The sequence below is a fragment of the Sorex fumeus genome, unplaced genomic scaffold, assembly GCF_029834395.1.
Source record: "Sorex fumeus unplaced genomic scaffold, SorFum_2.1 ptg000265l, whole genome shotgun sequence".
In the NCBI taxonomy this organism is placed as follows: Eukaryota; Metazoa; Chordata; class Mammalia; order Eulipotyphla; family Soricidae; genus Sorex; species Sorex fumeus.
This window is the reverse complement of record NW_026606322.1, coordinates 22,537-577,140: the sequence shown is the minus strand read 5'-3', so window position 1 is coordinate 577,140 and position 554,604 is coordinate 22,537. Positions and strand designations below refer to the sequence as shown.

Below are 554,604 nucleotides of genomic sequence, written 5' to 3'. Positions count from 1 at the left end.
GGGCCTGGAGCTCTGAGTTCTGGGAGGCAGCACCCCACCCCTTCCCCACCCCCCACCTGCCTTCCTGGGTTGCTGGCAGAGGCTTGTAGGAGAGCAGCCATTGAAAAAGTTCTGACCAGGTAACGAAAAAGTGGTGGACCCTGTGTTTTCCAGAATATTGAGGTCTCAGTAGTGTGGGCTTGCACAACCACTTCTGTCCCATGGTCTGGAATTTCTGACCGTTGCTTTTCCTTGCTGCTTTTGTACTAAATTTCTCAATTATGAAAATCTTCTTAATGTTGAAAGAGGAGTGTTCTAGCCTCATAAGTATCGTGTTTATACTTTAGGATGCCAAATTGACAGATTGACTCATATTTAGTCCGGCTGCTTGCTTTTTGTGTGTGTGTGTGTGTGTGTGTTGGGGGGGGTCACACCCAGTGATGCACAGGGGTAATTCCTGGCTCTGTACTCCGGAATTACTCCTGGCGGTGCTTGGGGGACCACATGGGATGCTGGAATTTGAACCCAGGTCGGCTGCATGCAAGGCAAATGCCCTCCCCACTGTGCTGTCGCTCCAGCCCCATGTTTTTATTTTTCAATTTCATTTAAACATCTGAATTTTTGTTGTAAATGTTTCATTTACTCTCACATTGTTTAATAATGAATGAACAAATCCTTTTAGCCATACCAACCTTATAGTTGTCAGAGGGATGTAACATTAAAAAGGGACATATACAGCTGTTTGGGAATATGATTTCATAAAATGGCAAAATGTAACGCATCTTTCCACCTTTGGCTTCACCAACTTCTTATTTGTATATTTCAGTTTTTAGTAGTTTGGTCTTCACTTCTTTTGATGTGTCAAATTATTTTATCACTTTCAAATTTATCAGCAAAAGAATCTATTTCATTAAGTCTTATTTTGGAACACTTATAATTTAACTCTACCACTGTTTTAATAATGAGTACGCTTTTGTGTACTTCCTTAAAGATCAGCAATATTTCTTCCTAGAAAAATCACATTTTTGGCTACTGAAGAAATATCTGTGTTGTATCCTGGAGATTACAATAAAAATGTTTCATTAAACTAAAGCTAACAAATGTACCAAGAATTTATATGTTTATTTTGTGTCATTCTATTCAGTAACATAACTACTTTTTTAATGGGGAGTATATACACTTGTTAGAATTACACTTATCCTTATACGATCACATTTTTCAGTATTCTTACATTCCAACTATTCAGCCATAGTATGCCAGTAATAACTAATATATTCCTTAGAACTTGTCAAGCAAATAAAATTTAATTAGCACTATCATAATGTACAACAGAAAACAAAGGAAACAAGAAATTTTGCCTTTGCTTTCAGCTAAGGCAAACTATTGTACCTTTGGGACTTAATTTCTAGATTTTTCTTCCATGTTTATGATGTCTCATCGGTAACAGTGGGAAAAAAAACTTGTTTCCACTTCGTAATCTCAGTTTAAATAATGTTAATATGTGAGACTGTGGTCCGATACTTTTAAATGAACAAAATAATAGTAAGGGAAATTGGTTACCAAAGCTTATTGAAAGTAGGTAAGGAATGAAGTGGCAATTTTATCATTCATTGTCATTCAACAAACATTATTTGAGTTCTTTCTATAGACAAAAATCAAGAATACAAAGATGGGTACAAATTTTTTTAATCCATAAAATCTATAATTTTTTAAAAAATGACCATAAAATTATTACAAACTAGTAAAGAATATACTTTGAAGTTTTAATAGAAACTCTAGAAAATAGAAAACTGTACTTCAGGAGAGGCCAGGAAATAACTCAGAACGGGGCATATACTTTGTATCTTCAGCCTTCCGTACTGCATGGGCCCTAAGTACTCAAACCCAGACAAACCTTAATCCAACCCTTGCCATGTCAGGTGGGCACACATGGCCTGGCACAATGCAGTTTCTTTTTTGTAGTTCCCTCATGGTGATTTCTGAGCTGAGTCTAAGGCCTGGGTCAATTAGTCGAACAGACACATAAGATAGCAGCAGCCTCACCATTTAGACATTAAATTTACCTGAAAATAAAGAGATCCCAGCCTTATAAGAAACTGAAAGATCATTCAGTAAATGCCACTTATACTGCTTTGGTTTGGGTTTAAAATTTAGATGTTTATTCTCAATGAATCTTACCATGGTTTGTTATTCCCCATTTATAAACTTGATTTCATGAACCATTTCATGTTCAGGATGTAAGCTATCACCTGACATCTCTTATCTCTCACAACCCCAGGCATCTGCTTTTACCCATTTCATTGTTCAAACCAAAAAGCAACGAAAACCTTAGAGGTACTCGAGACTTCATCACTACCCTCATTCTCATTGTCTTGTAGCACTGTAGCACTGTCCTCCCGTTGTTCATCGATTTGCTCGAGCAGGCACCAGTACTGTCTTAATTGTGAGATTTCTTGTCACTGTTTTTGGCATATTGAATATGCCTTGGTAGCTTGCCAGGCTCTGCTGAGTGGATGGGATATTCTCGGTAGCTTGCCGGGCTCTCCAAGAGGGACATAGGAATCGAACCCAGGTAGGCTGCATGCAAGGCAAATGCCCAACCCGCTGTGTTGTCGCTCTTGTAGACCTTCAAAAATATTTCCCTAATATGTCAATCACTGGAGCGATAGCACAGCGGGTAGGGCGTTCTCCTTACAAGCGGCCAACATGGCCGACCCGAGTTCAATTCCTCCGCCCCTCTCGGAGAGCCCGGCAAACTACCGAGAGTATTCGATATGCCAAACACAGTAACAACAAAGTCTCCAATGGAGACGTTACTGGGCCCGCTCGAGCAAATCGACGATCAACGGGAGGGCCTTTACCTTTTTACCTTTATGTCAATCCTCCAGCAGTCATTTAGAAGCATGGGAATCTGTTCAGAGAAAGACATGAGATGAAACAGACCTCAAGATTAAGGGCTGGTGCCTTAATACAGTGGGCAGGATCTGGATTTGATCCCAAGCACCACATACAGTCCCCAGAACCAACCAACCGTGATTCCTAAGCCCAGAGCCAGAAGTAAGCCCTAAGCACCGCCTCGTGGTCTTAAATCCTCCTATGCCCCCTACCCATCCACCACCACCACCACCAACACACACACACATACACCCCTACCTCCCCTCCTACTCTCCAAGAAAAGGTAAGTTCAGAAACCCTTTGGGGTGGAAGAGAAGTATAGTGGTAAGGCCCTTGCCTTGCACACTACAGACCTGGGGTAGTTTGGGGTAGATCCCTGGCACCCCTACGGTCCACGGTATAGCTCACACACAAGAACGGAGGAAGGTTTAAACTCTAGACTTGCTTTTCCAACTGATTAGTTTTAAATTTAGGTTATACATCTTAAAATTTTATAATCCAGGGCAGTTACAAAATAAAAAAGTTCCCAAATTCCGTGAAACCATCATTCCTTTTGGTGCCAACTTAGCTTTACTACTTGATTTTGGAATAAGAGTCTAGTAGCTACTCATCCAGAGTTTAACAGTTTTGTCACTTTCTAATGCTGCTGATGCAATGATATTTTCTGTGGGATGACAAGCTACCGAGATTACAACGTCTGTATGACCTTGCAATTTCTGTACAATCTCTTTAGTCTGAAGGTTCCAAATGTAAACCAGATTATCTTCTGAGCCAGATACAATCCACTTTCCACCAGTAACTGAAAAACTGGCAAATATGCAGTATTTCTCGTTCTTATGACCACTGTATGTCTTCAGGCATCTGCCTCTGCTGTAATCCCATAGTTTAAGAGTATTATCCAGAGTAGCAATGAGGATATATTTACCATTTGGAGAAAATTTTACAAAGGAGATAGGAGGGTTATCATCATCTGCAAGTGTTTTCAGACACTGACCTGATGCTGCATCCCAGATTCTACAGACACCGTCATAACTTCCTGACACTATCAGGGACCCACTACAATTAAAATGAACAGCCGAAACTGGGTCAGAATGAACAGACAACGTCTTGAGGCATTTCCCTGTTTTTACCTCCCATATTTTCACACTCTCATCAAAAGATCCTGAAATGATGAGGTTGGATGGTGGATTGAAGTCACAACAAAACACATAATTACGGTGCCCCTTCAGTGTTTTCAAGCACTTTCCAGACTTCACGTCCCAGATCTTCAGAGTGGTGTCATCGGAGGCAGACACAAGCCGGCTAGAATCCGACGACCAGGCAACATCTGATATTTCCAGGTGGTGGCCGTGAAGTGTTTTCTCGTGTTTTCCATCATAGGCTCCCCAGATGATAATAAGTGTGTCTGCAGAAGAACTCGCCAGCCACTCCCCGTCGGGGCTAAACTTCACCGAAGAGACAGCTTTCGTGTGTCCCACGAGAGTAAGTCCGAGCGCATAGTCGGGTCTCCCGGGCGCTGGCGGGCCCCGCCTGGCTGCCGGCGCGTCTCCGGGCTCCTCCATCGCCGAGGCGCTCCGCCCGGTCAGGCGTCAGCGTCGCAGCCGCCGCCCAGCAGAAGGCAGACGAAACACCGACTCCGGAGTCAGCTGGCGGCCAGGCTGTTAATTTCCGACGGTCCTTAGCAGCAGTCTGACTCAGAGCACGGCTCCACCACGCCAGTGTTTCCTTTCCTTCCTTTATAACCCGAGTACGAGAAGTACTTCTTAAAAGTCTTAAAGCGGTATCGGCAGGAATTCTTTTAAAAATGGTAAAAAATACATACATATGCCATAGTATTAAATGTATCTTTTAATGGTTATTTTACGCACGTTCAAAGCTTTCCGAAGCGGGGTGGGGCGGCTCTCCAGGGACAGTGTGTTTCGCCGTCCTCCCCGCCCACTCCGGGGTGCTGAGCGCACTGAGCGCACTGGACCGCCTAGCGAGAGAATTTCCACGCCCAAACACAACCGCACGGACCCCCTGAGCGGATCCGGCCGCGAGGATACAGGCGCGCAAGCGCAGCCCCAGCCGGGCGGTCCTTCCGACGGACTCGCTCGGCGCCAGTCACAAACCCGCGATGGGGAAACGGCGCGTGTCCGAGCGAAAAGCGCAACTTCCGGGTCGGAGTGACCAATGGGAGCACTTCACCTGCGCTTGCGCGATCCGCGGTCCCGGGACTTCCGGGTCTCTCCACGCCCGCCTGGGAGCGCGGGGAGCGGCTGCTGCGCCGCAACAGTTCCCGGTGGAGACTTCCCGCTAGGAAGCACTGAGTTTCGACTTTCCCTGCGGGGTTAAGCCCAGATTGCCACTGTAAGGTGCCCGGTGGTTTAAAGGTTTTTTTTTTTAATTACACACATAATTTCTTTATATATTTCATTTCATTTCATCATCCTGTTAATCGTCGATTGCCTCGAGCAGGCCCCAGTAACGTCTCCTTCATCCTAGCCCTGAGATTATATTCACGGCTTTTTAGGAGAATGAGACCCATCATTGTTACTGGTATTTGGCATATTGGGTACACCACGGGGAGTTTGCCAGACTGTGCCCTGTGGGCAGGCTACATTCGATAGCCTGCAAGTTTGTCCAAAGTAGGAATGAGATAATAAGATGTCATAAAAAAAAGTTCTGATAAGATGTCGTGCGGTCACAAATGCGGCCACGCGGTTCCAGGATCTGGATTTTCTTTATATATATTCTACAAAAATAAGTATCACAGATCACAGATCATCCTGTTATTCGTCGATTGCCTCGAGCAGGCCCCAGTAACGTCTCCTTCATCCTAGCCCTGAGATTATATTCAAGGCTCTTTAGGAGAATGAGCCCCATCATTGTTACTGGTATTTGGCATATTGGGTACACCACGGGGAGTTTGCCAGACTCTGCCCTGTGGGCAGGCTACATACGGTAGCCTGCCTGTTTGTCAAAGTAGGAATGAGATGTCATAATAAGATGTAGCGCGGCCGCATTTGCGGCCGCGCGGTTCCGGGAGCTGGTTTTTACAGTCTCAGAGTCTTGGCCGCTGATGGGATTACACGGCGCCAGGGGGCCAGTTGGTGGGTGTGACCCCCGCCTACTGGAATTTGGAGGATCTGGGTGGAGGATGCTCGACTCCAGTCCGAGTAGGCTTGGAGATCTCGGCCCCAGAACCCACATGGCTTTGTCCCTCTGCCGGTACCTTCAGGTGTGCGGAGAGTGGTCTCAGCATGGTGGTGGCTGGTCCTGGAGGTCTTCGGCTGCCAGGGCCCTGGCCAGGGCGGGGAGGAAAGCTCAACCCGCTCCCCTCCAAGGGCCCGGGGAGGAATAGCCAGGCACGGGGGCAGGAGACTGCACTGTTCTCCTCCGGGAGCTGGTTTTTATAGTCTCAGAGTCTTGGCCGCTGATGGGATTACACGGCGCCAGGGGGCCAGTTGGTGGGTGTGACCCCCGCCTACTGGAATTTGGAGGATCTGGGTGGAGGATGCTCGACTCCAGTTCGAGTAGGCACAAAAATAAATATATTTAAAGAAATTATATATTATATATATCTTCTCAAGTGATCAGGTGATATATATTCAGACCGGAGTTCTGTCAGAAGTGAAGTATCTCGTGACTCTGATAGTTAAGAATTAAAGCCTTAAGGATCACTGAAAGACTTTAGAAAGCACGATTAGATCCCATAAAGATACAGATAATAAAATCCTCACTAGTCTCATGCTAATTGGAATTAGGGAAGTAATTGCACAAATGCTTTAGTTTTAACCAAAATTAATAGTATAAGCATGGGGAAGAGCTGTAAAAAATTGTTTGGGAACATCCAGTTTATATATCTTAAGGATGGACCATCCTGGATCTCTTAACATTGTATATATTTTGGAGGTAGTGCTCAGAAGTGACCCGTGGCCGTGTTCGGAGGTATGCGGGAGACAGGAATCAATCCCAGTGTAAGGCAAGCGCCCGACCATCTTCTCAGGTCCCTCTAACTTAAAATTCAGTTCTTGTTAAACGCTGCCTCTCCCCTCTCCTTTTCCTCTAAATGCCAGGATTAGATTTACCGCGAGGCTTTAGAATCCTCTAAATTTTGCACCAGTTGCTAACTTTTTTAAAAAATTCAACTCTCGAAGAGCACAATATGAGCAATTTGTGCTTTAAAAGTATTTAAAACTATTTTGGAGGATGGGATTGGGGTGGAAAAAAAGTGGCCACACCCAGCTGCACTCAAGACCACGCCTGGTGTATGCTTAGGGGACAATATCCACTGCCAGAGGCTGAACCCAGGCTAGCCACATACAAGGCAAGAGCTTGTAAGCCTGTATTTTCCCAGCAATTTATTGTGCTAGGCAAGAAAATCGTCAACAATGATGGTTCAAATGGGGTGTAGTGCTAGAATATACTTTGCCCATGAGAAATACAAGTCTGGAGAGTAGGGTACACCGTGTACCAATAGGAATTTCTAAAATTTTTCACTGTATCGCAGGATTCAACTGAAATTTCCAGTAGCCCACTTTAACCCACTTTAATTTTTTAAAACATTAGGAATTCATGGCTGGAGCGATAGCACAGCGGTAGGGAATTTGCCTTGCATGCAGTCGGCCTGGCCAACCCGGGTTCAATCCCTCCGCCCCTCTCAGAGAGCCCGGCAAGCTACTGAGAGTATCTCACCCCCATGGCAAAGCCTGGCAAGCTACGGGTGACGTATTCGATATGCCAAACACGGTAATTCGATATGCCAAACACAGTAACAAGTGTCACAAATGGAGACCTTACTGGGCCCGCTTGAGCAAATCGATGAACAATGGGAGGACAGTGCTACAGTGCAGTGCAGGAATTAATATAAAGTTAAATGCTTATTCATTAGTCATATGTACTAATAATAAATGTAAATGTAAAGGCCCTCCCATTGTTCGTCAATTTGCTTGAGCAGGCCCAGTAACGTCTCCATTGGAGACTTTGTTACTGTGTCTGGCATATCGAATGCGTCACGGGGAGCTTGCCAGGCTCTGCCGTGCGGGCGAGATACTCTCGGTAGCTTGCCGGGCTCTCCGAGAGGGGCAGGGGAATCGAACTCGGGTCGGCCATGTTGGCTGCGTGCAAGGCAAACGCCCTGTTGCTGTGTTATGACTAATTTTAGAGTTTACCTTCTTGGAAGACCCTCAGTGACCCTGTGTGTAGGAGCCGGGAATATTAAAACAGAATTGATAGTAGCAGAAACCATAAAGATTTGCACTCGGGTTTCTCAAGTAAACTAAGGTGATTCCCACCCCCCACCCCCCTTAACCTATGTAATCCTTAATCTTCACCACAGAGATGATTTAGTTTCCCTCCTTGTACAAACTGTTCCCCTTCAACATCCTGTCGTCTCAATCAATCACAACCATCCTGTTGTCGATTGCCTCGAGCAGGCCACAGTAACGTCTCCTTCATCCTAGCCCTGAGATTTTTTTAAAAAGTGCCATATTCAAGGCTCTTTCAGAGTTAGGAGAATGAGACCCTTCATTGTTACTGGTACTTGACATACTGGGTACGCCACAGGGAGTTTGGGCAGGTTAGATTCGGTAGCCTGCCAGTTTGTCCAAAGTAGGAATGAGATAAGATGTCGCGTTTCCGGGAGCTGGGTTTTATAGTCTCTGAGTCTTGGCCGTTGATGGGATTACACGGCACCAGGGGGTCAGTTGGTGGGTGTGAGCCCCGCATACTGGAACTTGGAGGATCTGGGTGGAGGATGCTCAACCCAGCTCCCGGAGAGAACAGCGCAGAGTCTCCTGCCTCCGCACTTGGCTGTCCTTGCCGGGTCCCCTTGGAGGGGAGCGGGTTGAGTTTTCCTTCCCGCCCCGACCAGGGCTCCGGCAGCTGAAGACCTCCAGGACCAGCCACCACCATGCTGAGACCACTCTCCGCACACATGAAGGTACCAGCAGAGGAACAAAGGCGCGCGGGTCCCAGGGCTGAGATCTCCTGTCGTCTCAGAATTGAAAATATCTTATTACTCCTCATGCCTCCTAGTAAGGCTTACAAATATTCTAAACAGAAATACAATTGATACTTTTTAAACTAAAAATAATTTGGGAGGCCATGAAAATTACTCAGTGAACTAGAGCATTATTTGCATGAATCCTGCTGGGTGTGGCCCAAAGGTCAGAAAATTTAGAGGCATATCAAATCTGACAATGACTTGGAAGTTACTTCTGCATTAAGGAATGTTTTTGATTTCTAACAATAAACAAAATCAGTCAACAGAAACCAGTAATAGAACTACGTACACAGAGTTAAGATCACCAATTTCTACGAAAATTTAGTCAGGCTGGAAATGGGATTACTGCATATCTAAACATTTGAACCAGTGTTTCCAAAAGTGGATACTAATCCCCCTTTGATTTCCACTTTTGGGAGTGCTGAACTATCCAATCTGGATAGATGCCTCAAGAACAATGGGGAGCACTTCTCTGCTTTTAATAAAATGTACAATTGGGGGAGGGGGGACATTTTATTTTTTAGAAGATTGGGAATAAAATCCATTTTTATGTATCTGTTTATGTCTGGGAAACTGACATAAACAGATGCTTTTTAATTCGTAAGTACTAATTTTTAAATAGGCTATTGGTAGCAAAACAAGTGCAGTCTGTTGGTTTCCCCAGAACTTTTCATATAACTGCAACTTCATCTGGAAAAAATCCTATTCTCAGACTGTGGTGTAAATCTCAGTCTTCCCAGATGGATCTCAAATTCAACACTGTTCTCTCTCTACCAAAGGTCTTCTGACTTCCTATTTCTCCCTTGCCTGTCACCAAATAATGCTGGGCTCACGGTGCTTAGAGTTGTTTAGATGACTTGTTTATATGTTTAAGACAGTCATCTGTATTGTGATAACCTACTGAACTCAATTGGATTCCTCAGGTTAAGTGAGTTAGATGAAGTTAGAGTATTTTTTTGGACAATAACAAAGGTCACAGAAATGGCATACTTATAGAAAAATCAATTTTTCAAAAAAATCAAACAGGAAACAATAACTTCGTTTTAGTAACTTTGGAAATGAACAATTTTGTATTCTAAATCAGTGGTCTTCATATGCCAGTTGACAGGTGTAGAAAGGTTTAAAACCACTGGTCTACCAGGTTGGTTATTATGGCCAGTCGTAACTATACATAATACCAGACATAAGACAAGTGCCAGTCTGCAGTTGTAAAAAGTTTGAAGAACGCTGACACTGCTACATGCTCAGAGTCTGTAGAAACTAAGCCTAAGTTGTACTTTCAAGTTTTGGCTTTCAGAAAAAGATAACCTAATCAGGGAGCAGGAGAGATAGTACAACAGGTCAGGCGCTTGCGGGGCATGCAGCCAACACAGGTTCAATCCCCTGCATCCATATGGTCCTCTGAGTCCTCCAGGAATGATTCCTGAGTGCAAAGTCAAGAATAACCACTGAGCACTGCCGAGTGTGGCCCCCAAACAAAACAAGACACCTGATCAGTGGAACTTCAAAAAACGTTAAAAAAATGAAAAAAAAAAATACTCCACCTGCCCATTTCTACTATGTCACTTAGATCATGCAGCCAAGAGTTTGTAAACATGAAAAATTTCTAATAAGAGTGCAGGAACTACCAAAGATTGATGAGCTAGTTTTAGCATATATAAACACTATAACTAGTATATAGTCAATTATATACTAGTTGCACTACAAAGTAAACTTGGCAATTTAAAAACATTTCTATGACAGCATTTTGCTATTGTAAATTCAGATCAAATTACATCTCCTGAAATGCAATGGAACACATGCTGTTTTTTCTTTTTTTAGGTCACACCCGTTACTTCTGGCTTTGCACTCATGAATTATTTCTGATGGTGCTTTCATGGACCATATGGGATACCAGGGATTGAACCTGGTTCAGCTGCATGCAAGACAAACGCCTTACCTGCTGTACTAGCACTCCAGCCCCCAGCGGGAGTTGTTGAACCTGGTTTCAGAATAGCAGCATAAAGGAATTCCTTTGGATTTTTTTGTAACCACATACCCTTTACTAATTATTAACATTGATGCATTTTTATCATTTAATATTTATTGAAAGGCAGTCACCCATGGCCTGACAGAGCACATTCAGGTATAAAATATCATTAATCATTCCAAATCAAAGTGTCAGAACACTTTGAAAAACGACACCAGAGTGGTCAAAATGAGGTAAACGGAACATAACATTGAGGTGATCTTTTTAACTTTTGACACTCCTTGGGAGGATACTTCTTTAGGAAGTAAGCTGTATTACACTGACATCTGTAATACCACTTTCTAAGGTGTAGTATTCTTCACTCCAAGGCCTTTCCTTCTATGTGTGTGTGTGTGTGTGTGTATTTTTTTTTTTTTTGAGTTCAAACAGTCCAGTGTTTCTCAACCTTTTGACCATGGTCCTTTTCTCGTCTTTTTTCCTGTGGCCATCCTGTACTACCAGTTAGCCCCCTACTTTGGATTCATGGCTAACACACTTAACAAGATTTTCTTTCACCCGAGGCCCCCTTGGAATACAGGGAATCACCAGTCTTATGGCCACCAGTTGAGAAACGCTCGTTTAGCCTTTACTAAACTCAAAATCATTCACATTTTAAAAATTTGTTTTGTCAGGTCATAGAGAATTTAAGCAAAGAGCAAGGAAATACTGTTTGGCCTAAAAGGTTCTACACACCAAAATATGTAACTTAAAAGCAGTTTACCTCTCATTTTCTAATTTTAAAAGTACTGATCATGAGGAAGACTGAACAATGGTCAACAAAGAGCTGGCGCGGCTGTGACTGGTGCAAGTTTAGTGTTGGGAGTTCTTGGTATAAGATATCATCCTCTGCTGCTTTCCTCAAGATACACAACCACAGTGGGCAAATAAGATCTAAAAATTATGATCCTGGGGGCAAACTCTTGTAGGTTTTTTACTTTATCCTATGTACCACAATGACAATTATCCAATTCAAAGAGCAGTTGGAGGATTTGGTGAGAAAAAGTGAAAGCCCTTAGCCAGAAATCTGGCATAAAAGAGACACAGACAATTAGAAGCCAGAGCGACAAGTCTTCTTGCATGTGGCCTGATTCAATCCCCAGCACTATATATCGTCTCTCCCAAATTTCCCCTACAATAGTAAATTTCTGTTTGACCTATATAAAAACAGCTGTGGATTAATTTACCCTCAATTCTTTTAGTTTTGGGGCACACTATCCAGGTGGTGCTCAATCACTCCTGGCAGTGCTCTGGGGTCCGTATGGAGTGCCAGCATTCAAAATAGGGTTGGTTGTATGCAAGCAGAGCACCTTATCTCTTATTTTCTTTCACCACTCAACTCTTACACTCATCTTCTAAATGCATTTAATATCCAGTAACTATTTGGTATTTAAAATTTAGAATTATCGCATTTTTCTGATACCTGTTATTACTGATACAATAATTAGAGGAGACATAGTAGTGTCACACCTGGCCTTGTGTTACTTTTTAAAAAAATGACAGAAATATTTAGCTCAACTATGTCCCAATTTGACAGTCAATCCACTCACCAGAGGAGAAATAGTCGCTCATTTCAGATGGCAAAAGATTTGGAGCTAAGTTTCCATTTAAGGGTATAACCTATCTACAAATAAATTTTGGAATGTAGGAGGTAGTGTGTGTGTGTGTGTATGTGTGTGTGTGTATGTAGTATGTATATACACACATATATAAAAAGCAACCATATCCTTTCCTAAAAGTGAACCCTTTACTTGACACCTCAATTACAGTACACACACACACACACACACACACACACACACACTCCCAATATAGCCCCAAGCCCTGAAACAGCTGCAAACAAATGACTTACCTTTTAATATAAACATCCAAACTACTCTGCACAGAGAAGAAAATCCCTCCATTCAAGAAAAACTGATGTGAACCCCAACTAGGAGATTAAATAACTGAAATACCTAGCATTTAAAGTTGCCTTATAGGTGGTCACGTAAAAACAGTTTGGTTTTGAAAACAGACTACATACTTTTTCTTAGGCAAAATCAGCAACAATCTCGAACAATTCAGATTTATTACAGGATAATTGTCAACGTTTGTATCTGTGACATTAACAATGAAAACCACCCAAAAGTCAATCAGCTTATCTGGCATATGGAAGAAATAATCCTAGAGCAATAGTTCTCAACAACAGTACAGTTGACAAACTTAAAGTTTTTAAAAGGGTCCTAATTACTTTGTGGCAGGAACATTAAGTTTTCCAAAAAGAACCCTGTCTCCTAATTCTCACTTTTCTCCCTATTTATCATTTTTACCTTTCCTGATTTCTTCAACTAACCATACCTACCTGCTGGTATTTAAAAGAGAAGGTGCCTTTACATTGCAAATGCTCTGAATATATACTTTTCCCCATCAAAGTTCTCACTACAAAGAATATACTTTTAAAGTTTAGAGGAGGGAGAGAAGGAAAATCAAGTACCTCTCCTCCCATCAGTATATGAAAGTGCAGAAAGTTGTCTTGTACTGAGCATCTCAGTGATACTCAAATTAATTTTATGTAAATTAAGTCTGCCAGGGAACTAAAGATAGGACTTACACTTACCTTCTAAAAATATCACTTTTATTACCAAAAAGGCTATTTTAGCAGTTCCAACAATTATGCTAGGACTTCTAGTCAATTCCAATTTTAATATTAAAAAAACACTTATTACAATAAAAATTTAGTTTAGCTCTCATGGCTCATAAATTTCTAGGGCAGAGTCAAGATAAATTCCTCTGTTTTAAACACAAAGTAGACCACATTAGTTCAAAGGACTTTGTTTTAATCACTTTCTTGATACACCTACAATCACTAGCAAAAATTCCGAATGTACACTATGCTTACTAACTTGGGGAAACAATTTTGTGTGCTTTTTTCCCATTCAAATTGGTTTATCAAAATAAACTGAAATTATTCAATAGAAGGTACATAATTTAAACAGCCCATAGAAATGACATGGATTACCAGTAATTTACAATCGAAAAAAACAAAACAAAACAAAACTAGCTGCCTCCCCAACCCCCCAAAAAAGGTTAAACCAAGATTTTTTTACTATGATATCAGTGCTTCTAATTACCCTTCTGGAAGAAGTTACTTTAATGTGATGTAAAGGCAACATTGAAAGTTTTTGTTTAAATTAACCACCTAATTTTTCTTTATAATTACAAAGAATCAGTCTTTTACAGGTCAAGTGCAGTAAACGAAAATGTTCTTTCAGCACAAAGCAGCACTAGAAAAAGTAACAGTTATAGATGGGAGTTGACTAGTATTGTAGTGGCTGCTCCATCAATAAAGACATCAGACGGTATCCATCCAGAGCACAGACACAACTACAGACTAGATGCGAAGAATGCTTCACACTTGGCTGATAAATGTCCTTTGTCTTTGTATCTTTCCTACTTTGAAGTGGATTTCTAAAAGTTTACACCAGGTCACATAAGTTGGCTGCTTAAGTAACAACATGATGAGGTATGAAAGCTCTGAGTATCCCTAACGTTCAGCAGGATTTACCAGAGATGTATAATAGCTTGACAGGGGGAACTTCCAAATAGTTACACTTTGGGGTTATAATGAATTCTGGAAGATGACAAGATTAAAGAGGCTTAAAAGGGTATTCTCTGAAACAAAGATGAGCAACTTTTTCCTTCAGAATTCATTTTGAACAACATTATCAACAAAAAATCTTCTCTGATAAGAGTGTTCCAACATTGAGTCAAGATGGCCAACTAGCACCAAGAAGTCGTATTGAACTCAGTTGCAGTTCTCTTGGCAATTAAGCTTATATTTTCATTCCAGTCCAAGCACAAATGTAGATCACAGAAGACAGTACTGGAAGCGCCATTTGCAGTATAGATTGCAGTCATTACATGAGTTAGAAGGTAGAAACTTTATTTGGGTGGGGAAGGGAACCTGACTGGGCAGGACTAGCAGGAAATGAAATGAATAGGTAATAACGAGGTTCTAAGAAAAAAAGATCTACTGCCCTTATCTGAATTAAATGGGTCATATTGAGTAGGTTATGATAAAGATGCTACATTAAAGGGGTTATATATGCAGCATGAATCAAGAATCAAGCTGCACCTGGCTAAGAAATAGTTCCCAAAGTAACCTTTAAAAGTATGTGTTATCTGCCAGTCCCAGAGGATTGAAAGCACCTAAGGTGAACTTCAATTTAATGAGGACCTTGATCAGGACCACAAAGCCTGAAACATTTAGTGCAGAAACACAGCCTCTAGTCACACTATTTGAGTTTAGAAAATTGGAGGGTTTTTTTCTTCCTGATTTGGTCATATGCTTTTGTTTTTAAATTACAGGGTATGGTTTCAATTACTAAGGATTCTAATCGTCACACCAGTGTTAGAATTGAACCACTTCCAAATCCTAAGACACATAAGATCAAAGAGAAGCAAAAGAGCCATACAAGTTAATACGTGCTCCTTACTTTTCTGCTCTAAGGGAATCATCACACCAGAATCACATTTAAGAGTCAAAGTGTTAATTCTTCAGCATTCCTGACAACTAGAAAGCACATTCACTGAAGGCTGAAGGTGAGGGAGTAGATGGTTTAACTTTAATATCTGAAGAATGGCGCCAATAGAAAGAGACCATCCAATCTCAGTAAGGATTAATGCAAATTTGGCTAGAAAAAGCCACCAGGTAATCCAAGGTTCACTGTGGAAGAGCTCCTGAAAAGTATTCTGAAGTATACACAACAGGTCTAAACATCTCTCTTGTTGCAAGTAGTTGTGTGAAATTCAAGATAAAGGTTAGGTCTCATCCTAAATGTCAGTATTTTCCCCCACATTAAAGGGATAAGGAGTCCTCTTTCTTCCCCCACAAAAAGATGGGAGCCACATTAATGTGTGTATATTCCCATGACTCATGTAAGTGCGTGTCTCCAAAGCCTAGGGATTTTCCATAAGAGAGTGGGCTGATCTGGTTACCCTATTTATTAGATGGGTAGTCCATCACAGAGAGCCAGGTTTTCCAGATGTGTGTAAGAGAGCAGGTGCGCAAGGCAAGCAAATGAGCGCAAACAGTATTATGGAAAACATTTGAGAAGTTAGCTCCATGAGAACTGTGGACTCCACAAGAGGACTTGACTGGGTAGCCTGGTTTGACACAGGAACATGAAAGCAGGACAGTGCTTCAAAGCTGGAACCCTTCCATAGGAGCCTCACACTGCTGGAAGATGTACTGCTGCTGACTCAGGTCAACCTGGGGTGTGATGCTGCTGTCCTCATCCTCGGTCCCAAAGTAATGCTCAATAAGATCAAAGGCCTTCTGGTAGATCTCCTGGTTTTCATGACTCTGAAGGAACTCAATTTTATCCAAACCTAAGATGAAGAAAAAGGAAAATCTATTGAGGATCTTTTTGAAAATGCAACGAAACCATTTCTCCATCGTGTCTTTCCACAATGGAAAAGAAAATTTTATATCCAATTTATCTCCTTCATTATGCATTTAGTAGGAACATAGAAATTATTACTAGGATTACATGTTTGTTATACCACAGCATGACATTCTAAACAAACATGCAAGCAATTCCCAGTCTACAGAAGCAGCATACTCTGTAAGCAGCCACATCAGTGCCTTGTGTCAATACAACTATTCCTACTATGACCTAATTAATTTTTGGCTCTACTTCTACCTACCTGGGCTGCAGTATCATTTCAAACTGACTACCCTTAAACCAGCCAGAACCAATTTGTATTGCATAAAACTGGGATTATGCCTAAAACAACTAGAAAACAAATTTTCTTTATTAACTTCAAGTTCGGGCTGGAGCGATAGCACAGCGGGTAGGGCGTTTGCCTTGCACGCAGCCAACATGGCCGACCCGAGTTCGATTCCTCCGCCCCTCTCAGAGAGCCCGGCAAGCTACTGAGATTATCTCGCCCGCTCGGCGAAGCCTGGGAAGCTACCCGTGATGTATTCAATATGCCAAACACAGTAACAAGTCTCATGATGTAGATGTTACTGGGCCTGCTCGAGCAAATTGATAAACAACGGGAGGACCGTGACCGTATAACTTCAAGTTCAACTAAGTAAGGTTTTTGTTCTTTTAAATCTTAAAGGCTGTAAGTAATTCAACTGCTGTAATCAAACTGCTGTAGTCAACAATCATGAATGTTAATATTTCTCAAAGGAAAAATACTGGTATACATATCCTCAACTGAAATGTATGTTTAAAAGGTCAGTATTTATCCCTGGAAAGCTGAGTCAAGGAGCATTCTTTTAAAAAAGTCCTTACTTAACAGTCAACATTTGAAACTGCATTTATAATCTTTAAAAAGTTTTTGTTCTTGGATCACACCCAGCAGTACTCAGGACTTATCTTGATTCTGCGCTCAGGGATCACTCCTGACAGTGCTTGGGGGGACTATATGGGGTACATGGATTGAACCAAGATCTGCTACATGCAAACCCAGCACCTTCCCACCGTACTCTCTCCAGTTATTTTTTAATTTTTTAAAATGTACGTTCTTAAGATCATTTTTGAAAACAATTCTACTTATTTGATAAATCTGAAAATGAACTTACTTGGACCTTAATTCCATTCTCAGAAATAAACCCCAGAGCAGGAGTTTTGTTTTTATTTTTTGCTTTTTGGGTCACAACCAGTGATGCTCAGAGAGTATTACTCTTGCTCTGCACTCAGGAATTACTCCTGGCGGGCCTCAGGGGACCATATGGGATACCAGGGATCAAACCCGGGTTGGTCTCATGCAAGGAAAATGCCCTACCCACTGTACTATTACTCCGGTCCCTAGGGCAGGGGTTTTCATCTGAAGGGTAACAAGTATGATTGAAAACCATTGTCCTGGAACAGTCTAAAGTACCCATTAGCAAACCAATGACTACATGTACAGTTAAAATTTAGATGAAAATAAAGCGGAAACCAAATGGTAGGTGAGTATTACTGAGATGCTAGATCAGAAATATTTTAGGGTCGGAAAAAAATGGAGGAATCAATTCAAAATGAGAACTCTAAATCTTTCAGAGACTGTCAGTGTGACAGGAGCCCTATGAGAGATTCTCAACCAATCAGACTGGCAATTCAATGAAAAAGCCAAGAATATCATGCTATTTAGACCTTGTAGTGCCAGGGATTACTCAGACTATCCGGGTGCTGGAGGACTCTAGAGCCATGCCTGGCAATCTTAGGGGACTATGTAATGCCAGAAATCAGATGAGTTGAGTACATGTCTACTTGTACTATTGAATTATCCCCACGCCCTCAGAACAAATCTTTTAAAATAACAGGTCATGCACTGTCTACAGCAAATATTCTTGGGGCTCAAATCAACTATTAATACAAGGGAACACCACAAAGGTAAAGTCAGGAACTAGGACTATCTTAGAAGAGTTCAATGTAAACACTGCTAAACTAAGTAATACTCCCTTCTCTTTACATTACCAACTCTACACCCTATACTGAGTGTACAGCACAGCGGGTAGGGCTGGAGCAATAGCACAGTGGGTAAGGCATTTGCCTTACATGCGGCTGACCCGACTTCGATTCCTCTGTCCCTTTCGGAGAGCCCAGCAAGCTTCCGAGAGTATCCCGCCCGCACAGCAGAGCCTGGCAAGCTCCCTGTGGCGTATTTGATATGCCAAAAACAGTAACAAGTCTCACAATGGAGACATTACTGGTGTCCGCTTGAGTAAATTGATGAGCAATGGGAGGACAGTGTTACAGTGCTACACTCCATACTATCATTCATCACAATGTTTCTATGTGAGAATTAAAAAAAAAAAGAAAGAATTTCAGGACATCTATTAAACACTTTGTTTTACCATAAGCTTCTTCAATCAAAGCACAGTAAGGGTTGATGCCAGTGCCGTTCCTTTTGGCTTCTTGTTCCCCAAGTCTTAGAATATTTTCTAAGCCATTGAGGGCAACCTGTACAATCTTAGAGTCCATGACTGTGAGTAGATCACACAGTGGCTTGATACAACCGAGCTCAACGAGGTACCTAAATACAAAGAAAAATTTCGTGAGACAAAGCTCTTAAATTTATAAAAATTATAAAATTGATGAGTCAAAGTCTAAGTGTATGAACTGAGAAATAGGCACTCTTAGCACACACAAAATCAGTTGTTTAGCACTGATTCCATTCTTTTTTTACCCCTCCACTCTACTGGACTCCAGGAAATTGTTAATACTTTCTTAGTCTGAATATGGGTAAGTCCTCAACAAGCATACTTTTAAACTAATTTTATCTTTGTTTCTACAGATAATCAAACTTTTGAAACAAGACACACTTGGAACGAAAGCCAGAACAGGCATACGAAACAAATTCTATTTTGTACACAAAACTCTTAAAACTTTAAAACAGAAGGTAAAAGGTAAAGGTAAAGGCCCTCCCGTTGATCGTCGATTTGCTCGAGCGGGCCCAGTAACGTCTCCATTGGAGACTTTGTTGTTACTGTGTCTGGCATATCGAAAAACTGGACAATTTAAAAAATAGGCAAACCCCCCCCCCCCCAGTCATTCAAAAAGACATATGTGTCACTACTCATTGAAGCACTTAGTGCAGTAGCTAAGAAACCGAATCAGGTTAGGTGTCCAGCAGTAGATAAATTCGTCATGAATGTGTGATAAATATCCACAGTGGACTACTACACAACTATAAGGAACAATGGAATCATGTAATTCATTGCTCCCTGTATTTTTGATATGTGCCATTCTCACTGGTGAGAGATGGTCACCTTGGATTTCCCTAATAAGTGATGATGAGCATTTTTTCAAGTGCCGGTTGGCCATCTATTGGTCTCCCTCAGAAGTCCCGTCCACCCCACATGAGGCTGAGTCTTATTCGGGGCACCCTGGGGCGGGGGTGTAAGCCCACCACCTGCCCAATCAGAGCTCCAGCAGCAGAAAACCTCCAGAACCCAACCACTGTCATGCTCACGGCCCATCTCCACAGGCTCCGGAGGAGTCTCATCCATAAATTAATCTATTGAAAAACTCAAGTATACAGATTTTGCGACCGAAATCTCCAGGCTCTCAAGGAGTAGGGGATGAGCAACCTCCCTATTTCCCTGTTCTTCTGGAAGCCTGGCAGCTCACAATTGCCTCTGGTGCCATATAAGCACATTAACCAGTATGATCCAGAAGCTAACAAATAAATCTCAGAAGAGATTAACAAGCTGCAGAGATGCCTCCAGATCCCTAAGTCAAACATCAAGTAAAAATTTTAACTCCAGCACCCCATTCAAATTTTTAGAATTCCTCAAGTGACTCTCATAGTATATACCACTAATATACCAGGAGTAGCACACCACATTGGATGGGATGTAAAGTAGAAGACAACCAATCTCAATTAAAAAAATGTATTAGCACACAAGGCTCAAACTGTTAGTAATCTCTTATAACAAGGGCTTATTGGCTCGAGGGTGAGATACAACAATCTTCACGCACTTTCTAAGGGAACTTTTTTTGATCATTTTTAGTGCATTATTCATAACAAGCAATATGAAATTAATTATTTGGGACCTGCTATGGGGCAGGCTTTGGTGATGTTTAGGAAAATTCTAAATTTTAATTAATGTTAATTTGGGTTGGTGTCAGAACACTGAATGTAATAAATTACTGTGACCTTTATAAAAATAAAAAATTTAAAAATTACATTACAAATTTCAAAATTAAATTAAAATTTTAAAAAATTTTTAAAAAGTCCCAGTTCATTTCCACTTTCCATTTTAAATGGGATTTTGGCTTTTTTTTGTTGATCGTTGTGAGCATTCCATCTGATGTGTATCAATTCTCTATCTGATGTGCTGAAAGCAAGTATTTTATCCCATTCAGTTAGCCTCTTTTAGTTTTAGCCCATGATTTAAGCCATACTGAAAGCCTTCTGAGATCAGATGAGATTAGGTGCATTCACAGTAATATGGCTGTAGACCCTGCAGAACTCTTTAGTCTGATATACTCTCATTTGTTTACTTTTGATTCTGTTTCCTCTGCCCATGGCACTGCATCATTGAAGACATCTTTTGAAGTCCAAATCTTGAAACATTAAGCCTTTATTTTACTCAATGCATTTTATAGATTCTGGCTTGATTTTAAGATCTTTAATTCACTTTGAACTGTCTTTTTTATAAGATGTAATATACAGATTGAACTTTCATTTTTTACAAATGGTTATCCAGTTTTCCCAAAACCACTGGTTGAAGAGTACTTTTTAAATTTTATATTTCTTAAATTATATTAAATATCTTAAATCTGGGAAAAACGATTATCAATAGTTTTACATTTAAGAGTTTTTTTTAACTTTTAATTTTTTTCTATTTTTTGCTTTTTGGGTCACACTGGTAATACACAGGGGTTACTCCTGGCTCTGCACTCAGGAGTTATTCCTGGCGGTGCTCAGGGGAACACATGGGATGCTGGCAATCGAACCCCAGTTGGCTCCGTTCAAAGCAAACGCCCTACCCATTGTGCTATCGCTCCAGCCCCTAAGAGTTTCTTTAGATGAAGGCTAAAAAGACAGTACAGCAGGTATTGAGACTGTCTGATGTGCAGGACCCGGGTTCAATCTCCAACATCTCATACGGTCCTTCATGTCCTGCCAGTAGTAATTCCAGAGTGCAGAGCCAGGAGTAAGCCCTGAACATCACTAGTTGTGGCCTCCAAACCAAAAACAAACCCAAACAAAAAGTTTCATTAGAGAAACTTTGGGGCAAGAAATATCATTTCAGAAAAGTAAATTCTTAGAGACAAAACTGTTAAAGTCAGATTTTTTTAGATGATAAATTACCAAGTCTAAAACCATTTCCCTCAAATATAATTTTGTTCCTTTTGATTTATCACTAGGACTCAATTTTCCTCAATCATCTTTGACTTCTTTCATTTTCTTTGCTATCTTTGGTATCTGTAGCTTGCCAGCAAGTCCTACACAGATCCTACTTTCCCAAATACGAATATCCCAAACTACTATTATCTTAATCCTGGGTCAATACTGATGAAATTACTGCCAACAGCATCTCATTTGCTTTTTCTCAATATACTTTATTTATATCACTTTCAAGATTAAACACACTCCATGTCTTCACAATATTCTATCCTAAATAATGTTCAAAGTCTATCAATAATCTGTATTTCTCATTTTTGTGAGTAGGTTATTATTTGTTAGAATAAGCTGTATCATCCAATAATATTTATTGTACACAATCTCTAGAATTATGGGCATTTCCTAAGTTATTTTAATTAGGTTGTTAATCTACGTATTGTCTCTGAACACATAATCAGCAGGGGCTGCAGTGACAGCACAGCGGGTAGGGTGTTCTCATCATATGCAGGCAACTTGGGTTTGATTCCTGGCATCCTATATGGTCCCAGAGCCTGCCAAGAGTAATTCCTGAATGGACAATCAAGAGTAACTCCTGAGTATCGCTGGGTGTGGTCCAAAAACAAGCCACATCTTTTATCAATGATAGCATTCTTTCAGTAATATAAACCAATAGTTTTCTAATAATTTTCTGGTTTGAGGGGTCATACCCAGTGGTGTTCAGGGCTAACTCCTGACTGAACTCAGGGATCACTCCTGGCAGGGCTCCAGAACTGTATGTGGTACCAAGAGACGGAACCTAGTTCAGCCACATATAAGGCAAATACACTATCGGTTCTATTAGTGCACTGTCCCCTGTAATAGTTTTGAATTATTCATCCTGTTAAGAAGAAAATGCTAAGGAAATAATTAACTTCACTATTATAAATAGACTGAAGTTTTATTTTTGGTTCTGATGCCACACCTGGCAGTGCTTGGAGCTTACTCCTGGCTCTGTATTCAGGGATCACTTCTGGCGGTGCTCAGGAATGCCAAGGATCAAACCCTGGTCAGCCATGTGCAAGGCAAATGCCCTGACAGCTGTTATCTCTCAAATTTTTGAATGGTGCTGTAGCTACTCTTCTTGACCAGCACAAAATGCCTCTGAATACTTAAAAAAAAATTATTAGAGATTCTATCATTTATAATGCTTAACAATGGTTTTTCATTCATGCAATTCCAATATCAGTGTACTCCTCAGTCCCTCCCACCTGCGACTCAGTTGATGGAGCAATTCTCCTATTATGTTGCCTTTGGACCTTTGTTGCTATCTTTAAGTTCCACATATGAAGGGCATGCACTCCAGTCCATCTAGACTCTTAATACTTTGATGAAAGATACCACAGCATTTAACAAATAAGTTTAAACTTTTCAACTTAGAAGATGCATTAGACATAAAATGTAGAGACAATAACTATAAATCTCATCAGAGAATCTGATTATCAACTTGTTTAAATTACTGCCATCTGGAAGCACATGCTTAGAATTATACTCATCCTACTCAAAAGACAGCATGTTGAAGTCTGGAAAAAACTAATCTCATACAAATATGCTTCTGAAGACCACTTAAAGTCTTCTTTGAAAAATGTATCTACAATAAACTTAATATGTGCTATTTATTTACCATTTTATTACTGGAGCGATTAGGGCTGGAGCGATAGCACAGCGGTAGGGCGTTCGCCTTACAAGCGGCCAACATAGCCCACCCGAGTTCGATTCCTCCGCCCCTCTCGGAGAGCCTGGCAAGCTACCGAGAGTATTCGATATGCCAGACACAGTAACAACAAAGTCTCCAATGGAGACGTTACTGGGCCCGCTCGAGCAAATCGACGATCAACGGGAGGGCCTTTACCTTTACCTTTTATTACTTTGGGCACCTACTTAATCTTCTGTAACTAATGAAATTTTGAAATGTTTGTACTTTTTTTTTGGTCATACTCGGTGCTACTCATGGGTTACTTCTGGCTCTGCACTCAGGAATTACTCTTGGCAGTGTTTGGGGGACCATATGGGATGCCAGGGATCGAACCTAGGTATACGTGTGCAAGGCAAATGCCCTACCCCCCAATGTTTCTATCTTTTAATTCTGAACACGATAACAAAAATCAGCATTGGTGACGGCCTACAATTAACCCCCAAAAGAACAGGAAAAGAAAGCATTAATACTCATTTAAATACTCAGGGCCAGAATGATAGCAGAACAGGTAAGGCACTTGCTTTGCCTGTGTCTGACTCAGGTTCAGCCCCTGATACCCAATGTGGTCTCCTGAGCACTGTCATGAGTGATCCCTGAGCATAGAGCCAGGAGCAAGCTGTTCAGCTGATCCTCTGAGCAAGGCCAGGTGTGGCTCAAAAACAAAACAAAAATAAAACCACCCCAAACAAACCAAAACAATAGCAAAATACCCCTATCTTCTATAATCTGAGCTGTCTACAAAGAAAGTTATGGCAAGGGCAGTTATTATGTTTCAGCAGCAAAGTATACCTGGTGTAACACTGACTTCAGTATAACCAAAATAGAAAAAAAGAAAGCTAAGGCAGGTCAAAAGTCTAAAACCCTCTTCCTTCATCACTATTCTTTTTTTTCCTACCCGAAATATAACATGACTGACTGAGAACTGAGTCTCATGTTCTTGTGAAGAACTGATCGAAGTTTCAAGTACATACAGATTTCTCCTTCACTACATACCATAACTCTATGTTCGCTCTTTATTCTAAAACTCACTGCTCTTTCAAGTCTGGTACAATTCTACAGTAACAACAAAGTCTCCAATGGAGACATTACTGGGCCCGCTTGAGCAAATTATTAAAACATCTAAACTAGAAACAGAAAGGTTTAGTTATTAAAGTTGGACTCTGGTAAGTAACCTTCTAACCCACACAAGATTATTTTTGGCAAGTAGCTCTACAATATGTAGAAACTACCGTCTCAGATTTTGATTGATTCAAAGCTCAACTGTGCCTTCTCATAATTCAGAAATACTTTTAGCAAAAAAAAAAAAAAGGGAAAGAACTCAAGAACTATGTATTTGAGTCTAATTATAAAACTGAGAATAAAGAGGCCCAGAACTGAGAATTTTCAATTGGTAGACACCAGATTTTATATTAATACTTACTTGATTTGTTCAGCTGATCCTCCAGAAGTTGCATTTGTGATGGCCCAAGCTGCTTCTTTCCTTGTCCGAAACTCAGCAGTTTGTAATATACTAATAAGGGCTGGAAAAATGCTGGCATCTATCACAGTCTGGTATTAAAATATCAAATGGAAAGGGAAATTATAAGATTTGTAGTAATGTTCATGGTATCTTACTTTCCAAGTTATCTTTATTAATGACACCACTCCCTCTCTACTAAACAAACTAGAATAAACTTCTCATTATATCTCTACTTATGGATATTTGGTATTAGTGACATAGCCCCTCACAAGTACTTTGTAATCTAATGTTCTCTTCTATAGTCCTCTCTTCTTCTCACAGTACCAAATCATGAAAGTTAACATCCATTCTTCTCATTTCTCTCACTTCTCATTTCTCTAATTTTTGTTATTGTTAACTTTCCAGTTTCTATTTCCTCAGACTCCTAGCCCAGGGGTGGCTAACTGCTTTAAACCTATTACCCCACCCCACCCCCCCCACACAAAATCACCTGACCTTTATCAAGTCTCCTTTCTAAGCACTTTGTGTACTTATTCAAAATTAAGTTATTTATCTCCCAGTCTTCCAACTTATTTTTTTGTCTTTGAGAAACACAGCAAGCTCAGAAAACCATGCAGTTGTCAGGTATTAAAACCTTGGCTTCCAAGATGCAAAACATAAAAAGCCTATTAATCTCTCTGGCCCATTGTAAATATTTCCAACATAAAATGTTCTCTGCCTGAGCAGCACACTGCAGAGATGTCTCCCTACCCAGCACCAGGCTGATTTCACCGGGGCGCCTCGGAGGAGGGTTGGGGCGAGGGGGCAGGCAAGTCTGTCTGCCTACTCCAAATGAACCATGGCAGCCGCAAACCCCTAAAACCCAATCTCCGCCAGGCTAAGGGTCAAACTTCACAGGCTCGTCCCAAGTCCCAGATACATGAGAATCTACTGAAAGGTGTGCAGGACTAGTGGCAGAAAACCCCAGGCTTCTTGGAGTTGGGAATGGGTCACCTTCTCTGATCTCCCTACCCTTCCGGTTTCCTGGCAGTCACATCCACGAACTGCCTTCTTGGCGCCACTTAAGCGCACTAACGGCCATGATCCAGAGATTCACAAACGAATCTCAGAAGCAAGAAGTATGTCACAGAGATGCCTCTGGACCCCAATTATTTAAAATTTTAGAATTCCAGGAGGGTGTGGCTGCTTTTGCGGCTGCAGACATCTCATACTATTCATAATAAACAATACAAAATAAATTATTTAGCATCTGCCTGCGGCACAGGCTTGAGTGATGGTAGGAAAAATTTGAAATAATGGTGGTGGGAAGACGTAATGGTGGTGGGACTGATACTGAAATACTGAATGTAATCAATTACTATAAACAACTTTATTAAAATAAAATTGAAAATTAAAAATTCTGCCTATTTCCTTTCACAGTGCTGCCATGTTATTCCCAAACTGCTACCTCCCACCCAGATTAAACAAGTATTTTTTCTAAATCTTTTTTATATACTAACAGTAGATTTCCTTACATTATTTTCTCTGTATTTTGGAATGTACCAGAATAATGGGCTGGAGCAATAGCACAGTGGGTAGGGCGTTTGCCTTCCACGCAGCCAACCCGGGTTCGATTCCTCCGCTCCTCTCAGAGAGCACGGCAAGCTACCCATGACCTATTCAATATGCCAAAAAACAGTAACAACAAATCTTTCAATTTGTTGTGAGATGTTACTGGTGCCTGCTCGAGCAAATCGGTGAACAATGGGAGGACAGTGCTACAGTGCTACAGCAGAAAAATGAACTGGTCTATAAAACAGAACTTTACCATGTCAAGGAGAAGAGGAAATGGATGGGGTATGGGTGGGGTGGGGATCTAAGGGAGGGGACACACTGAGGAGGGTATGACGGTGTAATGTGGAAACTTGAATGAATGAAACCCTATCATTTTGTTAACAGTATTGTAAATCATGAAGTTTTTAAAAATTTACCAAAAAAAAAAAAAAATAACCACCAACAGACACCAAAACCTTAAAATGGATTCATACCCATTCTTATATCCCAAAATTGAGAAACTGAAAAGTTTATAAGAGCTTGGTAATGTAGAAAAATCTACTACACTCAAAATAATTATCTATGGTATTAATAACTTGGAGTGATTACGTGAAATACTCTATATCTGAAAATAAACACACCAGATGGTTTCATTTCTATGGAGAATATAGATAAAATAGTAAAATGAAATGAAAATAACTCCTGAACTCAGCGAAAAATATGTCAGCTACCAAAGGAAAAGGAGCAGAGGTGTGAAAAGAATAAGCCTGATCATGGTGAACAGTAAAAGAATTATAGTGCTTAAATTGGGGTAGGACAGAGATATATCAAGGTATGAGGCTGTATTCCCAATATTCTTGAATTGTCAACCGTCAGGTAATCAATAAAAATTGCTGGAGTGGCCCTGAGAGCACGGCCAGAAGCTCAGCATTCTCAGTTCCTAGTATTAGAGCACCTGATCCAGTTGGCGCAGTATCATCAGAAAAGGCCCACAGGCAGGCTGAGGACTGCTTGGGAAGACTGAAAAGGTTTTTATTTTAAAGAAAGTTTGCTAAAGTTATCAATCTCAGAATGTAGTGCAGACAATTCATTGGGAAAAAAAAAAGGGTGTCCATAGTTTAGAAAAACTGAAGCAAACCAATACAAGGATCACTTGCATCACTTGTTGTCCAGCTGTTCATCAATTTGCTCGAGTGTGCGCAGTAACGTTCTCCATTCGTCCCAACCCTGAGATTTCAGCAGACTCTCCTTACTCGTCCATTCCAATGCTACGGCATTGGGGGCTCTTTCTGGTCAGGGGAATGAGACCCGTTATTGTTACTGTTTTTGACATATTGAATATGTCACAGGCAGCTTGCCAGGCTCTGCCATGAGGGTCAGATACCCTAGGTAGCTTGATGGGCTCTCTGAGGGGGATGGGGGCAGGATACAAGGATACAAGGACATCTACTAGAAAATAAATATTTTACTTACCAAGAGTAAAGCCAATCTGTTTAACATAAAGTCCACAGAATATTAATTTTCAGATCTTGGAAAACCAACAAATCATATATTTATTGATTTCCAAGGGGCAAAGGGAAAAAAACTAAGTCCTCGGTATAAATTTCAGAGACCTCTATACAGTAGGATTGAGTAAGCAGCAGACAAAAGAAACATAGGGACAATGGTAAAAGTTTGTGTCTGCCATGGTAAGTAAAAAAAAAAAAATACGCAGAAAGGAAAGTAAGAAGCACCAATAAGAACACAGAAAAGACACAGGTGCTGAGATTACCTGAATCTGTGCCCTATTTCCAGCAGTGATGTTAGATATTGTCCAACATGCTTCCTTTTTGATAGATTCCTTTGGGCTACTTAGCAAATGCAATAAACTCTGCAGAGCTGAGCAATTCAGAATTACCTAAAAGGAAAAGTTTGAAATTTTTTACTTATTGTACTGGTCAAAAAAAAATACACCTAGACCCCAAAACATTTAGAAAAGATACAGATAAGAGTAGGAGCAATAGTACAAGAGCAGGCAGAGTGTTTCCCTTGCACACAGAAAACAGGAGTTTGATAACCAGTATCTCTTATAGTTCCAGAGTCCACCAGAAGCACAGATCAAAGAGAAAGCCCTAAGCAGTGGCAGGTGTGGTCCCTTAACAAAAAACAAACAAAAAAAAACACAGGCAGAGAAATGTCTCCCATTAAATTTTACAAAAATCTTTTTTATTTGGGGGTGGGGTGGGGTATCATACCCAGCAATGCTCAGGGCTTACTGCTGGCTCTACACTCAGGGATGACTTCTGGCAGGGCTCAGGGGACCATGAATCTGGGTGTCTCAGATCAAACCAAACCTGTCTGCCATATGCAAGGCAATAGCCATAGCCACGACACTCCAGCCTCTACAAGTAACTATATATTGCAAAATCCGTATTCTGTTATTTTACTAGGTATACTAGGGGCCATAAGGCACCTGAATGAGAAATATTGAGAAATAAAGACTTTATACTCTAAGTTTACCCTTTTGTACTCCTAATTCATACTTTTTCAAATAAAATTCACCCCATGCAAAAATATAAAATGAAATAAATAAATCACCCTTTTGCGAATAAAATAAAGGGCCAGGATCAAATGCAGGACAACACACATGATTGGCATATGTTCTATCACTTGGCCTATCATTCTACCCAAATGCTTTTTTTTTTTGGTGGGAGGGGTACAACACCAAGTGATACTCAGGGGACCATGTGTGATGCCAGAGATTAAACTGGGGTTGTCCATGTGAAAGGCAAGTGCCTTTTACATCTCCAGCCACTATGCAATTTTTCAAACTTCAAAGACATGGTCTGGAAAAGTATATAAAAAGTTAAAAGTTAAGATAGTTGGGAGTGATCAAAAAATAAAAAATCCTCAGTAGGGTGGGAAGACTTTGAATTACAGAATTTCACAGCGAAGAGAACACACCACTGATAGAGAATGTTGAGATAAATTAAATAAAGTCAAAAATGAGAAAAGAATACAATAGTGACACTATTAAAGAAGGGCTTTAGTAATCAGTCAGAATATCTTTAGGTACTGTGCTGGATAAAATAAAAGGAGGAGCACCTAACTTAAAAATCTGCAATCAGGGAGCAGAGAGATAGTACAGAGGTCAGGTGCTTGCTCTGCATACTGCAGCACTTGGTCTGACTTCCAGCATGGCATTAAGGTTCCCCAAGCTCTGCCAAGAGTTATCTCTGAGCACCACTGGGTGTGTTCCACATTTTGCCACCATTCCCTGCCCCATTCCTCCATCCCATAAAGACTGTGCTCACAGGTTGGAAAGAGAGCCCAAAGGGTTGGAGCGCATGCTTTGCATGCTGGAGGTATGGATTCAGTCTCTGGCATGACATGGCATCCTAAGTACCACTGGTGTAGTCAAATTCCCTTCTTACCCCCACTCCCCAAAACAATCTGGGAGCAAATAAAGATATCCAAACCTGAAAAATGAATAGACACTGCCAAGAGCAAAAAGAATGATATAAAAGGAAGTTGAACTTTTTTTGAATAGTTAACATTATTTGAAAATTCTTAAATTTCAAAAGTCCATTTTCATTTTATTCTAGTAATTAGTTTTCTACAAAGTCAACCAATGCTATTTTCCATGAATTTCTATGAATTCTTTCAGAGAAAATTTATATGAAAGAAATAAAACATATATATTGTTTTCTTTTCCTTTCCAACCTGCCCTCATCTTTTGCACAAATGGCAACATATTCTACACACTATCTGTTCCCTGTGTCTTTCTAATCATGCAGAAAACCTCAACATCTTTCCTGATCAGTACATAAGACATCTTCATTCTGTTGCATAGAATTCCATTACATACAGTGTCCTACTTTAAAGAATCCTCCACACTATTCAAGAACAACAGGAGCCATAAAGAGTTTAAGTAGAAGAATTGAAAACATTAAAATTTCATTTTATAATCATTCTCCTGGTGATTATGGGGACAGGACTAGAAATGTTTGAAATAAGCACTGTAAGAAAAGAGTAGGGATACTGTATGGAACAAGACACAATAAAGGAGAGAGAAGCAGCAAGCTAATTACCCAGATTTTTGGCTTGGAGTACTGTTGGTATAAACTGAGGCAGGGAATATAAAAAAACAAATGCCAAGGGTCTAGGATTGGCTGAAAGGGCTAGAGAGCACTTTTTGCATGTGGAAGGCCCCAACTACAATTCTCCATAGTGCTAAAACCAAACAGTGTCATACCACTAGGACTGAGCATTGAACAATTTGGCACAGATTACCTAAGTACAGCTGTGAGTGGCTCCCAGGAACTCACATTGCTCTAGGGTACAAAAGGAGTGAACAACCAGAGATCCAAATATACAAAGAAAAATAATGAGCCAGAAAAAACATATTGAGATGAAAACACCTTAGAAAAAAAATTCAATCGCTAATTTCAAAGATTAGAAAAAATTGTATGATTCTATCAGTATGATGTAGAGAAAGCTTTTAGCAAGATCCAACACCTAATCATGATAAAACTCTCAATAAAATAGAATTGAAGGAACTTTCCTCAACATAGTTAAAACCATTTACCACAAGACTGTAGCAAACATCATACATTATGGCGAAAAACTAAAAGATTTCCCTCTAAGATCAGTTATAAGACAAGACTGCCCACTCTTACCTCTACTATTCAGAATAGAACTGGGAGCCATAGCAATTAGGGAAGAATGATATTTACATATGAAAAGAAGTTAAACTTTTACTACTTGTAGATGACATTTTACTATACACAGAAAATCCTCATGACTCTACAAAGAAGCTCCTAGAAAACAACCGACTTTATGTAAAACAGCAGACTACAAAATGAGTGGGTAGAAATCCATGACTTTTCTATATGCAAACAGTGAAAAGAGGAGAGAGAATTAAAGAAAGAATCCCATTCACAATGTGCCTCAGAAAATCAAGTCTCTGTGAATCAGCTTAATACGAGGTGACTTATACAAAGAAAGCTATACATCACTAACACTATTCTTCCTTTGCTCATCGTTTTGCTCAAGTGGGCCCAGTAACATCTCCATTGTGAGACTTGTTTTTACTGTGCTTGGCATACTGAATACGTCACGGGTAGTTTGCCGGGCTCTCCGAGAAGGGCAGAGGTATTGAACCCGACTCAGCCAGGCTGTCTGCATGCAAGGCAAACCCCTACCACTGTGCTATCGCACCAGCCTATACATCACTACTAAAAGAAATAAAAGAGGACATGAGAAAATGGAAATGCACCCCCTGTTCATGTTTAGGATGGTTCAATACTGTCAACATTACAATCTTACCCAGAGCATTATACAAATTCAATGCAGTCCTTATTAAAATATCCATGACATTTTTGAAGACATAGATCAAACACTCCGAAATTCGTAATTCCCAAACCCCCACTCGTAGAGCTAAAGCAATCCTACAAAAACAAGAAGGTGGGAGGATTCTCTAGCCCCAACTTCAAAAAAAGTTATAAAGCTGTAATTATCAAAACAGGATAGTACTGGAATAAGGATAGACACTCAGATATATGGACAGCTAATCTCTAATAAAGAAACAAGAAGTATGAAGTGGAGCAAAAAAGGCCTCTTCAACAAATGATACTGTAATCACTGGCCAATCGCATGGGGGTGAGAAATGAGTGTGGATCCCTTTCTAACACCATGCATAGAAGTCAAGTAAAAAAAAAGTGCATTAACCTCAAAAGATACAGCAACCAGAATACAAAGACAATCTACAGAATGGGAAACGATATTTACCCAATACCCATCTGATAAAGGGTTGATATCAAGGATATACAAAGCACTGGTTGAACTCTACAAGAAGAAAACATCTAACCCCAGCAGAAAATAGAGTGATAAAATGAACAGAAACTTTCCCAAAGAAGAAATCCGAATGGCTAAAAGGCACATGAGAAAATGCTCTACATCACTAATCATCAGGGAGATGCAGATCAAAACAACAATGAGATATCATCTCACACCACGGAGACTGGCTCACATTCAAAAGAACAAAAGCAACTGGTGTTGGCGTGGATGTGGCGAGAAAGGGACTCTCCTTCACTGCCGGTGGGAATGATGACTGGTTCAGCCCTTCTGAAAAATAGTATGGACTATTCTCAAAAAATTAGACACTGAGCTCCCATTTGATGCAGCAGTACCACTTCTGAGAATATATCCTAGAGTGGCAAAAAAGTACAGTCGAAATGACATCTGCACTTCTACGTTCACTGCTGCACTATTCACAATAGCCAAAATCTATTTTGAAAAAAGCCAAGTGCCCGAGAACAGACGACTGGTTAAAGAAACTTTGGTACCTCTACACAATGGAGTACTATGCAGCTGCTAGAAAAGATAAAGTCATGAAATTTACATACAGTGGTACTACATGGAAAGTATCATGCTAAGTTAAATGAGTCAGAAAGAGAGGGACAGACATTCATCTGGGGAACATAAAGTAACAAAATAGGAGACTAACACCCAAAAATAGCCAAGATAAGTACCAGGAGGTTTACTCCATGGCTTGGAGGCCAGCCACACAAGCTGGGATAGAAGGCAGCTCAGATAGAGAGGGGAGCACCAAGTAAAGGGTGTTTGGAGGATCCTCCCAGGATGAGAGATGCATGCTGAAAGCAGACTATAGACGGAACATGATTGCAACTCAATGCCTCTTTTGCAAACCACAGCACCCAAAAGGAGAGAGAGAGAGAGAACCAAAGGGAATGCCCTGCCACAAGGGTGGGGTGGAATGGGGGGGTGGGAAGGATGCTGGGAGCATTGGAGGTGGGGAATGGGCACTGGTGGAGGGATGGGTACTCAATCATTGTATAACTGAAACCCAAGCACAAAAATCTGTAAGTCTGCAACTGTACCTCATAATGTTTCACTAATAAAAATTAAAAAAAAAAAGTGCATTAAAGGCCTTAGTAGAACTAAAGTACTGTCTTCACATTGTTCATCAATTTGCTTGAGCGGGCACCAGTAACATCTCACAACAAATTGTGAGACTTGTTGTTACTGTTTTTGGTATATCGAATACGTCATGGGTAGCTTGCCAGGCTTTGCCGTGCAGTGAGATACTCTTGGTGGCTTGCCGGGCTCCTGAGAGGGGCGGAGTATCGAACCTGAATTCATAAATTACTATCAAGGAAAACATAGGTACAATACTCCATGACATTCCAGCAAGAACTACCTTCAATATCTCAATGCCATAGGCCAAGCAAATAGAAGCAAAAATAAACAAAGGAGACTACCGAAAGCTAAAAATTGTAGCCAGAGCTTAGGACAGTGGTCAGGGAGCTTCTTTTGAATGCGGCCAACTCAGGTTTGATCTCTGGCAGTCCATGCTCCACCACAAGTGGTACCTGAAGGGAGAGCTGGGAGTCAGCCCTGACCACCACCAGGTGTGGTCCCCAAACCAAATAAACTAAAGTTTCTGTACCACTAAAGAAATGAGAACCAAAAGAAAAAGGTATTCCACACACTGGAAGAGAATCTTTGCCAATATTCATCTGATAAAGATCTAGTATCTTATGTTTTTTTTTTAATTTTTTTGCTTTTTGGGTCACACCTGGCGATGCTCAGGGGTTACTCCTGGCTTTGCACTCATGAATTACTCCTGGCAGTGCTCAGGGGACTATATGGGATGCTGGGATTCGAACCTGGGTCGGCCACATGCACGGCAAACGCCCTACCCGCTGTGCTATCGCTCCAGCTCCAAGACCTAGTATAAAAAGCACCATATAAAAATGAAATTATACAAAGCACCATAAAAATGAAATTCCACAAAAAACTGAAAATGAAGGTGGTGTGAGATTAAGAGAAACTTCCTCAAAGACATAACAAATGCCCAAACGTATGTGAAAATAAAATGTTCTATTATCACCTATCAGGGAAACGTAAATCAAAACAATAAAGTCTCTTAACACCAGTGCAATTGAAACATAAGACAAAAAACAATTGGAGGTGAAGACATGAGAAAAAAGGACCCTCATTCTCTACTGGTGGAAATGTTGATGGGTCCAGCCTTTCTGTAATACAATATGAACAAGTCTCAAAAAACTAGGAATTGAGGGGCCAGAGAGACAGAACAGCAGCACAGGATATTTGTTTTGCATGCAGCAACCCGGGTTTGATCCCCAGCACCCCATATGGTCCCCAAGCATCTCCACGAATGATCTCTGAGCACAGATCCAGGAGTAAGCCCCGAGAACAGCCAAGTGTAGCCCAAAGACAAAAACAAAAATAAAAAAATGTAGGAATTGAACCTCACTGTGACCCAACAATTCCACCCCTGGCATCTTCCCCAAGCGTCCTAAAACAGTCATTTAGAAAAGACATATGCATTATGTTCACTCAAGCTCAAATTACATTAGCCAAGATCTGGAAACAATCCAAGCATCTAAGATGAGAGAACTAAAATAAATAAATAAATAAATAAACCATGGTGCATATACACAATGGAATACGCAACTGTAAGTTAAAATCCTACAATCTACTGCAAGTTAACGGAGCTGGAGAGTATTATGCTGAGTGAAGACAGTCAGGAGAGGGACAGTTATCAACAATCATAACAATTATCTCTTACTTGAAATATAAAGGAACAAAGTTGGAGTAAAAAGTATACCCAAAGGGCAACAGAAACTGTGATCTGGTCTTCAGATCTCTTTAGGGGAGCCTTTGGGAGTGAGGGGATTGGAAAGACTAGTAGGAGTGTGGGAAAGAATGGAATTAGGATCAAGGGAAGTGGACACTCTGAAAAAGGGTGTGGTTTCATGCATAAAACTCTATTATTAGCAATAAAACATGATGCCTAAAATGAAAACGAAGAACAACAGAAAAAGAGCTAAATGGGTCCAGTGGATGGCATGACAGCCAAAACAGGTTTGCCTTGCAAGTATGAAACCACAATTTCAATCTCCAGTGCTGCAGACATGTGCAGAGTATGGCTCAGCAGTACTGCTGTTTGGACCTCTCCTGCCGCAATAGAGTGAGATCCTTCAGGCACATCTTGTAGCAAGGCACTGTAACTAAAGTATCTGACCTCCTGTCACTACAGATGTACACTAAAGTATGCGCTCCCTACTAAGAATCTAAACACCACAAAAATCACTGGCAAGGATTAGAAACAGAATGTACAAAAGCACAACTGTCCAAGCCTGGGTAAGCACTATGGCTGAGAATGTTAATGCTGCAACAAAATGTTTGATCCCCAGCAATTATCATAACCAAGAGTGTCAAATCACACCAGGTCATCACAACCACCAAGGGAAGGAAAAGGCAAAGTGGGTGAAGGTAGAGATAGATGGGGCACAAAACAGAGCTAAGGTGAAAATCTAATTCTCACTTATATGCACAAATCTGACGGCTGAAGTTATTAAGATCAACTTATCTGTGAAGTACAGAGACAAAAATAGGGAGTAAACAGTATCAAACAATCAAACTCCTTGCCTTGAATTATAAAACTTATTTTGTAACTTATTAAAAAAATGAAGATCAAATTAAAAATGATAAAAAGGAGAGTTAATGAAGGGCCACTGCAGTGGTGATGTGGTGCAGTCAACTTTGAACATCAATATTATAAACATAAATACTATTTTAACCATTAATCTAAACTACAATAAAAGATTTTTTTAAAGACAATACATAAGACTGAAGAATTGTTACTTGGAGAACCACCATAGAGAAAAAGTAGCTAGTTAAGGGCACCTGGCTGATGCAAGAGATCAGAAGCATTTCAGTACTTTAGACACCTAAGATAAATTTAAAGATAACTGCCAATATCCCTGAAAATCAGGAAGTTAATTATAATAATCCATGATGAGTAATACATTTTGAAATGTATGTTGCATGGAATGCGATAGAGTGATAGAAGTAGGAGGTAAGAATCCTTACTTATAGAGGAGACGCAACCATACAAAAATGAGGAAACTATTAGAGAGAAGATGAAAATGATAGAAACAGAAAGAATGTCACTTGGATCCTCACAATTAATTCATGTAGTAATGGGAAATAAATCCATCTGACTATAAGATCAATTATGTAATGGGGATTCGATATTATTAGACAGTGAAGGTATTAAAAAGTAGCTGCCCACGCTAACATTTTACACAAATATTGATAAAACAAAGTAAAAATTTTTCCATTAATATGAAGTACTCTAACAAAAATAATCATGAAGTTCAGAATATTGTTCCTGAAAGAAAAGTTACCAGCTACCAATAAATTTATCAGTACCTGTGTCTGGATATCATCTCCTGTGACAATGTTTCCCACAGCCCGCAGAGCAGGAGAGACCACTTTATAATCATTATGCCTGAAACCATAAAAAAGAAATATAATAGCCAACAGTTCTATTCTCTGTATTCTTCCCTTTTCTTAGGGCTGAAATCCACACTAAAAAATATGTGACAGAAAGGTAATTAAGGTAGTTGGTTAGCTATTACAGGGATCAGATGATGATGATGATGATGATGATGATGATGATGACAGAGTAATTGGTGCCATATAGAAGAGCTATCATTCCATTAGCTGCTACTTCAAAAAATAAAAAAAAAAAATAAAGATTTTTAATAAAGACTGTTACTTGGTCCTCTATAGCTGCTGATATGGAGAGCCACATCAACTCTCAATTAACATTTACACAACACTTTCATTTTATTGAGTTTAGTATTCAGCACCATTTTTAACTTCATTTTTTAAAAAAATTTTATTGAATCACCATAAGATAGTTACAAGCTTTCATGTTTGGGTTATAATCACACAATGATCAAACAGCCATCCCTCCACCAGTGCACATACCCCACCATCAATATCCCTGGTATACCCCACCTTTCCCACCCTCTCACTGGTTTAATGGCAGACAATATTCCCCATACTTTCTCTACCTTTAGGTATTATGATTTGCAATACAGATACTGAGAGGTTATCATGTTTGGTCCATTTTAACTTCATTTTTTAAAGATTCTAAATAACAATATTGGGTCTTTTTTTAAAAAAAATTTTATTTATTGAATCACCGTGAGAACAGTCAAAAAGTCTTTCAGTTCAAGTCTCGGTCGGTCATACAATGATCAAACACCTGTCCCTTTACCAGTGCACATTTTCCACACCAAGAATCCCAGTATACCCCCCAACCTGTGTGGCAGATTTCCACTTTACTCTCTCGACGTTGATCACATTCAATATTACGACAAAAGACAAAACATTGTTATTTGGAATTTTCCCCAACATTCAGACCTGCCAGAAAGACATCACTAGATAATTTGTTTTCTATTGCTGATTATGAAGAGCATATGATGTCATGTGGCCACATAGCGGCCACGCGAATTTGGATTTCTGATATTTTAGTAATAAGCCTAGAGGGATTACTGCCAGAAGCCCCTGGGTTCCAAGATTGGTGTGTGCTTCTGGGATCATGGTCATTCAAAAGCCGGAGGGGGCGTCTGAGGATGGCAATCCGGAGCATTGTCATGGTGGGGAGCAGGGCCGATTCCACCCCCATCCAATGAGGCCCCACGTGTCTCGTCAATGCAGTCTCATACCTGGCTGTTCATTAGGCTCTAAAAGATGCAGGCCACCATGTTGCCACCGCAAGTGGGGACAGGCGGATTAACTTCATTTTTTAAGGAACTAGCTAATGTACAAATTCATTTGTCTTTGATTTTTTAAATAATTAGTCAATAAAATTACAAGTATATCCCTTGACCATTTTCATTTGTTTTCCTTTTTCTTTTTTTGTTATACAACTCTCAAGATAGCTGCTTATCATGTAGGTATATTTGTATGCACAGAATTTAATTGCATATTTTTTGTAGGAGTACTGCTATTTGCTGCAGGTTGACTTTAGGTTGACCTTGCGACATCTTATTATCTCATTCCTCTTTGGACAAACTTGCAGGCTATCGAATGTAGCCTGCCCACAGGGCAGAGTCTGGCAAACTCCCCGTGGCCTACCAAATATGCCAAATACCAGTAACAATGATGGGTCTCATTCTCCTAAAGAGCCATGAATATAATCTCAGGGCTAGGATGAAAGAGACGTTACTGGGGCCTGCTCGAGGCAATCGACTGCTATTTATTCAGTCACTGATTAGCTGATTGAATTGGGCATAAACTCCACCTTAAGTAAAAAAGTAAAGGCCCTCCCGTTGATCATCGATTTGCTCGAGCGGGCCCAGTAATGTCTCCATTGGAGATTTTTGTTGTTACTGTGTTTGGCATATCGAATACGTCACGGGGAGCTTGCCAGGCTCTGCCGTGCGGGCGAGATACTCTCGGTAGCTTGCCAGGCTCTCCGAGAGGGGTGGAGGAATTGAACTCGGGTCGGTCATGTTGGCTGCGTGCAAGGCAAACGCCCTACCGCTGTGCTATCGCTAAATTTTTTTCTTTTTATATTTATTTATTTAATCACTGTGGGAAAAGTTACTAAGCTTTCAGGTTTAAGTCTTGGTCATACAATGATCAAACACCTTTCCCTTCACCAGTACTCATTTTTCACCACCAAGAACCCGAGTATACCCCCCTCCCACCCCTCCAAATGCCTGTGAGGCAGATGATTTCTACTTAACTCTTCTCTACATTGATTACATTCATTACTTCGAGAAAAGATGCACCATTATTGTTTAGAATTTTCCCCCAAACAATCAGAATTGCTGAAAAGGCATTGTGAAAAACTTTGTTTTCTATAGCTGATTATGAGAATCATATAATGTCACGTGGCCACGATTTTGGATTCCTGCAAAGAGCCAGATAATTACGAGATTGGTTTCTGTGTGTCTGGTATTATGGAGGTGCCAGAGAGCCGCTCGTGGGGGGTAACGCGTGACCTTGGTAGGGCAAGAAGGACGTACTGGTATCGCCCCCCCTTCCCATGAGACTGCAGCTGCCCCATCACCGCCAGCTCATACCTGGCTTTCCTATAAGCTCTGAGGCGGCGGCCACCTTGCTGCTAGGGGGGGAAAAAAGCGGAAGGGAGCAACACCCTTTCTCTTCTGGGGAAGCATGGCGCCGTAGTTTAACGCATGGTCCATTCCCTTTTCTTCTGCAAGCTGCTGGGCTCTGGACTAAGTCCTTTTGCCTCTGGAGCCATGGCCGTGCTAGAGAGCCGCTTGTGGAGGGCAACTCATGACCTCGGTAGGGTGTGAAGGACGTGCTGGTACCGCCCCCCTTCCCATGAGACTGCAGTTGCCCCATCACCGCCAGCTCGTACCTGGCTTTCCTATAAGCTCTGAGGTGGTGACCACCTTGCTGCCAGGGGGGAAAAAGGCAGAAGGGAGCAACACTCTCTCCCTCCTGGGGAGGCATGGCGCCATAGTTTAATGCATGGTCCATTCACTTTTCTTCTGCAAGCTGCTGGGCTCTGGACTAAGTCCTTTTGCCTCTGGAGCCATGGCCGTGCCAGAGAGCTGCTTGTGGGGGGCAACTCATGACCTCGGTAGGGCGTGAAGGACGAGCCGGTACAGACCCCCTTCCCATGAGACTGCATTTGCCCTATCACTGCCAGTTCATACCTGGTTTTCCAATAAACTCTGAGGTGGCGGCTACCTTGCTGCCAGTGGGGGAAAAGGCGGAAGGGAGCAACACCCTCTCCCTCCCGGGGAGGCATGGCGCCGTAGTTTAATGCATGGTCCATTCACTTTTCTGCCGCATGCTGCTGGGTTCTGGATTAAGTCCTTTCGCCTCTGGAGCCATGGCCATGCCAGAGAGCCACTTGTGGGGGGCAACTTGTGACCTTGGTAGGGCATGAAGGATGAGCCGGTACCACCCTCCTTTCCATGAGACTGCAGTTACCCCATCACCGCCGGCTCATATCTGGCTTTCCAATAAGCTCTGAGGTGGTGGCCACCTTGCTGCCAGTGGGGGGGAAAAGGCGGAAGTGAGCAACACCCTTTCCCTCCTGGGGGAGGAATGGCGCTGTAGTTTAACGCATAGTCCATTCACTTTTCTGCCACAAGCTTCCAGGCTCTGGATTAAGTCCTTATGCCTCTGGGGCCATCGCCGTGCCAGAGAGCCGCTTGTGGGGGGCAACTCGTGGTCTCGGTAGGATGTGAAGGACGAGCCGGTACCGCCTCCCTTCCAATGAGACTGCAGTTGCCCCGCCACCACCGGTTCATACCTGGCTTTCCAATAAGCTCTGAGCTGGCGGCCACCTTATAGGCAGTCCAGATGCATTTCTGCCAAAAGTCGTTGGGTTTCAAGATTTGTTTCTGAGTCTCCGGTATCATGGCTATCAATCAATTTGATCAGGAGCCAGAGAGGCCGTTTGTAGGCGGTGACTCGGGGATGGGGAGAAAGAGTCGGCTCCACCCTCCATGTGGTAAGGTCCCGTGTGTCTCGTAACTGCAGGCCCAAACCTGACTGTCCAGTGGCCTCTGGAGGATGGTGGTCACCAGGCCGCCAGGGGGAAAAGGCCAAGGCATGAAACCTAGTCCCACCTGGAGTGGCCCAGCACCAGTAACCTACTGCACGAACAGGAAGCATTTCTGCCAAAAGCCTTTGGGTTCTGAGATTCATTTCTGAGACTCTGGGATCATGGCCATTAAGCAGTTCGATCAGGAACCAGAGAGGCCACGCCTCCAAGTATAGAGCTGAGCCAGAGGTTGTTTGTGGGTGTGTCTCCCACATACCTAACTTTTGGCCATTTACTTTCTTGGTAAACTTTGCCCCAAGTTTTTGGGGTCTGGCCAAAGGCACAGTAGCAATTTTGGGGTATCTGAAAGTCTGACATTGCCATCAGGCTGCTGATGCACTCACCTCACAGGTACAGATTGACCTGCTGGTGGCACCATACCCCCTTTAACTGCATTTTTTAATTGAATGGTATTATACCTTACAAATGACTTTGCATCTTGTTTTTTAATGTTAAAGAGCCACTACATTCTTTGTCAATGATTATACTGCTTTCCGTGGCTGGGAGACTCCAGTTTACCAGATCACTCCTCCTGCTGATAGTTATTTACATTGTTTGCAGTCATCTGCTATTTCAAACAAAGCTGCAGTGCTTCAAAGCACATATATGTGTGCATTACCTCTAAGTCTAGAAGATACATGCACCTGAATTTTTATTTGGTACTGTTTGGAGCGATAGCACAACAGGTAAGGTGTTTGCCTTGCACACGGCCGACGTGGCTGACCCTGGTTCAATTCCTCTGCCCCTCTTGGAGAGCCTGGCAAGCTACCAAGAGTTTCTTGCCCGCATGGCAAAGCCTGGCAAGCTCCCCGTGACGTATTCAATATACCAAAAACAGTAACAAGTCTCACAATTTGTTGTGAGAAGTTACTGGTGCCCGCTAGAGAAAATTGATGAACGGGACAGCACTACAGTGCTGTTTAGTAGGGGCCAGGGTGATAGCACAGTAGGTAGGGTCTTGCACGTGTCTGACCGAGGTTTGATTCCTTCACTCCTCTCGGAGAGAAAAGCAAGCTACTGAGAGTATCCCGCCCGCACGGCAAAGCCTGGCAAGCTACCGTGACGTATTCTGATATGCCGGAAACAGTAACAAGTCTCCCAATAGAGACGCGTTACTGGTGCCTGCTCAAGCAAATTGATGAACAATGGGGGGTGGGGGAGGGGGGACACAACACTGCTATAGAGCTACTGTTTAGTAGCTTCCCATAAAGACTAAATTTATATTTGAAAAATGTCTAACTTCAAACAAGATAATCCAAGTCAAAATAAAAATATACTATTTTTACTATTTTAGGTACACTCATTTTAAGACTGATTAACTCAAAAGTATGGAGGGGAACAGAAATATTCATCCACACAAAGGTTATTTTTCAAAAGAAGCTTCACAGTATGGAATGTTCCTTAGCAACTTTTTAAAAATTTTTTAATTTAGGAAATCATTGAACTACAAAGTTACAAAGTTGTTCAGAATTGAGTTTCAGTCCTACAATGTTCAATCACTAATCCCTTAACCATGCGTACATTTCGCACCACCATGTCCCCAGTTTCCCTCCTGTCCCTAAGTGTGTCTCTATGTGAAACACACTTTTTCCCCTTTTAGGAACCGTGGTTTGCTTAGCTACTTACTAAAATTATGCTAGACACGGACATTATTTTTAAAAGCAAGAATTTAATGATAAACTCTGACCTTTATTTTTAATTTTTGGGCTGCCATCAGTATGCAGGGCTTATTCTTGGCTTTGGACCATTCCTGGCTATACTCAGAGGACCTGGGATTGAACCACAGATAGCTACATTCAAAGTTAAGTGCCTTAACCCTTGTACTACCTTTCCAGCCCAAGGAAAGGAATTCTTATTGCAGGTTAGACTAATTTTAAATGTGCTAACAGCAGTCCTGTTATTAATATGTATTTTCCCTGAACACTTTTTTATCTTTTAATGTTGCTGGTTTTACAATCAATTTCTTTATTCTAAGACGGTAAGAACCTCCCTCTTTTTAACTCATATTTTTATTTCCAATTATCAGCTCTCTGAAATAGGTTACTTCAACAATATGCCTCATTTAAGATGAGGAACTCAAAATTAATATTTTCCAAGGTCAAACAGCTAGTTATAAATGGGATAATTCAGATCCTATCAGTCTTAAGTTCCATTAACTTCCCACTTTGTCAATGGCTCTTGAAAAAGGATGGTGGAATTTCTTTCTGCCTCTTTCATGGAGTTTAAGGCCAATCAAAAGAACTACTGGTATCAGTCTGGTGCACAGTGAAATAAAATACTTCAACAACCAAACTTGAAAAAGAAACATTTTAAATAGTAAACTAACTCTAGTAAACCACAGGTGGCTTATAGATTCGACAACCCTCCATAAACTCTTTATAAATTTGGAGCGATAATAAATCTTTATTTCAGACTAAATAAGTTAATATTCTTTCACTTTCCTTTAAAATCTTTTCTCCTTAAATGAGACTAATCAATTTTCTCAAAAACTGCCTGTCCTTTCACATTTACTTCAAGATTTGACGGAGTTAAACATGACTAAAGTAGGGGGTATGGTGCCACCAGCAGGTCAATCTATACCTATGAGGCAAGTGTATCAGCAGACTGATGGCACCATCAGACTTTCGGATACCCCAAAATTGCTGCTGTACCTTTGGCCAGACCCCCAAAACTTGGGGCCAAGTTTACCAAGAAAGTAAACAATCAAAAGTTAGGTATGTGGGAGACACCCACAAACCACCTCTGGCTCAGCTATGTAATTGGAGGCATGGCCTCTCTGGTTCCTGATCAAACAGCTTAATGGCCATGATCCCAGAGACTCAGAAACAAATCTTGGAACCCAGAGGCTTTTGGCAGAAATGTGTCTGGTCCCCAGAGTTATTGGCGCCAGGTCACCACAGGGTGGGAATAGGTTTTGTGCCTTGGCCTGTTCCCACTGGCAGCTCGGTGGCCGCCATCCTCCAGAGGCCATTGGACAGACAGGTTTGGGCCCGCTGTGACAAGACACGTGGGGCCTCGGGATGTGGGTGGAGCCGGCCCATTCCTTCCTGCTCCAATAAGACTCCCCAGTCACCGCCTATGAATGGCCTCTCTGGCTCCTGATCAAGCTGCTTAATGGCCATGATCACAGAGACTCAGAAACAAATATTGGAACCCAGCGGTTTTTGGCAGAGATGAGACTGGTCCTCGCAATAGTTACTGGTGCCGGGCCACCCCAGGGGAGAAAGGGTGCTGTCTCTCCACCTGCTCCCCGTTGGTGGCTAAGTGGCCACCATCCTCTAGAGGCCATTGGACAGTCAGGTTTGGGCCTGCAGTGACGAGACCGCAGGGCCTCACGGGATAGCGGTAGAGCCAGCCGATTCCTCCCTGCCCCAATGAAACCCTGAGTCGCCGCCCACGAACGGCCTCTGTATCTGCTAATCAAACTGCTTAACGGCCATGATCCCAGAGACTCAGGAACAAATCTTGGAACCCAGCAGGTTTGGCAGAAATCCCTCCAGATTTAATTGTTAAAATTTTGGAATTCCAAAATTGTGTGACCACTACTGTGGCCACGTGACATCATATGTTATTCATAACCAGCAATAGAAAACAAATTGTCTACAGTTGCCTTTTCGGCAGATCTGAGTGTTGGGTAAAATCCCAAATAATAAGGTGGGTCTGGGGTTGAAATATTGAATGAAATCGAAGTAGAGAGAGAGTAATGTAGAAATCATCTGCCCCACAGGCAGGGGAAGGGTGTGGAATGGGGGGGTATACTGGGGTTTTTGGTGGTGGAAAATGGGCACTGGTGAAGGGACAGGTGTTTCATCATTGTATGACTAAGATTTAAACTCCAAAGCTTTGTAACTGCTCTCACAGTGATTCAATAAATAAATTTGTAAAAAAGAAAAAAAAGTAAGGTAGAATCCATACACAATTCAATCAGCCTAATTAGTGGCTGAATAAATAACAATACTACTACAGCAAAAAAAAAAAAAATGACTAAAATATAAAGTTATAGAGGAGAGGGTCTTTATGAACCTCAAAACCCACAAATTTATGAGGTCAATATAAACACGTAATAAAGACTCCTAGAGCAAAGTAAACCGACTGTAAAACACTATTTGATTCTCAGCAATAAAAAACACATAGTCAAAAGATTAGAAACAGGCCCTTAAAGATATCTTACATCAGCAGCTCCACAAGTCTTCTACAAACTCCTGAATCAATGACCGCTTGAATTTTATCATTGGGTCCATCAGACAGATATGAGAGGGCCCAGCATGCATCAGCCAGTACATCAGTGTCATTAACGAACAGCAACCAGGAAAGCGCATTCAAGCAAGGAGAAACCTATGATGAAGGGGAGACAATATCATAATATAATTTATTAAATTCTACAGTATAAAATCCAGAAGGGAAGCAAGGACAGTAATCAGGTACACACCTGATTTGGAGTGATTAATATTTGCAGTGTTGAGTTATAAGAGCCAAAACTGTACTTCCATCTTTGAAAAATACTATCATTGGCTTTGCTATTACTCTGATGATATAGTCAGAGCCGAAGAAAATAATTCCTGAGAGCAAAGCTTAATACTAAAGCTCAGAGGAAGAATCCTTGTCAAAATATTCTTTGTAGACCAAAGGAACAATCACAGGAGCTAAAGGTTGAAAATTCTATATTTTAGGTATTTTGCTATGAATAAATATGATAGGTTTTAAGATTTCACAACTTTTTAAAGACAGTAAAAATTTATACAAAATTAAAGTAAAAAGTTTTTATTATCCCTAGAAACAAAGTTTTGAATACTTTTAAATATTATCAAAAAATATTTTGGTCACATTAATATTGGTTGATGTACCTTCCCATACTGCCTGATTGCAGTGTTTAATCAGTTAATTATACTTTTCTTGCCATTTTCCCACAACAATAATCCCTACCTTTGCAAACTCTGGAGGTGGACTTTTTCCTCTACAGAGATTAGACAAAGCCCATACTGCATTCCGGGTCATGGTCAGGCGGTTTTGCTTTGAAAATAACCTAGAAGCATGATTATATACTGGTAAACTACAGAAAATATAAATAAATCTCTACTGAATATAAAAGCTAAATTATTTTCATGACAGTGATAAACAGACGCCTTGAAATAACTTCTTATCTAGAACATTAAAGTTTAATCTGATTCACAATTCACAAATAAAATAGGTTATCTGAAGAAATAACCTAAGTTAGTAAAATATCTGTATTTTAAAAAGAAACAATACAAAGGAATTTAAAATTATTTCCAATGTTTAAAACTGCACACAACTTCCCATTTTAGTATCACTTAAAAAAAAAACAAACAAAAAAAGAAACTTACTGCAGAAGAGGGGGAAGAATATTGCAGTCTAAGACATAGTCCCTGCACATGGTACTATCTCCAGCAATGTTGCCAAGAGCCCAAACTGCCTGTGAAAGAATTATTCATTAATGACGGACTACATAATTTCTCTCATAATTTATGCTTTCATGAGATGTCATTTGGGAAATCATACAGTAGCTATCAATATATTGAATATGGCCCTTTATTAACAGCCTATTAGGGAGCAAATGAAATAGTTTTGGGTTTGAGAGATGACAGTCTATAGTCTACATGTGAACCTTCATAGTAATAACCTGTATTAATGGGAAGAATTAATTTTTAACAACATTCTTTACTGTAGGGAACCCCACTCCTAAGTAACATTCCATAAAGTCCTTATTTTAGTCCTTAGAGAAGAGATTTAAATGACTCAGCTGATTTACGCAATGAATTATAGGATAATTATTGTAGGTAAGTTTCTCAAAATTAGAAGAAAATGATACTCATTTAGTGGTGATTTTTTATTAAATACTTGGTATACTTTGCAGCAATTAAAAATACTTGTTTTTCCAATCTATCAAAGACCTGCTATACTTTAATCAACATAAAAATATTCTGACTAAAAATCCTCATTAATTACTCATATAAGTCTAAACATATATCAGTAAAACTTAAACTTTTCAAATTACAAGGAAAGTAAGGTTTTGTACTTAGAAGACATTTTACCAATATTCACCATGTAATTTTCTATAATAATTTTCTATTTGGCTAAGTCTAGTTTTCTAGAACACATCCTCTAATATACAATGTAACTGTAATGACCAAGTGTGAAGCTTAGTTCTACATCGAATATAAAACCAAACCAGGGCTGGAGCAATATGACAGCGTGTAGGACATTTGCCTTGCACATGAGTGACCCAGGACTTGATCCCCAGCACTTCATATGGTCCCCTGAGCACCACCAGGAGTCACTCCTGAGTGCAAAACCATGAGTAACCTTTGAACACTGCTGGCGGTGGCCCAAAAAGCCAAAAATTACATTTTTTCACTTAATTCTCTTAATTTATTTTACCTGCTCCTGGACATCTTCAAACTCTGAGCTGAGCAATTCTATGAAGATAGGCACAGCTCCTGCCTGAATCACAATCCGGGTCTGAATAGAATTTCCTGAAGCAATATTTGTCAGTACCCAAGCTGATTCAAACTATAAAGATAAAAATAATTTCATTATCTTATTAGAATGTAATGGTTTAGTTAATTATAACAATAAGATTTTCTGTACATAATAAAGAATTTAACATTATTTGCTTAAAATTTACCAGTTGAACACTTTGATTCTCAAAGAAATATTCTCAGTACCATTACCTCAGCCTACAGAAATAATCAGGATGTCTAAACCCTCACATGCAATTAGATTTGACATGAGACGAGAAAAAGAATATATGCAGATATGAAATGATCACCCAAGAAATAAACTTTTAAATTTAAATTATTAAGGTACCACATCACATGGCTGACCTAGATTTGATCCCCAGCACCCTTTATAGTCCCTTGAGTCCTGCCAGGAGTGATTCCTGAGTGCAGAACCAGGAGTAAGTTCTGAGCACCAGGTGTGGGACTTCACTCCCCCCCCCCCCCCCCAACACACACACACAAACGCAAATAAGGTATCACAAAATACTTTCTAAAAGGGTTTGAAAGGAACATATGCAATGACTAGAGTTTCCTTAGGAGTCATGATAAATTGTAAATTGTTACCTATACTGAGAGATAAGGGTGTATGAAAAGGAAAGAAAAAACATTTTTCCACTGTAAACTTACAAACTTCTGGAAAAAGAAATGAAATACTTTAGTGTCAGGGATTGAAATGGGGTTAGCTGCCTAATAAGCAAAAAGTATCTTTTCAAAGGTTGTTATAAACATGGATGCAGCTCAATGGGAGGGCACTTGCCCTGCAAGTGTGATGTACTAGATTCAATTCTTGCCATCCCTCTCCCCCAAAAATGAGGGGGAAAAAAGTTGCTAGAAATGCAGTAAGAATCTACGCCCCACCCCCACCTCTTGCAAATAGCTAACACAATTCTTGGGAAAACGAAGATTACTTTTCACAACTTCAAACTGTATTACGAAGCAGTAGTAATTAAAACAGTGTGGTTCAGGAATGAAGCGAGACCCTAAGTTAATCTTAGATAAAGGAGCAAAAAATTATGAGGTAGATCAAAGAAAGCCTCTCAACAAATGGTTTTGGGAAAACTGGTCAGCTACATGCAAAAAAATAAATTCAAACCTCTTTCTAATGCCTTGTACAAAAGTCAAAATGGATTAAAGACCTTGATAGAGACCTGAATCCATACAGCACAGATGAAAACTTAGCAGAACTCTCTGTGACACCAAAGCCAAAGGCATCTTCAAGGATAAAACTCCACTAACCAAGCAGGTGGAAGCAAAGATAAAACAAATGGGACTACATTAAACTAAGAAGATTCTGCACTTCAAAGGAAACAATGACCAGGAAGATAGCCCCATGGAATGGGAAAAATTATTTACCCAACATTCATCACATTAGGGTTTTAATATCCAAGATATAGAAAGCACTGGTAGAAGTTTTCAATAAATAAACATACAACTCTACTTAAAGAATGGGGAGAAGAGATGAACAGAAACTTCCTCAAAGAAGAAATAAAAATGGCCAAAGGCACATGAAAAAATGCTCTACATCACTGATCATCAGGGAGATATAAATCAAAACAACAAAGTATCATCTCTCACCATAGAGACTGTGGCACACATCAGAAACAACAACCAACGATGATTTAGATGTGGAGTGAATGGGATTCTCATGCATGCTGGTGGGAATGCCTCCTGGGAATATATCTTAGATCCCCAAAAACACAATGTAGAAATGTCATCTGCACTGCTATGTTACTGCTGCATGATTCACAATAACGGAACCAACCCGAGTGCCTGAGAACAGATGAATGGATAAATAAACTATGGAAATCTACATAATGGAAATCTACAGAGCTATTAGAAAAAATGAAGTATTGAAATTTGCTTATACATGGATGGAAATGGAGAGCATTATGCTGAGTGAAATAAGTCAAGAGGGAGAGGGACAAACAGAATGATTAGACTTATTTGCAGGAAATAAAAATAAAACATAATAAGAGAATACCAACGACCACAGAAATGAGGGCCGGGAGGACCAGTCCATGTTAGGAAGCTTGCCACAAAGGGAGTGGGGAATGCAGTTAGAGAGAAGGGAACACTATGACAATGATAGTTGGAAATGATCACTCTGACAAAAACTGAGTGTTGAAAGGATGTAAAGTAATATGGATGATACCCTTTCAGTAATATGGACAATACCCTTTCAGGAATAGTATTGCAAACTACAGTGCCTAAAAGGAAAAAAAAGGAAGGGGGTGGGGTGGGAGAGAAGTGTCTGTCTTAGAGGCAGGTTGCAGGGGTGGGAGAGAAACTGGGGATACTGATAGTGGGAAATGTGCACTGGTGAAGGGATGGGTGTTGGAACATAGTTATGAATGAAAATGAATCATGAACAACTTTGTAACATATTTCACAGAGATTCCATTAAAAAATATTTTTAATGCAGTAGGAAGGCTGTTCAAGTGGTAAGCAAAATATACAAAGAAATTATTGTCAACAAGAATTAAACAATTCTATACATCTCTTCAATGTAGATTTGACTAGACTTAACTTTTCAGCCTAATAGTGAGAAATATGAGTGAATTCATAAATTTTATTTTTAAATTTTAAAAATAAATTCAATTTATTTTGTTGAGTTATTTTGGGGCAAGAGTTAGGATGTTTGCCTTGCATGTAACCAACACTGGTGTAATCCCTAGCACTGAATATGGCCCCTCAATATTCCTAGAGTACCCGCTGACCACTGTTAGATGTTAGCCCAATTCCCTCCCCCACGATTCTCCCCCTAAATTTAGTGTTTTTTCCCCCCCATGGGGGGGGGGTAGAGTAATATATGGGATTAACCACAGGATCTCATACATGGAAAACATGTAGTCTACCACTGAGCTACATCCCTAGCTGAGTTCTTAATAAATCTAGGTTTTTCTTTCATCTCCTTTCTGTTATTCTTTAATAAAGCATGTATGTAGACAGAACAAAATTAATAAGAGATCAAGAAAAAAATCATCTGGAAGCACAGTGATAGCACAAAGGTTATAGCACTCACCAAGCTATGGCTGCAGCTGGAACCTAGTTCAAAACCCACGACCACCTATAGTCCCTTAAGCACTGTCAAGGGCACCATTGAGCAAAGTCAAGCATGGTTCCTGAACTCCACTGGGGTAACACTCCTCTCTCCCCGACAAAGTCATCAACCTATGGAGCAATGGGGCCAGGGGGTAAGGCACAGGACATGCATGAGGTTGATTCCAGCTCAATCAATCCTCGGCATTGCATATATTTCCTAAGCACCCCCAAAAGTAGCTCCTGACAACCACTCGACATGGTTCAGAACTTCAGCCCACCCACCAGCATCAAGAGAAAAGCTTCTAAGTTTTAACGTGTATTGTGAAAGACAGTTGCCATAGAGAAAACTAACCCATCAGATGATGATGATTATTGAAAGGAAAGGGCAGATGAGGCAACAGGAATAAGTTGCTGGTAGGTATGGTGATTTGCATATAAATCTACAGATAAAAATCTATAACCCTCCCCACCCCCAGGTCCGCAGTACTGCTAACCAATAAAACAATTTAAAACAAAAAAATTCAACCATTAATCATGGAATAAAGATAGAAAAGCAAGGACAATATAATATGGCATAGCCAAAGTTAATCCAAATGACAGCAAATTCACAGTGAAAGATAATTAAAGAGCAAGGTATTCAAAGAAATTTATAAATGTGATGTGATATATACATAAGCCAGATAAAGCAGTTTGGTGCACTAACTGGACGTGGATATCTAAGCAGCAGGAAGGAAAATCCTGGTTGAAAGAACACAATTTCTGTAATACTTTTCTGAGATGAGACGTTTAAGACTTAAACATTGGAGTCACAAAGTAAATTCTTATCACATAACAGTGCTGTAATCAAATCACTGATGAAAACAACCTCCATTTTACGATGCTTGAATTCCAACTTTACATATATACTGCACTTTTTATTTTTCAAAGCACCATTTAGGTAGTCCTCAAAACAATCCAGAGGCAATAGAATAGCATTTTGAGATTATTTTATAAACTAGTAAAAAAGATCCAACAATCTATCAGACTTGAATAAGTTCGTATAGGTAAGACCATATATTACAGCTACCTAATCAAGTAAAGTTATGACAATGAAACTGAGCCATAAAACTAATTGCTCATAGTTTTGGTATCAAGGGCAAGTCATTTTTAATAATAATGTACTAGATTATTTAATGGATGTTAAAAGAAAACTGCTCCCCTAAAATGTAGTTTCTTCTATTTCCTAAGAAAATTAACTGGTAAGAGATATACTGTGGGTATAAAAGTAAACTTTTCTATCAGAAAACAGTCCCAAAATGTCAGGTAATGCTGAATTGAAGAAATTAAAACTGTAAGAAAAAGTAGTCTAATGAATAAGTAAAACCAGCACACATATCAAGGGCTATTTCTGCAGGTGCTCATGGAGGAACAGGAACAAACTGGGGCCCACAGCATGAAAAGCAAGCACCATAATCCCTATGTGATCTCTCAGGTCTCAAGACAGGCTAAGATTCTAGTATGAAAAAGAAATATTCTGCAGAAACTAAGAATATTTTAAAGAGGTAGCAAGGAGTAATTAGAATACTAACTGCTGCCAGTTGAAACTCTTCTGTCTGTGGCTCTTGGCACCAAAGATCTCAGGGGAAATGGAAGGGAATTCCATATGTGAAGTGAATAAAATGGAGAAGGAAACCAAAAGTAATAAGGATTAAGAAAAAAAGAATAGGGGCTGGAGTAATAGCACAGCAGGTAGGGCGTCTGCCTTGCATGCGGCCGGCCCCAGGTTCAATTCCCAGCATCCCATATGGTCCCATGAGCACCGCCAGGAGTAATTTCTGAGTGCAGAGCCAGGAGTAACCCCTGTGCATTGCCGGGTGTGACACCACCCCCCCCCCAAAAAAAAAAAGCAAAAAAGAATAAGTGAATGGCCTAAACAAGGATGGAAGAAACTTGAAAATTAAGGCATCTCAGCAAAACAAGAAACAGTTACGTTTTTGATTAAAGAGTAACACAGGGGCCAGAGAGATAGAACAGCTGACAGGGCACTTGTCTTGCAAGCTGCTGACACAGGTTCAAAACCCAAGTACTCCATAAAGTCCCCTGAGCACTGCTAGCAGTAATGATTCCTAAGCACAGAGCCAGGAATAACCTCTGAGCACCGCCAGATACAGCCCCCCGCTTCCACTCCCTCTCCCAAAAGTAACACAATGATGACAACCTCTGAAAGCAAGGGAAATTCAAGACAGAAACTTGGTTTCTTGGAAGGTTGGAAAATAGAGTAGTAGATAAGTATAATTAATCTACTACTACTTGCCATTACTAAAAAGATAAGTATAATCAAAGGACCACTGAAAACTCAATATTGTAATAATACACAACAGAAGAAGTGATTAGTCTGATGTATAAATCCATCTATTTGTGCAACTTATTGTACCCGGACTATGAAAAGGGCAGGAAGAAGAAAATTTTTCACGTATAAGCCCCTATTAAAGTGTTGAAAAAGAAGCTTTGAAAACATTTTTAAAATGTTTGTTTTAACAAATTACATGTTCTCTGAACGATTTAAAATTCCTTTTTCTCTGAATACTGTGGTCATTTTTTGGCTTTGATTTCTTTAGTGGTTGTGCCTGCTAGGTAGTGTGTGAGTCCTGGGTTTTGGATTAGAACCGAACATGAAAGTTTTGGCTGTTGGCTGCTGCCGTCCAAGTGCCTACAAGGGGGGGCCAGGGGTGTGGCCTCCTGCAGCAGGGACTAGCAGGGCGGCAGAGGGAGGTTCAGCAGAGTTGAAAGCAAAAAATAATGGATGTTATGCAACAAATGGGTCAAAGTATTTTAAGTAACATTTAAAATAAAAATTTAAGAAATGATTATCTGAAATGGCAAATAAATATAATATTTACAGTTCCGTTCCTTTGTGTTTTTAAATACCAAATTCTTAGGTATTGCAAGAATGGTATCACACAAGAATATCAACCTGCTATGGAACCTATCTGTTTGTAAATTATGATTCCATTATAATTTTTCACTGTCCATAACTTGCTAAAATAAGGCTATAACTGAACTCTGGAGGATACACTAAAGGTTTGATATTTTCTCTCTTCCCTTTCTCAGTCGCTACCTTCTGGTGCTCAGTTCCTTAAATAAGGAAAATGAGAATCCAAAGCTGAAGTACTTCTGACCTCCTATCAAGTTTCCCACTCCAGGTTGAAGTACGCCTGGTTCCCTTTCTCCATTTGCATCAGGACTCTTGCTGGCCACTTTGCTGGTCCACTCTGTTTCCTAGCAAATGCCAGGCTCACCTGGAGAGCAAGTGAAAAGAGAGGCTCACATCAGAAAAAATAAAGCCAGATATCAAACTCTGTAGAGAACAGTGCCTGAATCATCTGAGCAACCTTTCAAGAAAAGTAGAGGGATCAATAAGGATGGGGAAAAGATATAGGAGAATGAAGGCTTACTGCAGTTTATCACATTAAGCTTTTAAAGGGGACAAGAAAGAAAAGAATATGGAAATTAAACCAATTTAATTCAAATTTACAATTTCAAGGGCAATACTACGCAAATGATTTGAAACTAGAAGACTATTTCTAGTTCCTTTTTATAAGTTTCTCTAAGATGGTCTGGAAAAACACCATCTTATAACTGCAAAGGAGTGAAAGTAGTATAAAGATGTTAGGACTAAACTCAGGAAAAAAAAAAGTGGGCACAGGGAATATACCATAGGCAGACAAATATATAAAAGGGTAGATTATGTCTGAGGTCTACATATCACATTAAGTTTGAGAATGTACTTAGCAAAATATCATTCTCCGCTTCCCCAAACTCTAAATTCTACCCACATTTGTCTCCTCTGAGAGCATCTGAATATCTGGGCAGCACTACCCATAGGAGGCACTTCTGTCCTTCTGGTTAGAGGTACTGTTTTGAGCTTAAGGAAGGTCAGAAAGGAAAGGAAGAAACCCTTCAACTAGAATTCAGATTTTAATTTGGGAAGGAAGAGATTAAGACTGACAGAATTAGTTCCTAGTGAGGTTAGCAATTATTATATGATTCCTTCCTTAAAGAGAAATAGCAAGAACATCATTGCAGAGATACATTATTCACATTTCTCAGAAGCAGGAAAAAGCAGGGGTAATTTACATCTTAGTACCTGCCCTGAAAAAAGAGGAAGGAATATCTTCCAAGTTTCTCTGAGCATCTCTTAATTATTTGCACACGAAGCCTCCTGGCTTTAAGGTTTTCCCTCTGCTTGCAGGTGATGAAGGGATACCCTTCAGTCACAATATAAAGAATACCATGCTGTGCTTAAATATACAGAGGGGAAAATTAGCTAGGGATGAGAACCTTCAGATAACAGGTAGGTTATTTCTGAGTCTTTGGGCAGCACTTCCATAGATCATTTCTGAATGTTTTAGACGGATTATCAGTCTGTATAAGGGTGGAATCTGAGACTTAAGACAGAAGTCAAGTACAAGTTCTCTGAAGGCTTTAATCTTAAAGTGTGTTCTAGGATTACAGAATCAAAAATGGTGTAGAGGTTACATTTGTTAGCCAGGAGAGGGCACTGTCTAAGAACCAAACATAGAAAGTTTACTATAGGGGCTGGAATGCTAGCACAGCAGGTAGGGAGTCAGCCTTGCATGAGACCGACCCAGGTTTGATTCCCAGCATCCCATATGGTCCCCAGTAATTACTGCCAGGAGTAATTACTTAGTGCAGAGCCAGGAGTAACCCTGTGCATTGCTGAATGTGACCCCAAAAACAAAAGAAATACTTTAAGTTTTTTTTTTAAAGGAAAGTTTGCTACAGAAAGTAAATGGGGAAAAAACTCAATTCTGCCTTTTGATCTTCAATCTAATAGATTTTATATCATCTTTAACACATTAAGAAACTGGACCTCAGAAATCACCTACTAAGAATTAGTAGATCCAGAAGTTAATTCAAAATTTCTAAATTGCTTTCAATGTCAGAGACAGGACTGAAATGTTTGTTTTCATGTAAACAAAACGCTAACTTTCCCTACCTCCCCCTTCCACAAAGCTTTTCAAATGATAAACTGCAGAAAGGCTCTTCATTTGGTCCCTCTGGTTCTTGGTAGGTTGCTTGGGGGCTCAGGCTCTATTTTCTACAGTGTCGGTTGTCTGGATTTCCTTTTTCCTGAGAAAACTCTTTCCTTGCTCTCTTATTTAAACCTGATTATTTTTCCAGGCATGATAACCCTGGTCTCAACTGGGAACCAGAATTATGATCCAGAAGGTAGCTAGCAAACAGAACCTTAATTCAAATGAACTTGGGAATTAGTAAATGTCAAACTGGAGAAGAAAATCTGATGGGACATAGAAGTACTCTACCTTTTCCGGATTTCTTGTTTTTCTTCTGGAAGCAAAACTCATCACCGCAACAAAGAGAGTAAAAGAAGAAAAGATAGGATGGGAAGAAAGGAGAGAAAATATCAAGACAAAGCATCAAGTTTTATAAATTATCTATACTGGTCTGGCCAGGGAACACTGAGGGTGCAGGGTGCCATTGATAGGCAATGTGCCAGTTCCTACAGCCTTTGTTGAAAGAAAAACAAAGGAGTGACATATCTTTATGGTTAACTATTACTGGCAAATACTTATTTGGGAAAAGAAACACCACTGTGAACTATCTGGCACCTAACTAACCTTAGTAATTGTCCTAGGGGCATGTGTTAGTTCCTTCAGTTCAGGTTCTACCAGTAAAGACTTCGGAAATCATAGATATTTGCTGAAAGTATATTATAGAAAGCCATTTTAGTAATCACCCATTCCTTTCCAAAAAGCAAAACAGGAAAAACAAAAACCAATAAACACTAGCTACTGGAAATTCACACATTTACCAAAACTCTACTTTTCCTGGATTGGGTGGGCAACACATGGGGGGAAAGGGGAAAATGGGACAGAACCTAAATCATTTGTGGGTTGAAAGTTGGTTGACTGTGAATAGTATCCAACCCAGAAGTTGCACAACTTCCTCCTGGGATCCCTAGATTGTCCAACAGACTAAATTATTGTACTTTTACTTATTGACTAAATCAGTACTGATTGACTAAAGTAGCATATATATAAGCACATAAAATCCTCATAATGTTGTCAATAATTTTTTGGGATAAGAGGAAGAAGTGAGGGGCTAGTGCGATAGCACAGCAGGTAGGGTGTTTGCCTTGCACGCGGCCAACCCGGGTTCGATTCCCAGCGTCCCATATGATCCCCTGAGCACCTCCACGGGTAATTCCTGAGTGAAGAACCAGGAGTGACCCTTGTGCTTCGCCGGGTTTGACACAAAAAGCAACAAAAGAAAAAGAAAAAAGAAAAAAGAGAAAAAGAAAAAAAAAAGAGGAAGAGGTGATTAGAACCAAGTTTAGAAATTAATGAATCTCTGAAATCTAGCTCATGTCACACAGATCTAAGAACATAAAAATTCCCTTACAACCAAATTTTACATAGCCTACATGCAGGCCCTATTTATAAAAGCTTTTCTACTGAGAACCAATCAATCAGATAATTGACAACCAGATTAATTTTATCAGCTATCAACAAAATAAAATTTTTTTACATAACTGAAAAGGGCAATTTTGAAAAGTAAAACCAAAGACCTGAATGTTGTTAATGAAGCTACTGAAACAGCTGACAATATGTTTGTCCTAATTATCAAAAAGTCAAACTCTATATAGATTAAAATAATGCAAGTATGGCTGAAAAATACAGGTTCATGAAGAAATGAATGTGAAGCAAGAAACAAAAATAGTGGGGCTGGAGTGATAGAACAGCGGGTAGGGCGTTTGCCTTGCACGCAGCCGACCCAGGTTCGATTCCCAGCATCCTATATGGTCCCCCACGCACGGCCAGGAGTAATTCCTGAGTGCATGAACCAGGAGTAACCCCTGTGCATCGCTGGGTGTGACCCAAAAAATGCAAAATATATATATATATATAAATAAATAAAAATAGTTCTCACCTGCAATGTACAATTCTCTTTTCGTTTCAGGAACTCCACAAACCTGGCCACTACTCCTGGTGTGTTGATAACTTCATCAATAGGAGGATTTGGTTCTATCTCCCCAAAAAACAAAGGGAAAAACAATTTTTAAAAAAGAAATTTCAATGTAAGGTCTCCATAGTTCAAAATTATTTTACAACACCCTCCCTTCATTTTAACATCTCATCCAAGCTGAAAATCTAAAAAAAAGGGTAAAATTCAGTTCAGCCACTGTGTACCAACATAGTTATGTTTGCAACTACTAATATAGCTTGCAAGGTTTCATACAAATAATAAGCCCTAATATGGAATAATGATAAACAAAATTCTCAGAAATTAAAATTAGAAATTAGGTCAAAAACACCCAAAGACAACTACTATTATTATTTTAATATACTCAGCCCCTCTTCCTATATGAGTATTCTGTCTGCTTTCACATAAACTGTCCTGAGAAACTGGATACCCTCCCTACCATTTCTCCAAATCAAAACTTAATGTTTTAGTAAATTTGTAAATAAAGTTAAAACACACCGAGCATATTCAGAACTCACCTTTTGAAAGAAGTTTTCTAAATTTCTGTGTTGCTGAAAGCTGTTGCTCTGGACTATTGGAAAATATCATTTCGATCATGTCAGAAGTAATAACACCACCCTGAGATGACAAAAATCGAATGTTATATTTTTAAAGTAAATTATTATAAAAGTTAACATTAATTCAATAGAAAACAGAGGTAACAGCCATGGCCAAGTAACTCATTTCTCTAGAAGAGTCACACAAAAGTTAAAACAATTCTCTTTACGTGCAGAAATGTAAATTTACTACCAAAACCCCAGCAGCAGCTCTCACCACCCAAAGCTGCTACCATCTTTCTAGCTGGACTGTCCAGTTAAATATTCTGGATTTTCTGGTGCAACATCTCCAAGCTCTATTAACAATGACATCCCAGTAGTAGTAAACCAGACTGGATGGGGATATAACACAAAAGTAAACTAATCTCAACTAACAACGTAATACAGAAGGCCTAACTTGCAATAACAGCTTAGTAAACACTCAGATAAGGACATAACATCCTCATGGTGAAATACAAAAATTTTCACTGATTTCCTTGCACAAAAATAGTTTTTTTTTCTAATTCTGTTAGCCATGTTAGTGGCAACAAGCAATATAAAACAAAACTACTGTGGGTCTGCTATGAGGGCAGGCTTGTGGGTTGGTTGAGAAAAAGGAGACAACAGTAGAAGGACGGTGACATGGTGGTGCGACTGGTGTTGAATATTGAATGTCTGTAAGAAATCATCATAAACAACTCTGTAAACCATGGTGTTTAAATAAGGGGTGGGGAGTGAGAAATGTAAAATAATTTGGCAATGAAGACAAATTTTAATAAAAAAACTTATGCAATGAGAAAGTAATCTTAGGAGTAAATATTAGTAAAAAAAAAACAGGCATATATAATTATTTGTTTTCTCATCACATGGTTGCTTAGCAGTCTTTTTTTTTTCTTTTGCTTTTTGGGTCACACCCGGCGATGCACAGGGGTTACTCCTGGCTCTACAGTCAGGAGTTACTCCTGGCGGTGCTCAGGGGACCACATGGGATGCTGGGAATCGAACCCCGGTCGGCCACGTGCAAGGCAAACGCCCTACGCGCTGTGCTATCTCTCCAGCCCCAGCAGTTGTCATTTATAATAAATCTCAAATGTGAAAAGATCTTTTATGACCTCCTAAGTCTCATCAGACACTCCATCTCTATCACATATTACAGTACTTTCATCTTACGACCAGTCCTTTATATTATCAGATATTTTTCTTCAGTATTATCTGGGTCTACCTGGTATAAGTTTGTGAATGCCCATATCCCTGTATATCTTCTAATTACCCTACCATTGATGGGTAGCACAAAGCACAAGTTCAACAGATTCTATTTAATGAGTACAGAATAGTGTTACCCAAATAACACATTCTGACCACAATGTCAAACTGAACAGTCTACTCTTAATTTGTTTTCTGCTTTATTAATACTTTATGGCTTCCTATCATTTCCTTAAACTTTTCTATGCAAATTTTCTTCTCACAATCATTTACCATTTCATGAATGGGGTTACATAAAATTGTGAACAAAAAAGAAAAAATTGTGAGTAAAGCTGAACAGTTGTAAATGACAGATGTTTGATAAGCAACACCTAGCCAAATCTGTAAGGGCGAAAATAAAGCACTCTGCTAAAAATCAGAAAGGTTAACTACCTTGAAACTTAAAACACTTAATCCTGCTTTATGGCATCCACATGGATTGTAGAAGGTCCAGCAGCACAACACAGTGTTCTCAGAAGGCCGAGGTGCCAGGGATAGAACTCAGAGCCTCAGCATATGCTCACTCACTTGGCTATCTCCCCAACCCCAAGACTGATTTCTGAATTAAGAAACCATACCTGTACGACTATGGGTTTTGTTATATATCCATGCACACATTCACTGACTCTCGATTTATCTATCTGCTTAAATCCAGAATTCTTCCACAAATACTAAAAACTAAACTTCTTCAGTCTTGATAATAAAATGGTATTTTATGAAAACCTCTTGCATACTTTAAATCATTTTCAGATTTAAAATATTTAATACCAAGCTATGTAGATAGACGCTATACTGTAGCACTGTAGCACTGTCCTCCCGTTCTTCATCGAGTTGCTCAAGCGGGCCCAGTAACATCTCTATTCTGAGAGTTCTTGTTACTGTGTTAGGCCTATCGAATATGTCACAGATAGCTTGCCAGGCTTTGCCCTGAGGGCGAGATACTCTCTGTAGCTTGCCAGGCTCTCAGAGAGGGGCGGAGGATCGAACCTAAGTCGGCCAGGTCAGCCGCGTGCAAGGCAAATGCCCTACCTGCTGTGCTATTGCTCCAGTCCAAGAAAACTGTGTGTGCAGTACAGAACCACATACTGTAGGCAAAGATATGTATACAGATTTTCAATTCAGTTGGTTCAATCTATAGATGAAGTACTGCAGTTAGAGAAGAGGCTTACTATTTTCTTCCCTCATCCCCTTATTATTATTAAATATGTTAACTTTACAGTCACAATATGTAAATCTTATTAGCTTTACATAGTAGTATTTAAACTTATAGGTTACCAAGAAGAGAAGTGAAGGTCACCCAGTAACTTTGCATCCTCTATAAAGAACATGTATTTTCATTTGCATAAGGATAATTATGCCATGCTACACAGGGCTATAACTTTGTTATTGTCTTTATGAGATAAATATAAATTAAAGAGTTATGTATGGATGCTAAGTTGATAACAAACTAGGAAAGCAATATATCAATTTAGGATATGGAACCAAGTTACATCTGGAGAAACATCAGTCTAAATGTTGATGTAAATTTGTGTGTGCATTGTGAAGCAAGATAGTTTTTATTGAAAATTACTTGTAAAAATTTGAGCAGAGAGTACTCATTCAAGAGAAAGTACAGGCTTCTCCAGAGTGGAAAAGACAGCAAGCAAAGAGTCAAACAAGCAAGAACTGTATTCAAGAGAGAAAACGGGCTTGAAGAACAAGCCAAAATTTCTTTTTTGGTTCAATTAACATTTATATCATTATCCTCCAAAATGTGATAGGCCTCACCCAATTAGCTGAAAGTATTAAGAGAAATGAATGGGTGTCTTTAAAACAAGTTCAGCCTCAAAACTACATCAACTCTTGATTTTAGAGCCCTATGGATTTTGGATTTACCAGCTCCAACTACACAAGCTTAAAATCTGTCTCTCTCCTACTGATTTTGTTTTCTCTGGAGAATGCTATTAACAGAGTCCAAAATGCTTTATATTGTTTTAACACCTACTTGGGGCAGTCCCACAAGAACTACTAGGGTAACCTGGGTAATCCTTGGCACCGCAGGCCCCAAGAGGCACCACAGCCTTGGGTCCTTGCACTGACTCACTCAATGAGTCACAGGAGAGTGGAGGGGGTCCCGCTAAGCACCACTCAGGAGATATTCCCCATCCTCACACCTCCAAAACGAGAAAAGCCAAATAATTTTTGTCTTAAAACTCCTAAATATCTGAACTTTATCAGAAAAACTCTCGTGTTATTTATCTTAACTTACTGGTGCCATCTCCATGTTATTAATCTGAGCCTCATGGAAACCTCCATCTGACATAACTTCTTCTTCTGTTTCTTCTTCTGCTGTTGCAACATTTCTTCGCTTGAATAACTGAAAAAAAAAATAAAGAACTATTACTAAATCTATTTTAACACAATAGAAGTCAACATGTAAACACCGAAAGGAACAATGAATTTGTTTTTCTCATTCCTTTCATTGTCTCAGTATCAAAGAGTCCCACACTTGGTTACCATGCTTTTGCATACCTGTGCTAGGCACTATGGTAATGCTGGTAGTCATATTTAGTAAGAGTCTGTGTCAGAGATGAGATTCATAGTCTCACCTAAGAGGCAGGTGTTCGTCAATGAGTTTTATCTCTGAGTGCTGCGACCCATAGTGGTGGAAAATGGGCACTGGTGGAGGGATGGGTGTTTGATCATTGTACAATTGAAACCCAAGCACAAAAATTTGTAAATCTACAACTGTACCTCATGTCATGGTGTTTCACTAACAAAAATTAAAAAGAAGTAAATGATGGAGAATGGGCACTGGTGGAGGGATGGGTACTGGATCATTGTACAACTGAAACTCAAGAACAAAAATTTTTACGTCTACAAGTGTACCTCATGGTGTTTCACTAATAAAAATTAAAAAAAAATCAAAAAAATCTTAAAACTAAAAAAAAAAAATCTAAGAAATTCTACAGTTTGTATATAGCCTTCAACTATTCAAAAACTTTGAGTTCGCTACATGCTTTACCAAAAAAATTATGAAGTGAAAGTTATTTAGAGGCCGAGATACCATATGACATAAAGTTGTGGCTGTGCAGTAGTCTAGCAGATAAGGCACTGGAACCTGGGTTCAATTCCCAGAACCATATACATCATATAAAGAACTAACCCCGATAATCACCAGGAGCACGGAGCCAGGAATAAGTCCTGCCTGGCACGCCCATAAAATCCCCCAAGCCTGCCTGGTGTGACTCCTAAGCACAGAGCAAGAAGTATGTCCTGAGCATAGCTGGTTGTGCCCCCAATACAGAAACCAAACACACACAATGTAGCAAAACAAATCTCTTAAGTTATTGGGGAAATTAAAATGATAAAGGAACATTGCCAAACAAATAGCTAAAATGAAAAAGCCTATAAACCAAATGTTTTTTTAAATTTTTTTTACTTTGTTATTTTTTTAATTTTTATTAGTGAAACACCATGAAGTACACTTGTAGACTTACAAATTTTTGTGTTTCAATTACCCATCACTCCACCAGTGTCCATTTTCCACCACCACGGGTCCCAGTATCCCTCCCACCCCCTAACCCCCCATCCTACCCTGCTTCTGTGGCAGGGCATTCCCTTTTGTTCTCTCTCTCCTTTTGGGTCCTGTGGTTTGCAAGAGAGGCATTGAGTGGCAATCATGTTTGGTCTATAATCTACTTTCAGCATGCTTCTCCCACCCTGGGAGGATCCTCATAATACCCTTTATTTGGTGCTCTCTTCTCTACCTGAGCTCCCTTTTCCCCTAGCATGTGTGGCTGGCCTCCAAGCCATGGAGCAAACCTCCTGGTACTAATCTCGGCCACTCTTGGGTGTTAGTCTCTTATTTTGTTACTTTATGTTCCCCAGATGAATGCAATCTTTCTATGTCTATCCCTCTCTTTCTGACTCATTTCGGTTAGCATGATACTTTTCATGTAGTACCACTTGTATGTAAATTTCATGATTTCATCTTTTCTAACAGCTACATAGTACTCCACTGTGTAGATGCACCAAAGTTTCTTTAACCAGTCATCTGTTCTCGGGCACTCAGCAGACTGGTTCAGCCCTTTTGGAAAACAGTATGGACGATTCTCAAAAAATTAGAAATTGAGCTCCCATTTGACCCAGCAATACCACTCCTGGGAATATATCCCAGAGAGGCAAAAAAGTATAGTTGAAGTGACATCTGCATTTGTTTGTTCATTGCAGCACTCTTTACAATAGCCAGAATGATTTTTTTTAATTGAATCACCGTGAGATAGTTATAAAGCTTTCATGATTAAGTTTCAGTCAAACAATGATCGAACAACCCATCCTTTCACCAGTGCACATTTTCCACCATCAATGTCCCCAGTATTCCTCCCACCACCCCCACCCCACCCCCTGCCTCTGTCTGTGGCAGGCACCTTCCTTTTCACTCACTCTCTACTCAGAACAACCAAATGTTGACAACGATGCAAAGCAAGTAAAATTCTAGTAACTACTGGTGAGAAGATAGAACAGCACAACCTATTTTGAAAAAGGATAGCTTTTTTGAGTCAGCCATTCTACTCCTAGATAGCTATCCAGAGAAAAGAAAATATGCATTCACAGAAAGAGCTACTCATGAATGTTCACAGCAGCTTTATTTGCCATTTCCTGGAACTGGAAACAATCCAAATAAGTAACTGAGGAATGGACAAACTGCTGTTTATTACTCAACAATCAAACAAAATACTAAAAAATACAACAAGGGAATCTCAACATGATTAAGTTAATTAAAGGATGGCATACTAAAAACACAAACTGTATAGAGGTTGAAGAGATAATACAGCAGGTAGGGTATTTACCTTGAATAAGGCCTACCTGGGTTCAACTCCCAGCACCCTATATGATCCCCTAAATTCTGCCACAAGAGATTTGTTAAGGTACGGCCAGGTGTGTCCCCAAAAAACAAAAATAAAAGTTTTAAAAATATAAATGATTCCATTTATGCAAATCAGTGATGACCAAAAACAAAACAAAAAAACAAAAGAACCCCCACCCCCACCCCCCCCAAAAAACCCAACTGCCCCCAAATTCTTGGCATGGAGGAAAGCTACTTAGAAACAGGAGAAAAGGAGTAGGGAACAGGTATAAAGATTTACTAGGTAAGGGCCAGAGAGATAGTACAGTGGGTAGGGAGCTTGACTTGTATATGGCCAACCCAGGTTCAATTCCCCATCATTCCATATGATCCCCCAACGACGGCCAGAAGTAATTCCTGAGTGCAGAACCCGGAGTAAGCACTGAGCACAGCTGGGTGTGGTCCAAAAGCCTAAATAAATTAATGTATAAATTAATGTCCACGAGGAAAAACTTGTAAGAGATTAAGTATCATTACTATCTCTACTAAGTTGATAATCTCACAAATATAATATCAAAATTTACTAAACTGTACACCATACTGTGTGTCAACTATTCTGTTTTCTTGAGGGGAGGGCTGCTGAATCATACCCAGCAATGCTCAGGGGCTACTCCAGGCTGTGCTTGGAGATTATATGTGGTGCCAAAACTTAAACTAGGGTCAACTTCAAGCAACGAAATGCGTCAACTCCTGTACAATCTCTCAGTCCAATATACTGCTATTAAAAGTTCTATAATTTTTATTAAGAGTAGTTCCTGAAATACACTGGCTGCACTAAATCCTATTGCATTCCTCATCAATGTTCGCTTTGTTGGTTCCTTTAGAGCAGCATTCTTCAACCACTGGTCTGTAGGCAGGTATCAGTCCTCAGCTGTAGGTTAGAAACCACTAATCTATGACACTGGTTATAACTGCTATGAACCAGTCTATGGACCAGGTGTTTACAGGAGTAGAACGGATGAAAACCAATGCATGAGAGCAGTGATTTCCCAAATGGGGTGCAGACCACCAGGGATCCAGGGAGGGCAGTAGTAGCATAGGGAGCAACTGATGGGTGGGTGGAGGGGAGTAAAGAAGGTAGATTTTCAAGAGTGAGGGAAACAAAGTCATTGTCTTTTTGAAAAAAGGGCAGCAAGCCAAAATAAGGTTAGGATCATCTGCTTTACAGGATGCTAGAGAACAACTCATTATTTTGAAAACAGAGAACCAAGAATTTTTTTCTTTCCAATATGATTTCCAATCAGGTCAAGCAAATAAATACTTGATATGGAAAATCCCCTCTTTACCTGTCAGCTAATAAAAGCAGAGTGACAGAATGATTGATTACCGCTACTCTAGTAATGGATCAAGGCAATAACCATCAAAAGCAGCTACAGACCAAAGTGAAAACGTTAGAGTGCATTTTTACAATGACTGTATCATTCTGGATATAACCAGATAAACACCAGGATGGATGATAAAATCAGATTAACCCAAGAACTATCAATACAATAACATGTTCCTCCTGATACACTACAAAAAGCATTAAGTATTAACTATAGTTTGTTTGAAGAAAAATAAAAATCAAACCCGAATCTGATCAAGTCTTAACTTGTATTTACCGAGTCTACAGAAAGTATGGGGCAAGAGAAACATACTGAATAGCAGCACAGAGATACTGTTAGCAAAATTAAAACTGGTATTGTTTCATTACCACCTTTTTTGATTTTTGTTTTGGGTGCCTGACACATACAAATAACATGTCCTAACACTGAGCCACATCCACAATCTTCCCGTCACCACTTTTTCTGAGGAAAAAATTACAAAGTGGAAAAGTGGAAGAAACAAATGATTAAAAGAGACTTAAGATCTTTAATAAATGGTGCTGAGGAAAACCAGTTGTTAGATAAACAAATGCATAAAAATGAAACTAGGCCCTTACCTTACACCATTACAGAATTAAACTTAAAATGAATGAAAAATCTAAACATTAAGACCCTAGAACGAAAACAGATACAAGTTTCATAACAATGGATCTAGAAATGATTTCTTGGCTAGAATACCAAAATTAGAGGTAAGTAGGCAAAAATAAACAGGACTAGACAGAATTAGAAGAGGATGAAAAGGAAGAAAACAACTGCAAATCATGTATTATTTTAAGGTTAAAAACTAAAGAACTACTTTAAAAAAAATTCAGAATAGATTACTTCAAATAAACTAGGAAGATAAATGGCCAACTGGCAGGTAAAAAGAAATGCACACTACCTCATTAGAGAAATAGAAGCACAAATTAAAAAACAATGAGGTATTAAATCACACCAAGGATGTGATATTTAAAAAAAAGAACTTTATTAAAAAAGAAACTATCAAAAAAGAAGAAAAGAAGCAACGGCAAGAAATGAAAAAGTTATGCACCACTGACAGGAATGTAAAGTTTGTGCAGCTGTTATGGAAAAGAGTGTAGAATATTCTTACAACTAACAGAACTGCCATATGATCCAGTAAATCTGCTTCTGAGTATAGGTCATGGTCACGGTCATGGTCCTCCTGCTGTTCATCGATTTGCTTGAGCGGGCCCAGTAACGTCTCCATCGTAAGACTTGTTACTGTGTTTGGCATATCAAATACACCACGGGGAGCTTGCCGAGCTTTGCCATGCGGGCGAGATACTCTCAGTGGCTTGCTGGGCTCTCCGAGAGGGGCGGAGGAATCGAAATCAGGTCGGCCATGTTGGCTGTGTGCAAGGCCAATGCCCTATCTGCTGTGCTATCGCTCCAGCCCTGAGTATACGTACCCAAAATAATTGAAAGATGGATGGGTTTAGGAACATTATTCATAAGCCAAGAGATGAAAGTCCAAATGTCAACAGATGGTATATTTTATTGTAACACACATACACAGAAACTATAAAACCTTTGAACAAAAGAGAGCGGGAGGCAGAACACTGTTAACATATGACAATATAAGTCAGTCACAAAACGACAAATACCAATTGGGTTTAGTATGTCACATATCTTAGGGTAGTCAAAATCATGCAATCAATTGAAAGTCTTCCCCATAAGATCAGGGACAAGACAAGGATGCCCACTCTCTCCACTACTGTTCAATATAGTACTGGAAGTACTTTCAATAGCGATTAGGCAAGAAAAAGATAATAAGGGCATCCAGGTAGGAAAGGAAGAAATCAAGCTTTCACTAGTCGCAGATGATATGATACTATACTTAGAGAACCCTAAAACCTCTACCAAGAAAATCCTAGAAACAATAGACTTGTACAGTAAAGCTGCAGGCTATAAAATCAATACCCAAAAGTCCATGGCTTTCCCATACGCAAATAGTGAGAAGAAAGTGACAAGAAAAAAACAATCCTGTTCACAATTGTGCCCCAGAAAATCAAGTACCTAGGAATCAGCTTAACTAAGGAAGTAAGGGACCTGTGCAAAGAAAACTACAAAACGCTACTTCAGGAAATAAGAGGACACGAGAAAATGGAAAGATATCGTCCGCTCATGGATTGGGAGAATTAACATTGTCAAAATGGCAATACTTGCCAAAGCATTGTACAAATTCAATGCAATCCCTATAAGGATACCTATGACATTCTTCAAAGTAATGGAGCAAACACTCCTGAAATTCATAAGTAAAAGTAAAAGTAAAGGCCCTCCCGTTGATCATCGATTTGCTCGAGCAGGCCCAGTAACGTCTCCATTGGAGACTTTGTTGTTACTGTGTCTGGCATATCGAATACATCACGGGGAGCTTGCCAGGCTCTGCCGTGCGGGCGAGATACTCTCGGTAGCTTGCCGGGCTCTCCGAGAGGGGCGGAGGAATCGAACTCGGGTCGGCCATGTTGGCTGCGTGCAAGACAAAGGCCCTACCGCTGTGCTATCACTCCAGGAGCAAACACTCCTGAAATTCATATGGAACAATAAGCACCCACAAATAGCTAAAGAAATTCTTGGGAAAAAGAAAATGGGAGGAATCAACCTCCCGAACTTCAAACTCTATTACAAAGCAGTAATAATTAAAACAGCATGGTACTGGAACAAAGGCAGAGCTGCAGACCAATGGAACAGGGCTGAATATACTGATATCTCCCCCCAAGCACATGATCATCTAATCTTTGATAAGGGAGCAAGAAATGTGAAGTGGAGCAAGGAAAGCCTCTTTAACAAATTGTGCTGGCAAAACTGGACAGCTACCTGCAAAAAAAACTGGGCTTAGATCTCTGCCTAACACCATATACAAAATTAAGATCAAAATGGATTAGAGACCTCAACATCAGACCGGAATCCATAAGGTACATTGAAAACAAAGTGGGCAAAACCCTCCATGACATTGAAGCCAATGGTATCTTCAAAGATGTCATACCACTAAGCAAGTGAAAACAGAGATAGACAAACGGGACTATATTAAACTAAGAAGCTTCTGACCTCAAAAGAAACAGTGACCAAAATACAAAGGCAGTCTAAAGAATGGGAAAGGATATTCACCCAATACCTATCCAACAAGGGGTTGAAATCAAGGATATACAAAGCACGGTTGAACTCCACAAGAAGAAAACATTCAACCCCATCAAAAAATGGGGCAACGAAATGAACAGAAACTTTTGCAAAGAAGAAATTCAAATGGCTAAAAGGCACATGAGAAAATGCTCTACATTATTAATCATCAGGAAGATGCAGATCAAAACCACAATGACTTATCATCTCAAACCTCAGAGACTGGCCCACATCCAAAAGAACAAAAGCAACCAGTGCTGGCGTAGATGTGGCGAGAAAGGGACCCTCCTTCAGTGCTGGTGGGAATGCTGACTGGTTCAGCCCTTTTGGAAAACATTCTCAAAAACGATGGACGATTCTCAAAAAATTAGAAATTGAGCTCCCATTTGACCCAGCAATACCACTCCTGGGAATATATCCCAGAGAGGTAAAAAGGTATAGTCGAAGTGACATCTGCACTTTGTGTTCATTGCAGCACTGTTTACAATAGCTAGAACCTGGAAAAAACCTGAATGCCCAAGAACAGATGACTGGTTAAAGAGACTTTGGTACATCTACACAATGGAGTACTATGTAGCTCTTAGAAAAGATGAAGTCATGAAATTTATATACAAGTGGTACTACCTGGAAAGTATCATACTAAGCGAAATGAGTCAGAAAGAGAGGGACAGACATAGAAAGACTGCATTCATCTGGGGAACATAAACTAACAAAATAGGAGACTAACACCCAAGAATGGCAGAGATAAGTACCAGGAGGTTTGCTCCATGGCTTGGAAGCCAGCTGCACATGCTAGGGGAAAAGGGAGCTCAGATAGAGAAAGGAGCATCAAATTAAGGGTGTTGGGAGGATCCTTCCAGGATGGGAGAAGCATGCTGAAAGTAGACTATAGACCAAACATGATTGCCACTCAATGACTCTTTTGCAAACCACAGCACCCAAAAGGAGAGAGAGAACAAAGGGGAGTGCCCTGCCACAGAGGCAGGGTTGGATGGGGGGAACGGGCGGTGGGAGGGATGCTGGGATCAGCGGTGGTGGAGAGTGGGCACTGGTGGAGGGACGGGTATTCGATCACTGTATAAGTGAAACTCAAGCACAAAAATTTGTAAGTCTACAAGTGTACCTCATGGTGTTTCACTAATAAAAATCTATAAAAAAAAAATCATGAAATCAGAGTAGAGTGCAGCTGTCAGGGTTAGAGGGAGAGAAGAGGGAGTTCCTGTTCCATAAGTAAGGGTTTCAGTTCTGCGGGTTGGAGACACAGAACAGGTACTTGATTTCCACAGCTGACTCTGCCTCAATCCCTGACACCACAGTTACCTGAGCACCACCAGGAGTGACACTTGAGCACAGAGTCAGGATTAGGCACTGGGCAGTCAGGTGTGACCTCAAAAACAAAAATAAAAGTTTTGACATTCCACAGCCACTACCACTTAAACTCATGGACTCAGCTTTACAGATTCATGACTAATCTCAGAAGAGATACAAACCAAACCACAAAAAGTAACAAGTACACCAGTCTCACCTGTGAAAACTCTGGGGGTGCCTTTAGGAAAAGGGAGCCCAAGCACCCATCTTGCCAAAGCCCTGGCAGCCACACCCACACCGCTCAGATGCTGCTATGCCAATGATCAAACTTCACTACTTCATGACTGATCTCTACATATGCCAAACTAATGAAAATTCCAGGTACACTGGTTTTCAAGGCTGAAAACTGCAGTTTCCTTGGAGTGGAGATAGGTAGCCATCACCAACCCCATCCATACTTCTGGAAGCCCCCAGCAGTCATACCTATATCCCACAGCTGCTGCCACCATGTCAAGTCACCGGCCCATTTTTTTTTGGGGGGGGGTGGTATTTGGGCCACACCTGGAGATGCTCAAGGGTTACTCCTAGGACTCAGGAATTATTCCTGGTGAAGCTCATGGAACCATATGGGAAACTGGGGATCCAAGCCGGGTCTACCATATGCAAGGTGATCATTATACCCATTGTACTATGGCTGCAGCCCCTCACTGGCCCAGTTCTACAGACCCTGGATTTCTGAACATTCGCCCACGTGACACCTCTAAATTCCCTAATATTGACATTCCAGTATTTGGAGCACAACAAATTAGATGGGAAAGTAACGTAGAAGCCAACTTTAGCTCAATAAACAAAAATTGTCACACAGAAGGCTGAACTAGCAACAGACAGCTTAGTAAATACTCATACTTAAAGTGAGATACAACAATTTTCACATATTTGCTTTACTGAAATATTTTTTGATAATTCCATAAGCCATTTAATTGTAACAAGCAATATACACCATTTTGTGCCTGCTAAAGTGGCAGGCTTGTGGGTTGAATGGGACAATGGTGGGGAAACATTACACTGGTGGTGGGATTGGTATTAGAATACTAAATGCCCATAACAACTCTATTATGAATCACTTTGTAAACAATAGTGCTTAAATAAAGTTTAAGAAAAAGGGGGGGGGGGGGGCTTCAGCTCACTGCAGTACTATTCACAATAACCAGAGTCTGCAAACAAGCTGAGTGTCCGAGAACAGACGAATGGATAAAGAAACTATGGTAAATCAGCAAAACGGAATACTGCACAGCTGTTAGGAAAAATGAGGTCATGAAATCTGTCTATACTTGGAGAGTATCATGCTGAGTGAACTGAGTCAGAAAGAAAGGGACAGATAGAGAATGACTGCATTTATTTGTGGGATAGTAAAAAAAAAAAAAAAGACGGAAACTAATATCCAAGGCCAGAAAAAACAGGCCAGGAGGACTGGTCAATAGATGTGAATTTCCACAAGGGTGTGGGGGACAGAGGGTGGTTAATATAAAGGAGGCTCCATTATGACAATATTAGTTGGACAAGAACTGAATGTCGAAAGCAGGTAAAGGGATATACATGATAACCTTTCAGCATCTATATCACAAACCATAATGCCCAGAATGAGAGAGAGAGAAGAGAGGTGCCTGCCATAGAGGCCGGCTGGGTTGGGGGGTGGCTTAAAGGAAGGGAAGCTGGGGGACAATGGTGCTGGGAAATTATCCTGGTGGAGAGATGGGTATTAGAACACTGTGAGACTGAAATGCAATCATGAAAAACTTTGTAATGCTCTATCTTATGGTGATTCAAAATAAAATTTACAGTGGCTAAATTTCTGATAGCTGCTTTATTCATTTATTTGACACTGGGCATTTACTCTGCTTCCATATCCTGGCTATAGTAAGCAATCCAATGAGCACAGATTTGCATATATATTTTATATTGATATTTTTGTGTTTGTGGGTAGGTGTGATAGCTGCTTTATTCATTTATTTGACACTGGACATTTACTCTGCTTCCATATCCTGGCTATACTAAGCAATCGAATGAGCACAGATGTGCATATATATTTTATATTAATATTTTTGTGTTTGTGGGTAGGTGCAAGGAAGTGTAATAGCTGAAACATATGGAATACATTATATGTTTTTTTTTGAGAACTCTTCATACTGTTTTGCTCTATGTAGTTGTAAGGAACGATGAGATTTTATAGTTGCTGCAACTTTAAAGGAACAGATTATGTTAAGTAATATATGTCAAGAGAATGACTACTGAATAATTTCACTCACGTGGTATATAAAGAAACAAAACAAGGGAATAGTCTATATCAAATTATATAAAACTCTATCATCTGGACTACAAAACAGATTACCAAATGGGGCAGGGGGATGAGGGTAGAAGAAATGAATATGCAGACTAAAAGCAACAACGGAACCTTGGATGAGGATATTGGACACTTTGGTAGTGGTAAGTTGGGGTAAACGCACATCAAGACTGTAACTATCAGCACTGTTATAAATACATTACTCTATAACTCTCACTCCCAAACCAGAAAAGTACAGCACAAAAACTATAAATCTATAGACTAATACCTTGATGAAAACAGATTTTAAAAAATCCCTCAACAGAACACCAAATGAAAGGTGTTTGGAGGATCCTCCCAGGAGGGGAAATGCATGTTGAAAGTAGACTATGGACTGAGCATGATTGCCACTCAATGCCTCTTTTGCAGACCACGACACCCAAAAGGAGAGAGAGAACAAGGGGGAATGCCCTGCCACAGAGGCAGGGGGGGGGGGGGGGGGAATGGGCACTGGTGGAGGGATGGGTATTTGATCATTGTATGACCGAAACTCAGGCACAAAGATTTGTAAATCTACAACTGTACCTCATGGTGCTTCACTAATAAAAAAAAAAAAAATCCCTCAACAAATTTTTGGCTAACCAAACCCAACAACAAATCACAATTCAATGACAAATATCTAGGGATGTAAGGATGGATCAAAATAAGCAAATTAATAAAAGCAATATAGCAAATCAACAAACAATGACTTAAAAAAAAAAGGTTTCAGTTCTGCAAGATGAAAAAGGCCTAGAGCTCTCTTAAGGTAAAAAAGGTAAAGGCCCTCCCGTTGTTCATTGATTTGCTTGAGCGGACCCAGTAACGTCTCCATTGGAGATTTTGTTGTTACTGTGTTTGGCATATCAAACACATCACGGGTGGCTTGCCAGGCCCTCCGAGAGGGGCGGAGGAATCGAACTCGGGTCGGCCATGTTGGCTGCGTGCAAGGCAAATGCCCTACCACTGTGCTATCGCTCAGCACTCTTAACAAATTGAACGCAATTAACAGAATGAACTGTAAACATAAAAGTGGATACTGGGACAGGCGGGCTCCACAACACCCGGAGAATTCTCCAGACCCCATACCAAGCCAATATCGCCAAGAGGTTCCAGATGGGACAGGTGCTGTCTCCCCGTCTTCTCCAGACGGAATCCCGGTGACCATGAGCTTCTACAAGCATGGCTTTGGTATGTGGGCACCAGGACTATTCTTCCGAACCGCAGAGGGGTTGCTGGACCAGGCAGTTCCATCCCGGCTCCTAGTCAACCCTTGAACATGGAAGTCACGCCTTCAACCCACCTCCAGCATCATTTTGCTGCAAACAGAAGTGAAGAAACCTGGCTGGTGGGCTCCACAACACCTGGAGAATTCTCCAGGCCCTGTACCAAGCCGATATAGCCAGGAGTTTCCAGATGGGGCAGGTGCTGTCTCCCTGCCTTCTCCAGATGGAATCCCGGTGACCATGAGTTTCTACACGTATGGTCGGGGTATGTGGACACCAGGACTATTCTTCTAAACCGCGCACGTGGCCGCATGACCTTTTCTGATATGCGAAGTGAGCAATGGAAGGTAAATTATCTAGCGTCCCTAGAAGGCAGACTTGAATGGTGGTGGGAAAATGTGAGCAAAATATAATGCCCAACCGAAATTCATCTGGATTGTGCATTAAACTACGGTGCCATGTCACCCCGGGAGGGAAATAGTGTTTGTCCTTCCACCTTTTCCCCCTGGCAGCTGCGACAGGGCAGACACTATCTTTCAGAGCCTAATGGACAGCCAGGTATGAAAATGCAGTGACGGAGGGAAGCACGTGGGGACTCATGGAATGGGGGTGAAACAGGCCCTGCTCCCTGCCCTGCCGAGGCCCGGAGTTGCCACCCAACACCTCCTCCGGCTCCTGAATGACCATGATCCCAGAAGCATACAAACCAATCTCAGAACCTAATGGTTTTTGGCAGTAATCCCTCCAGACTTATTACTAGAATATCAGAAATCCAAAAGTGCAGAGTCAGGAGAAAGCCCTGAGTACAGCTGGGCGCAGTACCAAGACAAAATAAAAAAAAAAGACTAGGTATAATTCTCTATTTTAAAAAAATATACATGGACATATTTACAACTGAAATAATTGGATGTCTGGGATGTGTTACTTTATTTTTAAAGGACACCTTTTAACTTCGATGGTAATTTTTTTTAAATGCCTAAATACATCTTTAACTCATCAGTATTTTTTTTAATATATTTTTATTAGTGAAATACCATGAGGTACAGTTGTAGACTTACAAATTTTTGTGCTTGGGTTTCGATTATACAATGATCAAATACCCATCCTTCCACCAGTGCCCATTTCCCACCACCCTGGATCCCAGTATCTCTCCCTCCCCCACGCCCCCCATCCCACCCTGCCTCTGTGGCAGGGCATTCATTCCCTTTTGTTTGCTCTCTCCTTTTGGGTGTTGTGGTCTGCAAAAGAGGCATTGAGTGGCAATCATATTCGGTCCAAGGTCTACTTTCAACATGCATCTCCCATGCTGGGAGGATCCTCCCAACACCCTTTATTCGGTGCTCCCTTCTCTATCTGAGCTGCCCTTTCCCCTAGAATGCCCGCTGGGCCTCTAAACTGTGGAGTAATCCTCCTGGTACTGATCTTGGCTATTCTCGGGTATTAATCTCCTATTTTGTTACTTTATGTCCCCGAGATGAATGCAATCTTTCTAAGTCTGTCCCTCTCTTTCTAACTCATTTCGATTAGCATGATACTTTCCATGTAGTAACACTTGTATGTAAATTTCATGACTTCATCTTTTCTAACAGCTACATAGTACTCCATTGTGTAGATGTACCAAAGTTTCTTTAACCAGTCATCTGTTCTTGGGCACTCATGCTTTTTCCAGATTCTGGCTATTGTAAAGAGTGCTGCAATGAACAAACAAATGTAGATGTCACTTCGACTATACATTTCTGCCTCTCCGGGATATATTCCCAGGAGTGGTATTGCTGGGTCAAATGGGAGCTCAATTTCTAATTTTTTGATCATCAGTATTTTTTGACAAGTGCCTTTGTCATGCACATTAGTTAAAAGTTGACCATTTCTTTCTTTGAGTTCTTTGAAAATGATTTCCTACTATGTTCTGGCTATTATTCACTACTAAGAAATTTGTCATCACCTTTACCAAAAGAAGTAACTGAATTAAGGACCCTGCTGGGGTTAGGAAAGACTAACCTGGCCTGAGGAATACTGGTATACATTGTGAGATGTCCCCAGGAAGAGCCAACCTTTAAGCTTAATATAGCTGTGTTCACAGGCTGGAGTGGCAGCATAGCGGGTAGGGCATTTGCCTTGCATGCGGTCAACCTGACCGACCCGGATTCTATTCCTCCACCCTTCTTGGAGAGCTCAGCAAGCTACTGAGAGTATCTCACCCGCACAGCAAAGCCTGGCAAGCTACCCATGACGTATTTGATATACCAACACAGTAACAAGTCTCACAATGGAGACGTTACTGGTGCCCGCTCTAGCAAATCGATGAGCAACGGGAGGATTGTGCTACAGTGCAGTGGTACTGTGTTCACACAAAGTAAAGTAAAAGTAAAGGCCCTCCCGTCGATCATCGATTTGCTCGAGCGGGCCCAGTAACGTCTCCATTGGAGACTTTGTTGTTACTGTGTCTGGCATATCGAATACTCTCGGTAGCTTGCCGGGCTCTCCAAGAGGGGCAGAGGAATCGCACTCGGGTCGGCCATGTTGGCTGCGTGCAAGGCAGACGCCCTACCCGCTGTGCTATCGCTCCAGCCCCTAAATCCTGAGATATTCCCTAGGAGAAAGCAGACACGATTTGATTTCCAGCATCCCATACGGTCCAGAGCACTGAGCATCTCCAGGAGTAATTCCTGAGTGCAGAGCCAGGAGTAACCAGGTGTGTACCACCAGGTGTGACCCAAAAAGACCAAAAAAACAAAAAAAAAAGTTGATAGCATTAATCTCGCTAGATTCAACTAACATCACACATTTGAAAAAAAATTTTTTTTGAATCACTGTGAATTACAAAGTTACAAAATTATCCATGACTGAGTTTCAGGCTTACAGTATTTCAATACCAGTCCTCACTACGTGTTGTCACTAATCTGTGGTACATAAAATGTCTACAGAACAGTAAATAACAGAGGTGGACAAGACAACAGCTCTAAATTAAACAACCAATAATGCCAAGAGAGAAACGGGGAGAGAAGCAAGAAAAGGAGGACCAGAAGTAACAGTATTAAGGGTAAGGAGCCTTGGGTCTCTTTGCAGTGTAGAGGTAAACCATCTGTATATATGTAATCTACTAGATTTAATACTATCAGAAGCATGTGACCCAAACTACAAAAAGTAGACCTAAAAATCTAACTGTCATGGAATCTGGTGGGGTAGGGGAGGTGCATGTGAAGGAAAGGGAATCTGGGATAAGCAGTAGAGGGATGGGGACACAGAAGATGAGATTAGAGTTCTTCTTAGTAAGAACACTGGATACCAGAAATAAGTCAATCATGGAGTCTAAATGAAAAACTTTTAACTTAAAACAGTTAGAGATGAAAAGACTTGAGATTTTACTTTAAATTACCACATAATAAAAAAATATATTTATCCAGGGCTGGAGTGATAGTACAGCGGGTAGGGTGTTTGCCTTGCATATGGTCAAATGGGTTTGATCTCCAGCACCCCAGATCATCCCCTGAACACTGCCAGGAGTAACTCCTGAGTGGAGAACAAGGAGAAAGCCCCGAGTATCATCAGATGTGCCACACTCCCCCCACCAAAAAAAGAAAATATCTATCTGCAGCCTTTGAAGCCAGCACAGCAAACTGTTGACAACTGATAAACCAAAAAGATGAATTTATGATTTTTACATGTTTATATGTCTTTAAATTTTACAATCAAAAGCAATGTTTCAGTGGTTATTTGGGAATTCATTAATATGACACAGAATCTTAAGGAAGCCGCAACTTTATAAAAGATACACTAAAAGAGGTAAAAATATTAAACAATGGTTATAAAGGGAACTTTCTGTTGCTAAAACCTGTTTATTTTTTATAATGGGAGAGGATATATGCACAAATACATTAAACACAGTAAAGTTAAAGAAATGTAGCTTTAAGCTTAGAACAGCACATTCAGTTCTTGAAAAAGAAATAAGGACTTACCTGCTCTTCTCTCTTCTGCTTTCGTAACTGTAATCCTTCTTCTTCCCTCCTCCTGCGCATCTCATCAGGATTTAGGGACTTATTTTTGTAACTTTTCAGGCGGAAGTTCTCTTTTCCTGAGGTGGTCATGATTTCTACAAAATTTAAGAGGTGGGAAAGAGGGGAAGAACACATGCATTTACTATATAAAAAACCTTTTTCTAAAATCTGTCTCTCCCATCCCACACATCTTATTTAAATACAAAGCTGTTCGTAGTGATTTGTAACATGATGATATTTCAACACCAGTCCCATCCATCACCACTGTCACCTTCCCTAGACCACTAGATGTCTCCATTTTCCCAACCATCCCAAGCTTGTTCCAGTAGCAGGTCCACAATAATTCATTTTATATTGCTTGTTGCAGTCTTCTGCCCCTGCGCCTGGCTGTTCCTCGCCGAGGCCCCTTGGAGGGGAGCGGGTTGAGCTTTCCTCCCCGCCCCGACCAGGGCTCCGGCAGCCGAAGACCCCGAAGACCTCCACCAGGACCAGCCACCACCATGCTGAGACCACTCTCCACACACCTGAAGGTACTGGCAGAGGGACAAAGCCACGCGGGTCCCGGGGCCGAGATCTCCAAGCGTACTCGGACTGGAGTCGAGCATCTTCCACCCAGATCCTCCAAATCCCAGTAGGCGGGGGTCACACCCACCACCTGGCCCCTGGCGCCGTGTAATCCCATCAACGGCCAAGACTCAGAGACTATAAAATCTAGCTCCTGGAACCGCGCGGCCGCAAATGCGGCCGCGCGACTTCTTATCAGAACATCTTTTTATGACATCTTATTATCTCATTCCTACTTTGGACAAACTTGCAGGCTATCGAATGTAGCCTGCCCACAGGGTAGAGTCTGGTAAAATCCCCGTGACATACCAAATATGCCAAATACCAGTAACAATGATGGGTCTCATTCTCCTAAAGAGCCTTGAATATAATCTCAGGGCTAGGATGAAAGAGACGTTACTGGGGCCTGCTCGAGGCAATCGACGAATAACAGAATGATGAAATGAAATGAAATGAAAAATTGCTTGTTACCACTAAATGGTTAACATAATGATTCAAAAAAATTTCCATAGAAGAAAATTTGTGAAAGCTGTATCTCACCACGGGGACATTAAGCCTTGTCTGAGGATTTACTAAGCTGTTGTTGCAAGTTAAGCCTTCTGGGTTAATGTCTTATTAGTCAAGATTGGTTGGCTTCTATGTTACATCCCATTCAATCCAGTGTGCTATACTACTGTTATGTCAGTGTTGTAAAGTTTGGATATGGCTAGGTGCTCAAAAAAATTCAGAATATTTTATTGGGCAGTCTCTGAGGCTCAGTTTTGAGGCAGTGGAGTCAGGCTGGAGATATGTGGTAGGCTGGGATATGGAAGCTGCCAGGGCTCTGGTAGGGTTGAAGAGCTAGCCCCCCTCTCCCCTCCTGAGATTGCCCTGGAGGTCTCAGCTGGGAACAGGTGTCCGAGAAATTTTAGCGGCTTGTTGATCTCTTTGGAGGTTTATTTATAAGTCTCTGGAACAAGCCAGTAAATGAGATTAAACGGTGGTGAAGGTGGTTAGTGGGCATGGGCTGCCGGGGCTTACGGAAGTATGGGGAGAGTCAGGATGGCTGCCCATCCTGACTCCAACAAAGCCAGGAGTAAAAACTCAAGTCTTTTAAACATACACTAACTCAGATAGATACCCCCCAAACAAGGAAATGGTTACTTTAGTAGTTTTAATGAAGTGAAGAGTTCAAAAGATCTTGGTGTAAAAAAAAAAAAAGATCTTGGTGTAATATATTCACAGCTATGAGCAGCCATCAGCAGTCAAAACACTATTTATGATCTCAAGAAAGAAAATTCGTATTATTTTGCTATTCTGGACATTCCAATGAATATTATGCTAGTGTGATCTCTTATGAACAGCTTCTTTTACTTAACCTAAAAATATTTTCAGAGTTGATCGATGTCATAGCATATACTAGCATAACATCTCAGTACTTTACTCCTAAGGAAGGCTAACATTCTATTCTATGAATATATTCCATTATATTTAAATACTCATTAGCTAAAAAACATCTGGGTTCTTTCCAGTTTTTGTTTGTTTGTTTTGCTTTTTGGGCCATACCCGGTGATGCACAGGGGTTACTCCTGGCTCATGCACTCAGGAATTACTCCTGGTGGTGTGTAGGAGACCATATTGGATGTTGGGAATCAAATCCAGGTCGGTTGCATACAAGGCAAATGCCCTACCCATTGAGCTATCACTTCAGCCCCTCTTTCCACTTTTTAGATGTTAAATACTTCCATAAAAATTTGTGTAGACAAGTTTTTGCAAAGATGTCTTCCTTTCTTTTGGCTATATTTATAGAAATGGAATTGCTGACTCAAATGTAACTGAAGAGCTGTCAATTATTTTTTCAAGATTGAGGGACTCCACACTCAGGATCATTAGGTGACCCAAAGCATGCCCTCTAACCCTTTCAGCAATCATCTGATCCCTGATTACCATGTTTTGGTAGTATTTTTGGTCAACATATTCAGTGTGACCAGGGCCTCAAACTGGCGATTCTTGGTCAACTAGGTTATGGGTTTATTTAGTGTAAGGGCCAGAGGATATGATTGTGCTCCAGTTCTGCTTCAGTCTTAAGATACCAGGGATACCCAGGTCACTAAAGCAGCACTAAAAGGCCTGGAGAGTCATATCTGTGATTGGGGGCTTTGGCTGCATCAGGCCATGCTTGGGCAACCACACGGCAACTAAGCAACCACAGTATTGTTTTGGTTCTTCTAGATAATGTACAAATTCCTGAGGAACTATAAAATCAGTTTGCCTGTGTCTACAATGTAGTTAGCTGAGAACCTGTTATTGATTATATACTGAATTTATGGGTCAATTTGGGGAAATGCTGTCACCTTAGTAATATTAAATCTGCCAATGTACAATGACAGTGATTTTTCCTTTTCTCATTTTTTTAAATACTAAAAATGTCTTCACTGGCATTCATAAATAGGATTGATTTCTCCCACTCGCAAGGGATAAAATAAGAGATATTTGTTACATAGGATAATTTTTCGAACAAATGCCTCAACTATCCTTCTAACGAGTCTGATTAATAGATCTTAAGAATATGTGAGCTATCTGGTATTCTTTTCTTTTCAAGATTCCCAAGTGAATTATAATATGCTCCTGCAACAGAAAACCACTGGAGTGGAACGAAGTTTTGCTGGGAAATAATGCAAAACACAAGGAAGAAAAACGACCAAAAGGCATATAGGAAAAGGCAAATCAACTCAACAATATCACCTCACACCAGAGTCTGGCGGTCATCACAAAGAATAACAGCCAATGCAGGCATGGATGCTGAGGAGGGGGATGTGGGGGGGGGGGAGGGACCCTTCTTCACTGCTGATGGAAATGTTGACTGGTCTGGCCTTTTTGGAAAGACAATATGGACATTCCTCAAAAAAAACTAGGAATTGAGTTTACAAATGATCCACCAATTTGACTCTATAAGAGCACGCACACACACACACACACACACACACACACACACAAATGCAGAAAAAGACACTTCTATGTTCACTGCAACACTATTCACAAGAGTCAAAATTTGGAAATAATCCAAGTGTCCAAGAACATATAAGTGGATAAAGAACCCATGGTAATATACACAACGGAATATTATACAGTCATTAGAAAAGATGAAGTTATGAAATTTACATGGATGGATCAGAAGAGTATCATGCTGAGTGAAATGAACCAATTAGGGATAAACACAGAATGATCTCACTCATAATCAAGATATAAAGAAACATAGTAGGGAAGTAACTAATGCCTAAAGATTATCAAAAGAAAGGGCAGGTGAACCTGTTCATAGTAGGACGTTTGCCACTGTGTGCATGTGTGCGTGTGGGAGGAGATATAGGTCAGGAAAGTGACCACTAAGACTATGATAGAGGGAGGGGTCACTCTGGACAAGGACTGGGTTCTAAACGGAGGTAAAGTGATATGTAAGATACCCTATCAGTAACAGCATTATAAACCACAGTGCCTACAAGGGAAAAAGAAAAAAAAAGTGACTCTGGGATCTTTGGTGGAGGGAAGTAGACACTGTCACCAGTGATGGGATTGATGCTCAAACATTATATCCTTTATATAATGAATCATTCTGCAACTTTGTAATTCACAGTGATTAATAACTTAAAAATAAAATAGGTGAGTGGGAATCAATCATATTCTGTATTTAAAAAATACAGAATACACAGAGAACAATCTAGAAAACAGAGTTACATAAACACAATTAACACTCTTAAGAACCAATGCTCCTTTCCTAGGATAAATTGTCAAAAAACAGAGTCTATCCCCCACCAGGCAAGAAACATTCTTTCTGAAGGAAAATGACAAGTCCAAGGAAAAAAATCCTGAGTATCCCCTCCCCCCACTCCCACTGACCACAACATTCATGGCGTTTTCTAATTCAGTTTTAAGAACCTGACATTTAACAGTACAATACAGTAATACACTGGCTCGGCTCTTCACACACTACCTGTCTGAATGCGAGGTTCCGTCCCAATGGAAAATCAGCAGGACTGTACTACTGTACAAGAAGGGAGACATTCACAACATTGGCAACTATCACCCGGTCTGCCTATTGTCTGTCGTCAACAAGCTGTTCACTAGAGTCATCCTGAACAGGATCGGAGGAACACTAGATGAAGGACAACCATGCGAGCAAGCCAGGTTCAAAAAACGATTCAGCACAATCGACCATATCCACACGATAACCAAGCTCATTGAGGTTTCTCGGGAGTTCAAGATGCCACTCTGTCTAATGTTCATTGATTTAAAGAAGGCCTTTGATTCTGTTGAGATGGAAGCGGTCATAAAAGCTCTAGCCAAACAGGGCGTTCAAATTCAATACATCAGGATCCTCCATGAACTGTATTACGGATTCACTACCAGGATCTCACCATTCTACAAAGAAGTAATCATCCATGTCAAGAGAGGGGTTCAGCAGGGTGATACCATTTCACAGAAACTCTTCAGTGCTTCCCTCCAGAATGTCATGCGACAACTGGAATGGGAAGGAATGGGAGTGAAGATAGACGACTGGCAACTACAACACCTCCACTTTGCTGATGACATCGTTCTAATAACACCAAACATCAGCCAAGCAGCACAAATGCTGGCCGACTTTGACCATGAATGTGGAAAGGTCGGACTACACCTGAATCTCACGAAGACAATGTTTATGAGAAACGGTCTCATTCCTGACGTTCCATTCTCTCTCAATGGAATGAACATCTCCGAATACAAGTTATGTGTACCTAGGTCGAGAACTCAACACGACGAATGACCTGGCACCTGAGTTGCGCAGGAGGAAGAAAGCGGCTTGGAACGCCTTCAAGGGCGTCGAGGAAATAGCTAAGAGGACGAAGAACCTCCGGCTCCCGGCACATCTCTTCGATTCCACTGTTCTTCCTGCATTAACATATGCCTCAGAGACCTAGGCTCTACGAAAACAGGATAAGAACGCTATTCGGGTCTCCCAAAGAGGAATCGAAAGAGCTATACTTGGAGTATTACACTTCACTCAAATGAGAGAAAGAATCCGGATTCCGACCTCCCAGAATCAGGGATGCTGTCTCGTTTGCCAAGGCATCGAAAATCAGATGGGTTGGACACATAATGCAATTTGGACACTACTGCTGGACTAGAGCCGTTACCAACTGGATTCCACGGGATGTCAAAAGACCGCGTGGCCGCCCACCTACGAGATGGTCAGACTTCTTCGTCAAGACCCTGAACGATTGGTTTGAGGCTCTTCGTGTTCCTAGAATGAGCAGAAGCCACTGGGCTACACTAGCACACGACAGGGACGAATGGAGACATTACTGGTGCCCGCTCAAGCAAATCGATGAGTAATGGGATGTCAAGTGATCAAGTGACTTTTAACGTGAACGGTAAATCACTCGACTGAGCTGCTTCAGAGGAAAGCTTCTAAAGAAAAAGTCAGCAATAAAGTAACTTGGAGTAACAAAGCAAAGAGGGGAACTTAAAACAACTTTTTAAAAGTATCATTAACACCTTCAGAAGAATTGTAGTATTGTTAAAACCAATGATAAATTCTATTAAATTATACAAGAATGAAACCTAGCACAGCGGGTAGGGCGTTCGCCTTACAAGCGGCCAACATGGCCGACCCGAGTTCGATTCCTCCGCCCCTCTCGGAGAGCCCGGCAAGCTACCGAGAGTATTCGATATGCCAGACACAGTAACAACAAAGTCTCCAATGGAGACGTTACTGGGCCCGCTCGAGCAAATCGACGATCAACGGGAGGGCCTTTACCTTTACCTTTATTTAAAATTAAGTAAGGGTTGAATATAAAACTTAGAAAGATAATCCTACTCTGGGGGCATTTCCTCTCAAGAGAAAGAAATAAAAAGACTAAATGATAGTAAATTATAGAAGGAAAAGAACATTTAAAAACACCCTAAGAAAAGTTAGAACATTCAAATTCCAAAAGAGGAAACAAAAATTTGACAAGATAAAATCAAAGAAACAGCACATCAAATTTTGACTTTTCGGTTAAGAGCCTGAGGACAGTTCAATGGTAGAGTGCCTGCCTACTCTATAGAAGCATGGGGCTTGGTCCCTACCACTGACCCACATTGGTGAGTGCAACCAAAGATGGCACTGACATGACAAGCATGTGATCTCTAGCACACCACACTCCCAAGAGTGTGCAAGCACAACTGAAGAGTGTTATCCATTCACGCTATACAGAGCACTGCAACCAAAGTGTGCCCAAGCAGCAATATGCGCAAACACCACAATCAAATGAGTGACCCTCAATATCACAACAGGAGTGGAGACGAGGGTGGATCCTCAGAAGGGAGAATGGGCTGGGCCATACAACTCGGTGCTTGGGAACAGCTCTAGGAGATCAATTCCTCTGGGGATCAAACCAGGAACTACATGAAAAACATGCACTTAGATCTCCCTGACACCAGAAAAAAAATTAGTTTAAAATCTTTCTTGTTTGATTTTTGGACCACACCTGGCAATGCGCAGGGCTTACTCCTGGCTCTACACTCAGGAATTACTTCTAGCAGTGCAGGGGAGACCACATGGAATTCCAGGGATCAAATGCAGGTTGGCCACAAGCAAGGAAAGTGCCCTACCTGGTACACTATCACTCCAGCCCCATTTTTAAATCTTTAAATGCAGAATCTTTATTCATCCTCTGAAAGACAATTTGATAAAAATAAGACAAGTGACACTTTCAAAATATATTTCCAAATTTAAATCAATAGAGCATTCAAATTTAGTCTCCACAAGACCTGCAAACCAAAGAGAAAATCCAAAGAAAAGACAGAGGACAATGTCAAAAGAGAAAACCTGAATTTTTGATCAAAAGATGCTTAAATTCATTAACCCTATAATACAGTATCATTTTATATCAGAATAGCAAAAATGAAAAAGAGAGATAAAACCAAGTATTAGTAAAAATATGGGCAAACATGACTTCCTTGTATACTAAGGAGCACATAAAGTACTTCCATGCCACAGAAATCCCATGTCTGGGTACCTATCCCAAACCATGTATCACACAGGATACATGTAAGGATAGACAAGTAAGAATGCATCCACTACAGGTATTTCTGATACCAGAAAGGCAACTTGGTGTCAATTATTAGAAAATAAAAAATTAAATATGATATATGCACACTATAGAATCTGAATCTGACACATATACACAGTTAACTACACATCTACACAACAAATTAGAAACATCTCCAAATAAAGCAAAGAGAAAAAGAGAAAGAAAACTGGTAAGGTAAATAAGTAAATTTACATAAAAATACATAAAACCCAATATGTAAATTAAATAGACACACACACCACTATGTATTTCACAATGGTTCATGGATATCAAGGAATGCATCAGCCACAATGGAGTAGAAAGAGTAAAGGAATTTAGGTTCAGAAATGAAAAAAAATATTAAGGCTGTTGCATGGTTAAATAGTGTATTATGAACTGAGAAGCATTAATTAGCTCTAAAACTCTACTGGAAGCCCAAGTAACTGTAAATTCCCAGAATTACAGGAACAAAAGACATAAATTTCCCACCTTGAAGGGTCAAATAAGTCTTTGCATAAGAAAAAGAAAATTTAAAAACGCACATCAAGGCATATCATTATGAAATTCCACAGGTTAAAAATATCCTATGATTCCATAGGCTAAAAGACAGACTGTGAAGGTCAAAGATAAGTAAAAAGTCAGAATGGCTTTGGACTTCAATAGTAACAGTGGAGTGCAATAAAGCTATGACTTACAAATTTCTAAAGACTAGGATTTCTACCCAGCAAAATCATTAAGTTTTAAAGTAAAATGAAGAACTTTTTATCAATCATGTAGGATCTCACATTTTTACTTCCAGGTATCCTTTCTCAAGAAGCTAAGAAAACATTTAGGTAAACAGGAGATTCAAGATAAAAAGTGGGGCAAAGAGAATTTTAACATGTATAGGAGAACTTCCAGGGTTAATAGTCATGAAATAAACCTAGATAATAACTAGCCCGGATTACATTCAAAGAAGGTACCATAATAACTGTCTCATGAAATGAAATGAAAGGAATTTTTTAAAAAGGTTACTAACCCTTAGAAAGACAAAACTTGGCTAGGGAATGATATAATACATTACATAGTTCAGCTGTGAGTATTTACATAGTTATATAATATTGCAATCACACAGTACATTGACTTAGCAAACACCTGTAATAATTATATTGGGTGGATGGGTGAGGCAGTGTGTTTATGTGGAAGAAAAGCCAATGTCTAAATTGCTCTATCAAGAAACAGTATGAGGGGCTGGAGTGATAGCAAAGCAGGTAGGGAGTTTGCCTTGCACACGGCCGACCGAGGTTTGATTCCCAGCATCCCATATGGACCCCTGAGCACCGCCAGGAGTGATTCCTGAGTGCAGAGCCAGGAGTAACCCCTGTGCATCGCCAAGCGTGACCCAAAAAATTAAAAAAGAAATAAAAAAATTAAAAAAAAATAACGACATGGAAAGCAAGCTATTTATAAGCATGAAGGGAAACAGCTAGAAAACGATAGCCTTAGAGAGCAAGGGCAGTTTTTTCCCTAAGTATTATTTTAATTAAAATTTTGTAGGTTTAATGGCAATAAAAGAATGCTAACATCTTGTTTAGCCTATACTATATTTGACTTTCACTATCATTTCAAGATGCTAAACTGTTCTGGAGAGACAGAATTGCATATGAAAACAAAATCAAGCTTTAATAATTGCTGTGAATATGGTACAAATATGAATCCCTGCTCCACCACTTACTCTGGGAAGTAGGGCAAGTTACCTAACTACACTGTCTGTAATGGTAATCACCTCCTCAAAGTGGTTTTGTAAGAATAATTAGTGAAAGCACCTAATGTAGTACTTGACCCACCAAGAGATACTACCTTCTGCCTTTCTGGACACTAGCTACAAATCCCCAGTTCTTGCCCCCTACCCAACTTGTTGGCCATAGAATACAGAGAACTTATGGGCAAAAAAATCAGTCATCATGAGTAAGCAGACTTGTTATGTGATTATCCCCATTATCCACATTCTGGATTGTCTGTTTTCAAGAATTGTCCCAATTAATTGATTATATTACATCAGATTGACTTTTATCACTTAAGTTGGTTTTGTAGGGTCATAATCTTTTTAAAAAATTAAAATTTAAATAAACCTGAATATATCAATCTTCAGCCCTACTACTTCAATGCAAGGCCTCAAAATTTTCTAGTGTAGATATAGCTATTCCCCACCTTTAGTTTAAAGTCACCTCTTGCTTACTACAGCAAGAATAGAGTGAAATCAGGCCAATAAACAATTGAATTGCTTGCAATTTTCAATATTTTCTTTCATTATTACGTCCTGATTTATAATACTCTGCTAAGTACAGAAATCTTAAGAGTAATAAATAATTATAACCAGTCATCTTACAAGGCCAAAATACTTCACTGCTTTTAGACAAAGCATGCATCTGTACATACCTCTAAAAGTAACGTGACATACAACATTACATCAAAACTCAAGACATTATCCTTATTATACAAGCACCATGCTAAAATACTGAAGACGTAAGAATCAGATACAAGTCCCCTCTCAAACCTAAAAAGTAAAACAAAAATAAACAAAGAAAATAAACAATATAGACACCTGGTATAATTTATAACACTATTGAAGCTTAGGAAAATTACAAAACTTCGAACAGCTGAGCCTCCCTTTGACAGGCAGGCAGAGCATAAAGTGAAATAGGGTGCCTTACAAAACACAGTGATCGAACAAAAAGCAGTGACTTGGGATTTTATCTTTCTTTATTAAAGCAAGATATCCCGGTCTGTCACTGGGATCTAAAAATTAAAAACTGTGTGTCTAATGTATTGTACTGGGGGTGAAACCCAGGATCTCGCACATGTAAAGAACATGCTCTGCCACTGGGCCCAAGGTCTCTATCGGTCACGGTCACAGTCCTCCCGTTGTTCATCGATTTTGCTCGAGCGGGCCCAGTAACGTCTCCATCGTGAGACTTGTTGTTACTGTGTTTGGCATGTCGAATACGTCACAGGGAGCTTGCCAGGCTCTGCCGTGCGGGCGAGATGCTCTCGGTAGCTTGCCGGGTTCTCCGAGAGGGGCAGAGGAATCAAACTCGGGTCGACCATGTTGGCCGCTTGTAAGGCGAATGCCCTACCGTTGTGCTATCGCTCCAGCCCAAGGTCTCTATAAGGGCCAATAACATAAAAGGGTCAAAAAGGAAGTAATAGGGTAAGGCCTTGCAAATGTGTTACACTGCTGTCAAGGATTCAACCAACCAGCATCACATGTTCCCAGGGCACCTTAAGTGATCCACGAGCACAGAGCCAGGATGCCCTGAACACAGCTGGGTGTGGCCCAAAACCAAATTCTAAAATAAGATAAATTTTTACAGTTTGTAGACAGCAATAAAGTTTTTGTTTTTTCAGTGTCTTTTTCCGTGCCCAGCCTAAACACGTCAAGATACACAATGCTAATCTCCAAGAAATTTTGTAGGGACCTAAAACAGCTGTATGCAAGTAAAAATGTATGTTTAGTTTCTTTACTAGACTGAAAATACCTGTTTGAACTTATTGGCTATGTGGTAAGGTACTTATAGTTCCTGTTCAGGGACTGATAAAATAAGGTAAAGGCCCTCCCGTTGATCGTCGATTTGCTCGAGCGAGCCCAGTAACGTCTCCATTGGAGACTTTGTTGTTACTGTGTCTGGCATATCAAATACTCTCGGTAGCTTGCCGGGCTCTCCGAGAGGGGCGGAGGAATCGAACTCGGGTCGGCCATGTTGGCCGCTTGTAAGGCGAACGCGCTACCCGCTGTGCTATCGCTCCAGCCCCTTTATTGTTAGTCTGTCCTGCGATACTGTAAAATCCATGAAGACAGAGACAGAGTATCTTAATCATGTTCACATCCCTTCTTTCAGAGCATAGACTACTAAGTATTCACGAAACTAATGGAGCAAAAAGGGGAAAAAACAACATGAAACAAAGGAAGAGGGAAAAACATCAAATTTTGTTTGCAGTGTTGAGGATGCAACTCGGTCTCACACTTGTAAAGTATGCACCCTCTCCCTAAATAAGCCACATCTCCAGTCCAGAAAAATTCTTTAAAAATAGTGGTGACTAGGGGTTCGAAGGCTAGTTACAACAAAAACTGAAAGGTAGGAACTCACTTCTCTATAATCTTCAGTGATTTTATGAGTGAAGGGGAAAACTTCACATCCGCGTCACCGGGAGCAATAAATATTTGAACAGATGGAACAAGCATTTCAGCACAATACCTGGAGTCGTGAGTCTCAACGTTACCCTCTCTCCATCACAAAAATCACGCACTTCACAGAGGCTAGGGCTTCCAAAAGTCGCGTCAGTCAAAATAAAGTAGCTTCCATTCTCGTTTTCCTTTGAAAAGCTAAAAATCCCACCTCCTCGCCTAGAGATAGTTAACGGGGTTAAGGCACTATCCCCAGCCGTGGCTCGAACCCGCAACCCTGGCAACAACAAAACTCCACCTCAACAATGTTTAAAACAGGAGGGGGAATGGCTTGTGGATTATTCTCAAGATATTACCGAGGGGAAAATATTACTGAGGCAAGAACAAGCTATAGACAGAAAAAATTCTATTTAAAAAAAAAGAAGAGTTACATAGGAAAAAATACACACACGGGGCAGGAGACACCCTACAGTGTGGTAAGGCACTTGCACCACCGTGGCTGACAGGGTTCAACTCCCTGCACCACCGTTGGCCACCTCAGTCGGTCAGCCAGCCAGGAATAATCCCGGAGGGGCTGCTAGGGGTGTAAAAAAAGAGGGAGAGATTATTAAGGTGCCAATGTTTAAATAGAGTCCAGGATCAAAAGTTTGGGGGCGGGGCATGAATAACCTACTCCTGCCCCAGAAGAACCGGGAGCTCTGAGGAACTATTTCTCACGGGAAAGCAAGGTGGAAAATCACCGATACCAGGCAGTGCTGGGTATCAGCGCGGAGTCTTTACTGGCGCCTCAACCTTCAACGCCAGATCCTCGGGGGCGGCGGCACGGTCCCGGCTCCGACCCGGCTCCGGCCCGCAGCACCGCCGGGCGTGGCCAGCGCCGGCCCGCCCTTCCACCCCCGGGACGCCGAGGCTGAAGTCTCCGCCGAGAGGTCGCCCAGCGAGCGCAGCCCCCGCCGCCGCGACGACGACCGCCCGCGCCGGCCCCTCCCGCGTCCCCGCCAGCGACGCTCCTCACCTGCCGACCGAGCGGTCGCCCCGCCGTCGCCACACCCTGCCGGGCGCTTCGGGCCCGGGCGTTGTGACATCTGCGCGCAACAGCGGCCGCCGCCCCCGCCGGGCCGCCCCCCGCGCGCCGCCGCCGCGCCGCCGCCCCGCCCGCCGCGCCGGCGCTCCCCGCCCCCACCCCCGCGGCCGTTAGGGCGGCCGGGCCTGTGACGCACGCGCGCGCCGCGCCCGCCCGGGCCCGGCCGCCCCGCGCTCGGCCGCAGCCCGCGCCGGCGCCCGCTCCGGTCCTCTGCCCGCGGCAGCCGCGGCGGCCCGCGCGGCCGGCGGGAGGGGGAGGGGGAGGGGCCGCGGCGCGCGCGCGCGCACTCACCGGGCTCCAGGCGACCGAAGCCGGTGCCGCAGTCGGCGTGAGCCGCCTCTCCGCTCGCCCGTGGCCGTCCCGTCCGAGCACCAGCCCCAGAAGCCGGCCTGCGCCGCGGCGCTGCTCCGCGGGCCTCGCGCTCCGCCACAGCACAGCCAGCAGCGAGCCCAGCACAGCCGGCGTGCGCAGCGCGCCTGCGCGTGGGGGCCGGCCCGCGCGCCTGCGCACGGCCCTTCGCCGCTGCGCTGCAAAGGCTGCCGGGAGATGAAGTCTTCTTGCGGGCTCTTCTTTCCCCCGCCCCTCCTTCGCGCTGGTCCAAAACTGGAGGCGTGGAAGGATCCAGAAGGCTCTAGCTGCCGAAGTAAAGGCAGAGCATTACACCCTCCGTTATGCCGGTGATCTGGGAGAGCCGTGTGGATATCCGAAACCCAACAGCAGTGGCAACGGGAGGTGGAAACTACGAACACCGAAGTTGCAACGCGTTTGTCTAAGGTGCAGGTGAGGGTGGCTAGGGAGGGACCTGAAAATGCCGGTGGAGGGAAGTCAATATTGCTGGTGGGAAGAGCGCTGAAATGTTGAATGCCTAAAACCCAACTGTCAACAACTATCTAATCGGGGGTTTTCAGTTCAATAAAATCATGTTTGTTTAAGAAAGAAGGTTCTAGTTGCATGACAAGCACAATCATGAACAACTTGGTAACTATTGCACCGTGATTCCGTAACAAATAAACAGAAAAACAGAAGAGAAGGTTCTAGCTGAGAACGTGGTTTGCAGTTTGTGGATAAGGTTGAAGAACACGAGATGATACTTCTGAGCCTGACTTGCAAAATTATGTGTACAAACCTGTCTTCGAAGGTTTTTGGGGGCAAGATTTTGAAAATTCTTTTTTGGAGCATTCATTTTTAGCAGGGGTTTTAAAGAATAAAGACCTTGGCCACGCAGAAGTCACTGAAGATAGATAGTATCACGCGTTGTTGGCATAGTTTTATCACACCAAGTTAAAACACCATCAATGAAGGCGCAAGAAATAGCATAGCAGGTAGGTAGGGCATTTGACTTGAATGCGGCTTTCCTGCACTCAATCCCCAGCACCCCATGTGGTCCCCCAAGCTCAGCAGGAATGATCCCTGAGCATAGATCTAGGGATAACCCCTGAGTACTGCCAAGTGTGGCCCAAGAAGAGAAAAGAGATGGATAAATAAAACACCCATCAAGAAGCACAGTGGAAAGAATAGGTAAAGTGAAAGAATGGAGAGAGAACCAACCAAGTCCTGGTCAGGCATGTTTTCTTTTTCCTCTCAGCTGTGCATTGTCCGCTGCTGGTATGTGTACTAGAGTCAGAATTGAATTCTAGCAAGGGGTCTAGGGAGAGAAAAGCTGTTCTAAGGGAGACACTTAAACATACCTGACCACAGCTGTACTGAGGTCAGATCACTTTTTTCTATTTAGGACCAAAAATTATTCAGAGTGAGCTTCAGTCTGTGTAGAAGCAAGTTTATTTCCAATTCACCCTTGCTTTTAACTAGGTTATCCCTTGAAGGTCCCAATCAAAAGACTGTGGTATTTATATTTACTGGGGCCTTTCCTAAGATCTTGGCCAGCCTCCTTGGCTCCATGAGATGGCCAAAAGCTCTGCTCAGTTTTTCCACCACTGCTTTTAGATTTAGCATCAAGTGATGGCAAATGCCAGGTTCACTTCTCACGGTGTCCCTTTTCTTTCAGATCCTGGAGCCACAAATTCTCACTGCCAGGATTGCTCTGTAGAACGTCAATGTTTTTATGTTTTGTTTTTGTAATATTTTGTGAAGTTCTTGGTAGTGGTAAGATTGTTTGAGACAACAGCAGACCAGACCATTGCTGAAGCAGAACACACATATATAAATATATGTTTCTTTCACAAAAACGTTATCATAATACATAAAAGATATGTTATTAATGTATCTGACTATATTTTTCTATATTGTATAATTTAAAAGTTATAGAAAGATAGTTTTGCTGTTATAACAAACCGTGCTACTATGAACATTCTTATATAGATCTCTACGAGTATAGGAAAACTACAAATCTTAGAACATAGAATTCTAAGATGGCCTTTATGATCTTTGTCCTGCTGCCCCCGCGCCTGGCTGTCCTCGCCGGGGCCCGTTGGAGGGGAGCGGGTTGAGCTTTCCTCCCCGCCCCGACCAGGGCTCCAGCAGCTAAAGACCTCCAGGACCAGCCACCACCATGCTGAGACCACTCTCCGCACACATGAAGGTACTGGCAGAGGGACAAAGTTCCGGGGTCGAGATCTCCAAGCCTACTCGGATCGGGGCCGAGCATCCTCCACCCAGATCCTCCGAATTCCAGTAGGTGGGGGTCACACCCACCAACTGGCCCCCTGGCGCCGTGTAATCCCATCAGCGGCCAAGATTCAGAGACTATAAAAACCAGTTCCCGGAACTTATTATGACATCTTATTATCTCATTCCTACTTTGGACAAACTGGCAGGCTACCGAATGTAGCCTGCCCACACGGCAGAGTCTGGCAAACTCCCTGTGGCGTATCCAATATGCCAAATACCAGTAACAATGATGGGTCTCATTCTCCTAAAGAGCCTTGAATATAATCTCAGGGCTAGGATGAAGGAGACGTTACTGGGGCCTGCTCGAGGCAATCAACGAATAACAGAATGATTTGTGATTAGATCTAGGGATTAATTGTGTGATTAATTGTGTGATTGTCCTGCTGCCTAATGTGTAATTTCTACCCCTGGAGTGTGAATGGGACATGTCAGATACGCTTCCACTGGTTATTTATTTATTTATTTATTGTTTGGGTGACATCCACAGCTGTGCTCAAGACTTACTTCTGGCTCAGGAGTCACTCCTGGTGAAGTTTGGGGACTAGGTGCCAGAATAAAACTAGGCTTTGCTGCTTGCAAGATAAGGACCTTATCCACTATGCTAATTTTCTCACCCATATGTTCCATTTCTTTTATGTTGCATGAATATTATTTCTTAAAATGTTCAGGAAGACAAGTTAGAGCCAAGAGAGATGCTTAACAATCTGAGCACATGCATTACTTGAAGAGACCTAGATTTGACTGACGACACCACATGCTGCCTCAGGCACTGCAGACGGTCACCCTCCCCACCACCAGCATTGCCAGGTGTAACCCCAAAACAAAACAAAAGCACTAGTTAAAAGCAGCAACTAATACTAAGAAGGATTAATTAAGCAAATAATGTGATAAAAGTAAAACTTGTACAATCCTCTGTACTTTTTTAGACAAATCTTTTAATTACTACATATTTTGTTATTCTATATAATTACAATATATGTGTAAGAATTTTTTAAAAAGTATTTCTCCATTTTCTAAGGTCTTTTACTTATTAAGCATTTTGAAATTTTTATGGTATAGATCTCCCACCTCTTTTAATATGTTGATTCCTAGGTACTTGATGTTCTTGGACACAATTTTGATTTTTTTTTTAAATCACAGTGAGATAGACCATTACAAAGCTGTTCATGATTAGGTTTCAATCATACAATGTCCCAAAGTTAACCCATCCCTACCAGTGTACGTTTCTCAGCACCAGTGACCCCAGTTTCCCTCCCATCATCCCCCTCCCTCTACTCCCAGCCTGCCTTTATGGCAGGCATGTCCCTCCTTCTCCCCTCCCACCCCCCGCCCCCGGCCACCTTTGGGCTCTGTGATTGCAATACAGATACTTAAAGGTTATCAGGAATGTATCTTGACTACTTTTAACACAGTTCTTGTCCAATGTGATTATTTCCAGATATTATTGTCATACTGTTCCCATTGAACACTATTTTGAATGGAATAAACTTTTTTTTTTTTGCTTTTTGGGTCACACCTGGTGATGCACAGGGGTTACTCCTGGCTCTGCACTCAGGAGTTACTCCTGGCGGTGCTCAGGGGACCATATGGGATGCTAGGAATCGAACCCGGGTTGGCCGCGTGCAAGGCAAACGCCCTACCCGCTGTGCTATCTCTCCAGCCCCGGGATAAACTTTTTTTTTCTCATTAGTTTAAATCTTTATTAATATTTTATTGTTTAATTTCTAATATTTTTTTAATTTTTTATTTATTTATTGAATCACTGTGGGAAAGGTTACAAAGCTTTCAGGCTGGCCCCCTGGCGCCGTGTAATCCCATCAGCGGCCAAGACTCAGAGACTATAAAATCCAGATCCCGGACGAGAACAGTGCAGTCTCTGCCCCCGCGCCTGGGTGTTCCTTCCCGGAGTCCCTTGGAGGGGAGCGGGTTGAGCTTTCCTCCCCGCCCCGACCAGGGCTCCGGCAGCCGAAGACCTCCAGGACCAGCCAGCACCATGCTGAGACCACTCTCCGCACACATGAAGGTACTGGCAGAGGGACAAAGCCACGCGGGTTCCGGGGCCGAGACCTCCAAGCCTACTCGATTTGGAGTCGAGCATCTTCCACCCAGATCCTCCAAATTCCAGTAGGCGGGGGTCACACCCACCACCTGGCCCCCTGGCGCCGTGTAATCCCATCAGCGGCCAAGACTCAGAGACTATAAAATCCAGATCCCGGAACCGCGCGGCCGCATTTGCAACCGCGCGACATCTTATTATCTCATTCCTACTTTGGACAAACTTGCAGGCTATCGAATGTAGCCTGCCCACAGGGCAGAGTCTGGCAAACTCCTCGTGGCCTACCAAATATGCCAAATACCAGTAACAATGATGGGTCTCATTCTCCTAAAGAGCCGTGAATATAATCTCAGGGCTAGGATGAAAGAGACGTTACTGGGGCCTGCTCGTGGAAATCGACGATTAACAGGATGATGAAATGAAATGAAATGATTTTTTTTAATTTTTTATTTATTGAATCACTGTGGGAAAGGTTACAAAACTTTCAGGCTTAGGTCTCAGTCATGCAGATATCAAACACATTTCCCTTTACCAATACTTATTTTTTACCATGAAGAACCCCAATAAAACCCCACCCCCCACCCCTCCCAGTCCCTGTGAGGCAGATGAATTCTAGTTAACACTCTATCTGCTTTGATTAGATTCATTGTTTCAATAAAAGATTCACCACTATTATTTAGAGTTTACCCCCCCACCAAATCAGACATGCTGAAAAAGCATTGTGAAGTGATTTGCTTTCTAGAGCTGGGTTCAAGAATTAAATGTTGGTTTTGGATTTCTGCTATTTTACTTATTGACCCTGGAAGTATTTCTACTGAAAGTCAGATAGTTAAGAAATTGGTTTCTGTGCTCTGGAGTCGTGGCCGTGCTGGAGAGCCGCTAGTGGGGGGCAACTGGTGGCCTCGGTAGGGCGTGAAGGGCGGACCGAAATGCCCCCCCTTCCCATGAGGTTTTAGTCACCCCCACACCCTCGGCTCATACCTGCTGTCCACGAGGCTCCCATGCAGCTGCCATCTTTCTTTCCAGAGAGGAGAGGGCGACTGGGGCAACACCCTTTCCCCTCCGGACAGACCTGATGGCCTGGATTAACGCATAGTCCGTTCACTTTTCTGCTCCAAGCTGCCAGGTTCTGCATTAAGTCCTTGTGCTTCTGAGGCTGTGGCTGTGCTGGAGAGCCGCTCGTGGGGGGCAACTGGTGACCTCGGTAGGGCGTGAAGGACGGACTGGAATGCCCCGCTTCCCATGAGGTTTTAGTCGCCCCCACACCCCCAGCTCATACCTGCTGTCCACAAGGCTCCCATGCGGCCGCCATCCTTCTTTCCAGAGAAGAGAGGGCGAATGGGGCAACACCCTTTCCCCTCTGGCAGACTTGATGGCCTGGATTAACGCATAGTCCGTTCACTTTTCTGCTCCAAGCTGCCGGGTTCTGCATTAAGTCCTTGTGCTTCTGGGGCCGTGGCTGTGCTGGAGAGCCGCTTGCGGGGGGCAACTGGTGACCTCAGTAGGGTGTGAAGGATGGACCGGACCGCCCCCCTTCCCATGAGGTTTTAGTCGCCCCCACACCCCCAGCTCATACCTGCTGTCCAAAGGGCTCCCATGCAGCCGCCATCTTTCTTTCCAGAGAAGAGAGGGCGACTGGGGCAACACCCTTTCCCCTCTGGGCAGACATGATGGCCTGGATTAACGCATAGTCCATTCACTTTTCTGCTCCAAGCTGCTGGGTTCTGCATTAAGTCCTTGTGCTTCTGGGGCTGTGGCCGTGCTGGAGAGCCGCTCGTGGGGGGCAACTGGTGACCTCGGTAGGGCGTGAAGGACGGACCGGAATGCCCCCCTTCCCATGAGGTTTTAGTTGCCCCCGACACCCCCGGCTCATGCCTGCTGTCCACAAGGCTCCCATGTGGCTGCCATCTTTCTTTCCAGAGAGGAGAGGGCAACTGGGGCAACACCCTTTCCCCTCTGGCAGACTTGATGGCCTGGATTAACGCATAGTCCGTTCACTTTTCTGCTCCAAGCTGCCGGGTTCTGCATTAAGTCCTTGTGCTTCTGGGGCCGTGGCTGTGCTGGAGAGCCGCTTGCAGGGGGCAACTGGTGACCTCGGTAGGGTGTGAAGGATGGACCGGACCGCCCCCCTTCCCATGAGGTTTTAGTCGCCCCCACACCCCCAGCTCATACCTGCTGTCCAAAGGGCTCCCATGCGGCCGCCATCTTTCTTTCCAGAGAAGAGAGGGCGACTGGGGCAACACCCTTTCCCCTCTGGGCAGACATGATGGCCTGGATTAACGCATAGTCCATTCACTTTTCTGCTCCAAGCTGCTGGGTTCTGCATTAAGTCCTTGTGCTTCTGGGGCTGTGGCCGTGCTGGAGAGCCGCTCGTGGGGGGCAACTGGTGACCTTGGTAGGGTGTGAAGGACGGACCGGAACGCCCCCCTTCCCATGAGGTTTTAGTTGCCCCCACACCCCCGGCTCATACCTGCTGGCCACAAGGCTCTCATGCGGCCGCCATCCTTCTTTCCAGAGAAGAGAGGGCGAATGGGGCAACACCCTTTCCCCTCCGGGCAGACATGATGGCCTGGATTAACGCATAGTCCATTCACTTTTCTGCTCCAAGCTGCTGGGTTCTGCATTAATTCCTTGTGTTTCTGGGGCTGTGGCCGTGCTCCAAACTTAACTCTGACTTTCAGGGAGAAACGTTGGGTGGTTTACTTCCCATGGATCACTTTGTATATAGAGAGATGTCGCGTGGCCATGTAAGCGGCCGCGCAGTTTGGAGGAAAAGTCCTAGTTCCCGCATACTCGAGCTGTGCTTGTAGAGGCTTCTGGTCACCGGGGTTCCATCTTGGGGAGGCGGGATGCGGTACCTACCCCATCTGGGACTTCCCGATGATCTCGGCTCTTTTTGGAACCTGTTTTTTTTTTTCCTTCGGGAGCTGTGGATCCCCGCCCTCCATGTGGCCCTTCTCTTTGGCTGTATGCTGTAACGATCGGGATAAACTTTTTGATCTCTTTCTCCTCTTAGTCATTATTTGTATATAGGAATGCAAACCGATTTTTGTGTATTGGCTTTGTAGCTGGCCACTTAGCTGTATTAGTTTGTTACTTCTACAAGTATTCCTTGTGGAATCTTTTGGATCCTCTATATATAATATGACTTCTGTGCATAGAGATAATTCAACTGCTTTCCAAATTTTGACCCCTTTGACTTCCTTTTCTTGCCTGATTGCTATTACTAGGACTTCAAAGCGGATAAAAGATCAAACCAATTCTAAAAAAATACATCAAGAAAAATACAGACTAAAAGCTACAGGATCCAGATCTCAAAGGTGTCTTCACTGACACAATGCCACTGGCAAAGGCGACAGAATCAAAAATAAACAAATGGGACTACATCAAATTAAAGAGTTTATGCGTGGCAAAAGAAACACAGGCTAAAACTGAAAGATAACTGAATGGGAAAAAATATTTGCAGTCAATAATTCAGATGAAGGGTTGACATCCGGGGTGTATAAAGTACTCACAAAGATCAGCAACAGCAACAACAAAACCCATCAAAAAATAGGGAGAGGAAATGAACAGGGAGCTCTCTGCGGGAAGACCAACAGATGGCCAACTGGCATATGAAAAAATGCTCACCATTATTTATTATTAGAGATCCAAATCAAGACAACAATGAGGTGCCATCTCAAATCAGTGAGAATGGCAAACATGAAAAATAATGGGAATTTTTGGAAAAGAAACACTCATCCACTGCTAGTGGGAATGTTGTCTGGTTCAACTCCTATGGAAAATAACATGGAGACTTCTCAGTAAAATTAAATTGAGCCATCCTACGATCCAGCAGTTTCATTTTTGGATATCTATCCCCAGGACAGAAAAACATTCATTCAAAAGGATGTATGCACACCATTACTCATTGCAGCACCCAGTACAATAGATAGATTTGGACACAGACTAGATGTCCAACAACAGATCAGTGAATTGTGAAGATGGGATACAGTTGGAAGAAATGATGGAATCATGCAATCATAGTAACATGAATGGAGCTGGAAGACATGTTAAATGTAAGCCAGAAGAAGGACAAACACAGGATGATGTCACTTGTATGTGGTATTTAGAAAAACTGGATGAGGAAATGCAATAATTTAAAGGGGCAATGAATAGATCACCTTTGGCCCAGAGTATAGTGAGGAGAAGAAAATAAAGGGAAGGGAAAGGAAGGGGGAAAATAGATAATTAGCAACATGGGCAGGGTTCATGGGACTCAGTTACATTATTTTTTTAACTGAATCACCGTGAGATATGTTATAAGCTTTCATTTTTGAGTTTCAATCATACAATGATCAAACACCCATTTCTTTACCAGTGCACATTCTCCACCACCAATGTCCTCAGTATGCACCCCCCTTTCCAGCCCTCCCCCTGCCTCCATGGCAGACAATTTCCCCCATATTTGCTCTACTTTTGAGCATTATGGTTCGCAATACAGATAATGAGAGGTTATCATGTTTAGTCCTTTATTTTCAGCACACATTTCCCTCCCCAAAGAATTCCTCCAGCTATCACTGTCTTAGAGATCCTTTCTCTATTCCATCTGCCTTCTCCCCCAGCTCATGAGATAGGCTTCCAACTATGGGTCAGTATTCCTGTTCCTTGGGTCTACTGTCCTTGGGTGTCAGTCTCATGTTATTTTACATTCCACAAATGAGTGCAGTCCTTCTATGTCTGTCCCTCTCTTTCTGACTCATTTCACTCAGCATGATACTCTACATGACCATCCACTTATAAGCAAATTACATGAGTTCATCTCCTAACAGCTGCATAGTATTCCGTTGTATAAATGTACCAAAAAATTTTAACCAGTCGTCTGTTCTCAGGCACTCAGGTTGTTTCCAGATTTTGGTTATTGTGAAAAGTGCAGCAACAAACATATAGGTACAGATGTCATTTCTACTGTGCTTCTTTTGCTTCCTTGGAATATATTCCAAGAAGTGATATTGCAGGGTCATATGGAAGCTCAATTTCTAGTTTTTGAAGGACTGTCCATATTGTTTTCCACAAAGATTGGACTAGTCAGCATTCCCACCAACAGTGAAAGAGCGTCCCTTTTCCCCCACATCCACGCCAGCACTGGTTGCTTTTATTCTTTTGAATGTGTGCTAGTCTCTATGGTGTGAGATGATATCTCATTGTTGTTTTAATTTGCATCTCCCTGATGATTAGCGATGTGGAGCATTTTTTCATTTGCCTTTTAACCATTTGTATTTATTGAGGAAGCTTCTGTTCATTTCTTCTCTCCATTTTTTGATGGGATTGGAGGTTTCTTTCTTGTATAATTCTTCTAGTGTCTTGTAGATCCTGGATATTAATCGCTTATCAGATGGATATTGGGTAAATACTCTTTTCCATTCTGTGGCCTCTCTCTGTATTTTGGTCACTGTTACTGTTTCTTTTGAAGTGCAGAAGCTTCTTAGTTTGATTTAGTCCCATTTGGTTACGTTTGTTTCCACTTGCTTGGTCAGTGGTGTTTCATTTTTAAAGATGATTTTAGCTTCAATATTGAGGGCTCTGCCTACATTTTCCTCTATGTACCTTATGGATTCAGGTCTGATATTGAGGTCTTTATTTTTTATTTTTTTATTTTTTTAATTTTTAATTTTTTTTATCAGTGAAACACCATGAGGTACAGTTATAGACTTACAAATTTTTGTTCTTGGGTTTCAGTTATACAATGATCAAGTACCCATCCCTCCACCAGCGCCCATCCTCCACCACCATGGGTCCCAGCATCTCTCCCACCCCCCATCTCACCCTGCCTCTGTGGCAGGGCATTCCCCCTTGTTCTCTCTCTCTTCTTTTGGGTACTGTGTTTTGCAAGAGAGGCACTGAGTGGCAATCATGTTTGGTCTATAGTCTACTTTCAGCATGCTTCTCCCACCCTGGGAAGATCCTCACAACACCCTTTATTTGGTATTCTCTTCTCTATCTGAGCTTCCTTTTCCCCTAGCACTTGTGGCTGGCCTCCAAGTCATGGAGCAAAATTCCTGGTACTAATCTCAGCCACTCCTGGGTGTTAGTCTCCCATTTTGTTGCTTTATGTTCCCCAGATAAATGCAATCTTTCTGTGTCTATCCCACTCTTTCTGACTCATTTCACTTAACATGATACTTTCCATGTAGTACCACTTGTATGTAAATTTCATGACTTCATCTTTTCTAACAGCTTCATAGTACTCCATTGTGTAAATGTACCAAAGTTTCTTTAACCAGTCATCTGTTCTTGGGCACTCAGGTTTTTTCCAGATTCTGGCTATTGTAAAGAGTGCTGCAATGAACAAACAAGTGCAGATGTCACTTCGACTATACTTTTTTGCCTCTCTGGGATATATTCCCAGGAGTGGTATTGCTGGGTCAAATGGGAGATCAAATTCTAATTTTTTGAGAATCGTTCATACTGTTTTCCAAAAGGGTTAGACCAGTCGGCATTCCCACCATCAGTGAAAGAAGATCCCTTTCTCACCACATCTGCGCCAGCACCAGTTGCTTTTGTTCTTGTGGATGTGGGCCAGTCTCTGTGGTGTGAAATGATGATATTGAGGTCTTTAATCCACTTTGATATGACTTTTATTCCTGGCATTAGACAGAGGTCAGAGTTCATTTTTTTTTTTACAAGTGGCTGTTCAGTTTTCCCAGCACCACTTGTTGAAGAGGCTTTCCTTTTCCATTTCACATTTCTTGCTCCTTTGTCAAAGATTAAGTGATCATATATTTTAGAGTCTGTGACAGAATATTCACTCTGTTCCATTGGTCTGCGGGTCTGTTTCTAGCCAAATACCTGTTCACTGTTCACATTCCTCCCGTTGTTCATTGATTTGCTCGAGCGGGCCCAGTAACGTCTCCATTTTTCTTTTTTTGAGATGTTGTTACTGTGTTTGGCTTATTATACATCATGGGTAGCTTGCCAGGCTTTGCCATGCGGTCAAGATACTCTTAGTAGCTTGCCGGGCTCTCCGAGAGGGGCTGAGGAATCAAACCCAGCTCGGCCGGGCTTGCTGTGAGCAAGGCAAATGCCCTACAACTGTGCTATCGCTACAGCTGTGCTATCACTCCAGCCCAGCCAAATACCATGTTGTTTTAATTAATCACAAATCACAAATCATCCTGTTAATCTTCGATTGCCTCGAGCAGGCCCCAGTAACGTCTCCTTCATCCTAGCCCTGAGATTATATTCAAGGCTCTTTAGGAGAATGAGACCCATCATTGTTACTGGTATTTGGCATATTGGGTACGCCACAGGGAGTTTGCCAGACTCTGCCGTGTGGGCAAGCTACATTTGGTAGCCTGCCAGTTTGTCCAAAGTAGGAATGAGATAATAAGATGTCATAATAAGATGTCTAATCTACTAATCATTAACGTTCTTCTAATAAGAAATCTAGACTGAGAATTCTGCTTTCTCTGTAGGCTCAACCTTCTGATAAGAAATCTTCGTTTAAACCTTGTCTAGCAAGTTCCAAAAACAACTGCATTCCTTCAATCACTGAGTTGCATATCACTGACTCCTATCGGGCGTGATTTTGTAGCTCCATGACCTGGTACTCTTAAAGTCCCTCTAAAGTCACGGAGCTCGAGTGGGCTGCCTGTGATTCCACGGAGAACCTACGGTCAATGGTGGCACTGCATAGCTGCCAGTCGCAAGTCACAATGCTGAACCACTAAGGCTAAGTTCTGCACCTGCCAGGCAAGCATCTGAATGGTCTCTGCAAAGAGGCGCCCCTCCTTTGTCTGTCTCGCATCACTGTCCACTATGGGAGGAAGGGGAGGAAAGCCCAATGGTGTGAAGATCCTGGGAAACTAAGGCAGATCAAGTTCTAGGTAGAAATTCCTTTCCCCAAGCAGTCTCAGCAGAATCAGCTAGAGGTCAATTTTAATTAATACTGCTTTGTAATACAGTCTGAAGTTGGGGAAGGTGATATCACCCATCTTCTTTTTTTCCAAGGATTGCTTTTCCTATTCGTGAGGGTTTATTGTTCCATATGAATTTCAGGAGTGTTTTGTAGATTTATTGAAAAATGTCATGGGTATCCTGATAGGGACCACATTAAATCTGTATAGTGCTTTGAGGATTATTGCCATTTTGATAATGTTAATCCTCCCTACCCATGAGCAGGGGATGTGTCTCCATTTCCTAGTATCCTCTTTCATTTCTTGAAGTAGAGTTTTTTAATTTTCCTTGTACAGGTACTTCACCTTTTTAGTTAATCCGATTCCAAGGTACTTGATTTTCTGAGGTACTATTCTGAATGGAATTTTTTTATATCTCTTTCTTCTCTTTCATTATTTGTATATAGGAAAGCCATGGACTTTTGGGTGTTGATTTTGTAGCCTGCCACTTTACTAGACAAACCTATTGTTTCTAGGAGCTTTTCTGTAGAGTCTTTAGGATTTTCTAAGTATACTATCATATCGTCTGCAAATAGTGATTACTTGACCTCTTCCTTTCCTATCTGTATGCCCTTGATATCTTTTTCTTGTCTAACTACTATGGCCAGAACTTCCAGTACTATATTGAATAGGAGTGGCGAAAGTGGGAAACCTTGTCTTATGCCCGATCTTAGAGAGAAGGCACTTTGTTTCTCGCCATTGAGCATGATGCTTGCTGTGTGCTTCTGGTAGATGGCTTTGACTATATTGAGGAAAGTTCCTTCAGTGCCCATTTTGCTGAGAGTTTTCATCATAAACTGGTGCTGGATCTTGTCAAATGCTTTCTCTGCATCTTTTGATGTGATCATATGGTTTTTATCATCTTTTATTGATATAACGGATTATGTTTATTGACTTGTGAATGTTAAACCATCCTTGCGTCCCTGGGATGAATCCTATTTGGTCATCGTGTATGATCTTTTTGTTGGATTCTTTTTGCTAGGATTTTGTTGAAGATCTATGTGTCTGTGTTCATCAGGGATATCAGTCTGTAATTCTCTTTCTTTGTGGTATCTCTGTCTGCTTTCGGTATCAGGGTGATATTTGCTTCATACAAACTGTTTGGAAGTGTTTCTGATTCTTCAATTTCCTGGAAAAGCTTAAGGAGGATTGGGAGTATGTCCTCTCTAAAGATTTGAAAGAATGCACTAGTGAATCCATCTGGGTTAGGACTTTTTTGTTTGGGGAGACTTTTTATTACTGTTTCAATTTCCTTGATGGTAATATGTCTGCTCAGGTACTCCAGGTCTTCTTGGTTTAGCCTCAGAAGGCTATAGGCATTCAGGAATTTATCCACTACCTCTAGGTTTTTTTTTTATTTCACAGCATAAAGCTTCTCAAAGTAATCTGTGAGGATCCTTTGAATTTCTGTAGTTTCTGTTGTGATGTCCCCCTTTTTGATTCTGATTCATTTTATTATGGTTTTCTCTCCAAGAACCAGCTCTTGGTTTCATTTATCTTTCAGATTGGTTTTTTTTGGGCTTCCATCTCATTAATTTCTGTTTTAGGCTTTATTATTTCCTTCCTCCTGTCCAGATTCCTTTTGTTGGTGATTCTCCAAGCTCTTAAGCTGTGAGGTTAGGTTACTTATGTGGGCTCACTCTTCCTTCCTGAGGAATGCTTATAAAGCTATAAACTTTCCTCTTAACACAGCTTTTGCTGTGACCCATAAGTTCTGGTAACTCGTGTCCTCATTTTCGTGCATTTCCAGGAATCTTTGGATTTCCTCTTTGATTTCCTTTCTAAGCCATTCATTGTTCAGTAGTGAGCTATTTAATTTTCAGGTGTTTGATTTGATTTTCTGTTTGTGTGTGTGATTCACTTCTATTTTTAGTGCATATGGTCTGAGAAGATTATTGCTACAATCTCTGTCTTTTCAGTTTTATGGAAGTATGTTTTGTGGCCCAGCATGTGGTCTATTTTGGAGAATGTCCTCTGCGCACTTGAGAGGAATGTGTATTTAGCCTTTGATGATGAAGTGTCCTGCATATACCTACTAAGTTCCTTTCTTCCATTCCTTCCCTCAGATAAAGTATGTCCTTGCTAAGATTGAGTCTGGTTGATCTATTGAGAGGTGATAAAGCAGTGTTGAAATCTCCTGTTGAAAACTAGTATTGTGTTGCTATGGATATCTTTTTTCAAGTCTATGAGTAGTTCTTTTCATTTCTTTGCTGGTCCCTCATTAGGTACATACACATTTAGGAGTGTAAATTCTTCCTGCTGTACAGATGCCTTGATCAATAAGAAACAATCTTCACCAGTCTAAAATCATGTGGTCTAATACCAGAATTGCCACCCCAGATTTTTTTAGGGAGTTGTTTGCTTGTAGAATTGTTTTACAACCTTTGACTTTCCAACCATTGACTTTGACTTCCAACCTTGAATCTGTGTTTGCTCTTACTGTTCAGATGTGTTTCTTTCAGGCAGCAGAATCACTTGATGACTTGAAATCCCATTATTCATCGATTTGCTTGAGCGGGCACCAGTAATGTCTCCATTCCTCCTGTTGAGTGCTAGAGTACCCTAATGGCATCTGCTCACTCCAGGAACACGAAGAGCCTCAAATAGTTCAGAGTCTTGAAAAAAAACCTCACCATCTCGTAACAGGGCGACCACATGATCTTTTGATAGCTCGTGGAATCCAGTTGATAACGGCTCTAGTCCGGCAGTCAGCTCCAAATCGCATTATGTGTCCAGCCCATCTGATTTTCAACGCCTTGACAAACAAGACAGCGTCCCTGATTCTCGATCGTCGACAGATGTCGGAACTCCAGATTCTTTCTCTCACTTGAGCGAAGTATGTTACTCCAAGCATAGCTCTTTCAGTTCCTCTTTGGAAGACCTGAGTAGCATTCTCATTCTGTTTTCATAGGGCCCAGGTCTCTGAGGTGTATGTTAATGAAGGAAGAATAGTGGAATCAAAAAGATGTATCCAGAGTTGAAGGTTCTTCATCCTCTTAGTTATTTCTTCAATGATCTTGAAGGTGTTCCAAGCCACTCTCTTCCTCCTGCACAACTCAGGTGCCAGGTCATTTGTCATGTTGAGTTCTCAACCTAGGTACACATAACTGTTGCATTCGGAGATGTTTGTTCCATTGAGAGCGAATGGAACATCAGGAACAAGTCCATTTCTCATAAATATTGTCTTCGTGAGATTCAGCTGTAGTCCAACCTTTCCACACATGGTTGAAGTCAGCCAGCATTTGTGCTGCTTGGCTAATGTTTGCTGCTATTAGAACTTGTCATCAGTGAAGTGGAGGTGGTGTAGTTGCCGTCTGTCTATCCTCACTTACATTCCTTCCCATTCCAGTTGTTGCATGATGTTCTTGAGGGTGGCACTGAAGAGTTTCAGTGAAATGGTATCACCCTGCCAAACCCCTCTCTTGACATGATCACTTCCTTGTAGAATGGTGAGATCCTGGTAGTGAATACATAATACAGCTCATGGAGGATCCTGATGTATTGAGTTTGAATGCCCTGTTTTGTTAGGGCTTCGATGACTGCTTCAGTCTCAACAGAATCAAAAACCTTCTTTAAATCAATGAACGTTAGACAGAGTGGCATCTTGAACTCCCGAGATACCTCAATGAGCTTGGTTACTGTGTGGATATGGTCGATTGTGCTGACTCCTTTTCGGAACCTGGCTTGCTCACATGGTTGTCCTTCATCTAGTGTTCTGCCAATCCAATTCAGGATGACTGAGTGAACAGCGTAGACAACAGAAAACAGGCAGATCGGGCAATTGTTACCAATGTTGTAAATGTCTCCCTTCTTGCACAGTAGAACAGTCCTGCTGGTTTTCCATTGGGACGGAACCTTGCATTCAGACAGGTAGCATGTGAAGAGCCATGCCAGTGTATTGATGAGTACTGACGGCAGGTTCTTCAGGTGTTCTGACCTTGTGTGGGCCAGGTGCTATTCACTTCTTTACCGATGAAATGGCGTGTCAGATTTCGGAAGGGAAAACTTTGGGAATGACATATCCATCCTGTGGAATTTGGTATGTGGGCAGGTGGCTATCAAAGAGATCTGAGTAGAAGACATGGATAATCTTCTCCATTGCCCTTCTGGAAGATGTGATAGATCCATCAGGACATTGGAGGGCAGTCATCTTGGTCTTCTAGTTGGTGAAGGACAGGCGGGCATTGCAAATGCTTTTCCCAGCTTCTGCCGCATCTGCCAGCACTGCTGCTCTTCTCTCTTTGAGGTCTGTCTTGACTGCTTCTCTGTACTTCTTTGTGAGCTTGGACGTTCGCTTGCGGTTGGCTGAGGCTTGCACCAAGCCATGCTGGCAAATGAGCTCGAGAGTATTCGAAGACAGGTGTCTTTTTGTGGTTATCTCTCAGTATTCCTCACACAATCATGGAGGTGCTGAACTAATTGATCATATTCCTCGTCAATATTGTCAATGACAGCATCTTCCCGTGTTGCTGCAATAGTGCTAAAGAGCTCCCAGTTGGTGGTCATTCTGGGAGTTCTCTTCTTAAACTTTGCAGTCCTTTCTCCCCACTCCATGAAGTAGATTTTGCATGAAGGAGATGGTGGTCCGATCCCATTTGGAATTTTGGGACAACAGTGACATCAGTCAGGCAAAACCATTGATCGATTGAATATGATGTGATCAATTTTGTTGTGGAATCATCCACTGGGAGACTCCCATGTCCAACGTTTAGATTCAGCCTTTTGGAACTGTGAATTACCATGGATGGTCTTGGTCGACATGATGAACTCAGACAGTCTCTCACCCTGTTTGTTCCATTCTAGGCCATGGGTTCCGATGTGGAGTTATTTGGCTGATATTTTCAGTCCTATCTTGGCATTAAAATCACTGACAATGATCATGTAGAAGGTGTGGTCTTTTTATAGAACTTCTCCAGCTCCATGTAGAATTTCTCAATTTCTCCTTCATTGTAATTGGATGTTGGTGCATAGACAACAAAGATAGAAACTGCTGGCAGTGAGCCACATCTATTCACATGTAATCATCGGATTCGGGTTGTTAGGCATTTGAATGAATCATTGCTCATGGCCAAGTTTGTGTTAACAAGGACACTGACACTACCGATGCCTCTTTTGTCGCATGTTCTGAGGAACAGTTCTCCAGTGTCAAAAATGGTGTGATGTGGTTGATGCCATCTCATCTCAGTCAGATCAATGATGTCATACTTTATCTTTTGCTCTTGCACCATCACGTCCTGGATGGATGCATCCAATGCCAGCATACGTGCATTGAACGTCAGACAGTCAGGTAGTTGACTTGGGTTCAATTTTCTGATTCATCCTGCCAATGTGTCTTTTAATTGGTGCGTTTAGCCCATTGACGTTGAGAGAGATTATTGTTAAGGGGTTTTGCTCCATCTTTCTGCTGAAGTTTGGTATATTTGAGGGGCTGGTCTTGTCCTAACGTAGTCCATTAGTTGTTCTTGTAACCATAGTTTTGAATCTATGAAGTTCCTTAGTTGTTGTCTCTGAAACTCTGTGCTGTTTCTTCTGATATGAATGAGAGTCTAGTGGGGTAAAATATTTTTGGTAAGGCATTTATTTCATTGAGTATTTTCATTATATCTCACCACTGTCTTCTGGCCCTGAGGGTTTAAGATAAGTTGTCTATCACACTTAAGAATACTCCTTTATAGGCACTTTCTTTGATCTTGCTCCTTTTAAAATTTTATCTCTGTCTAAGGTTTTCATCATTTTGATCAGAATGTGTATTGGGGTATTTTTATTTGAATTTCTTCTAGCTGGTACCCTTCAGGCCTCATGAATCTGGTCGCATGTACTCTTCAACTCTGGGAACGTCTTAGCAATGATGTCTTTGACATTTTCTTCTTTGTCAAGGTTTTCTTCTTGTCCCTCTGGGACTCCAGTAATTCTTATGTTATTCCTCTTGGTTTCATCCTGATTTTCTCTTGACATCTGTTGGTTCATTGTGAGTCTCTTTTGCATTTTCTGCTCTTTTTTGGAGAGTTTCTGCACTTCATCTTGGAGCTCACCGATTATGTCTTCAGCAGCTGTTATTCTGCTACTGAGGCCTTCTACTGAGTTTTTCAATTCATCTACCAGGTTTTTCGATCCATCATTTCTGTTTGTAATTTTGTTTGCGTTTTCCCCATTTCTATTCTCAAATCCTCTTATATTTTATATTGGCAGTGCATTCTATTGCTTCTTTTAGCTCCCTATGCATCTTCAATAACTCCCTTCTAAATTCCTTGTCAGAGACATGGTCTAGCACTTCATTGCTGGTTGTGTCTCCTGGGCAAATTTTTTTACTAACTAAGCTTGCTAGCTTTCTATGTTGCTTTACCATTGTGACCTGTGCTGTTTAGACTTTCATGCTCACTGTTACTGTAAGTTTTTGGTATAATATTAATTGAGGTGGGGCTAATGATTCTTAGCCTAGTGTGTTTCTGGTGATTAAGCTGCACTAGTAAAAGTTCCACCTAACAGGATAATTTATGGTTCTTATGAGATATGGAGGGGGAGAACAACTCGAGAACCCACCAGGCCAGTATCTGGGCAGGGGGAGATAGGCAGGAAAGTTGACTGCTAATGGCGCAGTCGATCTGAGTCCCTGTCCCCAGCAGATCTGGGCTTAAAATCCAGCTCTGTGTGAGCCCGGTTGGTTGCGTGGCTTGGGAAGCATCCACAAGGCCATTGTTGGTGTTAAGGAATAATAGAACTAAATACCCAAGCTATGGAGTCAACAATGCTTTAATTGTGAGATCCAAACTTTAATAACCAAATTTAAAAGGTTCCTGTCAAGATGGCAGACTGGGACTGGAATTGGGGGTAGGGATGGTAGGAGAGGTAATATGGGAACAAAAGTGGCAGGATTGGTGATGAAACATGTATGCCAAAAACCCAACTATGGATGACGTTGTAATTCATGGTGCTTTATTACATAAAATTTTGGGCGGGGATATGGACCAAGACTGGAGGCCAATTGATATAAATTATGGCGATATTGAGAGAGAGGGGGACAGGTAGGAAGAATAAGATATAGAGAAAAAGTTGTGTGTATAGTAGGGTGTTTGTTCTAGTGATATATTTATCATAATAAATGAAATTATTTTAAAAACAAGAGAATGTAAATGCAAGGACACCAATTAACAAGATATTAACTATATTAATTTAAAAAGCATTGGGGGGCCTGGAGAGATAGTACAATCCATAAGGTGCTTGCTCTGCATGCAATCCATCCAGGTTCAGCCCCCAACATTCCATATATTTCTGTTTGTTCCCTATTGTGGGTTATTTTATATTTTGTTTCTTTTTCCATTTATAACTCTATGGACTGCCAAGGGTCTTTAGGGCATTTTTCTTTGCATAATAACAATAAATACAGAAAATCACAATTAATTTTGATGCTGTTGCAGTTCTATTCAACAATTTTATTGCACTGACTTCTGCTGTCTAGGCAAATGACCTTAAACTACTCTGTCAACAACAGTATTTTTAAACCAGTTAGAATTTTATTTACCATAGAAATCTGGTGGAATTCTTTTATACCAGAAAGTGAATATCACTTTTTGGTATGTTTTCGATAAGGATTTACTTTGGTAAATGAGCTGTTAGTGAGATTCTTTGCACCTTATTGGAGATAATTGAGAAGGCATGATTGTCAATTGCATTATGAGCTGGAGTCTGAAATTAAGAAATTTTTCACTCCCTCTCCTGTACATTCCATATGCCTTTTCCATATTAGAAACTGCCCCATATTAGAAATCCCCAAGGATTTCAAAGACACATCCTTGATATCATAATGTGGTTTTGAGACCATCCAGGTGGTGTGCATACTAACAACCTGTAGGATAACATTGGTTTGTCCTTTTCACCTTGCCACATTGAGCTAAGTTTATTGGATTACTCCCATCACAGTGCTCCCATTCCTCTGTGTTTATTTGTAACCTTTTTCTTTGTGCTCTGTTGACTTGTAAATATTGTTTTTCTCTTCTCCTTAAGTCCTTTTCATAGTTAATTCAGATCAATGTTCTTTTTGTATAGACACAAGAAGACAATGCTATGCTTTTGTAATATTCCATATAATATTACCTCCGGGGCATCTGCTCTTTCGACCTAAACCTCAGCTGCCTTTACTTCCTAGCACCCCCAAAATCAGGGTCCCGACGAGGGACTGGATGGACCCAGGGCAAGCTGTGAGCTATGTACTACCCTGGCATCGAAATGGGCCTGGCCAAAGTGCCATAATGCTTACCTATAAGTTAAAAGCTTGGTCATGAACAAATGCTGTCATGATCCAAAAAGTAATAACTAGATTTGGACCCTGTTAGGGTTAAGAAAGATTAATCTGGCCTGAGCACTGTAGTCTGAGTTTGTGGCAAGATGTTCCCAGGAGAGCCACCCTACAAACTCAATGTCCCTCTTACTGTGTCCATACAAAATAACTAATATTAAGAAGTAGAATTAAGATGTTAATTAATATGTTGAATTAAGTTATTGGACTAAGGAGAAGAGGAACACCCCTAGGTGGTGTTTCTAACCTTGAGCCTAATGGGCGGTCAGGAAGGGCTTTTCTTTTTTTTTTTTTTATTAGTGAATAATCCTGAGGTACAATTAGAGACTTACAAACTTCTGTGCTTGCATTTCAGTCATACAATGGTCGAGTATCATCCCTCCACCAGTGCCCATTTTCCACCACCAATGGTCCCAGCATCCCTCCCACCATCCCCACCCAGATCCCCCTCACCCCACCCCACCTCTGTGGCAGTGCATTCCCTTTTAATCTCTCTCCTTCTCTCTCCTTTTGGGTGTTGTGGTTTGCAATAGAGGTATTAAGTGGCCATCATGTTCAGTCTAGATTTTGCTTTCAGGGTGTAAAATCCGCTCCCATCCTGAGCAGATCCTCCTAGCACATTTACTTGGTTATCCCTTCTCTAACTGAGCTACCTTTTCCCCCAGTATGTGAGTCCAGCTTCTAAACTGTGAAGTTATCCTCCCAGTACTTATCTTTAATAATATTGGGTGTTAGTCTCCCATTCTGTTACTTTATATTTCACAAATGAGTGCAAGTTTTCTATGTCAGTCCCTCTCTTTCTGACTGCTTTCACTTAACATACTTTGCATGTTGATCCACCTATATACAAATTTCATGACTTCATCTTTTCTAACAGCTGCATAGTATTTCAGTGTGTAGATATACTAGAGTTTCTTTAGCCAGTCATCTGTTCTTGGGCACTAGGGTTTTTTCCAGATTCTAGCTTTATAAACAGTGCTGCAATGAACATACAAGTGCAGATATCATTTCGTCTATACTTTTTTGCCTCTCTGGGATATATTCCCAGGAGTGGTATTGATGGGTCAAGAGCTCTATTTCTAATTTTTTGAGAATTGTCCATATTGTTTTCCAAAACGGCTGAATCAGTCGGCATTCCCACCAGCAGTGAAGGAGAGTTCCTTTCTCCCTACATCCATGCCAGCACCAGTTGCTTTTGTTCTTTAGGATGTGGGCCAGTCTCTGTGGTGTGAGGTGATATCTCAGCCCCATCAGAAAATGGGGTGATGAAATGAACAGAAACTTTCTCAAAGAAGAAATATGAATTGCCAAAAGGCACATGAAAAAATGCTCTACATCACTAATCATCAGGGAGATGCACGAAGGGCTTTATCATGTTGATTTTGCTACCAGACTGTGTGTGGCATCTGCTCCAAGTGCTGCGGTGTTGGGGAGAGATGAGAGAGTTGGAGGGAGATGAGAGAGAGCAGGGCATCAAGATGGAGCAAGGAGAGATTAGCAAGGGGGTAAGAGGGAGAAGAATGCAGAAGAAGAATACAGGAGCAGGCATGTGGGGAGAGAGAAACCAGGCTGCAAGATGGTGTGTGGAGAGATGAGTGGGGGAGACAGGAGACAGAAATGAGAGGCAGTGTGCGACTAGAATGGGAAGCTTAGTGAGACTGGAACAGGTACGTGGGGAGAATGGAATAAAGGCAACTGATCACCAACTGTCTTGACCCTCGTTTCTCCTTGTCCACCCCATGGCCTGGGCCACTCTGAGCGGTGGAGCGTCCTGGGACCACTGAACCCGGGAGGTAAGAGGGAGATGGGGCTCTCCCTAGCTGCCCTGAAATTATACAACAACCCAGTTACTTTAACTTTTAAAAAATTGATTGTAGTGATTTTCAGTATTGTACATGATGGTTTCTCATACATAATTCCAACACTACACCTATTACCAGTGTGCCCACCTCCTTCCCCAAAACTAAGAACCCAGTAAAAGTTTCTATATAAAATTTTAAGGAGAATCAAAAAGATAGTACAGCAAGGTGCTTGCTTTGCATGAGGCCTAACCAGATTTGATCTCTGGCACCGCATACAGTCCTCTGAGCACCCTAGAAATGATCCCTGAGCTTCACCAGGTGTAACCCCCAAATCAAAAAGTAAATAGATAAAAATTTAAGATCAGGATCAGAATAATACTGCAGAGGAACAGGCATTTGCCTTACACGCAGCTAACCTTGGTGCCATCCCTGGAACCACATATGGTCCCCAGACCACCACCAAGAATAATTCCTGAGCATAGAGTCAGGAGTGTACTTTAAAACAACAAAATTAAAGTTAAGCAGTGGGTAAAAAGAACTATTCATCTTGTGGCTGGCCAAGGCATTTTGGGGTGGGAGAGAGACCTTTCTCTACCTATAGATTAATCATGATGGTGATTTTGGCTGGTTTTTATAATCTCTGCGTCTTGGCCGCTGATGGGATTACACGGCGCCAGGGGGCCAGTTGGTGGGTGTGACCCCCCGCCTACTGGAATTTGGAGGATCTGGGTGGAGGATGCTTGACTCCAATCCGAGTAGGCTTGGAGATCTCGGCCCCGGAACCCACGTGGCTTTGTCCCTCTGCCGGTACCTTCAGGTGTGCGGAGAGTGGTCTCAGCATGGTGGTGGCTGGTCCTGGAGGTCTTCGGCTGCCGGGGCCCTGGTCAGGGCGGGGAGGAAAGCTCAACCCGCTCCCCTCCAAGGGGCCCCTGCGAGGAATAGCCAGGCGCGGGGGCAGGAGACTGCACTGTTCTCCCCCGGGAGCTGGTTTTGATAGTCTCTGAGTCTTGGCTGCTGATGGGATTACACAGCGCCAGGGGGCCAGTTGGTGGGTGTGACCCCCGCCTACTGGAACTTGGAGGATTGGAGTGCGGCCGTGCGACATCTTATTATGACATCTCATTCCTACTTTGACAAACTGGCAGGCTGCCCACATGGCAGAGTCTGGCAAACTCCCTGTGGCGTACCCAATATGCCAAATACCAGTAACAATGATGGGTCTCATTCTCCTAAAGAGCCTTGAATATAATCTCAGGGCTAGGATGAAGGAGACGTTACTGGGGCCTGCTCGAGGCAATCGATGAATAACAGGATGATTTGTGATTGTGATTGTGATTTTGGCGTCACATGTCATGTTGTGGGATGAGTCAGAGCCTACCCCATGAAAATCTTGTGCTCACCCCATTGAACTTTCTCTCCAGCCCCATGACAAGTCTCCTTATAAATTAATTTCTCTAGTTTATTAAAGGGCTGGAGCGATAGAACAGTGGGTAGGGCGTTTGCCTTGCAAGTGACCAACATGGTCAACCCGAGTTCAATTCCTCCACCCCTCTCAGAGAGCCCGGCAAGGTACCGAGAGTATCACACCCGCAAGGCAAAGTCTCATTGAAATACTATACCCTGATTCACAAAAATAAAGTTAATATCAATTTGCAGGTTTGGAAAAAGGGAAAATTTTTTGAGTAGCAATGTACATGACAAACTGAAATACAATCTTCACATACTAAAGTCTCATTGTACCACAGGACAGTCTTCACAAGGCACCACCAACTCTAGTTTAATACAGAGGATTTGTGAATATTTATAAGTGACTATACATAAATACATAATCCACACATATGTAATTTAGTAACTGGATGTCCTAGAAAGCAGACATTTTAATGACTATTATTTCATGACAAGGCTAAAAGAGTCTACCAATATTTATATTCCTATAATACAAATGACTTAGAGTCCTTGACCTAAACCTTACGGTCAAACCATATGATCCATTCTAGCTAATCTGAGTTTCAGTGGTATGTGCCACATCTAAGCCTAGACCCCTAAAACCAATATTATGCTGATAAATATTTAACAGGCAGCGATTGAGAAAGGGAGAAAGTCCTAATTTGTAACATTTGCTGATGTCCAATGTATAAACACTCTGGCTATGGCTAATGTTAAGGTACCAACATTAACAACCCTGAATATGGAGTTTAAAAAGATATATTACATAGTATTTCTTTTTTTTGATGTTCACAATTATTTATTATATTCAATATTCCAACACCAATCCCACCATTCCACCTTACACACCACCATTTTTTCAAATTTTCCCAACAACCACCCCAAACCTGCCCCAATAGAGGTCCTAAATAAATTTTAAGACCACTATTTTATAATTTTTTATTTTATAAGTTTTTATTGCTTGTTCGGGCTGGAGCTATAGCACAGCGGGGAGGGTGTTTGCCTTGCACGCAGCCAACATGGCCAACCCAAGTTCGATTCCTCCGCCCCTCTCGAAGAGCCCGGCAAGCTACCGAGAGTATCACACCCGCAAGGCAAAGTCTGGCAAGCTACCTGTGGCATATTCAATATGCCAAACACAGTAACAACAAGTCTCAAAATGGAGACGTTACTGGGCCTGCTTGAGCAAATCGATGAACAACAGGAGGACAGTGACAGTTTATTAAACCTGCTAATTGCCAATCTGGAATAGTTTGCCTCTTTAGAATCTCTTTACCCTATCTGTTAGAGGGAACACATTACAAAGCAGCACATCTCTTAATACACCACATAGGCTTTCAGTGTCTAAATTCCCAAACACAGGAGAGAGAAGGGACCACTATGACAATGACAATAGTTAGAAATGATTACTCTGGACAAGAACTGAGTACTGAAAGTAGGCAAAGGGATATACATGATAACCTTTCAGTACCTTTCTTGCAAACCATAATGCCCAAAAGGAAAGAGGAATGGAGGGAGGGAGGAAGGGAAGAATGGAGGGAGAGAGAGACAGAGAGAGAGGGAAACGAGAGGATGTAGGACAGTCCAGAGTGCAGAGAGAGCCCCAGTACACATCCCAACACAAAAGTATAAAGGTATAAAAGCATACATTGCAAGAGGGGAAATGTGAGTGACACGTGCATGTGGGTACCATGTGCATGGGCTGGCAGCACATGTACACCACCTCAGTCATTCTTGATGGGGGACTCTGGCAATGTGCACTATTTAGAGGAAAGATCAAGAAAGAAGTCAAATTAGACCCTCAAAGTAGACTTGGAGCTATTAATGTTGAAAATTTGGAATTTTTTATAATTTAGAAGGTGGTTTAGAAGCGAGATGCAAAGGCTTCAAATGCATTTTTGAACTTTGGGGACTCTTTACCTGTAGAGAAGGGCACAGTATGAAGGTCAAAGTGGGGCCCTTTAAAACAGGAGCTCCATGGCAGGGGCTATCTCACTCATATCCAATGGCAATACCATGTGAGACAATAAGCATACCTTTTTCAAGAAGGATGGTTAGAGTATGAGAAGAAAGTTGTCTTCGCAAGAGATTGAGGATAAAAAGGTCAATAAAGTTAAGAATCATAAAGAAATATAAATTTAAACTAGGCAAGGAATTCATGGTGAAATTAGTTCTCTACACTTTAGAACTCTGAAGTCAAATTTGGGGGTGATCACAGTGAATTCACACCGGAAAAAAACTACTATTCTCTTTGCATAAAATTCTCTTCTGATTCGGCTCCTTATTCACCGCATCCCTTATTCAACCACCTAACTTAAACTGCAGGTCACAACCAGAGTTTCACTTTCCTTAGAAGGCCTCCCACTCAACTCCCTTATGGGTTTAATTTATCTCTCTTTCATTTACAGTTTTCAAATAATTAGTCTATCTGTTCATACTTATTAACTATTCATTGTTGTGTTTCTTCTTACACAGTCTTAAATCATTAAGACTTTTTTCCTTCCTATTATCCTAGCCCCAGCACTCAGAAAGTAACTGAAACATATTTAGTGATCAAAAGATACTTGCAGAATTAATAATTAGGCCTCCTGATGCTTGAATGGCACTGTATGAGATGACTGAATCCAAATAGGATATCAGTCTTCGTTTTACTTCAAATAATTTCATTTCACACATAATTTTCCACTGTATACAAAGATAATTTATTTTTATATTTAGACTACAACATAAGACCACAGAACAAGATTCTTTGGGAAATCTCAAATAATTCTATTTATCAGAAAGTAAAAATCTTAGATTATATACTAGAAAAAATCTGTTGCATATAATTTTGTTATCTATATGGAAAAGGGAATGAAAGAGAAACTTGAAGGATAAAGAATGGACCTGAATGTTTTAGTTGGTACCAATTAACTCCAAGAGATAAAAACACTAAGACGCTAGTACATGGTTAGTCAATAGTACTTCAAAAACCCAATCAGTGTATAAGACAACCTATCTGAAAATCAAACTATTTGAATCAATGATGACTATGATTTAGTGGCTCCAAAATAAGGCCATGCTAGTTGTTAAAATCATATAGAAGTTAATCAACAGAGCTTCCACTTGGAAATGTCCCCCAAGTGTGTGGTGGAGAAAAGCTCTTTTGTTGTTTCTGATAAACATGGCTACCAGCTGCAAATTCATTCCGTTGCTGTTGCTGAGAGAACAATACGCCCTGTGGTTGTTCATGATTCTGGGTGCAAGTCCACAAATACAGGGGCATAGCCTGCATGCAGTTAAAAATAACAAAAGTTTCAGGGTTGGGCATATAATCAACCAAACTATCATGGCTTTCAATGGCTCCAGGACTGAGTGGTGGAGGAACAACATGTTCTGGACGACCCTGGCAGGAATTGCCAGTGAGTACTTCAGCTTCAAACACATAGATGAACTTATCTGTGACAGATGTTTTCTTGTCCTTGTGTGCTAGATGTCTGAGGTTCTTGGTAAAGTATATACCAGCTCCAAGTTTTGGATCTAATAAAAGAAAACAAATTAAAAGATTATTATGATTTTAGAACTGATATTGCTTATTTGGGTATGAATATGTATGCTCCCTATAGCTTCCCAAGTAATCACCACCCACTGGTCCCAAATTCCTGTGCTGAAATCCAGAGTTTTTCTGTGCTCAGAAGTGGCCCTGGGGGTGTTCATACTAAGTGTTAGAACCAAAGTCAGTAAGATATAAGGCAAGTATCTCAACCCCTCAGGCTCCTATTCTTTTTTTGTTTTGTCTTTTGGGACACACCAACTGGCCCTGTGCTCAAGGATCACTCCTGCAGGGTTCAGAATATCATATATCATACTGGGGACTGAATCTGGACAGCTGGGTGCAAGGCAAGTGCCTTACTTGCTGCACTATTGCTCAGTGTTCTTATTTTTGAGGGGTTTCCCTGGGGGCTGGAGGAACCACTCCCAAATGACACTTGACCAAGTGATCCAGAACCTGACAGGATGGTGGTACTGGTGTCTGGTGATGCAGTACTGCTCAGGCCCAGTGGGAATGGGGACCACTAGGGGTACATGGTGTGGTCCTGGTGAAGGGCATGTGGTACTGGGACAGAACTTGGGGCCTTGAGTCAGGCATGTACTCTAGTCCTTTAAGTTGTCGCCTCAATCCTAAAGTTGCTCTCTTAAGACAAATTATCCTTGATATTATTAGTATAATTGTTTATATTTTATAAATGCTTATAACATTCATAAATTTGAAGTAGCACTGTAGCACTGTCCTCCTGTTCATTGATTTGCTTGAGTGGTCACCAGTAATGTCTCCATTGTGAGACTTGTTGTTACTTTTTTTTTGGCATATTGAATACGTCACGGGTAGCTTGCCAGGCTCTTCTGTGTGGGTGGAATACTCTTGGTAGCTTGCCGGGCTCTCTGAGAGGGGCGGAGGAATCGAACCCGGGTCGGCTGCATGCAAGGCAGACGCCTTACCTGCTATGTTATCACTCCAGCCCAAATTTGAAGTATACCATTCAAATTTAGAAAAATGTAACAAAATTTTATGTTGATTATATATAATTAATCTGTGATTTGAGTAATATTTTAGCACATGAACAATCTGAGGTTCAGGAAGATTGTGATTCAAGTCAACATTATCGACTGAAGAGGTGAAGTGTTTGTCTCCCTTAGAACTTTTCTTGACTTCAGTAAACTACAAATAAAGGTTCTTGGGAGTATTGTCTCATAAAAAAAAACTGTCATCTAATAAGAGAAAACAGAGTACCTTCCAAACCCTGGAATTGTAGTACAAAAAAAAATCTATCAAAATAAGGGGACTCCTGTGCATATAAAGAAATGTCAAATTAGAATGGCACCTAACTCTTTGCAGGTAGCACTGTAGTGCTGTCTTGCCGTTGTTCATCGATTTGCTCGAGCAGACACCAGTAGCGTCTCACAACAAATTGTGAGTATCAGGATTAATTTAGATAACAGAATTAAAGAGTTTAGCAGAGAGCAAGCTCTAAGCAAATGCTGAACTCCTTCTCTTAGGTTTCTGAATATGCTTTGCCCTGATACAGTAAGTCTTGTTCTTGAGGTAACAATTATGATTTAGATACATCTATTAATTGTTAATTTGTGTATTTAAATGTGGGGTTTTGTTATCCATAGGCTCTAATGAAAACCTACTTGCTAAAAATATAATGCCAGTATTGATATTACATTGTTTCAAAAGATACACTTGATTTGGCGAACGGAAGATGTTTTGGCTGCTAGATGGATATGATCTAGTCTGGGGCAAGGATAGGTCATTAGTTCCTACCAGTGGCTGCAAAACACCGGAAAGAACATTTTCACACATAAACTTCAAATGTAAGATCTTGCCCACTAGGTAGTCACCACTGGACAGGAAGCCTGACTATTGAGGTGGGAGAACGTGCTCTAGTTCCAACTAGTGGAAACACATTTTAATAGAAATGCTTGTGATCTATATTTTTTCCCTGCGGTATTAGAATACTCAGAGGCTAAAGCACACACAGGACCATAAGTCAGCCCTTTACAATGAAGCCTTTCTACCTTCTCCCCACTTAAGGGGAAAACAATGAAAACTTCTTTGAGGCTAAGCTTTCCTCTTTTGCTTCCTTCCTTCTTCCCTTGCTACTGCTCACTAATTCACGTTTCTTTCTTACAGTACCTGGAAATTAACCAAACACTGTTACAGACTTAGAGCAGCACTCTAAGTGCAATGTAGGCAACATATGTAATTTCATATTTTCTAGAAGCCATGCTAAAGACTGAAGAGGGGACAATTATGAGAAAAGATGAAACTTTGTACTTTTCTGCAATGTGGATAAAATTGAAGAATGTAATACTAAGTGAAGTGAGTAAGAGAGAAGGAGACAAATACCAGGTAATCTTGTTCATAGGTGGAACGTAAAGAAATCTGAAAAGGATTATACAGTCTCCACCAGAAATAAACTCTGAGATAAGGTCACAAAACTGTGAACTGAGGAGGTTAAGGAAGGTAGATGGGGCATAGAATGGACCTTGTGATAAAGGTGGGGGGGATTTTAACATTCTAATAGTGATATGGTGTAGCATGTATAAAAACAATATCAACACTATTGAAAATATGATACCTCAAAAACCGGGGAAGAGGTAAAATTAATACTTATATTTAACCCTGTTATACTCAAAATTGTCTTCGTAATTTTTGAGATGTTTATGAGATGTTTATGAGAAACAGCCTTCTTCCTGACGCCCCATTCGCTCTCAATGGAACGACCATCTCCGAATGCAACAGCTATGTGTACCTAGGTCGAGAGGTCAACATGACAAATGACCTGGCACCCGAGCTGCGCAGGAGGAAGAGAGCGGCTTGGAACGCCTTCAAGAACGTCGAAGAAATAGCTAAGAGGACGAAGAACCTCCGGCTCCAGGCACATCTCTTTGATTCCACTGTTCTTCCTGCATTAACATATGCCTCAGAGACCTGGGTCCTATGCAAACAAGATGAGAACGCCATTCAGGTCTCCCAAAGAAGAATAGAAAGAGCTATGCTTGGAATAACACGTTTCACTCAAATGAGAGAACGAATCCGGAGTTCTGACATCCGTCGACGATCAAGGATCAGGGACGCTGTCTCATTTGCCAAGGTGTCGAAAATCAGATGGGCTGGTCACGTAATGAGATTTAAAGACGACCGTTGGACTAGAACTGTTACTGATTGGATTCCACGGGATGTCAAGAGACTGCGTGGCCGCCCACCTACCAGATGGTCAGACTTCTTCGTCAAGATCATGAACGATCGGTTTGAGGCCCTTCATGTTCCCGGAGCGAACAGATGCCATTGGGCTACACTAGCACGCGACAGGGACAAATGGAGACGTTACTGGCGCCCGCTCGAGCAAATCGACGACTAATGGGAAGTTAAGTGATTAAGTGATTAAGTAATACTCAAAATATTGTCCCTTCATTGTCAATTAATATTCAGATTAAGAAAATATATTACAGTCTTTTATTTGGTAGTAATCTTTAAAATCCTATGTATATTTTATACTTAAAACAGAAAATTGTGTGTGTCAAGAAGAAAACATCCAACCCCATCCAAAAATGGGGCAATGAAATGAAGAGAAACTTTCTCAAAGAAGAAATCCGAATGGCAAAAAAGCACATGAGAAAATGCTCTACATCATTAATCATCAGGGAGATGCAGATCAAAACCACAATGAGATACCATCTCACACCTCAGAGACTGGCCCACATTCAAAAGAACAAAAGCAACCGATGCTGGCGTGGATGTGGCGAGAAAGGGACACTCCTTCACTGTTGGTGGGAATGTCCATTGGTTCAGCCCTTCTGGAAAACAGTATGGACGATTCTCAAAAAATTAGAAATTGAGCTCCCATTTGAGCCAGCAATACCACTCCTGGGAATATATCCCAGAGAGGCAAAAATGTATAGTCGAAGTGACATCTGCACTTGTTTGTTCATTGCAGCACTCTTTACAATAGCCAGAAACTGGAAGAAACCTGAATGCCCAAGAACAGATGACTGGTTAAAGAAACTTTGGTACATCTACACAATGGAGTACTATGTAGCTCTTAGAAAAGATGAAGTCATGAAATTTACATACAAGTGGTACAATATGGAAAGTTTCATGCTAAGCGAAATGAGTCAGAAAGAGAGGGATAGACATAGAAAGATTGCATTCATCTGGGGGATATAAAGTAACAAAGTATGAGATTAATACCCAAGAATAGCTGAGATCAGCACCAGGAGGATTACTCCATAACTTAGAGGCCAGCCGGGTATCCTAGAGGAAAGGGCAGTTCAGATAGAGAAGGGAGCACCAAATAAAGGATGTTTGGAGGATCCTCCCAGGAGGGGAGATGCATGTCGAAAGTAGACTATGGACTGAACATGTTTGCCACTCAATGCCTCTTTTGCAGACCACAACACCCAAAAGGAGAGAGAGAACACAGGGGATTGCCCTGCCACAGAGACAGGGGGGAGGGGGGGATGAGGGTGGGAGGGATATTATCCATGGTGGTGGAAAATGGGCACTGGTGGAGGGATGGGTATCTGATCATTGTATAATTGAATCCAAAGCACAAAAAATTGTAAATCTACAACTTTAAAAAAAATAAAATAAAATAAAGGGGAAAAAAAAAAAGAAAAAAAAAAAAAAAAGAAAAGAAAATTGTGTGTGTGTGTTTGTGTGTGTGGTGCCAGAGTTTTATACATGCAAAGTGCTTTTCCTCTGAGCTGCATTCCCAGCCTACAGCATATTTTGATTTAATTATATTTCATATTAAGGGTTCAACAGTTAGATATGGTGACTGACTACCATCTTGTACAGAACAATTCTAGAATGAGGGCTTTTCTCAAAAGAAGCACTCATAAATTATAGTATAATTTTATGTGTCAAAATGATATTTTGAGACAATCAAATATTTCTTTCCTGAGATTTTTTTCCTTGTCTGTGTTTTGCCACCCCTTTAATTTGTGGTACTTATTACCTTGGGGGCAAAAAAGATAAATATGAGAATAGTAAAGCTAATATATATGTGTGTATATCACGGTCACGGTCCTCCCGTTATTCATTGATTTGCTCGAGCGGGCCCAGTAACATCTCCATCGTGAGACTTGTTGTTACTGTGTTTGGCATATTGAATACGTCACGGGTAGCTTGCCAAGCTTTGCCGTGTGGACGAGATACTCTTGGTAGCTTGCCGGGTTCTCCGAGAGGGGTAGGAGGAATTGAACCAGGCTCGGCTGGGCCGACTGCGTGCAAGGCAAATGCTCTACCGCTGTGCTATCGCTCCAGCCCATGTGTGTATATACAAATGTATATATAATAAAAGAAGAATATTATTTAGTAGTCTAGCTTTTGGGGGGGGGGCATACCTGGCAATACTCAGAGCTTACACTTGGCTCTGAACTCAGGATCGCTCCTAGTAGTCCTCCTGGAGAACCACATGGGGTACCAGGGGTCAAACCCAGATCAGCTGCTTGCCAAGCAAGTGCCCTGCTCACTGTACTATCTCTGTAGCCCATAAAGTCCATCTTTCAAGTTTGTAAAAGGGTTTTTGAACCAAAAAATTTATGCCTGAAGTCTTCAGACTAGAGTTCATATCACCTATGAGATGAGAGAAAACAAGATAGTCAAAGAGTCGTTTTCTCACTTCGAGGGATATAAGTTCTTCCTTCCATCTGGTAGAAAGAAATAGACATTCAAAAAGGATCTCCTGGACCAGAGAGCAGCAAAGGGGCAAGGCACTTGCCTTGTATCCTGCCAACCCCAGTTTGAATCTCCACCACCACATATAGTCCCCTAAGCACTAACAGTGTCATCCCAAAACAAAGCAAAGAAAAAACTAATGAAGAAAGCACATGACCAGAAGTCCAGGAGACTTGAAAAGGGGTCCATTTCACTGCCCCATCTCCTGAGATAGGAATGAAAAATAGAAAACTCAGAAAATCTTGGGAGACCATCCAGAGCAGAAGGAATCATTGGCCAACTCCACTGGGTGCAGTCCTCCTCATTCAGTCTGGCACCTGAGTAGAAAGAAACAGTGACTTGGAAGAGATAGTGAGAATATATGAGGATTGCTTGCAAAACTTCATGTTTCAGCTTGGAGATTTATGCTCAAAAATTCCCTGTACTGCAGGAGAGGCACAATCATGACCTGGAATGAAATTCCCTTGACATGAAGAACACTTCATAGCTATGTGGACACTATATAAGAGAAAAAGAGAACTGGAAATTTAAGCAAAGGAGGGTGCTAATGGCGGAGTTAGTAGGTTAGTTTATCTGTCACACACTGGGAGGAAGAGGATGTATGGGGGTTATGAATCAAAATATTTTCCCAACAATAACTACCCCTCATGCCACCTCTTCTATTAGGAGAGAAGAAAAGGGGTGGGAACCTTACAATAATTAAGTTGAAAGCCTTAAGGGACTAAGAAAATTCTGCAAATAATTGAATTCACCTTTAACTGTCAAGATGAAGTCTTTCCGGCTCTCCGGCACGGCCCCAGAAGCACAAGGACTTAACACAGAAAACCAGCCGTTTGGAGCAGAAAAGCGAATGGACTATGCGTTAAACCGTGCCATCATGCCTGCCCGGAGGGGAAAGGGTGTTGCCCCCTTCGCCCTCTCCTCTCTGGAAAGAAAGATGGCGGCCCCATGGGAGCCTTGTGGACAGCAGGTTTGAGCCAGGGGTGGGGGCGGCAGGGACCTCATGGGAAGGGGGGCGTTCCGGTCCGTCCTTCACGCCCTACCGAGGTCACCAGTTGCCCCCCACGAGCGGCTCTCCGGCATGGCCACGACTCCAGAGCACAGAAACCAATCTCTTAACTATCTAACTTTTAATAGAAATACTTCCAGGGTTAATAAGTAAAATATCAGAAATCCCAAACCAAAGAATTAAACATCATTTAATTCTTAAAACCCAGCTGTAGAAAGCAAACCATTTCACAACGCTTTTTCAGCATGTCTGATTTGGGGGGGGGATCGTAAACTCTAAATAATAATGGTGCATCTTTTATCGAAACAATGAATCTTGTCAAAGTAGATAGAGTGTCAACTAGAACTCATCTGCCTCACAGGAATTGGGAGGGGTGGGAGGTGGGGTTCTACTGGGGTTCGCGGTTAAAAATAAGTATTGGTAAAGGGAAATGTGTTTGATATTTACATGACTGAGACCTAAACCTGAAAGCTCTGTAACTTTTCCCACAGTGATTCAATAAATAAATAAATTAAACAAAAAAAGATGAAGTCTTTCCATTTGTGGACACAGTTGCATGAAAACTAGGTAAATCAGCATAAATCCATAAAAGCACCACACTGAGCTTTACTAGACTGTAATATTTTGTACTAGTTAGTGTTACAAATGTTGTAACATAGGAATTGAGGATGTAAAGAGAGGTAGAAGAAACTCCTGGATCTGCAAGCGTTGAAGAAGCCTTCAACTGGGAGATGTTCTTTGAGCTATATCTGAAAAAAAGAATAGGAGTATGCAGGGTCAGAATGAATGAAAAGGCAATTTACATGCAAAGGCAAAGGGGTGAGAAAATAGAAAAGTTAGTGGGGAAAGCTTCGTTATTAAAAGCCTCCCTTGTAGGGGAATAGTAAACTAAATCAACTGACAGTACAATAGTTTGGAGCCTGGAAGGAATGAAAAAATATCAAGTTTCATAACCTAAATGAAAATTAGGTTAAACACACACACATGTACACACACACACACACACACACACACACTCCTTGAAAAACAGCTCCCATGGTTATCACATGTTCCCAAGCATTTTCAGTTAAGCATTCTCACCAGATTAGTATAAGTCACACTATTTGTAGTTTCTTATCACTACATTCACCATTTACCCCAATACGGGTCCTGGAGCCGTATAGTACAGCAGGTAAAGCGTTTGCCTTGCATGTGGCCAATTCCTCCTCCCCTCTCGGAGAACCTGGCAAGCTACTGAGAGTATACCGCCCTCACGGCAAAGCCTGGCAAGCTCCCTGTGGCGTATTTGATGTGCCAAAAAACAGTAACAAATCTCACAATGGAGACGTTACTGGTGCCTGCTCAAGCAAATCAATGAAAAATGGGAGGACAGTGCAGTGCAGGGGCTTTTAAGCTAAGGACTAGAAAGATACTAAAATACTAGATTGTTGAAGTTTCAAGACTGGAGGGAAACTGCACGGTTGATTGGGTCACATCCAGAGATGCTGAGGGCTTACTTTTGTCTCTGTGCTCAGGGAATGTTCTTGGTGGTGCTTGGTGCTCAGGGGTCTATAGGGATGACAGGAATCAAACCCAGGTATGTCACATTCAAGGCAAGCACCTTACCTGCTCTACTATCTCTTTGACCCCTGAAAGGAGACTTTTAAAGATGATCAATAGCTGGACTATGAAGTTATAAACTTGACTAAAAGCAAATGTATCAAGACTGCTACAGAATTATTTGAGGAGTTGGGTATTGATAAAAAAAAAAAGCCACAAACCTGCTATGGATAGTCTGAGAGTATTCTAGTTCCTGAGGCCATCTAATCCAGAGATGATTCCTGAGCAGGGAGCTTAGAAAAGGCAATACACAAAGGAGATTTGCCCCTAAGATGTAAAAGAAGGTCATATTCCATTACCAGAATAGCCTCTACTATTATGAGATTAAAGGTAAAAAGGTAAAGGCCCTCCCGTTGATCATCGATTTGCTCGAGCGGGCCCAGTAACGTCTCCATTGGAGACTTTGTTGTTACTTTGTTTGGCATATCGAATACGTCACGGGGAGCTTGCCAGGCTCTGCCGTGCGGGCGAGATACTCTCGGTAGCTTGCCGGGCTCTCCGAGAGGGGCGGAGGAATCGAACTCGGGTCGGCCATGTTGGCTGCGTGCAAGGCAAACGTCCTACCACTGTGCTATTATGAGATTAATGATGAGCAAGTGGTTATTGTGTGTTTTGCTTCTCCCCTTTCTAACCAGAGGGTTCTGGTGGGGGTTTGGGAGTGTGTTGCTTGTTTTAACATTTTCCTTATCCTTTTCATCCAGCTATATGAGTATATCGGACAATAAATTTTCTTTAATACAGGAGTATTGCTATTTAGCCATTGATTAGGCTGATTGAATTGGGCATGAACTCCACCTTACTTTTTTTTTTTTTTATAAATTTATTTATTGAATCACCGTGAGAGAAGTTACAAAGCTTTTGGGTTCAAGTCTCGTTCATACAATGATAAACATCTGTCCCTTCACCAGTGCCCATTTTCCACCACCAAAAATCCCAGTATACCTCCCATCCCACACCCTTCCCCTACCTGTGGGGCAGATGACTTCCACATTACTCTCTCTCTACTTTGATCACATTCAATATTTCGACACTAGACCCACCATTATTATTTGGGATTTTACCCCAACACTCAGATCTGCCGAAAAGGCAACCATAGACAATTTGTTTTCTATTGCTGATTATGAATAACAAATGATGTCGTGTGACTGCAGTAGTGGCAGTGCAGTTTTGGAATTCTGAAATTTTAATAATTAAATCTGGAGGGATTTCTGCCAAAACCTGTTGGGTTTCGAGATTTGTTCCTGAGTCTCTGGTATCATGGCTGTTAAGCAGCTTGATCAAGAGCCAGAGAGACTGTTCATGGGCAGCGACTGGGGTCTTGTTGGGGCAGGGAGGAAAGGGCCGGCTCCAACCCCATCCCATGAGGCCTCGCATGTCTTGTCATTGTGGGCCCAAACCTGACTGTACAATAGCCTCTGGGAGATGGCGGCCACAGAGCTGCCAGGGGGAACAGGCCAAGGCATGAAACCTATTCCTATCTGGGGTGGCCCGGCGCCGGTAACCTACTGCAGGGACCAGACACATTTCTGCCAAAAGCCGCTGGGTTCCAAGATTTGTTTCTGAGTCTCTTGGATCACGGACGTTAAGCAGTATGATCAGGAGCCAGAGAGGCCGTTCTTGGGTGGTGACTAGAGGTCTTGTTGGAGTGCAGAGGAAAGGACCGTCTCCACCCCCATCCCGTGAGGCCCAAAATGTCTTGTCACTGCGGGCCCAAACCAGACTGTCCAATGACCTCTGGAGGATGGCAGCCACTGAGCCACCAGGGGGAACAGGCCCAGGCACAAAACCTATTCCCACCTGGGGTGTCCCAGCACTGGTAACTTACTACAGGGACTGGAAACATTCCTGCCAAAAGCCACTGGGTTTCCAGATTTGTTTCTGAGTCTCTGGGATCATGTCCTTTTGCAGTTTGATCAGGAACCAGAGAGGTCTTGCCTCCAATTATATACCTGGGCTGGAGGTGGTTTGTGGGTGTGTCTCCCACATACCTAACTTTTGGCCATTTACTTTCTTGGTAAACTTGGCCCCAAGTTTTTGGGGTCTGGCTAAAGGCACAGCAGCTATTCTGGAGTATCTAGAAGTCTTTAGGCACCATCATACTGCTGATGCACACCCTCACAGGTACAGATTGACCTGCTGGCAGCACCACACCCCAGTGGACAATAACTTTTAAGAGTTACTAGAGGACTATCTGGTTTTGAGGCTAAGCATGAGACAGAATGAGACTGGGACTGCCTTCCTTGGGAAGATAAAATTTATCTTCAATGTTTAGTCACTGAAGGCACAGATGTTGAGCAGGCAATTATCAATGTCTTGATGTCCTCCCATTCGTTGTTCATTGATTTGCTTGAGTGGGCACCAGTAACATCTCCATCGTGAGATTTGTTGTTACTGTTTTTGGCACATCGAATACATCACAAGTAGCTTGCCAGGCTTTGCCGTGCAGGCGGAATACTCTTGGTAGCTTACCAGGCTCTCCTAGAGTGGCAGAGGAATCAAACCCGGGCCTGCTGCGTGCAAGGCAAATGCCCTACCCACTATGCTATTGCTCTGGAAACTAATGTGGCCAGATTGTCTTGCTATAGGACTAAAACGGTGGAAATCACTTGATTTGAAGAATTGGATATTGATGAAATTATTGATGAAAACAGTTTCAATGAGTTTGGGAGTGGATCGATAGAGAATTAGAAACAAATTTAGCAAAACTGCAAGTTGTGAATTTTTCTTCCTTTGGCAATGTAAGGACCTTACTGAGTAGTGTTTTATTGGTTGAATTCCAACACATTTTGGTGAAAGTTCATTTATTAATTTCCCCCCAGAAAATTATCAGTTTTAATTTTTACCCCAGTTATTATTTCTGTTCTCTCTGGAGCAAAGGGAAGATGACTTTCAAACCCTTAGCTTTTGAAAAATCAAGACATAGAGTTTACTCCAAAGCGAGGATAATGCAATATATTTTGAAAGGTAGTGATCGATAGCAACATATGTACACATATATAATAGATTAGGCAAAAAACAAGCTATAATGTTAAATATGTGAATTGATCATTAATGAGTTTCTTAAGCTTCCTGGAGAGACCCACTAGGGAAAATAAAACAAGTATGTCATCACTTAATCACTTAACTTCCCGTTAGTCGTCGATTTGCTCGAGCAGGCGCCAGTAACGTTTCCATTTGTCCCTGTCGCGTGCTAGTGTAGCCCAATGGCTTCTGTTCGCTCCGGGAACATGAAGAGCCTCAAACCGATCGTTCATGATCTTGACGAAGAAGTCTGACCATCTGGTAGGTGGGCGGCCATGCGGTCTCTTGACATCCCGTGGAATCCAGTCGGTAACAGCTCTAGTCCAGCGGTCATCTTTAAATCTCATTACGTGACCAGCCCATCTGATTTTCGACACCTTGGCAAATGAGACAGCGTCCCTGATCCTTGATCCTCGATGGATGTCAGAATTCCGGATTCGTTCTCTCATTTGAGTGAAACGTGATATTCCAAGCATAGCTCTTTCTATTCTTCTTTGGGAGACCTGAATAGCGTTCTCATCTTGTTTGCGTAGGGCCCAGGTCACTGAGGCATATGTTAATGCAGGAAGAACAGTGGAATCAAAGAGATGTGCCCGGAGCCGGAGGTTCTTCGTCCTCTTAGCTATTTCTTCGACGTTCTTGAAGGCTTTCCAAGCCGCTCTCTTCCTCCTGCGCAGCTCGGGTGCCAGGTCATTTGTCATGTTGACCTCTCGACCTAGGTACACATAGCTGTTGCATTCGGAGATGGTCATTCCATTGAGAGCGAATGGGGCGTCAGGAATGAGGCTGTTTCTCATAAACATTGTCTTCGTAAGATTCAGCTGTAGTCCTACCTTTCCACACTCACTGTCAAAGTCGGCCAGCATTTGTGCCGCTTGGCTGATGTTTGGTGTTATTAAAACAATGTCATCAGCAAAGCGGAGGTGGTGTAGTTGCCGACCATCTATCTTCACTCCCATTCCTTCCCATTCCAGTCGTCGCATGATGTTCTCGAGGGTGGCACTGAAGAGTTTCGGTGAAATGGTATCACCCTGCCGCACCCCTCTCTTGACATCAACGATCACTTCTTTGTAGAATGGTGAGATCCTGGTAGTGAATCTGCAATACAGCTCACGGAGGATCCTGATGTATTGGGCTTGAATGCCCTGATTGGCTAGGGCTTCAATGACCGCTTCCGTCTCAACAGAATCAAAGGCCTTCTTTAAATCAATGAACGTTAAACAGAGCAGCATCTTGAATTCCCGAGAAACCTCAATGAGCTTGGTTATCGTGTGGATATGGTCGATGGTGCTGAATCCTTTGCTCGCATGGTTTTCCTTCATCTAGTGTTCTGCCCATCCTATTTAGGATGACTCGAGTGAACAATTTGTAGATGACAGACAATAGGCAGATCGGGCTATAGTTGCCAATGTCATGGATGTCTCCCTTCTTGAACAGTAGTACGGTCCTGCTGGTTTTCCATTGGGACGGAACCTTGCATTCAGACAGGTAGCGAGTGAAGAGCCGAGCCAGTGTATTGATGAGTACTGACGGCAGGTTCTTCAGGTGTTCAGGTCTGACCTTGTCTGGGCCTGGTGCTGTTTGTCTCTTTATCAACGAAATGGCGTGTCGGATTTCGGAAGGGAGAACGTTGGGAACGACATATCCATCCTGTGGAATTTGGTATGTCGGCAAGTGGACATGGCTATCGAAGAGATTTGAGTAGAAGTCATGGATAATCTTCTCCATTGCAGTTCTGGAGGATGTGATGGATCCATCAGGACGTCGGAGGGCAGTCATCTTGGTCTTGTAGTTGGCGAAGGACAGGCGGGCATTACGAATACTTTCTCCGGCTTCTGCCGCATCTACCAGTACTTCTGCTCTTCTCTCTTTGAGGTCTTCCTTGATCGCATCTCTGCACTGCTTTGCGAGCTCGGACATTAGCTTGCGGTTGCCTGAGGCATGCACCAAACCACGCTGGCGAATTAGCTCAAGAGTTTTCGAAGATAGGCGATTTTTTGTGGCTATCTCTCTCTTGGCGTTCCTCGCACATTCATGGAGGTGCTGAACCAGTCGATCGTATTCCTCGTCAATGTTGTCAATAATGGCATCTTCCCATGTTGCCGCAATAGTACCAAAGAGTTCCCAGTTGGTGGTCATTCTGGGAGTTCTCTTTTTGAACTTTGCAGCCTTTTCTCCCCACTCTGTGAAGTAGAATTTTGCACAAAGGAGACGGTGGTCCGATCCCGTTCAAAATTTTGTGACAACAGCGACATCAGTCAGGCAAAACCGTCGATTGAATATGATGTGGTCTGTTTCGTTGTGGAATCGTCCACCGGGAGACTCCCATGTCCATCGTTTAGATTCTGCCTTCTGGAACTGTGAGTTACCATGAATGGTCTTGGTCGACATGATGAACTCAGACAGTCTCTCACCCTGTTCGTTCCATTCTAGGCCATGGATATGCCAAGTATGTCATATGTTTGTATAACTGAAAACACAGAAGCTACACATAGAACTCCCATATATGAGAAAAAGCTCAAACATGTAAATTCTAAACAATATACTTCATAATAATAATTTGATCATCAAGATATTAAAGGAGAAATTTAAAAATACCTCGAGATAAATGAAAACAAACAAACAAAACCCCACACAAGTTACCTGAACCCAAGGGATTCAGTAAAAGTGGTGCAAAATAATAATAATATAGGCCTATACTGCTAAATGAAATAATATCTTGTTTCATAAAGAAACAAAAAAAATTACAAATAAACAATTTGTATCTAAAGCAACTGGGAAAAAACAAGATAAATAGTAGTTGGAAGAAATTAACAAAAATCAGAGAGGAGATTTTGGAAACAAGCTAAGTGGTCGGGGTGTATGACTTGTGTAGGGACCAGAGATTGATTCCCCAGCACTGCTGGACTCAAGCATTAAATTTTCTGGTCGAGTATAATCAGGAATGGCCTACCTTACCCCTTTCCTTGAGAACTGCTTGGGACACTACTCCCACAAAAAAAAACAAGAGAGGAAGGACCAGGAGCAATAGTACGGTGGGTAGAGCATTTGCCTGGCATGCAGCTGATCGGGGTTTGATCCTTGGCATTCTATATGGTTTCCACGAGCATTGTCAAGAATAACCTCTAGGGGCTGGAGCGATAGCACAGCGGTAGGGCATGTACCTTGCATGCAGCCAACATGGCCGACACAGGTTCGATTCCCAGCACCCCATATGGTCCCCTGAGCACTGCCAGGAGCAATTCCTGAGTGCATGAGCAGGAGTAACCCCTGAGCATCGCCGGGTGTGACCCAAAAAGAAAAAAAAAAGAATAACCTCTATATACTGCCAGGTATGCTCCCCAAACAACAACAAAAAACAGAGTGGAAATATAATAGAAACAAACTAAAAGGCAATACAAAAGATAAATAAACCAGAGTGGGTGACAGGTAGCAGGGAGTAGGTGACCAGATGGACCATGGGTCAGGTGGTCTTTATCACTTTGGTGGCAGTGAGGGAAGGTAACCTAATATGCCAAGACCATAAATATCAATGACATTGTAAATTCATTACTTTAACTATTATATATATATATATATATATATATATATATATATGCTTGTTTTAGGTTTGTGCTCAGGGACTACTTATGGCAGTGGTCAGGGGACCACATAGGCTGCTGGGGATGGTTAGCCATGGGCAATAAAAGCACCCTACTTATTGTACTCTGTCTCCAGCCCAAAATACCAGTGTGTTGTTTTGTTTTGTTTTGAGGATATACCCTGTCATACTCAGGGCTTATTCCTGGCTCTGGGGAATGCGCCCAGGTCAATTGCATGCAAGGCACATACCCTACCCACTGTACTATCTTCACAGACCCTATAATATATGTTTATTGAAAAGAAAATATTAGTAATTTAACTTCTGGCTCCAATTCATCCAACAGGCTTTCCTGGAAATATACACACAAAAAGATATGAAGAAAACAAAGAGCTAGTTTTAAAAAGATAAAATGCAAATTTAGCTAATCTTAAAAATTAAAGAAGACAAGGAGATAGTTCAAAGTGCTGCAACAAGCACTGAAAATTGCCTGAGAATCCCCCAAACAAAAATAAAAAAAGAGAAAATTCTAATAAAATCAGAAGAAAGAGACACAATTGCAAAAGATGGCATAAGAATACAAAGAATTATGAGGCTACCTGGAACAATTATATGTTAATAAATTTGATAACTAAAAACAAATACTTGTTTTTATCTAAAAATGTATCTATCTTTATTGAAGCAAGGAGAAACAGTAAACACAAATAAGTTGATCAGAATATGGAAATTTAAATATAATCAAACTGCCACAAAACGAAAGTTTTGGACTAAATGGCTTTAACAATAAATTCTAATACTTAAAGAAAAACTTATTATTTGTAGATAATAAGTTTATTGAATAATTTTTAATAATAATATTGAAAACTCCAAAAACTATGCTGAACGATAATTAAAAACTGGGGATATGGTGCTGCCAGCAGGTCAACATGTACCTGCGGGGTGAGTGCATCAACAGCCTGATGGAGCCTTCAGGCTTCCTGATACTCCAAAATTGCCGCTGTACCTTTGGCAGACCCCAACAACTTGGAACCAAGTTTACCAGAAATTAAATGGCCAAAAGTTATTTATGTGGGAGCCATACCCACATACCACCTCCAGCTCAGCTAAACAAGCTCATTTATAGTCCTTATTTCAGAGACCCATAAATAAATCTCGAAAGAGATCAAAAGCCACAATTAATCTCGGACCCACGCATGGATGAACAGACTAGGGTAAATCAGAGGGGGGTGGGACAGCCTGGAGCCTGCCCAAGAGAGTCCCTGGCAGCCACTTGCTTCCACAATCCAAAATCCCCACCATATCCCCGGCCTGAATCCACTGTCTCAGGACAGACCTCATCAAGATATCATCTGCTGAAAATTTGGGTACACGGGTTTTGTGACTGAAATCTCCAGGCTTTCTCAGGGTTGGTATGGGCTACATTCCCCCACTTCCCAATACCACTGGAAGCACTGGCAGTCACCCCCACAAACCAATTTCAGCACCTTCATGTAAGCTCTACGACTGACCTTGATTCAGAGACCCATAAATAAATCTTGGAAGAGATCAAAAGCTGCAGTTAATCTCCGACCTGCACTTGGCTGAACAGACAGGGGTAAAACAGAGGGGTGTGGGTCAGCCTGGTGCCCGCCCAAGCACCCTGGCAGCTGCTCCCACAATCCAAAATCACCGCAATATCCCCAGCCTGATTCCACTGTCTCAGGACGGATCTCACTGAGACATAATCTGCTGAAAATTCTGGTATGTGAGTTATGTGACTGAAATTTCCAGGCTTTCTCGGGGTTAGGATGGCCTACATTCCCCCGCTTCGCTGTACTTCCAGAAGCCTCAGGGTCACATCCACACCCCAAAACAGCCATCCAATTGAAAAGCTACTCCAGTCTTATCTTCCCGATGAAAATACTGAATGCCCTGACAAACACCATGACTAAACCATATTGCAAACCATAATGCATAAAAGGAAACAGAAAGAGAGAACAAGAAGGAAAGTTCCTCCCATAGAGGGGGCCTGGGAGTGTGGGGTGGGGTGTTGGGGGATAGTGGTAGGGAAAAAGGAGACATTGGTGGTGGGAAATGTACACTGAGATGTACACTGAGTGATGGGTATGGATCATTGTATGACTGAAACCCAATAATGAACAGCTTTGTAATGGTCTATCTCAGGATATTCAATTAAAACTTTTTGAAAGCTAACAAAAACAGTGAGTACAGCAAAGTGGCTGGTTATAAAACAATATACAAATATTTGTTGCGTTCCTATATGCAAATAATAAAAAATAAGAAAGTAATTCAACTTACAATTGTATTAAAAATTAAGTACCTAGAAAAAAATTAAACAAAGTAGGTGAAAGATCTATACAGAAAACTATAAAACACTTTTAAAACACATAGACCAAAACATTAATAGTCAGGGGCAGGGATACAGCTCAATGTTGGAGCACTTGCTTTGCATCCTAGAGGTCATAAGTTTGATTCCCCTGTATACACAGTCCTTCAATAAACCCTGAACACTGAGCTGGAGTATCACTGGAGCAACAACGGGAGTAGCCTAAAAACTGTAGGGCTGGTCTGTAGCACTGCCCTCCTGTTGTTCACCAATTTGCTCGAGTGGGCCCAGTAACGTCTCCATCGTGAGACTTCTTGTTACTGTGTTTGGCATATCGAATAGGTCACAGGTAACTTGCTAGGCTTTGCCGGGTGGGCGTGGGCGAGATACTCTTGGTAGCTGGCCGGGCTCTCCGAGAGGAGAGGAGGAATCAAACTCGGGTTGGCTGTGTGAGCTGCATGCAACGCAAACGTGTGCAAGGCAAACACACTACCACTGTGCTATCGCTCCAGCCTAAAAACAAACAAACTAAAAACAGAGAGAGGAAAAAGCAGCCTGAGTATGTGTCTCAGTAGTAGTATGCATGCATGGTTTGTATCTTTGAGATCTCTTGATACTGCAAGACAGAGACAGAGAAATACTCCATGTATATGGATAGGGAAAAGTAATATATTAAAAACTTACATTCTATAAGAAGTAATATACGTATTTAATGCAATATCTACCAAAGTCTCAAGACCTTTTTAAAGAAGTAGACACGGTCCTCCCGTTGTTCATCGATTTGTTCGAGCGGGCCCAGTAACGTCTCCATCATGAGACTTGTTGTTACTGTGTTTGGCATATCGAATACGTCACAGGGAGCTTGCCAGGCTCTGCCATGAGGGCGAGATACTCTCGGTAGCTTGCCGGGCTCTCCGAGAGGGGTGGAGGAATCGAACTCGGGTCGGCCATGTTGGCTGCTTGTAAGGTGAACGCCCTACTGCTGTGCTACCACTCCAGCCCTTTTAAAGAAGTAAAATAAAAAATACAAAGGTACATACAGAATCATTAAAAAACTTAAATATCTACAGCAACCTTGAAGAAGAAAAAGTAAAACGAAGGGACCAGATTACCAGACCTCAAATTATATTACAAAGTGACTGCAATTACAACTCTATGGCAAACAAAAAATAGACAATGGGAGAAAAAAGTTCATAAATAAGCCCACAACTGTATTGATACTTAATTTAAGACAAAGCATATAAGGACAGACAGAGGAAAGAGGAGACTCTTCAACAAATGGTGCTGAGAAAACCAGACAAGCACATGGTAAGGAATATATCTACTACTTTCTTAACCCATATACAAAAACAAATTTGAAATGGACTAAACACTTCAATGCAAGACCGGAAATAACTAAATACATGGAAGTTAACATAGGTGAAGTGTAGATTTTGGGAGTGCATGAACTCAATGACAAGGAAAATGAAAAAAAAGAATTGAGACTACATTAAGTTCAAGGCCCCAGGTGTGAAGAGAACTCATACAACTTAATGGTGAAAAAATAAAAATATCAAAAACTGGGAAAAACTGATTAGATATTTTTCCAAAGAGGTTAGCTACATGAAAAATGTTATCATTGATGTCAGAAAAATTAAAATTAAAATCAGAATGAGATAACATTTACACCTGCAAGAATGGCTTATATTCAAGGTTAATTCAGAAAGGATGTGGAAAAATAAGGAGCTCTGAGTGAATGTGGTGAGGTGGTTCCGTACTAGAGTGCCCAATTTTGAGGCATTTACAACAAATTCGAAGAAGCTTAAGGAAATTATGTGAAACAAAATAAAGGAAACGATAAGTATTGGATGATTTTATGTATCATCCTATATAGGCCTGTAGTATTGTAGCAGACAAGCAAAATAAAAAGGCAAAGCAATGGACACTAATAACAGAATTAAGATTAAATGAGGAGAAGGGAAAGGAAGAGGGCTGTGAAGGAGAGGAACAAAAAAAATATATAGGGAATAAAGACTTTCAGTAAACTCTAGTAAAAAATAAAGATGTTATTCCCTTCAACCTGCCTGATTTAATTCATTCGGTATGAGGCTACAGAAAATGGAGAGATAGAGAAAAATCCCTCACATATGTGAAGGTGCTTTATAAATTAAGGGAGGGGAAGAGACTAATTTAGTAGTGCTGATTAACTGAGAGAAGTAAGCTAAAAATAAAAAGTTTGAATCTCCTTCATAAAAGGCACATAAACATATAAAGGAGGGATAAAATGGCCTGTAGCTCTTAAACCATTAGATCTTACAACTAACATTTTAATTAGCAAAAACCCTCTCATCAAAAGAGCTACATGAAATAAAAATTTTAACTATCCAATCCATCCCAATGATATCACTGTTAGATCTCCTTGGCTCGGCAAAGCCACACATGCAGCTAGTGGTGAGTCATAAGCTGAGTTCTGCTCACCAATTCTCTCATCAGAGAGTGGTTCTGAGTATGAAGGACTGAAACCTACCGCAGGGCATGGAGTACATTCTTTGAAAGCCAGCTCGGCATATCGCATTGCAGAACTGGTATGGAACTTGCTGAAACAGCCTGTGGCTGTTGGTGATCCCCTTTGTTTTCTTTTCCATCATCATCTTAGTGATTTGGAAGGCTGCTCTGAGATTCATATTGTCTATCCTCTCCACCTAGAACACAAGGAAATGAAAACATGAGAGGTTGGAGAACAGTACATACACTGCAGGAGACACTTTATTTAAAAATAAAGGCACTACATGGACATTTGGGCTGGAGTGATAGCACAGCGGGTAGGGCGTTCGCCTTACATGCGGCCAACATGGCCGACCCGAGTTCGATTCCTCCGCCCCTCTCGGAGAGCCCGGCAAGCTACCGAGAGTATTCGATATGCCAAACACAGTAACAACAAAGTCTCCAATGGAGACGTTACTGGGCCCGCTCGAGCAAATCGACGATCAACGGGAGGGCCTTTACCTTTATCTTTTACCTACATGGACATTTGTCAGAGGGGAGAAAGACAAACACTGGATGACCTCATTGATGTTTGAGATATAAAGAAACAAAGCAAGAGAACAGATAAAGCTCAATGACAAATCCCATAGAACTGAGGTTATTGAAACGGTAGAGGTGAAAGGGTGGAAACTTCATAGTTTAGTGACAATAGCTCATTACAGTGTGATAACTGTTATTCCATTTCTTTTATTTTGCCTCGTTCCTGATGCCGCATTCGCTCTCAATGGAATGACCATCTCCGAATGCAACAGCTATGTGTACCTAGGTCGAGAGGTCAACATGACAAATGAGCTGGCACCTGAGCTGCGCAGGAGGAAGAGAGTGGCTTGGAACGCCTTCAAGAACGTCGAAGAAATAGCTAAGAGGACAAAGAACCTCCGGCTCCGGGCACATCTCTTTGATTCCACTGTTCTTCCTGCATTAACATATGCCTCAGAGACCTGGGCCCTACGCAAAGAAGATGAGAATGCTATTCAGGTCTCCCAAAGAAGAATAGAAAGAGCTATGCTTGGAGTATCACGTTTCACTCAAATGAGAGAAAGAATCCAGAGTTCAGACCTCCATCGACGATCAAGAATCAGGGATGCTGTCTCGTTTGCCAAGGTGTCAAAAATCAGATGGGCTGGTCACGTAATGAGATTTAGAGACGACCGCTGGACTAGAGCTGTTACTGACTGGATTCCACGGGATGTCAAAAGACTGTGTGGCCGCCCACCTACCATATGGTCAGACTTCTTCATCAAGATCATGAACGATCGGTTTGAGGCTCTTCATGTTCCTAGAGTGAACAGATGCCAGTGGGCTACACTAGCACGCGACAGGGACTAATGGAGACGTTACTGGCGCCTGCTCGAGCAAATTGACGACTAATGGGAAGTTAAGTGATTAAGTGATTATTTTGCCTCAAGCTAGGCAGACAACACTTTTGAGTCTTGATCTACACAATTGTACATCCTAACATTATTTCTCCTTCCTTATTCTAACTATATTCCTCATACATGTCCTTCTCTATCATTTTTATTCCCAAGATTTAAAGTGAAAAAGAAGTTCCATCAGCAGGTGACTTTTTCTTTTTGACCCAGAACCATGTGAATCAAGAGTGAGACACATCAATCCTCCCCAATACCTTTACTACTTGTAAACCACACTTTTCAAATTGTTTCTTTTGATCTTGAATTTCTGAAGTTTCAAGTCGAAGGCATTTCAGAAATGTATTTTCTTTCATTTCATCCTGGTCTTTTGGTTGCTGATTAGTCCAAGGTCCTAAAAAGAATAACACAAAAATTTGTCTCAATGTTCTTTCTGCCAACAGAAAAGGTTTGCAAACAAATTTCATGAAACATGACAACAAATGTCACATATGTGTAGGACATGCAAAGAAAGTCATCATTTTACAAGAAATCACAGAATAAGATGGAGAGTTAAGAATTTATCCTTCGGAGCCATAAAGATAGTACAGTGGGTAAGACACTGGCCTTGCACAAAGCTGACTGGATTCAATCCCCAGCAATACATTTTGTACCCAAGTACATAAAAGTGATCCCTGAGCATAGAGCCAGGAGTAATTCCTGCACACAGATAGGTGTGTTCCAAAGTCCAAAAATAAATTTGTTTCTAGATGATTTGGATTATGAGGTTGATGGGAATGAGCAAAAGAGCACTAATACATAACTGCCCCCATCAATACTGAAATGATAATAATATAATTGTATTGTTCATAGTAATGAAGGTAAATGGTATGGCATTTATGTAAAATTTCCAAGTTTTCAAAGACATTTTGTATTTCTACATCACTTGATCATTATACCACCACTAAAATAACTGACACAATTTTACAAGTAAGCAAATGAAAAGCAGAGAAGTGATTTGCCCAGCATTATAGCGTTCTTAAGTAAGGATCTAAGATTATAAGCCTGACATTCCCCCAGGTTTTCGTGTGAGACAAGGCAGAATATTTTGGACAGATTTCATTCACATATACTTAGTCAAGAAGAGCAGTACTTAGAGATGAAGAACCGTGGTGTAATATTATTCCTCCTTCTGTTCAGTGCTTTCTTCCTTTAGGATTTATGTGGGTTTTTTTTTTAAATTTTCTGTTAACATTTGCCATGATCATCTTATTTACGTATTACTTATTTATTTTCTCTGCCTCATTATAACACAAGCTTAAAATAGACCGAATTTTGTGCACTTGGATTACTGCCGCACCCAAGTTCCCGAGTTCCAAGCCTTTTTTTTTTCTTTTTGGGTCACACCTGGCGATGTACAGGGGTTACTTCTGGCTCTGCACTCAGGAGTTACTCCTGGCGGTGCTCAGGGGACCATATGGGATGCTGGGAATCGAACCCGGCTCAGCTGCGTGCAAGGCAAACACCCTATCGACAGTGCTATCTCTCCAGCCCCAGTTTGGTTGGTTTTACTCTCTCTCTTCAGGAATATCACATAAAATAGCATTACATTACTTTTTTTTTACAATCTATACCTGTTCTGTTTTTTTAGAACCACGTTAACCAAGGTTTACCCTACTTAATTTGGTTTCCCTACTTAATTTGGTTTCTGAAAATGTATCAGTACTAAAAAATAAGATATTTGGGCTTACAGATTCACTACTAAAATTATCAATAAGATATATATTCTCCTGTGTGTTAAAAAAATAAAAAAAGTAGAAAGTCAAAAGCAAAAAAAAAAGCATTACATTTTAAAAGATTAGTAGAGACCATAAATCTTAGGTTCCGTTATTTAATATTAGTTTGTACTTGAGTTTTTGACAGTGAGTTTTCTGTGGAATGTGGATATACTTATTGTAAACTCTCATTTACTTTGACCATTTCTACCAGGAATCCTTTGAAATTTTGTATCTGAATTTTTCTATTAAATTCCTTCTCCACTTTACAATCAGTGCTATTTTTGAATATAAGCTTGGTCTACCCTTGTCTAATATTCTCCAATGGATCCCATGTGTTTTAAGAAAAACTCTGAAAATTTTCATATGGCTTATAAAGTTTTGCATCATGGAGGCCTTGCCAAGGCCTGTTTTCTCAAACATTTCTTCCTTTGCCTTACAGATGACTTTTCCTTCAGTTCTCCATTTTTCCCTCTCCTGAGATGGTTTCCACTGATCTCACGTCAACACTAGGTGCCTCTCTCCATTGCTCCCAGAGCATCCTTCTCCTTCATAACCAATTGCTCAGTTTCGCTGGTTACATTCTGAGTGGAATAATGTCCAATCTTATCACTATATCCCTAGTAATAGTACAATATATGGCGTATATAAAGGATACAACATACAGTAATTGAATAAATTAATAAAACAAGCCTGGTCTCCCAAAGTAGCATTCTAACTCCCCATGCTCCATTCCCCCAGTATCCTTTTTGGGTGTTGTTTGCTTTGACACCACAGCTGATAACGGTTAGGACTTTTTCTGGCTCTGTGCTCACTCCTGGTGGGAACTTATATGGTGGGATCAAACCGAGGTGAGCTGCATGAAAGGGAATGATCCTATCTACTGTACTACCTTTCCCTTCATTATCTTTTAAAAACACTTAGAAAAACTATTTTTTAACAACAAAACCAATATAATCATTTATATGTGCAGTGCTGCTGCACCACGTATACCCCAAGTGTTTTTTATCTCAAGACCTCCTAAGATGACTATCTCAATGATAAAACTTCCTTATTCATTCTAGGTTTATGTTAGAAGAAACTCTTCAGTCCTAAATTCTCTCAAATATTCTGATGGATTTTTCTCCAGTGAATAGGTGAAACTTAAGTATATATCACAATACCAATAATTTGCTTCAGAAAGGGGACTCAGAATGAGTAATATTAGGGTTCCTAATGTGATGGTAATAGATAAATAAAATATAGTTTAAATAAATAAGTAAACTAATGGGTGCAAAATGTCTCCATTTGAAAGCTTTATAGGCAGAGCCTGGATTTAGATTACTCTATATTTTCCATATAATTGCCTCTTAGAAAATTCACAACATCAAAAGTAAATCCATCATTGATATAGATGTTTGTGTTCTCATTTACTAATGATTAACCCTGCTGGTAGAGTCGAAACTTAGTGTAAATGCTTATGGCCTAATATAAAACAAATGTAAAATTTGTGGTTTCTCCTTTTCCAGTTTTTCCCCCGAACCATATATTCATATGCATGCTCACATCCAAAGGGAGGAAGAGTTAGGGGCCAGTGAGATGAACCAAAAAGCGAGAGCACCTCCCTTGGATGTGGGATGTTCAGGGTTTCATTTGCATTTATTTAAATTTTTTTTTGGGGGGGGGGCGATAACTGGCAGTGCTCAGGGGTCACTATTGGCTCTCTGCTCAGGGTTCACTCTTTTGTTTTTTCTCTTTTTGGGTCATACCCGATACAGGGGTTACTCCTGGCTCTGCACTCAAGAATCACTCCTGGCGGTGCTCGGGGGACCATATGGGATGCTGGGAATCGAACCCGGGTCTGCCGCGTGAAAGGCAAATGCCCTACTCACTGTGGTATCACTCCAGTCCCTCAGGGCTCACTCTTAGTATTGCTTGGGGCACCATATGGGGTGCAAGGGAAAGAAGAACGAAGGGAGAAGAAAAAGGGGGGAGGAGGAGAAGAAAGAAAAAGAAGAGGAAGGGGGAGGAGGACTATAAGAAAAGAAGAAAGAAGAAAAGAAGGAGAAAGGAAGAGGAGGAAGAGGAAGTAGGAGGAGGGAAGAAGGAAGAGGAGGGAGAGAAAGTAGGAGGAGGGAAGAAGGAAGAGGGAGGAAGAGAAGGAGAAGAGGAGGAAGAGGAGGAAGAAAGAAGAGAATAGGAAGAAAGAAGATGAAGAGGAAAGAAGAGGAGGGAGGAGGACTGAGGAAGAAAGAGGAGACAGGAAAAAGGAGAAAGAGAAGAAGAGGAGGAAGAGGAGGAGGAAGAAAGAAGAAAAAGAGGAAGGAGGAAGAGAAAGGAGAAGGAGAAGAAGGAGGAAAAGAAGGAGTGGGAGAGAAGAGGGAGGAGGAGGAAGGGGAGAAGATGGGAAAGGAGGAAAAAGGGAAGGAGAAGGAGAAGGAGGAGGAGGAGATGATGACAATGACAATGAGGATGACTACTGCTTTTCGAAATTAATAAAAAGTTACTTACTTGTCAAGCTCCAAATGCCATTTTCCTTTTCTCTTGCCATTTCCTCTCCAACTTCACATAGCATAAGTTCAATGTGCAAAACCACCTTAATGAGGTCATCCCGGGCTCCTTTAACCTCCAAATTTGCCTTTCCTACAATGATATTTTCTGAGATAGACACTTTTGAGGTCTGAAGCCTGGACAAAATGTCATGTTCCTTTTTTCCAAGGTAGAAGATAAGGTTATTCTCAATGACGTGCTGCTCCTGCAAGTTGAGGATTCTTTGGATCCATGCTTCAGCTTCAATCATCTTCTGTAGGTTGGATCCCATTAAACTGACGGCAGGAGATGAAGCTCTGAGTCCACCTTTTCTCTCAGCTCCTGTTCTCTGGGGGACTGATAAAACTTCTGTGACTGTAAGTAGTCAGAGAAGGGAGATGGGTTTTTAAAAGGCAGTGTAAGGATAAAACACCAGTGACCAGTATTTGCTCTAAGGAAACGCTGATTTCAATGGTAATAGTTCTCTATCAATTAAAAACGGAGAGTATGCTTCTCCCATCCTGGGAGGATCCTCCCAATACCCTTTATTTGGTGCTCCCTTCTCTATCTAAGCTGCCTTTTCCCCTAGCATGTGTGGCTGGCCTCCAAGCCATGGAGCAAAATTCCTGGTACTAATCTCGGCCATTCTTGGGTGTTAGTCTCCTATTTTGTTACTTTGTGTTCCCCAGATGAATGCAATCTTTCTATGTCTATCCCTCTCTTTCTGGCTCATTTCGCTTAACTTTAGACCAAACATGAATGCCACTCAATGCCTCTTTTGCAAACCACAACACCCCAAATGAGAGAGAGAACAGAGGAGAATGCCCTGCCACAGAGGCAGGGTGGGATGGGGGGGATGGGGGGTGGGAGGGATACTGGGATTCGTGGTGGTGGGAAATGGGCACTGGTGGAGGGATGGGTATTTGATCGTTGTATAATTGAAACCCAAGCACAAAATTTGTAAGTCTACAACTGTACCTCATGGTGTCTCACTAATAAAAATAAATAAATAAATAAATAGGAAAAAAAACGGAGAGTAGTGCTGAGAATAAAAGAAATTAAAATGTGTATTTACAGTGTCCTTGGATACAGTTTAGCTTGGTGGCTTTATCCTGGCTTGTCTCTGCTGTGTTGCATTCACAGATGAGTTCACCTTTGACTTTACCCTAGATTTAACCAACTATTAATTTCTATTGAGTGTGTTTTTTATAAGCATAGAAAGGAAAACTGGGGACACTGGCAGTGGAAAATGTAAACTGGTGAAGGGACGGGTGTTGGCAAGTCATGAACCAAGTCATGAACAACATTTTAACTGTGGAAAAAAAGATAATTTATCTTAAATTTCCTTAAATACAAAAATAAAAATGTTTATTTGTGGATAATATTTACTGTTGTTAATAACTGTAAAATAGGCTGTAAAAATAGGCTAATTGGTGGGATGATTAAAAAAAGCTAATGTGGGTCTGAGGATGTGGCTTAGTGGTTATTACTAGGTTTACAATCAAACATCCAGTAGAGCTCAAAAATTAAAAATTCATAAAAGTGAAACAAAACAGGGCTGAAGAGACAGTGCAGCTGAGGTGCTTGCCATGCACATGGCTGACTGGGTTCCCCTGAGCCCTCCCAAGAGTGATTCTTGAGCTCAGAGTCAGGAGTAAGTCCTGAGCACAGACAGGTCTGACCCAAAAAACGAAAGAAAAAAAATAAAGAAACAAAACAAGCAAAACCCCATTAGTGTACGGATGGGGCAATGTCTCAAAGGAGTAGAGTGTGTGCCCTGCACATGGAAATTTGATTCCCATCATCACTTGGCCCCTGGAGCACCAAACAGTGTGGCACTGGGGGTCTCTATCACTGCCAGGCCTGAGCAGCACTGCACGGTGAACCTGAGCATCAAAGCAAGTCCTGGCTACGCCAAGTGTCTTGGAGGAGGTCTCCAGGTCCCTAACATTGCTTGGAAAGAGCTCCCAAATATACCTGATGCATGCTTTCAAGTTTTCCAATTATTTATTATTATTGCTGTTAATCTGAAATTTTTTTCCTTTTTTTTTATTAGTGAAACACCATGAGGTACCATTGTAGACTTTCAAACTTGATTATTTTTAAATGGGAACTATCAAAATAAAATGAACAAAGAAATAGCCATAATTTTACTATGGCTAGTTTTATGGAGTCCTTTTTATGTCTTATCTGTGTTATGATGGGAGTGGAGGGTAGGGATGTCAGGTAAACTAGTTAATTTAATTCATCAATTTAATCTCACTCATGCAAAGGTCTCAAGTCAAAATAGAAAATGGAATAGCTGGAGGAGGGAGACAGTAGAAGATCAAAAGAAGTCCCGAGTCAGGAGACTTCTCTCTTTGACCCCCCTCATCTGTGTCCACATTGAGAGCAGAAGAACAGAGGTGTTCACCCATGTGCATGCAGCTGTGCTGGGAGACCAAGGAAAGCCAAGAGGACAGGAAGCCACTGGAGTTAACACAATCCTAGAGAGAGCCAGATTACAGAGCAACCCCAACCAAGTGGAAATAGGGTAGAGGATTCCTGTTGCAGATTTTAGAGCTAAACTATGTAGTGTAGAGACAAGACCAGGCCATCCTACACTTGAGGTGGCAGAGAAGTACAAGGATAGGACTAAGGCATTGTAATCTGGACATCAAGGGACAGAACAAGTGACAGGATGAGTGACATTGTAGGTAGGAAAAGAGGGATGGACACTGGGAGAGACCTAGACCATCTACTTAAACTGCACAATAAATTGTAACTTCTTAAGCATTTGAGTTTTGTATGCAAATATTTCATATAATACTCAAGAACCCATGAAGTCATGAGAAATCCACATTTACACTAACATATGTATTTGACAGAAAATTTTATAGTGTTACAGCAAGTATTTGAAGCTGCTACTATTGCATATACAATGTATCCTAGAAGAAAAAGAAATGGAACATGATTCTAACCCACTCGTGTGTACCCCTTCTACAATCACCCTCCACAAAGAGTAAATATAATATTAAATAATATATGATAATATAAGATCTATTATATATAATATATCCAAATTAAAAAAAGGTGACTCTTGGTTGAGAAGTTTCTAGACTTGTTAAAAGAATTTCCTCAAATCATTAAGTAAAAGAAATAACTAAGTAGTTAGACTAAGGATTTCATAGAAAAGGAATCACTTGATCACTTGACTTCCCGTTAATCATTGATTTGCTCGAGCGGGCGCCAGTAACGTCTCCATTTGTCCTTGTCGCGAGCTAGTGTAGCCCAATGGCGTCTGTTCTCTCTAGGAACACGAAGAGCCTCAAACCGATCGTTCATGATCTTGATGAAGAAGTCTGACCATCTGGTAGGTGGGCGGCCATGCGGTCTTTTGACATCCTGTAGAATCCAGTCGGTAACAGCTCTACTCCAGCAGTCGTCTCTAAATCTCATTACGTGACCGGTCCATCTGATTTTTGACACCTTGGCAAACGAGACAGCGTCCCTGATTCTTGATCGTCGACAGAGGTCGGAACTCCGAATTCTCATTTGAGTGAAATGTGATATTCCAAGTATGACTCTTTCAATTCCTCTTTGGGAGACCCCAATAGCGTTCTCATCCTGTTTGTGTAGGGCCCAGGTCTCTGAGGCATATGCTAATGCAGGAAGAACAGTGGAATCAAAGAGATGTGCCCAGAGCCGGAGATTCTTCGTCCTCTTAGCTATTTCTTCCACGCTCTTGAAGGCGTTCCAAGCCGTTCTCTTCCTCCTGCGCAACTCAGGTGCCAGGTCACTTGTCATGTTGACTTCTCGACCTAGGTACACACAGCTGTTGCATTTGGAGATGGTCGTTCCATTGAGAGCGAATGGGGTGTCAGGAACGAGGCTGTTTCTCATAAACATTGTCTTCGTAAGATTCAGCTGTTGTCCGACCTTTCCACACTCATGGTCGAAGTCGGCCAGCATTTGTGCTGCTTGGCTAATGTTTGGTGTTATTAAAACAATGTCATCAGCAAAGCGGAGGTGGTGTAATTGCCGACCATCTATCTTCACTCCCATTCCTTCCCATTCCAGTCGTCACAGGATGTTCTCGAGGGTGACACTGAAGAGTTTCGGTGAAATGGTATCACCCTGCCAAACCCCTCTCTTGACATCAATGATTACTTCTTTGTAGAATGGTGAGATCCTGGTAGTGAATCTGTAATACAGCTCACAGAGGATCCTGATGTATTGAGTTTGAATGCCCTGTTTGGCTAGGGCTTTTATGATCACTTCCATCTCAACAGAACCAAAGGCCTTCTTTAAATCAATGAACGTTAGACAGAGCAGCATCTTGAACTCCCGAGAAACCTCAATGATCTTGGTTATCGTGTGGATATGGTTGATGGTGCTGAATCCTTTGCGGAACCCGGCTTGCTCGCATGGTTGTCCTTCATCTAGTGTTCTGCCAATCCTATTTAGGATGACTCGAGTGAACAACTTGTAGATGACAGACAATAGGCAGATCAGGCAATAGTTGCCAATGTCATGGATGTCTCCCTTCTTGTACAGTAGTATAGTCCTGCTGGTTTTCCACTGGGATGGAACCTTGCATTCAGAGAGGTAGTGTGTGAAGAGCTGAGCCAGCGTATTGATGAGTACTGACAGCAAGTTCTTCAGGTGTTCAGGTTTGACCTTGTCTGAGCTGGGTGCTGTTCGTTTCTTTACTGACGAAATGGCATGTTGGATTTCGGAAGGGAGAACATTGGGAATGACATATCCATCCTGTGGAATTTGGTATGTCGGCAAGTGGACATGGCTATCGAAGAGATTTGAGTAGAAGTCATGGATAATCTTCTCCATTGCTGTTCTGGAAGATGTGATAGATCCATCAGCATGTCGGAGGGCAGTCATCTTGGTCTTGTAGTTGGCAAAGGACAGGCAGGCGTTACGAATACTTTTCCCAGATTCTGCCACATCTACCAGCACTTCTGCTCTTCTCTCTTTGACGTCTTCCTTGATCGCATCTCTGCACTGCTTTGCGAGCTTGGACGTTCGCTTGCGGTTGCCTGAGGCATGCGCCAAACCACAGTGGCGAATAAGCTCAAGAGTTTTCGAAGACAGGCTTTTTTGTGGCTATCTCTCTCTTGGCGTTCCTTGCACAATCATGGAGGTGCTGAACCAGTTGATCATATTCCTCGTCAATGTTGTCAACAATGGCATCTTCCCATGCCGCAATAGTGCCAAAGAGCTCCCAGTTGGAGTTCTCTTTTTAAACTTTGCAGCCCTTTCTCCCCGCTCTGTGAAGTAGAATTTTGCATGAAGGAGACCAATATGGTAGCATTGAGAAGGATGAGAAAGGAGAGGCCGATAAAAGCTCAAGGCCAAACTAGGCTGCCACAACGAAGGAAGACAAAAAAGATCATCTGTACTTTTAATGCACGTACGCTAGCATCACATATATCCATTGAGGACCTGATGGTACAAGCGCGAATGATCAAGCACGACATCATTGGTCTGACCAAGACAAGAAGGCACGAATCTCACCATGCCGTTTTCGACACTGGAGAAGAATTGTTCCTCGGAACATGCGATAAAAGAGGTGTCAGAGGCGTCGGTGTCCTTGTCAACACAAACTTGGCCATGAGCATTGATTCATTCGAATGCCTAACAACCCGAATCGGACGTTTACATTTAAATAGATGTGGCTCACTGCCGTCATTTTTTATCTTCGTTGTCTATGCACCAACATCCAATTATGATGAAGGAGAAATTGAGAAGTTCTACATGGAGCTGGAGAAGTTCTATAAAGAAGACCACATCTTCTATAAGATCATTGTGGGTGATTTTAATGCCAAGATAGGACCGAGAAGATCAGCCAAAGAACTTCACAGCAGGTCCCATGGCCTAGAATGTAACGAACAGGGTGAGAGACGGTCTGAGTTCATCATGTCGACCAAGACCATCCATGGTAACTCAAGATTCCAGAAGGCCGAATCTAAACGATGGACATGGGAGTCTCCCGGTGGACGATTCCACAATGAAATAGACCACATCATATTCAATCGACGGTTTTGCCTGACCGATGTTGCTGTTGTCCCAAAATTTTGAACGGGATCGGACCACCGTCTCCTTTGTGCAAAATTCTACTTCGCAGAGGAAAGGAATCATATATAGATTATATATAAAAATATTGCTTATATTCATTGGTAATCATTGAAATGAAAAATCATCCTGACTGTCAAAAATTCACAAGACTGACATTATCAAGTGTTGGGAAGAATATAAAGGGAAATTGGAAATCCTTTATGCTAAAAATGGAAGTAAAACTAGAGTAACAATTCCTATCAATATATTACTTAACAATTTTCACATGCCTGTATCAGGGGATGACAACATCGAAGTTCACATTGTTGAGACTAGGAAGTTAGCTCAGGGGTTATAAATGCCTTATAAATGCCTGACTCTAGTTCCATCCCAGTACCACATGCCTACCTTCCTGCAGCACCACCAGGTGTAGCTCTGGAGATCCCTGGCAGGAAGACCCTTTGTCCCCAAAGAGGCATGAAAAGCACCTGATCTTTGGATCCTCTATGGAGCCTCCTTCTTGGCTGACCAAGGTTCTCCAAGAATGGCCTCCAAGACCTTGGGATGTATTCTTCCCCCCAAAGTTTACATTGTTGTTTGCAACAGAAAAAAACTCTAACCTAATTGTCCTTCAATGAAGAATACTATTATTGCAGTACAGATGTACAGAGGAGGGAACATCAGACTTACTGAAAGGAAAAAGTAAGGGCAGCAGTATTTCTCAGGCACTGTCCCAAGTGCTTTATATATAGCCATACAGCTCAGTGAGATAAACATAATCAGTAGTTTCACCTTACAATAAGGAAACAGATTCAGGGAGTTATTAAGTAACTTGCTTATGGTTATAGTACTAGTAAGTAATGCATGGAGTTAGCAGGAGCACCGAGCATGTTAACACCAGTGTTTACATAATTCAGTTTCCTAGGATGTCAGTGTAATTAAAATCTGACCCCCCAACCTCATTTTGCAAATGGGTGGCATAAGGAGCTATTAAAACCAAGACAGACACAGATGTAGGAGGGGAGAATGGCCTCACTCTGGGGCCATCTGCATGGCATTTTAGCTTATCTGAAATTTTAAAAAATCAAAGTTAAAAGGCTCTTAAATTGGAGGTTTTTAGTTTTTTAAAATCTGGAGTCAAATGCAATATCCATTGTGCAACTTAGTCGCATATTCTAAACACTTATTCTGCCTGAAAACAAAATATCATTTAGGAGTAAATAAAAACAATGCATGGGTATACTTCATTTCTATCTTTATTAATAGTTCTTTCAGATAATTAAACTGTTTATAACACTAAAGAATACTCCTTTATCACCAAAAACATTTAAATTTAAAAGCTTCTCAGTTAAATATTTCTAGGGGGACACACTTTCCTGTTTTCTTAGTTTAATCTTTCCTTCATAATTTGAAAAAATCATTAGCACTCCTGGTTAATGTCAATTTTTATCCAGTGATATAATTTCTTTATAGATGAACTAAAGAACTGCTGAAATAAATGGTGATCTTTACCCTCATTATTCAGATGAATAATACAGACATTTCTATCTTTCTTTTCCACATTAACTGCACCTAAAATTCCTCCACCATCTTGTTTCCCTAGATTCACTGTGGTCCCCGAAACTTGAACTGCATTTGTTTGTTTTTGTGAATTTTCTTCCCCTTGGGTTTCCCAAGCATCAACTCTGTATAATTATAATGTTTGTCAGCAGAAAAGCTGGTTACTTGCCCTCAAGCCATTCTTCATCCCTTCCTCTTAGGACAATCACCCTTCTCAGGGTTACTATGTTACCTGGGGAGAGGGGTATGTGTATGATCTATCTTATTATTTATACACTAGCAGTTTGTCTAATATTTTGAAATTAAAATAACATTTTTACATAATCCCCAATTATCCTCATAACTTTTATTATTTTACAGATAAAGCAGACTCCTAAGAGGTAACGCCAGCGTTCTTGATGTTCCTCCTTCTTGGGGCAGAGAGACAGTACAGGAGTTAAGGGGCCTATCTTGCATGTGGCTGACCAATCACAGCACTGCATGGTCCCCCAGCACCACTGGACATGCTCCTCAAGGCCCTAAATAGTACTTGTCTGGGAAGTCCCCAGGAAGTGCATCTCAGCAGCATCATACCGCACCCTTCAACATCAAACCATCAGGCTTCCTGAGCACTGCTAGGAAGACCCACCCACTGCAAATAAAAGTTCCTCCTCCTTTATTTTCACCACTGCTGAGTCACAGAACCTTTATAACTGAACTGTTTTCCCAAAGGATATAAGAATACCACTTTACCCTACCAGAAAATGCCGTAACAGTTTCAGTATCTGACAGTTGTGTAGTTTTGTGACAATAGAATGTTCTGCATAACATTGATTTAATACAATTACTACTCTCTGGCATTAATAAGATGGGTTTTTATATTTACTAATGATTAATTCTATTTAAATATAACACCTTGAGAGCACTGAAAGTAGTTTAGTCAACTTATGAAAATCAGAGCTTTATCTTAGAAAAAACTATAGACAACTACTTGCAAAAGACCTATATATTCTGGTTTTACTAACAGAAAATTAACTATCTTTGTTTATTGAATGAAACGGGACTAACCAAGAACTGAATCAGGGTGAAATACAGAGTAAGTTGGTAGACACACAGAACACAATAAAATATATTTGACTTATTTACTTTTCTCACTTCCACTAGTTTAAATAATCAAAAACAGAAAGTACCTATCACAAGAAACACTACCTCTAGCTTCTTAAGTTTCTTACTTACCTTTATTGTGATTTTGCAATAGAGACTTGTACTTTGCCATTTCTTGGATGAAAACCTACAAGAAGCAAAACAGAACAGTCCTAAGTTTCTAGCTTTTATCAACAAAATTCCTCTCTTCCTGCACACACCATACCTGACCTCATGCACTCTATTAGTCCCCAGGCTTGTTGCCACCAATATAAAAGAGACTTTAGAAAATCCTGGGAAACAGCAAATGCATTATCACAACCAGGAAAAAAATACAGGAAAAAATGCAAAGAAAATAAAAATCTTGTATAAAATGGATGCATATATATTTCAAGCAAAATATAATTTTCATTTATTCAAAAGCAATTGCTGCACTTGTCATATATTAGAACTAAGCTAAAGCTGTGTGTGTGTCACTGAAAAAGATACAGGACAGTTGCTCTTATAAAAGGTACATTTATTCAAAAAGTTATACACCTACCAAGATTTTTCTGTCAACTGTCTAAAGAATCAATTCCTGTGGAGTGCTTAAAACATACTTAGCCCATCATAAGCACTTACCATATGCTAGCTGTTGTAATTGCTTCATGATAATATTTACTATTATACCTATTAAAAATATCTTCTACAGTTTGGGGCATGTTTTCTTCTCATTTTTAGTATCAAGGCCACCAGGGACACACTGGGCAGTGCTAGGTCACAGGACATGGGGAAGGGTGGCGTGCAGTACTGGGGATTGAATAGAGGGCCTCACACATGCAATGCATGTGCTACACCACTTGAGCCATCTCCTCAGCCCCACCTCCTGGGGTCGGAGAGTGTCTTCTTTTCCTTTCCTGAGTACCCACCAGTACTCAGGGCTTACTAATTCTTGTTCTGTACTCAGGTATCACTTCTGAAGGGGTTGAGGGGACCATAAAAGGTTTCAGGGATCAAATCTGGGTCGGCTGCATGCAAGGCAAGTGCCTTACCCACCGTACTATCTCTCCAGCCCCAGGAGTGTCTTCTTTAAAGTGAATTCAATTGGTAGTAATCATTTTTATTGCCAAGATGGTAAATAATAAGGCAAAAACTAGATTTTTTTATCCTAACTTTAACGATGAATGTTCCCTTTGGTAGGACTTTTTCTTCATAAATTGTATCTGCAGCTATTGTTTCTAGGGCAAAAAATCCTAAATGTCCCTTCATGAGCAGAGTATTTATTTAAATTTTTATTAGTGAAACACCATGAGGTACAGTTGTAGACTTAATAATTTTTGTGCTTGGGTTTCAGTTATACAATGATCCAGTACCCATTCCTCCACCAGTGTCCATCCTCCATCATTTACTTTTTATTTTTAAATTTTTGTTAGTGAAACACCATGAGGTACAGTTGTAGATTTACAAATTTTTGTGCTTGGGTTTCAATTGTACAATGATCAAACACCCATGCCTCCACCAGTGCCCATTTTCCACCACAATGGGTCCCAGCATCCCTCCCACCCCCCATCCCACCGTTTCACCCTGCCTCTGTGGCAGGGTATTCCCTTTTGTTCTCTCTCTCCTTTTGGATGTTGTGGTTTGCAAAAGAGGCATTGAGTGGCAATCATGTTTGGTCTGTAGTCTACTTTCAGCATGCTTCTCCCATCCTGGGAGGATCCTCCCAACACGCTTTATTTGGTGTTCCTTTCTCTATCTGAGCTCCCTTTTCCCCTAGAGTGTGTGGCTGGCCTCCAAGTCATGGAGCAAACCTCCTGGTACTAATCTTGGCCACTCTTGGTGTTAGTCTCCTATTTTGTTACTTTATGTTCCCCAGATGAATGCAATCTTTCTATGTCTATCCCTCTCTTTCTGACTCATTTTGCTTAACATACTTTCCATGTAGTACCACTTGTATCTAAATTTCATGACTTCATCTTTTCTAACAGCTACATAGTACTCCATTGTGTAGATGCACCAAAGTTTCTTTAACCAGTGATCTGATGAACAAAGTATTTTTGATAATAACTGCTAAGAACAGGCATTTTTAGTGCTAAAGTAGTATTCTTTAGTGTGCTTCCAGTAGGCAGGGGTCACACCCACCAACTGCCCCCCGGCACCATGTAATCCCATCAACGGCCAAGACCCAGAGACTATAAAACCCAGGTCCCGGAAGAGAACAGCGCAGAGTCTTCTGCTCCCGTGCCTGGCTGTCCTCACCGGGGCCCCTTGCAGGGGGGGTGGGTTGAGTTTCCCTCCCCGCCCCGAGCAGAGCTCCAGCAGCCGAAGACCTCCAGAACCAGCCACAACCATACTGAGACCACTCTCCACACACATGAAGGTACCAGAAGAGGAACAAAGGCATGTGGGTCCCGGGGCTGAGATCTCCAAGCCTGCTCGGATTGGGGCTGAGCATCCTCCACCCAGATCCTTCATCTTCCAGTAGGCGGGGGTCACACCCACCAACTGCCCCCCCCCCCCCCGCGCTGTGTAATGCCATCAACGGCCAAGACCCAGAGACTATAAACCCAGCTCCCAGAAGACATCTTATCTCATTCTAATTCTTACTATGGACAACCTGGCAGGTTACCAAATGTAACCTGCCCACACGGCAGAGTCTGGCAAACTCCCCGTGGCATACCCAATATGCCAAATATCAGTAACATCTCATTCTCCTAACCCTTTAAGAGCCTTGAATATGGCACTTGATCAATGTATAATTGAAACCCAAGCACAAAAAATTGTAAGTCTACAACTGTACCTCATGGTGTCTCACTAATAAAAATTAAAAAAAAAATCTCAGGGGCTAGGACGAAGGAGGCATTACTGGTACATGCTTGAGGCAATTGACGAACAACAGGATGATCGTGATCGTGATCATGAAGGAAATGAATAAAAATCAGTTTTTTAAAAGTTCTTTAAAAGTTAGGGTTTCTTGGGGCCAGAGAGATTGTACAGTGGGTAGGATATTTGCTTTGCATATGATTGACCAGGTTCCATCCCAGGTTTCCAATATGGTTCCCCAAGCACCACCAGGAGTGATTCCTGAGTGCAGAGTCACGAGGAACCCTGAGCATCACCATGTTTGTCTCCCAAACAAGCCAAATGAGTGACCAACCATCATCTTTCACAGATATGCAGGTCAACTCAGGTGCCCTAATATAATTAATGACTAGTGAAAAAATTTTTATTCAAGTAAAGTTATTTGCTCACTGTCATTCACGAACTAGAGAATTAATGAGTATGTGATGAACAGAAGTATCAGTTTACTATGAGTTAGTGTAGGTTGGTTTTCCCAAGTCAGATCAATTCTGGATGTCTTAAAAATCTGTTCTCAAAAAGAAAAAAGAAAAATCCATTCTCTGAAATATAGGCTCTGGAAAGATAACACCCTTTGTGAACAAGTGTGTAGGTTGCCTTCTAATATTCCAAACATATACACCCCTCATTGAAAGACTTACTTAGGAAAAATATGTGCTTATCAGAGGCAAAAGGGTATATATATATATATATGTAATATATATGTGTATATATATGTATGCACACACATATTGTACTTTTATGTGGATGTATAAGATGCATAATATTAAAAATATTCTAAAGAAATAATCAATGATCAGGGTAAATTACTGCAAAAATAATCGCTGATGGAGCTGGAGAGATACAGTTGGTAAGGAGCTTGCCTTGCACATGGCAGACCAGGGTTTGATCCCCGGGATCTCGTATGGTCTCCCAAGCATCATCTGACCCCAAAACAGAACAATTAGCAATATGAATTACTCTGTAAGATAATTCTCTCCTTGCACGGAAGCACTGTCCTCCCATTGTTCATCAATTTGCTCGAGTGGGCACCAGTAACATCTCCATTGTGAGATTGTTGTTATTGATTTTGGCATAAGGAATACACCATGGGGAGCTTGCCAGGCTCTGCTGTGTGGGCGGGATACTCGGTAGCTTGCCAGGCTCTCTGAGACAGATGGAGGAATCGAACCTGGGTTAACCGTGTGCAAGGCAAACACCCTACCCACTGTGTATTGCTCCATCCAGATGCCATATGCCAGACGCCGAATCCCCTCCTTAGAGTTACAAAACTAAACATGTATGGTCTCTTAATTTTGTTCATTTGTTTGTTTGGGGACACACCAGTTGGTGCTCAGGGCTCAGGGCTTACTCCTGGCTTTGCACTCAGAGATCACTTCTGACAGGGCCTGGGGAAGTATATATGGTGCTGGGTGTAAGATCAGGTTGGCTGCATGCAAGACAAGTTCGCTACCACCATACCATCACCCAGGCCAATTTCTCAATTTTTTTTTAAGCAAGAAAGGTTTTATTGAAACTTGTTTATAAAGAGGTAAAGGGGGAGAAAAAGACAAAGAAAGAGCCAAGATTCATTCACTGTTTATGGGACTGTCATCTGGCTTAGTCACTCTGAAAATTAGTATAGGAATACAAAAAATTAAGCATTGAGCTTTCATAGCTTGTATTAGCCAGAAACATGTCTAGAAAGTGGCACTAGCATTGGGATAATGCTGTTAGCAGAATCATAGCCTGTCTTGAAGACATATTTGAAAGTGCTGTATTTTCAGCTCATTTTATTTGTATTTTTCCTTAACAACATTAAACTTTATTTCTGAAAATACCAGCCAGAACTAAAGCAAAGAAATAGTACTTCAGAGCTAGATCAGCATAGCAATATGTTAATTATACCAAATACATATATATGCCTATATATATATTTCTATCTATATGTGTGTGTATATATCTCACTCAAGAACCTATTAACTTGTTAGAAATTTAGCTTGCCCTGCTACTCTACAACCAAAGGCCAGGAGGAAGTGGAAAGAGCTTACACATATGAGGCTGGGGAGAAAGTTCAAAGGGCTGGATCCCCAATAACAGTATGATTTCCTAAGCATGGGAGTGAACCCCAATCAACATGCCAAGAGTAAACCCAGATCACTGCTGAATGTGGCTCCAACTGTCCCCACAAAAACAAACAAAAGAACTTGAACAGACATCTCTGTACTCAGACTCACAGACACACTCTCCTTTTTACAAATCCATCCATTTTATATTTGACCTTACTTATTTCCCTCTGGGGTCACTTACAAATGATTTTTTAAAAATTGATTTGAGGGTACTATTGGAGATATGCAAACATAGCCAGAGATTCTCATGCTATAAAATAACTTATGATCTAATTGAGAACTTGAAATCTAATTATAACTAAAGAAATTACAATCTTCTTAGAAAAAAAAAGATAGCAATTCACTTAAATTAATACTCATGTCAGTATTCAGCAAACTATTGGTAATTTACAACTAATGTAACAAAGTCTAATATTTATGGAAGACTTTGTGTGACAGGTTCTGTTTTCAGTATTTACCTTGTTTTAACTAATTTGATCCTCACAACAGTTCCATAAGATGGTAATTATTGCCCTTTTAAGATGAGGAAATTGAGGCATAATAAGTAAATTAGCTTGCCCAATTGGTGGACTGAAGAACAGAAGATAACAAATTTGCTTTAAATATGCTGGATATAAGATATCAGTCAGGTAGCACTGTAGCACTGTCCATCGGTTCATCGATTTGCTCAAGTGAGCACCAGTAACGTCTCCACTGTGAGACTTGCTGTTACTGTTTTTGGAATATCGAATATGCCACGGGGGGGGGGGGGGGCTTGCCAGGCTTTGTCATGCGGGCAGGATACTCTAGCTTGCCAGGCTCTCCGAGAGGTACAGATGAATTGAACCCAGTTCTGCCAGGCCGGCCGTGTGCAAAGCAAATGTCCTACCTGTTGTGCTATCATTCCAGTCCATTAGTCAGGTATTCAAGAAAAAAATGAGAGTTTTGATGCACTGTATTTAAAGGTGGTTCAGAAAATACAGTTTCCAGAAGCTATGAGAAAACTTTTATAAATTGCTCCATTCTTGGAGAAGCAAAGAAGAGTAGAGGATTCCCATATTGAGAGTAGCTGATTGCATAAGAGAAAAAAAGTCAACTAATGAAAGGAAGAAGCTGGGAAGTGGAGCAATCATGGTTTATATAAATTACATTCTTTTGCATATAATAGGTGGGAAATTTATAAAAATTTATTTCAACAAGTTAGAACAACATCGCCCTGTACCATGTTGTGTATTGGAGATACCAAATAGATGCTGTTGAGAGAATGAACTTTTTAAGATACCAACTTACCTCGTATATCTTTTCGTCTGATGGAAAAATCACAAAATTTACAATAAGGTGTTCTTTCAAATAATGATGGGCAAATAATAATACTTTCTCAAACATGACCTTTGCAACGTGATATTTTGATAAATTAATTTTTCCAGTTCCAAGTGCAGGAAAGGAAATGGAAGTTATGTTTTTTGAAGAGCATTCTGACAAACACATGTCCATTACAATTGATAATATCTGTAGGAAAAACACAAACTTTAAATTAATCTTTGACTTCAGGGGCTGGGGAGATATTCCAAAGGGTTCAAGCATATGTTTATCTTCCAGAGCCTTGTCCTAAGCAACTCATGGTGCCCTAAGTACTGTTATTGTGACTGCCCCTCCCCACACACACACACTCCCCAAGCACTGAACTGAAATTTGCCTTGAGCACTGAAGGGTGTGCCCCCCAAATCAAAGACTAAAACTGAGACTTCACTTCAGGAGCTTGAAGATAGTACAAGGGCTAAGGCCACTTGCTTGCATGTGATCAACCCAGGATTTATCCATATTGTCCACACTGGAAGTGAATCCTAAGTACAGAGCCAAAAATCACCACTGACTGTTGGGTGTGGGCCCCAAACCCAACTACTCCTCCAAGAAAGGATCCTTAGCCCTAGATATGCCCATGTTTTATAATGCCAACCTCTATTTTTCCCCAAGAACTTGTCTACACTTAGGGGAAAGGAAAGGTTTCACTCCTCAGTAAAAACTTAGAGCTATAAGGTTTAGACATTGAGAAATTAAAAGAGTAAGGAAGTAAAGGAACTGAGTGGTCATTCAGGATGTTTGGGCTCTATGATTTCTCCCAGTTTATACAGCCTTGCCCTTCCTCTTCAAGTCAGCGAGCCAACCTGCAGTTTATCCCCTCCAGGTCAGCAAGCAGAAAAGCTCTAAGCAGTTCGACAAAGATGTCAGAGGGTAAAAGAAGTTAAGAAGCATGTACTAAATATCACAAAGATCTGTCATACAATTTCTCTTTAAGATGTCTGGCATATTTAGCAGATTCAAATTTTCTATCAACATCTTACATCCAAACCAAATACTAATACAGGAAATTGTTTGTGAAGGACCTTAAAAAACTAAGTGGTATGAGAACCAATTTGGATTTGAGGGCTCTCTCTAGTCAAGAGAGAACAGAAAAAGGACAAAATAAAAGGAGAAACAGGCAGAAAGAGGGTTAAATCCCCCTACCCCACATCTGAGAGGTTTTCCTTATTTTTTCAATGTGTGAGTTTCATGAACCTCAGGTGTAAGTTTGAACAGAAAGCCTAGCTCGACTCCAAGTACAGGTGGAAAAAGAATCACAGGTATTGAATTTGACAGAAATGAAGCAGGAAGGGAACTCCCAGGCCCTCTGGGAATTTTTCAGATGGAAGCAAAGCTGAAGAGGCTGAAATCAAGGCTCACTTGGATAGGAAAAGCCTCCCAAGGTCATGGTGTGGGAAGGTGAATGGGTGTGCAGACTGAAGGAAGTCTGATGTGTCTGCATCTACCAACAGCCTAAGCACTTAATTTTTATATATGAGCAACATAATATGTTAAATTAAACTTAAGATCACATGGCAACAATACGTGGTATTTCAGGTATTCACAAAGTGGCAGGAAATGGAGACTACTACCTGACAATAAATAATACTTGGTAGGTGTAAAGATATGAGAAATTAAAAAAAAATTCAAATGGCCAAAAGGCATATGAAAAAATGTTCTACATGGCTAATCATCAGGGAGATGCAAATCAAAACAACAATGAGATATCATCTTATACCATAGAAACTGGCACTCATCAGTAAGAAGAAGAACAACCAGTGCTGGTGTGGATGTGGGGAGAAAGGGACTCTCATTCATTGTTTGTGGGAATGCCGACTGGTCCAACATTTTTGGAAAACAATATGGGCATTCCTCCAAAAACTAGAAATTGAGGTTCCATATGACCCAACAATACCACTCCTGGGAATATATTCTAGAGATGCAAAAAACACAGTAAAAATGATATCTGCACTTGTATGTTTATTGCAGCACTGTTCACAATAGCCAGAATCTGGAAAAAACTGAGTGCCCAAGAACAGATGACTGGTTAAAGAAACTCTGGTATATCCATACAATGGAGTACTATGCAGCTGTTAGAAGAGATAAAATCATGAAATTCACATATAAGTGGATAGACATGGATAGTATCATGCTAAGTGAAATGAGTCAGAAAGAGGGGAACAGACATAGAATGACTGTACTCATTTGTGGAATATAAAGTAGCATAATATGAGACTAATAAGGACCATAGAGGTAAGGGCTAGGAGGGTCACTCCATGGTTTGGAAGCTGGTTCCACATGCTGGGGCAAGAGGTGGTTGAGATGAACCCTGACCTCTGTCTAATGCCAGGCACAAAGGTCAGATCAAAGTGGATTAAAGACCTCAATAACAGACATGAATCCATAAGGTACAGAGAGGAAAATGTAGGCAGAACTCTCCACAACATTGAAGCTAAAAGCATCTTTAAGGACAAAACACCACTGACCATGCAAGTGGAAGCAAACATAAACAAATGGGACTACATCAAATTAAGAAGCTTCTGCACTTCAAAAGAAACAGTGACCAAAATATAGAAAGAGCCCACAGAATGGGAATGAATGTTTATCTAATACCCATCTGATAAGGGATTAATATCCAGGATATACAAGACACTAGTAGAATTGTATAAGAAAAAAACCTCTAACCCCATCAAAAATGGGGAGAAGAAATCAACAGAAGTTTCCTCAAAAAAGAAATACAAATGGCCAAAAGACACATAAAAAATGCTCCCTGATAGCCATCAGGGAGATGCAAATCAAAACAACAAAGAGATACTATCTCACACCACAGAGACTGACACATATTCAAAAAAACAAAAGCAACCAGAGCTGGTGTGGATGTGGGGAAAAAGGGACCCTCTTTCACTGTTGGTGAGAATGTCCACTAGTCCAGCCTTTCTGGAAAACAATATGGACAGTACTTCAAAAACTAGAAATTGAACTTCCATATGACCCCGCAATACCACTTCTGGGAATATATCCCGAGAATGCAAAAAAGCACAGTAGAAATGACATCTGTACCTATATGTTCATTGCAGCACTGTTCACAACAGCCAAAATCTGGAAACAACCCAAGTGCCCTAGAACAGATGACTGGTTAAAGAAATTTTGGTACATCTACACAATGGAATACTATGCAGCTGTCAGGAGAGATGAAGTCATGAACTTTGCTTATAAATGGATAGACATGGAGAATATCATGCTAAGTGAAATGAGTCAGAAAGAGAGGAACAGACATAGAAGGACTGCACTCATTTGTGGAGTATAAAACAACATAACATGAGGCTGACCTAACACCTAAGAATAGTAGATACATGGGAGAGATAGATTGCTCCTTAACTGGAAGCCTGCCTCATGAGCAAAGGGGAGAAGGCAGCTGGAATAGAGAAGGGATCACTAAGAAAATGATGGCCTGAGGAACCGGTCCGGGTTGGGAGATGTGTGCCGAAAGTAGATAAAGGACCAAACATGATAACCTCTCAGTGTCTATATTGCAAATCATAATGCCCAGAAGTAGAAAGAGAGTATGGGGAATACTGTCTGCCATGGAGGCAGAGGGAGGGTGGGAAAGGGGGTGTATACCGGGGATACTGGTGGTGGGAAATGTGCACTGGTGGAGGGATGGGTGTTTGATCATTGTGTGATTGTAACCCAAACATTGAAAGCTTGTAACTATCTCATGGTGACTCAATAAAATTTTTTTTTAAAAAAAGGCAGTTGGGATGGAGAATAATCCACTAAGTAAATTATGATTGGAAGGATTGCCTGAGATGGGAGATGTGTGCTGAAAGTAGACCGAGGACCAAACACTACGGCCTCTGAGTATCTGTATAGCAAACCATAATGCCCCAAAGTAGAGAGAGAGTAAGAAGGATGGTATCTGCCACAAAGGCAGGGAGCGGGGTGGGGTGCAGGTGGTAGGTGGGCCATTTGGAATAATGGGGGTGGAAATGTGCACTGGTGGAGGGATGGGTGCTAGAACATTGTGTGACTGAAACGTAATCATGCAAGTTTGTAACTGTATCTCACGGTGATCCAATAAAATTTCTTTTAAAAAAAGGAAATAGGTATTAAATATTAAAAAAATAATAAAATAAAGATATGAGAAATTTCACTTAAGAATTTATGTGCGGCTACATAAAGATACTTTTTTTTGAACCTTACCTCGCTTGGGTTAAAATCTTGATTCCACAACACATGGAATATATATTTAGAGGCCAAATTATATCCTCCTGTGACCAATAAAAAGTCATTATTTTTAGCTTCAGTAGTCATTCTATGAGATAATTCCATTTTCACTTGTTCTCCTGCTTTTTGTAGAATCGATTTTGACACAGTTCCATCATTAAGATTAGAAGACATGTACAGAGAATTCACAATTACCTCTGTCTGAAAAAGGAAAAATGGACAGGAATAATTTAAAACTTTACTTCTATGAAGAATTTTAAAAGAACTTTTTTAAGGTGTTGAATCCACAAAAAATAATAGATTAATTATAATTAAAAATTCATTTAAAATAATTTTATTGCATGAATCTATCCTATTTAGAAATTAACTAAAGCATGACAATATATGATGTTAATGAAAATTTTTATTGCAAAAATAACTGTCAGCAACTTCCTGGCATATACTTTTGTATTCCCAGATTCTGAGCATCCCCTATGAACTGTTTTCAACTCTAAAAATAAATGGTTCATTCCCATGCCCCATTTTACATCCTTTTTGCTAGGCAGGTTTCTGTAAACAGGAAGAAATAAAATTTCTCAGGAAAGTTATGCTTCCTAGTGTCTCTTATCTTCTAAGGTAAGTAGTACATATTTAAAGAAAAGATGGTCAGTGGTAGAGAGGAATACTGGTACTTTGGTGGTGTGTGTGGTAGAGAAACACTATATAAAGTGTAAGTATAAACATTACTTGTAAACCATGTTACCTCTCATTAATAGTTTCCTGGGAGTGAAGGTTGAGCCACACCTAGTTATGCTTAGGGATCACTCCTGGTAGTGCTCAGAAGATCATATTTTGTATAAGGACTGAACCGGGGTTAGTTCATGTCACGGCAAATCTTAGCCTCTGTACTTTCTCTCTGTCCTTTTAATAGTACATTAAAAAGTAAATAAAAGAACTGAAGTGATAGTACAGGGGTAAAACATGTCGATAATGAAGTTTTAAAAAAGAAAATACAGGGTTTAGAGAGATAGTAGAGGTTAAGGAGTGTGCCTATGCACACAGTTGACCCAAGTTTGATCCCTGTCATTCCATATAGTCCCCTGATCATTTCCGGGAGTGATCCCTGAGTACAGAGCCAGGATTAAGTCTTGAGCACAGCCTCCCCAGCAAAGGAAAGCTACTGTTTGTGGTGTCCCCAGATGAGTCACCCACCTCTCCTACAGGAAACCACTTTACCTCTATTTCATCTCGTCTGTAAATAAATATTTTGTGTCTTCAATATATTTCAAGTCCTAATTGGCCTTCAGAGCTATGCTAAAGGGTTCTATAACCTTCTTCCCCCATCTCATCTTTGTTCCCAAATTGTGTTGAAACATTCTAATGGCTTTGGCTTCTTTTGTGGGTAACTTCAATACTTTTCATAGATGTTTAGAAATGCTTCACTTTGGGAGTTTGGAAATTTCTAAGATTTGTAATTTTGGAGGTATTAAAACACTATAAAAATGTAAGGTTGCTGATGCTGTTGACAATAAATAAATGCAGTACACTATTACTTAAAGAGATAAACCATACAACTAGGATGTTCCCATTTAAATTATAAATACTAATGATGAACAGGCAGATAAATTTTCATTTTTTGGGGTCTTGTTAGTATTCTTCTTGTCTTATAGGCAATTAGTGGGTGTTTTCCTCTACATGTATTTAAGTATTTAATTGTGGTCACAAGAAAGTCTTAATATGACACCACTGATCAAGGGCGAAAAGGAATTATATTCTTTTCCATCCTCTATTGCTATCCCTGCTCCCTGCTCTCCCTTTACATTTCACCAATAGTTGCTGAACAGCCAGGAATATGGCTCAGTGAGTACCTGCCTTACCATATGTGAAGCCTAGCATTTAATCCAGGGCAAAGAAAAAAATTACATAATGTTTAAATGAACACCCATAATAGGTGCAAGGGTTAATGAAATGAGTAAACCAAGGTGTCCGTACTCTAGGTACTGACTAGCAAGAGAACCCAGAAATGATCTCGGTTCACTATTACCTGACTCTCTTCTCTCCATACCAAAATCATCATTTCTGAGTCCCATTAATTCTAGATAAATGCTAAATTACACAGCATGTTCTCCACATACTCTGACACAGAGCTTTGAATTCTAGGATGCAATTTATAGTTCCATCAGGAGACTATAATGGTTCTGCCAATTATTTTCAGTCTATCAATTCTCTGTTTCTCTGTTCAAACCTTTATAACCATCCAAACCTCTCTTCCTACCCAATATTATTTAAGATTCTAAACTTACATCTTATAAAATAATCTTTCTTGATCCATTATGTTACATTCTTGTCATAAGTTTATATGTATTTAAATATTATGAATAAATACTGTGTTAGAATTTTATAGTTTATTGTTGATAGGGTGCTTTGGAAACATTCTGGTGGTTTATTGCCCCACTGAAATCTTTCAAATACTATTTTATTAAATGTACAAAACATATTTTAAGTTCACAGAAGCAAAGAATTGCTCTATATCCTTATTGTGCTTAAGAATAGTAATGACAATTATAAATACCATACGCCACACTATATTCTAGGGTATTTTTTCGTGTTGTACTATGTCCAGTTATAAAATAAAGTACTGTTATTTTCTTCAGTTTACTAGTGAGACATACATCCCACTTCTGTCACTATGTAAGCTTATCTACTGGCCTTATCCTTGAGACTCATAAATAAGTCTCGAACGAAAGCAACTACCTGCACAAATTTCTCAGATACCTATTCTGGCTGAGACCTCTAGGTTGATCTAGAGAGGGAGATGGACCAGTTCCAGTAGCTGCTTCCATAACCCAAAGCTGCTGCCATGCCTCTGGATGGACTTCACCACCCCAGGACTGAGATCCACAGAGAACCTAACTTGCCAAAAACTCTAGGTCACAGGTTTTGGTGACTGAAACCTCCAGATCTTCTCAGAGTTGGGATGGGCAACTTCTCCTTCACTTCCCTGTACTTCCAGAAGCCCCAGCAGCCATGTCCACATTCTACCATCACCACCATGTATGTTCATCTACTGGCCTTGCCCCAGAGACTCATAATAAACCTCAAAAAAGATCAACTAGCTGCAGTAATTTCCATGCCTCTGACCGGACTGCTGAATTAAGAATTCTGGATTTTCGGGACATCTCCAAACTCAACACACTGACATCCCAATAGTAAGTAGCATACCAGATAGGATGTAACACAGAACCCAACCAATTTCAACTGACAAACATTAACACAGAAGGCTTAACTTGAAACAACAAGTACTTAATGTCCTCAAACAAGTACTTAATGTCCCCATGGTCAGATACAATAATTTTCAAAAATTTTCTTCTATGGAAATAGTTTTTGATCACTCAACTAGACATTTCATGGTAACAAGCAATATAATATGAATTATTGTGGGCCTGCTACGGAGGCAGGATTGACGAATGCTTGAGAAAATAAAGGTAATGGTGGAGGGAAGGTGACAGTAGCGGTGGGATTGGTGTTGGAATATTGAATGCCTGTAACAAATCATCATAAACCACTTTGTAAACCATGGTATTTAAATAAAGTGGGAAAAATTTACTGATGAGGAATAGGAAAACCAGGATAAAAAGTAACTCAGTCAATAGCAAAGCTTATATCTGAATTCAGATGACAATTTCTGAACTCCACACTCATGACCTTAACAATGATGCTTTCTAAAACCATGTTTGAAGTGTTATATACTGTAAACATATCTGGTAGGAAATTAACAGTTCAGAGGTCGCCTTTAGCAGTACAAAAGAGGAGGAATAAAGACTCACCTCCTGCAATTCAATGTAGCCCTGGACAACCTGGAGAGTTAGATTGTTCACAGTCATTTTGCTGAAAGGAGTCATTGCTTCTTTAGGAACCCAGGATCCCAGCTCGTTACTTCCTAGGATGGATTCTGATTGTCTTTTAAAGGCATCAACAGTAGCATCCTCATTGCTTACCAGGTGAATTTCTTTCAAATTACCAGCCAGTTGCTTCTTTTGGAAATAGGTCCTGATAGTTTTCACAATAATCTCAGTACACAAAATCAGAGGGAATCTGAAAATTCCAGAGCTTAATGCTGGAATTGCTACTGTGTCTATGTCAGCAGAGACTGTGACCTGATTCAGAATATTTGTAATGGCTTTCTGCAGCAAACTAATACATTGCTCTTTCTTTAGCGTCTGCCATTGAGGCCCAACAGCATGGATAATGTATTTGCAAGGAAGCTTCCCTGGATGTGTGACAGCTATCTCACCAACTGCCAATTCACCATATTTGGAAATGTATGCATTACTTTCCGCTTGGATTTCATAGCCACCAGCTTTCACCAGGGCACAAGCCAGGCCTCCACCATGCAAAAGGTGTTCATTGGCTGCATTCACGATGGCATCAACAGCATGCCTGGTAAGGTCACCCTTCCAGACAGATAATTCTAGTCCAGGAGCCAGCAATTTCCTGTATACTTGCAGAGAGTTACTGCTGCCACCTTCATGGGCTGGAGAAACCAAAGTAGACTGACACTCAAACTTCGTCTTAAGGATTTGACAAAGCAGGTTTTCATTATTATTTAAAATTCTGAAGTCATTAAAATGAATGGGAATTTGCCAACTATGACCATTTCCACGGGTACCAATCTCTGGAAAAGGAGAAAAGAAAGAAAATATGAGCAAGAGTTCTTTTGAAAAATATATAACTTCTCTAGGGGTTTGAGTTTTCCTACATGAAAAAGAGAAATTCTTCAAGAAATTCTTCAAGGTCTATCCACCTTCTTTATTGTCTTTCACACAGACATATAACTGGACCAATGATATCCAAAAATTTTCAACAGTAAGACATTCATAAAGTGCTTACCCATGTGCCTGACACAGAGCAGTAAAAAGTAGTAGATTCAGTGATTCAACAGTGGGAAAAAAAAACACTGTAATTGAAAATTCATAAATTTTATCAGCACTGTCCTCCCGTTATTCATCGATTTGCTCGAGCAGGCCCAGTAATGTCTCCATCGTGAGACTTCTTGTTACTGTATTTGGCATGTTGAATACGTCATGGGTAGCTTGCCAAGCTTTGCCATGCGGGCGAGTTTGGAAAGCCCATGTTGAGTTTGGAAAGCCCATCTTGACTGAAGGGACAAATAAGAAGAACTACTTAATTAAGAATTAAAAATATTAGTAGTGTCTTTACTCATAACTTGTTTGCTTTTGTCAGTGTCTTAGATTCACTTAAAAGCAAACTCTGGAACAAGGATTTTTGCTTAAGTTTGTTTAGGAGGTGATCCTAGAAAATACTAAGTATGTGAGACAAGGAGTGCTAGCATAAATAATTCTTCATCAGACCTTAGTTTTAGGCATAATTTTGGTGGAATTCAAACTGATTAAATATTATTTACTGTCTGTGACAGATAAGAAGTATTGCCTATATCAGCCCTCAGAGTAGCTCTGAAGGGAAATGTGGTTACTTAATAGCTTTCTTACGAGCCCTCAGGGCCCATCTCCACTTCCCTCAAGTTCACACTCCTCTGAGGGTGGCTGAGCTAGACCCACTGTGCTTGAGTCAGGCTACTTATGTCCAAGATGGGTCTCCCCTATTGGGCAATCTCAGGCTGATAGAAGTTTGTCAAGCTTTTCATTCCCCCTATGCATCTGCCTATCCAATCCAGTGTCTACTCTCTTTTTTCATATTTCTGTTTAATTTAGTTATTATGAAATAACAAAGTTATTCGTGATTGGGTTTCAGGCATACAATGTTTCAACACAGATCACTTCATCAGTGTCCACTTTCCAACGCTCCCCCCTCCCCATGCCCCCTCCACTCACACATTTGCCTCCCACTCACTAGTCTGCTTCTATTAGAGGATCTCTTTTTATGGTTAAGTTTTTGCACTGTTGTTTACAATACTGTTGCTGATAAGGTTTCATACATAACACTTCACCAACTTTTAACATGTATGTTCATTTGTATTTTCCTCATTTTTGCTCTCAATCCTTTTGTATTTTATTGGCAATGATTTCCATTGTTTCTTTAAGCTCTTTATGTATACTTAACAGCTCCATTCTAAATTCCTTGTAAGACAGTTTATATTGCTCATCATTATTGGTTGGGTCATGTGGGCTATCATCTTCACTCACTAAGCCTGGTGGGTTTTGCATTGCTTTGCCATTGTTGACCTTTGAAGTTTGGATTCTTGTGCTTACTGTAGTTTTTTTTTGTTGAATGTTGATTGGAGTAGGGGCCTAATGGACTATTGGTCTAATGTGGTTAGGGTGGTCAGGCTGCCCTAGTTAGTATCAAATAAGAGCTAATTAGTGGTCCTAATGGGATATGATTGGAAGATTAACTAGCAGCCATGCTTATGAGACCACGCTCCCTGGTCGTCTAACTTGTGTCCCAGAATACATACCTACATACATATATATATATATAATATATGTGTGTGTATATGTATATATATGTGTGTAACATATATATGGAAGACAATGGTTTCATATATATATATATATAAATAAAATCATTATCTTCCATTTCTTCCTTGAAAGTATTTCCTTACAGAGCTTTAATCTAGTTGATCTATTGAGGTGTGACAGAGCGATGTTGAAGTCTCCAACTACTGTTATGTTCCTATCAATGTCTTTCTTCAAGTCTATTAGCATTATTTTAAATATTTTGCTTGTTCATCAATAAGTGCATATATGTTTAGGAGTATGAGTTCTTCCTGATGTATGCATCCCTTGATCATTAAGAAATTGATGTAGGCAGGTAGATAGGGAAAGGCTCTTTGCAATGAAACAAAGTTTCATGGAAGAAGAATTCTAGGAATGACCCACCTTGTGGATACAGAAAACAAAGGCCTGATAAAACCATCTGCAGACCTCAGGATACAGGCCTCCCCATGAAATTCCTCTTTTTGGACCTCCCTGGTAACCTCCTTAGCAATGGACTTTTACCTGGAAAGAGGCCTCACGTGGGGACAGGCTGGAGAAACCTTATAAAGGCCACCTTGAACAAAGGAAGGGCGCGCATATGCTGCCTGAGCCCATGTGCTGCTTAAGTCCACGTGGGGGAGCACATGTGGTGCCCGAGCACATGTGTCGCCCACATCTCCCCTCTTGAGATGTGGACTTTCATGCTTTCGTATCTAACTTTACTCTCTCTCTCTCTCTCTCTCTCTCTCTCTCCCCTCCCCCCCGCACCTAAAAATCCTCCAAATAAAATCTATTTACTTCACTGCTTGTCTACTCCTGAAATTCCTTTCTGCGAGGCAAGACAAGAACCCAGTAACCCTGGGTCCCGGGTGGCAGAGGCGGGTAGGGAGAAAGTGACTATCTTTCTCCTCCCCACTTCACATAAGTCACCCGTGGGGCCCACCAACATCAAAATGACCCATTCTGTCACTTTTAACCTTTCTGAGCTAAAGTATACCTTGTCAAATTCTAGTATGCTCCCCTACCAGCCCCCCTACAGTCTTTCTAAGAGAGTTTTTTTTTTTGTTTGAGGAATTATGTTTCAAACTTTGACTTTTAGTCAGTTTTTGCTATTATTCAAATGTGTTTCTTGCATGCAGAAGAATGTTGGGTTCAATTTTATAATCCATCTAGCCACTCTGGGTCTCTTAATTGGCACATTAAGCCTGATGACATTAAGTAGTAAGTAAAGGCCCTCCCGTTGATCATCGATTTGCTCGAGCGGGCCCAGTAACGTCTCCATTGGAGACTTTGTTGTTACTGTGTCTGGCTTATTGAATACGTCACGGGGAGCTTGCCAGGCTCTGCCGTGCGGGCAAGATACTCTCGGTTGCTTGCCGGGCTCTCTGAGAGGGGCGGAGGAATCGAACTCGTGTCGGCCATGTTGGCTGCATGCAAGGCAAACGCCCTACCGCTGTGCTATCGCTCCAGCCCATGATGACATTGATGACATTGAGAAAGATTATTGTCATGGATTTTTGTGCCATCTTTTTTTCTGGAGTTTGGTGTATTTGTGGGATTCATCTTACTTTAAAGTAGCCCCTTTGGTTCTTCATACAGAGATATTTTATCCATTTAGTTATGTATCATTTCTTCAAATCTGAGTAAGAGTCTGACTGGATAAAGTACTGTTGGTGGGGCATTCATTTAATTGAGTTCTTTTTTCTTTCTATACCCCATGATGGTCTTTGGGCCCAGAGGGTTTCATTTGGTAAATCTGTTGTAAATCTTATTGACAGTCCTTTTTATATAATTTATTTCTTTTGTAGGATAACATTAGTTTGTCCTTTCTGTGTTGCCACAGAGGTTTACTGGGTTACGCCCATCACAGTGCTCCCATTCCTGTGTTTACTTGTAACCTCTTTCTTTGTGCTCTGCTTCCTCAATGGGTCAACCACCTTTATCTCCTAATCAGACTCTGTTAACTTGTACATATTGCTTTTCTCTTCTCTTTAAGTTCTTTGCATAGTTATTTCAGAGCAATGTCCTTTTGTAAAGACAGAGGAAGACAGGACAGTTAATGCTATGTTTTTGTAACTTGGGAGTTAACTGACTCCAAATAATATTTACTACAGGGCACCTGTTCTCTTGACTTTAGCCTCAGTTGCCCTTACTTCCTAGAACCCCAAAACCAGGGTCCTGATGAGGGACTGGATGGACCCAGGGAAAGCTGTGAGCTACCCTGGCATCGAAATGGGCCAGGACAAACAGCCATAATACTTAACTATAAGTTAAGAGCATGGTCATGCCGTGTAACCCTAACAACGGCCAGGATCCAGAGATTATCACACTCAGCTCCCGGGAGAGAACAAGGCAGAGTCTCCTACCCTGTGCCTGACTGTCTCCACCAGGGCCCAACAGCTGAAGACCTCTGGGCCCCAGCCAAGGCCATGCTGGGACCACACTCCACACACTTGGATGAGCCTCACGCATAAAAGAACTGGCAGAGGAACCCAGGTGTGTGGGACCCGGGGCTGAGATCTCCAAGCCTGCACGGTCTGGGACTGGACCTGACAGTAGCTAGACAGTTACACCCACCAACTGCCGTGTAACCCCATCAGTGGCCGGGATCCAGAGATTATCACACTCAGCTCCTGGAAGCGTGCAGCCGCATTTGTGGCCGGCCGCGCGACATCTTATCATCTCATGCCTACTTTGGACAAACTGGCAGGCTACCGAATGTAACCTGCTCATATGGCAGAGTCTGGCAAACTCCCCATGGTATACCCAATATGCCAAATACCAGTAACAATAATGGGTCTCATTCTCCTACCCCTGAAAGAGCCTTGAATATGGCACTTTAAAAAAACAAAAATCTCAGGGCTAGGATGAAGGAGACGTTACTGGGGCCTGCTCGAGGCAATCGACGAACAACAGGATGGTCGTGATCGTGATCGTGATGGTCATGGACAAATTCTGTCATGATCCAAAAAGTAACAACTTGATTAGGACCCTGTTAGAGTTAGGAAAGATTAAACTGGCTTGAGCACTGCAGTCTGGTATCTATAGCAAGATGTCCCCAAGAGAGTCCCCCTACAAGTATCTCTTACTGTGTCCATACAAAATAACTAATATTAAGAAGTAGAATTAAGATGTTAATTAGGATATTAATTAAATGATTGTTGGACTAAGGAAAGGAGAAACACACCCTAGGTGGTATTTCACCCTTGAGTGGAGGGCTTTCATATGTGCTACAGGACCTGGGTCTGGTTGCTACCCCGAATGAAGGAAGTTGGTGAGAGACAGAAGGAGACCTAGGCAGTGAGTTAGGGCATGGAGAGAGACAAGGGAGACAGAAGGAGACAGGAATGGGGAGATTAGTGAGATTGGAACAGGCGTGTGGGGAGAATGGAAAAAACAGCAACTGATTACCAATCAGCCTGGCCCTCATTTTCACCTTTGTCCACCATGGCACTGGCCATCCTAGGTGGGGAAGCGGCACGAGACCACCGAACACAGGTGGTGAGATAGAGTGGGATTCCTAGTCATTTGGCATTTACACAGTCTGGCTGGATAAAGTAGACTTGGTGGGGCGTTGATCTCATTGAGTTCTTTTTTCTTTCTATACCCCTTTTTCTTTCTATACCCCTGGACTATCTTTGGGCCCAGAAGATTTCGTTTGGTAAATATGCTGTAAATCATAACAGTCCTTTGTATATAATTTATTTCTTTGATCTTGCTACTTTTAGTATTCCATCTCTAGCTATTTTTGGGGGGGAGGGGAGGGTAGAGCGATAGCACAGCAGTAGGGCATCTGCCTTGCAAGCGGCCAACCTGGCCAACCCAAGTTCGATTCCTCTGCCCTGGCAAGCTACCGAGAGTATCTCGCCTGCATGGCGAGCTACCTGTGACCTATTCGATATGCCAAACACAGTAACAATTGTCACAATGGAGATGTTACTGGGCCCGCTAGGGCAAATTGATGAACAACGGTAGGACAGTGACAGTGACAGCTATGGTTTTTGTCATTCTGGTTAGCATGTGTTTTAGAGTATTTTTACTTGGATCTCTTATTAGCTGGTACCCTTTAGGCCTTCTGGATCTGGGTGCATGCGATCTCCAGCTCTGGGAACTGCTCAGCAATGACGTACTTGTATGTTGCTTCTACATGAGGGTTCCTTCTTGGTCCTCTGTGACTCCGATTACTCTTATACTGTTTCTCTTGACTTCATACCAAAGCTCTCTTCTCATCTGCTTATATATTTTGAGGCTCTCCGCATCCCATTTTCTGCTGTTGTCTGGAGTTTTTCTGCACCTCATCATGGAACTCACTGATTCTGTCTTCAGCAACTGTCACTCTTCCAAAGATTTTTTTCATTTTGCCTATGAAGCTTTTCAGTTCTGTCATTTCTGTTTATAGTTTTCTTATTTCTGTTTTCATACCTTTTGTTTTACTGACTGTCCATTCTATTGTTTCTTTGAGCTCATTAAACATCCTAAGCATTTCTACTCTGCAGTCCTTTTTAGAGAGGATTACAATCCTTTGCCCAGTACACATGGTGGAATCTGCACTGTTTTACCACGTAAAACAGTAGCCTGGGGGTGAGTCTTTTCCACTTTTCTCTCAGTAATACTACTTCCTCTTCCCCTCCCAGCCACCCCCCCCCCCCCCACACACACACACAGTGTCAGAAAGATATTTGGGAGAACTCTTTTGAGGAGGGGAGAGCATTTTTTATAGCTATGTTATAGGCTGCTGCTTCAGGAAAAAGTGGCGGCTACTGACCTTTGGGCAGAGCCAGGTGTGTCTGCTCCATGTTTGGAGGGCCTCTTAAGCGGATCAGATGGCCTGGAGAGCACAACCTCAGGGCATGCTTGGGGTGTCACTTAGGTAAAAGGCACTCATTTTTGACCCGAGTACCTACACTTTTCTTTTTACCATGAACCTTTTGGGCCTCCTAATTCCATCTCAACTTCTGCTTCCTGGAGAAAGTCTGTGACATTATATATCATGTGATCTAAAGAATTGTTATTAAAAAGGAAAAATAGTGCCTTTAAACTCTGGCATCTGATTGATCGAAAGTAGCTTTATTTCAAAGACGTAAAATGTATATCAGGTAAAATGGGGTAGTTATATAAACATATATACATGTGTGTATACATATTTATAGTTCCCATTTGGAATTTTGGGCCACAGTCAGCAGTGTTTAGGGGCAAATCCAGGCTCTGTGCTCCAACTTCCATTTCTATTCTGAGCCACCTAGAAATAGCTCTAGTGGCTTCCATTACTTAATCACTTAATCACTTAACTTCCCGTTAGTCGTCGATTTGCTCGAGCGGGCGCCAGTAACGTCTCCATTTGTCCCTGTCGCGTGCTAGTGTAGCCCAATGGCATCTCTTCGCTCTGGGAACATGAAGAGCCTCAAACCGATCGTTCATGATCTTGACAAAGAAGTCTGACCATCTGGTAGGTGGGCGGCCACGCAGTCTCTTGACATCCCGTGGAATCCAATCAGTAACAGCTCTAGTCCAACGGTCGTCTTTAAATCTCATTACGTGACCAGCCCATCTGATTTTCGACACCTTGGCATATGAGACAGCGTCCCTGATCCTTGATCGTCAACGGATGTCAGAACTCCGGATTCGTTCTCTCATTTGAGTGAAACGTGATATTCCAAGCATAGCTCTTTCTATTCTTCTTTGGGAGACCTAAATGGCGTTCTCATCTTGTTTGCGTAGGGCCCAGGTCTCTGAGGCATATGTTAATGCAGGAAGAACAGTGGAATCAAAGAGATGTGCCCGGAGCCGGAGGTTCTTCGTCCTCTTAGCTGTTTCTTCGACGTTCTTGAAGGCGTTCCAAGCCGCTCTCTTCCTCCTGCACAGCTCGGGTGCCAGGTCATTTGTTATGTTGACCTCTCGACCTAGGTACACATAGCTGTTGCATTCGGAGATGGTCGTTCCATTGAGAGCGAATGGGGTGTCAGGAACAAGGCTGTTTCTCATAAACATTGTCTTCGTAAGAATCAGCTGTAGTCCTACCTTTCCACACTCACGGTCAAAGTCGGCCAGCATTTGTGCCGCTTGGCTGATGTTTGGTGTTATTAAAACAATGTCATCAGCAAAGCGGAGGTGGTGTAGTTGCCAACCATCTATCTTCACTCCCATTCCTTCCCATTCCAGTCGTCGCATGATGTTCTCGAGGGTGGCACTGAAGAGTTTCGGTGAAATGGTATCACCCTGCCGCACCCCTCTCTTGACATCAACGATCACTTCTTTGTAGAATGGTGAGATCCTGGTAGTGAATCCGCAATAGAGCTCACGGAGGATCCTGATGTATTGGGCTTGAATGCCCTGATTGGCTAGGGCTTCAATGACCGCTTCCGTCTCAACAGAATCAAAGGCCTTCTTTAAATCAATGAACGTTAAGCAGAGCGGCATCTTGAACTCCCGAGAAACCTCAATGAGCTTGGTTATCATGTGGATATGGTCGATGGTGCTGAATCCTTTGCGGAACCCTGCTTGCTCACATGGTTGTCCTTCATCTAGTGTTCTGCCAATCCTATTCAGGATGACTCGAGTGAACAACTTGTAGATGACAGACAATAGGCAGATCGGGCGATAGTTGCCAATGTCATGGATGTCTCCCTTCTTGAACAGTAGTACGGTCCTGCTGGTTTTCCATTGAGACGGAACCTTGCATTCAGACAGGTAGCGAGTGAAGAGCCGAGCCAGTGTATTGATGAGTACTGACGGCAGGTTCTTCAGGTGTTCAGGTCTGACCTTGTCTGGGCCGGGTGCTGTTTGCTTCTTTACCGACGAAATGGCGTGTCGGATTTCGGAAGGGAGAACGTTGGGAACGACATACCCATCCTGTGGAATTTGGTATGTCGGCAAGTGGACATGGCTATCGAAGAGATTTGAGTAGAAGTCATGGATAATCTTCTCCATTGCCGTTCTGGAGGATGTGATGGATCCATCAGGACGTCGGAGGGCAGTCATCTTGGTCTTATAGTTGGCGAAGGACAGGCGGGCGTTACGAATACTTTTCCCGGCTTCTGCTGCATCTACCAGTACTTCTGCTCTTCTCTCTTTGAGGTCTTCCTTGATCGCATCTCTGCACTGCTTTGCAAGCTCGGACGTTAGCTTGCGGTTGCCTGAGGCATGCGCCAAACCACGCTGGCGAATTAGCTCAAGAGTTTTCGAAGATAGGCGACTTTTTGTGGCTATCTCTCTCTTGGCGTTCCTCGCACATTCATGGAGGTGCTGAACCCGTCGATCGTATTCCTCGTCAATGTTGTCAACAATGGCATCTTCCCATGTTGCCGCAATAGTACCAAAGAGTTCCCAGTTGGTGGTCATTCTGGGAGTTCTCTTTTTGAACTTTGCAGCCCTTTCTCCCCGCTCTGTGAAGTAGAATTTTGCACGAAGGAGACGGTGGTCCGATCCCGTTCGAAATTTTGGGACAACAGCGACATCAGTCAGGCAAAACCGTCGATTGAATATGATGTGGTCTATTTCGTTGTGGAATCGTCCACCGGGAGACTCCCATGTCCATCGTTTAGATTCTGCCTTCTGGAACTCTGAGTTACCATGAATGGTCTTGGTTGACATGATGAACTCAGACAGTCTCTCACCCTGTTCGTTCCATTCTAGGCCATGGGTCCCGATGTGAAGTTCTTCAGCTGATCTTCTCGGTCCTATCTTGGCATTAAAATCACCCACAATGATCTTGTAGAAGGTGTGGTCTTCTTTATAGAACTTCTCTAGCTCCATGTAGAACTTCTCGATTTCTCTTTCATCGTAATGAGATGTTGGTGCGTAGACAATGAAGATAGAAACTGCAGGCAGTGAGCCACATCTATTCAAATGTAAACGTCCGATTCGGGTTGTTAGGCATTCGAATGAATCAATGCTCTTGGCCAAGTTTGTGTTGACAAGGACACCGACGCCTCCAACACCTCTTTTATCGCATGTTCCGAGGAACAATTCTTCTCCAGTGTCGACAGTGGACACTACTTCCACTACCCAGCTGTCGCCACACTCCAGGACGCTTTCCGGACCCACGCGGCCGCAAGCAGCCGCGCGACACCTCATAAGACACTAAATACCCGTCTTCTGGAATTGTCGTACCATATTTGATAGGGTTCAAATATGGTAACACCTACAAGGGTGATTAGAGGTCACCCCAAAAGCCTCTATACCTCTCGGAAAGACTGGCAAGCTACCGAGAGTATTCCGCCCGCACGGAAGAGCCTGGCAAGCTATCCGCTGTGTATTCGATATGCCAAAACCAGTAACTACAACTGGTCTCATTCACCTGACCCTGAAGGCTTCACTGACATGGCAGCACTGAGAAGGATGAGAAAGGAGAGGCCGACAAAATCTCAAGGCCGACCTAGGCTGCCACAACGAAGGAAGACAAAAATGATCGTCTGTACTTTCAATGCACGTACGCTAGCATCAGATGCATCCATCGAGGACCTGATGGTACAAGCGCGAATGATCAAGTACGACATCATTGGTCTGACCGAGACAAGAAGGCACGAATCTCCATTACTTAACAGAAGCAATTTGTGTAGACAGACACATCTGGACTGCACTAGTAAAACCACAGGGGAGCGACCCTTAGAATTATGTAGGCTCCATCTTATAGCCACTGTTGAGCAGGACAGTCCCTGGTCAAGTCTTCCACTCTAGCTGTGGTCAGAGGAATCTCACATCTTGGGGGCAAAGAAAGGATTAATATGCATCCCAAGGGAATACAGTGAACCATTTCTCCTTATCAGGCATCTAAATATTTATGAAGGATACACATCCTATCTCTTTTCGATTTTTAGAAAGGGGTGGGATGGGCTACCATCAAAGTACTTAGGGATTATTCTTAGCTCTGTGCTTAGGAGTGACTTCTGGCAGTACTTGGGGCACCAAACGTGGTTGTTAGGATCAAACCTAGGTTGGCTATATGCAAAGCAAATACCTTAACTACTGTACTATTTCTTCTGACCTGCTGTTTGTTTGCATCCTTCTATAACAAGGAAATATCTAAGGAAAAATTTTCAGAGTCAGAGTGATTACCTGATTTCTCAATGTAAACTGATTTTTCAGGGTCCTGTGGGGAGAAAAAAAAGAGTTGTTAAAAAATGAAGTCATACGATCACAAATAACCATATGAATTACAGCCTAATAATCTCTGCTAAAAGCACTTTTTTTTTTAAATTAGTGAATCACTGTGAGGTACAGTTATAGACTTACAAACTTTCGGTGCTTCCGTTTCAGACATACAATGATTGAGTACTCATCCCTCCACTAGTGCCTATTTCCCACCACCAATGGTTCTAGCATCCCACCCACCACCCCCACCCCATGCCCTATAACCTACCCCACCTCTGTGGTAGAGCATTTCCTCTTGCTCTCTCTTTTTGGGTGTTGTCATTTGCAATAGAGGTAGTAAGTGGCCATCATGTTTGGTCTATAGTCTACTTTCAGCCTGCATCTCCCATCCTGAGCTGGTCCTCCTAGCACCCTTTACTTGGTGGTCCCTTCTCTATCTGAGCTGCCTTTTCCCCCAGCATGCGAGGCCTGCTTTTAAGCTGTGGAGCGATCCTTCCTTATCTCTACTATTTTTGGGTGTTCATCTCCCATTCTGTTACTTTATATTCCACAAATGAGTGCAATCTTTCTATGTCTGTTTCTCTCTTTCTGACTCATTTCACTTAACATGATACTTTCCATGTTGATTCACCTATATGGAAACTTCATCTTTTCTAACAGCTGCATCGTATTACATTGTGTAGATGTGCCAAAGTTTCTTTAACCAGCCATCTGTTCTCAGGCACACGGGTTTTTTCCAGATTTGGGCTACTGTAAACAGTAGAAGCAATAGTTCTGAAGGAGAAGGGGGATACATACGTGTGCCTGAAATATTTGAAAACTAAATATTTGAAAACTAAATATTTTAGCAATCATGATTCTAACTCACTTCCTATAAGCCAATGCACTTCTAATTTAGGATGAGATGGAGGGTTGGAGAACAATGCTTGAAAGTTCCAGAGGTCAAAAGACCAAAATAACCCAATTTTCAGATCTCCAATCTTCAAATTGTTGAGAGATTTTTTTAAACAGAACAGAAGACTAAGAGATACGAGACTCCTCAGCTACATATTCCTGATAGTTACACCAAGGAGGACTCACTTCCAATTGTTTATTAAATGTCACCAACCTCAATGTAGAATTTTCAGGTTAAACAAATGAGGTGACTTTTCTTTGTTCCCTATATTTATTCACCATTATTCTTCCCTTCACCTGTAAAAGTATAATTTTTCTGAATCAGTAGGTACAGTTAAAATGATACTAAAGTGATATTTCCAAAATCACTCATTCTCATATTGGCTCATTTAATTAATTTTGTTTTCAGTCACACCTGGCAGTGACCAAGGCTTACTACCGGTTCTTTGCTCAGGGATTATTCCTGGTGATTCTCAGTGACCACATTTAGTGCTGGGAATTGGATCCCTGTTGGTAGTGTGTAAGGCAAGCACCCTACCCTATATCTCTCTAGCTCTTGTTGACTCTTCTGGTAGGATTAGCTTATTCTTAGTTCTCACGTGACACAAGAACTGCCAATACAATTGAAGACACCAGATTTCTTGCTATTACAGCAATAATATGTGCTGAGCAAGATCCATGATTTAGATAGATGCTTTTTTACCTTGAAAAAGTCCATCCTGCAGGTCTCTGAAGTTAAATGTTTATACTCTGTTTCCATTTCTGAGCATAATTCTCAAATATGGAAGTTCACTTCTAGGAATGAACAGAAAGGCTGCAGTAAGCATTGGATACTGTCTTAAGGAATTTAAGTATCCTCCCAAGTAAGACTAAACATTTTTTCTGACTCTGAGTTATTTTTCAACTTAATTAATGAAACTACTTTCGATGTTGTCAGTATTTATCTTGCAGTCTTTACAAACAGGTACCAATGAAAGCCATATCAGCTATTCAGAGAAAGATAAGAGCTATAGAAGCAATAGCAGAAAAAGCTTTATGGAGATGAGACTGGAGCCATATGAAAGACTGTAGCAAGCTTGTACATTTTCAGAAGAGGTTGAAGAGGTTGATTTTAAGTGGAAGACTATAAGCATTCAACAGACAATTAGGAAAACCCAGCCTTGTGAGTACTGGAGAGTGAGGGGAAGGGGAAGTATGACTGGGTCTACTTTAAAGTTTGTGATAAGCATCTTGATCGAATTAGAAAGAAAATATTTTTATAAACATTCAAAATTCTGGAGAAGCAAATTTTAAAAGAAGATGAGATTGACATTTTTAGAAAATAATGGTGGAAGTGTGACTTTAAAGACAAAGTTGTAGGCTTGTGGTTGATAAGAGGGAACACGGGAACTTTGCTGAAGGGAGGTTCACTCTGGTGGTGGGACTGGTGTCCATGCCGAAGCACTGTATACCTGAAACCCTACTTAAACAACTTTGTAGATCGCAGAGCCTTCATAATAACACGAATAAAAAATACACACATAATACTTGCTCACATAGTTGTCTTTAGGTCTTTGAAATGATTCCTGAGGTCTCTGAAGCATAAACATTTTGTCTGATTATTTATGGCTTTAAAACACATTCATATTGGGGCTAGAGTGATAGCGGAGCGGGTGGGGTGTTTGCCTGGCACGCGGCAGACCTGGGCTCGATTCCCAGAATCCCATATGATCCCCTGAGCACTGCCAGGAGTAATTCCTGAGTGCAAAGCCAGGAGTAACCCCTGAGCATCACCAGGTGTGACCCAAAAAGCAATAAAAAAAAAAACACATTCATATCAAGAAAAGCAGCAAATTCATCCCAATCCTAAGATGCAAGGAAAAGACCCATTTGTAAAGCCTTTTTATATTTCATTTATTAGTTATCATATTTATTTCTCCCCTTTTCTTCTCCTTGTTATTGCCATGAATGGTGGCCACACACATGGTTAAGGTGCTCCCATGCTTTTGGTTGTGGTGTTCACTAGTGGTTGCACACTTTAGTTGTGGTGCTTGTATGCAATTGGCCACAGTGTCCTAGAGAGGGCACACTTGCAGTGCTGAGGATTACAAAGAGCAGTGTCTCCAGGATCACATACAGGTACCTGAAACAGTGCCAAAGAAAAATTAGTGGCACCATTCTTGCAAGGCAGTTACACAATGCCCCAAGAGACATTTTTGCTTTGAAAGGGCACTGCTGTTTTTCAGCACTGCTTTGGCTCTGGGCTTCTTTTCTGGGGGGTGGGGGTCGGGGGGCAGGGGGTTGGCAGGGGCACACCCTGAAAAGCTCAGGGGTTACCCATGGCTCTGTGTTCGGGGCTTGGGTGACCATATGGAGTGCTAGGGATGGAACATGGGTAGGTTGTGAGCAAGGCAAGTGCTTGACTCACTGTACTCTCTCTCCAGCCCTAACCCTGGGCTTCTCATGAACTTTTGGGTTAGTTGTACGTCTTCTCCAGACTCAGCCTCAGGACAGACTCTTGCATGCTTGCTGCAGGCGAAGCATAGATTGACCACCAGGACAATTAAGGGCTGGAGAGACTGTACAGCGGGCAGAGTAGTTGTTTTGAACGTGGCTGACCTGAGTTTGATTGCTGGCACTGCATCTGATCCCTCAAGCCCTGCCAGGAGTGACCCCTAAGCAGAGTCAGGAGTAAGCCCTGCGCATCACTGGGTGTGGCCCCAAAACAAAAATAGAAAAACAAAGATACAGAAACAAGGGCCAAATTACCCAAAATTTTCTAACTCTTTTATTATTTACTTTTAAATACTATTGCTTTTGGCTGTTGCACCACACTCAAAAGGGGCTCTCTCCTATCTCAATCATTTTCAGACAGTAACAATAAAAGTCTTCCCAACTTTTCATGACTACTTCCTCCTGCTGTTTCTTTCTTCTCAGGGGCAGCATGAAGTAATTTGATTCTCTTCCATCTCTCTGCTCCCTCAGCCTGCTGTAGTTCTCCCCACTCCGCCACAGCATTCGCCAATGTAGTAAAACCCCAACTGATTGTTCTGTGTATTAATGTTTAGGCAATTCTTATAGCACTTCCTACAATAATTGTTCAAACTTTTCTTAGCTTCTCCTGCTATCTGTCCTTTTCTGTAGAGCAGCGGTTGGGGCCTTACCTGAAGATGGCTCAGGAGCTACTTCTGGCCCTGTGCTCAGGGGTCATTCTTACCAGTACTCGGGAAAGCTTATGTGGTGCTGAGGGTCAAACCAGGATTGGCCATGTGCAAGGAAAATACCTTAACCCTAACATTATCTCTCTGGCCCTGTGTTGGTTCTTTGGTTTCCTCTCACACTATTTCCGGTGTTTTCCCAGGATTTATCTTTAAGACCCACCTGTAGCTGTTTGTCCCAAGATTCTGTCTGAGGTACTTCTCATTTTATTCTACCTACTATTCAGAGGTGAGTTTATCCACTTTCATGGCTATAATTCACCAGCTGTTTCTTTATCCTGACACTGGGTTTCTCCTGAGCTTTATTTTTTCAGATCCACCTGAATGTCTCAGTTTTGATCACACAGCCTCTGCATTACCAGATCCATAATCTCCACACCCCCAATTCCATTACTCCATTGTCTCCCTATCCTCACTCAGGTAAAGGTAAAAGGTAAAGGCCCTCCCGTTGATCGTCGATTTGCTCGAGCGGGCCCAGTAACGTCTCCATTGGAGACTTTGTTGTTACAGTGTCTGGCATATTGAATACTCTTGGTAGCTTGCTGGGCTCTCCGAGAGGGGCGGAGGAATCGAACTCGGGTCGGCCATGTTGGCCGCTTGTAAGGCGAACGCCCTACCCGCTGTGCTATCGCTCCAGCCTCACTCAATCCCTTCAAAATAATTTCATGCTCTCTCTCCTGTATTCTGCAACTCAGTAAGTAATATATCTCATATCCATTAGCGTCATAGATCCAGTATCTTCTATTTTTTGCTTTATACTACTGGATCCTTACTTCTATTTTTTTTTTTTTTTTGGCTTTTTTGGGTCACACCTGGCGATGCACAGTGGTTACTCCTGGCTCTGCACTCAGGAATTACTTCTGGCGGTGCTCAGGGGACCATATGGGATGATGGAAATCGAACCCAGGTCGGCTGCGTGCAAGGCAAATGCCTTACCCGCTGTGCTATCGCTCCAGTCCCCAAGGATCCTTACTTCTAAACTGCTTTCAGATATCTTGCCCACGGACACCTTTTCACTTTGGGTCCTCTTGCTTGAGTTATGGCAAATGTTTGTTAAAATATTTAAATGTACTTATTGTTTGAGTAAGTATAGCATTTACTGGTTCAAATTCAGAAAATATAAAAGGCTCCCTCATAACCCCTCACTAAATTCCCTTATCCCAGAGGCAATCAATGTTTATTTTTGTAGCCTGCTAGATATAGTTTTATCTAAAAGGTAAAAATCTTCACTCACTCTTCTTCAAGTATCTTGCCTTTTCCATTTTATGTATTACAGAGATCTTTCCATATTAGCATACAGACAGTTTTGTTATTTTTTGATATCTTATAGTACATATGTACTTTGTTATTTATAAGAATATGTAAGAATATCAGGTTTGGGAGAGAAAGGAAAACAAAATGAACAGTAATAACATAAGGGCATTGGTGGAGGCTCTTGGTCACTTTGGTAGTAGTAAAGTGATGAACCATATGCACCCAAACAAAAACAGTCAATCAACAAACAGTTGGAGTGATGAGGAAAATGAAGAATAGACCAGGGATGATGTAGGACAGTGGTAGAGGATCATGGGCACTTCAGAGGTAGAGGTGGTACACAGTCACCATGTACACAAATAATCTAAACTTGAGCACTATTCTTAACCTCATGGCATAAACTATAAAAAGATAAAAGAGCAAGTATGTATATGAGTTGCAATACACAGGTACCAATCAGAGGGGCAAACTCTTAAGACTAAAATGCCCAATCAGAAAGTATATGCAGATACAGTTCTGGTACGACTGCCAAATTATTCTCCATAAGGAATGACCCATTTCCAGTATTAGCCGCCATATACAGTACACATATAGACATAGACTGATCCATTTCCAGACTTTCCAGGCATATACATACATATGTAGACTCCTATTAAGAATTGAAAGTTTGTTCCTGAGATTTATGTGCACCTATGTGCATCTATGTTAACTTTGTGCTGACTCTAACTCCTGCTAAATCCTGGAATTTGCACACAACCATCTGGACTGGTGGTCTGCTAACTTGTGGGGAAATATACCTGACCCGGAGCATATTATTGTGATATGACAACAGCCATATCTTGTTCCCCACACCTTTCAGAATGTGGGGCAATGTTTTTGACTTTGTTCTCTTTTTTTAATTGTTTTTTTTCTTTACCAAATCACCATGAGATACAGTTACAAAGCTTTCATGTTTGAGATTCAGTCATACAATGATCAAACACCCATCCCTTCACCAATGCACATTTTCCACTATCAATGTCACCAGTATCTCCACCCTCCCTCGCCTCTATGGCAGACAATTTCCCCTATACACTCTCTCTACTTTTGGGCATTATGGTTTGCAACAGAGATACTGAGAAGCTATCACATTTGGTCCTTTATCTACTTTCAGCACACATCTCCCATCCCGAATGATCCCTCCAACCATCAATGACTTAAGAGTTTCCTTCTCTATTCCAGCTGCCTTCTGCGCCAGCTAAGGAGGCAGGCTTCCAACTATGGGGCAATATTCCTGGCCCTTGTGTCTACTGTCCTTGTCTCATATTATGTTATTTTATATTCCACAAATGAGTGCATTTTGACTGTTTTCACTACAGATTCTGTTAATCTTGCATGCTCTTAATTGACACACTGGATATAAATTTGGGGTATAAATGTGATCACATTTGAGTCACTCTTTGCAGGTTCAAGGCCCTGACCCACTGTGCTGTGAATCGAATAGAAACTTCCCGTTCATCTCTCCTAATTTGGCTTCGCGACTTCGCAACTGTGGGTACAAGACATAATCAACACCAACTCCCTAAAATGTACATCTGAGAAGGCCCTCTGCTGTTTCCCCTGCTTGCGACCTTGTTTCTCCCCACTAATCAGCAAATTATTTCACCATCTAGCCTGTGCTGCCAGTGTGGGCCATGAACCACACAGAGGTCTTGAACACCTGCAAAGTGGCTGGTCCCAAGGTCACTGTGATGGGCGAGAGTGATACTAGACTGTGTAGACATAGGTCAGGCGAAAAGAGTGGAAAATATTTCTTAGAGCTTTAACGTTGATTCAAGCTCAAATTGTTCGTTTTAGGGTAGCTGTGTTAACTACATCATTAAAATTAATTCTACGCATTTATACTTCAAGGAACAAGGCGAGTAAAAAATGTTGAGTCACAGGGTGGCGAAAGTGCAAAGTACACACTTTGTGAGTGCAAAGCCCTGTTGGATCCCCAGCACTGCGTGGTCTCCAGCAGCAATCGGGGCCAGTGGGAGTAGCCCCAAAACACACACATGAAGTTACCTGTGTACCTCCCATGACACTTCTATTGGACAACGCTGACCAGGACCATATCACCCACCTCATTTCCGGCGTCAGGTCTCCAGTGTTCTCAGGACCAAGGCTTTCAACCACTTTGGTCCCTTCCTCTCACCAGCTCCCTGCCCCTCTCTATCCCCCCTCCCCACCCCCACCCCCCACTCCTCTCCGCCAGACCACCCTCCCCACACTTTTATCAAGATTTTGGTCCAAACGCTCACTCGAAAGCACTTAAGAGACCAGTTTCTTACTCACAGCTCACTCCGGGCCCTTTGCCAGTCGGTCGCCTGGCTCGACCTCGCTGGGCAAATCGAGGCAGGGGAGCGGCGCCCAGTCGTCCGGCCGGTGAATAAATCTAGTTCCTCGGAAAAACAACGACTGAGGAATTCATGGACTCAGAGAGGGACGCAAATCACGGGTGCACAGGCAAGAATCGTGAACTGGAGGGGAGCTTCCCCTTGGCCGCAACGTCAGGCTCGCCCACCGCCCCGCTTGGGGCCACCCGGCGCGGGGGCCACCCGCTCCGCCCGGGACGCGCCTCGCGGAGCTACTCACCCGGCGGGGCGCGGCGGGGAGCGACGGGGCGCGCGGCGGGGAGCGACGGCGCGCGGGTGGCGGGGAGCGAAGGGGCGCGCGGCGGGGAGCGGAGGGGCGAAGGGCGCTCCGGGCTCAGCGGGGAACCCGGCCGGCCTCCGGGGAAACGAAACCGAAAGGCTGCGGCGGGCGGGGCGGGGCGGGGCGGGGCCCCCCGAGCGACCCGCGCACTCGCGCCCCGCGCCCGACACGGTGCCCGAACCCCGCAACCCGGCCGTCGGCGCCATGGCCTCGCGCCGTCGCCCGCCGTCCCCGCTGCGCGTGCGGCTGAGCCCCCCGGACCCGCGGCTGCACCGCAAGCTGGAGCGCTACTTCCAGAGCCGCCAGTCTGGGGGCGGCGAGTGCACCGTGAGGCCCGTCGACGGCGGGGAGCCCGGAGTCTATCTCGTGAGGTTCCGCGAGCCGGCGGGTGAGCGCGGGGCGCGGGCGCGGCGGGACCCCGGGGGCGGTGACTCGGCTCCCGGACCCCCCCGGACCCCGGGCACCTGCCGGGCTGGCCGCGAGGTCGCCCGCCTTCCGGTCCGGAGTGGCCGTCCCGCCGGTTTGCTGGCGGGGGTCGCCGACGCGCGGTGCCTTAGGTAGGGGACGGCGGCCGGGGAGCGGGGAAGGCGGCGCGCGGCGCGGGGGTGGCCGCCCTCCCGCGAGCCCTTCCCCGGGGCCGGTCGCCGCGCACCGCGAAACCCGGCGCTTTCGAGTCCGACCCCCGCCCCCACTTGGCTGCATAGAATATTTTCCACAGCGCCGGACTGGGAACTGAAGACAGTTTCGAAACGTTTTTGGGGGAGGGGCGACGCCTGCGGTGGTACCCAGGGCTTACCCCTGTCTCTTAGCCCAGGGATCGTTCCTGGGGGGCTCCGGGACCACATGTGGTGCCAGGGATCTCCGGATGATCCCTAATATGATGTACTAATGCTGCAGATCAACTGCCCACCTCCTTTTTTTCCTTTTAAACCGAGGTTATTAATACTCGGTTTAAAAGAAAAAATATAAATATGTGGCAGAGTCTTACTCTGGTGTATTCTTTTTATTAGGTTCATTATTGGTTCACAGTGTTTTCTATATACATATTTAGTTTCAGTCCTCTATGTATATATAAAACTCACCACTGCCTCCACCAGAGTTGCGTGCCATCCCACCCCCCTAAAGACCCCTCTACTCATCCTACTTCCCTTCCCCTCTGGTAACCGCTGGGTCTAGGAATTAGATTTTGCTGCCTTTTGCCAGTGTGCTTTTGCAGTAGTTATTCATGTTCCATATATGGATGAAACCATTTGGAGTTGCCTTTCACTTCCGGAGTTTTTCCACTTAGCATAATCACCTCAGGATCCATTAATTCTGTCCCTAAGGAAAGGTGTGATGACATCCTTTAAATGGCAAAGTAGTATTTCACTGAGTGTATATGCCTCAGTTTTTATATCGACACATTTGTTGTGGCATTTTGGTTGATGCCAGGCAAAATGTTTTAAATGAACAGACTGTTCTGTTTTCATTAGACTTTTTCAAAAGTAAAGCTTAGGATGTCCTCTTTAGAGTTTTGAATAGGGCCAGGAGAAATAGTACAGGAATTAAGGAATTAAGAGCCCTGCCGTGGTGGCTCTCACTCCATTTTTGGAACCATTTTCGGTGGCCACCAGGGGTCACTTCTGAGCACAGAGCCAGTAATTGCCTTCGTGCTTCCTTAGTATGTCTTCAACATTCCTCTTCCCACCACCTCCACCACCACCACCAAATTAGAGTTTTGAATAGCTTGCTGTTTCATGTCCCTTACCATCAATCTACCTTTCTAAGATATGGAAACATCCCTTACTGGGAACATGCTGGGGAAGAGTATGTGTGCATGAGTAAATTTATTTTAAATGGCATATATGAGCAGGAGAGATAGGGGTATAGTGCTTGCGTTGCACACAGCTGACCCTGATTTGATCTCCAGCATCCCTTGTGGTCCCCTCTCGCCCCCAGCCCCCAGCACTGACAGGAGTTATCACAGAAAACCAGGAGTAAACCCTGACTACTGATGGGTATGATCACAAACTAAAATAAATAACATGATATATTTGAAATATGTGAAATATTTCAAGTATCTCATTTCTATGTGATATGTCTGTTTAATGTCTCCACTGAAGATAAAGAGAGTGTACTGAAAAAGGAAAATCATTGTCTTACTATTGATGGTGAAACTGTGAGTGTTTACCTGGAACCTACTGGAAATCCAACACAGGAGAATGCCAGACCGAGAAAGTCTTCATTAACACAATTAGTAGATGAGCCAAGGTCAGATGAGAAGCATCCAGATGAAGAATATCCCCCAGACACTGTGATTTCCTGTGTCCAAAAGGTGAGTAATGACCAGAAAGCATTTGTTAGTTTGTGGTGCAATCATTGAACAAGTAAGGCAGGGCGGCTGTACACTGAGCAATTCCCCCTCACCCCCCAGCCCTATGAGTAGGGTAGTTTTTTTTTTAAGTAGTGCTACTTCCTCTCCAATGATCATACCTTTCACTATTGATCTACTCCCTCTACACCGTAAGAGGACTTACAGTGAGCTGGGCAAGCACGCAGAAGTAAGCATACAGATCAGATCCCTGCTGGAGATGGGACATTACATAAAGCAATAATAGCAAGTAAATACAATCAGTAAAATAATTCTGGACAGAATTGTACTCAGAAAAACATAATGGAGTTTTTCCTTGAAGAGTGACAGGGCCAGAACCAGTAAGGAGAAAAAATCAGAAACAACCCTAAGAAGTTTATATTTGCCTGAAACTGGAATGATGAGGAGATAATCACTTAAAATCATTTGACAAATTAATATCAACTGCCTAGTATGAGCCAGGCACTGTCACAGGAGCTGTGGTTTAGCCAGGTATTCAGCAGACTGTGTCAGGAGGGACCTTACAATTTAGTGAGAGAAACAGACCATAAGAGTCAAGAAATACATATATAATAAGATGTTTGCCAATGGATTGGAAGAGGAATAAGGCAAAGTAGAAGAAAATGATAGGCCCACTGTTTGAATATGATGACAGAAGACCTCTTAAATTTGAGGCATTAATGAAGCAAAGGGACTAGATAAGTGTATTTCGGGGGACAGAATGTTTGATGCAGAGGGAAGAACAAGTGCAGAGGTGTGTACCCCTTCCCATTTGCCCTCCTCAGACAGGTATTAGAAGCTGAACACCAGGAGATTCAAGGTCTTCTTTGACTGATTTGCAGACATCTGAAAATCCAGTGGGCTATACTGGAAGATCAAAGCCCAGAAAGAGGCTTGTAGAGGACCAGATGTTAAGTGATAATAGTGTCGACTCTACAATGGTATAGTAATACTCTGAGGTTGCTCTTGGCTCAGTGCTCAGGGATCACTATTGATAGGGCTTGGGAGAACCATATGATGTCAGGGATGGAATCCAAGCCTCCCTCAAGCAAAGCATCTTACTGGCCCCATGAACAGTTTGAAGACAGAGAGGGAGTAGCATGTGCAAAATAGCGTAGGAAAAGGGAGAACAAAACATTTGAAACTTGCCTTTGTATCACATTCAGTTTGCTTCTGCCCTTTCTTAAGCATAATCTGGTATATTTTATATATGCGCTTCTCAAGGCCAGGTTTAGAGGATCTAATAAGATTGTGTGCAGTTAGGTGTTTACTTGTTTTTCTTTAAATAAGAAAGGAGATGGGTCAGAGTGATAGTCCAGCTGGTAGTGCATTTGCTTTGCATGCAGCTAAGTTTGACCCCCAAAATCCCATATAGTCCCCTAAAACTCACTTAGGAGTATACTATTCCTGAGCATAGAGGCAGGAATAACCCTTGAGCATCACAGAGTATGGGCCCAAAATTTAAAAGAAATTTATTTGTTTTGTTTGTTTGTTTGTTTGCGTTTTGGGTCACACCCAGCGATGCACAGGGGTTACTCCTGGTTCATGCACTCAGAAATTACTCCTGGCCGTGCTCGGGGGACCATATGAGATGCTGGGAATTGAACCCAGATTGGGCCATGGGCAAGGCAAACGCTCTACCTGCTGTGCTATCACTCCAGCCCCATTAAAAGAAGTTTAAAAGGGGGAGTCTGGGGAGATAGCTTATATGATAGAGTAAGTCTCTGTATTGCATCTCCAACATTTCATGGCCTAATGAGAACCTTTAGAAATGGCCCCTGGACCCCCAAACACTACCAGATGTGGCTCCCACAACAGTTATTTAAAAAGAAAGGAGGAGAGTTGAAGAAGAGAAAAACAAGAATAGGAAAAAGGAATCTTTTTCAGATCCACACCTTCCTTCCTGGTTCATAGACCATGCTGCAACTTCCCTCTTCCTCCTGCCCAAGGTCAAGCAGATGCAGGAAGCTCTTGAATCTAGAGTTCTTGTCCTTAGAGTTTTCTCAAAATGCTCATGCCCACATTTCCTATTGGCTAAAGGATCTTGGCGCTGGGCCTGAGTCTGGCTTCAAGATTAAGCACGCCTGGGCTAGAGCCTGCTATACCGTCTACAAACACAGAAAGGAGTGGTCGTGTAGAAACCCCAGTGGCTTATGTCTTTGTTTCCAGACATTCTCCTGAGAGGGTACAAGGGGCCTGAATGTCCATGAGATTTCACTTGTTGCTTTTCAAATTCCAGATCTTTCTTGATGTCACAGCCAACCTGAACTGTGACCTGTTTTCTAAAGAGCAGAGGAGCCACATCCCCATTCTCTTCCCCAATGTCAAAAGAATGGAGGGCATCAATGGGATCGAGAAGGTGTGTGGTGACTTCAGAGACATCCAAAATATATATCACTACTTGAGCAGTCAAGTCCTGGACCATGAGCCGAAACATGGCTCTTCCACTTTTCTAAAGGAGAGACAGCTACTCAGCCTACCAAACAGGAGCAGCAGTGTTACTTCACTGGAGGAGAGACAACTCCGCCATCCATCAGAGAGCAGCAGCAGTATTACTCCCTTAAAGCCAGAAACTAGAAGCGAAACAAAGAGCTCACGTTTTGAAATTCCCTTGCTTTTCTTTGAATATTTTAAATATATATTTCCCAATAAAATAGATTCCATAGAGAAAAAATTTGGTGTAAAAATTAAAACTCAGGAGAATGTTCCCAATTATATCTATTTAGAATTCATCGCAAGTCAATCAGATGACATCGACTCTGCTCTTGAATCTTTTGTTGGAGAATTTCAGAAGATCACGGCATGTCTGGGGGAGGAGCGTATCACTTCCCCAGATAATAAGGAGTCACATAAAATAAAAAAGAAATTAGCTCTCCAGTTTGAAAAGCTCCTTATAAAGGAGAATGGAAGAGAATTAATTCTCATTGGGACTCAAGATGATATCACAGCTGCCAAACACTTCCTTGCATCCCTAACCCCTGATAGTCTTACTAAGGTATCTCTGAAGATACTACCTCCTGGATACATGGTGAATGGAATTGAGGTTGACACCTCTCAGTACAAGCTTTTGATAGATGAATTATGCCAGGCGATATCAGAGATAGAAAAAAAGTACAACACTCGAAGTCATGTTCTAGAAAAAAGCCAAAGAACTGTCATTATATTTGAACCTAAGGACAAGGAATTAAATCTGTCTGTACATGCATATGTAAATTTTATTGATGCTTATCAAGATATTGCGAGTCAGTTGACAAGAGAAATTCTTTCACTGAAATCTTTCAGCAAAAAGAAAAAGCACTTGCAAAGCAAGCAGTTCGCTGATGATTTTAGGAAAAATCATCCACATGTACACTTTGTGCCAAATGACGAGACCGTGACTTTGATTGGGTTGCCAGATCTCCTGACAAAGGCAAAGCAGTATGTCTTACAAAGAGAGGGAGTGTCTTTATTAACTGAAAAGAAACAAAGTGGGGATCATGAAACGACTATGGACATTGATATTTATTTAGAAACAGCTCCAACAACATTCCAGCATTCTGCTGGTGCTGGGCACATGGGACAGGATGACAATAAGAATTTATGTAGCATCTGTATGGATACGATTAGTGACAAAAAAGTGCTTCCAAAATGCAAGCATGAGTTCTGCACTGACTGCATCAACAAGGCCTTCTCGTTTAAGCCCGTTTGTCCTATGTGCCAGACTTCCTATGGTGTCCAGAAAGGGAACCAACCAGAGGGAACCATGAGCGTGAATTTCATGAAGACCCCACTTCCAGGTTATGATCACTGTGGCACCATTGTGATCCATTATAACATGAAAGAAGGCATACAGACAGTAAGTGCCTGAGGGTCATGGGTTTCTTTCCACTACATTAGGATTTGCAGAGCAAAAGGAACTGCTCTGTTGTCAATTAGACATTGGGGCAGCCTTTCAAGGGTCTTATGCACTAAAGTAGGAGAACAGTATCAGTGTTTGCTTACAATGAGCTATATTTGGTGTCTCTTAAGGCAGAGAAAGAATGGTGGGTGAAAGGATTCAGGAAGATGAACCGTGCTCCCGGCATCAATTAAGGAAAAGAGGAGAAATAGAAATTGTTGAGAATATGAGCAAACCTTCAATTTTTTTTTTTGCTTAACCATTTGTCGTGTCTACATATGAAATACGTATACAGATAGTAAAATTTAGCCCAAGCAGTGTTTCCATATGACATTGTCTTGTCTTCATACAGGAGGAACACCCAAACCCAGGGAAGAGATACTGTGGAGCACAACGCAAAGCGTACTTACCTGATAATGAGGAAGGAAAAGAGGTTTTGAAACTGCTTCGAAGGGCCTTTGAGCAAAAACTGATTTTCACAGTGGGGACCTCTCGCACATCAGGAATGTCAGATGTTATCACATGGAATGATATCCACCACAAGACAGCCCTTTCTGGGGGACCAGAACAGTGAGAACCTTTTGAAACATATTTGCTAAACAGAATTAAGATTTTGTAAACTATGCCCTTTTGAGGATGAGGCTATAAGGAATTGTTTATGGCAATGTTACTGAGTATAGTAATTTGAGAGCTCCTAATCGGGAATGAAAATATTTAATTTTTTTTAGTTTTTAAATTTTACTTTACCTCTTTTTTAAACAAAGTTGTTCACAATTGTTTTCTTTCATACAATGTTCCACACCTATTCCTTCACCAGTGTACATTTCCCTTCAGCAATGTCCCCAGATTTCTTCCCACTCCTACCCTCTGCCTGTCTCTATACCAGGCACTTACTCTCCCTCTCTCTCTCTTTCTTTCTCACTCTCTCCCTTGCTCTCTCACTCTCTTGCTCTCGCTTTCACTCTTTCTCCCCTTTTGGGCATTATGGTTTGCATAGGTTATCATGTATATCCCTTTGAAAGGGTATCAAGCATATCTTTATCTACTTTGAGCACTTAGTTCTTATCCAGAGAGATCATTTCCAACTGTTATTGTCATAGTGGTCCCATCTCTATCCTAGTGCCCTCTGCCCTCCCCCCCCCCCCCAAACTTGTGGCAAGCTCCCAACTGTGGACCCGATTTCCTGGCCCTGTTTTCACTTGTCTGTAAAAAACTATGCATGCAGAAGGTTGTATGTTCGCGGGCTCTCTGGGCGGCTCTATCTCACAGCCAGCTTTCGGTGCCCTAGAGCTGCTGTGTGTGGCCTGGATCGAGACGGCTGTTGGCCAAGGGCAGACGAAGAAAGAGACAAGGGCCAGGCCGGTTGATCTTCGTAGCAGTTTATTACAAGGAAGTTTATCCCATAGAAGAAATTTATGTTATGGAGGGCCTAGGTTCTCTCAAGCACATGTTCTCCTTGCTAGTTTCTCTGTGGTCCATCTTGCAGCCCCGCTCTCTCTCTGTCCAGCTCCCTTGTCTCTCTACTGTCTTGTCTCCAACTCCCCTCTAGTCTGGGCTGATGCTCCACCCAGTCAGGTAGCCAAACCAACCTAAAAAAGCCCTTCCTGACTGCCCCAGGCAAAATGCCTCCTTAAGATGTTTTTCTCTTTTCCTCAGTCGAATAAACTATCAACTATCAACTATTCCTGAGGCTATGTAGGAAGGACAGAACAGTGTTATCCAACATCTCCCCCTTTTTCTTTTTACAAAAAACACAAAATTTGAAACAGGAAAAATTACTAGCTATTTTTGTATGGACACAGTAAGAAATAACATTGAGACTTGTAGGGCAGCTCTCCTGGGAACATCTTGCCACAGACTCAGACTACAGCGCTCAGGCCAGATTAATCCTTCCTTACCCTAGCAAGGTCCAAATCTAGTTATTACTTTTTGTATCATGACAGCATTTGTCCATGACCAAGCTCTTAACTTATACTTAAGCATTATGGCACTTTGGCCAGGCCCATCTCGATGGCAGGGTAGCACATAGCTTACTGCTTGCCCTGGTTCCATCCAGTCCCTCGTCGGGACCCTGCTAAAGGGACGCTAGGAAGTGAGGGCAACTGAGGCTTAAGTTGAGAATGCAGATGCCTAGGAGGGAAATATCACAGAGAGTCACATTACAAAAGCATGTCTTCTTGTGTCCATACAAAAAGAACCTTGCTCTGAATAAACTATGCAAAGGACTTAGGGAGAAGAGAAAAACAATATTTACAAGTCAACAGAGCACAAAGAAAGAAGTTACAAATAAACACAGAGGAATGGGAGCACTGTGATGAAAGCAACCCAATAAACCTAAACTACCTGAGGTTATGCAGGAAGGACAAAACAGTGTTATCCTACACTTGTCCTTGAATATTACTCATACTGGTTTTGATTTTTTTTTAAACATCCCACAAATGAGTATAGTCGTTCTGTGTCTGTCCCTTTCCTTCTGACTCACTCAGTGTGATACTCTCCATTTCCATCCCTGTATAAGCAAATTTCATGACTTCTTTCATGAAAATTTTATTTTTTTTTTCACTTTGGGTCATACCCAGCAGTGTACAGGGGTTACTCCTGGCTCTGCACTCAGGAATTACTCCTGGCGGTGCTCTGGGGACCATATGGGGTACTGGGAATTGAGCCGGAGTCAGCCATGTGCAAGACAAATGCCCTACCTGCTGTGCTATTGCTCCAGCCCCTCATGAAAATTTTAAAGGCAGAGTGTTGGTTCCCATAACCTCTGTGATTCTTACCTTAAAGCATTACTAAAATTTTTATGAGTGATTAGGAGGTCTTTAAATCCTAGTTGAATGGTATGTGAGACATATTAATTTGGGACATTATGTCTATTTGAAGGGTAGGTCCTATTTACTTTGTCCATTTTAAATATACCACATTTTTCTACCCACTTCTGTGAGTCCATAGAGATAAGAAATTCACTGCACTAATAGTATGCTAGAAAAAAATATCTTAGTTACTGGTGGTGGATGTTGCAGTGTAGATAAGACAATACAATTGTTCATTATGAAATTCAGACTGCCTTGGACTTTTACTATTCAAAAAGGAATCCATTCTGAGGTTTTTGCTAATTTTCCAAGTTTGAAAGTCCTCCTGTAGAAGATGGGTATTCTCCATAAAAATGTAGTATAATAAGGTAAAGGTAAAGGTAAAGGCCCTCTCGTTGATCGTCGATTTGCTCGAGCGGGCCCAGTAACGTCTCCATTGGAGACTTTGTTGTTACTGTGTTTGGCATATCGAATACTCTCGGTAGCTTGCCGGGCTCTCCGAGAGGGGCGGAGGAATCGAACTCGGGTCGGCCATGTTGGCCGCGTGTAAGGCGAACGCCCCTCTCGGAGAGCCCGGCAAGCTACCGAGAGTATTCGATATGCCAAACACAGTAGTATAATAAAAATCTAAAAAAATATCTAGTATAATCTTACTTGTGAGAGTCTCTGCTTACCACAAAATGAAAATAAGCATCTTATTAGAAGGCAGATCTTGGGTAAACAGCTAAGCTTCATGCACGAGCAAAATAACTCCCTCCCGCAAGTGCAAGTGATTATATGTAATCTACCTTCAGGATAGCTCCTGGGTATTTGCAACTCTGAATGGTAATTCTACTGTACATATTCTTTAAGATCATTTGTGATGAAGCTAAGGTATTTTTTTTCTTTCTTCAGGTATGGCTATCCTGATCCTGATTATCTGAAGCGTGTGAAACAGGAGCTGAAAGATAAAGGAATTGAATGAAGTGCTGTAAGAATGTCTTGAAAGCTGTCAGAAGACAGAGCTGAAGAAGTAGACTAATTACCAGTCTAAGTCCTATGTAGAAACTCCTGTTGAAAAATTTTATTTTAAGAAGTAGTTTGTGTAAGAACAAGAACATTTCAGGGAGGGGGTGGAATGCCATGGTCTGAAATGATTTTTTTTCTCTTTTTGTTTTGTTTTTTTGCCACATTCAGTGGTACTCAGGGTGTACTTCTGGCTTTGTGTCAGAGATCACTACCGGCAGGTCTTGAGGGACCATTTGAGGTTCCAGTTTGAACCCAAGTCAGTCATGTGCAAAGCAAGCGGCCTGCCTGCTGTACCATCTCCTTAACCCTTGAGATGATTTTCTATGTTCTGTATTCAACCTGTCAGTTATTCCTCTTTTTATTGGCATGTCTGGCACTGTCCTCCCGTTGTTCAACGATTTGCTCGAATGGGCACCAGTAGCGTCTCCATTGTGAGACTTGTCTGGTTGGTCCTTTCATTTTTTCTTGCTTTTTAAAATTTACCCTTTAATCTAAAGTAGTCAGGGAGAGGTTTTGATGGTAGAAAATCAGGAAACCACATTTCCTGTCTTCCCCCATAGCTAGAAAAGTGGGCAGGAGCAGAATTTGGACAGTAGTTTTTCAAGAAAATTTGCTTCCTGATTTAGGTGGCTGATAACCCAGCAGAGGTTTATATTCTTTGAAATCTTTGGCAGAGGCAGGAGCAAAGAAGCCATTTCTGGAATTTTCAGCACATATGTAGAAAACTGAATTTCTTTTGCTCTTGTTTTGGGGTCACGCCCAGCCATACTCAAGACTTACTCCTTGCTCTGTGCTCAGGGATCATTCCCGATGGGCTCGGGGCTGGGAACGGGAGGGTGGTAGTGTATGGAGTATCAGGGATTTAGCCACTTGGTCACATGCAAGGCAGTCGCATTACCCTCTGTAATATCTCTCCATTCCCCAAAGCTGAATTTCTGCTTTTCTTTCTTTCTTTCTTTCTTTCTTTCTTTCTTTCTTTCTTTCTTTCTTTCTTTTTTTGAAAATGGAAGCTTATTGGAAAGTAGAAGAGTAACTCCCCACCCAGTTAGTGTGGAGCCTCATATAAGACTAAGTTTAAAAAGCTGAATTTCTTCCTCCAGATCACTGGGCCGCTGAACACTAAATTCTGAGCTCTGACCAGACTTCTAGCTTCTCCCTTATTTTCCCCTGATTTTTGGAATCTGCTATATGGGGTGTACTTGCCTCACATATTTCTGAATATTTTTCTTCCTTTAGATATTAGAGTTCTGAATATGACACTTCTAATTTTAATAGATAAGTAACCTTACTTTTCTTTTCAGACTGTCGTTTTCTTAACCCTTTTAGTAAAACCCTTTTCTTTTTCCATCCATTCCTAAAGCCCACAAAGGCATGTTTTTGCCCTTAAAATCTTTCACATGAGGGACCAGAGTGATAGCATACCGGGTAGGGCTCTTGCTTTGCACCCAGCTGATCCGGATTTTATCCCTGGCATCCCATATGATCCCCTGACCACTGCCAGAAGTAATTCCTGAGTGTAGATCCAGGAATAACTCCACAGTATTGCAAGGTGTGACCCAAAAAGAAAAAAAAATTCACTCTAGTTGTCTCTGGGCTGGAGCGATAGTATGGCAGGTAGGGCGTTTGTCTTGCATGCGGTCGACCTAGTTTTCGATTCCTCCATCCCTCTTGGAGAACCCGGCAAGCTACCGAGAGTATCCCTCCCACTAGGCAGTGCCTGGCAAACTCCCCGTGGCGTATTCAATATGCCAAAAACAGTAACAAGTCTCACAATGGAGACGCTACTGATGTCCACTCGAGCAAATCGTTGAACAACGGGAGAACAGTGCTGACGGTGTTGACAGTTGTCTCTGGAGAAAGAAAAGTCAGAAGTTGAGCCTTCTCTAAGGAACGCACATCATTTCATAGTTTGCTTTCAAATGGATCTTCAGATCAGAAGAAAATGATAGTAGAAAATCATCTGGTTATTCTTTTATTTCTCCTAAAATGATGAGATATCTTCTTTTTCCTGAAAGACATATGTAACACCCATTTACACTTTTTGTCAGATGGTAATAACTTATGCTTATTAACTGTTACTAATAGCTACTTACATACTTGGTCCCCAACAGGTTTATATCTGTATCTCCATGTTATAACAAAAGTGATATATAGAGAGAATATGTCTCTTGTAAAAAGTCACATAGTTGTTGTGCAGAAGTGTTAAGTATTTAAAGGATAATCTGGTCCCAAGCCTTCTGCACCCCAGATACTTTTTCAGAGAGCAGACTAAGGAGTTCCCGTTTGTCTGGGCTTCTCAAAATAAATTTCTTCCAAGGAAATCCTATTTGGCAAACTTAAAAATGTAATCTTACTCTTTGCCCAAAGAGTGAAAGAAACCTAAGATGAATTTTATATACATATATATACATACATATATATTCTTTCTTTTTTTCATCAGGTTATACATTCAATTTTTGGTAATTCATCAAAATCTTTATAGTTGCGTCTGTTTTATATCTGCTGATCTTTTAATAAACTTGCTTCACAAAAGTTCATTTCTAGCTAAACAGCATCACTGGTCATATGCATGTTCGTAGGCAAGTTTCACAGAGCATGCTGGTGGTCACTGAGCTTTTGGACAATTGCTTTTGGTCTGGAGAAGGTATTATATCTGTTTCTGCCTTAAATAAAGTTCAAATCATATTAGGAGTAAATTGTGTTTCCCCCCCACTCCTTTGTCCTTTTTTCTTAGGTTGAAATTCTAGGTATATCTTACAAGACAGCATGTAACACTAGAACATTGATTTGGTGTATAGCTATTTGCTAAGGAGTATCACAGTAGAACTTTACTACTATTGACTTTATTGTTGCTATCTGCAGTTATAAAAATTATATTTCTTAATACCTTTTCAGTGTAGCATTATTGGCCTCGAATAAAAAACAATCATCAGTTATTCCCCCTCAAACGCACTTTTTTCAGAAATAAGATCCACAAGCAAGCTCAATGCACTGAGCACATGGTTTACATGCAGGAGGCCCATGTTTGATTCCCCGTACCACATGGTCCTCCAAGCACCTTGGTGTGCTAGGGTATCCCCCAGGCACTAGATGTGACCCCCAAACCAAAACAAAATAAAACGAAACAGAACTATCAACATAAAGGCAGTTTGGAAAGTACAGTCTCCAAGCAAAACATATGTCCGTAACCTCTGGAGCTGTTGTTTTTGGACCAAGTATTGTTGGGATCGGGAGTTCCCTAGCCCTGGGAGGCGCGGAGAGACCAGATAGACACAATTCCTGCAGGAGTAAAAACGGGGTTTATTTAGACCAGCATGCTTGGGCTCCGCAGCATACCCCAAAAATGGGCAGTGGCTGAGAGCCCTGAGCTTCTTCAAAGGGGATCTTATATAGGCCTTCACTGGCCGTTACAGCAAGGCCCGCACATTTCATAGCCAATAGATTTGTAACAACATATACTTTCTTAACCAATCCATTTAAAAGTACCTCACCCCTTAGCCTATAGATTCAAAGATCAGCATTTACATACATCGATTGTCAGCACAAGCAAGGTTATAGCCGGAATCATTAAGCCTTAGGTAATCTCCCTTGACCATCCACATTTTGAGTTACCCAAGTCTGCAGGGTGCTTTAGTGAGACACACTCCAGGAAAGGGCAATTTCCCCCAACCACCCGCATCCTGAGTTATCCTTTACCCAAATCTGCAGGGTGCTTTACTGAGACAATACATTTCAGGAACAGTAAATACACCTGAATCCTGTCACACTTGGTTTAGAAAGAAGTTATGCCCTGTTCACTTTCCAAGTCCCCTCTCCCCCAGGTGCAAAGCAGCCAAGCAGTTTTACAGAAAGCAATGTTGCAAGTTAGCTGATCACTTAATCACTTAACTTCCCGTTAGTCGTCGATTTGCTCGAGCGGGCGCCAGTAACGTCTCCATTTGTCCCTGTCACGTGCTAGTGTAGCCCAATGGCATCTCTTCGCTCCGGGAACATGGAGGGCCTCAAACCGATCGTTCATGATCTTGACAAAGAAGTCTGACCATCTGGTAGGTGGGCGGCCACGCGGTCTCTTGACATCCCGTGGAATCCAATCAGTAACAGCTCTAGTCCAACGGTCGTCTTTAAATCTCATTACGTGACCAGCCCATCTGATTTTCGACACCTTGGCATATGAGACAGCGTCCCTGATCCTTGATCGTCGACGGATGTCAGAACTCCGGATTCGTTCTCTCATTTGAGTGAAACGTGATATTCCAAGCATAGCTCTTTCTATTCTTCTTTGGGAGACCTGAATGGCGTTCTCATCTTGTTTGCGTAGGGCCCAGGTCTCTGAGGCATATGTTAATGCAGGAAGAACAGTGGAATCAAAGAGATGTGCCCGGAGCCGGAGGTTCTTCGTCCTCTTAGCTATTTCTTCGACGTTCTTGAAGGCGTTCCAAGCCGCTCTCTTCCTCCTGCGCAGCTCGGGTGCCAGGTCATTTCTCATGTTGACCTCTCGACCTAGGTACACATAGCTGTTGCATTCGGAGATGGTCGTTCCATTGAGAGCGAATGGGGCGTCAGGAACAAGGCTGTTTCTCATAAACATTGTCTTCGTAAGATTCAGCTGTAGTCCTACCTTTCCACACTCACGGTCAAAGTCGGCCAGCATTTGTGCCGCTTGGCCGATGTTTGGTGTTATTAAAACAATGTCATCAGCAAAGCGGAGGTGGTGTAGTTGCCGACCATCTATCTTCACTCCCATTCCTTCCCATTCCAGTTGTCGCATGATGTTCTCAAGGGTGGCACTGAAGAGTTTCGGTGAAATGGTATCACCCTGCCGCACCCCTCTCTTGACATCAACGATCACTTCTTTGTAGAATGGTGAGATCCTGGTAGTGAATCCGCAATACAGCTCACGGAGGATCCTGATGTATTGGGCTTGAATGCCCTGATTGGCTAGGGCTTCAATGACCGCTTCCGTCTCAACAGAATCAAAGGCCTTCTTTAAATCAATGAACGTTAAGCAGAGCGGCATCTTGAACTCCCGAGAAACCTCAATGAGCTTGGTTACCGTGTGGATATGGTCGATGGTGCTGAATCTTTGGTACTATTGCGGCAACATGGGAAGATGCCATTGTTGACAACATTGACGAGGAATACGATCGACTGGTTCAGCACCTCCATGAATGTGCGAGGAACGCCAAGAGAGAGATAGCCACAAAAAGTCGCCTATCTTCGAAAACTCTTGAGCTAATTCGCCAGCGTGGTTTGGCGCATGCCTCAGGCAACCGCAAGCTAACGTCCGAGCTTGCAAAGCAGTGCAGAGATGCGATCAAGGAAGACCTCAAAGAGAGAAGAGCAGAAGTACTGGTAGATGCGGCAGAAGCCGGGAAAAGTATTCGTAAGGCCCGCCTGTCCTTCGCCAACTATAAGAGCAAGATGACTGCCCTCCGACGTCCTGATGGATCCATCACATCCTCCAGAACGGCAATGGAGAAGATTATCCAAGCAAGTTAGCTGAAGTACACAAAAATCTGATGCCCTAATATGGATTCTTTCATTCCCCACTTCTTTTAATGAGCATCTCTAATCCTAGAGATCGTGGGGGGGGGGGGGGTCGGGGCCTAATTCAAGGACCCGTGGTTAAGAGTAGCTTTCCTCAGTGGGTAGAGTCCGGTATTGTTGCCCAGAATTAGGAGGGTCTTCAAGACTCAAACCAATTCTCCCAGGCCTCTCCGATGTCGTTCAAGGCCTTCCCGTAGCTTGGCTATAGAGTCTCTGACAACCTCAGTGTGGTCTGCGTAGAAACAGCATCCCTCCACCAGATCAGAGCAGAGCCCTCTGTTCTTGAGGAACAACAGGTCGAAGTGATGTAGGCAGGTAAGATAGGGAAAGGCTCTCTGCAATGAAACAAAGTCTCATAGAAGAAGAATTCTAGGACCAACCCACCCTGTGGAGACAGAGAATAAGGAATTGATAAGACCATCCCCAGACCCTGAAGATGTGGGCCTCCTCCCCATGAAATTCCTCCTTTCCGAGAACCCCCCCTTTCTATCCGGCTGACTCCAGCGACCCAGCCCCAAGGAGATCCCAGGACATTCCAAGTCAGATGACTCTCAAACCCCCTTTCTATCCGGCTGACTCCAGCGACCCAGCCCCAAGGAGATCCCAGGACATTCCAAGTCAGATGACTCTCGAACCCGCTTTCTATCCGGCTGACTCCAGCGACCCAGCCCCAAGGAGATTCCAGAACCTTCTGAGTCAGAAGGATCTATAAGAACCAGCTCGAGAGCCCACTTGGCGCTCTATCCACCCTCGGAGAAGCCTGCGTTCCCTCTGGACGCGTTACTCTCTCTCTCTTACTATCTGCTTATCCCTTTCTCTCCCTCTCCAAAAGCCTCCAAATAAAATCTGTTACTTCACTGCTCGTCTACTCCTGAAATTCTTTTCTGCGAGCGAGACAAGAACCCCAGAAACCCCGGGTAAGGCTTGGGACTGGTCTCTCCTTTCCTGCAAAGAGCAAATTCTCGCCCCAGCTTGAGTCCGTGGCTCCCCGAGCAATCGGGTGGCGGGGATTAACTCCTGTGCCGAGAAGATCAAGCGGACTTCAGGTGTGGCTTGACGGCCACCTTGTGGGGCTGGCGGGGCTTAGGCCCGTGCCAAGCAGGTGCTCACTGCAGACTTTACCGGTCCTAGCCTACCCAGGGTCCCGGGTGGCAGAGGCGGGTGGGGAGAAAGTGACCGTCTTTCTCCTCCCCACTTCACATAAGTCACCCGTGGGGCCCACCGACATCAGAAGGTCGAGTCCTCTCAGTTTTTGGGAGACTATCTCGAACAGGGATGTGAGAGATTTCTCGATGAGGTCTTAAAAAGAGTTAAAGCAACAGAAACCAAAGCAACATAAGGCCATACCCATCTCTATCATTAAAACAATGAAAAGGATTAACTCTACAAACAGGTTTGGTTGATTGAAAAATGACTTCCTGTGTCCAGATTTTTCTACTGGACACAGAAACACCAAGCCATTCTCTGGCTTTCTCAGTACAGATTGGAAAAGCTTCTGCCCATACACTGAAGCTATCAATAAGAACTAACAGATATTTATACCTTGAACATATGAGCATTTGATCATTTGCATAAGGTCAAGCTGTGATCCTCCTCTAAGTTCTTTGATGCTGAACAGGTGTTAGGAGAGGAGGATCAAGATTTCCTCTAGGTTCATTACTGGCACAGAAAGCACAGTTCTGAGTTACTTCTACCTTACTTGCTGTTCAGTTCCTCCCCATGGAAGATGGTTCTCACTAGTGTTAAAATATAACCCTTTAATAATAGTCCATTGCATTGGTCCAGGAGTTGTTAATCCCATGATGCAACAGAAATTAAGAGCTGATAATATTCTTGTTCTCTCCAAATGACTATTCACAGAAAACGAGATGCAAAAAAGTATAGAAAGAAAATTCACAGTATTTTAGAACTAGATATTAATCTACTCTAATTTAACCAGTTTAGATGCCTTTCTCGACACTTTGGCCAATTCAGACCGGGGGAAAGCAATTCTGCACTTTGAGATGAGCTTCACCCTAGTAAAGCTCTGGCTTTCAATGCTCGGATCAGACTGGTGACAGCATGTATAACATTGAGTTCCTTTACAGATTAGGTTGTTTTATCTACAGACAGTAAACCAAGTTTTATCTAAATTTCCCCAAAGGGGGTACCTTTTAGATCAAGATTAGGATACATTTATTCTATCACCTCTGTAGAATTAGAATCTGATTCTTACAAAAAGCAAGTTACAGAAACATGGTTTTCTCTCCACCTTCATTTTAAAACATTGCAAGGTAGTTTAACAAACCTGGCTTGTTCTTTTGCATAAACACAGTAAGATTAGAGAACTCTCCATTTGGGATACCCAATTATTTACTGAGAAGTCCTGGGGATCAGCTAAAGACAGGAGACACACCAAAAGTGGCATTAATCTTATCTGGCACGTCAGAGCTACCCAGGCCTGGCCAGAAGATGTCCTGCAATAAACTGTATGGATGGCCTCGAGCCTTCGGGTTGTGGCTTTGGTCCTCGTTTTCCACAGAGATGTCCTGGCAGGAAGGAATCCATCCTATCTCTTCTTCAGGGCTGGGAGAAATCCTGATTTCCAGGTTTTTCCTTGATACTGAGAGTAGGCCCAGACTGAGAGTCATTGCAGAGTCCTGGATTCCTCATTCTCCATAGCAGTGATGATTTCCAGTCTTTTCTCGAGCCAGCATGCCTCTAGGGTCACCCTGAGGTTTGTAGGGTACTTGAAACAGTACCTATTAAGTCCCTGCTCCTGTGATTTAGACAGATCCCTGGACTGTTCCCTGGAAGTGGGCTTTGGGGTCCCATAGTTGGTTTTTCCTGTCTGCATGAGGGGTAGACCCTATTACAGAGAGGAAAGACTTATGTGGATTTATGCAAACCAACATAGTGCCATGAAACATCAAAAAACATACTGAAGGTACAAAAGAAGAGAAAAGCAAGTATTTCACTTTACTCACAGAGATGTAATACACCTGTTTGCTGTGGGTCCTAATCAGATAAGCTAAAATCTGTAGAGATAAAGCATACCGTTTAACATGTTTTTAATCCCATGTCAAAACCCTTGATTTCCTGCAACTTTTGAAAAATTCAATGATCTTAAGAGCACTGTAACAGGAGTCCAGATAATCCATCAATCATCTTTTCCATAGATCTTACCACAAAGGCAGTAGAAGAATTCTGCATGTGATTTAAAGCTTTTCTTATAACAGTTTGACCAGTTCCTTTTCTTTAAAACAACCTCAAACCTTCTACACATTCCTTTACATACATTCTGTAACTTTCATTCATTTAAAAATCAACTTCACTTTAACAGATTTCCTTTCCTTTTTTTCCACTGACGATATCTCCATCCATTATCTTTCTGACTTATGACATACATCTATAGTAGTACAATGTACAATGTGATCTCCCAAATTTAGACACAAGTTACCAACATCTCACTTAACATGACAAAACTGTACTCTGCAGTGCTATTTCAAAAGCATTAGATCAGTTCTATAGGTATTCAAAAAGCCTTAAAAATGCTCACAATTAAAGCTCTTACAAGGTATATCCACTGGGCAAAAGATCACTTTACATTAGAAATTAACCAGGAGACATCTTAAAATCCTGATCTACAGGAAAACACAAATACAAAAAGATTAAAACACTCATAGATTATCATGAAACAGAAAGCATTTCACACTTGAGGACAAAGCTCTCCGGGAACATGAAGGGCCTCAAACTTATGTTCATGATCTTGACGAAGAAGTCTGACCATCTGGTAGGTGGGCGGCCACGCGGTCTTTTGACATCCCGTGGAATCCAGTCGGTAACAGCTCTAGTCCAGCGGTCGTCTTTAAATCTCATTATGTGACCAGCCCATCTGATTTTCGACACCTTGGCAAATGAGACAGTGTCCCTGATTCTTGATCGTCGACGGATGTCAGAACTCTGGATTCTTTCTCTCATTTGAGTGAAACGTGATATTCCAAGCATAGCTCTTTCTATTCTTCTTTGGGAGACCTGAATAGCGTTCTCATCTTGTTTGCGTAGGGCCCAGGTCTCTGAGGCATATGTTAATGCAGGAAGAACAGTGGAATCAAAGAGATGTGCCCGGAGCCGGAGGTTCTTCGTCCTCTTAGCTATTTCTTCGACGTTCTTGAAGGCGTTCCAAGCCGCTCTCTTCCTCCTGCGCAGCTCGGGTGCCAGGTCATTTGTCATGTTGACCTCTCGACCTAGGTACACATAGCTGTTGCATTCGGAGATGGTCGTTCCGTTGAGAGCAAATGGGGCGTCAGGAACGAGGCTGTTTCTCATAAACATTGTCTTTGTAAGATTCAGCTGTAGTCCTACCTTTCCACACTCACAGTCAAAGTCGGCCAGCATTTGTGCCGCTTGGCTGATGTTGTTTAATAACACAATCAATATGTGAACAAATTGAACAAAGGTGCAAGCCAGATTAGAGGAGGTCAAAACAAACCCTAAAGTGAGGCGAGCTAACAAGCCCTGCTATGCAGTGCCATGGCTTACAACTCTGGACACAGCTTCATGGAGCCTTGGAAATACTCAGCAGCTTTATTTGCTGGCATATGTATGAACTTATGAAAGAAAGTTCACGGAAGCAGGCCCAAAGGAAACGTGAGTCAGCCGCCAAGTGCCTAGATTCCTGCCTGGCTCCATTCCAGACACTTCACTGTGGTGACATAGTGAGACAGTCTTGACCTGTAAAGAGGGCCGCTGCATGTTTATGCTCAAATCTTAGAATGCTTTTGCCTTTGCATTTCCCTGTCCTGCTTGTACTCTGGAAATAATTCTACCCTGAGTCTCACATTTCCTTCTCTGCTTTTAGGTAGTGTTAGAAAACTACCACCTGCCCCCTTGAAGCAAAGACTTTGTTACTTTAGATTATTAATGCATATCTTCCCCTCCCTCCACCCATGAGAATAGCTCACATGTTCCCACTGTACCTAAATTGGAACCCGCAATAGTGGTAGTGGGTTGCAGAAGATCAGAACTCTCTCTCTCTCTCTCTCTCTCTCTCTCTCTCTCTCTCTCTCTCTCTCTCTCATCTGCTGCTTCTAGGAAGCCCTCGATCCTTGACTGTGAAAAAGAAAGTTCTTCCTTTCCACAGTTTGGCAATAATTTTGTCTTAATTCATCAAACTTAGGGAAAAAATCATCTTATTTAAATGCCTTATTTCTTGAAGGTGAAAACTCAGTTTTATTTCATGGAAAAATAATAATTACATTAAAATATCAATTATATTCATCACTGTTACTTTCACTGTCCTCCTGTGGTTCATCGATTTGCTCGAGCAGGCCCAGTAACATCTCCATTGTGACACTTGTTACTGTGTTTGGCGTATCGAATACCTCATGGGTAGCTTGCCAGGCTTTGCCATGCGGGCGAGATACTCTTGGTAGCTTACCGGCCTCTCCGAGAGGGGCGGAGGAATCGAACTCAGGTAGTCCATGTTGGCTGCGTGCAAGGCAAATGCCCTACCCGCTGCGCTATCGCTCCAGCCCAGTTATATTCATAACACAAATGTTGCCTTAGAGATCCTGCTCTCATTAGATTTTTGGGTCACACCTGGTAGTGCTTGGACTGTAGTGATAGCACAGCAGGTAGGGCATTTGCCTTGCACGCAGCTGACCCAGGTTCGATTCCTCCATCTGTCTCAGAGAGCCCGGGAAGCTACCAAGGGTATGCCGCCCCCACAGCAGAGCCTGGCAAGCTACCATGGCGTATTCGATATGCCAAAAACAATAACAAGTCTTACAATAGAGATATTACTGGTGCCCACTCTAGCAAATTGATGAACAACGGGACGACAGTGCTGACAGTGCTGATACCTGGTAGTGCTCAGGGCTTCCACCTGGCACTCTCAGTTCTCCGTCCTCGCAGTGCTTGAGGTACCATATGTGGTCCTGGGGATGGAACACGGAACCTCTGTTGACCACATGAAAGACCAGCACCTTAATCCCTGTGCTATCTCTCCAGTCCCCTTAGCTACACTCTTTCTCACATTTTGCAGAGCTCTTTTTCACTGATTCTGTTTCTTTTCTTTCACATTAAATCTCACTGGCCAATTTGTTTCACCAAAATAATAAAATACCCCTAAAGATGCTCTCTGTCCCCCAAGTCTCTTCTTTTCACTTCAGATACCTTTTGGAAAACATTTATGAGCTCATCACGATAATCTGACAAGCCCTTGGTGATGCTATTATATAATGCCCACTGTTTATGATATGCCAAGTAAGTGTTTATTAGTATTCATTGCCCTTCCCCTATTTCTGTCCTCTTATTTCCACCCTCATTCTAGAGTAAGGATATGTCTAATTCATTTTCACCACCTTGACATAATGCCAGGTACATTGAAAACTTTTAATGCTAAGTTAAATGGACACTTGATTTCAGTGCTCTATTAGGCAAGAAAAGAATCCAATGTAGGAGGCAGAGAAAAACTCATTCTCTACTGGGGAGAATGTCATCTGGCCTAGACTCTACAGAAAGCAATAAGGAGATTTCTCAGCTAGGTCAGAACAGAGCTTCCTTAAGACCCAATCGTTCCCCTTCTACTAGCACAGTAGCCAGGATATACCAAGCAATAGATGAATGGATAAGGAATTTATATATACATATGGAGTAATGTGTAGTCACAAGATAAATAAAATAATGTAATTCATGACAACTTGGATGGAATTAGACATTATCATGTTGAGCAAAATAAGCCATACCAGAAGTACAAATATTGGATGATCTCACTTAGCTGTGGTATATAAAGAGAGAAGTCAAGGGTATGGACAATATCAATCAGTAATAAACCCTGGGCACTGTATTACAGACCTGAGAACACCAGGTTGTGGGGGAGGGGTGGATGATGAGGTAGAGTGGAGGTAACACAAGGTCCAGGGTAACAACAAGCACTGAAACACAGCTGATAATCAACAAGTAGTGAGGGGCTTGAGGAGGGTAATGAAGGTTAGACCAGAGTTACATAAGGACAGGGCACTGTGGTAGTGATGGTGTCAAGTAATTTTGTACATCAATACTATAAACTTAAAGACTATTGTAACCATATTACCTAAATTGTAGCACTGTAGCACTGTCCTCCTGTTGTTTATCAATTTCCTCTAGTAGGCCCAGTAATGTCTCCATTGTGAGACTTGTTGTTACTGTGTTTGGCATACTGAATACATCATGGGTAGCTTGCCAGGTTTTACCATGTGAGTGAGATACTCTTGGTAGCTTGCCAGGCTCTCCAAGAGGGGCAGAGGAATCAAACTTGGGTCAGCCAGGTCGGCCGCATGCAGGGCAAACACCTTACCCGCTGTGCTATCGCTCCAGCCCTGTTACCTAAACAATAACCACAAATCATAAAATTTCTTCTAATAGTTGAAAAAAAAGATTAAAATACCCAGTGTAATTCTCTAATGATGGGTGTGACTAAAATTGAAGCAGGTTCAAACATGAATGCCCTCCTGAAAGAAGAACCCATTGATTTTTTACTATGCCAAGCACTTCATAGATTTTGATCTCAATTTCATGCTAATATCATGGGGTAACATGTTATTGCATTCTAGGTTGTTTGCTCACTGTTTGAAACTCCATTAAGAGACAAGAGTTGGTTGAGGGAAACAGATTCACACTGGTGTTAGAAGCATGAGAGATGGTGTACTTGTCCCTCAAATTCATTTTATTATCTGGGGGTGGGGGTTATATAAGGAATAAATAGTGGGACAATTGGTAACAATGAGGGTCCTAACACTGGCATCAGTGGTTGGCGATGACACTGTCATTCAGTTAAAGCTTTGAAGTAATGCTTTCAACCTCCAGAAGTCTGCATGACAGCCTTGTGAAATCTTCACCTGAAGACCTGGTAATTGTTTCCTCCCATTCATCCCAGACTGATTCTGGGTTTCGCATTAAAAAAAACACATGATGCCTGAAAATATTTCTTCGTGTTAAAAAATAGCAGACAAGACAAAGGCCAAGGGGAGTGACTGGTTATAAGAAGTATATGCATTCGTATGGAATAAGACAGACTCTATAATGCCTACTCAGGTCTGTTCTCATGACTAAATTGCATAGATGTAGTTAACTGAGATTATATATCTGAAACCTCCTCGCAGAACTAGGACTTTGAACCCACAATTGATAGCTTCAGCTTTCAGAGGGTGATAAAACCCTGGGGTAGCTATAACTGAGCCCCACCAGCAGAAGCTATTCCTCCTCCTCCTCCTTTTCCTCCTTCTTTCAAATGTATTAACTTATTTTTTGAGGGGCACATGTAGTGGTACTCAGGGACTTCTATTGGCTCTGTGTTCAGGGATCACTCCAAGTGGTGATGGTGGGGTGGGGTGGGGCATACTCAGTGCCAGGAAATGGACCAGGTCTGCATGCAAAGCAAGTGCTTAACCCCCATACTATTTGTTCAGTATTGTATTGGACTGTTATATTTAGTCAATTTTTTGTCCTTAAGAAATCTTTTTATAAAATTTGTATAGTTTAGGTCACATGTTTACAATAATGATAATGTTTATGGTTTTGATGTATATAGCTACCTCTCCACAGCACCATGATATCACTCAAGACCCTCCACCAACATCCTTAAGTTTCTGCCAGTCCATGTTATTATTCCCTAGCTTCTCACCACCCCACCTCCTAGACTTGTGTTCTCAGTTTTGTTATATAAGACCAGACGTTGTTATCACACAATTTCCTTGTCTTGTTTTCCTTTGTACCTTACCCTCTAACTTTACTTAGCAGGATAACCTCCAGTTATTTTCCAAGAAAAGGAAAGTGAAAGATTATGGCACCAATGTGTGGGTGTAGTGAGTTGGACAGAAAGTGTGGGTGGAGCTGTGATTGGCAGTTCTCAAAAGCACTGTGAGCAGATGTTGGAACTCCTATACCCAAGAATTAGGCACCACATTTCAGGTGTGTGTCTATCATATCATCTGCGAATAGTGAGAGCTTGATTTCTTTCTTTCCTACCTGAATGTCCTTAATATATTTTTCTTGCCTAACCGCTATTGCAAGTACTTCCAGTACCATATTGAACAGCAGTGGAGAGAGTGGGCATCCTTGTCTTGTTCCAGATCTTAGAGGGAAGGCTCGCAGTTTTTCCCCATTGAGGATGATGCTTGCTGTAGGCTTGTGGTAGATGGCTTTAATTATGTTGAGGAAGGTCCCCTCTATACCCATTTTGGCTAGGGTTTCCATCATAAAGGGGTGCTGGATCTTGTCAAATGCTTTCTCTGCATCTATTGATATGATCATATGATTTTTATCTTTTCTTTTGTTGATATGATGGATTATGTTGATTGATTTCCGAACGTTAAACCATCCTTGCATCCCTGGGATGTATCCTCCTTGGTCAAGGTGTATGATATTTTTGATAAGTCGTTGGTTCTCTTTGCTAATAGTTTTGAGGATCTTTGCATCTGTGTTCATCAGGGATATTGGCCTGTAGTTCTCTTTCTTTGTGGTATCTCTGTCTGCTTTTGGTATCAGGGTAATATTTGCTTTGTAGAAACTGTTCCGAAGTGTTTTTGATAATTCAGTTTCGTGGAAAAGCTTAAAGAGGATTGGGAGTAAGTCCTCTTTAAAGATTTGGAAGAATTCACTAGTGAATCCATCCGGGCCAGGACTTTTGTGCTTGGGGAGACTTTTTATTACCATTTCAATTTCCTTGATGGTGATAGGTCTGTTCAGGTATTCCAGGTCTTCTTGGTTCAGCCTTGGGAGTCTGTAGGAGTCTAGGAATTTATCCATTTCCTCGAGGTTTTGATGTTCCGTGGCATAAAGCTTCTCAAAGTACTCCCTGAGGATCCTCTGAATTTCTGTGGTTTCTGTTGTAACGAGCCCCTTTTCATTTCTGATTCGATTTATTCGGGTTTTCTCTCTCCCTTTCTTTGTGAGTTTTGCTAGAGGCTTATGAATCTTGTTAATTTTCTCAAAGAACCAGCTCTTGGTTTCATTGATCTTTCGGATTGTTTTTGGGGTTTCCATCTCGTTAATCTCTGCTCTGAGTTTTATTATTTCCTTTCTCCTGTTCGGATTCTGCTCCTTTTGTTGGTCCTTCTCCATGCTCTTAAGCTGTGAGGTTAGGTTACTTATGTGTGCTGGCTCCTCCTTCCTGAGGAAAGCTTGTAGAGCTATAAACTTTCCTCTTAACACAGCTTTTGCTGTGTCCCATAAGTTTTGGTAACTCGTGTCCTCATTTTCATTCGTTTCTAGAAATCTTTTGATTTCCTCTTTGATTTCCTTTCTAAGCCACTACTTCTTCAATAGCGCACTGTTTAATTTCCAGGTGTTTGATTTAGTTTTCTGTTTGTGTGTGTGATTTACTTCTAATTTCAGCACATTATGGTCTGAGAAGATTGTTGATACAATCTCTATCTTCTTAATTTTATGGAGGTATGTTTTGTGGCTCAGCATGTGGTCTATCTTGAAGAATGTTCCATGTATGCTTGAGAAGAATGTGTATTCAGATTTTTGAGGATGAAGTGTCCTATATATATCTACTAAGTCCCTTTCTTCCATTGTTTCCCTCAGATGAAGTATGTCCTTGCTAAGCTTGAGTCTGGTTGATCTATCAAGAGGTGATAAAGCGGTGTTGAGGTCTCTCACTAGTATTGTGTTGCTATTGATATCTTTCTTCAAGTCTATGAGTAGTTGTTTTAAGTACTTTGCTGGTCCCTCAACAGGTGCATATTCATTTAGTATTGTAAGTTCTTCCTTTGTACAGATCCTTTGGTCAATAAGAAATGGCCTTCACTGTCTCTTATGACCTTCTTCTCTCTGAAATTGATGTGGTCTGATATTAGGATGGCTACCCCAGCTTTTTTTATGGGAGCTGTTTGCCTGTAGGATTGTTTTCCAGACTTTGACTCTGAGCCTGTGTTTGCTTTGACTATTGAGATGTGTTTCTTGCAGGCAGCAGAATGTTGGGTTCAATTTTCTAATCCATCCTGCCACTCCGTGTCTTTATTTGGTGCGTTTAGCCCATTGACATTGAGAGAGATTATTGTTATGGGGTTTTGTCCCATTTTTCTGTTGAAATTTGGTGTATTTGAGGGGCCTGTCTTGCCTTAAAGTAGCCCATTTGGTTGTTCTTGTAACCATGGTTTTGAGTCTATGAAGTTTCTGTTGTTGTTTGTCTGTGAAACTGTGTGTTGTTCCTTCTGTTATGAATGAGAGTCTTGCTGGGTAGAGTATTTTTGGTGAGGCATTTATTTTATTGAGTATTTTCACTATATCCCACCACTGTTTTTTGGCCATAAACGTTTTATCAGGCAAATCAGCTGTGAATTTTAAGGATGCGTCTTTGTAGGAAATTTCTTTCTTTGCTGCTTTCAGAATTTTGTCTCTATGTAAGGTTTTGGTCATTTTGATCAGGATGTGTCTTGGGGTATTTTTATTCGGATTTCTTCTAGCTGGTACCCTTCAGGCTTCCTGAATGTGGTCACAAGTTTTCTTCAGCTCTGGAAACGTTGTAGCAATGATGTTTTGACAGTTTCTTCTTCATCAGGGTTTTCTTCCTGTCCCTCTGGGACTCCAATAATTCTTATGTTACCCCTCTTGGCTTCATCATGATCTTCTCTTGTCATCTGTTCCCAGAATTGTGAGTCTCTTTTCCATTTTCTGCTCTTTTCTGGAGAGTCTCTGAACTTCATCTTCGAGCTCACTGATTCTGTTCTCAGCAGCTGTTACTCTGCTGCTGAGGCCTTCCACTGAGTTTTTCAATTCGCCTACCAGGTTTTTCAGGTCTGACATTTCCGTTTGCGTTTTCCTCATTTCTGCCTTCAAATACTCTTGTCTTTTATTGGCATTGCTTTCCATTGTTTCTTTTAGATCCCTAAGCATCCTCAGTAGTTCCCTTCTGAATTCCTTGTCAGGGAGGTTGTCTAACACTACCGTACTGTTGGTGTCTTCTGGGCTAGCCTCTTCAATAAGAACGTTTGATGGGCTTTTGCGTTGCTTAACCATTGTGACAAGTGTGGTTTAGTCCTTCATGTTCACTGTTACTATTCTGATTGAATGAGGAGAAAGTGCCTGGAGCCATTCAGCTTTGTTGCCATGAGATGGGCCTCAGTTCCCGTCCTGCACAGATCATACTGTTCCCTCTTATGGTGGGAAAGGATTTTGGATAAGGTTGGTCGATAGTAGGCACCCTTCTATCTTTCTGAGTCTGACCTTCTCAATCAGGCGTTATTCTTTGTTTTATAACTGACATTGAGTGAAACTTTGGAGGATGTACTATTTAGTAGTGAGCTTGTACAGCTCATTTCCAAGAGGACTTTTGTTAGAAATGGAGTAGGTGAGTGGGATGTTGTTGAATTGTAGTAGAAGAGGTGAGAAAAATTTTGGTTGGTATTAGGTGACAAGTTGTGGGATGAAATTTCTGAGTGCTTGAAGTGAGTGACATAACTGCGGCTGCCCGCTGAGGAGAGGGCCACGCCCACTTTTGGGAGGCCACGCCCCTTCGTGGTGGCCACGCCCCTAGCCCTTCTCAGGCCACTCCCACCCAGGATCCTGGAATGGAGGAAGGGTGGTGGACAGTCCCACGGAGCTGGACCTGCTTCGGGGGTCTCCCCGCTGGGCTTCCGCCATGTGGCTGGGGGGAGGAGCGGCTCCCGGCTTGGGCTCCCCCTACCCACCTGGAGAGGAGGGGACGATTAACTGGTGGACCGGTCCCATGGAGCTGGACCTGCGGCGGGGGCCTCTGTCTTCTTTTTTTAATATTCCAAGATTTGGAGGTAATTCCTCTTACTCTTGTGTATTAGGTGTCTAAAATTTTCACATTTTTAAATAATTTATTTTCTGTTACCTCTTCTTCCTTGTCACATTATGTGCCTTGTTATTGAAGTCACTGATTAGATTTTCAGATTCTTCCACTCTTTTTCGGAGTCCTGCTACTTTATTCTCTTGCCCATTCAGTTTTCTTCCAAGAATTTTTTTGATTTTTTAAAAAGTCAATATTTCTTTGAGTTTACTGAATCTCTTCTCAGTTCAGTGACCATCAATAGGATTGTTGATGGTCAGAGTCTCAGGACACTTATCTTATTTGAAGTGTCGGTGAAATTTGATCACAGCCTGTCATTCTTACTTGAAACTTCGGGTTATGGGTCAAGGATATACTCATTGCAGCCCTGCCCATTTCGGGAATCCTACTGAGATACTCCCTATGAAGATGATTGCTCTAGTTATTAGGAAGGAAATTTACAACATGTGTCTGTGGCTTTTCTGGGTCTGTGCTCATCTTATTTGAGGTATCTGTATCTTAATGAATGTAACCTGCCCACATGGCAGAGTCTGGCAAACTCCCCGTGGTGTACCCAATATGCCAAATACCAGTAACAATGATGGGTCTCATTCTCCTAACTCTGAAAGAGCCTTGAATATGGCACTTTTTTAAAAATCTCAGGGCTAGGACAAAGGAGACGTTACTGGGGCCAGCTTGAGGCAATCGACGAATAACAGGATGGTCGTGATCGTGATCTTGATCTATGGCTTTATAATGTACCCTTTATTTATAGCCTGTACTTACAAGGGGCTGGAGTAATAGCACAGTTGGTAAGGCATTTGCCTTGCACGTGGCCGACCTGGGTTTGATTCCTCCACCCCTCTCGGAGAGCCCAGCAAGCTACCAAGAGTATCTTGCTGCAAGGCAAAGCCTGGCATGCTCCCTGTGACATATTTGATATGCCAAAAACAGTAACAACAAGTCTCACAATTTGTTGTGAGACGTTACTGGTGCCTGGTCAAGCAAATCGATGAACAATGGGAGGACAGTGCAGACAGTGCAGACCCTTAGAAATTGCTTGTAGGTGGAAAAATACAGAAATGCCCACTTGAACTGCATTTGGGATGAACTTCTCTATTCTAGACAAGAAAATGTTGATTTTAGGAAACTCCCTGTAACCATACTGATAATGTGCCATAATGTATGTGTGCCCACGCACCCTTAAGTGTGAAGCAGACTAATGTTACGTTTGCAATAATGCCCTGTAACAAGGCTTGTGGGACAACTGTTTGTTGCTGATGTTCTCAGACACTTGCTGTCTGGACTTAGCCCAAAGGTGAATAAAACTTCCTTGCTCTTCTGCCAGATTGTTTTGTTGTGCTTAACTAAGTGATTGCCCATTACACCACTGTATGATCATGAATCAAGTGATAAGGAGTCTCTAAGCCAGGTGCTCAGCAATTCAATGAGTCATCCTTGACAGCTTTCATTTGCCAGGATTCAAAAGGCCCATCAGCAGGACATGCAAACTTGGGTAGGGCTCCCTCCCTTTCCCAATCCTTGTCTACCTTCAGCAGGGCCTGGTCCCTCTGCCCTCTCTCCCAGTGTCCAGCAGTTTCCCTCCCTGATTGCGCTCCAGTGCTATCCTGTGCTGTAAACCACAGTAGCAACCACTGCCCCTCAAAACATCAACCTCCAAGGTTAGACTCAGGGACATGTCACCTCCCCATATGTTCCCTGAGTCCACCCTCACTTGCAACCTGTTCTGGGAGACTGCTCAGGTGTTCCCTAAACATCTGTATATTCTTCCCAGGAGCAGGGATCCCACAGGGACATAACTTCACAGGAGTCCCCACAGCTTTATGAGCTCAGGGACATAGAATTCATTTTGAATTAATGGTTCCTTGTAAATATTCCAGGAAAATATTGTGACCGTCCTGTCCCTCTGTACTTCTAGAAATGTTATTATCATATATAACAGAAATAATAGGAACAGATCAAAACAATATGCAAAAGGAGGAAAACAAGATAGATTTCTGATGATTACTAGTAAAACAAATCCCCAAGCAAGCCAAGGCACATTCTAAGAGTGTTGCCTAATCATTCCATTTTCTTCCAGAAATGTCCGTGTGTGTGTGTGCGCGCGCGCGTGTGCAAATCTGGGGTCCACATATCTTATCTGCTGGGGGTGGGAGAGCGGTTCTGGTAAGTCTGAGGGTGCCTGAGCTTAGATACTTTCAAGCAAGGTGGAGGGCGAGAGGTGATGAAGCAGAGAGGGCAGGTCAGCGTGTGGCCCAGGGGTGAAGTAACTGGGGGTGACTCAAGCACCGATAATCTCAGGCCTAACTTAAAGTCTGAGGGTTTCCAGGTAAGGAAACCGAAAGGGCAGGCTGGTGTCCACAGCTGCCCGAGTCCAGGCCGGGCGCTGCAGTCGGGCGCAGGGTAACGCCGGGATGGCCGCTCCCGGCTCCTTCCCGCTGCTGGTCGAGGGCTCCTGGGGCCCCGACCCCCCGCGGAACCTGAGCATCAAGTTGCAGTTGTATTTCCAGAGCATCAAGAGGTCGGGCGGCGGCGAGTGCGAGGTGCGCCCGTGGCCCGGGAGTCCCGGCCGCTTCCTGGTGCTGTTCTCCCCGGAGGACGGTGAGGCCCGGCAGAGGAGGGAGGGTCTGCCCAGGCTGGGGAGGGGGGGTGCGGGGGCAGCGGGTCCGAGGGGGCGCCCGCAGGACAGTCCCGCCCATGCTGGGAGGAGTAGGGTTCCGAGGAGGGGGGTCGCCGGCAGGAGGGTCCGCCCAGTGGAAGGGAGCAGGGGTTCGAGGGGCCACCGGAGGGAGAGTCCCGCCCAGGCGGGAGTCCGAGGGGAGCTGCGCCGGTCCAGTGCGGAGGTCCCGAGCTCAGGGAGCGGCGGAGAGCGTTGGCGAGCTCGGGAGGGGCCCCGCGCAGTTTGCAGGACCCGGTGGGTGCAACGGGGCGGCAGCTCCCCCAGACCTGGGTGGGCTTCCTGAGCGCGAGCGCGAGGGCTGCGGGGTTACGGCGACCTTAAGCGGGGAGACTTTTCTAGGAAACCCCCCTGTAAAGTGATTGCGGAGGGTGCAATCCTGCCCGGCTAGGTTGGGGGAGCAGGAAGGGCGCCCCCTCGGGGCTCCTGGGTACTGAGGCGGCTGCTCCGCCCGGTGCAGGACCTTGCCTGGGGACCTGAACAGAACCAGGAATGCGTCAGATGCAGAGGGAACCCCTGACTCTACCTTTATGGTTCCGGTATGAAATGACAAATTTGTTCAGAAACACTACTTTAAATGAAGAAATAGACTGAAGAGGCAGTAAGATAACTTCTCTGTCACTCAATAGATTTCTGCAGTGCTGCAGTCCGCGTCTTTGGAGTTCTAGATCCACTACAGTTGGGTGATTCTAACGAAGCTACCTGATATGCTTATTCAAAGCCTCCCCATCTCTTCTGCCTTTTATTCTTCTCCTTTTACTATCTATTTTACTCCTTTTACTATCAGGCTTGATATTTTAGTCAAAACAGTTTAGAAAATTGACTGAAATAACTTCTCATTTTTAAAAATTACGTTCTTCCTTTAACATTAGAGCAGCATTGATCAGAAAAAATTCTCAATTTCCCAATTAAAAATGTTTTTGTTTTGCTTTTATTACTGAAGATATTTATGCCAGATGTGGAATTCTGTGTTGAACACTCTCTTTTCATCAGAATTTAAAAGATGTGTTTCCACTGTTTCCTGTCTTTTTGGCTTCTCAGAGAAAATCTGCTTTCAGGACTTCAAAAAATATTTATTGGATTTTTTAAATTTTATTGGATTTTTAAATAAAATGAAAATACCAGTAACCATTGTATACTCCCATTGTCCAGTTTAGCATCTTTCCCTCTGGCAATTTCCATTCTGTTGTCAAGGTCCACTGTCATTTAAATTTCCTTTGCTTCCTTCCATTCCATATGTAAGAAAACTACCCAGTCTTTGTCTTTCTTCTCAGTTATTATGCTTCACATTAATCCCTGGAGTTCCTTATAATGCACTATAAAAGGCAGAATTTCAGGGGCCAGAATGATTGCACAGTGGGTAGAACTGCTTGCCTGCTTGACTCTCATATGGTCGACCTGGGTTTGATCCCTGGCATCCCATATGGTTCCCATAGCACCAATAGGAGTAATTCCTGAGTGTAGAGCCCTGAGCATCGCTAGGAGTGTCCCCAAATAAACAAAAATAAAGCCAAATTTCATAAAATTTTAGCTAAATAGAATCGCAATATGGACAGATGCACTGTAGCACTCTAGCACTGTCATCCCATTGTTCATCGATTTGCTCTAGCGGGCACCAGTAACGTCTCCATTGTGAGACTCATTACTGTTTTCGGCATTTTGAATATGCCACGGGTAGCTTGCCAGGCTCTGCCTTCCGGGCCGGCTACTCTTGGTAGCTTGCCGACTCTCCGAGAGGGACAGAGGAATCTAACCTGAGTCAGCCACATGCAAGGCAAACGCCCTACCTGCTGCACTATATCACATAATAATCCAATAATCTAATAAAAGATTTTGCTGTTGTTGTTTCAATATCTTAGCTTGTGAGCATTTCTGCAATAAAGAATGAGGTGCATATGATTCTTGGTTAATGATTTTGTGTATTTTAGATTATTATCCAGAAGTGGGATTGCTGGATCATAAGACAGTTCTGTTTTCCATTTCTGAGGAACCTTTTTTTTTAATCAACTTATATTCTGCATGCATGCACCGTGTGTGTGTGTGTGTGTGTGTGTGTGTGTGTGTGTGTGTGTGTATGACTTTGCCTGGAATTGAAACCAAGAGTTTCATATTCAAACATCAATCTACTGCTGAGCTATATCCCCAATCCCCTGAAATAACTTTTTAACTGAGCTGCTAAGAATTCTGCTCATGTTCCATTGGGCCAACTTCCTAAAATAGGGTTTTCTTTTTGCTATGTTTCAGTATTCGATTTTCATAGACTCAGTATGAGGGATTCTTTTTTCTCTCAGTATATGATTAATATTGTGAACTGAGGAGCCAAAGCAATAGTACAGTGAGTAGGGCACTTGCCTTGCATGAGACCAATCCTGGTTTAATCTCTGGCATCCCAGAGCACCACCAGGAATAATTACTGAATGCAGATCTAGGAGCGATAGCACAGTGGGTAGGTCTTGCATGCAGCCAACCCATGTTCGATTCCTCCGTCCCTCTCGGAGAGCCCGGCAAGCTACTGAGAGTATCCTGCCCACATGGCAGAGCCTGGAAAGCTCCCATGGTGTATTCTATATGCCAAAAACAGTAACAAGTCTTACAATGGAGACGTTACTGGTGCCTGCTCGAGCAAATTGATAAACAATGGAAGAACAATGCTATAGTGCTACAGTGCAGAGCCAGGATTAACGCCTGAGCATTACTGGATGTGATCCAAAATTCAAATATATACATATATAAGAAATATATTTATATATGTTTTTAAATAAGACATATCACTCGATCACTTGATCACTTGACATCCTGTTACTCATCGATTTGCTCCAGCGGCACCAGTAACGTCTCTATCCATCCCTGTCGAGTGCTAGTGTAGCCCAATGGCATCTGCTCATTCTAGGAACATAAAGAGTCTCAAACCGATCATTTAGAGTCTTGAGGAAGAAGTCTGACCATCTCATAGGTGGGCAGTCACACGATCTTTTGACGTCCATGGAATCCAGGAATCCAGTAATAGATCTAGTCCAGTGGTCATCTCCAAATCACATTACATGTCCAGCACATCTGATTTTCAATGCCTTGGCCTTGGCAAATGAGACAGTGTCCCTGATTCTTGACCGTCGATGGAGGTCGCAACTCGGTATTCTTTCTCTCATTTGAGTGAAGCATGATATTCCAAGCATAGCTCTTTTAATTCCTCTTTGGGAGACCCGAATAGCGTTCTCATCCTGTTTTCGTAGGGCCCAGGTCTCTGAGGCATATATTAGTGCATGAAGAATGGTGGAGTTGAAAAGATGTGCCTGGAGCCAGAGGTTCTTCATCCTCTTAGCTATTTTTTCCACGTTCTTGAAGGTGATCCACGCTTCTCTCTTCCTCCTGTGCAGCTCAGGTGCCAGGTCATTTGTCATGTTGACTTCTTGACCTAGGCACACATAACTGTTGCATTTGGAGATGTTTGTTCTGTTGAGAGTGAATGGAACTTCAGGAATGAGTCCATTTCTCATGAACATTGTCTTCGTGAGATTCAGCTGCAGTCTGACCTTTCCACACTCATGGTCAAAGTCGGCCAGCATTCGTGGCCGATTTCGACCACAAATAAAACATATATAAATAAAATTTAGTCACTGAGACCTTGATCTGCACACTAGAGGGAAAGCAGATCTTTTGCCACTGAGCTCTCCTCTGTCCCCTCTCTGTTTCAATAAGGGCATACTGGTGATGAAGCTCTGAGCTCCTGGTTACTCTATACTTGGTGGTGCGCCAAGCCTCTGAGGGTCACATGCAGCTTAGCTGAGGGAGGGGGCGTTCAGTGCTGTGATCACACCCAGGGCCTCACAGATTCAAGGCAAGTGATCTACATTTCGGCTACATCCTTGCCTTCTAAACCTCCTGTTTTTCTATGCATATTCTTTTAGGAGATTAACCTATTCATTGGCTAATGATGATGATATGTGTAGAAATCATGGGCACTCAGGTTTTTTCCAGATTCTGGCTATTGTAAAGAGTGCTGCAATGAAAAAAACAAGTGCAGATGTCTCTTCGACTATACGTTTTTTCCCTCTCTGGGATATATTCCCAGGAGTGGTATTGCTGGGTCAAATGGGAGCTCAATTTCTAATTTTTTTGAGAGACATCCATACTGTTTTCCAAAAGGGCTTGGGGGGATGTGGGGTGAGAGAGATACTGGGATCTGTGGTGGTGGAAAATGGGCACTGGCGGAGGGATGGGTATTTGATCATTGTATTATTGAAATCCAAGCACAAAAATTTGTAAGTCTACAACTGTACCTCATGGTGTTTTACTAATAAAAATTGAAAAAAAAAGAAATCATGGGGACATTTCGTGAATGATGATTGCATGACTGTTGTTTTCTTTTCTAATTTTAGTTCGGAAGAGAGTTCTGGAGAGAGAGAACCATGAGTTAGCATGGCCAGGAAATGGGCCATTCAAGTTAACTCTCAAGTTGCCCACAGTTAAAGATGAAATCCATGATGTAAGTTTTGGGAAAATTACCAAAAAGGTAAATAAAGGAGATAGGGCATTGTCCAAGGTGTTTGGATTCAACTTCAATGAGAAAAATTGAGTGAAGAGAAGTATAAATCAAATTAGAGGGAGAAAAGCAACTAATATGTAGAGGGAAGGAAGGTAATGACAGGGTAAATATTTTGAATAATAAGTGAAGGTAACTTTATATTTGATTTTAGACAATTTTTAAAAAATCAAGTTTAAAGTATCATGATGGTAATTTGGATATAAAATTTGGGTTCTGTTTTGCCTGTTTTCTTTATAATTTCTATTTGTTTTATTTTTACAACATTCTTAGAGGTGTAAAGTGTGATATAAAATGGTACTTTTGTGATTGATATGTTGGTTTTATGTTAGGATTGAATAGAATAACGTTAAGGTAAATATCAGAGCATGTACTAATTAATAGTTAACACAGTGAAATATGAAATGTGAAAAGAGCATGAACTTAACCGTTTTTCTGATTTATATCTTATTCCATACCCAAACACTTGATGATCTTTGGGGTTTTTATTATGTGAGACTCATTTGTACCAGTGAGTTTGAGATCAGTAAGTAGCTAAGCAAACTCAAGTAGAAGTATAGTTAGTAGATTATTGAAGAACATTTTCTTGCATAGCTATGGCCTCTAAATTCCAAACTTGTATCAGGGACATTTTCATCACGAGAATAATTATTGATAATTTTTATAGCTTTTTATTGCTATTTTATTTTGTTTGTGTTTCAGGAATTGAAGTCCAAGGTCCATGTCAAACAACCAGGTAAGTTGTCCTTGACTGGGCAATTTTGATGTAGGCAGTTAGAAAGGGTAGGGCCCTTATGGCAATCGAATTCCTGGGTAATAATAAAACCAATAGTCCTGAAGCTGCAAAAAGCACACGTTGAGCACGGGAAATAAGGCCTGTTATATAAGATCTTCTGGCACCAGTAGCAGACCCAGAGAAGGCTGGACTCTCCCTCCTCTGAGAGAAACTCCAGCAGGAATAAAGGCCAGGAAAGGAATTTCAAAGAAGACTATCAACTACTCCCAAACTTTATTCCCTTGGCAACCACCCTAGCAACAAACTCTTATCTAGCTAGAAAGCCCTACATGGGGCATCTTCGAAAAAACCCTATAAAAGCCACCTCTAACAAAAGAAGGGTGCTCATATACTGCCTGAGCCAATGTGCAGCTTGTGCTCCCATGACCAAGTACATATGTTGCCCATATCTCCCCTCTTGGTATGTGTAATAGGCTCTCTCCATCTCTGGAGAAGTCTGCATCTCACTTGAGCACATTACTCTCTCTGTCTCTCTCTCTCTTTCTCTCTCTCTTCCTCTCTCTCTCTTTCACTCAGTCTCTCTCTCTCTCACTCAGTCTCTCTCTCTCTCTTTTCCCTTCCTAAAAACCTTCAAATAAAATCTGTTTAAACTTCACTGCTTGTTTACTACTGAAATTCCTTTCTGTGAGAAAAAGAAAGTACCTGGGAACCCTGAGTAAGGCCTAGGACTGACTTTCCTTACCTGCAGAGAGCACTTCCTTGCTCCAGCCTGAGTCCGCAGTTCACCAAGAAATTGAATGTTGGGTATTAACTCTCCTGCTGAGAAGACCAAGCAGATGTCAAGTGTGGCTTGATGGCCACCTAGTGGGGCTGGCCTGACTCCAGGTCTGTGCTATGAAGTGGCTCATCTGAGACTTTATCAGTTCTAACCTTCTCAGCTGGTCCCGGGATGGCAGAGGCAGATAGGGAGAAAGTGATCATCTCTCTCTTCCCTGTCTCACAGGCCCACTGACTTCAGTTTAACTCTTATTTAAGATGATAACTCTGAAACCATTCATCTGTTCTTGGAGTATAGAGTCTGATTAAGTTGCAGAAACCATGGACTGCATCATTTACATGATGTCATTCTTAACAGAGTGCAAGCACTGGGTCAAGAAGTATGGTAACAGTGGGGAATGGGAAATACTTTGCCATTGAAGAGAGTATAGAAAGTTTCTGGAGGAGACTGAACGAACCTTTAACAATCCAACCCAATTTACCAATGAGAAAGATGAGAGTTGATACTCCTTGTGACTAAGGCAGTTTCTGAACTCTGGATCTGGAGATGTTACCCCTTAGGCATTAAGGTTGCTAAGTTTGCAAATTTTGTTTGTTTAAATTTTTAAAAATTTGTTGAGTCACCATAAAATTACAAAGGTATTCATGATTGGCTTTCATGTATACAAAGTTTCAACACCAACCCCTTCACCAGTGTCCACTTAATTCCACCTATGCCGCCACCACCCTGGTTTCCCTCTCACCCACCAATCTGCATCCATGAGAGATGATTTTATTTAAAGTATAAGTTTTTGCACTGTAGTTTAAAATAGTTTTGATCTGCATGTCCCTGGTGGTTAGTGATGTACAGCATTTTCCCCCATGTATCTTTTGGCCATTTGTATTTCTTCTTTGAGGAAGTTTCTATTCATCACTTCTCCCCACTTTTTGATGGAGTTGGATGTTTTTTTCTTGTAAAATTCTACCAGTGAAATATATATCTTAGATATTACCCTTACCAGGCTGGAGTGATAGCACAGTGGTAGGGCGTTTGCTTTGCACGCGGCCGACATGGCTGAGCCGAGTTTGATTCCTCCGCCCCTCTCAGAGAGCCCAGCAAGCTACTGAGAGTATCTCACCCGCATGGCAAAGCCTGGCAAGCTACCCATGACGTATTCAATATGCCAAACACAGTAACAAGAAGTCTCACAATGGAGATGTTACTGAGCCCGCTCGAGCAATTCGATGAACAACGGGAGGACAGTGACCGTGACAGTGATTACCCTTACTGGGCTGGAGAAATAGCACAGTGGTAGTGCATTTGTCTTGCGCACAGCTGACCCAGTCAAGCTGGGTTCGATTCCTCTTCCCCTCTCGGAGAGCCCGGCAAGCTACTGAGAGTATTTCTCCCACATGGCAAAGCCTGGCAAGCTACCCGTGACGTATTCAATATGCCAAACACAGTAACAAGAAATCTTACGCTGGAAATGTTACTGGGCCCGCTAGAGCAAATCGATGAACAATGGGAGGACCGTGCAGTGCTATATTACCCTTACCAGATGAATATTTAGTAACTAATTTCTCTCATTCCATGGTTGATATTGTATCCTGGTCATAATTTCCTTCGAGGGGCATAAGTTTATTAATTTAGTGTAGTCCTATTTGTTTATCTTTGCTTCCTCTTACTTGGTCAGTGCCATTTCATCCTTGAAGATGCCTGGTCTTCAATGTCATGGAGATTTCTTCCTACATTTTCCTCTGTGTACTTTATGGATTCAGGTCTGATATCAAGGTCTTTAATCTATTTTGATTTAATTTTTGTGCATGGTGTTAGAAAAAAGTCTGAGTCTTCCCCACCCCCCATATGTAGCTTACTAATTTTCCCAACACCACTTGTTAAAGAGGTTTTCCTTGCTCCAATTTATATATTTTTCTCCTTTATCAAAGAATAGCTGATCATATACCTAGGGTCTGTCTCAGGATATTCAACTCGATTCCATTGTTATGAGGGTCTATCTTTATTCCAGTACAATGCTGCTTTAATTACTACTTCTTCATAGTACAGTTTGAAGTTGAGAAGTGATGCCTACCATATTTCCAAGGATTGCTTTAACAATTTTGGGGAGAGGGATCACTTGATCACTTGACTTCCTGTTAATTGTCGATTAGCTTGAACGGGCGCCAGTAATGTCTCCATTTGTCCCTGTCGCGTGCTAGTGAGCCCAATGGCATCTGTTCGTTCTAGGAACACGAAGAGCCTCAAATCGATTGTTCAGGATCTTGATGAAGAAGTTTGACCATCTGGTAGGTGGGCGGCCACATGGTCTTTTGACTCCCGTGGAATCCAGTTGGTAATGGCTCTAGTACAGCGGTCGTCTCCAAATCTCATTACGTGTCCAGCCCATCTGATTTTTGATGACTTGGCAAACGAGACAACATCGCTAATTCATGATCTTTGATGGAGGTCGGAACTCCGGATTCTTTCTCTCATTTGAGTGAAACGTGATACACTAAGCATAGTTCTTTTGATTCCTCTTTGGGAGACCCAAATAGTGTTCTCATCCTGTTTGCGTAGGGCCCAGGTCTCTGAGGCGTATGTTAATGCAGGAAGAACAGTGGAATCAAAGAGATGTGCCCAGAGCCGGAGTTTCTTCGTTCTTTTAGCTATTTCTTCGACGCTCTTGAAGGCGTTCCAAGCCTTCCTCCTGCGCAGCTCAGGTGCCAGGTCATTTGTCATGTTGACTTCTTGACGTAGGTACACATAACTGTTGCATTCGGAGATGGTGGTTCCATTGAGAGCGAATGGAGCGTCAGGGACAAGACTGTTTCTCATAAACATTGTCTTCTTAAGATTCAGCTGTAGTCCGACCTCTCCACACTCACGTTTGAAGTCGGCCAGCATTTGTGTCACTTGGCTAATGTTTGTTGTTATTAGAGCAATGTCATCAGCGAAGTGGAGGTGGTGTAGTTGCCGACCATCTATCTTCACTCCCATTCCTTCCCAGTCCAGTTGTGGCATGATGTTCTTGAGGGTGGCACTGAAGAGTTTTGGTAAAATGTTATCACCCTGCCGAACCCCTCTCTTGACATCGATGATTACTTCTTTGTAGAATGGTGAGATCCTGGTAGTGAATCCGTAATACAGTTCACGGAGGATCCTGATGTATTGAGCTTGAATGCCCTGATTCAAACTCAATACAGAAAGGGATATTGTTTCTTATCAATTTCAGGCTACTAAATGAAACCTGCCCACATGGCAGAGTCTGGCAAACTCCCCGTGGCATAACCAATATGCTAAATACCAGTAACAATGAGGGGTCTCATTCTCCTAACTCTGAATGAGCTTTGATATGGCACTTTTTAAAAAAATCTCAGGGCTGGGATGAAGGAGAAGTTACTGGGGTCTGCTCAAGGCAATCGACGAACAACAGGATGGTCGTGATCGTCGTGATCAATTTCAGGAATATTTGATCTAATTTTTGGGAAAATGTTATGGGTCAAAAACAGGATGACATCACTTATATGTGGTAGTTAGAGTTCATTGATTTAAAGAAGGCCTTTGATTCTGTTGAGACAGAAGCAGTCATTGAAGTCCTAGCCAATCAGGGCATTCAAGCCTAATACATCAAGATCCTCCGTGAGCTGTATTGCGGATTCACTACCAGGATCTCACCATTCTACAAAGAAGTGATCGTTGATGTCAAGAGAGGGGTTCGGCAGGGTGATACCATTTCACCGAAACTCTTCAGTGCCACCCTCGAGAACATCATGCGACGACTGGAATGGGAAGGAATGGGAATGAAGATAGATGGTCGGCAATTACACCACCTCTGCTTTGCTGATGACATTGTTTTAATAACACCAAACATCAGCCAAGCGGCACAAATGCTGGCCGACTTTGACCGTGAGTGTGGAAAGGTTGGACTATAGCTGAATCTTACGAAGACAATGTTTATTAGAAACAGCCTTGTGCCTGATGCCCATTCACTCTCAATGGAACGACCATCTCCGAATGCAACAGCTATGTGTACCTAGGTCGAGAAGTCAACATGACAAATGACCTGGCACCTGAGCTGCGCAGGAGGAAGAGAGCAGCTTGGAATGCCTTCAAGAACGTCGAAGAAATAGCTAAGAGGACGAAGAACCTTCGGCTCCGGGCACATCTCTTTGATTCCACTGTTCTTCCTGCATTAACATATGCCTCAGAGACCTGGGCCCTACGCAAACAGTATGAGAATGTTATTCAGGTCTCCCAAAGAAGAATTGAAAGAGCTATGCTTGGAATATCACGTTTCACTCAAATGAGAGAAAGAATCCGGAGTTCTGACATCCGTCGACGATCAAGAATCAGGGATGCTGTCTTGTTTGCCAAGGTGTCAAAAATCAGATGGGCTGATCACATAATGAGATTTAAAGACGACCGCTGGACTAGAGCTGTTACGGACTGGATTCCACGGGATGTCAAAAGACCGCGTGACCGCCCACCTACCAGATGGTCAGACTTATTCATCAAGATCATGAACGATCGGTTTGAGGCTCTTCATGTTCCCAGAGCGAACAGATGCCATTGGGCTACACTAGCACGCGACAGGGACAAATGGAGACGTTACTGGCACCCGCTCGAGCAAATTGACGAGTAATTTGCTTAATTTGGGAAATTAAGTGATTAAGTGATTAAGAGTAATTGAATAAGGAAATGCAATGGTTAAAGGAGAATTTCACGAGATCACCCTTGGCCACAAAATGTAGGGATAAGAAGAAAAGAAATAGAATGAAGGGGAAGAGGAGAAAGATAGATGAGAAGCAAATGGGTCAGGGGTCAAGAGGATTCAGGTACATTGGTTGTGTTAGGAATGGTAGAGCTAAATAGCCAAACCACAGAGTCAACAATACTGAAATCACAAGACCCAAACTTCAATAACCAAACTTAAAAGCTTCTTGCCAAGATGGCAGGTTGGGGCTGGGGCGTGGGGGAAAGAGAAGGAATCTGGAGACACTGGTGAAAGGAAGCTGACACTAGTGGTAGAATCAGTGATGGAACATTGTGTGTCAAAAACTCAACTGTGAAACCTTTGTAACTCAAGGTAGCACAGTAACACTGTAACACTGTCATCCTGTTGTTCATCCATTTGCTGGAGAGGGCACCAGTAACATCTCCATTGTGAGACTTTTTGGTAATATTTTTGGCATATTGAATATGCCACGGGGAATTTGCCAGGCTCTGCCATGTGGATGGGATACTCTCAGTAGTTTGCTGGGCTCTACGAGAGGGACAGAAAAATCAAACCTGATCAGCTGCGTGCAAGACAAATCCCCTACCTGCTGTACTATGAAATTAAATTTGGAAAAAAAAAATTGCCATGGGTGTCTTCTTAGGGGCTGCATTGAATCTGTACAATGCTTTTGGGGGTGAGGTATTGCCATTTTAATTAATTATCTCAATTCATGAGCAGGGGATATGTTTTCATTCCTTCATGTCTTCTTTTATTTCTTTCTTAAATTTTGTTTTAATTGAATCATCATGAGATACACAGTTACAAAGCTTTCATGATTGGGTTTCGGTCATAAAATGTTCCAACACCCATTCCTCCACCAGTGTATATATCCCACCACCATTGACCCCAGAATCCCCACTCCACCCCTGCCCCTAAGCCTGCCGATATGGCAGGCAATTTTCTTCTCTCTCTCTCTCTCTCTCTCTCTCTCTCTCTGTCTCACTCTCTCCCTCCCTCCTTTTTGGGCATTATGGTTTACAATACAGATACTGAGGGGCAATCATATTTGATCCTTTACCCACTTTTGGCACAATCTCCCATCCAGAACAATCCCTTCCAACCAACACTGTCATAGAGTTTCTTTTATTTCTTGAAGTAGTGGTATGTACTTTTATTTAATTTTTTTGTATAGGTCTTTCTCCCCTTCAATTAAGCTAATTCTGAGGTAGTTGATTTTCTGAGATAGTATTGTGGATGGGATTTTTCATTTTTATTTCTCTTCTCTTTTATTATATTTGCATCTAGGAAAGCTATAGGCTTTTGCATATTGATTTTGTAAACTGTCACTTTCCTATAAAAATAGATTGTTTCTAGGAGCTTTTTTGTATCCTCTTTAGAATTCTATAAATACAATATAATGCCATTCACAAATAGTGAGGGTTTGACTTCTTCCTTTCCAATCTGGATCTCCTTGAGATCTTCTTGCCCAATTGCTATGGCAAGTACATCCAGCACTATATTAAATGGAAGTGGCTAGAGTGGGTAACCTTTTCTTCTGCTTGATCTTAGAAGAAAGGCTGTTAGTTTTTTTCACCATTGAGCAATGATTGCTGTGGGATTGTGGTAAATGGCTTTGTGTTGAGGAAATATCGTTCAATTTCCATTTTGTTGAGAGTTTTTATCATTAATGGGTGGTGGACCTTGTCAACTGCTTTTTCCGCATCTATTGATTTGATAATATGGTATTTCTTTTTGATTGATATGATTGATAGGGCTGGAGTGATAGCACAGCAGTAGGGTGTTTGTCTTGCATGCAGCCGGCCTGGCCAAGCCAGGTTCGATTCCTCCATCCTTCTTGAGAGCCCGGCAAGCTACTGAGAGTATCTCGCCTGCACGGCAAAGCCTGGCAAACTCCCTGTGGTGTATTCATATTCGATATGCCAAACACAGTAACAAGTCTCACAATGGAGACGTTACTGGGCCTGCTCGAGCAAGTCGATGAACAACGGGAGGACAGTGCTACAGTGCTACAGGGTATGGTGTATTATGTTGATTGACTTGCGTATGTTAAACCGCTCTTGGGATAAAGTCCATTTCATAATGATGTATAATTTTTTGATGAGCTATTTGCTAGTATTTTGTTGAGAATATTTGCATCTGTGTTCATCAGGGACATTAGCCTGTAGTGTTCTCTTTATCTCACTCACTCTCTCTCTTTCCTTTTTTAGTGGTGTCTCTGTTTTTGGTATCAGAATGATATTTGTTACATAGAAATTGTTTTGGAATGTTTCTGTTTCTTCCATTTCTTAGTAGATACTGAAAAGGATTGGCAGCAGATCTTTAAAGGTCTGAAAGAACTTATTAGTGACTCTTTCTGGGCCTGGGATTTGTTTGCAGGGAGACTTTAGTCTAACATTTCAACTTCCTTTATAATGACAGGTCTGTTCAGGTATTCCAAATAATCTTGCTTCAACCTTGGGAGGTTTTAGGAGTCCAAGAATTTTCTCTATATTCTCTCATATCATGGAATAAAGATTGTCAAAGTAATCTCAGATAATACTTTGAGTTTCTGTGGTATTGGTTGTGATTTTACCCACCTTTTATTTCTGATTCTGTTTATTAGAGTTCTCTCCCTCTTTCTTTGTGAGTCTTATTAGTGGTTTATAAATGCTGTTTATTTTTCCAATGATCTATCTCTTAGTTTCATTGAACTTTTGGATTTTTTAAAATTGCAATTCATTAATTTCTGCTCTAAGTTTTATTATTTCCTTCCTCCTGCCTGCTTTGAGCTCCTTTTGTTAGTCATTTTATAATTTCTTGAATTATGTAGTCAAGATATTTATGTGAACCTTTTATTTCTTCCTGATAAATATTTGCAAAGCTATGAATTTTCCTCTTAACACTTTTTGCTCTGTCCCACAAGTTTTGATATGCCATGTTCTCATTCTCATTTGTTTCTGAAAGATTTTTTTATTTCCTTTTGATTTCCTCTTTGACTATTGGTTGTTCAATACTGAGCTATTTAATTTCCAGGTATTTGAGTTGTTTCACTCTTTTTGTTTGTGGTTAACTTATATTTTCAGTACACCATGGTCTGAGAAGATAGTTGACTTGCATTCTCTTGACTTTGTAGAGGTATGGTTTGTGTTTCAGTATGTGGTCTATCTTTGAGAATGTCCCATGTGCTTTGGAAGAAAAACGTCTCCACAGACTGGGACAGAAACACATATATGTATACTAAACCTCTCTCTTCTCTTTCTTCTCTCTAAACAAATATTTCCTTCCTGAGCTTTAATCTAGTTGATCTACCAAGCAGTGACAGAGGAGTGTTAACGTCTCCAGCTACTATTTTGTTTCTATCAATGTTTTTCTTCAAGTTTATTAGCAGTTGTTTTAAGTATTTTTCTGGTCCTTCATTAGGTGCATATATTTTTAGAAGTGTGAGTTCTTCCTGAAATCTATGTTGTCTGATATCAGCACGACCACTGTGACCTTTATGAGGGATTTATTTGCTGCAAGATTTGTCCAGTCTTAAGTATCCCCTTTAGTTCCTCTTGTAAAGATGATTTTGAGTCTGTAAAGTTCCTGAATTGCTGTTTATCTGTGAAGTTGTGTTTGATTTCTTCAAATCTCAAAGAGAGTCTGGCTGGGTATGGTATTCTTGGTGAGGCATTCATTTCATTGAGGTTTTTATTTATTTATTCATTTATTTATAATTTTTTAATTATATCCCACCGATGTCTTTGGATCTTGAGGGTTTCATTTGGTAAATAAGCTGTGTAAATCTTAAGGATCTGCTTTGTGTATAATTTAATTTTCTGATGTTCTGAAAATAAAAAAACTTATTGAAAAGTAGAAGAGAAAGGAAAAATAAATCAACATGTGGGGAGGAACTTAATATAGGACTAAGTTCTCATATTTTGATCTTGCTATTTCAAGTATTGTCTCTATCTATGGTTTTCACATTTTGATTAGGATGTGTCTTGTAGTAATTTTATTTGAGTTTATTTTAGCCAATATCCTTTAGGCCTCTTGGATCTGGGTGCAGCACTCTCCAGCTCTGGAAAGTTCTCAACAATGATGTGATTTACTGTTCCTTCTTCATCAGGGTTGCCTTCCTGGCCCTCTGAGAGCCCAGTGATTCTTATGTAGTTCTTCTTGAATTCATCCCCAATGTTCTCCTGTCAAATGTTCATATATTTTGAGGATTTTTTACATCTTCTGCTATTTTCTGGAGGTTTTCTGCACCTCATCTTGGAACTCACCAATTTTTTCCTCAGCAGTTGTTACTCTTCTGGTGAAGATTTCAAGTGAGTTTTTCATTTTGCCTACCATATTTTTTGGTTCTGTCATTTCTGTCTGTATATTACTCATTTCTGCTTTAATATCCTCTTGTGTGTTTCTGGAAGTCTGTTTCATTGTTTCTTTGAGCTCCTTAAGCATCCTCAACATTTCCTTTTTCCTTTCTAAAATACTTATAAGATTTATGTTAAAGTGGGAAAATGATCAAACATAATGCCCAAAAGGGGAGAAAAAGAGAGAGAGACAGAGAGAGAGAGGAGAGAAAGGAAGGAAGGAAGGAAGCAAGAAAGAAAGAAGTAAAGAAAGAAAGAAAGAAAGAAAGAGAGAGAGAAAGAGAGAAAAAGAAAGTGCCAACCATAGAGGCAGGTGGATGGGGTGGGTGGGGTAGCAGGATGGATATGAGGGATATTAGTAGTGGGAAATGTACAATGGTGGAGGGATGGGTATTGGAACATTGTATGACTGAGACTCAATCACGAAAGCTTTTTAATTGTATATTATGGAGAAATGATGATTCAATAAAATAAATGATATAGATTTTATAGAAAAAAATAAAAGTAAAGTACTTTTCAGAGGGCTTGCATACGTCATTATTACTGGTGGAGTCATCAAGGATACCATCTTCACTTTCTAAGCATTGTGGGGTTCTGCATTGCTTTTCCATGTAACTTTAGAGGTTAGGATTGTTTCTTGTGTCTTGTTATGTGCTTTGGTGACTTAGCGTTAGAATGTCTTTTTTATGCTCATAGTGAGATAGGAAGAGGTGAAGAAATGGGGCTGGGGGCGCTATCAACCAAGATCAGGGCTGGTGAGGCCAAACCAGAGTGGCTAATAGACTCCCACTCCACTGTCTCCTGTTTGGAGACTCCTGACCTGGGGTGGGTGGCAATGGCAATCTTAAAGAACAAACAGGCCCTAATGCCACACAGCCTCAGTTTTTTGGTACTGGGCTGTGTGGAGCCAAGTCAGGGTGGCTAGCAGTCTCCCCCTCCCACTTCTGCTTCGCAGGGGCTCCTGAGCTGGGGTGGTGGTGGGGGGCAGCAAATTGGCGATCCTGAGGAAAAAACAGTAGTTTTGCAAATTTTTCTTTTAGGAAATGATACCAGGAGGAAAGCTGCCTTTTATTGGCAAAATAACTAGATAGGGATGTATGGAATGTCTTCACTACTGTGAATGTAGCATCAAACCAGAAAATATAGTATCATTAGTATTATTTTTCCTTTGGGGGGGAGGACACAACTGGCACCTGATCAGAAATTATTCCTGTCTCTGTACTCAGGAATCACTCCTGGTGAGTTTAGGCGGACATATGGGAAGTAGGAGATCAACCTAGGTCTGCCTGATACATGCAAGGCAAGTAAGTGCCCTACTCACTATACTATCTCTTTAGCCCCAGCATGCATAATTTTCTTAAAGGTAATGAATTTTATAAAACTGAAGTTATTTCTTTAGAGAGAGCCCCACTTTCATTCTTCAGATATGTGGCTGGTCACCTGAGTCCCAATATATGTTGTGATTCCCTAAATTTTTATTCATTTTCTGAAAACTGTTTTATGTGTTGTACATCAACATAAAAATTAGGCTCATAAATGTAATTGTATTGAAACATTTATAGTCGAACCATTTGCTACATCTATATTTATTCACGTGTCTTATTCTTTTGAATTTATAGACATTTCCCCCTTAACTAGTTTGCTAGTCCAATTTAGATTTTCTTAAAACCCTAGCAGTGTTCTCAGCAATACTATTAAATCCCACTCAATCAATGGTCTTTTAATTTTCCTGGATATTTTAGATCCACTTACTAGTCAATTGTAACTGGTCTGAATCCTATTAGAATAACTATCTATGGAGTTAGATGGATTCATTCAAGATACTTTTCTAAACTGAATCCAGAAAATGTCCATAAGGCCCATACTCTGATATAAGTAGGCCAATGTCCTGTTCAGGAAAATTTAGTGGGACTGGGAAACAAAGTGGAAATCAGTAACTACAATAATGTGAGGAAAGATGTGAGCAAGATCAGGCAACTACTGGTTTCTAGTGGTTAGTATACCCTGAATTTTATATATCAGTATTTCTTGCACATGCTGCTAAGTTGTGTAATGAAGTTATCTTGGAAGTGTGTTGGGAGATAACAGGCCTGGATTCAACTATTCTAACTTCCTGCACGAGCTAGTGCTCTATTTTGGCCACTCAATTCTCCTGAATTTATGGAGCCATTCTGAAATTCACCAACTATAAATATGAGTTATTTCTCTTCTTTAAGCTTCCCAAAACTGTACATGCCATAAACACACACACACACACACACACACACACACACACACACACACACACACACACAGCCTCCATCTTTCAGTTTCCTTCTCCCATTTACACACATTACCGCACAAATACATCTTGGATGGCAGGAAAGCCCTTTTTGTCTCCCTTCACCTTAAACACCTTAAAGTTGAAACTACAGATGCTGGAGTGATAGTATAGTTGGTTGTGCACTTTCCTTGCATAAGTCCAGCCCAGGTTTGATCCCCAACACCACGTATGGCCCCTGAGCTTTTCCAGGAGTCATCTCTGACTGTAGAGCCTGGAGCAAGCCCTAAGAACCACTGGGTGCAGCTCCAAACAAAACAAACAAAATAAAACACTGAAAGTGCTTGTCCTGTCATGATTTTCATAGCACAATTCTTTGATTAAAAATTATAACTAATTGTAAGATTAAGTCCAGCCCACGTTTGGATGAAATGGACTTTCGTGGCATCATTCTTGCACTCTTCACATGAATTCATACAGAGTTTCATCATTCAGACATCACTCATGTCTCAACTAGTGCCATGCAGTCTCAAAACTTTGGCTGCTCTTCATTTTTCATATCCTCCACCTCACTGTACTCTTCTTTAACATTTACTCAGAAAAAACTTTCCAAACTAGCTCGAGCCCTTTAGGCCTCTTTCTTGATTCCTGGCTTTAATGTTAATGCCAGTAAAGATGTCAATACCTCTTGGAGAAAAGTCAGGACCAAACTCATGTAGCATCATCTGATCCCAGAAGTCATGCTTGTGTGTCATGCTTCTCATTGAATGCAATTTTATATTGCTACTTAATCCTGAAGTAGTTTTACATTTACACGAGTGTTGTGGGTTTATATCCAGCACAAAATAGAAATTTTATCAACATCTGTCACAAACAACTGTCATGATTCAGTCTAGTCTCTGAGTATGGTGGTAGTTGTCAGAGAGGCACAAAAAGACGGGTATACATTGTTACTTACAGTGACATTTAAACTCCTATATGGAGAATCCAGTTTCCTTACATTCTTTAATCATTAACACCATTATCTCAGGTAGCCACTAAAGGTAGTGCGAGGAACAGTGGAGATTCTGGGAAGGAGATTTATACAGACCAGTTTTGGAGGGGAAATTCAAATCTTTTTTTTATTGGAACCTTTTAATTTATTCATTTATTAATTTTTATTAGTGTCAAACCAAGAGGTACAGTTGTAGACTTACAAATTTCTGTGCTTGGGTTTCAATTATACAATGATTAATTGTATAATTAATCATCCATCACTCCACAAGTGCCCAAATTCCACCACCACGGATCCCAGTATCCCTCCCACCTCCCATCCCCCCATCCCGCCCTGCCTTTTGTTCTCTCTCCTTTTGGGTGCTGTGGTTTGCAAAAGAGGCATCGAGTGGCAATCATGTTTGGTCTATAATCTACTTTCAGCATGCTTTTCCCATCCTGGGAGGATCCTCCCAACACCCTTTATTTGGTGCTCCCTTCTCTATCTGAGCTGCCTTTCCACCCTAGCATGTGCGGTTGGCCTCCAAGCCATGGAGTAAACGTCCTGGTACTTATCTCAGCTATTCTTGGTGTTAGTCTCCTATTTTGTTACTTTATGTTCCCCGGATGAATGCAATCTTTCTATGTCTATCCCTCTCTTTCTGACACATTTCGCTTAGCATGATACTTTCCATGTAGTACCACCTGTATGTAAATTTCATGACTTCATCTTTTCTAACAGCTACATAGTACTCCATTTTGTAGGTGTACCAAAGTTTCTTTAACCAGTCATCTGTTCTCAGGCACTCAGGTTTTTTCCAGGTTCTGGCTATTGTGAAGAGTGCTGCAATGAATAAACAAGTGCAGATGTCACTTCGATTATACTTTTTTTTTCCCTTTATTTTATTTTATTTTATTTTTTTTTACAGTTGTAAATTTGCAATTTTTTGTGCTTTGGTTTCAATTATACAATGATCAGATACCCATCCCTCCACCAGTGCCCATTTTCCACCACCATGGATAATATCCCTCCCACCCCCATCCCCCCATCCCCCCTGTCTCTGTGGCAGGGCAATCCCCTGTGTTCTCTCTCTCCTTTTGGGTGTTGTGGTCTGCAAAAGAGGCATTGAATGGCAAACATGTTCAGTCCATAGTCTACTTTCGACATGCATCTCCCCTCCTGGGAGGATCCTCCAAACATCCTTTATTTGGTGCTCCCTTCTCTATCTGAACTGCCCTTTCCTCTAGGATACCCGGCTGGCCTCTAAGTTATGGAGTAATCCTCCTGGTGCTGATCTCAGCTATTCTTGGGTATTAATCTCATACTTTGTTACTTTATATCCCCCAGATGAATGCAATCTTTCTATGTCTATCCCTCTCTTTCTGACTCATTTCGCTTAGCATGATACTTTCCATATTGTACCACTTGTATGTAAATTTCATGACTTCATCTTTTCTAAGAGCTACATAGTACTCCATTGTGTAGATGTACCAAAGTTTCTTTAACCAGTCATCTGTTCTTGGGCATTCAGGTTTCTTGCAGTTTCTGGCTATTGTAAAGAGTGCTGCAATGAACAAACAAGTGCAGATGTCACTTCGACTATACATTTTTGCCTCTCTGGGATATATTCCCAGGAGTGGTATTGCTGGGTCAAATGGGAGCTCAATTTCTAATTTTTTGAGAATCGTCCATACTGTTTTCCAGAAGGGCTGAACCAGTGGACATTCCCACCAACAGTGAAGGAGTGTCCCTTTCTCGCCACATCCACGCCAGCATCGGTTGCTTTTGTTCTTTTGAATGTGGGCCGGTCTCTGAGGTGTGAGATGGTATCTCATTGTGGTTTTGATCTGCATCTCCCTGATGATTAATGATGTAGAGCATTTTCTCATGTGCTTTTTTGCCATTCGGATTTCTTCTTTGAGAAAGTTTCTGTTCATTTCATTGCCCCATTTTTGGATGGGGTTGGATGTTTTCTTCTTGTGGAGTTTAACCAGTATTTTGTATATCCTTGATATCAACCCCTTGTCAGATGTGTATTCGGTGAATATCCTTTCCCATTCTGTAGACTGTCTTTGTATTTTGGTCACTGTTTCTTTGGAGGTGCAGAAGCTTCTTAGTTTAAGATAGTCCCATTTATCTATCTCTGTTTTCACTTGCTCGGCCAGTGGCGTGGCATCTTTGAAGATACCATTAGCTTCAATGTCATGGAGGGTTTTGCCAACTTTATCTTCAATGTACCTTATGGTTTCTGGTCTGATGTTGAGGTCTTTAATCCATTTTGATCTTACTTTTGTACATGGTGTTAGGCAGAATTCTGAGCCTATTTTTTTGCATGTAGCCGTCCAGTGATGCCAACACAATTTATTAAAGAGGCTTTCCTTACTCCACTTCACATTACTTGCACCATTATCAAAGATTAGATGAGCATATGATTGAGGAGAGATGTCAGTGTGTTCAACCCTGTTCCATTGGTCTGCAGTTCTGCCTTTGTTCCAGTACCATGCTGTTTTAATTATTACTGCTTTGTAGTACAGTTTGAAGTTCGGGAGGTTGATTCCTCCCATTTTCTTTTTCCCAAGAATTGCTTTAGCTATTCGTGGGGGCTTATTGTTCCATATAAATTTCAGGAGTGTTTGCTTCACTTATTTGAAGAATGTCATGGGTATCCTAATAGGGATTGCGTTTAATTTATACAGTGCTTTGGGAAATACTGCCATTTTGACAATGTTAATTCTCCCGACCCATGAATAGGGAGAAATCTTTCCATTTCCTCGTATCCTCTTTTATTTCCTGAAGTAGCGTTTTGTAGTTTTCTTCGTACAGGTCCTTTACTTCCTTAGTTAAGCTGATTCCTAGGTACTTGATTTTCTGGGGCACAATTGTGAATGGCATTGTTTTTTTCATGTTGCTTTCTTCTCTCTCACTGTTTGCGTATAGGAAAGCCATGGACTTTTGGGTATTGATTTTATAACCTGCAACTTTACTATACGAGTCTATTGTTTCTAGGAGTTTTTTGGTGGAAGTTATTGGGTTCTCTAAGTAGAGTATCATATCATCTGCGAATAGTGAGAGCTTGATTTCTTCCTTTCCTACCTGAATGCCCTTAATATCTTTTTCCTGCCTAATCACTATTGCAAGTACATCCAGTAATATATTGAACAGCAGTGGAGAGAGTGGGCATCCCTGTCTCGTCCCTGATCTTAGAGGGAAGGCTCTCAGTTTTTCCCCATTGAGGATGATGCTTGCTGTAGGCTTGTGGTAGATGGCTTTAATTATGTTGAGGAAGGTCCCCTCTATACCCATTTTGGCTAAGGTTTTCATCATAAAGGGATGCTGGATCTTATCAAATGCTTTCTCTGCATCTATTGATATGATCATATGCTTTTTATCTTTTCTTTTGTTGATATGGTGGATTATGTTGATTGATTTCCGAATGTTAAACCATCCTTGCATCCCTGGGATAAATCCTACTTGGTCATGGTGTATGATCTTTTTGATGAGTAGTTGGATTCTATTTGCTAGTAGTTTGTTGAGGATCTTTGCATCTGTGTTCATCAGGGATATCGGCCTGTAATTCTCTGTCTTTGTGGTATCTCTGTCTGCTTTTGGTATCAGGGTGATATTTGCTTCGTAGAAACTGTTCGGAAGTGTTTTTGATATTTCAATTTCGTGGAAAAGCTTAAAGAGCATTGGGAGTAAGTCCTCTTTAAAGATTTGGAAGAATTCACTAGTGAATCCATCCGGGCCAGGACTTTTGTGCTTGGGGAGACTTTTTATTACCATTTCAATTTCCTTGATGGTGATAGGTCTGTTCAGGTATTCCAGGTCTTCTTGGTTCAGCCTTGGGAGTCTGTAGGAGTCTAGGAATTTATCCATTTCCTCGAGGTTTTGATGTTCCGTGGCATAAAGCTTCTCAAAGTACTCCCTGAGGATCCTCTGAATTTCTGTGGTTTCTCTTGTAATGACCCCCTTTTCATTTCTGATTCGGTTTATTAGGGTTTTCTCTCCCCCTTTCTTTTGTGAGTTTTGCTAGAGGCTTATCGATCTTGTTAATTTTCTCAAAGAACCAGCTTTTGGTTTCATTGATCTTTCGGATTGTTTTTTGGGTTTCCATCTCGTTAATCTCTGCTCTGAGTTTTATTATTTCCTTTCTCCTGTTCGAGTTGTGCTCCTTTTTTTGGTCCTTCTCCAAGCTCTTAAGCTGTGAGGTTAGGTTACTTATGTGTGCTCGCTCCTCCTTCCTAAGGAATGCTTGTAGAGCTATAAACTTTCCTCTTAACACAGCCTTTGCTGTGTCCCATAAGTTTTGGTAACTCGTGTTCTCATTTTCATTCGTTTCTAGGAATCTTTTGATTTCCTCTTTGATTTCCTGTCTAATCCACTCGTTGTTCAATAGTGCACTGTTTAATTTCCAGGTGTTTGATTTAGTTTTCTGTTTTTGTGTGTGATTTACTTCTAATTTCAGCACATTATGGTCTGAGAAGATTGTTGATACAATCTCTACCTTCTTAATTTTATGGAGGCATGTTTTGTGGCTCAGCATGTGGTCTATCTCGGAGAATGTTCCATGTACGCTTGAGAAGAATGTGTATTCAGCTTTTTGTGGATGAAGTGTCCTGTATATATCTACTAAGTCCCTTTCTTCCATTGTTTCCCTCAAATGAAGTATGTCCTTGCTAAGCTTGAGTCTGGTTGATCTATCAAGAGGTGACAAAGCAGTGTTGAAGTCTCCCACTAGTATTGTGTTGCTATTGATGTCTTTTTCCAAATCTATGAGTAGTTGTTTTAAGTACTTTGCTGGTCTCTCATTAGGTGCATATACATTTATTATTGTAAGTTCTTCCTGTTGTACAGATCCTTTGATCAATAAGAAATGGCCTTCACTGTCTCTTATGACCTTCCTCACTCTGAAATCGATGTGGTCTGATATAAGGATGGCTACCCCAGCTATTTTATGGGAGCTGTTTGCCTGTAGGATTGTTTTCCAGCCTTTGACTCTGAGTCTGTGTTTGCTTTGACTATTGAGATGCGTTTCTTGCAGGCAGCAGAATGTTGGGTTCAATTTTCTAATCCATCCTGCCACTCTATGTCTTTTAATTGTTCCTTCTATTATGAATGAGAGTCTTGCTGGGAAAAGTATTTTTGGGGAGGCATTTATTTCATTGAGTTTTTTTCTATGTCCCACCACTGTTTTCGGGCCATGAGGGTTTCATCAGAAAAATCAGCTGTGAATTTTAAGGATGCTCCTTTGTAAGAGATTTCTTTCTTCGATCTTGCTGCTTTCAGAATTTTGTCTCTGTCTAAGATTTTGGTCATTTTGATCAGAATGTGTCTTGGGGTATTTTTATTCGGATTTCTTCTAGCTGGTACCCTTCGGGCCTCCTGAATGTGGTCACAAGTTTTCTTCAGCTCTGGAAATGTTGTAGCAATGATGTCTTTGACAGTTTCTTCTTCATCGAGGTTTTCTTCCTGTCCCTCTGGGACTCCAATAATTCTTATGTTACCCTTCTTGGCTTCATCACGATCTTCTCTTGCCATCTGTTCCCGAATTGTGAGTCTCTTTTCCATTTTCTGCTCTTTTCTGGAGAGTCTCTGAACTTCATCTTCGAGCTCACTGATTCTGTTCTCAGCCGCTGTTACTCTGCTGCTGAGGCCTTCCACTGAGCTTTTCAATTCGCCTACGAGATTTTTCAGGTCTGACATTTCTGATTGCATTTTCCTCATTTCTGCCTTCAGATCCTCTTGTCTTCTATTGGCATTGGTTTCCATTGTTTCTTTTAATTCCCTAAGCATCCTAAGTAGCTCCCTTCTGAATTCCTTGTCAGAGAGGTTGTCTAACACTACAGTACTGTTGGTGTCATCTGGGCTAGACTCTTCAATATGAATGTTTGGTGGGCTTTTGCGTTGCTTTACCATTGTGAGAGGTGTGGTTTAGTCCTTCACGTTCACTGTTACTATTCTGCTTGATATGCCATGTGAGTTAAGATAGGCTTATGAGTTATTGGCTACTGTGTTTCTAGTGGGTGAGCTAAAATAGAGAAGTTTCCATCTAAGAAAGTAGCTTATGGTTCCTATGGCATATGTAGTGGGAAAATATTTCACGGCCGCGTTAGCGGCCGTGGCTCCGGAAAGAGTCCCTGGCACTGGCGAGGAGTTGGGACCGTCTCCTGTTTGGAATTGGAGCCGTTCAGCTTTGTTGCCCAGAGCTGGGCCTCTGTGCCCGTCCCACGCAGATCAGGGGTTGAAAACCGGCTTTCTAGGGGCTGGTTCTAGCTGCGCATGCCCAGAGAGGGACCCAGGCCCTTGGGGGCGGCCTGTTCCTGTTGGAATTGGAGCCGTTCAGCTTTGTTGCCCAGAGCTGGGCCTCTGTGCCCGTCCCACCTCGATTATAATTTTTTGCCTCTCTGGGATATATTCTCAGGAGTAGTATTGCTGGGTCAGATGGGAGCTCAATTTCTAATTTTTTGAGAATCATACATAATATTTTCCAAAAGGGCTGAACCAGTCGGCATTCCCACCAGCAGTGAAGGAGGGTCCCTTTCTCGCCACATCCATGCCAGCACTGGATGCTTTTGTTCTTTTGGATGTGGGCCAGTCTCTGTGGTGTGAGATGATATCTCATTGTGGTTTTGATCTGCATCTCCCTGATGAGTAATGATGTAGAGCATTTTCTCATGTGCCTTTTTGCCATTCGAATTTCTCTGAGAAAGTTTCTGTTCATTTCCTTGTCCCATTTTTTTGATGGGGTTGGATGTTTTCTTCTTGTGAAGTTCAACCAGTACTTTGTATATCCTTGATATCAACCCCTTGTGAATGTGTATTCAGCGAATATCCTTTCCCATTCTGTAGACTGTCTTTGCATTTTGGTCATTGTTTCTTTTGAAGTGCAGAAGCTTCTTAGTTTAAGATAGTCCCATTTGTCTATCTCTGTTTTCACTTGCTTGGCCAGTGGCGTGACATCTTTAAAGATACCATTAGCTTCAATGTCATGGAGGGTTTTGCCAGCTTTGTCTTCAATGTACCTTAAGGATTCCGGTCTGATGTTGAGGTCTTTAATCCATTTTGATCTGACTTTTGTACATGGTGTTAGGCAGAGATCTGAGCCCATTTTTTCGCATGTTGCCATCCAGTTTTGCCAGCACAATTTGTTAAAGAGGCTTTCCTTACTCCACTTCACTTTTCTTGCTCCTTTATCAAAGATTAGATCATGATATTTTTGAGGGGAGATGTCAGTATATTCAACTCTGTTCCATTGGCCTGCAGCTCTGCCTTTGTTCCAGTACCATGCTGTTTTAATTATTACTGCTTTGTAGTAGAGTTTGAAGTTAGGAAGTTTGATTCCTCCCATTTTCTTTTCCCAAGAATTGCTTTAGCTATTCGTGGGGGCTTATTGTTCCATATAAATTTCAGGAGTGTTTGCTCCACTTCTTTGAAGAATGTCATGGGTTTCATTATAGGGCTCACATTGAATTTATATAGTGCTTTGGGAAGAATTGCCATTTTGACAATATTAATTCTCCCGATCCATGAGCAGGGGATATCTTTCCATTTTCTCGTGTCCTCTTTTATTTCCTGAAGTAGCATTTTGTGGTTTTCTTTTTATAGGTCCTTTACTTCCTTAGTTAATCTGATTCCTAGGTACTTGATTTTCTGGGGTACAATTGTTAATGGGATTTTTTTATAAAATCAGTACCCAAAAGTCCATGAGGAATTCAACTCTTTAGTTAATATTCTATTGGATCCATAAAGTCTACTAAGGGAATTTAACTGATGGATTTCTGAATGATCTGGTCTATGGATCTTTTTTTTTGCCAAGATAAACATTTTCATGCACAGTTTCCTTTTTAAAATTTTGTTCTTTGAAGTGACATCTGCACTTGTTTATTCATTGCAGCACTCTTTACAATAGCCAGAAACTGGAAGAAACCTGAGTGCCCAAGAACAGATGACTGGTTAAAGAAACCTTGGTACATCTACACAATGGAGTACTATGTAGCTCTTAGAAAAGATGAAGTCATGAAATTTACATACAATATGAAAAGTATCATGCTAAGCGAAATGAGTCAGAAAGAGAGGGATAGACATCGAAAGATTACATTCATCTGGGGGATATAAAATAACAAAATATGAGATTAATACCCAAGAATAGCTGAGATCAACACCAGGAGGATTACTCCATAGCTTAGAGGCCAGCCGGGTATCCTAGAGGAAAGGGCAGTTCAGATAGAGAAGGGAGCACCAAATAAAGGGTGTTTGGAGGATACTCCCAGGAGAGGAGATGCAGGCAGAAAGTAGACTATGGACTGAACATGTTTGCCACTCAATGCCTCTTTTGCTGACCACGACACCCAAAAGGAGAGAGAGAACAGGGGGGAATGCCCTGCCACAGTGGCAGGGTGGGATGGGGGGCATGGGGGGAGGGATATTATCCATGGTGGCGGAAAATGGGCACTGGTGGAGGGATGGGTATTTGATCAGTGTATAAACGAAACCCAAGCACAAAAATTTGTAAATTTACAACTGTACCTCATGGTGTTTCACTAATAAAAAATTTTTTTAAATGAATCACCGTGAAGTACAGTTACAGACTTAAAAACTTTCATAGCTCATCAATAATTATTTGTCAATGATACTCAATAAAGCTGAAACAATACATAAAATAAGAAAAAAATTTGTTCTTGTATACTTCCTTTAGAATATCACTCAAGAGTTTACCCATCAGATTTCGAACCCAGGCCTTCTCTTTCTCCATGCAAGCGCCCCAGGCATACTCTAGAAACTTGGGACAAAAGCAACCCTGAGCCTCTTCCTCTTCATCACCGAAGCTGTGCCAGTCTTCTTCCCCACCCAGGTCAGTTAACCTGCCAGTACTCAAACACGGGACTTGGTTTTCTCTGTGCAAGTGCCCCAGGCGTCCTCTTGAACCCTGGGACAAAAGCAGCCCTGAGCCTCTTCTCTTCATCCCCAACACTATGCCAGTCTTCTTCTCCTCCCAGATAGTACCCCAGCCACATCAGGTTCCTATGGGGGCGTGGCCTCTTCAGAAGTGGGCGTGGCCTCTTCAGAAGTGGGTGTGGCCTAATTCCCGCCAGTGGACGCTCACGCAGCTCCAGGTAGTTTAGTCATACCAAAAAATCTATTGTAATATCTCAGTTTCCATACCTACACACCAACATGAAGAAGCAACACAAACACCCACCACGTGGGGACGAAGATGAAAAGAGTCGAGAAGTCTCAGTAGGTGCTACTCACCTAAAGGACCTCTCTGAGAAAGAACTCAAATATTATTCATAAAGATGTTCAATGAACTCAATGAAACAGTCACACATATATCCAGTAACATGATAGAAAAAAATCGAGAAATTACGGGAAGAAATGAGAGCAGAAATGTCATGATTAAAAGTTTCTGTAGATGAAATAAAAAACTCAGTCTGTACCCTCAACAGTAGAATGACCACAGCCGAAGACAGAATTAGTGAGCTGGAAGATCAGCTGCACCAAGCCAACAGACAACAACAAACAATGGCAAGAGATCTCAAAATAGCTCTAGAGCAAATCACAGTCCTAGGAGATGATTCCAAGAGGAACAGCACTAGAATCATTGGAGTACCAGAAGCTGAGGGAAACAATCCCAATAAAAAGCCACTGTTAAACAAATCATTGCTGAAAGATTCTCAGAGCTGGACAATGCAGCCATTCAGATACAAGGAGCCCGAAGGGTGCCAGCTAAAAGAGACCCTAACAAAAGCAAGGTCAAAGAAGAAAATCACAAACAAAGGAGCACCCCTTAGATTCACAGCAGGCCTATCAGAGGAAACCATCCAAGCCCAAAGGCAATGCTGGGATATAGTGAAAAACTTCCTTGAAATGTAGGCTTCACCAAGAATACTCTATGAGTGACTAAACTCACTCAAACTCAAACTCAAAGGAACAGTACACTATTTTCTAGATAAACAGCAGCTCAGGAACTTCATAGACTCAAAACCAAGCCTAAAAGAAGGGCTAAAGGGGATACTATAAGACAAGACAAACTCAACAAGCACAACAGATCCTTACAGAAAGAAGACAAAAAACCCATAACAATAATCTCTCTCAAGGTAAATGGTCTAAATTCATCAATTAAGAGACACAGAGTGGCAAAGTGGTTTCAGAGACAGAACCCAACATTCTGCTGCCTACAAGAAACTCATCTCAACAGTCAGAGCAAACACAGACTCAAAGTTAAAGGATAGAAAACAATCATGCAAGTAAACAGCGCCCTCAAAAAAGCTGGGATAGCCATATTAGTATCAGACAACATCGATTTCAGGTTGAAAGTGATTAGAAGGGACAGCGAAGGCCATTTTCTATTAATCAAGGGATACGTAAAACAGGAAGATATCACACTCTTAAAGCCTACTCGAATTGGAGTCGAGCATCTTCCACCCAGATCCTCCAAATTCCAGTAGGCGGGGGTCACACCCACCACCTGGCCCCCTGGCGCCGTATAATCCCATCAGCGGCCAAGACTCAGAGACTATAAAATCCAGATCCCGGACGAGAGCAGTGCAGTCTCTGCCCCCGCGCTTCGGTGTTCCTTCCCGGAGTCCCTTGGAGGGGAGCGGGTTGAGCTTTCTCCCCGCCCCGGCCAGGGCTACGGCAGCTGGAGACCTCCAGGACCAGCCACCACCATGCTGAGACCACTCTCCGCACACCTGAAGGTACTGGCAGAGGGACAAAGCCACGCGGGTTCCGGGGCCGAGACCTCCAAGCCTACTCGAATTGGAGTCGAGCATCTTCCACCCAGATCCTCCAAATTCCAGTAGGCGGGGGTCACACCCACCACCTGGCCCCCTGGCGCCGTGTAATCCCATCAGCGGCCAAGACTCAGAGACTATAAAATCCAGATCCCGGACGAGAGCAGTGCAGTCTCTGCCCCCGCGCTTCGGTGTTCCTTCCCGGAGTCCCTTGGAGGGGAGCGGGTTGAGCTTTCTCCCCGCCCCGGCCAGGGCTACGGCAGCTGGAGACCTCCAGGACCAGCCACCACCATGCTGAGACCACTCTCCGCACACCTGAAGGTACTGGCAGAGGGACAAAGCCACGCGGGTTCCGGGGCCGAGACCTCCAAGCCTACTCGAATTGGAGTCGAGCATCTTCCACCCAGATCCTCCAAATTCCAGTAGGCGGGGGTCACACCCACCACCTGGCCCCCTGGCGCCGTGTAATCCCATCAGCGGCCAAGACTCAGAGACTATAAAATCCAGATCCCGGACGAGAGCAGTGCAGTCTCTGCCCCCGCGCTTCGGTGTTCCTTCCCGGAGTCCCTTGGAGGGGAGCGGGTTGAGCTTTCCTCCCCGCCCCGGCCAGGGCTACGGCAGCTGGAGACCTCCAGGACCAGCCACCACCATGCTGAGACCACTCTCCGCACACCTGAAGGTACTGGCAGAGGGACAAAGCCACGCGGGTTCCGGGGCCGAGACCTCCAAGCCTACTCGAATTGGAGTCGAGCATCTTCCACCCAGATCCTCCAAATTCCAGTAGGCGGGGGTCACACCCACCACCTGGCCCCCTGGCGCCGTGTAATCCCATCAGCGGCCAAGACTCAGAGACTATAAAATCCAGATCCCGGACGAGAGCAGTGCAGTCTCTGCCCCCGCGCTTCGGTGTTCCTTCCCGGAGTCCCTTGGAGGGGAGCGGGTTGAGCTTTCTCCCCGCCCCGGCCAGGGCTACGGCAGCTGGAGACCTCCAGGACCAGCCACCACCATGCTGAGACCACTCTCCGCACACCTGAAGGTACTGGCAGAGGGACAAAGCCACGCGGGTTCCGGGGCCGAGACCTCCAAGCCTACTCGAATTGGAGTCGAGCATCTTCCACCCAGATCCTCCAAATTCCAGTAGGCGGGGGTCACACCCACCACCTGGCCCCCTGGCGCCGTGTAATCCCATCAGCGGCCAAGACTCAGAGACTATAAAATCCAGATCCCGGACGAGAGCAGTGCAGTCTCTGCCCCCGCGCTTCGGTGTTCCTTCCCGGAGTCCCTTGGAGGGGAGCGGGTTGAGCTTTCCTCCCCGCCCCGGCCAGGGCTACGGCAGCTGGAGACCTCCAGGACCAGCCACCACCATGCTGAGACCACTCTCCGCACACCTGAAGGTACTGGCAGAGGGACAAAGCCACGCGGGTTCCGGGGCCGAGACCTCCAAGCCTACTCGAATTGGAGTCGAGCATCTTCCACCCAGATCCTCCAAATTCCAGTAGGCGGGGGTCACACCCACCACCTGGCCCCCTGGCGCCGTGTAATCCCATCAGCGGCCAAGACTCAGAGACTATAAAATCCAGATCCCGGACGAGAGCAGTGCAGTCTCTGCCCCCGCGCTTCGGTGTTCCTTCCCGGAGTCCCTTGGAGGGGAGCGGGTTGAGCTTTCTCCCCGCCCCGGCCAGGGCTACGGCAGCTGGAGACCTCCAGGACCAGCCACCACCATGCTGAGACCACTCTCCGCACACCTGAAGGTACTGGCAGAGGGACAAAGCCACGCGGGTTCCGGGGCCGAGACCTCCAAGCCTACTCGAATTGGAGTCGAGCATCTTCCACCCAGATCCTCCAAATTCCAGTAGGCGGGGGTCACACCCACCACCTGGCCCCCTGGCGCCGTGTAATCCCATCAGCGGCCAAGACTCAGAGACTATAAAATCCAGATCCCGGACGAGAGCAGTGCAGTCTCTGCCCCCGCGCTTCGGTGTTCCTTCCCGGAGTCCCTTGGAGGGGAGCGGGTTGAGCTTTCTCCCCGCCCCGGCCAGGGCTACGGCAGCTGGAGACCTCCAGGACCAGCCACCACCATGCTGAGACCACTCTCCGCACACCTGAAGGTACTGGCAGAGGGACAAAGCCACGCGGGTTCCGGGGCCGAGACCTCCAAGCCTACTCGAATTGGAGTCGAGCATCTTCCACCCAGATCCTCCAAATTCCAGTAGGCGGGGGTCACACCCACCACCTGGCCCCCTGGCGCCGTGTAATCCTATCAGCGGCCAAGACTCAGAGACTATAAAATCCAGATCCTGGAACCACGCGGCCGCATTCGCGGCCTCGCGACATCTTATTATCTCATTCCTACTTTGGACAAACTTGCAGGCTGTCGAATGTAGCCTGCCCACAGGGCAGAGTCTGGCAAACTCCCCGTGGCCTACCAAATATGCCAAATACCAGTAACAATGATGGGTCTCATTCTCCTAAAGAGCCCTGAATATAATCTCAGGGCTAGGATGAAAGAGACGTTACTGGGGCCTGCTCGAGGCAATCGACGATTAACAGGATGATGAAATGAAATGAAATGAAATGTATATGCACCTAATGAGGGAACAGCTAAATAATTAAAACAACTGCTAACAGATTTTAAGGAGGACACTGTTAGCAACACAATAGTAGCTAGGGACTCTAACATCACCTTATCACCTCTAGAGAGATCAACAAGAACAAAACTCAGCAAGAAACATTGACTTTGAAGAAGAAATAGAAGACAGAGGGCTTATAGACCTATACAGGGCTTTACACTCCCCCCCAAAAGAATACACATTCTTCTCCAGTGCACATGGAACATTTTCCAAAATAGACCATGTGCTAGTACACAAAACATACCTCAATAAAATCAGAAATATATAAATAGTATCAACAATCTTTTCAGACCATGATATACTGAGAAAAGAAGTGAATCACACTCAGACACAGAAAAGCAAATCAAACACCTGGAAATTAAATAACTCAATGCTGAACAACTAATGGGTCAGGAAGGAAGTCAAGGACGAAATCAAAAGATACCTGTAAGAAAATGAGAATGAAGACTCGAGCTACCAGGACCTATGGAAGGCAGCTAAAGCCATGTTAAGGGGAAAATTTATAGCTCTACAAGTATTTCTCAGGAAGTAAGAAAGGGCCCACATAAACAACTAGACGTCACAGCTCAAGATCTTAGAAAAGGATCAACAAAAAGAGCCCAAATCAGGCAGAAGTAAAGAGATTCTAAAACTTAGAGCAGAAATCAATGACATGGAAACAAAAAAAAATCTGAAATATCAATGAAACCAAGAGCTGTCTATTCAAGAAAATAAATAAGATAGATAAACCACTAGCAAGACTCAGAAAGAAAGAGAGAGACAGAACCCTAATGAACTGAATCAGAAATGAGATGGGGGATAGAAACCAAAGAAATTTAAAAGATTATCAGAGACTACTTTGAAAGTCTGTATGCCAAGAAAAAAGAGAACCTAGAAGAAATGGATAAATTTCTGGATTCCTTATAATCTCCCAAGGCTGATTCAAGAAGATCTAGAATATCTGAATAGTCCTATTAATATCAAGGAAATTGAAACTGTAATCAAAAGTCTTCCCAAAAACAAAAGCCCAGGTCCAGATGGATTCACTAGTGAATTTTTCCAAACATTTAAAGAGGAGCTATTGCCAGTTCTTCTAAAGCTTTTCCAGGAAATTGAAGAAAGAAAAACTCTACCAAACAGTTTCTATGAAGCTCATATCTCTCTAATACCAAAAGGAAACAAAAACACCACAATAAAAGAAACTACAGGCTGATATCCCTAATGAACACGGATGCGAAGATTCTCAACAAAGTACCAGCAAATAGAATTCAACAACTCATCAAAAAGATCATACACCATGACCAACCAGGATTCATTCTGGGGATGCTAAGACGGTTTAACATTCAGAAATCAATTAACGTAATCCATCATATCAATAAAAGAAAGGATAAAAACCATATAATCATATGAGTAGATACAGAGAAAGCATTTGACAAGATCCAGCAGCCGTTTATGATGAAAACACTTGCCAAAATGGGTATAGAGGGTACTTTCTTCAATATAGCTAAAGCCATCTACCACAAGTCTACAGCAAGCATCATCCTCAATGGAGAAAAACTGAGAGCCTTCCCTCTGAGATCAGGGACAATACAAGGATGCCCACTCTCTCCACTGCTTTTCAATGTAGTACTGTAAATACTTGCAATAATGGTTAGGCAAGAAAAAGATATTAAGGGCATTCAGGAGTAAAGGAAGAAATCATCATATAATCTTCTTTACTTCCACAGGCTAAGCAGTAAACTTTCAGTTCAGCAAATGGCCACATAGTTATCAACTACATTTAATGTTCCAGAAATACAAGAATAAACATATCCCTGGGTTTATAAAAATATAGTCAAAAACAATATCATAACACTGAAATTTAAGTGTAATTAAAGGGCTATGAAAGACAAGACAGTCTCCTCATAGAGAGTAGGCTAGAAGGGTGCAATAAAATATAACTTAATAATATTAAATACTTAATTATGTTATTAAGCAAATTAGACAAATAGCCTTCGAGATCTGTTTCCATTTGAGTCAGCCAAGAGATTTGAAAGGAAATAAGATAATGTATTATGAGGATATTTCCTAAAATCTTAGATTTGAAAGGAAATAAGATAATGTATTATGAGGATATTTCCTAAAATCTTAGTAGATAAATATTAATATCCTCATCTTCCTCTCTGTCCCTCTAAAAATCAGATGTGTCAGAAGAATTGGATACAAACTACTCTGTCATTAGAGCACCAGAAAATATTGAAGATACCCCAAACACGTATCTTTCAAAGAAGAAAGTTGTATTTGAAAATCTTCAGACTTATGTAAATGAGATGAAGTTGATCTCTTTAGTGGAAAATATAAGTGGCCTGTCCAGTGATGACTTTCAAGTGGAAATGATACAAGATTTGGAAGTTGCCGTGGTGACCTTTCAAAAAAACATAGGTAGTATGGAGTGATGCCTTATTTGTACTCTTTTGCTCCACACTTGGGATTTGTGATACCGAGTTAATTCAATGTCTGGGAAAATTTGATTCATGATTTTTAAGAGAATCCCAGGTTAGTGAAAATGTCTTATACCATGAAAGAAAAGCAACTGAGTTTTGGAACCCAGTTCTGCTATGTTAAATAGATTATTGTATGAGTTCTGTGGGAGTGTGTGAAGAGAGATGGTCAATGAAAAATCTAATATGGTCAATGAAAACCTAATGTCTCAGCTGAGAAACCAGCAGTTTCTCATGTGTATTATCTTTGGTAAAAACTAAATAGGCCTGTGTTTCCAAAACAGGAGGGTAAAACCAATAACAGCAAGCGCTCACACAATGATTATGATCACTATGGTTTATATGTAAGATATGTATGATATGTATGATCACTATGGTTTATGATGAAAGAGAAATCGAGAAGTTCTACATGGAGCTAGAGAAGTTCTATAAAGAAGACCACACCTTCTACAAGATCATTGTGGGTGATTTTAATGCCAAGATAGGACCGAGAAGATCAGCTGAAGAACTTCACATCGGGACCCATGGCCTAGAATGGAACGAACAGGGTGAGAGACTGTCTGAGTTCATCATGTCGACCAAGACCATTCATGGTAACTCACAGTTCCAGAAGGCAGAATCTAAACGATGGACATGGGAGTCTCCCGGTGGACGATTCCACAACGAAATAGACCACATCATATTCAATCGACGGTTTTGCCTGACTGATGTCGCTGTTGTCCCAAAATTTCGAACGGGATCGGACCACCGTCTCCTTCGTGCAAAATTCTACTTCACAGAGCGGGGAGAAAGGGCTGCAAAGTTCAAAAAGAGAACTCCCAGAATGACCACCAACTGGGAACTCTTTGGTACTATTGCGGCATCATGGGAAGATGCCATTGTAGACAACATTGACGAGGAATACGATCGACTGGTTCAGCACCTCCATGAATGTGCGAGGAACGCCAAGAGAGAGATAGCCACAAAAAGTCGCCTATCTTCGAAAACTCTTGATCTAATTCGCCAGCGTGGTTTGGTGCATGCCTCAGGCAACTGCAAGCTAACGTCCGAGCTCGCAAAACAGTGCAGAGATGCGATCAAGGAAGACGTCAAAGAGAGAAGAGCAGAAGTACTGGTAGATGCGGCAGAAGCCGGGAAAAGTATTCATAACGCCCGCCTGTCCTTCGCCAACTATAAGACCAAGATGACTGCCCTCCGACGTCCTGATGGATCCATCACATCCTCCAGAACGGCAATGGAGAAGATTATCCATGACTTCTACTCAAATCTCTTCGATAGCCATGTCCACTTGCCGACATACCAAATTCCACAGGATGGATATGTCGTTCCCAACGTTCTCCCTTCCGAAATCCGGCACGCCATTTCCTCGGTAAAGAAAAAAACAGCACCCGGCCCAGACAAGGTCAGACCTGAACACCTGAAGAACCTGCCGTCAGTACTCATCAATACACTGGCTCGGCTCTTCACTCGCTACCTGTCTGAATGCAAGGTTCCGTCCCAATGGAAAACCAGCAGGACCGTACTACTGTTCAAGAAGGGAGACATCCATGACATTGGCAACTATCGCCCGATCTGCCTATTGTCTCTCATCTACAAGTTGTTCACTCGAGTCATCCTAAATAGGATTGGCAGAACACTAGATGAAGGACAACCATTTGAGCAAGCAGGGTTCCGCAAAGGATTCAGCACCATCGACCATATCCACACGATAACCAAGCTCATTGAGGTTTCTCGGGAGTTCAAGATGCTGCTCTGTTTAACGTTCATTGATTTAAAGAAGGCCTTTGATTCTCTTGAGACGGAAGCGGTCATTGAAGCCCTAGCCAAACAGGGCATTCAAACTCAATACATCAGGATCCTCTGTGAGCTGTATTACAGATTCACTACCAGGATCTCACCATTCTACAAAGAAGTGATCGTTGATGTCAAGAGTGGGGTGTGGCAGGGTGATACCATTTCACCGAAACTCTTCAGTGCCACCCTCGAGAACATCATGTGACGACTGGAATGGGAAGGAATGGGAGTGAAGATAGATGGTCGGCAACTACACCATCATGCTGATGACATTGTTTTAATAACACCAAACATCAGCCAAGCGGCACAAATGCTGGCCGACTTTGACCGTGAGTGTGGAAAGGCAGGACTACAGATGAATCTTACGAAGACAATGTTTATGAGAAACAGCCTCGTTCCTGACGCCCCATTCGCTCTCAATGGAACGACCATCTCCGAATGCAACAGCTATGTGTACCTAGGTCGAGAGGTCAACATGAGAAATGACCTGGCACCCGAGCTGCGCAGGAGGAAGAGAGCAGCTTGGAACGCCTTCAAGAACATCGAAGAAATAGCTAAGAGGACGAAGAACCTCCGGCTCCGGGCACATCTCTTTGATTCCACTGTTCTTCCTGCATTAACATATGCCTCAGAGACCTGGGCCCTACGCAAACAAGATGAGAATGCTATTCAGGGCTCCCAAAGAAGAATAGAAAGAGCTATGCTTGGAATATCACGTTTCACTCAAGTGAGAGAAAGAATCCGGAGTTCTGACATCCATCGACGATCAAGGATCAGGGACGCTGTCTCATTTGCCAAGGTGTCGAAAATCAGATGGGCTGGTCATGTAATGAGATTTAAAGACGACCGTTGGACTAGAGCTGTTACGGACTGGATTCCACGGGATGTCAAAAGACCGCGTAGCCGCCCACCTACCAGATGGTCAGACTTCTTCGTCAAGATCATGAATGATCGGTTTGAGGCCCTTCATGTTCCCGGAGCGAAGAGATGCCATTGGGCTGCACTAGCACGCGACAGGGACAAATGGAGACGTTACTGGCTTCCGCTCGAGCAAATCGACGACTAACGGGAAGTTAAGTGATTAAGTGATTTAAGTGATGGTTTATATACCACGTTAAGCCATTTATCTGTGATTTTGGTATAACGTTCTCATGAGATTATTATAATTATTATCCCCCCTATATTAAACAGGAGATCGAGGCATAGAGAGGGCAATAAATGGAAAAACTAAATTTGAACACCTGTACCCCATCTCTATAGCTTGTGCTCCTGTTCCGTCTACCATAGATTCCTTAGTGCTGTGTCCCATCACATGTGCAGGACGAGTAACAACATGACGTGTAGAAAATGAGTGTTCTGTGGACCACTGTCTGAGATTTGAGAAATCTTGTCCAGAGAGACAAAGACATTATCTACTTCTAGGTCCATACTGTTCCATGGCCATGGATTGATTAAAAGTGCTGCCATAGAGTAAATTTCTATTCTGCCATGTAACTGTTTGGACTAGTTTCTATACACTATGTACTGTACTATCACCTGTGAAATGGAAATACTGACACCAGATTCATTTAATAGGATTAAATAGTGATTAAAAGCTCTTCACAGAGTAACTAAGACTGGTTATGCCTCAAAACAAGGAGATATTATTTCAGTGTGTGAGTATTTTTATTAAGGACTTGACTATTGGCTAAATGGATATGGTTTTGTTCACTGATCAAAAAAATCTTGAATCATCTCTATGTGCCAGCACTTGTTGAGATGATGTGGGTACAGAAAAAGAGTTCCTGTTTCCTTCGCTCTAAGAAGCTCATGTGAAAATGAATAACGAAGGTGCAAGAGGAGGTGCTGCCTCCTGAGCAGTGGGGGTGGAAGCAAAGGGGCCCCAACAAGGGTGTTTGGCCTTGCCTGCTCCCTTCCCTGATGTTTCACCAGGACTCCACACTCTGACACTATTTCATGCCTCCAGTGTTTCTGTGACTGAAGTGTATTCTTCCCTGAATCATCCTGTAAGTTCCTCCTTATCCTTAGAATCCCTGATGACTTACTCTGGGAATTCTTGTCTGATTCCCAGTCAAAGCCCTCCCACCTCATTCAATCCTATAATATGCAATATTTGCTTCCCAGATTTTCTCCCAGGATAGTTAGCATGCAAGATAATACATTCATATGTTTATCCCTAATCCTAGAAAATACTGTGCTAAAACTTTTTAGACCCATCCTCAATATTAGCTATTTTGAAAATTACTTGGACTGATTTAGGACTAAGATAAATACATGGGAAAGAAAATTTCAGGTGCTGGATATTGTGTATTCAAAGAAAGATGCTGAGCAATAGTATAGCAGGTTGTGTGCTTGCCTTGTGCACCCTGACCCAGTTCAGACTAGCACCCCAGATACTCCTTGAACACTGCCAGGAGTAATCCCTGAGTACAGAGCCAGGAATAAACACTGAGCACCACTGGTAAGGCCCATCCACCCAGAAAAAGAATAATTAGAAACAGTTTTCACTGTATTCTAGTCTTTGTGATAATATGAAGAAAAAAGTACCATGAACAACACAGGGGTGATACTCAAAAATTAGTTTGGAGTCCAACAGTCAAAGACATTTTAAACCTAACCAAGAAGCATGAACTCATGCTTGCAAGTAATGAGGAGCTGTGACAGCATTTGAGAATTGCAGGAAATGAGAATGCTTGTGTTGTAGGAATAGCACTCTGATGCCACATCAAGGAGGCTGGAGAGAGTTGGGATTGAAGGCAGGTAAAATTTTCACGTTTGTCATGAATAGACTGATTTAGTGTTTTAGTATTGCTTTAGAATTGCTACTGTAAATTCATGTAGAAATTAAAATTTAGCCTCTGAAAAAGAAAGTTTACTTCTCATTTTATCACAGTTAAGATTCCATTTCTTCTATAGATTATAAAGACATGATTATAGCTTTCTTATTTCTTCATTTATTTTTATTTGTAGATATCATAAAATTTCTGGATGATTGTAAAATGAAAAATCCTCAACTGTCTTCAAGACTTCTGGAAGAGACAAGAACAATCAGGGTGGAAAATCTTCCACCTACTGTGGGTGACCAAAAGTTAAAAGATTTATTTGAAAATCCTCAAAGTGGAGGGGGAAGAGTTGCAAAAGTTGAATGTTTTCCTGAAGAGAGTTCAGCTCTGATTGAATTCTTTGAAAGAGAAGGTAATATATTTTAGCCTGATTTTATAAAGTTACCTTGAATAAGTTAATTTTATTAGAATGTAGTAGAGATAATTGAGTTATTATATAGTTGAGTTATTATTATAGTTTTCATTTTTTGTCCCATATGTCACTGGAAATTAAATTAGCCTCTTTACCTGGGCTATATGCTCAATAAATTTGTGATTCAACTTTAAAGATACAATGTCAAGCTTTTTTAAGTTGTAGTGTGAAACACTTTGATTTTCTACTAAAAATATTTAGTTCAGGACTCAGAGATATAATATAGTGTGTAGGGCACTTTCCTTGCATGTGATTGACCTGGTGGGTTTGGACGCTGGTACTCCATATGGCTCCCTGAGCACAGCTAATTGTTATCACTGAAAGCAGAGCCAGGAGAAGCCATGAACACCACCAGATTTGCCTCCTCCCAAATTTAATTCTTGGTGTCTTTAAAACTACTCATTTTTTAGAAAAAAATGATTTTTGCTTTAGTGGTATATGTGTTAGATATTCTCATTCAACAAGGTTAGGAAGAGAAATGTTCAGAACCACACATTGATCCATAAAGTAACTTCACTACCCCTTTCAACTGCGAATCCTCTTTCATCATTCAGATAGGGTAGTTTTATATGTATCACTGTATCACTGTCATCTTGTTGATCATCGATCTGCTCCAGCGGGCACCAGTAACATCTCCATTTGTCCCTGTCAAGTGCTAGTGTAGCCCAATGGTGTCTGCTTCATCCAGGAACATGGAGAGCATCAAGTCATTTATTCAACCATAAATTATTCAACCGAAGAAGTCCAACCATCTCGTAGGTGGGCGGCCAGGCGTTCTTTTGATGTCTCGTGGTCTCATCTCAGTGAGTCCAATGATGTACTTTGCTCTTCTGCACTTGCACCATCAGGTCCTTGATGGATGCTTCTGAAGCCAGTGTGCATGCATTGAAAGTACAGACAGTCATTTTAGTCCTTTGTTTTGGCAGCCTAGTTTGACTCTGAGATTTTAGCAGCCTCTCCTTACTCGTCCTACTCTACACTGCCGTGTTGAGGGCTCTTTCAGGGTCAAGGGAATGACGCCCGTTATTGTTACTGTTTTTAAGATATCAAATATGTCATGGGTAGCTTGCCAGGCTTGGCTGTTTGGGCTGGATACCCTCAATAGCTTACCGGGTTCTCTGAAAGGGACGGATGCTTTTGGGGCAGACTCTAATTGCCTTGACAGGTGTTCCCAGTATACAGAATGCAAGCTTTTGGTCAACTGGCATGTTGTAAAGATCTGCACGCTGACAAACAGCAACGGCCTGTGTCTCTGTGCAGCACCTGGGACATCTGTGGCCTCAGGTTTATCTCTTTGAGATTGATGGAGAGCGCTGGGAGGTTGCTGAGCAGCTGACAGAGCAGGACCCTATCCTGGAGGGTCTGTGGCAGGGTCTGCGGCAGGTCAAACACCTGCGCCGAGTCCCAGGTCACCCAGTGGTTGACAGGCAGCACCTTGCAGTGGATGAGCCACTGAGCACACTGCCGCCATGGCTCCATGCCTGACGGCACTGAGACTTGGCCAAGTCGGGCCAGACGGGGTGACTCTGCGGCGACCACCACAGTTTCTTTGCACCCCACCTTCGCCATTCTGTCTGAATCTTGCAAAACAGCTGGTGATGTCCAGTAGGGATCATGCATAGAGTCCCATGCCTGGCGTGCTGAGCTGCGTGCTGTTAAGGCGAGATGGTGAGCTGGGTTCAGGAGAGCAGAGGGGTTCAGGTGGCAGCTGCGTCATCCTGAACTCCGGCCAAGACAATATACCAGACTTTTATATGGTCCATGGATTATAGCCTGATTGGTCTTTGTAGTGTCCCTGTGAAAGTCACGCCCTATGGAAGCTGAGGGAAACACCCATGAGGATTTTTGTAGACAAAGGTCACTAATTCTTGAGCAAAATCATTTTGGAGATTGCATTGATGTGGAAAGCAAACTAGGAGATTGCACTAAAGGTCAGAGGTGAAGGCTGGAGTAGTAACAATTAGGGAACCAGAATACTTAGGGGGAAAAGGAACACTGTTACTGGAATTAATGGGGGTCAGGGGGCATAGATTAAGTGGTATGCTACTCACTTAGGAAAATTTGTTTCCTGGGGCACATGAAAAAAAGTCTCCTGTAGTTTTTGAGTTGGGAAATGGGAATGAATGAATAAAATAGGATCAAAGACATGGTGTTCGTTAGGCAAAAGGACGAAAGAATACTATTGTCATATTCTCCTTAAGTTTTCACCAATATGATCTGGGGGCCTGGGAAAGAGCAGCATGAAGTTTTCCAGTCTGTAAGATAAGCTCCCAGAATGTCTTTCTCAGAGTGTAAGTTTCACATGTCTAATGACTAATAAGAGCTATTTAATTAAGGACTCTTTTAGACCACAGGACACAGGAATGGTTTAGGAGCACTCTCAAAAGGCCCCATTCACACTGCCTTCTTGCACCACTTGACGGCTGAGCTCACCTCTCCACACTCTCATTCCCTCTCTCAGTGGTCTAAGATACACAGATGTCTCAGATATTTTCTTATGTGAATGTCTCTTATTATAGTCTTTGTGTACACATGAAGGAACAGAGACACAGAGGGCAAACAATCTCACTATTACACTGCCAGTAAATGACAAAGACAGCATTTTTTAAAATTGAGTCATCATAAAATACACAGTTACAAATGTTCATGCTCTGGTTTCAGTCATACAGTGTTCCAACACCCATCCCTCCACCAGTGTATATTTCTCACCACCAATGATCCCAGCTCCCCCGACCCTCACTCCAATATCAGGCACTTTTCTTCTCTCTCCATCTTCCTCTTCCTTTCCTCTCCCTTTCTTTCTCTCTCTTTCTCTCCCTCTCCCTTCCTCTCTCTCTTTCTCTCTCTCTTCAGCACTTAAATCCAAGCAGTTTGACCCTGCAGACTCTACATTTAACAACTCTACTTCCCCAAATTTCCTATTTACTTTTCACATTAATTTTTATGTAGAGGGACTGGAGCAACAGCACAGCTGGTAGGGCGTTTGCCTTGCACGCGGCTGACCCTGGTTCAATTCCCAGCATCCAATATGGTCCCCTAAGCATTGCCAGGGATAATTCCTGAGAGAGCTAGGAGTAACCCCTGTGCATCGCCAGGTGTAACTCAAAAAAAGCCAAAAAATATTTTATGTAGACTATTTCAGCAATATAGCAAATATCAATAATGAAGCATACTAAGATGAAGCTTAGTTAAAACTGTTTTTAGCAATATTTTTATGCATATCCTTTGAGAGGTGTAAGTTAGACACTTTCCACTGAAATCAATTTTATTCAACCATAAAATCTGGATCAGGGTCTGGAGCACACAGCCAACCCAGTTTGAACCTCATGTGGTTCCTTAGTCCACCAGGAGTTATCCCTGAGCACAGATCCATGAGTAAACTCTGAGCTCCACTAGGTGTGGCACAAGAACAAAATTTATAAATTAATTAATTTTTAAGAATTTGCTCAAAAAAAGAATTTTCTTTGCACAATTTTACTCATTTATTTTTTTAAACTTTTTAATTGAATCATTGTGAGATAGACCCTTATAAAGCTGTTAATGATCAAGGTTCAGTCATACAGTATTCCAACACCCATCCCTCCACCAGTGTACATTCCCCAGCACCATTTTCCCCAGGGTTTTTCCAATCACCCCCCCATACACCCCACCCCCTGTCTGCCTCTAGGTGCTTTCTCTCTCTCTCTCTCTCTCTCTCTCTCTCTCTCTCTTCTTTTGGACATTATGGTCTGCAATTTTGATACTGAAAAGTTATCAAAAATATTCCTTTACCTACTTTTAACCATCAGATCTTGTCCAACGTGATCATTCCCAGATATTATTGTCATAGCAGTCTCTTCTCTATCTTACCTACCTTCAGCCTCCTACCCCTCCCACTTGTGGTTAGTTCCAAGCACTTGACAAGTCCTCCTAACCCCTGGTTTTTTCCCTAGCCATGGATATTATTCTTCTACAAATAAATGCAGTCATTCTATATCTGTCCCTTTCCTTTTGGCTCATTTTATTTAGCATGATACTTTCTATGTCCATCCATTTATAGGCAAATTTCATGACTTCATTTTTTCCTACAACTGCATAGTATTCCATTGTGTAGATGTGCCATAGTTTCTTTATCCATTCGTCTGTTCTTGGGCACTCAGGTTGTTTCCAGGTTGTATATAGGAGTGCCAATGCCTTTTCTGCATTGTGTTTTGGGGCCCTTAAGGTATATTCCTAGGAGTAGAATTGCTGGAACATATGGAAGCTCAATATCTACTTTTTAAAGGAATGTCCACATTGTGTTCCACAAAGGCCAGAGCAGTCAAAATTCCCACCAGCAGTGAATGAGGGTCCTGTTTTCCTCATATTCTCACCAACACTGGCTGCTGTTGTTCTTTTTGATGAGTGCAAGTGTCTGTGGTGTGAGGTGATAGCTTATGATTGTTTTAGTTTGCATTTCCCTTACTGTGGTTCTGGTTGGCTCGGCAATCTTGTGCTAGTTACTTTAACACTACATTTTATGCTTTTGAAAAAGAGAGCATATGCTACTACTGACCTTTGAAGAACATTATGAGATATGAGTGAAATGATTTCTATAATATTCTAGACACAGCATGTGCTCAGAAGGTGTTGGTGGCCTCTAGTAATTCTCATATACAGAGACAGAGGCCATGTTGTGCAACTGAAGCTCTATGTCTGCCTCCAAAACCCTTGTTCTTTTCATTAAACCTTGTTAACTTTCGAGGAACCAATCACCCACAAGAGATCATCGTCTAAATGTACTCTCTTAATCCAAGTTTTTGGGGCGTTTTTTGTTTGTTTCATATGGAAGGGCTGTAGGGGTGTGGGGTTTCTGATGGAGTATAGAAGACTCATGCCCAGTGATCCTAGGCCAACTTGGTTGACAGGTCAATGCTGAGCAGTGCTGGGGTCTTGGATAAGGTGCATCTCAGCCCTGCAGTGGCCACGATGGCCACTCTAGTGGTGTGGTAGTATTCAAGGCTCTCCAGGGCCACAGCCATCAGTGCTGAGCACGTGACCCAGATTGTTAACTATTTATTCCAACTTGTTTAATTCTTAGACCCAGTGTGACTGTCTAACCACACAAAATTAGAAGCTGGTTGGAAGCAGAATGTCTCCCTCACCCACAAAATACACATTTATAAACATCTGCCCTGGAAACTGTTCCACTGAAAGTAGTTGGAGGGATTTAGTAGCCTTAACAGGAAAAAAGTCAGAATTTATATAAATTGCAAGTTAGGACTCTCAACGGGGCAGTGGGACCACTGATAAGACAAGAACATGGGATTTGGGATCAGATATTTGAATATTAATTCAGATATTTACAGTCTATGTTACCCATTTTGAGTTATCTAATATACTAGCCTCCATTTTATTATTTGTATAAAATATAAGAGATATAGTCCCTCTTTCATCAAAGGGAGAGTCAATGAACAAAATAACAGGTGATGCACTTGAAATAGTGTGACACATAGTAAGCTATGAGGATGATTATTACATTTAGTTTCCTTTATAGGCATCAATGGAACCTAAATAATGTACAAACACTTAATAAATATTGTGGGATTTTACAAGAAGAAGCATATAGCATGATCCTGGATAGGTTTCATTTTGAACAACAAAAACACTTACACTGAAGTAGATATTATCAACAGACTTGTGACAAAATGCCTATATATTTTCTAACAAGATGGTTATAAATTAGTGTTACCACTCTTGGAAAACAATATGGAAATTTCTCCAAAAATTAAGAATTGAGCTTACATGTGTCTCAAAATTTTAACTTCTATACATCTAATTCAAGAGACCCAAGACTCTTTTCCAAAAAGATATTTGTGTTCCTATGTACATTACAGCACTATTCAATATAGTCAAAATCTGAAAACAACTGGAGTGTCCAAGAACAGATGACTAGATTAAAAAAAATTATGGTAAATATTCACAATGGAATACTAGGGTTTAAGAAGGGACTGAATTAGGCAATTTGTGACTAAATAAATTGATCCAAAGAGTATTAAGCTGAGTGATATTAGAAAAAGAAGAAAAGAAACAGAAAGATCTCTCTAATGTTCTTTTAAAAAATAAAAAAGTAAGGTACAAAAAATTAGTCAATGCAACAGAAATGAGAACTGGTCCTTAGTACTGCACTTACCACAGCAGTTAGTGGTGGAGGCAAGGAGATATGGAGATAATTTTGGAGGAAAAAACTCTCTAGTGGAGGGTATGGTATTGGTTAGAACATTACTTGCATGAAATTAACAGTATTGGAAATCATGGTGCTTCAAAAAAATTTTTAAGTTGGGGATAAGAGGCATAGTACAGTAGGTAGAGCACTTGCTTTGCATCCTGCTAATCTGGGTACAACCCATGGCACCACATGTGATCCCAGATCCCTTCAAGAATTGATTCCTGCATGTAGAACTAAGAGTAATGTCTGAGTACCATCAAGTGGAGCCTAAAAACCAAAAAGCAAACAAAAAAATCTATATATGCATGTTACTATCCACTTGTTCTTAAGTTGTCTATGATTTAAGATGTTCATGCATCATTGTGGGTAACTAACAAATTTAATTCACTGAATATATAATGAAAGTCACAATAGAAGTGAGTTTTTTAACCTATCAGAAACACTGTTAGTAGATGAAAAATAAAGATGAATTTGCTTGACAGATTTCAAGATAGATTTTTCTTGGCTAGAAAGTATTGAAACCCATTAAACATGAGATACCTGTACAATATGGTCTATAACATTCATATTTGAGCACTATTTGAATTTCCTTACTTAGAAAAGAGTGTTTTCAATGGAAAATACATTACAACTGTGATATATATTTTATTTCTTTCCTCTTAAGTCCTAGACACCATCTTGACCAAAAAACTTGAAATCGATAACATGCCACTCTCTGTGTTTCCATACTACACCTCACTGGGCACAGCCTTGTATGGAAAGGAGAAGCCTCTGATTAAACTTCCAGCACCGTTCAGAGAATCATTGGACTGTCTCTTATGGAAGTTCTTGCAGAAAAAGAATCACCTAATTAGGGAGATAAATGATGAAATGGCACATTGTCACTGTGAGCTAATTTGGTCCCAACTCAATGGAGAAGTTATCATCAACCCTATGGACACATTACTCAGTCAGGGAAGGAAAATAATCAAGACCTGGCAGGAGAAAGTTTCCACAATATTCTCTGACCTTAGGTCCAAATACAAGGTCACCTCATTCAAGGTGGATCCAATCATGTGGGATACCATAAAGAAAGACACAGAAGATGATAGGCTTTTGATTGAGTTTGATACATCTATGGAGCTTGTTTCCTTGGTGGGGAGGTCAGAGATTGTAGAAGATATTGAATCAAAAATCAAGAACTTAATAAAAAGCATGGCTCAAAAAATTGAAAGAGAACAGCAAAGTCTGAAAGAAAAACTGAAAGTTTCTTCAGGGAAGTATTGTCTGTTGTGCCAAAGTGGGACACTGGAGGGTGTCCAGACTAAGTTCCCAGAGATGGAGATGACTTATGATGAAACCTCTCAGCACCTGTACTTCAAAGGACCCCATTTAGATGTGTATAAACTTAAATGTGAAATCCAGGAAAAGGTGTTCAGCATGGCCCAGAAGAACATTCAGGTCCCCCCTGAGGTTTTCCAGTTTTTGCAACAGGTAGACTGTGGGGAATTTTCCAGGTTTCTTTTTATAGCACAGAAAATTCTTGCAGTGTATGAGCTACAGTCTAGGACTGTTCTCTTAACCAGCTGTTCTTCTGAAGTACTAGCAGAAGCTGAAAAACAAATGATGAGTGCCTTAATTTATAAGCGCATAGAGGTTGAAGACAGTAAAGTTCTTGATGGCAACAAATGGAACGCTCTCATCAGCACTTTGCACACGCAACATAACTATTCCTTAAAGTTTGTGATACTCCATAAGTTAACTTCAGAAACCACTGCTGAGGTCATCATAGCAGGCTGTGTGAGAGAAGTTAGCCAAGTCTACGACTCTCTGTTTGACTTCCTGGAAAAACATACAGTAATCAAGGGATTGATTGAAGTCAATACTACCTTAGTTTTTTATTATTTAAAATCAGAAAAGAAAACATTGTGCCAACAGTTAAAGGCAAAGAATGTGCAGGTACAATTTAATAAAGAAAGTAACCCAAAAAGCATTTTACTAACTGGCCCCAAGAACCTAGTTGGGGAGGGAATGAACCTTCTCAAGCACGCCAGGGACTCAGTCTGTATTAGAAGTTTCCAGACTGACAAGCCAGGAGCCAGACAATTCTTCCAGGAAAAAGCTCGGTTTTATAAAAGTGAGGTGAAAAGGCAGTTTGGTTGTTTTATTGAACTTCAGGAGAATGAAGAGAAGAAGGGAGGTGACAGTGACGGCCAGAAGTGCTACCTCAGGACGAACGTGTCCCCTGGGGTGTCACTGAGTGTGCAGCAGGGTGATCTGACCCGGTTTCCGGTGGAAGTGGTGGTCAATGCGGCCAACAGGGACCTCAAGCACAGTGGGGGCCTTGCGGCTGCTCTCTCCAAAGCCGCGGGCCCTGAGCTCCAAAGTGACTGTGACCGGATAGTGAAGAGCCAGGGCAAGATTCTCCCGGGCTGTGCCACCATCTCTAAAGCTGGAAATCTTCCGTATGACCACGTGATCCATGCAGTCAGACCCAGGTGGGTGAAGGCTAAGGCCCAGAACTGTGCAAACGTGTTAAGAAGAGCTGTGCAGGAAAGCCTGCGCTTGGCTGAAGACCACAAATACCATTCCATTGCCATCCCTGCCATAGGCACTGGTGCTGGCTTCCCCTTAAGCCAATGTACACATATCATTGTCTCGGCCATCAAGAAATATTTCCAATTTGAGTGGGAGGGACACACCTTGAAAGAGATTTATCTTGTAGACGCAGCTGAGAAAACTGTTATGGCCTTTGCTGAAACTGTGAAAACTTCATTTAACCACACCCTGCCTGGTACTGCTTCGCAGCCCATTGTTCCAACTTCTGTCCTGCCAGATTCACAGAAGGATCCTGGAAACAGACAAATTCTGATCACTCCAGGAGGCCTGAGGGTTCTGGTGGTTAAAGGCGATGTACAAGATGCAACTGTGAGTATCCTCAGCACTGAACACCCAGTACAATACTGCAGTCCCGATAGTTGTTAAAGGTTAGCTCTAAGGCAGAATCGAAAGAGCAGTTGACCTCTACGTTCTCCTCCCCTGATGTAAAACTGCTTCCCTAGAAGAATGGTCCCTCACCAAAGCACTTACTAAGGGTTGGTCAATTATGTGGGGGAACTGAGTGCATCTATGTATGTGATCACTGTATCCTAACACAACATTTAACCTCAAATACATATTCACATACCATTATTTTTTTGGTTTATATTTTTTGCCCAATAAAATTATCCTTTTATTATTTTAATATTTCTTTATATTAATTCTCTCGATATAATTCCCTTTATCAATATGACTTGCAAATTATTTATCCCATTTTGTGGATTACTTTCCTTTTTGTTATTCTGTTCAAATTTTTTGTGATTCAATTTTAAATACTAAAAATTAAATTTTAGATTTTTATTTGGAGTGACCTGTTGTCAGAAGTAGCTTACCTAATTTATTTTCCATTAGAAAGGCTTATAAATGCTTGATCAATGTGGTCACATTGAATAATGTGGTGGATTCTTGGTTTATTATTTTTCCCATTTCCCTTATAAAGAAATGACTTAGAGGAGGTGAATAATTTGTTTAAGTCCATTATTAATTAATGATAGAAGTAGGATTTAAATTTGTAAGGCTTTTATATTATATTTATAATTTAAAAAATTTTTATTAGTGAGACACCATGAGGTACAGTTGTAGACTTACAAATTTTTGTGCTTGGGTTTCAATTATACAATGATCAAATACCCATCCCTCCACCAGTGCTCATTTCCCACCACCACGGATCCCAGTATCCCTCCCACTCCCCACATTTGTATGTAATTTTATGAGGACATATCCATAGCGGCACTCTCTTCTGGAAATAGTATGCTACACACACACATTTACACACAGACATACACATTGTTGGTGATCTGTGTTCTCAATGATAAAAGTATTCATGAGGAATTAGACGCCTGCCTCTGTTTTTTTTTGTTTGTTTTTATTTTTATTTTTATATTAAAAATGTTTTTAATAGTGAGACATCATGAGGTACAGTTGCAGACTTACACATTTTTGTGCTTGGGTTTCAATTATACAATGATCAACTACCAATCCCTCCACCAGTGCCCATTTCCCACCACCACGGATCCCAGTATCCCTTCCACCCCCCATCCCACCCTGCCTCTGTGGCAGGGCATTCCCTTTTGTTCTCTCTCTCTTATTGGGTGTTGTGGTTTGCAAAAGAGGTAATGTGTGTCAATCATGTTTAGTCTATAGTCTACTTTCCTCATGCTTCTCCCATCCTGGGAGGATCTTCCCAAGATCCACCTTTATTTGGTGTTCCTTTCTCTATCTGAGTTCCCTTTTCCCCTAGTATGCGTGGTTGGCCTCCAAGCCATGGAGTAAAATTCCTGGTACTAATTTCGGCCATTCTTGGGTGTTAGTCTCCTATTTTTTTACTTTATGTTCCCCAGATGAATGCAAGCTTTCTATGTCTATCAGTTTCTTTCTGAGTCATTTCGCTTAACATGGTACTTTCCATGTCGTGCCACTTGTATGTAAATTTCTTGACTTCCTCTTTTCTAACAGCTACATAGTACTCCATTGTGTAAATGTACCAAAGTTTCTTTAACCAGTCATCTGTTCTTGGGCACTCAGGTTTTTTTTCCAGATTCTGGCTATTGTAAACAGGGCTGCAATGAACAGACAATTGCAGATGTCACTTCGACTATACATTTTTGCCTCTCTGGGATATATTCCCAGGAGTGGTATTGCTGGATCAAATGGGAGCTCAAATTCTAATTTTTTGGGAATCGTCCATACTGTTTTCCAAAGGCTGAACCAGTTGGCATTTCCACCAACAGTGAAGGAGTGTCCCTTTCTCACCACATCCACGCCAGCACCGGTTGCTTTTGTTCTTGTGGATATGGGCCAGTCTCTGTGGTGTGAAATGATATCTCATTGTGGTTTTTATCTGCATCTTCCTGATGATTAATGATGTGGAGCATTTTTTTTTTTCATGTGCTTTTTAGCCATTCGGATTTCTTCTTTGTGAAAGTTTTTATTCATTTCATCTCCCCATTTTTTTGATGGGGTTGAATGTTTTCTTTTTGTGGAGTTCAACCAGTACTTTGTATATCCTTGGCATTAACCCCTTATTGGATGTGTATTTGTCGAATATCCTTTCCCACTCTGTAGACTGTCTTTGTATTTTGGTCACTGTTTCTTTTGAGGTGCAGAAGCTTCTTAGTTTAAGATAGTCCCATTTGTCTATCTCTGTTTTCACTTGTTTGGCCAGCGGTGTGACATCTTTGAAGACACCATTAGCTTCTATGTCATGGAGGGTTTTGCCAACTTTTTCCTCAATGTACCTTATGGATTCCGGTCTGATGTTGAGGTCTTTAATCCACTTAGGTCTTACTTTTGTACATGTAGTTAGGCGAAGATCTGAGCCCATTTTTTTGCATGTAGCCATCCAGTTTTGTCAGCACAATTTGTTAAAGAGGCTTTCCTTACTCCACTTTACTTTTCTTGCCCCCTTATCGAAGATTAGATGCTCATATGCTTGGGGGGGGAGATGTCAGTATATTCAACCCTGTTCCATTGGTCTACAGCTCTGCCTTTGTTCCAGTACCATGCTGTTTTAATTATTACTGCCTTGTAGTAGAGTTTGAAGTTAGGGAGGTTGATTCCTCCCATTTTCTTTTTCCCCAAGAATTTCTTTAGCTATTCGTGGGGGCTTATTGTTCCATATAAATTTCAGGAGTGTTTGCTCCACTTATTTGAAGAATGTCATGGGTATCCTAATAGGGATTGCGTTTAATTTATACAGTGCTTTGGGAAATACTGCCATTTTGACAATGTTAATTCTCCCGATCCATGAACAGGGGATATTTTTCCATTTCCTCGTATCCTCTTTTATTTCCTGAAGTAGCGTTTTGTAGTTTTCTTTGTACAGGTCCTTTACTTCCTTAGTTAAACTAATTCCTAGGTAGTTGATTTTCTGGGGCAAAATTGCAAACGGATTGTTTTCTTCATGTCACTTTCTTCTCTTTCACTATTTGCATACAGGAAATCCATGGACTTTTGGGTATTGATTTTATAGCTTGCAACTTCACTGTACAAGCCTATTATTTCTAGATGTTTCTTGGTGGAGGCTTTAGGATTCTCTAAGTATAGTATGATATCATGTGCGTATAGTGAGAGCTTGATTTCTTCCTTTCCTACCTGGATGCCCCTAATATCTTTTTCTTGCCTAATCGCTTTTGCAAGTACTTCTAGTACTATATTGAACAGCAGTCGAGAGAGTGGGCATCCTTGTCTTGTCCCTGATCTTAGGGGGAAGGCTCTCAGTTTTTCGCCATTGAGGACGATGCTTGCTGTAGGCTTGTGGTAGATGGCTTTAACTATATTGAGGAAAGTCCCCTCTATCCCCATTTTGGCGAGGGTTTTCATCATAAATTGGTGCTGGATCTTGTCAAATGCTTTCTCTGCATCTATTGATATGATCATATGATTTTTATCTTTTGGTTTGTTGATATGGTGGATTATGTTGATTGAATTCCGAATGTTAAACCAGCCTCTCATCCCTGGGATAAATCCTACTTGGTCATGGTGTATGATCTTTTTGATGGGTAGTTGAATTCTATTTGCTGGTATTTTGTTGAGAATCTTCGCATCTGTGTTCATCAGGGATATCGGCCTGTAGTTTTCTTTTCTCGTGATATCTTTGTTTCCTTTTGGTATTAGAGAGATATAGGCTTCTTAGAAACTGTTTGGGAGAGTTTCCGTTTTTTCAATTTCCTGGAAAAGCTTGAGAAGTACTGGCAATAGGTCCTCTTTAAATCTTTGGAAAAATTCGCTAGTGAATCCATCTGGACCTGGGCTTTTGTTTTTGGGAAGACTTTTGATTACAGTTTCGATTTCATTGATGTTAATAGGTCTATTCAGATACTCCAGCTCTTCTTGATTCAGCTTTTGGAGATTATAGGAGTCCAGGAATTTGTCCATTTCTTCTAGGTTCTCTTGTTTCGTGGCATACAGACTTTCAAAGTTTTCTCTGATGACCTTTTGGATTTCTTTGGTTTCTTTTGTGATATCCCCCTTCTCATTTCTGATTTGGTTTATTAGGTTTCTCTCTCTCTCTTTCTTTGTGAGGGTTGCTAGTGGTTTATCTCTCTTGTTTGTTTTCTCGTAGAACCAGCTCTTGGTTTCATTGATCTTTCGGATTGTTTCTTTGGTTTCCATGTCGTTGATTTCTGCTCTAAGTTTTATGATCTCTTTCCTTATGCCTGATTTAGGCTCTTTCTGTTGATCCTTTTCTAAGGTCTTGAGTTGTGAGGTCAAGTTGTTTATGTGAATCCTTTCTACAGATCAAAGATATACTTGCAGAGCTATAAATTTTCCCCTTAATAAGGCTTTCACTGCATTCCATAGATTGGGGTAGCTTGTGTCTTCATTCTCATTTGTTTCCAGGTATCTTTTGATTTCGTCCTTGACTTCGTTCCTGACCCACTCTTTGTTCAGCATTGAGTTGTTTAATTTCCAGGTGTTTGATTTGGTTCTCTGTGTCTGTGTGTGATTCACTTCTATCCTCAGTGCATCATGCTCTGAAAAGATGGCTGATACTATTTCTATCTTCCTGATACTGTTGAGGTATGTTTTGTGTCCTAGCACATGGTCTATTTTGGAAAATGTTCTGTGTGCACTGGAGAAGAATGTGTATTCTTTCTTTTTGGGTTGTAAAGCCCTGTATAGGTCTATAAGCCCTTTCTCTTCTATTTCTTCTTTCAAAGCCAATGATTTCTTGTTGGGTTTTGTTCTTCTTGATCTGTCCAGAGGTGGTAAGGCGATGTTGAAGTCTCCAAGTACTATTGTGTTGCTAGCAATGTCCTCCTTAAAATCTGTTAGCAATTGTTTTAAATATTTAGCTGTTCCCCCATTAGGTGCATATACATTTAAGAGCATGATTTCTTCCTGTTGTACATATCCCTTGATGAAGAGAAAATAGCCTTGATTGTCCCTTCTAATCTTTTCCAAGGTGAAATTAATGTTGTCGGATACTAGTATGGCCACCCCAGCTTTTTTGCAGGAGCTGTTTGCTTGTAGAATTGATTTCCATCCTTTGACTTTGAGTCTGTGTTTGCTCTAAGTCTTGAGATGAGTTTCTTTTAGGCAGCAGAATGTTGGGTTCTGTCTCTGTATCCATTTTGCCACTCTGTGTCTCTTAAATGGTGAATTTAGACTGTTGACATTGAGAGAGAGTATGGTCATGGGGTTTTGTGTCATCTTTCTGTAAGTGTGTGTTGTGGTTGTAGGGTTTGTCTTGTCTTATAGTTGCCCCTTTTGCCCTTGTTTTAGGTTTGGTTTTGAGTCTATGAAGTTCCTGAGCTGCCGTTTATCTAGAAAATAGTGTACCGTTTCTTCAATTTTGAGTGAGAGTTTAGCCGGATAGAGTGTTCTTGGTGAAACATTCATTTCAGTGAGTTTTTTCACAATATCTCGCCACTGCCTTCGGGCTTGGAGTGTTTCCTCTGATAGGTCTGCTGTGAATCTAAAGGGAGCTCCTTTGTATGTGATTTCCTTTTTTGCCTTTACTGCTTGCAGTATTGTGTCTCTATAGGCAGCATCGATCATTCTAACTATAAAATGTCTTGGAGTGTTTCTGTTAGGGTTTCTTTTAGCTGGCACCCTTCAGACTTCGTGAATCTGAATGGCTGTATTGTGGAGCTCTGGGAATTCCTCAGCGATGATTTGTTTAACTGTGGTTTTTTCTTTGGGATTGTTTCCCTGAGCTTCTGGTAGTCCAATGATTCTAATGTTGTTTCTTTTGGAATCATCTCCTAGGACCCTGATTCTCTGTAGAGCTATTTTGAGGTCCTTTGCCACTATTTGTTGTTGTGTGTTGGCTTGTTGGAGCTGATCTTCCAGCTCACTGATTCTTTCCTTAGCTGTGGTCATTCTATTTTTGAGGGCACAGACTGAGTTTTTGATTTCATCTATGAAATCTCTGATCCGTACCATTTCTGTGCGAAGCTTTCCAATTTCTGCTCTCATTTCTTCCTGTATTTTGTCGATTGTACGATCAAGTGTTTCTTTCATGTCCTCTTTCAATTTAGCGGATATCTGTCTGACTGTTTCATTGAGTTGATTGAACATCTTAATGACTTCATATCTGAATTCTTTGTCAGAGAGGTCCCTAAGGTGGCTAGCACCTACTGAGGCTTTTGGACTTGTTTCCTCATCGTCTCTCTGTGGCGGGGATTTGCATTGTTTCTTCATGTTGGTGTGTAGGTGTAGGGTTTAGATTTCTCGGTTTGAGTAAAGTACTTGCGGCCGCATAAGCCTTGGCCCGCTGAAAATTAGGCCACGCCCACTTTTAAAAGCCACGCCCACTTCTAAAGTGGCCACACCCCCATGGATACCTGGTGTGTTTCTGGGGAGTAAAGACTGAGTGGGGAGAAGACACCAGCTCGGTTTGGGCAGCAGAAAGGGAGAGGCAGAGAGGCTCAGATCTGCTTTGTCTCCTGGCGTAGGGGGGATGCCTGGGGGCTTGCACGGTGAAATCCACATCCCAGGTTTGAGAAGCAGCGGGAAAACTGACCTGGGTGGATATATTATATATTTTAATATTAAAAATAATTTTCTTTATCACTGAACAAAGCAAATGAACAGTAGATTCCCCCCCCCCCCCCCCGGCCCCAACCCCGGGGGTCTTAAACTGAGACAAGTTCTATTTATCATCATATTTTTTAATCTAAGAAACTCTTTATTGAATCACCATGAGATATAGTTTACAAAGTCTTTGTTATTTTGGGTTTCAGTCATCCAGTGTTCTAACACTCATCTCCACCAGTGTACAGCCAGTGCTTCAACACTCATTCCTCCACCAGTGTATATCCAGTGCTTCAACACTCATCCCTCCACCAGTGTTCATTTTCTCACCACCAATATCCCCTGTATCCTTCTTTCCCTCCCTCTTGTCCCCCCAGCCTGCCTCTATGTCAGGCACATTTCTTCTTTGTCTCTCTTTCTCACTCTACTTTTGGTTTACAATACAGATACTGAGAGACATCATGTTTTGTCCTTTTCCACTTTCAGCACACATCTCCCGTCCAGATCGATCCCTTCCAACCATCATTGTCATAATGGTACCTTCTCTATCCCAACTTCCCTCTCCCCTACCCCTTAAAGCAGGCTTCCAAGTGTGGACCATTCGTCTTAGCCCTTGTTTCTACTGTCCTTGGTTGATAGTTTCATACAATGGTTATATATATATATATATATATATAATCAGATAAATGAGTGCAGTCATTCTACACCTGTTCCTCTCCTTCTGACTCAGCATGACTTATCACTCAGCATGATACTCTCCATGCCCATCCATTTATAAGAAAATTTCATGACTTCATTTTTTCCCTAATAGCTGTATAGTACTCCATTGTGTAGATGAGCCATAGTTTTCTTTAATCAGTCATCTGTTCTAGGAAAATGGAGTTGTTTCCAAATTCTAGATATTCTGACCAGTGCTGCATTGAACATACAGGTGCTGATGTTACTTTTCCTCTTGGTATCCTGGGGGTATATTCCCAGAAGTGGCATTGCTGGGTCTGAAGAAGCTGAATAAATAGTGTTTTGAGGAATTTCCATATTGTTTTTTATTTTGTTTTGATTCAATTTTTTGAGTCATATTCAACGATACTCAGAGTTTACTCCTGACTCTGCACTCAGGAATTACTCCGGAAGGTGCTTGTGGGACCATATGGGATGCCAGGTATTGAACCCAAGTCTGTCATGTGCAAGGCAAAACCCTACCCGCTGTACTATTGCTCCAGCCGTGAATGTCCATATTGTTTTCCAAAAACGCTGGACCAGTCTGCATTCCCACCAGCAATGAATGAGTCACTTTCTTCCTATATTCATGTAAGCACTGGTTGTTCTTACACGTTTTGATATGTGCCAATCTCTGTAGGGTAAGGTGAAATCTCATTCTTGTTTTTATTTGCATCTCCCACTCCTCACCATTATTTTTTTAAAATTTTTATTAGTGAGACACCATGAGGTACAATTGTAGATTTACAAATTTTTGTGCTTAGGTTTCAGTTATACAACGATCGAGTACCCATCCCTCCACCAGAGCCCATTCTCCACCAACAATGATCCCAGTATCCCTCCTAACCGCTTCCCCCCATCCCACTTCGCCTCTGTGGCAGGGAATGCCCTTTAGTTCTCTCCTTTTGGGTGCTGTGGTTTGCAAAAGAGGCATTGAGTGGCAATCATGTTCTGTCTATAGTCTACTTTCAGCATGCATCTCCCATCCTGAGAGAATCCTCGCAACACCCTTTATTTGGTGCTCCCTTTGCTATCTGAGCTGCCTTTCCCCCTAGCATGTGCGGCTGGCCTCCAAGCCATGGAGTAAACGTCCTGGTACTTATAACAGCTATTTTTGGGTGTTACTCCTGTTTTGTTACTTTATGTTCCCCAGACGAATGCATTCTTTCTATGTCTGTTCCTCTCTTTCTGACTCATTTTACTTAGCATGATACTTTCCATGTAGTATCACTTGTATGAAAATTTTATGACTTCATCCTGTCTAACAGCTACATAGTACTCCACTGTGTAGATGTACCAAAGATTCCTTAACCAGTCATCTACTCTCGGGCGTTCAGGTTTTTTCCAGATTCTGCTATTGTAAACAGTGCTACAATGAACAAAAAAGTGCAGATGTCACTTCAATGATAATTATTTGCTTCTCTGGGATATATTCACAGGAGTAATATTGCTGGGTCAAATGGGAGCTTAGTTTCTAATTTTTTGAGAATCGTCCATACTGTTTTCCAAAAGGGCTGAACCAGACGGCATTCCCACCAGCAGTGAAGGAAGGTCCCTTTCTCACCACATCCACACCAACATCAGTTGCTTTCGTTCTTTTAGATGTGGGCCAGTCTCTGTGGTGTCAGATGATATCTCATTGTTGTTTTGACCTGCATCTCCCTGATGATCAATGATGTAGAGCATTTTTTCATGTGCCATTTTGCCATTTGAATTTCTTCTTTGAGAAAGTTTCTGTTCATTTTGTCACCCCATTTTTGATGGGGTTGGATGTTTTCTTCTTGTGGATCTCAACCAGCACTTTGTATACCCTTGTCGGATGGATATTGGGCGAATATCTTTTCCCATTCTGCATACTGTCTTTGTATTTTGGTCACCATTTCTTTTGAGGTGCAGAAGCTTCTTAGTTTAAGATAGTCCCATTTGTCTATCTGTTTTCACTTGCTTGGCCAGTGGTGTGTCTTCTTTGAAGATATCTTTAGCTTCAATGTCATGGGGATTTTGCCAACCTTATCTTCAATGTACCTTATGGATCCTGGTCTGATGTTAAGGTCTTTAATCCATTTTGATCTTACTTTTGTACATGGTGTTAGACAGAGATCTGAGCCCATATTTTCCATGTAGCTGTCCAGTTTTGCCAGCAGAATTTGTTAAAGAGGCTTGTCTTGCTCCACTTAACGTTTTTTGCTTCCTTATCAAAGATTACATAATCATATGTTTGGGGGGAGATGTCAGTATATTCAAACCTGTTCCATTGGTCTGCAGGTCTGCTTTTCTTTCAGTACCATGCTGTTTAATTATTACTGCTCTTTATTACAGTTTGAAGTTAGGAAGGTTGGTTACTCCCATTTTCTTTTCCCCAACAATTGCTTTAGCTATTCGTGGAGGCTTATTGTTCCATTGAATTTCAGAAGTGTTTGCTCCATTTCTTTGAAGAATGTCATGGTTACGATATAGGGATCACACTGAATTTGTACAATGCTTTGGGAAATATTGCCATTTTGACAATGGTAATTCTCCTGATCCATGAGCAGGGGATATCTTTCCATTTCCTTGTGTCCTCTTTTATTTCCTGTAGTAGCGTTTTATAATTTTCTTTGTACAGGTCTTTTACTTGCTTAGTTAAGCTGATTCCTAGGTAGTTGATTTTCTGGGGCACAATTGTGAATGGAATTGTTTTTTTCATGTCACTTTCATGTCTCTCACTATTTGCGTATAGGAAAGCCATGGACTTTTGGATCACTTAATCACTTAACTTCCCGTTAGTCGTCGATTTGCTCGAGCGGGCGCCAGTAACGTCTCCATTTGTCCCTGTCGCGTGCTAGTGTAGCCCAATGGCATCTGTTCGCTCCGGGAACATGAAGGGCCTCAAACCGATCGTTCATGATCTTGACGAAGAAGTCTGACCATCTGGTAGGTGGGCGGCCACGCGGTCTTTTGACATCCCGTGGAATCCAATCAGTGACAGCTCTAGTCCAATGGTCGTCTTTAAATCTCATTACGTGACCAGCCCATCTGATTTTCGACACCTTGGCAAATGAGACAGCGTCCCTGATCTTTGATCGTCGACCGATGTCAGAGCTCCGGATTCGTTCTCTCATTTGAGTGAAACGTGATATTCCAAGCATAGCTCTTTCTATTCTTCTTTGGGAGACCTGAATAGCATTCTCATCTTGTTTGCGTAGGGCCCAGGTCTCTGAGGCATATGTTAATGCAGGAAGAACAGTGGAATCAAAGAGATGTGCCCGGAGCCGGAGGTTCTTCGTCCTCTTAGCTATTTCTTCGACGTTCTTGAAGGTGTTCCAAGCCGCTCTCTTCCTCCTGTGCAGCTCGGGTGCCAGGCCATTTGTCATGTTGACCTCTCGACCTAGGTATGCATAGCTGTTGCATTCGGAGATGGTCGTTCCATTGAGAGCGAATGGGGCGTCAGGAACAAGGCTGTTTCTCATAAACATTGTCTTCGTAAGATTCAGCTGTAGTCCTACCTTTCCACACTCACGGTCAAAGTCGGCCAGCATTTGTGCCACTTGGTTGATGTTTGGTGTTATTAAAACAATGTCATCAGCAAAGCGGAGGTGGTGTAGTTGCCGACCATCTATCTTCACTCCCATTCCTTCCCATTCCAGTCGTCGCATGATGTTCTCGAGGATGGCACTGAATCTAAACGATGGACATGGGAGTCTCCCGGTGGACGATTCCACAACGAAATAGACCACATCATATTCAATCGACGGTTTTGCCTGACTGATGTCGCTGTTGTCTCAAAATTTCGAACGGGATCGGACCACCGTCTCCTTCGTGCAAAATTCTACTTCACAGAGCGGGGAGAAAGGGCTGCAAAGTTCAAAAAGAGAACTCCCAGAATGACCACCAACTGGGAACTCTTTGGTACTATTGTGGCAACATGGGAAGATGCCATTGTTGACAACATTGACGAGGAATACGATCGACTGGTTCAGCACCTCCATGAATGTGCGAGGAACGCCAAGAGAGAGATAGCCACAAAAAGTCGCCTATCTTCGAAAACTCTTGATCTAATTCGCCAGCGTGGTTTGGCGCATGCCTCAGGCAACCGCAAGCTAACGTCCGAGCTCGCAAAACAGTGCAGAGATGCGATCAAGGAAGACGTCAAAGAGAGAAGAGCAGAAGTACTGGTAGATGTGGCAGAAGCCGGGAAAAGTATTCGTAACACCCGCCTGTCCTTCGCCAACTATAAGACCAAGATGACTGCCCTCCGACGTCCTGATGGATCCATCACATCCTCCAGAACGGCAATGGAGAAGATTATCCATGACTTCTACTCAAATCTCTTCGATAGCCATGTCCACTTGCCGACATACCAAATTCCACAGGATGGATATGTCGTTCCCAACGTTCTCCCTTCTGAAATCCGACACGCCATTTCGTCGGTAAAGAAGCAAACAGCACCCGGCCCAGACAAGGTCAGACCTGAACACCTGAAGAACCTGCCGTCAGTACTCATCAATACACTGGCTCGGCTCTTCACTCGCTACCTGTCTGAATGCAAGGTTCCGTCCCAATGGAAAACCAGCAGGATCGTACTACTGTTCAAGAAGGGAGACATCCATGACATTGGCAACTAGCGCCCGATCTGCCTATTGTCTGTCATCTACAAGTTGTTCACTCGAGTCATCCTAAATAGGATTTACAGAACACTAGATGAAGGACAACCATGCGAGCAAGCCGGGTTCTGCAAAGGATTCAACACCATCGATCATATCCACACGATAACCAAGCTCATTGAGGTTTCTCGGGAGTTCAAGATGCTGCTCTGTTTAACGTTCATTGATTTAAAGAAGACCTTTGATTCTCTTGAGACGGAAGGGGTCATTGAAGCCCTAGCCAATCAGGGCATTCAAGCCCAATACATCAGGATCCTCCGTGAGCTGTATTGCGGATTCACTACCAGGATCTCACCATTCTACAAAGAAGTGATCGTTGATGTCAAGAGAGGGGTGCGGCAGGACTTTTGGATATTGATTTTATAGCCTGCACCTTTTTCATACAAGTCTATTGTTTCTAGGAGTTTCTTGGTAGAGGTTTTAGGGTTCTCAAAGTATAGTGTCATATTATCTGCAAATAGTAAAAGCTTGATTTCTTCCTTTCCTACCTGAATGCCCTAATATCTTTTTGTTGCTTAACCACTATTACAAGTACTTGCAGTACTATATTGAACAGCAGTGGAGAGAGTGAGCATCCTTGTTTCGTCCCTTATCTTAGAGGGAAGGGTCTCTGTTTTTTCCCATTGAGGATGATGCTTGCTGTAGGATTGTGGTAGATGGCTTTAACTATATTGAGGAAAGTCTTCTCTATACCCATTTTGGCGATTATTTTCATCATAAACGGGTGCTGGATCTTGTCAAATGCTTTCTGTCCATCTATTAATATGATTATATAGATTTTACCTTTTCTTTTGTTGATATGATGGATTATGTTGATTGATTTCTGAATGTTAAACCATCCTCGCATCCCCGGGATGAATCCCACTTGGTCATGGTGTATGATATTTTTGATGAGTTCTTGTATTCTATTTGCTAGTAATTTGTTGAGAATCTTCCCATCTGTGTTCATCAGTGATATTGGCCTGTAGTTTTCTTTTCTTGTGGTGTCTTTGTTTCCTTTTGGTATTAGGGAGATATGGGCTTCATAGAAACTCTTTGGGAGAGTTTCTGTTTCTTCAATTTCCTGGAAAAGCTTTAGAAGAACTGTTTGTAGGTCCTCTTTAAATGTTTGAAAAAATTTGCTAGTGAATCAATCTGGACCTGGATTTTTTTGGGGGGGAAGACTTTTTATTACAGTTTCAATTTACTTGATGTTGATAGGTCTATTCAGGCAGTCTAGATCTTTTTGATTCAGCCTTGGGATATTATAGGAATCTAGAAATTTATCCATTTCTTCTAGGTTCTCTTTTTTCTTAGTATACAAACTTTCAAAGTAGTCTGAGTCTTGCTAGCGGTTTATCTATCTTGTTTATTTTCTTGAAGAACCAGCTCTTGGTTTCATTGATCTTTTGCATTTTTTTTTTTTTGGTTTCCATATCGTTGATTTCTGCTCTAAGTTTTATGATCTCTTTCCTTCTGCCTTATTTGGGCTCCTTTTGTTGATTCTTTTCTAAGATATTGAGCTGTGAAGTCAAGTTGTTTATATAAGCCCTTCCTGAGAAAAGCTTGCAGAGCTAGAAGTTTTCCCCTTAACATGGCTTTAGCTGCACCCCATAGGTTTTGGTAGCTCGTGTCTTCATTTTCATTTGTTTTCAGGTATCTTTTGATTTCGTCCTTGACTTCTTTCCTAACCCACTCATTGTTCAACGTTGAGTTCTTTAATTTCTAGTTTTTTGATTTGGTTCTTCGTGTCTGTGTGTGATTCACTTCTATTCTCAGTGCATTGTGGTCTGAAAAGATTGTTGATATTCCTGATTCTATTGATGTATGTTTTGTGTCCTAGCACATGGTCTATTTTGGAAAATGTTCCGTGGACACTGGAGAAGAATGTGTATTCTTTTTTGCGGGGAGTGTAAAGCCCTCTATAGGTCTATAAGCTCTCTCTCTTCTCTTTCTTCCTTCAAAGCCAATGTTTCCTTGCTGAGTTTTGTTCTTGCTGATCTCTCCAGAGGTGATAGAAGTCACTAGCTACTGTTTTGTTGCTAGCAATATCCTCCTTAAAATCTGTTAGCAGTTGTTTTAAATATTTAGCTGTTCCCTCATTAGGTGCGTATACATTTAAGAGTGTGATTTCTTCCTTTTGTACTTTTTTCTTGATTAACAGAAAATGGCCTTCGCTGTCCCTTCTAATCTCTTTCAACCTGAAATTGATGTTGTCGGATACTAATATGGCCACCCCAGCTTTTTTGAGGGTGCTGTTTGCTTGCAGGATTGTTTTCCTACCTTTAAGTTTGAGTCTGTGTTTGCTCTGACTGTTGAGATGAGTTTCTTGTAGGCAGCAGCATGTTGGTTTCTGTCTCTGAATCCACTTTGCCACTCTGTGTCTCTTAATTGGTGAATTTAGACCATTGACATTGAGAGAGATTATTGTTATGGGGTTTTGTGTCATCTTTCTGTAAGGGTCTGTTGTGCTTTTAGGGTTTGTCTTGTCTTATAGTAGCCCCTTTAGCCCTTCTTTTAGGTTTGGTTTTGAGTCTATGAAGTTCCTGAGCTGCTGTTTATCTAGAAAATAGTGTGCCCTTCCCTCGAGTTTGAGTGAGATTTTAGCCGGATAGAGTATTCTTGGTGAAGCGTTCATTTCAGTGAGTTTTTTCAGTATATCCAACCCTTGCCTTTGGGCTTGGAGGGTTTCCTCTGATAGGTCTGCTGTGAATGTAACGGGTGCTCCTTTGTATGTGATTTCCTTCTTTGACGTTGCTGCTTGCTCTATTGTGTCTCTATCCATGATCCTCAACATTCTTGAACCCTGAACTGTGAGGCATTTCTTTTAGTCCTTTATCTCCATTGTTGTGTAAATTACGATGCTACAACACCTGTTGTAGTTTCCCCATTAGTGACCTGTGCAAGAGCAGCTTTGAAAATCACTTGACCACATTCCCTTTAACTCTTATTGACATTTGTTTTTGTCTTTTGGCCATACTCTGCATTGTTCAGGTGTATGCCCAAGGTATATGCTCATGGATTATTCTACTGGGGCTAGGGTGATTATGTTGGGTGCTAGAGATCAAACCTGGGTTAGCCTTATGCAAGAAGAGCTCCCTGCTCACTAACCCACCCCCTTAAAGTCTTAAATTCCTTAATTAATTTGCTCATACTGATGAGCAAAAAAGCTTCTATATTAAAGTTTGTGTTTCCATGGCTTTTTACCATCTATGAAAATTTCAGTTACCTGCTGACTGTTCTTGCCCCATTTCCTGGAAAAGGTCTCTATAGGTCAAATTAATCTGCTCAGGGTCATAGTCTGTCATGCTAATATCATGAAGTCTCCTTCCCAAATGACTTCATTATCTCTTCCTGCCTACTGCTACTATTTTCATTTCTGAGTCTCTACTTCTCCTGGTCTTTACCAGTCATTGAAGGTACTTCCTGGGAAGTCTTTAAACCATCACATACCACTTTTATATTGTTTTTCCACATTTCTCTATTATTCCATAAATTAGTATATAGTAATATTTTTGTGTCATTTGGTGTTTTAGAATCTGAAAACTTAAATTATCTTACATTACCTTCCTTGTACTAATAATTCTTGATGAACGTATTTTGTTGGTGTTTGAAAATAATTGTTGATCTTTTTTCCTTTAAGACTGATGTTATTGTCAACTCCATTCCCCTGACTCTTGAACTTAACAGAGGGCCCCTTTCTCAAGCCATCTTGAAAAGTGCTGGGCCAAAGATTCAAGAGGATTTGGATGGACTCAAAAAAACCAGGACTGTGGATGTGGGCACGGTTCTTCCAACCAAAGGTTATAGTCTTCCCTGCCGTTTCGTGCTCCATGTGGTGGCACCAGGTTGGAAAAATCACAGCGCGAATGCACACAAGGTGGGCCCGGGATTAGTAGTCTCCAGAAATTGGGTGGCTCTTTGGACTTTCTATTCATATAATGCATGCTGGCTCTGTTTATCCACTGTAATCTGTCACATTCTTAGCAGGCTCCATATTTATGGTAACCTCTTGCAGCTTTCGCTGACACCTCTTGGAGATTAGTTAATACAATCTCTAGGACTAAGCTACTTTGATTTAAATAGCTACTTGATTCAATGCACTACCATGAGTGGGGCTTAACGAATATGTATTCGATCAATATAACTTTAGTGAGAAGAGCAAAATATGGGCATGAAAAGACAAAGTTATAAGGACAGTATTTCAGTAATTGTTTTGTTTATTTCCTTCACTGATAAATAATTTCCAGTCTTTTTGGAGGGTCTCTCTCTCTCTTTTATTTTTTTAAAATGTTATTCTTCTATAATCGTTTTCTATTATTCTTCTCTTTTACCTTTTATCTTTCTCTTTCTGATGGCTTCTAACATCTGCTGAAAACGAAAAGGACTAGGTAGCATTAATTATTTTGCCTTTTGTTCAGACTCCCATTTGTAGGCAATTTGTATAAAGGTGGGCTTTGTGCTTTTCAGATCATGGAAGAGATAATCCAGGAATGTTTGGAACTCACTGAGAGCTTGTCCTTGAGATCAATTGCATTTCCGGCAATAGGAACAGGAAATCTGGGTTTTCCTAAAAGAATTTTTGCTGAGTTAATCCTCTCGGAAGTGGCCAAGTTTAGTAACAAGAATCAAGTGACAACTTTGCAAGAGGTCCATTTTCTGTTGCACCCCAGTGATCATGAAAGTATTCAGGTACAATTTCACGTATTTCTGTTCATTTTAGTAACTGAGTTATATGCTTTATAATGTAATATCTATCAGGTTGTTTCTCTCATTTATCATCCAGTAAATTAAAAGAATAATATTAACCAGTGTATTATGGGAAAATCACGGTATCATGGTCCTCCCGTTGTTCATTGATTTGCTCGAGGGGGCCCAGTAACGTCTCCGTCATGAGACTTGTTGTCACTGTGTTTGGCATATTGAGTACGTCAGGAGTAGCTTGCCAGGCTCTGCTGTGCAGGCGAGATACTCTCAGTAGCTTGCCGGGCTCTCCGAGAGGGGTGGAGGAATCGAACTCCAGTCGGCCATGTTGGCCACTTGTAAGGCAAACGCCCTACCGCTGTGCTATCGCTCCATTGAAGGTAGAAAAAGTATTCATTTTCTTTTTAAAAAAATTTATTTAAACATCATTATTTACAAAGCAGTTCGTAATAAAGTTGTTATGGGCTTTTGATATTCCAATACCAATCCCACCCCTGAGTGACCTTCCCTTCACCATTGTCCCCATTTTACCAACTAGCCCTCAAGCACTCCCCCTTAGCATGTACACAGTAATCTGTTCTATATTTCTTGTACCAACCCTATTACTAAAGGAATTATCAAAAATATTTCAGCAAAATAAAATTTGTGAAAATTGTTATATCTCACAATGGGGTTGTTAAGACTTTACTAAGACTTTACTAAGCTCTTTGTCACTAATCATATGTAACAACACCTGTGTTAATGTTTTTGTTGGTTGAGTGTAGTTGACTTCTATGTTACTTTCTCATATAATTGGTGTGCTCCTATTGGTTTGTGCTTCCTGCCTTGCCACAGAGTGCTTAGGTTAATTGCTTACTCCCATCATAGTACTCCCATTTGTCTGTGTTTACTTGTAACCTCTTCCTTTGTGCTCTGCTTCCCCAACTGGTCAATCACCTTTATCTCTTAATCAGACTCTGTTAACTTGTAAATATTGCTTTTCTCTTCTCCTTAAGTCCTTTGCATAGTTAATTCAGAGCAATGTTCTTTTTGTATAGACACAGTTAATGATATGCTTTTGTAACTTGGGAGTTAATTGATTCCAAATGACATTCACTCCTGGACATCTGTTTTCTGATGCCCTTACTTCATAGCACCCCAAAAACAGAGTCCAGACGAGGGACTGGATGGACTCAGGGCAAGCTCTGAGCTAACCTGGTATCAAAGTGGCTCAGGCTAAAGCACCTTAATACTTAACTATAAGTTAAGAGCATGGTCATGGACATATTCTGTCATGATTCAAAAAGTAATAACTAGATTAAGACCCCGTTAGGGTTAGGAAAGATCAATCTGGCCTGTAGTTTGAGATCTATAGTGAGATGTTCCCAGGAGAGCCACCCTACAAGCTTAATGTATCTCTTACTGTGTCCATCTAAATAACTAATATTAAGAAGTATAATTAAGATGTTAATTAAGTTATTGGGCTAAGGAGAGGAGAAACACCCCTAAGTGGTATTTGGCCTTTGAGTGGAAGAAGGGTTTTCATATGTTGTTTGTGCTACTGGACTGGGATGTGGTTCCTACCAGCAAGGTTTGGAGTTGTAGAGAGAACCAAAGAGAGACAATGCTGTGAGATGGAGCTCAGAGACACTAGCAAGGGAAACAGGAGAGATGGGAATGAGGGGCAGTGTGAGACTGATATGGGACACGCAGTGAGATTGGAAGAGACGCATGGGAACCGTGGAATAAATGGCAACTGATCATCAACCAGCCTATCGGCCATGTTACCTTCTTCATGCATCTGTTGGCAGTGGTTGCAGGCTGGGGTGGGGAAGCAGCCTGAGACCACCAAACACAGACAGTGAGAGAGAGTCGCAGGCTCCCTAGTTGTTTTGTGATTCTACAGTCCAGAAACTTCAGGATCTATAGAAATGTAATGAATCTGTAGAGAGTCCTAGTGAAGCGTGTACTTAGGCCATAGGCAGTTGGCTTGACATCATCAGTAGGGTATGGGTGTGGCTGCCTGGGCTTTTTCAGGGCAGGGACTTAGGCCTCCAACCTTCCCCCAACCCTGTACCCCCTCCAAGGGCACCTCAGAGTTTTCAATGGGGGATTCAGTGTGTCTATGAATTTCAGGTGCTTGTCTTGTATCTCCTCAGAGATTTAGTTCAAGAATCTGAAGAGCAGGGCCTGTGAATGAGTCAACATGGTGGTGGCTATGGCTCTATGAGGTGGGCATGGTTATTGGGCTTCCAAAAGTACAGGGAAAAGGGGAGCCTGCCTGTCCCCACTGAGAAAACTCCAGAGAATATTCAGCTTCTTTTTTTTTCATTTTTCTTTTTTTGTATTTTTTGGGTCACACCCGGCAATGCTCAGGGATTTCTCCTGGATCTACACACAGGAATTACTCCCCATATGTGAAGCTGGGAGTCAAACCCAGGTCGGCTGCATGCAAGGCAAAAGCCCTACCTGCTGTGCTATCATTCCAGCCCCAATATTCAGTTCTTAAGGAAATGTCAAAAATATGCAGTGGTCAATGCCTCTTTTGCAGACCACAACATCCAAAAGGAGAAAGAGAACAAAAGGAAATGCCCTGCCACAGAGGCAGGGTGGGATGGGGGGGAATGGGTGTGGGAGGAATACTGGGATCCATGGTGGTAGAAAATGGGCACTGGTGGAGGGATGGGTATTTGATCATTGTATAATTGAAACCCAAGCACAAAAATTTGTAAATCTACAACTGTACCTCATGGTGTTTCACTAATAAAAAAAAATTTAAAAAATATGCAGTGGTAGGGGCTAGAGCAGTAGCACAGCGGGTAGGGTGTTTGCCTTGCACGTGGCTGACCCGGCTTCAATTCCCAGGGTCCCATATGGTCCCCTGAGCACCACCAGGAGTAACCCCTGGGCATCGCCGGGTGACCCAAAAAGCAAAAAAAAAAAAATGCAGTGGTAGCCCTTACAGAGCCATGAATTTTTTCCTCTGCCCAATGTGTTTTACTTCTGTAGCACTGAAGCACTGTCCTACCATTGTTCATCAATTTGCTTGAGTGGGCACCAGTAACTTCTCCATTGTGAGACTTGTTGTTACTGTTTTTGGCATATCGAATACGCCACGGGGAGCTTTCCAGGCTCTGCTGTGCGGGTGGGATACTCTCGGGAGCTTGCTGGGTTCTCTGAGAGGGACGGAGGAATTGAACCTGGGTTGAACCACATGCAAGGCAAACGTCCTATCCGCTGTGTTATCGCTCCAGCCCCAGTAGTTGTATTTTTAAATTTATTATTTTATTTAAAACTTCTCATACTATTTTCCATTAAGGCTAAGTCAGTTTGTGTTTCTACCAACAGTAAATGAAGATTCCCTTTTCTCTGAATTCCCATTAGCACTTATTATTGGGAAAGAATAATATAAGCTATTCTCACATGAAGAGGTTATATCTTATTGTATTTTTTAACTACAACCACGAATTCAAATGCCAGCGTTGTTGCATGTGCAGAAGTGATCCAGATTATGAGGATTCCCAAAAGGATATTTACCTTTTATAGAAGCTAACAAACTTAACCTTACTTAGTTCTAAGCAGTTACCAAACCTAGAAAAACATATGACCCACTTAGTTGACCAGCATGCTAGAGTAATTCCTGGATAACAAGTACTTTTAAATAATATCATATGACTTGCTTTAGTGTACAAGGTGATGTGGATCAGGAACCATGTAAACAACATGTGCTTTACTTGCTGTAAGTCATAATTACTTTATGAAATATAAGTCATATATATGTATATATAGCTCTGTAGCATTGTCATCCTGTAGTTCATGTATTTGCTCCAGCGGGCACCAGTAATGTCTCCATTGTGAGACTTATTACTGTTTTTGGTGTATCTAATATGCCACAGAGACCTTGCCAGGCTCTTCTGTGTGGGCAGGATACTCTCAGAAGCTTGTCATGCTCTCCAACAGGGACAAAGAAATCAGACCCGGGTCCACCGCATGCAAGGCAAATGCCCTACCCACTGTGCTTTCGCTTCAGCCCTAGTTATACATATAAAAAATTAAATTAGGGATATAAGTGCAGAGTTTCTGAATGAATAACTAGGTAAGTCTGGGTCACAGACATGTAACTTCAAATATCACTAATTCTGTATAACTCAAAACACCATTTCTTCCTGAAAGATTAAGTAGTCTACAAGTACTCTGTAAAAGAGTTACTCTGCACACTTTCCTTGAATGCTGATGGAAACAGAATTGATTTTAATTACATGAATTCTGCTCATTTTCTGTTAAGACTTTTGAAGACAGTTATACTTTGGTCTATTTTTACAATAGTCAGCAAAGTCTTATTTAAATTTTTAAATTGAGATTCTGTAGTGTACAGCGCTGTTAATAATGGTTTCTCATGCAGATAATTCCAACACCGCACCCATCACCAGTGTGACCGCTCCTCCTCCCACAGAGTCCAACCCCCTCTCTCCAGACTTGCCCTTATGCATCAGGTCTCCTGTTATGTTGCCTTTGGACCTTTGTTGCTGTTGCTGTGTATCTTTAAACTGCACATATGAGAGAGATCACTTTTATCTATCTCTTTCCTTCTTAGTCAGAAAAGTTTATTGAGATATTTTAGGTGAATCTAGAGAGAATGTGAAACAGCAATCCAAAATCGAGACATGGACATCTGCTTTATTTTGGAAAAGTAAAAAAAAATTAGATTTTTATTAGTAAAACACCATGAGATACAGTTGTAGATTTACAAATTTTTGTGCTTGGGTTTCAGTTATACAATGATCGAGTACCCGTCCCTCCACCAGTGCCCATTCTCCACCACCACTGATCCCAGTATCCCTCCCACGCCCTCCTGTTTCCCCCATCCCACCCTGCCACTGGGGCAGGGAATTACCCCTTGTTCTCTCTCTCCTTTTGGGTGCTGTGGTTTGCAAAAGAGGCATTGAATGGCAGTCATGTTCGGTCTAGAGTCTACTCTCAACATGCATCTCCCATCCTGGGAGGATCCTCTTAACACCCTTTATTTGGTGCTCCCTTCTTTATCTGAGCTACCTTTCCTCCCTTCATGTGCGGCTGGCCTCCAAGCCATGGAGTAAACCTACTGGTACTTAAAACCTGGTACTCTGCTATTCTTGGGTGTTAGTCTCCTATTTTGCTACTTTATGTTCCCCAGATAAATGCAATCTTTTTATGTCTGTCCCTCTCTTTCTGACTCATTTTGCTTAGCATGATACTTTCCATATAGTACCACTTGTATATAAATTTCATGACTTCATCTTTTCTAACAGCTACATAGTACTCCATTGTGTAGATGTACCAAAGTTTCTTTTACATGTCATCTGTTCTTGGGCATTCAGGTTTTTTCCAGATTCTAGCTATTGTAAACAGTGCTGCAATGAACAAACAAGTGCAGACTTCACTTTGACTATACTTTTTTGCCTCTCTGGGACATATTTCCAGGAGTGGGGTGGGACTATCTTAAACTAAGAAGCTTCTGCACCTCAAAAGATACAGTGACCAAAATACAAAGACAGTCTAAAGAATGGGAAATGATATTCGCCGAGTACACATCCAACAAGGGGTTGATATCAAGGATATACAAAGTACTGGTTGAACTCCACAAGAAGAAAACATCCAACCTCATCAAAAAAATGGGGCGACAAAATGAACAGAAACTTTCTCAAAGAAGAAATCCGAATGGCCAAAAGGCAGAAAATGCTCTACTTCATTAATCACCAGGGAGATGCAGATCAAAACAACAATGAGATATCATCTCAAACCTCAGAGACTGGGACACATCCAAAAGAACAAAAGCAACCTGTGTTGGCACAGATGTGGCAAGAAAGGGACCCTCCTTCATTGCTGGTGGGAATGCCGACAGGTTCAGCCTTTTTGGAAAGCAGTATGGACGATTCTCAACAAATTAGAAATTGAGCTCCCATTTGACCCAGCAAAATAAAAATTTTAAAATGTGAATCAGTTGGTAAGATATAAGAACAAAATCACTTAATCACTTAATCACTTAACTTCCCGTTAGTCGTCGATTTGCTCGAGCGGCACCAGTAATGTCTCCATTTGTTCCTGTCGTGTGCTAGTGTAGCCCAATGGCATCTGTTCGCTCCGGGAACATGAAGGGCTTCAAACCGATCGTTCATGATCTTGACGAAGAAGTCTGACCATCTGGTAGGTGGGCGGCCACGTGATCTTTTGACATCCCGTGGAATCCAGTCGGTAACGGCTCTAGTCCAGCGGTCGTCTTTAAATCTCATTACGTGACCGGCCCATCTGATTTTCGACACCTTCGCAAATGAGACAGCGTCCCCGATCCTTGATCCTCGACGGATGTCAGAACTCCGGATTCTTTCTGTCATTTGAGTGAAATCTGATATTCCAAGCATAGCTCTTTCTATTCTTCTTTGGGAGACCTGAAAAGTGTTCTCATCTTGTTTGCGTAGGGCCCAGGTCTCTGAGGCAAATGTTAATGCAGGAAGAACAGTGGAATCAAAGAGATGTGCCCGGAGCCGGAGGTTCTTCGTCCTCTTAGCTATTTCTTCGACGTTCTTGAAGGCGTTCCAAGCCGCTCTCTTCCTCCTGCGCAGCTCAGGTGCCAGGTCATTTGTCATGTTGACTTCTCGACCTAGGTACACATAGCTGTTGCTTTCGGAGATGGTCATTCCGTTGAGAGCGAATGGGGCGTCAGGAACAAGGCTGTTTCTCATAAACATTGTCTTCGTAAGATTCAGCTGTAGTCCTACCTTTCCACACTCAAGGTCAAAGTCGGCCAGCATTTGTGCCGCTTGGCTGATGTTTGGTGTTATTGAAACAATGTCATCAGCAAAGCGGAGGTGCTGTAGTTGCCGACCATCTATCTTCACTCCCATTCCTTCCCATTCCAGTCGTCACATGATGTTCTCGAGGGTGGCACTGAAGAGTTTCGGTGAAATGGTATCACCCTGCCACACCCCACTCTTGACATCAACGATCACTTCTTTGTAGAATGGTGAGATCCTGGTAGTGAATCTGTAATACAGCTCACAGAGGATCCTGATGTATTGAGTTTGAATGCCCTGTTTGGCTAGGGCTTCAATGACCACTTCCGTCTCAAGAGAATCAAAGGCCTTCTTTAAATCAATGAACGTTAAACAGAGCAGCATCTTGAACTCCCGAGAAACCTCAATGAGCTTGGTTATCGTGTGGATATGGTTGATGGTGCTGAATCCTTTGCGGAACCCTGCTTGCTCGAATGGTTGTCCTTCATCTAGTGTTCTGCCAATCCTATTTAGGATGACTTGAGTGAACAACTTGTAGATGACAGACAATAGGCAGATCGGGCGCTAGTTGCCAATGTCATGGATGTCTCCCTTCTTGAACAGTAGTATGGTCCTGCTGGTTTTCCATTGGGATGGAACCTTGCATTCAGACAGGTAGCGAGTGAAGAGCCGAGCCAGTGTATTGATGAGTACTGACGGCAGGTTCTTCAGGTGTTCAGGTCTGACCTTGTCTGGGCCGGGTGCTGTTTTTTTCTTTACCGAGGAAATGGCGTGCCAGATTTCAGAAGGGAGAACGTTGGGAACGACATATCCATCCTGTGGAATTTGGTATGTCGGCAAGTGGACATGGCTATCGAAGAGATTTGAGTAGAAGTCATGGATAATCTTCTCCATTGCCGTTCTGGAGGATGTGATGGATCCATCAGGACGTCGGAGGGCAGTCATCTTGGTCTTATAGTTGGCGAAGGACAGGCGGGCGTTACGAATACTTTTCCCGGCTTCTGCCGCATCTACCAGTACTTCTGCTCTTCTCTCTTTGACGTCTTCCTTGATCGCATCTCTGCACTGTTTTGCGAGCTCGGACGTTAGCTTGCAGTTGCCTGAGGCATGCACCAAACCACGCTGGCGAATTAGATCAAGAGTTTTCGAAGATAGGCGACTTTTTGTGGCTATCTCTCTCTTGGCGTTCCTCGCACATTCATGGAGGTGCTGAACCAGTCGATCGTATTCCTCGTCAATGTTGTCTACAATGGCATCTTCCCATGTTGCCGCAATAGTATCAAAGAGTTCCCAGTTGGTGGTCATTCTGGGAGTTCTCTTTTTGAACTTTGCAGCCCTTTCTCCCCGGTCTGTGAAGTAGAATTTTGCACGGAGACGGTGGTCCGATCCCGTTCGAAATTTTGGGACAACAGCGACATCAGTCAGGCAAAACCGTCGATTGAATATGATGTGGTCTATTTCGTTGTGGAATCGTCCACCGGGAGACTCCCATGTCCATCGTTTAGATTCTGCCTTCTGGAACTGTGAGTTACCATGAATGGTCTTGGTCGACATGATGAACTCAGACAGTCTCTCACCCTGTTCGTTCCATTCTAGGCCATGGGTCCCGATGTGAAGTTCTTCAGCTGATATTCTCGGTCCTATCTTGGCATTATAATCACCCACAATGATCTTGTAGAAGGTGTGGTCTTCTTTATAGAACTTCTCTAGCTCCATGTAGAACTTCTCGATTTCTCTTTCATCATAATGAGATGTTGGTGCGTAGACAACGAAGATAGAAACTGCAGGCAGTGAGCCACATCTATTCAAATGTAAACGTCTGATTCGGGTTGTTAGGCATTCGAATGAATCAATGCTCTTGGCCAAGTTTGTGTTGACAAGGACACCGATGCCTCTGACACCTCTTTTATCGCATGTTCCGAGGAACAATTCTTCTCCAGTGTCGAAAACGGCATGGTGAGATTCGTGCCTTCTTGTCTCGGTCAGACCAATGATGTCGTACTTGATCATTCGCGCTTGTACCATCAGGTCCTCGATGGATGCATCTGATGCTAGCGTACGTGCATTGAAAGTACAGACGATCATTTTTGTCTTCCTTTGTTGTGGCAGCCTAGGTCGGCCTTGAGATTTTGTCGGCCTCTCCTTTCTCATCCTTCTCAGAGCTGCCATGTCGGTGAAGCCTTCAGGGTCAGGTGAATGAGACCAGTTGTCGTTACTGGTTTTGGCATATCGAATACACAGCGGATAGCTTGCCAGGCTCTTCTGTGCGGGCGGAATACTCTCGGTAGCTTGCCAGTCTTTCCGAGAGGGATAGAGGCTTTTGGGGTGACCTCTAATCACCCTTGTAGGTGTTACCATATTTGAACCCTATCAAATATGGTATGACAATTCTGGAAGATGGGTATTTAGTGTCTTATGATGTGTTGCGCGGCGCAAAGCGGCCGCGCGGGTCAGGATAGCGTCCTGGAGTGTGGCGACGGCTGGGTAGTGGAAGTAGTGTTGAGAGTGGAAGTCTGCCAGTGGGGTATTTATCTGGGTAGGGTGGGTCTCCTGTGCTCAATTCGATCCCTGGGTGGTTGATGGAAGCAGACAGGGCAGGGTAGGGTGGGGCTCCTGATTAGTATCCCTTTGTCACCTGTGGTGGTGGGAGCAAGCAGAGAAGCTCTGTCCCTGGGTCCGCCGAGCCTGGAGTCCAAGGTCTCAGAGAGTTCTGCTTATCTTGTTCTGTGGGTCTTCAGTCGTGCGTGGGTCTCGGCCGGAGCTGCCACACGGGTCCGGAAAGCATCCTGGAGTGTGGCGACGGCTGGGTAGTGGAAGCATTGAGGAAAGAGCAAACAAAAGCCTGGAAGAAATTGCAGCAACAAAAAGAACAGGAAAGACAAAAAGACGAGGATCAGAGGAAACAAGCTGAAGAAGAAGAGAGGAGGAAAAGAGAAGAAGAAATCAGAAAAATTCGAGATCTTTCAAATCAGGAGGACCAATATAATAGATTCATGAAATTAGTTGGTGGAAAGAGGAGATCAAGAAGTAAATCTTCAGATCCTGACCTAAGAAGATCCCTAGATAAGCAACCTACTGATAGTGGAGGAGGGATTTATCAGTATGATAACTATGAAGAAGTTGCTATGGATACAGATAGTGAAACCAATTCTCCAGCTCCTTCACCAGTGCAGCCACCATTCTTCTCTGAATGTTCACTGGGGTATTTTTCTTCAGCACCATCTATTTCTTTGCCTCCACCACCTCAGGTTTCTTCTCTGCCTCCTTTGAGCCAGCCTTACGTGGAAGGGTTGTGCGTTTCTCATGAACCTCTACCTCCTCCACCACCCTTACCACCTCTCCCTCCTGAGGATCCAGAGCAGCCTCCAAAACCACCTTTTGCAGATGAGGAAGAGATGCTGCTTCGAGAAGAGCTGCTTAAATCTCTAGCAAATAAAAGAGCTTTTAAACCAGAGGAAACATCCAGTAACAGTGACCCACCCTCACCTCCAGTTCTGAACAATTCACAGCCTGTGCCAAGAAACAATCTATCTGTTGTCAGTATTAATACAGTATCTCAGCCTAGAATACAGAATCCAAAGTTTCACAGAGGACCTCGCCTTCCACGAACTGTAATATCGCTTCCAAAACATAAATCAGTGGTTGTAACGCTGAGTGAGTCAGATGACAGTGAATCTGAGGGAGAGGCTTCCAAGTCAACAAACAGTGTTTTTGGTGGATTGGAGTCCATGATTAAAGAAGCAAGACGCACTGCTGAGCAAGCTTCAAAACCAAAAGTACCACCAAAATCCGAGAAAGAAGATGATCCCATGCGTACACCTGAAGCATTGCCTGAAGAAAAGAAAATTGAATATAGATTGTTAAAGGAAGAGATTGCCAATCGAGAGAAACAGCGTTTAATTAAATCAGATCAGCTGAAGACAAGTTCATCATCTCCCGCAAGTTCTGATGTGGAAATTGATGGAATTGGCAGAGTAGCAATGGTTACTAAGCAGGTTACAGATGCTGAAGCAAAACTTAAAAACATAGAATTCTCTTGATGAAAGATGAATCTGTTTTAAAGAATCTAATACAACAGGAAGCTAAGAAGAGAGAACCTGTTCGAAATGCCGAAACGAAGATTACAAAACTTACAGAACAGCTTCCAGCAACAGAGAAAATTCTCACTGTCAATAGAATGTTTTTGAAAAAGCTTCAAGAACAAATTCACAGAGTTCAAAAGCATGCTACAGTTAAGAAAGCTTTGACTCAAGTATGGAGAAGAGCTTGCTCGGGCAAAAGCAGTGGCTAGTAAAGAAATAGGAAAACATAAACTGGAACAGGATCGCCTTGGACCAAACAAGAACAAAATATTTAATATAAAAGTTCAGCTGCCAACTATGACCCAGACATCCAAAGGTTATGGCACATTTGGCAGGAATTTCTGCCTGAACAGTTGGCTGTGACTAAGCAGCAGCTGCCCTGAGATCCCAGAGTGGAACTGGTCACCTTTGCCCATGTAGCTTCTTCCTTGGTCCTGGAGGACTGTGGGACTGAGCCTCCTGCCAAGAGTCTCTTTGGGCTATCATCTCATTTTTTCACCTCAGTTTTTTAGCAGAGATAATTCTTTCCTTCCAACAAAATTCTCTGTTGCTTGTTACAAATAGGAATAAAGTGATGACTTCAGGATATCAATACCAGGCAAAGAAATCACCCATGAAAACATATAAGAGCCTCTTACTCCAAAGAAAGCACTATCCTCTCATGTTCCTTTCCTGTACAAATCAACACCTCTGCACTGAAGTGTTGGGTTTTTGTGAGTGTCTCTTAACACTGTTTTCAATGGGCAAGTTATTTGCTCCCAGAGATTATGAAGGTGATAATACTCCTTTTATACTATCACTATACAAAGCACATATCTTTTTACTTGTATTTCATCATTTAGTCTTTTTTGTACATGCACACCTATATGTGCCAGGGACCTAAACCAGGGTCACAGTCAATGCAGCCATATGCAAGACAAGTACCTTTCTCTGACCCATATACTCATATATTTTTTAAAGTGTGATTATATAATATAACCATTTTGTCAGAAGTCCTTTCTGATTCCATTGACTATTCTTTCAAAATGCATTTTTGTGCCTACTAAATATTCTAATACATGGATAAACTAAAATTTAATCACATATGTTATGTTTTAAAATTTCCATTTTATCTATTATAATTATCACTATAATGAATTTTAAAATTTCTACCTGTTACATCTACGATAGCTTTCATAGATTGTATTTGTGGAAGCTAACTAATCTTATATTTATAGCTTTAAAAATCTATAATGACGACACATAATGGTTTAGAATTTCTCTTTTTCACGTGTGCTTGTGTGCCCGATGAGAAATCCTGTTGCCAATACAGTCTTTATATTTTCAGGTATTTTCAGATGTATTTGCTCAGATCATTAGTGGAGATTCCTCCAGTGACAAAATTGCTCAGTCTTCAAGTACACCAGGTAAAGTATTATTTTTGGGAGTGGGGAACCATACACACCAGTGCTCCGGGGATAATTCTGGCTCTAGGGTGACCTGTGACTCATGCTCAGGGGATCATATGTTATATCAGGGATTTGAGCCAGGGTAGCAGCTATGTGTCCATAGTCATGTTCAGGCAAATATATTATTTCTCATGCTATATTTCTGACCCTAAATAAAGATTTTAACCTAAGAAATTAATTGTTGCTTCTAAGAAACTATTCAGTGATAAGTAAAAATTGTATTTGTGATTTTGTGGGGAAATTAACTTATGATAAAAGTAGTAGATTAAATTATATTTCATACACCTGAGTCTGCAAGACACTGGCCATGTGAATAAGATCTGTAGCAACAGATAGTTCCAACTTCTGGGTCATTTTGAGATCGGTGTCTATTTATCTTCACATTTGAGAATTGGGCCCATTTTCCTGGTTCTTTTATGAAAAGCAATTTTGGATTACAGTAAGTTGTTTTAAATACTATGTTGTAATACTTGGATCCTGTTTTCATCTGGAGAAGAATGATTCTTGTTGGACATAAATTAATCAGCTAAAATTATGCTAAAATTTCTGTCTCTTCTTCTGTGTGGATCACAATTCTCAGGAACATTCCATCCTCAAAAACTTCTGATTGGGTCTCCCCTATATGTGCTATTCAGGGATAAGTGAATGATTTGTTTCAGTCCTCACACTGAGCAGGAAACCACTATCTCCCACTTGCACAGCTCTTGGCTTCCTCTAACTATAACCTATCTGTAATGTTACTCATAATTTTGTGTCAGGAATGTCATTTGAAAAGTCAGTAGAGAGGGCACTGAAGAGGTAGTACAGCAGGTGGATGTTTTACTTGCATATGGCTGACCCAAGTTAAAATCCCAGGCACCGTAGGAGTGATCCCTAAGCACAGAGCCAGCTGTAAGTCTGAGAACCACCCAGGGTGGCCCAGAACCAAAAAACAAAATAGTGAAGAGGAAAAAAATACATGAAAAAAAAACAACAAAAAATTCACCAGCATCTAATCAGTGTATAATTTCATAAGTATATAGTTTCAGACCACAATGTGGTCTATCTTGATTCTCTGGACAGAAATATAATATGTCTCTCACAGTACATAACTTGATATAGAGCCAAAGTGCATTTCTGCAACTGTTGTCACGTTGGGGCAGTACCTGGAAGTTTAAAAAGTGAAAATAATATAAAAAGTAATAAGAATTCCCTAAATACCCATAAAGCTCTCAGTGCCCATTTGTGCAGTCCTCTGACCACAGGTGCTGGGAATCTTTAACATTTGTCTGTCTGTGCCCTCTGTGATGTTCTTTAGCTAGACACCCTTGGGTCAAAGTTAAGAGAGAAAGGAGGAAAAGGTTCAAACAGAACAGAATGCGAACTTCTGCAGATACAACTTGCTTCTTGAAGTTTTGACTCTTCATTCTTTTTGTCTCAGTTTTGTATTTGTCACTGAGTTCGATTCCTCCACCCCTCTCGGAGAGCCCGGCAAGCTACCGAGAGTATCTCGCCCGCACGGCAGAGCCTGGCAAGCTCCCTGTGATGTACTCGTTATGCCAAACACAGTAACAACAAAGTCTCCAATGGAGACGTTACTGGGCCCGCTCGAGCAAATCGATGATCAACGGGAGGGCCTTTACCTTTACCTTTTACAAATATTCATTTATACATTCTGCAGAGATAAATGGGGTTAAGACACTTGCCTTACATGTATCTTGTTGGGGAACAGTTTTTTCCCCAAGGTGCCTGGAACTGTTGCACACAGGGTACGGGCAGGTGCTTGGGCATGAGGCGAAGGGTGATGAGCGTGCGGAGAAACAGGAGCAGTTGATGGCGACTCACTTTATTGCCAAATATACACACATTTTATAGAGTGCCTTGGCTTACAGGAAGATCCAATTACATGAAGTTTAGCATTATTGGCCTGTTACCCTTTCTTCTCTGCCTTTGTCCTGGTCCAATCCCATTCAAGGCTAAATGCTGCAGTTAGGATGACATGCTAAGGGTACTTGACAGTTTTTTGCATTTTTTGATGTATGTATCTAGGAGACTGAGTGAAGCTCAAGGCAGACACCTGGTACTGACATCCTGTTTTTCTAACTTTGCCCAGATACTTCCTTGTGCGAGGATTTGCTTGTGGGCTGCTTTGCAAGGTCTTGGTCCTATCTCTTACAGTGCCTGTCGCCATACTCCATAGTGTCTCATTTAGCTTTAATCCCAGCACTGAATATAATCCCCCAAACACCACCAGGAGTGATCCTGAGACCAGAGCCAAGAGAAATCCCTGAGAATGGATGGCCATGGCTATAACTGCCCCCATCCCAAATGACCAGTGTACAAATAGTATAAAATGTTTGTGTTTTGGATTCGTCAGCTCTTTGTATTTATCATGCTTTCCATATTATCAGTGAATAAACTTCCGTTTAATGTGCATAAAAAATCCACACACAATACGTATTCTATTTACACAGAATAAACACAGAATCACAGAATCCCTGGGTCAAGGTGTAGGTCTGGTTGTAGGTCAAATATAAGAAAAGAAGGGGTCCTGAAGGGGTCCACATGAGGAACATGAGACCAGTGCCATTCTAACTGTTGTTGACCTGATTATTAACTCAATTCGTTTCAAGATTTCTATGGGGCCGTTTCTACATCTACAATGGGAGAGCATGAAATGAAGATTGGACCCATCATCTTCCAGGTGGCCAGTGGAGATATCACCAGGGAAGAGGCAGATGTGATTGTAAATTCAACATCAAATACATTTAATTACAAAGCAGGTACTTTGCTTATATTATTTTGATTGTGTAACAGTCATAATAGATACCAGGAAGGAGGTTTCTCAGTCAAACTATCCTAAAATGCATGTATTAACTAAGTTAATACAACTTTTGCTTATTCATAATGATAATTTAAAAATTAATTTATTACACGGTTTTCATAATTTTTAACTTCTTTTGTTTGGAGGCCATACCTGACAGTGTTCAGGGCTTACTCCTAGCTCTGCACACAGAGATCATTTTAGTAGTCTCAGGTCCGCATTGGATCCCTGGGATCTAACCTGGGTTGGCCATGTGCAAGATAAATGCCCTACCCACCGTACTATCACTCTGGCCCTTAAAATTGTAACATATTAATTTCTCCTTTTATTAAAGATATTTATATAATTAGATTTCTAAGATGATGGTAGAAATCATTTAACTAATAACAAAATAATTTTAATCCATGTGTGCTGTAGTGACTGTTCAAAATTTGATTATGCATTAGATACCATGGTTACAGTCATATTAAGTATGTGGTATTGATATACACTGTGCCCACCACTACCAGTGTCCACATTCCTCCACCACAGTCTCTAAGCTACTTCTAGTCCTTTTCTCATTCTCCCATCCAAGGTCAAGTTTTCAGCAGTGTTTTCCCCAAATTCTATTTTATTAAAGCACCCTGATTTACTAAATTATTCATAGTTGCATTTTAGGCATACAATATTCTATCACCGAAATCTGCCACTAGCGTCAGCTTCCCTCCACCAGTATTCCCAGTTTCCCTGTCCTACCTCCTACCAGCCTGCCATCTTTACAGGCACCTTTAAAAGTTTATTTAGCAAGCATATTTATAATTAAAGCTCAAGGACTTGTCATCATTAGATATTGTCTATTCTCTTGTTTTGTCTCTCTGTATTTCAGTTGAGTGATATCATCCAGTATTTGCCCTTCTGTCTCTGACGTATTTTGCTTAACATGATACCTTCTAGTTTGACCCACATTGTAGAAAAATGCATGATTTCAACTTTCAACTGCAAAATAATCCATTTTGTACATATATTACATCTTTATTATTTATTGATCTGTTGTTGTATATGTTGTTTTCATATAAAGGCATTTGTACTAAGCACTGCAATAAATATAACTGCACATATGTAGTTTCCAATTAATCTGTTTATTCTCCAGGAGTATATGTCAAGAAGTAGAATTGCTGGAGTGTGCAATAGTTCTTTTCTTTTTACTTCTATAGGAAATTTCCATATGCCTTTCGATAAGGTCTGAACTACACATTATTCCATCCTACAGTGGATGAAGATTCTTTTACCACCACAGCCTACCTAAAATAGTTATTTCCAGTTTTTTATATATTCAGTTCTAATTGTGTGAGATTAAAACTCATTTATTTCTTTTGCTTTGTTTTATTAGTGAAACACCATGCTGTATAGTTGTAGACTTACAAGTTGTTGTGCTTGAGTTTCAGTTATACAATGATTGAGTACCCATCCCACCACCAGTGCCCATTCTCCACCCCCACCAATCCCAGTATGCCTCCCACCCCCCCATCCCCCACTACACCCTGCCTCTGGGGCAGGGAACTTCCTTTTGTTCTCTCTCTCCTTTTGGGTGCTGTAGTCTGCAGAAGAGACATTGGGTGGCAATCATGTTCAGTCTATAGTCAACTTTCAGCATGCATCTCCCATTCTGGGCGGATCTTCCCAGCACCTTTTATTTGGTGTTCCCTTCTCTATCTGAGCTGCCTTTACCCCTAGAGTGTGCGGCTGGCCTCTAAGCCATGGAGTGAACAATCTGGTATTTATCACAGCTGTTCTTGGGTGTTAGTCTCTTATTTTGTTACTTTATGTTACCCAGATGAATGCAATCTTTCTATGTCTGTCCCTCTCTTTCTGACTCATTTCGCTTAGCATGATATTTTCCATGCAGTACCACTTGTATGTAAATTTTATGACTCATTTTTTCTAACAGCTACATAGTACTACATTGTGTAGATGTATCAAAGTTTCTTTAACCAGTCATCTGTTCTCGGGCACTCAGGTTTTTTCCATATTCTAACTATTGTAAACAGTGCTGCAATGAACAAACAAGCGCCAATGTCACTTTGACTATACTTTTTTGCCTCTCCGGGGTATATTCCCGGGAGTAGTATTGCTGGGTCAAATGGGAGCTCAATTTCTAATTTTTTGAGAATCGTCCATACTGTTTTCCAATAGGGTTGAACCAGTCCGCATTCCCACCAGCAGTGAAGGAGGGTCCCTTTCTCGCCACATCCACGCCAACACAGATTGCTTTTGTTCTTTTGAATGTGGGTCAGTCTCTGTGGTATGAAATGATATCTCACTGTGGTTTTGATCTGCATCTCCCTGATGATTAATGATGTAGAGCATTTTCTCATGTGCCTTTTAGCCATTCGGATTTCTTCTTTGAGAAAGTATCTGTTCATTTTGTTGCCCCACTTTTTGATGGGGTTGGATGTTTTCTTCTTGTGTAGTTCAACCAGAACTTTGTATATTCTTGATATCAACCCCTTGTTGGATGTGTATTTGGCGAATATCCTTTCCCATTCTGTGGACTGTCTTTGTATTTTGGTCACTGTATCTTTTGAGGTGCATAAGCTTCTTAGTTTAAGATAGTCCCATTTAAGAGAACTACAGGCCGATATCCCTGATGAACACAGATGCAAAGATCCTCAACAAACTACTAGCAAATAGAATCCAACTACTCATCAAAAAGATCATACACCATGACCAAGTAGGATTCATCCCAGGGATGCAAGGATGGTTCAACATTCGGAAATCAAGCAACATAATCCATCATATCAACAAAAGAAAAGATAAAAAGCATATGATCATATCAATAGATGCAGAGAAAGCATTTGACAAGATCCAGCACCCCTTTATGATGAAAACCCTAGCCAAAATGGGTATAGAGGTGACTTTCCTCAGCACAGTTAAAGCCATCTACCACAAGCCTACAGCAAGCATCATCCTCAATGGGGAAAAACTGAGAGCCTTCCCTCTAAGATCAGGGACGAGACAAGGATGCCCACTCTCTCCACTGCTGTTCAATATAGTACTGGAAGTACTTGCAATAGCAATTAGGCAAGAAAAAGATATTAAGGGCATTCAGGTAGGAAAGGAAGAAATCAAGCTCTCACTATTCGCAGATGATATGATACTCTACTTAGAGAACCCAATAACTTCCACCAAAAAACTCCTAGAAACAATAGACTCGTATAGTAAAGTTGCAGGTTATAAAATCAATTCCCAAAAGGCCATGGCTTTCCTATACACAAACAGTGAGAGAGAGGAAAGCTATATGAAAAAATCAATCCCGTTCACAATTGTGCCCCAGAAAATCAAGTACCTAGGAATCAGCTTAACTAAGGAAGTAAAGGACCTGTACAAAGAAAACTACAAAACGCTACTTCAGGAAATAAAAGAGGACATGAGGAAATGGAAAGACATCCCCTGCTCATGGGTCGGGAGACTTAACATTGTCAAAATGGCAATACTACCGAAAGCACTGTACAAATTCAATGCAATTCCTATAAGGATACCCATGACATTCTTCAAAGAAATGGAGCAAATACTCCTGAAATTTATATGGAACAATAAACCCCCACGAATAGCTAAAGCAATTCTTGGGAAAAAGAAAATGGGAGGAATCAACCTCCCTAACTTCAAACTTTACTACAAAGCGGTAATAATCAAAACAGCATGGTACTGGAACAAAGGCAGAACTGCAGACCAATGGAACAGAGTTGAATACACTGACATCTCCCCTCAATCATATGATCATCTAATCTTTGACAAAGGTGCAAGAAATGTGAAGTGGAGTAAGGAAAGCCTCTTTAACAAATTGTGCTGGCATCACTGGACGGCTACATGCAAAAAAATGGGCTCAGAACTCTGCCTAACACCATGTACAAAGGTAAGATCAAAATGGATTAAAGACCTCAACATCAGACCAGAAACCATAAGATACATTGAAGACAAAGTTGGCAAAACCCTCCATGACATTGAGGCTAATGGTATGTTCAAAGATGACACGCCACTGGCTGAGCAAGTGAAAACAGAGATAGATAAATGGGACTATCTTAAACTAAGAAGCTTCTGCACCTCCAAAGAAACAGTGACCAAAATACAAAGACAGTCTACAGAATGGGAAAGAATATTCGCTGAATACACATCTGACAAGGGGTTGATATCAAGGATATATGAAATACTGGTTGAACTCCACAAGAAGAAAACATCCAACCCCATCCAAAAATGGGGCAATGAAATGAACAGAAACTTTCTCAAAGAAGAAATCCGAATGGCAAAAAAGCACATGAGAAAATGCTCTACATCATTAATCATCAGGGAGATGCAGATCAAAACCACAATGAGATACCATCTCACACCTCAGAGACTGGCCCACATTCAAAAGAACAAAAGCAACCGATGCTGGTGCGGATGTGGCGAGAAAGGGACACTCCTTCACTGTTGGTGGGAATGTCCACTGGTTCAGCCCTTTTGGAAAACAGTATTGACATTCCTCAAAAAATTAGAAATTGAGCTCCCATTTGACCCAGCGATACCACTCCTGGGAATATATCCCAGAGAGGCAAAAATGTGTAGCCGAAGTGACATCTGCACTTGTTTGTTCATTGCAGCACTCTTTACAGTAGCCAGAAACTGGAAGAGACCTGAATGCCCAAGAACAGATGACTGGTTAAAGAAACTTTGGTACATCTACACAATGGAGTACTATGTAGCTCTTAGAAAAGATGAAGTCATGAACTTTACATACAAGTGGTACAATATGGAAAGTATCATGCTAAGCGAAATGAGTCAGAAAGAGAGGGATAGACATAGAAAGATTGCATTCATCTGGGGGATATAAAGTAACAAAATATGAGATTAATACCCAAGAATAGCTGAGAGCAACACCAGGAGAATTACTCCATAACTTAGAGGCCAGCCGGGTATTCTAGGGGAAAGGACAATTCAGATAGAAAGGGGAACACCAAGTGGAGGGTGTTTGGAGGATCCTCCCAGGAGGGGAGATGCAGGTTGAAAGTAGACTGGACTGAACATGTTCGCCACTCAATGCCTCTTTTGCTGATCACAACACCCAAAAGGAGAGAGAGAACAAAAGGGAATGCCCTGCCACAGTGGCGGGGGGGATGGGGGGATAGGGGGATGGGGGGAGGGATATTATCCTGGTGGTGGAAAATGGGCACTGGTGGAGGGATGGGTATTTGATCGTGGTATGACCGAGATCCAAGCACAAAAATTTGTAAATCTACAACTGTACCTCATGGTGTTTCAATAATAATAATTAAAAAAAAATAGTCCCATTTGTCTATCTCTGTTTTCACTTGCTTGGCCAGTGGCGTGACATCTTTGAAGATACCGTTAGCTTTAACTTCGGGGAGTGTTTTCCCAACTTTGTCTTCAATGTACCTTATGGATTCCGGTCTGATGTTGAGGTCTTTGATCCATTTTTTTTTATTAGTGAAACACCATGAGGTACAGTTATAGACTTACAAATTTTTGTGCTTATGTTTCTGTTAAACAATGATCAAGTACCCATCCCTCCACCAGTGCCCATCCTCCACCACCATGAGTCCCAGTATCCCTCCCCCCCATCCCCCCATCTCACCCTGCCTCTGTAGCAGGGTACTCCCCCATGTTCTCTCTCTCTTCTTTTGGGTCCTGTGTTTTGCAAGAGAGGCATTGAGTGACAATCATGTTTGGTCTATAGTCTACTTTCAGTATGCTTCTCCCACCCTGGGAGGATCCTCACAACACCATTTATTTGGTGCTCTCTTCTCTATCTGAGCTTCCTTTTCCCCTAGCACGTGTGGCTGGCCTCCAAGTCATGGAGCAAAATTCCTGGTGCTAATCTCAGCCACTCCTGGGTGTTATTCTCCCATTTTGTTGCTTTATGTTCCCCAGATGAATGCAATCTTTCTGTGTCTATCCTGCTATTTCTGACTTATTTCACTTAACATGATACTTTTCATGTAGTACCATTTGTATGTAAATTTCATGACTTCATCTTTTCTAACAGCTTCATAGTACTCCATTGTGTAAAGGTAAGGTAAGGTAAAGGTAAGGCCCTCCCGTTGATCGTCGATTTGCTCGAGCGGGCCCAGTAACGTCTCCATTAGAGACTTTGTTGTTACTGTGTCTGGCATATCAAATACTCTTGGTAGCTTGCCGGGCTCTCCGAGAGGGGCGGAGGAATCAAACTCGGGTCGGCCATGTTGGCCGCTTGTAAGGCGAACGCCCTACCCGCTGTGCTATCGCTCCAGCCACTCCATTGTGTAAATGTACCAAAGCTTCTTTAACCAGTCATCTGTTCTCGGGCACTCAGGTTTTTCCCAGATTCTGGCTATTGTAAAGAGGGGTGCAATGAACAAACAAGTGCAGATGTCACTTCGACTATATTTTTTTGCCTCTCTGGGATATTTTACCAGGAGTGGTATTGCTGGGTCAAATGGGAGATCAAATTCTAATTTTTTGAGAATCGTCCATACTGTTTTCCAAAAGGGTTGGACCAGTCGGCATTCCCACCAGCAGTGAAGGAGGTTCCCTTTCTCACCAGATCTGCGCCAGCACTGGTTGCTTTTGTTCTTGTGGATGTTGGTCAGTCTCTGTGGAGTGAAATGATATCTCATTGTTGTTTTGATCTGCATCTCTCTGATGATTAGTGATGTAGAGCATTTTCTCATGTGCCTTTTTGCCATTCGGATTTCTTCTTTGTGAAAATTTCTGTTCATTTCCTTGCCCCATATTTGATGGGGTTGGGTGATTTTTTCTTGTGGAGTTCAATCAGTACCTTATATATCCTTGATGTCAACCCCTTGTTGGATGTGTATTTGAAGAACATCCTTTCCCATTCTGTAGACTGTCTTTGTATTTTGGTCACTGTTTCTTTGATGTGCAGAAGCTTCTTAGTTTTCTGATAGTCCCATTTGTCTATCTCTGTTTTCACTTGCTTGGCCAGTGGCATGACATCTTTGAAAATACCATTAATTTCAATATCATGGAGGGTTTTTCCAACTTTGTCTTCAATAAACTTTATGGATTCCGGTCTGATGTTGAGGTCATAAATCCATTTTGATCTTACTTTTGTACATGGTGTTAGGCAGAGACCTAAGCCCAATTTTTTGCATGTAGCTGTCCAGTTTTGCCAGCACCATTTGTTAAAAAAGCTTTCCTTACTCCACTTCGCATTTCTTGCTCCTTTGTCAAAGGTTAGATTATCATATGATTGAGGGGAGATTTTAGTATATTCAACCCTGTTCCATAGGTCTGCAGCTCTGCCTTTGTTCCAGTACCATGCTGTTTAAATTTTTACTTCTTTGTAGTAGAGATTGAGGTTCGGAGGTTAATTCTTGCCGTTTTCTTTTTCCCAAGAATTGCTTTAGCTATTCGTGGGACTTATTGTTCCATATAAATTTCAGGAGTGTTTGCTCCATTTCTTTGAAGAATGTCATAGGTATCCTAATTGGGATCAAATTGAATTTGCATAGTGATTTGGGAAGTATTGCCATTTTGACAATATTAATTCTCCTGATCCATGAACAGGGAATATTTTTCCATTTCCTCGTGTCCTCTTTTATTTCCAGAAGCAGCGTTTTGTAGTTTTCTTTGTACAGGTCTTTTACTTCATTAGTTAAACTAATTCCTAGGTAGTTGATTTTCCGGTGTACAATTGTGAACGGGATTGTTTCCTTCATGGCACTTTCTTCTCTCTCACTATTTGCGTATAGGAAAGCCACAGAATTTTGGGTCTTGATTTTATAGCCTGCAACTTTACTATACAAGTCTATCATTTCTAGGAGTTTCTTGGTAGAGGTTTTAGGGTTCTCTAGGTATAGTATCATATCATCTGTGAGTAGTGAGAGCTTGATTTCTTTCTTTCCTATTTGGATGCCCTTAATCTCTTTTTCTTGCCTAATGGTTACTGCAAGTACTTCCAGTATTATATTGAACAGTAGTGGAGACAGTGGGCATCCTTGTCTCGTCCCTGATCTTAGGGGGAAGGCTCTCAGTTTTTCCCCATTGAGGATGATGCTTGCTGTAGGCTTGTGGTAGATGGCTTTAACTATATTGAGGAAAGTCCCCTCTATCCCCAATTTGGCTAAGGTTTTCATCATAAATGGATGCTGGATCTTGTCAAATGCTTTCTCTGCCTCTATTGATATGATCATATGATTTTTATCCTTTCTTTTGTTGATATGATGGATTATGTTGATTGATTTCTGAATGGTAAATCATTCTTGCATCCCCGGGATGAATCCCACTTCGTCATGTTCTATGATCTTTTTGATGAGTTGTTGAATTCTATTTGCTAGTATTTTGTTCAGAATCTTCTCATCCGTGTTCATCAGTGATATTGGCCTTTAGTTTTCTTTTTTTGTGATGTCTTTGTTTCCTTTTGGTATTTGAGAGATATGGGCTTCATAGAAAATGTTTGGGAGAGTTTCTGTTTTTTCAATTCTCTGGAAAAGCTTGAGAAGGACCGGCAGTAGGTCCTCTTTAAATGTTTGAAAAAAATTCGCTAGTGAATCCATCTGGACCTGGGCTTTTGTTTTGGGGAAGACTTTAGATTACAGTTTCAATTTCCATCATGTTAATAGGTCTATTCAGGTATTCTGTATCTTCTTGACTCAGCTTTGGGAGATTATAGGAGTCCCGGAATTTATCCATTTCTTCTAGGTTCTCTTGTTTCGTGGCATACAGACTTTCAAAGTATTCTCTCATGATCTTTTGAATTTCTTTGGTTTCCGTTGTGATATCTCCATTCTTATTTCTGATTCCGTTTATTAGGGTTCTCTCTCTCTCTGTTTCTTTGTGAGTGTTGCTAGTAGTTTATCTATCTTGTTTATTTTCTCAAAGAACCAGCTCTTGGTTTCATTGATCTTTTGCATTGTTTCTTTGGTTTCCATGTCGTTGATTTCTGCTCTAAGTTATATGATCTCTTTCCTTCTGCCCAATTTGGGCTCCTTCTGTTTATCCTTTTCTACGATCTTGAGCTGTGAAGTCAAGTTGTTTATGTACATCCTTTCTTCCGTCCTGAGATATGCTTGCAGGGCTATAAATTTTCCCCTTAATACGGCTCTAGCTGCATACCATAAATTCTGGTAGCTCGTGTCTTCATTCTCATTTGTTTCCAGGTACCTTTTGATCTCGCTCTTGACTTCCTTCCAGACCCACTCGTTGTTCAGCAGTGAGTTGTTTAGTTTCCAGCTGTTTGATTTGGTTCTCCGTGTCTGTGTGTGATTCACTTCTATCCTCAGTGCATCATGGTCTGAAAAGATTGTTGATGCTATTTCTATCTACCTGATTCTATTGAGGTATATTTTGTGTCCTAGCACATGGTCTGTTTTGGAAAATGTTCTGTGTGCACTGGAGAAGAATGTGTATTTTTTCTTTTTGGGGTGTAAAGCCCTGTATAGGTCTATAAGTCCTTTCTCTTCTATTTCTTCATTCAAAGCCAATGTTTCCTTGTTGAGGTTTGTTCTTGTTCATCTATCCGGAGGTGATAAGGCGATGTTGAAGTCTCCAACTACTCTTGTGTTGCTAGCAATGTCCTCCTTAAAATCTGTTAGCAGTTGTTTTAAATATCTTGCTGTTCCTTTATTACGTACATATACATTTAAGAGTGTGATTTCTTCCTGTTGTATGTATCCCTTGATGAAGAGAAAATGGCCTTCGCTGTCCCTTCTAATCTTATTCAGCCAGAAATTAATGTTGTCAGATACTAGTATGGACACCCCAGTTTTTTTGAGGAAGCTGTTTGCTTGCAGGATTATTTTTCATCCTTTAACTTTGAGTCTGTGTTTGCTCTGATTGTTCAGATGAGTTTCTTGCAGAGAGCACAATGTTGGTTTCTGTTTCTGGATCCATTTTGCCATTCTGTGTCTCTTGGTAGGTGCATTTAGACCATTGACATTAAGAGAGATTATTGTCATAGGGTTTTGTGCCATCTTTCTGTAGGAGTTGGTTGTGTTTATATGTGTTTTCCTTCTTATCTTACAGGAGTCCCTTTAGTCCTTCTTTTAGATTTGGTTTTGAGTCTATGAAGTTCCTGAGCTCTTGTTTATCTTCAAAGTGGTGTATCGTTCCATTGAATCGGAGTGAGAGTTTAGCTGGATAGAGTATTCTTGGTGAGGAGTTCATTTCATTGAGTTTTTTCACTATATCCCACCATTGCCCTCGGGCTTGAAGGGTTTCCTCTGATAGGTCTGCTGTGAATCTAAGGGGTGCTCCTTTATATGTAATTTCCTTCGTTGATCTTGCTGCTTGAAATATTGTGTCTCCACAGCATCCATCGTTCTGACTATGATATGCTTTGGAGTGTTTTTTCTGGGGTCTCTTTTAGATGGTACCCTTCTGGTTCCTTGGATCTGGATGTCTGCATTCCTTAACTCTGTGAACTTTTCAGCAATGATTTCTTTGACTGTAGCTTTTTCATTGGGGTTGTCTCCCTGTCCTTCTGGTACTCCAATGATTCTAATGTTTCTCCTCTTGGTGTCATCCCCTAGGTCTCTAATTCTCCTTAGAGCCATTTTGGGGTATTTTCCTATTGCTTGTTGTTCCCTATGGGATTTCTGTTGCTCATCTTCAAGCTCACTGATCCTCTCTTCAGCTGCACTTATCCTATTGCTAAGGGCACTTACTGAGTTTTTAATTTCATCTACTGAATCCTTTATTTGTGACACTTCTTTTTGTAGCTTTTTTATTTCTGCTCTCATTTCTTCCTGTATTTTCTCGACTATCTGTTCTATTGTTTCTTTCATTTCTTCTTTTAGTTTTCTGGATATCTCTTCCATTATTCTTTGAGTAGATCCTTGAACACCCTCTGCATTTCATCCCGGAATTCTTTATCGAAGAGAGCATAATTGTGGACAACCTCGGTTGAGGATTCGGGATTTTTTTCTTCGTATTCTCCTTGTAGTGGAGATTTGCGCTGTTTCTTCATGTTATTTTGGTTGTCTAGAGGTAGAACACTGAAATCATAGGTACTGTTTCCTCTTATCGTGGGAAAGGATTTTGGATAAGGTTGGTCAATGCTAGTCACCTTTCTCCCTTTCTAGAGTCTGACTTTCTTCTCAGTCAGGCATTATTCTATGTTTATAACAGACATTGAGTGAAACTTTGGAGGAGGTGCTTTTTAGTCTTGAGCTTGTACAGCTTATTTCATACTGGACTTTTGTTAAAAATGGAGTAGGCAAGTGGAATGTTGTTGCATTGTAGTAGAGGTGGTCAGAAATTTTTGGTCGGTATTAGGTGACAAAGTGTGGGATGAAAGTCCTGAGTGCTCGAATTGGGAAATATAACTGCGGCCACATAAACGACACCTCCCCTGCCCTGGAGAAGGCCATGCCCACTTCTGGGAGGCCAGGCCTCCTGCGTAGTGGCCATGCCCCCAGCCTGTCCCAGGGTCACTCCCACCCAGGATCCTGGAATGGAGGAGGGCGATGGGGAGTTCAGCGGAGCTGCAGCCGGTGTTCCCCCCCCCCCCCCAGGGTGTCCGGTTCGGAGGGGGACATTTATTTCTTTTTTTATTTCCCTGTTAACCAGTATGCTTTTTTGCATATGCCCAATGGCCATTCACATGTCTTCTTCGGAGAAGCCTCTGTTCCTCTCTACTTTCCATTTTCAGATGGGGTTAATGGTTCCTTGGTTTCTGAGTTTTGTTAGTGCAATATACATCTTCGATATTAGTCCTTTATCTGATGCATTGTGTGCAAATACTTTCCACCCATTCAGTGGGAAATCTTCTTAGTCTGAATTTCTCTTGTTGTGCAAAAACTTTTTAGTTTGATGTAATATCACTTCAATCACAATGCCTCCATTGTGAGACTTGTTGTTACTGTGTTTGGCATATTGAATACACCACGGGTAGCTTGCCAGGCTTTGCCCTGTGGGCGAGATACTCTCAGTAACTTGCCAGGTTCTCTGAGAGGGGTGGAGGAATCAAACCTGGCTTAAGGCAAACGCCCTTCCACTGTGCTATCGCTCCAGCCCCTGCAGTGCAAAAACTTTTTAGTTTGATGTTGTATCACGTCATTGTTTTTGGCGTTGTTTTTCCTTCAGGGGTCAAAATCATTGAACATACTTGAGTTCCAAATTCTATAGTTGTGTTTATATTTTATGAACTCTGGTCTTATATGAAAATCTTTTTTAAATTTTTATTTATTTATTTTTAATTTAATTTTTATTAACTTGTTCATAATAATTCATTACATTTAATATTTGAACACCAATCCCACCACCATTGCCCCTTCTCACAACCATATTTCTTTTTTTAAAAGATGTTATTTAATTTTATTCTTTTAATGAATCTCCATGAGATACAGTTACGAAGCTTTCATGTTTGACTTTCAGTCATACAATGATCAAACACCTATCCCTCCACCAGTGCACATTTTCCACCACCAATGTTCCCGTTATCCACCCCCAATCCCAACCATCCCCCTGCTTCTATGGCAGACAGTTTCCCCATACTCTCTCTCTACTTTTGGGCATTATGGTGTGCAATACAGATACTGAGAGGCTATCATATTTCGTCCTTTATCTACTTTCAGCACAAATCTCCCATCCTGAATGATCCTCCAACCATCATTGACTTAGTGATCCCTTCTGTATTCCAGAGGCCTTCTCCTCCAGTTCATGAGGCAGGCTTCTAACTATGGAACACTAGTCCTGGCACTTGCCTCTACTGCACTTGGATGTCAGTCTCATATTACATTATTTTATATTCCACAAATGAGTGCATTCCTTCTATGTCTATCCCTGTCTTTCTGGCACATTTCACTTTAGCATGATACTCTCCATGGCCATCCACTTCTAAGCAAATTTCATGACTTCATCTTTCCTAACAGTTGCATAGTATTCCATTTATTTAACCAGTCGTTCTGTTCTTGGGCACTTAGGTTGTTTCCAGATTCTGTCTTTTGTGAACAGTTGTGCAATGAACATAAACGTGCAGATGTCATTTCTACTGTGCTTTTTTGCACCCTTGGTATATATTCCCAGAAGTATTATTGCAGGGTCATGTGGAAGTTTAATTTCCAGATTTTTGAGACATGTCAGTATTGTCTTCCAGTGGCATTCCCACCAATAGTGAAGAAGAGTTCCTTTCTTCCTGCATCCAAGCCAGCATTTGTTGCTCATGTTAATTTTTTCTTATTTATTTATTTATTTATTTTAATTTTTAAATGAATCACCGTGAGGTACAGTTACAGACTTACAAACTATCGTGCTTACATCTCAGTTATACAATGATTGAATGCTCATACCTCCACAAGTGTCCCTTTTCCACCACCAATGTTCCCAGTCTCCCTCCCAGCACTCCCACCCCATCTGTGCCCTCGCCTCTGTGGCAGGCACATTCCCTTGTACTCTCTCTCTCTCTTTTAGGGTTTTGGGTTTTGCAATGCAGGTATTAAGTGACCATCATGTTCTATAGTCTACTTTCAGCACACATCTCCCATCCCGAGCGGGCCCTCCAAGCATCCTTTATTTGGAGTTTCCTTCTCTATCTGAGCTGCCTTTTCCCTAAGCATGGGAGGCCAGCTTCTGAGGCATGGAGCAATAATCCTGGTGCTTATCTCTACTATCGTCCTGGTGCTTATCTCTACTATGCCCCCTTGGAGGGGGGAAGGTTGAGTTTCTCTCCGTGCCCCCCAGCCCCGAGCAGAGCCCCAGCAGCAGAGGATCTCCGGAGCCAGCCACAGCCATACTGGGACCACTCTTCACACGTCCAGATGGGCTTCATGCATGAAAGAACTGGCAGAGGAACCCAGGCATGCGGGTCCCGGGGCTGAGGTCTCCAAGCCTACTCGGATTGGGACTGGGCCTTCTCCACCCAGACCCCCCATCTTCCAGTAGGTAGGTGTCACACCCACCCACCAGCTGCCGCCAGCGCCAGGTTGGTCCCATCAATGGCCAAGGTGCAAAGACTATAAAACCCAGCTCCCGGAAGCAGAGACATCTTATTACCTTTCCTTTGGAGAACCTGGCAGGCTACAAAATTATCCTGCCCACACAGCAGAGTCTGGCAAACTTCCCGTGTCATATTCAGTATGCCAAATACCAGTAACAATGTTGGGTCTCATCCTCCTAATCCTGAAAGAACATTGAAATGGCTCTTTTAAAATTTAAGGGCTAGGTAGAAGGAGACATTACTGGTGACTGCTCAAGACAATCGATGAACAACAGGATGATCGTGATTGTGATCGTGATCGTTTGGTGTTATTCTTCCAATCTGTTACTTTATTTTTTTTTTAATTTTACAACTGTTTATTGAATTAAAGTCAGAGGTACATTTCTCTTATCTAACAGTATTTTTTTTGTACTTTGTTGAAGTGAAAAGAATATTATCTTTTCAGTCCATAGGCCTGGGTTTAAATCCTGTTTCACATTCTTTTTGTTCTTAGCAATTTAGGGCAGGTTTTTAAAATTCATTAAACCTCAGTTTTCTTTTTTTTTCCCCTTTATTTTATTTTTTTTTAAAGTTGTAGATTTACAATTTTTTGTGCTTTGGTTTCAATTATACAATGATCAGATACCCATCCCTCCACCAGTGCCCATTTTCCACCACCATGGATAATATCCCTCCCACCCCCATCCCCCCACCCCCCCTGTCTCTGTGGCAGGGCAATCCCCTGTGTTCTCTCTCTCCTTTTGGGTGTTGTGGTCTGCAAAAGAGGCATTGAGTGGCAAACATGTTCAGTCCATAGTCTACTTTCGACATGCATCTCCCCTCCTAGGAGGATCCTCCAAACATCCTTTATTTGGTGCTCCCTTCTCTATCTGAACTGCCCTTTCCTCTGGGATACCCGGCTGGCCTCTAAGTTATGGAGTAATCCTCCTGGTGCTGATCTCAGCTATTCTTGGGTATTAATCTCATACTTTGTTACTTTATATCCCCCAGATGAATGCAATCTTTCTATGTCTATCCCTCTCTTTCTGACTCATTTCGCTTAGCATGATACTTTCCATATTGTACCACTTGTATGTAAATTTCATGACTTCATCTTTTCTAAGAGCTACATAGTACTCCATTGTGTAGATGTACCAAAGTTTCTTTAACCAGTCATCTGTTCTTGGGCATTCAGGTTTCTTGCAGTTTCTGGCTATTGTAAAGAGTGCTGCAATGAACAAACAAGTGCAGATGTCACTTCGACTATACATTTTTGCCTCTCTGGGATATATTCCCAGGAGTGGTATTGCTGGGTCAAATGGGAGCTCAATTTCTAATTTTTTGAGAATCGTCCATACTGTTTTCCAGAAGGGCTGAACCAGTGGACATTCCCACCAACAGTGAAGGAGTGTCCCTTTCTCGCCACATCCACGCCAGCATCGGTTGCTTTTGTTCTTTTGAATGTGGGCCAGTCTCTGAGGTGTGAGATGGTATCTCATTGTGGTTTTGATCTGCATCTCCCTGATGATTAATGATGTAGAGCATTTTCTCATGTGCTTTTTTGCCATTCGGATTTCTTCTTTGAGAAAGTTTCTGTTCATTTCATTGCCCCATTTTTGGATGGGGTTGGATGTTTTCTTCTTGTGGAGTTTAACCAGTATTTTGTATATCCTGGATATCAACCCCTTGTCAGATGTGTATTCGGTGAATATCCTTTCCCATTCTGTAGACTGTCTTTGTATTTTGGTCACTGTTTCTTTGGAGGTGCAGAAGCTTCTTAGTTTAAGATAGTCCCATTTATCTATCTCTGTTTTCACTTGCTCAGCCAGTGGCGTGTCATCTTTGAACATACCATTAGCCTCAATGTCATGGAGGGTTTTGCCAACTTTGTCTTCAATGTATCTTATGGTTTCTGGTCTGATGTTGAGGTCTTTAATCCATTTTGATCTTACTTTTGTACATGGTGTTAGGCAGAGTTCTGAGCCTATTTTTTTGCATGTAGCCGTCCAGTGATGCCAACAGAATTTATTAAAGAGGCTTTCCTTACTCCACTTCACATTACTTGCACCATTATCAAAGATTAGATGAGCATATGATTGAGGAGAGATGTCAGTGTGTTCAACCCTGTTCCATTGGTCTGCAGTTCTGCCTTTGTTCCAGTACCATGCTGTTTTAATTATTACTGCTTTGTAGTACAGTTTGAAGTTAGGGAGGTTGATTCCTCCCATTTTCTTTTTCCCAAGAATTGTTTTAGCTATTCGTGGGGGCTTATTGTTCCATATAAATTTCAGGAGTGTTTGCTTCACTTATTTGAAGAATGTCATGGGTATCCTTATAGGGATTGCATTGAATTTATACAATGCTTTCGGTAGTATTGCCATTTTGACAATGTTAAGTTTCCCGACCCATGAGCAGGGGATATCTTTCCATTTCCTCATGTCCTCTTTTATTTCCTGAAGTAGCGTTTTGTAGTTTTCTTTGTACAGGTCCTTTACTTCCTTAGTTAAGCTGATTCCTAGGTACTTGATTTTCTGGGGCACAATTGTGAATGGCATTGTTTTTTTCATGTTGCTTTCTTCTCTCTCACTGTTTGCGTATAGGAAAGCCATGGACTTTTGGGTATTGATTTTATAACCTGCAACTTTACTATACGAGTCTATTGTTTCTAGGAGTTTTTTGGTGGAAGTTATTGGGTTCTCTAAGTAGAGTATCATATCATCTGCGAATAGTGAGAGCTTGATTTCTTCCTTTCCTACCTGAATGCCCTTAATATCTTTTTCCTGCCTAATCGCTATTGCAAGTACTTCCAGTACTATATTGAACAGCAGTGGAGAGAGTGGGCATCCCTGTCTCGTCCCTGATCTTAGAGGGAAGGCTCTCAGTTTTTCCCCATTGAGGATGATGCTTGCTGTAGGCTTGTGGTAGATGGCTTTAATTATGTTGAGGAAGGTCCCCTCTATACCCATTTTGGCTAGGGTTTTCATCATAAAGGGGTGCTGGATCTTATCAAATGCTTTCTCTGCATCTATTGATATGATCATATGCTTTTTATCTTTTCTTTTGTTGATATGGTGGATTATGTTGATTGATTTCCGAATGTTAAACCATCCTTGCATCCCTGGGATGAATCCTACTTGGTCATGGTGTATGATCTTTTTGATGAGTAGTTGGATTCTATTTGCTAGTAGTTTGTTGAGGATCTTTGCATCTGTGTTCATTAGGGATATCGGCCTGTAATTCTCTTTCTTTGTGGTATCTCTGTCTGCTTTTGGTATCAGTGTGATATTTGCTTCGTAGAAACTGTTCGGAAGTGTTTTTGATATTTCAATTTCGTGGAAAAGCTTAAAGAGCATCGGGAGTAAGTCCTCTTTAAAGATTTGGAAGAATTCACTAGTGAATCCATCCGGGCCAGGACTTTTGTGCTTGGGGAGACTTTTTATTACCATTTCAATTTCCTTGATGGTGATAGGTCTGTTCAGGTATTCCAGGTCTTCTTGGTTCAGCCTTGGGAGTCTGTAGGAGTCTAGGAATTTATCCATTTCCTCGAGGTTTTGATGTTCCGTGGCATAAAGCTTCTCAAAGTACTCCCTGAGGATCCTCTGAATTTCTGTGGTTTCTGTTGTAATGACCCCCTTTTCATTTCTGATTCGGTTTATTAGGGTTTTCTCTCTCCCTTTCTTTGTGAGTTTTGCTAGAGGCTTATCGATCTTGTTAATTTTCTCGAAGAACCAGCTTTTGGTTTCATTGATCTTTTGGATTGTTTTTTGGGTTTCCATCTCGTTAATCTCTGCTCTGAGTTTTATTATTTCCTTTCTCCTGTTCGGGTTGTGCTCCTTTTTTTGGTCCTTCTCCAAGCTCTTAAGCTGTGAGGTTAGGTTACTTATGTGTGCTCGCTCCTCCTTCCTGAGGAATGCTTGTAGAGCTATAAACTTTCCTCTTAACACAGCCTTTGCTGTGTCCCATACATTTTGGTAACTCGTGTTCTCATTTTCATTCGTTTCTAGGAATCTTTTGATTTCCTCTTTGATTTCCTGTCTAATCCACTCGTTGTTCAATAGTGCACTGTTTAATTTCCAGGTGTTTGATTTAGTTTTCTGTTTTTGTGTGTGATTTACTTCTAATTTCAGCGCATTATGGTCGGAGAAGATTGTTGATACAATCTCTACCTTCTTAATTTTATGGAGGCATGTTTTGTGGCTCAGCATGTGGTCTATCTTGGAGAATGTTCCATGTACGCTTGAGAAGAATGTGTATTCAGCTTTTTGTGGATGAAGTGTCCTGTATATATCTACTAAGTCCCTTTCTTCCATTGTTTCCCTCAAATGAAGTATGTCCTTGCTAAGCTTGAATCTGGTTGATCTATCAAGAGGTGACAAAGCAGTGTTGAAGTCTCCCACTAGTATTGTGTTGCTATTGATGTCTTTTTCCAAATCTATGAGTAGTTGTTTTAAGTACTTTGCTGGTCTCTCATTAGGTGCATATACATTTATTATTGTAAGTTCTTCCTGTTGTACCGATCCTCTGATCAATAAGAAATGGCCTTCACTGTCTCTTATGACCTTCCTCACTCTGAAATCGATGTGGTCTGATATAAGGATGGCTACCCCAGCTTTTTTATGGGAGCTGTTTGCCTGTAGGATTGTTTTCCAGCCTTTGACTCTGAGTCTGTGTTTGCTTTGACTATTGAGATGCGTTTCTTGCAGGCAGCAGAATGTTGGGTTCAATTTTCTAATCCATCCTGCCACTCTATGTCTTTTATTTGGTGCGTTTAGCCCATTGACATTGAGAGAGATTATTGTTATGGGATTTTGTCCCATTGTTCTGTTAAAATTTGGTGTATTTGAGGGGCCTTTCTTGCCTTAAAGTAGCCCATTTAGTTGTTCTTGTAACCATGGTTTTGAGTCTATGAAGTTCCTGAGCTGTTGTTTTTCTGTGAAACTGTGTGTTGTTCCTTCTATTATGAATGAGAGTCTTGCTGGGAAAAGTATTTTGGGGGAGGCATTTATTTCATTGAGTTTTTTTACTATGTCCCACCACTGTTTTCGGGCCATGAGGGTTTCATCAGAAAAATCAGCTGTGAATTTTAAGGATGCTCCTTTGTAAGAGATTTCTTTCTTCGATCTTGCTGCTTTCAGAATTTTGTCTCTGTCTAAGGTTTTGGTCATTTTGATCAGAATGTGTCTTGGGGTATTTTTATTCGGATTTCTTCTAGCTGGTACCCTTCGGGCCTCCTGAATGTGGTCACAAGTTTTCTTCAGCTCTGGAAATGTTGTAGCAATGATGTATTTGACAGTTTCTTCTTCATCGAGGTTTTCTTCCTGTCCCTCTGGGACTCCAATAATTCTTATGTTACCCCTCTTGGCTTCATCACGATCTTCTCTTGCCATCTGTTCCCGAATTGTGAGTCTCTTTTCCATTTTCTGCTCTTTTCTGGAGAGTCTCTGAACTTCATCTTCGAGCTCACTGATTCTGTTCTCAGCCGCTGTTACTCTGCTGCTGAGGCCTTCCACTGAGCTTTTCAATTCACCTACGAGATTTTTCAGGTCTGACATTTCTGATTGCATTTTCCTCATTTCTGCCTTCAGATCCTCTTGTCTTCTATTGGCATTGGTTTCCATTGTTTCTTTTAGTTCCCTAAGCATCCTAAGTAGCTCCCTTCTGAATTCCTTGTCAGAGAGGTTGTCTAACACTACAGTACTGTTGGTGTCATCTGGGCTAGACTCTTCAATATGAAAGTTTGGTGGGCTTTTGCGTTGCTTTACCATTGTGAGAGGTGTGGTTTAGTCCTTCAAGTTCACTGTTACTATTCTGCTTGATATGCAGTGTGAGTTAAGATAGACTTAAGAGTTATTGGCTACTGTGTTTCTAGTGGGTGAGCTAAAATAGAGAAGTTTCCATCTAAGAAGTTAGCTTATGGTTCCTATGGCATATGTAGTGGGAAAATATTTCGCGGCCGCGTTAGCGGCCCCGGCTCCGGAAAAAGTCCCTGGCACTGGGCGAGGAGTTGGGAATGTCTCCTGTTTGGAATTGGAGCCGTTCAGCTTTGTTGCCCAGAGCTGGGCCTCTGTGCCCGTCCCACGCAGATCAGGGGTTGAAAACCGGCTGTCTAGGGGCTCTTTCTAGCTGCGCGTGCCCAGAGAGGAACCCAGGCCCTTGGGGGCGGGCTGTACCTGTTGGAATTGGAGCCGTTCAGCTTTGTTGCCCAGAGCTGGGCCTCTGTGCCCGTCCCACGCAGATCAGGGGTTGAAAACCGGCTGTCTAGGGGCTCTTTCTAGCTGCGCGTGCCCAGAGAGGAACCCAGGCCCTTGGGGGCGGGCTGTACCTGTTGGAATTGGAGCCGTTCAGCTTTGTTGCCCAGAGCTGGGCCTCTGTGCCCGTCCCACGCAGATCAGGGGTTGAAAACCGGCTGTCTAGGGGCTCTTTCTAGCTGCGCGTGCCCAGAGAGGAACCCAGGCCCTTGGGGGCGGGCTGTACCTGTTGGAATTGGAGCCGTTCAGCTTTGTTGCCCAGAGCTGGGCCTCTGTGCCCGTCCCACGCATATCAGGGGTTGAAAACCGGCTGTCTAGGGGCTCTTTCTAGCTGCGCGTGCCCAGAGAGGAACCCAGGCCCTTGGGGGCGGGCTGTACCTGTTGGAATTGGAGCCGTTCAGCTTTGTTGCCCAGAGCTGGGCCTCTGTGCCCGTCCCACGCAGATCAGGGGTTGAAAACCGGCTGTCTAGGGGCTCTTTCTAGCTGCGCGTGCCCAGAGAGGAACCCAGGCCCTTGGGGGCGGGCTGTACCTGTTGGAATTGGAGCCGTTCAGCTTTGTTGCCCAGAGCTGGGCCTCTGTGCCCGTCCCACGCAGATCAGGGGTTGAAAACCGGCTGTCTAGGGGCTCTTTCTAGCTGCGCGTGCCCAGAGAGGAACCCAGGCCCTTGGGGGCGGGCTGTACCTGTTGGAATTGGAGCCGTTCAGCTTTGTTGCCCAGAGCTGGGCCTCTGTGCCCGTCCCACGCAGATCAGGGGTTGAAAACCGGCTGTCTAGGGGCTCTTTCTAGCTGCGCGTGCCCAGAGAGGAACCCAGGCCCTTGGGGGCGGGCTGTACCTGTTGGAATTGGAGCCGTTCAGCTTTGTTGCCCAGAGCTGGGCCTCTGTGCCCGTCCCACGCAGATCAGGGGTTGAAAACCGGCTGTCTAGGGGCTCTTTCTAGCTGCGCGTGCCCAGAGAGGAACCCAGGCCCTTGGGGGCGGGCTGTACCTGTTGGAATTGGAGCCGTTCAGCTTTGTTGCCCAGAGCTGGGCCTCTGTGCCCGTCCCACGCAGATCAGGGGTTGAAAACCGGCTGTCTCAGGGCTCTTTCTAGCTGCGCATGCCCAGAGAGGAACCCAGGCCCTTGGGGGTGGGCTGTACCTGTTGGAATTGGAGCCGTTCAGCTTTGTTGCCCAGAGCTGGGCCTCTGTGCCCGTCCCACGCAGATCAGGGGTTGAAAACCGGCTGTCTAGGGGCTCTTTCTAGCTGCGCGTGCCCAGAGAGGAACCCAGGCCCTTGGGGGCGGGCTGTACCTGTTGGAATTGGAGCTGTTCAGCTTTGTTGCCCAGAGCTGGGCCTCTGTGCCCGTCCCATGCAGATCAGGGGTTGAAAACCGGCTGTCTAGGGGCTCTTTCTAGCTGCACGTGCCCAGAGAGGAACCCAGGCCCTTGGGGGCGGGCTGTACCTGTTGGAATTGGAGCCGTTCAGCTTTGTTGCCCAGAGCTGGGCGTCTGTGCCCGTCCCACGCAGATCAGGGGTTGAAAACCGGCTGTCTAGGGGCTCTTTCTAGCTGCGCGTGCCCAGAGAGGAACCCAGGCCCTTGGGGGCGGGCTGTACCTGTTGGAATTGGAGCCGTTCAGCTTTGTTGCCCAGAGCTGGGCCTCTGTGCCCGTCCCACGCAGATCAGGGGTTGAAAACCGGCTGTCTAGGGGCTCTTTCTAGCTGCGCGTGCCCAGAGAGGAACCCAGGCCCTTGGGGGCGGGCTGTACCTGTTGGAATTGGAGCCGTTCAGCTTTGTTGCCCAGAGCTGGGCCTCTGTGCCCGTCCCACGCAGATCAGGGGTTGAAAACCGGCTGTCTAGGGGCTCTTTCTAGCTGCGCGTGCCCAGAGAGGAACCCAGGCCCTTGGGGGCGGGCTGTACCTGTTGGAATTGGAGCCGTTCAGCTTTGTTGCCCAGAGCTGGGCCTCTGTGCCCGTCCCACGCAGATCAGGGGTTGAAAACCGGCTGTCTAGGGGCTCTTTCTAGCTGCGCGTGCCCAGAGAGGAACCCAGGTCCTTGGGGGCGGGCTGTACCTGTTGGAATTGGAGCCGTTCAGCTTTGTTGCCCAGAGCTGGGCCTCTGTGCCCGTCCCACGCAGATCAGGGGTTGAAAACCGGCTGTCTAGGGGCTCTTTCTAGCTGCGCGTGCCCAGAGAGGAACCCAGGCCCTTGGGGGCGGGCTGTACCTGTTGGAATTGGAGCCGTTCAGCTTTGTTGCCCAGAGCTGGGCCTCTGTGCCCGTCCCACGCAGATCAGGGGTTGAAAACCGGCTGTCTAGGGGCTCTTTCTAGCTGCGCGTGCCCAGAGAGGAACCCAGGCCCTTGGGGGCGGGCTGTACCTGTTGGAATTGGAGCCGTTCAGCTTTGTTGCCCAGAGCTGGGCCTCTGTGCCCGTCCCACGCAGATCAGGGGTTGAAAACCGGCTGTCTAGGGGCTCTTTCTAGCTGCGCGTGCCCAGAGAGGAACCCAGGCCCTTGGGGGCGGGCTGTACCTGTTGGAATTGGAGCCGTTCAGCTTTGTTGCCCAGAGCTGGGCCTCTGTGCCCGTCCCACGCAGATCAGGGGTTGAAAACCGGCTGTCTAGGGGCTCTTTCTAGCTGCGCGTGCCCAGAGAGGAACCCAGGCCCTTGGGGGCGGGCTGTACCTGTTGGAATTGGAGCCGTTCAGCTTTGTTGCCCAGAGCTGGGCCTCTGTGCCCGTCCCACGCAGATCAGGGGTTGAAAACCGGCTGTCTCAGGGCTCTTTCTAGCTGCGCATGCCCAGAGAGGAACCCAGGCCCTTGGGGGTGGGCTGTACCTGTTGGAATTGGAGCCGTTCAGCTTTGTTGCCCAGAGCTGGGCCTCTGTGCCCGTCCCACGCAGATCAGGGGTTGAAAACCGGCTGTCTAGGGGCTCTTTCTAGCTGCGCGTGCCCAGAGAGGAACCCAGGCCCTTGGGGGCGGGCTGTACCTGTTGGAATTGGAGCCGTTCAGCTTTGTTGCCCAGAGCTGGGCCTCTGTGCCCGTCCCACGCAGATCAGGGGTTGAAAACCGGCTGTCTAGGGGCTCTTTCTAGCTGCGCGTGCCCAGAGGGGAACCCTGGCCCTTGGGGGTGGGCTGTACCTGTTGGAATTGGAGCCGTTCAGCTTTGTTGCCCAGAGCTGGGCTTCTGTGCCCGTCCCACCCAATCTGTTACTTTATATTTCACAAATGACTGCAGTCCTTATATGTCTGTCCTTCTCTTTCTGACTCTTTAACGTTGCATGATAGTCTCCATGTTGATCCACTTTTATGCAAATTTCATGACTTCATCTTTTCCAGCAGTTGCTTAGTATCCCATTGTGTAGATGGACTAAAGTTTCTTTATCCAGTCATCTGTTCTCGGGACTTGGGTTTTTTCCAGATTCTGGCTATTGTAAATGGTGTTGCGATGAACATACAAGTGCAGATGTCATTTCTACTATACATTTTTGCCTCTCCGGGATATATTTCCAGAAGTGGTATTGCTGGGTCAAATGGGAACTCAGTTTCTAATTTTTTGAGAAGCGTCCACGCTGTTTTCCAAAACAGCTGAATCAGTCGGCATTCCCACCAGCAGTGAAGGAGAGTCCCTTTCCCCCCTTATCCACGTCAACACCGGTTGTTTTTGTTCTTTTTGGATGTGGGCCAGTCTCTGTGGTGTGAGGTGATATCTCATTGTTGTTTTGATCTTCATCTCCCTGACGATTAGTGATGAAGAGCATTTTTCCACGTGCCTTTGGGCCTTTCAGATTTCTTCTTTGAGAAAGTTTCTGTTCATTTCATGCCCCACTTTCTGATGGGGTTGGATGTTTTCTTCTTGTGGAGTTCAACCGTGCCTTGTATATCCTGGATATCAAACCCTTTTCAGATGGATATATCCTTTCCCATTCCGTAGATTATCTTTGTATTATGGTCACTGTATGTTTTGAGGTGCAGAAGCTTCTCAGTTTAAGGTAGTCCCATTTGTTTATCTTCGTCTCTACTTGCTTGTTCAGTGGAGTATCATCTTTGAAAACGCCTTTAGCTTATATGTCATGGAGGGTTTTTCCAACCTTGTCTTCAACGTACCTGATGGATTATTGTCTGAGGTTAAGGTCTTTAATCCATCTTGATCTGACTTTTGTGCATGGTGTTAGGTGGAGATCTGAGCCCTTTTTTGCATGTATCTGCCCAGTTTTGCCAGCAACCATTTATAAAAGAGTCTTTCCTTGCTCCACTTCACATTTCCTGAACCCTTATCAAAGATGAGATGATCAACATTTGAGAGTGTGTGTCAGGAGATTCAACCCTATTCCATTGGTGTGCGTCTCTCTTTGTTCCAGTATGATGCTGTTTTAATTATTACTGCTTTGTAGTAGAGATTGAGATTGGGGAATGTGATGCCTCCCATCTTCTTTTTCCCAAGAATTTCTTTAGCTATTCATGACAGTTTGTTGTCCCATATGAAGTTCAGGAGGATTTGATCTTTTCCTTTGAAGAATGTCATAGATATGCTTATAGGGATTACATTGAATATGTATAATGCTTTGGGGAGTATTACCATGGAATATGAGCAGGGAATATGTTTCCATTTCCTCGTGTGCTCTTTCTTTCTTGAAGTAGCATTCTGTAGTTTTCTTTGTACAGGTGCTTTACCTCCCTAGTTAAGCTGATTCTGAGGTATTTGATTTTTTGAGGCATGTTTGTGATTGGGATTACTTTTTTTCATGTCACATTCTTCTCTCTCATTATTTGCATTTACGGAAGCCATGGACCTTTGGTTTTATAGCCTGCAAGTTTACTATACCAATCTATTGTTTCCAGAAATTCTTGGTGGAGGCTTTAGGGTTCTCTAAATATAGTATCATATCATCTGCGAATAGCGAGTGCTTGATTCTTCCTTTCCTATCTGGATGCTCTTCATATAATTTTCTTGCCTAACCGATATTGCAATTACTTCCAGTATTATATTGAAGAGAAGTGGTGAGAGTGGGCATCCTTGTCTTGTCCCTGATCTTAGAGGGAAGACTCTTAGTTTTTCCCCATTGAGGATAATGCTTGCCATTAACTTGTGGTAGATGACTTTGACTATATTGAGGAAAGTCTCTTCTATACCCATTTTGGTGAGAGTTTTCATCATAAACGGGTGCTGGATCTTGTCAAATGCTTTTTCTGTCTCTATTGATACAATTCTATGGTTTTTATCTTTTCTTTTGTTGATATGATGGATTATGTTGATTGATTTCCGAATGTTAAACCATCCTTGCATCCCCCGGATGAATCCCACTTGGTTATGGTGTATGATCTTTTTGATGAGTTGTTGAATTCTATTTGCTGGTATTTTGTTGAGAATTTTTGCATCCTTGTTCATCAGGGATATCAGCCTTTAGTTTTCTTTTTTTTTCCTTCTTTTTTTTGTCGTGTCTCTATTACAGTTTCAATTACTTTGATATTAGTGGGTCTAATCAAGTATTCCAGTACTTAGCTCAACTTTGGGAGATGATAGGAATCCAGAAATTTATCTATTTTTTCTAGGTTCTCTTGTTTCGTGGCTTACGAACTTTCAAAGTAGTCTCTGATGATCTTTTTAATTTCTCTGGTTTCTGTTGTGATGTCCCCCTTTTCATTTCTGATTCAGTTTATTATGGTTCTCTCTCTTTCTTTGTGAGTTTTGATATTGGTTTAGCAATTTTCTTTATTTTCTCAAAGAACCAGCTCTTGGTTTCATTGACTTTTTACATTGTTTTTGGGTTTCCATGTCGTTAATTTCTGCTTTAAGTTTTGTTACTTCTTTCCTTCTGAACTTCTTTTGTTAGTCCTTTTCTAAGAACTTGAGCTGTGAAGTCAAGTTTTTTATGTGGGCCCATTCCTACTTCCTTAGAAATACTTGCAGAGCTATAAATTTCCCCTTAATGCTGCTTTAGTTGTGTCCCACAGGTTCTGGTAGATTGTGTCTTTATTCTGTTTTATTCCAGGAATCTTTTGATTTCTTAGACCCACTCATTATTCAACAATGAGTTGTTTAATTTTCAGGTGTTTGATTTGGTTTTCCACTCTGTGTGTGATTAACTTCTATCTTCAGTACATCATCTGAAGAGATAGTTGATACAATTTATGTCTTCCTGATTCTATTGAGGTATGTTTTGTGACCCAGCTCAAGGTCTATTTTATTTTTTTTATTTTTTATTTTTATTTTTTTTATTAGTGAAACACCATGAGGTACAGTTGTAGACTTACAAATTTTTGTGCTTGGGTTTCAGTTATACAATGATCAAGTACCTACCCTTCCACCAGTGCCCATTTTTCCACGACCACGGGTTCCAGTATCCCTGCCACCCTCCCCATCCCCCCCATCCCACCCTGCCTCTGTGGCAGGGTGTTCCCTTTTGTTCTCTCTCTCCTTTTGGATGTTGTGGTTTGCAAAAGAGGCATTGAGTGGCAATCATGTTTGGTCCATAGTCTACTTTCAGCATGCTTCTCCCATCCTGGGAGGATCCTCCCAACACCCTTTATTTGGTGCTCCTTTCTCTATCTGAGCTCCCTTTTCCTCTAGTATGTGTGTCTGCCTCCAAGCCATGGAGCAAAACTCCTGGTACTAATCTCGGCCACTCTTGGGTGTTAGTCTCCTATTTTGTTACTTTATGTTCCCCAGATAAATGCAATCTTTCTATGTTTATCCCTCTCTTTCTGACTCATTTCGCTTAACATGATACTTTCCATGTAGTATCACTTGTATGTAAATTTCATGACTTCATCTTTTCTAACAGCTACATAGTACTCCATTATGTAAATGTACCAAAGTTTCTTTAACCAGTCATTTGTTCTCGGGCACTCAGGTTTTTTCCAGATTCTGGCTATTGTAAAGAGGGCTGCAATGAACAAACAAGTGCAGATGTCACTTCGACTATACTTTTTTGCCTCTCTATGATATATTCATGAGTGGTATTGCTGGGTCAAATGGGAGCTCAATTTCTAATTTTTTGAGAATCGTCCATACTGTTTTCCAAAAGGGCTGAACCAGTCAGCTTTCCCACCAGCAGTGAAGGAGGGGTCCCTTTCTCATCACATCCACGCCAGCACTGGTTACTTTTGTTCTTTTGGATGTTGGCCAGTCTCTGTGATGTGAAATGATATCTCATTGTGGTTTTGATCTGCATCTCCCTGTTGATTAATGACGTAGAGCATTTTCTCATGTGCCTTTTAGCCATTCGGATTTCTTCTTTGAGAGTTTCTGTTCATTTTGTTGCCCCATTTTTGATGGGGTTGGATATTTTCTTCTTGTGGAGTTCAACCAGTAACAAGGTCTATCTGAGAAAATGTTCTATATGCACTGGAAATAATGTGTTGTTGTGCCCAAGGTTCAGATCCCAAATTGTGGAGAGACCCAGTTCCACACATGGTAATGCAGAAGCAAAAGAACTTTATTACTAGCCCAAGCCAGCACTAGCCCAAGCCAGGGTCCAAGTCTCATCCAACACAGTGGAGTCTTGACAAGTACCCCAACTCCAACTCACAAGCAGTTTATATAGTTTTCAGTTAAGAAGTGGTTTATATATTGGTCTATTTTTAACCTAGCCCTATTTCAGCAATGGTCAGCAATTAGACAGCAGGTACCAGTAAAGGTTTGGTGTTATTTCAAAGAAGGATGAGACGACCCCTCATCACTGGCCAGATCCAACTGCCTAGTTTCTTATCTAAGTGAATTACTCAATTGGGAGTTTACCATAAACTGCAAGTCCTGCTTTGGGGAAACAGAATCTGAGGCCTAGTTGGAACTTAATGTTAACTGCATCTTGTCATGGCTGCTGCAGAGCCTGCTTTGGGGCCTCACTTTCTATTCTTTTTTGGAGGGGGGAGAGATTTAAAGCCCTGCATAGATCTATTAGTCCTCTCTCTTCTATTTCTTCCTTCAAAGCCATTGTTTCCTTGCTGAGTTTGATCCTTGCCTGATGCTTGACAACAGAGAGAAAGTTTACAGCATTTCAACATTGAGTATGATGTTGTTTGCTGTTTTATTTTACAGGGCCATTACTAGCTTGGGGTATGTCCCTAATATCCATATTTTGTTGAGGTTTTTTTTCACTATGTATGTTAAGTTATGGAGGTTGAATTTTGCCTAAATATTTCTCTGAATATATTTTTATGATTATATGATCTTGATCTTTTCTTTTCATATGGTGCATCACATTAATTTATTTGCATTTTTTTATTTTATAAAGTAGTTCACAGTATTCGGTTACATTTAATATTCAAACACCAATCCCACCACCATTACACCTTCCCACCACCATATTTTGGATGTTTCCATCTGAACTCCAACCCTTGCCCCAAAGCAGAACTGAAATAATATATTTTATATTGTTTGTTATGAAAAACCACTGAAAATGCTACAAAAGGGTTTATTTGGAGAAAGAGTGTGAAGATGGTTGTATTTGACCCAGGGACCAGTAAGATCACTAACATTTTTTTAATTAATGATTATTTATTGAATCACTGTGGGAAAAGTTACAAAGCTTTCAGGTTTAAGTCTTGATCATGCAATCATCAAACACATTTCTCTTCACCAGTACTCATTTTTCACCACCAAGAACCCCATATACCCCTCCTCCCACCCCTCCAAATGCCTGTGAGGCAGATGAATTCTAGTTAACACTCTATCAACTTTGATTAGATTCATTGTTTCGACAAAAGATGCACCGTTATTATTTAGAGTTTACACCTCAAAATCAGACCTGCTGAAAAGGCATTGTGAAATAATTTGTTTTCTACAGCTGGTTGTAAAAACCAAATGATATCCCACGTCCGAGATAGTGGCTGTGCGATTTTGGATTTCTGATATTTTATTTATTAAGCCTGGAAGTATTTCAGCCAAGAGTCAGATAATTATAAGATTGGTTTCTGTGGCGCTAGAGCCATGGCCGTGCTGGAGAGCCGTTCATGGGGGGAAACTCGTGACCTTGGTAGGGGATGAAGGACTAGCTGGGAACGCCCCCCTTCCCTTGAGGTTTCAGTCACCCCATCGTGACCTGCTCATACCTGGCTTTCCAAAAACCTCTGAGGAGGCTGCCATCTTGCTGTCCAGAAGGAAAAAGGTGGAAGGGAGCAACACCTTTTCCCTTCTGGGCAGGCATGGTGGCTTGGATTAACACATAGTCAATTCACTTTTCTGCCACAAGCTGTCAGGCTCTACATTAAGTCCTTGTGCTTCTGAAGCCATGGCCGTGCCAGAGAGCCTCTCATGGGGGGCAACTTGTTACCTTGGTAGGGCGTGAAGGACGAGCCGGGAACGCCCCCCTTCCCATGAAGTTTCAGTTGCTCTGTTGCGACAGGCTCATACCTGGCTTTCCAAAAAGCTCCAAGGCGGCCGCCACCTTGCTGTCCAGAAGGAAAAAGGCAGAAGGGAGCAACACTTTTTCCCTTCCGGGCAGGCATGGTGGTATGGATTAAAGCATAGTCCATTCACTTTTCTGCCACAAGCTGTCGGGTTCTGCATTAAGCCCTTATGCTTCTGGAGCCATGGCCATGCTTGAGAGCCTCTCGTGCAGGGCTACTAACATGTTGTTAGAGGTTGAGTCGTGTGTGTGTGTGTGTGTGTTATATGTAAAAAATAAGACTGGTTGCCTCCAAGTTTGAACCCCATCAAATGTGGTGCAGTACTCTTGTATTATGGGTGGTGTGTGGTATGAAATGTAGAGGCCATGCAGTCCAGTAATAGGTTCACTCGTGGATGAGGCTTGGCCCAAGCATGTGGAGAGTGGCCATGAGCATGGCAGCAATTGAGTTCTGGAGGTTCCAGCTACAGGGGCTGGGTCTTTGGGGCAGGGAGGGGTCTCACCCACTCTCCCTCTGGAAAGCCCTGAATGGAACAGCCTGGTATGGGGTCCAGTGGCATGGTTATGGCTAGTGCCATGTTATGCTCCCTTCTGTGAAAGAAGGACCTGTGACTCTGGATGGTGGCCGATGATGACACTATCTGGCATCAGCCAGAGCTGGCTTATGGGAGTTGCCTGAGATAGGACACAGGTGGAGGATCCCCATTACCAGTCCCATTGAACCCAGAGTTCTCAGTCACAAAATTGTGCATACCCAGGTTTTCTGGGGATTCACTCATGCGTAAGGCTCAGCCCAAGCATTTGGAGAGCGACTGTGAGCATGGCAGCGGTTGAGTTCTAGAGGTTTTCGGTTGCCAGGGCTGGGTCCCTTGGGGCGGGGTAGGGTGATTTGCATGTATTGAATCATCCTTACAGACATAAGAATCTCCAACTTAATCATATTCTATGGTACTTTTGATTTATTGTTGCTAAGATTTTGTTGAGGATTTTTTGATCAATGTTCATCAGGGCATGAATCTATAATTTTTATACTGATTATCTCTATATAATTTAGGTATTAGTATAATATTTACTTCATAGAATCTATTAAAAAGGATACCTGTTTATTTGATAATTTGAAAGAGCTAGAGGAGTATAAAGAGTAATTCTTTGAAATTTTGATTCAATTCTCTGTGAACCCATCTGGACCAGGACTTTTTTCCTTGGGAAAACTTTTAATTTCTCTTTCAAGTTCCTTACTTTTTATTGACCTGCTAATGTTTTCTAGTTCTTTCTGATTAAATTTCAGGAGGTATTATGATTCTAATAATTAATTCCTGTATTTTGGTTTCTCTAGCATAGTTCTATAGTGTTGTTCATAATAACCTTGTATGATCTTTTGTATATTTGAGATGTCTGTTTTAAGTTCTCTCCTGTCTTCAAATTTAATAAGGTTTTCTATTTTTTTCTTCATAAATACAGCTAGTAGTTTGTTAATTTTGTTTTTTTATTGGAAAAATGCAACCAGCTTATGGTTTTATTGACCATTTTTGTTTTCTAGATGTCTTTTTATTTAATACAATTGTATCATTTCCTTCCTTTTACTTACTTTGAAATTCACTTATTGTCCTTTTCTAGTTTTTAAAGCTGTGAGGTCCTTAATTTAAGCTTTTCCCCCCCATTATAAACATGTACTACAATAAACTTCCCTGTTAGTGCTACCTTTGCTGAGTTCTATGAGATCTAATAATTTTTGTCTTTATTATCATTTAGTTTTATAAAACTTTTAAATTTTCTCTTTGTTTTCTCTTTGATCCAATTGTTATTTAGCAGCATGTTTTTTTCTGTTTTCAAATGTTAGAACTTTTCCCTACATTCTTTTTATATAATAATAAATTAAATTAATAATAAACTGTTAAAATCTCCTACTACTATTGTGTTACCATAGATGTGTCTTATCTAGTTGCCTTATAAACTTTGCTGTTCCTTTATTTGGACAAGCCTCCTCCCAATCTACTGATTCTTTATTATTTGATATCCATCCTTATCTCTAATTATTTTCTTTGGCCTTGAATGCTATTTTGTGTGATACATTTATAACTGTACCTGCTTTTTTTTTAGTTTATCATTAGTTTTTATGTTTTTTTCCCAGTCTTTTTCTCTGAATCTGTGTTTATTTTAACAATTCAAGTATAATCTTATAATCAACAGAATGTTGGATTCTGATTTCTGATTCATCTCTCCACTTGACATCCTTTTATTGAAGATTTAAGTACACTGGAATTTAGAGAAATAATTATATGGTTTAATTTGTTGTCATGCATCTACAAGGAGTTTGGTTGTTTATGCCATCAAATTTTTTCTTTTTATGGAGCCATTCAATAACCTTAAAAGAGGGTTTGTTTAGATACCACAAATTTCCTCACTTGCTGTTCAAAAGAATGTTTCATTTTTAATTCAATTCTGAGGATTGAATTACACTACTCTACACTACTTGCAGTATAGAATATTCTGGGTTGGAAGGTCCTTTTTTCAATTCTTTGTGTATATCATTCCACTTTCTTCTTCCCTGTAGTTTCATTAGAGAAATCTGTGAATTTTACGTTTAATCCTGTATATTAGGTTTTGCTTCCCTCCTGTTCTTTTAATGTATCTTTCTCTGTCATTATCTTTTGCTATTTTGAATGTAGTATGTTTTGGTATTGCTTTGTTTGGGTTTAATTTAGTTGGTTCTCTAAGCTCCAACCTCCCTCTACAAGTTGGAAAAGTTCTCACCTATTACTTCTTCAAGTAGCCATTATTCCCTTTTCTCTCTTTCCTTTCCTTCTGTAATTTGAGTCTGAGGTTTTTTCTCTCAGTATTTTCAACAACCACCATTCAATGAAGAATTGTATTTTTATTTTCTCTTTATTTTCTCATTCTATTTTCTATACTTCTCTGTCAATGGAGCTGTATACCATATTTTGAGGTCACTTATTTTATTTTCAGTTTCATTCATTCTGCCTCTAAGATATGACACTAAATTCTTTAGCTCTTTTATTTCTATACATATGAATTATTTCATTTTTCATTAGGGCCTCTTCAAATTCATTGATTCCCTGTTAATATATTTTTCAAGTGAATAGACATCAATATGATTGTCATTCTAACATGTTCTCCATGAAGACTAAAACTGTCTAAAGTAGTTGGAGAACTTCCTAGACATTTGTCACCCTCTGTTGACATAATTGAATTTTCTCAGCTTTCCATTGCTCCATTGTCTGAAAGGTGGAACTATGCCCACTCATTACTTCTGGGCTTCTCTTGCCAGTGTCCCATTCACAAAACCCAGTACTTTGTCTGTGCTTTTAAAATCATTTATTAACCATCTTAATTTTATCATGCAGGAGTGTCCAAGGCAATTTTGAATGGGGCTGGGAAAGAAGTGGAAGATGAATGTTTGCTTAAAGGTGAGAAGCAATGCTATTTAGGGTACTAAATTTGGGCCACATGGCTGAATCTGGGAGGATGGATGAGGCTGAGAAAAGAATTTAGAATGCAGAGAAAGCATATTCATCTTAAAAATCATATATTTATGTAAATTTCATGACTTCATCTTTTCTAACAGCTACATAGTACTCCATTGTGTAGATGTACCAAAGTTTCTTTAACCAGTCATCTGTTCTCAGGCACTCAGGTTTTTCCAGATTCTGGCATTTGTAAACAGTGCTGCAATGAACAAACAAGTGCACATGTCACTTCAAGTATACTTTTTTTTGCCTCTCTGGATATATTTTCAGGAGTGGTATTGCTGGGTCAAAAGGGAGCTCAATTTCTAATTTTTTGAGAATTGTCCATACTGTTTTCCAAACTGACAGAACCAGTTAGCATTACCACCAGCAGTGAAGGAGGGTCCTACTTGGAAAGTATCATGCTAAGTGAAATGAGTCAGAAAGAGAGGGACAGACATAGAAAGATTGCATTCATATGGGGAACATAAAGTAACAAAATAGGAGACTAATACCCAATAACAGCTGAGATAAGTACCAGGAAATTTACTCCATGACTCGGAAGCCAGCCGCACATGCTAGGGGGAAAGGCATCTCATATAGAGAAGGGTGCACCAAATAAAGGGTGTTGGGAGGATCCTCCCATGATAGGAGATGCATGCTGAAGGTAGGCTATAGACCGAACATGATTGTCACTCAATGCCTCTTTTGCAAACCACAACACTCCCAGAACAAAAAGGAATGCCCTGCCACAGAGACAGGGTGGGATGGGGGGATGTGGGGTGGGAGGGATACTGGGGTTAGTGGTGATGGAAAATGGACACTGATGGAGGGATGGGTACTTTATCATTGTAAAATTGAAACCCAAACACAAAAATTTGTAAGTCTACAACTGTACCTCAGGGTGTCTCATTAATGAAAATTAAAATAAATTTTTAAAAATCATATATTTAAATGATTGCATAAAACATTAGTATTAAAAAGAACCTCATAATCAAAGCAAAAAGATTCATCAAAGACAGTATTCCATAATTCTTGCATTCCCATAAATGCTTGACTTACCAAACTCAACTTCTTGTTTTTATACCATCAAACAATGGGATTCAGTTCTAATTTTGCATCTTTATTTTCCCTGTGATTTCCAGCTCAGCAGGTCCATGATCATTATATTGTTACTAAAGGTGGATTACTGAAGTGTAAGAACATTATTCATGTAATTGGCAGTAATAAAGTAAAGGATTCAGTTTCCTGTGTTTTGCAAGAGTGTGAAAAACGGAATTATGCTTCCATTTGCCTCCCAGCTATTGGTACAGGTATGTAAACCAGATGTCAAAGCGAAACCTGATCGCACACCTTTCTCACTGATATGGTACTGTTAACTTAGATAATGCCCAATAAGAAAGGACATTGCCCTTACTCCACTGACAGCCCCTGAGAGAGATTACACAGCCTGTGGGTTCTTCAGGAAAAATGAAGGAAATTAAAAAGCATTGGAGTATTAGATTCCAACTAATATGGTGAAGCAGGAGGAGGGAGGGAACAAAGGAGTAGGGGGAAAAGACTATCTTTCATTTGTCCCTTCTTCCTTTTCCAGTCCTCTACAAATTTCATATTATTGAGTTTTGCTTCATCTCTGTCCTCTCCATTCTGAACATCAGTGCACACACTTTTGCTTCCTTTAGCCCCAGAAGAATTCCTTTCCCTTTTCTCTCACCTCTTCAACAGTATGCGTTGGGGTGGGCCTTTTCTATGAAGAAAGTTCTGTCACAAGTCAGTGTCTTGTATGGGCCACAAGTCACCTCTCTGCACTTTCTCTTTATAGTATACTACTTGTTTCTTTACTTTCTTTGTATTTTGAAATGATAAAATGATTGTGTAATCCTTCACATACAAGGTTGATACTTCAGGTTTATCATTATTAAGGTGAGACAAGGGATGTGAATCATGTTTGTGGTGAGGAAAACTTTCTTGGTCCTTCTCAGAAAGCTAATCCCAGGACACAGCCTTCTCAAACCTAAAGTGAAATCAAGGTGATTAGTTTCAGCACTGAACCTATACTTCTGTTGCTTGGAAGTGACTTTCACTTCTATACTTCAAAAATTTATCCTCAATAAACAAAACCATCATTGCCACTTTCTGGGCCTCTTGTCACCCTTTATTCCTTTTGAAATGCTGAAGTGCTCTGCAATTATTCTAATGTCCCTGCATGACCTTTGATCTTGTTGAGACTGAAGCAGTCATTGAAGCCCTACCTAAATAGGGCATTCAAACTCAATACATCAGGATCCTCCATGAGCTGTACTGCGGATTCACTACCAGGATCTCACCATTATACAGGGAGGTGATCATAGATGTCAAGGAAGGGGTTCAGCAGGGTGATACCATTTCACCGAAGCTCTCCAGTGCCACCCTCGAGAACATCATGCAACGACTGGAATGGGAAGGAATGGGATTGAAGATAGTTGGTCGGCAACTACACCACCTTCGCTTGGCTGATGACATCGTTCTAATAACACCAAGCATCAGCCAAGCAGCACAAATGCTGGCCAATTTCGGACAGTGAGTGTGGAAAGGTCGGACTCCAGCTGAATCTCACCAAGACAATGTTTATGAGAAACGGTCTCGTTCCTGACGTTCCATTCACTCTCAACGGGATGAATATCTTCGAATGCAACAGTTATGTGTTCCTACGTCGGGAAATCAACATGACGAATGACCGGGCACCTGAGTTGTGCAGAAGGAAGAGAGCAGTTTGGGACGCCTTCAAGAGCGTCAAAGAAATAGCTAAGAGGACGAAGAACCTCCAGCTTCGGGCACATCTCTTTGATTCCACTGTTCTTCCTGCATTAACATACGCCTCTACACAAGTAAACCAAGGCACATGGATACTCCTTGATTATCTTCTTTGCCTCTATATCTCCCTGACCTGGTCCTCAGACTAAAGAATATCTTAAAATTTTTCTGCTCAAGAATTTTTTGTTCCCAAGAAATTTTTACATACTCCTGAGCAATTAAAAGGGTATGTAAAAAGGTATTTTAAAGGTACACAAACTAAATATTTTATAAAAATAAAGAATTTCTTCGTTTTTTTTTTAAAGTTTCCTTACCTTTGATGGGCTTAAAACCCATAGTTTAACAAAATAAGGACTAATGGATGAAGAAGTTATCTCTCTGATGGGGTATTTATCAGGTAAAGTAGGACTATGATCGAGGCAGCTTCTGCTCAGGAAACTTTTTCTGGGGCTAAGAAGATGCAATGGCCTGTCTAGGTGATGAAAATGGGTATTCAGAAATTTCTGTAAGCCCAGTGCCAAATCTAAGCTCCACATATTTTCTGTGCATACTTGTCTTCCCTTTGGTATGTCCCAAAATTTTTTTAAGCAACATTTTCTACCTATCTAGAACCCTTGACTCAATTTGCTTTGTATTCTTTTTTAAGCAACATTTTTTACCTATCTAGAACCCTTGACTCAATTTTCTTTGTATTCTTTTTTAAATTTTTTTTTTATCTTTTATTGATTCACTATGAGATACATAGCTACAAAGTTGTTCATGATTGGGGTTCAGTCACACAATGTTCCAGCACTCATTTCTTCACCAGTGTACATTTCCGACCCTCAAAGTCCCCAGTTTCCCTCCCGCAACCACCCTCCAGCCTGCCTTTATGGCAGGCACTTTTCTTCTTTCTCTCTCTTCATTATCCGTTCATTATGATTATATCTTCATTATTTTTATATTTTATCTTTGTCATCTGTTGATTATCATTATCTCTTCATTATCATTCATCTTTTCATTAGTTTCCCAATTATCTTACACAAGCTCAGGTATTGGAGATAGAATGAAGAATCTACTAGGATCACCTCACCCTCTGAGATGTGCTTGCAACACTTCAATACAGCATGGTGCTTGTTATACACAGGAAGGGGTATGAGACAAAAGAAGAATCACAGGGCAAGCATAAATTCAGGCTGTTATTAGGTCCTTCCTAAATATCTTAGCAACCCACACCCAGCTTTTCATTTGGCCTCATTTCTTTGTTCAGCTCTTGTCTTGTGCTTGTACTTTCTTTAATCTTCTCTCTGGGAGATTTGGCTCCCATTCCAGCAGACTCATGCAACCAATACACAGATACATCTTTCTCAAAAACAGATCTATTCTCAGAGCAAGAGCAATAGTACAGTGTGTAAGGCATTTGTCTTGCACGTGGCTGACCTGGGTTCAATCTCCAACATCCCATATGGTCCCCCATGAACCGCCAGGAATAGTTCCTGAGTGCTGAGCATCGCTGGGTGTGACCCAAAAAGCAAAAAAATAATAATAATCTATTCTCTCAAACAAACATAAGAAACATAAATCTTTGTTTCTTCTACACACAACTGTTCATCTCCATTTATCATATCCACTGTGTCCCAGTAAATATTTATTGAGAGCAAATGAATATCTACAACACTTTCATTTAACATCCTCCAAATATCTTGTGATAACAACAGCTTTGCAAAGGAGTAGTTCCTTCTTTCTTTGAAGATCTAATTTAAGAAGTCAATTTTGTTTTAGTTAGAGTCAGTCTGCATTCCTATCATTATCTTCATGGTGTAGAAAAAAAATCTTCTCTTATTTTCTGCAATAATAGTAGGTGCCATCAACATGGAATATAAAATGGGTTTGCATTTATAACACAAGCTGACCAGAGTACTTTAATATTGCAGTGCTTTACATGTGACTTTGCCAGCTGCCATGGACATAGTATTGTTTCCATGAATTTTCATTTGATTTGTGATGCTCATATCTATGAAGTAAACTATAGAATACATATGTAACTTGCTGAAAATAAAAAAGATCTGCTTAGTAAGCAAGGTTAACATCTTTTTAGTTGATTAAAAACTCACTGAGCAAAGGAGAAATACTTCCTGAAAGTTCATAGATAACTTGCATACAAGAAACTACAAATTACAAAATACAGGTTTTAATCACTTATATCACATTATTTTAGTTTAAATTCTGTACTCAAATACCTGGGATATTGAGTGTAGAGTCAAGTGATAACTGAAAAAACAAATAAATTTTTTTTTATAAAATGTGATCTTCTAATATAAATCAGCATCTTTAGTTTTTTTATTTAAAAAAAATTATTAGTGTATCACCAGAGGTACAGTTAAAGACTTACAAACTTTCGTGCTTGTGTTTCAGTCATACCCATTGAGTACCCGTCCCTCCACCAATGCTCATTTTCCTCCACAAATAGTCCCGACATCTCTCCCAGCACCCCCACCCAGTTCCCTCCACCCCACCCCGCCTCTGTGGCAGGGCATTCACTTTTATTCTCTCTATCCTTTGGGGTGTTGTGGTTTGCAATAGAGGTGTGGCCATCATATTTGGTCTATAATCTACATTCAATCCTCATCTCCCATCCCGAGCAGGCCCTCCTAGCACCATTTACTTAGTGTTCCCTTCTCTGTCTGAGCTGCCTTTACCCCCAGCATGTGAGGACGGCTTCTAAGCTGTGGAGTAATCCTTCTGGTACTTATCTCTACTATTCTACTACTAGTCTCCCATTCTGTTACTTTATATTCCACAAATGAGTGCAATCTTTCTATGTCTGTCCCACTCTTTCTGACTCATTCACTTAACATGATTCTTTACATGTTGATACACTGTATGCAAATTTTATGACTTCATCTCTTTTAACAGCCACTAACTGTTCCATTGTTTAGATGTACCAAAGTTTCTTTAACCAGTCATCAGGCACTCGGGTTTTTTTCCAGGTTTTGGCTATTGTAAACAGTGCTGCAATGAACATATAAGTGTAGATGTCTTTTCAACTATACTTTTTTTGCATCTCTGGGATATATTCCCAGAAGTGGTATTGCTGGGTCAAGTGGAAACTCAGTTTCAAATTTTTGAGAAGCGTCCATACTGTTTTCCAAAAGGGCTGAACCAGTTGGCATTCCCACCAGCAGTGAAGGAGAGTCCCTTTCTCCCCACATCCACGTCTATACCAGTTACTTCTGTTCTTTTGGATGTGGGCCATTCTCTGTGGTGTGAAATGAGATCTCATTGTTATTTTGATCTGCATCTCCCTGAGTATTAGTGATGAGGAGCATTTTTTCATGCTTAGCCTTTCGGATTTCTTCTTTGAGAAAGTTTCTGTTCATTTCATCGCCCCATTTTCTAATGGGGTTGGATGTTTTCTTCTTGTGGAGTTCAACCAGTGCCTTGTAAATCCTTGATATCAACCCCTTATCAGATGAATATTGGGTAAATACCCTTTCCCATTCTGTAGACTGTCTTTGTATTCTGGTCACTGTATCTTTTGAGGTGCAGAAGCTTCTCAGTTTAAGGTAGTCCCATTTGTTTATCTCTGTATCCAAATGCTTAGCCAATGGTGTGTCACCTTTAAAGATACTTTTAACTTCAATGTCGTGGAGGGCTTTGCCGACCTTTTCTTCAATGTACCTGATGGATTCTGGTTTGATATTGAAGTCTTTAATCCACTTTGATCTGACTTTTGTGCATGGTGATTAGGTAGAGGCTGAACCCATTTTTTGCATGTAGCTGTCAAGTTTTGTCAGCACCATTTGTTAAAGAGGCTTTCCTTGCTCTATTTCACATTTCTTGCTCCCTTATCAAAGATTAGATGATCATATACTTGAGAATGTGTGTCAGGATATTCAACGCTGTTCTTTTGGTCTGCAGCTCTGCCTTTGTTCCAGCAACATGTTGTTTTAATTATTACCACTTTGAAGTGGAGTTTGAGGTTGAGGAATGTGATGCCTCCAATCTTCTTTTTCCCAAGAATTGCTTTAGCTATTCGTGGGGGCTTATTGTTCCATATGAATTTCAAGAGTGTTTGCTCTATTTCTTTGAAGAATTTCGTGGGTGTCCTTATAGGGATCGCATTGAATCTGTATAATTCTTTGGACAGTATTGCTATTTTGACAGTGTTAATTCTCCCAATCCATGAGCAGGGGATATCTTTCCATTTCCTCATGCCCTCTTTTATTTCATGAAGTAGAGTTTTGTAGTTTTCTTTTTAGAGGTCTTTTTCCTCCTTAGTTAAGCTGATTCCGAGGTACTTGATTTTCTGAGGCATAATTGGGAATGGGATTGCTTTTTTCATGCCACTTTCTTCTCTCTCATTATTTTCATATAGGAAAGCCATGTAGTTTTGGGTATTGATTTTATAGCCTGAAACTTTACTATACTAGTTTATTGTTTCTAGGAGTTTCTTGGTTGAGGCTTTAGGGTTCTCTAAATATAGTTTCATGTGATCTGTGAATAGTGAGAGCTTGATTTCTTCCTTAAATAGCCCTTAACATCCTTTTCTTGCCTAACAGCTATTGCAAGTACTTCAAGTACTATATTGAACAGAAGTGGTGGAGTGGGCATCCTTGCCTCATCCCTTATCTTAGAGAGAAGGCTGTAGGTTTCTCTCCATTGAGGATCATACTTGCCATAGGCTTTTGGTAGATGGCTTTGACTATATTGAGAAAAGTCCCTTCTATACCCATTTTAGCAAGAGTTTTTTATCATAAGCGGGTGCTGGATCTTGTGAAATGCTTTCTCTGCATCTATTGATATGATCATATGGTTTTTATCTTTTCTTTTGTTGATATGATGGATTATGTTGATTGATTTCTGAATGTTAAACCATCCTTGCATTCCTGGGGTAAATCCCACTTGGTCATGGTATATAATCTTTTTGATGAGTTTGGATTCTATTTGCTAATATTTTGTTGAGGATCTTTGCATCCGTGTTCATCAGAGATATCAGCCTGTAGTTTTTTTTCCTTTTTTGTGGTGTCTCTGTTTGCTTTTTGTATTAGGGAGATATGCACCTCATAGAAACTGTTTGGGCAAGTTTCTGTTTCTTCAATTTCCTGGAAAAGCTTGGGAAGAACTGGCAATAGGTTCTCTTTAAAAGTAAGAAAAAATTCCTTTATCAAAGATTAGGTGATCATATGTTTGGGGGGAGATGTCAGTATTTTCAACTCTCTTCCATTGGTCTGCTGTCCTGCTTTTGTTCCAGTACCATGCTGTTTTAATTATTATTGCTTTGTAGTAGAGTTTTAAGTTAGGGAGGTTGATTCCTCCCATTTTCTTTTTCCCAAGAATTGCTAAGCCAAATGAGTCAGAAAGAGAGGGATAGACAGAAAGATTGCATTCATCTGGGGAACATAAAGTAACAAAATAGGAGACTAATACCCAAGAATAGCCAAGATAAATACCAGGAGGTTTACTCCAAGGCTTGGAGGCCAGCTTCACACTCTAGGGGTAAAGGCAGCTGAGATGTAGAAGGGAGCACCAATTGGGGGGTATTAGAAGTATCCCCCCAGGATGGGAGAAGCATGCTGTGACCGAACACGTTGCCACTTGATGCCTCTTTTGCAGGCCACAGCACCCAAAATAGAGTGAGAACAAAAGGGAGTTCCATGCCACAGAGGCAGGATGGGATGGGGGGGATAAGGGAGGTGGGAGGGGTACTGGGATCTGTGGTGGTGGAAAATGGGCACTGGTGGAGGGATGGGTACTCGATCATTGTACAACAGAAACCCAAGCACAAAAATTTGTAAGTCTACAACTGCACCTCATGGTGTTTCACTAATAAAAAAATTTTTTTTAAAAAAGTGTGGAAAAATTCACTAGTGAATCTTTCTGAACCTGGGCTTTTGTTTTTGGAAAGAATTTTGACTACAGTTTCAATTTCTTTGATATTAATAGGTCTATTCAGGTATTCCAGATCTTCTTGGTTCAACTTTGGGAGATTATAGGAATTCAGGAATTTATCCATTTCTTCTAGGTTCTCTTCTTTTGTGGCATACGTTCTTTCAACATAGTCTTTGATGATCTTTTGAATTTCTTTGGTTTCTGTTGCGATGTCCCCCTATTCATTTCTGATTCAGTTTATTATGGTTCTCTCTCTTTCTTCTTTGTGAGCATTGTTAGTGGTTTATCGGTGTTGTTAATTTTTTCAAAGAACCAGCTCTTGGTTTCATTGATCTTTCGGATTATTTTTTGGGTTTCCATGTCATTAATTTCTGCTCTAAGTTTTGTTATTTCTTTTCTTCTGCCTGGTTTGGGCTCCTTTTGTTGGTTCTTTTCTAATCCTGAGCTGTGAAGTCAAGTTATCTATGTAGGCCCTTTCTTCCTTTCTGAGGAGTGCCTGCAGAGCTATACATTTTCCCCTTAAAACTGCTTTAGCTGGGTTCCATAGGTTGTGACTATAATATGTCTTGGAATCTTATTACTAGGATCTCTTTTAGCTGGCACTCTTCAGGCTCCTTGTATCTGGATGCCTGCATTCTTCAGCTCTGGGAACTTTTCAGCAATGATATTTTTAAATGTAGCTTTTTCATTGGGATTTTCTCCCTGTCCTTCTTGTACCCAATGATTCTAATGTTGTTCCTCTTGAAATCATCTCCTAGGTCTCTGATTCACCTAAGAGCTATTTTGAGGTCTTTTCCCATGGTTTGTTGTATTCTGTAAGGTTCCTGCAGCTCATCTTCAAGCTCGCTGGTTCTGTCTTTGTCTGTAACCATTCTACTGTTGAGGGCACCCACTGATTTTTTAATTTCATCTACTGAATATTTTATTAGTTACATTTCTGTTTGTAGTTTTCTGATTTCTGCTCTCATTTCTTTCTGTACTTTCTTGGTTGTCCATTCCAATTTTTCTTTCATGTCTTCCTTTAATTTACTGGATGCCTGCTCCATCGTTTCTTTGAGTTCATTCAACATCTTAAAAATTTCATCTCTGTATTCTTTATCAGCGAGATCATATTTGTGGGCAATGCCTGTGGAGGGGTCTGCACCCTTTTCATCATCCTCTCCTCATGGTGGGTATTTTCGCTGTTCCTTCATGATTTTGTAGTAGTATGGAGGTGGAACATTCCAGTTCACTATCAGTATTTCCCTCTAATTGCGAGAAAGGATTCTGGATGAGCTTGGTTCATGGTGGTCACCTTTTCCCCCTTCTAGAGTTTCACCTTCCTCTCAGGTGCTCCTCTGCGGCTTATGTGAAGTGTCTAGTGAAGCTACGGAGGATGTGTTCTTTAATATTGGGCTTGTATAGCTTCTTGTGTCTGTCAATATTATGATACAATTAGAATAGCCTATTGAACTATTGGCCTAATATATTTGAGATGGCCAGGATATTCTCCACAGAATCAGGTGATGGAGATGAAGATGTGAGTCCAGATGCTGGATAAGGCTAAAATAACTGCAGCCCTGGAAGCCACACCCAAAAGAGGTCATGCCCACTTCTGCAGAGGCCATGCCCCCGGGCCACAATGTGGGTAGTGTCAGGTGTGGGGGAAATGGAGCCCCCCCACTCTGGTTCGCTGACCTGGCTTAACCACTTAATCTCTTAACTTCCCGTTAGTCGTCGATTTGCTCGAGCGGGCGCCAGTAACATCTCCATTTGTCCCTGTTGCGTGCAAGTGTAGCCCAATGGCATCTGTTCGCTCCGGGAACATGAAGGGCCTCAAACCGATCATTCATCATCTTGACGAAGAAGTCTGACCATCTGGTAGGTGGGCGGCCATGCGGTCTTTTGACATCCCGTGGAATCCAGTCGGTAACAGCTCTAGTCCAGCGGTCGTCTTTAAATCTCATTACGTGACCAGCCCATCTGATTTTCGACACCTTGGCAAATGAGACAGCGTCCGTGATTCTTGATCATCGACAGATGTCAGAACTCCGGATTCGTTCTCTCATTTGAGTGAAACGTGATATTCCAAGCATAGCTCTTTCTATTCTTCTTTGGGAGATCTGAATAGCGTTCTCATCTTGTTTGCGTAGGGCTCAGGTCTCTGAGGCATATGTCAATGCAGGAAGAACAGTGGAATCAAAGAGATGTGCCCGGAGCCGGAGGTTCTTCATCCTCTTAGCTATTTCTTCGACGTTCCTGAAGGCTTTCCAAGCCGCTCTCTTCCTCCTGCGCAGCTCGGGTGCCAGGTCATTTGTCATGGTGACCTCTCGACCTAGGTACACATAGCTGTTGTATTCAGAGATGGTCATTCCGTTGAGAGCGAATGGGGCGTCAAGAACGAGGCTGTTTCTCATAAACATTGTCTTCGTAAGATTCAGCTATAGTCCGACCTTTCCACACTCACGGTCAAAGTCGGCCAGCATTTGTGCCGCTTGGCTGATGTTTGGTGTTATTAAAACAATGTTATCAGCAAAGCGGAGGTGGTGTAATTGCCGAACATCTATCTTCACTCCCATTCCTTCCCATTCCAGTCGTCGCATGATGTTCTCGAGGGTGGCACTGAAGAGTTTCGGTGAAATGATATCACCCTGCCGCACCCCTCTCTTGACATCAACGATCACTTCTTTGTAGAATGGTGAGATCCTGGTAGTGAATCTGTAATACAGCTCACAGAGAATCCTGATGTATTGGGCTCGAATGCCCTGATTGGCTAGGGCTTCAATGACCGCTTCCATCTCAACAGAATCAAAGGCCTTCTTTAAATCAATGGACGTTAAACAGAGTGGCATCTTGAACTCCTGAGAAACCTCAATGAGCTTGGTTATCATGTGGATATGGTCGATGGTGCTGAATCCTTTGCGGAACCCTGCTTGCTCGCATGGTTGTCCTTCATCTAGTGTTCTGCCAATCCTATTTAGGATGATTCGAGTGAACAACTTGTAGATGACAGACAATAGGCAGATCGGGCGCTAGTTGCCAATGTCATGGATGTCTCTCTTCTTGAACAGTAGTACGGTCCTGCTGGTTTTCCATTGGGACGGAACCTTGCATTCAGACAGGTAGCAAGTGAAGAGCTGAGCTAGTGTATTGATGAGTACTGACGGCAGGTTTTTCAGGTGTTCAGGTCTGACCTTGTCTGGGCCGGGTGCTGTTTGTTTCTTTACCTACAAAATGGCGTGTCGGATTTCGGAGGGGAGAACGTTGGGAAGGACATATCCATCCTGTGGAATTTGGTATGTCGGCAAGTGGACATGACTGTCGAAGAGATTTGAGTAGAAGTCATGGATAATCTTCTCCATTGCCGTTCTGGAGGATGTGATGGATCCATCAGGACGTCGGAGGGCAGGCATGTTGGTCTTGTAGTTGGCGAAGGACAGGCGGGTGTTACGAATACTTTTCCCAGCTTCTGCCGCATCTACCAGTACTTCTGCTCTTCTCTCTTTGAGGTCTTCCTTGATCACATCTCTGCACTGCTTTGCTAGCTCGGACGTTAGCTTGCGGTTGCCTGAGGCATGCACCAAACCACGCTGGCGAATTAGCTCAAGAGTTTTCGAAGATAGGCAATTTTTTGTGGCTATCTCTCTCTTGGCGTTCCTCGCACATTCATGGAGGTGCTGAACCAGTCGATCGTATTCCTCGTCAATGTTGTCAACAATGGCATCTTCCCATGTTGCCGCAATAGTACCAAAGAGTTCCCAGTTGGTGGTCATTCTGGGAGTTCTCTTTTTGAACTTTGCAGCCCTTTCTCCCCACTCTGTGAAGTAGAATTTTGCACGAAGGAGACGATGGTCCGATCCTGTTTGAAATTTTGGGACAACAACGACATCGGTCAGGCAAAACCGTCGATTGAATATGATGTGGTCTATTTCGTTGTGGAATCGTCCACCGGGAGACTCCCATGTCCATCGTTTAGATTCTGCCTTCTGGAACTGTGAGTTACCATGAATGGTCTTGGTCGACATGATGAACTCAGACAGTCTCTCACCCTGTTCGTTCCATTCTAGGCCATGGGTCCCGATGTGAAGTTCTTCAGCTGATCTTCTCGGTCCTATCTTGGCATTAAAATCACCCACAATGATCTTGTAGAAGGTGTGGTCTTCTTTATAGAACTTCTCTAGCTCCATGTAGAACTTCTCGATTTCTCTTTCATCATAATGAGATGTTGGTGCGTAGACAACGAAGATAGAAACTGCAGGCAGTGAGCCACATCTTTTCAAATGTAAATGTCTGATTCGGGTTGTTAGGCATTCGAATGAATCAATGCTCTTGGCCAAGTTTGTGTTGACAAGGACACTGACGCCTCCAACACCTCTTTTATCGCATGTTCCGAGGAACAATTCTTCTCCAGTGTCGAAAACGGCATGGTGAGATTCGTGCCTTCTTGTCTCGGTCAGGCCCATGATGTCATACTTGATCATTCGCGCTTGTACCATCAGGTCCTCGATGGATGCATCTGATGCTAGCATACGTGCATTGAAAGTACAGACGATCATTTTTGTCTTCCTTCGTTGTGGCAGCCTAGGTCGGCCTTGAGATTTTGTCGGCCTCTCCTTTCTCATCCTTCTCAGTGCTGCCATGTCGGTGAAGCCTTCAGGGTCAGGTGAATGAGTCCAATTGTAGTTAATGGTTTTGGCATATCGAATACACAACGGATAGCTTGCCAGGCTCTTCCATGTGGGCGGAATACTCTCGGTAGTTTGCCAGTCTTTCCGAGAGGGATAGAGGCTTTTGGGGCGACCTCTAATCACCCTTGTAGGTGTTACCATATTTGAACCCTATCAAATATGGTACGACAATTCCGGAAGATGGGTATTTAGTGTCTTATGATGTGTCGCGCGGCTGCTTCGCCGGAAAGCGTCCTGAAGTGTGGCGACGGCTGGGTAGTGGAAGTAGTGTCTGCTGACCTGGCAGAGGGAGTAAACCAGGCACGGTGCTGGAGGGTGGTATAGGGGCAGACAGGGTGGTGCTCCAGAAGGTTGGGTTGCTCAGGGTCCGAGGGGACACCTGGGGTGTAGGCGCTGGGGAAATGGCGGCCCTGGTCTTATTCACTGGCCTGGGGGAGAGAGCAAACTGGTGGCAGCACTGGAGCATGGCACAGCATCTTTAGTTTTTTAAGGATATGTTCAGAACATTACTGAGACCAAAATATTAGCCATTATCCTTTTTTAATTTTAATTTTATAAAGTGGTTTACAATATTTGATTACATTTATTATTTGAACACCAATCCCACCAACATTACACCTTCCCACTACCATTTGGATGTTTCCATCCCGAACCCCAATCTCTGCCCCAAAACTAAACCAAAATATTTGTTTTGTATTGATTGTTATGAATAAACCGTTGAAAATGCTCCGAAACACTTTCCTTATAGGAGAGTGTGTGAAGATTGTTTAATTACACCCACGGGCTATTTAGACCTCCTATAAGAGATTATTAATATGTTGTGAAGGGTCGAGACTTGAGTGCCTATATATATGTGTATATATATATATATATATATATGTAAAAATGGAGCGATAGCACAGCGGTAGGGCGTTCGCCTTACAAGCGGCCAACGTGGCCGACCCGAGTTCGATTCCTCCGCCCCTCTCGGAGAGCCCGGCAAGCTACCGAGAGTATTCCATATGCCAGACACAGTAACAACAAAGTCTCCAATGGAGACGTTACTGGGCCCGCTCGAGCAAATCGACGATCAACGGGAGGGCCTTTACCTTTACCTTTACCTATGTAAAAATGTATTTCCTTCTAAGATTGCCTTATACTTTAAATCCCATCAAATATGGTGTGAGATATGAGGTGTCCGATAAAAATACCAAGGGAGTCTCAGCCCAAGAGTGGAGAGCTACTATGAGCATCATGGCGAGTGAATTGTGGAGGTTTGGGGCTACGGTGGCTGGGTCTCTTGGGGAGTTAAGGGGCATCACCTGCCCCCGTCTGGGGTGCTCCAAATAGTACAGCCTGGTGTGGGATCTGGTAGCATGGCTATGGCAAGTCATTTTATGCTCTCTTCCAAGAGAGAAGGACAATGAGTCTCAGGATCAAGGCCATTGATGAGATTATCTGGTGTCAGCCAGAAATGGCCTGTGGTCATGACTGCCAAGTTGCTGGAAACAGGGGTACTTGGGGAAAGTTCACTCATTCCCAGTTCCATTGAATATGGAGTTTTCAGTCACAAATCCCGCATACCCGAGTTTTCTGTGAATTCACTCATATTACCCATTATCCTTAACTCAAAGGAATACAGTTATCCGAGATCCATTGCATAAAGCAGATATTAATACCACACACGAAAGGTTAGACTTAATGGTTCTTTGTTAATTGTTAGGTAGTGGGTTTCCTGCCATCCTGTGACAAAATTTGACATTGCATCTAAGACTGAAGTATTTCCTGATGTATTGTTAGAAAAGACCATCAAGATGAAAATGTTGGGAATTAGGTCTTTTTCTATAATGAAACCTCAAATTCATTCTTCAGCTGGATCTTTCTTTTCTAGACATTTATATTATTTGCCTTACAGGACAAGCCAATCAAGATCCAGTCAAGGTCGCTGAAGACATCATTAATGCCATTGAAGACTATATTGAGAAAGGGTCTGTCCAGTCTGTGAAAAGAGTTAAAGTTGTTCTATTTCAGCCCCATTTTCTGAAAATATTTTATGATGCCATGAAAAAAAGAGAAGGAGCTCAGTCTTCTGCATTGAAGTTTGTAATGTCTAAAGTTTCATGTGAGTTCTTCTTTATTATGAAGTGCATATTTTAACAGTGATGTCACATAAAAATAGGTCATCTTTCCAAAATAGCTGAGAGATTTCCAAAATATCAGATAATTCCAAAATATTAGATACTCCCAAGATATCAGATTGTTAAAAAAAAGTCAATGTCATTAACAATTACATGAAATAAAACAATATAAAAAAGAATAAATATAACCCAGGAGGCAAAAATCCTATCTATGTACCAGAAAGTATGAGACATTTATGAAAGAAATAAGAGGAAAAAAAGGAAACTGTTATTAATGTCTCAGGAATTTTGATAATAAATGTTGTTAAAATGTCCACATAAATTAGTCTATAGGTCCAGTGTGATTTCTATAAAAATTTACTGATTTTTTTCACAGAAATTGAAATTGCTCTAAAATTTGAGTGGGACTTTGTTTTTTAACATTTTACTCATTTTAATAGTTTCTACTAATTTAATTTTTTCCTTACTTAAAAAAATTACACATGTAAATAAACTGCACAAAGAGATCAAAGGAAGCCATGAGAAAAAGTATGTTTTTAGACTGTGAATGGTGGGGTTGCCATCCACTACCAAAATTATGCTTACTTTTAGTAAGCATTTATTTATTTTATTGAATCACCATGAAATACAGTTACAAAGCTTCCATGCTTGAGTTTAAGTCATACAATGATAGAACACCCATCCCTCCACCAGTGTACATTTTCTACCATTAATGTCCCCAGTAATGCCCCCCTCCCCATGCCACCCATTCCCCTGCCTCTGTGACAGACAATTTCCTCCTTACTCTCTCTACTTTTGGGCATTATGGTTTGCAATACAGATACTGAGAGGTTATCATGTTTGGTCCTTTGTCTACTTTCAGCACACATCCCCCATCCTGAGGGATCTCTCCAACCATCATTGACTTAGTGATTCCTTCTCTATTCCAGCTGCCTTCTCCCCCAGATCATGACACAGGCTTCCAGCTATGGAGCATCTTCCTGGCCCTTGTCTCTATGGTCCTTTGGTGTTAGTCTCATATTATATTATTTTATATTCTACAAATGAGTGCAGTCCTTCTATGTCTTTCCCTCTCTTTCTGACTCATTTCATTTAGCATGATATTCTCCATGTCCATTGAGTGGAACTTTTAAAGATTCTAAAAAGCCAAAAAATTTTTTAGATAGAATAAAAATCTTAAGCCTTATGATTCATGATTTTACTCTATATTATAATATTATATTGATAAAAGATATGGTGTTTGCATAAATGTATAAATACATAAATGTGTAACCTGAATGTAAGACTAGAAACAATAAAAGTACCAAAAGAAAATACAAAAAATAAGTCTTAAACATTGGACTTGGCAACTGTGTTGGACACCAAAATCAAAGACCACAAAAGCAAAAATAATCAAATGGGACTACCACAAACTAAAGGCATTCCTCACTGCAAAGAAACCATTACCAGAATGAAAAGGCAACCCCCAAAATGGGAGAATATATTTTCAAGTCATAGATATTATAGCACAGCAGTAGGGCATTTGCCTTGCACGCAGCCAGCCCAGCCGAGCCGGGTTCGATACCTCCGCCCCTCTCGGGGAGCCCGGCAAACTACGGAGAGCATCTTGCCTGCACGGCAAAGCCTGGCAAGCTACCCATGACGTATTCAATATGCCAAGCATAGTAACAACAAGTCTCAAAAATATGGAGACATCACTGGGCCCGCTTGAGCAAATCGATGAACAACAGGAGGACCGTGTTTGTTTGTTTTAGATATTATAAAATTTATTATTGAAAATAGAGTACTGACGCAATTTAGTAAAAAACAATCTGATAGAAAAATGGCCTAAATTTAAATAAAAATTTTCCTAAAGAAGGCATTTAGCTGCTACCTGGAAGGGTGTTCAACATCACAAATCAGATATCTGTTATAACCAAAGTCACAGTCCTTTAGATCACAGTATAATGACTGTTGAGCTAATTTAGAAACAACAGGTGTTGCTGGGATTGTGAAGAAAAGATACTTTGTGCATGTGTAGTGGGAATTTTAATTGTTGAAATAACTATAGAAAATAGTAAGGAAAGGACTTAAAAATAAGTGTGATCATGCAGTTTTATTTGTACTCGTTTATTGAGTTATAGAGTTTATTTTGTGCATGTGTATGTGTGTGTGCGTGTGCGTGTGCATGCGTACGTGCATGTGTGTGTGTATGCTTAGTCTATTACTCAGCTATATAAAGGGATTCCTATGGCCCAAGATGTGGCTCAGTTGTAGAATGCTTGTCTTGCATGCTTGAGTGCAGGAGTTCAATCTCCAGCAGTGCGTTGTCATCCTTAGTGCCATGAAAAGTGTAATCACAACAACAAAGGGAAGGGCAGGAGAGGAATTATTACTGGGTTTTTTTAATAATATGGAACAGATTTAAGACATTACACTAATGTAAATAAGCCTAATGGAGGACAAACACTGTGTTTCACTTATATGTCCAATCTAAAAAAAAAAACGAAACTGAACTTACAGATACAGAGAACAGATTGGTGGTTGCCAGAGGAGGTGGGTGGAGGATAGGCAAAATGATGTAAAGGGATTGAAGGTACAAACTTCATTAACAAATTAAATAAGCAAATGGGGTATACAACTTGATGAGAAAAAGAGGGCATAGATAATACTCCTTCCTTTTATTTTTAGCATTTTTCAGTTTTTTCACACCATTTTCAAAAACAAAGAACTCATTGGTTTTGGAGAAAAAAACAGAATTGGCAACTTTTCAAGTGTGTGGTGACAGTATAGAACATGTAAACAATGCATTCGACTGGACACAGGATCTGATTTTAAAGGATCAGTTTTCTTCCATTATTAAGGATGAGTGTATCCAAGACTTTGATGAAATGGAAGTTCAGGAATTGAGAGCACTACAGGATAAATTAAATGTTTCCATTTCTTTGGACCAGAAAAACCCCTTGATTGAAATCGGGGGAATTGCCAAAGATGTGATGGAAGTTAGAAATAATATTGAGGAAATGATCAAGAGAATTAGATTGAACAAAGAACAGGAATACCGAGCAAACTGTATCAGTGAATTTGTTGAATGGCGATATAAAGACAGCAACACTTTTTACCGTTTTGACAAAATGACCAGTCTACATTTGGAGGAGGCAAATAAAGAAGGGGAAAGGACAACTGATGTCAAGATTAAATATGAAACCTACACAGTAGACTTCACCACAAATACCGCCACAAACTCAGATGGAGTCACTTTGCCTGTTCAACGCTTCCAGAAAGCTGGAGGTGAGTCAAATTTTCATGCCTGTTGTTCATGATTTTAAAACAACTTTGGTCTTAACACTATTATGTACATACACCAAAATAGTATTTGAGTAGATGGATTCAAGTAACTTTCATGTTATCAAATAAAAAACTTAGTCTGAGCTTCTTGAACAGTAGTATGGTCCTGCTGGTTTTCCATTGGGACGGAACCTTGCATTCAGACAGGTAGCGAGTGAAGATCCGAGCCAGTGTATTGATGAGTACTGACGGCAGGTTCTTCAGGTGTTCAGATCTGACCTTGTCTGGACCGGGTGCTGTTTGTTTCTTTACCGACAAAATGGCATGTCGGATTTCGGAAGGGAGAACGTTGGGAACGACATATCCATCCTGTGGAATTTGGTATGTCGGCAAGTGGACATGGCTATCGAAGAGATTTGAGTAGAAGTCATGGATAATCTTCTCCATTGCCGTTCTGGAGGATGTGATGGATCCATCAGGACGTCGGAGGGCAGTCATCTTGGTCTTATAGTTGGCGAAGGACAGGCAGGCGTTACGAATACATTTCCCGGCTTCTGCCACATCTACCAGTACTTCTGCTCTTCTCTCTTTGAGGTCTTCCTTGATCGCATCTCTGCACTGCTTTGTGAGCTCGGATGTTAGCTTGCGGTTGCCTGAGGCATGCGCCAAACCACGCTGGCGAATTAGCTCAAGAGTTTTCGAAGATAGGCGATTTTTTGTGGCTATCTCTCTCTTGGCGTTCCTCGCACATTCATGGAGGTGCTGAACCAGTCGATCGTATTCCTCGTCAATGTTGTCAACAATGGCATCTTCCCATGTTGCCGCAATAGTACCAAAGAGTTCCCAGTTGGTGGTCATTCTGGGAGTTCTCTTTTTGAACTTTGCAGCCCTTTCTCCCCGCTCTGTGAAGTAGAATTTTGCACGAAGGAGACGGTGGTCCGATCCCGTTCGAAATTTTGGGACAACAGCGACATCAGTCAGGCAAAACCGTCGATTGAATATGATGTGGTCTATTTCGTTGTGGAATCGTCCACCGGGAGACTCCCATGTCCATCGTTTAGATTCTGTCTTCTGGAACTGTGAGTTACCGTGAATGGTCTTGGTCGACATGATGAACTCAGACAGTCTCTCACCCTGTTCATTCCATTCTAGGCCATGGGTCCCGATGTGAAGTTCTTCAGCTGATCTTCTCGGTCCTATCTTGGCATTAAAAGACATCCATGACATTGGCAACTATCGCCCGATCTGCCTATTGTCTGTCATCTACAAGTTGTTCACTCGAGTCATCCTAAATAGGATTGACAGAACACTAGATGAAGGACAACCATGCAGAGCAAGCAGGGTTCTGCAAAGGATTCAGCACCATCGACCATATCCACACGATAACCAAGCTCATTGAGGTTTCTCGGGAGTTCAAGATGCCGCTCTGTTTAACATCCATTGATTTAAAGAAGGCCTTTGATTCTGTTGAGACGGAAGCGGTCATTGAAGCCCTAGCCAATCAGGACATTCAAGCCCAATACATCAGGATCCTCCGTGAGCTGTATTGCGGATTCACTACCAGGATCTCACCATTCTACAAAGAAGTGATTGTTGATGTCAAGAGAGGGGTGCGGCAGGGTGATACCATTTCACCGAAACTCTTCAGTGCCACCCTCGAGAACATCATGCGACGACTGGAATGGGAAGGAATGGGAGTGAAGATAGATGGTCGGCAACTACACCACCTCTGCTTTGCTGATGACATTGTTTTAATAACACCAAACATCAGCCAAGCGGCACAAATGCTGGCCGACTTTGACCGTGAGTGTGGAAAGGTAGGACTACAGGTGAATCTTACGAAGACAATGTTTATGAGAAACAGCCTTGTTTCTGATGCCCCATTTGCTCTCAACGGAACGACCACCTCCGAATGCAACAGCTATGTGTACCTAGGTCGAGAGGTCACCATGACAAATGACCTGGCACCCGAGCTGCGCAGGAGGAAGAGAGCGGCTTGGAACGCCTTCAAGAACGTCGAAGAAATAGCTAAGAGGACGAAGAACCTCCGGCTCTGGGCACATCTCTTTGATTCCACTGTTCTTCCTGAATTAACATATGCCTCAGAGACCTGGGCCCTACGCAAACAAGATGAGAACGCTATTCACGTCTCCCAAAGAAGAATAGAAAGAGCTATGCTTAGAATATCACGTTTCACTCAAATGAGAGAACGAATCCGGAGTTCTGACATCTGTCGACGATCAAGGATCAGGGATGCTGTCTCATTTGCCAAGGTGTCGAAAATCAGATGGGCTGGTCACGTAATGAGATTTAAAGATGACCGTTGGACTAGAGCTGTTACTGACTGGATTCCACGGGATGTCAAAAGACCGCGTGGCCGCCCACCTACCAGATGGTCAGACTTCTTCGTCAAGATCATGAACGATCGGTTTGAGGCCCTTCATGTTCCTGGAGCGAACAGATGCCATTGGGCTACACTAGCACGCGACAGGGACAAATGGAGACGTTACTGGCGCCCGCTCAAGCAAATCGACGACTAACGGGAAGTTAAGTGATTAAGTGATTAAGTCTGAGCTTAAGGATATCCTATTATGTATGGTAAAATATGGTGTTACTACTCACCAGCCTCAAGATGACCAAGGTAATGTAACTACAGCCAGATCTTGCATCTGTATTTTTTTTTTATTGAATCACTGTGGGAAAAGTTACAAATCTTTCAGGTTTAAGTCTCAGTCATGCAATCACCAAACACATTTCCCTTCACCAGTACTTATTTTTCACCACCAAGAACCCCAATATACCCCCCTCCAACCCCTCCCAATGCCAAGAACCCCAATATACCCCCCTCCCACCCCTCCCAATGCCTGTGAGGCAGATGAATTCTAGTTAACACGTTAACACTCTATCAACTTTGATTAGATTCATTGTTTCGACAAAAGATGCACCATTATTATTTAGAATTTACAACCCAAAATCAGACCTGCTGAAAAGGTATTGTGAAATAATTTGTTTTCTACAGTTGGTTATAAGAACCAAATGATGTCCCATGGCCGAGATAGTGGCTTCGTGATTTTGGATTTCTGATATTTTACTTATTAAGCCTGGAAGCATTTCAGCCGAGAGTCAGATAATTATAAGATTGGTTTCTGTGGCTCTGGAGCCATGGTCGTGCCAGAGAGTCACTCTTGGGGGGCAACCCGTGACCTTAGTATGGCTTGAAGGATGAGCCGGGACACCCCCCTTCCCATGACGTTTCGGTTGCCTCGTCACCACCGGCTCATACCTGGCTTTGAAAATAGCTCCAAGGCGGCCGCCATCTTGCTGTCTAGGGGGGAAAAAGGCGGAAGGGAGCAACACCTTTTCCCTTCCGGGCAGGCACGGTGCTGTAGATTAAAGCATAGTCCATTCACTTTTCTGTTGCAAGCTGCCGGGTTCTGCATTAAGTTCTTGTGCTTCTGGAGCCATGCCCGTGCCAGAGAGCTGCTTGTGGGGGGCAATCCGTGACCTTGGTAGGGTGTGAAGGATGAGCCAGGAACGCCCCCCTTCCCATGAGGTTTCAGTTGCCCTGTCACCAGCTCATACCTGGCTTTGAAAAAAGCTCCGAGGCAGCCGCCATTTTGCTACCCGGGGGGAAAAAGGCTACCTTGCATCTGTTTCCATCCCTCCAGCTCTCCAGTTTCTCAGAGACAATTCTGCTGGGGTGGGAGTGGCTGAATCAATCAGGAGATGGAAAGCTTTGGGCTTCCAAGGAAAGTAAACCCAGGTTTTCTAGAACAGAAGAGAGAAGACAGCATGGCCAGAGTGGACACTCTCTGCAGGTGTCTGGATGACACCCTGGAAGGACCAGCAACCTGGGCTGTCCCAGATATCACTTCTGGGGCTGAAGAGATAGTATAGCCAGTAGAGCATGGACTTGCATGGAGCCGACCCCCGTTCAATCTTAGGCATTCCTTATAGTCCCCCAAGCCCCATCAGGAGTGATCCCACAGCACAGAGCCAGGAATAGCCACTGAGCATTGCTGGGTGTGAATCTCCCCATCCCCCCACCCCCCAAAAACTAAAATCACTTCCTCTTCTGTCCTGAGGGAGTTTTTCCCGAGGCACTCACCAGGAAGCAGCAAACAAATTCTTTGAGTGGTTCAGCTCCCTGAGAAGGGAATTTATCTTGCACAGATGCCGTTTCTGCTCTGAACCACATACATACCGCATACTTGATTTCTCGTTCAGTATCTTCTACACTTATGAGATCAGTGTGAATTAATGACAATCCTTGGTGAAATGACACATCCAGTGTGATATCTGGTTACAAGAAGGGAAGATAGATACCAATACATCCTATCACAGAACAAAACCTGCTACCCACTCAACTCTTAAGGACAAGGTGGAAAGAAATAAAAGAGTAGATGTAGCAGGGTTGAGAGTGGAGAAGCATACTGGCAAAAGTCTGCACATTTGAAATTAGGCACTAGACATTATTTAAAACATTGTAAAGAAATCATTCATTGTCATATTACTAAATGGCATGTTATTAAATGACAATAGAGACTAAACAGAATGTGCATAAACTAATCTATATCAACAGTCTGACAACAGTCTAAGCATTACCAAAACTTAAGATGCAGATGCAGAGGCTTCACCTCTAAGATATCTTGATCCAGTTTTAAAACAAGCACTAAGTTTGTCATGTAAACTTTCTGTTCTCCACAGTTATAAAACACACTTCCTTAGAAATATAATGAACTTCTCAAAGTCATTCAATAAGAATTTATAAAGCAAGAGCATAGTATTACCTTGTTTTGCTGAGGAATGTGGAGAGTGTGATTGAGTTTCCCAAGTGTGAGGGAGTCTTCAAATTTCTACTTTACAGATGAAATCCCTTCAAACTGGAGTGATATGAAGCAGCAGAATGTCTGTGTGGTTGACCTACCACCTAGTCATGCAGAATACAGAGCAGTTGCACAGCAGTTTAATCAGACCTGCTCAAACTTCGTCATAGAGAAGGTAAGCCTTCTGCTAATGTGGAGTTTCTTGATGACAGGAATAGTCCCATCATAGTTCTGGATAAATATATTTTCATTAGCTTCCTATTATACCTAGAATATTTCTTATAAACAAATTACTGATTCACTATTGATTTACAATAAAACAACTTTTGGGGAGAACTGCTTTACGTCCAATCCAGCGCCAATTTCTAGCACCAGATCGCAATCAGAATGACCCCTTTCACCCAGTACTCTCACTTCCCTTACCCTTTTGCTCTGGCAATTAGCTATTTTTATCAGCGCCTGAGATTTGTTTTTGTAGTGTTTTGTCAGTTTATCTTTTTAATTTTTAATTTTATTTTCATAAAATTGTTCACAGTAATTGTTTCCATTCAACATTTCAACACCACTCCCGCCATTATACCTTCCCACCACCATTATTTCAAATTTTCCCAACGCTACCTGAGTCATCCCCATAGGCAGATGCTAAATAATTTATTTTGTATTGCTAGTTATGAATAGCATGAGATGTTCCACAGCCACAAAAGCGGCTGATCACTCCAGGAATTCTAAAATTTTTTAAATATTTGGAGTTCAGAGGCATCTCTGTGGTGTGCTTCTCTCTTCTGAGATTCATTTGTGAGTATCTGAATCATGGCTATTAATGTGCTTAAATGGCGCCCACAGGCAAGTTGGGTGTGACTTCCAGGAAGCAAAAGAGCAGGGAGATGGGGGGAGGTTGCCTGGAGGTTTCAGTCATTAGTCCCATATAACTGGGTTTTTCAGGTTCATTCTCATGCCTGGGGGCTCAGGAACAACCCTGTGAAGGTCAGCAATGAGTGTGGTGGTGATTTGGTTCTGGGGATTTGCAGCTGCCAGAGTTCATTTGGGGCAGGTAGAGGGATACATCTGCCCCCTTCAAGGTGCCCAGGTGAAACCAGCATGGCGCAGGGTGGAGAAAACATCTCTCAGGGCTCTGTTCTTTTGAGATTCATTTGTAAATCTCTGAATCATGGCTGTTAATGCGCTTAAATTGCCTGATTTTGATCTCTTTTGAGATTTAATTATGGGTCTCTGAAGCAAGGCTAATAAATGATCATATATAGTTGAGCCAGAGGTTATTCATCGATTGCCTCGACGAATTCATCCTAGCCCTGAGATTATATTCAAGGCCTTATTCATCCTAGCCCTGAGATTATATTCAAGGCTCTTTAGGAGAATGAGACCCATCATTGTTACTGGTATTTGGCATATTGGGTACGCCACGGGGAGTTTGCCAGACTCTGCCCTGTGGGCAGGCTACATTCGATAGCCTGAAAGTTTGTCCAAAGTAGGAATGAGATAATAAGATGTCATAAAAAGATGTCCTGATACGGCCGCGCGGTTCCGGGAGCTGGATTTTATAGTCTCTGAGTCTTGGCCGCTGATGGGATTACACGGCGCCAGGGGGCCAGATGGTGGGTGTGACCCCCCACCTACTGGAATTTGGAGGATCTGGGTGGAGGATGCTCGACTCCAATCCGAGTAGGGTTGGAGGTCTCGGCCCCGGAACCCGCGTGGCTTTGTCCCTCTGCCAGTACGTTCAGGTGTGCGGAGAGTGGTCTCAGCATGGTGGTGGCTGGTCCTGGAGGTCTTCGGCTGCCGGAGCCCTGGTCGGGGCGGGGAGGAAAGCTCAACCCGCTCCCCTCCAAGGGACCCCGGCGAGGAACAGCCAGGCACAGGGGCAGGAGACTGGTTTGTGGATATAAGTCCCACATACTAAGTTTGGAGTATCAGGAAGCCTGAAGGCACCATCAGTCTGCTGATGCACTCACCCTGCAAGTACAGGTTAACCTGCTGGGTGGCACTAACACTTTAGTTAATATTTTTTATTATTGATATTCCACCTATGAATGTAACCATTCAGTAATAATTAGCTTTGATTTCTTGACTTACTTTTCTTAATAACTGTAGATCCCATCCTTGTGGCATAAAAGGCACAATTTAATCTTAGAGCTGTTTTTGTATCCTAATAAGTGTTTTTAAACATTTATTTTATGTCCATATCACCATGTCTGATTTCCCCTGATCACAGAGATACACAGGTTTGAGATATAAGTACTTAGGTGGGAATACTTTTAATGTAATTAGATTTAGATTTCCAGTCTAGAGGCATCTCATGTCACCATAATTAAATAATTACTAAAAATAAGGTTTTTTTCTTTTTTTAAATTGAATCACTGTGAGATACACAGTAACAAAATTGTTCATGATTGAGCTTTGGTCATACAATGTTCCAATATCCCTCCCTTCACCAGTGCACATTTCCTCCACCAATGTTTCCCATCTGCCACACCCATCCCCCTAGCCTGCCTCTATAGCAGGCACTTCTCTCTCTCTCTCTCTCTCTCTCTCTCTCTCTCTCTCTCTCTCTCTCTCCTTTTTGGTATTATGGTTTGCAATACCATGTATATCCCTTCACCTACTTTCAGCATTTTGTTCTTGTCCAGAGTGATCATTTCCAACAGTCAATGTCACAGTGGACCAATCTCTGTCCTAACTACTCAAATGCCCACACTTGTGGAAAACTTGCAAATGTGGACTAATCCTAATGGCCCTCATTTCTACTGTTCTTGGGTATTAGTCTCATATTATATTTTTTATATTCCACAAGTGAGTTTAATCATTCTATGTCTGTCCCTCTCCCTCAAACTCATTTCACTCAGCTTGATACTCTTCATGTCCATCCATTAATAAACAAATTTCATTTTTCCTAAAAGCTGCATAGTATTTCATTGTGAAGTTGTACCATAGTTTCTTTAACTGATCATCTGTTCTTGGGCACTCAGGTTGTTTCTAGATTCTGGTTATTGTTCATAGTGCTGCAATGAACTTAGAAGTGTAGGTGGCTTTTCTACAATGTGTTTTTGTACCCCCAGTGTATATTCCCAGGAGTGGTTTTCTGGGTCATATGGAATCTCAATTTCTAGTGTTTTGAGGAATGCCCATATTGTTTTCCAAAATGGCTGGACCAGTTGGCATTGCCACCAACAATAAATGAGAATCCCTTTCTCCCCACATCCTCACCAGCACTGGTTACTGTTGTTCTTTTTGACATGTGCCAGTCTTTGTGCTGTGAGATGATATCTCACTGTTGTCTTGACTCCTTGATGATTCATGATATAGAGCATTTTTTCATAGTCATTTTGACAATTCAAATTTCTTCTTTGAGGACATTTTTGTTCATTTCTTCTCCTCCCCATTTTTTTTTTGCTTTTTGGGTCACACCCAGCAATGCACAGGGGTTACTCCTGGCTCTGCACGCAGGAATTACTCCTGGCAGTGCTCAGGGGACCATATGTGATGCTGGGAATCAAACCCGGGTCAGCTGTGTGCAAGACGAACGCCCTACCTGCTGAACTATTGCTCCAGCCCCTCTTCTCCCCATTTTTTGATGGGGTTGGATTTTTTTTCTTGTAAAGTTCTACCCATGCTTTATAAATCCTTGATTTTGACCCCTTATTAGATGTGCAGTGAGTAAATAATTTCTCTCATTCCATGAGCTGTCTTTGTACCCTGATCACATGTCCTTTGAGGTGCAAAAGTTTCTTAGTTTAATGTAGTCCGAATTGTTTATCTTTGCTTCCACTAGTTTGGTCAGTGGTGTTTCATTTTTGAAGGTGCCCTTAGCTTCAATGTCATGAACAGTTCTGCTTATGTTTCCCTCTATGTACTTATGGATTCATGTCTGATATTGAGGTCTTTAATCCATTTTCTTCTGACTTAAGTGAATGGTGTTAGAAAGAGGCCTGAGTTCATTTCCTTCCTTCCTTCCTTCCTTCCTTCCTTCCTTCCTTCCTTCCTTCCTTCCTTCCTTCTTTCTTTCCTTCCTTTTTCTTTCTTTTCCCCCCTTTTGTTCCTGTAGTTGCCGAGTTTTCCCAGTACCACTTGTTAGAGGTACTTTTCTTACTCTACTTCATATTTATTGCTCCTTTATCAAAGATTAAATGATTATATACTTGATCCGATGTAACAGGATAATCAACTCCGTTCTATTGATCTGCATGACTTTATTCCAATACCATGCTGTTTTAATTACTACCACTTTGTAGTACAGTTTGAAGTTGGGGAAGGTGGTTCCCCCCCCCCCCCCCCATTATCTTTTTCCAAAGAGAAGTTTTAGCTATTCGCAGAGGTTTATTGTCCCATGTGAATTTTAGGGGTGTTTGATCTTTTTCTTTGAAAAAAGTCATGGATATCCTAATAGGGACTACATTGAATCAGTATAGTGCTTTGGGAACTATTTCTATCTTAGCCATAATCCTCCCAATTCATGAACAGGGAATGTGTTTTTATTTCCTCGTGTTCTGTTTTATTTCTTGAAGTAGTGTTTTGTAGTTTTTTTTGTATATGTCCTTCATCTTTTAGTTAAGCTGATCCAAGGTACTTGATTTTCTGAGGCACAGTTGTGAACAGGATTGCTTTTTAAACATCTCTTTCTTCTCTTTCATTATTTGTACAGAGGACAGCCAGAGACTTTCGCCTATTGATTTGTAACCTGCCACTTTACTATACAAATCTATTGTTTCTAGGATGTTCTATCTGGATGCCCTTTATATTTTTTCTTGACTAATTGCTATAGCAAGTACTTCCAGTACTATATTGAAAAGAAGTGGCAAGAGTGGGCAACCTTGTCTTGTCTCTGATCTTAGCTTTTTCTTTTCTCCATAGAGAAGTGCTTTCTGTGGGGTTGTGGTAGATGGCTTTGACTATATTGAAGAAAGTTTCTTCAACTTTCATTTTTTTGAGAGTTTTTTTCATGTTTTATAATTTTATTTATTGAATCACCATGAGAGCAGTTACAAAGTTTTCGGATCTAAGTCTCGGTCACACAATGAAACACCTGTACCTTCACCAGTGCCCATTCTCCATTACCAAAATCCCCAGTATCCCCCCATCCCACACCCTCCCCCTACCTGTGGGGCAGATGATTTCCACATTACTCTCTCTCTACTTTGAACACATTCAATATTTTGACACCAGACCCACCATTATTATTTGAGACTTTACCCCAACACAAGGATCTGCTGAAAAAGCAACAGTTGACAATTTGTGTTCTATTAATGGTTATGAATAACATATGATGTTGCGTGGCTGCAGTAGGGCCATGTGATTTTGAAATTTCAAAATTTTAACACTTAAGTCCGGAGGGATTTCTGCCAAAAGCCACTGGGTTTCGAGATTTGCTCCTGAGTCTCTGGGATCATGGCCGTTGAGCAGCTTGATCAGGAGCCAGAGAGGCCGTTTTTGGGTGATGACTTGGGGTCTCGTTGGGGTGGGGAGGACAGGCCCGGCTCTACCCCCATCCCGTGAAGCCCAACAAGTTTTGTCACTGCCAGCCCAAGCCTGACTGTCCAATGGCCTCTGGAGGATGTTGGCCACCAAGCTACCAGGGGGAAGCAGGCGAAGGGACAACACCCTTTCCCCTCTGGGGTGGCCTGGCGACAGTAACGTACTGTGGAGTCCAGACGCATTTCTGCGAAAAGCCACTGGGTTTTGAGATTTGTTTCTGAGTCTCTGGGGTCATGGCCATTAAGCAGCTTGATCAGGGGCCAGAGAGGCCATTCGTGGATGATGACTTGGGGTCTCGTTGGGATGGGGAGGACAGGCCCGGCTCCCCCCACCCCCATCCCGTAAGGCCCCAAATGTCTCGTCACTGCAGGCCCAGACCTGACTGTCCAATGGCCTCTGGAGGATGACGGCCACTGAGTCGCCAAGGGGGAGCAGGGGGAGAGACAACACCCTTTCCCCCCTGGGGTGGCCTGGCGACAGTAATGTACTGTGCAGTCCGGACGCATTTCTGCCAAAAGCCGCTGGGTTTTGAGATTTGTTTCTGAGTCTCTGGGATTTGTTTCTGAGTCTCTGGGATCAAGGTCAAGTGGGTGATGACTTGGGGTCTCATTGGGATGGAGAGGACAGGCCCGGCTCCCCCCTCATCCTGTGAGGCCCAACAAGTTTCGTCACTGCAGGCCCGAGCCTGACTGTCCAATGGCCTCCGGAGGATGATGGCCACCAAGCTGCCAAGGGGGAGCAGGCGGAGGGACAACACCCTTTCCCCCTGGGGTGGCCCGGCGACAGTAACATACTGTGGGGTCCAGATGCATTTCTACCAAAAGCCACTGGGTTTCGAGATTTGTTTCTGAGTCTCTGGGATCATGGCCGTTAACAGCTTGATCAGGAGCCAGAGAGGCCGTTTTTGGGCGATGACTTGGGGTCTCGTTGGGGTGGGGAGGACAGGACCAGCTCCACCCCCATCCCGTGAGGCCCTGTGTGTCTCATCACTGCAGGCCCAAACCTGACTGTCCAGTGCCCTCAGAAGGATGGCAGCCACTGGGCCGCCAGGGGGAACAGGCCAAGGCACAAAACCTATTCCCACCTGGGTTGGCCCAGCACCGGTGACCTACTGCAGAGACCAGACGCATTTCTGCCAAAAGCCGTTGGGTTTCGAGATTTGTTTCTGAGTCTCTGGGATCATGGCCATTAAGCAGTTCAATCAGGAACCAGAGAGGCCATGCCTCCAAGTATATAGCTGAGCCAGAGGTGGTTTGTGGGTGTGTTTCCCACATACCTAACTTTTGGCCGTTTACTTTCTTGGTAAACTTTGCCCCAAGTTTTTGGGGTCTGGCCAAAGGCACAGCAGCAATTTTGGGGTATCTAGAAGTCTGAAGGCGCCATCAGGCTGCTGATGCACTTGCCTCACAGGTACAGATAGACCTACTGGCGGCACCATACCTCCTGAGAGTTTTTTTTTTAATTAATTAATTTATTTATTTATTGAATCGCTGTGGGAAAAGTTACAAAACTTTCAGGTTTAGGTCTCGGTCATGCAAATATCAATCACATTTCCCTTTACCAATACTTATTTTTCACCACGAAGAACCCCAATAAATCCCCCAACCCCCCCCCAATGTCTGTGGGGTAGATGAATTCTAGTTAACATTCTGTCTACTTTGACTAGATTCATTGTTTTGATAAAAGTTGCACCATTATTATTTAGACTTTACCTCCCCCCCAAATCAGCCATGCTGAAAAAGCATTGTGAAATGATTTGCTTCCTACAGCTGGGTTCAAGAATTAAATGATGTCGCATGACTGCTATTGCAGCCGCGCGGTTTTGGATTTCTGCTATTTTATTTATTAACCCTGCAAGCATTTCTACTGAGAGTCAGATAATTAAGAGATTGGTCTCTGTGGTTCTGGGGTCGTGGCCATGCCGGAGAGCCGCTTGTGGGGGGCAACTGGTGACCTCGGTAGGGCTTGAAGGACGGGCCAGAACACCCCCCCGTCCCATGAGGTATCCATCGCACCCCCACCCCCGGCTCAGACCTGCTCTCCACCAGGCTCCCATGCGGCCACCATCTTTCTTTCCAGAGAGGAGAGGGCGAATGGGGCAACACTCTTTCCCCTCCGGGCAGGCAAGATGGCGCGGATTAATGCATAGTCTGTTTGCTTTTCTGCTCCAAGCTGCTGGGTTCTGCATTAAGTCCTTGTGCTTCTGGGACCGTGGCCATGCCGGAGAGCCGCTCGTGGGGGGCAACTGGTGACCTCGGTAGGGCGTGAAGGATGGGCCGGAACGCCCCCCCCTCCCATGAGGTATCCATCGCACCCCCACTCCCGGCTGAGAGGTTTTTTTTAATCACTAATGGGTATTGGATCTTTTCAAATGCTTTCTCTGCATCCATTGATATGATAATGTGGCTTTCTTTTTTTCTTTTGTTGGTATGGTGTATTTTGTTGATTCACTTGTGAATGTTAAACCATCTCTAAACCCCATAGTTAGTCATGGTGTATGATATTTTTTGATGTGCTGTTAGATTCTGTTTACTAATTCTGTTTGTTGAGGATCTTTGCATCTGTGTACCTCAAAGATCGTTGCCTATAATTTTCTTTTTCTTTATTTTATTGTGAGTTCTGTCTGATTTTATTTGGTATCAGAGTGATATTTGCCTCATTGAAACTGGGAGTATTCCTGCTTCTTCAATTTCCTGAAAAAGTTTGAAAAGGATTGGAAGTAGGTTCTCATTAAATGGTTGAAAGAATTCAGTCATAAATCCATCTGGGCCTGGGTTTTGTTTTGGAGAAGACTTTTGATTTGCTTGATAGTAATGGATCTGTTCAGGTATTCTAAATCTTCTTGATTATGTCTTGGGAAGTTATAGGAATCCAAAAATTTACCCATTTCTTCTAGGTTCTCGTTTCACAGCAAAAAGATCATAGAGATTCTCAGTCATCTATGATGATCCTTTGAATTTCTATTAGTTACTGTTGTGATGTTCCCCTTTAATTTCTGATTCGGTTTATTAGGATTCTCTCTGTCTCTGTGAGTTTTGTTGATGGTTTCTCAATCTTGTTTATTTTTTTAAGAAATTAGCCATTGATTTCATTGAGTTTTTGTATGTTTGCATTTTTTTTAATTCTAGCTCGTTAATTTCTGCTCTAGGTTTTATTTTCTGCTATAAGTTTTCTTTTGTATTTCCTGGTTTGGGCTCCTTTTGCTGGTCATTTCCAAGATCTTGAATTGTGAAATCAAGTTATTTGCCCTTTCTTCCTTCCTGATGAACACTTGCAGAGCTATAAACTTTCCTATTAGCACTGCGTTTTCTGTGTCCCACAAGATCTGGTAGCTCATGTCCTCACTATCATTTATTTCCAGGCATCTCTTGATTTTCTCTTTGATTTCCTCTCTAAGTCACTGGTTGTTCAGTACCGAGTTGTTTAATTTCCAAGTGTTTGAATATCCCTTTCTTTGTGTGATTAACTTCTATTTTCAGTGCATGGTGGTCTGAAAAGATAGTTGATACAATGTCTATTCTCTTAATTTTATGTACTTATGTTTTGTGGCCTGGCATGTGGTCTACCTTGGAGAATGTCCCATGTGCATTGGAGAAGAATGTGTATTTGGCTTTTGGGGAAAGAAAAGTTCTGTGTATATATACTGGCTCTCACATTTCATCCTTCGAATCCAGTATTTCCTTGCTGAATTTTAATCTCATGGATCTATCAAGAGGTGACAAAGCTGAAGTCTCCCAATGTTCTCTTTGAAGTCTATTAGCAATTGTTTCAAGTATTTTTTCCGGTCCCTCATTGGGTACATATATATTTAGGAGTGTAATTTCTTTATGATGTATATATCCTTTTTGTCATTAAAAATGAGGTTTTCTGTGTCTTGTAATCTTTTTCAGCCTGAAATTTATGTTGTCAGATATTAATTTGGTCACTCTGGACTTTTTGAAGGAGGGGTTTGTGTAAAGACTAGTTTTCCAGCCTTCAGACTTTGAGTCTGTTTTTACTCTGACTATTTAAATGTGTTTCTTATTGGCAGCAGAATGTTGGATTCAATTTTTAAATTCATTTTGCTACTTCAATTTTGTCTCTTAATTGGCGCATTTAGACCATTGACATTGAGAGAGATTATTGTCGTGGGTTTTTGTGCCATCTTTCTCTAGAAGTTTGCTGTGTTCTTGAGGTTTGTCTTGCCTTACAATAGCTCATTCAGCTCTTTCAAAGTTGGTTTTGAGTCTATGAAGTTCTGGAGCTGTTCTTTATCCATGGCGTTGTATGTCATTCTTTCAAATCTGAATACTAGGGAAGTTTCTTCCCACCTGGAGAGGGTTCCCGCAGTAGTAGCTACTAGGAAAACCATGCCCCAAGACTGAGTTCCTTATGTTAGTTATTACATAGCACTATATTGCAATATGGTTAGAACAGTAAAAATATTTATTTACTTTGTGATTTGTGTACAGAAGACTTCCAAGTTGGACTGGGTAATTAGCAATCAGTACAAAGAGACATTTGAAGGCTCCCCAGATGAGGATTGTGTTTATGTTCACAGAGCAACAAAAATTACTTCCAAAGTAATCAAATCATCCTCTCCTTGTTCATCTCATTTGTTTGTACATCTTCCACTTACAAACATTAATGTTGCTCTTTGATATTATGCTACTAAGTGGCTTCTTATATCATACTGAACAATGTTATATTATTCTGATGCTTTCTTCACCTAAAGTGAATACATTTTCTTGTATTATCTTGATATCTGTCTTGATATCTGTTTTTCCTAAAATCTCTAATTTTAGCTTTAGATACAGGATTTTGAACTGCTATCTCTGCAGATTCATCAATGTTTTTACCCTTCTTGACTTCATCCATTATCTCAATGCTGATAGCTCTCAAATCATCATCTAATATCTGGCTCAGATGCTAGAATTTTATTCCAGTGGCATAGGATGTCTCTTTAAAAATCCATGTGTTAAATTCCTTTCTGTAGAACTTCCTTCATCACTCCAGTACTACCTTTCTCTTTACTAGTTTATGTCTACTATTCTTTCTAAGTAAAGCTACATTTTTACATGGTTCCCTTTACAAACAATAAAAGCTTTGCCAATAATCCTGAATTTATAGTTTCTCTTTTTATTTGTATAGTACATCTTTGTTTTCATGAATTTTCAAATCACTTAAAACATGATAGTTAAAAAAAATTGAAGTGCCTTGGGCTGGAGCAATAGCACAGTGGTAGGGCATTTGCCTTGCACATGGCTGACCTAGCTGACCTGGATTCGATTCCTCTGCCCCTCTCAGAGAGCCTGGCAAGCTACCGAGAATATCTCACCCGCACAGCAAAGCCTGGCAATCTACCCATGACATATTTAATATGCCAAACACAGTAACAAGAAGTCTCACAATGGAGATGTTACTGGGCCTGCTCAAACAAATCAATGAACAATGGGAAGACAGTGCTACAGTAAAGTGCCATGAAAATACAGTTATCATACTATTAGATGAGATACTAGTTTTAAAAAGTGGATTAAAAAGAAGACTGGAAAATTTAGTACAGATATATTTGTCATTCATATAAATGCCTAACCTGAAATCCTAGATGTTGGTCACTGTCCTCCCGTTGTTCATCAATTTGCTCCAGCGGGCCCAGTAACATCTCCATTGGAGACTTTGTTGTTACTGTGTTTGGCATATTGAATACATCACGGGTAGCTTGCCAGGCTCTGCCGTGCGGGCGAGATACTCTCGGTAGCTTGCTGGGCTCTCTGAGAGGGGTGGAGAAATCGAACTCGGGTCGGCCATGTTGGCTGCGTGCAAGGCAAACACCCTACCACTGTGCTATCGCTCCAGCGGGTAAGGCGTTTGCCTTGCATGCAGCCAACATGGCCGACCCGAAATCCTAGATGAAGGTCATACATTTGTTCATGAGCTTCTTAGCAAACAAAGCAAATAAACACTATCAAGTTTTATAACATCCATGGATTTAAAAAAAGCCATTTATTGAGAAGCAGTACAGCTTTTTGCAACATTGAAATGGACTTTCGAGAGAGTTTTCTCCCATAAATCAAGTACTAGAGAACAGTCCCCAAAACAAAAAAAAAAATCAATAAAAATTTAGCAGTAAGTTTTATATTACTAGGTTTTTAAAAATCCCTCAGTGTAAACAAATCCAGTAAAACAGTTCTATGAGGCCTCGATGAAATATGATTCAAGTGTGATGACTAGCTCTGAACTATTGATGGCTGGCTCTGAAATACAAAATATATGTAATTCAGGTACCAAGCACAATCATCTAGAGGTGATTGCCACACATTGTGCCGAGATGCCAAGATTGTTTGGTTGACTAGTGGTGACTGCAGGAGCTCTGGAAACTCACCCTGTTGACATTCGTATATAGAGACATTATTTCACTGTGTTTTCCCATGCATTTTCTCTTGTATTAAAAAAGAACAAAAATAGATTGTATTTAAGGCCCCACCGTGGGAGATTCCTGTGATGTGAAAGCATTAGCATGAATATGGTTGATTTTTTCTTTTAATTTTTTATTAGTGAATCACCGTGAGGTATAGTTACGGACTTACAGACTTTTGTGCTTGTGTTTCAGTCATACAATGATCAAGTACCCATCCTTCGAACAGTGCTCATACTCCACCACTAATAGTCCCGGCATCTCTCCCACCACCCCCACCCAGTTCCCTCCACCCCATCCCGCCTCTGTGGTAGGGCATTCACTTTTATTCTCTCTCTCCTTTGAATTGTTGTGGTTTGCAATAGAGGTATTAAATTAAGTGGCCATCATGTTTGGTCTATAGTCTACTTTCTTCCCACATCTCCCATCCCAAGCGGGCCTTCCTAGCACCATTTACTTGGTGTTCCCTTCTCGATCTGAGCTGCCTTTTCCCCCAGCATGTGAGGCAGGCTTCTAAGCCATGGAGTAATCTTCCTAGTACTTATCTCTACTATTCTTGAGTATTAGTCTCCCATTCTGTTACTTTATATTCCACAAATAAGTGCAATCTTTCTATGTCTGTTCCCCTCTTTCTGACTCATTTCATGTAACATGACATTTTCATTGTTGATCCACCTATATGCAAATTTCATGACTTCATCTTTTCTAACAGCTGCATAGTATTCCACTGTGTAGATGTACCAAAGTTTCTAACCAGTCATCTGTTTTCAGGCACTCGGGTTTTTTTCTAGATTCTGGATATTGTGCTGTGATGAACATATGGGTGCAGATGTCATTTCCACTATACTTTTCTGCCTCTCTGGGATATATTCCCAGGAGTGGTATTGCTGAGTCAAATGGGAACTCAACTTCTAATTTTTTGAAAAGTTCCATACTGTTTTCCAAAAGCGCTGAAACTGGTCAGCATTCCCACCAGCAGTGAAGGAGAGTCCCTTTCTCCTCACATCTGCGTCTATACCAGTTGCTTTTGTTCTTTTGGATGTGGGCCAGTCTCTATGCTGTGAGATGATGTCTCCTTGTTGTTTGGATCTTCATCTCCCTGATGATTAGTGATGAGGAAAATTTTTTCATGTGTCTTTTGACCCTTCGGAATTCTTCTTTGAGAAAGTTTCTGTTCATTTAATCGCCCCATTTTCTGACGGGGTTCGATGTTTTCTTCTTGTGGAGTTCAACCCGTGCATTGTAAATTCTTGATATCAACCCCTTATAAGATGAGTATTGGGTGAATATCCTTTCCCATTCTGTAGACTGTCTTTGTATTCTGTTCACTGTATCTTTTGAGGTGCAGAAGCTTCTCAGTTTGAGGTAGTCCCATTTGTTTATCTCTGTTTCCACTTGCTTGGCCAATGGTGTGTCACCTTTAAAGATACCTTTAGCTTAATGTTGTGGAGGATTTTGCTGACCTTGTCTTCAATGTACCTGATGGATTCTGGTCTGATGTGAGGTCTTTAATCCATTTCGATCTTTTGTGATGGTGATTAGGTAGAGGTCTGAGTCCATTTTTTGCATTAGCTGTCACATTTTGCCAACACTGTTTGTTAAGGAGGTTTTTGTAGCTCCACTTAACATTTCTTGCTCCCTTATCAAAGATTAGATGATCATACATTTGAGGATGTGTGTCAGGATATTCAACCCTGTTCCATTGGTCTGCAGCACTGCCTTTGTTCCAGTATCATGCTGTTTTAATTATTACCAATTTTTAGTGGAGTATGAGGTTGGGGAATGTGATGCCGCCCATCTTTTTTTCCCCCAAGAATTGCTTTAGCTATTCATGGGGGCTTTATTGTTCCATATAAATTTCAGGAGTGTTTGCTTCATTTCTTTGAAGAATGTCATGGGTGTCCTTATAGGTATTGCATTGAATCTGTACAATGCTTTGGGGAGTATTGCCATTTTGACAATTTTAATTCTCCCAATCCATGAGCAGGGGATATCTTTCCATTTCCTCATGTCCTCTTTTATTTCATGAAGTAGCATTTTGTAGTTTTCTTTGTACAGGCCATTTACCTCCTTAGTTTAGCTGGTTCTGAGGTACTTGATTTTCTGAGGCATAATTGGGAACGGAATTGCTTTTATCATGTCACTTTCTTCTCTCTCATTATTTACATATAGGAAAGCCATGGAGTTTTGGGTATTGATTTTGTAGCCTGAAACTTCAATATACTATTGTTTCTAGGAGTTTCTTGGTTGAGGCTTTAGGATTTTCTAAATATAGTTTCATATGATCTGCGAATAGTGAGAGCTTGATTTCATCCTTATATAAAGCCCTTAACATCCTTTTCTTGCCTAACAGCTATAGCAAGTACTTCCAGTACTATATTGAATAGAAGTGATGAGAGTGGGCATCCTTGCCTCATCCCTTATCTTAGAGAGAAGACTCTAGGTTCCTCTCCATTGAGGATCATACTTGTCATGGGCTTGTGGTAGATGGCTTTGCCTATATTTAAGAAATTCCCTTCTATACCCATTTTGGCGAGAGTTTTCATCATAAACGGGTGCTGGATCTTGTCAAATGCTTTCTCTGCATCTATTGATATGATTATATGGTTTTTATTTTTCTTCTGTTGATATGATGGATTATGTAGATTGATTTCTGAATGGTAAACCATTCTTGCATCTCTGGGATGAATCCCACTTAGTCAAGGTTTATAATCTTTTTGATGAGTTGTTGAATTCAATTTTCTAATATTTTGTTGAGGATCTTTGCATCCGTGTTCATCTGGGATATCAGCCTGTAGTTCTCTTTTTTGTGGTGTCTTTGTTTGCCTTTTGTATTGGTGAGATATGTGCCTCATAGAAACTGTTTGGGAGTGTTTCTCTTTCTTCAATATCCTGGAAATGCTTGAGAAGAACTGTCAATAGGTCCTCTTTAAAAGTTTGGAAGAATTCACTAGTAATTCATCTGGACCTGGGCTTTTGTTTTTGGGAAGAATTTTGATTACAGTTTCAATTTCTTTGATATTAGTAGGTCTATTCAAGTATTCCAGATCTTCTTGGTTCAATTTTGGGAGATTATAGGAATCTAGTAATTTATCCATTTCTTCTAGGTTCTCTTGTTTTGTGGCATACAGACTTTAAACATATTCTCTGATGATCTTTTGAATTTTTTTGGTTTCTGTTGTGATGTCCCTCTTTTCATTTCTGATTCGGTTTATTAGGGTTCTCTCTCTCTCTCTCTCTCTCTCTCTCTCTCTCTCTGAGCCTACCAGTGGTTTATCAGTGTTGTTTATTTTATCAAAGAACCAGCTCTTGGTTTCATTGATCTTTTGGATTTTGGGGGGTTTCCATGTTGTTAATTTCTTCTTTAAGTTTTGTTATTTCTTTCCTTCTGCCTGGTTTGGGGGTTGATTTCTTATCCTCATGATTTTTAGCACTTTTCACTAGGATTTTTAGCATCCATAAACATCCACCTAGATTCAAAACCTCTGCTACATTTGCTTTTTCTTCCTCAATCTGTGATAAAACATTTGACATAAGTTGAGGTAATAATGGCATTGAAGAATAATCTACTGCATATTTCTAGGATCTAGAAATAAAGGCATTACCCTACTTAATGATACCATTATCTGAGGAAGTGATACTAACATAAATCTATACTCTCTACTAATAATTTCATATTCATATTTCAAGATATCATTCTTTGTGTGGGGGATGTATTAGTCTTCACCCTGCTCTTCTCAGGGTTTAGGGGTGCTCAAGGGACCATATGTCATACCAGGGATGGAATTTTTGTCAATTGCATGCGAGGCAACACCTTAAAACCTATACTACCTCTTTTTCCCCAAAAAAACTTTCTTAAATCTTTGCCTCACACAAAAATCCTATTTAAAAATTCTTTTCATCATGTTGTCTTTTTTGCCTCTTCTGAATTACAGCAATAATCCTGCATTCTAAAAATTATTTTTATGACTTTGAGTTTTTAAAAGTGTTTAAGTCTGTGTGTCATTGAGGCCCAAATTCTGAGGTTCCGTTTTACCTGGATATTTTTACTTTAAGCATGTTTTCTAATAGATTTGTCTGATTCCTCTTGAATACTGCAATTGACAGCTCAAGAGCTTCTATAATATCCCTGGTGGTAAGTTTCTGTAGTCAGCATAAAGCATGGTAATTTTTCTCTGAAATAATAATCCTTCTGACAGATTTCATGTACCACTATTCTAACTGGACCAAAGATAATTTTTTATTCATTAATGTACTTGTCTAGACTGCCTACTTCTCCCAATGTCAGAACAAAGGTAGACAAACTAGTATCCTAGGAGGATAGGTCTCTTGCATCAAATTCCTGGCCAGGTTTGCCAAGAATTGTGAGTGGGGCTCCAAGACTACCTAAACAGTGCTTGAGAACCAAACAAATGCTAAAATATAATTCAAAATTTATTTTTATCATAAAACATAAAGGTAAAGGTAAAGGCCCTCCCGTTGATCGTCGATTTGCTCGAGCGGGCCCAGTAACGTCTCCATTGGAGACATGGCTTAGAAATTTTCATATCCAGTACTTAAAAATGATAAAAGTTTGGGTTTAGGAGATGTAGTTCAGCGGATTGGAATAAATGTTGGGGGACCTGGTTTGATGACAGTTTGATACAGTTCCTTGAATACCACTGGGAATCCAGCACGATATGGTTCCTAAATACCACTGGGAATCCAACAAGATACACCACTGGGAATCCAGCAAGATATGGTCCCCTGAACACTACGGAAAGTTTCCCCAAGCACAGTGCTGGAATAGCTCCTGAGCATTGCCAGGAGGCCCAGAAAGAAAAGAGAAAAGAAGGGGTTATTTAGTAAAACATTTGAGCTAAAAAGATACTTAAATGAGAAAGCTGACAACTGGCATTGAATTTGCTTTTGTTTGTTTTGTTTTGGGACCACAACCGATAGTATCTGGGGCTTATTCATGGTGCTGTGCTCAGGGATCACTTCTGACAGTGCATAGGACACTATATGTGGTACTGGGGATTTGAACCAGGGTTGGCTACGTGCAAGGTAAGCACCTTACCTCCTGTAGTATTGCTATGATCCTAAAAGTACAGTATTATTGCTTATTTGGGGGTCACATCTGACAGTGCTCAAGACTTTCCTGGGTCTGTGCCACTCCTGGCTCTGTGCCACTTCTGGTCACTCCTGGAGATGCTCCCACATGCTGTGCAGGAGATCAAATCAGGTCTGCAGTCAAAGTAAAGGCATGAAGGCCAAGTAACTTACCTCCCATACTGTCTCCCCAACCTTGAATTTACTCTTATTATACTTTTTATGTATAAAAATGGTGATTGTATTTCATTTGCTGTACCTTCCCATGTGCTCTTGGGACTAGCAAATTTTTTTGATTGGTTTCAGGTTGAGAGGATTCAGAATCCATCTCTCTGGAATAGCTACCAGACAAAGAAGAAAACCATGGGTTTCAAGAATAACAATGTAATAAACGAGAAGCAGCTCTTTCATGGCACAGATGAGAACTCAGTGTCGCAAGTCAATGCCAATGGTTTTAACCGCAGTTATGCTGGAAAGAACGGTAAGAGTCATTTGGTTACTCTGACTGAGTTGTCAGCCATGAGAACCCACACTGTGTAGGGAATGTGAATTGTATCAGAGTCTTTCATGGTTGGTGGCCATGTTGCAAACTTCCAGCACCATGTTGACTATTTCAACCCAAAGGGAACTGACTTGGAGTGGAGAAAAAAATGTAAGCCATGCCACACACACACACAAATGCACACACATTTATGAAGACCACATTCAGGAAACAGGGCAGAATAAGCTGTATCAGGAAAAAGGACCCTCTCAATGAACAACCAGAAATCAGTCAAGTGTCTCAGATGACTTTCTTCTGTTTATCACTGGAGGATATCCAATCAACTCACACTGCTGCATTTTTGAAGGTGGGTAACTAAAATACCAGGCTGTTGGCAGATTGAAAGGATGAAAATGTATCCACAGCTGTTGGGAAGTGGAGACCTACAGCGGCATGAGTTACAGACCAAGAAACTGAAGGGTATAGATACACACAAATTTCCAGGACTCCAGTAAGCCCCTTTACAGATGAGGGAGGATCCATGCAACCTTTAGAAGACGTAACTTTGAATTCCAGTTATTTTATCATGCATAGATATGTGAGTACCTTTCCCCTACCCTCAATTATCCAAAAAATTTGAGCAGAGCAAAGTCATTGTGTGAGTGGGTCTGGAAAAGGGAACTGGGACAATAAAATTTGTGATCAAAAAGGTCATCACAATGGAAGAGGGAACTTCAAGGGATTTTATGCCCTGTCCTAAATATTCTGTCCCCACATTCAGAATAGTAACTGATTAAACCCTATCACAAGTTGACCTCTCTCACTAAATATCCAATTTCATGATAACACATGCACAATGCAAAAACAATTAAATCCTATGACAGAATGAATGAAGGAAAAGACTTCAGAAATAAATACCAACAGCACAGAAATTGGATTCTAATGAACTGTTAATTTATTTTATATATTTTTATTGAATCACTGTAAATTACAGTGATTCATGATTATCAGGTAGACAATGTTCCAGCGTCAGTTCTTTTCAACAGTGTCTACTTACCTCTACCAATGCCCCAGTTTCCCGCTCCTCACCCCGCAGCCTGCCTCTATGGTCTGCACATTTTTCCTCCACCATTGTTGTGTCTCCTCTTGTGGCAAGCTTCCTGAGGAAGACCAGTTCTCAGGGTCTTTGTTTCTATTGCCTTTGGCATTTGTTATTCCCTACCATGTTTCTTTATAACCGACACTGAGAGAGATAATTCTGTCTGTCCCTCTCCCTCTGACTCACTTCACTTAGCATGATACTCTCCAGGTTCATCCAGGTAGCAGCAAACTGCATGACTTCATCTTTCCTTATGCCCAAGTAGAATTCCATTGTGCATATGAGCAATTATTTTTTCTAATCCAGTATTCTTGGGTACTTGGGTTGTTTCCAGATTTGGGCTATTATGAATAGTACTGCATTAAATAGGAAGCAAATGTCTTTTCTGCATTGTATTTTTGGCTTCTCGTTATACTCCAAGGAGTGAAATTGCTGGATTGTATGAAAGTTCAATTCTTAGTCTTATTAAGAAATTGGGCAGTGAATTTAATTGAGCTATTTTGAAAATTCTGTAAGATACGTCAAAATTATATAACACAAATCAAATCATATGAAATAGCATGGAATTTCTTCATCAAACGATTGAAACTGTAAAATATTCAAAATTGAGATACTACAATAAAATTGAAAATTACATGAGCATAGTAAGCAGATTCAATTTTCTGAGGAAATAAACTTTGAAATCTAGGATAAAGTTTCAGAAATGATCCAAATGAAAGAGGAAAGAACCAAACGTTAGGAAAAATTGCAATATTTAGCAAATATCCTAAAAGTTTACTGGAGTCCTGGAAATTAGAATTACAGTTATGTAAGAAAATAACAGTCACTTAAGAACATATATAAGATGGTGAAAAGAGCAAAAGCAATAGAGCCTAATTAGAGAAAGAAGAGCAGAAACTTCTGAAAGAACTAATCACAGAAGTGTGAGAAGCTGACATAGTAACCAAAGATCTAAATACAAGTACATCATCTAAATATAAGACACAACATTGTTAATTACAAAAAGTTAACTTAAAAAATGTGAAATGCTTCAAGGAGAAAAATACATGTCATAGAATAATACATAGAATAATCCCAATCAGGCTATATAATATTTTAGTTGATTTCTACATGTAGCAAAGTGTGGAATAGCTTGTTCATTATTCTAATGATAAAAACTACTAGCAATATAAATAAAATATGGTAGGGAAATAAAGTCTTTTGCATAAACATGTATAGAAGAGTATTTTATTGTCATTATACTCGCATTACAAGAAATATAAAAATTCATTCTTTATAGGAAAGGAAAAATAAAACACATAATCTTGTGCAAGTGTTAAATACTAGTAATCAGAAATATAAACAAGAATAAAGTGAAATAATACAGAACTTTAAAGGAGAGGAACAAAGACCATGATATTTTTAGCCTAATGACAAGTTGATACCAGCACAAACAGACTATGTTTGATAAAAGACTGATAAAGTCCTCATAATAAATATAGACCAAAATATTGAATAAAAACATTGAGAAGGGAAAAAATGAATAAATGGAGAGAATCAATAGGAATACAATTCAAGTGAAAGGCAGATAGAAATTCATGAAAAAAATTTAATGTTTGAGGTGCAGCTGACTTAATTCAACCACAGAGACTCCTCTCCCTCCATAAAATAGGGTTCCTAAAGGAATTTCCTCCCATCCTTCAAAAGAATGGGTGGTGTGTGGTGGTGGGAGTGGTGGTGGAATATGGGCCTAGATGTATATGTGTGTGTATATTCCTGAGCTTTCATATATAAAAAAGCCCAGGATTAAACCTGAAGTCATCACTAGGGAATTCAATTTCAAAGAAAATGTAATAATTATTGTTCTCAAATTTTTCCAAAAAAATTGAAGAAACGGAATGATCCAAAACTCATTTAGGAGACAAAGGTTATAAGAAAGAATGAAAGAAAGGAAGAAAGATGGAAGGAAGGAAAGAAGGAAGGAACGAAGGAAGGAAGGAAGGAAGGAAGGAAGGAAGGAAATAACACAGAATGTAAACTATAGAGTGGTATATTTATGAAAATACATGCAAAGATTCTCAAATATTGAATGCTGAATCAAGCAATATCACTTAAGAGACTCAATAAAGATCAGAGATATTAGAATTTATTGTTTGCACATTAGACATCAGACAAGAATATCTGGAATTTATATATATATATATTTAGTAGCACTATCATCTCGTTGTTCATCAGTTTGCTCAAGCAGGCACCAGTAACATCTCCATTGTGAGAGTTGTTACTGTTTTGGGCATATCAAATACAGCATGGGGAGCTTGCCAGATTCTGCCATGCAATATACATACTTTAAATAAATAAAAGATCTTCTGCCTATGAAAAAATTCAGCGCAGAAGATCTTTTATTTATTTAATTTTAATTAGTTTTCTACTACTTTACAGCCATTTTTTGTGGTCTCGGACTACATATAAATACACATATCCTGTTTTTATAATTATTTTAAGTTCCTATTTGTAGGGCATTAGGTCACACCTGGTGTTGCTCAGAACTTACTCCTGGCTCTGTGCTCAGGGATCCCTCCTGGCAGTACTTGGGACCACACAAGAAGTACCAGGATCAAACCCAGTTTTTTAGCAGTGTGCAAAGCAAATGTCTTAATCTCTGTACTATCTCATCAGCTGCTGTTTTATTTTAAATTTTTTGTTTTATTTTATTTTTATAAATTTGTTCACAATAATTACACTTAATATTCCAACACCAATCCCACCACCATTGCACCTTCCCAGCACCATTGTTTGGAATTTTCCCACCACCAAACAAGCCTACCCCAAAGGCAGATCCTAAATAATTGATTTTGTATTGCTTGTTATAAATAATTCGCTAAAATATATCCAAAAAATTTCCTTAGAGAAAAGTGTGTGAAGAACATTGCACCTCACCCTGGAGACATCAAACCCTTGTATTCTTGGCACATTGGTGATGTAGAGAATGAAATGTTGTGCAGTCGCATTGCATGTGAATTCTAAAATTTTAAACAGGGTGATACAGCTGGAGTTAAATTTTTAACTAGATTATTACTTTGGGGTCTAGAGACATCTCTGCAGCTTAATGCTCTCTTCCAGGATTTATCTGTGAGTCTCTGGAACATGGCTGTTAATGAGCTTATTAATATAAACACAATCGTCCTGTTGTTCATCGATTTGCTCCAACAGCAAGCACCAGTAACATCTCCATTGTGAGACTTGTTGTTACTGTTTTTGGCTTATCAAAGACACCACAGAGAGCTTACCAGACTTTGCCGTTTTTACTCTCCGTAGCATACTGGGCTCTCCAAGAGGGTCAGAGGAATCGAACTGGGTCGAACCTATGCAAGACAAATGCCCTACCCACTGTGCTAAAAAGTGTGAAAATTAAAAATATAAAATGGTTCTTTTATATGTGGAGTATATAAGATAAAGCAAACTAGAAAATAACAAAAATCAGTCTGAAAATTAATGATGCTCATCAGAATGGGAAGGGAAAACGGGTGGGAGCAGTGCTATTAGGAGGTTAATTTTTTTCTTTTTTTCTTTATTTTGCCTTTTGTGTCACTTCCAACAATGCACAGGGGTTACTCCTCACTTTTGCACTCAGGAATTACTCCTGGCGATGCTGGGGACCATATGGGATGCTGAGAATCGAAACTGGATTGGTCGCATGCAAAACAAATGCAAACCCGTTGTACTATTGCTCTAGCCCTTACGAGGTTAATTTAACCCTGAAATTGGCACTAGAACTATTGTTCTGGGTTTGGTGAGATTTATAATAGCATATAGACCTGTATCCTAAAAGTTACATGGTATTATCAACCAATAGTAAATGAATAAAGCTCTAACTTTAAAAAAAAAAAGAGGAAAGATGAGAACGGAACATCATTTTATGACTTTTTTCTGGAGGGGGCTTTACTTGGTGATGATCAATGTTTAACCCTGGCTCTGTACTCAAGGATCACTTCTGATGAGGCTCGGGGCACCGTCTGGGGTGCCAGGGATTGAATCCAGATCAGTTGTGTTCAAGGCAAATGTGCTACCTGTTGTACCCCCAAGTTTTTTTTTGACATGTGGGTCCATGTCACTTTACAGGTTAAAATGAAATTTTTTTTTTTTGGCTTTTTGGGTCACACCCGGCTTTGCACAGGGGTTACTCCTGGCTCTGCACTCAAGAATCACTCCTGGCAGTGCTCGGGGGAACAATACAGGATTCTGGGAATCGAACCTGGGTCTGCTGAATGCAAGGCAACAGCCCTACCCGCTGTACTATTGCTTCAGCCCCTACAACGAAATTATTGAAAGTGTCTTTTTTCTCTCTTCACAGCTGTGGCATTTGGAAAAGGAACGTATTTTGCTGTTAATGCCAATTATTCTGCTGATGACAAATATTCTGTACCAGACGTGAACGGAAAAAAGTACATGTATTATGTGCGAGTTCTCACTGGACTCTCCACACTTGGGAATAGCTCCTTGATTGTACCTCCTCCAAAGAATCCTCAAAATCTTACTGATCTGTATGATACTGTCACAGACAATGTGGGAAATCCCAAATTATTTGTGGTTTTTTCTGACTATCAGGCTTACCCAGAGTATCTCATTACTTTTCAAAAGTAACATTTTGGTAACCTTTGAGAAATTATTAGTCTACACATTTCTAGTTGTAAAACAAGTTTTCTCTTTTAACAGCTCTTCCTAAGATTAAAGAATCACAGTCATTGAAATCTTCAGCTTCCCATTTGTAACTAGAATGAACCAGACTTATGATCAATACATTTGACAATGTAAATCAGATACATAGCACTGCATTCCAACACCATGTACCTCACTGTAGCACTGTCCTCCCGTTGTTCATCGATTTGCTCAAGCGGGAAAAAATAGGAATAGTTTTATTATTTCAGGAATAGAGAACAACATTGCAGAAGCCCCTCTCCCTGTCCCATTGCCAAGGGAATATTCTCAAAGATCACCAGTGGATCAGTATCAAACCTTATATACATGGTTTTTCATTATACATAACTATAATAAAGTTTAGTATATAAAATTTCAGATTGACAATAGTAAAACATTGTTATAATAAACTGAAATAAAAGCTCTGTGCAAGTTCTTGCTCCTAGGATCTTCTTATTTTGTATATTAGGATATTTATGGTACTGAGGGCTGGAAGCAGCTGGATAGTGTTAGACTATTAACAATGACTAACTCCAAAGAACACATTAATTTTCTTTTATTTTTAATTGAATCACCATGAGATAAACAGAAAGTTGTTCATGATTGTCAGGTTGTACAATATTCCAACATCCATCCCTTCACCGGTACATTTTCCACCACCAACGTCCCCAGTTTCCCTGCCGTTCTCTCCCCACCCAAACCCCACAGCTTGCCTCTATTGCCTCCTTGGCAGACCCTCTTATCTCTCTCTCTCCCTCGCTCTACCTCTCTCTCCCCCTCCCTTCCTCTCTACTATTTTCCTTTTTTCTTTTAGTTACTGGTTTACAGTATTGTTACTGATAAAATATCATACTTATCACTTTACCTCCTTTCAGCACTCAGTTCTTGTCCAGAATGATCATTTCCAACTAAAGGAATTTATGTGTAAATAAATCTTCCATAACTTGAATCGTTCCCTCTCCCATTTAAACATTTCATAAACCTTTCCTGATTTTATTAACTCCTTTCACCCACACCAACCCTCTTAGAGATAGGAGAATTCAATCTGGACTTTTATCCTTTGATTGTTACACTTCACATGACAGCACATGTTCTTCAAAGACTTCCTCTAACCTCATACACTATTTTGTTGGATATTCTAGTGTTTGAGAGTAATGATTTTATAATGATCCAACAAATAATTTAGTGAAAAAAGTCTATGCATCAAAATAAAGTTATATCTAAGCTTCTGCTTATATTTCTGTTCTTAAGACAGTTTTCCATGCCTCATTACAAGTGAAAAATGCTAAATTTTTGTTTTTAAAATAACATCCATTTTTACTTACCTTTTTAATTTTATTTTTGTTTGGTGGTGGGTGTGATATCAGCGGTGCTCAGGAATCACCCTGTGCTCAGGAATCATTTCTGGTGGTACGTGGAGGCCATATGTGGTACCTGAGACTGAACCTGGGTAAGTCATATGCAGGGCAAGTGCCTTAATCCATGTTCCATCTCTCCAACCCAGCTACTAAAATTTTGAAACATAGTACTGGGAACACCACAAATATAAAATAAAATATTCAGAATTATATCTTAGGTTTGGATCCTGGCATGTCATATGGTGGCCCATGCACCACCAGCAATGATCCCTGAGTATAGAGCTAGGAGTAAACCCTGAGCACTTCAGGGTATGCCCCCCAAACAAAAAAAAATTATATCTTAGTTTTAAGATGCAATTAAGATTATATTTAAAACTATACATGATATAAGTTATACATTTAAAATATGTCAGTTTATAGTTACTTCTGTTACAACTGGTTTTTTAATTCAATGATGTCTTAAGAAAAAGAAATTTCCTTTAAAAAATAGCTATATGAATGTCATTACTCACTGAAGCAGCTTTTGGACTTGCTCTTCAAACCCAGGTTCTCTCTTGAACATGTACCTTGCTTGCTTGTCTCCGTGTCTCTCTGTTTGCTCCTCTGTGTTCTCTCTTAAACACATATTCCTTTAGTTCTCCTGTCTCACACCTTTCTAAATAAATTTCATCCAATAAAAACCAAATTACTTCATGCACCAGGTTCCAAAAAGAGCCGAGATCACCGGGAAGTCCCAGATGGGGTAGGTGCCACATCCCGCCTCCTCCAGATGGAACCCTGGTGACCATGAGCCTCTACAAGCATAGCTCGAGTATGCAGGAACCAGGACCTTTACTCCAAACCACGCGGCAGCTTACGAAGCTGCGCGACATCTCCCTATATACAAAGTAATCAATGCAAAGTAAATCATCCAACGTTTCTCCCTGAAAATCAGGCTTAACTCTTATACAAACGACAACACCCAATAGGAGAGAGAGAACAAAAGGGAATGCCCTGCCACAGAGGCAGGGTGGGTTGGGGGGGTGGGGGGTGGGAGGGATACTGGGATCCGTGGTGGTGGGAAATGGTCACTGGTGGAGGGATGGGTAAAAGTAAAGAAAAGTAAAGGCCCTCCCGTTGATCATTGATTTGCTTGAGCGGGCCCAGTAACATCTCCATTGGAGACTTTCTTGTTACTGTGTCTGGCATATCGAATACGTCACGAGGAGCTTGCCAGGCTCTGCTGTGCGGGCGAGATACTCTCGGTAGCTTGCCGGGCTCTCCGAGAGGGGCAGAAGAATCGAACTTGGGTCGGCCATGTTGGCTGCGTGCAAGGCAAACGCCCTACCGCTGTGCTATGGCTAGGCTGGAGGGATGGGTATTCAAAATAAATTAATTAACTAAAAATATGACTAAATAAGTGCAATAATGAATAAATATCTACCCCCAATGGAAAAAAAACATATTACTTCAGTATAAAATTAAATTAAAAAATAAAATGTGAAATCAATATAAATCCCAGCTCACGATGTTAGTTGAAAATCGTACAATAATTCCCTTCTTGTTTCTTGTTTGTTTGCAGGGGGTATCATAATGGTGTTTCTCAGGGCTTACTCCTACCTCTGTACTCAGGGATCTCTTCTGTTGGTGCTCAGGAGATCATATATGTCGCGGGGAATCAGATCAGAGTTGACTGAATGCAAGACAAGGAACTTGTCCCCTGCTATAAGAATTTCAAGAGTTGATTTTGCAGGAGTGGAGACACTGGGCTGTGCACACCAGAACTCCTCAGCTTCATTATCTGAAATTACACTAGAATTTGTCCAGTAGTGCATAATTCCATCAAACTTTGTTTTTACGTAAAATAACCATCATCAACAAAATCCAGTTTTTAAAAAATGGATTTAGTGTTAATTTATTTGTTTCCTCAAGATCTCCTACAAAAAGAAAAAAAAACGAGGAAGAAGTTGCTCAATTTTTGCTGAAGCAACATGGTGTTTGTTATTTCAGTCACTACATATAGTGCTTCATTGTCTGAGACAATTATTTCTTCAAGAAAAGTTTGGTAAAAATTTTTTTTCTCAATTTTATTTAGGCTATCAAAAGCATATAGCCTTTCTTTAGCTGATGCTGTGTTCATCCAGTCTTTTCATGAAGGCACTAAATTTATTTAAATCATTAATAACTAAGAAATTTAGTTGATGACTTTGAAAACAAAGAATTTAAAATTTACCTAATGCCTTGCAGATTTGTTCAAAAACATCACAATGTTCAAATACATCATAAAGATCCGTAATAGCATAAGCTCTCTTTTTCAAAAAGTTAGAGAATAGTGTTAAAGTAACTTGCATGAGATCGTCAAGCTAATAAGAACCACAGTCGGAGAAATGCAAATCAAAAGAATAATGAGCTATCACCTCACACCACAGCGACTGACACTCATCAAAAAGAACAGCAACTAATGTTGACAAGGATGTGGGGGGAAAGGGATCATCATTCACTGCTGGTGGGAATGCAGACTGGTCCAGCCCAGCCTTTTTGGAAATTAATATGGACGGTCCTCAAAAAACTAGGAATTTAGTTTTCTATGCACTCTAGCAGTTCTACTCCTGGAAACATACCTTCAGTTCCTGAACACAATTGAACGTCTATGTTCATTGACATAGACGTTCATAGCAGCCCTATGGACAATAGCCAAACAACCTGGAAACAATCCAAGTAAATGCTCAAGAACAAATGAGTGGATAAAGCTATGGCATAGCTATGAGTCTAAGCAGGAAGATTCCTGAGCCACATATGCACTGCTGCCCCAGCACTGGCTTTCTGTTCAGGACCTTCTGAACAGATTTTTTTGTTTGTTTGTTTTTTGTGAGGATGCACTCCTGGCAGTGCTCAGCACTTACTCCTGGGATGTATGTAATGCCAGGGATAAACCTGGGTCAGCCATTTGCAAAGCAAGCACCCTACTGGCTGTATTATCTCTCTAGTCCTTGAAGTACCTTTAAAAAAGGTAATTTTGAACCGCTATTGACTGCAGGTAATGGAAATCATAGAGAAATAAACCATGCATAATGGAAGACTCTTCTAGTCTTAAAGTCAGAATGCAATCTCCCAGGCAATCTCCCCTTCCCATGGAGACACTGCTGGTTTTCTCAAGTTAGAAGGCAGATTGCTGTGGGTAGCACAGTACTAGTGACTACTGCTGCTACTCAGTGAGAATGGTGTCATACTCCTATGTTTTTTCTCTGCTGATGTAAAATGTGTCCTGTTTATCTTAGTTTACTTCCTTCTGTTTGGGAGCATTAACAATCAGTATTGCAACAGTAGAGCTCCCTCTACAGACAGCCTGTTCAAATATATATGATTTTAGCACAGTGATGTCGCTGTTGTCCCAAAATTTCGAACGGGATCGGACCACCGTCTCCTTCGTGCAAAATTCTACTTCACAGAACGGGGAGAAAGGGCTGCAAAGTTCAAAAAGAGAACTCCCAGAACGACCACCAACTGGGAACTCTTTGGTACTATTGCGGCAACATGGGAAGATGCCATTGTTGACAACATTGACGAGGAATACGATCGACTGGTTCAGCACCTCCATGAATGTGCGAGGAACGCCAAGAGAGAGATAGCCACAAAAAGTCGCCTATCTTCGAAAACTCTTGAGCTAATTCGCCAGCGTGGTTTGGCGCATGCCTCAGGCAACCGCAAGCTAACGTCCGAGCTTGCAAAGCAGTGCAGAGATGCGATCAAGGAAGACCTCAAAGAGAGAAGAGCAGAAGTACTGGTAGATGCAGCAGAAGCCGGGAAAAGTATTCGTAACGCCCGCCTGTCCTTCGCCAACTATAAGACCAAGATGACTGCCCTCCGACGTCCTGATGGATCCATCACATCCTCCAGAACGGCAATGGAGAAGATTATCCATGACTTCTACTCAAATCTCTTCGATAGCCATGTCCACTTGCCGACATACCAAATTCCACAGGATGGGTATGTCATTCCCAACGTTCTCCCTTCCGAAATCCGACACGCCATTTCGTCAGTAAAGAAGCAAACAGCACCCGGCCCAGACAAGGTCAGACCTGAACACCTGAAGAACCTGCCGTCAGTACTCATCAATACACTGGCTCGGCTCTTCACTCGCTACCTGTCTGAATGCAAGGTTCCATCTCAATGGAAAACCAGCAGGACCGTACTACTGTTCAAGAAGGGAGACATCCATGACATTGGCAACTATCGCCCGATCTGCCTATTGTCTGTCATCTACAAGTTGTTCACTCGAGTCATCCTGAATAGGATTGGAAGAACACTAGATGAAGGACAACCATGTGAGCAAGCAGGGTTCCGCAAAGGATTCAGCACCATCGACCATATCCACACGATAACCAAACTCATTGAGGTTTCTCGGGAGTTCAAGATGCCGCTCTGCTTAACGTTCATTGATTTAAAGAAGGCCTTTGATTCTGTTGAGACGGAAGCGGTCATTGAAGCCCTAGCCAATCAGGGCATTCAAGCCCAATACATCAGGATCCTCCGTGAGCTGTATTGCGGATTCACTACCAGGATCTCACCATTCTACAAAGAAGTGATCGTTGATGTCAAGAGAGGGGTGCGGCAGGGTGATACCATTTCACCAAAACTCTTCAGTGCCACCCTCGAGAACATCATGCGACGACTGGAATGGGAAGGAATGGGAGTGAAGATAGATGGTCGGCAACTACACCACCTCCGCTTTGCTGATGACATTGTTTTAATAACACCAAACATCAGCCAAGCGGCACAAATGCTGGCCGACTTTGACCGTGAGTGTGGAAAGGTAGGACTACAGCTGAATCTTACGAAGACAATGTTTATGAGAAACAGCCTTGTTCCTGACGCCCCATTCGCTCTCAATGGAACGACCATCTCCGAATGCAACAGCTATGTGTACCTAGGTCGAGAGGTCAACATGACAAATGACCTGGCACCCGAGCTGCGCAGGAGGAAGAGAGCGGCTTGGAACGCCTTCAAGAACGTCGAAGAAATAGCTAAGAGGACGAAGAACCTCCGGCTCCGGGCACATCTCTTTGATTCCACTGTTCTTCCTGCATTAACATATGCCTCAGAGACCTGGGCCCTACGCAAACAAGATGAGAACGCCATTCAGGTCTCCCAAAGAAGAATAGAAAGAGCTATGCTTGGAATATCACGTTTCACTCAAATGAGAGAACGAATCCGGAGTTCTGACATCCGTCGACGATCAAGGATCAGGGACGCTGTCTCATTTGCCAAGGTGTCGAAAATCAGATGGGCTGGTCACGTAATGAGATTTAAAGACGACCGTTGGACTAGAGCTGTTACTGATTGGATTCCACGGGATGTCAAGAGACCGCGTGGCCGCCCACCTACCAGATGGTCAGACTTCTTTGTCAAGGTCATGAACGATCGGTTTGAGGCCCTCCATGTTCCCGGAGCGAAGAGATGCCATTGGGCTACACTAGCACGCGACAGGGACAAATGGAGACGTTACTGGCGCCCGCTCGAGCAAATCGACGACTAACGGGAAGTTAAGTGATTAAGTTAAGTGGTAGGGCATTTGCCTTGCGTGTGACTGGACAAGCAGGCCAAGCCGGGTTCCATTCCTCTGCCCCTATTGGAGAGCCCGGCAAGCTACCGAGAGTATCTTGCCCACACAGCAAAGCCTGGCAAGCTCCCCATGACGTATTTGATAGCCAAACACAGTAACAAGAAGTCTCACAATGGAGATGTTACTGGGCCCGCTTGAGCAAATCGATGAACAATGGGAGGACAGTGCTACAGTACTAAGTTTCCTTCATTTTAATCAATACACGAAGTTTCTTTATTAAATTTTCTCCCCTGATAGTGATATAAATAAAACTAAGTGTCAGTCTATTACTACTTTTATCCTTTGACCTAAGCATCTATTTCCTTGAGTTGTACGATCTAAGGTCAAAGTAGCACCCAACAAGTTAAGATTACATGTTTCAGCAAGATTTATGAACTATCTTTCTGTCTTTGTTCTGCGCTCAGGGATGACTCCTGGCTAGACTCAGGGGACCACATGGGGTGTCAGGGATTAACCCGATGGGCTGCATACAAGGCCCCTACCCACTATACTATCTCTCCAGCTTCTTTACTGTTTCTTTTCCTCTACTAACTTGATTTTATTTGTTGTTCTTTTCCCATTTGGTTCAGTTGTTAAGAGAAACTGATTATTTTCCATTTTTCTGGTTTCTTTTATTTTGAGGTGTGTCTCAAGTAGTCTCAGTGAGTCTGGGGGTCACTCCAAGCAATACTCAGTCAACTAGGCCAGACAATTCAATGCGAGGACTTAAGAAAGTGATGCTGCTTCTGTCTGCCTGTGCCCGGCAGTGCTCAGCTGGCCATGCAGTGCTCGGGATCAAGCAGGGTATCCTGCACACACCGCCCATGTCCCTCAGCCTGTGCCATCCCCCTGACTCCTCCTCTTCTTCCCTTTGGAAAAGACGGATCACTAGTCATTCTCCTGAATATCCCTTCTTATAGGTTTTGATAATTTTTTTCCATTTTTGTTTATCTGAAAAGGTAATTTAAATTTCTTCGTTAATTTCCTCACTGACTCAGTGATTGCTGAGAAAAATATTGCTTGCACTCCAAATGATTGAAATTTTTCCAATTGTCTTTTTGTGATTGAATTCTATTTTGTGGTATTGTTTTCTTAAAATGTTTATTGTGAAGTATAGCCAGGAGGAAGGTATGTGTGGGTTTGGGCTTCAATCAGGTGACAATTTTTACAGTAATTACAGTAGATAAACAAGAATGATTCACAAACAGTGTAGATGGTCATTTGAAAACCCAGACTTTCTTTCAAGCTGCATCCAGTTTACCTGCTCTGACTAGAAGTAGAAAACACTGTAGGTAAACAAAATCCCTGAAGTGGCCCAGGTGTGGGTAGAACAGGTACTCTGCAGTAAGCCAAGGTCAGCCCCAGAACTGAACGCCTCTTAGGATGCGGTCATAGTAAAGATTATTCATTCTAATCAGCTCCACAATCAGATCCTCTCCACACCCAGGCTAGAATTTTGGCTTCATGGATCAGGGATCACAAGCTAAGCTGTCATCCCCCATGCTGTCAGATTAACCCATGCAATACACAGGCAATTGCAGGAACCAACAGCTGGCTGAAAACCCTGGCAGCAACCAAAGCAGGAGTGTATCTGCCCCTCAGTCTTGTATCCTTAGCTGCTGCTGGGGACTGAAGTCTGCAGTCTGCTACCCCAGCTCTCACTGTGCCTCCTGCCATGCCCAGCACAGCCTCTCTCCTGATGTTTGTGCTCACAGACACAGATGCCCTCTCACTGGCAGGTCAGGTGTCCTGGAGGCTCCTTGGTGTCTTGGTGACAGTTACTCTTCCCTTCCTAGACCCTTCATCTCTTGCAGTGAGGGTATGTCATTTAATTTGAAATTCAGGGCATATCTATTTTACCCCCAGCTTGCAAGTATCCTCCAATAAATTATAATTTTGAAAAATGTGAGACAGAAATAGTATGGCAAGTAAGGTGCTTGCTTTGCATGTTGCTGACCTGGGTTCGATCCCTAGTTAGGTTCTGTGTGCACCACCCATAGTACAAAGTCCAGAGGACTGTCAGGTCTGGCCCCATAACAAACAAACAGAAACCCTCTTTCATTCCCATACCTGGGCTGGGAGCCCTGGCGTTTGTCGAGGAGCGCCCTATATTCCTCCCCAGAACAGGGGTCCTGTGGCAGCATCATTCCTGTGAATCACCACAGCTTTAGGAGCTCAGGGACACTGAATCCATCTTCAGTGCATGCTGCCTCATAAGTATCCCAGGAAAATATTGTGAATATCTTGCTTCTCCACACTTCTAGCCATCTGATCTCCATAGAACCAAGCAAAATACAAAAGGAAAAAAAGTAAGATCAGTTTTTCATAGCTAATAGTTAAAACTATTAGCCGGGACCCCTTGGAGGGGAGCGGGTTGAGCTTTCCTCCCCGCCCCGACCGGGGCTCCGGCAGCTGAAGACCTCCAGGACCAGCCACCACCATGCTGAGACCACTCTCCGCACACATGAAGGTACTGGCAGAGGGACAAAGCCACGCGGGTTCCGGGGCGGAGACCTCCAAGCCTACTGGGATTGGAGTCGAGCATCTTCTATCCAGATCCTCCAAATTCCAGCAGGCGGGGGTCACACCCACCACCTGGCCCCCTGGCGCCGTGTAATCCCATCAGCAGCCAAGACTCAGAGACTATAAAATCTAGATCCCGGAACCGCGTGGCCGCATTCGCGGCCACGCGACATCTTATCAGAACTTTTTTTTTTATGACATCTTATTATCTCATTCCTACTTTGGACATACTTGCAGGCTATCGAATGTAGCCTGCTCACAGGGCAGAGTCTGGCAAACTTCCCGTGGCGTACCAAATATGCCAAATACCAGTAACAATGATGGGTCTCATTCTCCTAAGGAGCCGTGAATATAATCTCAGGGCTAGGATGAAAGAGACGTTACTGGGGCCTGCTCGAGGCAATCAACGATTAACAGGATGATGAAATGAAATGAAATGAAATGAAATAGTTAAAACAAATACCTGAAAATCCTGAAGCCTTTGCTGCTATGCAGGGGTGGCCGGCAGGTTCCCAGATTCTTCAGTATTTTCAAAGACAAGATGTTCAAAGTTAGAAAACAGAAAAGTTTGTTGGAAAGTAAGTAGAAGAGAAAGATATTCCCCAACAGGGGAGATACTTTGTCTAGGAATTAATTAAATAGGGTTCATATTTGGGGGGCGGGGGGAGGTGTGGTTTATAGGAAAACTGGGACTTAGTGTTACTCAGCAAAGAAATTATGAGAGAACTCCCGTTTGTTTCCCAGAAATTTTTCTGCTAATTTAGGGTCTGTCTATGTTGTCAAGACTAACACCCTGTACTATGTAGGTTTTTCATTGTACCATCTCCCTGGATGTTTTCTATTATCTTAGTCTTCTGTGAGCCCAAGAGCTGGAGCAGAATTCATGGTCTTGGGAAAGAGTAAACTACCCAGTCTCAGAGAGAATTTAGGAATTTTCAGGAGTGTCTAAAATGTAGACTTAACTCATCTAAAATGGAGCCACAGACAACAGTGACAAGGGGGGAAACTGAGGCTTCCTCTTTTAGGCGCCATTAATTTGCAGGTGAAACACCAGCCTGCCTCAGAAATGAAGCCGATTGCGTGCCTGTGGGTGCGAGCCCTAGGGGCAGCTGTCTGCTCCGAGTCTGCGGGTGGACAGCCAGGCGGAGGGTGCCAGGGGCTGCCACGGTGACCCTCGCAGGAGCTGGGAGAGCGCCTCGCCGGCAGCGCTAGCTCAGCAGAAGGAGGCGTGTCTCCCCGACGAAACCGAAAGGCCTGGCCGGTCGCTGTTAGGGCGGTTGGGGTGGACCTTGCCGTCCTTCCCACACAGCAGCTCCCATGGCCGCGCCGCGCTCCTTCCCGCTGCTGGTCGAGGGCTCCTGGGGCCCCGACCCCCCGCGGAACCTGAGCACCAAGTTGCAGATGTACTTCCAGAGCTCCAAGAGGTCGGGCGGCGGCGAGTGCGAGGTGCGCCCGTGGCCCGGGAGCCCGGGCCGCTTCCTGGTGCTGTTCTCCCCCGAGGACGGTGAGGCCCGGCTGGGGCGGGGGGAGGGGCGGTAGGGGGCGGGGGGCGCCGGGAGGACCCCGCGCTCTTCCTCCCGGGGACCCGAGGGGCGCCGCGCCGGCCCAGTGCCGGGTTCCCGGGCTCAGGGAGCGGGCGGCAGCGCAGGCGAGCTCGGGAGGGGCCCCGCGCAGTTTGCGGGATCCGGCGGGTGCAGCGGGGCGGCAGCTCCACCAGACCTGGGCGGGCTTCCTGAGCGGCTGCGGGGGTTACGACGACCTTAAGCGGGGAGAGATTTCCTGGGAGAATTCCATGCAAACTGTTGCAGAGGGGGAGGTCGGTTAAGGCAGCCAGGAAGGGAGCGGCAGGGAAGGCGGGCGCCTGGGTGGAGGAAGTGATGGTGATGATGCTGGGGCTAGTGCTGGGGGCAGAAAGCTCAGTACCTCCAGGGCTGGCACGGGAAGGGCGCCCGCGGTCGCTCATGCTGGTAGGTATTCTATTCTATTATAATAGAATTATAATAATAATTCTATTATTCTACAATAAAATTAATATTATAGAATAATAGAATTTGCACCTCTGCAGGTAAGAAGGAAAAGATTGTGGGACATTTTATCAGATTTGGAAGTGGGGGTGCTTTTATTAAAAACAGAGCAGAACTGGGTCGGAGCGATAGTACAGCGGGTAGGGGCTTGCCTTGCATGTGGCTGACCCAGGTTCTATCCCTGCCACCCCACATGGTCCCCCCTGTCCATCCCGGAGTGATCCCTGCTCACAGAGCCAAGAGTAGCCTGAGCACCACCAGGTGCAGGCAGACACCCGAACGAAACACTGAAAATTATCTCTCTTGGTGAAGCTGTAGGGGGAGATTACGCTGAGAAAATTTGGTGGAGACCATAGCCGGCTTGAATGACAAGGAGAATGAAACATGCTGTGGAACCATGGTTAGGGTTCTGGAACCTTGAGGCCAGGCAAGTGTTCACCAAATAGCGGGTAATGGGAATAAAACAGTTCATTCGGATGCCATCACCAAGAAAGTAGATGGTGGACTTGTTCCTGAAATCCACCTTACTCTGGGGCATGGAGTTTAGAAAGGGCTTTGGAAGCAGCAGGCAGCAGGAAGGGGTAGAGAGCAGTATCCTGCTGAGGCTCTGGGGACACCAGCCTGTGCAGAAATCTCCACTGCAGGGCTCTGTTCAATCTGCCTGGGGGTCTGTTGTCTGTGTGACAGTATCTGAAATAGCATCTATTGTTTTTCTATTTTAGATAAACATCTATAAATTAATATGTTAATTAATAGATGTTTATCTATTAACATAAATGCTATCTATTGTTATCCTTTTGCTCTCATTTCAAATTGACTCATCAATGAGCACAAACACATCATTTACACAAACATTTCTTAATATTAGGAGAAAGGCAAACCAAGGGGTGAGAGAAAGATCTACAATTCTGTGGAGAACAAGATAGGGTTTATAATACCTACTCCTATATACTTTACTTACAATGGGCAGGAGAGAGACTGATGGGAATCCACTTTAGGGAACTGAGTGTTTTACTGGTGTGTGGGGGGAGGGATGAGGAAGGGGGGAGGCACACTGATTTCTGCTGGGACAGTCAGTGGCCATCACACCTTTCAAGAGATTCAATCTGTATTCCAAAGGATCTTGAGCAGTGCAAGACAAGTGTGGGGTGAAGATACACATTTGTGCACTGTTCTGGATTTGTACCTGACCCTAAAGGACAGTCACTGCTCCACTGGAGAGAGGGGAGGCAGAGTCCTTGACTGTGAATTTTAGGTGGGTGGGACGGGGCTGAGCACTGTGAGGAGGAGCTCCCTCCCATGTGCAGTTGCTGTGTTTTGGGAAGGGAGAAAACAACACCCTCCACTTCTCCCCTTGCTAAGGTGCCTGCCGAGTGAGCCTGGGGGCCAGGACAGCTGCTCTCAGAGCTGCCGTGTTCCAGTGGGTTTCCTGGTCAGTCTTGTGGAAGGAAATCACAGACCCCGCCACCCTGTCCTGCATTTAGAGAATCTCTTTGGTCAGAAGAACTGCAACGAAACTTACAGGACCATGATAACCATGGAATGTTCTAGGCAGGACTGAAATGGGGAAATGAAACCGAAACAGGAGCACAGTGCCCAGAGAAGTGTAGAGGTCACTGAGCAGAGAACAAGAGACCTGCTTGGCCCAGAGCTGTGTGGAGACAAAGTCGGGGTCCAGGGTGTGAAGGTAGAGAGAATGGGTCACATGTTTGCCACGTTTGAGGCTCTGGGTTCAATCTGGAAACTCAAAACAAATGCATAAAACAATTACAACATAAGTTTTCCCAGGCTTGATCTCACCTAGTAAAGTCCAGAGAAAGCAGTGCCTTGTGAGTCATTTTCCTACTGTCAACATCAGCACAAACCCTGTTCCTGGGGCATTTCCATCCTTGGCCACTCCCATTGTCCTCAGGGCAGAGCCCCTTGAGGGCCACGGAGCCCCTGTGTCTGACTGACTGTGTCTCACTAGGGTGAACAGACACAGACCCTGGGGTCCCGGAGTGGGGGTGGGAATCGACACTTTTTTTTCTTTTTGGATCACACCCGGCAATGCACAGGGGTTACTCCTGGCTCTGCACTCAGGAGTTACTCCTGGCGGTGCTCAGGGGACCATATGGGATGCTGGGAATTGAACCTGTGTCGGTCATGTTGGCTGCGTGCAAGGCAAACGCCCTACCCGCTGTGCTATCGCTCCAGCCCCGGGAACGTACACTTTTAAGCAGCACCCTGATGCACTAAAGTTGGAGAAACCCCTTTGCGTGTTGGGGAGTGAGTGGAAGGACCAGGGAAATAATGATACAACCCATAGTCATGGAGAGGAGTTCAGGCCCCAGTGTGGCTATGGTGACCTCATTCTGTTCTAGCCTCAAAGCAGAACTGAGTTCACTCTCCCTCAGACTTTTCTTCACAGCTCCCAGTCCACTCCCCTTCCTCCCAGGCAGCCCCCCAGACTGCTCCAGTGACACCTTCATGTTACCCCCACAGCACAGACTGCTTGTTACTTTTCTGATCAAAGTTCAGTTCTGATAAGGGGGATGGGAAATCTATTTTCCATTTTAGCTTCCACCCAGAGAGATTAGTAAGTAGCAGGTTTTGGGGAACTGCTGACAGAGAAAGATCTTTGCTGCTTCCCCAGGTCACAGTCCTCTTCTGCAGGGACACCCTCGACCCTCCACACCACTGAGTATACTCTGAGTACACCAAGTGCAGCTCCAGGAGTAACCCCTCAGCATTGCAGGGTGCCCCCCCAAACAAAACAGAAACAAGCATACTAAAAGAATAGTATATGGCAGTGAAATAATGGCAGAAAAATTGCTACACTTGAACTTTCAAAAAAAATTCTAGTTCACTTTACTCTTTCTGATCTTTTGTATAGAAGATAAAGTAGAGGGAAAGATGCTGAATGACTAATTCAAGACCCAGTTTGGGGACCAAGCTTTAATATGTTTCCATTTACTGTACCATGTATTTGACTGGCTTGAATTTACTCTTAACTTCCAGTACTTGGGGACCTAAAAGTGTCCTGAATCCACATCATTATGTAGTTTTTAAAGAGAATTTGAAAAGCTTCAGCCCTTTCTTTGAAAACTTCTATTTTTTATATGTTGGGAACCTTTATGTCTTCTTCAAAGAAGTGTCTGTTCAGCTCCCTTTTTCATTTTTTTGATGAGGTCATTTGATATAAGGTAAAGGTAAAGGCTCTCCTGTTGATCGTTGATTTGCTCGAGCGGGCCCAGTAACGTCTCCATTGGAGACTTTATTGTTACTGTGTTTGGCATATCAAATACTCTCGGTAGCTTGCCGGGCTCTCCGAGAGGGGCGGAGGAATCGAACTCAGGTCGGCCATGTTGGCCGCTTGTAAGGCAAACGCCCTACCGCTGTGCTATCGCTCCAGCTGAGGTCATTTGATATATTTTTTTAAATTTTTATTAGTGAAACACCATGAGGTACAGTTGTAGACTTACAAATTTTTGTGCTTGGGTTTCAGTTATACAATGATCGAATACCCATCCCTCCACCAGTGCCCATTCTCCACCACCACCAGTCCTAGTATCCTTCCCACCCCCCTTTCCCCCAACCCACCCTACCTCTGTGGCAGGGCATTCCCTTTTGTTATCTCTCTCCTTTTGAGTGCTGTGGTTTGCAAAAGAGACATTGAGTGGCAATCTTGTTCGGACTACAGTCTACTCTCATCACGCATTTCCCATCCTGAGAGGAACCTCCCAACACACTTTATTTGGTGCTCCCTTCTCTATCTGAGCTGCCTTTGGAATCCATAAGCTACATTGATATTTTACTTTTTAACTCTTGAGTGCTTGAGTCTTAGGAATTAGCCTTTTATGATGTGTGAAGTTTTTTTTTTTTACCATTTAATGGGCTGTCATTTTATTTAGGTCATTATTTCTTTGGCTGTGCAGATGCTTTTGAGTTGAACATAGTTCCATTTCTGTGTTTATTTCTACTTTTGTTTTCTTTGCCAGTGGGTTGTCTCATTGAATTCTCCTCTGAGGTTAGTATTATAGAGCATTTTTCCAATGTTTTCTTCAGTGTGTTTAATGGGTATTTGACATCAAGGTTATTACTCCATTTTGAATTTACCTATATGTATGGTGTGTGATGGCAGGGAAAACTCTAGTTTCATTGCACTATTAACAGTTTTGCAAAACAATGATTTACAAAATTATATATGGTTGAGTTTAGACAATGTTCTAGTACCAATAGCACCACCAGTTTCGACTTCCCAACACCAGTGTTCTCAGGTCCCCTTCTACCTCCCAGCTTGCTGCCTTGACAGGCACATTTTTGTGCTTGCTTTTGGTAGTTTGGATCTCATGTTTCCAGTGTGGTTGGTTTTGTGGTTTGTATATATAGATATATCCCCTCTCTATATCACTGATGTATCCAAAGTCCTTAACCCTGGCCCTCATTACTTCTCTTCCACTTATAATTTATATATATATATATACAAATTATGTATATATATGTATATAGCATCTTATAATCCACTCATTAGTGGGCACCTAAATTGATTCCATTTCTTAGCTACTGTTATCAACTATTGCAATAAATAATGCTGTACATATGTTCTTTTGAATGGATGTTTTTGTGTTCTGGCTAGATATACCCAGAAATGAGGTTGCTGGATCCTGTGGCAGCTTAAATTTTAATTTAGTAAGAAATGCTCCACAAAGGTTAAACCAGACAGAATTCCTACCATCAGTGAACAAAAGAGTTCCATTTTCACCACGTTTCCACCAATATGTCTTGTATTTTTGATATGTGTCATTCTCATTGCCATCCTACTTGAATTTCACTGTAATAAGTGATGATGTACATTTTTTATATCTCTTGGCCATTCATTGGTCTTTCTTAGAGAAGTGCCTGTTCATTTCTTCTACCCATTTTTGATAGGGTTTTGGATTTATTTTTGTTGATATTTTTGAATATTTTATATATCCTTGATATTGACCCTTTGTCTGTTGTGTTGAATGTGAATATTTTCTCCCATTCACCTAGCTGTCTTTTAGTTTTAGCCCATATTAATTTTTTATTGAATCATCTTGAGATACAGTTACAAAACTTTCATGTTCGGGTTTCAGTCATACAATGATCGAACATCCATCTCTCTACCAGTGCACTTTTTCAAACACCAACTCTTCCCCAGTATCCTGCTCCCCATCCCAGCCCTCCCCCTGCCTCTATGCCAGACAATTTCCCCATACTCTCTACTTTTGGGCATTATGATTTGCAATACAGATACTCAGAGGCTATCACATTTGGTCCTTTATCTACTTTCAGCACAAATCTCCCATCCTAAGTGATCCTCCAACCATCATTTAGTTATCGCTTCTCTATTCCAGCTGCCCTCTCCCCCAGCTCATGAGGCAGGCTTCCAACCATGGAGCAATCTTCCTGGCCCTGTGTCAGTCTAATATTATGTTATATTATATTCCACAAATGAGTACAGTCATTCTACGTCTGTCCCTCTCTTTCTGACTCATTTCACTTAGCATGATATTCTCCAAAAACATAAGCAAAGTTCATGACTTCATCTCTCCTGACAACTGCATAGTATTCCATTGTGTAGATGTACCAAAGTTTCTTTAAGCAGTTGTCTCTTCTGGGCACTCGGGTTTTTTCCAGATTCTGACTTTTGTGAACAGTACTGCAAAGAACATACAGAGGCAGATGCATTTCTACTCTGCTTTTTCGCACCCTCAGGATATTTTCCCAGAAGTAGCACAGGGCTGGAGCGATAGCACAGCGGTAGGGCGTTTGCCTTGCATCCAGCCAACATGGCCGGCACGAGTTCGATTCCTCCGCTCCTCTCGGAGAGCCCGGCAAGCTACCGAGAGTATCTCGCCCGCACGACAGAGCCTGGCAAGCTACCTGTGATGTATTCGATATGCCAAACACAGTAACAACAAAGTCTCTAATGGAGACGGTACTGGGCCTGCTCGAGCAATTCGATGAACAACGGGAGGACAGTGTTTGTTTGTTTGACAGTGTTTGGTATTGCGGGGTCATATGGAAGCTCAATTTCTATTTTTTTAAAGAATGACCATAATGTTTTCCAAAAAGCTGGACCAGTCAGCATTCCCACCAACAATGAAAGAGGGTCTCTTTCTCCCCACATCCATGCCAACACAGGTTGTTCTTGTTCTTTTGGATGTGTGCCAGTCTCTGTTGTGTGCGATGACGTCTCATTGTTTTGATTTGCATGTTGCTTATGATTAGGGATGTACAGCATTTTTATTTGTGCCTTTTGGTCATTTGTATTTTTTTGAGGAAGCTTTTTTTCATTTCTTCTCCCCATTTTTTGATTGAACTGAGGCTTTTTCCTTATACCATTCTACTAGTGTCTTGTATATATCCTGGATATTAACCCTATATCAAATGGGTATTGGGTAAATATTTTTTCTCATTCTTTGGGCTGTCTCTGTAGTTTGGTCACTGTTTCTTTTGAGGTGCAGAAGCTTCTTAGTTTAATGTAGTGCCATTTGTTTATGTTTGTTTTCACTTGCTTGGTCAGTCGTGTTTCATACTTAAAAATGCTTTTAGCTTCAATGTCCTGGAGGGTTCTGCCTACATTTTCCTCCATGTGCCTTATGGATTCAGATCTAATATTGAGATATTTAATCCACTTTTTTTGTAGGAGTACTGCTATTTATTCAGCCACTGATTAGCTGATTGAATTGGGCATGAACTCCACCTTAATTTTTTTAATTTTATTTTTTTCTTTTTATATTTATTTATTGAATCACTGTGGGAAAAGTTACTAAGCTTTCAGGTTTAAGTCTCGGTCATACAATGATCAAACACCTTTCCTTTCATCAGTACTCATTTTTTACCACCAAGAACCTCAGTATAATCCCCACCCCTCCAAATGCCTGTGAGGCAGATAATTTCTACTTACCTCTTCTCTACATTGATTACATTCATTATCTCGACAAAAGATGCACCATTATTGTTTAGAATTCCCCCCCAAACAATCAGAATTGCTGAAAAGGCATTGTGAAATATTTTGTTTTCTATAGCTGGTTATGAGAATCATATAATGTCACGTGGCCACGATTTTGGATTTCTGCAAAGAGCCAGATAATTACGAGATTGGTTTCTGTGTGTCTGGTGTTATGGCCGTGCCAGAAAGCTGCTCGTGGGGGGTAACTCATGACCTCGGTAGGGCATGGAGGACGTACTGGTACCACACCCCTTCCCATGAGACTGCAGTTGCCCCGTCACTGCCAGCTCATACCTGGCTTTCCTATAAGCTCTGAGGTGGTGGCCACTTTGCTGCCAGGGGGGAAAAGGCAGAAGGGAGCAGCCCCCTTTCCCTCCTGGGCATGGCGCTGTAGTTTAATGTATGGTCCATTCACTTTTCTTCTGCAAGCTGCTGGGCTCTGGACTAAGTCCTTTTGCCTCTGGAGCCATGGCCGTGCCAGAGAGCCGCTTGTGGGGGGCAACTCTTGACCTCGGTAGGGCATGAAGGACGAGCTGGTACTGTTCCCCTTCCCATGAAACTGCAGTTGCCCCTTCACAGCTGGTTTATACATGGCTTTTCAATAAGCTCTGAGGTGGCGGCCACCTTGCTGTCGGGGGGAAAAAGGCAGAAGGGAGCAACACCCTTTCCCTCCCAGGGCGGCATGGTGTCGTAGTTTAACACACGGTCCATTCACTTTTCTACCTCAAGCTTCCAGGTTCTGGATTAAGTCCTTTTGCCTTTGGAGCCTTAGCTGTGCCAGAGAGCCGCTTGTGGGGGGCAACTCGTGACCTCAGTAGGACGTGAAGGATGAGCCAGTACAGCCCCCCTTCCCATGAGACTGCAGTTGCCCTGTCACTGCAGGCTCATACCTGGTTTTCTAATAAGCTCTGAGCCGGCGGCCACCTTGTGTGCAGTCCAGATGCATTTCTGCCAAAAGCAGCTGGGTTTCAAGGTTTGTTTCTGAGTCTCCAGTATCATGGCCATTAATCAGCTTGATCAGGAGCCAGAGAGGTAGTTTGTAGGTGGCGACTCAGGGTCTCTTTGGGATGGGGAGAAAGAGTCGACTCCACCCCATGTGGTGAGGCCCCGTGTGTCTCATCACTGCAGGCCCAAACCTGACTGTCCAGTGGCCTGTGGAGGATGGTGGTCACCAGGCCGCCAGGGGGAACAGGCCAAGGCACAAAACCTATTCCCATCTGGAGTGGCCCAGCGCCAGTAACCTACTGCAGTAACAGGACGCATTTCTGCCAAAAGCCTTTGGGTTCCAAGATTCGCTCTGAGTCTCTGGGATCATGGCCATTAAACAGTTCGATCAGGAACCAGAGAGGCCATGCCTCCAATTATATAGCTGAGCCAGAGGTGGTTTGTGGGTGTGTCTCCCACATACTTAACTTTTGGCCATTTACTTTCTTGGTAAACTTTGCCCCAAGTTTTTGGGGTCTGGTTAAAGGCACAGCAGCAATTTTGGGGTATCTGAAAGTCGAACGTTGCCATCAGGCTGCTGATGCACTAACCTCACAGGTACAGATTGACCTACTGACGGCACCATACCCACGATCCTTAATCCACTTTGATCTGACTTTTATGCCTGGTGTTAGACAGAGGTCAGAGTTTTATTTTATTTATTTATTTATTTATTTATTTTGCTGGTAAGCTGTCCAGTTTTCCTAGCACGACTTGTTGAAGAGGCTTTCCTTGGTCCACTTCACATTCTTGCTACTGTGACAGAATATTCAACTCTGTTCCATTGGTCTGTGGGGTCTATTTCTAGCCCAATACCATGCTGTTTTAATTACTACTGTTTTGTAGTACAGCTTGAAGTTGGGGAAGGTGATGCAACCCATCTTCTGGAGTTAGTACTTTGTGGAGTATTGCCATTTTGATAATGTTAATCCTCCCTGTCCATGAGCAGGGGATGTGTCTCCTTTCCTAGTGTCCTCTCTTATTTCTTGAAGTAGTGTTTTGTCATTTTCTTTGTATTGGTCCTTCATCTCTTTAGTTAAGCTGATTTTAAGGTCCTTGATTTTCTGAAGCACTATTGTGAATAGGATTGTTTTTTAATGTCTCTTTCTTCTCTTTCATTATTTGTATATAATAAAGTTATGGACTTTGGGTGTTGATTTTGTAGTCAGTGTTAATTTTTACACCGCATAAAATATTAATTTTATGTAGTCCTATTTGTTTATTTTCTATTCTACTGCCTATGCTGATAGCACCATATCATTTAAGACACATTTGAGGTCCAAATCTTGGAATGTTCTTCCAAATTTTTCTCAATGTACTTTATATATTCTGGTCCAATTTCCAGATTTTTGATCTACTTTGAATGCATTTTGTCTGTTCCAAGTGGATCAAAGTAAGGTAAGAACTCTGGATGCAGCTTTAAGTTTTCGCACGTGATTATCTCCCAGCACCATTAGTTGAAGAGGCTGTCTTTACTCCATTTTGTACTCTCAGTTCCTTTGTCAAAAATTGGCTGAGTCTATATACATGACGTTTTGTCATTGACTTTCTATTCTGACCCATTGGTATGGGGTCTGTCCTTATTTCAGTATCATGCTGTTTTGATTAACATTGCTTTCAAATATAGTTTTAAGTTAGGTAATGAGAGATACCTCCCAGTTTCTAACTTTTCAGTATGAATTTGGCTAGTAAGGGTAATTTTGTTAATGATTCCATACAAACTTTATTATTGACTGTTCTAACTCCTTAAAGAATGTCATCTGAATTTGGATGGGAATTGAGTTGAATTTTTATAATAGTTTAGATAGGATGGTCATTTTTAAAAATATTAATTCTTATTATGAACATGAAATATTTTTCTATTTCCTTAGATCTCATATCTCTTTCTTGAGTGATTTTAAGTTGTCGTGGTATAGATCTCACACCTCTTTTGTTAGGTTGATTCTAGATATTAGACTTTTTGGACACTATTTTAATTGAAATAGGCTCTTTATCTCTTTCTCCTCTGATTCACTACTTGTATATAAGAATGTAACCAATTTTATGTGTTCATTTTGTAGCTAGTCACTTTTCTGTAGTGATTTATTGCTTCTAGCTTTGTTTTGAGCTTTTTAAGGTTTTCTATATATTATAGTGTCATCTACAAAGAGCGATAATTTAATTATTCTCCAATTTGGATCCCTTTCATTTTTTTTCTTTTTTTAAATTTTTTTTGTTAGTTAAACACCGTCGATTTGCTCGAGCGGGCCCAGTAACGTCTCCATTGGAGACTTTGTTGTTACTGTGTTTGGCATATCGAATACTCTCGGTAGCTTGCCGGGCTCTCCGAGAGGGGCGGAGGAATCGAACTCGGGTCGGCCATGTTGGCCGCTTGTAAGGCGGACGCCCTACCCGCTGTGCTATCACTCCAGCCCATGAGGCACAGTTGTTGACCTTACAAGTTTTGTGCTTGGGTTCCAATTATACAGTGATCGAGTACCCATCCCTCCACCAGTGCCCATTATCCACCCCCAATGATCCCAGTAACTTTCCCACTCCTCCCATCCCCTCCATCCCATCCCTCCTCTGTGTTAGGGCATTCCCTTTTGTTCTCTCTATCTTTTGGTTGCTGAGGTTTGCAAAAGAGGCATTGAGTGGCAATCATGTTCTGTCTATAGTCTACTTTCTGCATGCATCTCCCATCCTGGGAGGATCCTTCCAACACCCTTTACTTGGTGTTCCCTTCTCTGTCTGATCTGCCCTTTCCCCTAGCATGTGCAGCTGGCCTTCAAGCCTTGGAGTGAACCTCCTGGTACTTATTCCGACTATTCTTAGATGTTAGTCTCCTATTTTGTTACTTTAAGATTTTTTTTCTTGCCTGATTACTGTTGTTAGGACTTCCAATACTATGGTACATAAAAGTGGAGAGAGTGGACATTCTTATCTTGCATCTAAGTAGGAATGTTTTCAGTGTTAAGAATGATATTGGCCTGGGGAAATGGTGCCGCCAGCAGGTGAACCTGTATCGTGGGGCGAGTGCATCAGCAGCCTGATGGTGCCTTCAGACTTCAAGATACCCCCAAATTGGATATAAAGTAACAAAGTATGAGATTAATACCCAAGAATAGCTGAGATCAGCACCAGGAGGATTACTCCATAACTTAGAGGCCAGCCGGGTATCCTAGAGGAAAGGGCTATTCAGATAGAGAAGGGAGCACCAAATAAAGGATGTTTGGAGGATCCTCCCAGGAGGGGAGATGCATGTCGAAAGTAGACTATGGACTGAACATGTTTGCCACTCAATGCCTCTTTTGCAGACCACAACACCCAAAAGGAGAGAGAGAACACAGGGGATTGCCCTGCCACAGAGACGGGGAGATGGGGGTTGGGGGTGGGAGGGATATTATCCATGGTGGTGGAAAATGGGCACTGGTGGAGGGATGGGTATCTGATCGTTGTATAATTGAAACCAAAGCACAAAAAATTGTAAATCTACAACTTTAAAAAAAAATAAAATAAAATAAAGGGAAAAAAAAAAAAAGATACCCCCAAATTGCTGCTGTGCCTTTGGCCACACCCCAACAACTTGGAGCCAAATTTACCAAGAAATTAAACAGCCAAAAGCTAGGTATGTTGGAGACACACCCACAAACCACCTCCGGCCCAGCTACACAAGCTCATTTATTGGCCTTATTTCAGAGGCCCATAAATCTCAAAAGAGATCAAAAGATGCAGTTAGTGTCTGTAGCGTGGGGGTAGGTGGGAACCCTTGACTGAGATCTCCAGGCCCACTTGGATCGGGACTGGTCCTCCTACTCCCAGGTCTCCAGTTTTTCAGTAGCTTGGCAGTCACACCCACAAACTGCCCCTTCCATCCTTCCCCCACCCGCCCCCACTGCGCCATGTAATCAATGTGATCAATGGCCAAGACCCAGAAACTATAAACTAAAACTCCTGGAAGAGAGCACCACAGAATGTCCTGACCCCGCGCCAAGCTGTCTTCACCAGGGAACCTTGGAGGGGGCAGGTTGAGTCTTCCTCCTCACTCCAAACAGAACCCCAGAAGCCCAAAACCTCCAGAACCTAACCACTGCCATGCCCAAGGCCACACTCCACAGGCTCACATGAGCCTCACCCAAGAGAGGACAAGCCTCATCCAAGACAGGATGAACCTCATCCAAGAGCAGACCGGCAGGAAAACCCAGGTATGCAGGAACCCGTGACTGAGATCTCCAAGCCCACTCGGATCAGTACTGGGTCTCCTCCTCCCAATGCCCCAGTTTTCCAGTAGGTTGGCAGTCATACCAACAAACTGCTCCCAGCGCCATGTAATCTTATCAACAGTTAAGACCCAGAGACTTTAAACTAAAGTTCCAGAAGAGAGTGCCACAGAATTTCCTGAACATTATATTCTTTCCATAACAAGCAATACCAAACAATTCGTCAAGCATTGCCTTTTCACAGTTTTGAGTGATGGTGAGACTGTTGTTGAAATATCGAATGTTACCAAAGTAGAGAGAAAGTATGGGGGAAATTGTCTACCACACAGAGTGGGGAAAGGTTGGAACAGGGTGGGGAGGGGGGGAATACTGGGGATTTTGGTGGTGGAAAATATGTACTGGTGAAGGTATGTGTGAATAATAATTGAAGCTCAAACATGAAACCTTTGTAACTGTATTTCACAGTGAATCAAAAAAGGGGAAAAATAAAATAATAAAATAAAATTAACATTCAGAATTAAAAAAGTAATGTGGAGTTCATGTACAATTCAATCAGTTTAATCAATGGCTGAATAAATAGTACTCCTACATTATAAAAAGAATGATATTGTCTGTGAGCTTGTTATAAATAGCTCTTAATACATTGAGGAAAGTTCCTTTCATGCTTATTTTGTTAGGGGTTATTTAATGAATGAATGCTGGATCTTGTCAAAGTTTTCTCTGTATTGATTGATACGGTCATGGTCACGGTCCTCCCGTTGTTCATCGATTTGCTTGAGCGGGCCCAGTAACGTCTCCATCAAGAGACTTGTTGTTACTGTGTTTGACATATCGAGTACGTCACAGGTAGCTTGCCAGGCTCTGTCATGCGGGTGAGATACTCTCAGTAGCTTGCTGGTCTCTCCAAGAGGAGCGGAGGAATTGAACTCGAGTCAGCCATTATTGGCTGCGTGCAAGGCAAACGCCTTACCTCTGGGCTATTGCTTATCTTTCTTGTGTGCTGTATTTTCTTTTTCAATTTTATTTATTGGATCACCGTGAGAGCAGTTACAAAGCTTTTGGGTTTAAGTCTCAGTCATACAATAAAATACTCGCACCTTCACTAATGCCCATTCTCCACCCCCAAAAACCCCAGCATACTCCCATTCCACACCCTCCCCCTATCTGTGGAGCAGATGATTTCCACATTACTCTCTCTCTACTTTGATTACATTCAGTATTTTGACACCAGACCCACCATATTATTTGAGATTTTACCCCAACACTCAGATCTGCTGAAAAGGCAACAGCAAACAATTTGTTTTCTATTGCTGGCTATGAATAACATATGATGTTGCATGACTGCAGTAGTGGCTACGCGATTTTGAAATTCTGAAATATTAACAATTAATAGCACAGCGGGTAGGGCGTTCGCCTTACAAGTGACCAACATGGCCGACCGCGAGTTCGATTCCTCCGCCCCTCTCGGAGAGCCCGGCAAGCTACCGAGAGTATTTGATATGCCAAACACAGTAACAACAAAGTCTCCAATGGAGACGTTACTGGGCCCGCTCGAGCAAATCGACGATCAACGGGAGGGCCTTTACCTTTACCTAAATCTGGAGGGATTTCTGCCATAACCTGCTGGGTTTCGAGATTTGTTCCTGAGTCTCTGTGATCATGGCTGTTAAGCAGCTTGATCAGGAGCCAGAGAGGCTGTTTGTGGACGGCGACCCGGGGTTTTGTTGGGACGGGGAGGAAAGGGCCTGTTCCACCCTCATCCCGTGAGCCCCCACGTGTCTCATCACTGCGGGCCCAAACCTGACTGTCCAGTGACCTCTGGCAGAAGGCAGCTATCGAGCCCCCAAGGGGGAGCAGGCAGATGGACAGCACCCTTTCACCCCCGGGGTGGCCTGGTGACTGTAACCTTCTGTGGGGTCCAGACGCATTTCTGCTAAAAGCCGCTGGGTTTCAAGATTTGTTTCTGAGTCTCTGGGATCATGGCCATTAAGCAGCTTGATCAGGAGTCAGAGAGGCCGTTCGTGGGAGACACCTAGGAGTCTTGTTGGGACGGGGGAGGAAAGGGCTGGCTCCACCCCCATTCCATGAGGCCCTGCGTGTCTCGTCACTGCAGGCCCAAACCTGACTGTCCAGTGGCCTCTGGAGGGTGGTGGCCCCCGGGCCGCAAGGGGGAACAGGCCAAGGCACAAAACCTATTCCCACCTGAGGTGGCCCAGCACCTGCAACCCACTGCAGGGACTGGACACATTTCTGCCAAAAGCCATTGGGTTTCGAGATTTGTTTCTGAGTCTCTGGGATCATGGCCGTTAAGGAGTTCAATCAGGAACCAGAGAGAACATGCCTCCAATTATATAGCTGAGCCAGAGGTGGTTTGTGGGTGTGTCTCCCACATACCTAACTTTTGGCCGTTTATTTTCTTGGGCTGGAGCGATAGCACAACGGGTAGGGCGTTCGCCTTATAAGCGGCCAACATGGCCGACCCGAGTTCGATTCCTCCGCCCCTCTCGGAGAGCCCGGCAAGCTACTGAGAGTATTCGATATGCCAGACACAGTAACAACAAAGTCTCCAATGGAGACGTTACTGGGCCCGCTCGAGCAAATCGACGATCAACGGGAGGGCCTTTACCTTTTACCTTTATTTTCTTGGTAAACTTGGCCCCAAATTTTGGGGTCTGGCCAAAGGCACAGCAGCAACTTTGAGGTATCTGGAAGTCTGAAGGCGCCATCAGGCTCCTGATGCACTAACCTCACAGGTACAGATTCACCTGCTGGCGGCACCATATCCTTGTGTGCTGTATTTTGTTAATTCATTTGAATATGTTGAACTATCTTTGCATCCTTGGGATGAATTCACTAGATCGGGGTGTATGATTCATTTACTGTGCTGTTGAATTCAGTTTATTAAGATTTTGTTGAGAATTTTTGCATCTATATTTATTGGGGTATTGATATGAAATTAATGTAAGTTTTCTAGTAGGTATTAGGAAAAAATTCTGTTTCTTCAATATTTTGAAAGAGCTAAAGGAGTTTCAGCAGTAAGTATTCTCTTAGGCTTGATACAACTCACCTGTAAACCCCATCTGGACCAGGACTTTTGTTATTGGGAAGACGTTTTATTATTGTTTCATTTTCTTTACTTGTGATATAACTGTTCAAGCTTTCTACTTCATCCTCATCCAATTTGGGGAGATTACATGATTCTAAGAATATGTTCTTTTTTTTCCATGACGCCCAGCTTGACAGTATAAAGCTGTCCATAGTAACCTCTCATAGTACCTTGGTTTCCTGAAAGATCTGTTGTAATTCCTCCTTTTCCATCTCTGATCCAGTTTATTTAAACATTCTCTCTCTTTTTCTTTGTGATACAATCTAAATGTTTGTCTATCCTCTTTATTATCTTTAGAAAACCAACTTAATATCTGCCTGCACTTCATGAATTTCCCCTCTTAGAACAGCTTTTGTTGTAGCCCATAGATACTGATAGCTTGTACTTCCATTCTCATTAATTTCATAGAATCTTTTAAAAATGTTTTATTTTATTTTTTGAATTTTTGGGTCATACCCGGAGATACTCAAGGATTACTCCTGGCTCGGCACTTAGGAATTACTCCTAGCAGTTCTTGGGGGAACATATAGGATGCCCGGGATTGAATCTGGGTCGGTTGCATGCAAGGCAAATACCCTACCCACCGTACTATCACTCCTTTCTGACTTCACAGAATCTTTCTGTTTCTTCCTTGATTGATTTCTACTTTCATAGCATTTTTATCTGAGAGGGTACTTTATATAATTTCTATATCTATAAATTTATGTTTTTGAATTATGTCCTAGTAGGTGATCTATCCTGGAGAACATTTCATGTTCACTAATGAATAATATGTACTTGGTTTTGAGGGGATATTTGCTGTATATATCCATTAATTATAGTTTTTCTAGTTCTTCATTTAGAGCCCTTGTATGTTTGCTGATATTTTGTCTGGTTGATCTGTCTAGTGCTAAAGGTGGGGTGTTGAAGTCTCCCATTACTATTGTGTTTCTGTCAATGCATTTCGTTAGGTTTGTGAACAGAAGCTTTGTAAAATTTGCTGGCCATTCATTTGGTCATATATGTTGATATGCACTAGTACTTCTTGTTCTACTGTTACCTTAACTAGTAAGTAGTGTCCATCTGTCCATCTGTCTCTTTACTCTTTACTAATTACTTTCTTTAGGTTGAATGCTATTAGGTCTGATATAAGTACAACCATCCTAGCTTTTTTTCTGTCTACCAATAGCTTGTGTGATTGTTTTACATCCTTTCACTCTAAGCCTTTATGTAACTTGTGAGTTTGTGTGTTTCCTGTAAGCAGCGAACAGATTTTCTTCCTGATCTGTTCAACTACTCTAAGTCTTTTTGTCATTTTATAGGAGTCACTTAGTCCATTGATACTCAAAGAAATTATTGATAGTATATGTCTATTTTGCAATTTTTGTTGTGCGTGTTTGTGTGCATGTGTCTGTGTGTGTGTGTGTGGTTTAGTTATTTTTGTAAAAGTCCATTTGAGTTATAAAGGGGCCTTTTAGTAGTTTTTGCAGGATTGTTTTACTTGTTGAAATTTTGCCAGGTAGTGTTTGTCTGAAAAGGTTTTTATTGCTCCTTCAAATCTAAATGAGAGGTTTTCAGAGTAGTGTAGTCTAGGTAGAAAGATCTTCTTTTCCTGGAAAAGCATTTTATTTTTATTTATTTATTTAAAGAAGTGGGCTGGATCCCAGGACATTTTGAACCAATGGGTCTTGATTATGTTTGGAATATCCCGTTGTTGAAACATGTCCTTGTTCTGAGACTCCAAATGTTCCATTAAAAAATTACTCTCTCCTCCTCATTATTAAAGTAATCTGTGATAAAAATTCTTTGTTTTGGTAGAAATATTTTTTTGTTCAGTGCTTTGAATATATCATTCTACTTTTTTCTTGCTTGCGTGAGAATCATATGGGAGATCTGTTGTGATTCTTGTGGTTTTTCCCTTGTATTTGAGGTTTTTCTTCTTTCTTGATACTTCAAGCAGTCTATTTCTGTCTTTTGGTTTTACCATTTTAATAACAATGTTTCTTGGTGGGGCTGGAGCAACAGCACAGCAGTAGTGCATTTGCCTTGCACGCAGCCAACATGGCCAACGCAAGTTTGATTCCTCCGCCCCTCTCGGAGAGCCTGGCAAGCTACCGAGAGTATCTCGCCTGCATGGCAGAACCTGGCAAGCTACCTGTGATGTATTCAATATGCCAAACACAGTAACAAGTCTCATGATGGAGACGTTACTGGGCCCGCTCGAGCAAATCGATGAACAATGGGAAGACAGTGACAATTGACAATTGTTTCTTGGTGACTTTTTGTTTTAGTTTCCTTTTTTTGTATTATATGAGTCTCTTCAAACTATGCAAAAACTTCCCTCCATAACCTGGGAAGGTACTTAGTTATTCTTCCACCAGTAATTCTTCTATATTCTCCTCTCCTTCTGGTGTTCCCATAAGTTGTGGAGTATTCTTGCTGTTATCCATCAAGAATCTTAGGGCCAGAGCTATAGTATAGTAGAGAGGGTGATTGCCTTGCATACGTAACCGGGGTTTGATCCCTAGCATCCCATATGGTCCCCTGAACATAGAAGTTACCAGTAACCCCTGAGAATCGCCGGGTGTTTCCCAATCACAACATAAAGTCAATAATCAGGGCTGGAGCGATAGCACAGCGGGTAGGGCATTTGCCTTGTACACGGCTGACCTGGGTTCGATTCCCAGAATCCCATATGGTCTCCCGAGCACCGCCAGGAGTAATTCCTGAGTGAAGAGCCAGGAGTAACCACTGTGCATAGCCGGATGTGACCCAAAAAGAAAAAAAAGTCAAGAATCTTACATTATCCTCTACTGGTTTCTCTTTTCTTTGAAACTTCATCATTGCTGATGATTAGTATCTTGCCTTCAGTGTCACTGATGTGGTTCTCCTCTTTGCCAGGTAAATTCTGCTACTGTGGCTTGCTATTATTTTCCTCAACTCCTTCAGTTCATTTTATATGGACTCTTTGACACTCTTAATCAATACTTCCTTGAGATGATTGAATTTCTCTTCTAGTGCTTGTTTGATTTCCATTGCCATTACATAAGTATTGATTTAAGGCCCTCCTCTATGAGGCTTGAGATTTTTGTTGAACTTAAAGATTTTCCTGGATTTCCCCTGTCTGGAATTGGAATTGCAGATGATTTCCTTTGTCTACCCATTAATCTTTGATTTTGTGTGCATGTGTGTGAGTGCTGTTAGTTCAGCTTTAAATTCCCAGTATCTGAGAATTGATACAATTTGTTATTTTACATTGATCTGATTTACTGTTTTAAGAGACTTCTGTTATGACATGTTATTCTTACTATTCTCATGTCCCTGAGTGGGCATTTCAATTGACAAGCAGGGGTAAATCTAGTTACTTCTGCTTAGATAACAGGGTTGCTGTGGAAGTATTCTGACACCTAATTGTGAACCTTCTGTTACCCACCAGCCTGGGCATTAGGGGAGTTATTTCATGATTTTGGATATAAGTCTGCCCATTAGGGTCACTTCTCGCTGCTTGGGTTTAGATGCGGGGGTGGGGGGAGGCAGGCAGTGATGCCCCAGGATGTCCCTGGGTATGATATATGTTATCATTGATACTATCTATTTTCATGTTTTGTTTCTTCATATACTACAGAAGAAAGAGTTAATTTGCTATTTGTTCTCCTCCCTCTGTTTTGTTTCACTTAGCATGTTACTCTTCCAAATATCATCCAAATTGCAATGATCAGCTCGATTTTGTCTTTTCTAATGTGTACTTAGTGTTCCATTGTGTAAGCACACAACATCTTTATCCATTTACCTATCTCTTGACATTTGGGTTGTCCACAGCTAAGTATTCAGTTCGTGCTGCAGTGAACATAGCTTCACATTTTTTTAAAATTAAAGTTTTGAAGTTATATGCCAAGAAGTAGAATCTCTTTTTCAGTTGGGAATTCTAGTTTTCACATTTTGACTATCCCTCCACATTGTATTCTATAAAGTCTGAATTATACAACATCTTACCAACAGTGAATAAAGTTCACTTCATTCCTGTGAAAACGCTGGTAATTTTCAGTCTTTTTTGATATATGTCATTCTCATGGTATGAGATGATATCTCACTGTCTTTTTGGCTTGCATTTCCCTAATAATAAGTGATGATGAAATGCAATACCTTCCACCTTCTTTTTTTCTAAGAATGGCTTGAGTTTTATTATTCCATACATATTTTATTAGAGTTTATTATATAAGTTCTTGAAGAATGTCCTTTGAATTTTAGTAAATATTACATTGAATCTATATAATGGTTTTATATGGATGATGATTTTGATATGTTAATTTTTCCAGTCAAACATGGTGATATTTTTGCATTTCCTGGTGTTATTTTACTTTCAATGACTTTTTCAAATTTTCAAGTTATAATTTTTTAAGTTATATCTTTGTTAAGTTGATTCACAGCTATTTTCACAGCTATTTACTGTTTTTTAGACACTTTTTATGGAGTCTTTTATTTCTTTTCTAGTGCATTGGTATATAGAAATTTTTGTGCATTGATTTTGTATTTTTTTTTTGCTTTTTGGGTCACACCCAGCAATGCACAGGAGTTACTCCTGGCTCATGCAGTTAGGAATTATTCCTGACTGTGCTTGGGGTACCATATGGGATGCTGGGACCCAGGTTGGCTATGTGCAAGGCAAATGCCCTATCCGCTGTGCTGTCACTCCAGCCCCTGATTTTGTAATTTCTACCTTGCTATTTTGGTTTATTTTTCTAAGACATTTTCAGTAGTCTTCAATGTATATTATCATGTCATTTGAAAATAATGACATTTTTACTTCTTTTCCAATTTAGATCTTATTCATTTGTTTTTCTTGCTAATTGTTGTGATGAGGATTTCAAAAGCTATATAGAAGAATTGAAGAAAATGTGGATATCTTTGCCTTGTGCCTGATCTCTGGGAGAAGACTTTCAGTTATTCACCATTGTGTATGGTGCTAACTGTGGGTTTGTTATAAATCATGTTACAGTCTTGATAAATGCACTTTTAATAACTATTCTTTTGAGCGTTATTATTTTTATCATTAACGGATATTGAATCTTCTTAAAATCTTCCTATGCATCGACTAAGATAATAATAATATTTTAATCTTACCTTTTGTCTATGTAATGCATTATATAAATTGATCTGCATGTATTAAAGTCTCTTTCATCCCTGGAATAAATTCCAGTTGATTGTGACATTGACTCCTTTTGATATATTGTTGGATTTGTTTCATTTTTTGTTTAGCAATTTTGCATCTATTTTCATAGCCTAAATTGTCAAGAATGTTTCCCTTAATACTGTTTTTATTGTGTACCATAGGTTCTGATAGTTTGTGCCTTCTTTCTTACTCATTTCAAGAAATCTTTTAATTTTATCTTTTATTTTCTCTTTCATCCAGTAGTTATTCAACAATATGTTGTCCTGTTTCAGATGTTGGAGCTTTTCCCAACTTTCACCTTTTTCCGGTGGGGGGAGTGTTGGGTCACACTTTACATTGCTCAGGGTTTACTCTTGGCTCTGTGCTTAAGAATCACTCCTTGTGGGACTTGGAGGAGCATATGGGGTGCTGGGGATAAAACAAAGTTGGTTTGTGCAATCAAGCCCCCCGCCACTGTGCTATATTTCTATCCCCTCAACTTACTTTTTATTCTTACCTTCATGCATTGTCGTGTGAAAATATATTTGATATGACTTCTATTTTGGTGGTTTTATTGGCACTTGAATTATGTATAATAATTTCTACCCTGAAGAATATTCCATGATACATCCTTCCAGCCTTTAACTCTGAACCTTTATTATTGTGAGAATTCAAGTGTGTCTCTTGTAATCAGTAGAATCTTAGATTTGGATTCTTGATTCATTCAGCAATCCTATTCCTTTTAATATAAGATTCCAATCCCCAACATTTTGTTTGTTTGTTTTTGGGTCACACCTGGTGACTCCCAGGAGTTACTCCTGGTTCTGTGCTCAGAAATTACTCCTGTCAGCTCTGGGGACCATATGGGATCCCAGGAATCAAACCCAAGTCAACTGCATGCAAGGTAGATACCCTACCCACTGTACTATCGCTCCAGCCCAACCAATCCCTAACATTTAAAGAAATTATTTTTCTATATTTCAGTTTTGCCTTTTTTCATTTGTTTCTTTGCACTTTAAATTTAAATGTTAAATGCAACAAATTTCTTCACCTACTGTTTTCATGAGAATGTTTCTATCCCTCCCTCAAATTTGAGCCCTCAGGGGCTTCTGTGGTACTCATATAGGGCTCACCTGAAATGTTTTCTCATCTTTAGTTGTGATGCTTGCCAGGGACCACTCACTCTTGTCAAGTTCATACACACCTAGGTGCTTTGCCTCAAGATCACATACTTATTTGTAACAGTAGGAGTTTCCAATAGTAAAGCCACCAAGATCTCTATCTAAACATTTGCATGCAAGGTAGACTTTATCCAAGGCTATACCCCAGAACCATACCTAGTGATGTTTTCATGGCCACTCCATTCTCAGAAATGTTCAAGTTCCACTCCAGAGAACACTAGTTGTGTTTGGGATGGGGGCATTTAGTTCTGGGAATAAAACCCAGGACCTCACATATGCGAGTCATGAGGTCTACACTGCTCCCTTATATTCCACATAGGAGCAAGATCACGAAGCTTTTGTCTTTTTCTTTCTTACTCACTTCATTTAGCATGACACCCTTCAGTTTCATTCAAGTTGCTTCAAACTGTAAGATTTCACCCTTTCTCTTATCTATGTAGTGAGTAGCTTTCCATTGTGTGTACATACGACAATTTTTTTACCCACTTGTCTGCACTTTTTTTTAAAATTTCAGTTCGGCAGAAAGTTCTGGAGAGACAAAACCATGAGTTGGCATGGCCAGGAAATGGACCATTCAAGCTAACTCTCAAGTTACCTACAGTAGCAGATGAAGTCTATAATGAGGGGCAAATTATAACAAAGGTAAGAAAAAGTCTAGGAGTTCTCAAGGTATTTGGGATAGAATCCATCGAGAAAAATAGAGTGTTATATGAAGTATAATCTGGAGTGATAAATGCAACTAACAGTCATGGAGAAAGGAAAGGTTGTGTTGGGGTAGATATTTGTAATAATGAATGAAAGGTAACTCTTTCTTTAATATTAGATACTTTTAGAAAAATCAAGTTCAGTGTACAATAATGGTTATTTGAAATATAAAACTCAGGATCTGCTTTATCTAAGTGCTTTCTAACCTAACTTTGTTTCCCTCTTACATCATTCAGAGAGGGTAGTGATTTATACTGCTTGTAAGTATGAATTTGTAAACTTGTATAGTAATAATATCAGTCTTATTGGATTATTGGGTTGATTTAAAGATTAAATTAGAAGACCTCAAGGTAAAACATAAGACTTGGTGATTTTTAATTATAAACACTTAGTAAATGTTAAGTGGAATAAGACTGTTTGCTCGAGCCAGCGGTCCCAGTAACGTCTCCATTGGAGATTTTGTTGTTACTGTGTTTGGCATATCAATACGTCACGGGTAGCTTACCAGGCTCTGCCATGCGGGCGAGATACTCTCGGTAGCTTGCCGGGCTCTCCTAGAGGGGCGGAGGAATCGAACTCGGGTCGGCCATGTTGGCTGCGTGCAAGGCAAACGCCCTACTGCTGTGCTATCTCAGCTTAATCACTTAATCACTTAACTTCCCGTTAGTCGTCGATTTGCTCGAGCGGGCGCCAGTAACGTCTCCATTTGTCCCTGTCGCGTGCTAGTGTAGCCCAATGGCATCTCTTCGCTCCGGGAACATGGAGGGCCTCAAACCGATCGTTCATGACCTTGACAAAGAAGTCTGACCATCTGGTAGGTGGGCGGCCACGCGGTCTCTTGACATCCCGTGGAATCCAATCAGTAACAGCTCTAGTCCAACGGTCGTCTTTAAATCTCATTACGTGACCAGCCCATCTGATTTTCGATACCTTGGCATATGAGACTATCTCAACTATTTTTTCTAATTTAGATCTTAACCAATAACCAAACCACTTGGGTTTCTGTTATTCATTTGTACTAGTGACTTTAGATCAGCAAGTATATGCCAGATGCAAGTAGAGGTAAGATAAATAGCATCACTGCCAGAACAGTTCATTTCATATTCTAGAGCTACAAAATTCTAAATATGTATCAGGAACATTTTTCATGAAAAGATAGTATTCATGATTTAATATTGCAACTTTTGTGTTTGGGTTTCAGGAATCCAAGTCCAAAGACCGGGTCAAACAACCAGGTAACGTCTTCTTCACCAGAAAGTTTCACTTTTATTCAAGGTGACATTGTGTAGTTCTTCCCCCTCTTCCAACACATCTTGGACTATACCATTTATACACAGCATGCCTTGCAGGGTGCTAACACTGGGGTTTTCCCTGGAGCAAGTGGGGTTTAGGTCAGCAGAAAGAGAATAGTATTGCCATTGAGGAGTTTTTCTGGATTTGCGATTGAGGAGAAAATAACATGTTTCTGGAGATAGAAAAAAACAATCTTTTTTTTTCCTTTTTGGGTCACACCCGGTGCTGCACAGGGTTTACTCCTGGCTCATACACTCAGGAATTACTCCTGGTGGTGCTCGAGGGACCATATGGGATGCTGGGAACTGAACCTGGGTAAACGAAGACATAAAACAACAGTTGATATTCTTTGAGATTAAGTGACTTTCTGAGAGCAGGTGTGAAGGGTGCTTTCCTCTGTAGTTAAGTTTCTTTTATAATGGAGAAGAAACATGCTGAATGTGAGGCAGAAAAAGGAATGCACATATTCAGCTTAGGGATTGGAATTCCTACAAATTTTTGTAAGTATTTCCCTCCAAAATATAAATTGTTTTTAGAACATATTTAGACTTCGCTGTTTTCTCTTTTTGAAAAATAGTATGAGGATGATAACTGTCTTTCCTCAACAAGCAACAATATATGTAAATATAGATTGTCTCTTCTTATCATGGATATAATGTCAAATTATAAAGTATGCGTAGTTTTTTCAAACCCATGAGTTATATAAAATAACTTGTCTCTGTAGAGAAACCCTATCTTTTACTCTTTAGATATGGGATTGCAGGGGCCAGAGACATAGTACAGCATTTGCCTTGCACATGACTGACTTGGGTTCTATCCCCAGAACCCCATATTGTCTTCTGAGTCTTCCAGGAGTGATCCATGAGAGAAGAGTCATAAATAATTCCTGAGCACAGTAAGGTGTGGTCCAAAACTAAAAAAAAAAACAGATATGGGACTGCATTATCCATTTCCAAGACTTATGATCATTCCTTCACCAATCTTTATCCGTTCTTCTAAAAATGTTTTGTGTGCTATACTATCAAGCTAAAGTTTGACTTTAATATGTATTTGTGTTTTAACATTTATAGCTGAACCACTTCCTGCTTTTAGAATTTAGTCAAGTATGAGTTTCTTGGGCTGGAGCGATAGCACAGCGGTAGGGCGTTTGCCTTGCACGCAGCCAACATGGCCGACCCGAGTTCGATTCCTACGCCCCTATCAGAGAGCCCGGCAAGCTACCGAGAGTATCTCGCCCGCACGGCAGAGCCTGGCAAGCTCCCGTGACGTATTCAATATGCCAAACACAGTAACAACATAGTCTCCAATGGAGACGTTACTGGGCCCGCTCGAGCAAATCGATGATCAACGGGAGGGCCTTTTACTTTTACTTTACTTATGAGTTTCTTATAGTTTTCGAAATTTTTCCCTAGTCCTTCCTTAACTAACTTGTTAGCCCTATTTCAGATTTGCTTAAAACTCCAGTGTGTTCTCAACAGCAATTCAGCTCCAATCCATGAGTGGTCTTTTAATTTTCCTAGAAAATTTAGACCCACTTACTAACAAATTGCAAGTGACCTGACTTCTAACAACCTAGGAAGTTGGATGATGTCAATTAAGGTATTTTAGTTGGTTCTCTTCAGAGTTCAGGAGGAGTCGCAATGTTAAAAGTTGTCCTACAAAGAATCCTGAAAATGGTTGTAAAGGTATCATTCAGATATCACTCATGTCTGAAGTAGTTGGATGAAATCTCAACACTTTGTATTTCTATTGTTCACAGTACTATCTACCTCATTTATCTGTACTTAAATTAATATCTTAATATCTTCAATATCTACTCTGACACTTTCTTCTTCATTTACGAGAAAACTTCCAACCTTTTTAGTTCTCTTTATTGACTTCTGGCATTTTTGGTGATTCTCTTTGAGCTAACCAAAATCCTTGTGATAAATTCCCTAAGAGTCATGGGTTATAAAACTGGAAAGGCTCTTCAGGTTCACATATTCCATATAAGCCTTTTCCCCACCCCCAGTCCATGTTTAGAATAAAGATACATGCCTGAGTCACCAATCAGAGGGTCAGAGTCAGGGCTAAACTCTAGCATCACCCCTAGTACATATGTCTTTCTTGTTTGTTATACTTCCCATTGATAACTCTCTTACATTATTATTTAATCCTTAACTAGTTTTAAATATACTGAAGTCTTTGTGATGTATTACATAGCACATAACAGGAGTATTTGTCAAAGTGCATAACAAACAATCCTTGTGTCACAGGTCAGCGTGTTCTATGGGGAAGATGACTATGGGTGAGTGAAGGGGGGCATATGACTGCCAAACACAGTTACTGAATCGAGGCTTCTTTCGTCCTTTAACATTCTTATCTCTGATTATGTGATCTACAATGTTACTGCAGGTAACAATGGAGGATTATGGAAAGGAGATTCTTATTATCCAGGCTTTAAAGTAGAATTCACTTTTTCAATGCATATTCCGTGTACCACGTGTCCTGGGCTAGGGAAATTTAACTAAAGAATGTCTGGGTGATGTAGTCTGGAATTTTATTTTTGCTATAATAAAATTTTGCATACATTAGTTCTTTTCTTTTTTTCATCTGTTGTTCCTTTCGAATATTATTAAGGAACCAGAGAGATATGACATTGCTAAGGCAATTGTCTTGCATAAAACTGACCTTAGTTCTATCTCTGGCACCACATTAAGGTCCCCTAGGCATCACCATGAGCACAGAGCCAGGAGTAACCACTGAGCACAGGGCCAAGAGAAAGCCCTGAGTATTTCTGGGTGTGATCCCAAAACAACAAAGGATATTGGTAATTTCCTTACCTAATTTTTTGTAGACCCCTCTCCACTTTCAGTTCTTTGAATGTAATTGGTGTGTCAATAAATAAATGCTATGGGATTCAGTATGAAGATAACAGAGGTAGGATGCTTGCCTTGCATGAGGCCAACCTGGTTTTGATCCCAAGATCACATATGGAACACCAAGCCCACCAGGAGTGACCCCTGAGTGCATAGCAAGGAGCAAGCCTAAGCAACACTGGGTGTGGCCCCAAACCAATAAAAATATAGATACAGATATATAGATATATAGAGAGATATATATTATAGGTGCTCAAAATATATAAAGATCATATCATATATATCATGCTTCACTGAGAGACTAGCATCATGAAGGACTAGCCATATACAGATGTATAACTCACTAATGGAAATGTTATAGTGGATCTGACTAAGTCCCTATTCTGTGGACAGCATTTAAGAATAAGACAATTGGCATATGTTTTAGGTATTAAAGCACTTTATTTTACAACATATTAGGGTACCTCTCTGCAGGATGATTCTTCAGTGGAAGTTGCAGCAGCAATAACAACCTGTGTCCTCCACAGCAACCCCCTCCCCACTACTCTTTTCTTCTGTTCTCTTCCTGTTCTCCCTCTCCTCCATGTTTATTAATTCCTTCTTCATCTCATCTCCCCTATTCTCTTCTTTTTTCCTCCTCTTACTTCCTCTTCTCTCTTCTTATCTATACCCATTTTTATATGTATGGGCACACACACACACACACAGTGTAAAAACCCTTGGACTTAGTCCCTTAGTTATTTCTGCTGTCTGGTTACACCCTACCTGGTCATCCAGTTGGAAAGATCAATCTTACGTAAATGAGGGTTGTTTTGATGATTGTAGCATGACCAATCTGATCACACATGCTTGTATAAGGGTTTGCATTATCACATATGCCCATATGCAAATAGTACCTTGCAAATTGCACTGATAATCTTTGTAAATAAGGGTGTGTGTGGTGATTATGGAACAACCAATCAGATTGCATTGCCCTTATAAGGATTTATAAAACAATTACATGTAAATAAGGAATTGTAAGAGGACACATTGGATGTCTTGATAATCTGATCCATCGATTCCCATTTTCTTTGTAACAGAGCAAGCCTGGCCGTGTGACTATTATTCAGTGTTTTTGATGGATACATAAAAACACCGAATTTAACCTTCAATGTATATTCTTTAGTCATTCACTACAAGTATTCTTTCTTCTCTTCATTGTTAAGAACTTAGTCCTTATCAGAATTTAAGAGGTAAATTTGCTGTGTTATTCCATCATTGGAATATCCTTTTTCTTCCAATGACTGTAGCAGAAAGTCTCTAATTAAACAAAGTCATGGAGTTATCAACTATGCAAGATGTACCAGAACTACAAGAATGAGTAAACATGTTTAGAATTTGAGCTCAATGATATGGTGCTAAGACCAAAGTATATTTCAGGGACTATAAGAAAGATAAGGGAGTTTTCTCTACATTTGGCAATGTAGAGAAATATGTGATAAAGTTGAACTTAATATTATTAGTCAAATACATTTTTTATTTTTAAGTAAATTGAATAAATAGCCTTTTAATACCTGATTTTGAGTTACCCAAGTAGTTGAAAGGGAGAGAGCAGCAGGTATTTTGAGAATTTATTTTGCTAAGGCCTTCATGATTGGATATAACTCTATTTAACTTTCTTTTTTTTTTCTTTTTGGGTCACCCCCAGCACTGCACAGGGGTTACTCCTGGCTCATGCACTCAGGAATTACTCCTGGCGGTGCTCAGGGTCCATATGGGTTGCTGGGACTTGAACCTGGGTTGGCCACATGCAAGGCAAACACCCTACCTGCTGTGCTATCACTCCAAGACTATTTAACTTTTTGTGTCCATAAAATCAGATGTGACAGGAGAATTGGATACAACCCACTCTGACAATAGAAGATCAGAAAATACTGAAGACACCACAAAAGAACCTCTTTCTCCTTTGGTTGTGTTTGAAAATCTCATGAACAATGTGAATGATACAATTTTGACGTTATTAGTGGAAAATGTAAGTGGCCTGTCCAGTGATGACTTTCATATAGAAATAATACAAGATTTTAAAGTTGCTGTGGTGACCTTTCAAAAACACTTAGGTAAGATCACTTCTTTTGCAAGTTCTCTTTGTACCATACCTTGGGATTTTGTTTGAATGCATCAGAAAGTTTCACTCATTTAGCAGCTTATTTTTAAAAAACCTTCCAAACAGTGTAGTTGCTTTTTAATATTGAAGACAGAATGATTTAATTTTGGAACAAACTTATGTTGTGTTAATTGATTAATCTTTACTGTGTAAGTTGTGTAGATGTGTGTATATGAGAGAGAGAGAGAGAGAATAGATTCTGTGTGTATGAGAAAGAGAAAGAATACATTCAAACAGATATTAAGGTTATTTAAATGATTCTAACTGAATTACCATCATTTATTTTTGTGCTATATACCTCTGGGAGAAGTAAATATTGATCTGTGCCACCAAATCACTTACTGGACAATAACAACAACAACAGAAAAACCCCACTTATATAGTGTTTACTGTGAACCATGTACCACATTAATATTTTGAGATTATTGTTACTATGATTACCTCTCCCCCATTTTATAATGGAGGAACCAGAAGCAAGCAAAAGCTAACTAGATTTGAACCCAGGTAGTACCTGTCCACAGCTTTTGCTCTTATCTCCTCTTCCATAAATAACCTTAGCACTAGTGTTATATTCCATATGTAGGATGAGTAATCTAAGCATGCCTAGAATGAATGCTCATTAGATCATTATGGGGGTCTGCGGCAATTTATAAGACTCAAAGAATCCTCTCCAGAGACAGGAACATTTTCTAATTTCAGGCCGTGGCTGAGCAGTGTCCATGGCAGTGGAATGACTTATAGCCCAATTACAGAGTCATAGTCCAAAGTGCTATGTTTAGTTTCTGCCCTTTATTATTACTATTTTTATCTGTAAAAATGGGGCTACTGACACCTTCCTAATCCAGTTTCTGTGGATATTAAGTGAGATAGTGTTTGAAAATTTTTCATGAAGTGAATACCTACCTGAGATATGATAAGGTCTCAAAACTTGGATATATTCTTATTTCAAATTTGTAAGCATTTCTGACAAATAACTACCCTATGGACTAAATGAATGGATGTGGTTTTGTTCATTGATTAAAAATCTTGAAAAAATACCATGTGTGAGGTACTTGTTGAGGTGCTATTGATACAGAGATGAATAATTCCTGATTCTTGTACCTGAGAAAATTGTATGGGAATTAACAATAAAAGTGTAAGAGGAGGAACTGCCAACGCAGGAGAGATAGTACATTGGGTAGGGCATTAACTTTACACACAGCCAACCTGGATTTGTCACTAGCATCACAAATACTTCCCAAAGTCCTACCAGGCGTGATCCCAGGTGTGACCCCCCAAAAATTGTAAATAAAATAGAAAGAGCTGCCTCTTCAGCTGTGAACAGCAGGTTTTGGAGGTAAGAAATAAGGGGTCCCAACATGGTGATTTGGTTTTGCCTGCTCTCTTCTATGATGATTATTCTCTGGCAGCAACAGATCACCAATACACTGTCCTGTTTCAGGCACTGATGTTTTCTCTGTAGGAAGTGTTTCCGCCACTGATCTATCCTGTAAGTTTGTCTTTATCTTTAGATGCTCAGGCCATTTACTATGAGCATCCTGCTTCATTCCCAGGATAAGCCCTCCCCCTTCATTCAACCAGACAACAGGGAAATTATTTACTTTTCAGCCTTTCTCTCTCAGTATGGTGAACTTGCAAGGGTTTGTTACATTCTCCTCCCTTATCTACATCTTAGCAAATTCTGTGCTGAAACTTCTTTAGTCCATGATCAGTATGTATTAATTTGAAAGAGATAGATGGTTGGGTTAAGTCTTAAAGGTAGTTTAGGGTGGGATTAAAAAATGGAGAACTCTCTAAGATTGGCCATAAGACAAGGTGCCCATTCTCATCACTTCTATTCAATATAGTACTGGAAGTACATGCCATAGAAAATAGGCAAAAAAAAAAGATACTCAGGGCATCCATATAGAAAAAAACAAAGTCAAGCTTTCTCTATTTGCCAGTGACATGAAACTATTTTTAGAAAACCCTAAAGACTCCACAAAAAACACACAAAACAAAAAACAAACAAAGCCTTCCAGAAACAATAGACTTGTATTATAAAGTAGCAGGCTACAAAATCAACACAGAAAAGTCCATGGTTTTTCTATATGCAAATAGTGAAATAGAAGAGAAAGAAAGGGGAGGTGGAATTCATTTACAATTGAGAATCAAGTACCTAGAAATCCCTCCCATGGGTTGGGTGGATAAACCTTGTCAAATGGCAATATTCCTCAAAGTACTATAGATATTCAATACAGTTCCTATAGGACACCTAGGACATTTTTCAAAGAAAAAGATCAGACACTCCTGAAATTTATATGGAACAATAACCCCACCCTAAGTAGCCAAAGCAATTCTTGGGAGAAATAAGATGTACCTTCCCCAACTTCAAACTATACAAAAAGGTGGTAGTAATTAAAATAGGGTAGTGCTGGAATAAGGACAGACCTGCCCATCAATTAAATAGAATTGAAAGTACAGAGACAGATCCTCAGTTATATGGACAGCTAATATTTGATAAAGGGACACAAAATATAAAGTGGAGCAAGGGAAGCCTCCTTATGAGTAATGTTGGGAAAAATCTGGTCTGCTACATGCAAAAAAGGAACTCAGACCCCTTTAAATAGCCATGCATAGAAGTCAAACCAAAATGAATTGAAGATTTCAATATCAGAACTTATTCAGTAAGATACATAGAGGAAAACATAGGCAGAAGTCTCCAGGACATTGAAGCTAGAGGCATCTTTAAGAATGCAACATCATTGGCCAAAAAATGGAAGCAAAAATATTACTAATAAAACTACATTAAATTATGAAGCCTCTTTATCTTAAAGGAAACAATAACAAGAATACAAAGAGACACCACAGACTGGGAAAAACTATTTGCCAACCATTCGTCTGACAAAGGGTAAATATCCAACATAAATAAAGCACTGGTAAAAGTTTACAAGAATAAAGACATTCAACCCCTTAAAAAGTGGAGCAAATAAATAAATCCAAACTTCCTCAGACAAGAAATACAGATGGGCAAAAGATATATGAAAACATACTCTGCATCACTAATTCACTTGGGAAATGCAAACCAAATCAACAATGAGATATTATTTTATGCCAGAGTCTGGCATCTAAAGAACACACATCAAAAAGAACAACAGCAACCAGTTGTTGGCATTTATGCAGGGGGAAAAGGGACCCTCGCTCACTGTTGGTGAGAATATTTACTGTTCCCGCTTTTTTTTAAAACTATGGAAGTTCCTCAAAAGACTAGGAATTGAGTTTCCATACAACCCAGCAATTCCACCCCTCAGAATATATCCCAAGGGCCCCCAAACAGAATACATCTGCACTCCATGTTCATTGCAGCACTATTCACAGTAGCTGGAAACCACCCAAATGTCTGGATATAGAAACTGGGACAGAGAGCTACTTGGCATCAGGACAGCTGCACTAAATAGCCTTGAAGCATCACCATGCCACAAAATGAATATATTGAGTTATGTCATAAGTGCTATGGATATTGTTTGGATTACATCTCAAAGAGAAAAAAAGAAGTAGAGAGACTCATGAATGTTCAAAAAAATCAAAAAAAAGAAAAAGTTTTTTTTTTTTTTTTTGGTTTGAAAGCTAGGCTCTACCATTAATAGTGCCATGCTGAGAAAATGAAATGAAAAAGACTATTGAGACACATGAAAAGAGAACTACAAAACAAAAGAATGATAAAAAGACTCCACAAAGAGCAATGTCTGAGTATCTACTGGACAGAGAGAAACAGTCCTGAACTAAAGTACTTTTCAATATGATGAAACAAAAATGAAAAGAGAAAGCAGGAAAATGACCAAAAGTCATTTTCTGACCAAAGTTTGTGTCCAGGGAGAAACAAAAGTATTAAAAGTTATGTAACTTATGGAAGCAATGACGGTTACTCCCACAAACCAACCCCAGCACCAACATGTAAGCTCTATCACCAACCTTGCTTCAGAGACCCATAAATAAATCTTGAAAGAGATCAAAAGCTGTAATTAATCTCGAACCCAGACATGGCTGAACAGACCACGGTAAATCCAGAGGGGGAAGGTTAGCCTGGTGCCCACCCAAGCAGAGCCCCCTACAGCCGTTTGCTTCCACAATCCAAAATCACCGCCATACCCCCAGCCTGACTCCACCGTCTCAGTATGGATCTCAGTGAAACATAATCTGCTGAAAATTCTGGTATTTTGGTTGTATGACCGAAATCTCCAGGCTTTCTCATGGTTGGGATGGGCTACATCTACTTCACCTCCCTGTACTTCTGGAAGTCTTGGAAGTCATATCCACACCTCAAAACTGCTACTCAATTGAAAATTAGCTTTTCATCCAGTTGAAAAACTACATTACTGTCCTGATAAAAATATCAAATGCCCTGAACAAAAATCATGAGCTCTTGGCACCTGTATTGCAAACCACAATGTACAAAAGGAAAAGGACAGAGAGAAAGCAAGAAGGAAAGTGCCTCCCATAGAGGGAGGCTGGGGATGGGGATTGGGGAGTTGGGGGATGGTGGTAGGGAAACAGGGCACATTGGTGGTAGAAAAACATACACTGGTGGAAGGATGGGTGCTAGATCATTGTATGACTGAAACTAAATTATGAACAGATTTGAAATGATCTATCTTACAGATACCCAATTTAATTTTTTTTAAAAAAGTTATTTGAAAAGTAAAGAGAAAGAAAGAAAGAAAGAAAGAAAGAAAGAAAGAAAGAAAGAAAGAAAGAAAGAAAGATGCATGGAAGAAGATGGTTAACGAAGTCTGCTTTGTGAGAGAATTTTTTTACACAAAAACTTCCTAAATATGAAGGGTTCATTAAATCAATGGGTTTACATTTCAAAAATGCCCATCTAAGACACTGTGAGCTGAAAGCCACTTTTAGACTGTCAATACTTGGTATAATTTGTCACTGTCACTGTCACTGTCCTCCCGTTGTTCATCGATTTGCTTGAGCGGGCCCAGTAACGTCTCCATTGTGAGACTTCTTGTTACTGTGTTTGGCATATTGAATTGTATAATTTGTAATCTTGTAAATTTGTAAACCGGAAGTCTATGTTGTTTGATATTAGTATGGCCATCCCTGCTTTATTGACATTGAAGCTAAAGGCATAGTTTTATGACCACTGACCAAACAAGTGGAAGCAAAGATAAATAAATGGGGCTACATTAAACTAAGATGTTTCTGCTCCTCAGAAGAAATGGTGACCAACATACAGATGTAGCCCATGGAATGGAAAAAATTATTTTCCAATGCCCATCAGATAAGGAGTTAATATTCAAGATATATAAGGCACCCGTAAAACTTTATAAGAAAAAAAAATCCAACCCCATCAAGAAATAGGGAGAAGAAATGAACAGAAACTTCCTCAAAGAAGAACTACAAATAGCCAAAAGGCTCATGAAAAAAATGCTCTACATAGCTAATCATCAGGGAGATAGAATCAAAGCAACAATGATATATCATCTCACACCACAGAGACTGGTGCACATCAAAAAGAACAAGAACAATCAGTGTTAGCACAATGCAGCTAAAAAGACATATAACCCAGTTAACCAAATTTTCAAAATAGCCAATGCAAGATATTAGAAGATTATGCATGCACAAAAGATTGGTTTGAAGTACAAAATAGAAAAATACATTTTGAAATAATAAGTTAGGTTAGAAAGTTTCGTTGACAAATTCTTAGATTTCATATTGTATCTGACCCTTAAGGAATGATCACTTAACCGGTTTTGCTGTAGCATCAAAGAGGATTTCTACATTTATCAGAAAATATTGTTAAACTAGCTTTTCCTTTACCAGTTGCACATCTATGTGAAATTGGATTTTTCCTTTCTTTTTTAAAGCTGGATTGTTAAATATATATTGACTAAAACAACATTCATGAGAGAAGTGACCTTCAGAATTTAGCAGACCTGTATTAAAACTTCTATTTAAGAAGGTTATGCCTTTTATTAGAGATATGCAAAAATGTAAAATAATGAAGAATTTAGCATTGATTTTTTACTGTTTCAGACATCATCTTTTAAATACACACAAATACAGTAAACCAATGCTACTATAACTTCTAATGAAATGAATTATTACATTGGTTCTAATGTAGTAATAAAAGTTTTTATTGTCTATTAATAAATATATTATAATTTATGTAAAATTATAATAATAACCCAATTGTTTAGTTTACTATATCTTAGTCAATTTGTATTTGCTCCCATAGATTATATTTACTCATAATATTCTTATTTCTTCTATTATTTTTGTTTGTAGACATCATAAAATTTATTGGTGATTGTGCCCAGAATGATAAAGCAAAAAAACTTCAACTTTCTCCACGACTTCTGGAAACTACAAAGATAATCAGGGTCGAAAACTTGCCACCTGGTATGGATGCCAAGACTTTAAAAGATTTATTTGAAAATCCTGAGAATGGAGGTGGAAGAGTTGCCAGCATTAAATGTTTTCCTGAAGAGAGCTCAGCTCTGATTGAATTCTTTGATAGAAAAGGTAAGAATTTTTAGGTCAACTTTGTAAACATTACCTAGAATAAGCTTTTAGTTGATCTTAACAGTTATCATTTTAGTTGATCTTAACAGTTATCAGTTAAATAGCATATTTAGCTTTTTTTTAATCTGTCATTGGAAATCCAACTAGCAACCTGTTCACATGGACAATGATCCTTAATGAGTCTATGATTCAACTGTACAGATGCAGTGTCAAGTTTTCGTTAGATGAATTGGGGGTTTTATTTTTTTTTTATTAAGTCACCGTGAGCTACACTTAACAAAACTTTTATGTTTGAATTTCAGTCACACAATGATCGAACACCCATTCCTCCACTAGTACACATTTTCCATCACAAATGTCCTTAGTATCCCTCCACATCCCACCCCCGTCCCACTATCTCTCTGGTAGACAATTTCTCTCTCTACTTATGGGCATTATGGTTTGCAATACAAATAATGAGAAACCATCATGTTTGGCCCTTTATCTACTTTCAGCCCACATCTCCCATCCCGAGCTGAATTGGTTTCTTAATTTTCAAAATGACTTTCTTTATATACTAAGAAATAAATGGGTAAAAAAATGTCAAGCTTTTGAAGAAGACTCATAAGTCTCTAGCTATGGTGGACTTAAAATATATAGTTCTTAGTGTAATTGAAATAACTTATTAAAAAAAGAGTTAATCTGTATTTTAGCAGTATACTTGGTAGACACTCTCATTCAACAAGATTAGGTAGAGAAATACTCTGAACTATACGTGGTTTTTGAGAAGTAACCATACTTCCTCTTTCACCTATGCAAATTATGTCCCATTTGAACTTGAGGGAAACACATCCAAGGATTTTGTAGAGAGTTGCTGGTGCAAAACAAGTAGTTAAGCTCACTTTGCACCTTAGAGAGTTTTCTAAGGTAAGGTGCAAAGTGAATTCTAAATATTTTACTGATGTTGAATTGAAGAAAATACTGTACTAGGGTGCTTGCCTTTCATATGCTGACCCAGATTCCAGGTCCAGTACCCCATATGGTTCCCCAATCCCTGCCAGGAGTATACCCTGAGCACCAATGCATGTACTATTCCCACAAAGAATATTTTATTTAAAATATTTTAGAGATTGTGAGGCAAGCTACCAAGAGTATCTTGCCCGCACGGCAAAGCCTGGCAAGCTCTCCGTGACGTATTCGATATGCCAAACACAGTAACAATTCTCACAATGTTACTGGGCCCGCTCTGGCAAATCGATAAACAACGGGAGTACCGTGATCATGACCGTGACTGATGGTCAGAGCTGAAGACTCATCAGTAGGGATTAGGGGAACAGACTATTCAGGAAAAGAAGGAATGTTGTGCCTAGAATTAATTGAGATCATAAAGTATGAGCCAGGACCATGTGGTATACTACCCACTTAAGGTAACTTATTATCTCGGTACATTTAAAAATCTACTTTCAAGTTCTTGAGTTGGGAAATGTGGATAAAGGAGATTTGAAATTGTATAAAAGATCTCATGTTTCTGGACAAGGGGCTAGAGAGAACTTTTGTTGTTTTCTTTTTAAGTCTTAAACATTCTGCACTAGGAGAGAGCAACATAAAATTCTCCAGCCTATAAGTTAGCATTCCATCGTGTTGTGGGCAAAGATAACTTCCATCATTTGGAGGGCCTGGAACATCTAAGTTTATTCCTAGAGTGTCTAAAATCCAAGGGTCAGTGGCTAATGGGAAAGATTTAATAAGGGTTCTTTAGGACCAGAGAACACATGTGAAGTGTAGAGACTCTCAAAGGTTCCCTCTGTCCTGCCCACTTGCATCATCTGACTGTTGAGCTCACCTTATCCCCTGTGCTCTCATTGCCTCTTCTCCACGATCTAGGATATGCAAACGTCCTTATGGGAACTTCTGTGATTTTTAAAAATATTTTTATTTCAGTGGTAGGGCATTTGCCTTGCACGCAGCCAACATGGCCGACCCAAGTTCGATTCCTCCGCCCCTCTCGGAGAGCCCGGCAAGCTACCGAGAGTATCTCCCCCGCATGGCAGATGGCAAGCTCCCCATGATGTATTCAATATGCCAAACACAGTAACAACAAAGTCTCCAATGGAGACGTTACTGGGCCCGCTCGAGCAAATCGATGATCAACGGGAGGGCCTTTACCTTACCTTTTACCTTTAATTTTTAAATTTAATTTTATAAAATTGTTCACAATAATCTATTACATTTAATACTCCAACACCAATCCCACCACAATTACACCACCCATAGTTTTAATGTTTTCACCCCTGACCCCCAAACCCTGCCCCCAAAGTGGACCTAAATCACCTATTTTGTATTGCTTGTTATGAATAATCCACTATAATTGATATGGGAACTTCTGTTTATATTCCATTTTAAGGACAAGGAAACAGTGGTACAGAGAGGCCAAAATAACCTCACTAATACTATATAGCTGGGAAGTGACAGAGATGGGATTTAAACTCTAGTAGACTGATCACATAGACACATAGACTAAACTCTTTTTTTTACATTTTAATTGAATCACTGTGAGATAGACCCTTACAAAGCTGTTCATGATTGAATTACTGTTCATGATTGAGTTTCAGTCATATAGTATTCCAACATCCATTCCTCCACCAGTGTACATTTCCCAGCACCAGTGTCCCCAGGTTCTTTCCCATCAACCCCCTGTCCCCCTCCTTTTGGGCATTGTGGTTTGCAATATTGATATTGAAAGGTTATCAAGAATGTCCCTTTACCTACTTTTAACCCTCAGATCCTGTCCAGCGTGATCATTCCCAGCTATTATTGACATAGATAAACTCTTAATGTCTTTACTTCTTCCCAATCTACTACTGTTCACCAATCACATTACTTTTTCATCTAGAATATTTCAGCACTATGGCAGGTACTAATAATAAAGCTTATTGTAGACAAAGCCAAATAAAGACTAGCAACATTAGTTTTTACATAGATTATTTGAGAAGTATAAATTAGATACTTTCATTAAACTTATTTTATTCAACTTCATAAAATTTGTTTAAATTTTTCAGGAAAAGAATCTTGTGGAACTACTAAGGTAGATTTCTATACCGCAGATTCTCATCAAATCCACTTATATAACTACTTAGATTGCAAGGTGTGAATGAAATGATACTTACTACATTCCAGCACACAGTGCATGTTCAACAGATGTTAGTGGCAACTAACATCTGCTGGTCCAGATTTGGAGCCTGGATGAGGTCAAGTTATGCCAAGTCATGCAGCCAGAAACTATGTATCTGGCCTAGACCTCTCTGGGAGTCACCCATTAGATGGGATTTTTAGTGTCCTTGCCCACCCAAGTTCTCTTGATCCAAGTTGTTACTTTTACCTACCAATTTGTTTTTTAGATTTTTTGTGATGTCTAACAAACAGAAAGTTAGAAGTGATTTGGAAAGAGAACAGCATTGCCCTCACACAGGGACACACACACACACACACACACACACACACATACACACACACACACCACGTTTCCACATATCTGAACTGGTGACAGTCCCAGAAAAAAAAATACCAGAAGGAATTAGGTAGCCCTGACATGATGAAAGCCAGAATTGATTAACTTAGAGTCTCTGAGGAACCATTTATGTATGGACTGATGGAACATAATAAAAGGGCTTTGGGATCAGTAAAACACTGATTTGAAATTTAATTCAGATATTTTCTGTCAAAGTGACCCATTTAAGTTAATCTAGATGTTCCCTGACTGTGTTTTATTATTTATAAAATGTATAATAGTAATAGTGTCTCATCATTAAGAGTTACTGTGAGCATTCAGTGAATTAAATACAAGTAAACCATTTAGAATAGTGTGACTCATGGTAAGTTCATATGATGATCACTATATTCTGCCTATTAGAGGCATCAATGCAATCTGAGTTATGCATAAAGCTGAAAATTATGATGGAACACAACATGATTTCTAAATAAGATTTATTTTGAGCAACAAAAAGCATTTTATAATAAATCAAACATTGTCCACAGATTTGTGAGCAAATTCTTATTTTGCAACAAAGTGATAATCAGTTTCCAAAAGAAAAATAAAATAAAATTGACTTAGAATTTCTGTATAGATTTATCTTGGCTGGAAAAGAATTAGTCTGCTAAATAATGACTACATGTTATCCATGACATAATGTTATCCATATTCATTATATTTGAATACTTTGAGAGTAGTGCTGCTTTTGAACATATTAAAATGTAAATATCTTACAAACACACATGGGTTTTATATCTAGGGTAGGAAAGATTATGTTTTCCATGGGAAACATAACACAATGTAATTACATTATATTTCTTTCCTCTAAGTTTTAGACACCATCTTGACCAAGAAAGTTGACCTCAGTAATGTGCAGCTCTCAGTGTTTCCATACTACACCTCTCTGGGCACAGCCTTGTATGGAAAGGAGAAACCTCTGGTTAAACTTCCAGCACCGTTCAGAGAATCATTGGACCATCTCTTATGGAAGTTCTTGCAGAAAAACAATCACCTGATTAGGGAGATAAATGATGAAATGGCACGTTTTCACTGTGAGCTAACTTGGTCCCAACTTAACGGGGAAGTTACCATCAGACCTACAGTCACTTTGGTCAATCAGGGAACGAAGAAAATCAAAACCTGGCAGCAAGATGCTTCCACAGCATTCTCTGACCTCAGGTCTAGATACAAGATCACCTCATTCAAGGTGGCCCCAATCATGTGGGACACCATAAAGAACAGTGTAAAAGATGATTGTCTTTCAATAGAGTTTGATTCACTTATGGAGCTTGTCACCTTGGTCGGGAGATCAGAGGATATAGAAAACATTGAGTCACATGTCAAAGAATTAATACAAAGCACCACCGAAAAAATTAAAAGAGCACAGCAAAATCTGGAAGAAAAACTGACCATTTCTCTAGGGAAGTATTATCTGTTACATGAAAGTAGGACATTGGAGCTTATCCACACCAATTATCCAAAGATAGAGACTATTTATGATCATTCCGCTCAGCACATGTACTTCAAAGGACCCCTGGCAGATGTTCATAAAGTCAAGTGTGAAATCCAGGAGAAGGTATACAGCATGCCTCAGAAAAACATTCAGGTTCCCCCTGAGATTTTTCAGTTTTTGCAACAGGTAAATTGTATAGATTTTTCCAGGTCTCTTTTTATAGCACAGAAAATTTTTGCATTGTATGAGCTACAGTCTACATCTGTTCTCTTAATCAGCTGTTCTTCTGAAGACCTACTAGAAGCTGAAAAGCAAATGATGAGTACCTTAAATTATAAGTGCATTGAGATTGAAGACAGGAAAGTTTTTCATAACAAGAAATGGAAAGAACTCATCAGCAGTTTGCAGGATTACAATTCCTCCTCCTCAAAATGTGTAATAATTCATAACCTAACTCCAGAAACCTCCGCCAAAGTCATCATAGCAGGCTGTGTAGGAGAAGTAAACCAAGTTCATACCTCACTGCTCGACTTCCTGAAAACACAAACAATAATCACGAAATTGTTTGAAGTCAAGCCTTCCTTAGTTTTTTATTATTTAAAGTCAGAAAAGAAAGTATTTTGGCAACAGTTAAACATGAAAAATGTGCAGGTACAATTTAATTCGAAAAGTTTCCCAAAGAGTATTTCATTAACTGGTCCCAAGTGCCAAGTTGGGGAGGGAATGAACCTTCTCAAGCGTGCCAGGGACTCAATCTGTGTTAGAAGTGTCCAGATTGACAAGCCAGGAGCCAGACAATTCTTCCAGGAAAAAGCTTGGTTTTATAAAAGTGAGGTGAAAAGGCTATTTGGTTGCTTTGTTGAACTTCAGAAGAATAAAGAAAGGGAGGAAGGTGGCAGTGACGGCCAGAAGTGCTACCTCAGGACGGACCTGTCCCCTGGGGTGTCACTGAGTGTGCAGCAAGGTGACCTAACCCGGTTTCCGGTGGAAGTGGTGGTCAATGCGGCCAACGAGGATCTCAATCACCTCAAGGGCCTTGCGGCTGCTCTCTCCAAAGCCGCGGGCCCTGAGCTCCAACGTGACTGCGACCGGATAGTGAAGATCCAGGGCAAGATCCTCCCCGGCTTTGCGGTGGTCTCCAAAGCTGGAAACCTCCCATATGACCACGTGATCCACGCAGTCGGACCCAGATGGGAGAAGGCTAAGGCCCAGAAGTGTGCATACGTGTTAAAGAGAGCTGTGCAGGAAAGCCTGCGTTTGGCTGAAGAGCACAACTACCGGTCCATCGCCATCCCTGCTATTCGTCCTGGAGTCCTGGGCTTTCCCTTACCACAGAGTATGGAGGCCACTGTTTTGGCCATCATGGAATACTTCCAATTTCACTCAGAACAACACAGCTTGAAGGAAATTTATCTTATAGATGCAGCTGAGAAAACTGTTAAAGCCTTTGCTGAAACCGTGGAAACTCAGTTTAAAGTGTTCTCACACTTACTTTGCCAACCGTCCACTTTCCAGAAAATAAATTCCTCAATGCCCACCTGGAAATCGACCTCTTTTGAGGGAACAAGAAGTAAATGGCCTCCAAGGGAACCCAAGCCTACCTTCAAACCTGTCAATCATTCCAGCAAACAAAAAGAAGTATCCTTCAATTTTGGAAATGCTCTATTAAAGGACACCCTGCCCGGTACTGCTTCCCAGCCTCCTGTTCGAAGTGCTGTTCAGGCAGGATTGAGGAAAGATCATGGGAACAAACAAATTCTGTGGGTCCCAGGAGGCTTGAAGGTCCTGATGGTTAAAGGAGATGTACAGAGTGCAAAGGTGAGTGTTCCCAGCACTGAACACCTAGCAGGGTGCTGCAACCCCAAACTCCACCCCACGGATAAACAGTTTATTTATAATTTTCTTTAGAAAATTGGTACCTCACTGAAGTGTTTACTAAGATAGGTCAATTTTCCGCAGTAACTGAAAGTGGGTACAGGTATTCACTATATAATCACATGCACTTATATAATCACATACACAGAATATCTCATATACATGTTCATATACAGCTATCTATTTGTTCAGAGACTTTGCCCATTTTAATTCTCTTATTAGTTTAAAATTATTACTGTGATCACAAGTCCCCTATCAGATACACACTTTGGCACTTTGGATAATTTCTTCCATTTGAAAGATCATCCCCCTTTTAGTTGTTCAGTAGAAACTGTTTCAGATGCTTTTTGCTTTAACTTAAATTTTTCATTTTAAAATTAAATAAAAGATTTTAAATTAGAGTTCTGCTTTGAATAAGTTTGAATATAGTAAAAGAATAGTAACTCACTTGGCTTACCTCCCATATTCAGACATTATACTAAGTGCTTTGATCCACATTTTTACTTTTGATATCATGTGGTGGATCCTTTGTTTATTAATTTTATCATTTACGCTTGATGAAATAAGACTTAGAGTGGTTAAATAAATTGTGTACATCTCATAAGTCACAAGTGATTAAGCCTGTATTTGGACTTTTCAGACTTTTAACCACTGCATTTTTTTCATTCTTTTTAAAAAACTTTTTAATTGAATCACTGTGAGATAGACCATTACAAAGATGTTCATGATTGGCTTTCAGTCACACAGTATTCCTGCACCTTCCCTCCACCAGTGTACATTTCCCAGCACCAGTGTCCCCACTTTCCCTCCCATCACCCACCCACCCCAACCCTTGCCTGCCTCTATGGCAGGTGCTTTTCTTCTCTCTCCTTTTAGGCATTGTCGTTTTGTGGTTTGCAATATTGATACTGAAAGGTTATCAAGAATATCCCTTACCTACTTTTAACCCTCAGATCTTGTCCAGCATGATCATTCCCAGCTATTATTGTCATACCTGTCTCTTCTCTATCTTATCTACCCTCAGCCCCACACAGACTTGTGGTTAGTTCCAACTACTGACCAGTGCTCCTAACCCCTGTTTTCCCTGGCCATGGATGTTATTCTTATAATATATATGTATATATGTATATATACATATACATATATAAAATATCCCACAAATGAATGCAGTCATTCTATATCAGTCCCTCTCCTCCTGATTATTTCACTCAGCATCATACTCTTCATGTCCGTCTATTTATAGGCAAATTTCATGACTTCATTTTTCCTGATAGCTGCATAGTATTTCATTGTGTAGATGTCCACTTCATTGTTTTAAAATAATTTTTGTCTTTGCAAAAGTATAAGCAGTACATTTTTTTACCAATAGTTTGTAATTGGAACAATTTCTGTTCCTCGTCCTCCTTGAACCCTGAACTGAGAGGCATAGCTTCCTTTCTTTCTACTCCATCCATCTTTTTCTGATGTCACAGCACCTGCACCTCAGTACCTCTTGATAACTCATGCAGAGTTGTGGGTTGGTTTTGTGTGTGTGCGGGGCAGGATTCTGGGAAGGAGGGAGACTGGAAAGAGCAGTGTTCAGAGACACTTCCTGAGTGCTCAGGGGTCACTCATGGCAGAGCTTGTGGGACCACATGTGCTGGGCGTCAAACCAGAGTGAGCAGTGTACAAGTCTGCAAGCCTTAACCTCTGTACTATCTCTCCATCCCATAGGTGCTTTGAAAAGTCACTTTTCTACATTCTTTTATTCTTTTTCTGTGGCTATTATTAACTTGCTCGCATTAGTGTTCTGCTGTAAAAAGTTTTCAGAGCTCCTATCTATGTGGGACTCTTCCAGTGTTGTGCCCGAGTTTCAGATCCCCAATCACAGAGAGACCCACCCAGTTCCACACATGATAATGCAAAAGAAAAGGAACTTTATTATCAGCCCAAGCCAAGGCTAACTCGAGCTAGGGTTCATGTCTCATCCAACACAGTGGAGTCTTGACAAGGTCTCTGACTCCAAATCACAAGCAGTTTATATAGGATTCAGAGCTAAGAAACAATTTGTATACTGGTCTATTTTTAGCATTGGCCCTTTTACAATGGTGATCAGCAATTAGGCAATGGTTGGTAATAGTTTCTAAGGAGGGTGCAGTGACCCTTCATGACCGGCCAGACCTAACTGCCCAATTCCTTATCTTGGCAAATTACTCAACTGGGAGTTTTACCAGCAACTGCAAGTCTTGCTTTGGGGAAACAGAAACTGAGGCCTAGCTGAGACTTAATGTTAGCTGCAGCTTGTTATGGTATCAGTTTTGCTCTCACACCAGTAGTTGGCTCACTTGGATGCTATATTTAGCTTGACTGGCACCATTTTGCACCAAAAGCTTTCTAAAGACCAAACTAATCTGCTTAGACTTCACAAATTACTATACTGGTCTCATTCTGTCCCTTTTCCAAATGACTTCCCTATCTCTCTCTGCCTCTACAACTATATCTACTCAGTTTTTACCTGGCATGGTCTACACAAGTAATTGAAGGCAATTCCTGTGCACAGAATCACCATCACAAACTTAATTATTACTTTTATATTCTTTATTATTCTGGAAATATTTCTATCTTTAATAAAATTTTGCCTAGAAATGCTATTTCAGGATCTGAAAACTAAACAATCCTTCCTACTTTTCCTTCCTCGCTAGTAATCCTTGATGAACATTTTTGGTTAATGTTTGAAAACACATTGTTGTTTTTGTCTTTAAGACTGATGTTGTTGTCAATTCCATTTCCTCGGATCTTGAACTTAATCAAGGGCCTCTCTCTCGTGCCCTCTTGAAAAGTGCCGGGCCAGAGCTTCAGAAGGAATTGAATAGAGCTGGAAAAATCATGACTGTGAATGTGGGCACAGTTCTTCAAACAGGTGGCTATAATCTGCCTTGCCTTTATGTGCTTCATGTGGTGGCTGCAAGTTGGACAAACGATAATTCACACAAGGTGGGTTCTGATTTGCCAGTCTCCCGAAATTTGGTTCGCCCTTGGACTCTCCTTTCGTACAGTGTAGATTAGATCTCATCTGTTATTTCTTCTATAAATATGTTGCTTTCTTAGTAGATTTCACCTTTGTAGCCACTTCCTGCAGTTTTAGCTTACTCCTCTTGGAGACTAATTAAAAATATAGATGTATAAAGGTGTGATTTTGCTTTTTCAGATCATGGAAGGTATAATCAGAAAATGTTTGGAGATCACTGAGAACCTGTCCTTGAACTCAATCACATTTCCAGCAATAGGAACAGGAAATTTGGGCTTTCCTAAAAATGTTTTTGCTGACTTGATCCTGTCAGAAGTCGTCAAATTTAGCAGAAAGAATCAAACAACAACTTTACAAGAGGTTCACTTTCTGCTGCAACCAAGTGATCATGAAAATATTCAGGTACAAGTGAACCCAATTCTGGTTACTTTTTATAATTAAGTCCTATTTTTTGAAATGTTTTATTGTCTAATACATTATTTCTCTTATGTATTTCCCATTCAGGAAAATTAAGAATTAATATATACCTGTGTAGGATAAAAAATTTCAAGTAAATTTTTATATAGCACTGTAGCACTGTCCTCCCATTGTTCATCAAGTTGCTCGTTAGATGTAGAAAAAAATTTACTTCCTATTAAGGAAACTTCAAATATATGCAAAAGTTTACCTTATAACACTATAAACTCACTTTACAAATTTTCACTCATCTTCAAAATTCAATTTCCAATTAATGTGTTTCATCTCAATTTATTTTCCCTATCTTATTTCTATAATATTATATATATAGAAAACTAGTACATTCATTCTACACATGAACATTTCATTTTAGATGAAAGGACTCTTTATTGTTTTTAATTTATCTCATTTATTTACTTATTTATTTATTATTTTATTATTTTTTTATTAGTGAAACACCATGAGGTACAGTTGTAGACTTACAGGCTTTCATGCTTGGGTTTCAGTTATACCATGTTCGAGTACCCATTCCTCCACCAGATCTTGTAGTTTGAAGTAGAGGTATTGAGTGGCCATCGTGTTTGCTCTATAGTCTACTTTCAGCATGCATCTTGCATCCCAAGCGAGTCCTGCAAATATCCTTTACTTGGTGTTCCCTTCTCTATCTGAGCTGCTTTTCCCCCCAGCATGTGCTGCTGGCTTTCAAGCCAGGGAGAAGACCTCCTCGTACTTATCTCAACTATTCTTGGGTGTTCAACTCCCATTCTGTTACTTTATATTCCCCAGATGAGTGCAGTCTTTCTATATCTGTCCCTCTCTTTCTGGCTCATTTCACTTTGCATAATACTTTCCATGTAGAACCACTTGTATGTAAATTTCATGACTTCATCTTTCCTAACAGCTACATAGTACTCCATTATGTAGATGTACCAAAGTTTCTTTAACCAGTCATCTGTTCTCGGGCACTCGAGTTTTTTCCAAATTTTGGCTATTGTGAACAGTGCAGCAATGAACATAGAAGTGCAGATTCATTTCGATTGTACTTTTTTGCCTCTCAGGGATATATTCCCAGGAGTGGTATTGCTCGGTCAAATGGGAGCTCAACTTCTAATTTTTTAAGAATCGTCCATACTGTTTTCCAAAAGGGCTGAAGCAATCTGCATTCCCACCAGCAGTGAAGAAGGGCCCCTTTCTCGCCACATCCATGCCAACACCGGTTGCTTTTGTTCTTTTCGATGTGGCCAGTCTCTGTGGTGTGAGATGATATCTCATTGTAGTTTTGATCTGCATCTCCCTGATGATTAGTGATGTAGAGCATTTTCTCATGTGCCGTTTTGCCATTTGTATTTCTTCTTTGAGAAAGTTTCTATTCATTTCGTCACCCCATTTTTTGATGGGGTTGTATGTTTTCTTTTGTGGAGTTCAACCAGTGCTTTGTATATCCCTGATATCAACTCCTTGTCAGATGGGTATTGGGCAAATATCGAAAGGATTCTTTTTTAAAAAGTAATATAACACAACAATATTTCATACATAAAATATAAAATAATTTTTCTTTTTAATTATGAAGTCAATGTCTGTGTCTCATAATGTTTTATTTTATATTTAAAGGGTTTTGATTTGAATAATAATCTAATAAAATTCATATACAGCATAAGGGTTACATATTTTTAATGCTATTTTTAATTAGATTAGGATTTAAAGGTTTGCATTCTATACAAATATTTTTGTATTGGGAGCCATACCTAGTAGTGCTCAGTCCTGACTCTACACTCAGGGATCATTCCTTGTGGTTCTCATGCGCCATCTGGGATGCCAGAGATGACCCCAGGTTGGCCTCATGCAAAGTAAATGCCCTATCCTATCCACTGTACTTTCCCTTCAGTCCCTCATACAAACATCTTAAAACAAAATTTATTTATTTATATTTATTTTTTTAGTCACCATGAGATACAGATTTACAAAGCTGATCATGGTCGAGTTTCAGTCATACAGTATTCCAATACCCATCCCTCCACCAGTGTACATGTCCCACCACCAATGTCCCGAGTTTCCTTCTGCCATCCTCATACCCAGCCTAATTCTCGGGCAGACACTTTCCTTCTTTCTGTCTCTGTCTCTCCCCTCCTTCATTTGGGGGCATTTTGATTTGCAATACAGGTACTGAAAGGTTATCATGTTTGTTCCTTTACCTTTTTTTTGTACACAATTCTTATCCAGAGTGATCATTTCCAACTATATTTGTCCCATCTCTATCCCAACTGCCTTCTCCCCTAGCATTTGAGGTAGGCTTACACCCATGGGCCACTCCTCATGGCTCTTGTTTCTACCGTCCTTGGGCATAGATTTCTTATTATGTGTTTTTTTTTATGTCCCACAAATAAGTTCAATCATTCTATGTCTAACCCTCTCCTCTGACTCATTTTACTCACCATAATATTCTCCATGGTTATCCATTTATACGAAAATTTAATAACTTCAATATTCCTAATAGCTGCATACTATTTTATTGTGTGTATGTACCATATTTTCTCTAAACAGTAATCTGTTCTCATGCACTCAGATTTTTTCCTGATTCTGACTATTGTGAATAGTGGCTTCACTGAACATTTCTACTGTGCTAACACAGAATTTAAATATACCATTGTGACCCTATGACTGGGTCACAGTGGTGTATTTATATTCTGTGTTAAATAAAGAATTACAATACCGGGTGGATATGCATGACAAAGTGGCCACAGTGAACTCATACTCATACATGGGAGTGGGAATGCTGAGACCAGAATACCAGAACCACCTTTAATCACTGAGGACTCACCAGTCTGCTCACATTTGCTGGAGAGCAGCTATAAGAGAGTCACAAAACTAATCATTAAGGTAAAACAAGAAATACTAATTAAAAATTCCTTTGATCCCAGTTCTCATAGTTTAGAATAGGTGACATCAAATCTTTGAAAAATCAATGATAAGAAAGTAAACAGAGTAAAACCATCCATGTTAGAGATACCCATGGATCATTGGGCTATTTAAACATTTGTTTATTTAGCAATTTTTCTTAAATCTAAACACTACCTTAAATTTTTTAATTTTAAAATTGTGTTTATTAAGGTGACATCAGATAACAATGCTTATTTGTTTTGGAGGTACAGTGTTACCACACCACCCAAAAACAGAATGACAATATTCCTCCACAACTATCTATGTATCTATGCCATTCACTCCCCACGCTCTGTATAACTTCTGTTTTGTTATCAGACTCTGAGCATTTATTGTTAATCGGCATTTTTAATTCTCTTGCTTATTTCTTTATGTAACATACACAATGTAGTTGTCTGTTTTTGTCTTTTTCCTTCTGATTTTGCTTTACATGATACCCTCTGGGTTCATCCAAAATTTAGGAAAAAATCGACTTCTTTGTTTTTCAGTAATATTTCTATTATGTATGTATACCATGTTTTTTTAATATCTGCTCATGCATCATTGGGATTTGTGTTATTTCCAGATTTTGTTTATTGTCAATAGTATTGTAATTGCAGACACTTAGGTGTCTGCATCACTGTCACTGTCACTGTCCTCCCATTGTTCATCAATTTGCTTGAGCAGGCACCAGTAACGTCTCACAACAAATTGTGAGACTTGTTGTTGCTGTTTTTAGCATATTCGAATATATCACAGGTAGCTTGCCAGGCTTTACCAAGCAGGCGAGATACTCTCAGTAGCTTGCCAGGTTCTCTGAGAGGGGCGGAGGAATCAAACCCGGGTCGGCCGCGTGCAAGGCAAACGCCCTGACCGCTGTGCTATGGATCCAGCCCAGATGTCTGCATACCTTTTCAGATTAGTGTTTTAGTGTTCTTGGAATAGATACCTAACAGTGGAATTTCTGGGTAATATTGTAACTTTGTTTTTAATTTTTGAGACATCCCCACATTGTTTTCCATAGAGACTGAACCAGTTTACATCCCACCAGCACTGTTACTTTCAATCTGCCTCCCTGCCTAAACTCATTGTTTCTATCTTTTTGATGTATGCGCTTCTCATTTGATGAGTTGATACCTCATTTTGAACTTCAAGAACCCAGAAAATGACCAGCCAGTTTAAAACACTTACCTAACAAGTGCAAAACCGTAATTTCAAACCTGGTTCTGTCGCATATGTGGAGACTACTTAGATAACCCCATTGTCTAAGATTCCCTGAAAGTATACTTACCTTCTTTAGAAACTAACATAACCTGCATTCTAAGCAGGCACAACACCAACCAAGAAAAACATGTGGCCCATTTAGTTGACCCACACACTAAAGTAATTCCCGGTACTGTAGGACTTGCATTGTACAAGGTGATGTGGATCAGGACTGACTGCATTACGCATACTTGCCCAGCTGTAAATTATAAGTACTTAGCTAGTATTTTTGGATTTGTAAGGAGGAGGGATGTTTGGGACACAACTGGCTATACTCATACTCAGGGATTGCTCCTGTCCCTGAGCTCAGGGATAACTCTTGCCAGTCTTGGGTGACTCTAGGGGTTGCTGGGGAAAAAACCCAGGTCAGCACACATAATGCAAATGTTTGACCCACTGTACTCTAGCTCCTGGAGCTAATTTTTTTAATTAGCTAATTTAAAAAATGTAAATCCTTCGACACTACCTCCACTACCCAGCCGTCGCCACACTCCAGGATGCTTTCTGGACCCGCGTGGCAGTTCTGGCCGAGACTCACGCACGACTGAAGACCCACAGAACAAGATAAGCAGAACTCTCTGAGACCTTGGACTCCGGGCTCGGCGGACCCAGGGACAGAGTTTCTCTGCTTGCTCCCACCAACCACAGGTGACAAGGGGATTCTGGTCGGGAGCCCCACCCTGCCCTGCCCTGTCTGCTTCCATCAACCACCCAGGGATCGAATTGCACACAGTAGACCCACCCTACCCAGGTAAATACCCCACTGGCAGACTTTCAAAATCAACACTGCCTCCACTACCCAACCGTTGCCACACTCCAGGACGCTTTCCGGACCCGCGCCGCCAGGTCATAAGACACATCATAAGACACTAAATACCCATCTTCCGGAATTGTTGTACCATATTTGATAGGGTTCAAATATGGTAACACCTACAAGGGTGATTAGAGGTCGCCCCAAAAGCCTCTATCCCTCTTGGAAAGACTGGCACGTTACCGAGAGTATTCCGCCCGCATGGAAGAGCCTGGCAAGCCATCCGTTGTGTATTCGATATGCCAAAACCAGTAACTACAACTGGTCTCATTCACCTGACCCTGAAGGCTTCACCGACATGGCAGCACTGAGAAGGATGAGAAAGGAGAGGCCGACAAAATCTCAAGGCCGAACTAGGCTGCCACAACGAAGGAAGACAAAAATGATCGTCTGTACTTTCAATGCATGTACGCTAGCATCAGATGCATCCATCGAGGACCTGATGGTACAAGCGCGAATGATCAAGTACGACATCATTGTTCTGACCGAGACAAGAAGGCACGAATCTCACCATGCTGTTTTCAACACTGGAAAAGAATTGTTCCTCGGAACATGTGATAAAAGAGGTGTCGGAGGCGTCGGTGTCCTTGTCAACCCAAACTTGGCCAAGAGCATTCATTCATTCGAATGCCTAACAACCCGAATCGGACATTTACATTTGAAAAGATGTGGCTCACTGCCTGCAGTTTCTATCTTCATTGTCTACGCACCAACATCTCATTATGATGAAAGTGAAATCGAGAAGTTCTACATGGAACTAGAGAAGTTCTATAAAGAAGACCACACCTTCTACAAGATCATTGTGGGTGATTTTAATGCCAAGATAGGACCGAGAAGATCAGCTGAAGAACTTCACATCGGGACCCATGGCCTAGAATGGAACGAACAGGGTGAGAGACTGTCTGAGTTCATCATGTCGACCAAGACCATCCATGGTAACTCACAGTTCCAGAAGGCAGAATCTAAACGATGGACATTGGAGTCTCCCAGTGGACGATTCCACAACGAAATAGACCACATCATATTCAATCGACGGTTTTGCCTGACCGATGTCACTGTTGTCCCAAAATTTCGAACGGGATCGGACCACCGTCTCCTTCGTGCAAAATTCTACTTCACAGAGTGGGGAGAAAGGGCTGCAAAGTTCAAAAAGAGAACTCCCAGAACGACCACCAACTGGGAACTCTTTGGCACTATTGTGGCAACATGGGAAGATGCCATTGTTGACAACATTGACGAGGAATATGATAGACTGGTTCAGCACCTCCATGAATGTGCGAGGAACGCTAAGAGAGAGATAGCCACAAAAAATTGCCTATCTTCGAAAACTCTTGAGCTAATTCGCCAGCGTGGTTTGGCACATGCCTCAGGCAACCGCAAGCTAACGTCCGAGCTCGCAAAGCAGTGCAGAGATGCGATCAAGGAAGATCTCAAAGAGAGAAGAGCAGAAGTACTGGTAGATGCGGCAGCAGCCGGGAAAAGTATTCGTAACGCCCACCTGTCCTTCGCCAACTACAAGACCAAGATGACTGCCCTCCGAAGTCCTGATGGATCCATCACATCCTCCAGAACGGCAATGGAGAAGATTATCCATGACTTCTACTCAAATCTCTTCGATAGCCATGTCCACTTGCCGACATACCAAATTCCACAGGATGGATATGTCGTTCCCAATGTTCTCCCTTCCGAAATCCGACACGCCATTTTGTAGGTAAAGAAACAAACAGCACCCGGCCCAGACAAGGTCAGACCTGAACACCTGAAGAACCTGCCGTCAGTACTCATCAATACACTGGCTCGGCTCTTCACTCGCTACCTGTCTGAATGCAAGGTTCTGTCCCAATGGAAAACCAGCAGGACCGTACTACTGTTCAAGAAGGGAGACATCCATGACATTGGCAACTATCGCCCGATCTGCCTATTGTCTGTCATCTACAAGTTGTTCACTCGAGTCATCCTAAATAGGATTGGCAGAACACTAGATGAAGGACAACCATGTGAGCAAGCCGGGTTCCGCAAAGGATTCAGCACCATCGACCATATGCACATGATAACCAAGCTCATTGAGGTTTCTCAGGAGTTCAAGATGCCGCTCTGTTTAACGTTCATTGATTTAAAGAAGGCCTTTGATTCTGTTGAGACGGAAGCGGTCATTGAAGCCCTAGCCAATCAGGGCATTCAAGCCCAATACATCAGGATCCTTCGTGAGCTGTATTGCGGATTCACTACCAGGATCTCACCATTCTACAAAGAAGTGATCGTTGATGTCAAGAGAGGGGTGCGGCAGGGTGATACCATTTCACCGAAACTCTTCAGTGCCACCCTCGAGAACATCATGCGACGACTGGAATGGGAAGGAATCGGAGTGAAGATAGATGGTCGGCAACTACACCACCTCCGCTTTGCTGATGACATTGTTTTAATAACACCAAACATCAGCCAAGCGGCACAAATGCTGGTCGACTTTGACCGTGAGTGTGGAAAGGTAGGACTACAGCTGAATCTTACGAAGACAATGTTCATGAGAAACAGCCTCGTTCCTGACACCCCATTTGCTCTCAACGGAACGACCATCTCCGAATGCAACAGCTATGTGTACCTAGGTCGAGAAGTCAACATGACAAATGCCCTGGCACCCGAGCTGAGCAGGAGGAAGAGAGCGGCTTGGAACGCCTTCAAGAACATCGAAGAAATAGCTAAGAGGACGAAGAACCTCCGGCTCCGGGCACATCTCTGATTCCACTGTTCTTCCTGCACTAACATATGCCTCAGAGACCTGGGCCCTAAGCAAACAGGATGAGAACGCTATTCAGTTCTCCCAAAGAAGAATAGAAAGAGCTATACTTGGAATATCACGTTTCACTCAAATGAGAGAAAGAATCCGGAGTTCTGACATCCGTCAACGATCAAGAATCAGGGACGCTGTCTCATTTGCCAAGGTGTCGAAAATCAGATGGGCTGGTCACGTAATGAGATTTAAAGACGACCGCTGGACTAGAGCTGTTACTGACTGGATTCCACGGGATGTCAAAAGACCGCATGGCCGCCCACCTACCAGATGGTCAGACTTCTTTGTCAAGATCATGAATGATCGGTTTGAAGCTCTTTATGTTCCCAGAGCGAACAGATGACATTGGGCTACACTAGCACGCGACAGGGACAAGTGGAGATGTTACTGGCACCCGCTCGAGCAAATCGACGACTAATGGGAAGTTAAGTGATTAAGTGAAATCATTCACTAATATTTAAGAATCAAACACAAAACCCTAAAAATCCACTATGACCTAGGAATTCAAATGTCCGGGCACTTCCAACAAAGATTTGTGCCTACACGGTTGGCTGTGGGTGAGTGGCAGGCGGTTCCCCCGATCTTGGAGGACAGTGGGCCTGTTCTCCTGCTCAGCCTCTCTGGATCTTTCTCCCATTTTCTATTAGTCTTTTTTTCCAAGATGTTACTTCCATTTAATAAAGATCTCTGTTGCTTGTTTACAAAGAGAAAGAAAGTAATGACTTTGGAACCTCAATATCATGCCAAAAAAAAAGTGGAATTCATAATCTCTTTAATCTGAGAAAACCAGAGTAGCCCTTTGTTCCAAAAAGCTCTACTGGGGCTAGAGGACAGTGGGCAGGGCATTTGCCTTGGACACAGCTCACTGGCGTTCTATCCTCCACACCCTGTATAGTCACTGGAGCCTGTCAGGAATAATTCCTGAGTGCAGAGCCAATTGTAAGCTCTGAACATGGCTGGGTGAGCCCCAAAATAGAAAAGAAAAATAAAAGTACACTGCCTTCCTCATGTTCCTCTCCTGATACAAACAAGCACTTTAATAGTAAAATGCTTGGGTCTTTGTGATAGTCTGTCTCTTAACACTGTATCTTTTCAGCTGGCAGGTTAAATTTTAGCGATTAAAAAGGTAATACATAATGTTGTCTAGACATTCAAGAATACAAAATGTATAACCTTTTAATTGTATTTCATTCAGTCTTATTTTTGCATGTGGGTTTTTAAAAATGGGATTATATAGTATATACATTAGTATGTATTATTCTTCCTTGGGCTGGAGCGATAGCACAGCGGTAGGGCGTTTGCCTTGCACGCAGCCAACATGGCCAACCCGAGTTCGATTCCTCCGCCCCTCTCAGAGAGCCCGGCAAGCTACCGAGAGTATCTCGCCCGCACGGCAGAGCCTGGCAAGCTCCCCGTGACGTATTCGATATGCCAAACACAGTAACAACAAAGTCTCCAATGGAGATGTTACTGGGCCCGCTTGAGCAAATCGATGATCAATGGGAGGGCCTTTACTCACTTTACTTTACTCACTTAATTTAATAAATAAGAGTATTTTCCTATTAACTATTCTTTGAAAATGCATTTTTGTGACTGCTAAAACAAGAATATATGTGTTTAAAGTTTGTTTAATCATAAACTTTGTTTAATCTGTCTTATATTTGAAAAATTTTATTTTCTCTATTATAAATAACACTACAATAATATTCTAGCAAGTATACCTTATTTACATCTATGATAACTTCCATTGGATATATTTGCAGAAACAAAATTATGTCTCATTTTTATAACTTTGAAAATTTCTAATGAAAATAAAACGTGATTGAGGATTGTTCTCTCACAAGTGTGCTTGTATGCAGGATCAAAAACCCTGATGAAGCAAATTATTATCGCTTGAAGATTCTTGTGGTCTAAATAATCTTTGTATTTCCAGGCATTTTCAGATGTATTTGCCCAAAGGGCTATTGGAAATTTTCCCAGTGACAAAATTTTCCAGGCTGCAGATGCACAAGGTTAAGTAAAGCTTATTAATTTTTTTTAGATGCTAAATAACTGTTAAGTGACAGAGGAGGGAGGGGAACGATAATGAGATTTGTGTATGTGCATATGTGTGTGAGAGACTGTCTGTGTGTGTGAAGAATTTGTTTTTAATATTTGCTTTTATTTTCCTCCCACTTTTATTATGGCACCAAAATTTACAATACTGTTAATTATAGCTTTATACGTATATCATTCCAACACTGCACCACCAGCTGAGTGCCCACTTCCCTTCATAGGAACCCCCACCCTCTGACTCCCTAAGAAAGTTCATTCTGTAGACCAACTCTCTAATTATATTGCCTTTGGCTAGTTATTGCTGCTCCTTCAGCTATGTTTCTTTATACCCCATATATGAGAATGATTCCTCCATATCTCTCCGTCTCCTTCTGACTGACGAATCAGAATGATAGCCTCTACTTCCATCTACATAGTGGCAAGTTGCATGGTTTCATTTTTTTCTTCTTTATTTAATCCTATACTTTTACTTCCAATATTAATTTGTTTTTGTCTTATTTAGTTTATCTTAGGGATCACATTAAGTTGTACTCAAGGTTTAATCCTGGCAGCATTCAGGGGACCATATGGAATGCTGGAGATGGAATTTGTGTTGGTTGCATGCAAGTCAAGTGCCCTAACTACTGTACTATCTATCCAACTTATTTCATCTTTTCTTATATCTGAGAAATATTCCATCATGTGGTGTATGTGTGCATATGTATATATCACAAATTATATATAAATATATTTTATAGATATATATCACAATTTCTTTCTTTTTCTTTTTTTTATTGAAACATCATGAGGTACAGAGGTAGACTTACAAATTTTCTTGCTTGGGTTTCAGTTATACAATGTTCGAGTACCCATCCCACCACCAGTGCCCATTCTCCACCACCAATGATCCCAGTAGCCCTCCCACCCCCAAAAACTATGATCCCAGTAGCCCTCCCACCCCACGCTGCCTCTGTGGCAGGGCATTCCCTTTTGCTCTCTCTTCCCTTTACAGTGTTGTAGTTTGCAATAGAGATATTAAGTGGCCATTCTGTTTGGTCTATAGTCTACTTTCAGCACACATCTTGCAACCCGAGTGAGTCCTGCAAATATCCTTTACTTGGTGTTCCCTTCTCTATCTGAGCTGCCTTTTCCCCCCAGCATGTGCTGCTGGCTTTCAAGCCAGGGAGAAGACCTCCTCGTACTTATCTCAACTATTCTTGGGTGTTCAGCTCCCATTCTGTTACTTTATATTCCCCAGATGAGTGCAGTCTTTCTATATCTGTCCCTCTCTTTCTGGCTCATTTCACTGTGCATGATACTTTTCATATAGAACCACTTGTATGTAAATTTCATGACTTCATCTTTTCTAACAGATGCATAGTATTCCATTGTGTAGATGTACCAGTTTCTGTAACCAGTCATCTGTTCTTGGGCACTCGAGTTTTTTCCAAATTTTGGCTATTGTGAACAGTGCAGCAGTAAACATACAAGTGCAGATGTCATTTCGACTGTACCTTTTTGCCTCTTTGGGATATATTCCCAGGAGTGGTATTGTTTGGTCAAATGGAAGCTCAATTTCTAATTTTTTAAGAATCGTCCATACTGTTTTCCAAAAGGGCTGAAGCAGTTGGCAATCCCACCAGCAGTGAAGGAGGGTCCCTTTCTCACGACACCACGCCAACACCACTTGCTTTTGTTCTTTTGGGTGTGGGCCAGTCTCTGTGGTGTGAGATGATATCTCATTGTTTTTTGATTTGCATCTCCCTGATGCATCTTCTCATGTGTCTTTTTGCCATTCATATTTCTTCTTTGAGAAAGTTTCTGTTCATTTTGTTGCCCCCATTTTTGATGATATGATACTATAATTAGAGAACCATAAAACCTCTACCAAGAAACTCCTAGAAACAATAGACTTGTATAGTAAATTTGCAGGCTATAAAATCAATACCCAAAAGTCCATGGCTTTCCTATAGGCAAATGAGAGAGAAGAAAGTGACGTGAGAAAAACAATCCCCTTCACAATTGTGCCCCAGAAAATCAAGTACCTAGGATTCAGCTTAACTAAGGACATAAAAGACCTGTACAAAGAAAACTGCAAAACGCTAATTCAGGAAATAAAAGAGGATATGAGGAAATGGAAAGATATCCCCTGCTGGTGGATTGGGAGAATTAACATTGTCAAAATGGCAATACTTCCCAAATACTTACAACAACTGCTAACAGACCTTAAGAAGGACATTACAAGCAACACAATAGTAGTTGGAGACTTCAACACCGCCTTATCACTCCTGGATAGGTCAAGAAGATGAACAATGGGAGGGCCTTTACTTTACTTTACTTTTACTTCATGTTGGTGTGGTGATATGGAGACTGAGATGTTACCAAAGATTTCTGGGTATGGATAATTTGCCTGGGGCTGTGTGAGTGTCCCCCATCCGCAAACTAGGCCACTCCTTCCTCTGCAGAGGCCATGCCCACTTCTGCAGAGGCCACACCCTTACGGGTACCTGGTGGGGGGCCTACAGAACTGGGAGAGGGAGAAAACTGGGCACAGCGTTGGGGAAGAAAAGGAAGGGGCTCAGGGATGGTGGGTGCGTCAGGGTCCCAGAGGACTCCTGGGGCATGTGCGCAGGGGAGGCGGAGTCCCAGGTTTGAATATTGATTGACCTGGGAGAAGGAGAAAACTGGGCGGTATATCACAATTTCTTTACCCAGTAGTTTCACATGCTTGTTTCCAGACCTTGGCTGCTATGTAAATAGTGCTACAGAGAACATAAAGGGCACAAATGTCTTTTAGAAATAGTATTTTGAAGTTTAGTTATATGAGCTTTCACTTATTTATTTTGGATTTTGCTCCTTTTGTTTTCAGTATAAGTCCAAAATAAATCATCTATATGACAGAAAGAAAGAAAGAAAGAAAGAAAGAAAGAAAGAAAGAAAGAAAGAAAGAAGAGTATTTTGAGGCCCTTCAAACAGATTCCAGAAATTGGAATTGCTGGGTCATATGCAAGCTCAATCCTCAAGCTTTTTAGTGCCTTCCATATTGTTATATAAACAGGTTGAGCCAGTTAACATTTCCAAACACAGCAAATAAGGGTTCCTTTGTCCCCACATTCATGCCAACACTAGTTGTTTTAGTTCTTTTTTATGTGTGAGGATCTCATTATTATTTTGGTTTGCATTTTCCTGATGATGAAGAGCATATTGTATTATATCTATTGGCTATCTGTTACTCTTCTTAGGAAGACTCTGCTCAGCTCTTCTACTCATTTTTTGGTATTGTTTGTTTTTTAGTTACTGGTGATGATCTTGGGCTGGAGTGATAGCACAGCAGATAGGGCATCTGCCTTGCATGCAGCCGACCTAGGCCAACCCCGGTTCGATTCCTCCATCCCTCTTAGAGAGCCCGGCAAACTACCGAGAGTATTGTGCCCGCATGACAGAGCATGGCAAGCTACCTGTGACATATTCGATATGCCAAAAACAGCAATAATAAATCTCACAATAGAGATGTTACTGGTGCCCACTCGAGCAAATTGATGGACAATGGGAGGACAGTGACAGGTGATGATCTTATGGAGAAAAATAATTTGTAATTAAGTATGTTATTGTAGTCTGAAGCAAAGAGGACACAGCCAAGTTATATTCTATAAAGAGAATGTTTAAATACTAATAAACTATTAATTGTTATTTTTTTCCTTTTTTCTTCCCCTTTTGTCTTGTTATGGTTTGTCATGCCAAGGTTCAAACCTAAATCCTAGATAGGCAAGATCCTCTACCACTGTGCCACAGTGCTGGCTCGTGAGATACTAATTTCTAAGATCTGACTGTTTTTTAAGTTGGAACATATGTTTTCAGACTAGGTTTTAAACGATTAAAGGAATAATATCAAAAAAACCCTTTTCTCTTCAATTTGCTATTAATGTATTTGAATTTATCCTGTTTTCAGTAAAGAGCCTTTTGGAGCAGAGGATATATATTTCTTCCATCAAACTTGTGGATTTTTCTATCTTTTCTATAAATATTTTAGGTATCAATTCCCTCTCTCTTTCTGGCTCTAAATAACATGAATACTAAATCTTTTGGAGATGAGGGACCACATCTGGTGGTGGTCAGTGCTTAAATCATGGACCACTCTGGAGAGTGGTGCTCGGGGATCATATGTAGTGCTAGGGATCAACCCAGATCAGCTGCATACAAAGCAAGCATACTACTTTATCATTATTATAACCCTAAATCATTTGCTAATGTCCCTTAGGATCTTTTATTTTTCTTTCACCTGTTTTATATTGATCATTTTTAATGATTTCCTGTCAATTTCACTAACTCTTTACTATATACTTAAGCCCATGCAATACATTAAAAATTGTTTGGTTTTGGACCTCATCTGGCTGTGATCAGGACTTACTCTTGGCTCTTTGCTCAGGGGTCACTCTTCATGAAGCTTGAGGGACCATATAGGGTGCTGGAGATTGAATCTGGGACAGCCAAATTAGGACAAGCATCTTACACGCTGTAGTGACTCCCTTGCCCCATAATTTTTATATTTTTAAATTACAATATGTTAGTTTTATAATTCATATTTCTCTGTACCTACTTATTAACTAATTAATTAATTGGTCTGGAGCGATAACACAGCGGGTAGGGCATTTGTCTTGCACAGAGCTGACCCAGGTTCAATTCCTCCTCCCTTCTCAGAGAGCCCGGCAAGCTACTGAGAGTATGCCCCCTGCACAGCAAAGCCTGGCAAGCTCCCCGTAACATATTCGATATGTCAAAAACAGTAACAATAAGTCTCACAATGGAGACGTTACTGGTGCCCGCTTGAGCAAATCGATGAACAACAGGAGGACAGTGACAGTGACAGTGACATTAATTATTCAACTATTTACTTTGACTTCAGAAGAGGCTTTAAAGTCTTTGGTGATTCCAACCTTCTGGATCATTTTGCGATTAGCCTGTGTTTATTTTCACATTTGAGAATTGGTCCCATTTTCCTGGTTCTTTAATGACAATTTTGTATTACGGGCCAAGTGGTATATGGGCCAAATAGTATATTGTGAGACCTGGACACTGTTATCATTTGGAAAAGGTTGATTCTATTTTAGTTTAACAAAGAGTTAACCAGTTAAGTTTGTGCTAAAAAGGCTGTCTCATCTTCTGTATGGGATGCACTTCCCATTCTCAAGATTTTCTGATTGGAAAATATCTACTGTAGAGGCATACTGGGGGCAGGGGTGGAAGGAGGAAAACTGGGGACATTTGTGATAGGAAGTGTACATTGGTGAAGGGACAGGTGTTGTAACATTGTGTGACTGAAACCCACTCATGAACAACTGATTTAGTAAAAAAAATTTAAATAAAATTTTAAAAAGAATTATAATGGGTCTAAAATACAGCGAACAAGAAATATCATAGGATACAAGAGTTCAATAGAAAAAATGGTCTCACTGTAATTCATTATCATGATATTCACTATAATATTTATTACATGAAACATGTTATTATGCAATATATAATACAGTTAAAATATATCTAGTCTTTATTTAAGGGTTAAATTAATATCTTTATTAAGTCCTCACAGTTAATTTAGCATGTGAGGTAGTCACAGCTTATTATTTTTCATACATGTCTAACAAAAAGAGAGAGAAAGAAATAGAGACAGAGAAGGAAAAAAATAAGTTTAAAATATTTTTTCTGATTGGGTCTCCCCTATATGCTCAGTTCTGTAGTGAACTGTTGATTTCTTTCAGTTCTCACACTTACTAGGTGAGCACCATGCCCAGTATCACAGCTCAGGAATTCCCTCTATCAGTGTTCTCTGACTACAACTTGTCTGTTCCGTTGTTAATAATTTTGTATATAGAGCTGTCCTTTGAAAAACTGAGGAAGATAAGATATCAAAAAATAAGAGTGAATTTACACACACAGAAATATAGTTTTAGAACTATAATTGTCCTTTGCCCTGACATGCTACAGAAATACAATATGTCTCACAGAGTTTGAAAATCACCATATAGCCACAGTGGGCTTCTGCAATTGTAATTACCTTGGTCAGGCCTGGAATGAAAAATGAAAAACAATATGGGAAATAGTGAGGATCCCCTGACATGCTCTTAAAGCTCCTCAGGTCCCTTTGCTCATTCCTCTGGCCACAGATACTGGAATTCTCAGAGAAATTTGCTATCTGTGCCCCCTGTGATGTAGCACTGTAGCACTGTCCTCCCATTGCTCATCAATTTGCTCTAGAGGGCACCAGTAATGTCTCCATTGTGAGACTTGTTAGTACTATTTTTGGTATATCGAATACGCCATGGGGAGCTTGCCAGGCTCTGCCATGCGGGTGGGATACACTTGGTAGCTTGCCAGGCTCTCTGAGAGGGATAGACGAATTGAACCTGGGTCAGCCACATGCAAGGCAAATGCCCTACCTGCTGTGCAGATATGCCACCCCTGGGTCAAAGTTGAGAAAGATAGAAGGGAAATTCCAAGCAGAGCAGGATGGGAAACTCTTTCCTGTACAGCTTGATGCTTTTAGCTTTATTCCTGTCTCCAGTCTGCCTTCCATTGGATGTGTTTCATGTCAGTGTATTTTTCTATTTGTGGTGTTTTTCATTGTACATCAGTGAAGAGATTGGTTCCAGCAAGCTAACTTCTCCTTAAGTATCACAGCATTCCACAGTCATATGAACTCCAATTTATAATTTTTCCCCCAAAACAGAGCCTCCCTAATCAAGGGCATGACCAGGATAAAGGTGATTAACAGAAAGAAGATATATGTCAGAATCCCACCTGAGACTCAGGTCATTCTGTTGTCTTTTTGGTTATTGATTCCATTTGTTTCCTTCCCAGGTTTCTGTGGGATGGTCCTTAACCCTAATAAAGGAACACATCAAATGAAGATTGGTCCCATTATCTTCCAGGTGTCCACTGGAGATATCACCAAGGAAGAGGCCGATGTGATTGTAAATTCAACATCAGGCACATTTAATCTCAAAACAGGTGCTTTGCTTCTAGGAGTTTGACTGGTGCAATAGTCACCATAAATCTTTGAAAAGGAATTCCTTTAGCCAAATTTATCCTAAAGTGGTTTCTACAGCTTTAGTTTACTACATATTAATTAATTAATAATTTGAATAATTTTAGCATGGTTTCTTATTTTTTCTCATGTTATTTTTATTGATTTTAATATTCATACTGATTTTTCTCATATTGATTTTATCAGTTTTCCTCTATTATTACAAATATACATATATTAGGGTTTCTAATAACAACAAAGGCATTAAAATAATAAAGCACTGTGGCCAGAACGATAGCACAGCTGTAGGGCGTTTGCCTTGCACACGGCCAACCTGGGTTCAATCCCCGGCATCCCATATGGTGCCCCAAACACCACCGGGAGTAATTCCTGAGTGCAGAGCCAGGAATAACCCCTGAGCATCGCTGGGTGTGACCCAAAAAGCAAAAAAAAATTATAATAAAGCACTTACTTATTATGTGATCTCAGTGATTTTTTTTTAACTCATGTTTATAACCATCTTGTTTTTTTCTTGTAGGTGTCTCCAAAGCAATTTTGGAAAGTGCTGGAAAAGAGGTGGAAATGCAATGTTCTCTTCAAGGTGAGGTACAGTGCTATTTGGGATACTAAATTGTGAGCAGATGCTGAATTTGGGAGGCTGTGGAGAGTCTGGGGAAAGAGTTTGGAATGGAGCAACAATGTATTCATCTTAAAAATTATAAATTTTACTAAATAATTCCAATAAGCATTGAAACAAAAAATAAACTGACAATCAAAACAAGAAGATAAGCAAAATATTTATAAAGGTAGTATTTCATAAATCTCATTCCTATTCTTTGCTTTATTTGCCAAAGTAGATCTTTTTAATGCAATCAAAGAATATATCTCTAATTTTGTGCTTTTGTGTGTGTGATTCCCAGCTCGGAAGAGCAATAGTGATTTTATTGTTACTGAAGGTGGATTGTTGAGATGTAAGAATATAGTTCATGTCATTGGTGGAAAAGATGTCAAGAGTTCAGTTTCCTGTGTTATGCAAGAATGTGAAAAACGAAATTATTCCTCCATTTGCCTCCCCGCTATTGGAACAGGTATGTAGACTGGGTATCAAGGCTAAATCCCAAGCACCTACTTTCCCTAAGATCTGGTGCTGTTGACCTTGATGATGCTGAGCCAGAGAGAGCTCAATTTCTTTATCCCAGGGCAGTCTTCAAGGTGGTGCACAGCATACATGGTTCAAGTACAAGAGGAAAACATGAAGAAAATTGAAGCGTGTAGATTCTACACTAATACTGAAGGGGAGTGAGAGAGGGGGAGAAGGGAAAAGAGAGAAAATCTCTTTCATATTTCATGAATTCCATTCTCTTTTTTTCCAGTCCCCTACAAATTCCCCGTCTTGAATTTTCCTTCCTCTCTCCCTTCTCCACAGTATATATATTCCCATCTCTCTTAGCTGACTGAAGGAGCACTTTTCAGCTGTTCTCTCACCTCTCCAACAGTGGGCTCTGTAGTGGGCCCCAGGTCTTTTCTGTACAGAAGCCTCTCAGTTATCAGAACCCTATAGGTTCTAAGCACTAAGGTTTGACTTTTTGAGAGTATTCCCTAGGAAGATGAGTCATGTTTATGATGAGGCAGTCTTACTTGGTCCACCTTGGGGAGCTCTCTCAGAAGGCAAACCATCTCAGGCCTGAAATGGAATCATGGTGATTAGTCTCAGAATTTGTCTGAGATAATGCATTCTCAGTACTGTATTGATAGTTCCATTGCTCAGCAAACTACGTATTAGTCCTCTCACTTTTATTCTCTAAGCTCCAACAACTTAACCTTAATAATTGTAGTCTTCACATTTGGGTCCTCCTTCTACAAATCCATGATATTTTTTTAATTGCTGCTGCAGTTTTCTACCATTCATCAAAATATCCTTCATGACTGGAACAATAGCACAGCGGGTAGGGCGTTTGCCTTGCACGCAGATGACCCGGGTTCAATTCCTCCATCCCTCTCAGAGAGCCCAGCAAGCTACTGAGAGTATCCCACACACACGGCAGAACCTGGCATGCTCCCAGTGGCATATTTGATATACTAAAAACAGTAACAATTCTCACAATGGAGATGTTACTGGTGCCCACCCAAGCAAATCAATGAACAACAGGAGGACAGTGCTACCCTTCACGGACTACTATACTCACATAATAGTTTTCTATGTGAAAGATAATTTATAGTACCTTTCTGTTTTCATCCCTTATATTAGTCATCCAAACTTAGCACATTAGCCAATGCAGTTATCTACCCACCTATAATATCTATCTCTTAATTGGAAAGCCAGTAATAACTCTTCAGATTCTGTCTCTGCATGCTTTCTATTCTGAGATCTTTTCATATATTTCTATCTTTAATTGTATTTTGATCAAGAAACAGATAGCCTAGATATGTCACAGACCTTCCCAAAAGAATCTTCAGATGGAATTAAGGATGGATGAGGAGGAGGGCTCAAGGTGCAGTGAAATTGTACTCTAATGAGTCACACAGGGTATAAAAACACAGAAGCAATCAAAGAATTCTACAAGCATTCTCACAGAAGTCCACAAAAATAGCAGACAAACAGCTCTTGAAGAGTTTTCACAGGAAAAGCATTCAGACATTGCACAACTCAAGCTCCAGGCTTAGGAGAAAAAAACTGCAACAAGTGAAAGCAGTGTCATAGGGAATAGAAAAGCCCCCAGAGAAAATAGTAAACTGTGAATTCACCCACAGTGTTTTTGAATCTCTACTCACAGAATGCCTTGAGAGGGAGACTGGATGTTAGGCTGATAATTTCAGTTGTGAGTACAGCTTCAGAAACAAGAAAGAAATCAACCCACCGTCATGCCAAAGCTATAAGTAGCTTCAGGTGAAGTCAAAGACCATACCACCTCCCAAAATGAATCTCAGAGCAAGCATATATGTAGTCTCCAAAAGAGTCTATTCTGGAAAGAAGAAAAAATGGTTCTGATATTCTAGCGGCTCTAACCCAAAGATTGAATAGGGCAAAAATAAGACAGTAGGGTCTGGAAAGAAAGATGGCGGCCGCACGGGAGCCTTGTGGAAAGCGGGTTTGAGCCGGGCTCGGGGGGGGAGCAGCGGGGACCTCATGGGAAGGGGGGCTTTGTGGGCCGTCCCCCACGCCCCACCGGGGTCGCCAGCTGCCCCCCACGAGCGGCTCTCCGGCACGGCCACGGCCCCGGAGGCACAAGGACTTAGCACAGAGAACCAGCCGCTTGGAGCAGAAAAGCAAATGGACTTGTGTTGATCCGCGCCACCAAGCCTGCCCGGAGGGGGAAGGGCGTTGACCAGCCCGCCCGTTCCTCTCTGGAAAGAAAGATGGCGGCCGCACGGGAGCCTTGTGGAAAGCGGGTTTGAGCCGGGCTCGGGGGGGGAGCAGCGGGGACCTCATGGGAAGGGGGGCTTTGTGGGCCGTCCCCCACGCCCCACCGGGGTCGCCAGCTGCCCCCCACGAGCGGCTCTCCGGCACGGCCACGGCCCCGGAGGCACAAGGACTTAGCACAGAGAACCAGCCGCTTGGAGCAGAAAAGCAAATGGACTTGTGTTGATCCGCGCCACCAAGCCTGCCCGGAGGGGGAAGGGCGTTGACCAGCCCGCCCGTTCCTCTCTGGAAAGAAAGATGGCGGCCGCACGGGAGCCTTGTGGAAAGCGGGTTTGAGCCGGGCTCGGGGGGGGAGCAGCGGGGACCTCATGGGAAGGGGGGCTTTGTGGGCCGTCCCCCACGCCCCACCGGGGTCGCCAGCTGCCCCCCACGAGCGGCTCTCCGGCACGGCCACGGCCCCGGAGGCACAAGGACTTAGCACAGAGAACCAGCCGCTTGGAGCAGAAAAGCAAATGGACTTGTGTTGATCCGCGCCACCAAGCCTGCCCGGAGGGGGAAGGGCGTTGACCAGCCCGCCCGTTCCTCTCTGGAAAGAAAGATGGCGGCCGCACGGGAGCCTTGTGGAAAGCGGGTTTGAGCCGGGCTCGGGGGGGGAGCAGCGGGGACCTCATGGGAAGGGGGGCTTTGTGGGCCGTCCCCCACGCCCCACCGGGGTCGCCAGCTGCCCCCCACGAGCGGCTCTCCGGCACGGCCACGACTCCAGGACACAGAAACCAATCTCTTAACTAGCTAACTTTTAATAGAAATTCTTCCAGGGTCAATAAGTAAAATAGCAGAAATTCAAAACCGCGCGGCCGCTATTGCGGCCGCGCGACATCATTTTATTCTTAAACCAAGTTGTAGAAAGCAAATCATTTCACAACGCTGTTTCAGCATGTCTGATTGGGGGGGGGGGGGTGGGTCGTAAACTCTTAACAATAATTGTGCATCTTCTATCGAAATAATCTATCTAGTCAAAGTAGATAGAGTATTAACTAGAACTCATCTACCTCACAAGAATTGGGAGGGGTGGGAGGTGGGGGTCTATTGGGGTTCGGGGTTAAAAATGAGTATTGGTAAAGGGAAATGTGTTCGGTATCTACATGACTGAGACCTAAACCCGAAAGCTCTGTAACTTTTCCCACAGTGATTCAATAAATAAATAAATTATAAAAAAAAAAAAAATAAGACAGTAGGAACTGTGATAGCAGGAAAACATTGCTGATTTGCTTGAAAACCTTCCATTGCTACCCAACCTTCACAAAATCAGACCCTCTCCTCTAGCTTCCCTGCAAATTAGACACAATGAAGAATAGGAGGGGCTCACAAAAAAACCAACAGTCAAAATCAATGGTCCAAAAAGATGCTCTAGTACCTACCAGCTCTACAACTTCTCAGATGATGTCAAACTGACCATGGTGAGAAACTGACCATTGTTCATTAAACAATACAACAGATCTCCCAACAAAGAAAAAGTACTCAAGACAGTATGGGAAAACTATAATTAGTTTTATACTAATTATAAAACTTACTGGCAAATGCAAAAATTTCCTCTTAGTTACAAATATAAGTTTACCAAAAAACCACTATTGGGCACACATCACCACAATCTAAAGTTACTGTTCAAGTCAGGTGAACTGTGATGTCACATCAACTGCAGGACACCAGAAATTGTAAACCCTGGACCAGGTCCAGGCCAGCTAGTTTTTTGGTGTCCTAGTAACTACAGGGCACTGATGTCAAAAGTCACCTGTTGTCATCTAGGTATGCACGAATCATAAATGCTTACATGATCAAATATCAGTTTTATCTTGTAAGTATCTAATATGTTCTAACAAGTCATTCACGGCTGCAAGAAATCAGTAGACATATGGGCCCTCATCTAGTATCATGGCAGGAACTACCAGATTATTTCTTATAATACCTGAAACTGGAGCTTCAATTTCAGATTCCACAAAGCAGCAGGAATAATGGGGGTGGGGAAATAATAAAATTCAGCTTCATCAATGGGTGGAACAGATACCCAGGAAAGTCCTCAAATACACCAGAACTGTCCAGATGCCTGAGAATGAATTGACAGCAAGAACACTCCTGTGTTTACTGAGCTGAGGAAATAACCTGAAGAGAGGATCAATTCACTTTAATAATGAAATGAATTATTATTAATAAATAAATAAAGACATTCTATCAGAAATAAAAGTATCTAAAGAATATATTGGGACTCAGCAGCAGAATGGAAAAAAACTGAAAATCAAATTAATGACCTTAAAAAAAGGCACATAACATCCTCAATAGAGAAGTAGTAATATAAAAGACATTTTTTAAAAATTGAATTACCATGAGATACACAGGGAAAGACATCTCTAGTGAGGAAATGTTAACATATTTAACATATTTAATGGATTGAGAAGGACACCCGAAGAACTCCTCATCAGAACCAGTGGCGTAGAATGGAATAAATAGGGTGAGAGACTGTCTGAGTTCATCATGTCGACCAAGACCATCCCTGGTAACTCACAGTTCCAGAAGGCTGAATCTAAACGTTGGACATGGGAGTCTCTCAGTGGACAGTTCCACAATAAAATTGACCATATCATATTCAATCGACGGTTTTGCCTGACTGATGTCATTGTCCCAAAATTCCAAACAGGATTGGACCTCCGTCTCCTTCATATAAAATTCTACTTCATGGAGCAGGGAGAAAAGGCTGCAAATTTTAAGAAGAGAACTCCCAGAACGATCACCAACTGGGAGCTCTTTGGCACTATTGCAGCAACATGGGAAGATACGATCGTTGACAGCATTGATGAGGAATACGATTGACTGGTTCAGCACCTCCATGACTGTGCAAGCAATACCAAGAGTGGGAAAGTCACAGACAGTTGGAAACTCTCGAGCTTATTTGCCAACATGATTCGGCAGGAGCCTCAGGCAATCACAAGCAAACATCCAAGCTCACAAAGCTGTGAAGAGAAGCAATAAAGGAAGACCTCAAAGAGAAGAGCAGCAGTGCTGGCCCATGTGGCAGAAGCCTGGAAAAGTATTTGCAACACTCACCAACTATAAGACCAAGATGACTGCCCTCCGACGTCCTGATGGATCTATCAGGACTGGAAGCAGAAGTGCAATGGAGGAGATTATCCATGACTTCTACTCAGATCTCTTCCATAGCTAAGTCTACCTGCCCACATACCAAATTCCGCAGGATGAATATGTCGTTTCCAGTGTTCTCCCTTTTGAAATCTGACACGCTATTTCATCAGTAAAGAAGCATACAGCACCCCGTCGAGGTCAGACCCAAACACCTGAAGAATCTACCACCAGTACTCGTCAATACGTTGGCTCAGCTCTTCACACACTACCTGTATGAATGCAAGGTTCCATCCCAATGGAAATCCAGCAGGACCATTCTGTTGTACAAGAAGGGAGACATCCATGACATTGGCAACTATCGCCCAATCTGTCTGTTGTCCGTCGTCTACAAGTTGTTCACTGGAGTCATCCTGAATAGAATAGGCAGAACATTAGATGAAGGACAATCATGTGAGCAATTCCGAAAAGGATTGAGCACAATCAACAATATCCACACGGTTACTGAGCTCATTGAGGTTTCTCAAGAGTTCAAGATGCCGCTCTGTCTAATGTTCATTGATTTAAAGAAGCCCTTTGATTCTGTTGATACTGAAGCAGTCATCGAAGCCCTAGCCAAAAAGGGGGTTCCAACTCAGTACATCAGGATCCTTCGTGAGCTGTATTATGTATTCACCACCAGGATTTCACCATTCTACAAAGAAGTGATCATTGACATAAAGAGAGGGGTTTGGCAGGGCGATACCGTTTCACCAAAACTCTGCAGTTTCTTGAGAACGTTATGAAATAACTGGAATGGAAAAAAATGGGAGTGAAGATAGACGTCGGCAACTACACCACCTCTGCTTTGCTGACATCGTTCTAATAACACCAAACATTAGCAGAGCAGCACAAATGCTGGCCGACTTCAACCGTGAGTGTAGAAAGGTCAAAATGCAGCTGAATCTCACCAAGACAATGTTCATGAAAAACGAACTAGTTCCTGATGTCCCATTTGCTCTCAATGGAATGAACATCTCCGGCTCCAAACACATCTTTTTAACTCCACCATTCTTCCTGCACTAACATAAGCCTCAGAGACCTGGGCCCTATGAAAACAGGATGAGAACGCGGGTTCCAGGGCCGAGACCTCCAAGCCTACTCAGATTGGAGTCGAGCATCTTCCATCCAGATCCTCCAAATTCCAGTAGGCGGGGGTCACACCCACCACCTGGCCCCCTGGCGCCGTGTAATCCCATCAGCGGCCAAGACTCAGAGACTATAAAATCCAGATCCCGGACGAGACCAGTGCAGTCTTCTGCCCCCGCGCCTGGCTGTTCCTCGCCGGGACCCCTTGGAGGGGAGCGGGTTGAGCTTTCCCCCCCGCCCCGGCCGGGGCTCCGGCAGCCGAAGACCTCCAGGACCAGCCACCACCATGCTGAGACCACTCTCCGCACACATGAAGGTACTGGCAGAGGGACAAAGCCACGCGGGTTCCGGGGCCGAGACCTCCAAGCCTATTCAGATTGGAGTCGAGCATCTTCCATCCAGATCCTCCAAATTCCAGTAGGCGGGGGTCACACCCACCACCTGGCCCCCTGGCGCCGTGTAATCCCATCAGCGGCCAAGACTCAGAGACTATAAAATCCAGATCCCGGAACCGCGCGGCCGCATTCACGGCCGCGCGACATCTTATCAGAACTTTTTTTATGACATCTTATTATCTCATTCCTACTTTGGACATACTTGCAGGCTATCGAATGTAGCCTGCCCACAGGGCAGAGTCTGGCAAACTCCCGGTGGCGTACCAAATATGCCAAATACCAGTAACAATGATGGGTCTCATTCTCCTAAAGAGCCGTGAATATAATCTCAGGGCTAGGATGAAAGAGACGTTACTGGGGCCTGCTCGAGGCAATCGACGAATAACAGGATGATGAAATGAAATGAAATGAAATTCTTCCTGCACTAACATAAGCCCCAGAGACCTGGGCCCTATGAAAACAGGATGAGAACGCTTTTTGGATCACCCAAAGAGGAATCGAAAGAGCTATGCTTGGAGTATCACGCTTAACTCAAGTGAGAGAAGGAATCTGGAGTTCCGACCTCCATCAACGATCGAAGATCAGGGATGCTGCATCATTTGCCAGCGTGTACGATAATACTATTTGGAGATGACTGCTGGACTAGAGTCGTTACCAACTGGATTCCACGGGACATCAAAAGAACACTTGGTCACCCACCTACAAGATGGCCAGACTCCTTAATCAAGACCCTGAGTAAAGAGTTTGATGCTCTTCATGTTCCTGAAGTGAGCAGATGCCATTGGGGTACACTAGCATGCAACAGAGTTGAATGGAGACGTTACTGGCGCCCGCTCGAGCAAATGGATGAACAAGTGATTACAACTGAGTTAATGGACGATAGCAAGAGTAACTACTTCCAAATCATAGAAATTCTGAATGGAGAAGAAAGAGAAAAGGGAAAGGATTATGTATGGAAATGTTAATAACCAAGAACTCCAGTGTGAGAAGATTTATGCACTGGTACAGAACGTCCAGAATTGCAAGCAAAATAAACTTAACAACATCAAGACATACTATAACCAAAATGTCAATAAACAGAAAAGGCACAGACTACTTAAAGTAGTCAAGAGGTATATGGGGAAAAAAAGGCTCTTTATCACCTATCAGGAAAATAAAAATGACAATGAAATATTATATCACACCAGTGAGTTTGACATACATCAAAAAGAAAAGAATAACCATTGCTGACAGGAATGTAGGAAAAAGAGAACCTCATCAACTCTTGGTTGGAGTGGCATCTGGATTAGCCTCTCTGGAAAGCATTATGGGGACTTCTCAAAAAGCTAAAAGTTAATTAAGTTGAACTTCCACCAATGCTACTTATTGTCGTCTGCCCCAAGAGCACAAAAACATTAATTCAAAAGGGTATTTGCACTCTAATGTTTATTTCAGTGCTGTTCAAAATAGTCAATATCTGGAAACAACCCAAGTGCCTAAGAACAGATGAATGTATAAAGAAACTCTGGAATGCTACTAAACTGTAAGAAAAGATTAAATCTTGCAGGTTGCTGATATGAGTACTAAACTGATGCTATGTGCGCATGAGGATGAATTGACTCAAGGAAGAATGAATTCCAAATAATATCTCTCATATGTAGGGTATAAAACAATAGTAGGAGAATAAAAAAATAGCTCATGTAGGGTTGGAGAAATACTAAAGCGTGCTTGCCTTGCATGTAGTTAGTCCAAGTTCAATCCCCAGAATCACATATGTTCCCCTGAGCTCTACCAGAAGTGATGCTTGACTACAGAGCCAGGAGTAAGTCCTGAACACAGGCAGGTGTGATCGCCCCCAAAACCAAATAAAATGGTCAATGATTACAGACCCTGAGAGTTGGCTACCAACTGAGTTGGTTGTGGTGAGAGGCAGGGATGAGAGGTGACCGAGGGACAGGTTGGAGGGATGCTGACATATGGTAGAGGGCGTGGTATGACAGCCTGAAACATCACTATAAACTGAATTGTAAATCACCTATAGATGCTTAGTATAAAATGTTTAAATAAGATAATTAAAAAATTATTGTTGAAAAATAAGGAAAATGTAAATGCACTCCTGCAAAAACTTTGTCTCTACTTTTGGGCATTATTGTTTGCAATACAGACACTGAGAAGTTATCATGCTTGGTCCTTTATCTACTTTCAGCACATATCTCCCATCCCGACTGGTTCCTCAAGCCATCATTTTTTTAGTGATCCCTTCTCTATTCCAGCTGTCTTCTCCCCTTTGTTCACTAGACTGACTTCCAGTAATCTTCCTGTCCTGTGTATCTACTATCCTTAGGTGTCAGCCTCATGTTATGTTGTTTTATACTCCACAAATGAGTGCAGTCCTTCTATGTCTGTCCCTCTCTTTCTGACTCATTTCACTTAGCATGATACTCTCCATGTCTATCCATTTATAAGCAAAGTTCATGACTTCATCTCTCCTGACAGCTGCGTAGTATTCCATTGTGTAGATGTACCAAAGTTTCTTTAACCAGTCATATGTTCTAGGGTACTTAGGTTGTTTCCAGATTTTGGCTATTGTGAATAGTGCTGCAATGAACATATAGGTACAGATGTCATTTCTACTGTGCATTTTTGCATCCTCGAGATATATTCCCAGAAGAACACCACATTTTTGAAAAAGAGAATTTCCTTCTTCCCATGACCATCTAATCTAAATAAACAAATAAACTGTCTTGGTTTGCTCGGTGGGGAGGCATAGTTGTCTCCAATGACTTGACAAAGAAGTCTGCTCTTTCTGTAATAATGGTAGAGAAAGAAAGCAGGAAATATCATATGAATCCTAAGTTGATCAGACCGTTAGTCAAGGGACATTCATGCTAAATTCCTTCCAGGAGACTTGGTCAGCACCCAGTGATATAGGATTTTTTCCATTGATTTTCTTAAGATTTATGATGATCTCACTTAAGACATTGGTGTGAAAATATATATGGAACATGATGAAAATAGAACATGTTTATGGGGCAAGCTTGAACTCTTCTAGTTGATTAAAAAAAAAAACTCACTGTGTGCAGAAGCAAATTCTTCCTGAAAGCTCATGTATAACTAGTGTGCAACCAGATAAAGATCATTATTCCTGGTGTTACTCTAGGTTAATTTAAATATATTCTTTAAATACATCTAAAATATAAAATTCAAGAAAAAGTCAAGTTATAACAGCAAAAAAATAATATGTATATTCTTTATAGCTCATAATCTTGCAACATAAATCAGCATCTTTTGCTTTTTAAGGATACATTTGGAACACTAATGATGCAAGAAATACTATCTTCAACTCCCGAACACAAAAGAACACCACCAGCTAGTAAGCACTGCACAGAGCATATATAGACATCACACAACAAAGTTTGGCTATGAGTATTCATTGTCAGGTTGTTGACTTCCTTCCATCCTGAAACAAAACCCCTGTTGCATCTAGGACCTTAGAAATGTTTTATGCTGTCTTATTAGGAAAAAAAAACCCACCATGATGGAAGTGTTGAGGCATGGACATTTTTCTGTGAATAATGAAACCACAAATTTATTTTTCAGCCCTTTATAGGTAGGTCTTCCTTTTCTAAACATTTGTATTTTTTGGTTCTTCAGGACAAGCCAATCAAGATCCAGTCAAAGTTGCTGAATCCATCATTGATGCCATTGAAGACTTTATCATGAAGGGTTCTGTCCAGTCCATGAAAAAAGTTAAAGTTGTTTTGTTTCAACCTCAATTACTAGAAATATTTTATGCCAGCATGAAAAAAAGAGAAGGACCTCAGGTTTCTCCACAACAATCTATATCTAAAATTGCATGTAAGTTATTATCTTATGCATGTTTCTAATATTAATATCACATAACATATAGGTAGCATTTCCAAAGTATCAAAAACAAAAATTAAGAAATCAATCTAATGTATAATTATATAAAACAGAAAAATGTCTAGTAATAAAACTCTGGAAATAAAAGAATTACCTATATACTAAAAGGTATAAAACTTCGATCAAAGAAATAATAGATGAAATAAAGGAAAATATATTACTATCACTCTAATTACAATAGACAACATTGTTCAAAAATTTACACTATATAGATCAATCTACAGATTCAAGGCAATCCCTTGAACCTGTATAAAATACTTCTATGGGATTTTTCATATAATAGAGCAAGCAATCTTAAAAGTTGTGTGGGACTATTAAAGACCAAAATAGTCCCAAAAAAGAATAAGCAATAACAAAACATTATACCTCATAATTTCTAATTTTACTTTATGCTAAAATTAATTTGTAACATATGAAAGTTAATTTTAAATATGATATTAATTTTATATAACACTATAGTGTATTAATATAGTTAATTTTTGTTTTATTAAATAGTAATTTTCATATGATGTTGATATAAATACTGACACATAAGTCAATTTAACCATAGAGACAACCTATAAATAAGCCACTCAAGCATGTAAGATCATTCATTTATAACAAAGTAACTAAAAAATATATAATAAAGGTAAAAAAAAGGTAAAGGCCCTCCCGTTGGTTGTCGATTTGCTCGAGCGGGCCCAGTAATGTCTCCATTGGAGACTTTGTTGTTACTGTGTTTGGCATATCGAATACTCTTGGTAGCTTGCCGGGCTCCCCGAGAGGGGCAGAGGAATCAAAATTTTCTTCAATGAATAATGTTGAAAAACTAAGTAATCATATGCAAAAGAATTAAATAAAACTCTTACACACACACACACACACACACACACACACACACACGACCAGATGATTTTTTTCAGTGCTGGTGATTCTAGCATACAAGACATGCACTTTAACGTGTAGTCACATTCTTTCCCTCAAAATTATTTTTGATTGCAACTTAAATGTATGCCAAGAAACCATAAAATGATCAGAAAAGAATGGGTAAGTCTGAGACATTGGTCATGGCAGTGATTTTCATAGTTGACACCAAAATCAAAAACAACAAAAGCAAAAACTAAGTGGAACTACAGCTAACTAAAGTACTTCGATATGGCAAAGAAACTATACTCAGACTAGAAAGGTAACCTACAAAACAGGAGAATATATCACAAATCATATATCTGATGAAGAATTAATATCCAAAATATGTAAGAACTAAAACTACTCAATAAACAACAATCTGATTCAAAAATGGGCATTGGAGGGATGGGTGTTAGAACATTGTATGACTAAAACTAAATCATGAAAAGTTTTGTAACTGTGTATCTCATAGTGATTCAATTTAAAAAAATGGGCAGTGGATTTGAATAAAAATTTTCATAAAGAGATGGTCAGCATATACATAAAAGGGTGCGTAACATTACAAAAGGAGTAAATGCAAACCAAAACCATACTCAGATCTCACTATAAGAGCCATTATCAGCTAGATAAGAAATAATAAGTGTTGGTGAGGTTTTAAAGAAAGGATGCCTTGTGCATTGTTGGTGGGAACACAGATTAGTGAAGCTGCCATGGAAAATAGCATTGTCATTCTCAAAATCAAAAAGAAGTGTCATGTGAGCCTACAATTCCACTAGTAGAAATTTATCCCACTGTTAGGATAAAGGACATTATATGTCTGTTTACGTATGTGTGTATCACTGTATCACTGTCATCCTGTTATTCATCAATTTTCTTGAGTGGGCACCAGTAACGTCTGCATTTGTCCTAGCCCTGAGATTTTAGCAGCCTCTCCTTACTTGTCCTTCACAATGGTGCTGCATAGGAGACTCTTTCGGGGTCAGGGGAATGAGACACATCATTGTTACTGTATTTGGCATATCTAATATGCAACAGGAGCTTGCCAGGCTCTGCTGTGCAGACAGGATACTCTCGGTAGCTTACCAGGTTCTTCAAGAAGGAGACTATAAGAGGTTGTGCGGCCCATATGTGGAAGCTTCGTTTTATAGTCTCTGGATCTTGGCCGTTGATGGGATTTCATGGTGCTGGGGGCCGTTTGTGTGTGTAACTGCCTAGCTACTGGAAAATGGGGGATCTGAGTGGAGGAGGCCCAGCCCCAATTCGAGCAGGCTTGGAGATCTCAGCCCTGGGACCCACGCACCTGGGTTCCTCTGCCAGTTACTTCATGCATGAGGCTCGTCCGAGTGTTTGAAGAGTGACCTTGAGCATGGCTGTGGCTGGGTATGGGAGGTCTGCAGCTGCTGGTGCTCTGCTCACGGCAGGGAGGAAAACTCACCCTGCCTCCCTCTGAGGGGCCCAGGTGAAGAAAGCCTGGCTCACAGGCAGGAGACTCTGCATCGCTCTCTGCTGGGAGCTTTGTTCTTTAGTCTCTGCATCTTGGCTGTTGATAGGATTTCATGGCGCTGGGGGCCATTTGTGAGTGTAACTGCCTAGCTACTGGAAAATGGGGGATCTGAGTGGAGGAGGCCCAGCCCCAATCCGAGCAGGCTTGGAGATCTCAGCCCTGGGACCCACGCACCTGGGTTCCTCTGCCAGTTACTTCATGCATGAGGCTCATCCGAGTGTATGAAGAGTGACCTTGAGCATGGCTGTGGCTGGGTATGGGAGGTCTGCAGCTGCTGGTGCTCTGCTCACGGCAGGGAGGAATACTCACCCTGCCTCCCTCCGAGGGGCCCAGGTGAAGAAAGCCTGGCTCACAGGCAGGAGACTCTGCATCGCTCTCTGCTGGGAGCTTTGTTCTTTAGTCTCTGCATCTTGACTGTTGATAGGATTTCATGGCGCTGGGGGCAGTTTGTGGGTGTAACTGCCTAGCTACTGGAAATGGAGCATCTGGGATCTGGGGGCAGGTTGAGTTTTCCTCCCCATAGCCGAACAGAGTCCCGGCAGCCACAGACCTCCGGTACCCAGCCACAGCCATGCTCAAGGCCACTCTCCACAAACTCGGATGAGCCTCATGCATGAAGGAACCAGTAGACCAGCAGAGAAACCCAGGTGCGTGGGTCCTGGGGCTGAGATCTCCAAGTCTGCTCAGATCGGGACTGGGCTTCCTCCACCCAGATGTGTGTATAAATAAACTAAAATATTACTCATCCATTTTAAAGGATGCCAAGATGTGGCTCAGTTGTAGAGTGTGTGCTTTACATGCTTGAGGCAAAGAGTTCAATCCCAAGAACTGATATTGTTAGTCTTAATGCCACAACAAGTACAAACAAATGTGCGAGACCTCAGTAAGCATGTGACTCTGGACGTTGTAATGACATTATAATGAAGAAAAGAAGAGGGATTATTCATGTTATTTGTAGCAATAGGAAAGGACCATGGAAAGGACTATGAAGGAATGATGCTAATTGAAATAAGTCTAACAGAGGGCAAATATTGTATTATTTCACTTACATGTACAATTTGGAAAAAGGACTTAACTTATAAGTTAAGTATTAACTGTGTTAACTCATAAATACAGAGAAAACATTGGTGGCTTCCAGAGGAAACAGATGGGAGGTAAACAACATGGATGGACAGGATTTGGCAGTGTAAACTTTCAGTTATAAAATAAGTAAGGTAAAGATGTGTGCCTTGGTAAGGAAAAATTTAATGATCTAACCTCACCTTTATTCCTTTTTTAATATAGCACATTTGGCCTATGTAAAACAATTTTTCCCAGAAAAAAATCCCTTGTTTTTGGAAAAACAAACTGAAATGGCCGTTTTTCAAGTGTGTGGTGACAGTATAAAACGTGTGGAAAGTGCCCTCTCCTGGATACAGAATCTGATTATAAAGGAGCAATATTCTTGTATCAGTGAAGATGAATGTATCAAAGACTTTGATGAAAAGGAGTGCTTTCAGAGGGGGGGTAAGTGAGGCCCCGCCCCACCCTAAGGAACCCAAGCCCAGAAGCCAAAAACCTCCAGAACTCAACTACCACCATGCTCACAGCTGCTATCCACACACTCGGGTCAAGCCTTACCCATAAGTGAATCCACAGAAAACCCAGGTATGTGGGATTTGTGACTGAAAACGCCAACTTCAATGGAACAGGGAATGGGTGAACTCCCCCCATCTCCCCCTGTTTTCAACAACTTAGCAGTCACACCCACAAACCACCTCTGACTGGCGGCAGACAATCTCAACTGCCATGATGCAGGGACTCATAAATTCTCTCAGAAGAAAGCATAAAACAACTGGCCATATCCATGCCACCGGACCCCTTGACAGACTGTTTCATTAGGGCACCCTGGAGGAGGGCGGGTGACTCTCCCTGCCCCAAGGGATACAGCCCCAGCTGCTAAAATCTCAACCGCTCCATGCCCATGTCCATTCTTCACAAGCTCAAGCCAAGCCTCACCCATGAGTGAACCTATTCCTGGACATCTCATACCTCACACCACTAATATTCCAAGAGCAACACACCACATTTGATGGGGCTTAAAGTAGAGGTAACCAATTCTATAGGGAAATATTTTTTACATATATATATACATATATACATATATATATACACTCAAAAGGCTCAATCTTTAACAACATATTAATGATCTCTTATAGAATGGCTCAATGGCCCCTATGTGAAATACAACAATCTTCACACACTTTCCTCAAAGGAAATGTTTTTGAAGCACTTTCAGTGATTTATTCATAATAAACAATACAAAATAAATTATTTCAGTTCAGCTTTGGGGCAGAGATTGGGATTTGGATGGAAACCTCAAAAATACAGTGGTGGGAAGGTGTAATGGTGGTAGGAGTGGTGTCCGAATATTAAATGTAATCAAATATTGTGAACTGTATAAAATACTGTATACAAATAAAATTAAATTTAAAAAAGAACTTGAGTGCAACAACTATAAATATACGTATGTTAACTTTCAACTTAATATCAATTCCTATAGACTGTGATACATTTTTTTAACTTTCATTGTCTCTGGGTATTTTTTAATTTCTCCTTTAATTTTCTAACTTACTCAGTGTTTGTTTAGATAACTGTTGTTTAGCCTCCACATATCAAAATTTTATATCAGATGTGTTATCCAACACGAGTATAGCTCTACCTGCTATTGTAAGCTAGACAGCTACAGGAGGATGAGGGTGATGTCCGAACAGTGGGTGTGAGCTTCGTGTCAATAGTGATCACAGGTAGGTACAGCAAGAGAGACTGTCTAGGTCTCCGGATGCAATCAATCAGAAAAGTGCCTGCCTCACAAGCTGTTCTGTGCGTCTTCTCTCGCCTCTGACTAGAGGCAGGAAACACTAGGTCAGTGTCTCTCAACCTTTTTCAGAGTGTGATCCCCAACCAACCTTGTTTCTTTTCCATGCCCCCTACCTCATCCTACTGGTTGTCACCCTAGTCTCATGCTATGCTCCCTCATTTATAAGATTTTCATCTGTGGCCCTCTTGAAATATCCTGGGCATCCACAAGAAGCCACATGGCCTCCAGTTAAGAAATGCTGTTGCTGTGTGAACACAAACCCAGCAGTGGCCCCAGGTGTGGCTAGGACAGATGCTCCCCAAGGCCAGAAACAGAAGAGAGCATCCTTATGAGGAGGCCTCAGGTATGACTTGTTCAGCTCCGAAGTTTCATACTTGAATCTCCCCTGCCACTAGGACTCTAGCTGCATGCTTCAGGAGTCACGGCCTAAGTTGTCAGTCCCCATCTTGGACAAGAGATGAACTAGCAACTGTGGGAATAATCTGCTGGCCTGAGGCACCCCAGAGACAAGAGTTTATCTCCCCCTCAGCCCTAGCTCCTTGACTGTTGCTGGTGCATCTGCAGTTATCGGCTCTCTCTGTCCACTTCCCCCAGTTCTGCCACTATGGACCACTATTCCCAGTGTCTCCTGGTTTCTCAAGGACAGTCTCTCTGTTTAGTCCATGCTGACTGCCCCCTCCCTCTGGTAAGTCAGTGTTTGAGAGTCCCCAATAATCTATTACAGTTATCCAGACTTTCTCACAGTCCCCTCATCTCTCCCTAAAAGCTCAGGACTCCCCAAGGCCCGTGATTCACTTCCTTGGTCATTTAGTCAGCATACAGGTATTTACTCCTCCCCCAATAAATTATATTTTAAAATGTAATTACAACTTCCTAATTATTTTTATTGGTTGCTACTATTATCCTACTCTTGAGTTATTTGTATGTATTTATTGCACGACTGAGCATACAATTGCATAACTGTTTCTCTCTTTTCTACCCTGGACTTGGTGATGGCACACTGACAGCTTTCAATCTGCCACAGAGGTCTGTTTTGTTTGCTTTCTCGGGGGCTGCACATGTTACTGTGCTCACATCTTACTCCTGGATCTGCGCTCACAGATCACTCTTAGTGAGCTCTGGAGACCACATGGGGTGCTGGAGATCTAGCCCTGGTCAGCAGGGAGGGCTGAGAGAGGGCAAGGGCAAACACACTGTGGGGGCGGGGGACACAAGGTCAACAATTGAATATGGTCTAAACAAGGTAGCAAGGAAGACAGAAACTTCACAGGCTGATAATGTTTAATAATCCACTCCTTCCAGAATTTTCTGTCCTTGGTTTTCAAGACCTGTCATCCTAATCTTTTGGCTCCTTCCTGGTCCACCCAAGCAAGAATGATGAGCAGATTTCTATGACAAGATATAGCTCTGTAGCACTGTCCTCCCGTTGTTCATCGATTTGCTTGAGCGGGCACCAGTAACATCTCACAACAAATTGTGAGACTTATTGTTACTGTTTTTGGCATATCAAATATGTCATGGGTAGCTTGCCAGGCTTTGCCGTGAGGGCTATTTACTCTCCATAGCTTGCCGGGCTCTCTGAGAGGGGCGGAGGAATCGAACTCCGGTTGGCCATGTTGGCTGCATGCAAGGCAAACGCCCTATCTGCTGTGCTATCGCTTCAGCCCTGAAAAGATATATTGATGACAATTAAACAATCCTTGGGGAAAAGACTAAAGTGTGAATTAAAAGTTCTCACTATAAGTCACTTGCCTTAGACATGGCCAACCATGCTTCAATCCCTGGCACCACTTGAGGTCATCAGTAGTGATTACTGAGGCAGGAATAAGTCCTGAACACAGCCTGGAGGGGCTCCAACCCTCAAATAAAAATAAATCAAGTGGTTTAGTTTCTGTAAACTGATATGTGTGGAAAAACAGAAAATTTGATTGCCCAGTGCTAGACCTTCAAACTCTAACAGACAGAGACAGAGAGAGAACAATGTCTGCCATAGAGGCAGGCTGGGGGGCAGGGGGTTGGGGGTGATAGGAAGGAATCCGAGGATACTGGTGCAGGGAAATGTACTCTGGTGGAGGGATGGGTGATGGAACCCTGTGTGACTGAAACCTAAAATCGTGAACAGCTTTTAAAGGTCTATCTCACAGTGATTCAATTTAAAAAATAAATATTTTCAAAAGGCCCAAACTCAAATAGGCCCACGCTGATTTTAGTTGTGGTCGAAGGAAATAGCGCCATCTGGTGGCTGAGAGGAGGCGCTGGCTGGCCCTTCTGTGCCCTTCTGGGATCCCCTGAGGTGGCGCAGACCTCAGGATGAATGCCATCCTCAATTGGAAAGCTGGGCAGAGGGGTGGGGGTGGGGGGAAGCATTATTCTGGGCCACGAATAAGAAGTCCAGAAAACTCCATCTCTTCCCATGTGCAGGTTCAGCTTCAACGTAGTTATGAAACTCCAACCCTGCTGGGAAGTCGCTGCGATCCCTGAAAAGGCCTTCCTCTTTCCTCAAGGAGAAAGTCATCTGCGGGGAAGTCCCAACCCCGCCCCCCACCACCACCAGATTTGCCTGTTTCTGTACCTCCTCTCTGCTTCCTGGTGCAGTGAGAAGAGGGGCCCCTTCCCGAGGCTCGGGTGCCTCCAAGAATTCTTCCAATTTCTCCCACGCCCCAATCTCCACCTGCCCTCCCTTTCTCCCAGCGTTGGGGAGAACCGCCCTTCTCCATGCACATTCCTTTAAGCAGCCTGAAAATGAGCCACACCCCAGATGCCACCGGGCGGGGGGCGCAGGGCTTTGCGGGGACACCTGCCTCCTTCCCCAGGGTCCCGGGAGCCCGCGCGGCTTTATGAGCTCGGGGACACTAAACTCCTCTCGGGTGCTCGCGGCCTCCCAAAGGCTCCAGAATAACCATGACTCTCCCGCTTCCTCTCCCTTCTTGTCATTTAACGCATCAAAACAGGATGCAAAGGAAAGAAAGCAAGGTCGGGTTCTGAGCTTTAAATGGCTTCAGAAAGGCCCCTCCCCGACCAGTTCCTGAGCCTTGCAAACATTTTGCCTGGCCGTGTGTCTTGCTGGTGAGACCCCAGTTCGCCTTTGACCGACGGTGTCTGTGCGGGTCTGGGGGCCCACAGTGCTGCACGCGGGGGATCCTGGCCCGGAACCCCGAACAAAGTGGCCGGATGACCCCGGTGGAGGACCTAGGTGTGACTGTCAAAGGTCTGGAGCAAGTTCCATTTCCAGGAAACGAAACCGAAAGGGCTGCGGGGGCACCCGCTGGGTCCAGGCCGGCGCCGCTGTCGGACCGCGGCGCAACGCCGGGATGGCCGCTCCCGGCTCCTTCCCGCTGCTGGTCGAGGGCTCCTGGGGCCCCGAACCCCGCGGAACCTGAGCACCTGGGAAATTTTCATGCAAACTATTGCAGAGGGAGAGGTCAGTTAAGGCAGCCGGGAAGGGAGTGGACAGGGCAGGGGGGCGACTGAGTGCAGGTGGTGATGGTGGTGGTCTGGGGCTAGTGCTGGTGACAGTACCTTCAGGCTGGCGTGAGAAGAGCGCCCGCTGGCGCTCATGCTGGTAGGCAATAGAATAGAATTTGCACTTGTTCAGGTAAGAAGGAAAAGATCTTGGGACATTTTATCAGATGTGGAAGTGGGAGTCCTTTTATTAAAAACAGAAGAGAACTGGATCGGAGCGACAGTACAGCGGGTAGGGACTTGCTTTGCACACGGCTGATCCAGGTTCTATCCCTGGCACTTCTATGGTCCCCCGGTCCATCCAGGGGTGATCCCTGCTCACAGAGCCAGGAGTGAGCCCTGATTATCGCTGGGTGCAGGTAGACACTCGAACAAAACACTGGATGATGCCTCCCTCTTGGTGAAGTTGTTGGGGTAGATTATGCTGAGAAAAGTTTGGTGGAGATCACAGCCCCGGCTTGAATGACAAAGAGAATGAAACGGTGCTGTGGAACCATGGTTAGGGTTCTGGAACCTGAGGCCAGGCTGGTGTTCACAAGAAAAGAGATAGAGGAATAAAACAGTTTTACTCAGACGCCTTCACCGAGAAAGTAGATGGTGGACTTGTTCCCAAAACCCACCTTACTCTGGGGCATGGAGTTTAGAAAAGGCTTTGGAAGCAGCAGGCAGCAAGAAGGGGTAGAGAGCAGCATCCTGCTGAGGCTCTGGGGACACCAGCCTGTGCAGAAACCTCCACTGCAGGGCTCTGTTCAATCTGCCTGGGGGTCTGTTGTCTGTGTGACAGTATCTGAAACTGCATCTATTGCCTGTCCTTTTCTCTGTTTCTGATTGACTCATCAATTAGCACGAACACATCATTTACGCAAACATTTCTTAATATTAGGAGAAAGGAAGAGCAAGGGGTGAGAGAAAGATCTAGAAATTCTGTGGACAACAAGATGGGGTTTATAATACCTACTCCTATACACTTTACCCACAGTGGGCAGGAGAGAGACCGATGGGAATCCACTTTAGGGAACTGAGTGTTTTCAGTGTGTGTGTCGGGGGTGGGGTGGAGAGACACACTGATTTCTGCTGGGACAGACAGTGGCCATCACAGCTTTTAAGAGACTCAATCTGTATTCCAAGGGAAGACAAAGTGGCAACTTGAGCAGTGCAAGACAAGTGTGGGGTGAAGATCCGCGTTTGTGCACTGTTCTGGACCTGTACCTAAACCTAAAGGACAGTCACTGCTCCACTGGAGAGAGGGGAGGCAGAGTCCTTGACTGTGAATTTTAGGTGGGTGGGAAGGAGGAGCTCCCTCCCGTGTGCAGTTGCTGTGCTTTGGGAAGGGAAAAACAACACCCTTGGTCAGGGTCCTTCCGGGTCGGCCTGGGATCAGGGACAGCTACTCCCAGAGCAGCCGTGTTCCAGTGGGATCTCCTGGTTAGGCTTGTGTAAACCACTGACCCTGCCGCCATGTCCTGCAGTTAGAGAATCTCCTGGTCAGAAGAACCACAATGAAACTTATAGGACCATGATAACCATGGAATGTTCTAGGTAGGACTGAAACAGGGAAATGAAACAGAAACAGGAGCGCAGTGCCCAGAGAAGTTTGGAGGCCACTGAGTAGAGGGCAAAAGACCTGCTTGGCCCAGAGCCGTGTGGAGACAAAGTCGGGGTCCTGGGTGTGAAGGTAGAGAGAATGGGTCTCATGGCTACCACGTTTGAGGCTCTGGGTTCAATCTGGAAACTCAAATACATAAAATAGAACAAAAGTTCTCCCGCAATTGATCTCACCCAGGAAAGTCCAGAGACAGCAGTGCTATGTGAGTCATTTTCCTACTGTCGATATCAGCACAAACCCTGTTCCTGGGCACTTCCATCTTTGTCCACTCCCATTGTCCTCAGGGCAAAGCCTCTTGAGGGTCACGGAGCCCGTGTATCTGACTGACAGCAGGGTGAACAGACACAGACCTTGGGATCCCAGGGTGGAGGTAGGAAAGTACACTTTTAACCAGCACCCTGATGCACTCAAGTTGGAGAAACCCCTTTGCGTGTTGGGGAGTGAGTGGAAGGGAAATAATGATACAACCCACAGTCAGGGAGAGGAGTCCGGGCCCCAGTGTGGCCATAGTGACCTCATTCTGTTCTAGCCTCAAAGCAGAACTGAGTTCACACTCCCTCTGACCTTTCTTCACAGCTCCCAGCCCACCTCCCTTTCCTCCTAGGCAGCCCCCCAGGCTGCTCCAGTGACCCCTTCATGTTATCCTCACAGCACACACTGTTGTAATTTTCCTGTTCCAAGTTCTGAGAGGGTGGAAAAATCTCTTTTCCAGTTTAGCTTCCACCCAGAGGGGTCAATAAGTAGCAAGTTTGGGGGAACTTCTGACAGAGAAGGCCTCTGCTGCTGCCCAGGTCACGGTTCTCTCCTGCACGGAGGCCCTCCACCCTCCCCACCACTGAGCGTCCTCCACAGGTGAGGCTCAGGGTAGGGCAGGACTTTATCCCTGCTATTCGCCTAGTGGTAGTGAGCCCAACCACATGTGTGTGGAAACCAGTGCTAGAAGCAGAGACTGATAGGAAACTCTGTCTTAGAGCTACTGAATTTCTGAAAAGCTCAATGAAAAATGACATAAGATTTAAAGAAAAAATATTGAATTACAAAGCTACAAAGATATTTGTGATTGAGTTTTAGGTATACAATGTTCCAACACCAATCCCTTCAGCACTGTCCAATACTTTCCACCAACATCCCAGTTTTTCCCCCGCCCTACCCCAGCCTGTTTCTGTGGCAGGCACATTGCCCCTCCTCAATTTCCCTTCCCTAATATACCCCCACCAACCCTGCACAGTGGCAAGCTTCCGACTAAGGTCTTGAAGCCCTGGTTTAGCCCTGTGCATTCATCACTCTTTCTAGCCACAATTTGTCTCCTGATTCTTACCGGTCTTTTCATTGTGGGGGAAAGCATCAACCTCTTAACACTAAACATGGGTGTTTAGAGAGGAGGAAAATGTACCCACAGCAAGGGACTGCCATCAGAGTTCAGCTCTTCCTCTCAGACCCACCTTTTCATTCCCACCTAAGGTCACTTACTGGAATCGCAGTCATCTGCTCTCTTAAAATAGTGATGACTTTCCATACATACGCAATCTTAGATGACGCATTTGGAGGTCTGGACAGGGCTCAAAGTCTACGGAATTAAAGAGATTGCAGCACAAAGTCCACAGCTCCAAGAAGTATGTCTGCTGGACAAATGTATTTTCTTGTTTCAGAGATTTCTTAGTCCTCAGTGCTCAGTCTGGCTGAGGACAGCCCTCAGGAGCCTGTGGACAGCCAGTGCCCTCCTCACAGGCCATGAAATAAAAGACTATGAAAAAGTCTCCAAATCTTCTTATTGAAAATGTATTTATTTGCTTTCATTCCTGAAGGTTATTTCACCAAATGTGGAATTCTAGGTGGATAATTTCTTTTTTCCCAACACTTTAAATATGCAGGTGCACTGTCTCTCTGGTTCCTAACTTTTGAGAATAAATCTTCAGTCATTGAAGTTATTGTTCCCTTTAGATTAAGTGGTGTGTGTGTCCCCCGCCCCTCCTTTTAAGGCTATTAAAATTTTTTTTGTTATTTTGTTTTGAAGTAAAAGAAAACAACAGTAACCCTTATGTCCTTCCACCTCTGTTCTCATCACCCAGAAAATCCCCTTCTGGAAATCTCAGTTGCTTTTCCTTTTTGTCAAAGTCCACTATATTATAATAATTTTCTTTGTTCATCTACTTTGTTTCCATTTGTTCCATATGTAGGGAAAGTCATCTGATCTTTGTCTTTCTCCTTCTGACTTACTATGCATTGTATAATTCACTGAAATTGCATCAGTTCACTGGAAAATGTTAGAATTTTATCCTTTTTTGTAGTTGAATAGAATTCCAAATTATATAGATACCACATCTTTTACCAATCATCAGTAATTTAAGTTGTTTCCATATGTTAGGATTAATACATTTAGAGGGGCATATAGAAATCAGTGGTCTCTGCTGCTCACACAGGAATTCCCCTGGGATTGCAAACCTGAGTTTATGGCTAGCATATCTTTAATTACAGTCCTCATTGGTAGTCACACACTCTTGTGTTGATACACAGTTTCTCTGATCCCAAAGATACTGGCAGTTCCAGCCAATAAAGACATTGAGACCTTAATCAGCTCATCCAGTTGGCAAGTCAAAGTCCTGAAACTGTACCACCTCCCCAGAACCCCTTCTTTTAAAAATAAAGGCTCACCTCTGGTCGTGCACTGAATTCATAGCCATTCCAAAGCAGAAATTAGGAGCATAACCTCTTAGTGTCCCATTTTCAGAACTGAGCAAAGATAAACAGGTGATAAACCACAGAGTTAAGACAAGAACAGGACAAGTGAACAAGTATTATAAGGTTGCATCAGCAGAAACTGGAAAGCAGAAGCAATAGTAAATGTTATGTGGAGCCTGGAATGAATTATTTTAATCACTGATTATACCAAACACTGTATATGTTAGCAACCATTATGTATGTTAAATGAAAATTCTTCACCCCAAGAAGCAATGCAGCTTTTAACTAGCATATAAAAACTCATGTGAACTCCACTCTGGGCTTGCTCCTTTTTGACAATAGCCTCACAGAGTCCATGAGCACAAATAAACAGGGCACCTCCTACTTCTCAAATATTTCTTGGTCAATTTTTTGTAACAATTCCACAGTTGGAGGTGCTCCAGGGCTGCCAGGGCCACACCCAACTGTGAATGGAGACTGTTTAGTGCTGGGATCAAACCTAGGGGTTTTGATTTCAGGAAAGTGATCTATACTTCAGCTACAACTCCAGCCCCTATGCTTCTGCTGTTTTCATTGTACATATCTTTTGCTGTAAATGGACTCAACCATTAATGATCTGATGCCTATGACAGTCATGGAAATCTTTGTAAATAAATACTGATTAACTATTGTTTTAAAATTTTAGTTCGGAAGAGAGTTCTGGAGAGAGAAAACCATGAGTTGCAATGGTCAGGAAATGGACCATTTAAGTTAACCCTCAGCTTGCCCCCAACCACAAATGAAGCCAATGATTTTGGTGATAGGACACTTCCAACACAGGTAAGTAAAGGAGAGGAGCTTCTCACAAGGTGTGTGGGATAGAATCCCATTAAGAAAAATTGAATGAATAAGAAGTATAAATTGAATGGAGGTGAGAAAAGCAACCAACAATGTGAAGGAAGGGTGGTGATAGGAAAGGTATTTGGAACAATGAATGAGGGAACACTTTCTTTTTGATATTGGACATGCACAGAAAAAGTATCAGAGACATTTTTCTCAGGGAAAGAAATAATCAATGACTTCTTATTGAAACTTTTGTGTTTGGGTTTCAGGAACCCAAGTCTGAAGACCTTGTCAAACAACCAGGTAAGGTCTCCTTGACTGGGAAATTTTACTTTTATTCAAGATGGTACTTAAGAGATCATCACCCTGTTCTTGAAAACACTTTGCTAAGATTTTCATAGATAAATATAATATCATTTAATTCTTTTGTTCCTGGATAATCAGACGTGTCGGAAGAAACGGATACAATCCACTATGTCAATAAAAGATCAGAAAACATTGAAGATACCACAAAAGAACCTGTTTCACCTTTGGTTGCATTTGAAAATCTCAGTACCACGGTTGATGATATGATGTTGACCTTGTTAGTGGAGAATGTAAGTGGATTGTCCAGTGATGACTTTGAAATAAAAGTAATATGAGATTTTGAAGGTGCTGTAGTGACCTTTCAAAAACACATAGGTAAGACAGAATGACAATTCATTTACAAGTTTTCTTTGTACCATATTTGGGAATTTGTGACAAGCAGAGAGTCTGACTCATTTAATGGCTATTTATAGAAAATCAGAACTCGCATTTTTTCAGGTGTGTGGTGAGAATATAAAACAAGTCGAAAATGCCCTTTCCTGGATAAAGAATCTGATTATAGAGTAACAGTGTTCTTTTACCATTGAAGATGAGTGTATCAAAGACTTTGATGAAAAAGAATGCCAGGAATTGAATGAAGTACAGAAGAAATCAAATATTACAATCTCATTGGACCATAAGAAACCTTCAATTGAGGTTGAAGGAATTACCAGAGATGTGATGGAGGCTAGAAATAAAGTTTAATTAATAATCAAGAGAGTTATATTGGACAAAGAAGAGGAATACAGGACAGATTATATCAATGAATTTGTCGAATGGCAATATAGCTACCGCAATACTTTTTATCATTTTAAAAAATGACTAATTTGCAATTGGAAGATGCAAGGAGGGCAAGGAGAAAGACAATTGATATCAAAATTAAAGATCAGACCTACACAGTGGACTTCAGCACATATACTGCCAAAAATGCCAAAGGAGAGACTCTGCCTATTCAGCGCCTCACAAAAGCTGATGATGAGTCAAAAGTTCATATTCGTTGCTTACTGTTTCAAATCAACTTTAGACTTAAAATTGCTTTGTACATACACCAAAATTGTATTCAGATAAATAAAATTCCTATAGCTTTCTTGGAATCAAACAAAAACTTTGAGCTTAAGAAGTCCCGTAATGGCTGGTAAAGTATGATGTTGGCATGCAGCAGCCTGAAGATGACCAAGGTTTAGTTATAGCAGCCAGACCTTGCATGACTTCCCACCCCTCCAGTTTACTGGCTTCTCAGAGTCATTTCTGCTGGAAAGGAAATGGCTGCTTCCCTCAGGAGAGCAAAATCCCTGGACTTCCAAGTAAAGTGAGCCCACTTTACTTGAACAGAAGGGAGAAGAAGGGAGAACAGAACAGAAGGGAGAAGGCAGCAGGGGCATAGCACTCTCTGTGTGTCTAAATGACAACCAGGAAGGATCAGGAGCTTGACTGCAACCAGAAATCACTTCCTCCTTTAACCTCAGCAAAGGTTCCTTAGCATCCATATCAGGAAGAAACAGATTCTCTGAACAGATTTGCTCCCCCAAAAGGGGGTTTATCTTAGGCAGGAGTGGTAGTAAATGGGGAGGGTGCTTGCCTTGCATGCAGCCAACCCTGGTTCAATGTCCAGCATCACATGTGGTCTCCCAAGCCAGCCAGGAGTAAAGCCTGAGAACCACTGAATGTGTCCCCAAAACCAAGGGGGACTTATCTTATGTAGACACCATTCCTGCCCCGAATAATATAGTTCTCCTATACAATTAGAAAATTGACTTCCAGTACAGAAATGAATGTCCATCTCTTGTAAGATCACTGTGTATTAATGACAGCCCTAGTGGAATGACAAATCCGTATGGTATTTGTTTAGCAGAAGAGGAGGCAAAGCTGCCACCACCACCTGCCATAGAACATAACCTGTCACCTACCTAAATCCTATGAACAAGGTGAAAAGGAATAAAAGAACAGGTGGAGGGCCTTATGGTAGTGAGAATCCTTGCAAAAATAAAAAAATTATTTACACATTTTTAAATAAGACAATAGTGATTAAATATTGTAGAGAAAACATTTGTTGTCAAATTATTAAACAACAGATTAGCGAGTGAACATAATATATACTGAACTAACCTATAAACAAACTATATTCAACAAACAACCCAAAAACCTGGGCACCATCAAAAACTTAAGTTGCAGGTACAGAGGTTTCACTTTTCAGAATTATTCTTCCAGTAGATTATTTTAAGGAAGTATTAAGGTTGGCTCTGATATATGTTGTCGTGGTCAACACATAAAAAATACGTTTTCCTAGAAAGATAATGAACTTCTTGAATACATTGAGTGGGTGCTTAGAAAGCAAGAGAACAGTGACAGCTTTGCAAAGCACACCAGGAATGAGGACGGTGTAGGTGAGTCTTCCCAGGTGTGAGCGGTCCCTAAAATGTGTTCCTTGCAGTTGATATTCCTTCACACTGGAGTGATATGAAGCAACAAAATGTCTGTGTGGTTAACCTATCACCTAATCATCCAGAGTACAACATGGTGGCAAGTCAATTTAATAAGACACGTGCAACCTTCGTCCTAGAGAAGGTAAGCCTGCGGATGTAGGGTTTCTTAATAGTGGACATAGGTAGCATCATCGTACTGCATAAATATATTTTCATTGGCTTCCTGTGAAATACTTAGCAAAAATTAGTAGGTTTTGTGTCTGTATGATTAGCTTTTGGGGGTTGGGGCATACCCAGCTGTGCTCAGGGATTACTCCTGGCTCTGCACTCAGGGATCAATGCAGGAACAATATGTGGTGTCAGGGATCAACCCCTGGTTCCATGCAAGGCAAATACTTACCTACTGTCTATCAATCTGGCCTACAGAATATTTATTTTAATTTTTTATTAAAGCACTGTGATTTACAAAGTTATTCATTGTTTGAGTTTTAGATATACAGTATTGCAGCACTGATCCCCACCTCTCCCCCTCCCACCAGTGTCAACTTCCCTCCATCAGGGTAGCCAGGTTACTTTCCATATTCCACCTCACCCCACCCCCCTCCAGCTGCCCTCTTGACAGGCCCCTTTCTAAGTTCAGCGGTTAAAGTTTGAGTCTCTTGATTTCAGTGTTGTTGACTCTGTGGTTGGGATAATTGGTTCTGTCATTTCTCAACACCACCTTTGTACATGAATCTCCTGACCTGGCCCCCAGTACTTCTCACCTGTCTTTTTCTCCACACCTCTCCACACTTTCCTTCTCCTTGTTGTACTCTGGGTCCAAGATTGATCTAGGCACCCCCCCTTTTAAAACATTGAATTCTCTCATCTGGTTATTCTACATATCACTTCTAAGTGATATCAGTGTTTCTTCTTCTGGCTTACTTCATTTAACATATCTTCCAGTTCCATCCATGTTTCCATGAACTGCATGATTTCATCACTCCTAACAGCTGTGTAGTATTCCTTTGTGTATATATACCACATCCTAAGGATCTACTTACCTGTTGTTATACATCTAGGTTGATTCCAAACCTTAGCTATTGTCCTGGGTGCTGCAATGAATAATGATGTTCATATGTTCTTTTGAATGAATGTTTTTCTGTCCTGGGGCTAGATACACAAAAGCGGACTTGCTGGGTCATATACATAATATGTATTTTTAAAACAAATTTTATACGGCTGGAGTGATAGCACAGCAAGTAGGGCGTTTACCTTGCACATGGCTGACAGAGGTTTGCCCCTCTCAGAGAGCCTGGCAAGCTACCGAGAGTATCCCGCATGCACAGCAAAGCCTGGCAAGCTCCCTGTGGTGTGTTTGATATGTCAAAAACAGTAACAAGTCTCACAATGGAGATGTTACTGGTGCCCGCTCGAGCAAATTGATGAACAACTGGAAGTCAGTGCTACAGTGCTACAGTGCTATTGCTTTACAATCCAACAAGATTTCAGCAGAACTGCTTCACACCCTATAGATGAAAAAAGCCTTACCCCACACAGCACCAAAGCAGTACTGCCATCACCCTATCAGAATGACTGCCTTTACCTACTCTTCTCCCACCCTACCTTTCCTCTTCTAACCACTGAAGTCTTGGAATCTGAGAGTTATTTTTGTTGTGCTTTGTCCATTTGCTGTGGTTATTGTATTCTACCTACGAATGTAACCATAAGCAATAATTATCTTTTATTACTGACATATTTCACCTATCTTAGTCACCTCAGGTCTTTCCATGTGTCACAAAAGGTGCAGTTTCATCTTAGAGTAATAACATTTATTCTATGTTCATGTCGCCCTAATCATGCCTAATCTCCTGATCTCAGAGCTAAGCACGGTCAGGCATATTAGTAATTGGATGGGAATATATTAAAAGGTAATTAGATTTAGAGAAGATTAGCCAAAGACTCCACATCGGGTCCCATGACCTAGAATGGAACGAACAGGGTGAGAGACTGTCTGAGTTCATCATGTCAACCAAGACCATCCATGGTAATTCAGTTCCAGAAGGCCGAATCTAAATGTTGGACATGGGAGTCTCCTGGTGGACAGTTCCACAATGAAATTGACTACATCGTATTCAATCGATGGTCTTGCCTGACCAATGTTGCTGTTGTGCCAAAATTCCAAATGGAATCGAACCACCATCTCCTCCATGCAAAATTCTACTTCATAGAGTAGGGAGAAAGGGCTGCAAGATTTAAGAAGAGAACTCCCTGAATGAGCACCAACTGGGAGCTCTTTGGCACTATTGTGGCAACATGGCAAGATGCCATTGTTGACAACATTGACGAAGAATATGATCAACTGGTTCAGCACCTCCATGATTATGTGAGGAACACAGAGCGAGAGAAAGCCACAAACTAATCTTTGACAAAGGTGCAAGAAATGTGAAGTGGAGTAAGGAAAGCCTCTTTAACAAATTGTGCTGGCATCACTGGACGGCTACATGCAAAAAAATGGGCTCAGAACTCTGCCTAACACCACGTACAAAAGTAAGATCAAAATGGATTAAAGACCTCAACATCAGACCAGAAACCATAAGGTACATTGAAGACAAAGTTGGCAAAACCCTCCATGACATTGAGGCTAATGGTATTTTCAAAGATGCCACGCCACTGGTCGAGCAAGTGAAAACAGAGATAGATAAATGGGACTATCTTAAACTAAGAAGCTTCTGCACCTCCAAAGAAACAGTGACCAAAATACAAAGACAGTCTACAGAATGGGAAAGAATATTCGCCGAATACACATCTGACAAGGGGTTGATATCAAGGATATACAAAATACTGGTTGAACTCCACAAGAAGAAAACATCCAACCCCATCAAAAAATGGGGCAAGGAAATGAATAGAGACTTTCTCAAAGAAGAAATCCGAATGGCAAAAAAGCACATGAGAAAATGCTCTACATCATTAATCATCAGGGAGATGCAGATCAAAACCACAATGAGATACCATCTCACACCTCAGAGACTGGCCCACATTCAAAAGAACAAAAGCAACCCTTGCTGGCGTGGATGTGGCGAGAAAGGGACACTCCTTCACTGTTGGTGGGAATGCCGACTGGTTCAGCCCTTTTGGAAAACAGTATGGACGTTCCTCAAAAAATTAGAAATTGAGCTCCCATTTGACCCAGCGATACCACTCCTGGGAATATATCCCAGAGAGGCAAAAATGTGTGGTCGAAGTGACATCTGCACTTGTTTGTTCATTGCAGCACTCTTTACAGTAGCCAGAAACTGGAAGAAACCTGATTGCCCAAGAACAGATGACTGGTTAAAGAAACTTTGGTATATCTACACAATGGAGTACTATGTAGCTCTTAGAAAAGATGAAGTCATGAACTTTACATACAAGTGGTACAATATGGAAAGTATCATGCTAAGCGAAATGAGTCAGAAAGAGAGGGATAGACATAGAAAGATTGCATTCATCTGGGGGATATAAAATAACAAAATATGAGATTAATACCCAAGAATAGCTGAGATCAACACCAGGAGGATTACTCCATAGCTAAGAGGCCAGCCGGGTATTCTAGGGGAAAGGACAGTTCAGATAGAGAAGGGAGCACCAAATGGAGGGTGTTTGGAGGATCCTCCCAGGAGGGGAGATGCAGGTTGAAAGTAGACTGGACTGAACATGTTTGCCACTCAGTGCCTCTTTTGCTGATCACAACACCCAAAAGGAGAGAGAAAACAAAAGGAAATGCCCTGCCACAGTGTCAGGGGGGGATGGGGGAAATGGGGGGGGGGAGGGATATTATCCTTGGTGGTGGCAAATGGGCACTGGTGGAGGGATGGGTATTTGATCATGGTATGACCGAAATCCAAGCACAAAAATTTGTAAGTCGACAACTGTACCTCATGGTGTTTCACTAATAAAAATTAAAAAAAAAAAAAGCCACAAAACGACGCCTATCTTCAAAAACTCTTGAGCATATCTGTCAATGTGGCTGGGTGCGAGCCTCAGGCAACCACAAGCTAACATCCAAGCTCCCAAAGCAGTGCAGAGATGCAATAAAGGAAGATCTCAGAGAAGAGCAGCAGTGCTGGCAGATGCGGCAGAAGATGGGAAAAGCATTCGCAACGCCCGCCTGTCCTTCACCAACTACAAGATGACTGCCCTCTGACGTCCTGATGGATCTATCACATCTCCAGGAGGGCAATGGAGAATATTATCCATGACTTCTACTCGGATTTCTTTGATAGCCACGTCCACCTGCCCACATACCAAATTCCAAAGGATGGATATGTCATTCCCAACATTCTCCCTTCCAAAATCCGACACGCCATTTCGTCAGTAAAGAAGCAAACAGCACCCGGCCTAGACAAGGTCAGACACAAACACCTGAAGAATCTGCCGCCAGTACTCATCAATACACTGACTTGACTCTTCACACACTACCTGTCTGAATACAAGGTTCTGTTCCAATGGAAAACCAACAGGACCGTTCTACTGTACAAGAAGGGAGACATCCACGACACTGGCATCTATCGCCCAATCTGCCTGTTGTTAGCTGTCTACAACAAGCTGTTCACTCAAGTCATCCTGAATAGGATTGACAGAACACTAGATGAAGGACAACCACGCAAGCAAGCCTGATTCCAAAAAGGATTCAGCACAATTGACCATATCCACACAGTAACCAAGTTCACTGAGGTTTTTCGGGAGTTCAAGATGCCACTCTGTCTTACGTGCATTGATTTAATGAAGGCCTTTGATTCTGTTGAGACTGAAGCGGTCATCGAAGCCCTAACTAAACAAGGTGTTCAAACTCAATACATCAGGATCCTCCATGAGCTGTATTACAGATTCACTACCAGGATCTCACCATTCTACAAGGAAGTGATCATCGATGTCAAGAGAGGGGTTCAGCAGGGTGATACCATTTCACTGAAACTCTTCAGTGCCACCGTCAAGAACGTCATGAAATGACTGGAATGGGGAGGAATGGGAGTGAAGATAGATCACCTCAGCTTTGCTTATGACATTGTTCTAATAACATCAAACATTAGCCAAGTGGCACAAATGCTGGCTGACTTCGACTGTGAGTGTGGAAACGTCAGACTGAAGCTGAATCTCACCAAGACAATGTTCATGAGAAATGAACTAGTTCCTGACATTCCTGCATTAACATATGCCTCAGAGACCTGGGCCCTATGAAAACAGGATGAGAACGCTATTTGGGTCTCCCAAAGAGGAATGGAAAGAGCTATGCTTGGAGTAATACGTTTCACTCAAGTGAGAGAAGAAAATCCGGAGTTCCGACCTCCATCAATGATCGAGAATCCGGGATGCTGTATCATTTGCCAAGGCATCGAAAATCAGATGGGCTGGGCACGTAATGCGATTTGAAGATGACTGCTGGACTAGAGCCATTACTGATTTTATTCCATGGGACGTCAAAAGATTGCGTGGCCACCCACCTACTAGATGGTCAGAGTTCTTTGTCAAGACCCTGAATGAATGGTTTTAGGTTCTTCGTGTTCCTGGAGCGAGTAGACGCCACTGGGCTACACTAGCACATGACAGGGAAGAATGGAGACATTACTGGCACCCCCCTGGAACAAATCAATGAGTAACGAGATGTCAAGTGATCAAGTGATCAAGATTTAGATTCTAGATTGATTTCATATCACCATAATAGATCTTATGTCCCCATAAGAAAAGTCAGTTATTATGTAATAGCATGCTGTACTATAATATTAAAAAACATATTTACTTGGAGAAACAATATAATAAAATTTATAGATAAGATTTCAATGCTAGATTAGGTATCTTAAAAAGTCTAATTAGGTATCTAATACAGAGGGTGATGTAACATCTTCCTAGATAATTCTTATGTGTTATGGCCCCACTCTTCAAAGGACTAGAATTTTTATTCATTAATGTCCTTCTTTTCTAGACAGCTTAGTGCTCTTCCAGTGTTAGAACATGGCTAAAGCAGTATCCTGGAAAAAGAGAGGAGAAAAAGGTAGAAAGCATTAGAAGAAGTTATCAGAATTCAAGTTAAAAAGCAGAAGTTGATATGATTAGGAACATATTTTATCCATTCAACAGAATAGAGCGCACAGAGGAAAGCTGAGCGTTGAAGACAGAGGCCCAGAAATGGGCCAGGCTGGCCTGAGAGCAGTGAGCCTGAAAGAAACTCAGAAATGCTGAGACTTAACCCGGCAAGGACAAGTACTTTTACAAATAAGCGTAAATGGATTTTTGAAAATCTTATTATCCTTTATTTCAAAATTCATACAATTTTTTGGAGAGGTTTAAAATATTTAGTTTTGGGGGTTTCCTTCCTTCCTTCCTTCCTTCCTTCCTTCCTTCCTTCCTTCCTTCCTTCCTTCCTTTCTTTCATAATCACAAACTCCTTCCTTGTATCAAAAGTTGTGCCACGATCCTGGTTACCTGTGGGTGCACCAGGCAGTCCAGCAAGTCATCTGTAGAAATTACAGTCTGAGAAGGAGCTGTAGGACGATTTGAAGCCGACTGTTTCACAGCTGCATTCTCACTGGGAGTCCTCATTGGCTGCCCTTTGGTACAAGGCGTTTCTCCACAATGCTCTCCATCCTGGCCCACGGAGTCATTAGCATCACTTTCACATATGCTGCCATGCCTTGCAGGAGGGTCTTCTAAACTCCGAAGCACAGGGATCAGATCAGGGCCAAAGGAGCTTGCAGCCTCCTGTTCCGCTGCCCCAAAGGCTGAGCTTTGGCTTCGCCTTCCGTCCACCTCCATGTTACTATGCCCAAGTACATCTTCCTCTCCCATACACTCTCCATTTGTTCTCAGGATTTGGATGTCTTTTATTTTAGATGCATAATGATTCATAAAGGCAGAAACAGCTCCATTTAAGTAGTGAAAATTCACTTCATGGGATGTTTCCTCAACCTGAGAAAAAGAAAAAAACTCTTAGAATGGTTACCAACCCACAAAAAAATGAGTAAAACAATGTCTAGGGTTGATTTATCACAGGACAGTAACTGCATGGTGGAAACCAGAAACAGCATACCTCAGTTGGGTTCAGCCAGGCTCTAGTATTATGTGGGTCCTCTGCAGTTTTCAGGGCACACACAAGCGTGCGGGTGATGGCCTCCTCTACCCGGGCACGGTGATCTTCTTCCTAAATAAAGATTACAAACAAAGTTTCTTCTTTGTCTTTGTGTCTCAGGCTAAAAATAAAGAATAGACTTCTTTTATGTGTTCTGTTCAGTGAGTAATGTAAACATTCAGACGGAATACATATGCTGTTGGTAGGTCCTAACTGCATACTTCACTATCCTTTGTCATCTGAAAGCATTCTACAATAACTGACCAAACAACTTGGAGCATGTAACTATCTCTAAGATATAATAACCCTTAAACATGAGCACCTCATGATGTTCTTCCAAACATTTCCATTATCTAACATACTTAAATTTCAAAAGAAAAATATTTACATACAGGGAAATAATTCCTGCAGAGTTTAATAAACTATTTGAGGAATGAGAAAAATTAGAATAAACCTGCATAGCTACAAGAATGAAGTGTCTAAATATTTTTTTAAGATACAATAAGCAATGACTAGGAAATTAAAGAGAAAACACATTATAATCAACAACTTACTAAAAGTACCTAATGGAAAGAACAACCTACATATGTAACATATAGAATTGACAATAGAACATAACAGGTACAAAGAATCTTAAAAAAAAAAATACTAGGGACACTGATGGTCCCTGAAAATGTGCACTGGTGGAGGGTTGGGTGTTTGATCATTGTATGACCGAAACTCAAACATGAAAGCTTTGTAAGTGTATCTCACAGTGATTCAATTAAAAAAAAAAAAGAGCGGGAGGGGCATGTCATTAATAATCCTATTTCCATTGAAGTATCCCTCAGCTGAGAGTAAAATCCAGAAATGGCAGCATATCAAACCCACATAGTTTTCACAGACAGGCTTTGGAAATCCTAAAGGCAGTTATTACGTTTATTTAAAAACAAAACCAAAATCATACCAGTTCAATCCATGAATTGATACTGACAGTGACAGGATCAATGGATTCAACATAATGCCACCAGTGTCTGGGAACAAGCAGAACCTGAAAACCAAACAAAAAAAGATGACCACAAGAACAGGGACATTTTGTTGTTGTTGTTAAAATCAGATTCTAACTGAAGCAGTAGGGAAAAATAAGTTTGTGGAAATACTGTTGCAGAAAAGGGAAATGAGAAGATTCTGACAATCCTTTTTTTATTCATAAATTCACATATGTTCAATAAAGAATACTGCGAGTTTCTCCAATATCCATTCACCTAAATTCTTTTTTTTTGGGGGGGGGGTCGCACCTGGCGATGCACAGGGGTTACTCCTGGCTCTGCACACAGGAATTATTCCTGGCATTTCTTGGGGGACCATATGGGATGCTGGGAATCAAACCCATGTCTGCCACACGGGCAAGGCAAACGCCCTACACGCTGTGCTATAGCTCCAGCCCCAGATTCACCTAAATTCCTAACCTCCTCCACATGCACATATGTAAATCTTGGGAAATGGTCTGAATTTTCAGCCTTTCCTCCTTTCCATGACAATATAGATTATGCATTCTGAGAACGGGGTGGAGAAAAATAAGAGAAGCCAGTTTCAGTCCTTTCCTGTCATAGTCCTCTGAAATCTAACCGACCAGAGGTCATGTAGACAGTGACTCTACAGTGATGGCGAGTCTGAGGAGCAGACAACGGTACCTAGAAATGTCAGTGGGAGGAGAAATGCAGGGACAAACTGTAAGTGTTGTTCGAACAGGGCAGAAGAGAACTTAGAGAAGGAGAACGTGCCAGAGGGAAGCACAGGCGAGGAAGGAGGACTGCACAGGACTGTGTTTCCAGACTGAGGGAGAAACAGGAAAGAAGGTTGGAGAACAGGCTCAGGGTCATGGAAGGCCCCGGCTTCCATGGAGAATCTGAATTGTGTCCCACCGGCATCACAGGTTGACAAAACTGAGCTGGGGCTGGGGGATAAAATAGTGACATTATGAGAGAGTAGGAAGGACAGGAGTTTCCTGCATTACCCAGTAATTCAACTGAATCATGAAACAGGAAGGGGCAGTGCACACTGGCAGTGAGCAGTCCATGCTCGGGGAAGGTTTCTGAAGAAAGATTCAGCAGAGCAGATGAGGGGATTCGAAGCCTTAGGGCTTCAGAGTTAGGAAACTGTGGGCACTTGCTCCGAGTGAGGTGAAGCTGGGAGTGAGGAGGGGTTATTTTAGGAGAACTAAGCACTGAATTTAGTCACCGATTATCATTTCTTATCGCTGAGTCATCACTGAATTTCATTTATTCATTATGAATGTCTTATCACAAATTATACTTCCAATAAAGTGGTAAGGAACACCCAGGCGCGGGGCCAGAGACTGCACTGTTCTCGTCCGGGATTTGGATTTTATAGTCTCTGAGTCTTGGCCGCTGATGGGATTACACGGCGCCAGGGGGCCAGGTGGTGGGTGTGACCCCCGCCTACTGGAATTTGGAGGATCTGGGTGGAAGATGCTCGACTCCAATTCGAGTAGGCTTGGAGGTCTCGGCCCCGGAACCCGCGTGGCTTTGTCCCTCTGCCAGTACCTTCATGTGTGCGGAGAGTGGTCTCAGCATGGTGGTGGCTGGTCCTGGAGGTCTTTGGCTGCCGTAGCCCTGGTCGGGGCGGGGAGGAAAGCTCAACCTGCTCCCCTCCAAGGGACTCCGGGAAGGAACACCCAGGCGCGGGGCCAGAGACTGCACTGTTCTCGTCCGGGATCTGTATTTTATAGTCTCTGAGTCTTGGCCGCTGATGGGATTACACGGCGCAACCACCATGCTGAGACCACTCTCCGCACACATGAAGGTACTGGCAGAGGGACAAAGCCACGCGGGTTCCGGGGCCGAGACCTCCAAGCCTACTCGAATTGGAGTCGAGCATCTTCCACCCAGATCCTCCAAATTCCAGTAGGCGGGGGTCACACCCACCACTTGGCCCCCTGGCGCCGTGTAATCCCATCAGCGGCCAAGACTCAGAGACTATAAAATCCAGATCCCGGAACCGCGCGGCCGCAAATGCGGCCGCGCGACATCTTAACAGAACTTTTTTTTTTATGACATCTTATTGTCTTATTCCTACTTTGGACAAACTTGCAGGCTATCAAATTTAGCCTGCCCACAGGGCAGAGTCTGGCAAACTCCCCGTGGCATACCAAATATGCCAAATACCAGTAACAACGATGGGTCTCATTCTCCTAAATAGCCTTGAATATAATCTCAGGGCTAGGATGAAAGAGATGTTACTGGGGCCTGCTCGAGGCAATCGACGAATAACAGGATGATGAAATGAAAATGAAATGAAAGTGGTAAGAGAATCATTTTACTATGTATTAGGCATCAGCAGAACTTAAGAAAAATGGCACAATAGACAGCACCACTGACTCAAATGTGTCTCCTAAAATTGAAGACAAAAAAATGAATTTCCATGGCCAGAGAGACAGTACCGGGGATAAGGCCTTGCCCAACCCCATATATGGTCCTGTGTGTAAACTCACACAAAGTGGGCTCGGCACCCACAGCGGCGGTGGCTCTATCTCTCCCGCCGCCCGCGTTCGGTAGTCTCACCCTTCTCCCACCCCGGAGAGGTCGATGGCGATGGTCAGGCAGAGGAAGGAACGAGGGCCAGGCTGGTAGGTATTAGTCGTAGTTTATTCTGATTCTCTCCTCATCTCTCATTCTGTCTCTGCCCCTTCTCCTTCTATCTCTGCTCCCAGTCTTCCTCCCCCAAGCTACTTCATTCTCCTTCTCCATCCCCCTTCATCCTCCTCTTCCTTCTGATCCTCTCTGAACTCTCTTCTTCCTTCCTTCTGCCCCAGCCCACTCCTACAGTACAGTTAAATCCTCTCTCCATGAGGAATTGGGGAAACAATTACACATAGGTGTGGTCACAATCAATAGGGGTAGAGATCAACAGGGATAGAAATCTTAGCCTCAGGGAAGACCGCTCCTAGGACAGATCCTTCCTCAGCAGGAGGACCCACCCTAGAGCAGAATCCCATGGGCGTGCCTCTCCTCTCCTTGAATATAATATAAATCATTTTGTATGGATACAGTAAGAAATATCTTAAACTTACAGAATTGCTCTCCTAGGGCCATCTCGATCTCAGACTACGGTGCTCAGGCCAGATAGTCTTTCCCACCCCTAGCAGGATCCTAGTCTCATCGTTACCTTTGGATCATGACAGCATTTGTCTATGATCAAACTCTTAACTTATAGTTAAGAATCGTGGCACTATGGCCTGGCCCATTTCGCTGCCAGGGTAGCTCACCGCTTGCCCTGGGTCCATTCAGTCCCTCGTTGGGACCCTGCTTTTGGGGTGTTAGGAACTAAGGGCAACTGAGGCTTAAGTCGAGAAAGCAGATGCCCGGGAGTGAATAATATTCAAGGCCAATCAAATCCTAAGTTACAAAGCATAATGTTAATGGTCTTCCTGTATCTATACAAAAAGGATATTACTTTAAGGTAAACTGTTCATAAGGCATATGGAGAGGAGAAAGGCAATATTTCACTCATACATATAAAATCATAGATTTCTGGGAAACTGATCTTACAAATTAACAAAGTCTGATTAAGGGGAAAGCTGATTAACTGGGTGGGAAGGAGAGCATAAGGAAGACTGTTTACATGTTTACATGTAAACACAATGGAAGTGGAAGTGCCTCTGGAGTACTGTGGTGGGTGTAACCAGATTGATGGGTGTAACCAGATTGATGGGTGTAACCAGATTAATGGGTGTAACCAGATAAATCTAAGCTTCTTGTTGAAGGACAAAGCAATGTTACCCAACAGTCCTGAGCATGGCCAGGGGTGATCCTATCACTTATCACAGCCAGGAGTAAGCCCTGAGCTTAGCCCCTCCCCCCCATAAAAAATACCAAACAATACCTCACAAGGCAATAATTATTATCAATAGCAATAAGAATACTGAAAAATAGCATTATTAATGAGATGTAAACCCTCACACATTGGTACCAGGACAATAAAATGGTACAGGTGCTGTGTAAAACAATTTGGCAGTTCTCAAAATGTTAAACACTGAGATATCATATGACTAGCAGTTCCATTCTCAGGCAGAAAACATGCATTCATACACAAACCTGTACACAGATATTCTTATTATCAAGATTTGTGACAGCTAAGAAGCAGAAACAATCCAAATGCCCATCAACTGAATAAATAAAATTTATTTTCTTCACATATTTATTTGTGTTTATGTATTTATAAATAAAACTATTTGTAAACATTAATAAGATATATATCCATTTATAAGGAATATGACAGCAACAGTTGGAGCGATAGCACAGTGGGTAGAGCATTTGCCTTACACGCAGCTGACCCAGGTTCGATTCCTCCAGCCCTCTCAGAGAGCCCGGCAAGCTACTGAGAGTATCTCTCCCGCATGGCAAAGCCTGGCAAGCTACCTGTGATGTATTTGATATGCCAAAAACAGTAATAACAAGTCTCACAATTTGTTGTGAGACATTACTGGTGCCTGCTCGAGCAAATCGATGTGCAATGGGAGGACAGTGCTACAGTGCTACTACAGCAACAGAATGTATTCTGTTCTGAAAAGGAACGAAACGCTCATGACATTTACAACATGAGAACTCTGGGAACACTACTCTGTGCAAGATGCCAGACACAAAAGCCCACTTGCCATCCCAGTGCGTCCACATGAAACATCCAGAAAAAGCAAATCTACATATAAAATAGGTGGTGGCTGTCCAGGGTTGGAGGAAGTGCCGAGTGGGGAGAGACTCCAACAGGCAACCAAGTGCAGGGGCATGAAAGAAGCAGGAAGTGAGTCAGTGAGAAGGAGGCCGCAAGGACGCAGGCAGGGAGAAGGAGCGTGAAGGGCATAAAACCTCCTGAAGAGATGAAGTACTCTTCCTGTGTCACATAGCAGCAGACACAGCCCTGATGCAGGGACTGTCCCCCTGGGGAGCAGCTCTGACTGCAATACCTGAGGACGTTTTAGAAACAGTCAGGAAAAGCAGTGCCCAGTGTTCGGTTCACTCACTCGCAGGTGCTCTATCCACGTGATGTCCAAGCGCTTTATGTGTCTGTGTTGAGCAGATATTGTAAACTAATGTCCCATACATACTCAGGTCCGCATGCCTGACACTGTGCTTTTTGACCAGAATAATCCCAACAAGGAAAGCAGCAGGGAAGGAGACCATGCTCTTTCGTACAGGGCACAGAAGCTTGGTAGAAGCTGAGACTAGAGGTCCATGGACCTCACAAGTGTTTCCACCTCTATTACCTGTCCTGGGTGCAGAATGACCATATGCCTTCGAGCTTTCTGGAACTGAGGAAAACGCTTTAAATCAGGATTGACAACATTGACTTTACTGAACACACTGGATTCTTCATAAGGGATTCTAGTTGGATAAAGGAAAGGAGTGTCCTCAGGAGGAAAGAGATGCCACCTTTTCCTAATTAACACAGAGAGAGAAGGTGCCAGTTAGAGTCTGAAGGTGAGACAAAGTAGGTAAGAAGACAGTAACAGCTGTGTTCCTTCACTCACATCATTAAGGCTTCAGGGGCTGCAGGAGCAGCCCCAGTGCTCCCCTGGCCCCGCTCACTGCTGCTAGAATCTTCCCTGCAGATACCTGGAAGAGGGAGGAGAGCAACTATAGGTCTCATGACACCTTGGAACAGTCCTTTGTTGCTAGGGTATGAATACAATCTAATTTATATGATCTACTAAATAACAAATCAAGTCTCCTAAACTGTTTCTATCTGATTCTAAAGTTCCTCAGAGGAAACTCCGCCCTTTGAAAGTCAGTGGACCATAATGCAACCCATCAAATAATTTCTATATTACTTCTTGCTTAGGTTGTAAATACCTTAAGTTAAATACCTATTAATGCACTGTACCTGAAAAATGAAAAGAAATAATGCCACATATCTACACTGTAGCAAATTCACACACACACACACACACACACACACACACACACACACACACCCTGTGAAACAAGCCCAGACTGGCAGCCTCTGGAATAAAACTATACTAAAAAGCAATACTCAGTTTTCAAGGTCCAGTTTTTTTTCTTTTTAAAAAAATTTGTGATACTATGATTTATAATACTGTTAATGATGATTTCACAATGTACATAATCCAAACCATACCAATCACCAGTATATCCACCTCTCTCCCCCAAACCCTTTCCTCTCAAACCCCTGAGCCCTCGAACTCAGTTCTGTGAATCAGTTCTCCTGCTGTGTTGCCTTTGGCCCTTTGATGCTATGTTGCCAGGTATCTCTAAGTCCAATGTATAAGGGAGATTCTGCATCTGTCCCATTTCTTTTGAGTAACTTCACTCAACATGATACCCTCTAGTTCCATCAATGTTGTAGCAAATAGCGTGCTTTTCATTCTTTCTTAGAGCTACATGGTATTGCATTGCTTTTATATACCACAACTTCTTGACTCATTAACTATAGTTGGGCATTTGGGTTGATTCCACATCCTGGCTATTGTACTAAGAGTTTCATTGAACAGAGGTGTACATTTATCCTTTCAAATTAACGTTTTTGTGTCCGGGGGTAGATGCTCTGGGTCATATGAAGTTCCTATTTTTTGAAAGGTATCCATTTGCTTTCCATAGAGATTGAAACAGATTTCATGCCCACCAACAGTGGGAGAGAGTTTCTCTAAATCCCTTTTTCTCTGAGAAACTATGAAACCCAGGATGGAATAAACATGGAGCTGCATTACCAACAGAACAGTAGTCTTTTCCCTCGGTTGGCCCAGCCCATTTCTCCCATGTTCACTCTCAGCTTAGTGAGTTTTTTTTTTTTAAATCTCATTTAAAGACAAAACAAGACAAACAAAACCCTATAAAATGCTTCAACGCTTCAAAATTTTTGAAAAATAAATGTGGTAAATATTCAATCACTTCAACACTAGACTCATGCAAACTTCCAGAAAGTTGAGAGAAGACATCTCAGGCAAAGGAGAAGGAAGTGTGAAAGAGGGAAGCCAAGACACACAAGCAGCAGGATACGTAGGGAAGCAAAGGGCAAGAGGGAACAGAAGCCCAGCTCTGAGGCAAGAAGCTGGACACTCTCTCGTGACCCTACAGCACCGGATGGGAACTAACTCCTCAGAACCGGCTGCCGTCGGCTGCATTTCCACACAAAGGTCTTGTTTGCTTTAGAGATGGTAAAGCGCCACCACCATTTCACCAAACCTAGGAGTAATGTAGGAGAATTTTTGGCACTTGGCATATGTAGGATGTTAGAGCTGAAAAGAATCTCAAGAGACCTCCTGTGAAGAGGGACCCAGAGCTTCTCAGTATGGGCCTTTTGTCCAATGGCTATGGGAGGTCGGAGTGAGGGTGCAGATCCCCTTCAGCCCTAGGCCTGGCCCTCCCTGAACCATGGCTGTTTCCCAAAGGATCAGCCAAACTGAGCAGGATTTCCTCCTCCAGAGCACCAGGCAGTGCGTGTCAGGGACAGACCCAGGTCTCACTCTGCATGGATGGTTTCCTACCACTTAGGCCACATTCCCTTTCCTGTGAATCAGAATCCAGAGTCAATGCAGTACAAACGTAGTCATGTTATATGTGGAAACTGCAAAGCCGGATATTAGTTTTATTACTCCAGAGCTGAGGTTAAAAAAAAAGTTCCATTACAAAGGTAAATTAAAACTATTGTTAATTTTGTGTTTTTCTAAATTGGATTTGGGAGACTTATCTTCTAATTCTGAACATATGGAAACCAGCTGCTTCAAATGATGCCCACTCTTAACAAATTTAGGGTTGGAACAATTCACTTTACCAGTGCAGGGAGCAATTGCAGTAATGCTTCTGAGAAGTTTTAGGCCCTTGAACAAGGACCTAATGAATGAATTAGAAATAAACTACCTTATAACCTTTTAATAGTTTTCTGAGTGTGCACTTTTGTGTGTGAAATCATGACTTTTCTTGAATATTTGTGGCTAAAGGATCTAAGAAATTGTGCAAAGTGTCTTTTCCCCCATCTGGGCCCAATGTCCCTGCAAGTGTCCCCAAAGACCAGAAAAAAGCAAATGATGAATTAAGCACTAACATTAAATTCCTAGAACCTGACACAATAAAAAGCATTAGCTATTGAAGGATTCTGAGTGGAGAGAGAGTACTGTGGGCAGCACGCCTGCTTCCATGCAGCTAATCGGGTTAAACCCCCACATCACACTGGTTCTAGGAGACTCGCCCAAAGTGATACCTTATGCAGAGCCAAGGGTAAGTCTTGAGTTCGCTGGGTGTGATCGAGCTTGAGGATTCAGATACAGATGGAGATAAAAACTAAGGGCAGAAATGACAGTATAGCAGGATGGGCACTTCCTGGCACTGGCTAAACCAGGGTAGATCCCTGGTACCACCATACACATGGTTTCCTCAGTCCCACCAGGAGTGATCCCAGGAAGAAGTCCTGAGCACTACTTACTGCACTATGTGTCTGAAAGGTACAAATTAAAATGCACAAGTTGGCAGGGGTCATAAATAGCATCTAGTCTAGTAATTCTCTTTGCCTTAGCCTCAACGGCTTGAGGATAGTATTAAATCTCCTTATTTGAACAAATTGCTCTGCTTATATTTATTTAGGCAGAATGAAGGGGTAGTCCTAATTTTTTAATACATACATAAAAACTACAAAATAGATTCTTTGTAAAAAGGCAAAATGCAGAGTGGTGTCACTGAACTTGGACAGGACTCCAAGGAATTCTAGTATCACTCTTCCCCACACTCCCAGCTCCCCCCCCCCCCCCAGCCCCTTTGAGGCACACCCAGCTGTCTCAGGGCTTACTCCTGTCTCTGTGCTCAGGGAACCTTATGCAGTTCTGGGCACTGAATCAAGGTAAGCCAGATGCAAGAGCTTTACCTGTTGTACTATCTTGTGGCCCCTAGTGTCACCTTTCTGAGGTAATGGTAATCTTGACTGGCTCAGGGACACACCAGGAAACCACCATTAGAAGTCCTCCCTCCTGGAATGCAAATTAGAACAATAAAATATTACCTCAAATCAGTGGCAGTGGCCTGTATCAAAAAGGCCACAAACAAGGGGTGGCAGCGGAGTGAAGAAAAGAAGAAAACCTCTGTAAGTGTTAGTGGCATGTGGAATGCAAACTGGTCCCGCCTCAATGGAATCAGTATAAAGATTTCCAAAGAATTAAAAGTAGAACATGTTCCAACAATTCCTCTTCTAGGTATCTATTCTAAGGACATAGAAAAACTAATTCAAGTTTATGTCCCCAAGCAACAACAGGACTACCCATGAGCAGAGTCAGGAGTAAACTCTGAACACTGCTGTATGTGGCCCGAACACTCTAACTCCCCCACCAAAGGATATACATGTATATCTTCACCTTTCCAAGGTGAGGCAAAACAACCCAAATCAAAAGAGATGAGCAGATAAGGTGGTATATAAGCACAATGGAATCCTATTCAGTTATAAAAAAAAAATTACATCTTGCATTTTGCTTCAACATGGTGGGAACTTGAGGGATTCATGCTGAGAGAAGTTAGAGGGAAAAAGATTAATACTGGTGATCTCACATTATCAGTAATTAAAAAATCAATGGAAGGAAATAGACTGTGCCCATCCCCAAATAACTTACACTTTTCCTTTGGTGGGGGAGTTAGAGTGTTCGGGCCACATACAGCAGTATTCAGAGTTTACTCCTGACTCTGCTCATGGGTACTCCTGTTGTTGCTTGGGGACATTAATGGTACTGCAGATCAAACTGGGCTCGGCTGTGTGCAGTGCAAGTATCTTACCTCTGTATTATCTCTCTGGCCCCATAAACCCTTACACTCCTGATCACAGAACTAAAGTGACCAAGGTGGGCAGAGGATCGAAATGGGGAGTAGGGGAGGTGTCAATGGACTTTGGTGGAAAAATGACTGTTTTCTAATAGTATACCAGGTGAAGTTTCATTGTACCCCTCAAATAATAACCTTTAGTCTTATGAACCAATGTTACCTCCATCAATAAACTGCTCTCTTCTTAGTGCTGTATAATAAAATTACATGATGTTATACATCATTGTTACTTCAATAAAAAATATTGGGGTGGGGCGCCTCCCAAGCAATGCTCAGGGGGCCCAGAACTTTCCCACTAATACTTGACCTGATGGTTCAGTGCTCCAGTGCTCAGGGCCACCAGAGGAACACCCTGACATCCTTGGGGGCAAGGCAGGAGGTGATAAGAAACTCAGGCTTTATGCACGTGAGTCCTTTAAGTTATTTTCCAAGCCTCTCAATTAAAAATCATTCTCCTCATTTCACAAAGGAGAAAACTGAAACACAGGTTAAATCATGAGGACAGGATGGAGCGTGGACAAGACCTTATGGTTTTACTACCTTCCTTTTACTAGTTCTTACAATACACATACTCATACACACAGACATATACACAGATTCACATATGCACACATCTCTCATGCACGCTCATGTGTATTACCTTCCTTGTACCTGGAACACCAAGTTGCAACCATAGGAGTCCAGGTGACAGGGTGTATGGGACCTGAGGGAGCCGATCCACAATGTACTTTCTCGTCCATTTCTTCCAGGAAATCCAAAATCAGACCACATTACATCCTGTTTTGAAAACAGAGTTGCAGTTCATCAAGAACCAACCAATTCCTCTATATGTTTGCACATTTACATGTGAACATTTTGGCACTTAACAATACTCATGGAAAACAGAGTATTATTACTCTATTGCTATGGACTAGACACAAGATTAGGGTTCTAAGGCAGTCTAAGAGATTCTTTAACCAATTATATTTCTAAATTACTTCATTAGTCAGTTATTCAACAAATATTTATTCAATATTTACAACACAAGAGGCACTGTTCAGAAGTGTGTGATAACCCAATGAAGAAAGCAGAGAAAATACCTGCCCAGCTAACACTTTTATAATAGAGATTTGAGATAGACAAACAACAGACCAGCCACAGTGATGCAGATATCTTGGGGGAAACTGTTTCAGAAACAGTGACTACAGTGACTACAGTGGAAGGAGAAGTATTTCAACTATCTTTAAGGTAAAATTTAGGAAGCCAGAAAGTCAAACTCCTAGAAGAGAAATATAGATATTTTGAGGTCCAAGTATATTCCAAGTTTTCCGCTTTTCAACCACCACAAAAATGAAGTCTTCCCCTAGGATATTAGAATTATCATTGTTTGTAACTACAGATGCATATATAAGTATATATAGCTACATACAGCTATATAATAATATAGATAGATATGTAACTATAGACATATATAACTTTCTATATATAACTATGTAACCACAGATGCTGGACTTCTAGCTCATGCCTACCAATCAGTTTTCAGATTGGTAATGAACAGACTATAGTATATGTTTTGGAAAACTTACCTATTTTTGCTATAGTCCAGGAAGTTATGAATTAATAAGGACAGTGAATTTTAAAACAGACAGTATGATGCTCTGGCCTTGCCTCTCCTCTGCCCTGTCATTTGGATGGAGCAAGCCCAGGTAAGTCATCAACCACCAACCAGCAGAACCACTGGGTCCCTGGCAATCTGCTATCCCCTTAGGAGCCTGAGAGTGGCAGCAAAGTTCCTCAGTCAATAATAAAACGCTCTGCTTGCTTCCCTTAAGAGGGCTCCAGCTTTAAATGAAAATCTCAACAACTGTAAAGTTGTCTGACATAAACCCAAATTTATGCAATTAAAAATATGTATAGGCGAGGAAAAAAACAGACACTAGTGAACCAGACAAAACTAGGTTTCTCTTAATTTCTTAGTATGAATTTTTCCTACAAGTTTAAAAGCAAAACAAAATGGGGGCCTAGGAGATGGCTGAGGGCTCAGGGAAACACGCTTGCATGCACAGGATCCAAGTGTAGCACCTGGCACCACATGGCCCCCAAGCCCTACCGGGCATAGCCCCTGAGGTATTCCAGGGTAGGGGTGGCCCTGGCCGTCTAGCACCTCTGGATCTGAGCAGTACCACAGCCCAGGCAACCTGGTTGCCAGTATCACTGTGAGTGAAACCCCCACCCCCCGAACCAGTGCTTAGGAAGCCCCCCAAAGTAAATGAGTAATATTATATGTGTAGAGCATGACCCTACATGCTAATTCTTCTTTTATAATTATCTTTAAGCATTATTCCCTGTTTAGGGCAAAACAGCTTTATTCAATCAAATAAAAAGGGTTCTGAAAAGTCACCTAGTGGTTTGGAGGATGGTGAAAAAGAACACTTTTGTTTTTTGAATGATGAAATAGTGTAGTATGTGCACGTAACTGATGCCTGGCAGGAGTGAGCCGAGCGCCATGGTAGATGCATATGGCTCATCACAGCAGCTCCAAGGACCGGCAAAAACCCTGTGACCATCAACTCCATGCAGGGAGCTTTCACCGCAATCCCAATAGCCAAAGCCCTGGCTCGGTTAGGGCCAAAAACACTGACTGCGTGGGAGCAAGGATAAAAGGATGTCTTGCCTTATCAGGGATAAATGGTTCAAGAACAGTTCTGAGCATCTACCATGCACCTAGTATGATGCCAGGTGTTTGAATACAAAACTACTACATCACGGGCTGAACTGAGGTGCTAACAAATGCCAACCCCCTTCACCACATATAATCATTTGCTACATTTTACATATACTCAGAGGATGCTGATGAACAATAATGAACCGATTTTACAGCAGCGTCACAAAGAACCACAGAAGGAAGATTTGACTACATAAGCAGTAACAAGAGACTTCTTTGTTTGATTTCTTACCACACATAGAAATCACTGAAAAAGGAAAATTAGTTTAGGATGGTTAGATTACTAAAATTCAATCTCAAATTGGCTGGGAAAGTTAAAAGCTGAATGATCTGGGGAGCAGAAGCAGAGTCAAAGAAATTCGTCAGAAAATAAACAGCATTTAGTGACCCCGTGCTTCTCACCGCCCTTCCACCAGCCCAGTCTTGAGAGTTGAGATTTTCTTGCCAGTTTAGCTCAGGTACTTACTAAGTCTCAGACTTGAACTCAGGGGTGGGGTTCCCAGGAGAACCCTGCACCGAGTCCTGCTAAAGGTCAGCGCCCTGTGGCTGCTGCATCACTGAAGCCACTTGGGTGACCGGTGGGGCGATTCTTCCTGGAATCTAGTTTCATATCCATTCCAGGCATTGGAAGAGTCTTCAGAAACCATCTCTATTCAGAAATTTCTATTCAACACCATCCTCAAAAGGACAACTCAGCATCTGCCTGCCCACCCATGGCAAAATCTATTCCTGCTTTCTTCATAAGGTTGGAGATTTTCTTTCTACAGAAAACCATATGTTCCTCTTCTGCCAAATATTACCCTGAAAAACTGTCATATCTGTTAATTATTTTTTATACCTAGACTCAGCATCACTTAATATTTTTGGCAATTGTTCTCCTCTTAACTACACTCACTTTGTCACAGGCCTTCCAAAGCATGGCCCTCAGACCCAATGCCACACATGGCCTCCACAGTGCCTTGTAGCAGAGTATCTGAGATCTGCGCTGAAACTCCCGGGCTCTCACAGACAGCACGTTTGAAACAGTATTTGGATTCTATCAGGGCTAATCTTGGAATTTACCTCTAACTTTAAAAAGAAACCTAATATTGTTCAAAATAAGAAAAATAATATAATGTTTTGTGTAAAATTTATCAAGAATATTTAAATATAAATTTCAAACAAACTAAATGGATACGATAAATTAATAAATATTTTAGGTTCTTTTGGTCTTAGGAAAACTGCCTTAGGTAATAAAATGAAAAGATTTTAGATAACTCACTCCTCACAGATAGGCCTGCATAAACACAGTGCTTACATTCCAAAAGCCTTCATCAGAACACAGTGCTGGCCACCTGACTTCTTTATCTATTACTTAACCATGTGGGTCTATTTCAACATGATCCTGTAACTACGTTATATAGTACATGCTACATTACAACTAACAAAACCTACATTTTGGGATTTATAACATTTTGGCATTATAAGCCCTGATGACTTAGCAGGGTCTGATTCTCAGTAGCCAATCTGGATCACAACATATAAAATGCAATTTACCTGAAAAACACTGCCATACGTGACAACTAGTAATCTTGGTGGCACTGCCATTTGGAATCCTTGGTTTTACAACCGCATGCATGAGGACTGTAACAACCTGTGAGTGTCATAGGAATTAAAAAAAGGGGAAGTGGGGAACAGAGAGACAGACAGCCCAGGGCATCTCTTCTGAAAGGCAAGGCGCTTGCTTTACAAGTGGTCAGACCCAGTTTGATATCCGGAAGTGCATATGATCCTTCCAGGAGTGACTTCTGAACACTACTAGAAGTGGCCCCAAATCCACCCCTTTCCCCCATAAAAAAGAAAAAGGGGAAGGGGAAATTAACTTTTTTAATTTAATTAATAAATACAGATATATTTAGTATTGACTTTGGTTTCTGAAAGCATTTATTGAATGTTTTCAAAACAGTTGCCTGTCTTTCATGGTCATGAGCAAAAAAATTACACATCCAAAGCTAACAGAAGGGACAAGTGATATATTCTTCCTTTCTTTAATAAAAAGTAAAATTTGAAATCAATATTTCAGGAATGCAACAAAGTAAAGCTACATCATAACCTCAGCTGTACTATGATAACTAAGTGCACGTCAGTATCTTCACCATGTCTCAAAGTACACAGGAAACACGCAGCCTGAATGACTGTCTCCTTAGGAGGTCAAGGACCATCCTGAGAAGGATGATGGGGACTGGCAGGAAGAAGCGTGACAGAAAAACACCCTGAGTGATGTTAAATAAAACCTTCTCTCCACGAAGGACCGGGACAGCCTGCAGGCATTTAGACCCCTGACTGACTGCTGGCAAGGCAGTCCTGCCAACAGCTTCTTGGAACCACTCCCACTAATGCCCCATGCCTAAGACACATGGAAACCAGAGCAGGAAGTCTGCAAAAAATCACTTGATAAGATAAACAGTCAGTCTGAGATGGAAAACACTTCAAGAGAAGGTCATTTGCAAACCACTGTCAGTTATGTCAACACAGGTAAAGGTAAGGTAAAGGCCCTCCCGTTGATCGTCAATTTGCTCGAGTGGGCCCAGTAACGTCTCCATTGGAGACTTTGTTGTTACTGTGTTTGGCATTTTGAATACTCTCGGTAGCTTGCCGGGCTCTCCGAGAGGGGCAGAGGAATCGAACTCGGGTCGGCCATGTTGGCCGCTTGTAAGGCGAACGCCCTACCTGCTGTACTATCGCTCCAGCCCAATGGAGACGTTATTGGGCCCGCTCGAGCAAATCGACGATCAACGGGAGGGCCTTATGTCAACACATGGCTGAGAATTGGCACATTCTTACTCAGGTAAGCTCTCCAGTATCTCTGCTCAACTTCTACCATCCAAACTCAGGAGCCCAGCACACTCTGCCTCTGGCTATACCCCTGTGCCAGACCCCAGAACAGGGCGGATGGCAACAGTCAGTTACCGGGAATGCTGCGCAGGTTCTAGAAAGGTTTCATGCAAGCAGCTTTGTACCTCCACCTGCCTCAGGGCCAAGGAAGACCTTACATTATGCTAGGACCAAAGCAAGTTTTATACACAATCCATGGCCCTAATATATTCCAAACTAGCTCTGGAATTTGTTACCAGAAAATTAAGTTAGAAAGAATAGTTGACATTGACTTACTTGGGGTTACAACTAGATTGTCCCAATAAACCCATCCAAATGGGAACCACCGCAGACTGAAAGTGCACTGAAGGTGCATTTGGTATAACTGACCTACCCAACACCACAGATTGCCTGGTCAATCTTTACATGCCCAGAACACTTACAATAGCCTCCAGCTGGGCAAAACCATTTCACACAATAAAGTGATGATTATCTCGGGCAATTTATTGAATATTCTACTAAAGGAGAAAAAGAGAATGGTACTATGGATTCTCACAATTAATCTGTACAGCTTTCTCCTGAATCTATACTGCTTTTCCAACTACCATAAAGTCAAAATTTTTAAGTAAAACCATTGTTAAGTCAGGAGCAGCTGTCTGCAACACAAAGGCTGCTCACCTGTGTGATAATAACATTACACTCACTGAAGCACATCTTTTGGTTTGAGTGAATAAACTACTTATGACTTACCACAATTACTTATGAGGGAAAGAAGCACCAAGAGATTCTAATTTGTAATCTTTTCTCCAGAAAAAAACTATTACCATGATTATCAGGAATGTATTGACTTACCTGGAAAATATCTGTGTTGTCTTCAAATAGATTGACACAGTACTTATAGTCAGCATAAGCCCAGAATTTGGTACGATTATAATCTCTAAATGGTCCGTAAATTCTAGACAGGTCACTGTTCCAGGTCAGAAACTCTTCAAGTGTAGCTTCTACATAACTACATGTAGTTTCAAACTGAGGAACTGCAATGTAAGAGAACACAACTTTAAATGCTCACTGAACTCAGTTCTGAAATATTTTTTCATGTAAATCACTTCTAAAAAAAATAACTATCATTTAACATCAAAAATAATTTTTGTACTTGCTGTATAATTAGGACTACTTATAATACCTACAATATTCATGATTAAATATAGAAGTGGAACACATGGTTTTAATCTTCAGATCACAGAAAACCCAGGGAATTGTCTGATTCAGTGCTCCAATGAAACAGTTCAGATTATCAATTCTCCAAGATCTTTTCAGGAATATGTGAGTTCTGACCTATTTTCAAAGCACTTCTAGGACACTGTCTTTGCAATAATAAAACGAGATAACCCTCATTATCTCTAGTGGACAGTAGCATTTTCCAGGACACTAGGACATGTACTGATGCCACTACTCTGACAGCAAGCAGAATGATACTTTATGTTCCTATATTTGAAAGCTTCCAGTTCTAACTTCTAATATGGTAAGTAGCACTAGATATCATTCACAGCAAGCAAAAGTTCCTGAGCTATCCAATAATGTTTTCATGTGAATGGATCCTGAAACCAATATGTTTGATAGCCATTCCTTCAGATTAAAAAAATTATAATTCTGAAATGTTTTTCAAAAAAATTTTTTAAATTTACACACCATGATTTACAAAGCTATCAAACAGAGTTTTAGGCATCCACTGTTCCGGTTTCAATCATACCATCAGTGTCAGCAACCCTCTGCCAATGTTCCCAGATTCCCTCCCATCCTTCAGCCCACCTCCTTAACAGGAGCACTTTAAAGTTTAATTATTGTAGTCTGGGTCCCATGGTTGCAGCAGTGTTGGCTTTAGCAATTTCGGTACATGCAGAATAAAAATTTCTTGTTTTTGTACTGCACGTCAATCATACACACCTGCTCATAATCAGTAGATGGACACTAACAATTTAAAGTCTGCTCATTTATTCACTAATTTCATAATCAGTAATTAAGTACTTAATGTGTAACTAGCACTGGGCTCAGATCTGTAGAACAAAAAAAGAAAATTATAACAGCATTGAGTTTAGAGTCTATTTAGATCATGATAATGCTTTAGCCAGCAAAACAGTAAATTCAAGATGTCATATCACTGAATGAAAAACTCTATGCTGTAGACACAGAAGAAAAGGCAAAGATCACCAGAGAAGAGGGCACATCAGGAAAGCTTAGAGGAGTCTATTGCCTATAGTTCTTATGACTCAAGGATTAATCTTCTAGGTACTGATGGAATTAAAACCTAAGAGGGGAGATGCCCAGCACCACTTCTCCCAGCTGTGCTCCAGTGCCAGGGACAGAACCAGTGCCAGTGCTCAGGCACGCAAGGCATGTGATCTCGAGTCACCTCTAAAACCCCAAGATCAATTTCGTTTTTTCCTGTACCTGGTAGAATGTTTGTGCAGTCCCATGTTCTTACCAACTGAGCTAGAGAGGCGTTTGTCTAGCAAAATGTTTAAAATGTACAGAGGAAAGTAAATGTTTAAGAATCTGATTATGGGAGCCAGAGCAGTACAGTGGGTAGGGCACTTGCCTTGCAGGTGGACACCCCAGGCTTGAATCCTGGCACGCCAGGAGAGAATTCCTGAGTGCAGAGTCAGCAGGGTTTTAGGTCTGACAGCACAGTGCTCCATCAAAGTTAGACGCTATTTTTAGTACTTCTCATTCATTCAGGTACCTACTTGGGCCTTTTAGAATTTAGCTGAATTTGTACCAGTACAATAGGGTGTTAAAATGCTTCTCTGAATAGTTTTTTTCTTCTCTCCATTTTTGTCTGAACTGCTTCAAGTTTTATCCTAATCATCTTTTCACTTTCTCATATTACTCAAACTTCAGAGTGGCAGTGAGGTAACAGAAAGGAGAATGTGTGTCAAAGAATCACCTTAATTTATCTACTTCATTAACTTGTCACTGAACTTTGAAAAGCAGGAAAACTTTAGTAGTTTACATCTGAAAGATAAAAATCTATATAGTTACAAACTAAGTTTAGTAATGTTTGAGAAATAGTACTACTGTACAACCCTCCACATACATACATATAAATGTATCTCCATACATAAGTTTTTAATAGACCGACAACATCAATAATTATTTTACAATAGCATCAAATTACAAAAACAGAAAAAGAAAAAAAACCGATGCCAATCTGTGGCCAGAATCTGCCTGGTGCTGAGAAACAAAAGATTTCTCAATCATTTATTTCAGTATGCTGCAAGGTAAGCCCAAAGATATCACAATATCCTGAAGTTTTCACTTTCACAGAATTCAACCCAAATCAAGGGCCAGAGCAAGAGTAGAAAGGGTAAGGTGCTTGCCTTGCATGTGGCTGACCTGGCACCACATCTCAGCACCACATCTTGGGCCCTTGAGCAACTGCAGAGTGCAGAGCCAGGAGTAAGCCCTGAGCACTGCAGGGTGTGTTCAACCTCTCACATGCCCCGCCCCTCCCCAACATTAGCGTCTAACTTTGATGGAAAAAAAAAAAATCCAATGCAACTCAAATACAGACACTAGAGTCACTTACCTGTAGTGGACTGAGCAGGACTCCAGAAGGCCAGTGTTTACAGGCAAGTGTGCACTGCAGCCTCAGAACTTTCCGTCACAGAAAGTTCTGTCATTTAAGAAAAGAAAATCTACAGGGCTGGGGAGAGAGTACAGTAGGTAGGGTGTGACTCTGAACGCCACCTACTCAGGTTCAATTCCCAGCACTGCTCCCCCAAGCACCACCAGGAGTGATCCCTGAGCACTTCCAGATGGGGTCAAAATCAAAAACAAACAAACAAATCTAAGGGAATCTAGAAATATAAATATTCTATCTGAGAACTGTTACTGTCAGGGGAAACTACAATAGATAGAATATGGAAATAAGGACTGTTTCACTTAAACACAGAACTCAGAAGAGTCTTTTCGCTTCTCCTGGCAGTACCAAGAGCAGTTACTGTTTTCATTTGGTTATCACAATCTTTCTGGGTGGCAGTTATTTTTCTAAGCTTCTTTTTTTCCTTTTTGAGTCACACCCGGAGATGTACAGGGCTACTCCTGGTTCACGCACCCAGGAATTACTCCTGGCAGTGCTCAGGGGACCATATGGGAATTGCTGGGATTGGCTGTGTGGAAGGCAAACGCCCTACCGGCTCTGCCATCGCTCCAGCCCCTCTCAGCTTATTCTATGCTGTGGAATGACTCCTTTCTAGAGCTATTATTGTTTTCTTTTATTTAACACTGAAATAGCCTCAGCAACCACAAATTCCATTCACTTCAAACTGTAAGGTAAAATGAAGCTCGAGTTCAAGATTTAGAAATGGTGCAACTGAATGTGTTCTTAACTCATAAAAAGGAGTCTAAAAGGTTTTTGCACATTAGAAAATCAAATTATCTCTCCATTTTGTAATATTTCATCCTTTTACCAGCAAGAAACACTACAGGAAATGTGGGCATTGAACAAGACTTTTATCACCACTCCACCCCCAACTCCAAATATTTAGGGTTATTTCTACAACTGCCTGCCTAATTACTGCCAGTTGAGATAGTATTGTCATCAAGCCCATATGTTAGTTAGCAAATGAATTTGATTCAAAATGATTTCAAATTTTGTTCATTACTTTATAAAATAAACTGAGATACAGTGCATTTAAATATGCTAATAAGCACCACTTTATTTCAAGCACTATTGAAAATTCTAACAAAGACCTAAGAGAGAAATAAGAAATCCACTACAAAGGAAGCAAAATTACCGCTAAGATCATATCCTCGTCTTCTCTGAAAACCCACAAGAATAAGACAGAAACAGGTGGCAAGATAACAAATAAATAGACAAAAATAAATAGTTTATGTACCACAGAAAATTATTACAGAAAAATAATAGGCAAAACTATCTCCTTCACAATAATTATAAAAATTCCAACATTGTAAGAAATTTGTGGACCTATATGAAAATGCCAATTCTTGTTACTGAAAGAAAAACAAAAATTTTTAATAATTTTTGGGTCACACCTGGTAGTGATCAGGGGCTAGTCCTGGCTGTGCTCAGGCTGTGCAGAGTCCTCTGGCAGTGCAGAGCCCATTTAGAGTGCCAAGGATCAAACCAAGGTCACAGCCATGGCACATGTACTGCCTTATTCCTGTACTATCTCTCCAGTGAGAAACTTAATTTAGAAAGTGAAATCAACTAATTTTTACGTAGAAAGATAAAGTATTATTACAATGTAGATTATTTCCTAATTTATAGCACTCAATGAATTCTCCTCTATTCATTTAAAAGTCCAGTAGGATTTTTTAAAATGTAATTTTTTTTTACTTCAAAATTCATTCAGAGGAATAAAATTTAGTATCTCAAACAAGAGTAAGGAAAAAATAAGAAACTGGGAAAATTTCTCCTTTTTTAAGTAGTAAAATACACACAGTTTACTAAGATCTTTTTCTTTTTTTAAAAAAAAATTGTATTAACGTCAAGACTCATGGCCTAATACCTGACCCAGAAGTAGATGCTGGGATATATAGGAGTGTTCATACTCACATAGTGAAGACAACTTCCAAAGTTAGATGGAAAAGATCATTCTATAAATGGTACTGAAATAAAAGGTATTAGTCCAATTTAATCATTTGGGGAAAACCTGTAAGATAGTATGTCAATATACATATTGATGCATATGTTAAGAATGAAAAGAAATACTATCCAATTAGAAGAAACTATTAAAATATTATCTATGTTCAGGATACAAAAGAAATTTCTAAATATGAGTTCGATTCCTCCGCCCCTCTTGGAGAGCCCGGCAAGCTACCGAGAGTATCTTGCCCTCATGGCAAAGCCTGGCAAGCTACCAGTGACATATTTGATAGGCCTAACACAGTAACAAGTCTCACAATGTTACTGGGCCCGCTCGAGCAAGTCAATCAACAGCGGGAAGACAGTGACAATGACATTAAGAATCAAATTGTTAATTAAAAGGCAGAGAATGGCAGGGTGCTTGCCTTGCATATGGCCTACTCAAGTTCAATCCCTGACACCACATAAGGTTCCCCCAGCCCCTCCAGGAGTGATCCCTGAGCACAGAGTCAGCAGTAATCCCTGAGCATAGAGCCAGGAGTAAGCTCTGAGCACAAAGCCAGGAGTAATCACAGTGCACAGAGCCAGCAGTGAGCCCTGAGCACAGCTGCATGTAGCCCCCAAACAAAACAAACAAAAAGTTAATGCAACAATATGATTTTATTTGGTAAAAATGAAAAGCAAAAGACAAAGAATAAACTGAGAAACACAACAGCAATAATTACAGTATATTTTTAATATATAAGGAATTTAAAGATGCTCATCGGAGAACAAAGAAATTGTTGGTTTTAAGAAAACCAAAAACCTGTGTCTGGTTGCAGCATGAAAAACAGATGGGAAAGGGCAGCTGGGACAGAGGGAGCAGGGGTAAGGCTCTTCCTACTGCACAGGAAGGCCGAATGTGGAGAAGCAGCGTAATGCCTGGGCTTCAGGACGGCCGGGAGCCATCAAGTCACCACACACCATGAAGAGAGCGTGTCAGAATGGCCCAGGCTGCTGACTGGGCAGTGTGGCTACTGATGCTCCTGCTCTCTGACTAGGCCATCCTCCTCTTGGCAGCTATCCTAGAGTGATCATGAAAAATGCAGGCAAAGCCTATTTTCAAAGAGGCTCAAGGGTTATTTCAAAGACTACAAATTAAAACTTTCTAAGCAATCTAAATAATACAAATAAAAGAATTGTAAAAATAAATCAAGGGTCAGAGAGATGACTCAATAGGCTGAGCACATGCTTTGCACACAGAAGGGCATATAGAATACGGCATGGGCAGCTTGCCAGGCTTTGACATGCAGGCAAGACACTCTCGGTAGCTTCCAGGCTTTCGGAGAGGGGCAGAGGAATGGAACCTGGGTTGGCCGGGTTGGCCGCGTGCAAGGCAAACGCTCTACCCACTGTGCTATCGCTCCAGCCCTATCCAGTGCTATCTCTCAGAGAGCACGGCAAGCTACCAAGAGTATCTCACCCATGTCCCATAAGAACCATAAATTATCCTCTTAGGTGGAACTTTCACTAGGGTAGCCCGATCACCAAAAACACATTAGGCCAATAATTTATTAGCCCCATATCAATTAATATTGCACCAAAAACAAAACAGTAACAGTGTGCGTGAAAGTCTAAACTGACAGGTCGCAATGGTAAAGCAATGCAGAAGCACACCAAGCTTAGTTAGTGAAGAAACTAGTCCAGAAGATCCAACCAGTAATGGTGCGCTAGACAAGCTCTCTGACAAGGAATTTAGAAGGGAGTTACTAAGGATATATAGGGAGCTAAAAGAAACAATGGAACACATCACCAATAAAACACAACAGGATTTGAGAGCAGAAATATTGGAAATGCAAACAAAATTACAAACAGAAATGACAGACCTGAAAAGCCGGCTCGGTGAATTGAAAAACTCAGTGGAAGAGTAACAGCTGCTGAGGACAAAATCAGTGAGCTCCAAGAAGTGCAGAGACTCTCCAGATAACAGAAAATGGAAAAGCCTCAAAATGAAGCAACAGATGTCAAGAGAAAATTGGGATGCAGCCAAGAGGAATAACATTAAGAATCACTGGAGTGCCAGAGGGGCAGGAAGAAAAGCCTGACGAAGAATAAATTGTCAAAGACATCATTGCTAAGATGTTCCCAGAGCTGCAGAGCACATGCAACCAGATTCAGGAGGCCCAAAGGGTACCAGCTAGAAGAAACCCAAATAAAAATACACCAAGACACATCCTCATCAGAATGATGAAAACCACAGACAGAGACAAACTTCTGAAAGCAGCAAGATCAAAGAAAAAAACTGCCTATAGAGGAGCATCCTTAAGATTTACAGCCAACTATTTGATGAAACCAGGGTCCAAGGACAGTGGTGGACTATAGTGAAAAAAAAAATCAATGAAATAAATGCCTCACCACAAATACTTTACCCAGCTAGACTCTGATTTATATCAGAAGGAACAACACACAGTTTCACAAACAACAACTCAGGAACTTCATAGACTCAAACGCATGGTTACAAGAACAACTAAATGGGCTACTTAAGACAAGCCCCTCAAATACACCAAATTTTGGCAGAAAAATGGGACAAAACCACATAACAATAATCTCTCTCAATGTCAATGGGCTAAACATACTAATTAAAAGACAAAGAGTGGCAGGATGATCATAAAATTGAATCAAACATTCTGCTGCCCGCAAGAAACACATCTTAACAGTCAAAGCAAACACACATTCAAAGTCAAAGGTTGGAAAATAATTCTACAGCAAACAACTCCCTCAAAAAAGCTGGGGTGGCCATTCTGGTATCTGACCATATTGATTTCAGACTGAAGAAGGTCACAAGAGACAACGAAGGTCATTTCTTATTGATCAAGGGATCTGTACATCAGGAAGAACTTACACTCCTAAATGTATATGCAACTAATGAGGGACCAACAATGCACTTAAAGCAACTACTCACAGACTTGAAGAAAGACACAGAAAGCAACATAATACTAGTGGGAGATTTCAACACCACTTTATCACCTCTCATAGATCAACCAGACTCGAGCTTGGTAAGGACATATTTTATCTGGGGAAGAAATGGAAGAAAGGGGCTTAGAAGATATATACAGAAAGGACACTTCATCCTCAAAAAGCTGAATACACATTCTTCTCAAGTGTGCATGGGACATTCTCCAAGATAGACCACATGCAGGGCCACAAAGCATATCTCCATAAAATGAGGAAGACAGAGATTATATTAATGATCTTCTCAGACCATGATGCACTGAAAATCGGAGAAGTGAATCAAACTGAGAAGCGAATCACACTCATAAAGAGAAAATCAAATCAAACACCAGGAAATTAAACAGCTCACTATTGAACAAGGAGTGGTTTAGAAAGGAAATCAAAGAGAAAATAAAAAGATTTTTGGAAACAAATGAAAATGAAGACAGGAGTTACCAAGCATTCCTCAGGAAGGAAGAGCGAGCCTACATAAGTAACCTAACTTCATAGCTTAAGAGCTTGGAGAATGACCGACAAAAGGAGCCTAACCCAGGCAGGAGAAAAGAAATAATAAAACTTAGAGCAGAAATTAACAAGATGGAAACCCCCAAAACAATCCAAAAGATCAATGAAACCAAGAGCTGGTTCTTTGAGAAAATAAATAAGATTGATAAACCTCTAGCAAGACTCACAAAAAAAAAGGGAGAGAGAGAGAAACCTAATAAACCTAATCAGAAACAAAAAGGGGGATATCACAACAGAAACTACAGAAATTCAAAGGATCCTCAGAGATTACTTTGAGAATCTTTATGCCACAAAACAAGAAAACCTCAAGGAAATGGATCAATTCCTGGATTCCTTTAGTCTTCTGAGGCTGAACCAAGAGTACCTGACCAGACCCATCACCATCAAGGAAATTGAAACGGTAATAAAAAGTCTCCCCAAACACAAAAGTCCTGGCCCAGATGGATTCACTAGTGAATTCTTCCATATCCTTAGAGAGGACTTATTCCCAATTCTTTTCAAACTTTTCCAGGAAATCGAAGAATCAGAAACACTTCCAAACAGTTCTATGAAGCAAATACCACTCTGATAATCAAAAGCAGACAGAGATTCCACAAAGAAAGAGAATTACAGGCCAATATCCCTAATGAACACGGATGCAAAGATACTCAACAAAATCCTAGCAAACAGAATTCAACAACTCATCAAAAAGGCAGCTAGAATACAGAAGGGATCACTAAGTCAATAGTGGTTGGAGGAATCTTTTGGGATGGGAGATGTGTGCTGAAAGTAGATAACGGACCAAACGTGATAGCCTCCCAGTATCTACATTGCAAACCATAATGCCCAAAAGTAGACAGCAGAGAATGGGGAAAACTGTCTGCTATGGAAGGGGGAGGGGCAAGAAGGGTTGGGGGGGTCAGTGGTGGAGGAGCATGTGCACTGGTGGAGGGATGGGTATTTGATCACTGATTGACTGGAACTCGAACATGAAAATTTTGTAACTATCTCATGATGATTCAAAAAAAAAAAGTCACACTCAACATAATGTCAAGACACATGCTCAGATACATTAAATCTGAAAAAATAAAAAACTCTATAGACTGCACACTGTATAATTCACTCATGTGTGGCACGTTAACAAAACTAAATAAAACAGAAACATAAACTTTTAGATTAAATTAGAGATTATCAGCAGGAAAGTGTACAAAAGGGGTTAATAAATTTGGAAACGAGAACAGATGACTGGTTAAAGAAGCTTTGGTAAATCTACACAATGGAGTACTATGTAGCTGTTAGAAAAGATGAAGTCATGAAATTTACATACAAGTGGTACTACATGGAAAGTATCATGCTAAGCGAAATGAGTCAGAAAGAGGGATAGACATAGAAAGACTGCATTCATCTGGGAAACACAAAGTAACATAATAGGAAACTAACATCCAAGGATAGCCGAGATAAGTACCAGGAGGTTTACTGCATGGCTTGGAGACCAGCCGCACATGCTAGGGGAAAAGGCAGCTCAGATAGAGAAGGGAGCACCAAATAAAGGGTGTTGGGGGGATCCTCCCAGGATGGGAGATGCATGCTGAAATTAGACTATAGACGAAACATGACTGTCACTCAATGCCTCTTTTGCAAACCACAGCACCCAAAAGGAGAGAGAGAACAAAAGGGAATGACAGAGGTAGGGTGGGATGGGGAGAATGGGGGGTGGGAGGGATACTGGGATCATTAGTGGTGGAGAATGAGCACTGGTGGAGGGATGGGTACTCAATCACTGTATAAATGAAACCCAAGCACAAAAGTTTGTAAGTCTACAACTGTACCTCATGGTGTTTCACTAATGAAAATTTAACATAAATAAATAAATAAATAAATTGGGTAAAAGGGGTCAGCTCTATGGCATAGGATGGAATTAAGACTTTGAGTGGTGAACATAAAGTATTACACATAGAGATGTTGATTTGTAATGATAAGACCTCAAATCTATATATTACAAACTCACTGTCACACTGTCCTCCTGTTGTTCATCGATTTGCTCAAGCGGGCCCAGTAACATCTCCATTTTGAGACTTGTTGTTACTGTGTTTGGCATACTGAATAAGTAACAGGTAGCTTGCCAGGCTTTGCCGTGCGGGCAAGATACTCTCGGTAGCTTGCCGGGCTGTCTGAGAGGGGCGGAGGAATCGAACCCAGCTTGACGGGGCAGGCTGTGCACGAGGCAAACACCCTACCTCTGTGCTATCACTCCAGCCCACAAACTCAATACTTCCATAATAAAAACACTTAAGATAATATTGATTGAATACAGGACCATTTCTCTTTTAGCGCGTTCTTTGTTCTCCTCTTCTAGAAGCTGGAGACGTCTATTCAGTTTGATTATCTGTCGTCTTAATGAAGCAGCATCTACCACGGTCATGTCTTCTGATGTCCCTTCAATTGTATCTATAGTTGACATGCCATACATGGAGTCATTCCTGACCAGCTGTCCATTTTGGCGAACAGCATTTTCACTCATAGAGCGCTCTCTTTTTAGCCTGCCAATGGCACGGATTTCTTCATTTTGAGGGGTTGGAGCAGGTCTCTCTAAATCCAGAAAATCTAAAGGTCTCTCACTTAGTACACGAGGTGGTGTCTTCAGTGCCAACGGTTTAAAGGGAGTTGACTGAATAAGGTCAAGATCTGCTGGTCTTAAGAATGGAATGTCTTCATTATTTCCTGCTACAACAATCCTCTCTGGAACTTGCATGATCACGCTAGCATTCAGAGCACCTTCTTGGAAGCCTTGTTCCAGGTCAGCATTTGGGGGTGCGACTTTTAGTTTTTCTGGAACCCTCATTCGCTAATACCTTCGGTATATTCCATTTCATACTGAATTCGACTAATTTCCGCCATCTCGGAAGCAGTGGGAGATGGAAACGTTGCCCCCCTACTCATTAAATGTGCACCACATACTGCTCACAATTTGGCATTATCTGCTTCTACACTTCATATTAAATCCTTTCTTGCTTCACAAAGTGTATGTTGGAGTCAGACACTTTTGTTCCCCTGGGCCCGCTGGAGGGTCCCTGGCGAGGACCGCCGCCCGCCGGCTTCCAGGGCGCTCGGCTGAGCAAATCGACGACTAACGGAAAATTAAGTGATTAAGTGATTAAGATAATATTACTAGAAAGCAAGCTTTCAAAATATTATATTTTTTAAAATTTATTTTTGTTTTTTGGGCGACATCCTGTGGTACTCAGGGCTTGCTCCTAGTTCTGCACTCAGAGATCACCCTTAGCAGGGCTGGGAGACCATCTTGGGTGTCAAGGATCCAAAAATGACTGACCAAGGCAAGGCAAACAACCTACCCACTGTACTATCATTCTGGCAATAATAGTTTATTTTTAAAACACAAAAATGCCTGCAGGGACATGCCAAAAATTAATGATTTTCTTTTGGTACTAAGATCAAGTACTTTTAAATTTCTTTTGAGGTTTCCTTTTTTTTTTTTTTAGTGTTTTAGTGTTCTCTAAAATGATCACTTGATCACTTGACTTCCCGTTAATCATCGATTTGCTCGAGCGGGCGCCAGTAACTTCTCCATTTGTCCCTGTCACGTGCTAGTGTAGCCCAATGGCGTCTGTTCGCTCTAGGAACATGAAGAACCTCAAACCGATCGTTCATGATCTTGATGAAGAAGTCTGACCATATGGTAGGTGGGCGGCCACACAGTCTTTTTACATCCCGTGGAATCCAGTCAGTAACAGCTCTAGTCCAGCGGTCATCTCTAAATCTCATTACGTGATCAGCCCATCTGATATTTGACACCTTGGCAAACGAGACAGCATCCCTGATTCTTGATCGTCGATGGAGGTCTGAACTCCGGATTCTTTCTCTCCTTTGAGTGAAACGTGATATTCCAAGCATAGCTCTTTCAAGCATTCCTCTTTGGGAGACCCAAATAGCGTTCTCATCCTGTTTGCATAGGGCCCAGGTCTTTGAGGTGTATGTTAATGCAGGAAGAACAGTGGAATCAAAGAGATGTGCCCACAGCCGGAGGTTCTTCGTTCTCTAGCTATTTCTTCAATGCTCTTGAAGGCGTTTCAAGCCGCTCTCTTCCTCCTGTGCAGCTCGGGTGCCAGATCATTTGTCATGTTGACTTCTCGACCTAGGTACACATGCTGTTGCATCCGGAGATGGTCGTTCCGTTGAGAGCGAATGGGGCATCAGGAACGAGGCTGTTTCTCATAAACATTATCTTTGTAAGATTCAGCTGTAGTCCGACCTTTCCACACTCACGGTCAAAGTTGGTCAGCATTTGTGCACTTTGCTTTGGTGTTATTAAAACAATGTCACCAGCAAAGCGGAGGTGGTGTAGTTGCCGACCATCTATCTTCACTCCGATTCCTTCCCATTCCAGTCGTCGCATGATGTTCTCGAGAGTGGCACTGAAGAGTTTCGGTGAAATGGTATCACCCTGCTGAACCCCTCTCTTGACATCAATGATTACATCTTTGTAGAATGGTGAGATCCTGGAAGTGAATCCGTAATACAGCTCACGGAGGATCTTGATGTATTGAGTTTGAATGCCCTGATTAGCTAGGGCTTCAATGACTGCTTCCGTCTCAACGGAATCAAAGGCCTTCTTTAAATCAATGAACGTTAGACAGAGCGGCATCTTGAACTTCTGAGAAACCTCAATGAGCTTGGTTATCATGTGGATATGGTGGATGGTGTTGAATCCTTTGCAGAACCCGGCTTGCTCGCATGGTTGTCCTTCATCTAGTGTTCGGCCAATCCTATTCAGGATGACTCGGGCGAACAACTTGTAGATGACAGACAATAGGCAGATCGGGCGATAGTTGCCAATGTCATGGATGTCTCCCTTCTTGTACAGTAGTACAGTCCTGCTGGTTTTCCATTGGGCTGGAACCTTGCATTCAGACAGGTAGCATGTGAAGAGCCGAGCCAGTGTATTGATGAGTACTGATGGCAGGTTCTTCAGGTGTTCAGGTCTGACCTTGTCTGGGTAGGGTGCTGTTCATTTCTTTACTGACAAAATGGCGTGTTGAATTTCAGAAGGGAGAACATTGGGAATGACATATCCATCCTGTGGAATTTGGTATGTCAGCAGATGGACATGGCTATCAAAGAGATTTGAGTATAAGTCATGGATAATCTTCTCCATTGCCATTCTGGAAGATGTGATAGATCCATCAGGACGTCAGAGGGCAGTCATCTTGGTCTTGTAGTTGGCGAAGGACAGACGGGCGTTACGAATACTTTTCCTGGCTTCTGCTGCATCTACCAGCACTTCTGCTCTTCTCTCTTTGACGTCTTCCTTGATCGCATCTCTGCACTGCTTTGCGAGCTTGGACATTTGCTTGCGGTTGCCTGAGGCATGCGCCAAACCACGCTGGTGAATAAGCTCAAGAGTTTTCGAAGACAAGCGATTTTTGTGGCTATCTCTCTCGGCATTCCTCGCACAATCATGGAGGTGCTGAACCAGTCGATCGTATTCTTCGTCAATGTTGTCAACAATGGCATCTTCCCATGTTGCCACAATTGTGCCAAAGAGCTCCCAGTTGGTGGTCGTTCTGGGAGTTCTCTTTTTAAACTTTGCAGCCCTTTCTCCCCGCTCTGTGAAGTAGAATTTTGCACGAAGGAGACGGTGGTCCAATCCTGTTTGGAATTTTGGCACAACAGCGACATCAGTCAGGCAAAACTGTCGATTGAATATGATGTGGTCTATTTTGTTGTGGAATCATCCACCAGGAGACTCCCATGTCCAACATTTAGATTCTGCCTTCTGGAACTGTGAGTTACCATGGATGGTCCTGGTCGACATGATGAACTCAGACAGTCTCTCACCCTGTTTGTTCCATTCTAGGCCATGGGTCCTGATGTGAAGTTCTTCGGCTGATCTCGGTCTTATCTTGGCATTAAAATCACCCACAATGACCTTGTAGAAGGTATGGTCTTCTTTACAGAACTTCCCCAGCTCCATGTAGAACTTCTCAATTTCTCCTTCATCATAATTGGATGTTGGTGCATAGACAATGAAGATAGAAACTGCTGGCAGTGAGCCATATCTATTCAAGTATAAACATCCGATTCGGGTTGTTAGGCATTCGAATGAATCAATGCTCATGGCCAAGTTTGTGTTGACAAGGACATCAACGCCTCTGACACCTCTTTTATCACATGTTCCGAGGAACAATTCTTCTCCAGTGTCGAAAACGGCGTGATGAGATTGGTGCCTTCTTGTCTTGGTCAGATCAATGATGTCGTACTTGATCTTTTGCGCTTGTACCATCAGGTCCTCGATGGATGCATCTGATGCTAGTGTATGTGCATTGAAAGTACAGATGATCATTTTTGTCTTCCTTCGTTGTAGCAGCCTAGTTCGGCCTTGAAAGTTTATCGGACTGTCCTTTCTCATCATTCTCAATGCTGCCATATTGGTGAAGCCTTCAGGGTCAGGGGAATGAGACCCACTGTAATTACTGGTTTTGGCATATCGAATACACAACGGCTAGCTTGCCAGGCTCTGCCGTGCCGGCGGAATACTCTGGGTAGCTTTCCCCGCTTTCTGAGAGGAATAGAGGCTTTTGGGGCGACCTCTAATTGCCCTTGTTGGTGTTACCATATTTGAACCCTATCAAATATGGTACGGCAATTCTGGAAAATGGGTATTTAGTGTCTTATAATGTCCAGAAAGCGTCCTGGAGTGTGGCGGCGGCTGGGTAGTGAAGGTAGTGGAGTCCACTACCTTTGAATGAGTCCACTTTCTCTAAAATGAAGATGACTAATTTTATATATTTTAATTACTCCTATTTTAAAATAAAATTTGCTATTTACTACATGCTAGATACTGCTCTAAATAATGTGTGAATATGAATATATGTAATCTTAAGAACTTGGTTTTTTTTTTTGCTTTTGGGGTCACACCTGGCAATGCACAGGGGTTATTTCTGGCTCATGCACTCAGGAATTACTCCTGGAAGTGCTCGGGGACCCATATGGGATGCTGGGAATCGAACTTGGATTGGCCACGTGCAAGGCAAATGCCCTACCCGCTGTGCTATAGCTCCAGCCCTTGAGAACATTTTTAAAACACAGAAAAATTAAGTTACTTGTCACAGGTCACACAGTTAAAGCCAAATTTGAACTTCTGTATCTCTAATGACAGTGAACATATTCATTTCTATAAACTGCTTGTGGGAAGGATAGATTAAATTTCAAAGAAATAATCTGAAGAGAAGTTTTATTAAGAAAGTCACAGAATGGGAAATTATTGGAAAACTGGTCTGAGTATCTTGAATATATGAAGTCCTATGTTAATTCTACAAAAGACATAAAACAAAACCCCTAAAAGAAACTAGAGGAAATTCAGAAAATAGGCAAAGACTTAAACAGTTATCTTTTCAAACCAAAATTTACAAATGGTCAACAGCACATGAAAAGGTGCTTACTAAAGTCAGTAGGGAAATATATGAGGTAAGACATCACACCCTCTACAATGACTAGAATTTTTTTTTTTTTGCTTTTTGGGTCACACCCAGCAATGCTCTGGGGTTACTTCTGGCTCTGCACTCAGGAATCACTTCTGGCGGTGCTCGGGGGACCATATGGGATGCTGGGAAATGAACCCGGGTCGGCCGTATGCAAGGCAAACGCCCTAACCGCTGCACTATGGCTCCAGCCCCAAGGCTAGAATTTTTGAAGAAGGAAAACTGTGGTAACTATGCAGAGAAATTACAATCCTAAGAAACTTGGGCAAGAAGCAAAAGTTTAATTCCTTTGGAGAACAGCTTTGGCAGCTCCAAAAGGTTCAACCACATTACTGTATGCGATTCTACTTCTAGATTTATACCTAAGAGAAATGAACGCATCTGTCTAGGTAAAAATGTGCACATGAATGTTGAGAATTGCATTCATCTTCTATTTATAAGTTAATTTTTAATTAGACATGATTTTACAAAATTGTTTATAATATGATTTTAGGCATACAATGTTCCCCCTCCAATTCCACCACCATTCCCATGATCCCATGCCCCTATGCCTCTACCAATTATCCCGGGTCCCCTTCCACCTCCGCAACCTCAATCCTTGTCAGACACACTTTAAAATTTAATTATTGTAGTCAGGGACCCATATAGTAACATTATCTTAACACTTAAAAAAAAGGAACCAATTCAAGGCTTGTTATAAAATCCATTGAGTAGATAAACAAAATGTGGTACATCTATATGGAATTTTATTTACTATTTTAAAAGATGAGGTATGCACACATGGTACAATACAAATGAATCTCAAATAGCAAATCTACGAAAAGAGAAACTTGATTTGTGGTTGCAGGAGCTAGGATACAAGATAGAATGGGAAAGTAATTGTTTATGAGATATTGGACTTCCTTAGAGGGTGATGAAATGTCCAGAAATGATTGTTCACGCTGTGCTTATGATACAACCATGCAACTCATACTTTAAAATCATGAGTTTTGTAAAGTAAATTTTATCAGCATTTTTTTAAACATAATTATACCTTCAGTAAAAATTCTAAACAGTTGTTTACACTATAGACTTTTTCATACTCAGGGTTAACTGTCTCATCTCTAAGACAGGATAATAATCGTACCATTCTAAGAGGCTTGAAGAAAATTAACATAAATGAAGCACTCAGAATGGTGCCTGTCAGGCTCTCATGGTGTCAGGGATGTTTTACCTCCCCCATCTTCCTGTTCTTCCATGAACGTGAATGTCCACCCATGGCGCCATATAAGCTCATTAACTGACTATGATCCAGAGACTCATAAATAAATCTTGAAAGAGATCAACAAGTTGCAGAGAAGCTTTCAGACCCCAAAGTCACCATCCAGTTTAAAAATTTAACTACAAAATTTTAGAATTCCTGGAGCAAGCGGCCACAACATCTCATACTCTACACCACTGATATACCCAGAATAGCATACTACATTGGATGGGATGTAAAGTAAAAGGCAATCAATCTCGTTTACAAAAATATTAACACACAAGGCTTAACCGGTAACAACATGTCAGTAATCACTTATAAAAGGGCTTACTGGCTCCAGGGTGAGACACAACAATCTTCACACACTTTCTTCTAAGGAAATCTTTTTTGATTATTTTTAGTGAATTATTCATAACAAGCAATCACTTGATCACTTGACATCCCATTACTCATCGATTTGCTCGAGCGGGCACCAGTAATGTCTCCATTTGTCCCTGTCACATGCTAGTGTAGCTCAGTGGCATCTGCTTGCTCCAGGAACACGAAAAGCCTCAAACAGATCACTCAGGGTCTTGACGAAGAAGTCTGACCATCTCATAGGTGGCCACGTGATCGTTTGACATCCTGTGGAATACAGTCGGTAATGACTCTAGTCCAGTGGTTGTCTCCAAATCACATTACGAGTCCAACCCATCTGATTTTCAATACCTTGACAAACAAGACAGCGTCCCTGATTACAGAGGTCAGAACTCAGGATTCCTTCTCTCACTTGAGTGAAGTGTGATACTCCAAGCATAGCTCTTTTTGATTCCTCTTTGGGAGACCCAAATAGCATTCTCATTCTGTTTTCGTAGGGCCCAGGTATCTGAGGCATATGTTAGTGTAGGAAGAACGGTGGAGTTGAAGAGATGTGCCCAGAGCTGGAGGTTCTTTGTCCTCTTAGCTATTTCTTTGACACTCTTGAAGGTGTTCATGCCACGCTCTTCCTCCTGTGCAGCTCAGGTGCCAGGTCATTCGTCATGTTGACTTCTCGACCCAGGTACGCATAACTGCTGCATTCGGAGATGTTCATTCTGTTGAGAGCAAATGGAGACTAGTCAGAGACTAGTCCATTTCTCATGAAGTCCAAACTTTCCACAGTCACGGTAGAAGTCGGCCAGCATTTGTGCTGCTTGGCTAATGTTTAGTGTTATTAGAACAATGTCATCGGCAAAGCAGAGGTGGTGCAGTTGGTGACCGTCTATCTTTACTCCCATTCCTTCCCATTCCAGTTGTCACAGATGTTCTCGAGGGTGGCACTTAAGAGTTTTGGTGAAATGGAATCGCCCCGCAGAACCCCTCTCTTTACGTTGATGATCACTCCCTTGTAGAATGGTGAGATCCTGGTGGTGAATCCAGAATACAGCTCACGGAGGATCCTGATGTACTGAATTTGAACGCCCTGTTTGGTTAGGGCTTTGATGATCACTTCAGTCTCAACAGAATCAAAGGCCTTCTTTAAATCAATGAACGTTAGACAGAGCAGCATCTTGAACTCCCAAGAAACCTCAATGAGCTTGGTCATCATGTGAATATGGTCGATCGTGCTGAATCCTTTTCGGAACCTGGCTTGCTCGAATGGTTGTCCTTCATCTAGTGTTCTGTCAATTCTATTCAGGATGACTCAATATAAAATAAATTATTTAGGGCCTGCTATTGGCCAGGAGGTTGGGTGAAGGTTGGGAAAATTGGAAATAATACTGGTGGGAAGGTGTAATGGTGGTGGGATTCCTGTTGGAATATTGATTGTAATAAATCATCATGAATAACCTTATAAAATTTTTTTAAAAATTAGCACAGCAGTAAGGCATTTGCCTTGTGTGCAGCCAGCCTGGTTGAGTTGGGTTCGATTCCTCCGCCCCTCTCAGACAGCCCGGCAAGCTACCGAGAGTATTTCGCCCGCATGGCAGAGCCTGGCAAGCTACCCATGACATATTCGATATGCCAAACACAGTAACAACAAGTCTCACAATAGAGACGTTACTGGGCCCGCTCGAGCAAATCAAACAACAGGAGGACAGTTGTTTGTTTGTTTGTTAAAAAACGGTGCCTGTCAGCTCTTGATAAATGTTAGCTATTAATAGTATTGTATTTGTAATCTTATAGGAATAGGAAAAAATGTCATATTCTATTTTCAAATCAGAGTCTTAGTGGTCACTTCAACAAGTGGTAAATATATTTGGCTAAAACCAAGAAAGAGAGCCAAGAAGATAGCTCAAAGGGTTGCAGTTGAAAGTCTGTATGCTTTTCTGGATTCAGTCAGCAGTATCACATGGTCTCCCCAGCTCCCTCACTCTTAGAAGGAACCCTCAAGCACTGCGCCAGGAGTAGCATGGAGTAGCACGGAGTAGCACAGGGTGTTGCCCAAACAGATAACAAAAAACCAAGACGAAGTAATAACATTAATTAATTACATCAAGAAGGAAAAAAGCACAAGCTAATTTTATGTGGCTGACATTGTCGTGGGCACTAGATACACATACCAAAAAAAAAAAAAAAAACCTAAGGAATAAACTAGAAGATCCACATATCCACATAAGAAGATTAAAGAAGTTGACAAGGAACTGGATAATTTTCTAGTTCCTTTGAATTATGAACAGATATACTCACAGAGCCACTTCATAGTAGTGCTTAAAATACTGTGAGTTTCTAGAATATTTCTCCATGTTAAGTAGAAGTTAAACAAATTCTGAAACCAGATGAAGGTTCTGGACTTCTCGAGACTAGAAACAGACAGTTTCTTTCAAATTAACTAGTTTTAGAGTTAATAATAATTGTTGCATATGAATTGAAAGTAAAAACATAGAAATGTTTTCAGGGAAGGACAGGGAGCCAGCAAAACTAAACTACTGAAAGGAGGTGGTGAAAACCTTTAAGTATTCACTTTCATGCCACACAACAAAGGTGAGGCAGCCCATAGAAAGATAAAATTCCAACCAATACCAAGCACTATAAATAGCACCTAAAGCCATAACTTAAAGAAGGCACTCCAAAGGCAATGGAAGTGTATGAGCTTATCATATTAGTACTGCTCTTTTTTGGTCATCTGGAAACAGAAATAAGAGCACATTACCAAATAGTTATTAGTCTACAATATTAAACAGTCTACCATGTTCAACAAACCATGATATATAAATACTTTTTATGGTTATATACCATCGGCTGTATAAGAAAAAAACCTATTCTAAAACTTTCAATAAAATTTTCCTATCTGAAAATAATCAAATAGGAGATTAGATAAAAATGATTCTATATGATAAAGAGGACCAGTGAGATTGCCTTGCATGTGGCTGACCCAGTTTCAATCCCTGGCATCATTTGCAGTCCCCCAAGCACCACAGAGATGATCCCTGAGAACAGAGCCAGGAGTAAGTCCTCAGCACCAGTGGACAAGGCCCAAAAACCAAACAAATAAAGCTATTATTGGAGAAAGAGCAATCATTACTAAGACTAGGGTAATGTTACTGAAGACATCACAATGACCACTACTTGTAGTTCAGACCTACCTGTGTCTGAGCTTTTTCTTCCCATCCTGAATCGGAGCTGTCTGCCATGGAGGATCTTGGCAAGGTGGTTAGCTGTCCAGTGCTGTGCTGGCCAATCAGAAACCATGTTACAGAAGATTACAGGTTGTTGTGAAGACATTATAATTTCTTTTGCCTTCTCTGGTGCAAATGGCTTGGCATGTTTAGCTATGGAGAGAAATAATAGAGCATTAGATAATTATAAAATAAAAAATAAAAAATAAAATAAAAAAATAAAAATAGATAATTATAAGTAAAAGTAAAGTAAAAGTAAAGGCCCTCCCGTTGATCATCGATTTGCTCGAGCGGGCCCAGTAACGTCCCCATTGGAGACTTTGTTGTTACTGTGTCTGGCATATCGAATACTCTCGGTAGCTTGCCGGGCTCTCCGAGAGGGGCGGAGGAATAGAACTCGGGTCGGCCATGTTGGCTGCGTGCAAGGCAAACGCCCTACCCGCTGTGCTATCGCTCCAACCCATATTTTATTTATATATATATAATTATAAAGGTTACTTAATCTGATGTGAATAAATGTCATCATTTTCATTTGGCAAGTCTTTCTGTGTAATTATACCGCATTTGCACTTCACTTATTACTTACTACAAATACTTGGCCTCAGAGAACCATAATTCTTCAATGATTTTTCTCATATTAAATCTTAACGGTTAGGAAATAATTGGTCTTCAGTGTCAAAAATGAAGTATAGGCTGCCCGCGGCGCCCATCTCATCCTAAATCCAGGTCAGCTCAGCTGCCGGCACGTGACCCTGGGACCTCCATCTTTCCCTGCAGGACCCCAGGTGTCTCCCGAGATGCCTGGAGAGCAGTTTTGAGCGTCTGCCCTGCCCTCTTCACTCCTGACCGCGGGGCCCATCTCATCCTAAATCCAGGTCAGCTCAGCTGCCGGCACGCGACCCTGGGACCTCCATCTTTCCCTGCAGGACCCCAGATGTCTCCCGAGATGCCTGGCGAGAAGCAGTTTTGAGCGTCTGCCCTGCCCTCTTCACTCCTGACCGCGGCGCCCATCTCATCCCAAACCCAGGGTTCCGTAGAGGCGTGGCCTCTTCACAAGTGGGCGTAGCCTCAAAATGGGCGTGGCTTAATTTCCAGCGGCCGCAGGTTGTTTTCCCATACCAAGGAACTTAGTCCCCAAGGAATCTAGTTCCCAACCTACTCAGCAATATGAAGAAACAAAGAAAATCCCCAACACAAGGGGAGAACAACAAAAACAATCTAGAACATTCTGTCAATACAGCTCACCTAAGTGACCTCTCTGACATAGAATTCAGATACGAAGTCATGAAGATGTTCAATCAACTCAATGAAACAGTCAGACAGACAGCCAGTAACACCACAGGAAAAAATCGACAAATTACGAGAAGAAATGAGAGCAGAAATGTCACGATTAAAAGATTCCATAGATGAAATGAGAAACTCAGTTTCTTCTCTTAAAAATAGAATGACCACAGCTGAAGAGAGAATCAGTGAGCTGGAAGATCAGCTGCACCCAGCCAACACTCAACAACAAACAGTGGCAAGGGACCTCAAAATGGCTCTACAGAGAATCAGAGTCCTAGCAGATGGTTCCAAGAGGAACAATATTAGAATCATGGGACTGCCTGAAGCTCAGGGAAACAATCCCAACGAAAAAAACCACCGTCAAACAAATCACCGCTGAAAACTTCCCAGAGCTCCACAATACAGCCATTCAGGTTCAAGGAGCCTGAAGGGTGCCAGCTAAAAGAGACCCCAACAAAAACACTCCAAGACATATCATAGTTAGAATGATCGATACTGCCGATAGAGACACAATACTGCAAGCAGCAAGAGCAAAGAAGGAAATCACATACAAAGGAGCACCCCTTAGATTCACAGCAGACCTATCAGAGGAAAGTCTACAAGCCCGAAGGCAGTGGCGAGACATAGTCAAAAAACTCACTGAAATGAATACTTCACCAAGAATACTCTATCCGGCTAAACTCTCCCTCAAAATCGAAGGAATGGTACACTATTTTATAGATAAACAGCAGCTCAGGAACTTCATAGACTCAAAACCAAACCTAAAGCAAGGCCTAAAGGGGCTACTATAAGAAAAAACAAACCCTACAACCACAACACAGCCGCACAGAAAGATGACACAAAACCCCATAACCATTCTCTCTCTCAATGTCGACGGTCTAAATTCACCAGTAAAGAGACACAGAGTGGCAAAATGGATACAGAGACAGAACCCAACATTCTGCTGCCTACAAGAAACTCATCTCAACAGCCAGAGCAAACACAGACTCAAAGTCAAAGGATGGAAAACAATCCTGCAAGCACACAACTCCCTCAAAAAAGCTGGGGTGGCCATACTAGTATCCGACAACATTAATTTCACGTTGAAAACAATTAGAAGGGACAGTGAAGGCTATTTTCTCTTCATCAAGGGATACGTACAACAGGAAGAAATCACACTCTTAAATGTATATGCACCTAATGAGGGAACAGCTAAATATTTAAAACAACTGCTAACAGATTTTAAGGAGGACATCACTACCAACACAATAGTACTTGGAGCCTTCAACATCGCCTTATCACCTCTAGATAGATCAACAAGAACAAATCCCAGCACGGAATTATTGTCTTTGAAAGAAGTAATAGAAGAGAAAGGGCTTATGGACCTATACAGGGCTTTACATGCCAAAAAGAAAGAATACACATTCTTCTCCAGCGCGCACGGAACATTTTCCAAAATAGACCATGTGCTAGGACACAAAACATACCTCAACAGAATCAGGAAGATAGAAATAGTATCAGCCATCTTTTCAGACCATGATGCACTGAGGATAGAAGTGAATCACACAAAGACACGGAGAACCAAATCAAACACCTGGAAATTAAACAACTCGATGCTGAACAACGAGTGGGTCAGGAACGAAGTCAAGGACAAAATCAAAAGATACCTGGAAACAAATGAGAATGAAGACACAAACTACCAGAACTTATGGGATGCAGCGAAAACTGTATTAAGGGGAAAATTTATAGCTCTGCAAGCATATCTTAGGTCGATAGAAACGATGCACATAAACAACTTGACCTCACAGCTCAAGACCTTAGAAAAGGATCAACAGAAAGAGCCTAAATCAGGCAGAAGGAAAGAGATCATAAAACTTAGAGCAGAAATCAACGACACGGAAAACAAAGAAACAATCCGAAAGATCAATGAAACCAAGAGCTGGTTCTTCGAGAAAATAAATAAGATAGATAAACCACTAGCAACACTCACAAAGAAACAGAGAGAGAGAGCCTTAATAAATCAAATCAGAAATAAGAATGGGGATATCACAACAGAAACTAAAGAAATTCAAGAGATCATCAGAGACTACTTTGAAAGTCTGTATGCCACGAAACACGAGAACCTGGAAGAAATGGATAAATTCCTGGATTCCTACCATCTCCCAAAGCTGAATCAAGAAGATATAGAGTACCTGAATAGACCTATTCACATCAAGGAAATTGAAACTGTAATCAAAAGTCTTCCCAAAAACAAAAGCCCAGGCCCAGACGGATTTACTAGCGAATTTTTCCAAACATTTAAAGAGGACCTATTGCCAGTTCTTCTCAAGATTTTCCAGGAAATTGAAAAAACAGAAACTCTCCCAAACAGCTTCTATGAAGCCCATATCTCTCTAATACCAAAAGGAAACAAAGACACCACAAGAAAAGAAAACTACAGGCCAATATCCCTGATGAACACGGATGCGAAGATTCTCAACAAAATACTAGCCAATAGAATTCAACAACTCATCAAAAAGATCATACATCATAACCAAGTTGGATTCATCCCAGGGATGCAAGGATGGTTCAACATTCGGAAATCAATCAACATAATCCATCATATCAACAAAAGAAAAGATAAAAATCATATGATCATATCAATAGATGCAGAGAAAGCATTTGACAAGATCCAGCAACCATTCATGATGAAAATCCTTGCCAAAATGGGGATAGAGGGGACCTTCCTTAATATAGTTAAAGCCATCTACCACAAACCTACAGCAAACATCATCCTCAATGGGGAAAAACTGAGACCCTTCCCCCTAAGGTCAGGGACGAGACAAGGATGCCCACTCTCTCCACTACTGTTCAATATAGTACTGGAAGTACTTGCAATAGCGATTAGGCAAGAAAAAGATATTAAGGGCATCCAGATAGGGAAAGAAGAAATTAAGCTCTCACTATTTGCAGATGATATGATACTAAACTTATAGAACCCTAAAACCTCTACCAAGAAACTCCTAGAAACAATAGGCTTGTATAGTAAAGTGGCAAGCTATAAAATCAATACCCAAAAATCCATGGCATTCCTATATGCAAATAGTGAAAGAGAAGAAAGTGACATCAAGAAAACAATCCCATTCACAATTGTGCCCCAGAAAATCAAGTATCTAGGAATCAACTTAACTAAGGAAGTAAAGGACCTGTACAAAGAAAACTACAAAACGCTACTTCAGGAAATAAAAGAGGACACGAGGATATGGAAAAATATCCCCTGTTCATGGATGGGGAGAACCAACATCATCAAAATGGCAATACTTCCCAAAGCACTGTACAAATTCAATGCAATCCCTATAAGGATACCCATGACATTCTTCAAAGAAATGGAGCAAACACTCCTGAAATTTATATGGAACAATAAGCCCCCAAGAATAGCTAAAGCAATTCTTGGGGAAAAGAAAATGGGAGGAATCAACCTCCCTAACTTCAAACTCTATTACAAGGCAGTAATAATTAAAACAGCATGGTACTGGAACAAAAGCAGAGCTGCAGACCAATGGAACAGAGTTGAATATACTGACATTTCCTCCCAAACATATAATCATCTAATCTTTGATAAGGGGGCAAGAAAAGTGAAATGGAGCAGGGAAAGCCTCTTTAATAAACTGTGCTGGCAAAATTGGACGGCTACATGCAAAAAAGTGGGCTCAGATCTCTGCCTAACACCATGCACAAAAGTAAAATCAAAATGGATTTATGACCTCAACATCAGACCAGAGTCCATAATGTTTATTGAAGACAAAGTCGGCAAAACTCTCCATGATATTGAAGCTAATGGTATCTTCAAAGATGTCACGCCACTGGCCGAGCAAGTGAAAACAGAGATAGACAAATGGGACTATCTTAAACTAAGAAGCTTCTGCACCTCAAAAGAAACAGTGACCAAAATACAAAGACAGCCTACAGAATGGGAAAGGATATTCACCAAATACACATCCGACAAGGGGTTGATATCAAGGATATACAAGGTACAGGTTAAACTCCACAAGAAGAAATCACCCAACCCCATCAAAAAATGGGGCGAGGAAATGAACAGAAACTTTCGCAAAGAAGAAATTCGAATGGCAAAAAGGCACATGAGAAAATGCTCTACATCACTAATCATCAGAGAGAAGCAGATCAAAACCACAATGAGATATCATTTCACACCACAGAGACTGGCCCACATCCACAAGAACAAAAGCAACCAATGCTGGCGCGGATGTGGCGAGAAAGGGACCCTCCTTCACTGCTGGTGGGAATGCCGGCTGGTCCAACCCTTTTGGAAAACAGTATGGACGACTCTCAAAAAATTAGAATTTGATCTGCCATTTGACCCAGCTATAGCACTCCTGGGAATATATCCCAGAGAGGCAAAAAGGTATAGTCGAAGTGACATCTGCAATTGTTTGTTCATTGCAGCACTCTTTACAATAGCCAGAATTTGGAAAAAACCTGAGTGCCCAAGAGCAGATGACTGGTTAAAGAAACTTTGGTACATTTACACAATGGAGTACTATGTAGCTGTTAGAAAAGATGAAGTTATGAAATTTACATACAAGTGGTACTACATGGAAAGTATCATGTTAAGCGAAATGAGTCAGAAAGAGCGGGATAGACACAGAAAGACTGCATTCATCTGGGGAACATAAAGCAACAAAAAGGGAGACTAACACCCAGGAATGGCTGAGATTAGTACCAGGAATTTTGCTCCCTGACTGGAAGGCCAGCCACACGTTCTAGGTGAAAAGGAAGCTCAGATAGAGAAGAGAGCACCAAATAAAGGGTGTTGTGAGGACCCTCCCAGGGTGGGAGAAGCATGCTAAAAGTAGTCTATAGACCAAACATGATTGCCACTCAATGCCTCTCTTGCAAAACACAGTACCCAAAAGAAGAGAGAGAGAACAAGGGGGAATACCCTGCCACAGAGGCAGGATGAGACGGGGGGGATGGGGGGTGGGGGGATGCTGGGACCCGTGGTGATGGATGACGGGCACTGGTGGAGGGATGGGCACTTGATCATTGTATAACTGAAACCCAAGCACAAAATTTGTAAGCCTATAACTGTACCTCGTGGTGTTTCACTAATAAAAAAAGAAGAAAAAAATGAAGTTTAGGGGTTTAAAAAGTTTTGACATTTAAAATTTGAAATGTGATTTACTAAAGTATTTCAGAAGATTATATTAAAAATGCTAATGGACTACTCTAGAACTAGATTTGTTGGAGTCAGCAATAATTCTAGTTGCTACATCCTGTTTAAGTGAAAGACTGCTGAATACAGCAATTTAATAGGGACATTAGATGTGGAGGGGGACTCAAAAATTTAGGGCCAGGGATATAGCTTATTTGTAGAAATATGCCTTGTATGTGCAAGACCCTGGGTTCAAACCCCAATATCACATTAAAAAAATTAAAAATACAAGAATTAGTTAAATAAAATAACAAATACATTGCTTATAAAAACATCTTAAGATGAGAGTTTTGGGGAAAGTTAAAATGATTTAAGGGCTTAAGAGAGCACTCAATCGACTGGGCACATGTGCTGCATGCAAAATGGCCCAGGTTCAATCTCCAGCATTGCACTGTCCCCTGAACACCACTGAAAGTGACTCCCAAAAGTAACTCCCAAGCTCAGAACTGAGGGTAACCCCCAAGCACTACCTGGTGTGGCTGAAAATTTGGTCCCTTCCCCAAGTGTTACATATTTTGACCCTAAATAACCAGATACATAGTGATCTCTAGAACAATTTGCTAGATCTTGTATACAAAAAAAAAAACCCTAAAAAAGCTCACAAATAATGCAAATTCTCATACCATTCAACTTTTAATCTAAACTTCTTTAAAAAGAAGACAAATGAGGAAGAACTCACTGAGAAACTTTAGCAATTTGTACTTGTTATAACTATAAGACTTCTTTTCAAAGAAAATAAAAAGCTTATATCAATTTGGCCTCCTTTCTTAGATGAGGACAAAAACTTGAAATTCTTTCCCACATTCCTGGTGAAAGTGAGCAGCAGCCTCAAGTCCGTGGCAGTTAACATTTAAGAATGATCTATCACCTTCTTTCTGCACAGTCAGCATGCCCCACTGAGTCCAGTGTGGAGGCTTAAGGGGGAAAGGCATATAAGAGAGTTGGAAATTCCCTTGGTGAGGGGATGTGAGGAGAAGCACCCCAAAGTTTTAATGCAAAACAAAGTCCCAATTTGACCTTTAAATGAAAAAGAATCCTGCTTAAGAAAATGGGTTGTTCAGGGAATCGTAGCAGATAGTTCGGTGGGTAGGGCCTTGCACATGGCCACCCCTGTTGATCCCTGGCATCCCGTAAGGTCCCCTGGGACTGCCAGGAATGATCCCTGAGCACAAAGCTAGGAGTAAGCCTTGAGTACCGCAGGGTGTGGCCCAAATCTTTACCCCCAAAAAACTAAAAAGGGATATGGAGTGAGGCGGAGGGGAGAGAAAAAGAGAGAAGAGACTGATGGGTTGTTCAATTTGTTCAAAAGGCTGGGGACCCCACTGCCAGGAGTTACTTTGCCAGAATTAACACCTATTTGCCACTGCCCTCATTGTCACTGCCCCTCATTGCCAGGAGTAAACCCTCTAGACCATGCCCCTAAGCACTGCTAGGTGTGAAGAAGGAAGGAAGGGACGGAGGGAGAAAAACTAAAGAACAGAGAAATAAAAGGAAGGAAGGAAGGAAAGAAAGAAAGAAAGAAAGAAAGAAAGAGAAAATGGACTTTAGTAATAAAATGTTTTTTGGCATTTAAAAATGTTTACATTTATGATAAATTCACATTCAAGATCCTAAAGCATATTAATCTATAAATCTAAGAACAAAGCTACCTAGCTTGCAAAGCCCATGTACTCCTGGACAAAAGTACCTGAATTTTGTTTGTATGACAATGCTGCAATTTTTTTATTTTAATGAATCATCATGAGATACAGTTACAGACCTACATATTTTCATGATTACGTTTCAAACAATGTTCAAGTACCTATCGCTCAGCCAGTGCCCATTCTCTCTCTCTCTCTCTCTCTCTCTCTCTCTCTCTCTCTCTCTCTGTCTGTCTCATTTTATTGAATCACCGTGAAATAGTTACAAGCTTTCATGATTGGGTTACAATCACAAAATGATCAAACACCCATCCCTCCACCAGTGCACATTCCCCCTCACCAATATCCCTGGTATAAGTCCCCTTTCCCCATCCTCCCCCTGCCTCCATGGCAGACAGTATTTCCCATACTTTGTCTCTACTTTTGGGCATTATGGTTTGCAATACAGACACTGAGAGGTTATCATGCTTGGTCCTTTATCTACTTTCAGCACACATCTCCCATCCCAACCGGTTCCTCAAGCCATCATTATTTTAGTGATCCCTTCTCTATTCCAGCTGTTTTCTCCCCTTTGTTCATGAGGCTGACTTCCAGTAGTCTTCCTGTCCTGTGTATCTACTATGCTTAGGTGTCAGTCTCATGTTATGTTGTTTTATAATCCACAAATGAGTGCAGTCCTTCTATGTCTGTCTCTCTCTCTTTCTAACTCATTTCTCATAGCATGATATTTTCCATGTCTATCCATTATAAGCAAAGTTCATGACTTCATCTCTCCTAACAGCTGCATAATATTCCATTGTGTAGATGTACCAAAGTTTCTTTAACCAGACATCTGTTCTAGGGCACTTAAATTGTTTCCAGATTTGGGCTACTGTGAACAGTGGTGCAATGAACATTTTAGGTACAGATATTTTTACTGTGTTTTTTTTGCATCCTCGGGATATACTCCCAGAAGTGGTATTGCAGGGTCATATGGAAGCTCAATTTCTAGTTATTGAAGGACTGTCCATATTGTTTTCCAGAAAGGCTGGACTAGTGGGCATTCCCACCAACAGTGAAAGAGTGTCCATTTTTCCCCACATCTCATTGTTGTTTTGATTTGCATCTCCCTGATGGCTAGCGATGTGGACCACTTTTTCTTGTGCCTTTTGACCATTTGTATTTCTTTTTTGAGGAAATGTATGCTCATTTATTCTCCCCATTTTTTGATGGAGTTGGAGGTTTTTTCTTGTACAATTCTACTAGTGTCTTATATATCCTGGATATTAATCCTTTATTCTTTCCCATTCTACAAAATCAACACCCAAAAGTCCATGGCTTTCTTACATACAAATAGCGAAAGAGAAGAAAGAGACATTAAAAAACAATCCCGTTCACCATAGTACCTCAGAAAATCAAGTACCTCGGAATCATCTTAATCAAAGAGGTGAAGGACCTATACAAGAAAAATTACAAAACACTACTTCAAGAAATAAAAGATGACACTAGGAAATGGAAACACATCCCCTACTCATGGATAGGGAGGATTCACATGATCAAAACGGCAATACTGCCCAAAGCACTATACAAGTTTAATGTGGTCCCTCTCAGGATACCCATAACATTTTTCAAAGAAATAGACAAAACACTCCTGAAATTCATATGGAACAATAACCCCCCACGAATAACTAAAGCAATCCTTGGGGAAAAGAAGATGGGTGGCATCAACCCCCCCCAACTCCAAACTGTATTACAAAGCAGTAATAATTAAAACAGCATGGTACTGGGCTAGAAACAGACCTGCAGACCAATGGAACAGAGTTGAATATTCTGTCACAGACCCCCTAATATATGACCACTTAATCTTTGACAAAGGAGCAAGAAATGTAAAGTGGGACAAGGAAAGCCTCTTCAACAAGTGGTACTGGGAAAACTGGATAGCTATCTGCAAAAAATAAATAAATAAATAATAAAAATAAAAAATAAAAAATGAACTCTGACTTCTAATGCCAGGCACAAAATTCAGATCAAAGTGAATTAAAGACCTCGATATCAGTCAGAAATCCATAAGGTACACAGAGGAAAATGTAGGCAGTTTTCCACAACATTGAAGCTAAAAGCATCTTTAAGGATGAAACAGCACTGACCGTGCAAGTGGAAGCAAACATAAATAAATGGGACTACATCAAACTAAGAAGCTTCTGCACTTCAAAAGAAACAGTGCCCATTCTCCACCACCAATGTTTCCAGTGTCCCTCCTTCAACCCCCACCCCTTCCCACCCTCTGCCTCTGTGGCAGACACATACCCTCTCTCTTTCTCCTTTTGGGTGTTATGGTTTGCAATAATGCTGAAATTTTTATTCTTTATTTTTATATACTTTTATATATAGTTCTTGGGGGAATACAGGATGCTGGGAATGAATCCAAGGTGGCTACGTGCAAGGCAAGTATCCTACCTGCTGTACTATCTCTCAATCCCAGAGAACATTTATCTTAAAGTACTTGAAAAGCATGTGGTAAATAACAAAGCATTATACAAGTAAATATTTGGTATTGTTTGGATGGTGTTCAGAATCAAACTTTCCATCTTTCTAAAAAATGAGCTATTGTTTTTAAGCTTTCTCTTGTGGCAAGTCTCTAAGTCAGTACACCTCAGCCCATATCTCTGGGCATAATAGTCTTTTTTAAAAATTTTTTAAAATTTATTTTTTAATTAATTTTTATTAGTGAAACACCATGAGGTACACTTGTAGACTTACAATTTTTTTTTAAATTTTTATTAGTGAGACATCATGAGGTACAGTTGTAGACTTACAACTTTTTGTGCTTGGGTTTCAATTATACAATGATCAAATACCCATCCCTCCACCAGTGCCCATTTCCCACCACCACGGATCCCAGTATTCCTCCTACCCCCACCCCCCATCCCACCCTGCCTCTGTGGCAGGGCATTCCCTTTTGTTCTCTCTCTTATTGGGTGTTGTGGTTTGCAAAAGAGGCAATGGGTGACAATCATGTTTGGTCTATAGTCTACTTTCAGCATGGGCATAATAGTCTTTGATATCATTCTCTTCAATATTTCTCCATTGCTCCCTCCTCTGACAGCCTTGCTTCTTACCTCTTAGTGTTAAAGGCCTAAGTGCAGAGCCAGGAGTAGCCACTGAGCAACACCAGGTGGGTAACAAAATAAATAAATAGCACTGTAGCATTGTCGTCCCGTTGTTCATTGATTTTGCTCGAACGGGCACCGGTAATGCCTCCATTGTGAGACTTGTTGTTACTGTTTTTGGTTACTGTTTTTGGAATACTGAATATGCCATGGATAGCTTGCCAAGCTCTGCTGTGCGGGCAGAATACTCTCGGTAGCTTGCTGGACTCTCCGAGAGGGATGGAAGAATCAAACCTGGGTCAGCCACGTGCAAGGCAAACGGCCTACCCGCTGTGCTATCGCTCCAGTTCTAAATAAATAAATAAATTAACGATTTTAAATAAAGTAAAATAAATGTGCTCACGTGACCCTATAAGAAGCCTACAATGCACAGGCAGAATGGTCTTTGGTTTCCATTATCGACAGGAAGAAAGAGAGGCTCAGACCCTGGAAGTCCACACGTCAGTGATTTTAAGTCCCTGATTCCAAGTCTAGGACTTTTGCCACTACTTCCAGAAAATTAAAGCTGGAGCCTGACACAGAACTGAAAACTCAGGAGAGAGAGTGGAAGCTGGAAAGATACATCAAAGCGCTTTGGATCAGTTTGCAGACAGTATGGAATCCATTTATGCTGTTGGAGCGAGATGATGCTTTGTTGTGTACATGTGAGGGTAGACGATGCATTACTCCTGCCGTAGACACTGCTCACTGCCTACCTCCCTCAGTAACCACTCTCTTCTTCCTGTTAACAGGACCTGGGCAGTGGCAGTCTCCCTAGAGTTCTGTGCTCAGAAGAGTGGCCATAAATATAATCTGAAAGTTTCATCTGGAAAACTGAGTCAGTGTGTTTGCCCCTCCCCTCCCCTCCCCCCTCCTGGACATGTCTATAATACATCTTGTTATGCCCCATACACAAAAGTATTCATATGGGAAGATATATGCACATTAATCACGGCACTTTGTACAATGACCAGAACACAGAAATAAGCTGTCCAGTGGCAGATGAATAGATAATAAAGTGTGATACACACACACACACACACACACACATATATACACACACACAATAATTTTACACAGCCAGAAGGGAACATGAAATTATGCAATTTGTTGCAACTGAACTGAAAGATCTCATGTTAAGTCAGAAGGACAAAGACAAACACCGAATATTTTCACTAATCTGTGATATAAAATTTGTGGAATATAAAATAAAACAATATGAGACTAACACCCAAGGAAAGTAGAGTCAAGGGTCAGGAGGATAGCTCCACAGTTAGGAAGCTGACCTCATGAGCTGGAGGAATAAGCAGTTGGGATAGAGAGGGAACCATTAAGTAAATGATGGTTGGAGGTGTTGCTAGCGATGCAAGATGTATGCTGAAAGTAGACTAAGGACTAAACATGATGGTCTCTCAGTGTCTGTACTGCAAACCATGATGCCCAAAAGGAGAGAGAGAGTAAGAAGAAAGGTGCCTGTTATAGAGGCAGGAGGTGGGATGGTTTGGGGGTGGCAGAAGGGATACTGGGACAACTGGTGGTGGAAAATGTACACTGGTGGAGGGATGGGTGCTCAATAATTGTATGACTGAAACTCAATCATGAAATTTTTGTAACTGTAGCTCATGGTGATTCAATTAAGACCAAAAGCAACCGGTGTTGGCATGGAAGTGGCAAGAAAGGGACTCTCGAATGCCAACTGGTTCAGCCCTTTTGGAAAACAGTATGAACGATTCTCAAAAAACTAGAAATTGAGCTCCCATTTGACCCAGCAATACCACTCCTGGGAATATACCCCAGAGAGGCAAAAAAAGTATAGTCAAAGTGACATCTGCACTTGTTTGTTCATTGCAGCACTCTTTACAATAACTAGAATCTGGAAAAATCCTGAGTGCCCGAGAAGAGATGACTGGTTAAAGAAACTTTGGTACATTTACACAATGGAGTACTATGTAGCTGTTAGAAAAAATGAAGTCATGAAATTTACATACAAGTGGTACTACATGGAAAGTATCATGCTTAGCGAAATGAGTCAGAAAGAAAGGGACAGACACAGAAAGATTGCATTCATCTGGGGAACGTAAAGTAACAAAATAGGAGACCAACACCCAAGAATAGCCGAGATAAGTACCAGGAGGATTACTCCATGGCTTTGAGGACAGCTGCACATGCTAGGGGAAAAGGCAGCTCAGATAGAGAAGGGAGCACCAAATAAAGGGTGTTGGGAGGTTCCTCTCAGGATGGGAGATGTGTGATAAGAGTAGATTATAGACCGAACATATAAAATCCTGATCCCGGAACCGTGCGGCCGCATTCGCGGCCGCGCGACATCTTTTCAAAACTTTTTTTTTTTTTTATGACATCTTATTGTCTTATTCCTACTTTGGACAAACTTGCAGGCTATCGAATGTAGCCTGTCCACAGGGCAGAGTCTGGCAAACTCCTGTGGCGTACCAAATATGCCAAATACCAGTAACAATGATGGGTCTCATTCTCCTAAATAGCCTTGAATATAATCTCAGGGCTAGGATGAAAGAGACGTTACTGGGGCCTGCTCGAGGCAATCGACGAATAACAGGATGAAGAAATGAAATGAAATGAAATAGACCGAACAAGATTGTCACTCAATGTCTCTTTTGCAAACCACAGCACCCAAAAGGAGAGAGATAACTAAAGGGAATGCCCTGCCACAGAGCTAGGGTGGGATGGAGGGGTGGGGGGTGGGAGGGATACTGGGACTGGTGGTGGTGGAGAATGGGCACTGGTGGAGGGATGGGTATATGATCATTGTATAACTGAAACCCAAGCACAAAAATTTGTAAGTCTATAACTACCTCATGGTATCTCACTAATAAAAATTTAAGGGAAAAAAAAGCATTCTTGTCAAGAAAATTTTTAAAAAAGTATGTTATAGGGAATTACATGGTAAGGGAATGGAAGATACCAAAGGCGGGTATTTCTTTAGGTTACAGAAACAGAAATGTTATAAATGGAGAAAAATAGAAGGGGCAAGGCAAGAAGAGCTGGTTTGGAGGAAATATAGAGGCAAGGGTCAGGGGCCTTGGGTTTGGCTGGGGTGTAGAGGGGAGGTATCTGTTTATACCTAAACCACCAGAGCCAACATTACTGTAAGCATGGGACCCAAACTATAATCATAAATTTAAAAATGTGTCTGTTGAGACAGGTTGGCGGACAGTGGTGGAGGGATGAGAAAACTAGTTTTGAGACTGGAGTTGGAAGACTGTATGCATGAAGCTCTATTGTCAACAACCTAGTAAATCACAGTGCTTAAATAAGCAAATAAATAAAAAAATAAAACAGGCTTGCTTGTCAAACCCATGTTCTCCCTTGAACATGTTTGTCTTCTGTCTCACATATAAGGAAGTTTCAATAAATTTTCTTGCTGTATTAGGGAACAAGCATGCGCGCGCGCACACACACACACACACACACACACACACACACACACACACACCATAACAGCCATCAGCCCAGGAAACTGCAGCACACACACATTAACAGCAATCCTGAAGCATGACATTAAGGTCCAGGAAATTGCAAAACTCAGCTGAGCTCAAGTAACTTTGGGGTTTTTTAAGTTTATGGTCCACAACCAGGAAGCAATGTTCAGGGCTTACTCCTGACTCTGCACTCAGGTATCACTCCTGGCGATTCTAGGGGATCATATGGAATGCCAGGCCACATGCACGGCAAACGCCATTCCCACAATACTATTGCTCCAGACCCTAACTCAATTAACTTTATACCACTGAACTAACATCAGTGAATTTTTACTTCCTCATTCCTTTTGTACGAAAGCAAATGCACTTCTAGAGTTGACTGTTTATTAGTTCATAACCAGTGTAACTCCTTGCCTTCTGAGGCTGTGGTTTTCAAGACAACCACATTCTCCCCATAAAGTGCTCTGTCACTTAGGCTGAATGAACTAGTCTGAACTAGTCATGGCTAGTCTGATCTACTAGATCAGGTGGGTGCCTGCTAGTTCTAAGATTATAAAAGACTCAAGCACCACACATTTTGCTTTAAGACTTTTAAGGGCTAAGAAAAAGATAAGCACAAAGGGCAGGATTCACTTATGCTGCTTACAGTAAAATCAGTGTCTAGCTTGCCTTGAGCAAGACTTGTTCCCAGTTCACTCCCCAGCTCCACATAACATCTCCTGAGCATCACCATGAGTGACTCCTGAGCACTGACAGGTATGACTCCCCCATAAGTGTTTCCAACAGTCTCATATTTGGATGTTTAGACACCCTTCCACAAATAAGTATACATGGGGAGTAGGAACACAAGTAAAGGTGTGACAGAAGAGCTTCAAAGAGTAAATATTTTTTTCTCTTAACATTAATTTTTTAAAAATACCAAAATGATGATTAAAAATCCCAGGGTTATTTAATAGGATACTCTAAAATCTGAAATTTGGTGAGAACACACCTGGCTCAGGGATTCATATATGTTTAATGTTCCAACATTTGCTAAATGAATGGAAAGTACAACAAAGAGTGTGCAGAAGGAAGCAGTTAGGATGCACATGGTAAGAGGAAATTAGCACATCTGCAGAATTTCTGGTCTCCTGGTGAAATAAAACAATCTGCTGGTTTAGATAAAACTAATTTGGTTTCTGATAGCTTAATCAACAATGAACTGAGCCATTAAACTAAGAAATTTAAGTATTACCATTTCCTTTAAAGAACAATGCAATCAACATGGTATTAATTAAATCACCAGGAATGCAGCCAGTCATTTCATGCCTGGAATATATGCCAACAGCTCTAAAAATTCTGAAGCAACCTTGACAGGCAGGCTATAAAAGATAAGTGTATTTGGGTCTATTATCTGCAGAGGCAGCAATTTCCAACTAGAAGGAAAGAGGCTGGGGAGATAGTACATCAGGAAGGGCACTTGCCCTGCACACAGCTGACCTGGATTTGATCCTGGGCACAAATGTTTCTCTGGGTCCTTCCATCACTGATCCCTGGGCACAGAGCCAGTGCAGGGTGTGGCCAAAACACCCAACAAAACCAAACAAAACAGCAACCTAAATAACTAGATGTAGAAACTAGTGAGAAAAAAATAAAAAGAACAGTGAAAAGAAAATGAGAAAAAAAAGAACTTCTCCTCCTTTTCCTCCTACTCCTCCTTCTTCTCCTCCTTTTTTTTTTAGTTGAGTCACCATGAATTACGAAGTTACAAAAATTGAGTTTCAGGTATATATTGTTCCAACCAATAGGAGTATATTCCTGAGTGCAATGCAAAGCCAATAGTAACCCCTGAGCATCACCAGCTTAGCCAAAAAACAAAATCAAGCAAACAAAAGAATTGTGACTGAGGGGGTACAGTCTCCTCTTCCCTAAATGTAGAATGTTACTTACAGTTTAGTTACAACAAATTCTGTGTTAGTGAAACACCATCTGAGCAAATTGTCCCTTTAATATTTTTTTCTTTAGTTAACGCAAAGTACAAAATAATTTGAAACCTACTTTCCCTGAAATTACCAGCAATATGACTTTTTAGTCATGTAATACCTGACTTGGGTTCATGACAGATCTAGAAAATTCAAGACAAAAATAAGAAAAATATAACACTTCCAAAATACTCGCCTAATACTGATATTATTCTTAAAGATCTCAAAGATCCTAAACTGGGAAGAACTCACCTCTCACAGCAGATAAAATTTAATCTGAAAAACTAAGCCTACTCGGATTGGAGTCGAGCATCCTCCACCTAGATCCTCCAAATTCCAGTAGGCGGGGGTCACACCCACCACCTGGCCCCCTGGCGCCGTGTAATCCCATCAACGGCCAAGACTCAGAGACTATAAAATCCAGCTCCCAGACGAGAACAGTGCAGTCTCCTGCCCCCGCGCCTGGCTGTTTCTCGCCTGGGCCCCTTGGAGGGGAGCGGGTTGAGCTTTCCTCCCCGCCCCAACCAGGGCTCCGGCGGCCGAAGACCTCCAGCACCAGCCACCACCATGCTGAGGCCACTCTCCGCACACATGAAGGTACTGGCAGAGGGACAAAGCCACGTGGGTTCTGGGGCCGAGATCTCCAAGCCTACTCAGATTCGAGTCGAGCATCCTCCACCCAGATCCTCCAAATTCTAGTAGGCGGGGGTCACACCCACCACCTGGCCCCCTGGCACCGTGTAATCCCATCAACGGCCAAGACTCAGAGACTATAAAATCCAGCTCCCGGAACCGCGCGGCTGCATTCACGGTCGCGCGACATCTTATCAGGACATCTTTTTATGACATCTTATTATCTCATTCTTACTTTGGACAAACTTGCAGGCTATCGAATGTAGCCTGCCCACAGGGCAGAGTCTGGCAAACACCCCGTGTAGTACCAAATATGCCAAATACCAGTAACAATGATGGGTCTCATTTTCCTAAAGAGTCTTGAATATAATCTCAGGGCTAGGATGAAAGAGACGTTACTGGGGCCTGCTCGAGGCAATCGACGAATAACAGGATGATGAAATGAAAATGAAATGAAATGAAAAACTAAAAGTTATTTTTAAAAGTTTCAGAAGGGGCCAGAGCAATAGCACAGAGGGGAGGGCGCTTGCCTTGCAGGCAACTGACCTGAATTCAATCCCCAACATCCCATACGGTCTCCTAGCACTGCCAGGAGTAAATCCTGAGTGTACAGCAAGGAGTAGGACACAAGCTATCAGAACTTGTGGGACGCAGAAAAAGCAGTGTTAAGAGGAAAGTTTATAGCTCTGCAAGCATTCATCAGGAATGAAGAAAGGGCCCACATCAATAACTTAACCTAACAGCTTAAGATACAGGAAAATGGCCCACAAAAGGAGCTCAAACATGGCAGGAGGAAGGAAATAATAAAACTTAAAGCAGAAATAAAAGAGTTAAAAAAAAGTCCAAAAGATCAACAAAACCAAGAGCTGGTTCTTTGAGAAAATAAATGAGAGAGAGAGAGAGAGAGAGAGAGAGAGAGAGAGAGAGAGAGAGAGAGAGAACCCTACTAAACCAAATCAGAAATGAAAAGGAGGACAAACAGAAACTACAGAAATTCAAAGGTCATTAGACATTACTTAGAGAATCTTTATGCTATGAAACAAGAAAACCTTGAAGAAATGGATAAATTTCTGGATTCCTATAACCTACCAAGGCTGAACTAAGAAGATCTGGAATATCTGAACAGACCTATCACTATCAAGGAAACAGAAATGGTAATCAAAAGTCTACCCAAACAAAAGCCCAGGCCCAGATGGATTCACTGGTGAATTTTTTCAAACCCTTAAAGAGGACCTACTGAAATCCTTTTTAAGTTTTTCCAGGAAATTGAAGAAACATAAACATTCCCAAATACTTTCCATTGGGCAAATATCACCCTGATACCATAAGCAGAGACACCACACACACACACACACGCACACACACACACACACAAGAGAACTAGATCCTCAACAAAACAGTAGCAGATAAAATCCAACCATTCCTCAAAAAAAAAAAATCATACACCATGACCAAGTAGGATTCATCCCAGGGATGCAAGGATGGTTTAATATTCTCCATTCAATAAACATAATACCATATCAATAAAAAATAATAAAAACCTTATGACCACATTAATAAAAGCAGGGAAAGCATTTATTGCTGAAAAGATCCAGCACCCATTCATGATAAAAATTCTCAACAAAATGAGAGTTGAAGGAACTTTCCTCAATATAGTCAAAGCCATCCATCACAAGCCCACAGTAAGCACTGTCCTCACAGGGAAAAGCTAAACACTTTCTTTCTAAGATCAGGCACAAGATAGGGTTGCCCACTCTCACCACTCCTATTGAATATACTACTGGAAGTACTTGCCATAGCAGTTAGGCAGGAAAAAAGATACAAAGAGCATCCAGATAGGAAAGGAAGAAGTCAAGCTTCCATTATTTGAAGATGACATGATACTATACTTAGAAAATCCTAAAGACTTTACAAAAAAGCTCCTAAAAACAATAGGTTTGTATAGTAATATGGCAGTTTACAAAATCAAAATCCAAAAGCCCATGGCTTTCCTATATATAGATAATAACAGAGAAGAGATTAAAAAAATCCCATCACAATTATGCCACAGAAAATTAAGTACCTAGGAATCCGATTAACTAAAGAGGTGAAGGAGCTATACAAAGAAAACTACAAAACACTACTTCAAGAAATAAAAGAGGACACAAGAAAATGGAGATACATTCCCTGCTTGTGAATTAGGAGACTTAACAATGTCAAAATGGCAATACTCCCCCAAAGCATTATACAGATTCAGTATGGTTTCTATGATTTTTTTTAAGAAAATAGATAAAACACTCTTGAAATTCATATGGAACAATGAACCCTCACAAATAGCTAAAGCATTCCTTAGGAAAAGGAAGATGGGAGGCATCACCCTACCCAATGTAAAATGGTACACAAAGCAGTAGTAATTAAAACAACATGGTACTGGAATAAAGACAGACCTGCAGATCAATGAAATGAAGTTGAATATCCTGACACAAACCCGCCATAAATATATACATATACATATATATATTTGAAAAGGGTGCTGAGAAAGTGGTGCTGAGAAAACTAGACAGCTACACACAATAAATAAATAAATAAATGACTCAGACCACTTTCTAATGCCATGCACAAAAGTCAGATGAAAATGGATTAAAGACCTCAATATCATACATTAATCCATAAGGTACATGAAAGAAAACAAAGGCAAACCCTCCATGACATCAAAGCTAAAGGCATCTTCAAAGATAAACACCACTGACTAAGGGGAAGCAAAGATAAACAAATGGAACTACATAAACGAAGAAACATCTGCACCTCAAAAAAAAAAACAGTGACCAGGATACAGAAAGAGCCCATGGAATGGGAAAAATTATTTACCCAATACCCATCTGATAAGGGGTTAATGTCCAAGATTTATAAGGCACTGGTAGAACTTTACAAGAAAAAAATATCCAACCCCATCAAAAAAAGAGAAGAAATGAACAGAAACGTCATCAAAGAAGAAATACAAATAGCCAAAAGGCACATGAAAAAATGCTTTACATTGCTAATCATCAGGGAGATGCAAATCAAAACAACAATAACATCTTACACCACAGGGACTGGCAAGCATCCAAAAGAACAAGCAAAACCAGTGCTGGCATGGATGTGAAGAGAAAGGGACTCTCATTCATTATTAGAGGGAATCCCAACTGGTCCATTCTTTTCGGAAAACAACATGGGCATTCCTCATAAAACTAGAAATTAAGCTTCCATACGACCCAGCAATACCACTTCTGGGAATATATCCAAGGGGTCCAAGAACAAAGCAGAAACACACAGCAGAAACACATCTGCACTCTTATGTTCATTGCAGCACTATTCACAATATTCTGGCTATTCACAACAGCCAGAATCTGGAAACAACCTGAGTGCCCAAGAACAGATGACTAGATAAAGAAACTATGGTACATGTATACAACAGAATACTATGCAGCTGCTACGAACAATGAAATCATGAAATTTTCTTACAAATGGTTCGACAAGAAGAATATCATGCTTACTGAAATGAGTCAGAAGCAGAGGGACAGACATAGAATATTTGCACTCATTTGTGGCACATTTTAAAAAAAATGGTGGTATAGAGGCGCCAGGAGGTCAACCTGTATTGGTGGGGCAAGTGCATCAGCAGCCTGATAGTGCTTCCACACTTCTAGATACCCCAAAATTGCTGTTGTGCCTTTGGCCAGACCCCAACAACTTGGGGCCAAGTTCATCCAAAAATTAAACGGCCAAAAGTTAGGTATGAGGAAGATACACTCACAAACCACCTCCAGCTCAGCTATATAAGCTCATTTATGGGCCTTATTTCAGAGACCCATAAATCTCAAAAGAGAGCAAAAGATGCAGTTAGGGAGTGTAGCACAGAGGTAGGCGGGAACCTGTGACTGAGAGCTCCAGGCCCACTTGGATTGGGACTGGGCCTCCTCTCCCAGATCCCCAGTTTTCCAGTAGCTTGGCAGTCACACTGAAAAACTGCCCACCTGCGTCATATAAGCTCATCAATGGCCAAGGCCCAGGGACTATAAACTAAAACTCCCGAAAAAGAGTGCCACAAAATGACCTGACCCGGCACCAGGCTGTCTTCACTGGGGCACTCCAGAGCAGGGCAGGTGAGAGCTCTCCTTGCCCCAAGGGACCCAGGTCCAGCAGCCAAAAACCTTCACAACCCAATCGTCGCTCAAGGCCACTACTCCCTATGCGCTCGGGTTGAGCCTCACGCATGAGAGAAGTCCTACAGAACCCAGGTAATGCAGAACTTTGTGCCTTGGTCTCTGGGCTCAATGGGACCAGGAGCAGAGATCCTCTGGAAGCTTCCCCCAGTCTCTGGTAACCCAGGGGTCACACCCATTAGCCACCTTCAGCCGGCGCCAGATAATCTTGCCATCAGCCACCGTCTAAATCACACTGCTGCTTCTCCTGAAAGGGAGCATAACACGAGGCCCCATAACCATGCCACTGGACTCTGTGTCAGGCTGTTTCACACAGGGGACCCCAGAGGGGGGCAGGTGAGAGCCCTCTCCACCCCAAGGGACCCAGCCCCAGCAGCCAAAAACCTCCACAACCCAACCTCCGCCATGCTCAAGGCCGCTCCCCATGTGCTCGGGTAGAGCCTCATATATGAGTGAATATATTCCTGGACACATCATAAAACACTCCCTATCCATTCTCCATAATTACCACACCACAACTGATGGGGTTCAGATAATAGGCAACAAATCACAGAGGGAAATATATATATATATATATATATATATATAATATATATATGCATATATACGTATTTTCAGATATATATACCAAAGTTCACATCACCCAAACTTTAACATGTTAATGATATCTTATAGAATGTCTTAATGGCTCCTACCAAAATAGAACAATCTTCACACTGTTTCCTATATGAACACTATTATGTAAGCATGTTCAGCAGTTCTTCCTAACAGACAATACGAAATACATTATTTCAGTTGCGTTTTGGGACAGGGATTGGGGTTTGGAATAGAAACACCCCAAATTTGGTGGTGGGAAGGTGTAATGGTGGTGGGATAGGTGTTTGAATATTGAGTGTAATCAAACACTGTGAACTAATTTATAAAATTATAAAATTAAAAAAAAGTAATGTGTTCATGCCCAATTCAATCAGATTAATCAATGGCTGAATAAATAGCAGTGCTTCTACATTATATATATATATATATATATATATATATATATATAGGCCAGAGTGATAGCACAGCAAGTAGGGCGTTTGCCTTGCATGAGGCAGACCTGGGTTCAATCCCCAGCATCCCATATGGTCCCCCAAGCACTGCAAGGAGTAATTCCTTAGTGCAAAGCCAGGAGAAATCCCTGAGCATTGCTGTGATCCAAAAAGCTAAATAAATGCATATATATATATATATATATATATATTCCAAGACTAATACCCAAGGACACTAGAAACAAGGGTCAGGAGAATGGTCCACAGTTGAAAGCCTACCTCATGTCATTGGGGGAGAAAGCAGTTGAGATAGAGAAGGGACCACTATAACAATGATAGTTGGAAATGATCACTCTGGGTAAGAACTACATGCTAAAATTAAACTGATATACATAATATCTCACTACCTTTACTGCAAACCATAATGCCCAAAATTAAAGAGAGAAAGGGAAGGGGGTAGGAGGGAGAGAGAGAGACAGACTGAGAGAGAGATGCCACAGAGGCGCGCTGGGGGGAAAAGAAGGGTGGTGGGAGGGAAGCTGGGGACATTGTTAGTGGGAGATGTACCCTGTTGGAGTGATGGGTTTTGGGACACTGTAAGACTGAAACCCAATCATTAATAGCTTTGTAACTGTGTATCTCATGGTGATTCAATTAAAATACTAAGAATGATAATAAAGAAGCAGATGTGAGGTGTTATAATTCATACCATAAAGCTACAGAAATCAAAATTGTGTGATAATTGGAACAAAGAGTCTCAGAACAACTGAACAGGATTGAGAACCCAGACATAAATTCTCAGAAACAGGAACAGTGAATCTAGGCCGAGCATTGCATTTGATGCCTGGGCAAATGTGAATAAAAAAAGACGTAACTTCTATCTTCAAGGTACTTAATGTCCGATGGAAGAAACAAAACCAAGCAAGGAATTACAGAAGGTGACAAATGAATAAAAAATTATGTATTCTGTAAGTTGTAGTATGGGATGGAGGATGAAAGTTGCAATTATTCTTAGATAGGTTGGTGCTATGGTTTGGAATGGTCTAGGCCCTAATCATCAGGAAGTGGGATATGAGGGGGATAAGCGACAAGATATTCCAGGAGACATCATCACAAGTCCAGAATAAAGTGCCTTTCGCGAACTATAGGTAGGAATTTAGATTTTAAAGTGATTTTGGTTTAGTTTTTGGCCATGCAGACTTTGCATGGGGCTTCTGTGGGCTTGGTGAGTCAGAGACCATGTGGTAACTGGGATTTAACCCAGGTCTCATATGCTCCAGCTCTCTGAGGTATTCCCCGGCCTCATATTCTAAATTTTAAGAAAATATAATTTATTTAAGGAAGCATTGTCACTTTTTACTACTGAATAAAAGGACTGAGAGGGCACAACAAAAAAACATACATGATCTAAAAATATAGTAGTGGTTTAGGTGAGAGATAAAATTTGGACAAGGATGTGAGGTAGAAGGAAGAAAGAGGTAATGACATGCAGAACTGACCTAAGCAGAATGACAAGGAAGTGCAAGATTTGGGGGAATTTTCATTGGAGAAAGGAAAAAAGGGTTTATTGGGGAGATAGCAGATCAGAAGGGCTCAGGCCGATGCTGAGTAATTAACTGTTGAATCAAGAAGTTCCAACTATTTTCATTTTACATATTGTCATAAATTTTTCCAGGACTTTTCACAGAAAAGTTCAGTAACATAAGGGAAGATGTAAATAGGGTAACCAAATTATTTCATCTTGCCGGAAGTGTAAAAGGGGAGACAAGAAAACAGTGCTGGGCTGGAGTGATAGCACAGAAGATAGGGCCTTTGCCTTGCACACGGCGGAGCCGGGTTCAATTCCCAGCATCCCATATGGTCCCCTGAGCACCGCCAGGAGTAATTCCTGAGTGCAGAACCAGGAGTGTGCATCTCCGGGTGTGACCCAAAAAGAAAAAAAACAGAGCCCTTTCAATGGAGAGATTATAAGGATAGCACCAATCATGCACGCTACACTGGACACCATGATACAAGGTAAGGTAAGGTAAAGGTAAAGGCCCTCCCGTTGATCGTCGATTTGCTCGAGCGGGCCCAGTAACGTCTCCATTGGAGACTTTGTTGTTACTGTGTCTGGCATATCGAATACTCTCGGTAGCTTGCCAGGCTCTCCGAGAGGGGCGGAGGAATCGAACTCGGGTCGGCCATGTTGGCCGCTTGTAAGGCAAACGCCCTACCCGCTGTGCTATCGCTCCAGCCCATGATACAAATGGACAGAAAATGAAAGAACCAATGGATTGAAGTATCAATGAATTTCAAGAAGTATCTCAGTGGGACATATAGGCAAGTGAATTATAAAGGCAGGAGAATGTGCTGATAGTGGGAAGTTATCATTTGCTTATTTTTTGTTTTTTTTTTTTTTGCTTAAATTGGACCATCTCTCCCGCTAGGAAAAAGTTAACTATTTCAATTCAACTCTCCATGTTTTCCTGTAGCATCGTTTTTCGGTACCATCCCCGCCCCCCAATGCGCTATCCATTGCGCCACGGAGCTGGAGTGATAGCACAGCGGGTAGGGCGTTCGCCTTACACGCGGCCTACATGGCCGACCCGAGTTCGATTCCTCCGCCCCTCTCGGAGAGCCCGGCAAGCTACCGAGAGTATTCGATACGCCAGACACAGTAAAAACAAAAGTCTCCAATGGAGACGTTACTGGGCCCGCTCGAGCAAATCGACGATCAACGGGAGGGCCTTTACCTTTACCTTTACCCCGCCCCCCAGCCCCACCTCCTGGGTTGTCGCTGTCCTGAACCATAAAGGACCACCCCAAGTTATTCCCTCCGTGAAGATCTGTATTCGCCACTCGGATCTCTCCTCCTGTGACCCTGTCGGGCCGCATCATTCCCCTGACCAAGGCTGGCGCTCCAAGCTCCCGGCCGTTCTCTAAACGAAACCAAAAGCTCAAGCTCTCGAGTGCCAGGAATCAAGGCTGGGCTCCAATTCTCATGAACTGAACTGGAAGGCACCGTGAACCCGCCAGCCCAGGGCGGCGGCAGGACGCTGTCCCGCGGCGACATCAACAGAACCGCACGCCCCGCCCGAGAAGAGAAGCTCTCGCTGGGAAACGGACCCTTTCCCGGCCGCAGCGCGCAGGGCGAGGGCGAGGGGCTGACCGAGCGGCACCGGAGCGCGCGGGCACAGATGCAGAGGGCCGCGGACCTAGGCCTGGCGCCCACCTACCTTCCTCCTCCCCTGACGCAGTCTCCCCGCCGGCCTCTGCCATCGCTCCTGCACGGCAGGGTCTCGCCCGCAGCCCCAACGCGCAGCGAGCAGAGTCGAGCTCGGAGCTCGGAGCAAAAACCCGCTCAAGATCCAAATCCCGGGAAGGCGGCGGGGCTGCCGCACGCACTTCCGGGTGCGCGGTCACGTGGCGATCACGTGATGCGGGCGGGCGGGGCCTGGCCGGGTCTGTTTTGGTTCCCGGGTGGAGGCGAGGACAGCGTCTGGGCCCGGGAGTCTCAGGCTCCAGCCTTCTGTTTTATTTATTTGAGGGGGCGGGTAGGCCCTCCCACCTGTACTTTCTGGGGGGCCTCCAGCCGGCCGGCGGCTCAGCGCCAGGAGTCCCGGGCTCTAGATGCTCCCGCCAGCAGGACCGCACTGGGGTGCTGGAGGCCTCCGGGGCTGCACCCAGTGCTCGGGGCTACGTGGGGACGGTCATATCGGATGGGCGCCGGTACTGTCTCCCCGGCCCAAGGCGTTTGATCTCGGGCCTGGCGGTTTCCTCCCCGCAGCAGTTTTGCGTGTTCAACTCGAGGCAGAGAAAAGTGGCCTTTGCGTTTGCTTACTCGGCGGTGGCTCTCTGCAGCCTCTGATGTCGGGTGGCTTCCCGCTTCCATCCACCTTCTTGCCCTTTGGGCAGCAACCTGACTCCTGGTTTGCGTGGCTGCTGGGGAATAGAAACTCGAACAAATGACCTTTCATTGCGTTCCCCTTGACTCACTTCTCAATCATTTCTCAATCTGGCAAGCCAAATAGCTTGACTCGGATTGTTCAAGGACATTAACTGGCAGCTGTCAGGTATCAAAATAAACAACCCTCTGCAAAATCAACTACTCCCGACCTCACTTACCCGTTGTCTGCTCAATATCTTCCTACTCTGGAGGTGGATCTAGGTTCTTTTGAGTGACACAATGTAAGAGATGTAGCAGTCAAGCAAAAGAGGAATTAGATGTATTGTGTGTGGTTTCCCAAGAGCAGATGTGAGCCAAGCGATGAGAAGATGGAAGTCACTAGTCCAAGGAAGACTCTCTAAGCTGGAAAGGTTCTCGGTGCTGGAGAGTGTTGCAGGAGAGAATCGCGAGTAGAGGCATGCCCCTGCCTGCGGGGTGTGTACTGGACGCTGAGAAAGGGTTCTTGGACAGCTGAGGGTATCTCTGAGTGTTTGTTCTTTTTTTGCTCTTTTTTAATTTTATTTTTATAAAGTAGTTCACAATATTTGATTACATTTAATATTCAATCACCAATCCCACCACTGTTATACCTTCCCACCACCATATTTCGATGTTGCCATCCCAAACCCCAACCCCTGCTCCAAAGCAGAACCGAACTAATTTATTTTGTATTGTTTGTTAGGAATAAACCACTGAAAATCATTTAAAAAAGTATCCTTAGAGGAAATTGTGTGAATATTGTTGCATTACACCCAGGGCCACTAAGACCTCCTATAAGAGATTACTAACATGTTGTTAAAGTTTGAGCCTTGTGTGCTTATAAATATATATGTTATATATATATATATATCTGTACAAATATATTTCCCTCTAACATTGGCTGCCTTCTACTTTAAACCCCATCAAAGGTGGTATGCTACTCTTGGAGTATGAGTGGTATGAGGTATGAGATGTCGAGGAACAGGTTCACTCATGGATGAAGCTCGGCCCAAGCGTGTGGAGAGTGGCCGTGAGCATGGCAGCGATTGAATCTGGAGGTGTTTGGCTTTTGTTTGCTCTTAAACTAAATTAGATCCTTATTTTATTTTTGCACAGCAAAATACTTACATGAGAAGAAAGATTAGGGCACGGATTCTTCTGAAAAGTTGAAGGTGCCCCATAAAGTAAAACAAAGGAATTACATGTGGGCTCCTGATTAGGCTTCACATAAGATAGATGTGGGCTACCCCCAGAATGGGGAATATGCTTCGTTGCTTTATTTTAATTTAACAGTTGTTTTGCTGTTATCTTTCCCTCCCATTTGTGTAAAATCTTATCACGCTGAAGGTTGTGTGTTCACGGGCTCACTGGATCGCACTGTCTCACCACCCACGTTTGGTGCTCTTGAGCCGCTGTGTGTGGCCTGGATCAGAACGGCTGTTGGCCAAGGGCAGACGGAAGAAGAAACGAGGGCCAGGCCGGTCTATATCAATAATAGTTTATTCCAATCCTCTTCACTCCTGTCTTTCTCTGCCTCGTTCTCTCCTGGTCCCCAATCTGGAACCTCTCTCCTTCTGGCTCTGACTCTGGATCTCTGGAGCCTGAGCTCTCTCGCTTCTGACTCTCCTCTCCCCGAGCTTACAGTCTTAGTTTATATAGCAGTCACATAAGGCGGTGACATAAAGGTAGGTTGAATATTGAGGAATCAACAAAGAGAGGTAAGACCACTCCTCCAGGAGATTAACTCAAGGATAAAATCTCATCTACAGAGATTACTCCAGATTACTAGGAGATAGGCTCAAGGGTGGGATCCCAACAAGGGTGTGTTTTTCCCTCAGTTATTAATCTACTTAAATAGTTGTAATAAATCTACTTCTAATATTTCTAGCAATGTCATTCTGTATGAGCACAGTAACAGATATAAACTTAGTTTGGTTCATCCTGAGAACATCTCACTATACATTCCGCAGTCCTCAGGCCAAACTAATCTTCCTAGCTCCAGCAGGTTCTAGTCTTGTTGTTATTTACTTTTGGATCATGACAGCATTTGTCCATGATCATGCCCTCAACTTATAGTTGAGTATCGTGGCTCTTTGGTCTGGCCCATTTCAATGCCAGGGTAGCTCATAGCTTGCCCTGGGTCCATTCAGTCCCTTGTCGGGACCCTGCTTTTGGGGTGCTAGGAACTAAAAGGGAACTGAGTCAAGAAATCAGATGCCCAGGAGGAAATATTTTCGTAGTCAATCAGCTCCCAAGTTACAAAGCATAATATTAACTGTCTTCCTGTGTCCACACATAAAGGACATTGCTTACAATACAAGTTCAGTGTCCTTAGATGGGTGTGACCTGATAAACCTAAGCTACCTGAGGAAGGACAAAAGAGTGTTATCCTACACATTTGAACATTCAGTCTAAGGGTCCCAAGGTCCGTTTGGTTGTGATTTCTTATTAATCCCCTTCAATTCGCAGTTCCACAATCATTTTTTCCCCTCAATTGACTAAATTTAAGGGACTATGCTCTTCTGTTGTTCTTTTTATTTTTTTAATCAGAAGCATTTTTCAGTACTTTTAAAGTCCAGTCAGCCCAGTTTTGTTTATTTTTGTATTATAGGGCTTCTCCCAGTGTGGGGGTTCAGCACTCTGCTGGCCAGCCTTGCAATGCTGCAGGAGTGATTCCTGAGTGCAGAGCCAGGAGTAAATGAGTAACCTCTGAGCATCGCTGGGTGTCACCCCCAAAAGGCAACAACAACAACAAAAAGACATTGCAGAAAAAAAATTAGTGATTTTGAATACATAGCAATAAATACTACCCAGAGGGGAAAAAAACCTCAATCTTCTATAGATGAGCTGTAGGACAGTTTTAAGTAATATGTCTATAATTTGAGCCCCAGAATGAGGGGGCTGGAGCAGTGGTACAGTGGGCAGGACAGTTACCTTGCATGCAGACAACCTGGATTTGATCCCCAGCATCCTCATGTGGTACCCCAAGCCCACCAGGAGTGATTCTTGAGTGCAGAGCCAGGAGTATCCCCTGAGCACCACCAGGTGTGACCAAAAACCAAAGAGCCCCAGAAAGAGAATATAGAGGTTATAGAAGAGGATAGATGAGCTCTAGAGTGAGATGAACTAAGGCAAAACAATTTTTTTAAGGAATAATTAAAGTTTTCCAAATTTCATGATAGCTTTAAATCCACAAATCTAAGAAATTGAAGAATGCCAGCCAAAACATTTGAAGAAAAATTCTCCAAGGTATATTCTAGTCTGCTTAAACCCAGAGAAAACCTTGACAGCAGCTCTGAAAACTTTAGCACTGCACCGTAGCACTCTCCTCCCATTGTTCATCGATTTGCTCGAGATGGCCTAGTAAGGTCTCCATTGTGAGACTTGTTGTTACTGTTTTTGGCATATCAAATACACCACGGGGCGCTTGCCAGGCTCTGCTGTGCGGTCGGGATACTCTCAGTAGCTTGCTGGGCTCTCAGAGAGGGACAGAGGAATTGAACCTGGGTCAGCCGCATGTAAGGCAAACACCTTACCCGCTGTGCTATCGCTCCAGCCCCTGAAAGGTTGGTGGTTCGAGCCTACCCAGGGATGATGGTGTCTTTATAGGCACACTGAAAGCTTTAGGAAGGAGAAATAGTGATGTGAATATAGCCACACTGAAGCAGTTTCAGTTCTAAATTGTGGGGAAACAAAGAGAACCCAAAGGGAGTGTGAGAATAAGGGATGGCGCTGACTGATCTGCACATCTGAGCTCTCCAGAAACCACAACAGAAATATTTTAGGAGTTGGGCAGGTGCTAGAGATGATATCAGCATGGGGAATGCAGGAGGTCATATTGGCAAAAAAAAAAAAAGTGACCTGTTAATCCTGAATCCTTGTAAACCTCTGTCTAAATAGGGGACAAAGGGCATGATGTAATTACTCCTGAGGGTCAGCAATTAGGGTGTGGGTCTGTGATGCTTGGGAATGGGGAGACTGAGGGCTCTCAATAGAAGCAAGCAAATGGGGCCAGGAGCAGTAGTACAGCAGGGAGGGAGTTTCCCTTGACCTGACCCAGCTGACCATGACATCCCATATGGTCCCCTTAGCACTGCCAGAAGTGATTCCTGAGTGC

General features: G+C 41.8%; 7 protein-coding genes, 1 long non-coding RNA gene and 1 pseudogene across 11 annotated transcripts; 4 read left to right on the top strand and 5 right to left on the bottom strand.

Annotated features, from left to right (window-relative positions):
- Positions 1-3,247: 3,247 nt before the first annotated feature.
- WDR5B (WD repeat domain 5B) lies at positions 3,248-4,436 on the bottom strand. The gene has a single exon (XM_056109125.1). It carries the CDS (start codon positions 4,434-4,436, stop codon positions 3,471-3,473), a length of 966 nt encoding a protein of 321 aa, XP_055965100.1. The 3' UTR covers positions 3,248-3,470.
- An 8,480-nt stretch (positions 4,437-12,916) lies between these two features.
- KPNA1 (karyopherin subunit alpha 1) lies at positions 12,917-90,828 on the bottom strand. The gene is made up of 14 exons (XM_056109432.1): positions 90,652-90,828; positions 77,442-77,575; positions 61,475-61,582; positions 57,928-58,027; positions 57,356-57,450; positions 47,238-47,369; positions 46,184-46,272; positions 45,765-45,864; positions 45,013-45,176; positions 36,668-36,746; positions 28,194-28,319; positions 24,851-24,978; positions 18,700-18,878; positions 12,917-16,235 (listed from the first exon to the last, which is right to left on the bottom strand). The coding sequence occupies exons 2-14, from the start codon at positions 77,568-77,570 to the stop codon at positions 16,048-16,050; spliced, it is 1,617 nt and encodes a 538-aa protein (XP_055965407.1). The 5' UTR covers positions 77,571-77,575; positions 90,652-90,828; the 3' UTR covers positions 12,917-16,047.
- Positions 90,829-115,612: 24,784 nt separating this feature from the next.
- PARP9 (poly(ADP-ribose) polymerase family member 9) lies at positions 115,613-186,255 on the bottom strand. 4 transcript variants are annotated; one of them, XM_056109400.1, is made up of 11 exons: positions 185,853-186,255; positions 179,789-179,880; positions 178,156-178,189; positions 166,471-167,318; positions 162,641-162,865; positions 158,387-158,605; positions 152,265-152,319; positions 143,421-143,813; positions 139,434-139,570; positions 137,790-137,964; positions 115,613-118,038 (listed from the first exon to the last, which is right to left on the bottom strand). In XM_056109400.1, exons 2-11 carry the CDS (start codon positions 179,843-179,845, stop codon positions 117,605-117,607), a joined length of 2,577 nt encoding a protein of 858 aa, XP_055965375.1. In that variant the 5' UTR covers positions 179,846-179,880; positions 185,853-186,255; the 3' UTR covers positions 115,613-117,604. The 4 variants fall into 4 exon arrangements, with proteins under 4 accessions (XP_055965375.1, XP_055965376.1, XP_055965377.1 ...); XM_056109401.1 differs by having other exon boundaries at positions 179,789-179,877; XM_056109402.1 differs by having other exon boundaries at positions 186,153-186,251.
- A 127-nt stretch (positions 186,256-186,382) lies between these two features.
- DTX3L (deltex E3 ubiquitin ligase 3L) lies at positions 186,383-199,143 on the top strand. The gene is made up of 5 exons (XM_056109404.1): positions 186,383-186,600; positions 188,315-188,526; positions 190,802-192,397; positions 192,792-193,009; positions 196,144-199,143. The coding sequence occupies exons 1-5, from the start codon at positions 186,417-186,419 to the stop codon at positions 196,211-196,213; spliced, it is 2,280 nt and encodes a 759-aa protein (XP_055965379.1). The 5' UTR covers positions 186,383-186,416; the 3' UTR covers positions 196,214-199,143.
- Positions 199,144-216,999: 17,856 nt separating this feature from the next.
- On the top strand, positions 217,000-376,983 carry LOC130018619 (protein mono-ADP-ribosyltransferase PARP14-like). Its single transcript, XM_056109406.1, has 17 exons — positions 217,000-217,186; positions 221,639-221,772; positions 222,505-222,538; positions 251,124-251,363; positions 256,187-256,411; positions 263,323-265,565; positions 281,199-281,435; positions 282,026-282,247; positions 294,418-294,496; positions 297,151-297,300; positions 330,169-330,231; positions 331,416-331,583; positions 345,496-345,702; positions 348,389-348,988; positions 353,853-353,986; positions 371,090-371,264; positions 376,694-376,983. The coding sequence occupies exons 1-17, from the start codon at positions 217,000-217,002 to the stop codon at positions 376,981-376,983; spliced, it is 5,388 nt and encodes a 1,795-aa protein (XP_055965381.1).
- Positions 376,984-387,816: 10,833 nt separating this feature from the next.
- Positions 387,817-467,475, top strand: LOC130018620 (protein mono-ADP-ribosyltransferase PARP14-like). Its single transcript, XM_056109407.1, has 14 exons — positions 387,817-388,003; positions 410,597-410,724; positions 411,989-412,022; positions 416,798-417,034; positions 423,358-423,594; positions 427,933-430,373; positions 433,173-433,403; positions 433,618-433,839; positions 443,605-443,683; positions 450,558-450,707; positions 451,262-451,324; positions 451,644-451,811; positions 462,370-462,573; positions 466,313-467,475. The coding sequence occupies exons 1-14, from the start codon at positions 387,817-387,819 to the stop codon at positions 466,540-466,542; spliced, it is 4,611 nt and encodes a 1,536-aa protein (XP_055965382.1). The 3' UTR covers positions 466,543-467,475.
- Positions 467,476-471,195: 3,720 nt separating this feature from the next.
- LOC130018622 (uncharacterized) lies at positions 471,196-477,032 on the top strand. The gene is made up of 4 exons (XR_008791577.1): positions 471,196-471,309; positions 476,321-476,454; positions 476,727-476,760; positions 476,902-477,032. It is a non-coding gene; the product is annotated as an uncharacterized LOC130018622 (long non-coding RNA).
- Positions 477,033-485,618: 8,586 nt separating this feature from the next.
- Positions 485,619-549,853, bottom strand: LOC130018566 (HSPB1-associated protein 1-like). Its single transcript, XM_056109319.1, has 8 exons — positions 549,799-549,853; positions 524,044-524,229; positions 503,530-503,711; positions 497,761-497,897; positions 492,572-492,743; positions 487,256-487,339; positions 486,271-486,381; positions 485,619-486,149 (listed from the first exon to the last, which is right to left on the bottom strand). Exons 1-8 carry the CDS (start codon positions 549,839-549,841, stop codon positions 485,619-485,621), a joined length of 1,446 nt encoding a protein of 481 aa, XP_055965294.1. The 5' UTR covers positions 549,842-549,853.
- LOC130018636 (mitochondrial fission factor-like) lies at positions 513,993-514,865 on the bottom strand (annotated as a pseudogene).
- Positions 549,854-554,604: the final 4,751 nt, after the last annotated feature.

What these genes read in the sequence shown, in the direction of transcription:
- WDR5B (XM_056109125.1), bottom strand. Translation starts at nt 4,436, where the DNA reads ATGGAGGAGCCCGGAGACGCGCCGGCAGCCAGGCGGGGCCCGCCAGCG.
- KPNA1 (XM_056109432.1), bottom strand. Translation starts at nt 77,570, where the DNA reads ATGACCACCTCAGGAAAAGAGAACTTCCGCCTGAAAAGTTACAAAAAT. An exon ending in GGATCAGCTGAACAAATCAA is followed by an intron (nt 18,879 to 24,850) that starts GTAAGTATTAAT and finishes CTTTGTATTTAG; the next exon opens with GTACCTCGTTGAGCTCGGTT. An exon ending in TTTGATTGAAGAAGCTTATG is followed by an intron (nt 16,236 to 18,699) that starts GTAAAACAAAGT and finishes TCTTCATCTTAG; the next exon opens with GTTTGGATAAAATTGAGTTC.
- PARP9 (XM_056109400.1), bottom strand. Translation starts at nt 179,845, where the DNA reads ATGGAAACAGAGTATAAACATTTAACTTCAGAGACCTGCAGGATGGAC. An exon ending in AGTTTACATTGAGAAATCAG is followed by an intron (nt 167,319 to 178,155) that starts GTAATCACTCTG and finishes CTCCTTTTCCAG; the next exon opens with AGATTGGTACCCGTGGAAAT. An exon ending in AAGATTTTAACCCAAGCGAG is followed by an intron (nt 158,606 to 162,640) that starts GTAAGGTTCAAA and finishes TTTTTCCTACAG; the next exon opens with ATATTATCAATTGTAATGGA.
- DTX3L (XM_056109404.1), top strand. Translation starts at nt 186,417, where the DNA reads ATGGCCTCGCGCCGTCGCCCGCCGTCCCCGCTGCGCGTGCGGCTGAGC. An exon ending in TGATTTCCTGTGTCCAAAAG is followed by an intron (nt 188,527 to 190,801) that starts GTGAGTAATGAC and finishes TTCAAATTCCAG; the next exon opens with ATCTTTCTTGATGTCACAGC. An exon ending in TGAAAGAAGGCATACAGACA is followed by an intron (nt 192,398 to 192,791) that starts GTAAGTGCCTGA and finishes GTCTTCATACAG; the next exon opens with GAGGAACACCCAAACCCAGG.
- LOC130018619 (XM_056109406.1), top strand. Translation starts at nt 217,000, where the DNA reads ATGGCCGCTCCCGGCTCCTTCCCGCTGCTGGTCGAGGGCTCCTGGGGC. An exon ending in GACCTTTCAAAAAAACATAG is followed by an intron (nt 251,364 to 256,186) that starts GTAGTATGGAGT and finishes TTTTATTTGTAG; the next exon opens with ATATCATAAAATTTCTGGAT. An exon ending in TCAGTCTTCAAGTACACCAG is followed by an intron (nt 294,497 to 297,150) that starts GTAAAGTATTAT and finishes ATTCGTTTCAAG; the next exon opens with ATTTCTATGGGGCCGTTTCT.
- LOC130018620 (XM_056109407.1), top strand. Translation starts at nt 387,817, where the DNA reads ATGGCCGCGCCGCGCTCCTTCCCGCTGCTGGTCGAGGGCTCCTGGGGC. An exon ending in AGGGGCAAATTATAACAAAG is followed by an intron (nt 410,725 to 411,988) that starts GTAAGAAAAAGT and finishes TTTGGGTTTCAG; the next exon opens with GAATCCAAGTCCAAAGACCG. An exon ending in CAAACGATAATTCACACAAG is followed by an intron (nt 433,404 to 433,617) that starts GTGGGTTCTGAT and finishes TTGCTTTTTCAG; the next exon opens with ATCATGGAAGGTATAATCAG.
- LOC130018566 (XM_056109319.1), bottom strand. Translation starts at nt 549,841, where the DNA reads ATGGCAGAGGCCGGCGGGGAGACTGCGTCAGGGGAGGAGGAAG. An exon ending in ACAACACAGATATTTTCCAG is followed by an intron (nt 497,898 to 503,529) that starts GTAAGTCAATAC and finishes TTTTCAAAACAG; the next exon opens with GATGTAATGTGGTCTGATTT. An exon ending in TCATTCTGCACCCAGGACAG is followed by an intron (nt 487,340 to 492,571) that starts GTAATAGAGGTG and finishes TTTGGTTTTCAG; the next exon opens with GTTCTGCTTGTTCCCAGACA.